Below are 507,673 nucleotides of genomic sequence, written 5' to 3' on the forward strand. Positions count from 1 at the left end.
TATAGTTAGAATCTCTCGTAATTACCTCTTGCCGAAAATGCGCTCTGAAATTACAGATTACGTGCAGTACTGCATCAAGTGCCAAGAGTACAAGTCTTCGTAGCAATCTCCATCTGCCCCAATGGGAACAATCTCAGCTACATGTCCTCGGACATCATTGATCCAAAATCGATATCTACCCAAGAAATGGCATAGATACTATTTAGTAGATAGTAGTGTTCCTGGATAAATACACTAAAGAGGTAAAATCACTCCATTATGGGATCCCAAAGCATAATCAATTTGCATGATCCTTGATGACCAGATTCAATGATTAAAACAGTTTAGCATCCAGTGAGAACGCCATCGTATTTGTCTTAGGGCAACCTTGTATAGCGTATTAATCGCGTAATCTGCATAATGACTGCCCAATTCGTGAAGAAAAACTAGGAAACGTTGAATAAACTGTTATCTGCACTAATGTTTGCTTACAATACAGCGAAACATGTCGTGACGTAGTTTTCGCCAGCCTATTTGAACTATGGCTGAGAGACCCTGCCACTGGTATCGGTATAAGCACTGAGTAATGCCGGATCAGTACGCCGTACGATCCACACCACACCGTAAAATCATTGAAAGAAAGCATGGAATTCGTGAATGACAATCTAGCTCAGGTGTACGAGCGCCAGGCTATGCACTACAACCGGAAAAGGAGATCATGACAACTTAAATTCAGCGATTCAGTAAGCAAAAGAGAGCACCACTTGCCTTCGGCAGGGGAAAATTTTTCGGCGAAGCTGGCTATCAAGTTTTCTACGGATTTCAAGATCTCGAAAGTCGTAGGTCCGTTGAATCAGACCCAATGAATGAAGAAATTGGCGACAATCACGTAACATGGTCTATAACGGAACGCGGGGTGGCTAACCACATAATAGAATCTTGGGTTCATTCCGAATCTAACCTCAACCGGAAACAATGTTGATAATATAGTTATGTTACGTTTTCGCTGCACGATGTTGATGTTGAGCTCAGCTAGTTCTGTAGTATTTCTAGGTATTGGGTTCTCGACAGCAAATCAGCTCACGGTGACCCGAAATAACTGGTTGTATTTTAGATATAACAATAACTTTATTCACAATTGATAGTTATAGAATTTAGAAATTGAAAGTATACACTTAATATACAAATGATGTATGTTCAATAGTCAAACTTACAGAAGGTATGACTATGGACTTGATAGTTTAATAAGCTCTGATATCAAAGATCTGGTGTTCAGAGTTTAAGTGCGTATGAGTCTAAGTCTAATGTGTCTGAGACTAATGTGTGTAATGAATGAGTGTTCCTGCTCTGAGAGCGAGGGTTTTTATAAGGTATTCTAATCACCAAAAATAGTGGGATTGAGAGTTATTAAGCGGGGTTGAATTGTTGATCAGAGTTCACACTCAGTGGTCATTGAACTCGTCATTGCTTATCAGCGCGAGGCGATTGGGCATGAGACCCATGCGTCGAGCGCGAGAAGGGATTTAATCCTCGGCTGATGTAATTTCTGAGAAAAGTTATTTATTTAAAAGTCAAAGTCCATTTTCATATCATCTGCGTTTGTTACAAATTATTACTAATAGTTTATACAGCTGTGTTTTTAAAATGATTAAATTATCTCTAGTTGAATATACTTGAAGATTATTATGAAAAATATTCTCATACGTGGGATTAAGTACATCCGGTGATAGTTTATTATTTGATTATTGATTCGGAAAATACACGTATGTTAAAGATATTCTTATTTTATACAATTTTAACGATGGAGTAATTCTTATGATATATAATATTCTTACGTTATTATAATTATCTACTTAAGGTACTCTAATTGTTGGTAATTAGGGTGCCTTATTTTGAGAATAGACTTTAGGTCGATAAAATAATATAGTGAGCTGAGAACGGGCCCTGCTTGACAGCCAGGATATAACAGTCATGAAGTCACATGGTAAATTTTCGAGCCTGTTTATTGTCCTAGATAGAATGTATGAGTGTTTACGTGAATGTATGAGAATGCCATATGATCCAACTATTCACCTAGTTGCTGTAGATGGAGGAGCCACCCGATGTCAGTGAATTCGAAAAGGATGTCTAACGCCTTGAGGAGATCCTGAGGGGCCCACCTCTGGTCCACACGGTTCCATGTCCTACATGTCCCTGAGAAAATATCCGTAGAGTTATAAATTTCATTCGTCAAAATATCTTTACGAAAAATCTCTTAAATAATGAAATGTCCATCATCATTATTTGAAATTAAAAAAAAAATTTCGAAAATCTGAAAGTGCACGCTCGGAACGCTCATAATATATTTTTAAAGATTAAATATTTAAAAAATTCAATTCGCCTGTGCTTATTTATTTAACTTTTACTTATTATAATACGTATCAGACAACATAAAGAAAGTATCATGCTTATTTATTAGTGTTCCCACTTTATATTTATGTTTTTCATAATATTTGTAATGTATGTTTAATTTGCTAGAGGATGTCAGTCCCGCTCTTTGCTATCGCAGTCTACTTCAGGCCCCGGCATCCTGTTGTCTACGTTGTAACTAATCAGATGTGTACTATTTATGTAATACTTAATAAACTGCTCTCTAATCCTCCACACATGTCCCATTTGTTACCACCATCCTCCTGGTCCACATACTCTACAACATTTAAGTGTGATATAAAAAGATTATCCACAGTTGAATGTGAGGATTAGGGTGGTCGTTAAAAATTGAATTTTCTCAGGCGCCCCATAAAAAGCTTCTTTTTAGTGAAAAAATACGTGAGGAATTTGGTTTTTTCGTTTTAAGTAAAAAGAACACGTGCCGCAAGACGATCAAAGTTAATTTTTCGATACAATCGCGGTTTTTTTTAAATATCTCATGAAATATGCAGATTAAAGAAAAAAATCATAGGAACAATTTTGTAGGAAATTAAATTCTTGACAAAAAAGGTCATGTTCATTTTTTTCATAAAACGTGTATTTATGAAGATAATTTAAAAAAAATTTTTTAGATCTTATCAATTGGGCATTTTAAGGATAACGAATGTCAAAAATAACGTTTTTACTTAAATGTAGACAACTTCGTAACTCGTAAAATATCAATTATTAATGCTTGTTACAGTTTCTACATACTTAGAAAAATGTTATTTTCAAAATTTGTAATCCTTAAAACGCTCAATTCATCAGATCTAAAAAAAGTTTTTTTTGAATGTCTTCATAAATACACATTTTATAAAAAAAATGAATATGACCTTTTTTGTTAAAAATTTAATTTCCTACAAAATTGTTTCTATGATTTTTTCCTTTAATCTGCATATTTCATGAGATATTTAAAAAAAACCGCGATTGTATCGAAAAATGAACTTTGATCGTCCTGCGGCACGTGTTCTTTTTACTTAAAACGAAAAAACCAAATTCCCCACGTATTTTTTCACTAAAAAGAAGCTTTTTATGGGGCGCCTGAGAAAATTCAATTTTTAACGACCACCCTAGTGAGGATATCACGTGACCTTGATAAGTCAGTAGTGAAGCACCTCTTGGCTTCGCGATTGAGTAGTGTGAAAACTCATAGGTTATAAATTATGCAATATATACAGTAATTCCATTGATTAGAAACAGTTAAAAACATATCCCTAAAATATAGATCAAAAGCCAGCCAAAATGACCTAAGATTTTTTGTCCAAGCATAATTTCGCTTCAGGACATTATGTCTCACAAATATCGTAATATATGACATATAATGTACTTCATAAAATAAGTATAGAAATGTACATTTTTTCAGAGGTTATATGTGTGCGTAATTATAAAATATATAAATTCATACAATTGCGATTGTGCTGTACCGTTTTTAAAGAAAATTAGACTGTAACGGGGTGGAATGATTCCACATTACATTTTAAATTTAATTTCGACTCACGCCAAAAGATCCTTCCTCCTTCTTCAACAACTGTCAATATTAAAGAAAATGCAGTCACTGATGCGCCGGGGTCACTACGGACGAGTATCTCGACGTTTGATTTTAGGGGTTGGTCAACCTGAGTAGAGAGGTACGAAGGCCAGAGACGACGAGCTATCGCTCTCTTGTCTCACAGCAACCGCCGTGGACGGACGTGCCTTACTACTACTACCACTAACATCTTGGTTTATCTACTACAACTACCATCTACTACTACTACTACTTCTACTACTACTACTACTACAAGTGCTGATACTTATACTCAAAATGGGCCAAGAGCATATAAGCCCACCTCAGGTGGAAGCTTACTCTAATTTATGTTTAATTAAGTTTTATTTAAATTGATTAAATTATTAATAATTACTGTGGAATGGACCCGGTTGATTTGGAAAGGCTTGGAATGGATTGGTAGACTTGGAAGGAACTGGTTAATGATTGTGGTCATGGAGGAAAAGAATCGGTGGAAGGAAGGACTGGTTGAGGTTGGAGAGTGTTGGAACAAGTCGAGTCGTTCTATTAATTGTCGGATTAACTATTTTATTTGTAAAGTAATATATTTAATTAATTGAAGAGTCGTTATTAAGTAAAGTTATTCGAGTCAGTTTTATTTAATTAGTCGAGACAGTTTTGTCAATTTAGTTGAGTCAGTTTCATCAGTCATTTGGTTATTGTTTATCTTTAATTAATTATTATTTGCAAAGCGGCTTCGTTTAAATGAATGCCAGAGTTCATATTTAATTTAACATATTTAATTAATTTATAACAACCTTCCTGATAAGTTAGGTATAAGATCTCTCTCTTGGTTTTGATACTGCTCTAAGAGCTCGAAAACATTAGTATAAATACATTTTCGAGCTCTTCAATCTCGAAACTACCTTCGTTTCCCTTTCTATAAGCTTCTCAAGCTCAAAAGGAATACGTTTTATGTTATAGTTTAAGCATTTAGAATCCAGAATAATTAATGAACGAGCGTTTTTTAAATATTTATTCACAATGATGTTCAATAATTAGCTCAAAAATAAGTATTTACGTTATACGTTGTATCTATATCGTGTACGTTGTTATGTCCAAATAATTTTTTTTTTTTATTTTTATAATTATTTAAAATAATTATTTCTGAGCTCCTCTTTGAAAAGCGCGCGAAAACGCAGCGTCAGCTTTTTCACCTTTTTATGCGGCAAAGAATAGTGGAAAGACACCTGCAATAAGTTTAACGAATAAATAATAAACTGTCGTCACTTTCCACCAATGACAATGATTATAAATTCCCCATCAAATCACCAACCAAAGTTTATAAAAAGCCTGAGCACCCATAGCTCAGGGCTAGTCAGTTCATAAAACTTACGGTCCGCGAATATTCAAACGTCGAAATTTCGTGTACTCTTATTGCAGGAATCCGCCCTAGGCGTTGAAAAGTTAATAAGAGGATTTATAATAATTTTTAACTTAAACCCTATTGCAGGAATCCGCTTCTGCGTTGAAAAGTCAATAGGGCACTTCTTAAATAATCCAGGCTAATTCTTATTGCAGGAATCCGCATCTGCCTCGAAAATTCAATAAGAAATAGTCAAAGATTGCTAAATTCTATTAACCTTACTGCAGGAATCCGCCCTAGGCGTCGAAAAGTCAGTAAGGGATTTAAATTTTTATATTACAAATCCTCAAATATTGATCTAAAATTCGATCTGACGCAACTGTAGTAATCGTTCGTCTAGTACAATATTTGTCGGATTATAAAAACCATCCGGTACGATCGAACCAGTGACGCAAATCACGTGAATTTGCGATTCCATCTCGTGCCGAGTTAATTTGCGCATAAAACCACTTTTCGGGTGTGAAAAAGGACGCATTAAAAATAAATTGAAATCTTATAAAAATATCTGTTAAGGATAAATAATCCTATAATATAAATTAAATATAAAGTTGTGAAAACTTAGAGTGAACAAGTGACGTTCAGTAAAAACGTTGTAATTTGAAATAGTTAATAAAAGATCAAGTTCATCACTTCAACCTTGCGGTTTCATTCGAAAGTAGTACATAAGATATCATCCTATCAACCCAGCCGCACCCATTCTACCAACCCTCAGGAAGGTCGAGTGAGCTGTTTAGTCCTGGAGGGATAATAGCTGCCGCACTAGAAGAATTGACATCGAAAGGTAGGTGAAAGAGCTATTTTTCTATCATCATAAAATACTTTTGGCTTAAACAAGAGCACCAGTCTCTTCGAAGACGTTTGGGTTCTTAATTTTCGAAAAGATCCACTATAAATAATAAATTATAGAAAGATAATTTCTTCCTCGTATTCTTTATTGTTGTCCGCACCCTCCAACCCGCTTGTCCAAAAATTACTATCGCTACCAAAGGGAGAAATCCCGGATAAATAATTAAAAATTAAGCGGCGGACATAACATAAAGAACACTGGTGGCAGCGGTGGGATTTTCGAAGTTAAAAATCCTTCTTTTTGAGCCACAGGTATCATTTTTCTACCAATCTCGAGATAAAGGTAGATTTGTGGTAATTTTCCTATTTTCAAAATTCTAAAAATTTCAAAATCATATTTTCGTGGCATTTTTGAAAGTGCCACGCCCTGTCTTCGTGGACTTGTCACACCTTCACAGGTAGCAACTCCACGTATCGCGGTGTCAGCACCTTCCGCCCCTTGAATTCCAACTTCGAGGAATGCCAGGTGTCCACACCTTGCGACACCGCGACGTAGTTGCAGAGTCGGCAAAAGTCGTACATCGACTTTACTGTTGCAGCTTCGAGCTGTAAAAACTAATACCTTTTTCCTCTTTCTGGCCAAGTCAGCAATTTTGTCCTGAGTACAGAGACTTATAATATCGTTGTTTCACGTGTCACCTCAGAATGTGATGTCTACCATTATACGTGGCAACAGAAATAGGTGGCGAAGAGAACAGACGCCACCTCCGGTGGAAGGTTCAGGAGACAACATGGTGTACCCTAAACCCGTTATTCGGTTAAATTGCCCGGTATATGATGAAAACATCGCATTACCTCAATATAAATTGTCTTTTGAATTTTATCGCGAATTGCCGAAGCTTGATAGTAGAGATCCAAATTGCAAACGAGATTTTGAGAATTTTGAAGCAATAATTAGAAGGTGGATGCCGTATATCCATCCTAATCACAACGGTATTTTTATGACTAGAATTTATCATCGGTTGTTTGGTCATATTCGTAGCATTTTGTACGACGTTACAATCCGTTGCGTCTCTGATATTCTTGAAGCTTTGAGCGATACATTTCATAACCCAGATATATGGCAAGCGCAATTGGCTAATGCTTTTATAGAGAATGGAGGATGCATAACTGAATTTTATTTTAGGTTGCGTAACATGATTAAGGGTTGGCTGTCTTTTACCCCTAAGAGAGATTTAAGGTATGTGTCTGACAAAGCGGATCAAATTGCATTCGACATTTTCTACGAAAATTTACCTAAGTATATGAAGCGTATTGCAGTTAAGAAAGACCCTCAAACTCTGGAAGAACTCTACCTCGCGGTTAGACAAGAGACATTTTTTTATAAGCCTCATCGTACTCCGAGCTGTAAATCCCCTGATTATCGTTGCAATGAGAAAAGTGGGGGACGATATTTTAACGAAAATCGAGTCTTTGCTAGTCCCATTCAACAACCAAAGCCTATTGTTGATACCATTATTGTTGATACCTACTTTGTTCTACAATCTGGAAGTTTAAGAAAAGTCGAAGTTTTACAAAAGATTCATCAAGCATCCGTTCAAATTATTCCAGATGCCACTTTCTTTAAGGAGTCTCTTCCTAACTTGAGCAGCCTGGATATTTATGCTTTCCAGCCCACTTATACGATAGTCGAAGAAAGGTCCAAAAGTTCCGAAATTTTGGAAAAACCTTTAATCCTTTCAGATACTAAAAATATTTCTCTAAATATATTGCCTATAAGTCAAAATTGCTCAACATTATCAAATTCTAAAAATAAAATTTTTGAAGAAAGGCAATCCAACATTGAACTTCATTTCGAAATAAAAGATCCTGAAAGTAATAATTTAGAGACAAGTGAAGTGGGGGACGATAAAATTAATGCAGCCTTCAAGAAAATTCCAGAATACACAAAACCGTTCGTAATTTTCAAACGATTAAATGGCCTAGAATATATTTTAATAAGCGACAAAGTTTGCCCTTCGACGTTTTTCAGAGTTATAAATTTATTTTTCACCGGGACAGACAAATTTTTGAATTCAGGCAATCCCGAAACATTGGATCGAAATTTCCCAATCCTACTTAAAGGAAATAAGGAAGCTCCACCAACGCTTCTCAAAGTATTGTGGAAGGAATTCTATAAAAATATATTCTATTTAATGTTTCTTAACGATTCGAAATTTTTCAGAGTAATTCCAAATCATTCTTGTCAAGTCAGTACTTTTAGGAGAGGGGGGGACGATGAAAGATCTTTCTTAAAACTCTTAAATAGTTTTCTAAAATTGTTAAACTTCTCTAAACTCAAAAATTGGAATACTATGCGATCCCGGGTTCCTGACATTAAAGATGTAAAATTTTTGTTGTCCAAAATTGTATCAATAATAAGACAGATGGAAATTTTTATAACTGAGAAATCTCATTTGTCGTTACTTTTAAAGCTTGTAAATTAATTCTCGGGTAGTACAGGTAAATTCTTAAATCAAAATGATTCTAATATTCATCTCCAAAATTCGTCGAAATTATTAAACAAAAACATGGAAGCTTTCCCAATCCTTCTTAAGATTTTGTGGAAAGAAATATATGAGGAGAATTCAGATCCAATATTGGATAAAACTCTCAAATATTTAAAATTTATTCTAAATTTTCTTAACGGAACCAATGTAATCGAATGTGACACTTGTGACTTGATTTCTCCTTCGCTCTTTTTCAGAGAGGGGGACGATAGGAAATCTATCTCAAAATTCTTAAAATGGCGATTCAAATATTCAAATGACAGTAAATGGAAAATTTTAAGGATTGCACAATCGTTATTTTTGAAATTAAAATTTAGTGAAAGATCCGTTGGCGAAATTGAATCTCCTACTTATATTAACGAAGTAAATTCCAACTTTTCGTTGTCAAAAGTAATTACACTAATAACGGACAAGAAATTCAGAAAATGGAAATTTAAAATTATTCTTTCGTCTTGGTTCGATTATTTACTTGAAGGAACTCTAAATCTTAAATTCTACCACGGGAATCGCAAAGCTCCTGATTTATCATCGCAATTAAAAATTACTCCGTTAAGAATCTTTATTTTTAAACTCTTCTATTGGTGGTCGAAAATAGAAATAAAATTTTGTTTTAATTGCTAAAAATTATTTTTTTATTATCTTGATGTTTATTTTGAGGCCTTCAAAATTTCATAAATCTAAAAATACTAACAGACCGAAGCTCGAGCACATTTCACCAGTTATTACTAACCACTAACCCTTCAATAATCCGCTTTTAGATTTGGTTTCAGAATTCGGGAAAAACATTACCAGATATATGTTCGTGTTTGGGGGCTTCTGGAAAACTTGAACCATCAACGACGGAGTGCAGAGGAAAGATATTTTACTAATTAACCAGTCAAGAAAACGGAGGTTTCTATAAGGACAATGTAATTTCGCTGTAAGAGCAAAATCAGGCGATTTACTACTCAAGCAGTAATCCGAATGAAACTACGAAAATGTCCCTAAAACTCTCCCAAGATTATCTTCAAGGCCTCACTTTAAAATCATCGTATGCAGATCAACAGATATCCAGCGAATCAACTCGACCTGATTCACCTCAAAAGTCGTAACCAACAAAAGAATATCAGAAGAATCAACTGTTGCAGAATCATCTCGAAAATAAACTGTACGCGTCAAGAAATAACTTTTGTGAGTTAGAATAAGTTCATTTTTAGCTTAATACTATACACTTTAAATTTTATGAAAATTTCAAAAAAAAAAATCTATAGAAATTATGCATTTTATTTTATCTATAATATCAGATGATATGATTTTAAAAATATGCAAACGATACGATAATCTAAATTTTAATATGTAAGATTGATTCATACTTTCAAACACATTATATGTTTTTTTTTTTTTTCAATTTGAATCAAATTACCGTAAGCGAAGGAAATCTTTATTTAAACAGAGCAAGCTTAATTATATATAAATCCCATTCATTGTTTTTAAACAAAAAAAAATAATAATATTTGAATGGTTTCTTTTTGATAAATAACAAATCGATATGATTCATGAATCCTTCGAATTCAAGAAAATGTATCCTATTCACTATTAAGGTCCAATAGTCGAACTAATATTTTTGTTTTTTTTTGTACAAGCGTAAAACGCAAGAGAATTAAAATTTCTCGATTCAATGAAAAATATAAATAGTCGAGAAGACGTACACAACAATCGACCAGTAACATACTGACACTCAGGTGTCAGGTTAGAAACGCTGACATTACTCCGCCACTGTGTGCCGGGTCATCGACACATATAGCTCATATGTAATCTTTCAGAGCTCATAAAAAAAAAAAAAAAAAAAAAAAAAAAAACGTTACATATCAGCGTTTCGAGATGGCGATTGATATTTAAACACCAAGTCTTCATTAGATCAGGAGACATCGTGTTATACTAATCTCACTAAAAGGAATTAAAGTAACGCCTAGAGAAATTTTAATAAGAACTTGATAAATGATAAAATCTCAAAACCAAGAGATTTTAAATCGATATTGGACATCATTCTCTATCCTATTTTTTTTCTTTTACAATTATATATGAATCATATGTTGAGATTTTCCAAATTTACAATTACTCTGTTTGGCTCAAGATTTCTTTGTCTTGCAATTTAAGAGTATTACAGATCGTTTATTTTATTTTTTTTTTTTTACGTTAAATTTTTATGAATGCATTTTATTTAAGAGTAAAGAAAAAAAATTATAAGTATGCAACAACCGCAGCAGTCAGGTGAAATCTGAGATGACACCAAGTTTATTAGTCAGTAAGTTTAAATAAAACCTAAAAATTTTAAATACATCTTCGAAGAGGAAAAATTTATAATAAGACAGAAATAATCATAACAAGACTAAATTATTTTTTTGTCCTCCTTCTGTTCATATACGATTTTTAAATTATTTGCGTAATTTTACCAAAATTATAATTAAATAGGGTTGTAACAATCGATACATATAAATTGCGATTTAATCGACCAAAACAATAGTTTATATTATTAATTATTTTTCTATTTATTTTGTTTACAAAAAAATTCGACTACGCCCAATAATTTGACCTTTCTCTGGTATCTATGTACGTGTATGCACGATGACCGTGAACGGACAGGGATAAACAGATGGGACTACGTTATACCTATCTGTCCCTTTCTCTTTGTCATCTTTTCTCAGTCTAACTATGATGCTTAGAAGTATACTCATCTTGCATCCACACCTACCTGCGTACTTCTTGCGACAAAACATTTACAATAGAATGTGTGTGTATGTGTGTGTAAGCATAGCATCAGATAGATGATCGAAATTATGATGAAATCGTCGTCCACTTTACTTGGGACGCTTGCACGTGTGCACTGGGCCTTTGATAAATCCGTGGTAAACAACTTTACGAGCTAAATGATTGACGTTACTTATAACTTAAATTCAATATTTCTAGTCATATTTTGATTTCCAAACTATTGCTCAATAGGCTTACTCAGTTGTTTTTGTCACATAAGATGACCTCCAAATCCGGAATATTCACGCATCATATTTTTGTTTATTTTTGAGATATATCTAGACACCCTTTTACCAATACCGGACTTATAACATAGATTGCTCAACATGCTTACGCATTTGTTTTTCACATGCAAACCCGGAAGACTTACGCATCATGTTTTTGACGCATCTCAATTCCCTAAACCCGGAAATTATAGCTAACACTACACCTACTGCGTGAATTACTCATTTGTTTGTCACAAAGATGACCACCGAAACTGGTACCCTTGCGTAATACTTCATTAGATCATCATCGATGAGCTAAACCAGGAAGAAATCCATAGGAACCAATACACTTCCCCCATTCAAAACTAGGGTATATAAACTGCCGAAAAACTAACGAAGGCAGTCAATCGCTAATCTAAAGTAATCTCTGCCGGATCTCGAGTCAATAGCTAAAATCTATCGCCGGTTCTTGGTCTGAAATTTTATCAACCTAAAGATTAGTTCTAAACGGCCACGTCCGATTAGTGCCGCGAATCAGAGTCTGAAATTTTAATCATTGGCCACGTGACGGTCCACCGCCTAGGCAATCGGGCTCCTTGGTCAAATACTTAAATTTTAACTTGCTAAAATCTCGGTTGATTCGACTCACTCAAAACAGGATCATCGGTCTCGTGACGGTCCACAGCCTAGGAATCCGGACTCCTAGATCTAAATCCTGAATTGAAATAAAATAACTCGCGTTCGTATTCGATAGATAGGGGAGTGCATCATCTCGGTACCCCAGTAGCTTCGAATCCGAATAGTGCTTTTAATTCCGCTGAATCTAATTCACGAAGCCACAGTGCCGTGTCCCAGTGTAATTAAAAATAAAAGACATAGACTGTATGATTTCGCAATCATAAATTCAAATTGGTGAACTGTGAGAGAGTGTGATCTGCGAAAAATTGTACACCACTTCAACCTGAGTGGTAAGTCTAATTAAATATTGTTAAAAGTATAACACACCTATGTAAACAACATATAAGAATATACAATTCTTTCCTTTTATAAAATATATCTTTTTCTTATTATACCTCTTGCTCTAACATTCACAAGTGAACGGGTACAGAAAGAGACAGACGTAAAGAACAGGGACTTCTCGAGGGCCCACATTCACCTACCTACTTTCCATTCGCTCTAATATCCCGGACCTATCCTAAGCCACGCAGGTCAATAATCGGGATAGTCTATGGTACTTCCGCTCGGTACAAAATAGACTTATTTACTATTTCGAAATATTACCGAATATTTAACATTCTCACACTAGCCACGTGACGGTCCTTTTTGGCTCCTTGGTTGAGTTATAGAATAAATATTACGGGTAGTTTTCAAGTAAATAATTAATTAAATATAACCCTTCGCCCGTCGCCTTCACTCTCTCCGATCGTGACAGGGTATTGGTACTGCACTAAATTATGACAATCTGAATTGAATATAGAAAATATTTTAATTTAGATTAAACGAAAAAAAAAAAAGAATATCCCTGTGAAACTAATTACTATCCTAATTGGTTAAAAATTCACCTTAACACACAATATAATAACAAAAAAAAAAAATTTTTCAATTGACGTTATAAACTCATAAAGGTATTCAACCTTCTTTTCTCAAAAAAAAAAAAAGAGGAAAGAAGGGAATCGAATCAAATTTCAAATGAATACTATTTAATAACAAATTCGGCAAATTTTGAAACACCTGCTTTTAATCTCGATCATTTATTAAATTAAACAGTCGAGAGTAACAAGTTCCATGTAAACTAAATGCGAATGATACTTTGGAATTGTGAAATATAAACCGCCCTTAAGAATTTCAAAATTTTGTTGTAAGCGCTACCACGAACCTTTCAAAATATGGGAATTCATATTTTTTTTTTGTTAGGAAACCAAGAATTGTAAGCCTAAATTTAAGGAATTACATCATATACAGGCATCTACTATAATTATCATAGCTATATATTGAAACGAAGTTGAGGTCCACCCCTCTAATAGGGATGAATCAACCGTCCGTTACCCATTTAAATTAAATGGGCCCGTGTCCCTTTTAGCTAGTGAGCTAATAATTCGGTAACAGATCCTGGTGTTACCCGGTTCGTAAGGACCAGACGACCGGTTGGCTATGAATTTATATATGCAAAAGGCATATAAAGGATCGGGAGTCATGGGGCCTTTATAGGGTATTAATATACCAGAAAGAGAGATAGACTACAGGTAGTTGCAAATGAGCCAAACTAGTGAGAAGCATAAGAAATTATAGAAGTATAATAATAGTGTTATTATACTTACCTGTGAGGTGTTGATTCACTGGTGTTGATGATTGAGAGCAATAAATAATTAAGACAATTGTGAGCTCTGTATCACAATTGTCTGGTGTAGCTACAAGCAGTTATTGTAGATAAGGATCGCGGCAGGTACGCGCTTCTGTAAGCAGGTATTACAGGGTAAATCGCGGCAGGTACGCGCTTCCACAAGCAGGTATTGTGGGATGAGATCGTGGCAGGTACACGCTTCTACGAGCAGGTATCGTAGGAAAGGAGTGCAGCAGGTATGCACCTCTACAAGCAGGTATTGTAGGCAAATGTCGCGGCAGGTACGCGCTTCCACAAGCAGGTATTGCGGGAAAAGGACGTGGCAGGTACACGCTTCTACGAGCAGGTATCGTAGGAAAAGGATGTAGCAGGTATACATCTTACGGGGTTGCCGTCTTCTACAGGAAAGGTATGTAGGCTAGGAAGTGTAGCAGGTATACACGAGAATAATCATTTAAGTTAATGATTATTTGAGTAATTAGAGAACATACTTAAATATTACTGAATACTTAGTCGTAGACAGGTAAGTTAAAGTAAAAAGAAAAGGTTAAAAGAATAAACTTATTTATTATAAAGACATAGTAGTAGTAAAGTTGAGAAATTAGGTAAAGCTGAGTAATTAACGGCGCGCAGGCCTTCTTATAGATTCACGTCGATGCTCATGCGTCGACGTGATGCGCATCCCTTCCATTTAAAATTCAAATGGAGAGGGATTATTAAATAATAATAATAATTCAATACAGTTCAGCGGGTAAACCAGGTAAACATGGTAACTACCCTAGGTAACGGCCTATTATCATGGTGCGATAATGAGGGTTTTCATAAACCTCGTTACACCCCCGGGCCAGACTGGAAGTTACTCGGTGACTTTCAGTCGAAAGCGATTTAAAAAGTACCATGATGATAGGCGATTACGTACAATCAGTCTGTAAATAATAGCAAGATAAATTAAATAATTAATTATTATCAAACATAAATTAAAGATAGTTAACAATAATTAATTGCAATGTCACTTAGTACTTAATACATTGTATATCAGGTAATACTTGCAGGATTCATTAATATCCTTTTTAAACAAAATAAAAGTAAGAATACAAAATAATAAACGAGTTACAATAAATTTCAGGTAATCCCGGTATGAAGATATTTGGTTATTTAATCTTAGGATTCATTAATATCCTTTTTCTTTTTTAAATTAAATAATAATTGAGTCTCAATAAATTATCATATGTTTAACTTAATGTCTCGATATAAAAATATTCATTCATTTGTAAACTAAATGTTACCTTAATAATAAATGATTTAATGTAATATTATTTATATCTTTCTCTTCATTTTTTTTTTTTAACATTTATAAACTCTATTTTATACGTTATTTTAAACAGTCTTAAATTTATTTTAACATCATAAATATATTTATTTGGTATGATATATTATACTTTGTTATTTATGATATATTTTTCTTTTTTTTTTTTTTTGATAATATCGGTAATGATATGAATAGTGTTTAGATCGGTAATTATATGTCAGTCTTCGCATTCTGAGGTGTGTAAAAGAAAATAAAATTTTTTTTTTTTTTTTTTTTTTTTGCAAAGAAAACTTGAGTAATTAAATGAGTTGATAAATAATAATTTTTTTTTTTTGAAATAATAATATGTCTCTCCTCTTTTTTTTTTTTTCTAAAGTTTTGGGTGAAGCCCAGAGAATAGAGGATGTTGAAATTAAAACATAAAAGTAAGAATAAACTCACTGAACGTGTTACCTCAGGTGCGAGACACTTGGTTTGATGCAGGTGATTGTGATTAGGGTGGTAAGATGTCCACGGCTCCTCTGTCTTCTCGGCTCAAGTTAACCCGAGTTCTACAGGCTCTGCATTTAGGGTCGAAATATGGATGCTGTGTCTTGCATGATAGACAAAATTCTTTCATTAGTTCAAAACCAGCTGATGATGATGATAAATATGGGCAGGAGTTGTTGTTGTGTCCTACTCGTAGACAACTGGTACAATAATCGTCTCCAAATTTAGCATTGGAACATTCTTGATGGGAATGTCCCTTTCTTTTACATCTGAGACACCCCGTTGATCCAGGAACAGATGATAATCTGGTCTCGGCGGTTTGAGTTCCCACTGTTCTAGTAGTAGGTGATAATGCTTCAACCTTTTGGCATAATTCTCGCCAATAAGTTCTCCAGGTGTCTTCCGGTACAGTGTCACGCAGGTCGTATTGGCTCTCGTGCGTAGATTCTCCAATTTTGATTGTTAGTGGTACGATAAACGGTACCCTTGTAAAGTCAGGTAATGTTGTGATAATGGCTGGTTTTGGCGCTGGTTTGAAAGATATATCGCTGATTTCAACCAATTTACTGTCAGGTTGATCGTATACGATAGTACGCCGATGGTCTCTGGTTACATGAAATCGATATAGTAGATTTGGAGTAGTTGGTATATTGGGACCGATAAATGCAGGTGCCTTGAACACGGGGTTACTCCAATAACGTCGTAGGCTGGATTGATGTGCTCTTTCTTCAGCCATTTTTCAGGTTTGGTCGGCTTACAATGAGGTCTCTCGTTCGATGATGGCACAGGTTGTGAAGTGTCTCGCCCCTTGGTGCAGTTCAGGTGGTCGACTCTGTGAAATTACAATAATATATTAATTACTCAAGTGTGACGTGTTGATCTTCTAGGCACTTTTAAATCTGACAATTTATAAGTGCCAATAATTTTATTATTTTCATCACAAACAGTAGCCATGCTTGATGATATAAATTTATTTATAAAAAAAGGTCCCTTTCTAGGTGGAACGAGCTTACCAGCGATTCCTTCCGCTTTCCGACTCAGAGTTTTCGATTTTATATAGACTTCCGCGCCGACGGTTAAGTTAGTTTCAGGTCGCGGAGATTTTCGCGCGGTAGTTTGCGCATCTTGTGCTTTTAACATTTTTAATTCAACAAAGTGTCGAATTTCATCTAATAAATTAATGAGTCGCTCGCGCTCCACAGATTTATCGATTTCAGGTATTAAGGATATGTCGCGATGCAGTTCAAGGTATCTAGGATCTCTGCCAAAATTTAGGAAGGCAGGACTGCAGGCGAGGGAGCTGTGAATTGAGGTGTTATAGGCGTATGTTAACTCAGGTAGCCACTCATCCCATTTATTATGTTTATCAGTCAGGTAGGATCGGATCATTATTTTTAGATTTCGATTTATTCTCTCGATTGGATTTGATTGAGGAGAATACGGTGGAGTGAACTCGTGTGTGGTCTGAGTTAGATTTAAAAATGAAGTTACATCTTTATTTGTGAATTCGGTGCCATTATCAGAGATAACAACACGGGCAGGTCCCCATCGTCTAAAAATATCGCGTAAAAATTCTACGGCCTTTCTACCGGTAGGTTCAGATGTTGCTCGAAGTTCAAGGTAACGAGTATATGTGTCGCATAGTACAAATAAATGTGTTTTGCCGTGAGTTGAACGCGGTAGTGGGCCGACTGTGTCGATCGATACACATTCCCAGGGTTCAGTGATAGGTCGGTGACCTTCAGGAATGTTAGGAGGGTTGGTGTCAGGTTTATGCAGGAGGCAGGTTTTACATTTGTTGACAAAGTCACGTGTGTCTTTGTACATTCCTGGCCAGTAGTATTTTAGTGTCAGGTGTTCGTACGTCTTATTAATACCGAGATGTCCGGACGTATTTGTGTTGTGTATTTCAGTTAATATGTCTTCCCGATTTTCTTCTGGTACAACGAGTTTCCAATTTTCTGGTGATTCTTGTAAATAATTAAACGGTGTTCGATGTCAATAAAAATATAATTTTTCATCGATTATTTTCCATTGTGGGAATCGGTTTGGAAAATCAGTTACGTCTTGAATTTTTCGATTGTACCAGTCGTAGCTGATGGCTCGGTACAGAGTACGGTGTGGACAGTTATCGATTTGTATCGTCGCGTCATCGTAAACTTGTGATAACGCGTCCGCGGCTTCATTTTCAGTGCCTTTACGGTGAGTCATGGTAATTGGGAAACATAAAAGTTCCATGGCCCATCGCGCAAGTCGTCCGCGCGGATTTTTAATGTCTTTTAGCCAGGTTAAACTGGCGTGGTCAGTTATTACCGTTACGGGATATCCCTCTAAATATCCCCTCAATTTTTTAAGAGCCCACACGACGGCAAGGCATTCACGTTCGGTAGTGGTATAATTAGATTCGTGTTTGTTTAATGGTCTCGATATTGCGGTAATGACATATTCGCGGTCTTCTCCCTGCTGGGTTAATAGCGCGGCAATACCAGAGTCGCTTGCGTCGGTGTAAAGTAGAAACGGTAATGTGTAGTCAGGTACTGACAAAGTCGGAGCGTCAAGAAGAGCTTGTTTTAGTTCTTCAAATGCGTTTTGTTCTGTCTCCGTCCATTGCCAGGGTGTTTTATCGCTGGTCAATTTATTTAACGGGTTTTGTGCCCGAGTAACGTCTTTTAAATGTCGACGGTACCAGTTTACCATCCCCAGAAATCTCCGTAGTTGTTTGCGAGTGGTTGGAGGTGGATATGTGCTGATCGCAGCAGTTTTTTCTGGATCCGGTGAAACTCCTTCACGCGAAATAATGAACCCTAAGAATTTTATAGATTCTTGACAAAAGTTACATTTTTCACGTTTTATGTCTAATCCGATTTGTCGAAAAGTTTCGAGTAATAGGCCGAGTATTATCAGGTGGATATCGAAAGTGGGTGTCGCGATTATCCAATCATCCATGTATGATTGGATAAAGTTTTCCCAATAGGCCGGTAGCGATTTTTGTTGCAAAAGACGTCGAAACGCCTTTTTGACCTCGTCCATTGCAGCTTGGTACGTCGCGGGGGCAGTTTTTAAACCTTGCGCCATTTTTACGAATTCGTAAAAACCTTTACCTTCGACTGCAAATGCTGTTAAATGACGGTCTTCCTCGCGTATTAATATTTGATAATACGCGTTGCTACAATCGATAGTGGATCGGTATTCTCCCTCGCGTATAACTTCGAGAACGGTATCCATGCGGACCATGGGATACGCAACAAACTTAGTTACCGCGTTTAGCGGGCGAAAATCGATACACATTCGCCAATGTTCCGGTTTACTTCCGTCGAAGGGTGGAAGTCCTGGTAATGACTTTTTACGTACCATCACTGGTTGACAGCACCATTCACTGGTGCTTGGCTGAATTACCCCGTCTGCTAGCATATTATCGACAATCATATGCATAGCTTGTCTCACGATTGGTGTCCTGCGGTAATTTTTGACACGAATAGGTTTTGCATCGGTTAATTCGATTTTATGTTCTACGACGGTGATAGTGCCGAGGGTTGCATTTTTCATTTTTTCGAATTCGCGATCAAGAAATTCATTTAATTGGTCATGTTCCGTGGTAATAGTTCGATAAATTAATCCCGGTAATTTGGTAGTGTGACTGTGGTAAGTGTCGTCAGTGTGTTTCCAAGTCCACGTATAATTAACAGTATTAATTTTTATATGATGTCGTGTCATGAAGGTTAATCCGATTATTATTTCGTCGGTCATGTCTTCGAAAATTTCAAACCAGTCTTCGATGTCAATTTTATTAATAATAAAGTTCAGGTAAACTCTCCCGGTACTACACGTAGTCGTATTGTCCGCGAGTATGAACGTAGAATTATTTTTAACAGTCTTGAATTTTAAAGTATTATGAGGAATTAATTTTACGATTTTTCGCGAGATGAAATTTTTATTCGCGCCGGTGTCAAGTATCGCGATGAATGAACGCGTAACGAAAGTAAGAGTGCAGTTTATTGATCGACTTACTGCGGGTGGAGGTGGCGTGTCAAGTGGTAGATCCACAGGTGTATCGTAGTCATGGAGCTCGGATATGCTGGTAGACTTGTCAGCAGTTCTCTTCTTTTTTGCAGCGAAATTCACACAAATTAATTTACAACCCGAGTCATTATTTATATTAACGTCAGTCAGACAGTGGTCGGGAGAGCAGATTTTTTCGGCACTGATTAGACAACCCATGTCGTCAGTTAAGTCGTCAGTTGAGTCGTCTGATGTGTGTGATTCAGAGTTGTAGTCGGAACTGATGCTCCCGGATATCAATTTATCATCCTGGGATAAAGGATGACCGATATTGTTGCACGGCGCATCATTTACTCCAGGAGTTGTTGTAATTGGTTGAAGAGGCGTTAAAGGTGGTGGGTATGCGTTTGCCCCTTCTCGTATATCGAGCATACCACTTACTCGTTTTTTGAGTCACATTCGCACTCTGTGACTAGTACTCCCACCTTTCCGCATTTTATGCACAGATCAACCCTTGGATTGGTACAATCGCGTATAGCGTGTGAGCCCTTCTCTCCACAATTTTTGCATATATATGTGGGTGAGACAGTGAGGCTATTTTCCCCTCTGGGGTTCTCCTTAGGTGACCTGGATCTGCGTGGAGTGCTGTTGAGCCGGTCCTTAAATTGTACCCTTCGTGGTGTTCTTGTTTTTTCAGGTGGTGTATAATATTGAGATAATCGCCCAAGACTTTCATCTTGGGAATCTGAGGTTTCTGATGGCGATTGATCTTCGTGTATTCTTCTTGTAAATCTAGTAGATTTCTTAGATTCGGCAGCTGCCTTGGCTCTCTGAGAGAGTCTTTGTAAAGCGGTTCTTACAGCTGAATTTAGTTGAGAATACGTCTTGGTATGTGGTGCTAATGAGTCGAGTTGTGCTTGAATGTCATAAGCCAGTCTTGCTCTTATTACTAGCACTTGGTCTTCTTCGGATGGTGCTTTGGCCATTTCTTGATATTTCATCATAGTTTCTTTGATGAATTCCTTTGGGTCTTCGCGATGCTGTTGATACGTGGTCATGATTTCCTGGCTTATATCCAGGTCAGTTTTACCGAGTGTAAAATAATCGATGTATGATTTTGCGAAGTCTTCCCATCGGTGCCATGTGTGCTGGTATTGTCTTACCCAGTACCCCTCTGCTTGGTACATGGCAGTTTTGGCAAGTGTGAGATGTTCAGTTTCTGTCAATCCCAATTCTTTTCCGAAATCAGTTAACGCTCGGAGATATTCCCGGGCTTTTAGATTCGTGCATGGGTATGTCAATCCCCGTTGTCTTAGTGTAGCTTCCGCGGCGGCAATATTTTTCGCGAAGTTTCGTTGATTGTTGTACTCTGTCCCGTTCGCTGATTGGTTAATGGTCATATGTGGGCCGTCATTTCGCGGTTGTTGGTGGTAGCTGGAGTTCGCGTTTGGCGCGATACCGCGAGGGGAGTTTGGTAGTGGTGGTGGACCCGATGCGTGAGAAGTGGGTCGTGAATTACTCGCGGCAGCAATTTCTTGGATGATTTCGGCGGTAATGTCGGCAGGGTTGACGTGTACGTTAGGTTGTCTGTCAGAATTTATTTCTTCCAGGAGTCGAAGGTCTTCGAGTCCTAGATCGCCACGAGTGCGCGCTCTCTTTAGCATGTACGTGGTACATCGAGCGTATAGACCGACAGTTTGATTGGTCTCTTTTATGTGGTTATTTACTACGGTCTGGCCTTGTCGCATCTCGTCCATGTCCGTTTGTAATTGTCGTATTTGTCTTTGGGCGTCATGGTAACCTCTTATACATTCGTCTATCTGTATGCTCATCTGTTGCATGATAGCGTCATTAGATAGGAATCGTCGGTCAATGACAGTCGTCAGGTTGTGGAGGTCGAATGGAGAAGGTATTGATGACGATAAAGTTTGTTGTTCGCGCCCATTTGGTGTTATTTGTCCTTGGTCAGTCGCGATTACTTGTACATTCGCGTCGATAGGGAATTGTAAATTATTCATCGCGTTGTCCGCATTATAAGGATCGTTAAGATCGCGATTCATCTCGTTAGATGGATTTTGACGATGTTCCATATTTATAAAATAGGTCACGCGGTGTTTAGTCGATGATAAGTTGTGGTATATTTTTATTAATATATTTTTTTCAGTTTATATTTTATCACGTAATATATTTTGTTATCAATACACCGGCTGGATTTATTTATTTAGTTATAAACTCTGTCAAATGTATTGTTCAGTTATGTTTATTATTCCGGTCACGTAGTGTTAAGTGGTATCGTCAGGTGTAGGTATGAGTGTGTTTTTATCGCGGCGTTTTTATAGCTGTGTGGTACGGATTTTATTTCCCGCGTGTTGCTATCCCGGTAATAGTCGAATAAAGTTGTTCTTATTTTATTTTATTTTTATCAAATAGTAAAATGTATAAAGTTCGGCTACCATTTATGTGATGATAGCTTGCATACTTACAGGTTACATACAGGTTATTTTATGTTCGTGTATTTCCCAAGTGTATATTTTTCAAATAATAATTTTTTTGTAAATAGATAATATTTAAATATTAGATAAGGAATCCAGGTTTTAGGATCTGTTAAATTAAATAAACAAATTAGAATTAAATAAGCGAAATAGTAGGTTAAACCCACGTGGTAAATAAAATAATTGTTACCTGATAATAATAAATTATAATCAGAAGGATTATAATATTTAACTGTTTTATATGATATTTAATAATATTTAAATAATAATATTTGATGTGAACGTATTAAATTATTTGTTGCAATAAATAGAACGCAGTTTCTGATACTGTTGTATACCGGTGAATACGTTAAGTGTGGTATAGCGTATAAAGTAATAGATATAGCTATACTATCGATTAGTTGTGATTCGAGTTAGGATGGTGTGAATACTCTTACTTTTATTGGATATAGGCAGACGCAGGGGAAGCGGGAGTTGAGGATTGGCGCGTGAACTGTGGAGCATGCGCGCTCGTGGTTGTACTTTACTTTCGCTTTCGCTGGGGTCGCTATACTTTGAAGCGACTGTACTGTTGTTGCTTGGTCGTATGTGTGTGTCCGAGATTCACGTACGCTGAGCCGGGCTGCGAGAGGTATCGCTGTTACACTGTTGCTCTGGTTATTGGCTTCCGTTTCCGGTACAATATCTCCTTTTAGTTGATTGTAGTTTTCTCGTTATCTGCAAGATATCGAAAAACAGCACTTAATATGTTCACAATTTTCTTTCAGGTTTAATATTTTATTTTTTTCTTTACTTTAATTATAAATGTCTTTTTAAATCTGATATTTATATTTTATTGTTAATAATTTAATTAGAATTTTCTTTTGTATTTTATTATTTAATATTCGAGTTTTTTTTTTTTTTTTTTTTTTTTTTTTTTTTACTGAGTCGCAAAATATTTATGATGCAGTTTTTATTTTTGTTATTACCTCTCAGAGTTTGTACAGGTACTTTGAGGTAGTTATTGGATAATATCAGATTTTATTTATTGTTAATATGTTTTTTTAAAATGAAATATGTGAAGTTAAGGTTTTTACTGTGGTAATTAAATATTACTCCAGTCTTGTTTCTCGACTCTCCTTTTTCAAGGGATTATTTTTAGTCGGTCATCGTTATATTTGTTCAAATAGCCGCTGGGCGGGTAGTTGAATAAATATAAAAAGAGATACTAGATTATACACCCTGGATCGATACAGGTGTTCCTGAGAGTTATCCCAGCTCACGAATTTAAATATATGTTTAATTCGTACTTACGATTATAGCAGCAAAAACCAGGTCACAAAAGTTTATAAATGTTGTCAGTTGGTTGAAATACTATTGCTCAGGAGAGCTTGTAGCGATTATAGAAAATGAGTAAAATTATGAGAGACAGGTACTTCTGAATACGATATGTACTGTATGGAGTCAGGTCAGATTATGAGGTGGTGGTAGCGACGCGCTTGATCTGTGATCGTGACGTCACGTCAGGTGAGAAGCGGGGGGTTAATGTATAGTCTGTCAATTATAATTTTCTAGTGATTTAATATACTAAATTATGTTAAATGGTTCTCAACTACTTTTTGGAGTAATTCGCAGAATTTACTTTTTATTAAATTTTAATTCAACATTTATTTTATTTTATTTATTGTAAACTTTAGTGAGCGTTGCGTCAAGTATGTAAATTCGTGGTTTTTCAGAGATTGATTTTTTTAATTAGTTATCTAGTCTCTGACACCAGATAACTTATGATTTGATTTTAAATAATCAAAGATGATTTATATTTTTTTATAGATCATTATATGATCTGGACAGTTCTAATGACTGTACTGGAACCAGAGTTCCGTTTTACCAGGTCTGATGGCCAGAAGGGCTTATACAATTATTTAAACAGATTTTAAATTAATATTATTTTATGTTTGATGCCAGAAGGGCTTACATTTACAGATTCCTGGTAACTGTGCGCATGCTATGATCACGTGCACGGGTTCTTGATATTTTCCGACGAATCGGTTTCAATGCTCCATTATTTATTTAAATAAATGATAATTAATTTAATAGCATTTTATTTATGTGGTGAAGCCACAAGGTTAAAAATAGTTTTATTAGCCACCTTGAAGAGGTTTTATAGTTCAGCTATATAAACAATATTTATTTATACAATGTTTAAATGACATAGCAATTTTCAGGATTATAGTCTGAAGCGGAGAAGCCGTAAACAGACAAGGTCAAACCATTTGATTAATTAATATCTTATGGGTAATCAAAGTTATTTATAGAATTATTAAATGACTATGGAAAATAGAATTATTACCAGAGTGGTACAATTCGGTAATTATTGAGTGTCGAGTTTTTCAGGTTTCTGAAAATAATATTTCGCGCGTGATACCGCGAGTCGGATCACGTGAGATATTGGAATGCGACGCTGAGAGTTCCAGGAACTATTTTTTAAAGCGTCTCATTTTTGAAATTTCTTTTAGATGATGTCATACATTCTTTCGTAGAATTTTGAGATTATTCATAATTTTATCATAATTTAATTATTGCTCAGAAGGAGCTGATTGTAAGATTTAATTTATTTAATAAATTATAAAGATTTTAATTTCTTTTGTTTTCAGGTAATTTTAATTAGAGGATTTTCATATTTTAATTAAATGATTTTAATTTTATTATCAAATGATTTTAATGTTATACTTAAATGGAAAATTGCTATTGATGATGAATTTATCAAATAAATTATATTATTTTAAACAGAGTATAATAGTGAATTTAAGTAATTAATAATTTTTTACGATGCAAGTGATGCTTGCATAAAGAAGTAGTTTATACAGGTAATTTATAGAGTAATAAATTATGTTTAACACTGGTTGGCCAGGTGATTTTACTGATTTTAAGGGTTTTAAGTTTTGCGGTTGAAATGAAGCTAATGAATTTACGTTTTAGACTTTAATAGTTTTTCCTGTAGTTTTAACAATGATATATATGATTTTATGTAGGATTTTAAATATAATCTTTTGGCGTGGCTATGAGTTAGTCGTAAGTTAAATTGAATGAAGTTATTTTCAGGTATTTAATAGTTTTAATAAACAAAGGTAATTACAGGTATGAAAGTGAAGGTAATTAAATTGTAATCTAATAGTTATTGTAGTTTTTTAGCCAACGTGGCCCCACATTGGGTATCACTGAAATGTGAGTTGAATTGAAGCCAATGTGGGAGTAATGATTTTAATTTGGTAAATGATTCTAGATTTTAAATTTTAATAAGGGTGATTGAAATTTTGTAGTCTAATAGGCCATGTGGGCCCCACGTCGGGCGCCACTGAAACGAAGTTGAGGTCCACCCCTCTAATAGGGATGAATCAACCGTCCGTTACCCATTTAAATTAAATGGGCCCGTGTCCCTTTTAGCTAGTGAGCTAATAATTCGGTAACAGATCCTGGTGTTACCCGGTTCGTAAGGACCAGACGACCGGTTGGCTATGAATTTATATATGCAAAAGGCATATAAAGGATCGGGAGTCATGGGGCCTTTATAGGGTATTAATATACCAGAAAGAGAGATAGACTACAGGTAGTTGCAAATGAGCCAAACTAGTGAGAAGCATAAGAAATTATAGAAGTATAATAATAGTGTTATTATACTTACCTGTGAGGTGTTGATTCACTGGTGTTGATGATTGAGAGCAATAAATAATTAAGACAATTGTGAGCTCTGTATCACAATTGTCTGGTGTAGCTACAAGCAGTTATTGTAGATAAGGATCGCGGCAGGTACGCGCTTCTGTAAGCAGGTATTACAGGGTAAATCGCGGCAGGTACGCGCTTCCACAAGCAGGTATTGTGGGATGAGATCGTGGCAGGTACACGCTTCTACGAGCAGGTATCGTAGGAAAGGAGTGCAGCAGGTATGCACCTCTACAAGCAGGTATTGTAGGCAAATGTCGCGGCAGGTACGCGCTTCCACAAGCAGGTATTGCGGGAAAAGGACGTGGCAGGTACACGCTTCTACGAGCAGGTATCGTAGGAAAAGGATGTAGCAGGTATACATCTTACGGGGTTGCCGTCTTCTACAGGAAAGGTATGTAGGCTAGGAAGTGTAGCAGGTATACACGAGAATAATCATTTAAGTTAATGATTATTTGAGTAATTAGAGAACATACTTAAATATTACTGAATACTTAGTCGTAGACAGGTAAGTTAAAGTAAAAAGAAAAGGTTAAAAGAATAAACTTATTTATTATAAAGACATAGTAGTAGTAAAGTTGAGAAATTAGGTAAAGCTGAGTAATTAACGGCGCGCAGGCCTTCTTATAGATTCACGTCGATGCTCATGCGTCGACGTGATGCGCATCCCTTCCATTTAAAATTCAAATGGAGAGGGATTATTAAATAATAATAATAATTCAATACAGTTCAGCGGGTAAACCAGGTAAACATGGTAACTACCCTAGGTAACGGCCTATTATCATGGTGCGATAATGAGGGTTTTCATAAACCTCGTTACAATATATAAAGGATTAAACACACAAAAATAATCTTATACATCTTATATATCCTATATAATCATATATAGTTATAAGACATTTTTTTTTAAAAAAATTTATAAGCGTTATCGCAAGCTTTTCGAAAGAGGGGACATATGTTTAGGAAAGCAACAGAGTTTTGCAACCCTCTTACTTTCCGGGGGATTGTTATGTCCAAATAATTTTTTTTTTTTATTTTTATAATTATTTAAAATAATTATTTCTGAGCTCCTCTTTGAAAAGCGCGCGAAAACGCAGCGTCAGCTTTTTCACCTTTTTATGCGGCAAAGAATAGTGGAAAGACACCTGCAATAAGTTTAACGAATAAATAATAAACTGTCGTCACTTTCCACCAATGACAATGATTATAAATTCCCCATCAAATCACCAACCAAAGTTTATAAAAAGCCTGAGCACCCATAGCTCAGGGCTAGTCAGTTCATAAAACTAACGGTCCGCGAATATTCGAACGTCGAAATTTCGTGTACTCTTATTGCAGGAATCCGCCCTAGGCGTTGAAAAGTTAATAAGAGGATTTATAATAATTTTTAACTTAAACCCTATTGCAGGAATCCGCTTCTGCGTTGAAAAGTCAATAGGGCACTTCTTAAATAATCCAGGCTAATTCTTATTGCAGGAATCCGCATCTGCGTCGAAAATTCAATAAGAAATAGTCAAAGATTGCTAAATTCTATTAACCTTACTGCAGGAATCCGCCCTAGGCGTCGAAAAGTCAGTAAGGGATTTAAATTTTTATATTACAAATCCTCAAATATTGATCTAAAATTCGATCTGACGCAACTGTAGTAATCGTTCGTCTAGTACAATATTTGTCGGATTATAAAAACCATCCGGTACGATCGAACCAGTGACGCAAATCACGTGAATTTGCGATTCCATCTCGTGCCGAGTTAATTTGCGCATAAAACCACTTTTCGGGTGTGAAAAAGGACGCATTAAAAATAAATTGAAATCTTATAAAAATATCTGTTAAGGATAAATAATCCTATAATATAAATTAAATATAAAGTTGTGAAAACTTAGAGGGAACAAGTGACGTTCAGTAAAAACGTTGTAATTTGAAATAGTTAATAAAAGATCAAGTTCATCACTTCAACCTTGCGGTTTCATTCGAAAGTAGTACATAAGATATCATCCTATCAACCCAGCCGCACCCATTCTACCAACCCTCAGGAAGGTCGAGTGAGCTGTTTAGTCCTGGAGGGATAATAGCTGCCGCACTAGAAGAATTGACATCGAAAGGTAGGTGAAAGAGCTATTTTTCTATCATCATAAAATACTTTTGGCTTAAACAAGAGCACCAGTCTCTTCGAAGACGTTTGGGTTCTTAATTTTCGAAAAGATCCACTATAAATAATAAATTATAGGAAGATAATTTCTTCCTCGTATTCTTTATTGTTGTCCGCACCCTCCAACCCGCTTGTCCAAAAATTACTATCGCTACCAAAGGGAGAAATCCCGGATAAATAATTGAAAATTAAGCGGCGGACATAACAACGTATATCGTCATACGAGCGAACATGAAGATTTTTAAGCAGACACTATCAATGATTTACATAAAGAAGAATTTATTAGTTTTAAGTGGTATTGTTCAGTGATTATAATGTTATTCAATAGAAAAAGCCGATATACACTTATCCAAAAAATTAAAGGAACAAAAAAATTTTATAAATTTTTTAGTGATTTTTGGAAAGCTGTATTTTCGTGAAAAATGATCGTATCAAAAAAACAAAAAAAGTAAATTGATGCTTGAAATCTCTAGTTTAAAGATCTTTCAGCAAAATATTTTTTCGAGCCACGGTTTTTGCGAAATCATAAGAAAAAGGTCAGGACAAAATTTTTCTAAATTTTTTTGTTTTGTTTTTAAGGTCTACGGGGCCGGGAAAAATTTTCTCAAAAAAACAAATTCATGGCTCGTTCAGGAAATTTATTTAGCTACAATTTGCTTCTTTTTGTTTCTCTGTACGACAACTTGCTGCTGAGTTATCAGCCTTCAAATGAAAAAGGATCCTTTTGTCTTTGATTATTGATATCTCAGCAAATAATGGTCACACAGTCATTTGAAGGGCAGTTTAAGAAACTTGAATAAATTCCCTACAAGCTCCATTTTCGATTTTTTCAAAAAAAAATTGACTTTTTTATTTTGATAACGATTAGACAATTTAAGGAACAAAACTTGTTCCTTTAATTGTTTTCCAAAACTTTAAGCAATCGGACCAGACAAACGGTTTAATGGATCAATCTGAAAATTTCCAGGGTTTTTGAGGGTACATTAAGCTGTAAAATTACCTGGCAACATTATTGTTTTCATCAATATTTGCAGAGTAGCGATGAGTCGACTAAAAAACCAGAAAATGGCCATTTTTTAAGGGTTTTTCAAATGGATATCAAGGATAAAAAATTAATTTTTTTTTGAAAAAATCGAAAATGGAGCTTGTAGGAAATTTATTCAAGTTTTTAAACTGTCCTTTAAATTACTGTGCGACCATTATTTGCTGAGATATCAATAATCAAAGACAAAAGGATCCTTTTTCATTTAAAGGCTGATAACTCAGCAGCAAATTGTCGTACAGAGAAACAAAAAAAAGCAAATTGTAGCTAAATAAATTTTCTGAACGAGCCATGAATTCGTTTTTTCTAAAACATTTTTTCCGGCCCCGTAGACCTTAAAAACAAAACCAATAAATTTAAAAAAATTTTGTCCTGACCTTTTTCTTATGATTCCGCAAAAACCGTGGCTCGAAAAAATATTTTGCTGAGAGATCTTCAAACTAGAAATTCCAAGCTTCAATTTGCTTTTGTTGTTTTTTCAATACGATTATTTTTTACGAAAATACAGCCTTTCAAAAATCACTAAAAAATTTATAAAATTTTTTTGTTCCTTCAATTTTTTGGATAAGTGTAGATTTTACATTTATTATTCCGTCGACGATTTCTCTTGAACGGATTATCTGATTGGGACGTTCTTGGCAGCAATCGAATGCTTTTATTGAGTTCCAAATGTCACGATCGGAGTGAGTGAAGGCGACGGGCGAAAGGGTTATTTTAATTTATTATTTAATATCGGAATACCGAATTATCTCGTTCTATAACTCAACCAAGGAGTTCGATTGAACCGTCACGTGGCTAGTGTGAGAACATATGAGTGATTGGGCACCGATTATTAAATTATAAGTTATAATATGAAATTATTTTTATTCTGTCATCCAACCAAGGAATTCGGCTCACGTGGCTGATATAAGAAGGTTATAATTTCGTATCGTTTATAACTTATTTGTCTATTTGTACCGAGCGGATGTACTATAGACTGTCCCGTTCAATGACCTGCGTGGCGTTAGGGTAGGTCCGGGATTTCTGAGCGAGAGGGATGTTGGGTCGGTGAATATGGGCCCTCGAGAAGACCGCGTTCTTTCTCTGTCTTACTCAAATTTACTATGACTCAAATTACAAGCACTTGAATGCCGGAGAAAAAGGATAGTAAATGAAAAGACGAATGTATATAAAAAAAAACATGTGTAGTATATTGTTAAGTTAAATTTTACATAAAAATATTATAATTTTAGACTTACCCAGAAGGGTTGATATACCTGCACACACACTCACTCCAAATTCACCAATTTGAATTTGTGCACACAGGAATTTACAATGTTTATGACAGTTTTATTGAGATTCACAGGTTGAATCTATTCAAACGAACGCACTGCACGCTGAACCGAAAGGCCGGCTTTGCCTTCGAGTGAATTTGCTATGATTGTTAGGGTTTTATTAGCGAAATCAACTATTCCTGAACAAGGACTCCGATTTGGACGTCACGTGAAAGGGTTTAATTAATTTTAATGTGAACTCAAATGATTTTATTTTAGGTATCCAACCTAGGAGTCCAGATGCCTAAGCGTAGGACCTCACGAGGAAAGGTTTTAAAAATAAAATTTAAGTCGCGTAATTTATAATTTTTAGTAAAAGAATCGAGTTGCGATTATCGATCTAGGAGTCCGGTTGTGGAGCGTCACGAGAGCGAATTTTGAAGTCGACTCAGTGAGTCTTACTCGCGGATGGATCCGACAAAGGTTTTAATTAAAAAGTAAAGACCTTTTATGTTAAATTTTAATATTCAAGTCCGTTTATCGATCTAGGAGTCCGGTTGCCTAGGCTGTGGACCGTCACGAGAACGAATTTTGGAGTCTTGCTCGCGGATAGATCCGACAAGGGTTTTAGTTGCGGCGGTAATGACTGACTTTGATTATTTTTCATGGGTTTATATAGCAAGGGTTTAATAGAAAAGTGGGGCTGAATGATGTCACATCTCTAAGACAAAAGTGGGTTAAAAAAAAGGGGAAGAAAAATAAAATAGAGAAGTTTTGATTTTTGACAGCTGGGAGTAAAATATGAGGTTCAAGGGGTCACGGAATTTGATAGCGACCGGATGCAGATAGAAAAATAACTCCGTGGTGGACCGTGGGACACCTTAAAACAATGTCTTTTTGACAAATATATGATGACATTTATTACCAATATTTTAGATGTCCTCAAAGAAAATAATTTTAAAAACAAAAATCAAGAGGGAAAAATTTCCATATAGTGAAAAGGGAAAAGGGAGGTTTCGCGGGGTACCGTGAGACTTGTTCTCCATATCAAATATATGATGACTTTTACGATCAATATATTACGTACTCTAGAAAAATATAATTATTTTAAAAACAAAAATCGAGAGGAAAAATTTGGGTGATAAAAAAAAGTACCGAAAAGATCCATGGGGTACCGTGGGACTTGTTGGTCATAGTCATAAAAATTTAAATCGAACTAGATCAAGGAATTATCTTGATGAATTTATGTGACATTTACGATGACATTTACGGTGATCTAAGGGACTCGCGGCAGACATCTGGAAAACATTGGGTCGGCGGACTCATAGCAAAGGGCCGGCCATAGCGGTGCAGCTGTGCATAGAGAAACACATAGTTTCTTATTTTGTTACTATTAGTCTTTTATCTTTCTTACTCTTTTAACTTGACCATTCGTTTTCACATACCCTTACAGTGGGAATTCATAGCAAACCCAAAATGAGCTAGATGAACACATATGTATACAAAACAGTATACGTGTGAATACATGTATCTGTTCGTACATAATAATATATTATTATGTTGGGTGTGCTTTGAATTACCCAGGCTGATTTTAATTAAATAAATAAGAAAAAGAAAATTCTTAAATCTAAGTATGGTGGAGTGGTGATTCAGGTGTACCGATTGTTACACAAAGCTAATTAGATTTTGGAATTGATTGATTAGTTAATTTCCGTCATATTCACGAAAAACGGAAAAAAACGATTTTTTTTTTCATTCTTTCGTCGACGATATCTTTCGAACGGATTATCCGATTGAGACGTTTCTGGCGGCGATCGAAAGCTTTCATCGAGTTCAAGAGCTGATTAGATTTTTGAATTAATCGATTCGACAGTTTTCGAAATATAAGAGAAGATCGAAAAAAAAAATTTTGACTAAACGCTCTAAGATTTTCTGAAAATCAAAAATCAGAAGGAATCTTTCAAATGCCGCAAGAACGATCTAAATCGGTTCATTCATTAAAAAGGTATGAGAGGTTTACACTCACACACACACACACACACACACACACACACACACACACACACACACACACACACACACACACACACACACACACACACACACACACACACACACATACAGACATTGCTCTGGAAATGTCTGAAAAGCCTCCTCGCACCTTCAAATGTAGACATATGATGAAAACCCGATTTTTGAAAATCGCGGGGAAACTAATAACTTCCCGAATTTTTTGAAAATCGTCGATTTTCTCAGAGGGAAGTTAAAAAAAGGCCATTCGGCAGCCGAAATGGAAGTATATTTCTCATTATTTGAGATTTTTCACATTTCAAATAAAAGTTGATAATGAAATAAAATTTTTTTTGACATTTTCTCAAATATTTTCAAGATGATAAAACAAAAAAAATAAAAAAATTATAAGTAGGATGCCAAAAATTGAAGCTAACTCAATGAGCTTCAGGATAATTTTTAATGACAATGCACTATATGTTTTGATTTGAGGTTATTTAAAGATGCCAATGCATATATTAAAACTATCGGACCAATAGTATTTCGGATCCTATTCGAAAATTATGATAGATTATGGTTTTATTCCTCGAAAATTCTACCATAAAGACAAAGACAATAATTTGCTTTCAATAAAATCCACTAATAAAATAATCTAAAATTAAAATTTGATTGTGATATATCTGTCGATAAAACCAAATTGTGTATACCTACTGAATTGAGATGTTTTGATTTTATAAGTGTCACACTGAAATAATATGAATTTAAGTAGCTCCATGAATTTACTAAGAAGTAGGAGAACTATTGCAATAGCAAAATTTCATTACATGAATGGTAAAATAAGTAATTTTATTGCTCTAGGCACTTATGTAGGCATGAAAATTAAAGCTTATTTGGAGAGCTTTCAGATGAATTTTATAGAAAGTCGATAAGTTATCACATTCAAAAGATATTGAAAAAAATAAGTAAAAATATGAATTTTGGACATTTTGAAAATTTTGGAATGCTATAACTTCTAAACTAATCGACCGATTAAGCTCATTTTTAAACTCGTTCAGGGTAGTCACCAGCAGAATACGTATACCAAGTTTCACTATAGTCAAAGTGACAAACTGCATAAAATTAGTTATTATAACATTTTGTAAATGTTCAAAACCATTTATCTATTAGAATAAATAGTTAAATCGATGAGCTGTATAGTGAAAATGGTAGGCAATCAAACAAGCTTTAACTTAGAACAAACAAAAAAAACTATCTCTTTCCGTTGGAAAGTTACATACAGTTAAATAAGTTAACAAAATTTTTTTTGAAATTTTACAAAATTTCAATTAACCATAACTTCTAAATCTATTGGCTGAATTGGCTAATCTTCGAACTGATCCAAGGTAATCATCCATAGAATAAGTATACTAAGTTTCATTAAGATCGGTGTGGAATTGCGGACGCTATCGTTGAATCGCTATTCGTAGTAGAAATTATTTAATTTATCTATTCATTGACTAATTAACTAGTTAATTAATTAGTTTGGAGCAAGTACAGTTTATATTCGCAATAAGGTCTCCTGACATATCATAAACTCTGAAAAAAATAGTAACAGAATTAAAAGAAAATTTTCTGCACATTAGATCATCAATTTTTTCTTTAATTGAATTTTTATGGGTATTTTATTATTATAAACAATGTATATTTTTATCAATAAAGTAATAATTTTTGACAAGCAGTATGAGAATCTCAAATTCACAATTACGAACAATATTCTTATGCAGAAAAAAATTACTAGAAAGATTAAATGCGAAAAATGTCAAAACGAAGAAAAAGTCTTGTTAGAAATATCGATAATATCAATAGTTTAATGTTAGTTTTATTATTTTAAATATAAATATAAATATAAATATAAATTTTTAAAAATTTACAAGTTACTTAGCAGGAAAGTAGAAAAAGTATATTTCACTAATTTAAGATAAACCTCTTTGTTTCTACATTAAATATTATTTTTAATCAATTAAATATAAAAATTTTAATCATAATTATGACAAGTATACAACTTTGTTACAGAAACCTCTAAATCATAATGCCGTCAAAATAAATACATCATTTCAAAGAAAAATTTTATACAAAAAAGAGATAAATTATTTTGATGGAAAATACACTTAGCTATTTTTCTATAAAAATGCCGTATCAATATTAACATACCCAAGATATCACATTGTGATGTAAAGTTGATGCTGATGATATACGAGAGATTTGTTACTTATAGGGCCACGTCACGTATAATTATGAGTTAATTTTTTTATGTACTTCTGGCGTGATATCGCGAATGTCATCTAGAATTTCAGGATAATGCGACTATGAGATATCAATATAACGTTACATTTAGGTCACTTACGTGATGTCATTCGATAAGTCACATGTTTGTAATTTTAATGTCATATATACATCACAAATTTGAAGTCTCATTTACACGTAAAATTTAGATCGATAGAATGTACAATGTACGTACAATCTGTTGCATTAGTGTGTTCACTAGAAAATTCATAGAAACCTGATTTTCTTTTTAAAATTAAGAAAACATAGGTTTGATAATTGATAAACTTTAAATATGTGTTTCACAGCTTCTCATTTGGATTTTTTTCTTTCAGCGTTTATTTGATTCTCTGGGAACATTAAAAATAGCAAAAGAATTTTTATACAGATATAGTAATGGTTGGAACTATACACGAGTAACAACCAGTTGCATTCAAATACTCAAGTGTTTTCTCGTAAAAAAAAGAAGTGTTAGTTCAAGTAAATGTCGATTGCCTTTTATACTTTATGGATTACAATGTGATCAGGATTCAATTAAAACTATCTTCGTCAAAACAGCGAATCCATACATAAATGTACGTTTATTTTACCAAAAGCTGAAAGGTAATAGAAATTTAATCTTAGAAATTTTTCGTTAACAGCACCTCTTAACTTAAAAGCTGTCTTTTCTAGAAAATGATATATGTGAATTATCAGAATTCCACTTAAAAATGATTCAAGTGAAACCAGCAGGATTTAAATTTGTCTTTGCTCTGAATAAAAATTCATCTCGACTGCGAATAGTGGAATATATCGTTTCTATCAAATGCACAAGCGTAGATTTGTTCGAATTATTGATAAGCAATACAGATGAATCACACTATTACAGTATCTCATTAGATAATTTGATAGTAAAAAAGGGTGGTATTCCGGCGATTCTAAGGTTTGAATCATTAAAATGTTAAATAAGCTGTTGTTATCAACTGCAAATAATATCTATAAAGCATTTAAGTAACTTTTTTTTCTCAGCTGTCAACTATTATTTGATGATTTTTCTCTTCATGTGGAACGAAACCAAAATGAGCATATACATTACAAAAAACAGCTCTATAATTTAAAATCAGATGCGAAAAAGTCTACTTATGAAAGAATACTGACCACTAAACAACATCATAAAACTTTGTATAAGGTATGAAGGATATCTGTTTTAAGAGTGAAATTATTCAAATGTGAATGATAATTGTGTTTAACTGTCCTTAGATCAAATGGACTAACCTACAAAAATCTAAAAATTTATACCATAATTATCAAATCGTCCAAGCACACAAAGTTCTAGCTCGCTATAATAAGTTCTCTAAATTTCTAACAATAGAAGAATCAAAGGGGATGAAAAATAATTCAAACAATCAGAACTATATAAAAGACATTGAGAATCAGAGAAAAAAATCTGTTGTAAATGAGCAAAAAGCTATCCATTCAAAAAATAGCATCAAAATCTACAGCTGGATGTCGATATTGGATGATTATTTGAAAAAACGTCAACATCATTCTCTTTATATATTTTCCTCTCAAAATAAATTTCGTCGATTATGCCAATGGTTTGTTGAAAGTAAATGGTGTGACAATATTTTATTGTCGTTCATAGGTTTGAATTGTATTACTTTGGCAATGGAGCGACCAACAATATTATCTAATAGCTTGGAAAGAGCTTTCCTTTCAATCGCAAATAACGTTTTTACAGCTATATTTGCTTCGGAGATGTTGATAAAGGTAATTATTATAATACCACTATACTCATTTTGTATCGACGATAATTCGGTTGAAAAAACCTGTAATTACATTTAACATTTAACTCAGGGAATAATTTTCCACAATTCGATACAGAAAGTCGAGAATTTGATAATTTAAATCTGAACTTGAAAGAATAGATGTCTACACAAAAAAAAATCTGAATCTAGCTGACCCTGCGGGCCAGCCCTAAAACTTCCCGCTGTTTTCGAGCTCAAGGAGCTTGAAAACAATGTTGTGAATAAATTTTCGAACTCTTAGAGCTAGAAAACAGCGAGAAGTTGAAAGGGCTGGCCTGCAGGGCCAACCGATGCCCAGATTTTTTTATTTCAAAAAAAATAGTCGTTCCAAACGAATCACCCTTATATATATATATATATATTATAACACAAAAACTAGACGCTAATTTCTGCGCTATAACTTCGTTCTCTGCCTTTAGCCTCCAGTCTCAATACGAATAGGGCGCCAGGTAATTTTTATCACTGGAATCACCAAACCAGTAAATCATGAAGTTTTGGATAATTTTTGATCTGTGGAATTATCACCAAAACCACGCATAGACAAAACTAAAACTAAAACTTAACAAAGTGCTCAGAACTTATTAGCAAAACAAAACGGAGACTGGAAAACTAAAAGCAGAGTTACGGTATGCCATGGTGTCGCTCAGTGTGTAGGTTTATGGAGAGAGGGAGTGGTCCGGGTTACATCATTCCCAAAGTCATGTAGATTCATTTTAAATTTGCAACTTTTATTTAACAACAAATAATCTCAAAACTCTATTTAACAATAAATAAAATACGATAGCTCAGTACAAATAATAATTTTCTCTATAACGAATGCTGAATATATTAAAATTAATCTTAACAGAAAGTAAATTGACGTCTAAACGATACGTATCGATATCTTACAAATAAATCACTCAATTAACTAGAACTAAATGATAATCAAATAATATTTGGTAATCTAGAACGATAATTATAGACCCGATACTCTAGAACACTCTCTTTAGCAAAATCGTAAAACTAACGTACATGGGTCTCATTTCGATGTTAATTAGACACTAATTGGTTCATCAACCAAACATATTTCTTATAATTCTTTTATAAAATAATATTAACAATAAAACGTGATCGTAACTCTAATAATGTAACACTATTCTCATAATTCTCTCAGATATTAAATCTTTTCTTTAATTAAAACAGGAGCATAATACCTCAAGACTTTTGACTCGAACTCGATTAATTATTTATAATAATTAGTTCATACCTGATGTCTGGTGAATAAAGATCAAGTAACGTCTTACACTGTTTTTAAATAATACTTCTGTAGCAATAATCTTAATCTCTATCTTTCCGCAATGTCTTGAACTGTAGCGCCATTACTGCACACGTCTACTCGCTTCAAGCGACTAGAGTCGAATACTCACGTCCGTACTCTTCGAAGGTCTCCCTTCGACTTCTCTCTCTCAATTCTCAATTCTAAAACCCCAAACTCAATCCTATCGTTATCAATAACTGACCTCTATATTCTAAATTCTCAAATCCAACTCAATCTTTCCTATAACGGTAACTGGAGGCTCAAGTCCTCACCGAACGTACTCACTAAACCCATTCTGAGTATGGATATCCTTGGCAGTTGCTCTCCTGGAACAGACTTCAGCTGGGATCATAAAACTTACAAACTAAGTGACCTATGACTTCCTCAGCGGTACAAGTGGTCATGACTTGTCCTCTGAGGCCTGTCAGACTAATAATTTAAAAATGACCAAACGGCTTCCACAACAGCAACGGTCACAAAATTACTGTTGAGGCCTGCCAAACCAAAACTCCAAAGCTGATCCCATTCTGGATCCGTCAAATTCCTTATATACTGGAGCACTAGCATCTCAGCTAGACCTCTGCAATCAACCAAGAAGTCTCAGAGGGATAGAACTAGGTTTTATCATCAGATGATACCGGGTGACTAATTCAAGTCCCGCTCCACGGTAACACTGACTCGTCCACATACTCAAAATACTAAAAATCCAAAACTCAAACAATCATTTTCCCAAACTTTAATCTCAAACCATATCCCATACTAATTTTCAATAATTCTGATTCTAATTCTTATTTTCTTTATCCAAAAATTCATAACTGTAGCCAAACGTTACTCCATATTTAATTCTTAAACTATAACTTGATCGAAAATCTGTATAAAAATCGTAAATTACTGTAAGCTAAATTATAAGTCTTGAGTTACCATGCTCGTAAATACAATAAAATTCGTTGGTGTTTGTGACGTTCACTTTGATTTGACCCCCATACGAAAAATAACATCACAATATATATATATATATATATATATATATATATATATATATATATATATATATATATATATATGTATGTGTGTGGTGGTTCGGCTTCACTCCGCGAGATGGCATCTACAACTCGCGCCTCTCGCAGTATCTCGTACCTACACCTATTTCAATATATAACATTTCCAACATGTTACTTCCAACTCGGCGTCTTAGGTGAGGTATACGATAGACACACCTAACTGAGGAGTCTCAGCTATCGTATACTTAGAGGAAACGCCTCTCTCCCCACAAATTCATTTATCTATCTCTCCTCTTTTCATCCTCTTTCACAACGTTTCACTCTTTGGTAGTTGGCGACTTAGGCAGTGATTATTGCAATCTAATCCTAAAGTATCGTCGCCAAATATATATATATATATATATATATATATATATATATATATATATATATATATATATATATATATATATATATATATATATATATATATATATATATATACATACATACATACATGCATATATAAACTTTTGAGTGAATGGTATTTTTTGACTCTACTAGGTAAAATAAGATATATGGTAGCGAAATTTTTTGATAATTCGATTATAAGACTCATTGCAATAGTCTGGTTTCTAAAGAAATCTACCTAATAATCGTAAGCATTTCTCGAATAAAGTCAGTAAATCACAGATATATTCTATGAGCAATATGATAAAATATATAGGGCATTCCACGCAAAATGGTTTGCTCCCATGCTCAGTTTTGTTTAGGTTCGATACTGTCCTTGTACAGATTGTGTTAATTGTTCGTTTAAAATTGACGGGATGACTCGTTCTATATAAGAACTTCCGTCAGCCCTCATCAAAACTAACCACGAGAGTCTAATTTTCCGGTAACGGAACAATTTTTCGTACTCGCTGATCTAATTCGTAATCATTTTTTTTAGAGGAACTGGGACTTAAATAAATAAATCGTTTCTTAATAAAGTCCAGGTATTTATTATAGTTACTAAATTTACCGTTGTCATCAGTTACATTTTTTCCATCCCGGATTTGGTTTTTTTAAATTATAACCCTAAATGTGGGCCACTGTGGCCACTACTGATGTTTGAAAGCGTTCTGCGTTATCTTACGGAATTCTGAACGCAGTGATCAACGACGCATATGTTTGATCAAACGTAGTGAGCGGTTTTAGCAAACATTGTACTTGAAAAAAAAGTGGAATACCATTGAGAAAAGCGGAGATTTTATCTTTTTCGATTTCTAATTTCTTCGCTTCAATTAGCGTACCCCTTCCGGTTATTTCCGCATGCAAAATGTCGCGATAGATCATTTGGACGCGATTTATATAAGAAACCATATACTTTCTATAAGGCGCATTACGATGCTGTAACGGGGTAATTTGGAAAAACTTAAACTACGCGGTCAAGGAGTTGGAGACTAGTGTCACTTGTGGGAGCTTATCTCTGGATAATAACGAAGAAAAAACTAAAGTTTGGGTCCTACGGTCGGTTGGAGAGTTGTTTTAGGCGCAAGCGCAGAAGTCTGAGGCCAGAGTATATGAGTCCTGGCTAGAGGTTTCTCGCTCTTTTTCGTCGTCGCACAGACACCGGTCAAAGTCAAACCATTTTGGTGAGAAGTGTCCCTAAATTTGTTGGTTGGCCGTAACATTTGTTTTACGTGAGCTGAGGGGAGAGATATTTTAATTTATAAATTTGGACGACGGAAGCTGCTGGAGCGATTGCCCACAACTGCACCTGGACCGCGATTCGGGAGAGTGTGAATTGGTCAAAAGGAATCATCAGGCTGGAGGTTTCCTGGACATGGAGGACTACGCCAGAAACTCACGAGACGTAGGTGTTATTGGTTGATAATTTATTATATTCGACGTTGAAGTCATCACACTTTTTGTTACGAGTGGTACTCTACAAAACCTGTGAGCTCGAGTCACAACGGGAGTGAAAATAAATTGGACAAGTTAAACTGTTATCATTGCTTAGAAATAAATTACTCAGTTAAAGTTTATATATATATAAAATTGTTAATATTGAGAAAACGTGGCTGTCCCACGTCAGCGTCTGCCATCTTGGGCGACGTCTGCGTAGATTTTATTCAAGTTTAAATCAAATAATTTAATAATAAATAAATTTTGTAATTATATAGAGTCAGTGAAAATTTATCATTAATGTAAAGTCGTCTCGTTGCTTGTCGGGTAAATAAATAATAAATTGTTAATTTTCTTCATAACCGAATTAACTGTAGCCAGACATTTTTCCTAAACCTCGCTCTCAATCATCATAACGTTCGTCGTGACCAGAAAGCGGGTGAACCCAACCTGAATCCTGAGCTAGTCAAAAATTATACTTGGTACCAGGAGGCCAAGTAGACCAAGATCAAAATCTAAAATCTCTTGGTGGCGCCTGTAAATAAATTTTGCAGTCGCCAACTGTAACTCGAGGCTTGGACTTGTAGGTCACACGTACACGGAAAAGTCCCGGTTATAATGCATTCCAGCTATGCTTTATATCGATTCGCAAAACGGTGACGATCAAAGACGATACGAAGGAGGTTTTTGAACTCCATATAACTGTACTCAGAAATTTATAAAATTTTTTTGTTTTTTTAATCTTTCGGATGAGAGTATAAAAACAATCCACTTTACTTATTTTTTCGTATCGTAGGTGTTGGATAAGTAATTTATAAAATATATGCCAGGACTGGTTGGTGTTTGAAATAATGGAAAATAAGCATATTTAAATATATCACATTATTTTTGCTTGTCAAAGCATAAATATCACTGGGTTACATAGAATCGTTGATTTTATTCATTAATGCTGTGAAATTGATTGAGCTCATGAATACAAAAATACTTGAACGGAAATTGAGTCAGTGAGCTCTATTATTTAATTAAAATTAATTAAAATAATTATGTAGAAATTGATTGCACACTGAGTTGAGTAAATAATGTTGTGTTGAAAAAGTAACATGTATTCAAAGGTTCAGATCTGACCACATAAAATTATATCTGATCAGATCTGGCAAAGCAGATCTGGCCAGACTTTTAAAATGTCTCTATATGACAAGATCTTGCCGGGTCTAATCAGATTTGATCAGATATCATTATATGTGGTCTAAACCTTTTTCCCCAGGGATCCTGAATAAACAAAAAATAAATTGCAAAAAATAAGATAGGTTCAATTCGATCCAAAATTAAATCTAATGTATTAGGAACGTTCCATAAAAAAATTATACATGAATATAATTAATGAAAAAATCCCAGTGACTGCTGGGCTCAAACCTGCATCCTTCCGATTCAAAGTCGTTGATGCTATCCACTGCGCTGACCCACGTATGCAATCGCGCAAGTGTAATTAGTATATTTATTATAATACCAAAGAATAACTGATAAAGAAATGGAAAATAATTGATTCAATTATCGACAAACTGTTTGAATAAATATATTATTGTTCTGTACTTTGTTCAATTTCTAGCCAGTAGATAAAAGATTAAAATGAATTAAAAATTTTTACGGCCAAACGGATAATCAAATTATAACCTTGCGGTACTTCAAGTAAATAAAAAAAAAATTAAATTACGATATCGTTCAATGAAATTTATACTATAGATAGAATAAGAAAGAGAGGTGAGGGACACGAAACAGAATATCCTGTTCAGAATAAGTGAAAAATAATTTGATTTGACAATTGAATAAATTTGATCTGGGAAATTGTTTATAAACAATTTAGATGAAAAAGAAGTAATTTAAACGTAAATATTGTATACAAATGTAAAAAATAAATTTGTGGTAATATCAACTTTTTGACAAAAAAAAACTTTTAATAACAAATTTTGAGCATTTCGGATTGGATATGAATCATCATAGTTATTGAAATCGTAATGATTATTGAATTGGGTTATCAATTATGAATAAAACAAAACGATTTCAGAAAAAGTGCAGTCGGCTGCCAAGATGTAGACGAACGCTGACATTACCCACAGCCTGACATCGTGATGTACCTAGTATTACGCACTATATTTTTCATGATTGCCTGCATCGGAACTTGAAGTTTCATTGTCAGTAGCAGTCAGAATCAAGATAATTTGAGTCGAATGGTGTGATCATCTACTAGCGTGAGCGTAAATTGTGATTTGCAATTTATGGTATCACAGAATAAATAAAGAGTTTTATCATTCACATTAAATTTTTTAAAACTTTATTAGAAAATCACGACTTTCATTTAAGTATACAAAATGAGTGGTTATCATCGGGCAGAAACATTCGTAATTTGCGGTATTAGGCTATGATAAGGTTGTTTTGATCGGCTGTATAGAGACTGAAACTCGAAATATCGAAACAGGGTTCATTAAAAACTTTTCCACTCAAAAACGATGCCACATTTTATTCTAGAGACTCACGAAAAATTGAGCTTCTCTTATTGCCCTTATGGCTCACGTTTTCATGGATTCTCAGATAATTGGTGAATTCACTGATTGATATGACATCAAACATTAGTTTAGTCTTACTTGTTATTATTTCAGGCTTATTTAGGCTCTAGCATCATGGTTAGGCTCGTCTAAAGCTTATTTGATTTCAAGAAATTTTTATTGAGATTTGATATAGTGACCCTGATAGAATTTTATTTAATAAGATGGTAATTACATAGAAGTGGGGCTCCCCTGTTTTTTGGCCATAAAAAATCGAAAAATAGAGTTTTTCACAAATTTTTTGTTTCATTTTGATCTACTCTTCGGCGGATTTATGAAAAAATTAAATCAATACCCAAAAAATTCAATTTCATAAAGATTTTGGCGATTGAAAAGTCAAAAAATTAAATTTTTGATTTTCAATCGATTATTTAAGCATTAAAACTTTTTTTTTTATAATTTCTATTTTTAACTTCCCGCTAAGAAAATTGTAAATTTTAAAAAATTCGGGAAGTTATTGGTTGCGGTCCGATTTACGAAAATCGAATTTCCATCAGATGTCGACGTTTTGAGGTCCTAGGAAGCTATTCTGACTAATTTCAAGGTGATGTCCGAGTGTATGTATGTATGTATGTACGTACGTACGTATGTAAATACCTGTATCTTTTGAACGGATGAACCGATTTTGAACTTTAAGGTGTCATTCGACGTGGATTGTCAATATCTTGAAGCCGAGAGAAAATTGAGCTTGATCGGTAGGGCTCGTTCAGAGATATTCCAAAAATAAAGTTTTTTCAAAAATGTTTTTTTTGGATAACTTTTAATGTGCTCGATGGATTAATTCCAAAATGGACTGGGCTCTAGAGCTTTATAAGCCGCGTTGAATGCCACCTCAACCATCAAAATCGGTTCATTCATTCAAGAGAAACCGTTGTCGAAAGAATTAAAAAAAAAAATTTTTTATTTTTCCTGAAATATCTCAATAACGACTCGATAAATCGAATCCAAAATTTGATCAGCTTTAGAACTTGACAAAACGTGGGAGAAAGAAATGCTAAAAAATGGTTTTTTACAAAACAATGGCATACAAAAGTATTTGCGAGCTCGAAGAGCTCGAAAATGTATTTACAATAGTGTTTTCGAGCTCAACGAGCTCGAAAATAGCGGGAAGTTTTGGGGCTGGCTCGCAGGGTCAAATGACAGACCGATTTTTTTTCTTGTTGCGCATAAAATAGAATAATTTGATAAAAAATAATATTACAATAACTCAATTTTTCAAATTTTTACAGCATTTTATCGTTTTTGATTTTATTCCATTTTTTAAATAATTTGTTAAATTACATGTTTGGTCATGAATATTTGTATAATTGACATATTATTTTTTTTTTTTATTTGCTCTACTTTTGACTGGTTTCACGATGATTTTAATGTTTACTTCAAAAACAGTAAATTTCATAGTGATTTTCGCAACTAAACAATCAATAAATCAATATTTTGATTTTGATAGTTTGAATTAATTTTTTTTGTAAATTATTAAAATTAAAAAAATTTCAACAACAATAACTTGTTTAAATGTATAAATTAAATAAAAAATTACAATATTTACAATTAAATAAAAAAAATTTTAACATTAATAATTTTTTAATTCATTATATAATTTTTGAATAAAAAAAAATAGTTATGTACAATAAAATAAAAATAATTTTCAACAATGTATAAGAAATTTTTGACATTGATAATTTATATATTTGCATAAATTTTTAAAATAATAAAAAATTTTCATTTAAATTTTCAAATTTTATCTACCGTCGGTAACATGATTTCATCATATACAGATGATTTCATTATTTTAAGCTAGATGGCGATACTTACAAAAGGTAGATATTTAGTTAAATATGAAATTTCGATTTATGTCTCCATTGTTATATTTGATCTAATTTATTAATTATCAATAAATTCTGGCTGATTTCATTGTTTGAAATAATTTGTGAATAATTATTAGGATTTAAATTTTAATTGTTACGAATAATATTATGACTACATCAAGAAGGTACGTATTATTTAAATATAACTACTGATAAAAAATTAATTATTATTAATATTATCCATAATTTCATCTCTTTTTTTTACTATTTTTACTGACATGAAATTATATCTGTTAAATAATAATCACTAATCATTCACGTTAATTTTTTTAGTCGTAAAATCCCCTGTATTGGTTGCGACATCAAATTATTTGAAGCTATGACCATTTTTAACGATCGTGAGAAGACAGTGGATTTTTTATTTCGACATGCAGCCTTGTCCAAAAAAGTGAGATGCACATCTTTTCGGCGAATTTGTGATCTCGACCTCGACAATTTACGTTGGAGGTGCCAGAGACGAACCACTGAAACTGTGAATAAAAAAAAGTAGTCACAAGCTGCAATTTTAAAAGATCATTGCGATCTGGATCTTGGTTTGCTGAAGCACATTTGACACCTGAAAAGTGCTGCCTATTCGTCGGTGAATATTTATTGATGAATCCTCCTCATCAAGAGTTTTTGATACGCGAGTTCAATTTATCACCCAATACTTACTCCGATTGGAGTTCTTTCATCAGAGAAGTATTGGAGTATTGGGTGATTGAAAATTCTGATAAAAAAATTGGAGGTCGAGGAAAAATTGTGGAGATATATGAAGCTAAGTTCGGAAAGCGGAAATATAATCGTGGAAGAGTCATTGATGGTAGGTGGATATTTGGCGGAATTGAACGTGAAACCAATAAAGTGTTTATGGAGGCTGTTCCTGACCGCACCCAAAAAACACTTTTAGAGGTCATTAAGCGTAAAATTCGTCCACATACCACTATCATCTCTGATTGCTGGCGTGCTTGTGATTGCTTGGAAGATGAAGGTAATTAATTTCATATACTATATATCTTCAAGAATTTTTTGATGAATTTTGAATTGAAAAAATGGAACAATTTTTTAGTTAATGTGTGTTGTAATTTGTGTTGAAATTCATAATGAAGTTTAAAAAGTTACAATTTTCAAATTTTCTAAAAAGTATTTACAGTAATTTGTTCCATTTTTTCACTCTAAATTTCATCATGAATTTCTTGAAGAAATACTCTATTTTTTCTGAATATTTGTGATGGAATTTCAATTATTAGAGTAGAGGCAATTGTTGGGAAATTATTACTTTTAAATTCTTAACTTCCCGCTAGAAATATCGAAGATTTTTTGAAAACCAGGAAGTTATTGGTTTCACCACCGTACTTGACGTTATTTCCTAAAATGTGTTTTTAAGCTCAAAGAAGAAATGTCACAACAGGCTACATTACGATTGCTTCGCGATTGAAATTAGCGGGAAGTTGAAGGAATAGCTTTCAGGGTCGATCGTTATACTCATTTTTATTTTCAAATATTGGGGAGCTTCGCCCCCCAACCCCCACCGGGGCGTCGCCCCTGGACCCTACCGAAACTTCACTCCTACACCGCATCGAAACTTAACAATATTGGTATTTACCAATCAGAAAATTTGCCATCGTATCAATTACGAAAAAATGACATAATTTTTCATACAAATTTCTAAGAAAATTAATAGTGAAAGAATTTTTTTTTTTTACTTGAAATATTATTTTTCACTAATTATTAATATCTCTCTGTATTTATTACAGGTTTTAAACATCTTAAAGTTAATCACTCATTAAATTTTGTGAACCCGGAAGATGGAGCGCATACGCAGAATATTGAAAGGTCCTGGCGAGATGCAAGAGCAAATATTCCGAGATTTGGAAGGCGTGACGAATATATGTCAGCATATATAGCCGAATTTTTCTTTTGTCGTTATTATGCTGACCATCGATTACGTCTTCATGAGTTCTACTCGACGATCCAAAAATTTTATGAGAGTATTGTAGATACCCACGCAAATTAAATTGAACGTTCTTGAGATTGATTTATTGTGTAATTATATTATTCATAATAAACTAAATTTATTTATTTATTTCCTATCTGAATAATTTTATTGAAATATACGATGAAAAATCAAAAATTTAATTTTTTGACTTTTCAATCGCCAAAATCTTTATGAAATTGAATTTTTTAAGAATTGATTTGATTTTTACCATAAATCCGTCGAAGAGTAGAACAAAATGAAAAAAAAAATTCTCGGATATCTTCATTTTTCGATTTTTTATAGCCAAAAAACAGTGGATCCCCAATTTATGAGATTAGCAAAACAGTGAAAACGCTGTAAAAATTTTTCTAATTCAGTTATTCGACTTTTTTTTCAAATTATTCTATTTTCAATGCGCAACAAGAAAAAAAATAGAAAAAAAAAAAAAAAACGTTTTAATGCTCAAATATTTGATTGAAAATCGAAAATTTAATTTTTTGACTTTTCAATCGCCAAAATCTTTATGAAATTGAATTTTTTAGGTATTGATCCAATTTTTACCATAAATCCGCCGAAGAGTAGAACAAAATGAAAAACAAAAATTCTCGGATATCTTTATTTTTCGATTTTTTATAGCCAAAAAACAGGGGAGCCCCACTTCTATATAATAACCAATAAGATTTATGAATCTAAAAGAAAATAATTACAATACTAGTTTTAATAAATCTAGAATTTGAGTCGTGTCTTATTCTATAAATTTGAGAACAATTTACTGAGAAAGATCTTTGTAGTTTTTTTAACACATCTCTAAAATTAATCCAGAAACGAGAAAAATGAAAATATATTGAAACGACCTTTTCTTATAGATCGTGGCTTCCAGTATGATTAAAGGCTCAGATGCCTACTTTACATCTGGATGGAATATCATGGACGGCATACTTGTCCTTATTTCAATAATAGATCTTTTTATATCTTTGATTTCAACGAACAGCTCTCGAATACTTGGAATATTAAAAGTTTTCCGACTATTACGGTCTCTCCGTCCACTGCGAGTTATTAATCGTGCGCCTGGATTAAAACTCGTTGTTCTAACCTTAATATCATCAGTAAAACCGATCGGTAATATCGTTCTAATTTGTTGTACATTCTTCATTATTTTTGGAATTTTGGGAGTGCAGCTTTTCAAAGGAACATTTTTCTATTGTGATGGTCCTAACATAACCAATGTTCGAAATAAAACTGACTGTTTAATGGATAGAAGAAATGTATGGATCAACAGAAAGTATAATTTTGATAACTTGGGAAAAGCTTTAATGTCGCTATTTGTATTGTCATCCCGAGATGGATGGGTTGATATTATGTATACTGGTATTGATGCCGTCGGAATTGATCAACAGGTTAATATTATTTTGTGTGAATTTAGCCTCAAGTAATTATCTGTAACATTATTAATATTCCATTAGCTATGTTTTATTTTATAGCCTAAAGAAAACTTTTCTGAATGGAGAATATTATATTTCATATCATTCATTCTTGTTGTCGGATTTTTCATCCTGAATATGTTCGTCGGAGTTGTAGTAGAAAATTTCCACCGTTGTCGAGAAGAACAAGAAAAAGAAGAACGTCTAAAGAGAGCTTTGAAAAAAGCTCAGCAAATCAAAAAACATAGAAAAAGTAAGTATTTTTCAACGTAGATATTGCATGCCTCGAACGCTAAACCATTGGGTGCGTTCTACTGTCATAAAGCTAATACATCCCACTGTTGTGAAACTGTTTTTTTAATCTAGCGTAATAAATTAATTTTGGAGGGATAACTTTTAAACGAGTTCAGACGCTTAAAATAAGTATGTTTTGAGATTGATTTACACTAATATGGATGATGTCGAACGAAATTAAAAGTTTGAAAGCAATCTTACCCAGTGATATGTGAACCTGTACGTCAAAACAGCGATAAAATATCGCAGAAACAATTATTAAACACAACGGTATAAATAAAAATATCAAATACAAAATCTGAAAAGCGGATGATCCCTGCTGTTCTTGAGCTCTTTGAGCTCGAAATCATTGTTGTTGTCAATTCATGCTCGAACTCTTCGAGCTCAACAATGCCTTTAAATACGTTTGTATTTCCGAGCCCCGCAAGCTCAAAAATAGTGGCATTCCGTATTAACCTCCGAAAATTCGATAAATTAAACATAATCAATAATGAATTTTCTTTGAAGTTTTGCACGCGATTATGCATGATAAATTTTATTTTTAACTTCCCGCTAAGAAAATTGTAAGTTTTCAAAAATTAGGGAAGTTATTGGTTTCGGTCCGATTTACAAAAATCGAATTTCCATCAGATGTCGCCGTTTCGAGGTCCTAGGAAGCTATTCTGACTAATTTCACGATGTCTGAGTGTATGTATGTATGTATGTACGTACGTACGTATGTAAATATCTGTATCTTTTGAACCGATTTTGAACTTTAAGGTGTCATTCGACGCGGCTTGTCAATATGTTGAAGCTGTAAGAAAATTGAGTTTGATCGGTAGGGCTCGTTCAGAGATGTTCCAAAAATAAAGTTTTTTCAAAAATGTTTTTTCTGGATAACTTTTAATGTGCTCGATGGATTAATTCCAAAATGGACTGGGCTCCAGAACTTCATAAGCCGCGTCGAATGCCACCTCAACCATCAAAATCGGTTCATTCATTCAAGAGAAACCGTTGTCGAAAGAATTAAAAAAAAAATTTTTTTCATTTTTCCTGAAATATCTCAATAACGACTCGATAAATCGAATCCAAAATTTGATCAGCTTTAGAACTTGATAAAACGCGTCGATTGCCACCTCAACCGTCTCAATCGGTTAATTTGTTTGAGAGATATCGTTGGAGAAAAAATGGTGAAAAACGTTTTTTTTTCGAAAACAACAGCATACAAACGTATTTTCAAGCTCGAAGAGCTCGAAAATGTATTCACAATAATGTTTTCGAGGTTCTTGAGCTCGAAAACAGCGGGAAGTTTTTGAGCTGGCCCGCAGGGTCAACTGACAGATCGATTTTTTTACAAGAAATCGATAGTAGTGATTGATAGAAAGAGTCTCGTAAACTTTTTATTAAACCAGCTAGTTATTATATGAAACATCTGGTAAAAAACGTCATAAATAGTAATTTTTCAAAACTGTTGATGATAACATTATCAAACTAATGAACCGATTGCACTAATTCATGTAGCAATCGTCAAACACTATGAAGCCAAAAGACTGGTATAACTTTTGGCACATATAAGGAATGAGAATATGCGTTATCTGAAACAATCTAGGCGTGGGTTGGCCCTACGGGCCAGCCCCAAAGCTCCCTGCTGCTTGAGAGTTTTAATTTTAGAATTAATTTCAGAATTAAAAATAATTAAAAATAATTAATGAATGAGCGTTGTTCAAATATTTGTCCACGAGTATGTTCAACAAAGAATAAAAAGTATATTCAGGCAGAAATCAATGCAAGTGATCGAAGTAAGGAGTTAAATAAGTTCTGATTTAATATCAAAGCGTTAATACATGAAACATCCAAGAAAAATATTGAAAACGGTATTTTCCATTTTTTTGTTGATAATACACTGATGGAAAAAATTAAAGGATCAAAAAAAAAATTCCAAATTTTTGGGCGATTTTCAACAGGCCCTAACTTTGAGAGAAATGGTCGTACAAGAAATAAAAAAAAGGAAATTGTAGCTCCAAGTGTCTACTTTTTAGATTAGAACTTCAAAATTTTTTAGCGTCAGCGGTTTTTGAGTAATCTTAGAAAAACCAGCGACAAAAAAATTTTCATATTTTATGAATTTTTTTTTTGTCTTCGGGCGTGGAAGAAATTTTTTTTGCTTAACCACTATAAGGATCGGATACCTTTATTATTTAGCTTTAATTTCTTTTTTTATGGATCTTGATACGTCCTCTTCTCGCCGAGATATTGGGCTTCAAGTGAAAAACGATCCTTTTGTCTTTGATTATCGATATCTCAGAAACCAATGATCACACAGAAAGTTAATGGTGGGTTTTAAAAACTTGAATAAATTCCCTTTAACGACGAGCCATCGCTTTTTCGAAAAAAAAAATTTTTCCTATCGTCACATGAATTTAAAAATGCAAAAAAAAGGTCTTTTTGGGGTTTTTCGGAAAATCAAGCGCTGAAACGAAAACATTGTGGAAATCGATAATGTTAACTGTGCATTTTACAGTTCAATATGTCCAAAAAGACCCTACAGAGAGCCAGATCAATCCAACCAGCCGTTTTTTTGTTTCACTCGTTCAAATTTTTAAGAAAATTAAAAGATCACGCGTTTTGCTCTGAAAAGCTCATAATCTTTAAAAAGACGAAAAAAAAAAATTTCGGAGCATTGTCTACAATTTTATGGCAGACAGTGCTTAAATTTCCAAAAAAAAAAAAAGTTTTTTTTCAAAACAAAATTTTCAAAAAAAAAAAATTTTTTTTTTTGAAAATTTTGTTTTGAAAAAAACTTTCTTCTTTTTTAACACGTTTCCGCCGCTGCATTCCGTGATTTTACTGATCTCTCGGTCATTAAATTAAAAAAAAAATTTATTTTTTTGAAAATTTTGTTTTGAAAAAAAACTTTTTTTTTTTTTTGGAAATTTAAGCACTGTCTGCCATGAAATTGTAGACGAAGCTCCGAAAATTATTTTTTCCATCTTGTTAAAGATTATGAGCTTTTCAGAGCAAAAAACGTGATCCTTTAATTTTCTTAAAAATTTGATGGAGTGAAACAAAAAAACGGCTGGTTGGATTGATCTGGCTCTCTGTAGGGTTTTTTTGGACATATTGAACTGTAAAATGCACAGTTAACATTATCGATTTCCACAATATTTTCGTTTCAGCGCTTGATTTTCCGAAAAACCCCAAAAAGCCCTTTTTTGTTGCATTTTTAAATTCATGTGACGATAGGAAAAATTTTTTTTTTTGAAAAAGTAATGGCTCATCGTTAAAGGGAATTTATTCAAGTTCTTAAAACCCACCATTAACTTTCTGTGTGATCATTGGTTTCTGAGATATCGATAATCAAAGACGAAAGGATCGTTTTTCACTTGAAGCCCGATATCTCGGCGAGAAGTGGACGTATCAAGATCCATAAAAAAAGAAATTAAAGCTGAATAATGAAGGTATCCGATCCTCATAGTGGTTAAGCCAAAAAAATTTCTTCCACGCCCGAAGACAAAAAAAAATTCAAAAAATATGAAAATTTTTTTGTCGCTGGTTTTTCTAAGATTACTCAAAAACCGCTGACGCTAAAAAATTTTGAAGTTCTAATCCAAAAAGTAGACACTTGGAGCTACAATTTCCTTTTTCTTTATTTCTTGTACGACCATTTCTCTCAAAGTTAGGGCTTGTTGAAAATAGCCCAAAAATTTGGAATTTTTTTTTGATCCTTTAATTTTTTCCATCATTGTATTATTGAACTGAAGAATGAGTTACATTATATTACGAGGTGATCGAAAGAGACCATAAAGACGAAGAGTTTGTATGATTCTGAATAAATTTTAGTACATTATGATATGATTTACTTGGGAAAAATTACATAAATTGTTATTTGTTTAACCTCTTGACACCGTTATCTTTTGAAATGATGAACTGACTCGTATGTTTGAGGTGTTAATCTTCGCGTTTTATCAAATTCTAGAGCTGATTGCATTTTGGCAACGTTTGATTGAGTTGTTTCAAAGATATTCGTGAAAAACTGATTTTGAACATTTCTTTCTCTGGCGATATCTCTCAAATGAATGAGCCGGTTTTGATGTTTGAGGTGCCGATCGGCGCGTTTTATCAAATTCTAGAGCTGATTAAATTTTGGAAATGATTGATTCAGTCATTTTAAAGATATTCGTTAAAAACCGTTTTTTATCATTTTTTCTCCGATGATATCTCTTGAACTAATGAACCGATTTTGATGTTCACGGTAGCAATCGATGTGTTTTATTGATGTCTCGAGTGTCTTAAGTTTTTTTAATGACTGATTTAAACGTTTCAATGAAAACCCGATTTCTAACATTTCTTTCTTCGACGATATCTCTCGAATAAATGTTCCGATTGAGATGCATGTATGTATGTATGTATTTATTTAATATGCCAAGGCAATCAGCCGAATGGCCAAGGTTTGTACATAGTTTTATAAATTTGTTTTTATAGCTAATCTTTCAGAACGTCTAGCTTCATCTTCAACAAATAATTCCCTAAGGTAACTAGGTTTTCCTGTTTGCAATAGTTTATAATAATAAGTGATTAAATAATATAGACGTCTTGACTTCACAGATTACCAATTTAATTTATGTCTGTACGGGTTAATATATTCATCTCTCTTTAGATTATAAATAAATCGTATTGAACTATTTAATGCTCACTGTAATTTTAGATTATTGTCAGCTGTAGCATCAATAAGCACTACAGTACAATAATCAATAAGGGGAAGAATAGTTGCAGTGACTAGAAGTTTTCTGATAGCAGTAGTATAAATATTCTTCCGACTTTTTAATGTATATAGAGCAGCATTTACTTTTCTAACAGTTTGTGAAACATAATTTTTCCATAAGAGATCATTGTTTAACAATAAGCCCAGGCATTTTAGTTTACTATTTGACTCGATTATCAAAGATTTTGTTGTATTTAAGTTTACCTGTAATCCATGATCTTTAGCCCAATCAGCAATCCCCTGTGCATCAATTGTTACTAATCTAATTGCTTCGATTACTGAAGTAGGTTTAAAGTGATAATATATATATTTGTCGTCGGCAAACAGACCATATTTACAGTGTGTAATTTGTCGTACTACCAGATGTATAACTATTAAAAACAACATAGGCCCTAGGACTGAACCTTGGGGTACTCCCGATGTTATATCAAGGAACTCTAGTGGGTGGTTTTGATTATTTAATATTGATTGTGAGCGATTTGACAAGTAAGAGAAAAACCAAGTCACAGTTTTAATCGAAAAACCTAGTTCAAATAAAACCACTAATATCACCTTCGGGTTGACATAATCAAAAGCCTTGCTAAGGTCGAATAATACCAGCAGAGTTAATTCACCTCTATCTATTGCACATCTGATATCCTCAGTGAGCTTAAAAAGGGCTGATTGAGTACTATGGAACTTTCTGAATCCAGATTGATATTTGTCAAGCAAATTATTTTCTTCTAAATATTCAACTACTTGATTTGCTATAATACGTTCAATTACTTTGCTTAAGTGCGATAAATTTGCAATTGGACGCGTATCAGACGGAGACTTTGGTGGACTAACTTTGTTTAGCGGTATTATAAAAACGATTTTTCAAATATGTGAGAAGATACCTGACTCAAGTGAACGATTAAACAGAGAAGTTAAGAATAGAGATATTTGTGGTATATGATCACGTAACCCACTCAGATTTAAGCCATCAGGACTTTTCCCTTTTGTCTTTTGAAGTATTAGATGTAGAGCTTTCGTCACATCAACAATGTCTATTTGGTGCCACTTAAAGGAGCATTCCACTTTTTTTTTATATAGGGAAGATAATGAATTTACAAAGTTTATATCACAAGGTGGATGTTTCCTTACTATATTTGCAAAATGCTCATTTAAAAGACTCGCATCAAAGTAATTCAGGGGTGAAGTTTGTTTTGTCTTTATTAATCCTAGGCGTTTAAGTTTATTCCAAATGGTTTTACCAGGTGATACAGTAGTTAGTTGACTTTTTAAGTAGTTTTCATGAGCATTATTTAATTCTAATTTTAGTTTCTTTCTCATATCCTTATAAAAAGCAAGTAATTTTTTATTTTTAGTTCTTTTTGCTCGCTTATAGAGAAAGTCACGCTCATGAGATTTATATTTAAGATCTTTGGTAATCCAGGAGTTTGAATTTCTAGTCACTTTAATGGTAATTTCAAGGGCATATTTGTTTAATATCTCTAAAACTCGACTTAAAAATAGATCAAGCAATTCGTTTGGATCAGAATTTTTTGTAATAATATCATCAAGTTTTAAGGCAATAACTAAGGCATTTGCTAGAGCATCATGATCATAATTTTTGTAATTTCTAAAAGTTATAAATTTATCGTGTAGTTTAGGACAGTTTAGATGATATTCACAATACAGCTAATTATGATCTGCTATAAAGGGAGATGTTGACTTATGAAAGGTACCTAATTTACTAATATTATCTACTAGGATTACATCCAGCCATGAATCGCCATGTCCACTGGGATGCGTAGTATTATAAGGTATACAATATTGGGATGATTCATAAATGAATGTCTTTAGATGATTTGCTGTCCAAGTGTTATCTAATAGATTACAGTTTAGGTCTCCTGCTATAATTACATTTGTAAAATTTGTTGAATATTTCGTGAAGGTATTGAAAAATTCATGCAGCGTATGGCCATTTGGACGTCTGTAGACACCAGCTAGTAACGTATGCGAACCACAGGTCAACATAACATCTAACATTATATATTCAGGTGAATTTATATCATCAGAGACTGAAGAGTACAATAATTTAGCTTTAATTGTTTTATGGATGTAGCAAGCTACACCCCCACCCTGTACATAACGACCCGTGGCTGTATCAGATTTCTATCTCTTCTAAATAAAGAATAATCGTTAAAAGTGAGTAGATCATTATTTATGCTAGGTTTTAGCCAGGTTTCCACTAAAACAATAATATGAGGATTTTTCTCAACAATTTGCTGAGTTAATTGAGATATATGGCCAACAATACTATTTATATTAAAACTTAATACCCTTAAAGACGTAAATTTATCATTAGTACCATTTATTAAATCTTTTTTATGTTAATCTTAATCAGATCTGATAATAATACGTTCAACTTCATCAGTTTTCCTTACAAAAATTAAACCATTTCGTACCCAAACATATTTATAATTTAAAAATTTTGCTTTAGCTTTAGTCTTGAGAAGTAATTTATAAGTATCGGAATTTAAAAATTCATTAACGTGAACCAGACCTCTGAATGTTTTCTCAACCAAAGTTGGGAAAACATCCTTTATATTTACTGTTTTTAAATGTTTTTTGGCACTAATTATGAAATCGCGAACTTCAGTAGATTTTAATTTTATTAAGTAAGAAGAATTTTTATTCTGGGGCTTATCATTCGCACTATTTGGTTTATTATTATTTTCGAATTTGCGGATTGATAAAATATCACTTTTTAAATTATGAACCTATAGTGTATCAAAGACAGTTTCGGTGATATCCAATGGAGATAAGCTAGCAGCTACAACATCTGGGATTCCCGAAATCACTAATTCTGATGATGAAGAAGTTCTTGTAGATGATGAGCTATCTGGATATAGCGTAGCCTGTGTCTTGAGCTTTGATAATTCATCAATAAACAGCTGAGCAAGATCACGTCAAGTGGACCCCCCATTTTCCACTTGGTCATGAAAATTAAGTCTATGTATTTTTTTCGTATGTAGTCACTATGAAAAATTAATCCCTCAAACGATTTTTCAAAATTTTCATTTTAACAACAATTGTTTTTACAATAAAAATTTTGAGTACTTTTAATTAAAAAATAGATTCCAAAACAACCGTTAAAGATAAATTAATAAAATTTCCAGGATTTATTGTCGAATATCTATATTTTATAAAAGTATTAATAGCATAAAATTATTTGTTTATTATCCCATTGTTAATTAACTTTTAAGTAAACAAATGAAAATTTCATTGACTTCTCTCTCAAAAAAAGAAACTTTTTTTCATGGATTACATGCGTTTATTATTAAAGTTTAAGATCCCAAAAGAAAATTTGAGTGCTCGTGATTAATTTAAACAATATGAATTTATTTATTACCACGCGCCGGTCGCTGAGCGTTCTCAATACAGTGCGCGGCCGAGCGTCTCAAGCTCTACTGCAGCTTTGGTTAGTCATGATTGAAAGTAACATTTAAAAATATTATTACTAAACAAATTTTATTTTTTTTAAACAATATCATGATTAATACAATAAAATAATTTTTTATTATTAAACTGAAACAGAGAAAACAAACTAATAATTAAATTTATTATTAATAAATAATAATTTAGAAATTATTATTAAGTGATTATTAACACATTAATTATTTATTAAATATTTTTTTTTTTTTTTATTATTGTTAACAGTGTATAGCATATTTATGCCTTTTACACTTCTTGCCTTTAATCGCAATCGCTACCTTTTTCTATTCCCTCCTCTTTTTCATGCGGCTGTGGACCGACTTGTGCTTCTGTACTGCATTATTACGTGATGCCCTATACCCCACCTTTTTGCCGTGGGAGTATAGCGGCAAAGGGAAACCACAGAGAAAACCTTTTGCCAGTACAGCTGTCATTTTTCGGAGCAGGTGAAGTTCCAGTGATCGATAAAATTCCCATTTTACCGATCACTGGCTCTTCAGTCCGCGCCTAGCGCACAGAGACGTCCGATCAAGCTCAATGCATGGCTAAGCGGTCACCCAGCCAAACAGTAACCACGCTCGGTGCTGCTTAACTTTGATGATCGCCCGAGCCACACATGAACCGATCGGCTGCCTCTGCCCCTTAATTATTTATTAAATAATAATCAGGCAAAAATAAGTAATGCCTAAATTTAATTATTAATTAATAATAATTTATAAATTATTATCAAGTAATTATTGATACATTAATTATTTATTAAACAATAATCATGGAAAACTGACATATAACTAAACTGAATTATTAATCAATAATAACTTAGAAATTATTATTATCTAATAAATAATAAATTAATTATTTATTAACCAATAATCAGGGAAAACTATCTAATAATTGAACTTAATTATCAGTTAGTTTTCCCTGTTTCAGTTTAATAATAAAAAATTATTTTATTGTATTAATCATGATATTGTTTAAAAAAAATAAAATTTGTTTAGTAATAATATTTTTAGGTAGATTTTTTTAAAAATCTAGGTATTGTATTTGTCCTCATGGTCGATTTTTCAAGGAATTTTGTCACAACCTATCATAATTAGTTGAGTAGAGTTCGAAAATACCATTCGTTGAAAAATTTATATATGTATGTATATATATATATATATATATATATATATATATATATATATATATATATATATATATGTAATAGAACCAAGTTTTGAGAACACGATTGCGCCTAGAATCCTTATCGGATCCTAATGAAATTTTTTACACTTATTCTATGGGCGATTACCACGGTCAAGTTCGAAGATGGGCTAAATCGTTCGATTAGTTTAGAAGATATGGCTGTTTCAAATTCCCACGATTTTTCAAAAAAAAAAAATTTTATCCACTTTCAAGTTCATATAACTTTAAAACTAAAACTCATAGATAATCTCCGTAAAAAGTATTTGAAAGCTTGTCTAATAAGCTTTAATTTATGACCTTAAACTTGATGTTTTGATCATTTCTTCAAATAATTTGATAGCCTTAAAAATTTTAATGGAATCAAAAAATGTTGAAAATATGGTTTTCATTCAACATCATTTATGCATTTCCCATTACAATCAAATTTCGTCAATTGTATTTTATTGTGCACAAAATAACCTGTAAATTTCACAGCTATTTTATATTTTAAAAGTATTTCTTTTATTACTTATGATGTATCAAATGTACCTCTACGACGTATGATTATAGCTGGTCTTGTCATTACGATAGCACCTACAGTTCTTATCGGATCTTAATGAAATTTTCCACACTTATTCTATAGGCGATTATCTTGATCAAGTTCAAAGATGGGCTGAATCGTTCAAATAGTTGTGAAGTTATGGCTGTTTGAAATTTCCATGAGTTTTCGAAAAAATCAGTTTTTATTCACTGTTGAAGTTCATATAACATTAAAACTAAAACTGATAGACAATTCCAGTAAAAAGTATTTCAAAGCTTTTCTAATAAGCTTTAATTAAAGACCTTCAACTTAATGTTTTGACCATTTCTAACAATAATTTGATAGCCTTAAAAATTTTAATGGAATCAAAAAATGTTGAAAATATGGTTTTCATTTCACATAACTTATGCATTTCCCATTATAATACAATTTTGTCAGTTGTATTATAGTGTGAACAAAATAACCTGTAAATTTCACTGCTATTTTATATTTTAAAAGTATTTTTTTTATTATTTATGCTGTTTCAATCGTACCTGTACGTCCTATAATTATAACTGATCTTGCCGTCGTAATAGTAATTATAATTATGATCTCATACTAATTAAAATTTCTATACTTGGTTTACGTGAAGGTTAGTTTAGTACATTACCTATATAATGTTTTGTCAAATCAACTATCTGAAGTTCTCTATCGAAAATAGTCGTTGTCTTTTTTTACTCTCACTCTTAGAAAACGAGCCTAATTTCATATCATGACTATACACTAACATGTATCACAAGATATGTATGTATGAAACTTTTTATATAGATTAATTGGAAAATCTACCTTCCATTTCGGCTGCCGAATGGCCTTTTTAAATGTTACTTTCAATCGTGACTAACCAAAGCTGCAGTAGAGCTTGAGACGCTCGGCCGCGCACTGTATTGAGAACGCTCAGCGACCGGCGCGCGGTGATAAATAAATTCATATTGTTTAAATTAATCACGAGCACTCAAATTTTCTTTTGGGATCTTAAACTTTAATAATAAACGCATGTAACCCATGAAAAAAAGTTTCTTTTTTTGAGAGAGAAGTCAATGAAATTTTCATTTGTTTACTTAAAAGTTAATTAACAATGGGATAATAAACAAATAATTTTATGCTATTAATATTTTTATAAAATATAGATATTCGACAATAAATCCTGGAAATTTTATTAATTTATCTTTAACGGTTGTTTTGGAATCTAATTTTTAATTAAAAGTACTCAAAATTTTTATTGTAAAAAAAATTGTTGTTAAAATGAAAATTTTGAAAAATCGTTTGAGGGATTAATTTTTCATAGTGACTACATACGAAAAAAATACATAGACTTAATTTTCATGACCAAGTGGAAAATGGGGGGTCCACTTGACGTGATCTTGCTCAGCTTTGAATCAGCTGCTGTTTTTGACTTATGTGTATTTAATTCTTCTCTAAGTTCCGAGATACTGGCAGTATTTAAAGAAACATTTAGCTGCAGTGAATCCAATCGTTTAATGATCAAGTCTAATTTCTCAGTCATCGAATGATTGGATGTAAGAAAAAAGTTCATCATCGAAGTTAGTTTTTCATCCGTATTTTTTGTCTCCCAGTTTTCTGGAAGACTTTGGAGAGCTGCATTAGACACTATTGAATCTAAGGACATGTTTGAATCAGTGAGAGCAAATGATAAAGTAGACGGCGTTATCGGTGATTGTAACGGTGAAGTAACAGATTTAGTACTAGATGTAGATGAACTTCTAGTGAGATGCTTATTTTTCAATCCTATATCTTTGCTTTTAGTTGTTGAGGTCTTTGCGGTATTGGTTCCTAGATGTAATGTGAGAGGAGATTTAAGACTTGCTGATGAAGTTTCTTGAATATTTGCTTGCTTGTTGGTGACTGCTTTATGGTTGAGACAGCAATCGATATGTTTTATTGAGTTCTAGAGCTGATGACATTTTGAAGTTGATCGTCTAAATTGTTTCTGAGAAATTAAAAAAAAATTAGAAAAAAATTTCTCATCATTCCGAGGCCGAAAGTTCGATTGTCTTCTGTTTTTTGCGGGAAGAAATTTACACATTTCAGACTGCTCACAATTAGGGACAGTTTCGATTACTGAATTTTTTGTTTTATTTTTCCTCCCGTGACCTTATTGTCAACACTATTATATATGCGGCAATAAAATTATAATTTAAGTATATATGTAGTTTAAAATAATATAAATTTGCCAACTTATATACATGGAATAAATAAATAAAATAAGATAAAAATAATAAATGCAATAATATAATAAAAAATTAAAATTATTGATTTAAATTTCAATTTTTTGTGATTATTACGAGAAGTTAGATCAAAATATCACAGAATAAACAAACTTGTGTATAAAAAAAATCAATAACGAGTTCATCGGACTATTCGTCTGAAGAATCTAAAGCTGACGAAGTGCGACGAGATATTGCTGCAGAAGCTGCTGAAATCATCCAAAATTTAGCACCCAATAAAGATGTTTTATTAGTATATTTCAATGATTTATTTAAGACGTTGGCACCCTTGATAATTTGGAGTCGCTGGACGATGCTGAGAACCATAATTAGTATTTATCATAGCGTCGAGATTAAAAATTACAATAGATGAAAGACCCTAATTAAGAATAATGCTAAAATTCATTGTCAGAAGAAGGCCAAAGTATTCTTATGGAATGACATTAAGAAGTTCATCGATGAGGGTTACCTGCGTTAATATCCCCGGACAAAATATCCCCGACAAAATATCCACGACAAAATATCCCCCGACATAATATCCACGCGACAAAATATCCCCGCGACAAAATATCTCCAGTCAAAATATCTCAGGATAAAATATCTTCATGACAAATTATATGTAGACAAAATATCCACGAATATTTACGTTGACCAAAATTTTTAATAAAAGCAATTTAAAATAATAAGAAAGAAATAAGTATAAAACGTTAAAGATTATATTGAACTTCTTTACTAACATTAATAAAAATAATTGAATTGAAATACAAAAAAACGTAAACTTATTGATTAATTTAATTACTGTAAGTAATATAATCTATTATCAACTATTAGTAATTACCAACTATTTAAGGTCACTTTTCATCAATAGTTTTAGTCAAATTTAATATTAATCATAAATATCTGAATGCATCCGTTTGCAATAAAATTGTGCTCTTTTTTCAGAGGTTTTGGGTAAGTGTAATTACAAAAATATATTAACACACATACATGCAATAGTACGTGTCCTTTTTTTCAAGCATTTTGTGTGTGTGTAAATACATAAATATCTGAATGCATCCGTTTGCAATAAAATTGTGCCCTTTTTTCAGAGGTTTTGGGTGTGTGTAATCACAAAAATATCTAAACGCATCCACTTGTAATAAAATTATGCCCTTTTTTCACAAATTTCTTCATCGATTATTCAACGATAGGGATATTTTGTCAACATATATTTTGTCATGAAGATATTTTATCCTGAGATATTTTGTCTGGAGATATTTTGTCGCGGGATATTTTGTCGCGTGGATATTATGTCGGGGGATATTTTGTCGTGGATATTTTGTCGGGGATATTTTGTCCGGAGATATTAACGCGTGTCACCATCGATGAGGCACCAGATGATGGTTATTTAATTAAAAAAGTAAGGAACAATTATTATACAAATATTTGTTCCTGAAATTGTCATTTATGTACATATTTATTTATTTATAATAAGATAGATTTATTTACAAGTATTTATAAAAACTTGAATCCAGATTGTTGCAATTTTCAATATTGCTGCCATCCTGAAGACAAAAACAGACTATCCTCGCACTCTTGTAATTGGCCCGAAATACCGCAGTAAAATTTTGCAATATAAAGCTCTACGACCTAAGGACTCAAATACGGATATGTTTTTTTTACAGCTTCGGAAGGGTATCAGGCGTTTTGAGCACCTGACAAAATATCCCCGACAAAATATCCCCGACAAAATATCTCCGGACAAAATATCTCCATGACAAAATATCCCTTGACATAATATATTTAAGACAAAATATCGCCACGACTAATCATTTTCTGACATTATAACTCTAAAATAAATATACTGAAAGAATAAAAAAAAATATACTGATGATTATTCTTTTAACCATAAAAATTTCAGATTTTATTTTAAAAGTGACACAAATATAACGCCTGAATTGAATTATACTCGAATTTAGTGAATCACTTACTCAATATATATTTATGAATGTTTATTAATTGTATCGTTATTTGAATTTTGGCTACAATATTCTCGTGAAATGTCATCTAGTGGATAATTATTGAAATACTTATTCGAAAGAAATACGGTATCTAGTAAAATTTAGTGAATTACCCACTCAATATATATTTATGAATGTTTATTAATTGTATGGTTATTTGAATTTTGGCTACAATATTCTCATGAAATGCCATCTAGTGGATAGTTATTGAAATACTTATTTGAGAGAAATATGGTATCTAGTAAAATTTTATGTGCATTACGTTCAGCCATCTTATTTCATCATTAACTCAAAAGTCTTCATTTGTGATACATGTATGTACGTATTTTTTGACCATTATTTATAAATCATTCTTTATTAAATAATTTGGTATCATGCCGCTGTCATTTGTACTATCCCAGAAAGGTAAACCCTTATTACTACATGAAGGAATGTTATACACAAAAAAAAAAGTAAATAAGAGTAATATAACATGGAGTTGCTCGTCTGATTCTAAATGTAATGTTTTGATCCATACGGATACTGAGAAAAAAACAGGTAAATTAATGTATTGATTTGATTTATATTTTAATAAATAATTATTTTCATCTTGGTTATTTTATGTCGATTTATATTTTAAAAATTTTATATTTCTATTTTATTAGTTTTAAACTTTTCTATTAATTTTGTTTAGGAAATATAGTTGGTGATATACCGACTCATGATCACCCTGGAGATATTGCTCTAGTAAAATCTAAAATAGTAAAAGCAAAAATAGTGAAAAAGGCTAAAAAAACTGGCACAAAACCTGCTACTATTATATCTGATTCTTTACGTGGTGTGTTATCACCCGTTGCCGCCGTATTACCGAAGCCTACATCACTGTCTAGAACTATTAACCGAATTCGAATTAAAGAAAATCCTCAGGAACCACGTGTGGAATCTCGAGGTGATCTGAAATTGTCACAAGAATTAAAAACAACATACAATAATGAATTATTTCTTTTATACGATAGTAACAATGGTAAAAAAAGATTTTTAGTATTTACTACAGCTAAAAATTTAAAATTCTTATCAAGTTGTCAACAATGGTTAAGTGATGGGACCTTCAAGACGGTACCTAAGATTTTTTATCAATTATATTCCATTCATGGCTTTAAGAATGGCAAATCTGTGCCACTGGTTTATATGTTATCACCTGATAAAACTAAGAAGACTTATTTAAAATTTTTAAAAGTATTGAAGGAACATATACCAAATTTTACACCTAACCTTATTATGATTGACTTCGAAGAGGCAGTTTGCGACGCTTTAAAAATAACATACCCTGACGTTCATATATCTGGATGTAATTTTCATTATAGTCAATGCATTTGGCGTCATATTCAATTATATGGACTTCAAAGACAGTACAATACTGATGTCAACTTTGCAACCAATTTAAAATTACTTATGGCATTGGCATTTATTCCACCAGAGGATGTTGTTGATGGTTACGAATTGATCATTTCCAGTGATTTTTATGACCGTAACAGTGATGTTCTCGAAGACTTGATCAAATATTTTGAGTCAGTTTGGATTGGCCAGCCGCATTACAATAGACGAAAAAGAAATAAACCAAAATTTGAAATTGAAATGTGGAACTGTTATCAGGCTGTTCTGGATAATCTTTTGAGGTCAAATAATCCAACAGAAGGTTGGCACAATGGATTTAATGCTCGTGTTGCTAAATGTCATGCTTCTATTGGATTATTTGTGAATTGTTTAAAAGATGAGCAGTCCAAAACTGAACAATTAATTGCACAAATTGATAGCGGATTAAATATTTCTAATAAGCGCAAAGCTTATCGTGATTATGACAAACGATTGCTTAATGTAGTCCAAAACTATGATTCAAAAGACAAACTAAGTTATTTGAGAAATATAGCTAAAATTATTGCATTCAAAAGTTGAAACAAAAGATAATACTTTGTAATTAGTGAATCTTTGATTATTAGTTTAAATAATATATCATTTTATATATTTATACTAATAAACAAAGTAACGAAATAGATCAAAAAGTGATATTGTTTAATAATTTAATGCAATAATACGTGTAATATTTAAAATCTAAATATATAAAACTTAAATGTGTTGTTTAATAATATAAAATTAACGTCGTTATTCATTTTGATAAAATTTAACATACAATGTTTAGAATAGAAATTTGTTATCATTATATAGATATATTGTCATTAATTAGAAAGTTATCAAATTCATAATATCATTTGAATTGATGTACCAGTAATTATACGAATATTTTTGATAATTGAAGCAATCAGTGTTTAATAAAGTTTTGTGTTATTCAATAATTTCAACAATCGATATTTTATTTCAATAATTTATTCTTTCAGTATATTTATTTTAGAGTTATAATGTCAGAAAATGATTAGTCTTGACGATATTTTGTCTTAAATATATTATGTCGAGGGATATTCTGTCATGGGGATATTTTGTCCGGAGATATTTTGTCGGGGATATTTTGTCGGGGATATTTTGTCAGGTGCTCAAAACGCATGGAACCCTTCGGAAGGGTCAGTGTGTACGTCAAGTCATCAGCAAAAATACATTCGGACAAGTCACTAAAAAAATTGCTACATATTTGAATTTGCGCGAACCCGAGAAAATTACCGGTCACAATTTTTGGCGTACGTCAACAACGTTTTTAGCTGATTCTGGAGCTTAAATGACGACAATCAAGCAACACGAAGGTTGGAGATCAGATGCGGTAGCCAGTGGGTATATTGAAAATTCGATCGTAACAAAAAAAAAATTTATGATCAAATCATGAATATTAGTCAATCTTGAGCTACAGTGACTCATACATTAACTTCGACAATTCAAACAGGACCAAACTTGTAATTGACAACTCACCCAATGACAGAAGCTCCTAAGATTTATTCAACACTAATAACATCATCAACTGTTACAAATACAATTACGTCGACATCAACAGATGATACTCCGAAGACAATTGCTTCACCCATTACAAATAAAATTACATCGACAACGACAGCTTACAGAACAACAACAACAACAACATCATCACCTACTCACCCAATAAATTCAACAGTCCTAAATTATACATCCAAAGCATCATCAGAAGATAAAGCATTAGCACTTGAAATGGATCATGCTTTGGTAATGGACTATTTCATTTATGGTTTCTCAGCTTCAATCGAGGAAAAAAACACTGAACACTCAAAATCCTCTTCAAAATCTGTCTGACCGAATACTCACTCTCCCAGTAGTGGACTACTTGATGCGAAGCGGAGGAAAAAAATTTCTATTAAGAACGATGACATCCAAAATATTTTAAAAAGTGTTTCGGAAAATGCAAATATCAAATTTAAAAATAGTAAATTTGAATTCAATTTTCGTTATTATGAAGACAAAAAAAATTAAAACAGATCATTTCATAACAATATATTATTAATTAGGTTTCTATTACTTGATACCATTAAGTTCAATTACATTAACCGTTTTGATAATTAAATTATACAAAATATTGTATCTATTATAATATTCAATGTTTCAAACGTTCAATATAAATCCTATTCTTCTTACTAATAAGTATTATTATTTGAAGTATAATTATGTAAATCGTTTGAAATATTCACATTACTATTCAAAATAATTAAATTGTTTTGTTTTGTTTGGGGGGTTGATTTTTTTTTTTTTAATTTATTTTAAAAATTGAAAGAATAGTTTTTTTTGGACTGGGGGGGCTCCTCCCCCTCCCCCAACCCCCCACCGGGGCTTCGCCCCTAGGCCCCATCGAGACTCTATCCCTAATTCTCAATATTAATTTGAAATTTACTTTGGTGCGATTTTATACACTTATCCAAAAAATTAAAGGAACAAGAAAATTTTATAAATTTTTTAGTGATTTTTGGAAGGCTGTCTTTCCGTGAAAAATGATCGTATCGAAACAATTAAAAAAGCAAATTAAAGCTTGAAATCTCTAGTTCAAAGATCTTCCAGTAAAATATTTTTTTGAGCCACGATTTTTGCGGAATCATAAGAAAAAGCTCGAGACAAATTTTTTCTAAATTTTTTGGTTTTGTTTTTTAGGTCTACGGGGCCGGGAAAAATTTTTTCAAAAAAACGAATTCATGTCTCGTTTAGGAAATTTATTCAGCTACAATTTGCTTTTTTTTGTTTCTCTGTGCGACTATTTGCTGCTGAGATATCAGCCTTCAAATGAAAAAAGATCCTTTTGTCTTTGATTATTGATATCTCAGCAAGTAATGGTCACACAGTAATTTAAAGGGCAATTTAATAAACTTGAATAAATTCCCTACAAGCTCCATTTTCGATTTTTTCAAAAAAAAATTTTTTTTTATCCTAGATATCCATGTGAAAAACCCACAAAAAATGGCCATTTTCTGGTTTTTTAGTCAACTCATCGCTACTCTGCAAATATTGATAAAAAAAATAATGTTGCCAGGTAATTTCACAGCTTAATATACCCCCAAAAACCCTGGAAATTTTCAGATTGATCCATTAAACCGTTTGTCCAGACCGATTGCTCAAAGTTTTACAAAACAATTAAAGGAACAAGTTTTGTTCCTTAATTTGTGTAATCATTACCAAAATGAAAAAATTAATTTTTTTTTGGATTTTCTTTCATTTTTGCGTTAGTTATTCAGTACATTAAGGTAAAGAGGAAAAAAAAAGAAATTTTTTTCCGAAAAACGAAAAAAAAAATAACCCCACGAATAAAACGTAAAAAAAAAAAAATGTAAAAAAATTCTTGTTTGGTCTCGTTTTTTGGAAAAATTTTTTTTTTCCTCTTGACCTTACATTTACTGAATAACTAACGCAAAAATGAAAGAAAATCCGAAAAAAATTAATTTTTTCATTTTGGTAATGATTACACAATTTAAGGAACAAAACTTGTTCCTTTAATTGTTTTGCAACACTTTGAGCAATCGGACCGGACAAACGGTTCAATAGATCAATCTGAAAATTTCCAGGGTTTTTGGGGGTACATTAAGCTGTAAAATTACCTGGCAACATTATTTTTTTTTATCAATATTTGCAGAGTAGCGATGAGTTGACTAAAAAACCAGAAAATGGCCATTTTTTGTGGGTTTTTCACATGGATATCTAGGATAAAAAAAAATTTTTTTTTGAAAAAATCGAAAATGGAGCTTGTAGGGAATTTATTCAAGTTTATTAAATTGCCCTTTAAATTACTGTGTGACCATTACTTGCTGAGATATCAATAATCAAAGACAAAAGGATCTTTTTTCATTTGAAGGCTGATATCTCAGCAGCAAATAGTCGCACAGAGAAACAAAAAAAAGCAAATTGTAGCTGAATAAATTTCCTAAACGAGACATGAATTCGTTTTTTTGAAAAAATTTTTCCCGGCCCCGTAGACCTAAAAAACAAAACTAAAAAATTTAGAAAAATTTTGTCTCGACTTTTTTCTTATGATTCCGCAAAAACCGTGGCTCAAAAAAATATTTTGCTGGAAGATCTTTAAACTAGAGATTTCAAGCTTCAATTTGCTTTTTTTATTTTTTCTATGCGATGATTTTTCACGAAACTACAGCCTTCCAAAAATCACTAAAAAATTTATAAAATTTTCTTGTTCCTTTAATTTTTTGGATAAGTGTATAAACAAAACATTTAACGTTATGTTTATTTATATTTTTATTTTAACCGCGTTTGTCTTTGATTATTTTGTACAATTATTATCGAACTTTCGGTCCTGGTATGATGAAAAATAGTGTACGTAATTGTAAGGATTCCAAATTTACTTGCGAATTGTTAACAATTTACAAGTCATTAATGATCTCACCAAAAGAGCAATTAAATCAACTTAAAAGTATATCAACATTTTAACAACACGAGAAGACCAAAAACAATATTTGATTTAAGTTGTAGATGAGTACAAAAAAAAATATCCTAATGCGACCATAGCTTTCTTAACAAACAATTATAGAGAAAGCAAAGTTGATAATAAATCTGCTCATAATATTGTAGACAAAGAAGTTATTACATTTTTATTTCATCACTTTCCATTAATTTATTTTAAAGTTCGTCTGTATGAGGAAAAATATGTTATTTCTATTATTTCTCATAAAAAAGTTTTTTTTTCCCTTGATTTTCTGTTTAGGCCATGAAATCTACATAAATGATCATCGGTACTCTAGTGATAATTACAACTATCTTTTATTTCAACGATTTTATAGCCAAAAACGGTAAAAATGAAAATAGAATTAAAAATATTATAGGATTGATAACAAACACAAGTTTAACGTTAAATAACTTTTGAATGAGTTATTTTATCGGAAATTCATAAGAGAACTTTTTTGTAGAACGTTCAATTTCCTATCAGACTATGCTTCGATTGAATTTTTACTCTCATTTGTTTCTGAGAAAAAAAATTAAGAGTCAAAAGTCTAAAAATCCCATGTTATTTAAATGGGAAATATAAAATGATTTGGGAACGGTTTAATGTGAAAATTAAGAGCCTCATTGTGTTGGATATTTTTTTTTAGGTCATAAACTAAAGATTCAGGGGGCGGTCGGTAAATAAAAAACGATTTGGGAAATAACGGACACCCTAGTATGTTTGTATGTACGTACGTATGTAAATACCTGTATTTTTCGAACGGATGAACCGATTTTGAACGTTAAGGTGTCATTCGACGCGGCTTATCAATATCTTAAAGCTAAAAGAAAAGTGAGCTTGATCGGTAAGGCTCGTTCAGAGATATTCAAAAAATAAAATTTTTTTAAAAGTGTTTTTTTCGGATAACTTTCAATGTGCTCGATGGATTGATTTCAAAATGGACTGGGCTCTGGAGCTTTATAAGCCGCGTCGAATGCCACCTCAACCATCAAAATCAGTTCATTCGTTCAAGAGAAACCGCTGTCGAAAGAATTAAAAAAAAATTTATTTTTTATTTTTTTCGGAATATCTCAAAAACGACTTGATAAATCGAATTCAAAATTCAATCAGCTTTAGAACTTGATAAAACGCGTCGATTGCCACCTCAACCGTCTCAATCGGTTGGTTCGTTTGAGAGATATCGTTGGAGAGAAAAATGGTAAAAAACTATTTTTTTCGAAAAGAACGGCATCCAAAAGTATTGAAGAGCTCGAAAATGTATTCACGACAAAGTTTTCGAGCTCAAGGAGCTCAAAAACAGCGGGAAGTTTTAGGGCTGGCCCGCAGGGTCAACCGATAGACAAATTTTTTTTTTTTGTAATTCTTAAATATCTTTGAGTCTACTCGATTAAATGATCTGAATTTTTCAGGAAAGTTGACAGCCATCAAACTCTTTAGATTGCTGTAAAAATAAATTAATTCGGTTAATTAGTTCAAAAATTATCAGAGGTTCACATGCAAATATACACACACACACACACACACACACACACACACACACACACACACACACACACACACACACACACACACACACACACACACACACACACACACACACACACACACACACACACACACACACACACACACACACACACATACAGACACGCGGAGATCATTCTGAAAATAATAAGAATAGCTTCCTGGGACCTCAAATCGTCGGCATCCGATGAAAACTGAAATTTATTGAAAATTTATTTTCATAGCGGGAAGTTGAAAAAGTAAATTGTTACATTTACAATTTTCAGCGTCGATATCCTTTGAATTAATTTCTATTTTGATGTTTAAAGTAGCTTCGACGCAGTTTTTCAGCCTCCCACGCTAAAGCGTTATGAGAATCAATGAGTTTTGCAATTTTTAAGTTCAGTAGAAAAAAATACTTTTAAAATTCTTTTGACAATGGTATCTTTTGAACAATTTATCCAATTTCAATGGTGGAGGCGGAATTTGACGTGGCTTACAAAGCTTATGAGCTGATTGGATTTTGATATTAACCCATCGCATGCACTTAAAAGTTAGCCAGGAAAAACATTTTTCAAAAAATTTTATTTTTGGAATAATTCAAAACGTACTGTACCGATGAAGCTTAATTTTCAACAGCACCTTGGAATAAATAATCTGCGTCAAATGCCATTTTGAACGATCTAAATTGGTTCATCTGGTCAAAAGTTATAGAATATTTACATCCGTATGTTACGTCCAGATTATTGGACTCAATTTAATATTTATTTTAGTCCAGGCCAGTGGCTTATAGACTGGGAATCTGCGAGGATGTTTGTCTGGGTTGATGATTATCAAAACTTAAGTTACAATGAAATATCTATATGTTAAGACCGAAAAATAGTTTCACAATTATAAAAGTTTACAAATTAAAATTTTAATGCTATGAATGCGATAACTTAAAATTATTCTATAAAAGTACTAGGTGGTTATCAGCCGACACTAGTTCGTGCAATTTGAATTTCACTATGAAATCGTCACCATAAGTTTGATTCTAATAACTCAAAAACCGATTAATTCGAACATAAAATAATTTGTCTCGTATAAAAAGTAGATTACTTAGGAATTACAATATTTGAAGTTGCAGCAACTGGATTAATTTACTAGTAGGTTACACTGATTCTAATGTGCAATTCACGTTATATAAAATTTATTTTGTCGTTAAATTTATTTTCTTAAATAATTATTAACTGAATTGATTTTACTAACAAAAATACTCGTGAAATAATGAATGAACTTAAATGTGAAAACACTTGGATAATAATTGAATAAATTTAAGTGTGAGAACACTTGTAAAATATTTGAATAACTTTAAGTATGAGGACACTTGAAAAAAATGATTGAATGAACTTACGTGTGAAAACTCTTGGATAATAATTGAATCAATTTAAGTGTGAGGACACTTGTAAAATAATTGAATAATTTTAAGTGTGAGGACACTGGTATAGATCGAATGAACTTAAGTGTGTGGACACTTGTATTAATAAAAAAAACTAGTGTTGAGCTAGTGTCGAAATTAAGAGTGAGAACACTTGTTCTTGAGTTTTTCTTGTCCATACTGACCCAGAACTAAACTGGACTGTGTCAAACGGTTAACTCTCTTAACTCCTCAAATTTTTAGTTCAACGACACTTTTTATAATTTCCTATCTAGTCTATTCGGTGTATTGTTTTGGGGGAAAACTGTATCCAATCGGAACACAGTTCCTATGGGTCTTTTCCCTTTCTCTATGATTTTTACCTTAGGATAGCGGTAAGGGCACGCCCGGATGTGGGCTTATGTGCGTGCGCAACCGCACATACGCTCACATGTACAATATTTTATTTAACAATATTTTATTCAACAATATTTTAAATTTGTTCATAATTTTATATAATCCGAAAATTTATTATATTTTAGAGCTTTACGATTATTTATTTATAACCTATTATATGGCCAATTGCTTGTTCGTTTATGAATTGTTATAAATTTTTATTTAGTTAAAAATTAATAAATTCTAGTTAATAATTTTGATTTGTACACAGTTTAAGATTGTATGGCGTCGAGCTTATTCTTTTATTAATCGCTATTAATTTTGTTCATTTGAAAGTTACTAATTTCAGTTAACAATAAATTTTAATGTTTAATGGCCTTGAGCTTATTCTTTTATAAGTTGTTACAAATTTTATCTATTCAAAAATTAATTTTAGTAATTGATTCGTAGCATATTCATTGTCGAATGGCGTTGAGCCTATTCTTTTATTAAATTTATTAATATCAATTTTAAATTATTTATTTATAAAGAAAAATTTATTATTAAATCGGCAAAACTACTCAGCTGAAGTTTGTTATTTGTTGAATTGACATGTATTAGTCATTCATTAATTATCCTTTTCATTAAAGTTGAAAATTGTTTATTTAAATATTTCTTTAGTTACATTAAAAGTATTACGTTTAGAAATTATTTATCGAATTTTTATTTTCTTAATGACTATTTCGTCATTAAAATCTATTTTCGTCTATTTGCTTTATGATACCAAGATGTCTCGACAAAAGCGCACATAAAGGGAAAGTAAGGGATTAAGATTGTATTTATTTATAACTACACGGAAAAAAAATTCTAGTTAAATTTACAATGCTAACATCGTAATTTGTCCTATTGATTATTGTATTGGTGGACCAGACTTTTAACATCGTACTTTTTACGATGAAGGGTTGGAAATTTCATTAAAGAAATAATACTTCAGCCAAATAATACGAAGTCTTAAGCTTTTTAATATAAATTAAGATGTAACATCGTAAAATTTGAAGAGAAATTTTAAATAAACGATTAAAATAATAATCGTTCAGCAGTAGGATTCGAACCCGAGTCCTTTCGAGTGCGAAGTGACCGACGCCTTGGACCACTCGGCCACTGAAAGGCTTACACTAAAGGGTGTTTTTAAGATCCATATAAACGATTTGAATCAACAGTCATAAGTCACGAGAGCGTCTCTTGTGGAGGAAGCAGTTACTATTTAAAAATTACGATGTAACGTTGTACTTTTTATAGCTTCCATCGTATTATAACAGAGGCAGCACTGTAATATTTATTTTGTTAAAAAGTAAATAGAAATATTAAATGTACGAAAAAATATAGTTTTTAAAGTGTAATTTTTATTTACTCTTTTTTTACGATTCTAAATTGTAATTTTTGCAGTAACTTTTAATCCTAAAAGTCTTTGTTAAAATTACGATGTTAAATAGTAAAAAATGTAACCCACATGATAAATTTTGAAATAAGACATTTAAAAATTGACGTTAATAAAAGACTAGTCCGAGATTATGATGTTAACATCGTAAATTTTGGTAGAATTTTCTTTCCGTGTAAAATTTATTTACTGCTTACTTATTCCACGTACGCTTTTCTTGATAAATATTTTCGGTTTATTTTTACGGAAAGTGTTTCCAGATGGCCTTTGGGCCTTTACAATCACTCGCGGAGTCATTAAAATTACATTCAGGTGTTTGTTCTAGCATTTTACGAACGTCAAAACAAACAAGCCTAAATCTTTTAAAAGCATTCTTTTAAAACTACGTGACGTCTCATCGCTTTAAGTTGTTTAAAAAAAAAGAAGAAAAGAAAATCTGGTCGCCAGATAGATTTAATCATAAAAAAAAAAATGTATCAATGAAGTATAACGTTCAGCATATAGCTGGACGTAACACGTACATACTTACAATCGGAGTTCCTCCTAAAACTAGTCAGGAAAGCTTCCCAGGGACTTTAAAACGTCTAGATCTGTTCACAAGTCGGTTTTCAAAAATCGAACAGAAACCAATAACTTTTCTTTCCTTTGAAAATTTTCAGTTTTCTTAGCGCGAAGTTAAAAAAGTCGGTGAAAGTTTTAAGGTTATATTACCAGTTATCATCTATGTAGTATTTTGGAATTTCATATGAGTAAATATCAATATCACTCCTTTTCGTGTATTGTTTAAATTTCCGCGGAGAATATTAAAAACGGTTGGAAAATCCAATAGTGCACACCTCAATCGCTCACAATTATTGTATTTTTATTACTTTATTTCTACGTTTGTTTTATTGTTACAGTATTGAATCAATCTATTTTCGCTTATCGTTAATTTTTATTCACTTTTGAAGCAATTCAATTTCTTTTTTTACTTTTTAGGTAGATTTTTTTAAAAATCTAACTATTGTATTTGTCCTCATGGTCGATTTTTCAAGGGACATCGTCATAAACTATCATAATTAGTTGAGTAGAGTTCAAAAATACCATTCGTTAAAAAATTTATATATGTATATATATGTATATATATATATATATATATATATATATATATATATATATATGTGTTCAGTCAAGACCCAATTCGCTACCACCTGAGAACGCCGAGCCTCACCAATAGGTCGGCAGCACCTTCGCTATTTGAACTTACGCGCGAAATCTTGGCCAATGGGGAAATTCCATCATTTGAATAATTAGTTCCAACTTTGAATAAAAGAGTTGCGACATGAAACGCACTCATTGGCTCAAGATTTCTACAAGCTACGTGGATTTTCGCTATTGGCTGAAATTTCGTCAGCGTCGGCTATTAATTTTCTGATTGGTCTACCGCTCTGACGTCATAAAGAAACCGTTGTGAGCTTTCACTTTACAACGTTTCCTCATTAATTCACAACGTGCTCTTAAAAAGTTCACCTCGTGTTCTAAAACCGCTTCTCTGTTATAAAAGTTTTCCTGTGCTATTCAACTAAATCTTGTGCTGAATCATATTCAATACTTAGTCAGTATATCAAGGCTGCTATTTATTGGATATAAATAAATTGTCATCCGCTCTTAATTAATTACTTAAAGTAATTTCCGAGTTTAACCGCTTCTATTACCACGTGTTGCGTTTATACGTACTTATTGTGTTGCATTCGCTCTCACGTACATTGTTTAAGTCGCATTCGCTATACAGTATTCTTACCATTTAAGTGTATAAATATAAATAAATAGTTAAGTTATTTATTCTAAAAGTGTGTTAATTTTATTTATTGAATTCACCACACCTACACCAGAATCCCACAGAGCACTCGCTCATTTTACAATATGTATATATATATATATATATTGTAACATGAGAAAAAATTCGACATCGACCCGAGGTTTGAAATTATTTAAATAAAATAAATAGTTATCCGGTGAGCCAATTCTGGTGACACCTATGAGCAAAAATTTCGACTTCGACCGAGCAATCGACTCAACGTCTTGATTGAAACGAGAGATCCGGGATAGCCGCCGTACTGAACCGCCACGTTTTTTATCTGAACAATTCGGCTCGACTAAACGAACAATTTCGATTTCCGACGTATGATCGATTTGCATTACGACATGTAAGATCAATCCGAGTTTGATCAACGAACAATTAATCGCGACCAATAATTTCGACTAACAATAATTGATTAAATGAACAAGTGAACAAGCCGAAGCCTCGGCCCGAAGCTGAATAAAGTGTACAACCGATTTGTTAATAAACGAGTGCAGTGCAATAATAATTAATTAATAAAATAATTAATTTCGCGTAAAAACTGTGTGATAGTGGAATTGAACGCGTTACCGAAATAAAATATTATTTTATATTTTATTTTATTTCACCGAGCAATTCTGAGGATTACGGATTATCCGTGTCTCATTCGTACAGCAGTCGAGTCTTACGTTTACAATACTCTGACGTCATTCGACAAGTATTTTGTGTGAAAAATAAAATAAGTTTATTTTATTTCGACAACCGAACTGATGTCGTGTTTTGATCCAATCTTATTCTACGAGCAATTTTAATTTCGTTTATATCGAGTCAAGCCGACAACGGCATTAATATTTTGTTGTAACCGATTATTTTTGTGATACCGATCAATGACTTTCTGTTTAATATACGACTAATTATTTTGTGTTAATTCTGATTAATTATTTATCGTAATCTTAAGTGCCTGACCTTTCCTCGATCCGCCACCCTGCCGATTTCGATAATTGTTTATTTGGTGATATTAAAATCACCTGGCGCCCAACTTAATAATTTTGAACAAGGTAGCCAAAAATCGTAAGTGTATTCGGACTTCACTCCGGTAGATCCCCGGTGGTGAAAAACCCGTTACAATATATATATATATATATATATATATATATATATATATATATATATATATATATATATATATATATATATATATACATATATATATATATATATATATATATATATATATATACAAACATACATATTATAACGCAAAAACTATACGCTAATTTTTGCGCTACAACTTCGTTCTCTGCCTTTAGCCTCTAGTCTCAATACAAATAAGGCGCCAGGTAATTTTTATCACTGGAATCACCAAACCAGTAAATCATGAAAATTAGATAATTTTTGAGCTGTGGAATTATCTCATAAACCACACATAAATGAAACCTGGATATTTTTTAATCTGTGGAATTATCACCAAAACCACGCAGAAATGAAATTAAAGATAAAACTAAAATGCTCAGTACTTATAAGCAAAACAAAACAGAGACTAGAAAACTAAAAAACAGAGTTACGGTATGCTATGGTGTTGCTCAGTGTGTAGGTTTACAGAGAGGGAGTGGTCCAGGTTAAATCATTCTAAACTCGTGCAATTTATCAGCGGATTCGCAATTTTTATTTAACAATAAACAAAATACTGGAACATAATACAAATAATCTTACTCTATAACAAAATACTGAATCGGAAAAATACAACAAATAGATAAATCTGGCCGGACGGCAACTTGGCATCTACATGATGCGCGTCAAAACCTTATAACTAAATTACTTAAAATAATTGAGTAACTAGAGCCAACCGATTCTTAAATAGTATTCGGTGAACTAGAACAATAATCATAAAGTCGTTACCCTAGATATTTCCTTCAGCAAAATCGTACGACTAACGTACGCGGGTCTCATTTTGACGTTAATTAGGCAATAATTAACTTACTGACTAACATATTCCTTACAATCGTTTACAAAAATAATATAAACAAACAATTCGTGAACGCAATTCTAAACTTTAACGATTTTTTCATGATCCTCACAGATCTTACATCTTATTTTTAATCAAAACCGTAGCATAATACCTCAAGACTCTAACTCGAACTTGATTAATAATTTATAATAATTATTTCATACCTGATTACTGATAAATAAAATATCAAGTAACGTCTCACACTGTTTAAAATAATACTTCTGTTACGATAATTCCAACCTGTAGCTTCCTGAAGCGTCACTCCTGAACACGCCTGCTCGCTTCGAGCGACCAGAGTCGAATTTCTCGACCGTACTCGCTAAACTAAAAACATTATCGCCCTTTATACCGGCTCTCTATACTTCGGTCCATAACTCCAACTCGATCTCAAAGACTCAACGGCAATAATTAAGTCGCACTCTATTGAGTATTGATATCCCAATGTGTTTGCTCTCCTGGACTCGACTTCGGTTGAGATCGCAGACTAAATTCTTAAATCTAAGTGACCAGCGGTTACCCTCAGCAGCACACTGGTCAAAGCTGTCCACTGAGGCCTACCAACAAAACCCAAAACTACAAAAAATGACCAGAAATAGTGGCTTCCACAGCGATAGTGGTCACTAAACCATCGCTGAGTCCTGCCAATCATCATGACAAAAACTGATCTCATATACTTAATCCATAGTCCTTATTTTGGAGCGCTAGCATTTCAGCTAGACCTTCGCACTCCACACGAAAGTCTCAGAGCGTCAGGCAAGCATCCTGACATCAGATGCAACCAGGTGACAATTACTTGAGCCCCATTCCACGGTTGCTCCGACTTGTCCACATACTCAATACACCAAAAACTGTAAATCCAAAACTCAAACCCCATCATTTACCAAACTTCAAAAATCTCAAACCATATCCCATAATAATTTTCCATAAATCTGATTCTAATTCTTACTTTTCTTATCAAAAACCCATAACTGTAGCCCATAAAAAAAGCTGTATCAAAATCTTAAATTACTGTAAGCTAAATTCTAAGTCTTGAGTTACCATACTCGGTTATGCCCCAAAATCAGTTGGTGCTTGTGAAGTTAACTGTAATCCAAGCCTCGTACAAAAAAAAAACGTCACAATATATAAACTTTTGTATATAATAGCGTAAGACTGACGGCAGAGTTCTCTGGGTCTATTTAAAAGTTACATTGGTTTTGGAGCACTTGTAATACTTGAAAATTGGCATATTTCTGTTATTTCTATACTTTTATGGTGTACAACAGCTCGTCTAACATTTGGATGCAAGTAGTTTGGATAATATACACTTTTCTTTTCTAGTATAGTGTTCGGCTGAAGCTCGCGAAATGGTTTTAGCTTGGCGTGTACTAGCGTGAAGCGTAGTCTAAGGTGAGAGTACGTTAACATAGCCTTACTGATGAGTCCGTTAATGTACTTAGGACGAAACTACTAACTATTATTGCACAGGCATATACCTTAAAGTTTTGCTGGTTGACTGAAGAGTCAATGCACATACTCTTAAGAAAATTATGTCACTTTCTGCAGTATATCATGGAACTATAAAATATCAAAGATAATTGAAATGAAACATATTCATATCTTCACTACAAACACATTTAATATCAACACTTATAGTACACCTAAATGAGCAAATATATCATCAATCCGCTGACAATTCTTTAATGATCAAATTAGTGTGGGGTTTTAGAAATAGTTCTACAATTATTATTACTATTTATGTATTTTCGTATTTAAGTTTTAATTTTTTGTGTTACGACTGGATTGGGGGTTGTAAATTTAAGGATTAGGATAGGTAATGCCACAAATGTGCGTTTGGCTCACTGTCGCCAGATGTTGGTCGGCAGCTAGTTGTAAAAGTAATTTTAAGGACAGAAAAATAAAATTGTCAAGAGTGAATGTTGCGTGGGAATAGAAAATTTTAAGATGGTTGTGTGCGATTGTTTTGGGATGGGATGATTGTAGTTGTGTGAAGAATACATGTAAGTATGACGGAGCGGGGATGTAAGGCCCAAGTAAACGAATGTATTTAGGAGTGAGTGTCGAAAGGGACACTTCAAGAGCAGCGTTGATGTAAAGAGGACCTTCTTCGAGTCGACGTATTAAATAAATACTTACAATTATCTTCGATTTGTGATTCCTTCAGTAAAGAAATAAGCAACATCTAATATCCTTACCTTGTATCCACACCATCCTAGCCGATACTACATTAGTTTCTACGCAAGTTGTCTATAATAGTGTTTTTGCTATTTGAAACAAGTGTAAGCCCTACTTCTAACTAATTACCTGACTACCATTTGATATGCGCATTCTTCAAGAAAATAACCTTCATTTGATTTGTGAATTAATAACCTGTTGAAAGAAAAGTCTAATTTGGTGATTTTTTTCTCAACAACGTTTTAAATTGTAGAAAACTATAGAATTTTCGAGAAAATTCAACTGACAAAGTGACCATTAGGTTAGTTATTTATCCCTATCATTTAATATGTATCTTTTGAAAGATTTGACAATGCCATTAGGCAACTGAATTAAAAGTTGATTTCTCATTAAAATAATTTGTAACCACATTCATTTACTCTTGGAGAAACATTCCAAAGAGTTCAAACTCTTCGACGAATTCAATCATAATAAATTATATTTGTTGATCACTTAGTATCTAAAATTATTCAAAAATTTCAATTTTTTATTTTATATAGAGAAACATGTCTGTGGGAACTAATCAACTAGAAATCAAATATCACTTCTCAAGTTACAGTATAAAATCTTAAACGAGATACTCTTCAAATACTTATCGAGTTAAATCAAGCTCAAACAGTATATTTGATATAGACAACGAAATATGCATTATCTACCAGAAAAATCCTGCTGCTATTAGCGAACGCTGTACAAAAAAAGAACGTTTCTTATCCAGAAGATATTTGCAACAATTCTAAATTTGGACTTGTCGATGTTTGACGTTCATTCGTAGTTTATTCTACGAGCTACGAGTAAAGGATCTCTTTATATTTGCCGATTCTCATATCGACAAATGATAATTTTTAATATTACGTATTACAGCCTGCATCAGCTTTTAGTTAAGCAGTCAAATGTCGATCCAGATTTAACTTGATGAAATCTTACCATCCAGTTTTTCGTAATTTTTTAAAATCTCAGATCTAGTTACTTTTAATTCGAATACATCAAAAAGTCGACTTTAAATTAATTTTTACATTATTTTAATTCTTCGTGCATTTAATCACAAATTTGTGATACACGAATAAAAGGAATATGTCAAGTCTTAATTACCTGTTGATGATTTTTTGTACATAGTCATGGGAATTCTTTTGGGTAGGTCAAGTTTGCAACTGATCGAGTTTTTTCTATCAAATGTAGAATAAACTCTGACGCTGTGCTTGGTTTATTAAATTAACCGAAGAGGAAATTAATGTGAATCAAATCAAATATAATGATTGGATTGTTATAGCTGCAGGATTTCTTTGGCAGATAATACGTGCTTTTATTAATAATTTAAAAATATAATTTTGAAAATAATTTCATTCAAATAACAGAATATACTTTTTCCAAAAGAATACTCAAACCCTTAATGTGACTTGTTCTTTTATTTGCAGAAATATTGACAACTGCTTATTACAAAAATTATTCAAAATCAAGATTATATTTGCATAGTGTTGTCACTTCGAAATATTTTGATTTAGCAATCGCTGCTGTAATTGGATTGAATGTTGTTACAATGGCAATGGAATTTTATATGATGCCAAAAGAGCTTACTTATGCATTGAAAATTTTCAATTACTTTTTCACGGCTGTATTTATTCTTGAATCATTGATGAAGATCTTAGCACTTGGCATACCTATATACTTCGAAGATAAGTGGAACAAACTAGATGAAGGAATTGTCATTCTTTCAGTCGTTGGAATAATTTTGGAAGAAGTTCAGTCAAAGATCATTCCTATTAATCCAACAATTATTCGTGTCATGAGGGTTTTGCGAATTGCTCGAGGTTAGTTTTTAGCATTCTATTAATTTTTAATAATTTATGATCTATTAATCTAAATGAATAATTTTTTTTTATGTTCTTTGCAGTTCTAAAACTTTTGAAAATGGCGAAAGGAATCCGAGCTTTACTGGATACAGTAATGCAAGCACTACCACAAGTTGGCAATTTAGGCCTTCTTTTTTTTTTGTTATTTTTCATATTCGCTGCACTTGGAGTTGAATTATTTGGTAGATTAGGTAAGTCTATTATATGATAATTAGGGTGGGCCGAAAATCCGCTTTTTTTGAATTTTCATTATTAATACCAAAAATATTTTTCTTTGTACAAAAAAAAAAAATTTCGGAAAAAAAAAAAAATTTAGGTCGATATCTTAGGCTCGCCAAATCCCGTTAATGTTAGAAATTGTTTAAAATTTTTTTTTCAACTTATTTTGATCGGAAATTTAATTCTCTACATAAAAAATCTTATAATACAATTACGTAAGATTGAAAGTTACTGAGATAATTGCAATTTTGTTCTAAAAAATATAATTTTGCAAGATATTATCACTTTTTCAGGGTAAAATATGAATTTTATCATGTAGATTTCATGGAAAATCAAATTTCTTACAAAATTGGTCTTCTGGTAAAAACTTGAAACATACAGTTATTCAAAAACTGGCAGTTTTATGTTTAGATAGTCACATTTTTCGTTATTTGGTGGTTTTTACCAAGAATTGCTATTATCTTTATAACTATCAACTTTGAATAAATTTTTATTAGGTCTGTTTTGTAGAAAATTGAATTTCCTACGAAATTGTTATGATAAATTTCATTTTTACCCTGAAAAAGTAATAATATCTTGAAAAATTTCTTTTTTTGAAGCAAAATTGCGATTATCTGAGTAACTATCAACTTTACGCAATTTTATTATAGGACCTTTTTTGTAGAGAATTAAATTTCCGATCAGAATGTATTGGAAAAAAAATTGTAAACAACTTCTGACTTCAGCGGAATTTGGCGAGCCTAAGATATCGACCTAAAATTTTTTGTGATTTCCGAAAAATTTTTTTTTTGTACAAGGAAAAATATTGTTGGTATTAATAATGAAAATTTAAAAAAAGCGGATTTTCGGCCCACCCTAATGATTATAATGATACGTAGATATTAATATAAATATTTAAACAATTTTTATTAAACAGAGTGCAGCTCAAAATTGCCTTGCCAAGGTCTAGGTGAGCACGCCCATTTTAATCATTTTGGGATGGCATTTTTAACTTTGTTCAGAGTCGCTACTGGCGATAATTGGAATGGAATTATGAAAGACACACTCCGTGAACATTGCGATGATTCGATGGACTGTGTTAAAAATTGCTGTGTGAGCACGATAATTGCCCCTTTATTTTTCGTTATTTTTGTCTTGATGGCCCAATTCGTTCTTGTAAATGTTGTGATTGCTGTACTTATGAAACATTTAGAGGAAAGTCATAAACAGATTAAATATGAACTTGATATCGAAAGAAAGTTGAAAAAGAAAATTGCTACAGATCAAGAAAAGCTTACATAATCTAGTGAACGAAGCAATACGTAATTGATGTATACCAAGAACTTTTGAGAATTTTAAGAAAATCAAGATTGTTACTTTTTTAATGCTTAATCATGTATCGAATTTTTTTTTCGATGACTTAGTTATGTGAGTCACAATTTAATGGTTCATATAATTATCTTGGAACTAGTATTCTAATTCTTTGATCAGAAATTTCTTTTTTATTTTAATTTTTTCTCTATCCACTATAGATTTCAATTTGTAAGCACGTGCGGCAAAAGTAAACGTTCCATTTATGTATATTGAAAAATATTAAGCTACGTATAAAATTAAAAGTCACTTTACTGACGATTTTCTATCAAAGTAGCAGAAGTCACAAAGTAAAATAAAATGTTAAACACTGTACTTAAGCTGAAAGGGCACCTAATATTAAATCTTTTCCGAAATTCATTAAACTAGTCAAGTATTTACAATATGTAGTTGGTTGTTAAAAACAAAAATAATATTAATATTTATTCTCCAGTGGAATCTCAGTGAACTTAGTATTAAGGCTGTGAAATAATAATTTTTTCAGCGAAATATTCCTTGATCCATTTCCTTTTCACAGAAATTGAATGAATTATAATTAAAAAACAGTTGTTGTAATACTACGCAAGCCTTCTTCATTCACTACTTCCGATTATATCAAAATGACAGAAGCTTTTTTTTTATTTGCAGTAAGTGATGAGAAGTTTAATTTTATTCAAGTCCTCCTTTAGAAATTAATTATAAAACTAATTAAAACAAGAATCTTTGGTTTTTTACTAGATGTATGGTTTTCAGATTGAAAATACTTACTTATTCAACAATTCAATACTCAAGTGATTGAAATAAGAAGCGTGTGGTACTCGAATGGATGTGTGTATGTGTGCTTGTTTTTTTGGAGCCACATGCTTGTGTACGGGTTTTGGAATATCAGTATTCCTCCTACGAAAATGAATCAGAATTTTTTAAAATATTGTTTCACATTTTTTTTATTTAGTTTGGAACTATGCAGTCATCCTGATAATGAGACATTATTGTTAAAGAAAATAGCACACATAATGTGTCATAGGTTATTGTATTATATAAGGTACGTAACTAATCTGGAGACGTAACAATGTCTAATGCAAGGTACACTTTTAAACATTTATTTGTATTTGAACATGGCGCTGCAGACAATCATGCAATGAAATGGCAATATTTAGCCTGGTTGGCATTATTCATCTGAATCTTCTGGAAGTTTACCGCAAAAATGTGAAAATGTTTCACACAATGTGCAATATGTACATTGTATTAGACCGTAAAGCCTGATGTTGGTCTTTATATTGGTTACTCAAATTGATGATACTGTATGACATCGTTTAAACACTATAATCCATACAGCATTCCGTTGAAAATTAATTTATGCTAAAACTACGCCATATTTAAACACTAGGTAGAAAACAAGCAATCCACTCTGATTACGCTGTACTAAACCAATCTTGCACTACAATTCGCTTAGGATTCCATTGAATAACGCTAGACACTAAAATTAGGCTCATTATATAGCAAGGTGGCTGAAATGAAAAACAAGTAAATCACTACCATCACACTGTGCTATACCATTTTTAGGCTGTATGTACATAAATTTAGAAATGCTTTGTATAGATTGTTACGTTAGGGTTTACGTACAAACTGTATTTGAGGTGTTGATATAGCTTCTCGTTAGTCTGACCTTTTGAGCTCCAATTACTTTTGAACAGATGGATTTATCAAATAATGATAAGAGACTTTTTTAATAAGAGAAAATGTCTTTCATACTCCTCTATACTCAGGAATTTTTTTTGAATTTTTTGAATTGTTCCACCAATTAAAAACTCATTTTTTTCTTAAATTCTTGCGTTTCAACAAACTTATATATTTTTTTAGTACAAATAAATACGTGAAAATTTTTTTTATTATGATTTTTTTTCTGAATAAAAATTCAAAATATTTCCCAATGGTATAAAAAAATATATAAGTATTAGGGTGTCCCAAAAAAAACAAATATATTTTTTTTCAACGTCTTATGAGCTCAAAAGTTACTTTATGTTATAAGAAAAATCTTTACCGAATTTCTGCCAGATTTCTTTTAAATTGAGCTATCACAAAGGGGGGTCCCCTTTCCCATTTAAAATACACGCGAAAATTTTTCATTTCAGTATTTCGTTATTAAGACTGAAAAATATGTTTTTTTTAATTCCGCCTTGTATAATTTCGTAGGAAATTAAATTTTCTACAAAAAAGTGTTCAAGCATTATATACGTCAAACGAACTGGGACAAAGTTACGGGGCTTTGAAGATCAACAAAAATTTAGTTTTCTCAATGTTAATTTTTTTTTTAATTATTTTTCATTTTTATTCCATCAAAAAATTTTTTTTCAAATTTTGACGAGCACATTCTTGTAGAAAATTTAATTTTCTACAAAAAGTATCTGATATCAATATACGTCAAATGAATGAGTAAAAAGTTACAGGGCTTGAAATGACAACGAAAAGTTAAGTTTAAAAATATTAAATTTTTGAACTTAACTGTCAACGAAAAAGTGAACGTCATTTTTTGTTGAAATTTACAGACCTGTCACTTTTTTCTTATCCATTCGACGTATATAAGATATTAAATATTCGTTGTAGGAAATTGAATTTCCTACAAGAACGTGCTTCTCAAAATGTGAAAAAAAAATTTTGATACAACAAAAATGAAAAATAATAAAAAATAATTTTACACTGATGAAACTGAATTTTGTTGATCTTTGAAGCCCTGTAATTTTTTCCCAGTTTGTTTGACGTACATAATGTATAAGCACCTTTTGTAGAGAATTTCATTTCCTATGAAATTATACTAGGCGCGATTGAAAAAAAAAATTTTTTTTCATAGTCTTAATAGCAAAAAACTAAAATGAAAAATTTTCGCGTGTATTTTATCGACGGATCAATTGTCGCGGATTAATTGTCGCGGATCAATTGTCCTCGGATCATCGGTCGTGTCACCATTTTAAATGGAAAAGGGGACCCCCCTTTGTGATCGCTCATTTTTAAAGATATCTGGCTGAAACTCGGTGACGATTTTTTTTATAATATAAAATAACTTTTGAGCCTATAAGACGTTGAAAAAAAAAATATTTGTTTTTTTTGGGACAAGTAGTGGAGCAGGGGAATTTCACCCCCTCGATAAAACAGATTGTGGGTTCTAGTCCGTGCTAAATTACCGGCAGAGGGTAACATGCTGACGGTTAGTAGATATACTGGCGGCCGGTAGGCCCTGTTTTACCAACTATCCTCAGATTGGCAGTCGGTAAGCTCGTTTTATCGTCTGTATTGAAATTGCCAGGCGGTCAACTTGGTTTGGGTGCTGATTAGGTTGTGTTGGCAGTCGGTCAGATCCATTTTACCGACTAAAACACGCTTTTGAGGTTATTTTTGGATGTTTATTGAACTTATGTACGATAGTGATTGTTTAAAAAAGTAACATACACGCATCTTTTACAAACTAGATCGGGTCATGGGCAGCCTACCAGATTGAAGGTGGTTGTGTAATTCACATCACCCCAGAGCTGGCACTAGCTGCCTGCCATCTACAGGTTGTGTTAGTGTGTGTACTTACAAGTGTAGTTATTTCAAGTCTTATATATTGAAACTAAGGTATGGACAAGTACATGCGAGAAGCATGCGAAGAGGATGCCATCTATCGGATTCAATTACCCCCCCCCCCCTTTTTTTTCTACTGGATGACATCATCGATTGCGTCATCCGACAAGTTTGAGCTTGTTTCCTAGTTGTAGTGGGGTAGACGAATAATTTCTGAGCTCTTGAGCTCTCAGCACTCAGTCTATGCTGAAAAATCTAAGTGGACAGTCTGTGAAAAGTTTATACTAAAGTTTTTTATAATACTTATTGTGTTCATTTTTATAAACACGTAAGTCATAATCTTATTATACTTGCACGTTTTGATAAATATTTTGAATATTTATCAATGTATTAATTTGCATTATTATTAGCTGATTAATTATTTTTAATCTACCAATCAATTAAATTTTTGTTATAAGGTAGATTTGAAAAAAATTAATGAAATTAGTAATTTAGAAAACATTTTAACAACCAGAAAGTTTCAAGAATTGGAAGTTGGCAAAATGTACAAAATTACCGAATTAAAAAAAATTCCAACACAGTATGGACCTAAAGTCGTTGCTGCTCTCGACAGTGAATTTATAGTCTACTTCCCTACGAGGACGAACAACCGATTAATTACTGATGAAGAGACATTAAAAAATCTCACCAACACTGTCGAAGAAGAGCATCTCTATCTGCGATTTCACGGAAGCAAATACTGTAAATTTGAATTTGTTCTTTTGTCAATTTAATTGTAGTTTTTTATTTTATAATAAAAAAATAAAATTTGAAATGTAATTATCCTCTAACTGATTATTTTATAAGCCTTTTTGATCGAATGCCAATTATTGAATTGAGCTCGAGTAAATAAATGAATTAAAATAATTAAGTTGAGTTTAATTGAACACTGAGTTGATCGCAAAAATGTCAGAATGAAAAGTAACATGAAATCAGAGGTTACCGAGCGAAGTTAATTATTGAACATATAAATTACTATTTTTAATAGCACTGAATGCATAACTAATTTAGTTATTGAGTTTTAATAATAATGATCACTTAATTTAATTGAATTTAATGAGCTCATAATAAATTACACTGATTTTAATTTATTTGTTGAACACGTAGTAGCATGATTGCAGAGGCTACTGAGCGAAAAATAACGTTTAATTTAATTGAGAAATTGAGCATAATGATAATTAAATAAATAATAAAACTGAGTCTTTTATTTTGATGAGCACTTGAATTAATTTATAAAAGAGTAATTTAGCACCTGTACGAATTTCCGTTGAATTAACCTCCTCAGGAACAGGTAGTAGATCACTGGAATGCTTGATGTTTTTATTATTTATTTTCTGAGCTCCGGTGCTCGCAATTATGAAAATAATTATATTTTTATAGAGTTATGGACCCTTCATGTAATTGATTAATTTCTTTTATTTATTTACTCAAGATGAGTGCAAATTTAATTGATTATAAAAAACACGTGGTGTCACGTGAAATTGTATGAACGCAAGAATAATGGCGTCGGTCTTCTCGACACGAGGCAGGAAATTCATACGCGCATGCGTCGCACTGCGCAAATCAAGTTTTAATTGCAAGACACTAGGCCCCAGTAGGTGCTGCCTCTATTTGCCGGAAGTGCAACTACATTCAAATTTAAATGTAGTTGTGATTACGCAACACTTTTCATTGTAATTTTTATGTTTATAATTAAATTTGAATTAATAATAATAATAATAAAAATAAAAATAATAATAAATGACAATAATCCAGTCTAAAAAAAAAAAAAAAATAAATGTTCATGCAAGGAATTCGAAAGGAAAAAATCTGACTCAGCATGCGCTATCGAAAGTATAATATATAAAAATAAAAACTCTTAACTTAAGCTAATTGTAGGTTAAGAGACAGTCTTATATATGCAGGAAATTCAAACAAAGTGTGCTTGCGCGCATGCTCTGTGCAGCGCGCGGCTTTATGAATGCTGTGTGATCTGTTCGTGCGTGGGGTAATGTGGATAGGATTTAAAACATGATGTTGATAATGGTGTAACTTGGATGACTGCATAGAATTTTACAAATAAAAAAGTAATAAGAATTATTCAATTAATTTTTTATTTTTGAGTAATGATTTTATAAACATTGGAACAAAAAAAAGAAAAAAATGCTAATTTTTTTTCCGAAAATGCTAATTTTTTATCTGAAAAGAATAAATTATGTTATATAAATTATGAAAAAGAAAAAAATATAATAATGACAAAACAGTGAGCAATATAAAAAGAAATTAAAAAATATTTTCATCATCATCATTAGAATCTGATGAGAATGACTCTCCATCAGAATTAAAAAATCCAATTAGTGACGCTGGTTGTGGTGATATTGAAGGTTCTGGTAATGATGGTGATGTTGATGGTGGTGGTGGTGGTGATATTGTTGACTGTACAGACGATGATGGGGAAGATATTGTGATTGTTACTAAAACTGTTGAAGCGAGAGAAGGCGTTGGTGACAGTTGTTGTTGTTGTTATTGTTGTTCTTGTTGCTGCTCACAACAGCAACAACGTTCTTGATTAGCTTTTCGCTCATCGATTTGTTGTTGAAAAAGTCGCTCCCGTTCCTGATTAATGGTATTTTGTATTTCAGCAGCGTCGTTCATCCATGCTTGAATTTAATGTTCGTTATTTTGTTGTGGCGGCTCTTGTGGCTGCTCTTGTGGCTGCTTTTGTGCCTGTTCTTGTGGCTGCTCTTGTGGCTGTTCTTATAGCTATTGTTGGTGTTCCACGAAATTTCGGATTCGCTCATCTACTCTTCGCTCCTCATGAGCGATGCCATCACCAATCCACATAAATATGTGTGCCGCTGCATGTTTTAAAAATATGCAAATTTCAGATGATGGTCCGGGCACTCGCAATTGCCACATCTGAATGGAATTGTTACATTCTGGCTTATCTATTAATCCGACAGAATATTTTTAATTTAACCAGGTTGACGTCGTTAGGGTGTCGATAGAACCCAGGTGCGTCAGCTGTTGACCTTCTTTTATTTTATGCAAAAAAGTTATTGACTTACCATGGTGGGGATTATGGGCCCCATAAGTCGGCCCAAATAATCCCTTGATACGTCCTCTGGGTGCGAACGAGACGAGCTTTGAAGACTCGGTTTCTTCGTAGAGGAAAGTCATCCCAATTGGTCGATCAACCACCAGAGCTCGAAGGCTCAACAACACACGAGCTTGGAAGCTCAACAAAAACTTCCTCCGACTTAATTCTCGGACGACCTTCGGTGAGGTCCGCGATAACACCTCGGATCCCGCGACCGAGCTGTACCACCTATCCTGACCTCCTGCGTCATCGGCCTCGAAGCATGAATTTCGGTTTCGGAAAGGAAACGTTCAGGCTGCCGGGATCGGCGCCCGGAACAGGTGAGAGTATTGGGCTGCCAGTAGCGGCGCCCAATACGAGGTATGTGATTTTTGGGCTGCCCGTAGCGGCGCCCAAAGTTTAATAAGGAGTGCGTATTTAAATAAAATACGGATATATATTTTGCTTCAAGTCCGAGTGACAGGATCAAGCCAGCAGGTTTGTGTAGAGTTCTTGGCTCTTCTAGATCTTGTGATCGACTGACTTGTAAACGACTGTCTGTTAACGACTGACTTGATTCTGTCGCTCCTTGGTATTATACATTATCAAAATGTTAACGTTGTATCTCAGGTTTCCTATGAGAGAATCGTCGTGGTCCGGGTCTCATGCATCGTCATCTGTTTAGACTATCCGCGAGCCACGGCGACTCTCTTATCGCAAGAGATTTCCGTTACATTGTTGGCGGTGAATAAAAATAATATTGCCAACAAAGTAACGATTTATTAATTTATTAATTAATTATGATTATAAGAAGTGTCGAACCGTTTATTCGCCCACTGTGGTGAATAAATAATTCGAGACTTCAAAAAAAAAATTTCTAAAAATTTTTATTTAAATTTAATTAAAGCCAGAACGTAACAGAATCATCCACCACTAACTCCAAGCTCATGTTTGATAAAGTTAATATTGGCTCACTACCGAGTGATTCTGAGCCACGGATAATATTTGATATTTGGACCCGCAGCTCACTAGCAAGTAAATATTCATCGCTATTCAATCTTTGCCAGCATCGCAGAGGAATTGCCAGCCAGTAATTTAACCGCTTATCAATATAATTCAATGTTTGAATTAAACGACGATTCATTTTTGACAGTGTTGTAGTTGTTTATCACCTTTATTCCTAGAATTCAAAATAATTTATGTAAATTATTATCATTATTATCATTAAAAGAAAATTTTAATGAATAAAGTCACATAATCATCAATTGAGCATTCTCATATGTTTGTAGTTTAAAGTTATGTAATTAAAATAATTAAAATAATAATAATAATACCAATAATCATAATATGTAAATACATGAGGTTGCTTGATTGATTGTCTTGCACTGTAATTACCAGATTTACAAGAATGATTTTTGAAATTTGTTAATTTTTCAAGTATCAATGTTACGTGTGAGCTTACACCTTAATGTTCTTACTGCGTAACCGATCTTACCGTGCCTAGCTCAGCGTCTCTAGAAATTTAATAGGATGTTATAAAGGGTGTGGGTCGCTCAGTGAAGGGATGACTATATGTGAATTATATGGATATTTGTTTATTGGGCGTCCCCAAAATATGGGAGTACCCAGAAAAGGCCCTGAGAGTCTCTTTTACAAATCTAAGATAGCATAAATGAATCGGATACTAATACAATATTTTCATTCAATAATAGCGGCATTAAACGTATTCTTATAGTGATCTGTAATAAAAGCGGTAAAATAAGAGAGATATAATAATTATGCGCGAGCAGACGACTATTCGAATCAGCTTAACTATGGTAACTAACTCTTCTTCTACAATTGCATCCTCTGCTTCCAAAATATCACTCTGCCGTTTCCCGTGAGAACTCTTTTCGTGCTGCATAAGAAAATATCCCTTCGCCGTCTCCAACGGAACTCTTTTCTTCCCACAGTCAAAACTGCTGACCACGCAAAACGTCTGCTCATCGCATTGTCTTTATAAAATTAAGACGTAATACAACTAATGTAATGCGATATTTATGTGCAGCTGTATAGCGTCTAATGAAACTATAATAAAATGTATTGCTTTCTGAACTAAAATATATCTATCTATTATTTGTTAATTAGTATTATACGGATGGGCGTCAGCTGACCCGTCACACGCTCCCCCGGCTCGAAAAAGAAAGCCATTCTCCCGAATGGTAAAAGGGACAATCCTATTCACAGGGTAAGTCGCATGTGAACTCCCTGATATCACCCGAGATCACGATTCTCCTTCTCGACCAGTTGGAGCTCAGGTTAATTTTTAGCTGCACAACAGTATACGTTGCATACTTGTTCAAAAAAAAAAAAATAATATGATTACTTATCTTTTATTTACCTATCTCTTAGGATGCCCTTCGGATTATATGTATATATATTAAAGTAAGCTTACTATATTATACTAAGAAAAATAGAATATTTGTTGAAAGAACAATGCACAAGAGAATAACAATGATTGATAATTAATGATAATAAAAAAAAATGTAATCTGCATTCCACTGCCTTGCACGCTGTAATTGGGCTTCATCGACCGCAGTCTTCGTGATCCTGAAGTTCAATAGGCTCGAACGACCCGGCATGCTGGCTGCATCTCCCCTGTGTGGCGTGCCTGTAACAAAACAAATAAGTTGGGAAAAGGGAATAAGAAACAGATAGGTTGCTGATGGCGAGCTCATCTACAATCTCAAGTTCTTATAATGCCAAATACTCCAGCGGGCAGTAGTAGCTCTGGTTAAACCTTCTGATTCGCTGTTGTGATGAGGAAGCTGCGTTAACTGCATTATCTCCAAATCCGCATACGATACCCCCGCTTGTTCCTGTGCCTCGTCAGTTCCGATAGCGCTGTGTCCTTCCTTCAATCGGGGTATGTCTACTTTATTTTCCCTTTTTGTCCGTTTCGATTTTGGCGGCGGCATCGGACTACCTAACATCTTATCCTTTAGCTGAATTGGTTCCATCTTAAGTTCTTCTATAGGTGTCTCTCTCTTGTCTTCCGTCTGTTTCTTGTTTTCCACCCGAGATCTTCGTTCTGTACTTATCCCTGGCTCTTCTATCGTTGCGATTTTTCCTTCTTCTGCTCGTCCCTCATTCTTCGCTTGAATTTTCCGTTTTAGGCATAGCCTTGAGCACAGTCCACACAAAATTAAAAATATTACGACACCTAGTCCAATACAGAAATACATGGCCAAGGTCTTGATTCCTACAATTTCAACTCGTATGCCCTCAATTTCCACCATCTGGTGCAGTTCCTTTCGCACTTCTGCTAATCTGACACCTCCTTTTTCCACAGTGGCTCCATCAGCTTGTATTTGTCCCACCGCGGCCATTAGTTTATCCAGGGTAATATGAGTTTCTTCCGGGATCTTATCCAACTCTTCCCCAATCTCTGGCCAACCCAGCTCTCTATCCATAATCTTTGCCACGACATGTATTCCTCGAGTTGGAGTTGAAAATATTTCACCGGTCACTCCCTCACACTCTTCCCGCATCCACATAACTCCCGTTCCGTTCACTGTCATTTCCTCGGTCTTGTTACCGGCGCAACCAATTTTTACAAGTTCATCGCCCTTGGCAACAAACAGCCAAGCATTCGTATTGTATAACTTCATCCAAAATGTCTTTTCCAACTTGACTACTCTCAAGTCACACTCGTTGATATCGACATTCTTCCCTGCATACAACATTGCTTCGCATCCTTTCCCGCTTTCCATCTCATGTGCGACAACTCTACTAACTCCAAAGAATAGATTACCGATTACCTTACTTCTTCCGATGTCGTCCTTTGTGAGTAGTATATATTCACCTTCCCTTATGGCAGTATTTGGTGTAGTCGGCATTATGATCATCCCATACATCGGTGCTGTTGATAGCATGGTGGGAAATGAATAGTGTTTGATCAGTCTATATTTTGTTCTTAACATAAGCGGCACCCTCCAGATGTATATAATTCTTTGATTATAAACTTGTACCTCTGCATCTATGATCGCTAGCAATATTTTTATCCCATCTGAATCCGTTCCCGTAGGAAGTTCCATCCCTTTACTGTCTTCCAAAATAACACCAATGGCCCACTGAATATCCGACACCGACAATATCCCATTGAAAATCTGTCCTTCAGTTACCATAAAGGAGGCGAAAAACACTATTTTACTAACAGACTCGCGGACTTCTAACTTCCCCTCAAACTGAGCCAAATCCACCTTGTCTTTTTCATTTCCTTTTTTAATGTTGAATTCCTCTTGGTGTCGGAATATGACCTCGTTATCCCCTGTCCTTACTAAACTATTATTATTTTCCACAAAATTAGATATTTTCTCATAATAATCCATTAAGTCGGGCGTTGATTCTGCTGCTCTCCGCCTACACCAATCGCTACTTTCTTCTATCCAGGTTTTTATTTGGTTAACTCGATTTTCCAATTCCATAAAGCCCTCCTCACTCTTGACCTGCTCCCTTAATTTGTCCAATTCCTTCACTAACCGATCCGTCTCAGCTTCTTCCTCATACATATCTATGAATGTTATTATTTTCCACTCATGCGACAAAACCCTGTATTCCCCGATATCCTCTGAATACAATCCCCGTCTGTTGTCCAATCTTATCATCCTTCCTGTAGTCCCTTTTCCCGTCCTCATCGTGGCGCTGCAACCATTTAATCCATCAAATTTAAAATCATAATCACCCTTCCCTCCTTTTTTTTTTTGTTTTTTTTTGTCAAGAGAGAGAAAAAGAAATTTTTCAAAAATAAAATAACCAATCTTTTAACTAATTTCCCTCTCGTTTTTTCTCGCTTATCTTAATTTGTGGTTTCCGAAACCGGCTTCCCTCTATTTTTACGTTCCCTTGATTTCTTCTTCTTCTTGCTTTTTAACGGTTCTTCCGCCAATTGTAACAATAAATGTGTTACTGACGATAAAATTGCGCCTACTAAATATAAACTCCAGCCGTATGCTCGATGTGAAATATACCCATGTACTACTGTGTCGATTATTATTTTCAACATTTTTATGCTTATCATTATGCCTATTAAGCCTGCACTCGCCGTTCCGAATATTAATAATCCTCCCCAAAATTTATCCCATTGCTTCTTTGCATAATTCTCAATTACTGATTCATTCATGAACTGCGTCATTGATATTCCCGTACTACCAACAATAGTGCGGCCTGTTGTTCCTCTTATTATGGTATTAACCAAAACTGGAGTTTCTACCGGCAGCATTATTCTATTCCTCAATTTTTCTAAATCCTTTTCCGTGTATATCCCACTTGTCGCCAAATATCTTGTATCCTCATAATCCCAAGTTGGTATGGTCGTTGGTTTTAGTATTTGTGGTTCTTGGATATCTTTAAATCCCGGTTTCATAACGATCCATGCCCCATTCACTTCATATCCGATCGATAGTAACTGGTTGCAATCTATAATAGTACCTTGCTTAGTCAACATTCTTGATCTAGCCGTGACAAACCAACTCTGATTTTGATAAATCACCGGTAACTCCTTATAACATTCTTCCACTTTTCTCAATTAGACATCTACCGGTATGCACTTGATTAGGTAAATAATTTCTCCTGCAACTGTTGCGTAGTATCCTGGTCCCTTCATTATCGCATAAGCGAATTCCTCTGGTTTTAGTCCTGATAACATCAGCGCATTTAATATTACTTGCCGTTCGACCTCGCACTTGTGTGTTAATATATCTCTGTAAAGAGATCTCATTTGTCGTTTAATGTGTTTTTCTACATACACAAATTTTGAATTTATGTAAGCAAATATGTCAAGGTCCTGCAGCGAGATTGATTTTATTTTCGCCGTTTCTTCACCTGGTTTGAGTACCTTAATTAATAGTTTGGGATGTTCTGTTTGTATTAAGGTGTAACCGCATATTTTCTTCTCCATTTTCTTTGCCAGGGCAAATGTTATATCCTCTGTATTGATCGTATAAATTTCTGGTTCTCCTTTTTCTCCAGACAGTAGCGTGCCAGGTCCCTCGTACAAAATTATGTGACTTGCTGTTTGACATGATTCTTCCCTTATGACCTCCCAAAATGTATTACCTCCTGTTCGATCTATGCACCCTCCTTCAGCCCAGTCGCATCTTGCTCCACTGCTAAGAACTACCTTATTGCTTGCACGTTCCACTGTGGCAAAATAGTTTCTAACTGTTACTCTAACGGTCGCTTCCACAATCACTTGACTCCAAGTACCAAACGGGTCACTATATTGTGTTCCCGCACATTTTCCATCCACCGTGGTAGTTCCTGCCAACATAATAGTCCGATAATGTGTTGCGTTTCTTGTTAATCCCTCCAATTCTGCATTATAACCCAATTTTAAGCTGCCAGTCTCATGTAACCTTTTGCATTGTCTGTACTCTAATTCATAAATATATTCTCTTCTTCCATTTGCCACTACGAATGCATGATACCAATCTCCACAATATGTTATCACTCGATTTATTTCTACCCGGCATTCAAACACTTCCGTGTTACTAAATTCTGCTAACTGAAGTAATTGAAGCGATACCGGCTTTTCCTCTGGATTCTTCAACGGTATGTCACACTCGTCCACTTTATTTGCTGATATGGTAGTGACGTTCATGGATATGCCCCCACAATCGTACCCCAATAGTGCTTGTAGGGGTTAAGCCAACAGGATTATTGCAAGCAGTACCATTTTATTCTTGCGCTCCGTCCTGTATTCAAACAAATCTTTTTGTAACTCAGCAAAATTCTACAATACTTTGCGATTCACATATATACTTGTCACAATTAATTTATTATCAACTTATAATTTTTACCCTCTGTAATCTAGCGTCTCGACAATCCATCTGTCGTTATCAGCCTCCTGAGCTGATGCTGCGGTTTTTGCGATATCATTGCCTGCTCCTCATGTCTTTTACCATTGCAATCGTTCGTTCTACCGAGTTAATTGTTCTAATACGCTGGTGGAGTTTAACAAAAATTTTAACATAGATCAACCCCTTACCCTCGAACAATGTTGCGAGCGATTCGTCCCTGTCGACGTAAGTTACGTTTTTATTTTCTTGTTTTTCCTAACTTGGTGATGTATCTTGAGTACAATCAAACCTAGCTTCTACTACATATTTATTATTTTATATACTCTCCAGATCATCCTCCGTGTTTTCATTTATCTCCGAACCCTAACTTATGATCGACATCCTCCGCAACGAGGTGTTTTCTTGTGTGACCAGGTTGACCAACTTATTCGTTCGTGCCTTCCTCCCGGTCAGCAATATGAATTGTCCGGGTCAGTCATTCGAACGCGGTTATTTTTCAATGCTCAAACACTACAACCGGGGGCTACACCTCGTCGAACTACCGAGTTCCAAGGTCTGCATCGCTTGTCATCTGACCTTGAAGTTATTGCAGTCAATAAGATTTTTGGCGAACAGTAAGTTTCAAAAAAATAAAAATAAAAATAACATAGCGAGAAAGACAAAAGTAAAAATTTCAACTCCCCTTTTTAACTTCCCGCTAAGAAAATTGTAAATTTTCAAAAATTCGGGAAGTTATTGGTTTCGGTCCGGTTTACGAAAATCGAATTTCCATCAGATGTCGACGTGTCGAGGTCCTAGGAAGCTATCCTGACTAATTTCACAATGATGTCCGAGTGTATGTATGTGTGTACGTACGTACGTACGTACGTACGTATGTATGTATGTAAATATCCATAACTCTTGAACGGATAAACCGATTTTGATCGTTGAGGTGTCATTCGACGCGGCTTGTTAATGTCTTGAGGCCGTAAAAATTTGAACTTAATCGGTAGGGTCCGTTCAGAGATATTTCAAAAATAAAATTTTTTCGAAAATGTTTTAGTTGGATAACTTTTAATTTGCTTGATGGATTGATTCCAAAATCTAATCAGCTCTAAAACTCTATAAGCCGCGTCGAATGCCACCTCAACCATCAAAATCGGTTCATTCGTTCAAGAGAAACCGTTGACGAAAGAATTCAAAAAAAAATTTTTCCTTGGTTTTTTTGAAATTTCTCAAAAACGGCTAAATCAATCAATTTCAAAATTTGATCAGCTTCAGAACTTGATAAAACGCGTCGATTGCCACCTCAACCATCAAAATCGATTAATTTGTTCGCGAGATATCGTGGGAGAAAGAAATGCTAAAAAATGGTTTTTTACAAAACAATGGCATACAAAAGTATTTGCGAGCTCGAAGAGCTCGAAAATGTATTCACAATAATGTTTTCGAGTTCAACGAGCTCGAAAACAGCGGGAAGTTTTGGGGCTGGCCCGCAGGGTCAACTGACAGACCGATTTTTTTTTTATGTGTTTTTCAGGGCCTCGATTTCCCGTCTCGCTGTATTAGACGCAATTGATTAGTTAAGATCCTTTATACATATTTTCTACTTTCTTTGTAAAAAAAAATAAAAATCTATAAGGTTGAAAGATAATAAGTTCCAGAAAAAATTCTTTTTGCATCCAAAACGGACACTCTTTGTTTTTCCTTAACTTTTCTTTAAGGTTTTTAGGGTGTGATAACTATTAAAATAATTAAACGGCAAGTAATTATTGACTTGAAGGTATCAAAAAGGTTTACTCTTAAGATTCATAGTTTGTTAAAAAAAATTTCCCAATTAAAGTTCTACGTCGCCCGAAAACCAAAAACAGGTGATTCTTATCGTTCCCTAACTTTTTAACTCCAAGCCCTAGAATATAATGATTATAAAATAATTATAGGAGAATTAATTACGAGTTAACAAGCATTCAGAAATTCAATCATATCATTCATGGTTTACCTAAAAAAAATTGGTTGAATTAAAATTTTCCACTGCTTAAAATGTGGAAGCAGCCGCTCATTATTTTTCTTAACTTTTCAATTCGACGTCTTAGAATATAATAAATATAAGATTATTATAAGGTTATTAATTATTAACTAAAAAGAGTTCCAAAGCTTAACCGTAATATTTATAGTTTATTCAAAAATAAATTACTTAGATAAAAATGCTACACTGTTGAGAATTCAAAAGCAGGTGCTTATTATTTTTCCTAACTTTTTACCCCGAATTCCTACAATATATAATGACATTAAAAATTTTTAATCACAACATTTATAGTTTATTTTAAAAAAAAAAAAATCATCCGAATTAAAGTTTTACGCTGCCCATAACTCAAAAGCATGGTGCTTATTATTTTCCTAGCCTTTTTCTTTTTTTTGAAATTCTACAATATACTAATTATAAGGTAATTGCTATATTAATTACTACTAATTAATTAATACTAATTAATTATCGATCAAAAAGCATCTAAAAGTTTAATCATATCATTTATAATTTGCCTGAAAGAAAATTATTTATGTTGAAATTCTATGCTGCTTAAAATTCAAAACAGGCGCCTAGTATTTTTCTTTAATAAAAAAATTTTTTTTTTTTTTGACTCAAGATTCTAGAACACAATAATTATAATATGATTAACCCGAATTTCTACGATGCAAATAATTATATTTTTATCATAAAACAATTAGTTCTAGATTGAAAGCATAAAAAAAAATTTTAATCCTATTATTCATGGTTTATCTGAAAAGAATTCTTCTAAATCGAAATTATGCATTGCTTAAGATTTAAAGCAGGCACTTATTATTTTTCTCAACTTTTTTAAATCAAAATTCTAGAATACTATAATTTTAGTATATTTACAAGGCCATTAATTTTTTCTAAAAAGCATTTAAAAGCTTAATTGTGTCATCTATAATTTGTCTGTAAAAAAACAAATTATTCATTTACAATTCTACGCTGCTTGAAGTTTGAAGTAGATACTAATTATTTTTCCTAATTTTCCAAATTATAGTTCTATGGTACTATATTTATAATATAATTATAGAGCAACGATTTTTGGACTAATGATCATTTAAAAGTCTAATCATAACATTTATAGTTTATCCAAAAAAAAATTCATTTAAGTCGAATTTTATACATTGCTAAAATTTCAAGGTAGGTGCTTATTATTTTATTTAACTTTTTAACCAGAAGTCTTGAGGTAAGATAATTACTTGACAATAATAGAGTAATTAATTATAAACTGGAAATTATCTTATATTTTTTCGTGACTTTTATAGTTTAAACAACAATGATAAAAAAAATTTTAATGTTTTACGCCATCCCGTACTTGCGTCAGTACTCATGTACATTGGAGAGAAAAGTTACTTATAGGGCTGGTACTTATCGATTAATGTTATTGATCGTTGGATCTCGTCGTGCATCAAAAATCTCTTCTCTTTCCTCCGTCGGTTAAAAGATTCCCAATAATTAATTATTTTACCCATGAAATATATAAGATAATAAACGAATGAAGAAAATTTCAAAAGACACGAATTTGAATAATTTATATTATCATATTCTATCGACAAGAAAAATATATATCCTTTATATACCTAGAATGTAAATGCATGCATGTGTAACTATCCAAAAAAAAACCCGTAAATTCCATTGGGATTCTATTATCCTATTATTTTGCGGTTTTGGTATAGTAGTAATTGATTTTTATTTCATCTCGTTCGAGTACAGACAATTTAGTTTCAATCTACGCTGACTGATCTCTTATCTACTGTAAACGTATCTTATTACCGAATTCCGAAGTCACAAAAATGACTTCATTCGGCTCTGATTCTCATCGTCGACGCATCAAACTCAATATTCTTCATTCGTTCCCTCGTCTTTTTTTGTTTTTGAAAATTTCCGCTTATTTTTAAGTCCGTGCCACTCAAAAGTAAGGTGTGTCGAAGGTGTTTTATAAAAAGTGTCTCAAGTGATAGAAAAGAGAAAAATACATTAATTTCTAAAATTTTGAAAACTCTAAGTGTAAAACATTAAGTGTAGTGCTCCAGTGAAATTTTGAACCTGCATCCTACACAACTACGGTGGTTTGAAACTTGCGCTTCATACAAGGTAATAGAGTAATTATTTGTTTTCTTTCTATAATAGAAATTACCTTTGATAAAAATTTTCCCTTTTCCTACATTGTAAAAATTATTTGAATTTTCACAGATTGTATATAACGCAATAAACACATACATTTGTGCTTGGAATTTCATTACTAATTTCATATGGAATTTTAAATATGCGGTTTTGAGTTTTCAAATTAACAATTTGGATTTTCAAATACCTTTTTTTTTTTTTGAATTTTCAAATACGTATTGTAAAATTTCAAATAAAAAATTTTTTTTCTTCAATATGTTTCAGAATTTCCAATACTTGCTTTGAAAATTTAAAAATCAAGTATAAATTTTAAGTACGTTTATTAAAATTCATATTTTCTCAATTTTGAATACCAACTTGATTATTAAATTACGTATATAAAATTTAAAGCTTTTTTTTTCATTGAAAATACAATTCAAATATCTAGTTATGAAAAGTCAATTCCTTTTGAATTGTAATTTTTAAATTATTTTTAACAGTGTAAGCTTTAACTGCTCATTCTCTTTTTTTTTTTTTTGGAGAAAGAAACAAAAATTTCTTTCAATTTTCTATTTTGCACCTCTTGATTAACTGTACCCACCAACAAACCAAAAAAAAAATTAAAATACGTCTAATTTCCTATAATTTAAATCTAAGGTAATTTTAATTTTTCGTTTTCTAACATTTCTTTCTCTCATTTCCCAAAATCAAATTACTCTAATTTAATTACTCATTGAATTACAAAAAAAAATTTCCTAAAATAAAAAAGTTCTAAAAATTTGAACGACAATTAAGCTTAAAATGCCTTTAATAATTGTCACCTCTTTTTTTTTTTTTTTTGAAATTAAAATACTTTTTAATTCTCAACATCCTGAAAATTCTAATAAACAATTTAAATACCCCTGATCGACTATTACTCTCCTCAATTTTAAAAGCTTAAATTCAATTTAATTTCAAAGTTAGACTAAACATTTTTCCTATTTCCCAAAATTGAAATTAGAATACTTCTAATTAAATATAAAATTAAAAAAAATACAAATTGAAATATCTTTAATCAATCATTTTCCTTCAAAAAAAAAATTTTTTTTTCGAGTGGAGAGTAAAAAGGAACAAACAAAGAAAAATACGTTCTTTCTCTTTTTTTTTCAGATAATCAATCATGCCGGTTTCACGGGTATGCGGTTTTTTTACTACCGCGTACTTCATTTTTCACGGAACGTAAGTATTTTATGTCTTTCCTTTTTATATGCAGATCTGTCCTGTAATACGCCCCCCTTTTTTTTCAGATCAATCGACGGCTTGCAAGCATCCTGGGGATCCTGTACCAAGGCTTCTTTCCACCATTGATGGCTCTGGACCTGATAGATGAGATTGAGCAGGTCACTGGCCTTCACCCCCCTGCCATCCTATCTGATCTCTATGATCACCTCGAGCGGGTTAATGATGTGCGGATTGCCCGGTATACTCGTGCCCGAATTTCCATTGAGGATTATAATAGGCCGTACCACTACGAGGGTGATCTGGTCCCCATCCAGGATCTTATATACCGCATCCAGGATTTGTTTGATAGGACGGCTTAAGATCTCCTGATATTAAAGTTTTTACAAAGATAAAGGAACTATACAATGATTCCTTAAGTATTATTACAAGTATTTATTGAAGAATAAAATGTGAAGAGAGAGAGAAAAAGAAATAATCGCAAATAATTTAAATGTGACTATTTTAAAAATTATTTCTCGTAAGAATGCGTCAACAATTTATTTCGAGGGTTTTTTTTTCTCTCTTTTTTTTCAATATACAATAATTAATTAATATATAAATTTATCATATTATTTACTATAGATCCTGTTTTTATATATACGATGTTTTTGTGTATACAACCACTCAAACCTTATTTACAAAATCAAATGAATTATTGAACATAAATTTAGATTTAAATTATTTTGCAATAAAATTCTAAATTCTCAGATAATATTGAACGTATATATTTATACTTGAATGATAATTTAAAGGAATGGTGAATGATAAGATCCAAAGATCTAAACAGATAAATTTCAGGTATTATGTACCATAAATATTTGATTGGAAAAAAGGTAATTATAACTAAGAGTAATAATAATAGTATCAATAAAATAGGGGAGTTGTTGTTGAAATTTATTTTAGATTCACGACATTAAGTGTAAAAAGGGCATGTATCATATTACCGCATTCCGAAGTCAGAAAAATGACTTCATTCGAGCTCTGACTCTCATTGTTGTTGTATGAAAAAAAATTCTCTCTTTATCCTCCCGTTTTTTTTTTCACATTCGAGAATTTCGAAACTCCTGCTCCGCGGCGTAACTAAAAGTGAAAGTTGTGGAACTGTGTTTCACCCCAACCGTAATATAAAGTGCAAAAACAAAATTTCGGTGCCCACTACAAGTGTAACAAGCTTTAACGTAAAACTTAGAATTGTGTTCTGGTGTACACAAGTACAGTATCAAGTGTGGGAAAAAAAAATTCTTTTCTTGCTCTATACAAGGTAAAATTCAAAATTTAATCGCTCTGATCAACTATTCTCAAAATTTTCAAGGTTAAGATTCAAAATGTTTTAAACTGTCCGGTTTTTTTTTCAAGTATCTTTGCTTCCAACAAGAAAATACGTTCCTTTTTTTTATATATATATATATGTTCCCATTTTTCTTTTTATAAAAACTTCCAAATATTTTAATTTACTTTTCTTTAAAATCTAAAATTTCTTATCTAATTTCAATATTCCCTTAATTACTCATTCTAAAAGTTTTGTGTATGAAAGTTAAAGCTTTAAAATATTATTATTATTATTATTACTATTATTTATATATATATATATATATATATATATATATATATATATATATATATATATATATATCCCTTTTTCCTAATTCGCTTTTAATATTCTATTTCCTTACTTCTATAAAATCCTTTTTTTTTTTAATTTAAACATATATTTTTTGTATATCAATTCAAAATAAAAGTCCAAGCTAAAAATACCTTTAACAACCGGTAGAAAATAATTTCTTATGTCAATTAAAGGAATTCTCAAAATTTCCCTCTTCTTATGTATTTTAAATACATATATATACTAATCTACCAAAATTTAATTTCTATCCTCTTTCTCTGACAATTTCCCATTCGGACATTCATCATTGTTTTTTTTTATACCACTATGTTCATCATTTTTCTTTTATTTTTAGCACTATGTTTCGACAGGGCGTAACGTTGAACGAGTTTTGCCGACATCGCGCGTCCATGTATGTAAGTTTCCTATAATTGAACATCGTTAAAAATTTTCTTTAAAATTTTGTCTCTTATTTTAATTATCTTATTTCTTTCCAGATTATCCTCCAGATCGTGGCATATCTACGGATGCTGATGGACCCACAACCGCCGAATCGTGGCGTGTGGCTATGCGACCAGATCGACACATTAGCCCGGTCACGCCTTCCTCCCCATGAGCGTTTTGAGCCGGAGGGCTCATTGGTTCGAACTCGGGCGTTTTTTTATGCCCGCACTTTAAGTGCCCCGTTGCGGTCATTTCAGTCTCCGGACATGCACGTCTTTTGGCAGTTATGGCCCGAGCTTGAAAAGATCGCTACCGGTAAAATTATCGCCGAACAGTAAGTATCCACTTTAATTTCCCCTATCTTTCCTCCTCTTCCCTTCACATATTTTTAATTCATGAAATTTTTCATTTCCAGACTTTCGTTGGAAACGCCGCCCGCCCTTCCACACGCAGTTGCATAGGAATTAATAAACATCTATTTTTGTGTACTACACTGTTAAAAAAAAATAATAAATTTCCAATATGTTTACCAAACATATGTTATGGAAATTTACAAATTAGCGTATTGTAAAACTAAACAGTGAACAATATTTGCAAAATTACAATGTCTCACTGTAAAAATGACATTCAAATTGTACAATCACAAAAAATTGTTACTTTACCTTATTTCATATGAATCAGATACGTATAGTAATTTTACAATAGTATAGTGAAAATTTTAACACCAGTATGGTAAATTTATTATAAATTCGTGTAATTAAACTTATCATAATTGTTGGTAATTTTGGGCAAAAATTTGATTTCAAAATTACTACTAATTTTTCGAATATTCACCAAACACTAATTTAAAATTACTTATTTTCTTAAGAATAAGAGATTGACATTGTAATTTTCCATTTCCTTTACATTTATCTGGTACAAATTGTAATTTTACGATACTATAGTGTACATTTCAACTATGAGATGGTAAATTTATCATAAATATTTGTGATTTACTTTACTGTTATTATTGGTAAAACCACAACAAAAGATCTGTTTTTAAAATTACAATAAAACGTTTTAACTTTTCACAAGAAAATTATTCAAATTTACAATTTTCATTCGGAAATAAGAAAAATCGATATTGTAAATTTACATTTCTTTTGAATTTATCCTATACAAATTGTAATTTTAAGATACTAAAATGGACATTTCAAGTAAAATACAGTAAATCTATCATAAATATGTTATTTATAATATGCTATATATATAAATATTATTGTTCGGAAGTAACTCTGGAGTTAATAGCTGGAGCCTTCTTCATCATTCAACTTTACGACTCGTATCGGACGTCCGCATCTTTGGATGCTTCTCCATGGTCCGCGCCTTCTCCCACCTCACCAACTGACGTCTCATTGGTCAACTCTTAAGATTTCCCTTTCTCCTCGAATCCGAGACTTCTCATTGGAGCGCAGATACCGACGTCTCCCACTTCTCGGAGAACTTTCTTGAACCCGGCTCTCGGGTATAAAAGAAGGGACGCTCAGAGCGGCAGCGCATTAATTCTTGAGCAGTCTAACTGGCAAGAATACCTCATCTGATAGCGAGCAAGGCTATTGTAATCTTAACTCACTAACTAATGAAGTGCGCTAGCTTGATTAGTCTCCAGCTCTATTCTACAACCAAATCAGTTCTTTTTAGAACTCTCCACCGGTTGACTAGCACTTTTCAGCGCTAGCCAACCAAACCTCCGGGTTCGTAAGATACTCCTCGTTGACGAGTTTCTCCAGCTAAGTTGACTAGCACTTCTCAGCGCTAGCCAACTTGACCTCCGAGTCAAGTAAGAAAACTTATCAAACTAGTTCTTCTCAGGACTTCTCTGCAACTAACGTAAAATCTCAAACCAACGGTCTTTCTCAAGACCAAATCGGCCTTTCTCAAGGCCACCACATCAATCGAACGTAAGCATTTCTCTTCATTACAAACCAATTCACCGGCAGACTACTCGTTTGAACATTTTTTGGTCCTTCGAGCCGGATTGGTTTGTATTGAAGTTGAAATTCTCAACACAGACTTCAAGAGGCCAGGGACATCTCAACTAAATCGGTCAATCTAAGCTCAACGCATTGCGGAGCAGGGAGTGCTGCGGGGGGTTTAGATTGATTGAATCCTCACCGTCACCTCATCATGGCCAACTCATCAGGAAAACTCAAGCTTCAAGAAACAAGATTCCTCTACATCTCAGAGCTCGCAACGGAAGTCGAGACTGGAGTCATCTCAACAGTCAACATTTACGCGGCCAGAGCAAAGCTCGCCATGCTCAAGCAGAACTGGGAGAAGTTCGAGCTAGACCACGAAAAACTAGACTCCTCGAAGTCCGGCGCGTCTCCAGATCACAACTACTTCAAGGACAAATGGTATGACTTGTCAATGAAGGCGTTCGTACTATCTGAGGCTGCTCTGTCAACTCGTATTGCGGAATTGGAAGCAATGGAACCTCCAGCTGGTAACACTCTTGCTGACACCAGCATTCAAGGGACATCTCACCATCGACCATCTCTACCAGGCATCTCCGTCCCAAAATTCTCTGGAAGCTTCGCCGAATGGCGACATTTTCAAGACATGTTCGTCTAACTTGTCGGAGAAAATCCAGCCCTCTCAGCAGTAGAAAAGATGCACTACCTATGTGCTAGCTTAGAGGGAGATGCAGCCAGTCTCATCGCCAATCATAAAATCTCGGCCGATTTGTTTGCTCCAGCATGGGATACTCTCACGGCGAGATATGAAAACAAGAGACTTCTCAAGACAGCTCACCTCAGTAAACTCAGAGCTCTTCAACGAATGGAACACCGCTCAGCCAAGGAGCTAAACCACATCCTGACCACAGTCTCCAAGTGTTTAAATGCACTAAAAGCACTTGGATGCTCCACTCAAACCTGGGATGACCTCATTGTACATGATGTGGTACAGCTGTTAGACTTTTGCACTCGAGAGGCCTGGGAGATCAATTTGGGCTCTAGCACAGAGTTCCCGACCTATGAAGAACTCAAGACATTTCTGACTGGCTCAGCCAGAGCTCTGGAAAGCCTGGAGAGCCATCTCCCTCCTACTAAGCCACCTCCAGCAAAGAACGCCTCCTCATCGGTAGTCAGTAAAAGAAGCTATTCTCAGACAGCTCAGCGCACTCCACCCGCACATGTTCATCTCGTCAACGCTGAATCTCAGGGAATTCGAAATCTGAACAACTTTTGCAGCGCTTGTCAAAAGGCTCATTACATCGCCTTTTGTCCGTCTTTCAGTCAACTCAGCTACAATGACAAGATGGACATTGTTCGAAAGGAAAGACTCTGCTTCAACTGCCTTGGCAGGCACAACGTGCGCAAGTGCGAGATTCCAAAAGGCTGCAAGATTTGCGAAGAACGCCACCACACCCTGCTCCATCAGGGACCCAAGGCAACTCTACCAGCTACCACTGCGCCAGTAACTTCTCCAGCTACTTCTCCAGACGAACCGGAATCAACTGTCAGCCCCGATCAACCACAATGAAGGTTATGCAGGACCTCTCGGAGCCCACGCAGTCTTCTCAAAAGGCAATGCAACGCGTCTACTCAGACGGAAGTCACATCTCTACCCACTGTCTACAAGGCATCTCAAACAAGCAAGAAAGAAAAGACTTCTCAAATAATTCAAAACCCGACTTCTCTCTCAGTCAATCAACAGACGTCTCAAACAATCAAAGACTCGACTTCTCAAACAAGCAAACAACGGACTTCTCGTCCATTATCAATAGTTCAATCACGAGTAGCAGTGCTACTAGCCACCTGCAAGGTACTTGTCCTATCTTCAGACAATACTCAATATCATGCACGTATCCTCATAGATCCAGGATCGGAATTGACACTAGTCTCGTTACCAATAGTCAAGAAATTCGGGCTCCTTAAAAAATCATCTATGATTCCAATACTTGGAGTTGGTAGTGCTTCACCCGGCACAACTCTAGGTCTGGCTACTCTTCATTTACAGTCCACGCATTCGCCATCTCAAGTACAATTAGATGCGCACATATTGCCAAAGATTACCACTCACATTCCTTCGGTAGTGGTGGCCAACCAAGACTGGCCTCACATCAACAACCTAGAGCTAGCTGATCCGGACTTCCTAACTCCAGGTCCAGTAGACATTCTCATTGGCGCAGACAATCTCAGAAGCATACTCAAGTCACCTCGTCTAGTTATGAGAGGTCCATCGGAACCTATGGCGATACACACAGTGTTTGGCTGGGCGGTTCTCGGGCAAGCATCCACGGCATCTCAGTTGAAGCCGTTGCGATCTTTTCATTTGACCAGCAATGAGGATCTCCAAGACACACTCACCAAATTTTGGGTACTCGAGGAAGCTCCAACTACATCAGAGACACATCTCAATTTGGCTGAGTCAGAGTGTAAACAACATTTCTCTGCTACTCATCATCGAGACGATTCTGGTCGATATGTTGTCCGACTACCTCTCAACTCCGATATCTTACGGTTGGGTAATTCCAAGCTAACAGCGCAACGATGCCTTCAACGTCTTCTCAAACGACTCTCCTCTGATTCAACTCTCAAAGAACGATATTTTCAGTTCCTTCAAGAATATGAAGGTCTCGGACACATGGTGGCTGTACCATTAGAAGCTCCAGAACCCTCTCATACGCACTATCTCCCGCATCATGGAGTATTACGTGAGCAGAGCACCTCTACAAAGCTCAGAGTAGTTTTCAATGGATCCAGCAAGACGTCATCTCAAGTATCACTCAATGACATCATGCATACTGGTCCAAAGACTCAATCAGACATCTTCGACGTATTGCTTTACATCAGACAACACAAATACATCTTTATTACGGACATAGTAAAGATGTTCCGGCAAATAAAGGTTCATGAAGATGATTGGGACCTTCAACGCATTCTCTGGCTAGATCAAGACTTAACTATTCGAGCATATCAACTAACTACCGTAACATATGGCACAAGGTCAGCCCCATATCTTGCTTGTCGAATACTGAAGCAATTAGTAGCTGATGAAGGCGCTAATTATCCACTTGCAGTAGATACCATCCTCAAAGGTAGTTATGTTGATGACATCTCGGGTGGTGCAGAAACCCTAGAACAACTCAAGAACATTTCTACTCAATTAAATGACATGTGCCTCTCAGCGTGCTTACCACTTGATAAGTGGAAAAGCAATCATCCTCAATTCTTACCACCAAGCATCTCAACTCAACAAGAGCAGCCTGTTCATACGTTTGAAGATCTCACGTCAAAGATACTAGGTATCACATGGCATCCTCATGAAGACATTTTCTCGTTCCAAGGAAACATCTCATTCAAGCCAGCAATTACCAAACGCTCCATTCTCTCAGAAGTGGCCCAACTCTTTGATCCACTCGGACTCATCTCCCCAGTAATTATCAGAGCAAAAATCCTAATGCAACAACTCTGGCTGGAAAAGATTGGTTGGGACGACTCACTAACGCCTGAAATAATTCATCAATGGGATAAATTCAGAGAAGATCTCAACACTCTCTCGACAATCAAAATACCTCGGTGGTTACACTTGCACTCTCAAGCCTACTCAATACAACTTCATGGATTCTCAGATGCGTCTAAGCTAGCTATGGCAGCAGCAGTCTATATCAGAGTAACATATGCAGACAATTCGTCAGTTGTTACGCTAGTCTGCTCCAAAACAAAAGTAGCACCCCTCAAACGTCTCACTATTCCACGACTAGAGTTATCAGCGGCCGCTCTATTGGCAAATCTCGCAAACCATACTCAGAAGACTCTCAATCTCAGTGATGTACCAGTATTTCTATGGACTGACTCCTCAGTCACGCTCGCATGGGTAAAGAACAATCCAATGAGATGGAAGGAGTTTGTGAGCAATCGAGTATCAGCCATTCACGAGGCTGTCCCACATGCTCATTGGAGATTCACATCCGGTAAACTCAACCCAGCCGATTGTGCTTCTCGGGGCTTAAGCGCTTCTCAACTGACTGAACACACACTATGGTGGACTGGACCACCATGGCTCTCACTATCTCCTGAATTTTGGCCATCAACCATAGCACCATCTCCAGAGCATGATTTGGAAGAAAGACCCGGCATTTCACTCTCAGCAACGTCACTTCCATTGGTGTGGGATCTTATTGACTTTACCTCAAGTCAAATCCTTCAATGAAAATCTTTCAGAACTAATCAGAATCACGGCAATTTGTCAGCGAGCCATCTCAAGATTCAAACAAGTTCCAAACTCCAGTTTAGCCATCTCACCCATTAATCCAGCTGACTTAGAAGTCGCAAAGCTGTTTTGGATACGGGAAACTCAATGTGCATACTTCTCCTCAGAAATAAAGACCATTCAAGCTGGCAAAGGACTTCATAAGAATCATGTTCTGTCTCGACTAACTGCAATAGTTGACCACACTGGTATATTGCGAGTTGGAGGTCGTCTCCAGAATTCTCAACTGTCCGAGGACAGCAAACACCCGGCAATACTGCCCAGACACAGCAAGCTCTCAGATCTGATCATCGCAGATGCCCACTCAAGAACTCTTCATGGCGGTACTCAATTAACTCTCTCTCACGTCAGAAAGACTTGTTGGATCATCAGTGGCAGAGCCCCCATAAAGTCATTCATTCAACGATGCCTTGTGTGCGCCCGAATACGTGGAATTCGAGCCCAACAACTCATGGCTCCACTTCCGACCTCTCGAGTCACACCTTCTCTAGTGTTTGAGAACACTGGGGTAGATTACGCTGGTCCAATCACATTAAAAACTTTTCAAGGTCGAGGTGCAAAAACCTTTAAAGGCTGGATTGCAGTCTTTGTCTGTTTCACGACCTCAGCAATCCACCTAGAAGCAGTTTCAGATTACTCAGCAGAAGGCTTTCTCAAAGCTCTCAGACGTTTCACCAGCCGTCGTGGAATTTGCAAGACTATTCGAAGTGATTGCGGCACAAATTTTAAGGGTGCTGATGCCATTCTCAAAGACCTATTTCGTCAATCATCAAAGGAATCTCAAGAACTTCAACGGATTCTTGCTAATGATGGAACTAAGTGGATATTCAATCCACCTGGAGCACCTCATATGGGTGGAAAATGGGAAGCAGCGGTTAAGTCAGTAAAGCACCATCTGCAACGAACTATCTCAGACACGCTTCTGACTTTCGAAGACTTCTCTACTTTCCTCGCTCAAGTAGAAGCGGTACTCAACTCACGACCTCTCAATGCGCTTTCAGACGACCCAGAAGACATCTCAGCCTTAACGCCAGGACACTTCATTCGTGGAGAAGCTCTGACCACGATACCAGAACCATCTCTATGTTCTGTACCTGAACCAAGACTCTCTCATTTTCAGCGAATTCAAGAACGATTTCAAAAATTTTGGGATAGATGGTCAACGGAATGTCTTCAAGCGCATCAATCGATTTCTAAATGGCAGAAAACTCAAGACAACATCAAAGTGGGCTCATTAGTTCTCCTCACCGACGAGCGATTGCCTCCATCAAAGTGGCCTCTCGCTCGAGTCATTCAACTTCACCCTGGGCAGGATGGATTGTGCAGAGTAGTAACTGTCAAAACTGCTACCTCGACTCTTATTCGACCAGTTGTCATGCTCGCTCCACTGCCAATCTCTCCACATCGAGACGACTCACAAGAAGAGGATTCTAATTCCTCACATAGTTGCGGAGAACTTTTTTGGGCATGTAATTTTTTGGAGTAATTCGGAGAAAGATACATTAATTTTCAGCAAAAATAGAATGGCAACCATGCCAAGTTCATGATAATCCTATTCCTCCTCATCCTCTTTTCCTACATAATGATAGTTATTAGCTGTAAAATTGATAATTTTACAGTTTTCGAAATTTGCAAGGTCACCCGAAATCACTGATTTTATTGCATCCGGTATTACACCTTCACTATCGAGCTGTTTTACTATCTATTTTTTTTTAAATTAATTTGTTGTACCTTTTTTTTTTCAGCTAAAAAAAAATTCTGAAATTGCTTAAAATTCTTAGATAAATAATAAATGTCAAGATGGCTATAGATTGTCACCATGCAACATCCCACAGGTATTTATTATTTTATTAGAAATAGGAGAAAGAAAAAAAATTTTGACATATGCGCCACTTAATGAAATTCTTATTCATGCTTTTTTCTTTTCTTTACTGGGGCAAAAATCGAAATCATAGTTTTTGTCTTTATTAGCCCACAAAACATTATAATAGCAACTACCAATTATTCAATATTTTTCCGTTGGAGAGTATGCATTTTAATAACGTCTCTCGATGAGAGATCCCCTTATCTATTGTACCCATATCCTATTTCCAAATTCCTTTGACTTTATTCAGATCCAACTCGCAACGCTGTTCGCAACAAGTCTTGACTGCTGCATCAATCGCGATCATAATTTGTAACGCATGTATATATATAAAGAAAATTAATCTTTCCTGCCGAGTGAAATAATAAAAAAAAATTCAACGTTTTTTTTTGTTCAGTGCTACAGTGATATCAATTGGTGCGACCAGATTTTTCCTATTGTTTTTTTTTTCTTTTTCAAAATTTGTGTTCAGTGCTAGTGCCGTATTTAACTGTTAAGATCTTTTCAGCGATTTTGCTTTACAACCTGTGCTCCTACAAGTACGATATTTTGAAATCTGTGCATCTTATAAGGTAATAATTATCTTTCCTCTGTTTTAAATTCTATAATAACTTACAAGTTTCTAAGAAATGCGAGATTAAAATGTCTTCAATTATTCGCTCTTCCCCACGAAAACAAAAATTCGCTCTCTTTTTTTTTTTCGTTTTTTTTTTTTCAATACTTCCTGTCAACCTTTTCCCCACGATTTCAATATTTCGAACCAGAAAAAAAGTCATACCTTTTTCTCAACATGCTGGAGAAAGAGAAAGAGAAAAAAAAAATATATAAATCTCCAGTTTCCTGCAAAAATTTCGACTTTTCATTCCTCATTTGCCAAAACATTATTATTTATTTTTTTTTCGATAAGAAAAAAAAATTTTATATCTTTCGTTTACTCTAATAATTTCCGAAACAAAATTTTACAGGCCTCTAATTAGCAACTCCCAGAATGTAGAATTTCTCTAATAATCTAAAAATTTCCTTCAAAAATTTAATTGCTATCACTTCCATTCGAGCAGGAAAACTGTCACTGCTTAGATATAATTTACTCTTACATCTACTTTATAAACTTGAATCCTTCATCGCCCATTTATTCCCCTTTTTTTCGAATGACAAAATAAATTTTTTTTTTAATCATCTCTCGTTTAATAATTTTTCGCACCCCCTTTTTCTGTAACTTCATTTTACTTTGCCCATTATTAGAATATTAGTAAGTGTAGACATTAAATCATGAAAAAAAAATTTTTTTTCGACTAATTTGAGTATTGAAAGGAAAGGATTTTGAATATTTTTTTGTAAAGCAGCTGAATTTTCTTATATTTAACCAATATTTTCTTATTTTAAACGCGTAACAACAAAACAAAAAAAATATAATGTTGATGTGCTTTTAAAGTGATCACTGTAATGAGTCTATTTATAACGATAAAAATTGTACATAGCTCGTGACCTACTATTATTAATAAAATTTAATCGTTTTCTAATAATATTTTTTTTCTTGTTCCCCTTTTTTTCGAAAAGATTTACAGTTTATACTTTTCTCGTTCTGCTTAATTAACATTTTACTTAATATAACTGTTCCAATCGCACCTGTTCGCATGCTGCGAGAAAAAAATAGTGAGTTTAACAAGGGAAGAAGATTTGGTTTACTCGCCAATCTCAAAAACATAGTTTTCTCTGACTCGATTTATTGAATTCGTTATTGACGATTATCCGCGTTTATAGGCGTTTAACCCGCAACAGCAACTAAAATTGTAGTTAAAATAATTCTACTGTGAACATAAAAAAAAAATTCTTTGAGAATCCCAGCCCTTCCCAAATTTACTCTAATAAGAAAATTTCCCATTCGTTTGTAAGGTCGATTCCTTTTTTTTTCAATATAACGTGAGTAATTTACAACCTATACTACAATATCTTTTTTTTTTTTTACTTAACTATATAATCACTACCTTAATTTGTTAATATGCCCACGTTATAGATGCGAATAACACCTATTTCTGGCACGCATTGACTCCAATTAAAAGGGAGGAAAATATGGGTTCACGAACGAGAAAAATAAGAGAGACATCAACGACCAACAAACCTAATGAAAAAAATAACAGGGGAGAAAGGGGATAAAATTTAAGCCTGTATGGCAAAGGAAAAGGTGAGGGAGGTAAAATTCCGCAAGATCGGTGAGTTATTTAATTTTCCCTTTTCTCTTTTCCAGATTAACTTAATCATACTAATAAAAAAAAATTTTATTTAGATGAATTGAACTGTCGTCACTCGTCAACTCTGGAACCGTGTGTACCGAGGATAACCAGACTGCAACGTTACTCTGTCCACAAATAGTCATATACTAGCTAATTAATTATCATCATTACTTACCACTATCATTTACATCTATCTTTATAATAATTTTATCTTTATAATAATATAATTCTTTACTTCCTTTACCCCAGCGTTTCTTAGCATAAAACAAATCTTTTCTTTATACTTACACTCCTTCTCTTTTTTATTCCCCACTCAATTTTATTAAATATCCCGTGGAATTATGCACAGTCATTCGTAATTTATATTCTTACTTGAATAATACTACAAATTTTAATTATAAATTTATTATTATCACTTATTGATTAATTTCTCGAGCTGGAGAAAGAATTCATCGAAGTTTTAAGTATATGATCTGAAGCCATGCAATAGGAAGTAGCAGAAAGTAAAAGTAGAAAAATAGGTTACCGGTACCGGGTTTTCATGCAATATTTAAATTCTTCCTCCCACTCTCTTATTCTAACTTTACTTTGTTATTATTACCAACAAAAAAATCAGAGGATGAAATTTGAGTTAATTATATTCTTTATTAATTCCGTACGCAGTTATTGATACATTCAAAAATCATATTCCATTATTATATATATATTTTCTTTTTTTTTTGTTGCTAATTCACGTATTTACGACTATTTCTTTTATTTTTACATTATTTTTTTTTCACATTTAGAATTACTGGTCCATGCGTGTCATCTTGATGAGCTCTTCATTATTAATATTACTAATGATATCATCCAATACATGTTTTGGCAAGTCTTCTAATGGTATCTTGGTGTTTCTTGTCACACTATTTAACACCCGAATAGCTCGTTTGATAAGCTTCTCCCTGTATCTTGCCACCACGATTTTTTTCAACATTTCATTCCCATAGTGGCCGATCTTCTCTCGTTAAAGATTCTGAACAAAATCCTTATGCATCATGAATCGCCTCATCTCTTCCGTTGATGCTTTCCATACGTCGATAGGTGTTATTTCTCTTCCCCCTTGACGTATTAATACAGTTTTCTTCATTTTCTTCACTTCCTCTCTACATTTCACTTCATACTCCTCTTCATTTTGTTTCAAGTTCAGCAATTCCAGCTCTAGATCCTGGTTTATCATATCTCCCATAACTCTTTTCTTTATGAGGAACTGTCTGATTATCAAATGCGTCCAACTGACATGTCCCTCAGTGGTTGACCATATTTCATCCGGCTCTTTCTCGTATCCTGCAGGCAAATCATCATCTTGTCGCGCATATCTACAATATTGTACCACATATCTTCCCTTTTTATCTTTTAAATTAACATCCGCCCCATTCTCTAGCAGCACTATTACAATTTCATCATATCCTCTTGCTCCTGCTAGGTGTAATGGTGTTACGCCCTCATTAGTCGTCTGCTGGTTGACATCGGCTCCAAATCTTATTAGCATTTCCGTTATTTCTATCTTCCTTATGTGATCCGGACTATACAAATTGTTTCCTTCATACCGGTGAGTCAAAATTTTCTTAAATATCATAAACAGCGGTGTCATTCCATGGGAATCTCTATGATTCACTCTAGCCCTTTGCTTTAACAATGCATTTACTTTTTCCGATTGTCCATATTCCACCGCGTAGAATAATGGTGTTCTTCCTTTTTCGTCCTCAATGTCCATATTTACATCGTGCTCAATAAATAAATTAAATATTTCCATGTATCTCTGTCGTACGTCTAGATGCGCAGCTGTTACTCCTTCACGATTTCTTGCCTCTACCTCGACTCCATTCTGTAGCATATATTCCATTATCTCTGTCAGCCATGTCCTGTTCGCTCCTGCTTCTTGCCCAACAGCGATCACGAGTTGATGTATCGGTCGATTTCCACTGTCATCATTGTTCGAATTGATATTTGCACCTCGAGCTATAAGTAACCATGCCAATTCCGTGTTCGAATATTTCAAAATTCTGCATAATGGGACTATGGAGTTTGCGTGACTTGGTCCATTTACATTTGTATCATTCATAATGAGAGCTTTCACCGCCTTCCACTTCGTCGCTTCCATTCGTATCTATTGCTTCATTCATCAGTCGTTTCGCCTTCTCTTGTTCCATCGTCTCTCTTCTTTATTTATCTGCCAACAGAGTAATTTTTATCTATCATTGTTTTTCTTTCGCTTTATTTTAATAATAATATTGTTTATCGTATTAATACATCTTCAATTGTGGATTTGCTGAATCAGATTCTGAAGCAATATGCGTAAGTTTTATTTTGTCCTGATGAACTACACGTTTTTTTCCTTTTACCATCAACTCGACGTTTTTGTTGTCAAATATTCTGATTACCTCGTACGGGCCGTCATAATGATCCTTCATTTTATCCGTCCTCGGTTCTTTTAGCAGCCACACCCAGTTGCCGACCTCGAAAATTCTTTCTTTTGCGTTTCTGTCATAATATTTCTTTGATCTTTCTTTCGCTCTTTCCAAGTTTTCTTTCGCCAGCCTACAAGTCGTTTCCAGCGTGTCAACTAACTCATCCAGGTAATCATGGTACGATCTTCCGCCCGCCGCTCCTTCTCGTGAAAATTCTGATGGCACTAGCGCGGATCTACCAAAAACGAGCTCATGTGGAGTATAATTTGTCGCCTCGTGCACCCCCGTATTATACGAAAACATCGCAAAGTCGAGCCATTCATCCCATTCTCGATATTTGTCTATAAAAGTTTTTAAATACTCCGTAAGAGAGTGGTGACTCCTCTCAATTGACCCATTAGACTGCGGATGATACGTTGTTGTATTCAAATGCCTTATTCGGAACAGATTACATAGACGCTGGATCGTATCACTCATAAAATTTGTTCCTTGATCAGTCAAAATTGCTCTTGGTGCCCCGAACAAGCAAATTACTTTTCCTGCCAATGCCTTTGCTACATCTCCAGCTTCCTGTTGCCTGAGTGGAATTGCTATCCCGAATTTTGTTAACAAATCCTGTACAGTCAGTATATATTTGTAACCCCGCCGTGTTTCTTCTCGTGGCCCATAAATATCCATGGAAATTTTTTCAAATGCCGTCTCCGGTGTATCAGTAATCATCATCGGCTTCTTAGGCTTTACGTGTACCAACTTTCGTTGTTGACAAATGAAACAATTTTTTACGAAATTTCTCACATCTTGTTGCATCGTTCTCCAGTAAAATCGAGTTCTTATTCGGTGATATGTCTTTGTCATTCCTTTGTGTCCTCCAACTGCGGACGTATGATACTCTCTCATCAGTGATCTTCTGTTAATAGCCTTGGGTACCTCCAGTTTTCCACCACACACCGTTATTTCTATATTCTGTTCCTTTACAATCTCATGTAACTTCTCAGTGTAGTAATCTTGCTGCGCTTTATTTAAATGATCACCTCCCGTCGGAACTCTCAAAGTCTTATACTCTTGTCGTTTTATCAGTATCCCCAAAGACTCCATAATCATATCTATTATTTTTTCTGATGTACGACCACTAGCATCGACTGAGTGGACCAACCCCAATCCGTGTCTTTTCCGCTTATTTATTATCAAAATATCACCTTTTTCCAGCTGAGTTCCTTGTAAATTTGCCATATTTATCCACTTCATCTCGAGTAGCACGTCCGTTAAATCTGAATTCACATCCCCGTTGGCTGGTACAAAGAAAGCGAAATTGTCGTTAACATCGGTGACATGCTATCTTGAATGTTTTAATTTTAATTTTTCTTCCGGGTTTGTACAGTAATCATTCGGAACATCCCATTCCATTAATGAGTCTCCCGAATCTGACTCTAAATCCGTGGAGTCATTAACACAAGTGCTTCTTGCTTTAAAATCTTCCGATAACAGGAATCGCCATGGCTCGTTACCATTCTTGCCATCTTTTCCATCGAAGTTTTGTTGATACTCATGTCCCGAATCTTCGTGCTCCATTGGCATTTCCGCATATTGCTCCAACTCGCTTTGTGTCAACTCAAGCTTCTGCACTTCAATTATTTCATCTCTCTTTTTCTTTCTCGCTTTTCCTTTAGCAGCTGATGATTCCTTGATTTTTCCTTTTGCCGTTACTCTGCCTTCTTCTGACGGTTGTTGTCTCTCCGGTTCCTGCCTCGCTTTTTCATCTTTTTCCGCTTATTGCATCTTCCCTTTCATTTTTGCTTTATTTTTACTCCGTTGCGGACGACTACTGGCAATTTGTGGTTCCGCTCCAGGTTCTAACGCTGATCTGGACGGCACGTAATACTCCCCACTTCCATCACTTGCCATTCCCCGTGCTGACTCGCTGTCACTGAGGGGAATCCGTACCACCTTCTTGGGCCGCGACTTACTTCCTCTTGGACGTCCCCTTCGTCGCACTTCTTTTTGTTGTTGTATACCCGACGGGCCCGGATTTGGAGTAATCACAGCTGGATTCGGCTTATCATTTCTTCTCGTATCATTGTCAGTCCTCATTTCGATGTCAGATTCTCCCGATGATGTATTATATTGATGATCGTCCGTTCTTCTTAATTTCTTCTTTAAATTTTTGACCTTTCCTCTCTTACCTCTTCCATCAGCTGATGAGTGTGTTGCTGATGTTTCCTCTCTTGCTCTTTTACCAACATTTACTTCCACCATTGCCAATAATTCACCGTTTTCGTTTCTCACCGGGTTTCGTGATAAAGCATCCGCATTTGTGTTATTCTTACCTGGTCGATGGATAACTTCATATTCATATTCTTCTAATCGATTTACCCATCGCCGAATGTGCTGTCCGGGGCTTTTTGTAGACTTGAGCCACTGCAACGGTTGATGGTCGGTAACTAATGTAAATTTCTTACCAAAAATATATGGTCTGAACGTGTCAACAGCATACATAATAGCCAACAATTCTTTCTTGGTCACTGTGTAATTTCTTTCTGTCTTTGACAAAGCTCGAGAAGCATAACTTATCGCTCTATCTTCTCCAAGTTTCCCTTGGCTTAATACTGCACCCAATGCAAAGTCTGACGCATCTGTAGCGACAATGAACGGTAATTCAAAGTTCGGATACTGCAACATTACATCTCCACATAATTCTTCTTTCAGTATTTTAAATGACTTTTCTTGAGATTCGCCCCATGTAAAAATAGCGTCTTTTTTCAATCAATCCGTCAAAGGCTTCGCTTTACCTGCAAAATTCCGGATGAATATTCTATAATATCCTGCAAGTCCAAGACATTCTCGCACTTTCTTTTCGTCCGTTGGTCTCTTAAACATTTCGACCGCTTCCACTTTCGCCGGATTCAGTTTTACTCCCTCCGCACTGATTATATGTCCCAAATACGCAACTTCCCACCGTAAAAATTCGCACTTTGCAGGTTTTAATTTTAATCCCACTTTTTGAAGTCTATCAACAAATTGCAAATATTTTTGACAATGTTCTTCTAATGTTCTTGCATATATTACTGCGTCATCGACATAAAAAAATAATATTACACCTTGCAATCCGGACTATACGTTTTCCATCGTACTTTGAAACGTCGGTGGACCACCTTTCAAAACCATCGCCATCCTCTTGAACTGATAATGTCCCATCGGGACTGAAAATGCCGTTTTATGTCGATCTTGTTCTGCCAATGGTATCTGATAAAATCCCGAATCGAGATCAAACACAGAAAAATATTTACAGCATCACCAATTTGATCTAAAATGTCCCGGATATCTGGTAACGGATACGAGTTTGGTACTGTTTTATCGTTTAACCTTCGAAAATCGATTACCAACCTCCAATCTTTAGTTCCATCAGCTTTTGGTTTCTTGGGAACGATCCATACGGGTGAACTGTACGCAGAATCCGATGGTTCAATTATATCAGCATCAATCATTCCTTGTATTCGTTCTTTTAACACGTCTTTTAAATGATGTGGCATGCGATACTGTTTGATATTAATTGGGTTATCATCTTTTGTTCTTATCCGATGAGGTGGAACATTCGCTGCATTCAGTCGTTCACCTGGTAATATGTAAACTCTTGGCTCGTATTCGATGTTCTGCCGCACTGTATTTAGTTCTTCTTCGTCCAGATGTGTTACCGATATTAAATTTATTACTCGTTCTGTTTGTTCTGCTGTATTTTCTTGCTCCGTTTTTTCAGTGAACCGCACCTTTGCCTCTGCTGTTATTTCTTCAAAATATTCAACATCAACATACGGTATCGCAAAATCATGTTCTTTTTCTGTAGTGTTGAATGCGTACATTTTCGCTGCGCCCTGGTGAACTGATACTATGGTTTCTCCCAAATATATTCCTGGTGCAATATCACACCGTGGAATATATCCTTCCGAAACGTTATTTATAAATCTTACCTCTATCATTTTTACACACCTTCTCGGAATATTTATAATATCCTCCAAAAAGTAATATTTCTTATTATTAATTGAAACAGTTTTATTACCAAAATCAATTTTCGAATTTTGTGCTGAAAAGAACGGCTGGCCCAATATACCATCTTCCTTTATGTTAAATTCTTCTCCCACGATATCAAACAGTACCCATTGACCTTTTATCTCTAGTTCAACGACCTATCGTAGTTATAGTATCGGATGTTATACCTTTTACCAGCGTTCTTTTTGTACTGTCAATTTTTGTTCTTAATTCCAGTGAGTATCGTCGTATTAAATTTATTTCTGCGCCCGTGTCAATGAGGAAGATACCTGTACCTCCAAGTACTTTATCGGCTCTCAATTTTACATATATATGCGTAGCACCCACTAATTTAACAGATTTTACTTCTTTTTCTTCATTTATCCGCTCCTTATCCGTTTCTTCTGAGTTGGCCGTTTCGACGGAGCGTGTCATCGCACCGGCCCTTTCTAGTTTAAAGGCCGTGCGTTTGGACCCCTGTTGGACATCTGATTTCCCCGGTTCTGCTGATTAACTCCATGTCATCCGTCCCATCTATTGTCGTAATTACCGGACAACCTGTTCATAAGCCGCTGCGTTTCGAACGCGTTCGTCACCATTGCACCTGAGTTACCATAATTATTGTACCGCCTATCAAGATTGCCTTGAATTTCTTGACCTCTGCCTCTGCCGTAGTAACCATTATTTCCATAATTTCCCCATTGATTTCCATAATTATTTCCATTTCGATACCCATTATAATTGTTGCCATTCTGTCCATATACATAGTTACCATTATTCTGCCAATCATTACCGCTTCTTCCATAATTATATCTCCCATTTCCTCTGTATCTATCGTTTTGCGCATAGTACCGCTCCTGTTGCTGTGGAACTCTTCCCCGGAATTCCTGCTGATTTATTGGTGCCCAAGAATTTCGTTTGCTTTGTATTGGAACTGGGCAATTTCGTGCCAAATGCCCAACTTGCCCGCATGTGAAACAACTTCGCTTGTCTCCATTGTCCGCAGTCTTCTCATTAGTAATTGTATACGTAAATTCCGCGCTGGGTTTTGGTTTATGAATATATTCTGTGCCTTCTTGTTTACCTTCTTCTTTCACCTCTTCTTCAAGCGTTAGCTGTCTTATCCTTGCATGCTCCCGCTCCTTGAACCTAAGTTTTCCTCTTCTCGCTCTTTCCGCTGCTTTCGTCCTCTCGTATTGTATCTCCGCCTCCATTGCGATCTTTATCGCATCTGCTAAAGTTTTGGGTTCGTTATTTGAGACTGCGAACGATAATTTTTCGTAGAGTCCTTTAATAAAGGTTTCCAGCACTGTCGCCTCCAAATCCTTTGTTCGATAATCCTTCTGTTCTGCTGTTAATCCACTCCTGCTTATTTTATTCTCCGCTTCCGCTTTTATACCCTCCAGACGCGCACCAAATTTTGTTACACTTTCATTATCCTCTTGAATCATTCCCGCCAATCGATGTATTACCGCATGGAATGTTTCCGTTCGACCAAAATTTTGACGTAGTTTCTCTATTACTTGGTTGACAGACTCTGCCTTTCTCAAAAACGTACGCATAATGCTTAAAGCCAGTCCCCCGAATCGCGTTGACAATTCAAAAATAAATACCGGATCATCATCAGCCTTTAACCTCGTCGCACTGTACTCGATAGCGTCAATGAATGATTCCACGTCACCCTCTCCCGTAAATTCCGGTATATGCCGCATTAACGATATTATTCGTTTCAATTGAACCTCTTCAGTCTCCGCCATAGTTTTTACCGCTTTTGCGCCTGAAGCCGCACCAGGGCAATTTGAATTACCGTTAGTTCTCTCCCGATTTTTTTCAAAAATGTCTAATAATTCCCCGATATTTTTTATGTCGGTCTCGTACGAACAATCTTCGACCGATTCTTTCGAACTTATCGAGCCCGACGGGGAGTCACTTGGATTGTCTAACCTCCAGTTAGTCCAATACTCCCGTCGATCCGAATTACTACTGTCGTTAAAGGACTCAATTTTTACTATTTACATAGACACCACGATGAATAATGCTACTGCTATCATTTTTACTATTTACATAGACACCACGATGAATAATGCTACTGCTATCAGCAACCCTGTCTGTTGACTTTGATTTCCTCTCAGACTGGTATTGTATCCGATTCTTTGCAACGGCTTCTTCTCTTAGCGGCACTACGGATCACTATTTTCCTCTTTTTTTTTTTTTTTTTTCGTACACTTTGCTTTTATCACTTATTTCACTTTTTATTTCTCTTTTCTTTTTTTTTTTTCTTTTTCACTCACTTGTCTATTTTTTTCACTTATCACTAGCGGGGCAACTTTGACATATAATTTCACACTCAAACCGGCTTCACTAATTCAGAGGATTTTACAGATCATTCGGCAATTTCTCAGTAATCTCTAATATTTGGCACTCAATTAAATAAATCTTTACGAATCTTCAATATTTCTCAGTACTTCACAATTCAATTCAATATTCTTCAGTATTTCTTCAATAATTCATAATTCAATTCAATAATCTTCAGTAATTCACAATTCAATTCAATATTCTTCAGTAATTCATAATTAAATTCAATAATCTTCAGAATTCTTCAATAATTCACAACTCAATTCCATAATCTTCAATATTCTTCAATAATTCACAATTCAATTCAATATTCTTCAACAATTCACAATTCAATTCAATATTCTTCAATAATTCACAATTCAATTCAATAATCTTCAGTATTCTTCAATAATTCACAATTCAATTCAATATTCTTCAACAATTCACAATTCAATTCATTATTCTTCAATAATTCACAATTCAATTCAATAATCTTCAGTATTCTTCAATAATTCACAACTCAATTCCATAATCTTCAATATTATTCAATAATTCACAATTCAATTCGCTTATTTTCCCATATTTCCATTTCAATTCAATATTCATTCATAATTCTTCAATATTTCACAGTATAATCCAATAATTCTTCAATATTTCTCAATTCAATTCACTTTTCTTCAATATTTCACAATTCAATTGACTTATTTTTCCATATTTTCATTTCAATTCAATATTTATTCATAAATCTTCAATATTTCACAGTATAACTCAATAATTTTTCAATATTTCACAATTCAATTCACTTATTTTTCCATATATTATCTTCAATGTGTGCACTTTCCTTGCTATCTCACGACACCGTTCACTAATTTATTTATCGGGGAAAGATTTAGAATCTCAGTCTCACAGTTTCCTGTCGCGTTGACTGGGCACTCACCACTAAAATTCCCGAAAATTCACTTCACTCACCTCACTTCACTGGGCGAAAACCACGTTGGGCGCCAAAATTTCTTTTACGTGTGAGCTTACACCTTAATGTTCTTACTGCGTAACCGATCTTACCGTGCCTAGCTCAGCGTCTCTGGAAATTTAATAGGATGTTATAAAGGGTGTGGGTCGCTCAGTGAAGGGATGACTATATGTGAATTATATGGATATTTGTTTATTGGGCGTCCCCAAAATATGGGAGTACCCAGAAAAGGCCCTGAGAGTCTCTTTTACAAATCTAAGATAGCATAAATGAATCGGATACTAATACAATATTTTCATTTAATAATAGCGGCATTAAACGTATTCTTATAGTGATCTGTAATAAAAGCGGTAAAATAAGAGAGACATAATAATTATGCGCGAGCAGACGACTATTCGAATCAGCTTAACTATGGTAACTAACTCTTCTTCTACAATTGTATCCTCTGCTTCCAAAATATCACTCCGCCGTTTCCCATGAGAACTCTTTTAGTGCTGCATAAGAAAATATCCCTTCGCCGTCTCCAACGGACTCCTTTTCTTTCCACAGTCAAAACTGCTGAAAACGCGAAACGTCTTCTCATGGCATTGTCTTTATAAAAGTAAGACGTAATACAACTAATGTAATGCGATATTTATGTGCAGCTGTATAGCGTCTAATGAAACTATAATAAAATGTATTGCTTTCTGAACTAAAATATATCTATCTATTATTTGTTAATTAGGATTAGACGGATGGGCGTCAGCTCACCCGTCACAATCAAATTATTAATATAAAAGAAATTTTTTTTAAAATTAATTTTTCATTAAATCATGTATAGAAAAAAAAAAAAAAAAAAAAAAAAAAAAAATTTTTTCCGTAATTCGCCAATATTTTCGAGGCTATATGATCAAATGATCTGAAATTTTCAGAAAACACACACACACACACACACACACACACACACACACACACACATACATACATACATACATACAGACACTCGGACATCATTCTGAAAATAGTCAGAATAACTTCCTAGGACCTCAAAACGTCGACATCTGATGAAATTTCGATTTTCGAAAATCGGGGTGAAAACAATAACTTCCCAGTTTTTGAACCAATCACAGAAATTTTCATAACTTTTATTGTTGGTTACTATGAGCACGTGGGTAACAAACCATGCTGGTTTGTTTACATTTTTAATAGAAATTGATTCAAGCGATATTTTACAAAAATAACATTATTAAAATATCAATTAAAATCATAGTGTATTATCGTAATCATTATTTTTTATTCATAAATTAATAATAAATGAATAAGTTTATTCTTAGAAAAAATTTGCGCGCGTAAGTTTAGACAAATCAAATAGCGCCATCTATGAGTACAAAATTTAACCAACATTATATTTGAATTATCGGCTATAAAATCCCAGCTGTTTGAAATACATCGATATTCATTCAAACACATTGATTTTCATTGAAATAATTTTAAATATAAATTATACTTACCTGTTTTTTAAAAGATGAAACATTAAACTAATAATCAAAATATCTAATTATTAGTAGTGGTACAATCAAAATTCATAACAAATATCCTCTGATAGTCGCCAAGTTGGCGTTGACATAAATGACTGAAACTTGACTGTTGTATGCAAGTTGACGTTAAAATTGTCATCAACTTCTTTCATTCAGCATTGTAACAAGTTGGAGTAGTAGGCTGATGACAACTTATCATCAATTTTGACTATCAGAATGTATTTAAATTATCCGATAGTTCAATTAAAATAATAATAATTAATTACAAGGTTAAAACTATTTTTAGGTTATAAAAATGTAAACAATTATTCAATATCTTTTTAAAAATAATAATAATTGTAAAAAAAGGTTGAATTACAACAAGTTCAATACTATTTGTAAATTTGAATATCAATTTCTACATTTTCCAAAAGCATGCAAGTAATTATTATTTTTTTTAAAACGTGGGAAATTTAAAATCGATCGTTAATGGTGGTGGTAAATTCAACTTGTTGTCATCAAAATGTGACAACAAGTTGTTTTTTGGAAGTTGATGTCAATTTATCATAAATTTTCGACTACTAGAATGGATATAAATTATTCGATAATTCAATTAAAATAATAATTAATTATAAAGTTAAATTATTTTCTAGGTTATAAAAATGTAAACAATCACTTAATATCTTTAAAAATAATAATAGTCATAATAATGATAAGAAGAAAAGGGGAAAAAATAGAGAATAAGTATAATAACATTAAGTTTAATTTTATTAATTACTTAAAAATCCAATTTTTGAAAACTATAACATTTTCCAGAGCACACAAGTAACTATTATTATTCAATTTACAGTGATATTCACAAAAATTATTGTTTAATAATTTTATATTTTTTAACGCGGGAACTTTGAAATCATCTAAATCAATTACAATTTTTTCACTTCAAATTAAATCTTGGATCCATAATTTTTTTTCAAAACCTTTTACATAAATATATTTATAACTATAAGTGACATGTTCAATTGTTTCTTTGAGCTTTAAATATGATGTTTTTCCAGCATCCCAAGCGATTCCATGATGATTATATGTTACCTAGAAATTTAAGCGTTGACACTGATTTGATAATGAAGTCCAATCACAAGGTGGTTTGAATAACGTAGATAACATTTCTTCAACACCATCAATTTTATGTTGAACTGTAATTGAAGCAAGTTCTTTTACAATAAACTGATTGTGTGAGACTTTAAACCCTTGAACATCTATTATCATTCCCATTTTGATAGCTTGTATCTCGACAACGGGCAATGAATTACTGAATAATTAATATATCCGGCACAGCTATTTGTTATTATCCCCCACCACACTATTTTTTAAATTAATAATATTTTATTTCCATTGGTTAGTTTTAAAACTGCGCAGTAGAAAGTTCCAGAAAATTTATTTTTAGACTGATGACGTATTCATGTGCAGGAATAAACTTGTTTCCTTTGTTTGATTCTGAAATTGCGCAGTAGAAAGTTCCAGAAAATTTATTTTTAGACTGATGACGCATTCATGTGCAGGAATAAACTCGTTTTCTTTCTTTGATTTTATAACTGCGCAGTAAGAAGTTCGAGAAGATCTATTTTTAGACTGATGACTCATCCATGTGCAGGAATAAACTCGTTTTCTTTGTTTGATTTTCAAACTGCGTAGTAAGTGACGTCATACCATTCGTCGCGCCATCTGGCGTTTTAGGTTATATTGACACGTTATTCAAGGGGATTTCACTACTTTTTGCTTGGTTACGTTGGTACTTTTTGGGGCGACATCTATCTTTACTGCGTCATTTATGATGTCACAGGTTGTTCTAGAACTTTCTACTGCGCAGTCGATGAGTCGCGCCCCACCTATAAAAGCAACGCGCAAGAGCATACTCCACAAAAAAGAAGTACGAGTCTCTGAATGAAGTACGAATCACTGTGTTAAAGTTCTTTCTGAAGTTCTCTGCGGTTTTTTAAACAATTTTTTATAAAAATTATAAACCATTTTTAGTTTAAGTGAAGTGCATAGACATTATTTTTAGTGCAACTGACACTTATTAGCTTTAATTTTTGTGCAACTGACACTTATTAGTTTTTAATTTTTTGTGCAACTGACACTTATTAGTTTTTAATTTTTAATGCAACTGATACTTATTACTTTCAATTTTTGTGCAAATGACACTTATTAATAGTTTTTAGTGCAAAAGATACATTTTTTTTTTTTTTTTCATTGTGAACTATTGATACAAAACATTATTTAAAATGGCGCGGCTAGCTGATGCACTTAACGGTTTAGTGAACTCGGTTGCACAATCATACAATGATTTACAGTTAGAGTCAGTGAATGAAGAACATTGTCAGAGGTGCTATCAGGTGTGTGTTGAGACAATGGATTATTTTAAGACGATTTTGGCAGATCCACAATCAAGTGTTCAAATTAAAAGAAGTGTACAAGCAAGTATAGTGCTTTTGTGCTGGTATGGCGATCAATTCGCTCAACTCAGCAGTCTGGCTACAGGTGGTGATTTGAGAATGCGTCATCGACTCATCAAATGGCAAGATCTCGATAACGCTTTCGCTAACAATATTCGTACTGGATGTGTCACAAATCTTGCTCACACGGATTTGAGAGAATTTTTAAACGATTCTCGAGACTTGGTTTTTGAAAAAATCCAAGAAATGTTGGGAGATGTTGCTGGGGTGAAAATCAACGTCGAACTTGTATGTACCCGATGAAAAAAGATTTTGTCTAATCATATATGATTATATATAATCATATATAACTTCATATATGATTTTGTATATTCATATATGAAGTTATATATAATCATGCATGATTATATATAGGGTCATATATAATTATATATAATTATATATGACCCTATACATAATTAGATCTGATCATACCTGGCTGTTATAAGCCCATATATAAGTCTATATATGATCAGATCTGATAATATATAAGTCTATATATAATTAGATCTGATCAGATCTGATTATATATGAGTCTATGTATAATTAGATATGATCATACCTGGCTGTTATGACCCCATATATAATCATACATAAGTCTATATTTGATCAGATCTATTTATAAATAAGTCTATATATTGTTAGATCTGATCATCTATGAGTCTATATATAATTAGATATAATTATACCTAGCTGTTATAACCCTATATATGATCATATATAAGTCTATACATGATTAGATCTGATCAGACATGATTGATACAAACCCATGTATAATTAGATATAGGCCTATATATAATTAGATCTGATCAGACGTGACTAATATAAACCTATATGTAGTTATATATGTCTATGTATGATTAAATCTGATCAGATTTAATTGATATGAAACCTATAAATATTTTAATATATATATATATATATATATATATATATATATATATATATATATATATATATATATATATATATATATTGAGACAATGTGAATTGTCATCTTCTCTCTCAGCCTTGCGGTTCCCATTTTTCCCCGTTTCGTTGCCGTCTGAAACCACCTAAAGCTAGAGTCATAGTGCCATGGTCACATGACTAAGTATCACCTCAACGCATGACCGTGAGGGGAAGTGGGGAGCGAGCCCAAAAACTCAGCCCTAAGACCCTACGGTGATTGAACTTCACTTCGATCCTGGATCAATTAGCGATAAGACGTATAATTTAGTTTTACTGTCATATACTAGCAATTTATGTGCGACTTTGTTAATACGGCTAACTACTTTGTAAATCGGGAAATTAACTTGCGTTATAGTTGTATTACTAGCAATTCTCTTGCGATATACTTTACTGTCCAAGTTTACTGATTATTATAAATAGAGTTAGTTCAATTAAATATTACTGTACGTTACCGGCGAAATACTCGCGATATAACATTATACTGTGCCACGAATCTGTCTACATTATACCCAGCGCTTGCATTTTCTTGTAAGTAATTTTGATTATTATAATTGGCAATAAACTTGCAAAGTATTCTGATTAATTCCTTTTATTCCATCTATCACTGTTCATCCTACTTATTTCCTATTTTACTGGTAAGATTATCGAATAGTCTGATAAAATAAATATTAATTAAGTTACAAATAGTAATTTGACCATCAATAAGAATATTCTATAATTTTATAAGCCGTGAGGTAAGTTGATAAGTTTTCTCATACGTTGCTGAGTTTGAATAAGTGCGGGTCTTTGCTTTGCAAGAACCCCAGCCTACTGCTCTGTCCAAGTAAAATAAAATTTGTTAAAGGCCAGCCTAAGCCAGGGTTCAACCCGCGAATTCTGGTGGCTGCTGGTAAAAATCGCGAAGACGAAAAGCGATTTGTCTCAATATATATATAACCTGATTAAAAGAAACGGTTCGAAACGATTTACAATGTTAAATGCTTATAAGAAGGGCGATTCAAAAGTATTCAAAGTATTCAAAAGCTTAAAAAAGTATTTAAAATTTTTTTTTTCTAATCGTTTCAATCGTTTCTTTTAATAAGGGTGTATATTAGGGTGGCGCAAAAAAACCGACTATTTTTAACTTCCCGCTAAGAAAATTGTAAATTTTCAAAAATTCGGGAAGTTATTGGTTTCGGTCCGATTTACGAAAATCGAATTTCCATCAGATGTCGACGTTTTGAGGTCCTAGGAAGCTATTCTGACTAATTTCAAGATGATGTCCGAGTGTATGTATGTATGTATGTACGTACGTACGTACGTACGTACGTATGTAAATACCTGTATCTTTTGAACGGATGAACCGATTTTGAACTTTAAGGTGCCATTCGACGCGGATTGTCAATATCTTGAAGCCGAGAGAAAATTGAGCTTGATCGGTAGGGCTCGTTCAGAGATATTCCAAAAATAAAGTTTTTTCAAAAATGTTTTTTTTGGATAACTTTTAATGTGCTCGATGGATTCATTCCAAAATGGACTGGGCTCTAGAGCTTAATAAGCCACGTCGAATGTCACCTCAACCATCAAAATCGGTTCATTCGTTCAAGAGAAACCGTTGTCGAAAGAATTAAAAAAAAAAATTTTTTTTATTTTTCCTGAAATATCTCAAAAACGACTCGATAAATCGAATCCAAAATTTTATCAGCTTTAGAACTTGACAAAACGCGTCGATTGCCGCCTCAACCATCAAAATCGGTTAATTCGTTCGCGAGATATCGTGGGAGAAAGAAATGCTAAAAAATGGTTTTTTACAAAACAATGGCATACAAAAGTATTTGCGAGCTCGTAGAGCTCGAAAATGTATTCAAAATAGTGTTTTCGAGCTCAACGAGCTCGAAAACAGCGGGAAGTTTTGGGGCTGGCCCGCAGGGTCAACTGACAGACCGATTTTTTTTTTTTCGATCTCGCATGAAAATTTGTTGGTTTACGATGTTTTGAGAAGCCTCTTCAAAAATCAGCTCGATAACAAATTTTCAAGAGGTCGCTCACGAATTTTGAAAATATCAAAAATAATCGAAATTCGGATTTTTATTATGAATATATTACAAACATTGATAAGCTTAATGACAAACAGTTGCCCGATAGAAACTCATTTTTTTCAAAATTATCTAATAATAGTATATCTGACGATAATTATACATTCGCTCAACTTGTCTGGAATAAATTTGATATCAGTACATTGGGTGAGTACTCTGATCTGTATTTGAAGACGGATGTACTACTCTTGGCCGATGTATTTGAAAATTTCAGACATAGTTGTTTAAATAACTATAACTTAGATCCGCTGCATTACTATACAGCACCCGGATTAGCTTTTGATGCAATGCTGAAGTACACCAATGTGGAACTTGAACTGTTGACTGACCCCGAAATGGTACTTTTCATTGAGAAAGGTATACGAGGTGGAGTGTCTCAGTGTACTAATAGGTATGCGAAGGCCAACAATCGGTACATGGGTAATGAATGTGATGTAAATAAACCCGAGTCATATTTGATGTACTTTGACGTGAATAATTTGTATGGCGCGGCAATGAGTATGGCACTATCCAAAGGCTCATTTGAGTGGGTAGATGAAAATGATTTAAATGATGTAGATAACTTTGTAAATACCAATGACACTGTAGGATATATTTTAGAGGTAGACTTGCACTATCCTCAGGAGCTACATGAGCCACACAAAGATTTACCATTGTATCCTGAGCACTTTTTACCACCAGGTAGCAAGTCTACTAAATTATGTACCACTCAGTATGAGAAAAATAGATATATAATTCATTGTGAAAATTTAAAACAATGTTTAGATTTAGGAACGCAGTTAAAAAAATTCATCTTGTGCTTAAATTTGAGCAATCCCCATGGCTAAAGACATACATTGACAAAAAATACAGACTGTAGGAAGGCTGCCCAAAATGAGTTTGAGAAAAATTTTTTTCAAACTCATGAATAACGCAGTCTTCGGTAAGACTATGGAGAATGTTAGGAAACACAAAGATGTGCAATTGGTTACTAAATGGTCTGGCCGATATGGTGCATCAGACCTCATTTGTAAACCTAACTTCCATAGTCTTACTATCTTTGACAAGGACATAGTTATAGTGGAAATGAAAACAACACAGGTATATTTTGATAAACCTATTTACACAGGGTTCACGATTTTAGATTTATAAAAAAACATTCATCTACGATTTTCACTATAACTATGTCGAACAGAACTTGACAAATCAACAATCTAAGTTGATGTACACGGACACTGACAGTTTGATTTACCACTTTACCGTACCAGACATCTACGAAATTATGAACCGTGATATTTCAAAATTCGATACCTCGGACAACCCCCCTCAAAACTCGTAGAATATGCCGCTAGCAAACAAAAAAGTCCCAGGTCTGATGAAAGATGAGAATAATGGGGAATTATGACTCATTTCAACGGACTTCGGGCCAAGCTATATGCTTATAAAATTTTAAACGACGATAAAACGAAAAAACGACCAAAGGGATTCCGACGTCCAACGTTGCGAACTATCACGTTTGATGATTTCGAGAGATGTCTTCACGATCACATTAACTTGACAAAAAAACAGTACTCAATAAAAAGTTCAAAACATGACGTGACGACAATAGCACAGTAAAAAATTGCCTTAAGCTAGACAGATGACAAACGAGAACTTTTGGACATCTCAACTGACATATTGCCATGGGGATTTAAATCAAATGATGATGATAAAAATGATAATGATGAAAATGTTATAGCTATTAAAAAAAGAAAACTATTGTAAAAAAATTAGTTTTTTAAGGGCTGTAAAAAAAGTATGTAAAAATTAGTATTAAGGATGTGTGTGTGTGTGTAAATAAATAAAACGTTTATATGCAAATGAAAAAACTGTTTTTTATTTTATAGATATAAGTGTATTTTATAAGTTTATTTACAGATCAGATTTTTCAATCCAGCTGTTGTGGGAGCTATCGAAGCCGAGCCACTTTACGTACAATTTATTTCCGCGTTTTTTTATAATTTTCTCCACTAGATATACATCGGGATATTTGACTTTGCTGAGTTCTTCTGCATAAAATCCACCTTCAATTGGCTTATCTTGATAGTCTACGAGCTTATACGTTGTTGGATTTGTTTTCGGCACTGTCTTGACTGTAAAAGTTTCAGTTCCCCAGTTGGGTGTGTAACCTTTCTCAAACACATATTTGTACTTGCTGATTCGAACTTTGTCTCCGAATTTATTTTTTCGTGCTTGTTGCTGAGCTTGAAGAGGTTTGTATATTTTTCCCAGCAGTTCTTTTTCATCAGCAGCAGTTACATCAGCAGGTTTCATTTTTATTGTCCAGTGTTTGGTATTATTGTAAGTATCCAATAAGTTTTCTAATATATCAATCCATTTATAGGTACCACGTGTAGAGAATTCACGCCACATTTTATTTTTAAGTGTCCTGTTAAATCGCTCACATATGGATGCCTTCAAGTTGCTGAATGTTGAGTACATGTTGATGTTTTTACGTTGCATAAGTTTTTGAAATTCTTTATTATAAACTTCTTTGTCTTGGTCAAAGTGCAGATTTTTTGGTACACGTCCATGTTGAAATATAGATTTCATTGCACTGGTGACATTACTGCCACTTTTACTTTTAATCGGTACAGCCCAAGCATACTTTGAAAAAATATCTATGACAGTTAGCAGATATTTGTTGCCTTTATTTACTGTTGCATAAGGAATCATTTCAACTAGATCGGCTTACCAAGTTTCATCAAGTGCTCGTATGTCAACATGACGACATTGATAATTTCTGCGTGCTTATCTGTGCAGCTCATACGCTATTACTGACTTTTTGTTCTCTATCGTCGACAAAAATTCTAGCTTCCAATTCTTTTATTCACTGTGTATTTCTACTGATTAAGTCTTTTTGTGACTTCATACCTTTTATTTGAACTTTTAGTTCTTGATTTTCTTTGTTTAATAGCGTCACAGCTGAGTCGAGTGTTACCACTTGAGAGTGTAAGTGTGAAATGATCTCTGACTGATTATTCCTCATACTATCATACATTAAAGACAACTTGCGATATACAAGATCACGTGTAAATTTTACAGTTGCTGCATCGCTATCTTCAGCAGGTTTGCCAACATGGCACAGTCTCTTTTTCTCAACATCGTACTGCCCATCAACAGTTACTTGAAATCCTCGTTCAGGTGGTCCTGGTAATCCACTGATCCCAGCGCCAGTTGGTAGAGAACGTCCAAATATATCTATACTCATTTTTGCTCTTTTCACTTCAACAGTCAGCAAGTAAATGGCATAAATTTGACCCAACAGATGCTAATAAATAATCCCCGCTTCTCGTAGCTCTTCAATGATTGATATGATTTCATTGGTGTGACTTGGATTTCCAGCTGCTTCGGATGACATGAGTAAACGAAGACGGTCAACTAGTTCATTTGGATCATCCCAGTAGACATAATCCATACGTGCTTTTTTCTTTTTTGCAATCATGAATTCAGGTAATCCTTTACCTCTTGATAAGTTTGCATTTTTAGCAAGAAAATCAGCAATACAATTATTATACTTGATTGTTGAGTCTTCATAAAAACTACCATCCGGCTTATAACTTTTTCTATGAGCATTTGTCATCTTTATAATTTCGAGATATTTATTTTTATCATCTTGTGTGACATTTGAATCATCAGGTAATTTTTCAAATAATAATTCCAATAAACCTGGAGTCACTGAGTAATTTTCATTTTTTATATTAATCTCAGTATCATCAAAAGTAATTTTAGAATCACCAATATAAAGTCATTGTAACGTCGACCGACACCATATCTCATATCAATATCTTTACTCTTTTTATTTACTTTGGCTAAATAAGATTTAATTGAACTGTTTTGTTTAGCAGGGGTACTTGATGCAGCAGGAGATATTTGTGTTTCTTCCAGAGTCCCACTTTTATCTTCAGAGATGAAACTGTTGTATTTACTTGCATCATCAATTATTCACTGTTGAATTATTTTTTTTATTCTCTTCTTCAATTTCTGACTTGACTTCTTGTTTGATTTTATGTTTTGATGACTCGACTAGACTTTGTTAAGGTGTAACAATAGGCTTGAACATTTCACCCATTGCTTTCTCAGCTGTGTCTTTACCCAACTTGAGCATTCTGTGCTTCCGTCGGATAGCATCACTAGCCTGAGATATCTGATGTAAAACATCTCGTTGCTTTGAAAGTTCCTCAGTCTTCATGTTGATGCGTTAGAGTTCACTTAATCTCTGATTGCTGTTCATCAAGTACAAGTTAATTTATACTAATCAAGCAGTCAAATCTTTTTCTATATCTTCCACTATTTAGCTCACTGTCTTTGTCAATCACTACAAAACCATATTTACCATCATCATCATTCCAACATGCTGAACACAAATCTTTGAATAAATTGTATGACATGCCAGTATTTACATGATTATCATACACATGTTTCAAGTTCATTTCATCTTGTCGAAAGAAAACTATAAAATTTGCATTGTCACGTATCAAATTTTTGGGAATACGTGTATAAATCTGACAGAGATAAAAACTGTCAACATCTTTGTGTCGACCCATACAAAAGTATGCCCTGATATGATCTTGTTTTTCACAAGCAACATCATCAAATATCATCAATGAGTTTGGTTTTGCATCTTCAGGTTTCAACACTTCTTCGTGCTCGTTAAATGTAAAAAATCCAATACCTTCTATTGGTTTAAGTAGTGATTCTAAAAAATTTGTATTTCGGCTGATTTAGAGATTTTAAGTAGAGATAAATATTATCGAATCTCAAGCTGTTGGGGTGTATGATGAGTGACAGCAGAGCATTTGTTTTTCCACAATTTGATGGAAAAATTATAGCGCGTACACTGTTTGGCAATAAAGCACCATGTCTTTTAACTTTTTTCACTCCTGTACCTCGAACAATCTGATCAAAATTTATTACTGCTAACTTCGCAGCTTGACTTTTAAACTCCATGTTGACAGTTTGCAGTTACCACAACAACTCACTCAGCGAGCTATAAGTACCAGGTTTTATACGATTTGTAGTCAGTCATGATGCTGCTTCTATGGAGAGCAGATGTGTGAATACCAGTGGTAAAGGGTTTGTAAACAGTATGATTAATAAGCTGCCATTTGAACTACATTTACCTGGATACCAGTACTGTGGACGAGGCACAAAGCTAGCCAAGAGATTAGCTCGTGGAGATCCTGGAATTAATCCACTGGACAATGCGTGTAAAGAACACGATATCACATACTCATATAATCGTGAAAATTTGCCTGCACGTTACGAGGCTGATCAAATACTTTCTGGAAAGGCGTGGCAACGTTATCAGGCAAAAGACGCGGGTATTGGTGAAAAAGCTGCTGCGTGGAGTGTAAATAAAATCATGAAGATGAAAAAAAGATTCAGTATGGGGTTGAAGAAGAAGAGAACAGCTAGCACGAGAAAGCCTAGTAAGAGGAAGGCTGGCAAGGGAAAGACTGGCAAGAAAAAGACTAGCAAGAGAAAGACTAGTGTAAAGAAACAAGTAGCACTAAGACAAGTTGTCACAGCAGCCAAACAGTCCATGACTTCTGGTGGTGATCCAATCAAAACAGCGTTGAAGGGTGCTCGTCAGTCAATAAAAAAATCTGGTGGAAAAAAAAACATCAGGCTGCCACGAATCTTACCAGTTCCATCCAAAGTTTGTGGTGTATTACCATTTTTGATACCACTTTTGGCCGGCTTAAGTGCAACAGGAGCTTTGGCTGGAGGTGCTGCTGGTATAGCGAAAGCTGTAAATGATGCGAGTGCCGCCAAAAATCGATTGGAGGAGAGCAAACGTCATAATTTGAAAATGGAGCATATATCCGTGGGAAAAGGTTTATACTTGAAACCTTACAGACGTGGTATGGGCTTATATTTGAGACCATATCCCGTAGGCAGAGGATGCAAGTCAAAAAACAAGTAGAGCTACCACATCGAGCACTCACAAACATCGACTTACTGAAGTACGCAAAAGCTCTAAAAATTCCAAACTTTCGTGGTGTTTTTATGAGAAACGATTTACCTGAAACTGAACCGAGAAAAAACGAATCAGCTATTACACCGGCACACAAAAAAAATTAAGTAGAATGTGCATTTGACCGGACCTACCTACGGGTATGTATTTTGGTCCGCTGAATCCGAATTCGAGGTCAGTTTGACCCCTACACCCTCGAAATTCCGAGAAAACTTCGAAAAACCGTAAAAATGATGAAAATCGACAGTTTTAATGATAAAAAAATTTTTTTGGAACTAAACTAAGCATGACTTTCATGTATTTCGATCCGCTGAATATGAATCGAAACTTTATTGAGACCACGAGCCGTTTTAAATGTAAAAAAATCACACAAACCCTCCAAAATTCCGAAAAAAGTAATTTTTTTGGTTTTTTTACTCTCGTTTTTGACTTGTGAAGACTTAATTGCTTGTGCCTGTAACCAGGGCACCTCCACGTGGTGACGGTGGGCAACAGAACCATCTGGCAGAGTCCCTGGGTTAACGGCGTGTGTGCCGTCATGGCAGGTACAAGTGATAAGTACTTTACTATGCAGGGAGTCGGAGCCCCAGTATCGGCGTCTGGTCAGGGTGAGAAAGTTTTCACCAAGACATCAGTGAAATGGAGAGTAGATACCAAGGAAATTGGAGTGTTAACATGATGGCAGATTTTTGTTGGATGTTAATAAGAGAAGCACCCGAAGAAAATCGTAAACGAAAGAGGAATCCACTACGAAGATCATTTGAGGATAAAAGAGTGCGATACAAACGAAGGAAAGTTTAGGATTCGTAAAAATCATTTCTTTCTATCTTTTTATGTTTTGTGTTTTTTTACAGATTTCAAGTTATTTGATATATCTACGTTATAGAGAATTTATTTAAGGCAGTAAATCATGTTCAACCAATTTTTTTTTCTATTATGAATGGTAATTTTTACAATTTTTTCGAATTTTTCCAGCTTTAGAGGGTTGGTTCAGACGAGTAGTCTGCCGGTAGATTGATTTGTATTGAAGCGAATTCTTACGTGAGAGTGATGTGGTGGCCTTGAGAAAGGCCGATTTGGTCTTGAGAAAGACCGTTGGTGTTGACTACGTTAGTTGCGATGGAGAGGTCCTGAGAAAAACTGGTGGTTTGATTTGATACTCGCCCTGAGAAGAGCTAGTACTGGATGAGAAGCTTTCTTACTTGACCCGGAAGTCTAGTTGGCTAGCACTGAGGAGGGCTAGTCAACTTACTGGAGAATTCTTAAACGAGATGTTTCTTACTAAACCCGGAGGTTTGGTTGGCTAGCGCTGAGAAGTGCTAGTCAACTTGTTTGAAAGTTCTTAAAAGAACTAGTTGGTTTTTAGATGGATCTGGAGATTAAACAAGCTTGCGCACTTGAGTAGCTTCTAATAATCTGAATCGCAATAGCCTTGCACGCTATTAGTTGAAGTAGTCTTGCCAGTCAGACTGATCAAGAGTTAATGCGCTGCCGCTCTGATCGTCCCTTCTTTTATTAGTCTAGTCGACAAGTTGGAAATGGTCCAAAATAGAGATACTGCTCTTAAAATTAGGTGCGATAGCTCATTGGATCCGGAATGACGCCTAGAAAAATTTCCTGAAAGTGTGTATTAGCACGTAAAAATTGCAAAAGTTATAAACAATTAAAGACGAAAAAAAGAAGGCATTTCGTTTTTTGCCAATATTTCATAGACTATTAATATTTAAGAAATCTTACAAAAAGATTCTTAGAGAGGAGGAAATTTCCAATAAAAAACTCCGACTCCCCGGATTTCTATCTCTATTATTTATAATTTTAATTTAACGCTGAAAATGGGTCTCCGCGCGACATTTTTAGGTTGCGCGCGCGGCGTCAAAAGCGAGTACGACACATTAATTAATTTATTTGAGGTATTAAATATTTTTTTTTTTAATTGAAAAAATTATGCTGTATTCTGAACGCTTTAAATAATTTATTCCCGTTGGAAATTTTACTTAAAGTTCATTTTTCAACAAGTTGAACGATTGTTAACTAACGAAATTTTCTCGAACTTACGTCTTCATTATAAATGAAAAAAAATGTTTAAATAATTGTCGTATAAATTTTTCGCTTCGTGGAGCTTTTCTGACATACATACTCAACAAGATCACGCCATAAAAGTTTAAAAAATATTCATACTTTGTTTATAATAATTTTTCTACTTGAACAAAAACTAAAAAATCCAAGTAATGTTGTTAAAAAAATTTTTTTTTTCTTAATCATCATATTATCGTTTTTTTATTGATACAAGATATTAATTGCACTGCAAAAAAATTTTTTTCACTATTTGTTGATAAATTTTTTATAAACAAATTGATTATTTCAATATTTTTTTTCACTAATTCGTTACTCAGCAAATATAATAATTTAAAAAAAAAATTATTCCTTAATAACGATTTTTATTTGGTTATAATCGTTTTTTTTATATTTCTATTGTTTAAATAATTAGTTAAGTAATTATTTTGTATCTAAAAATCATAATTGACAGTCCTCTATAAAGTAACAAAAAAAAAGTTTTTTTATCAACAATTCCATTGTTTATTAATTTACCAATTTGTTATAAACAAATTTTTAACTTTGTTATATTTTTTTTTCTGAATCTTCTAAAAATAAAAAAAACAACCACATATAACAAAGTATAGAAAAAAAATTTTTTCAATTTTTTATTGTACTTTTAAAAAACACGTGCTACAAAAGTTGCAGCGGCTGCTTCATTTATCTACTAAAAAACTAATATGACGTTTAAACTATTAGGGATACGAAAATAAACATTCAAGACGATTTTATAAAGGCTTAAACGATCTTTTAAATGAGCTATTAAAAAAATTTTTAGTTATTGCTAATGTTACGTTCCCGTAATATTTTATTGAATAAATTAAATGAATTATTTTTCATAAATTAATTTAATTCGATGTAACGGAAATCAGTTACGATAAGAGAGTCGCCGTGGCTCGCGGGCAGTCAAAACAGATGACGATGCATGAGACCCAGGCCACGACGATTCTCTCACAGAGAACCTGAGATGCAGCGTCACCGTTTTGTCAACTCTGTTGACTTTATTATATTTTTATAACGACTAAATAGTCAGTCCTTCGAGAGAACTCATAGAGCTCGATCCTCTGCTCTCTATATAGTTAATAAACGTAATTCATTCGAAATTAATTCAACCTTATTTTGGGGTGCCAATTGGCACCCCAATATTTTCACCTACACTATGACCTATCCATTTACTATCCAAAATAAATAATTACAATAGAATAATCGACGACCAAGGCCCACCGGGGGTCTGTCGATACTCCAATGAGGCCAAACCTGAATTAAATTTAATAATTCAAAATTATTTTTATTTTTAATTAGTTTGGGGTAATTCTCAAAACGTAACAGTGGTGCTGTGACTAGGATCAGTGACCATTGTTTATAGACGATGCAAATAATTATTAAATAATTGAAAATTAATATTGGGAATTATTCAAAACGTAACACTAATCAATTGTTATGCACATTCGCTTATAAAAACTAATATTTTTTTCGATGCTTGTTGAAGTCTCGTGGTTTCTAACTAGTAAGAGAACCGTAAAACAGAAAAAACGGCATTTAACTTTTTAAAAAATGCATGACAATATATTTATTATATATTATTTAAAGCGTTCAGAATACAGCATAATTTTTTCAATTAAAAAAAAAAATATTTAATACCTCAAATAAATTAATTAATGTGTCGTACTCGCTTTTGACGCCGCGCGCGCAACCTAAAAATGTCGCGCGGAGACCCATTTTCAGCGTTAAATTAAAATTATAAATAATAGAGATAGAAATCCGGGGAGTCGGAGTTTTTTATTGGAAATTTCCTCCTCTCTAAGAATCTTTTTGTAAGATTTCTTAAATATTAATAGTCTATGAAATATTGGCAAAAAACGAAATGCCTTCTTTTTTTCGTCTTTAATTGTTTATAACTTTTGCAATTTTTACGTGCTAATACACACTTTCAGGAAATTTTTCTAGGCGTCATTCCGGATCCAATGAGCTATCGCACCTAATTTTAAGAGCAGTATCTCTATTTTGGACCATTTTCAACTTGTCGACTAGACTATATACCCGAGAGCCGGGTTCGAGAAAGTTCTCCGCGGAGTGGGAGGCGTCGGTATCTGCGCTCCAATGAGAAGTCTCGGAGTCGAGGAGAAAGGGAAACCTTAAGAGCTGACCAATGAGACGTCGGGTAGTGAGGTGGGAGAAAGACTCGGATCTGAGGTCCGCGCGAAGTTAATGTCGTAGGATGCTTCTCTATGGTCCGCGTAAAGTTGATGAATTACTTCCGAACAAGGGTGAATAGACTAAAACAATTAAGATGCGAATTGAAGACATCAAAAGATATAAAATTTTATCTGAATTGGACCAGAAGAAGATTTTTTATCATGAAAACTATATTTCTTCGGAATTTTCGAGAGTTTTGTGTGTTTTTTCCACATTTAAAATGGCTCGTGGTCTCATTAAAGTTTCGATTCATATTCAGTAGATCGAAATACATGAAAATCACGCTTAGTTTAGTTCCAAAACATTTTTTTATCATTAAAACTGCCAATTTTCATCATTTTTACGGTTTTTTGAAGTTTTTTCGAAATTTCTAGGGTGTAGGGGTCAAACTGACCTCGAATTCGGATTCAGCGGACCAAAATACGTAAGCGTAGGTAGGTCCAGTCGAATGCACATTCTACTTAATTTTTTTTGTGTGCCGGTGTTATTAATCTTGTTGACAAACATGGACCTGGTACTCATTAGGTAGCATACAAGAAAAATAGTGATAAAGTTATTTACTTTGATAGTTTTGGTAATTTACAACCACCGCAAGATCTTATGCAGTATCTCGATGTTGGTAGCGTAAAATATAATCACAAAAGATATCAGAATTTTAATACAATTATATGTGGACATTTGTGTCTTAAATTTCTCACCGGGCAACTATAAATTGATGTAACTTTGTGTACAGCACATCAGTCATGGCTGACTCACTCACATTAACGTTAACAGGATCGAGATCCGTGTTGGAGGCCAACTACTTCCCTCCAATTGAATTATCACCAACTAAAAATTATGTCCTGGGACTTGTAGAGTTATTAACATTTAATTCAATACCCAATATTGATGTGGGTGCTAATAAATTCTATGTCTCTTATTCTGTGGATAAAAATAATGATGATGATACTAGCATTAATGAGAAAAAGAAAATAGTCAAGAAAAAAAGAGCTAAAAGAAATTCGGCAATAATTACAAAGTTTGATGACAATATCTCAGTGCCGGAAAATAATAATATAAATGACTCAGCGAGTGAAAATGATATAGAAGCTGAAAAATATGAAACTGTTGAAGAGAAAGTCTTGACAATACCAACAGGAAGTTACGAAATCACTGACATTGAAAAATACATTCAAAAGAAATTCCGAAGACTCAGCCTCAGCATCAGTGCCAATAACAATGAATTGAGAAGTGAAATTAAATGTGATCAATTTGTAAGTTTTACACCCCAAGATTCTATTGGTCAGCTATTGGGATTTACAAATCAGAAGCTTGCACCAAATAAAACTCACTCATTAGATTTACCAGTAAAAATATTAAAACTCAATGCTCTGAGAGTTGAGTGCAACATCACATCAGGTGCTTACATAAATGAACACAAAGTTCACATTATTCATGAATTTTTCCCGAGTGTACCACCTGGATATAAGATTGTTGAATTGCCATCACACATCATTTATCTACCGATCGCCATACAAGCAATACATAATCTCAGACTGAGAATTGTAGATCAAGACGGAAGACTAGCTAATTTCAGAGGTGAGACAATAACGATAAGACTACATTTAAAGTCTATAAAATAATGAATATCATGTATGAGACAAAAAGTGGTGCTGGCTATAAAAAGATAGCAGCATGATCAAGCAACATCAGTCGCCAAGTACCTCACAAGGTGTTAACACATCAGAACTCTCAGTTTCTACAGAGCCTAAGACTAAAATTACGTGGAAAATTAAGAAAATAAGAATTTATTTTTGTTGTTTGACGTGTACACGACCATGGCGACGGAAATCTTAAATATTCAACGACAAATAATTTTTGATGAGTCAATTGCGCACTATGAAGCGCATGCTCATCTACCGTAAGCTTCATTAACATTCAACAACAGCGATAAAATAAAACTTGCAGTTCAACATCAAGATTTGTGTCTACTTCCGAGTAAAAGTACATTACATGTATACGGGAAAGTCACCAAGTCTGATGGTACAGCTGTAAGTGCAACTACTCCCATGGTCAACATGACAGTTTGTCATATGTTTGAAGAAATACGCTACAAACTCAATGGTGTTGAGATTGATCGTAATAAAAATGTTGGTATCACAAGTCTCATGAAAGGATACACATCACTGAGTCCTGCTTAACAAAATACACTAAAAAATATGGGCTGGATTATGGATGAAGCTGTCAATAAATTACACAATGATAATGGCTACTTTGATGTATCTATACCACTGAGTCTTTTGCTTGGATTTGCTGAAGATTACCATAAAGTTGTCATCAATGCAAAACATGAATTAATTTTAATAAGATCAAATTCCGATTTGAATGCATACATTGTGGCCACACCTGCTGCTGGAGCTCATGCTGAAGCTGTTAAAATTACGCTGCAAAAAATCGAGTGGATTGTACCATATGTAACTATGGCTGATAAACAAAAAATTGAAGCTTTGAATTATATTACAAGTGATCCAGCTATTTCAATCAGTTTCCGTGCTTGGGAGCTGTACGAGTATCCTCTATTACCAAATACTTCGAAGCACATTTGGGCTGTCAAAACTTCTACGCAGCTCGAAAAACCACGTTTTGTAATACTTGGATTTCAAACTGCAAGAAAAAATGACGCAACTAGAAATGCTAGCGGATTTAATCACTGCAACATCAGGGACATAAAATTATTTTTAAACTCTCGGAGTTATCCTTATGGGAATTTTAATCTCAACATCGCGAACAATCAATATGCTCTGTTGTATGACATGTATATAAATTTCCGAATTTCCTACTACAACAAAGAACCTGAACCACTGCTGACAAAGAAGAAATTTTTGGAACAAGCGCCACTGTATGTTATCGATTGCTCGAAACAAAACGAATCAATCAAATCTGGACCCGTGGACATTCACCTGGAATTTGAATCTGCAAATCAATTTCCTGCGCAGACATCAGCTTATTGCCTCATTATACATGATCGCATCGTCGAGTATAATCCCATAAGCAGCATCATACGAAAACTAATATGGAGACTGTACGATATAATACAACGCCAATCATACATTACTTGTATGTATGGAGATTTGCACACGAACAAGCAAGAAAAAACAGCAAGAGATCGAGAACGATTTAAACAAAGAATTAATAAATTAAATATAATTATTGAACCTGTATTAATTAAGAAACTTACATTTATGAATGAATAAACTTTTTTTATATTGATATATATTGTATTTATAACTTATAACCTAAAATATACATTCAAGTCTTATATAACCTTAAATATTTTTTTATTTGATGTAATCTCAAAAACATAATAAACTATAGTACACTTATCCAAAAAATTAAAGGAACAAAATAATTTTATAAATTTTTTAGTGATTTTTGGAAGGCTGTATTTTCGTGACAAATGATCGTGCCGAGAAAATAAAAAAAAGCAAATTGAAGCTTGAAATCTCTAGTTTGAAGATCTTTCAGCGAAATATTTTTTCAAGCCACGGTTTTTGCGGAATCATAAAAAAAAGGTCGAGACAAAATTTTAAAAAATTTTTTGGTTTTGTTATTAAGGTCTACGGGGCCGGGAAAAATTTTTTCAAAAAAAACAAACTCATGGCTCGCTTAGGAAATTTATTTAGCTACAATTTGCTTGTTTATGTTTTCTGTACGTCAATTTGCTGCTGAGATATCAGCCTTCAAATGAAAAAGGATCCTTTTGTCTTTGATTATTGATATCTCAGCAAATAATGGACGCACAGTAATTTAAAGGGCAGTTTGAGAAACTTGAATAAATTTCCTATAAGCTCCATTTTCGATTTTTTCGAAAAAAAAATTTTGTCATCCTTGATATCCATTTGAAAAACTCTCCAAAAATGGCCATTTTCTGGTTATTAGTCGACTCATCGCTACTTTGCAAATATTGATAAAAAAAAGAATGTTGCCAGGTAATTTTACAGCTTAATGTACCCCCAAAAACTCTGGAAATTTTCAGATTGATCCATTGATTCGTTTGTCCGGGCCGATTGCTCAAAGTTTTACAAAACAATTAAAGGGACAAGTTTTGTTCCTTAATTTGTGTAATCATTACCAAAATGAAAAAATTAATTTTTTTTCGGATTTTCTTTCATTTTTGCGTTAGTTATTCAGTAAATGTAAGGTAAAGAGGAAAAAAAAAAATTTTCCAAAAAACGAGACCAAACAAGAATTTTTTTCCAATTTTTTTTTTTTATGTTTTATTCGGGGGGTTATTTTTTTTTTTCGTTTTTCGGAAAAAAAAATTTTTATTTCTTTACCTTACATTTACTGAATAACTAACGCAAAAATGAAAGAAAATCCGAAAAAAAATTGATTTTTCATTTTGATAACGAGTACACAGATTAAGGAACAAAACTTCTTCCTTTAATTGTTTTGTAAAACTTTGAGCAATCGGACCGGACAAACGGTTCAATGGATCAATCTGAAAATTTCCAGGGTTTTAGGGGGTACATTAAGCTGTAAAATTACATGGCAACATTATTTTTTTTATCAATATTTGCAGAGTAGCGATGAGTCGACTAAAAAACCAGAAAATGGCCATTTTTTAAAGGTTTTTCAAATGGATATCAAGGATGGCAAAAAAAATTTTTTTTTTAAAAATCAAAAATGGAGCTTGCAGGGGATTTATTCAAGTTTATTAAACGGCCCTTTAAATTACTGTGTGACCATTTCTTGCTGAGATATCAATTATCAAAGACAAAAGGATCCTTTTTCATTTGAAGGCTGATATCTCAGCAGCAAATTGTCGTCCAGAGAAAAAAAAAAAAGCAAATTGTAGCTGAATAAATTTCCTAAACAAGCCATGAATTCGTTTTTTTGAAAAAATTTTTCCCGGCCCCGTAGACCTAAAAAACGAAACCAAAAAATTTAGAAAAATTTTGTCTCGAACTTTTTCTTCTGATTGCGCAAAAACCGTGGCTTAAAAAAATATTTTGCTGAAAGATCTTCAAACTAGAGATTTCAATCTTCAATTTGCTTTTTTTGTTTTTTCGGTACGTTCATTTTTTACGAAAATACAGCCTTCTAAAAATCACTGAAAAATTTATAAAATTTTTTTGTTCTGTTAATTTTTTGGATAAGTGCATTTTTTTCTTAACCTAAAAAATCTACATTTTAGTGTAACATAACCTCAAACACATAGTATAATAAACTATAGATATTTTTCTTAACCTAAAATATACATTTTGGTCTTACGTAATCAACTATAGTATTTTTTCTTAACCTAAAAATACACATTTTAGTCTTACATAAACTACAGTATTTTATCTTAACCTAAAAAAATACAGTTAGAGCAATCTTTTCTGAATGGATATGCAAGACAATCAGAAATATCATCATAGAAAAGAGAATGATCCCGACACCTTCGATAGCCAATCAATTTTTCATTATTTTGTAGTCGTTCGGATAGTTTGTGTCAAGCGAAGTCGATTTGCTGGATTGCATTTTCCAGGATGAATGTATCATCAAGACATGCGATATCTCGATCATCCATACAAAGTAAATTCTGCAATTGATTGAAGATCTGAACCGATTTTTCATAGGTTGGTCAAAATCTATAAAAATGCCAGAACCATCTCTTGAACTCTTGGACATCTTGAAATGCGCATGAAGTATCCAGTTTCTTCAAGTGATAGGCATAATATGGACATTGATGTTTCAAGAAATCATTCTTGACATAAAACGAGAAAAATCTCATTTTTTCCAAATCTATAATCGGTACGGCGGTGTCAATTAGATCTTCAAGCGATCTCTTCTTCTGTTTACCTTGTACGTAAAAATAACGTATACGTTTGACCATAATTTCAAGAATTTCTCTCCAAAATTCATATGGTAGCAAACCAGCTATCCATGATATTGAATGTTGATGCCCATAGTGATCAATACTTTTCTGCATTACAACAACCTCAACTTGATCCAACGGTGGTCAAACAACCAATGTTCACATCGTGCAAGTCCATATGTACAAACTTCATCACAAATATCAGTAGGGCACAGTTCTTTTATCACAAATTTACCATCAGTCATCTCAAATCCCACGAAATCAATGATTAGTACCATGATGATGATGATGATGATTGTTAGCGTGAAACAATAACTTGGTTAGCATGAACATAGTTTTATGGCAAGCCTGTTCGTATTCGTGATGATCTTTGAAGCTTAACAATAATCTCTTCCAATGCTTCACTTGTAAATCAATTTCTTTTTTTTGTTCAGCCAATTTATTTAATTTTTCTTGTTCTTCGTTACGATCAAAGTCATTAACGTTGTCGTCAGCCATCACATCCTCGAAGTCTATCTGCGCATCATGCATGCATACATCCGTACACACATGTGGTCTGGAAAAAAGATATTTTATTGATTAGTTAATATAATTAAACGACTATAAAGCAGATTATTCAAAATACACTTCAACTTTTCTCAGCGTAGACTGACTGAATGCTAGCTCTTGAGCTCAGCGCTCAGACCTGTATCCCTCACTCAAACTTTAAAACAAGTTCAGACTTGTCAAATGACGTCACAAACAAAGGAAAACAAGTCCAGACCTGTTAGATGACGCAATCTTTAAAAAAAAGAGTGGGGGAAACTAAACCACTAGATGACGTGCTCTTCGCATGCTTCTCGCATGTACCCTTACATACCCCAGTTTCAATATATAAAACATCGTTTGGAGATGTAAATAGACCTCGTGATGACGCTCAAGGCTGATAGACTGGAAATCATCAGCCTTGAGCGCCATCACGAAGTCTCTTTTGTTTCCAAATTTCCCACTTAAAACAGACTGTATGCGACATCTAGTCAAAAACGAGCTCAATTCGACCGGGAAAATCGGTATGAGCTCAAAATGGCGACCATTAGCTCAAAAAGTCCCTTAAAAATGAGCTCAAAAGCAAATTACAGCCGGTAAGAGTGGTCTTACCGACTGCCAAAACAAGCTGATCAACTGCCAATATCCATACAGACGGTAAAACAGAACTTGTCGACTGCCAATATCCATACCGACTGCCAATATCCATACCGACCGCCAATATCCATACCGACTGCAGGCAGGCTACCTTCCGTCGGTAACTTAGCACGGAGTAGAACCCACAATCTGTTTTATCGAGGGGGTGAAAGCCCCCTGCTCAACTACTGGGGCACCCTAATAAGTATTACCTTTAAGTGTCTTTTGAATCATTAATAACCCTTATAATGACTGTAGGCTACTGATTCTTCATGTTTATATTTTGCGAAGATATATTTTTGGTAAAAAAAAATTTTCTACGTATTTATTTGTACTAAAAAAAAATTTAAGTTTGTTAAATCGCAAGAATTTGAGAAAAAATGAGTTTTTAATTTCTTTTTAATTGTTCCGCCACTTCGAAAAATTCAAATAAATTCCTGAGTATAGTAGAGTATGAAAGACATTTTCTGACACATTTTGGTAAGAGGCATATTTCAAAAAGGCTTAAAAAAAAAATTAAAATTTTCTTTTCTCCGTTAAAAATCGGCTTTCCGGTTGAAAATCACGATCATATGATTTTTTCATGTTATTGACTCGTCAGAATTAGGAAAAAAATCATCATTGATTAATTCCGAATTTTACTATAAAAATAAAAATAATTTCGAAAAAACAGGTTTTTTTGAAATTCTCGAATACCGTTTGAGTTAAAGAGCTAAAAATTGAGGTGAATTATTTTTATTCGACACCAAATCGACCCCCTAGGTTTGAGTCAAAAAAGCCATGGAGGCAGAATCCCCATATTAATCCGGCTATACCCTTTCGGAAAAATTTTTAACAAAGATTTTATTCACAAAATTAATAAAATCCCTGTATTACTTGAACGAAGAACTTGAGCCCTTTAACTATGAGGACCTTTTTGTGGAGAATCAAATTTTCTAAAAAATCGCTATTTGCATTTTTACTGTACATTTGTTATTTAGTCAATATCAAGTAAAAACACAAATTATTAAAAAAATGCTTCTCAGAACTAATACACAAAAAACAATTAGAGTCTAAGTACAATTACTAAGGATGTTTATTTCACTTAAATATTTTAAATTAAATTCAAGTAAGGAGGTGAGATGCTGGGATGCTTAATTGACGGGATTGAGGTGTTGATGATATGGTTAAAAAATAAATATTTTTTGACACTTATTTTAATTTCATTAATTTAATAAATTAATTATTTATTATATTTTATACACTATATACACTGCACCTTGGTATTATTATTTAGATGAATCAGTTTATACGCGGTAACACGCGGTGAGGTGAGAAAAGATGGTGGTTGGCGGCAAACCAACAACCATGCGGTGAGATGAATTGAATTGATTAAGTAATTATTTAGGGTGATAACAACTTAAATAATCACAACAATAGTAAGTGAAAATTATTCACTTTTTAATTTATATTAAAGTGGAAATGATACGTGATAATTACCGCGAGATGGCAAAAGATTTTGATTAAACACAAAAAAACACGTGGCTTATAGCGTCGGTGAGTTTTTAACAATGATGGCTTCGCCTTCTTCTTCATCCCCCCTTGGATCAGTGGACGGAGCTTGAGATGAGAATGGGACCGGTGGAGCGGCCTGCGCATGATAATGCGTCGACGCAACTCTATTTAACCGGCCTCAGAGTAGCGACGTGAAACGCAAGCGCGGGAGATTCGAACAAAGGAGATTTTTGAAGAGTATCAAGTTATCTAAAAAATGCCGCAAACGGCAAGCCAATAACCTAAAATGCGGCTGACTTATGGAAAATTAAATCAGAATGTCTACAACAATATTTTCAAGTTGGAGTGAAAAATAAAAAATAGTCGTTCCAAGCGAATCACCCTAATATTCATACATTAATAGCATATAGATATACCAGCAATATAAATTTAAACTCGGATTAAAAATAAATTCGGTTTGAAAAATTGGCCCTAAGTTGAACATTATTTGAACGTTTTTAGGATTTTAATAGTGAGAAGTATAGTGGATTTAGCACCTTATGTGGACGAATTTTATGGGAGGTGAGAACATTTCTAAACCTTATTCCGAACACCTATACATACTCCACTTTTTCCTTCTATTATAAAGCTGTCAAATTAGAGATTTTTTAACTTTTTTACAATAAGGAAAAATTGTACGAAAATACGTTTTGAGAATTGTGTTTTAAAAAAATCTCATCTGACACAAAATTCATCCACGTTAAAGTACAAATCAACCATATTTTTCACAATCTATGGGCGTGTTTGGCCGAACTAAGTCCTAAGTAAACTTAGTGAGATTTAGTATAGTACGGGCTAGTTTTTCAAACCAGATTTATTTTAATCCGGTTTCCAATTAATATTGCTAGTATTTTTCTATACATTAATAGTATAGATATACCAGCAATAATAATATAAACCCAGACCGAAAATTAACCCGGTTTGAAAAACTGGCCCTAGAAGCATAGCTACTATCTTCTATCTTCACGCCTAATATTAGTAAACAACACTTTGATTCAACAAACCACGGAATGGTTAGCAGGTTAAATTCATAAATCGAATTTCCAATTCCGCGTTCCGTATTGCAACACATATAGTATAGTTTAGTAAATACATTCAACTTGCTCACATATTTAACAATTTTTGGTTATTTTACCAAGAAGAATTTAAAGCTCTAACCTCATAGCACAAAGTCTGGGGCCCTGCTTATAACCATTCAGATAAACGTCTAAGAACAAGGACGAAAGGATAGGAGGACGAAAAGATAGAAACATGTAATTATTTTCAGAAATTCGTACTTATATTAACATTGATCACTTCGAATGATATGATCTTCATCATTTCTGAAAAAAAATTTGATGTCACTATACCATGTATATGAGATAATAGCAGATTATTCTATCCTCAACTTTATCTAACGGAAAATTATTAATTAATCGATCTTTTGCAGTTTGATAAGTACAAGGTTTATGTAAAAGAAAGTAAAAGACAGAACCGTGTTTTATCGACCCGGAGAAAAATGTTTTTATAAAAATTTATAAAATTTCAGAAAATTGTATAAAATTTTAGTACTAACATTTTATAAAGTTTTGTAAAATTTTATAAAATTTTACCAGGCCATTTTCAGTATAAAGTTTTATATAATTTTGTAAAATTTTATAAAATTTTATAGAATTTTATAAAATCATTTTTTTCCGGGATGGGTCACCCATTAATGTTCTAGCTAGATGCTGCTCAACTTTCGATATTGATGGATTATCTGCTCCGCTCGTCTATTAGCCACTTGTAAATATGAAAAATTCGTGGCTGTATTTATGATTATACATGAATTCTAATCAGCCATATTTCATAGTATTAATTCTTAATAATATACTCATGCCATAAATTAAAGGAACAGAAAATTTCAGAAATTTTTTAGTGATTTTTGGAAGGCTGTAACTTTGTGAAAAATAATCGTATCGAGATTTTAAAAAATGCATTTTATAGATCGAAATCTTTAGTTTTTGAGCATTTTTATTACAATTTTAAAGAGTTTCGGCTATTGTGCGAGCATGAGAAATTCCGCAAGACAAAAAATTTCTCAATTTTTTCTTTTCTTTGAGAGAGTCCACGGGCTGCGAAAAAAATTTTCACCTAAACCAATGCATAGATCAGTTTGTGAATTCAATCAGCTTTCATTTGCATTTTTTTTAGATTAGTACGACGACTTATCGCTGAGATATCACCCTTTAAACGAAAAATGGTCTTTGGGTTTGATCATCAATATTTCAGGTACCGATGATCGCACAGTAAATTCGAGGGCGGCGTTGAAAACTTGGACAAATTTCCTACAAGACCCTTCCATCATTATATGAAAAAAAAAAGTTTTTTTTTTAACATCCATTAGAAGTAAGTATAAAAAAATGACTTTTTTTGGTTTTTTAGTAAATCAACCGCTACTCTGCAAATATCGATAAAAAAAATAATGTTGCCAGATAGTCCAGTCAAAAAGACCGTGAAATCGGGTTTTTTACATATACGAATAAATTTATATGGAAATAATCAGGAAAACGCGTAGAAAACTGTAGGCAAAGTAAAAAAATTTTCAACCCCCGGGAAGAGGGTGAAAAAAATGAAAAACTACCCCAAAATACGATTTTTTGATTAAATTTTGAAAATATTAAAAAAAGTTTCAAATAAAAGTTTTAGAGCATAAAATTTTAGGGCTACTACTCTCTGACCATTTTTTCCCTAAAACGCATCCTTTTACCCCTAGGACGGTATAAAGGGTTTAAAAAATAAAAATTTAATAAAAAATACAAAGATTGGACTTTTCCAAAGTTTTTTTTTTTTATTTTTTTTTTTTTATTATAAACAACAATCGTAGAGAAAAAAAAAAATTTTTTTTTCATCCCTTCTATTAAAACTGAAGGGGTGAAAACGGATCTACCTCAATATTTCGCTCAAAATGCTTTATATTAAAAAAAATTTTTTTTTAATTGAATTTTAAATTTTTTTTATAAATTTTGGTGTAGCATTTATATTTTTAGACTTTTACCTTCAGGTAAGAGAATTTATTAAAGACAGGTAATTTATGTTTTAGTCCTACGCCTTTGCAGAAAGAGACAGAAAATTCAGCTATTTCGCTCTTACTCATTGTAGCTACGGTCATCGTGGCGCGCGTGCGCAAACTCGTTGCTCACATGCGTGCGAGAAAGATAGAAGCGTCTATTGCTTTCTCCGTCTCAATCAAAACTTTTAGTCCATCGGCTGAAGAGGAGGTCCCGTAAACATTTTGTTGGCCGGAATTTTTCTAAGTTTTGTACATTAAAAATCAAAGAAAAAAAAAAAAAATCGACAAATTGTCGATACTACCAATCGACAGCATTTTTTCTGAAACGAATTTCTGTCGTATCGTCAAAAGACGTTTTTTTTTTTTGTTCACAAATGTTATAAACAAATGGATTTTTTCTAAGTCCAAAAAGGGTTCAAAAAATCGATAAAATGTTGATACTACCAATCGACAGCATTTTTTCGGAAACAAATTTCTGTCGTATCGGCAAAAGACGTTTTTTTTTTTTGTTCACAAATGTTATAAACAAATGGATTTTTTCAAAGCCCAGATTGGGTTCAAAAAATCGACAAATTGTCGATACTACCAATCGACAGCATTTTTTCTGAAACGAGTTTCTGTCGTATCGTCAAAAGACGTTTTTTTTTTTTTGTTCACAAATGTTATAAACAAATTAGTCCCTCGGCTGAAGAGGGGAGCCCGTATGCACTTTTAGGTCCCCGGATTCTGATTAATGATATTTACGTATTTTTTTCCGAGGATCACGAAAAACTAGGTTATTTTGCTCGCCGATGGTAGGTTTAATTGTTAATAACAATTTAATTGTTTATAACGATATAAATCAAGAAGGACTGATTTGACGGGGAAGTTTATTTAAAAAAAAAGTTTTAAAATTAAAAAACCAACAAAAAATGTCCTTATCATTATTTTGATAGAATGAATATTTTCGGAGATAGCGCAAAAAACAACAAGTAGCGGTCGGACCTCTCTCTCGCGCGCACGCATCCCACGGACTCTAGCGACGAACGACAGGCACAGAAAAATACAAAGACGAAAAAAAAATTCAATTCTCGGTGTCAACTAAAGATTAAGAAAAGAAACTCATAGATATCATAGAGGAGACTCTATGGAAGATTTCCAGACCCATAATCGATGGATCCACCCCATAGACACCGAGTAACAGCCCTATAAAAGGGGGTTTTTTAATTAAATTGACGGATTTTCGACTTTAGAAATTTCAATCCTCGGTGTACACCTGAGATTAAAGAAGGAAACTCATGGGAATCTTCGAGGACACTATACAGAAGATTCCCAGACCCATAATTAAAAGATTAACCCCATAGACATCGAGTAACAGCCCCATCAATGGGCGTTTTTTAATTAAATTGTCGAATTTTCGACTTTAGAAAATTCACTCCTCGATGTACACCTGAGATTAAGGAAGGAAACTCATGGGAATCTTCTAGGCCACTATACAGAAGATTCCCAGACCCATAATTAAAAGATTAACCCCATAGACACCGAGTAACAGCCCCATAGAAGGGGGTTTTTTAATTAAAGTGTCGAATTTTCGACTTTAGATAATTCAATCCTCGGTGTCCACCTGAGATTAAGGAAGGAAACTCATGGGAATCTTCGAGGACACTATACAGAAGATTCCTAGACCCATAATCGATAGATTAACCCCATGGACATCGAGTAACAGCCCCATAAATGGGAGTTTTTTAATTAAATTGACGGATTTTCGACTTTAGAAATTTCAATCCTTGGTGTACACCTGAGATTGAGGAAGGAAACTCATGGGAATCTTCGAGGACACTATACAGAAGAATCCCAGACCCATAGTTAAAAGATTAACCCCATAGACATCGAGTAACAGCCCCATAGAAGGGGGTTTTTTAATTAAATTGTCGAATTTTCGACTTTAGAAAATTCAATCCTCGATGTACACCTGAGATTAAGGAAGGAAACTCATGGGAATCTTCTAGGACACTATACAGAAGATTCCCAAACCCATAATTAAAAGATTAACCCCATAGACATCGAGTAACAGCCCCATCAATGGGCGTTTTTTAATTAAATTGTCGAATATTCGACTTTAGAAAATTCAATCCTCGATGTACACCTGAGATTAAGGAAGGAAACTCATGGGAATCTTCTAGGACACTATACAGAAGATTCCCAGACCCATAATTAAAAGATTAACCCCATAGACACCGAGTACCAGCCCCATAGAAGGGGGATTTTTAATTAAAGTGTCGAATTTTCGACTTCAGAAAATTCAATCCTCGGTGTCCACCTGAGATTAAGGAAGGAAACTCATGGGAATCTTCGAGGACACTATACAGAAGATTCCTAGACCCATAATCAATAGATTAACCCCATGGACACCGGTTGACAGCCCCATAAAAGTCGTTATTTAACTTGTTTTTCGAGAATTTGAGTTTTAAAAATTTAAGTTCTCGGTGTCTACTCGAGATTAAGAAAAGAAACTTATAGAATTTTTATAGTAGACCCTACTGAAGATTTCCTGACCCATAATTAATTGATCCACCCCATAGACACCAAGTACCGACCCCATAAAATCCGAATTTTATCTTATTTAACTAAAACTAGACTTGAAAAAAATTTAGTCGTCGGTGGCAGCTCGAGATTAATAAAAGAAACTCATAGAATTTTTATAGTAGACCCTACTGAAGATTTCCTGACCTATAATTAATCGATCTACCCCATAGACACCGAGTGACAGCCCCATAAAAGTCGTTATTTAACTTGTTTTTCGCGAATTTAAGTGTTATAAAATTCAGTTCTCGGTGACCACTGTATATTAAGGAAAGAAACTCATAGAATTTTTTTTAGTAGACCCTTCTGAAGATTTCCTGACCCATAATCGATCGATCAAATATTTAAAAAATATGTATCGTAAATATATATTTTTGATAACTCACTTTTAGCCGATTTTCTTATATATTTTATATATATCAAATATATTTTAGATATATGCAAAATATATTTATTTTATATTTTTAGCTATGTATTTTGAAATATTTCTTATATATATCTAAAATATATTTAAAATATATATAAAAATCGGCCAAAAGTGAGTTATCAAAAATATCTATTTACTATACATATTTTTTAAATATTTGATTGATTGATTATGGGTCAGGAAATCTTCAGAAGGGTCTACTAAAAAAAATTCTATGAGTTTCTTTCCTTAATATACAGTGGTCACCGAGAACTGAATTTTATAACACTTAAATTCGCGAAAAACAAGTTAAATAACGACTTTTATGGGGCTGTCACTCGGTGTCTATGGGGTAGATTGATTTATTATGGGTCAGGAAATCTTCAGTAGGGTCTACTATAAAAATTCTATGAGTTTCTTTTATTAATCTCGAGCTGCCACCGACGACTAAATTTTTTTCAAGTCTAGTTATAGTTAAGTAAGATAAAATTCGGATCTTATGGGGTCGGTACTTGGTGTCTATGGGGTGGATCAATTAATTATGGGTCAGGAAATCTTCAGTAGGGTCTACTATAAAAATTCTATAAGTTTCTTTTCTTAATCTCGAGTAGACACCGAGAACTTGAATTTTTAAAAGTCAAATTCTCGGAAAACAAGTTAAATAACGACTTTTATGGGGCTGTCAACCGGTGTCCATGAGGTTAATCTATTGATTATGGGTCTAGGAATCTTCTGTATAGTGTCCTCGAAGATTCCCATGAGTTTCCTTCCTTAATCTCAGGTGGACACAGAGGATTGAATTTTCTAAAGTCGAAAATGCGACAATTTAATTAAAAAACCCCCTTCTATGGGGCTGTTACTCGGTGTCTATGGGGTTAATCTTTTAATTATGGGTCTGGGAATCTTCTGTATAGTGTCCTAGAAGATTCCCATGAGTTTCCTTCCTTAATCTCAGGTGGACACCGAGGATTGAATTTTCTAAAGTCTAAAATTCGACACTTTAATTAAAAAACCCCCTTCTATGGGGCTGTTACTCAGTGTCTATGGGATTAATCTTTTAATTATGGGTCTGGGAATCTTCTGTATAGTGGCCTAGAAGATTCCCATGAGTTTCCTTCCTTAAACTCAGGTGTACATCGAGGAGTGAATTTTCTAAAGTCGAAAATTCGACAATTTAATTAAAAAACGCCCATTGATGGGGCTGTTACTCGATGTCTATGGGGTTAATCTTTTAATTATGGGTCTGGGAATCTTCTGTATAGTGTCCTAGAAGATTCCCATGAGTTTCCTTCCTTAATCTCAGGTGTACATCGAGGATTGAATTTTCTAAAGTCGAATAATCGACAATTTAATTAAAAAACGCCCATTGATGGGGCTGTTACTCGATGTCTATGGGGTTAATCTTTTAATTATGGGTCTGGGAATCTTCTGTATAGTGTCTTTGAAGATTCCCATGAGTTTCCTTCCTTAATCTCAGGTGTACACCAAGGATTGAAATTTCTAAAGTCGAAAATCCGTCAATTTAATTAAACAACTCCCATTTATGGGGCTGTTACTCGATGTCCATGGGGTTAATCTATCGATTATGGGTCTAGGAATCTTCTGTATAGTGTCCTCGAAGATTCCCATGAGTTTCCTTCCTTAATCTCAGGTGGACACCGAGGATTGAATTTTCTAAAGTCGAAAATTCGACACTTTAATTAAAAAACCCCCTTCTATGGGGCTGTTACTCGGTGTCTATGGGGTTAATCTATCGATTATGGGTCTAGGAATCTTCTGTATAGTGTCCTCGAAGATTCCCATGAGTTTCCTTCCTTAATCTCAGGTGTACATCGAGGAGTGAATTTTCTAAAGTCGAAAATTCGACAATTTAATTAAAAAACGCCCATTGATGGGGCTGTTACTCGATGTCTATGGGGTTAATCTTTTAATTATGGGTCTGGGAATCTTCTGTATAGTGTCCTCGAAGATTCCCATGAGTTTCCTTCTTTAATCTCAGGTGTACACCGAGGATTGAAATTTCTAAAGTCGAAAATCCGTCAATTTAATTAAAAAACCCCCTTTTATAGGGCTGTTACTCGGTGTCTATGGGGTGGATCCATCGATTATGGGTCTGGAAATCTTCCATAGAGTCTCCTCTATGATATCTATGAGTTTCTTTTCTTAATCTTTAGTTGACACCGAGAATTGAATTTTTTTTTCGTCTTTGTATTTTTCTGTGCCTGTCGTTCGTCGCTAGAGTCCGTGGGATGCGTGCGCGCGAGAGAGAGGTCCGACCGCTACTTGTTGTTTTTTGCGCTATCTCCGAAAATATTCATTCTATCAAAATAATGATAAGGACATTTTTTGTTGGTTTTTTAATTTTAAAACTTTTTTTTTAAATAAACTTCCCCGTCAAATCAGTCCTTCTTGATTTATATCGTTATAAACAATTAAATTGTTATTAACAATTAAACCTACCATCGGCGAGCAAAATAACCTAGTTTTTCGTGATCCTCGGAAAAAAATACGTAAATATCATTAATCAGAATCCGGGGACCTAAAAGTGCATACGGGCTCCCCTCTTCAGCCGAGGGACTAATTTGTTTATAACATTTGTGAACAAAAAAAAAAAAACGTCTTTTGACGATACGACAGAAACTCGTTTCAGAAAAAATGCTGTCGATTGGTAGTATCGACAATTTGTCGATTTTTTGAACCCAATCTGGGCTTTGAAAAAATCCATTTGTTTATAACATTTGTGAACAAAAAAAAAAAACGTCTTTTGCCGATACGACAGAAATTTGTTTCCGAAAAAATGCTGTCGATTGGTAGTATCAACATTTTATCGATTTTTTGAACCCTTTTTGGACTTAGAAAAAATCCATTTGTTTATAACATTTGTGAACAAAAAAAAAAAACGTCTTTTGACGATACGACAGAAATTCGTTTCAGAAAAAATGCTGTCGATTGGTAGTATCGACAATTTGTCGATTTTTTTTTTTTTTCTTTGATTTTTAATGTACAAAACTTAGAAAAATTCCGGCCAACAAAATGTTTACGGGACCTCCTCTTCAGCCGATGGACTAAAAGTTTTGATTGAGACGGAGAAAGCAATAGACGCTTCTATCTTTCTCGCACGCATGTGAGCAACGAGTTTGCGCACGCGCGCCACGATGACCGTAGCTACAATGAGTAAGAGCGAAATAGCTGAATTTTCTGTCTCTTTCTGCAAAGGCGTAGGACTAAAACATAAATTACCTGTCTTTAATAAATTCTCTTACCTGAAGGTAAAAGTCTAAAAATATAAATGCTACACCAAAATTTATAAAAAAAATTTAAAATTCAATTAAAAAAAAAATTTTTTTAATATAAAGCATTTTGAGCGAAATATTGAGGTAGATCCGTTTTCACCCCTTCAGTTTTAATAGAAGGGATGAAAAAAAAATTTTTTTTTTTCTCTACGATTGTTGTTTATAATAAAAAAAAAAAAATAAAAAAAAAAAACTTTGGAAAAGTCCAATCTTTGTATTTTTTATTAAATTTTTATTTTTTAAACCCTTTATACCGTCCTAGGGGTAAAAGGATGCGTTTTAGGGAAAAAATGGTCAGAGAGTAGTAGCCCTAAAATTTTATGCTCTAAAACTTTTATTTGAAACTTTTTTTAATATTTTCAAAATTTAATCAAAAAATCGTATTTTGGGGTAGTTTTTCATTTTTTTCACCCTCTTCCCGGGGGTTGAAAATTTTTTTACTTTGCCTACAGTTTTCTACGCGTTTTCCTGATTATTTCCATATAAATTTATTCGTATATGTAAAAAACCCGATTTCACGGTCTTTTTGACTGGACTACAGAGACTTTTGTAGCTTAATGTACCCCCAATAACCCTGCAAATTTTTAAATTAATCTATCGGACCGTTTTTTGGGAATCATCGATCAAAGTTTTGCTAATCAATTAAAGGAGCACGTTTTGTTCCTTTAGTTGTGTAATCATAGTCAAAATGAAAAAATTATTTTTTTTTGGACTTTTCTCAAATTTTTGCGTTGGTGACTCAGCAAATGCAAAGAAATGACGAAAAAAAAGAAAAATTTCCAGAAAATGTCAAAAAAAATTTAGAACACAAAAAAAAAGTTTCAATTTTTTTTTCTTCGATTTTTTTTAACATTTTTTAGAAATTTTTCATTTTTTTCGTCATTTTTTTGCATTTGCTGAGTCACCAACGCAAAAGTTAGAGAAAAGTCCAAAAAAAATAATTTTTTCATTTTGATTATGATTACACAATTAAAGGAACAAAACTTGCTCCTTTAATTGTTTAGCAAAACTTTGATCGATGATTCCCAAAAAACGGTCCGATAGATCAATTTAAAAATTTACAGGGTTCTTGGGGGTACATTAAGCTACAAAAGTCTCTGGAAACATTATTTTTTTTATCGATATTTGCAGAGTAGCGGTTGATTTACTAAAAAACCAAAAAAAAGTCATTTTTTTATACTTACTTCTAATGGATGTTAAAAATAAAAAAATTTTTTTTTTTCCAAAAAATGATGACAGGATCTTGTAGGGATATAGGCGTATAGGTCGTCCTCGAGACGTACGTACGGGCCGTAACGAAGATCGTGTAGTTGAGGCAGTGCTAGATGATACTAACACTAGCGTCCGCAAACTTGCGCGTCAGTTGCAGATTTCTTGTACGTTGATTAATCGTATAACTCGTGCAAGAGAATTGCATCCATTCCACGCAACTCAAGTTCAAAAATTGGGACCTGGTGATTTTAAGCAGCGGATAGCGTTTTGCAACTGAATTTTAGAGATGAATGCGAATGATCCTGATTTTCTAAAGCGCCTATTGTGGACCAACGAATCACTCTTCACTCGTGAAGGGTGTTTAAATCAACACAATACGCATCAATACGCTTTGGAAAATGCTCATTTCACTCGAGACCGCAATTTCCAAAATAAGTGGAAAATTAATATGTGGGGTGGCATTGTTGCGAACGTTGTGATTCTCCATCCTTTACCGGACGCTATGAACGTATAACAGGGTTTATCTCAACCTTGCCAAGTTTGACCCCTTTATTAATTGATCTTAATAAGGGCGCCACTGGAAGCTAAGACTCGGCCTTCCTGAACCGGAGATGTTAATTTTATAAATCAGGGTCGTTGAAATATATAAGAGTGAGGAGATTGAGGGATTAAATTAATTTTTACACACAATTTTAATCAATATAATTTTAGATTTTATTTACCAATTAACCCTTTGCCCACCGGGCTTTTATATTCCTTATTATTATTATTAATAAAACTGTCCACCGGACTTCTTATTCTTACAACTAATTAACTAAAATTATGTCTACCGGACTTTTATTAATTACACGAACGAGTCCCCTGGACTTTTATAATAAATTGGCCACCGGCCAGATCCCCTGGATCTTTTATTGTTTTAACGAACGAGTCCCCTGGACTTTTATAACGAATTGGCCACCAGCCTGATCCCCTGGATCTTGTAATTAAAACAAACGAATGAGTCCCCTAGACTTTATAATAACTTGGCCACCGGCCTGATCCCCTGGATTTTAATTAAAATAAATTGGCAACTTGTCACATCCCCTGGATCTATTATTCTAAAACATTTCCACCGGAAACTTAATTTTCCTCACACCCATACACACGTCTTAACACTCGAGTTCCCAGGACTTTATTCCAACTCACACACACGCGTTTACAATTTATTATTTTACCGACGACTTCACACACACTTTTAATTAATCTCAAAATTATTTAATTGTCCACTGGACTAAATTTATATACGAAATTTCAATTTATAAATTTACTGACTTTCCAATTTTATTTCTTTTACATTTTAATAACGACACTATCAACACGACAATTTTTGATTTACTTTACAATTTTATACTTAAAATTTTCCCCGACAATATTTTACATTTTCAGTTTTTCAAGTATCGAGTTTTTAAGTAAAGAAGTTACTGATACTGGAAAACTGACGCCAACGACCGATGCTATCTCTCTTTTATTCTTTTATAACTTGTCTTCACGTAAATAAGCGAATTTCACATAAAGAACGGACTTCCATTAATAATAATTTTAATTAATTATAGTTTTATCGTTATCACTATTTTCACAGCACTTTTAAATTCAGTCGTGTTAAATTCTTGTAACTTAATTTTTATCTTATTAATAAAAACTAATTTCATTTTTCAATTAACAATTTCTTAATATTAATTTTATAATTTATAATTACTGGCTTTCTGTCGAGAAATTATCAGACGGACCGCGTGTTAATTTATTTTGAATTCTGGCCTTCTTGTCGAGAATTTATACTTTAATACAGTCAAACAGGAAATGGCGATTGCCCACAAATCAACTTAATTATTATTTCTCAATTAATTAATTAATCAATTGTGGCCACTTGCCAACGATTTATTTACCTCTGTTTAATTTTTCTTTATCCAATTGATCGTGGCGTCCTTTACTTCTTACAGCTTTCCCGCCGATTTCCGTTTTCCCGTCGCTCGTTACTGTCCACCTCGTAATCTTTCTCAATAGTTCCCGTGCGGTCACCCGTCCAACTGTTCTGCCGGTCCGTCCGACTGTGTGTCTTCACCTGGTGCACTTCCTTATCAAATCTAAGTTCACGATCTTTCAGCCCTTATCGAAAAATCCACCACTCCAACTTATTTCCTTATTGGGTCTTGGGGACGAGCCCCTTAAATTAGCGCGCCCGGCGATAAGTCGATGAAATAGTAACGCATATGGGGTACTCTGGGTAATTGATTGATCAGGTTGATTTAAAGTTGTAAATTTAAATTTTTACCCCGTTACAAACGTAAGTAGGGTAATTTATGGGAATAACAATTCTTGTAATAGATCATTTATTGAGTAACATATTAATTAGGGTGACAATTATCTGACGTTTCTGCGGGAAGTCCTGCCGGAAGCTCTGGAACAGCTACCACCTAATGAAAGTCCTCAGTGGTTTCAGCATGACGGTGCACCGACGCATACAGCAGCGCAGGTGACAGCGCTCACCAGACTTAACACCTCTGGATTTTTTTTCGTGGGGTTACATGAAAGGAGTCGTATACGAAACAGAACCAGAGGATCAGTTGGAGACGATGGCGAGAATTCAGGTGGCGTACCTGAACATTACTCCTGACATGATGGACAAAGTCAGGACAGACTTGATAAAACGCTGTCGTCTATGTATACAAGTTGGGGGCAGAACATTCGAGCAGCTGCTCAAGTGATAGCATCGTTCAACATAAAAAAAAATCGGCCCTTTTCAGGGCCACAAAATTTTTCTAACGTAAGGAATATGAAAGTTCTTATTATTGCGAGACTGGATTTAAAAAAAAAATCCTTCGCCTCCTCCCAACTTCTAGCAGTCAACTGACTATCAGTCAGTTGATGAAGAAAAATAAAAAGTTCATTTTTATTTTGGCGGACTGGATTTTAAAAGAGAAAATGTTCAGTTGTCCTCCCAATGGCTGGCAGTCGACTGACTGTCAGTCAGTTGATGAAATAAAATAAAAATTTTATTTTATTTTTCGAGCGACTGGATAAAAAAAATCCTCATTTGTCCTCCCAACGACTGGCATTCGACTAACTGTCAGCCAATAGATAAGAAAAATAAAAAGTTCATTTCCATTTTTCCAGACTTGAAATAAAAATCTTCTGCTGACCTCCCATTTGTTGACAGTCGACTATCTGTCAGGCAGCTGATAAGAAAAGAAACATTTTTTCTGTGCGACAGTATTTTTATGAAGAATAAAAAACATAAACAAATGTATGTGTCATTCATGTGCATCACGCGTTGTGAGAGCTGCTGAACGTCAGCCGAGCGCTCACTCTGTTAATGCTTTCCTCCGACTGTTCATCCCACTCTACTCACTTGCGCTAATGCTTCATTCTGATTGGCTATCTTGTTTAATCAATACCAATTTACCTGTTCATCAGGTGAAAAAATCGTAGAGGACCCGAGTCCCGCCAGTTATAGATTAACAATAAAATTCTATCCAGAAATATATGGTACTGACATCGTCCAAGAATGGGGACTTCGCTGCTCCGTAGCTACTGAGAATCGCAAGTTGTGACACTCACTGCCTGGAGCTGCTGGCGATCAGTCACCTTTAAGATCAGCCATACATTACACAAGTATTTATCAGACTGAGTCCTAACAACACGTTGCTGCTGATGGTGAGTCGAAAGACCCCATTTTTATATTAACTTATTGGATATCGTCGTCTTGGTGCGTCTTTATTTGACCCCGAATAAATCAACTTTACAATATCGTCTTTGAAGCTGTAGCTGGAGTGGAAGCCAGTTTTTCAAATAATATACCCTGAGTCTAACAACCGCGTAAATTTATTGAACATTCTCCTGCTTGCTGAGATATCATTATTAGGGTGGGTTGGAAAAAAAAATTTTTTTTTTGTTTTTTTTAGCATGGGGGTAGAATTTGTACCTTATAAAAAAAAAAATTTTCCAAGAAAAAAAAATTTTTTCCACTCAAGATTTTGAGATGGCCAACTCGTTTTTTAAATAAATAATTGATTAAAGGGGGTGGTTCCAACGAAAAAAATTTTTTTTCGTCCAAAATCGTGGAAAACATCTAATAATTGTCGAATGTGATTGTTTTTTACTTCACTTTCATTTTAATTCAAAAGAAAATGCTTTTCTTTTTTGGATTTTTTACTTGAATTACAAAAATAATAGGGAAACAATTTTTTCAACTGCTTTCAATTAGCTTTCAAGGGGACATCTTACAGATTCTAGAACACCATGTAATTTTTTTCGATGGGACTATCCCGTTTGATCAATTATTTATTTTAAAAACGAGTGGGCCACCTCAAAGTGTTGAGTAAAAAAATTTTTTTTTTCTTGAAATATTTTTTTTTTTAAAAGGTAAAAATTCTACTCCCATGCTAAGAAAAACAAAAAAAAAGTTTTTTTTCAACCCACCCTAATCATTATACTCAGGAAGGCAAGATCTGCGTCACAAGCTAAGGAGTACGATGAAGAGTCAAGCACAACAGCAGAACGTTCAGTGGATATGTAATGGTGGTGGCAAGTCACCCACGTGTTAACTGGAAATTTTGGTATTAAATAACGATCTGGTTCTATTGTTAAAAAGGGGAGATTTATATTTTGTATGCCATTGTTTAAAAGAAAAAACATTTTTCAGAATTTTTTTCTCCCACGATATTTCGCGAACGAATTAACCGATTTTGATGGTTGAGGCGGCAATCGACGCGTTTTATTGAGTTCTAGAGCTGATTAAATTTTGAAATTGATTTATCCAGTCGTTTTTGAGAAATTTCGAAAAGAAAATTTTTTTTGAATTCTTTCGTCAACGGTTTCTCTTGAACGAACGAACTGATTTTGAACTTTAAGGTGTCATTCAACGCGGCTTGTTGAATACTTTAAGTTATGAAAACTTGAGCTCAATCGGTAGGGTGCGTTCGAAGATATTTCAAAAATACAATTTTTTCAAAAATGTTTTATTTGGATAACTTTTAATATGCTTGATGGATTGATTCCAAAATCTAATCAGCTCTGAAACTTTAGAAGCCGCGTCGAATGCCACCTCAACCATCAATTGGTTGATTTCTATTTATATTATAAATTTTATTAGAAAGTTTCTAGTATCGGAAAAATTCGATAAATAAGTTATTGACGGTAAAATATAAATTATAAAAGAAATAGTGAATTTCACGGCGTGGGTTCGAGAGCATTCAGTCACCATCTTGTGCAAGTTCTTGGTGCATTTTTGCTGGTTAAGTGGTATTAATTAATTAATACAGTTGAATCTAGCGACCACATGCTAATTAATTAATCATTTTTATACTATTAAATTTGTTTAGAAACAATAGCAGGTATTTTTTAGAGATACTGAGTCTCACTGACCGTTCTCTAGAAGGTACTGGAATTTAGATTGGTAGCATCTTACTAAAGATCGTGACCTTGATGCTGAGTCTCACATACCGCATCTTGGAAAACTTAACTTTATAAAATTTTTAGTAGTTTTTATTAAAATAAAATCAGGTTTGCAATAAATGCACGAACAACTATTCGGCGTAATCAATAAATAACGAATGAGAGTGTGTATGTGAGACTATGGTTAATTATTTCCTCGCCAGCAAATGTTTTAAAATAAAAGATGTGATTATTAATATAAAAGAGGGTAACTTATAAAATAAAATATAAAAGATTATGTAGATTATAAGATTTAAGTAAGTTCGTTAAAATTGTCGGGAAATCAACAGGATTTATTATTGTTAAAGTCATTTCGTAGTAATTTTAAATTCGATCGTAAAGCACACTCTGATGTTTCGCATCATGAATCGTGCAATATCTGTTGCCACATAAGTTTTTATAAATAAATTTAAACACATTTTGCTAAATACTGTTTATTAAATTTATTAACTCGATCGAATAATGATGTTGAGTCTGACGATCATTCACTAAGGGGTTGAACTTATTTAATATTAGAACCTAACTCTGCAGCTGTGTGGTCCAGTCACGGTACGGAAATTTTCGGACTCATCCTTGAGATATCTTTTTCTCTCTGCTTTGCTGCCTGGCACACGATACTGAGAGATCGTGCAGCCTTACTCTCAGTGGCGCCCTTAGAACTTTTGAGTTCAAAAAGTGTCTAAATTGTGACCTCGTAAGCCTCATCGTCAAGACCACGGAAGTCGAGGGGTACCCGGTAATACAGGTCTGATCATATATAGACTTATACACATAACTATATATCAGTATCAATTCGTATATATGATATGAATCAGTTATGTGTGATCAGATTGAAATATTTTGTAAAATTTAATAAGATCCCTGGGAAAATGTTTCTATACCGTATTTATAACTTTTATAGAAAAATCAGATAAAACTGTCATCAAAATATTCATGGTTCTATTATATGTTATAAAATTTTATGGTATTGTTTTTACTTATTACTTTCCTTTTAAGATCTCACTTTATAAAATTGTATATAATTTTGTGAAATCGTATAAAACTTTATAAAATTTCATACAATTATATAAAATTTTATATAATTTTATAAAATTGTATGAATTCCTATAAAATTTCGCTGCGAAATCTTATAAAATCTTACAAAGGCCCTAGGGGTATAAGCATGGTAAATCGTCCCCGGAAAGATATTTGAATGATACTTAGAGGATATGTAGGTACTAATAAAATACTAAGATCCTGAAAGTTTCAGATGTCTAACTAAATCCGTTTCCAAGAAAATAAATATGTAAAAAATAGAAAATTTTTTTTTTCTCAGGATTGGCTTGACCGATTGGTCTAAAAATTTAGTATGTTTTGGGAGCTCATAATAGCTTTAAAAAAAATAATTAACAGTTTTATAGCTTCATAAGGTCCTTGAAAAAAACATTGTTTTTTTCTAAATTATTTTTTCTAACTATGATACAATTTTGGAACAATTATGAAACTATAATTTGTCAAAGCCTTATGTACTTCCCTATAACACATAATTTTTTCAGATTTTTAAAAAAGGTATGCCATCGTTAGAAAAAATAAAAACCATTTTTCAGCTCAATTAATGCATCTATTCAAAAAGTTTAGGCTATACTTTTTTAATTTAATGCATATTCAGATAGTTTGTAGCTATCCGAAATAATATTTTGTACTTAAAACAATGACAAAAATTTTTTCATCAATGTAAAAAATTAAAATAGTTAAAAATAATTTATTATTTATTAATTTTAATAAATATTTTTAAAAACAACTTTTTGTTTCACAGTTTGATGATTTATACAAAATGAAATTAGGTTTAAATAAATAAACAATTAAATGAAAAAAAAAAAATATATAAGAGGTATGAATATAATAAATATTTCACAGAAAATTTCTTGATATTCGTCACTGTCCTCTCCAATTACAACTGTAGTGTTATCTTTGTTGAATAATTTACTCAATATTGCAGCAGGCCTTGGAATTTTTGATAAGTATCTTCCGTTCGACAAATAATAAACAATTGCGGCAACTTGGGAGCAACATCCAATAGTTCTAAGACCATTTGCACACTCACAGCTGTGTCTCACGAAACTTTTGTGTCCAATAGTATTTGGTTTATAGTCAATAAAGCATCTACAAACTTTTCTGCTTATATGACGTGATTGAACTTGAGCTTTTAGTATTTTTGAATGGTCTTTAACATACTGAATAGTGATATTACCCGAGTCATCTATCATTTCTGATAAGTACGATATCGCTTGTTTAAATTGATAAGATCCAGTGAAAAAAATTTGAAGATCTTTCTCCATCATTTCTGGAAAATCTTTTAGATCACTTGATGATATAGACTGGAATGGTAGTTTTTTCCGTTGCCAGCCATTTCGTTGTACTTCATCAGCTAACGTGTTTTCAATATCATTTTGAGATTTCATTCTTTCTACGATCTCATCCGGAAACTCTATATCAGAAGATAGGCGTTTACTGTACTTATTATGGAGAAACGAGGCGACTCTATAAAAACTTCCGATTCTAGGAAGCATTTTATTTTCAAATTTTTGATCTCGCAGATGATATTTTTGTTTTAGCATTCCGTGTGTTGCCTCCACTGGCCAACGAATTTTAGTTACATATCTTGAAGTATTGGACTCGGCTGTTGTTAACTGATTTCGTTTTCCCTTTAGTGCTGGCATTAATACTTCATAACCTTTATTTTCTAAATTTTCTTTCACATCACGGAATCCACGGTCAAAAACAAACACATCACCCGGTTTCAATAAATTGCATATACCATCAGGATTATCTATAATATCTTTCATGATAGTAGCTTCGTTTTGGTTGGCATAATACGGTCCTAGCATGTCAACTATGTATTCATCCGTGGTACAAATCGTAAATGGCTTACACAACGGTACTTTTTTTTGTCCAGAATACGACTTCCTTTGGTACTCGTTGTTTGAACTTTTCTCATGACGATCATAAGTCCCATCACAAATAAGAATGAGTTTGCCATCAAGATTATCATAAAGTTTTTTGGCAACCACAGGCGTATGATTTTGAATAAGATCACCTCTGGACATTGTACTTAAACCAAAATAAGAAGGTAATACGTCTTTTTCAAAAGATTGTATTATCTGCTCACAATACTTTGATACTAATTGCTCTTCTTCTATCTGTAAAATCGTAGATATCAATTTATTTGAGTTGCCTGTGCGAAGCTTGACTAAAAATACAATGAGTGCTTGAGTTATGCTCCGAGCATCAGTATTTCTCATTGATGACAACAAATTCCGCAGCTCAATCAAGTTTCCCCATTTTAAGCCGGTCAAAACATAAAGTTTCTCATCTGAGATACGACAATTGTCCATTTTGTCTAGTAATGTGAAATCACATTCAACAGCAAAGTTTTCCATCATGTTGGTTAGTTCCGAAGATATAATTTTAGTCCAATTAGAATAAAATTTTATAAGATGCAGATCTTCATCATAAAAACGTTTATTGATTAAATGATTCAGACAGCATCGATTTCCATTTGGAATGTAAACTCGTCGTTTAATGAAGGACTGCATTTTAGCACTTTGAGGAATCACTGTCAAATTCTTATCACCAATGTAACAAACACAGCAATATTTATGCGTTGAAACAATTCTTCTGATGAACACTTCAATGTACTCTGTATTGTTGTCGGTACATGTGATGTTCGCTTCGAAGGATGGATCCCCAGAACTTGATTGAGACAATTTCATTTGAGATAAGCTGGACTCCGTTATTTCTAACAATTCACTGGCAGTACTTTCTGATTCATCTTTAGAATAATGTAATGTCGTTTCAGGATCAACTTTTTTATTATACATCTCCAATCGACATTTTCCACAGACACCGTCACCAATAGAAAAATCATAATCAAAAACAAACGAACATTCATCAATGTCTTCATTTGTACATAAACGCTTATAAGTACCAGGAACTTTTTTCAAAAACTTTGAGCAAATACAACATTTTTCATTGACTGTCTTAGAAGACATAATTTTTTTTATCATTTAAATAATACTATTGTTCAGTCAAGACCCAATTCGCTACCACCTGAGAACGCCGAGCCTCACCAATAGGTCGGCAGCACCTTCGCTATTTGAACTTACGCGCGAAATCTTGGCCAATGGGGAAATTCCATCATTTGAATAATTAGTTCCAACTTTGAATAAAAGAGTTGCGACATGAAACGCACTCATTGGCTCAAGATTTCTACAAGCTACGTGGATTTTCGCTATTGGCTGAAATTTCGTCAGCGTCGGCTATTAATTTTCTGATTGGTCTACCGCTCTGACGTCATAAAGAAACCGTTGTGAGCTTTCACTTTACAACGTTTCCTCAATATTCTCAACGTGCTTTTGAACAGATCACCTCGTGTACTAAAATCGCTTCGCTATTATAAAAGTTTTCTTGTGCTTTTAAAGTAATTCTTGTGCTGAATTATATTCAATACTTAGTCAGTATATCAAGGCTGCTATTTATTGGATATAAATAAATTGTCATCCGCTAATAATAAATTACTCAAAGTAATTTCCGTGTGTTTAACCACAAAGTACCACGTGTTTCTTTTATACTCGTGTATTAAGTCGCATTCGCTATCTAGTATTAAGTCGCATTCGCTATACAGTATTCTTACAATTATATGTAAAAAGTGTAAATAAACAGTTAATTTATTTTATTCTAAAAGTGTGTAATTTTTAATTATTGAATTCACCACACCTACACCAGAATCCCACAGAGCACTCGCTCATTCTACAACTATTTATTAAATAAAATGTTTTTTAAACTGTAGAAACCACAAACTCGGTAATTATCTATTGTTTATCAGTTGTCTTTTTGCAAGACGCCACCTAGCGACGGTTTTGAGAATCTTTTCAAAAAAATCGAATCGTTTTTGGAAAAATTCATAGTACCAACGAAAAAATAATCCGGAGACACGGTCGTGTCTCGCGCCAAGTACACGTTCAAACACATATACATACATATGTGTGAACGTGGCGGCGCGAGTCGACCGTGTCTCTATACCGGTGTCATATGCCTGTTTAACCTCTCTCATATTTAAATTGATTAATTAATAGATAAATATAAATTATATCCGTTATTTACCTATTTCATTATTAATATTTTATCATTCTCTACCAATTCCATGAGAAATCTTTGAGTTTAATATTTGAGTTTTCATTTTTAAATTTCTAAATTTTTGCTTGCGCCGTTTTTGATAATTTTAATAAATTTTATAAACTCTAATTTTTGATGAATTGTGTATACTTTCATCAATATATATTTTAGTATGTATGAATATTTTAGTTTCTTAGCACATGAGTATACACAATAAATTGTGTATATTTTCATCAATATATATTTTATAATATGTACAATATTTTCGTTCTTAGCATTTGAGTATACACAAATGTTAAGCAGATTTTATTAAGGACCAGTTTTTCAAACTAGGTTCGTTTTAATCCGAGTTTAAATTAAAGTGCTGGTATTAATAATATATAGACATACCAGTAATAATAATTCAAACCCGGATTAATAATAAACTCGGTTTGAAAAACTTACCCGAAATGTAGAATCAGTGACTCTGTCTATACATATAATCACGTATACATAAAGGTAGTTTCTCAATACGAAATTTGATTAATATGTGATTAGACTATTATTGCTCGTACATCTATATGAAAATATCCAAGTATACTAGCAATAATTAAGTCACAGATTAAGAATCTTGGATTGAAAAGCTGGCGGCTTCCAGCGCTCAAGACGAATTTAGCTGCAATTTGTACATAATTACTAGCCATATAGTTATTTAACCAGTTACTTACTGGGTTTTTTATTATATACCCTGATAGCCATACCTTACTCAGTAAGGTCTGCAGAGCAACACTTTCGGCTAACTTAACGAGAAAGTTTCTGGCAAACCTTGGCTGGATAATACTTTCCTTTAAGTTGGTTTCAGAATACGGCAGTAGCTTGAATGTAACTTGACAGAAAAACTTGACGTCAATTTGAAGTGAAATTTTCAATCAACTTAGCGTCATTGTCTGAAAGTCATACATGTAGTCAAATTGAATTTAACTTAACAGACAATTTACTGTCAACTTAAAGGTAATCTGCTCGCTCTCCAACACTTTCCTTCAAGTTACCTTTAAAATACGGCAGTAGCTTGTAGTTAAGGGCCAGTTTTTCAAACCAGGTTTATTTTTAGTCCGGGTTTGATTATCATTGCTGGTATATCTATATAATTATTAACATACAGATATACTAACAATATAAATTAAAACCCGGATAAAAAGAAACTCGGTTTGAAAAACTGGCCCTAACTTACGGTTAGGGTGGCTATCAGGGTAATTGATTATTTTCAACTTTTCATAACTTAAAAAGTAACATAGAGGCGCTGCTTGGGATATTTTTTTCGAATTCATAGCATATATATATTAATTTCTATTAACTGAAGTTGAAGAGATTAATTTTGACAGAATTTAAATATCGTGTGTTTAATTTTTCTGTGAAATTGATAGTACGATCATTATCGATAAAAGTTTAAAAAATAAAAACCCTAGTTTACGTGTATTTTAAATGGGAAATCTTAACACGCTGTCGTCAAGTACTTAATATTAATATTAAGGGCTCAAACTTTCAGGGAATTTTTTTGGGGCTATTTCTGACAAAATTTCGGGATGGGAGCGAAAAAAAATATATTCGTAAAAAAAAAGCACCCTAATATATTTACATATAATGTCTTTACAAAAAGATTTGAAATCACACCAAAAACAGCACAGCTGTAATAGATTGCGCCAAGTACACGTTCAAATTGCAATAATATATTAACTGTACTATTCTACAAAAATATTTGAAATCACTAAATAATGCCAAGTTAAGATACAACATTCTGCAATAAAATAGTTGATAGATCGGTTCAATAGATATGAATGTACTTAATATAAAAAGAAAATTGCTAAAAAAGGCGGAAATCATAAAAATATCAAGTATTTGGAATTTTCTTTAATTAAAAAAAAAAAAAGTTTTAGAAAATATATAAATGAAAAAAAAAATTAGTTGAACGTACTTGGTGTGCGTTATTAAAGCGAAATAAGTATATCAATTGATTATAAAACATTTACAAATTATGAAATAACTGAATTATGACAGAACAAGTTGTTTGCGTTAACGCACACCAAATACGTTCAACTAATTTTTTTTTTCATTTATATATTTTCTAAAACTTTTTTTTTTTTAATTAAAGAAAATTCCAAATACTTGATATTTTTATGATTTCCGCCTTTTTTAGCAATTTTCTTTTATATTAAGTACATTCATATCTATTAAACCGATCTATCAACTATTTTATTGCAGAATGTTGTATCTTAACTTGGCATTATTTAGTGATTTCAAATATTTTTGTAGAATAGTACAGTTAATATATTGTAACGAATGTGAAACGGATCTTTTAAAAATTTGAATAGCTAGAAAACAAATGCCTTCTTCTCTTGTTTTATAGATACGCGACAAAAGTCAGTCAGTCTTATATTGACAACTAAACAGCCCTGATTAAAAAAAATGATTAAAAATGATTTCACACGTTAAATGTCCATAAGAGACAGGATTAGAAATGATTTGAAGGATTAAAAAGTATTTAAAATGATTAAAAAACAAATCATTTTAAATACTTTTTAATTATTTTTTTTAATCAGGGAGCAAACATTGTATCTCAATAAACTATATTGCTCTCTCTTGCTTTCTTTTACTGCTGTTAATTGTGGTGTTATTATTTATAATTTAAGTGTGTTATTATTGTAGTGTATAAGTGATATTAATTTAAGATACCAATCACTACAATATTATTGCAATTTGAACGTGTACTTGGCGCAATCTATTACAGCTGTGCTGTTTTTGGTGTGATTAAAAAATGCTCTGATCATCAAGCTGTGAAATAAAAAGTTGTTTCTAAAAATATTTATTAAAATTAATAAATAATTAATTATTTTTGACTATTTGAATTTTTTACATTGATGAAAAAATTTTTGTTATTGTTTTAAGTACAAAATATTATTTCTGATAGCTACAAATTATCTGAATATGCATTAAATTAAAAAAGTTTGGCCTAAACTTTTTGAATAGATGCATTAATTGAGCTGAAAAATGGTTTTTATTTTTTTTAACGATGGCGTACCTTTTTTAAAAATCTGAAAAAATTATGTGTTATAGGGGAGTACATAAGGCTTTGAAAAAAAATAGTTTCATAAATGTGCCAAAATTGTATTGATGAAAAGCATTTACCTCTATTCTTTTCAATGACTAAATAATTCTTGAATTTCTAGTCTTCTAGAAAATTCAAATAAATTCAAATATATTAAAAATTCTGAATTCTTCTGAATTAATTTGAATCAGTAATTAAAACTGAATTTTTGGTCTCGTTTTCAATTAAAAAAAATTAAAATGAATTCGATGTAAATGCTACGCAATTTCCGGCTTTATCAATAATTGACAAAAGTGAAGATTAATTCACGTCACTGAATCTGTCGCAATCCATACTAATCAGTAAATGCTAAGCAATTCTTTCGAATATTAACAATTAAAATGAATTCAAAAGTGATAAATCAGTTTCAAATCTTCTTAATGAATTTTTTTAATCAGGATGTTTGAAACATTTTCATGAACCATGAACTTCATTATTAACACTACTGCGGCGTGACAATTCATCTGGTGCAGTTATTGTTACAGGAATCGGTGTTGGTGGAGTAGATATAGTCATATGTAACCCACTGGTAGAAGAGCCTAAACTTGAATCCAACGAACTCGTGACTGAACTGGTTGAATGATCTCTATGAGTCGGCATTACAGCAGGTCCAATATCAAATTCTGAAATCAATATAATTTTGGAATCAATTTCATTGGATAACATACCAATTGGAAGATAACATTTCTCGCAAATAATACATTGAAAACAGAATTCAGCTGTCAGGATTTAATGACTGTAAGTCTTTTTAAACGTTTATTTACTTTTTACACTGTCAATTTTTTTTTAGTAATTTTTGGAAGGCTGTAACTTGGTGAAAAATAATCTTATCGAGATTTTAAAAGAAGCATTTTACAGCTTGAAATCTTTAGTTTTGGTGCATTTTTTTTTCAATTTTTTAAAAGCTCCGGTTATTGCGCAAACATGAGAAATACCGCGAGACAAAAAATTTCTAAATTTTTTTTTTTTTTCCGAAGAGCCCACGGACCGCGGAAAAATTCTTTCAACTAAACGAATGCATAGCTCGTTTAGCAAATTTTACCAGCTTCAATTTGGTTCTTTTGTTAAACTCGTAGGACGATTTGTCTCAGAGATATCAGCCTTCAAACAGAAAATGATCCTTTTGGCTTTGATCATCGATATTTCAGGTACTAGTATTCGCACAGAAAGTTGAAGGGCGGCGTTAAAAACTTGAATAAATTCCATATAAGACCCTCTCATCATTTTTTGGAAAAAAAAATTTTTTTTACTTTTAACATCCATTAGAAGTAAGTATAAAAAAATGACTTTTTTTGGTTTTTTAGTAAATCAACCACTACTCTGCAAATATCGATAAAAAAAATAATGTTGCCAGGGATTTTTTTAGCTTAATGTACCCCCAAGACCCCTGTAAATTTTTAATTGATCTATCGAACCGTTTTTTAGGGAATAATCGATCAAAGTTTTGCTAAACAATTACAGGAGCAAGTTTTGTTCCTTTCATAGTGTAATCATAATCAAAATAAAAAAATTATTTTTTTTGGACTTTTCTCAAATGTTTGCGTTGGTGACTTAGCAAATGCAAAGAAATGACAAAAAAAATAAATAGTTTCAATTTTTTTTTTCTTCGATTTTTTTGACACTTTTTGGAAATTTTTTATTTTTTTTGTCATTTCTTTGCATTTGTTGAGTCACCAACGCAAAAATTTGAGAAAAGTCCAAAAAAAATAATTTTTTCATTTTGATGATGATTACACAATTAAAAGAACAAAACTCGCTCCTTTAATTGTTTAGCAAAACTTTGATCGATGATTCCCAAAAGACGGTTCGATAGATCAATTTAACAGTTTACAGGGGTCTAGAAGGTACATTAAGCTAAAAAAGTCCCTGGCAACATTATTTTTTTTACCGATATTTGTAGAGTAGCGGTTGATTTACTAAAAAACCAAAAAAAGTCATTTTTTTGTACTTACTTCTAATGGATGTTAAAAATAAAAATAATTTTTTTTTCCAAAAAATGATGAGAGGGTCTTATAGGGAATTTATTCAAGCTTTTAACGCCGCCCTTCAACTTTCTGTGCGAACATTAATACCTGAAATATCGATGATCAAAGCCAAAAGGATCATTTTCTGTTTGAAGGCTGATATCTCTGCGACAAAACGTTCTACGAGGTTAAACAAAAAACCAAATTGAAGCTGAATAAATTTGCTAAACGAGCTTTGCATTCGTTTAGTTGAAAGAATTTTTCCGCGGTCCGTGAGCTTTGCGGGAAAAAAAAAAAATTTAGAAATTTTATGTCTCGCTGTATTTCTCATGTTTGCGCAATAACCGGAGCTTTTAAAAAATTTTGAAAAAAATGCACCAAAACTAGAAATTTTAAGCTACAAAATGCTTTTTCTACAATCTCGATACGATCATTTTTCACCAAGTTACAGCCTTCAAAAAATCACTAAAAAATTTATACAAGTTTTCTGCTCCTTTAATTTTTTGCAAAAGTGTAGTTGTAGTGTAAAATTAAGAAAAAATTTTCGACACTCAAAATCTCCAGTTAAAGGATGTCTAGGAAATTTTCCCTTGAGCAACGATCATTTTCTACGGGTTTCAAAGCTAAAAAACAACCAGTAAGAAATTTAGAGTGTAAAATAATATGTGATGTGTCCAAGTTAAATTTACCATGTTCTTCTCATCTGGTCAATATGATAACCTCGACTTTATTTCTTGGTTTCATTGTTCGTAAATTATCGATAGAGTATTCTAAGTCTAGAATATATCGTACCATATCCAATCTTGATTAATTGAATATCTTCTATCCGATTAACCTGGACGTTCTCTACTGGTTTAATGGGGTGACCAAAGCATATTCTGATTTTTTCCATAAAATAACGAATGTAACATCCAAATTAATAAAACCTATTATATCTCGCTGTAAGCTTAGAATTTGTGTATGATACTTCTGGAAAAATAATATTTTTCTTCCCTCTGGGTGAAAAGCGGCAACTTTGTTTTGCACAGCGGGATGAAAGTTGACGCTTTCCACCCGGAGGGGAGAAGAATAGTATCCTACTAAGGACAAATTCTCTGTAAAAAAATTTGCGCCAAGTACAACATTCAACAAATTTCGCATAAAATTCGATATTTCTACAAAAAAAACTGAAACCATAATAACTCCGCGAAAATAAGATTTCAAAAACTTTGAACGAAAAAAATTTTTTTTTTTTTTTATAAATATACAAATGCAAAACAAAAATTACTTGGATGCACTTGGTGTGCGTTGATGCAAAAATTTTTAACTTCCCGCTAAGAAAATCGATGATTTTCAAAAATTTCGGGAAGTTATTGGTTTCGGTCCGACTTTCGAAAATTGAATTTCTATCAGATCTTGACGTTGTGAGGTTCTAGGAAGCTATTCTGACTAATTTCACGATGACGTCCGAGTGTATGTGTTTACGTATGTAAATATCTGTATCTTTTAAACGGATGAACCGATTTTGAACTTCAAGGTGTCGTTCGACGCGGCTTGTTGAATACTACACTAATCGAAAAAATTAAAGGATCAAAAAAAAAAATTCTAAATTTTTGGGCGATTTTCAACAGGCCCTAACTTTGAGAGAATGGTCGTACAAGATATTGAAAAAAAGTAAATTGTAGCTCCAAGTGTCTACTTTTTGAATTGGAACTTTAAAATTTTTTAGCGTAAGCGGTTTTAGAGTAATCTTAGAAAAACCAGCGACAAAAAAATTTTCAAATTAAAAAAAAATTTTTTTTTCGGTCTTCGGGCGTGGAAAAAATTTGTTTTGCTTAACTACTTTGAGGATCAGATACCTTCATTATTCAGCTTTAATTTTTTTTTTATGGACCTTGATGCGTTCACTTCTCGCCGAGATATCGGTCTTCAAATGGAAAAGGATCGTTTTGTCTTTGATTATCGATATCTCAGAAACCAATGATAACACAGAAAGTCAATGGTGGGTTTTAAAAACTTGAATAAACTCCCTTCAACGATTAGCCATTGCTTTTTCGGGAAATCAAGCGCCAAATTTTTGAAAAAATTAAAGGATCACGTTTTTTGCTCTGAAAAGCTCATAATCTTTAACAAGCTGAAAACAAAAATTTTTTCGGAGCTTTGTCCACAATTCTATTGCAGACAGTGCTTAAATTTCCAAAAATGTAAAAAGTTTTTTTTTCAAAACAAAAATTTCAAAAAAAAAAATTTTTTTTTTAATTTAATGACTGAGAGTTCAGTAAAATCACTGAATGCAGCAATGTAATCGTGTTAAAAATAATTGGGTTTTGGTTGTGTAAATTTCCTAAAGTAACCCCAAAAAAAAATTTTTTTGAAAAAATTTTTTTTTTTGAAAATTTTTATTTCGAAAAAAAACATTTTTTATTTTTTAAAAATTTAAGCACTGTCTGCAATAAAATTGTGGACAAAGCTCCGAAAAAATGTTTGTTTTCATCTTGATAAAGATTATGAGCTTTTCAGAGCAAAAAACGTGATCCTTTAATTTTTTCCAAAGTTTGATCGAATGAAACAAATAAATATCTGGTTGGATTGATCTGGATCTTTGTAGGGTTTTTGTGGACATATTAAACTGTAAAATGCACAGTTGACATTATTGATTTCCACAATATTTTCGTTTCAGCGCTTGATTTTCCGATAAACCATAAAAAGCCCTTTTTTTGTTGCATTTTTAAATTCATATGACGATAGGAAAAATTTTTTTTTCGAAAAAGCAATGGCTAATCACTGAAGGGAGTTTATTCAAGTTTTTAAAACCCACCATTGACTTTCTGTGTGATCATTGGTTTCTGAGATATCGATAATCAAAGACAAAACGATCCTTTTCCATTAGAAGACCGATATCTCGGCGAGAAGTGGACGCATCAAGGTCCATAAAAAAAAAAAATTAAAGATGAATAATGAAGGTATCTGATCCTCGTAGTGGTTAAGCAAAAAAAATTTTCTCCACGCCCGAAGACCGAAAAAAAAATTTTTTTTAATTTGAAAATTTTTTTGTCGCTGGTTTTTCTAAGATCACTCTAAAACCACTGACGCTAAAAATGTTGAAGTTCTAATCCAAAAAGTAGTCACTTGGAGCTACAATTTCCTTTTTTTTTATTTCTTGTACGACCATTTCTCTCAAAGTTGAAAATCGCCTAAAAATTTGGACTTTTTTTTTATCCTTTAATTTTTTCCATTAGTGTATAATTTATGAAAATTTGAGCTTAATTGGTAGGGTGCGTTCGGAGATATTTCAAAAATAAAATTTTTTCAAAAATGTTATATTTGGATAACTTTTAATTTGCTTGATGGTTTGATTCCGAAATCTAATCGGCTCTGACACTTTATAAGCTGCGTCAAATGCTACCTCAACCATCAAAATCGGTTCATTCGTTCGAGAGAAACCGTTGACGAGAGAATTCAAAAAAATTTTGTTTTTTGAAATTTCTCAAAAGCGACTGGATAAATGGATTTCAAAATTTAATTAGCTTTAGAACTTGATAAAACACGTCGATTGCTGCCTCAATAATCTTAATCGGTCAATTCGTTTACGAGATATCGGTGATTAAAAAAATAGTGAAAAACGTTTTTTTTCGGATATCTACAAAAAAATTGAATCATTGGATTTCAAAATCTAAACAACTCTACAACTTAATAAAACGCATCAATTGCCACCTTAACCATCTCAATCGGTCAATTCGTTTGAGCGATATCGTTTGACAAAAAATGGTAAAAAACGTTTTCTTAACTTCCCGCTAAAAAAATGGAAAATTTTCCAAAATTCAGGAAGGTATTGATTTCGGTCTGATTTTCAAGAACCGAATTTCTATCAGATTTCGAATTTTGAGATTCTAGGTAGCTATCCTGACTAATTTCACGATAATGTATGTGTGTGTGTACGTACGTACGTATGTATGTAAATATTCATAATTCTTGAACGGATGAACCGATTTTGATCGTTAAGGTGCCATTTGACGCGGCTTGTTCAAAAAACAACAACATCCTAAACTCTTTTCGAGCTCGAAAACGTATTCACAACAATGTTTTCGAGCTCAAGGATCTCGAATATAGCGGGAAGTTTTAGGGCTGGCCCGCAGGTTCAACCGATAGACCGATTTTTTTATTCAGGTGTGTAATATATTTTAAATTATTCACAGTGAAATAGTATTTTTAATTGACTTACAGCGCACACCAAGTACATCCAAGTAATTTTTGTTTTCCATTTGTATATTTAAAAAAAAAAAATAATTTTCTCTGTTTAAAGTTTTTGAAATCTCATTTACTCGGAGTTACAGTGAAACCTGTACAAATGACCACCTTTATAATCTGGCTACCTCTCTATTTTGACCACCTGTCCAGTATAACCTCTATTTTGAAGTTGTTGAAGCTCAAATTGACCTGTGTGCCCTTATTAAAAGGAACGATTTAAAACGATTAGAAAAAAAAAATTTTAAATACTTTTTAATGCTTTTGAATACTTTGAATACTTTCTAATCGCTTTTCTTATGGACATTTAACATTGCAAATCGTTTCGAATCGTTTCTTTTAATCAGGGTGTATTAACCGATTCCCCCCTCTCATTCTTTTTCGCTTCATCTATGAACTTTCTTTCGTTACTTTTGCATTTATTACTCATTGTTCGTACGCTCTTAGTACCGTTGACAGTTTATTATGGTTTAGTTGTTATAATGGGTGAGAAACAAAAATATACTAAGTTGGATGTAATTCAAAAAACGAAAATTATTGACTTATTAGATCAATAAGTGAACCAGCGTGATGTGGACGTTCAATTTGGTATATCAAAAACTACCGAAGTTAAGATAGGTCATAATAAAAATGCTATTTTAAAAATGTGGAATGACAATTGTAGTACAGAAACAAAGGGTGAAAAGGAGACAGATGGAGAAGAGGGAGAAGAAATGGAAGGAGTGGAAAACGAGCTAGGTTCTGAAAACGCATTGAAGTGTGATAAAAATTTTATAATATTTTGAAGCAAAGAAAACTATCCACATTTAGATTGTCTATTCGATTTATACAATCGGATTGAAGATGACTGGATCAAGAAAAAGCTAAATAAATTAAAACAAGCAAAACTTGACAATTATTTGAATAAGAATGATATCATTTCTAACTAAATTTTTGTTTATGTTGTTAAATCTTTCCTTACATTCTTGGCTTTATCATTCCTCCCTACCTTCCACTCTCTCTACAGTGACCACCTGCATACAATGACCACTCTTATCGAGAAGCGTAAGTAGTCAGTGTACACAAATTTTACTGCAGTATGATTTCAGCCTTTTTTTGTAGAAATACCTTATTTTTTGCAAAATGTGGTGAATGTTGAACGTGTACTGGGCGAAAATTTTTTTACAGCGAATCTGTTTTTGGTCCGATTTCTCTTTTTTCTAGTAGAATTATGTAGCTTATCATTAGAATTTAATTACAAAGCCTCAAATCGTTTTTTGGAACTAAGTGGAAATGAATCAGAAATAGATCAAATTATTAATAGATCAAATTATTAATAGATCAAAAAAATTTCTCTCTGAAAAAAGTTATTAACTTCTTTTTTTTTCAATATATTCTTTAAATATCACATGTGCATAATTTTTAGTTGTTGGATCGGGTGTTTTAATTTTCCTGGTTGGTTTGTAAGTAAATATTTCTAGAGTCCTGGATTTTCATTTGAAATTTATAGAATTACTTGATAATTTGAATGTATTCTCAATAACTAGAATACAAGTTAGTTGACATGAGAGTTTAATAAAGCTTGATTGCTCTGATGATAAGAGACGAATATTTCAAACGAACGATTTAACTAATTGATAGGGATTATTTAAGCCTTCGTAAACCGTGAATTAACATGTGTGTGTTTTTTTTTAACCTCAACGTATACCAGGTAAAGAGCGTAAAAAATATTTATGACATAAAATTAATAATAGTTTTACTTTTTAAAATTATTGACATAATGATTACTCGGAGGTTAAACTCTGCATTGAATGCAACAAAAAAACCCAAAACTTTCCGCTGTTTTTGAGCTCAAAGAGCTCCAAAACGCTAACACAATTACAAATACAAATACTGTCACATGCGATTTTTTTTTAATGAGCTTTTCAAGCTCATAAGAGTAAGGTTTTATGTTAAAGTTTAAAATCTTAGAATCAAAAATAATTAACTAATGAGCTATCCTTAAATATTTATTTCCAATCACGTTCAATAAAAAAGTGTATGGAGGCAAAAATCAATATAAGTGATCGAAGTAAGGATTTCAATCAATTTAGACGCATGTCAGAGCGTTAATACCTGATATATCCAAGAAGAATATTGGAAACAGTGTTGACCCCAGCGATGAGTGGATTGTTTGCTTATCAGCCGTTGTTGTAGGAGGAGGTCGCCCTCGTTTTGGCACGAGTCGAATTTGAATTTGAATTTAAAGGATCTAAATTTCACCCCGTTACACTCCCCCCCCCCCCAGACTCGAACATCAACTCCAAAACGGGACGACCTCGTCCTACAATAACTGCCAAGGGTACATTAACATTAAATTAATTAAATTAAATTCATCCTGAAAATTATTTTGATTTACTGAAAATATTTATAGAAGTACAAAAAAATGATATAATAAATTGAAAATATAAAATTATAAAGATGATGAAGAACTAAATTTATTGTTTCGCGTCGTCACGAGGGGCGAAGTCGAGGACATATGAAATGCCCCCACTTCCACGGCGCGGTGAGCTGATCAGCTCGATGAGGGCCCGCTCTTCCTCATTCGCGAGGTCACCCTCACGAATGATGACGGGGGTCCCCTCTGCCTGTTTTTGCTGCCGGAGTGCCTTGGCCCGGTGTCTTCTCTCCCGCCGACGGCGTGTTTGCAGGTTGACACGGGCCGGGTACGCCTCCCGTGCTTCTGGGGCCGCTTCGGGGGCCGGGACTCGCTTTCTGAATCTGCCATTACTGAAATTATAACACGACTACTTTATTTCGCGGACTTGATCGCGGTATTTTTAAGTCAGCCGTGTAATGAGTACCAAGGTTCTTGCCAGCTTCATTACGCAATTGTACGACTACCAGACTTATGACTTTATCTACAAAAGCAGGTCCCAGGAATTTGTGAGCTAATGTAGCACAGTACCGGTCAGCTTTCTTTGACAATTTCCGATTCGGATAGTAAACCCGATCACCGATATTGAGTACTGGGGGCTCTTCCCACGTTTATTATAATACTGGGCCTGCCTATCACTCCCTTTCCTCATCACAGTCTCGACTCGATGGCGTAACTGGTCCATGCGGGTCATTCTATTTTTCCATTCAGGGTTATCGTCCTCAAAATCATGAACTTCTAGTTCAGTCGCTCGCCCCGATAAACGCGGTTCGCGGCCGTGATTAAGATAATATGGTGTTAAATGAATGGACGCGTGATATGACGAGTTATACGCCAACTGGAAGTCACCAAGATGCGCATTCCACGGGGTATGATCTTGATTGATATAAGCCCTTATCATCGGCTTGAGGGTTCTATTGATTTGCTCAACCGGGTTTCCCTGGGGATGGGCAACTGCCAGTGGAGTCAACTTGACATCAACACTCTTTAAATAGTCTCGAAGAGTCTCATTAATAAATTCACGCCCATTATCTGTAACAAAAATCATTGGATAACCCCATCTGCTAAAAGCGTTACGTAATGATTCAACTACATTTTTACCATTTTGTTTCCTCAACGGATAGATCTCGATAAACCGAGTATATAGGTCTTGAATTATGAGAATGTACTCGAATCCTTTACGCGAGCGTGGAAATGGACCAATTACATCGGCTGCCACGATAGCCCAAGGTTCGATAGGTTGACGAGTCCGCACAGGGGCATGAGAAGATGTCTGTTTGTATTTAGTCTTTTTACAGACTTCGCACTCATCAATGTATTCGCTGATATCGCGATGCATTCCTGGCCAGTAGTTCTTAATACGAATTCTTTGATACATCTTCTCACGCCCTAGGTGAGCGGCGTCCGGGTCTTCATGATTCCTGCGAAGGATCTCATGGACTTCGGACTCCCGCGCCACCCTTTTCCATGCGTCGTCATCACCTATCGTGTCTTTTAAATAGTCAGGTTTGTAATATTCCAGTCTGTTGTTGACTATACGCCACCCCGGATAATTATTAGGATTTTTAGTGACATTCTCAATACGTGCATCATACTAATCTTTTGCCAATACTGAAGTAAAATTTAAGTTGGTATTCTTCAAGTTTTCAAGGACTTCGGACCACGGGGCCGGTTCAACATCCTCGTGTGAAACTCGATTTCGGTTCCCCTGTGGTGTTCGATGGTGACTTCGCTAGCAATCAACTCAATTGCCCAACGAGCTAGTCGACCACTGGGGTCCTTAAGTGAATGAAGCCACTTGAGTGATAAATGGTCTGTGATAACGGTGAACGGTGCGCCTTCCAAGTAGCAACGGAGCTTACGCACGGCCTACACAACTGCAAGGCATTCCTTTTCCGTTGTAGTGTACCGTGTTTCAGCTCCGCGCAACGGGTGACTTAAAAAAGTTATTAAATATTCTTTACTTGTGTCAGGGTCTTTCTGCACAAGAAAAGCACCGAGACCAGTATCACTTGCATCGGTATACAAGTAATACGGTAAACCAACTTTTGGGATGGAAAGAGGCTTGGCATTAATTAATGCTTTCTTAAGTTGTTGGAAAGCTTCCTCTTCCTTTTCACCCTAAACCCAAGTCGCTGTAGGACTACAGAGTTTGTTTAAGGGTCCTTGTACACGAGCAATATTTTGTAGGTGACGATGAAACCAATTTATCATGCCACAAAACCTTCGGAGTTGTTTACGAGTGGTGGGGCGAGGGTATTGGATGATTGGAGCCATCTTTTCTGGGTCTGGTCTTAATCCCTCACAATCGACAATGAAGCCTAGGAATTTCACTTCCGAGCGCGCGAATTTACACTTAGTGGGATTTATTAGAAGACCAGCCTCACGAAAAACTTCGAACACCAAAGAGAGAAGCTCTTCATGTTCCTCATAGGTCTCACTAATTATGACCCAATCATCCAGATACGCAAATACTTTCTCCGCCCACACCATCGGAAATTTACGATCAGCAAGAAGCTTAATAAAGCGTTCACGTAATTTATCCATGGCCTTTTGAAAAGTGCTGGGAGCACCACAAAGACCATATGGCATGCGGACCCATTGGAAATGGCCCAAACCTTCCACCGAGAATGCAGTATATGGTATTGACTCCTCACTCATTAAGATCTGGTGAAAAGCTTCTTTGAGGTCCATCGTACTTATAAAGACGGCATGATGCAACGCACTGAGAATGCGCAGCATATTCGGCAAGGGATGCGCTGGTGGAGATGACAATATAAATAAATTAATGCGCTTAAAATTTCGAAATTAAAATTATAAATTGAATAAAACAAATTCCTATATTTATAAAATTCAATTTTACTGTGAAAACAACAACGAAACTCGAGTAAAATTACTCGGTAAAAATTTATCTTGAGTTTACAGCAAAATCCAAAGGAATTTATTTCCTTTGAGTTTTACCTCAACTCAAAATAAAATTCACCCAGCAAATGTTTACCGAGTTTACAATTTCTTACAAAGTAAAATACGAAATAAAAAAAAATTGTAAATAAATGATTAATAAAATAACGTGCATAAATAATAAATAATTAAATGTATAAATAAAAATTAAAATAATAGGAATAACAAATAAATATCACAGATTTTTAACCTTGTAAGTTTTTTTTTTCCAAAGTTTTTTTTCTTTTTCTTTTTTTTCCAACCAACCAAGGACAAGGAAAAAAAACTCAATATATATTTACAATCCTAAGTATCAAACTTATTACGGACTTGGACCTTCCGTCCTCTAAACCAACTCCCCAACTCGCCCACAAACCGACGCTACTTTACAACCAAAAAAAAAAACTCAACAATTTTATGTATAAGACAAAAAAAAATATTTCCCCAAAGTTTCAAGCCAACAAACTCTCTCTCCTAAATTTTTGTTATTAGAAATTTACGTTTGGCGCCAATGTAATGGATGTACTTTTTACATTAATTAAATCGTGGTCTCAATGCAATAAGTATCCCACTCATGTATAAAACTTCAGGTGTTTTGCAAACCTGTCTAAATAGGCTCAGTATTTCCAGGTGAGGGTAAACCCCGACTGGATCACGCAGTGAGAAATAAAAATTAAGAGAGAGAAAATTCGCTGTAGCTTATACTTATAAAGGGAAATGTCTTTAAATAATTAATAAGTAATTTATAGAAGAAAATGAGTCTGGCATTTATTTAAGACGGGTCGTCTTACAAAATTTCATAATGACGGTGAACAATAAATTAAAATGGATGATGAGTTTGACTCGACAATTTTGACTTTGAAAAGATTTTATACTGACTCTAATTTTATGATATTATAAGTGACTCTATTAACAATATTTCTCAACGACTCTATTAACAAATTTTACAATGACTCTATTAACAATATTTTACAATGACTCTATTAACAACATTTTTACTCAAGAAAAACTCCACTCACTCCAACACTTTCGCTCCAACAACGGTCCCAAGACCACCGCCGATCTCTCCAACGAGGCTCCAATCGATTGCGCTGATCCTCTAGTCTCTTAAAACCCAATCCTCAGTCACTAGGTACCAAGTCCACTTCCGAGACCCAATCCTCCAATAAATCCACAATAATTGATAATAACCAAATAAACTTCCACTTACCAGTGGGCTTATAGGCTCTTGGCAATGGCGTGTGTATGAATAAATTAAGCTGGATGTTGAATGTAGAATTTTATAGTAGTATATCTGTATCAGTGCGGGAAGTGCGTCCGTCTCTGATGAACGCCAAAAACCAAGAGAGCGTCTCTCGAAAATCGCCGAGCCTCGTACCCCTCACTCGCAGGTTGGCCAACGTCTACAAAAACAAAACTGCCCCAAAACTCGACAGCAGTGACCCCAGTGATGAGTGGATTGTTTGTTTATCGGCCGTTGTTGTAGGAGGAGGTCGCCCTCGTTTTGGCGCGAGTCGAATTTAAATTTGAATTTAAAGGATCTAAATTTCACCCCGTTACAATTTTATTCACGATTTTAAGTATTTTCGCAGGGTCGACCGATAGACAGATTTTTTTTTTTTTTTTTCAAATTGAATAAAATATTTTATGATTTTACATTAATTATAATTGTATATCTTACGCCTTATTGCGATTTGTCAAAATCCGTCCACCACGATTACTACGGTCATTAAGGGCATTTCCATTATCATACTTTCCATACAGATTTTTATAAACTTTCCTAGCTCGGTCAGCACGATTTGTTGATTCTTAAATAATAGTTCTTAAGCATTCAGCATACCTTCTACCGACTATGGCATCAATATGACCAATCAAATCTTGTGCATGACCTTGAGCGTTACCGGCATTCACTTGTTGTTGTCCACAACCTTTCGAACCTTGCAAATTAGCCTGATTTGGTTGACCTGGTGCGATAGCTTAAGGATTAGCAGCATTCTGGTGATTTTGTCTAGCAGCTTCGTTATTCGCAGCAGCAGACACAGTAGTTCTTGCTGCAGGCACGCCTGGTCCATTATTAGCCGGTACATTCTGTGGTCTGACTTCTGGGTTAAACCTAGGCTCCATGTTCAGAAAATGCAAATCAACATTTTCAATCGCGTTTTCCAAATCCATTTCTTTATCAGTCATGTTTATTTGAGTCTAATAAATAGAAGTAAGTAATATAAGTCTAATATGTAGACCTGGGTTATAGTGGTACTTCAGCTTGAATCCAAATATTGATGAATACTACTTCACATCAGGAAAAATACTTACTTTTTTTAAATTTAAGGATTGAAAAATGCAATGATAGTTTATGATAACGCTGATTGTTAAAATATTTCGATTTTATTTTCAAATTCTTTTTTATTACTTTCTTCTGTTTATCGCTTCAGCCATTTAGTCTCTTACGGTAAGAATAAGACGAATACATAATGCGTCTTATAGTTGCGCTAAATAACCATTTCCTGTCATAAACATTAAATACACTTATCTACAAAATTAAAGAAACAAAAAAATTTTATAAATTTTTTAGTGATTTTTAGAAAGGCTGTATTTTCGTGAAAGATGATCGTACCGGAAAAACAAACAAAGCAAATTGAAGCTTGAAATCTCTAGTTTGAAGATCTTTCAGAAAAATATTTTTTCGAGCCACGGTTTTTGCGGAATCATAAGAAATAGGTAGAGACAAAATTTTTCTAAATTTTTTGCTTTTGTTTTTAAAGTCTACGGAGCCGGGAAATATTAAAAAAAAAAAAACGAATTCATGGCTCGCTCAGGAAATTTATTCAGCTACAATTTGCTTTTTTTTGTTTCTCTGTGAGACAATATGCTGCTGAGGTATCGGCCTTCAAATGAAAAAGGACCCTTTTGTCTTTGATTATTAATATCTCAGCAAAGAATGAATAAAAATTCCCTACTAGCTCCATTTTCGATTTTTAAAAAAAATTTTTTTTTTTCATCCTTTATATCTATTTGAAAAACCCTTATAAAATGGCCATTTTCTGGTTTTGTAGTCGACTCATCGCTACTCTGCAAGTATTGATAAAAAAAATAATGTTGCCAGGTAATTTTACAGCTTAATGTACCCTCAAAAACCCTGGAAATTTTCAGATTGATCCATTGAACCGTTTGTCCGGGCCGATTTCTCAAAGTATTACAAAACAATTAAAGGAACAAGATTTGTTCCTTAATTTATATAATCACTACCAAAATGAAAAAATCAATTTATTTCGAAAAAAAAAAAAAAAAAAAAAAAACTGAATAAAACGTAAAAAAAAGTAAAAAAATTCTTGTTTTATCCCATTTTTCGGAAATTTTTTTTTTCTTCTTACCTTACATTTACGGAATAACTAAGGCAAAAATGAAATAAAATCCGAAAAAAATTGATTTTTTCATTTTGGTAATGATTACACAAATTAAGGAACAAAACTTGTTCCTTTAATTGTTTTGTAAAACTTTGAGCAATCGGCCTGGACAAACGGTTTGATGGATCAATCTGAAAGTTTTCAGGGTTTTGGAGGGTACATTTAGCTGTAAAATTACCTGGCAACATTATTTTTTTTATCAATACTTGCAGAGTAGCGATGAGTCGGCTAAAAAACCAGAAAATGGCTATTTTATAAGGGTTTTTCAAATGGATATCAAGGATGAAAAAAAAATTTTTTTTGAAAAAATCGAAAATGGAGCTAGTAGGAAATTTATTCAAGTTCCTTAAACTGCCCTTTAAATTACTGTGCGGCCATTATTTGCTGAGATATCAATAATCAAAGACAAAAGGATCCTTTTTCATTTGAAGGCTGATATCTCAGCAGCAAATTGTCTGACAGAGAAACAAAGAAAGCAAATCGTAGCTGAATAAATTTTCTAAGCGAGCCATGAATTCGTTTTTTTAAATCAATTTTTTCCGGCCCCGTAGACTTTAAAAACAAAACTAAAAAATTAAAAAAAATTTTGTCTCGACCTTTTTTTTATGATTCCGCAAAAACCGTGGCTCGAAAAAATATTTTGCTGAAAGATCTTCAAACTAGAGATTTCAATCTTCAATTTACTTTTTTTGTTTTTTCGGTACGATCATTTTTTACGCAAATACAGCCTTCTAAAAATCACTAAAAAATTTATAAAATTATTTTGTTCCGTTAATTTTTTGGATAAGTGTAGTAAATCAACCGAAATCGATATGCGCAATCACTGCTCAGATAGACAAGATTGCTCAGCAAACGTTCCTTGATAACCACTTTAACCGTAAGTTAACTTCAAGCTACGGGCATATTCTGAAGTCAGTTTGAAGAAAAGTATTGGAGAGCAAACAGTTACCTTCAAGTTGACAGTAAATTGTTTGTTACTTGAAGGAAAGTTGACTACAAGTATTGCTGTCAGACAATAACGTTAAGTAGGTTGAAAGTTTCACTTCAAATTGACGGCAAGTTTTTCTGTCAAATTACTTTCAGATGACGGCAACTGAATTGCATCAACTTGCACACAAGTATTATCCAGCCGAGGCTTGTCAGAAACTCGTCGTTGAGTTAGCCAAAAATTTATCATTGCAGAACTTGCTGAGCAATTATATTTAAACTGTCGCTATCAGGATTTGATTTTCATTTTAATGTTCAATCGCGTTTGTAGGTTTCCGATAAATCGAATTTTGAGCTACTGAGCATAATCTTTCTCAATTTAACGGTGAATTTAGGTTAATTGCAGACTTATAAGTTTTTTACTACATCTGAGTGCAACAAATTATGAAATTTTCAGAAATTTAGTCAGAAAACTTGCTTTTCAACTTTTGCTGTTAATTTGTCGTCCACTCATCGACCACAGATTCCAGTCAAGTTGAGTTTCCAAGTTAAAATCAATTAACAGTTGAAATGGGAATCAGGTAGCTGTGACTTTACCGTGATAGACGCTTCGGCGGCAAATTAACAGAAATAGACTGCTGGAATTCCGCATTAACTTGACTGTGAAGAATTGACATTCAACTAGTTGACGCAAACTTTCTTTTAACTTTCTGTTAAATTGAAAGTAACTTTTGTTTATCAGTTATTTTCCAACGAGTCCTACTCGTTCTTAATCTAGATTGAAACGTTAGGATTACTTATAGCTATGTAGTTTTATCAAAGCTAAATTGATTTTAGTAAGGATCAAATGCACGAACGTAAAATTAGCTAACTAGGTCTCTGTTTTCAAAATGATGTCCCTCGAGTTTTAGAGTACCTGGATAGCCAGGGTTGCTCAGCAAAAGTTTGCTTTAATTTTTTAATTCATCACCGGCCGTAGATTTCGGTCAAATTTAATTTAACGTCTACTTAGAAAATGATCCATTGAATTGACGGCAAATATACGTCAACTTCAACTCGTTTAGCACATACGCAAGTTTAGCTCTTTAATTTTTTCTGCCCATTCACAATCCAATACCACTTATAGATTTTGAAAAACTTATCCGATTTTTAGTTTATATTTACCGATGTATAGTCAAAATGTAAGGCAGAGATTTGCACCTTGACTGCAGCATTACATAGCTACTGCCGAAATTTAACATCAAGTTCACTTTAAAGAGTCACTTGTCTTTAGTAAGCGGGCGTACATGTACCGAAATTTGCGGTTATGAAATGTAATGAAATTACATCTTTAAGTGGATATTTGTGAATATTCCTCTTTTATGCTATATCACTTTTTATGTAGCATTAAGTACACTAAAAAATAGCATACAGCTAACACTGATATAAATATAAGGGGCATTCCATACCGAATCGGCCACTTTTTGAGGTTACCCCCTCTGATATTTTTGAAAAATTTATATGTTTTGGAGGCTGATAAAAAACGCTCTCATAAATTTTTTTTAATTTTTTTGACTAATCGTTTCCGAAATACCAATTTTTTTCAAAATACGAGGTTTTTTTTTAAACGGTCATAACTTCGTGAAAAATACACCAATCGGATCTTTTTTTTTCAAAATCTTCGTTTTTAAATGTTCTCTCAAGAAAAAAATACGTTTTTATTCTTAATCAATTCCTTCATTGTTTATTTTAAGTTATAAGCAAAGAAAACGTTTTTTCGAAATGTGTGGCCCCTTCGATTTTTTGAAAAAATTCTCAAAAAAACTTGAATAAATTTAGAAAATTTTGAGACTAATCCGATCGTGGGCAAACGATTCGTTCTACTTTTTTTTCTTCATTCGAAAAAATTTTTTTTCCCTAAATATTATGTTTTGACTAAATTTGACCAATAAACATTCTCAGATCGGTCGATTTAGCTGCTATGATTTATTTTCATACTGTGCTGTTTGGAGTATACTATTTTTTGAAGTTTTTCTACTTATTCAGTAAATGAATTTTGAAAATCAACTAAAAACTACTTATGAGTTATCTTTATAACCTAGGAGAGGTGGCGCGTGGCCTTATTAGGACGATAGCCAATAAGGAAAAAAAACCCCAGGAAAGGATAGTAAATGAAATTGATCCGCATTTGAACCCCAAAGTAATAAACGATGTGTTACGTTTCCGTAATATTTTATCGATTAAATTAAATTAATTATTTTTATTAAATTAATTTTACGCAATGTAACGGAAATCGGTTACGATAAGAGAGTCACCGTGGCTCTGGGTAGTCAAAACAGATGACGATGCATGAGACCCGGGCCACGATGATTTTCTCACAGAGAACCTGAGATGCAGCGTCAACGTTTTGTCAACTCTGTTGACTTTATTATATTTTTATAATGACTAAATGGTAAGACTTTTAAGAGAGCTTATAGAGCTTGAACTTCTGTTCTCCATATAATTAATAAATTACAATTTATCCTAAATTAATTCAACCTTATTGTGGGGTGCCAATTGGCACCCCAATATTTTCACCTACACTATGACCTATCCATTCATCTGCTGCTATAATAAATAAAATGGAGACCGGGTCGGAAAATACATTTTAAATCACAAGAATCAAATAAATAAATAATTACAATAAAATAATCGACGACCAGAGTCCACGGGGGGTCTATCGATACTCCAATGCGGCCAAACCTGAATAAAATTAAATAATTAAAAATTATTTTAATTTTTAATTAGTTTGGGGTAATTCTCAAAACGTAACAGATGTTTATTTTTTTTTACGCTTAAACAATTTTTGAGTTAGAAATTCAGTTGAATTTGAGCATTATTTTACAAGTAAACTTCCATCTTCGTTTGGTATCACACGATGAAATATTTGAGTTTTCTTTTGTAGTTGCTGTTCTAATAAACTTCATTGTATGATACCAAACGAAAGTGGAAGTTTACTTGTAAAACAATACTCGAATTCAACTGAATTTAAAATTCAAAAATTGTTTAAGCGTCAAAAAAAATAAACATCGTTTATTACTTTGGGGTTTAAATGCGGATCAATTCCATTTACTACAGGGAAAAAAATTCTCACAATAAGTTTATCGTACTTTTTATTGTATAAAATTGTAACGCTGGACCAGACTCTCCAAATAATAGTTTTTACTATATAGTATCGTAAATTCTATTTGAGAAATGTTACTATCAAAAACATTATGATGACCAATACTATAGAGCAAATTATACAATTCTGGTTCATAAAGTTAACAATACGAGTATCGTGAAACTGAACAGTCGATAATGTAGATTTTCCGCCCCTACCAACGAAAAAGAGAAGGTTTGTGACTGATGCAGTCAGAGAGAAAATAGAGAAGGAGAAGAATTGAAGGAAGATTGTTGAGGACACATGACGTCATTTCATCATTCTAGGATTTCACGTCATGGCTCTTGACCAGATTTTCAAATGAGTATAAGGTGGAATTGTTATATATTGGAACAAGCCTGAATATAAACACTTGTGAGAAGCGTAAATGATAGTGCCATCTCGTACGGAAAAGCCGAATCCCAATATAAATTTATATATACCCATACAAACATCTTATCATAGTGTAGGTAACTCATACACTGGTCGCTCATATGTATACTAGCGCTATACACGACAAATACTACTAACATCAATTCAGAAATAAGTCGATTCGAGTATTGTGAAAGTTGTTACTTACATTGGAAAGATACTGAGGCAGCACTGGAAAGTTAAATAAAAAATACAAGAATAATCATGTTTTTTATAACTTATTTTTCATTCCTATACATTTTACGATACCAGTATTGTATTTTTTTTAACTGAACTTATTACAACATTTTTTTGGTAAAATTACGATAGTAAATTGTAAAAAATCTTTCCCAAACAGTAAGGTTTCATATAAAATATTTGATAGTTGTTGTAATAATAATTAAATAAATGCATGCCAGGACTGATTGGTGGTTGCGATGTTGGAAAAATACGCATATTAAAAAATATAATAATATTTTTATTTGTCACAGCACATAATATCACTGGGTTACAAAATTAAATCGTTGATTTAATTTATTAATACTGTTAATTGCTTGAGCTCATGAATAGGTAATTAATTGAATGCGAATGATAGAGTTGAGCTCGAGTAAATAATTGAAATAATTAAAGTAATTAATTTGAGTCTACTTGAACATTGAGTTAATTGAAAAAATGCACAACAATAGTTTACGGTAAAAGGAGTCGGGTCCAGCATTACAATACTTGTATAGTAAATTTTCATAGAATTTTTTTTCCGTGTATCCTTTCCTGGGTTTTTTTTCTTTATTGGCTATCGTCTCAATAAGGCCACGTGCCATCTCTTCTAGGTCATAAAGATAACTCATAAGTAGTTCTTAGTTGATTTGTGAAATTCCTTGACTGAATGAATAGAAAAACTTCAAAAAATAGTTTACTCCGAACGGCACAGCATTTAAAAAAAAATCATAGCAGCTGAATAGACCGATCTGAGAATGTTTATTGGTCAAATTAAGTCGAAACATAATATTTAGGGAAAAAAAAATTTTTCAAATTGAGAAAAAAAGTAGAACGAATAGTTTGCCCACGATCGGATTGGTCCCAAAATTTTCTAAAATAATCTAAGTTTTTTTGAGAATTTTTTCAAAAAAATCGAAGGGGCCATACATTTCGAGAAAACGTTTTTTTTTGCTTGGAACTTAAAATAAACAAGAAAGAAATCGATTAAGAATAAAAACGTATTTTTTAACTTCCCGCTAAGAAAATTGTAAATTTTCAAAAATTCGGGAAGTTATTGGTTTCGGTCCGATTTACGAAAATCGAATTTTCACCAGATGTCGACGTTTTGAGGTCCTAGGAAGCTATTCTGACTAATTTCACGATGATGTCCGTGTGTATATATGTATGTATGTACGTACGTACGTACGCATGTAAATACCTGTATCTTTTGAACGGATAAACCGATTTCGAACTTTAAGGTATCATTCGACGCGGCTTGTCAATATCTTAAAGCCGTAAGAAAATTAAGCTTGATCGGTAGGGCTTGTTCAGAGATATTCCAAAAATAAAATTTTTTCAAAAATGTTTTTTTTGGATAACTTTTAATGTGCTCGATGGATTGATTCCAAAATAGGCTGGGCTCTAGAGCTTTATAAGCTGCGTCGAATGCCACCTCAACCATCAAAATCGGTTTATTCGTTCAAGAGAAACCGTTGTCAAAAGAATTAAAAAAAAATTTATTTTTTATTTTTTTTTTGAAATATCTCAAAAACGACGCGATAAATCGAATTCAAAATTCGATCAGCTTTAGGTCTTGATAAAACGCGTCGATTGCCACCTCAACCGTCTCAATCGGTTTATTCGTTTGAGAGATATCGTTGGAAAAAAAATGGTGAAAAACGTTTTTTTTCGAAAACAACAGCATACAAACGTATTTTCGAGCTCGAAGAGCTCGAAAATGTATTCACAATAATGTTTTCGAGGTTCTTGAGCTCGAAAACAGCGGGAAGTTTTGGGGCTGGCCCACAGGGCCAACCGACGCCCAGATTTTTTCTTAAGAGAACATCCAAAAACGAAGATTGTGAAAAAAAACGATCCGATTGGAGTATTTTTCGCAAAGTTATGACCGTTTAAAAAAAACCTCGTATTTTGAAAAAAATCGGTATCTCGGAAACGAGTAGTCAAAAAAATTTGGAAAAATTCATGAGAGCGTTTTTTATCAGCCTCCAAAACATATAAATTTTTCAGAAATATCGAAGGGGGCGACCTCAAAAAGTGGCCGCTTTGGTATAGAATGCCCCACATATATACATTATATATACACTTATGCCATAAATTAAAGGAACAGGAAATTTTAGAAATTTATTGGTAATATTTGCAAAGCTGTAACTTCGTGAAAAATAATCGTATTGAAAACGAGAAAAAGACAGTTTGTAGCTTAAAATCTCAAGTTTCGACGCATTTTCATCAAATTTTTTTTAGACCTTCAGCCATTGCGCAAACATGAAAAATAGCGCGAGACAAAAAATTTCTAAATTTTTTCTTTTCTTCGAGGGAGTCCACGTGCCGCAAAAATCTTTGAGTTAAACCAATGCATAGGTCAGTTAGCAAATTTAATCAGCTTTAATTTGCATTTTTTTTTAGATTCGTACGACAACTTGTCGCTGAGATATCAGCCTTCATACGAAAAATGATTCTTTTGGGTTTAATCATAGATATTTCCGGTACTAATGATTGCACTGAAAATTGAAGGGCGGCGTTAAAAACTTGAATAAATTCCCTAGAAGACTCTTTCATCATTTTTTGAAAAAAAAAAAATTTTTTTATTTTTAACATCCATTAGAAGTAAGTACAAAAAAATGTCTTTTTTTGGTTTTTTAGTAAATCAACCGCTACTCTACAAATATCGATAAAAAAAATAATGTTGCCAGGGACTTTTTTAGCTTAATGTACCCCCAAGAACTCTGCGAATTTTTCAATTGATCCATCGAGCCTTTTTTCAGGGTGGATTGATCAAAGTTTTGCAGAACAATTGAAGGAACAAGTTTTGTTCTTTCAATTGTGTAGTCATAATTAAAATGAAAAAATAATTTTTTTTTCAACTTTTCTTAAATTTTTGCGTTCGTTACTCAGAAAATGCAAGAAAAAGACAAAAAAAAAGTTTCCAAAAAATGTGAAAAAAAATTAAAGAAAAAAAAATTGCAACTTGTTTTTTTGTGATCAAAATTTTTTTTTGGATACATTTTGTAAGATAACGATTAATACGTAAATGACAAAAATATAAAAAATACCCTGAAATATTCATCCAAATTGGTTTAAAAACCCATTTTATTTAGAATTCATTCCAAAATTACATTGTAAATACTTAATTTTGAATGTCTTAAAAATTTTGATTTTTTTTTTTGTTAAGTTATGGATAAAATAAGACGAAAAACTACTACAAATATGACTATTATTTAATTCTATATTCAATTGTATTATTTAATTGTAGGCCTTCTTTGTAGAGCGTTTAATTTCCTACGAAAATATGTATTAGTCCATTCGATCTATTGATTTGTTAATGAGGATAAAAGTTCTTAAAGCTAAAAAAAAAAAATTTTCCGTGTTATTTATATGGAAAAATCGAATTTTTCAATGAGCTACGTCTGTAATCGACATAAAATTTTTTTTCTTGCGCGAAAATTTTCTTTTTGTGTTGATCTGTGGTTTGTTCCGCATGCACTTAAAAAAAAATGTTGCTCCAAAATGAAGCACCCTAATATATATATATATATTAGGGTGCTTCATTTAAAACGACTATTTTTTTCTTTTCGCTCCAATCCCGAAATTTTTCTGGAAGTACTCCAAAAAAAATTTCCTGAGAGTTTGAGCCCTTAAAATTGATATTAAGTACTCGACCACAGCGTGTGAAGATTTCCCATTTAAAATACACGTAAACTTAGGTTTTTATTTTTTAAACTTCTATAACTCCGCGGCATTTTATGATATCATCTCGCCCAAAGTTGGGATTTTCTCAGAATTAAATGTACTACAAAAGTGTCCGTTCTCGCGAAGTCGTAACTCATACGGGTGGGGTAGTCCGTACCGCTAAACTGAATTTTTTTATTGAATTCTTGTTTTTTCTCTCATTATCTCATAAACAACAAGACCTACAAAAAAATGCAAATGACAATTTTATAGGAAATTCAATTTCCTACAAAAAGGTCCTAGCACCGAATCACTCAGATTGATATTTTCTGAGATATTAGTCAAATAAAAAATCAATATTTTCTAAGATTTGATTTGACATTTTATGGGAATTCAATGCTACTTAAACTTCAATAATTAATATCTCAGAAAATATCAATCTCAGTGATTCGGTGCTAAGGACCTTTTTTGTAGGAAAATAAATTTCCTATAAAATCATATTTTACAATTTTTCTGTAGGTCTCGTTGTTTATGAGATAATAAGAAAAAAACAAGAATTCTATGAAAGAGTTCGGTTTAGCGGTCCGTACTACCCCACCCGTATGAGTAACGACTTCGCGACATTGGGCACTTTTGTAGTACATTTAATTCTAAAAAAATCCCGACTTTGGGCAAGATGATATCATAAAATGCCGCGGAATTATAGAAGTTTAAAAAATAAAAACCAAAGTTTACGTGTATTTTAAATGGGAAATCTTCACACGCTGTGGTCGAGTACTTAATATCAATTTTAAGGGTTCAAACTCTCAGGAACTGTTTTTTGGAGTACTTCCAACAAAATTTCGGGATGGGAGCGAAAAGAAAAAAATAGTCGTTTCAAACGAAGCACCCTAATATATATATATATATATTAGGGTGCTTCATTTCGGAGCCAGATTTTTTTAACTTCCAGCTAAGAAAATTGTAAATTTTCAAAAATTCGGGAAGTTATTGGTTTCGGTCCGATTTACGAAAATCGAATTTCCATCAGATGTCGACGTTTCGAGGTCCTAGGAAGCTATCCTGACTAATTTCACGATGATGTCCGAGTGTATGTATGTGTGTACGTACGTACGTATGTATGTATGTAAATAATCATAACTCTTGAACGGATGAACCGATTTTGATCGTTGAGGTGTCATTCGACGCGGCTTGTTAATGTCTTGAAGCCGTAAGAAAATTAAGCTTGATCGGTAGGGCTCGTTCAGAGATATTCCAAAAATAAAATTTTTTCGAAAATGTTTTATTTGGATAACTTTTAATTTGCTCGATGGATTGATTCCAAAATCTAATCAGCTCTAAAACTCTATAAGCCGCGTCGAATGCCACCTCAACCATTAAAATCGGTTCATTCGTTCAAGAGAAACCGTTGACGAAAGAATTCAAAAAAAATTTTTTCCTTGGTTTTTTTGAAATTTCTCAAAAACGGCTGAATAAATCAATTTCAAAATTTGATCAGCTTCAGAACTTGATAAAACGCGTCGATTGCCACCTCAACCATCAGAATCGGTTAATTCGTTCGCGAGATATCGTGGGAGAAGGAAATGCTAAAAAATGGTTTTTTACAAAACAATGGCATACAAAAGTATTTGCGAGCTCGAAGAACTCGAAAATGTATTCACAATAATGTTTTCGAGCTCAACGAGCTCGAAAACAGCGGGAAGTTTTGGGGCTGGCCCGCAGGGTCAACTGACAGACCGATTTTTTATCAAGCGCTTGCGGAAAAAACCATAGTTCAACACAAAGAAAAAATTTTCGCGCATGAAAAGAAATTCTATGTTGATTACAGACCTAGCTCATTGAAAAATTCGATTTTCCCATTCAAATAACATGGGAAAAACTTTTTTATTAGCTTTAAGTATTTTTAACCTCATTAACCGATCAATAGATCGAATGGACTAATACATATTTTTGTTGGAAATTGAACGCTCTACAAAAAAGGTCTCTTATCATTTTTCGATAAACCCATCTGTTTCAAAGTTATTAGAGCTCGAAGTAAAGTTAGAGATCGTTTTACTTTTCCGGTGAACCTATCAGACTTATCACAAAACGTTACAGGGTTTTTTTTGTTGTTAATTTTATCCTTTACAAATTATTATCAGTAAAGTTTTTTCAAATTCCGCATTGTTTTCTAGTTATTTTCAATTTAATTTCAAGCTCTTGAAAAAATGGTTCTGATCAATTTCAAGAGCTCGACATTGAAATGAAAATAACTAGAAAACGATGCGGAATTTAGAAAAACTTTACTAATAATAATTTGTAGAGAATAAAATTATCAACAAAAAGGATTTTATAACATTTTGTGATAAGTCTGATAGTTTCACCGAAAAAGTAAAAAGGTCTCCAACTTTACTTCTAGCTCTAATAACTTTTGGATAAATGGATTTATTGAAAAATGATAAGAGACCTTTTTTGTAGAGCGTTCAATTTCCTACAAAACTATGTATTAGTCTATTTGATTTATCGATTTGTTAACGAGGTTAAAAATACTTAAAGCTCAAAAAAAAATTTTTCCCATCTTATTTAAATGGGAAAATCGAATTTTTCAATGAGCTAGGTCATTTTTTTTTTGTGTTGAACTATGGTTTTTCATACATGTACTTGAAAAAAAAAAATCTGGCTCCGAAATGAAGCACCCTAATATATATATATATATATATATATATATATATATATATATATATATATATATATATATATATATATATATATATATATATATATATATATATATATTAGGGTGGTCCTTATTTTGGACATTTTTGAATTTTTATGCTCCCAGAGGCTCATGTGGTTCGAAATAAATAAAAAAAAAAATATCCTCAAAGTTTCAGGTCTCTATCTCAATTTTAACCCATGCCGCACAGCGATGTAAGTTTCCCCTTTAAATATCACGGGGTTTTTGGCATTGAACAATTAATTTTTTATTCCGGCTAAAATAATTGTTCGTAAAATTCGAAACTCTGTAGACTTCATCCTTATATTAGCAGCTGCTCCTCAGAATTTTTACAGATTTTCAGCTACTATAATTTTGGGGGTACAGAATGATAAAAAAAAAGAAAAAAAATTTTTTTTATTTTTATTTAAATTTTGTTTTAAATAACATATCAAAGCACTCTGCATCCTTATCAGAAGTTCTTCTTTTTTTTCATTCTCGCACCCAAGTGGGTGAAAGGCATATCTTTGTTGCACTAATACAGTAATCAGGAGCTTTTTTTTTTCAATTACAACAGAAAAATTCCCTTAAAGTTTAAGTTCCTAATTCTAACGGGAAGAGTTACCGCAAAATTTTTTTTGTGATTTTTTCACGAAATTTTTTTGTTTATGTTATTTGACTTTGTGTCTTTTTCAAAAATACATAATGCATTTAATTGATATCTGAGATCGGTATATCTATGCCACTAATCATATTGTCGTAGTTTAACATTTAATAAATATCATCAATAAATTAAATTTCTTTCAATATTTGCTTCAATAAATTGGTCACCTTTAAGTTTATTATTTGTTTTAAGCAATAAATAATAAACAAAAGGTTGATAGTTTTGTGTATTATAATATCGAAATAATTATTCATTTGCAATTTTCTAACTATAATAAATTATTAATCAAATAGATCTCTTTTATAAATAAATATAATGAATTTAAAAAATCACAAAAACAAAATTTGCGACACGTGGTTCTGTTGGAATTAAGAACTCAAACTTTAAGGGAATTTTTTTCTGTCGTAATTGAAACTGTTTGTGAGGTGATCGTAATAAATTTAAAAAATCCTTTTAAGGAACACTTTACTGCACACTAATGCAAAGTTCCTGATTACAGAGGTCACTAGTGCCGAGCTGGCTGGTTGCGTTTATATCTGCTCTGCAGTTTTTATATCTTTTTACTATTCAATCATTAGTGATCTCTGTTATTAATTAAAGTTTTGAGTGCAGTTTTATTTTGTAAATATTTTGAAATAATTGGTTCCTTTTTGCAGTGGTTAATTTACATCATATTTAATTTTATATTATCGCTCAGCGTGTTTTTTTTTAGTCATTAACTATATAACTAAATTGATTTGTCACTCAGTACTTTTAACTCGGTGACACTTACGCCACTTACTGCCTTTTAGTGAATTTATACTCCTATCTACCGACTGTCAAGTTATCCATCAAAATGCCTTAATCAAAGTGTGCTCTTTGTTATCTTGAGATCACCAAAGTATCTGACTCGGTAACAACTAGACTTAAGTGTGCTCATTCCTTCCACGCTGACTGCGTTGCTACAAAAGACTCCATCGATACTACAGAGGCTGGAAATGTTGTCAGTTTGAAATGTCCATCATGTACCTTTGAAAATCGTGTGTCCAACCTGCTTGATAAAATTGATAAAAGATTGGGCAGTCTTGAAGGACTCAAGAGCACTATAGAAACTATGTCTGCTGATATTAAATCGCTCCAAGGAGACAATAAGAAAATCCGAGAAGATCTTAAGGTATGTCAAGCTACTTACAGTTCAATTGCTGAAGACGTTTGTATTGTTACAGATAGTGTTGATAAAGTTGTACATGAAATTGCTGTCCATGATTCTCGCCTTAAGGTGATCGAAGATAAAGTCACTGATACTTCGTCTACTGTTAATTCTTCTTCTAATCGTGCAACTATACTTCGTATGGCCTGTTTGAGTGTTACAAATCAACTTGTCGTCACGGGAGTCCCAGAAACGGATACTACAACTAATCCAAAAAAACTAGCTCAGGACTTTGTACTAGCTCTGTTTAATCGACTCAACGTCCCTTTATGCGCTGGTGAAATTGTCCGTGCTCATCGGATGGGCCGCATGGTACCCAACTCTCAATCCAACAATGTTAATGGTAGTAATAACCGAACAAGATCTCGTGCGATCCTGATTGAGCTCACATCTCCACTTAAATGTAAACTCACGATTGAAGCTAAGAAGAAAGTACCGGACTTACGGGCTTCCTCAATAGATGCGTTGTTGCCATCGAGCAGAGTTAGTATCAACCAACGTATACCACCTGAACAAAAAATTTTCTCAGATAGACTCAAAGCTAATTTGGGTTAAAGATGGAGCAGTCTTCATACGTAAAGATCAAAACTCTAAGCCGATTAAAATACTGCCCACTACAAATCTTTCTAATTTAAATTTATAACGTTTCTCAGACATCAGTACTTCATCTAACAATACCTCAGAATCACAACACACTCAAAGATTTACTCCAAAGACTTGTCCTGCTACATCAATGTCTGCTCCAATTATCAACATTTGCTGTCTTAACGCACAGTCGTTGGCATCAACTGCCCACATGGACGAATTTCGAGACTACTTCCACAGCAATGCCTATAATCTGATCGCAGTTACTGAATCGTGGCTTAATAATGCTATTTCTGATGCACAGGTCGCAATGCCATCTTATACTGTGCTGCGTGTGGACCGTCGTGGAAAAGTTGGAGGAGGAGTCGCCTTATATGTTCGTGATGGTCTTTTAGCTCGTATACTAACGTCGTCGGAATCATTACCTAACACTGATGTTCCGGAATATTTATTAGCTGAGGTCTGGAGCCCGTCGCAGCCCAAACTACTTGTTGCAATCGTCTAGAGACCACCATCTGTGGGCGACATAGTAGGCGACTTTAATACTAATTTACTACTAAACACTAAAGATTCTATTAACCTAAAAGAATATTTTACACTACAAGGGCTGGAAATTGTTTTACTTGAACCAACACATCATACAAAATCTTCTCATACTTGGATCGACATTTGCGCTGTTAGCAGCCTTTCGATGCTTTCTGCCTGGGGGCAGTCTTCTCAACCATTTCTTTCTGGACATGATCTTATCTATGCATCTATAAAATATCAAACGCTCTGCAGCAAGCCAAAATCTATCTTATAGACCTATTAAAAATATATCTGCTGATGTAGTTGATAATTTTATCTCCAAATATGATACGGAGCTCTTCGAATCCCAGACTGACATTAATTCGAAGCTAGATGTCTTTAACGCACTTGTCAACGACTTACTTGATGCTGTTGCTCTGGAACGTGTGATCGTTTTCAACCGACCACCGGTTCCGTGGATGACTACTGAGCCTCGCACATTAAAAAAAAAAAGGGATACTTGTTATCGTGCTTTAAAACGAAATTTTTCGAGCTATTTGTTCACAAGATATGTCAATCTACGACGTGAGTTCAAAAAGAAGCTATCAGATGAAAAAAATTCGTTCTTACAGTCTAAGTTCGATAATTCTGGTAGTACTAAAATCTTCTGGAGAGAATTTGACAACTTGGGGATAACTAGAAAAGGTTCTCAATCCGATCATGTGCCTGCAATGTCGCTTAGTGAGTTAAATAAGCACTTTGCAGCTGTTTCCTTAGGTGATCCATTACCTACCTTCAATGAACTTATTCCTCCAGAATTTATTGCTACTACAGAAACGGATTTCAGCTTCCATGAAACAGATCGAAGTTGTGTTGAAAGTTCAATTAAACGTATATCGACTAACTCAAGAGGACTTGATAACATACCTATATCAGTATATAAAGTGTTATTAACTGTATTATTGCCATTTGTTGTTGACATATTTAATTATTCTATTAATAATGGTGTATTTCCTTCCTTATGGAAATTTTCTTTATTAAAGCCTTTGCCTAAAGTGCGCCATCCGTCATCTCTGTCTGACTATCGACCAATATCTCTGTTATGTGCCTTATCGAAGGTATTAGAAAGAATTGTTTATAACCAGCTAACAAAACATGTGTCAAATAACAATTTGCTCGATGGTAGGCAGACAGGGTTTAGAGAAGGTATGGGGACACAGACGGCTGCTCTGAGGCTTGCCGATGACATTATATTTGGCATTGATGAGGGCGAAATCACCCTTGCGGTTTTTTTTGACTTCACAAAAGCATTTGACACTGTAGATCATTCGTTACTAATGTCAAAGCTTATGGAGCTTGGTATCTCACTAGATTCTCTTAAGTGGTTCCATTCTTACCTTTGCAATCGATCACAGTCAGTGATTGTTAGTAATAATAATAGATCAGAGTGAATACATGTTAGTTCTGGTGTGCCTCAGGGCAGCGTTCTTGGTCCTCTACTATTCTCAATATTTATTAATGACTTGCCGAAGTACCTACATTATTGTTCTCACTTGCTTTATGCAGATGATCTCGTCATCTATTTGCGATGTAAGCCTTTGGATTTAGCTAATTGTGTCTATCGCATGAATGACGATATCCAACGTATTGTAAGCTGGTCTATATTTAATAAGCTAAAGATAAACAAATCTAAAACCAAGGCAATGATATTCGGTAGTTCAATAAATATATGTAGGCTTAATAACGATAATACTGCCATTCATAACATTCGGCTTTATTTCTCGAATGAACTAATTGATATAGTTAATACCTTTAAATACTTAGGTGTTGTTTTCGACAGCACACTCTCTTGGAATTTCCAGGTAGCTAACATTAAAAAACGTTCCGCACATGCCTTGTACAAAATAAAAATGCAGGATAGAAATCTAAGTATTCCGCTGAAACGTAAACTTATAATAGCCCTAGTCTTACCTATTTTTGATTACTGTGCTTGCGGTTTTAACGAACTTAACATCTGAACTTGAAAAGTCTCTACGAGTTTCATTAAATAATTGTGTACGATTTGTGCTTCGTGTTAAGCGTAGAGAGCATATATCCTGCCATCGGCGGCATCTTGGCTGGCTCTTACCGAATCACCGTAGACTCCAACTTGTTGCCTGCGAATTCTATAAGGCTCTTTGCCTTATGAGACCTGGCTTATTTGGTAACCAATTAGTACTTAGATCCAATATTGCATCGCGATGAAATCACACGCAAACGGATACTCTTCAAGTTCCGTTTGCGCGCACGACATCTTTTCAAAAGTCTTTTATAATTACTGGTTGCAATGTTTGGAATGAACTTCCAACTGAAGTTATCTCTTCGGCAACGTTAAATGAGTTCCGTAATAGATGCTACTTGCACTTATTGCAAATCGAATAATATTTTGATTGTATTTTTTCATATTGATCTTGTATAATTTCGAAAATATAATTATGTATAATCTTTCGGCAATATTTTTGTGCTGATGTAAAATGGTTTCTACAAGTTAATGTACTATGCTGATGTCATTATATCGTTCTATATGTTGTACTTAAAACTAAATATAATTTTAATGTAATGTTTTGGTCATGATCACAAGGAGCATTGCTTCATGATCGAATAATAAATAAATAAATAAATACTGTATTAGTGCAACAAAGATATACCGTTCACCCACTTGTGTGCGAGAATGAAAAAAAGTAAAAACTTCTGATAAGGATGCAGACTGATTTGATATGTTATTCGAAAAAAATTTCAGGTACAAATAAAAAAAATAATTTTTTTCTTTTTTTTTCATCATGCTGTGCCCCCAAAATTATAGTAGCTGAAAATCTGTGAAAATTCTGAGGAGTAGCTGCTAATATGAGGATAAAGTCTACAGAGTTTCAAATTTTTCGAACAATTACTTTAGCCGGAATAAAAAATTCATTGTTCAATGCCAAAAACCCCGTGATATTTAAATGGGAAACTTACATCGCTGTGCGGCACGGTTTAAAATTGAGATAGAGACCTGAAACTTTAAGGATATTTTTTTTTATTTATTTCGAACCACATAAGCCTCTAGAAGCATAAAAATTCGAAAATGTCCAAAATAAGGAACACCCTATTATATATATACAGGGTGTCCCAAAAGTTCCGGCCCAAATTTTAAGGCCAGACAGAGGACGAAATTCTGGGACGAAAAGTCCTCTGCCGTTTTTTCACCTGACGAACAGGTAAATTGTTATTAATTAAAAAAGGTAGCCAATGAGAAGAGAGCATTAGCGCGAACCAGTAAAGTGGGGTGAACAGTCTGGGGGAAGCTTCAACGCGTGAGCGCTCGGCTGTCGTTCAGCGGCTTTCACAACGCGAGATGCACGCGAATGGAAATTTTAATTATTTAATTTTTGATCTCTTCGCAAAAATCGAGTCCTGCGAAAAAAACTAATTTTTATTTTGTTATTAACTGACAAACGGTCAGCTGACTGCTACCAGTTTAAAAAATAACAAAGGATTTTTTAAAAAAAATCTAGTTTCGCAATTATTAAAAAAAAATTATTTCGCACATATCAACTGACTGGCAGTCAGCTGATTGCCAACAATTAAACGAACGGCTGAGAATTTTTTATAAAAAATTCAGTAGCGCAAAAAAAAAAATTATTTTGCTCTTATCAACTGACTGGTAGTCAGCTGACTGCCAACAGTTTCGAAAAGAACTGAGAATTTTTTAAAAATAAAAGTCCAGTCCCGCAAAAAAAAAAAATTATTTTTCTCTTATCAACTGACTGGTAGTCAGCTGACTGCCAACAGTTAAATGAACGGCTGAGAATTTTTTATCTAAAATTCAACCCCGCAAAAAAAAAAATTATTTTGCTCTTATTAACTGACTGGCAGTCAGCTGACTGCCAACAGTTTCGAAAAGAACTGAGAATTTTTTAAAAATAAAATTCAGTCCCGCAAAAAAAAAAATTATTCTGCTCTTATCAACTGACTACCAACAGTTAAATGAAACGCTGAGGATTTTTCGGTTAAAATTTAATCCTACAAAAATTTTACAAAATTTATCTAAAATTCAATCGTTGCATTGCGCGAAATCGTCAAACGAAAAATCTCATAACTCGAATGTTTTTTACGTTTAAAAAATTTTGTGGCCCTGAAAAGGGCCGTTTTGTTTTTATGGAACGATGACCATCATTAGAGCAGCTGCTCGAACGTTCCTCCTCCTACTCGGATGCAAAGACGGCAGCGTCTTATCAAATCTGTCCTGACTTTCTCCATCATGTCAGGAGTAATGTTCAGGTATGCCACCTGAATTCTCGCCATCGTCTCAAACTGATCCTCAGGTTCTGTCTCGTAAACGACTCCTTTCATGTAACCCCACAAGAAAAAATCCAGAGGTGTCAAGTCTGGTGACCTTGGAGGCCATGGAAAGGGACCGTTTCTCCCGATCCAAGAATTGGGATACGTTGCATTCAGGTACTCTGTCACCTGCGCTGCTGTATGCGTCGGTGCACCATCACGCTGGAACCACTGAGGACGTTCATCAGGTGGTAGCTACGCCAGAGCTTCCGGCAGCACTTCTTGTAGGAACGTCAGATAATTGGCGCCCTAATTCACATTTTACTAAATAAACGATCTATCACAAGAATTATGATTTACGTAAATTTCCCTATTTACGTTCATAGCGTCCGGCAAATGATGGAGAATTACGACGTTGCCAACAATGCCACCCCACATATTAATTTTCCACTTATTCTGGAAATTGCGGTCTCGAGTGAAATGAGGATTTTCTACGGCGTACTCATGCGAATTGTGTTGATTAAAACACCCTTCACGAGTGAAAAAAGATTCGTCTGTCCACAATACACGCTGTAAAAAGTCAGGATCATTGGCAACCATCTCCAAAATACGGTTGCAAAAAGCTATCCGCTGTTCAAAATCACCAGGTCCTAATTTTTGAACTTTAGTTGCGTGGAATGGATGCAATTCTCTCGCTTTAGTTATACGATTAATTGACGTACGAGAAATCTGCAACTGACGCTCAAGTTTGCGGACACTAGTGTGAGGATCGTTCTCCACTGCGTCAACCACACGATCTTCATTACGCAGATAACGTATGTCTCGAGGACGACCTACACGCTCGACGCGGGCCGGCAAAATATTTTCAGTATCCCGAAGACGTTGAGCAGCACCAAGAATCACGTGATAGTTTGGATGACGAGCACGGTTTGGGTAACGTTCAGCATACACACAACAAGCATCCCTAGCGTTATAGTGACACTCGCCGTACAACATGATCATGTCCGCATAATCCGAAGCAGAATACTGATTTTCACGAAACATAGCGAAAAGTAGTGCAGTTATTGAAGATTCAATAGAGACTAACGTTTGTTAATAGTTTGCATCGATAAATTTTAAAGCGCCAAATTTCCAAGAAAAAAAATTAAATAAAGTATATTGAAGAAAGCAACAAACAGTAAGGAGAAAAAGAGATACAAATAAATACTCAGTAGCATTTGAAGAAATACTCATAAAAATTATACAAAATAACAACATCGGCGATTGTCCTATGGAGGCTTAGCTGTCGGCATAATACTAGAAGTGAGTTAATAATAGAATGGAAAAAAAAAACAATCTGCCGCAAAATTTGACTGAGATGAAAATAAATAAAAAATTTCAAACGTCTTATCATCTCATGCCAATCAGTCGATAAGAACAAAAAATTTTTAGTTTTCAATTTATGCGAAACTAGATTTTTATAAAAAATCCTCAGCATTTCATTAAACTGCCGGCAGTCAGTTAATAAAAGCAGAATAATTTTTTTTTTTTGCATGACTGGACTTTTACTTGTGAAAAATCCTCAGATCATCCTCAAACTGTCGGCAGTCATCTGACTACCAGTCAGTTGATAAGAGCAAAATAAATTTTTTTTTGCGCTACTGAATTTTTTATAAAAAATTCTCAGCCGTTCGTTTAATTGTTGGCAATCAGCTGACTGCCAGTCAGTTGATATGTGCGAAATAATTTTTTTTTAATTATTGCGAAACTAGATATTTTAAAAAAATCCTTTGTTATTTTTTAAACTGGTAGCAGTCAGCTGACCGTTTGTCAGTTAATAACAAAATAAAAATTAGTTTTTTTCGCAGGACTCGATTTTTGCGAAGAGATCAAAAATTAAATAATTAAAATTTCCATTCGCGTGCATCTCGCGTTGTGAAAGCCGCTGAACGACAGCCGAGCGCTCACGCGTTGAAGCTTCCCCCAGACTGTTCACCCTACTTTACTGGTTCGCGCTAATGTTCTCTTCTCATTGGCTACCTTTTTTAATTAATAACAATTTACCTGTTCGTCAGGTGAAAAAACGGCAGAGGACTTTTCGTCCCAGAATTTCGTCCTCTGTCTGGCCTTAAAATTTGGGCCGGAACTTTTAAGACACCCTGTATATAGGGCATTCCACGCCAAATCAGACGGTTTCAAAAATTGATTTTTCCGATTTTCTTAATTTTTTGGTATTTGTTAGTACCCCTCAAAAGAGGCTTCTTGGTAAATTTTGTGATTTTTTTGATTGATGGTTTCACGGAGCTTAGATAGAAGGAGAACGATCGACATAGGCGTTGTAGACTATAAATTGTCCACTGCAAAAGTGGCAAAATGTCAGTGTCTATTTTTACCACCAGGACGGCGTTAATATCACTCCGATCCCCGTGACGTCACAAAATATTTATATATAGCTATATCATAATATACAAATCACCTTTATTTATTTATTGAAAGATTTAGTGTTATTAAAGTTTTTAACTAAAAAAATAATAAAAAATCTGGGCGTCGGTTGGCCCTGCGGGCCAGCCCCAAAACTTCCCGCTGTTCTCAAGCTCAAGGAGCTTGAAAACATCACTGTGAATATATTTTCGAGCTCTTCGAGCTCGAAAATGCTGTTACATGCAATCATTTTATTATGAGCCTTTCAAGCTCTAACAAGTTACGTTTTATGCTAGAGTTTGAAATGGTAAGAATCGAAAATCATTAATGAAGAAGCGGCTTTTAAATTTTTATTATCGATTATGTTCTCTGTAATAGATGTATTGAGGCAGAAATCAATGTCAGTGATCAAAATCGTGATTTGAATAAGTTTTGACTTAGGTTAGAGCAATAATAGATAGAATATCCGAGAAAAACATTAACGACTGGGTTTTTTCAATTTTTTGCTGACGATATCTTTAAAACTAAGGAACAAGTTATATGACATTATCTGATAATCAAAAGAGACTATGAAGAAAAAGAATAGGTATGACTTCAGACACATTTTAGCACATTATATTTTGATTTATCCGGAAAAAATAACATATTATGTTATTTTTTTAACTTTTCAGCGCCGATATCTTTTGAACTAATCAACCGATTTTGACGTTTGAGGTGGCAATTGACGCGTTTTCTTGAACTCTACAGCCGATCAAATTTTGAAATTGATCGAATGAGTCACTTCCAAGATAATCGAAAAAAAACGTTTTTTACCATTTCTTTCGCCATCGATGTCTCTCGAACAAATTAACCGATTGAGATGGTTAAAGTGGCATTCGACGCGGCTTATAAAGTTCTAGAGCTGATTAGATTTTGAAATCAATCGTTCAAGTCGTTTCTTAGAAATCACTAAGAAACTAAAAAAAAAATTTTTTTTTTTATTAATTCGCCAATATCTTCTAGTCTACTTAATCTGAAATTATCTGAAATTTTCAGGAAAGTTGCGGGCCAACAAGCTCTTTCGATTGCCACCTCAACCATCCAAATCGATTCATTAGTTAAAAAGTTACAAAGAGTTTACACACACACACACACACACACACACACACACACACACACACACACACACACACACACACACACACACACACACACACACACACACACACACACACACACACACACACACACACACACACACACACACACACACACACACACACACACACACATACACTCGGACATCATTCTGAAAATAGTCAGAATAGCTTCCTAGGACCTCAAAACGTCGACATCTGATGAAAACTCGACTTTCGAAAATCGGGGTGAAAACAATAACTTCCCAATTTTTCGAAAATCGTCGATTTTCTTAGCGGGAAGTTAAAAAATGGTGAAAGTTTGTGCAGTAAACAATTGTGTGAGTGGTTGTAAAGCAGAGAGAAATAAAAAAAAAACAATTAAATCTTCGTCAAACGGCATTATTTAAAGTTCCAAAGGTATGTGACATAACCTCATTAGGTTTAGTAGTAGATAATATCCAAAATAAAATTAAATAAATAGAATATTAATAAGAAATGGTATAAAAAATAAATTTTTCATGTCCAATTAGGAAAATTCTTAAACTAAAGTTAAGTAAGCGTAAACAAGTATCATACATGTGGTTTTAGTAATAACATATTTTGTAAATCATTAGTGCAGTGAGGTTTGAAATCCAATTAAAAAATTTTTGGTATATTTATATGTAAATATGAGAAGTTAATAATTTGTCTTATTATTTTTTACAATTTAGTGTCCAAGTACATTACAAGAATGGTGATCAGCATCGTCACAACCACTTACTGAAAATAATTTTATTTGTGAATTCCATTTCAAAGCAGAAGATGTTATTAAGGAAGATCAAATCAACTTGCCTGATGGGAGTATTTATGGATCACCTAGGACTAAATATGATTTAGCATTGGGTGCAATTCCAATATCAACAAATTTTTTTGCGGGTGAAAGTAGACAGGTAAGAATGGAGTCAATATAATAATAATAATAATAACACCAATAAATTATTGTTATAGTTTCGCATAGAAATTTATAATAATTTATAAATAATGAACTTCAGATACATTATAATGGTCGGGATAATGGATTTGTACACAATGAAAACAGTGAAGAGATGATTATTGATGAAACATTGAATTCTGATCGTATAGGAAACAATTTTGTACTTGAACAACAAATTTTAATTGATACTTCTGAAGATGTTAATCAACAAATTTGTGATTCTAAAATAATAAATGAAATTAGAGTAGATAATAACTATCGGGCTGATATAATTGAAGATCAGATCTCCGCAATCGGTTTTAATATTAATCCTGATGAAAATTCAGGCACATTTTCTTTAAAGACAATTCAAGATATATTGAAAGATCAAGTCTTACCATTCAATTGGAGTAGGTCCAGAACATTCGAAAATGATACAAATGTAACACTATTTTATATTGATAGTCTTATAATGTAAGTGAAATTGAAAATTGTGATTAGTGTCAATTTCACTATAATGGTAAGAAGAATTACATTTATTTATAGGAAGATTGTAGATGTTAAGGATTTGAGTGGCATACTAATGTAAACATGTCTTTATAGATTACTATCGTAGAAACAGGGATATCTGTAACCTATGATCATCCAATATCGTCTGTGACTGATTTTTGGAGTTTATTAAGAATAATTGGGAAGTCACAATTTTGCAGTGGTTCTGGACTTGTTCATAAACATAAAAAGTATTTCAGTTTACTTCATTAGTAAATAATGCACGCAACTTAAATAATCACTATAACAATAAATTTTTTTTTTTTTAAATAGATGTTCAGATAAATGCTACGGCATTTTAAATCCACATGAAGAATATAAACGTTATAAGAGAGAGAGCAGATGTTTTAATTGTCGAAATTTACGCAAAAAATTATTAAACTCTAAAAGAATAAGTAATTGTAACATAAATAAACGCTTCATGACTATTAAACGTAAACTACATTCGAAATCAAAACGACTTCATCGCTTGCAAAGAAAGGTAATAAAATCAAACGATGATTCTCAATCAATAGCTAAAAATATTTTCATAAGTTTTTTTTTGCTTTTTTTTCTTAACTGAATTTGTTGCTGCACAAATTGAAGTTAAAATTATACTTATTACTGTAAATATCTGAAAATGTTAGCTTCTTTATATTTTAATTTAATAATCATTTGACCATACAGAATGAGGAGTTGAAAAATAAAATAGAAGGATCAAGAAACCAGTGCGCAATGATCAAAGAAAAAATATTAGAAGATGAAATATCCAACTTACCGGAAGTTCAAAAAGAATCTGTTCGTGCTTGCTTCCAAGCAGCCAAAGCCAAAAACAAAAAACAAAGACGTTACACTATTGAGTGGGTATACGAGTGTTTAATGGTTCGAATAAAAGGTCCTGCTGTTTATGAAAAACTTCGTACACGACAAATCTTACCTTTACCGTGTGAAGATACCTTGAATAAGTATATAAGCAAGTTAGATAGTGCTTTTAGTTTCCCTAAAGCAATATTTGATACCTTACGATTAAAAGCTTCCCGTATGCCTGAATGTAACAAAAGGGGTATACATTATTTAATTAATACAACTACAAACTTTTCTTTTACTAACGCTTTTTGATAGTAGGTATTAACAAACGAAAGCTTACTTTTCCATTTAAGTATATATTTAAAAGTGAACTATATTAATTTGTATAATATCTTTTTTCGAGTAATTCTCATTATTGTGAAAGTTTTATAGTAATGAAGTTTTATTGAGTTAATCAAAATTAATTGTAACCGCGAATTAACTACTCCAATCCGAAAAATAAGAGAGCTCTTGACTACTGAAGAAGATTTCCATTGAGTAGATCCTCTTTCCTTTTACCCTTGCCTTAACTTTCCTAAAATTTGTTTTTAGTGATAAATTTGCTATGAAATACTGATCATTTAAATGTTATAATTTATTATTTACATGGAAGAAAATACTTTTTCAAACAGTAATATTCGCTATGTGAAAGTCCAAAATGTTAAAGTATCATAATTAAGAATTTAAACTTTGATATTTATCATTTCGTAGCTAAAAAATGATCGCATGGTATGTAAAAAGTATAAACTACAGTTACTAAATTTTTTATACAAGCAACACCATATTTACGAAGTAAAATGGTAAATTTTAAACGCAACGCTAAAAATAAACCTATAATTATTGACCTTCTGGGACTGGTAAAATATGTATTTTAAGAGTAGAATTTTTAATGTTTCAAATGGTAAATCCTCCGATTGCGAGACCTTCCCTTCTCATCATAGTATAGACTATATATTGAAACGGCAATTTTTACTGTTTGAAACTGTAATTTATTAAGATAAGAGAGTCGTTAGTTACTATTGTGACAGATACTAATCACATTTTCGATATTAAATTATAAGTTGTGGCTTTTACACTTTCTACATCAAGTTTTGTAATATTTATATTTTTGCCACCCCGATGTCCGCTGTATTGTTTGAAACTATAAAAATTAATCGGAATCCGAGTGAATTTTATAGTTTTCTTTTTTCCGTGTAACCTTAATGCTACTTTTCTCAACACAATTGAATTAACATGGGAGTAGTTCTTCGCTTTCTTCGTGGGTGTCGAATTGTAATTATATCATTCAATATATTTCTTATATTTTTTTTCCGCAGGTACTCTGTTATTAGATGAAATTGCATTAAGCGAGGCTGTAAAACTAAACACTAAAACAATGGAGTTCAACGGATTTGTCAATCTTGGTGAATACACTCCAAACAATTTAATTAATGAAAGAGCGGATCACGCACTAGTGTTCATGTATCAACCCTTTCAAGGTCAATGGGTTCAGGTGTTAGGATACTTTTTAAGCAAGACAGCAGTTACTAAGGAAGTTCTGCACAAATTGATTATTGACTGCATTATTCAATTAGAGAACAATGGGTTAAAAGTTGATGTCATCACTTCAGACGGTGCTCAATGGAATCGTGGAGTTTGGAAAATTTTTGGTATTGAGGACCAAAAATTTTATTGCACACATCCATATGCTACTTTCAGACGATTGTGGTTCATGTCAGACTTTCCACATTTGCTTAAATGCTTTCGAACCAAAATTATGGAGGGATCAAGTTTCTGGGCAAAGTATATTATACATATATACAAATATATAAAAATTTAAAATTTACATTTGAAACCCCGTTGCTTCAAAAAAGGACGAATGAATATTTACAAAAATAAATGGAAATCGGTTGATCGCGCAGGCCAACCCTAAAGCTTCCCGCTAAGTTTGAATGTAGAGCACTTTAAAATGTGTTTTTTGGTTAATAGTTGAGCTTTTCAAGCTGAAAACTTCAAAAACATAAAATTCAAATTTTTTTTTTAGTTTTTTTGAAATGTCTTCTAAATGGCTCGATGGATTAACTCTTAAATCCAATAAGATCTAAGTTTCGATAAACCCTTCCGAATGGGAAGCCGGACACCTCGGCGGGAATAGTCAGAATGGCTTCCTGGGACCTCAAAACGTGGAGATCTGATGAAAACTCGATTTTCGAATATCGGACCGAAATCAATAACTTCCCTTTAGTGGAAAATTTTCAATTTCCTTAGCGGGAAGTTTTATAAGAGTATCTACTGGATAGTTGAGCAGGTAGACATGTGTTGGTCAGACCTACCTGGGGATACCAGGTACTGCGCATAAGAGAAAGGTATAAAACAATATGGCCCACAAAAAGTATTTAATTCAGAAGCGTGAATAAAACACTTCATTTTGTATTTTGAAAAAAAAACTTTGGGGTGTTTTTGATCAATGTTAACCTCCTTAAAAGTGTCTGCCTTATTTATTGCACGCCTCATAAACGAAGCGTTTAGATAGTGCTCTACTCTCGACATGTCAAAAAAAGCAGTTTTCCGTGATCCGTGTATGTGGCAGAATAATTGATCTAAAAAATAATCGTACAGGAATAATTTTTTTTTATCATCTAAAGTACCACACTAAAGACTTTCTCAATTAATATGACCGTTCAATCCAGTGTCGTTTAATTATTATTTATAAAAAAGTAAGATACGACTGTGTATTTCTATATCTATCTATAAATTTTATTTCTTTACCCAAGACGTCTGATGGAACGGTAAAGAAGAGCCACTGGGAAGCATTATTAAAACATGAAAACTATTTGAAAGCTAATTTGAAGATTGCTTATAAATTGACGCCTGAACATTTAAATCCAGAGGGTTATCAAAAAATGAACGTCCGCTTAACTGAAGAGGTGTTAAAGATATTTTATATAAAAATTTCCATTATTTCATAGAGTTCGAAAGCATTAAATGAAAGTTACTTTATTGTTGATATTTAATTTTTTTCAGCTTTTCTCAAAATCAGTAAGGGTTTCAATGCTAACGTTCAAAAGTAATTGCTACGACTTAAATGATTGTGAAGCTACGGTAAATTTTATGGAAAGGGTAGATAATCTCATTAAAGCAATGAGTTCTCGAACTCCTGCCAACGCTTTACGTCCTCAAGAAGAATGTCCTATAAAGAAGGTATCGAAATTACAATAGATAAAAATCGATTTTGAATTTTCAGTATAAACACTGTGAAATCCCAAGCTGAAGTTGGATCAGCAAACCAAAATTTGCTGCGAATCATCAATTTTAATTTCAGCTTAATCAATCAATCAATCAATCGATCAATCAATCAATCGGTCAATCAATTAATTAATCAATCGATCAATCAATTAATCGATCCATCGATCAATCAATTGCTTTGTGCATAATTAGATTTAAAGTAAGTAATTAAAACAAGAGGAACTTGATGAAGGCGATATGCATGTAAATGTAAAACACTGTTAACAACTTTTCTGGTTAAACACTATAATATATTTATTGTATAAGACTAAATAGATACACACTACGCACGCAATAAATTAAAAAAGTGTCGGCTGAAAATTTTCTTACAATAGATTAAGTAACTTTCATTATTGTAACTGCATGCAATTTGTATTTTATGAATTACTTCTATTCTGTTTGATCGTTTATTGGCTGCAAAAATCAATTTATCTTGCTATCATACCACAGTCTGCTATTTTCTGTAATTTCTTCTTATTATCTCTATATATCTTTCATTGATTTGTATATACTGTTACACGTTGAATAAAAGTAATATGCCTGAATATCCTATAATTTTTTAACGGAAATTAAAAAAACAATTTTCATACTGTAGGTTATCGTTGACTTCGATTTATATTTGAGGAATTGGGAAGCAAAAGCCTCTGAAGAAAAACAGAAGTCCAGAAAAAATAAGAAGCAATCAACTGATAGAGCTGAAAATCTTGAAGATTTCAATTTTGCTATTACCACAAGTACTCTAACAGGACTGAAGATAACATTGGGAGGAATACTTGAACTGATAAATTTCTTACATGAAGAATGTCATTTTGATTATTTAATGACAGCTCGTTTAAATCAAGACAAGTTAGAAGTAAGTGAAGTAAATAATATTCGTTAAGTTTACTTGTTCAATAGCCATTTAGTGTTAGTTAATTAATATAATATTCTGCATAATATTTACGATTGTAAATAGTGCACTACTTTATTAAATGCGTTCGCGACTCCATCAATAATAAAATTTTAAACTAAAATAAAAGTTACTATTATTATCGATGAAATTCATTTTGTAGAACATCACAAAATAATCATAAAAATTACGATTAAAAATAAATTATTATTCATGGATATATTTCATTCTGTTGAAGTATCAATTTCTATAATAATATTTTCTTATTATGATCTAGATCGTCTAGCTATAATTTTGACTTTGAATTTATAAAATGTTTCTTCTTTAAAGTGGTTGTACTTCTACAAATTTGTACATTCTAAAAATTGGTTATGTAATTCCAAGAAGGAACAAAATTGTGATGAAGCATTGTATTTTTTTTTCTTCACAAAAATATCCATCAACTATAAAATTTCATGTTTTTTTGAAATCATTTTCATTAGAAAGCTAAATTTTATATTATAACCAGTGCCGAATAATTCATAATTTCTTAATGTTTATTAATTAAAATATATGAATTTATTATTTTCATCTTTTTTAATTGTATTATTATTTACAGCAATTCTCTGGCATTGTTAGGAGCGCCTGTGGATGTAACGAACATCCTGATCCTATTCTGTTTGGTCAAATCTTTAGGCTACTGTGCTCATACTCATTGGTTACTCCATTAAAAGGATCAAACGTTACTGCTGTAGAATTATTACAATCTTTAATGGAAACCAAAGAGTCATTACTAATAACCAAAGATAAAAAATTAAAGTGGTTGGAAAAAATTGATTCAATTATTGAAGATGGATATTGTGGAGAAGATAGTAATAGAAATCTAGAAGTAAGCGTTGCTAAACAACCGTTCGAGAATTTGTTAGATGAAAGCAGTGAAGATGAATTGAATTATCCGGACTTGAATGGTGATATTACTAATTTGCATTCTAGTGATCCTCATTTACGAGAAGATTGTAATACGAATACAAAGGTAAGCGTCGCTAAACAACCGTTTGAAAATTTGTTGGACAAAAGCAGTGAAGAAGAATTTGATCATCAAGAACTTGATTTGAACGGTGATGTTATGAATTCGTATTCTAGTGATTCTCATTTACATCATGATTATGATGTCGCTCACACAAGTAATTACGTTATAGCCTATATTGCTGGCTATGTCACCAGAAAAATGCAGCGATTCTCCCGATGCTTTGACTGCTTAAGTAGTCTGGAATCTGAGGAATCTTCAGACCGTAATAAAGTCATTGATGCAATGGGTGATTCTTGCAAACATCCTAGTGAAAATTTATATGGATTAATTGAACGTCTAGAAAATATCGTATTACAAGTTGTTGGGACGAAAACTGTTAAAATGAATACGATGAGTCAAATCTTAGATAAAATAGCCCGAGAAAAATCACTTCCGTAAGTAGGTTGCCATGAACACCAATTAAATTTAACGAAAAAATTATTAAATTATTTTATTACAATAAGAGGTCACTTTTTAGCAAACTCGATTAATAAAAATTATACTAATAGAAAAAGTAAGAGTAAGAAGTTGAGAAAAATTTCAAAATTAATATAAAAAACAATTTTCATTACTTCCATTTGTATGTTCCTTATTTTAACTATTAAAGTTTGTGCAAAATTTTATTATGCATTACATGAAAGCTAACGTTGTGTATCATTACCAATTGGAAAAAAAATATTTATGTATTTATTTATTTTATAATAAATAATTATTTTTTTAATGTAAAAAATTCCATAAAAAAATATTCATAACAATTTCTTGCTTTATTTCCGTTCTATACGTTCAGCAACTAATTAATACAAACGTTGACTTTGTGAAAACTTTTATTCTAATTTCTTATTTTTTTATTACTAATGCAATTAAAATTAATTATAATTTTGTTTTTTAATATATAACTCAATTTTTTAAGTTACAATTTTTATCACCACATGAATGATTACTTTCTTAATTTTTTCTTTTTTTATTTATTAATTCATTTTTCATTAAATTATAAATTTTGCATTTTTATAAAATAAATTAGACTCAAGTTCGTTTCTTAAATAATCACCCGCTAAATTTAAATCGGGGATCTCTGCGACTGCAACGCACCCTTCAATAAAACTTTATTTTCTCTATATTCCGTAGACATTTTTATACATCACGATCGTTCTCCATCTAAGCTCCGTGAATGGTTTAAAAAAATATCGAATTTTCAAAAAAACCGCTCTTTTGATGGTTTTTTGATCATAACTCTCGTAATAATGGTCGAAATTCAATGGTTGTTTGTCAAAAATTTTCGTTTTTAGATGACCTTCACAGCAAAGAATACAAAACAAATATACGAAATGTTTTTAATCGAGATTTTTGAATTTCAAGTATTTAACTGTGTTTTTAAAAAAATATGTATCCTTCTATTTTCTTGAAAATTTTCTATCTTAAACTTCTATCCATTCTTCAACTTTTAAGCCTGGTCCGGTAGTGGGCCTCCCTTATTAAACAAAATGATTAAAAAGTATTTAAAATGATTTGTTTTTTAATCATTTTAAATACTTTTTAATCCTTCAAATCATTTCTAATCCTGTCTCTTATGGACATTTAACGTGTGAAATCATTTTTAATCATTTTTTTTAATCAGGGCTTCCATAATTCCTATTTTTTTTCGATTTTTTAAAATTGAAAAAATTTTTTTTTCGCTATGAATTATTATCAGTACCGATTTATTACTCTGTACACTTGTTTTTTTTGCATATTATAAATTGATTTCGCTATTTTTTGTTCTGAGTAGGGATTGAAAAGCAGTAAGTAATAGTTAATGCTATTTGTAAGCAGTTATAATAAATGTATTTAATTATAAAGAAGCAACTATTTCTAAGCAAAATTTCGAAACATTAGATTTACTATACAATACAGCTAAGACCATTACAGGAGCTCAAAAATTCCATATAATTATTCGAAAAAGCGACGGAGCTATATTCACTAACGAGTCCTTTAGTTCGTAAAACAATCGTTAATGTAAAATTTTCGAAAAAACACGGAAATAATTAAAAACGTTTGTAAAGCCCTATCAACCTGGCAGTGAAAAGTCGGCAGAAACCATCGAAATATGCGTGGGAATTTGTAGCTAATCAGTTGCTAATTAGTTGCTAAAATCACGATTTTGTAGCTCTTTTCAGTTCCACAAAAAACCAATTACTGCTATCTTAACAAAAAGAGCAGTAAAATGATAGGACTGACCGGGAAAAAATGGACTAATGGGTGTAAATTTGTTGCTCAAAAACAGTGAAGAAAAAATTCAGAAAACCCTCGAGTGACGTACAAATTGTTAGCAGTAACTACCGACCAGTATCCATGCTATCGTGACACGTAGTTTTTATTGACAAAACTATGTCATGGATTTCGTTGCTGGTCGCAGATGTCATCAGCAACGCTCACAGAGCCAGCGACAAAATAAAAAATAAAAATCGGCCCAGCTGGGTGACCGGTAACTTATTGCTAGTGTCCATGCTATCGTGACACGCAGTTTTTGTTGAAAAAATTCTGACATGAATTTTGTTGCTGGTCACAGATATCATCAGAAGCGCTCAGAGACCCAGCAACAAAATAAAAACTATGTAACGCTGGGGTACGTCATCCTGCACTTAGTGATGGAAGGGTGCAGTTCGTGGGTCAAAGTTTGCCCCGCTAGCTCTTATGAAACTCTGACTTATTGAATTTAATTTAATAATGCCTTCGCAATAAATTAATTTACCCGAACTGGCCTTACAATTCTAAACTAATACTAGTACTTAGCCTAAAATTCAGTTCGGCGATGGATGTAGTCCTCGATGTCCTTGGACTGGCAACTGGTTGAACCTTGGAAATCGCCTTCTTGGATCGTGATACTGGTACCCAATGCAGTAGCTAAGAAGACCCTTAATTGTCTAATGTGGACTTGGGAAAGCACAGGTGAATTCACTTAAACACTGGTTTCAGTTAATAGAATAATTATTTATTTAACTAATAATTATCTATTATGCCACGTCGCACACACACACTGGTCTATCAGTATCGTTACTGTACTTAACGGTACAGGGCTTCTTACTAATCTATTCAAATAACTGTCTCCGGTATAACAACAGATATCAGTTATTATTTATCACAAACAGATATGATGTAATAAATACTGGATAAATTATTTAACTAATTATAACTGACACTAGACAAGTTACCAACAAATATGAGTTAAGAATAAATTAATCATCAGTAATGACGATCAGCGAACAGGTCAATTACTGCACTTAAAGCAAACGCAAAAGCGGACAAGCTAAAAGCGAAAAAGCCAGAAGTGAAAAAGCACCGGTAACGCGTTAACGCGCTCTTTTATAGACAGAACTGCCGCACTAGTCATGTGACAGTTCTATCCCGATGACAACCGGAGGCGTACGATGCCAACATCGTAACAACTAAAAATCCACTTGATCTTCTGACTTATTGCCAATCACTCGAATTCTTGCCACTTCAACAGTCTTTGCATTTTAAAAATTCTGCCAGAAATTCCGTTGCCGTTCAGAAATGACACCAGCGACGCTTAAAGAGCCATAAATTTCTTGTGTGTTTTTCATGTTTTTTTACAGTTGTTGCCAATTTTTATTGATTTTCCAGTTTCTTGAAGTTTTGTGACTGCATGTATATGCTTCTGAATTAATTTCTATTACGTGTGTATAACTACATATTCTTACGCTTTTTTATTATTTCTATAATTCCAAACAACTCCCAATAATTTCGTTATCTCTCAAGTTTTCGATCTTTTATTTTCAATAGATGAGTGTGTGCCCTCGAGTTTTAGCCCATTTTTTATTTATTATAAAAACGGTTCTTTCTACGGAGACTCTAATTCTTCTGATTGTAGCTTTTGTTAGAACAACAACAGATTGTGAGTTTTCGTTAATCCAATTCGTTATTTTTTTCACCTAGAATTTGTACTTAACGATTGATAGCAAGGACGGTCGAATTCGCGTTTCATTTTTAGGTAGATTTTTCTAAAATCTAACTATTGTATTTGTCTTCATGGTCGATTTTTCAAGGAATTTTGTCACAACCTATCATAATTAGTTGAGTAGGGTTCAAAAATACCATCCGTTAAAAAATTTATACATGTATGTATGTATTGTAACGGGTTTCTCACCACTGGAAATCTACCGGAGTGAAGTCCGAATACACTTACGATTTTTAATGTAACAATCACCACATAAACAATGAACAAAATCGGCTCAGGGTGGCGGATCGGGGAAAGGTCAGGCACTTAAGATTATTATAAATAATTGATCAGAATTAAACAAAAATAATTAATCGTATATTGAACACAGAATAATATATTGATCGGTATCACAACTAAATTTATCGGTTACAAAAAAATATAAATGCCGCTGTCGGCTTGACTCGATATAAACAAACTATCAAAAAAAAAAGTCGTAGTTGATCGAAAAACACAATTAGTTCATTGCTCGGAGAAAACACATTCGGTTGTCGAAATAAAATAAACTCATTTTATTTTTCACAAGGAATACTTGACGAATGACGTCAGAGTATTGTAAACGGAAAGACTCTACTGCCGTATGAATGAGACACGGATAATCCGTAATTCTCAGAATTGCTCGATGAAATAAAATGAAATATAAAATAATATTTTATTTCGGTAACGCGTTAAATTGCACTATCATACCGATTACACGTAATTAATTATTATCGCACTTCACTTGTTAATTAACAAATCGGTTGTACACTTTATTCAGTTTTGGGCCGAGGCTTCGGCTTGTTCACTTGTTCACTTAATCGGTTATTGTTGGTCGAAATTATTGGTCGTGATTGATTGTTCGTTGATCAAACTCGGATTGATCTTACATGTCGTAATTCAAATCGTTCATACGTCGGAATCGAGAATTGTTCAGAGTCGAATTGTTCAAATAAAAAAAAACGTGGCCGTTCAGTTCGGCGTCTATCCCGGATCTCCCGTTTCAATCAAGACGTCGGGTCGATTGCTCGGTCAGAGTCGGAATTTTTGCTCATAGGTGTCACCAGAATTGGCTCACCGGATAACTATTTATTTTATTCAAATAATTTCGAACCTCGGTTCGATGTCGAATTTTCATCATGTTACAATATATATATATATATATATATACATATATATATATATATATATATATGTCGGAAAGTCATTACAACCTTGGGCGTTATCCCGAGTATTGGTCTCAATACTAATATCTCTTATTTTTATTTAAAATATGAACGAATATTAATTATGCAACACAATGATTTAATATTAAAAATATTGTTCATAAATAACGATACTTAGACAAGTAAAAGAATAAAGATAGTATCGCACAAATATCAAAATCCACTAAATACTAATTAATGCAATAATTGATTCCGCAGGGAATTATAATAATTGCAATACACGACAGTCTAATAATATTCAAATAAAACCTGATCGAATAATTTACAAATACTACGGTAAACTAGGCTCGAGAACGAATCCACGGTCGACAGGAAAACTTGTACTCGCACAACGAATGCTCAATCAGAACTAACTAACTCAACTAGTACCAAACTCTGTACTTTTCGTTAAAAACCTTTTTGTCAAAATATTCAAAGAAGAACAACCGTCTCATATTATCTTACTATCTTGTCCTCTGTGTCTTACTATACCCATCCTGTGACCGTGGCTACGTTTGGTGAACAGATGTCCCAGCGAGCCTAAGCCTCCCGTAATAAACATAATCTGCTTAAGTTGTAAACAACTAGAACTTAAATTTTATTATTTAATTGTTACTATAAAAACTAGTCTCGACTGTTGGAAATTTCCCGTCCTATTGGAAAACCCCGCTTTATTCTTTCATCTACGACATATATATATATATATATATATATATATATATTGTAACGAATGTGAAACTGATCTTTTAAATATTTGAATAGCTAGAAAACAAATGCCTTCTTCTCTTGTTTTATAGATTCGCGACAAAAGTCAGTCAGTCTTATATTGACAGTTAAACAGCAAACATTGTATCTCAATAAACTATATATTGCCCTTGCTTTCTTTTACTGCTGTTAATTGTGGTGTTATTATTTCTAATATAAGTGTGTTATCATTGTAGTGTATAAGTAATATTAATTTAAGATACCAATCACTACAATTTGGTGTCAGAAGTGCGCGTAACCTTCGTGTGTATTTACAAATATAAAATAAAATAACTGTCAATATATCGTGACGCGATGGGAAAAGAAAAAGTTTGCAACGATCGTGTTTTTAATATTAAAAAAAGACGTAAATTCAGTGATCAATTAAACGAGTTTAGTGAAAACATATTTTTTTAAATTTGTGATAAAGTGCGCGTGTGAATTTAAATAAATTTAGTGATGAATTAAATAAGTTTTGTGAATATATGTTATTATATTAAAGTGCGTGTAGTAAAATAAGTAAATAAGTAATATAAATAAATACGGTGATGAATGAACTAAAATTTGTGAATATATTTTATAATATAGATTTCAAGTGCGTGTAATAATTTAAACGAATTCAGTGATTAAATAATTAAGTTTTGTGAAAATATTTTTCTTAATCGGTGTCAAAGTGCGTATTTGAATTTATATGTGTGATGTACTATATATAAAAAAAAAAAAATTCGTGATTAATAAATTAGCGTTGTGAAAATATTTCTATTAATTTGTGTTAAAGTGCGGGTATGAGTAATTACGTGTGTGATAAAAATATAAAATAATAGTGATCAAAATATTAAACGTCGGGTAATCTTATTTTTTTTTTTAACAAAACAGTGAAGCCGGAAGAATATATTATTAGCATCAATTGAGGAGTTGAAGTTCAATTTATGGACAACTCGAAATTCAGAAAAGATAAGTATCATTATTTAATAATAATAGTAGTTAGGTAAAATTAAAATAAAAGAAACATCATTTTATCAAACATAAACTAACTAAAAATATCGTGACATCTAACCGCTCTTTTGTTTTGTAATCGAGTGACGTAATTAATAAACCGGGTATATTGAATGATTTTGTGTTGAAGAACAATAGATAAAAAATTTTGTATAGATAGTCATTTTTGAAAATTTTTATCTGGGCTATATAATATACCTTAAGTATTTATCGAGTTAATAAATATAGTTTTATACGGATGAAAAGGAAAGTTTTATGAAACTGCTGAGATTACTATCATGAGTTAAATTAACAAAGAAAAAAGTCGATATTAACGGAAATAATTAAAAAATTTATTTACTTCAATGCGATTGGGAGGGTCCTTATGAAATTGAAAATAGGCTAAATAACGTAGTTTATAAAATTAGAAAAATACCAAATGAAAATATAAAATCATGCATGTAAATCGTCATGTACCATATTGTGATCAATAAGAGGAAATAAATGAGAAGTCCGGCTGGGGCCCTGAACGATCTCAGTGTAGACGTTGTAAAGGGTTGCCGGGATTCTGTAGTCAATTAGTAAGTCTAGGATATCTTGCAAACTGATAGAATTGAAGATATCTGAACGACTGCTAAAGACTGGTATAGTCCTTAGGAGAAGTCTGGCAGTGGACCCTGAATAGCCACACTGTAGACGTTGCTGAAGAGTTCCCGAGATTCTGAAAGAACTCTGGCTGAGGGCTCTGAACGATCTCGGTGGTAACGTTGTTCAAGGGATTTCCGGGATTCTATAAGGACTGAAAATGTTCTGGGTTTGAGTATATTAGCTGAAGGGAAGTCTGGCCGTGGGCCTTGAACGATTAATCGTTGCGGGGTTCCCGAGATTCCTCAGTCATTGATCGGAGGACTGGATACTTCTTTTGATCTAAGTGAGCTCAACGAGGGTCAAAAGTTTGATTCTGAGGACTTATCAATGGCTAAGAGCAACCTGACTGGAGCTTTGGGATCCATCCGGAGTTGACACAGTCGACATTTCTCTTTTGTTGATGGCCACGACTTCTGAGAGATAGATGGATGCCCTGGAGAGTTTCCGAGGAGCTTTTAGGGAGAAAAATGAAATTCGTTGCAACGTGTGTTATTCAGTATCATTGATATGTTAGCTATAGATGACATATCGGAGAATGGTCTGGATGAATCGAACGGCAGAACATTGAGCATTTAAGATCGAAATTATTAAATTGATCACGATAATAAAAGTTTATAATTAACAACTGATAAATAATAGGATGTAACGATAAAATATGTTTAGCTATAAAACTTATAAAAATTTTGGAGATACTCGTTTTGTTTATTTATTATGTGCAGATAATATTTCCAATTTCATTGGGGAAGGAGAGAAGGAGTCCATTCCTGGTCCTTCAAGGAGGAGAGGAAGGAGTTCCTGTTCCCATCCCGTATCTAATCCCATTCCCATTGAAAATCCATTCAATCAAGAGGAGGGTTACATTTTTAATTTTATTTATTTTGATTCGTTGAATAGGAAAATAGAGTCACGTGTACTGATTAACTTCTTAGCAGAATATTTTATTTTTTTATTATCAATTCTTAGCTCAATTAAACTATAGACTATTTTTTTATTTTTTTATTATCTTTGCGTTAGCCTACAGGGTTGTTTTTGGGCTATGGTGTTTTTTTCCCTGTAGGGTGATAGATAGGGTGTGTTGGGACCATAGCGGAATCGAACGAAGATTGCAAATGGTTTTAATTTCAATTAAGTTCGATTCTTTCAACACAATTTTTATCGGGACGATAATTTATTGAGACGGGGGTAGTGTAACGAATGTGAAACTAATCTTTTAAATATTTGAATAGCTAGAAAACAAATGCCTTCTTCTCTTGTTTTATAGATTCGCGACAAAAGTCAGTCAGTCTTATATTGACTGTTAAACAGCAAACATTGTATCTCGATAAACTATATATTGCCCTTGCTTTCTTTTACTGCTGTTAATTGTAGTGTTATTATTTCTAATATAAGTGTGTTATCATTGTAGTGTATAAGTGATATTAATTTAAGGTACCAATCACTACAATATATATATATATATATATATATATATATATATATATATATATATATATATATATATATATATTAGGGTGATTCAAAAAATAACGAGTTTGTTTTTTTTTCTTGCAAACAAGTTCAAAAGTTTCATTTAGATAAATAAGACGCCTGTGAAAATTAGAGCTCTTAATATTAACATTAAGAGGTTCCGCATTGCACTTTTCTATTTTCCATAAGAATAACATGGAAAAAATTGTTTTTGCGTCTTCTGATTTTTATAAGTAGCTGAGGATGCGTCATAGGAATGATTGGCAGGCATATTTTTGCAGGTAATTGAATGCTTTACAAAAAAAGTTTCTTATCATTTTTTGATAAATCTATTTGTTCAAAAGTTATTTGAGGTTGAACTCGAATTCATATTAAATTTTGAGATCTTTTTACTTTTCCAGCAAAACTATCAAACTTATCAAAAAATTTCACAAGACCTTTTTTGTGGACAATTTTATTCTCTAGAAGTAATCTTGAATAAAGTTTTTTCGAATTCTGCATTGTTTTCTAGTTATTTTTATGTTAATGTTAAGCTCTTAAAATCGATCAGAAGACTATTTTTTTTTTATGAGCTTGACATTAAAAAGAAAATAACTAGAAAACAATGTGGTATTCGAAAAAAATTTATTGAAAATAATTTGTAGGAAATAAAATTGTCTACAAAAAAAGTCCCACGACATTTTGTAATAGATCGCCGGAAAGGTAAAAAGATCTCAAAATTTAATATGAATTCGAGTTCAACCTCAAATAACTTTTGAACAAATAGATTTATCAAAAAATGATAAGAAACTTTTTTTGTAAAGCATTCAATTACCTGCAAAAATATGCCTGCCAATCATTCCTATGACGCATCCTCAGCTACTTATAAAAATCAGAAGACGCAAAAACAATTTTTTCCATGTTATCCTTATGGAAAATAGAAAAGTGCAATGCGGAACCTCTTAATGTTAATATTAAGAGCTCTAATTTTCACAGGCGTCTTATTTATCTAAATGAAACTTTTGAACCTGTTTGCAAGAAAAAAAAACAAACTCGTCATTTTTTGAATCACCCTAATATATTTATATATGGGATATAACGCAGTTTTGAGGACACGATTACGCCTACAATTCTTATCAGATCTTAATGAAATTTTTTGCACTTAGTCTATGTGCGATTACCACGGTTGAGTTCGAAGATGGGCAAAATCGGTTGATTAGTTTAGAAGTTATGGCTTTTTGAAATTTCCATGATTTTTTGAAAAAATCAATTTTTTTTCACATTTAAGTTCATATAATTGTAAAACTAATACTCATAGACAATTTCCGTAAAAAGTATCTGAAAGCTTGTCTAATAAGCTTTAATTTATGACCTCAAACTTTATATTTCGACCATCTCATTCTATAATTTGATGGCCTTGAAGATTTTAATGGAATCAAAAAATGTTGAAAATATGGGTTTCATTCCACATAACTAATGAATTTCCCATTATAATCTAGTTTCATCAGTTGTATTTTATTGTGCACAAAATAACCTGTAAATTTCACAGTTATTTTATATTTTAAAAGTATTCCGTTTATTGCTTATGATGTATCAAATGTACCTCTACTCCCTATGATTGTCACTGGTCTTTTCATTAAAATAGCACTCAAAGTTCTTATCGGATCTTAATGAAATTTTTTACACTTATCCCTGGTTAAAAAAGTGAATTAAAAAGGATTAAAACAGCACACATATTTAATACTACTTAATACTCTTCAATACTCTTAATTCTCCGGAGAATTCAGATCGAACATAAAATGAATCCTTTTTAATTCTCCTTCATCCAGCGAAAAAACTATTATCGTTTTAGGATTAAAAAGAATAAAAAAGGATCAAATATTTTTAATCCTAACTTATCCTTTTTAATTTTAAAATAATAATGCAATGTCTGATCGCGCAGAGGATTCGAAAGTATAAAAGAGGATTCAAAAAAGTTTAATTCTAACTAATTCTTTTTAATTCTAAAATAATATTAAATTTCTATTTCCGTGGAGGATTCAAGAGAATAAAAGAGGATTCAAAAAAGTTTAATTCTAACTAATTCTTTTTAATTTTAAAATAATATTTAATTTCTGTTCTCGTGGAGGATTCGAGAGAATAAAAGAGAATTGGGAAAAGTTTAATTCTAACTAATTCTTTTTAATTCTAAAACAATACTCAATTTCTGTTCTCGCGGAGGATTCAAGAGAAAAAAAAAGGATTCGAACAGTTTACTCTTAACTTATCCTTTTAATTTGGTTACACCGAAAAAATATCTAAAACATACCTGGTATTTGAGTATCATTTTAGTATGTTTTCAGTAGAATTCTAAAAGTATACTCAAATTATACTTATCCATAATAATAATTTAGGTATTTTTTTGAACAATTTATACCAAAGTTATACTAAGATAAAAAAATTAATTTCTTAGATATCGATATGTTTAATGTGTTTAAGTATATTAGTTGAATAATTTATTTATATGTTTTTTTAATAAATAATTCAAAAAAAAAGAAACAAAAGTGATAATTGACTGGGGTTCCGAACTTGTGACTTCTCACTTGAGAGTCTCGTGAAGTCCTCATAGCGCTATCACAGGTCTTCATGAAATAAACAATTTTATTTTTATTTATGGTTTGATTTTTTTATGCATTATATTTATGTTAACCATTTATACTATTATTGTAATAGAATCAAATTAATAATAAATTGATGATAATTGTATGTCTAGCAAACACAAACAGAAACATTTCCTTTAACAGTGAAATTTTTTTTTATTTTGGTAAAATAAAAAAAAAAGTAAATAAGTATTTACTACTCAAAAGCATTATAATACTAAACACTTAATTGAAATAGTATTTGTATAATTTTCTATGTAGGCAATAAATTTATTTACTTCAAATTTCAAAGAAACATTTTTCTTCTACCAGGTAAAGATTTATATAGATAGATATTGTCCTCAACCTCTCTGATTTCGGTATAATTTGAGTATAAATCGTGTTTGAAATAGATATTTTTTCAGTATCATTTAAGGATGAAAAATTCAAAAACATACCCAAAACATGAGACGATTTGAGTATAATCTGGGTATACATTGGGTATAATTCGTCAAGCATACCGAAATATTTATCGATTTCTACTACACTGGAAATGAACCCAAAAGAAACTTAAATTTTCGGTATAAACAAATTCGCTAGGAATTTTAAAATAATATTCAATTTCTGTTCTCGCGGAAGATTCAAGAGAATAAAAGAGGATTCGGAAAAATTTAATTCTAACTAATTCTTTTTAATTCTAAAATAATGTTGCAATTTCTGTTCTTCCCGAGAATCCGAGAGAATAAAACAGGATTCGAAAAAGTTATATTCCATCTTATTTTTTTTAAATTCAAAGTCATGTTGCAATTCCTGTTCTCGCTGAGAATTCGAGAGAATTGTAACCACAACAAAAAAAATTATTTTTCTTTTAAACTTTAAAAAAACAAAATAATAATGATTAGTAATTATTTATATATTAAAATTTTATTCTGGGAAAGAAAAGAAATAATAATTTTATACGTGAAATTTTATTTTTTTTATGGAGAAATTTTTGGAAAAAAAAAGTAATTGAAAGAGAAAAAGGCAACGGGAAAAAAATGTGAGAGTGATCGTGAGACGCTCGCCGACCGACAATCTGGCGGGAGAGAGTAAGTGAGTGAAAGTTAGTTCCACGCTCACCGCTAGAGCGTGCGGGCTTTTTGGATATGGACACTTATAGTAGAAGTGTTAAAAGCAAATGCAGCGGACGTTATCGTCAGTCATCACTCCACTGCTATAACAGGGATTTTTTAAATTAAATTAATTATTTTATTTGAATTTTTATTCGACTGCGCTCTCGGCCCACGCATTACCGTTGCCCCCACGCCGTCAAATAAATTAATACTGGGACTGTTATTGATTGGTTAAAATCTTTCGGCCGTGTGACAAACGGGTACCATGAGGGGCCCCGAGTCCCGCCTGTTATAGGTTGACAGTAAATTTTATAAAGAAGTATACGGTACTGACGTCATCCGAGAGTGGGGACTTCGCTGCTTCGTAGCTACTCAGAGTCTAACGACCACTGATTAATTAATTAATACTCAATAATCTTAGAATTTAAATTACATTTAATTTAGCAGGTATTCTCTTAGAGATACTGAGTCCCACAGACCGTTCTCTAGGAGGTGCTGAAATTTAGTTTGGTAGAAATTATTAAACATTGTGACCTTGGTGATGAGTCTCACCGACCGCATCACTGGAAACTTTAAGAAAAATAAAAACCCAGAACTTTAGGCGGTAATGAATTTTATAATTGCGGACAGAGTGTGTGTGTGTGTGATTTGAAATGGATTTTGCCTCGCCAGCACATTATTTAGAATAAGTGATAATTGTTATTATAATTTGAGAAATTTATATTAAACTGAAAATTAATTAAATTTTAAAACACTTTAATATTGTCGGGAAATTTAAAGATTTATTATTGTTAAAAACATTGAATATTAAATTAGAGAACATATCTGTTTGCCACAAAATTGTTATAAATAAATTTGGATATATTTTATTTAATTTATTGAAATAATTATTCTCGATCGACTAATGATGTTGAGTCTGACGACCACTCATTAAGTGATTGATTAAATTAATATTAGAACCTAACTCTGCAGCTGTGTGGTCCAGCCTTGATAAGGAGATTTTCGGACTCATCCTTGAGATTTCTTTTATTCTCTGCTTTGTTTGCCTTGCACACGATACTAAGAGATCGTGCAAATTTTACTCTCAGTGGCGCCCTTAGAACTTTTGAGTTCAAAAGGTGTCCAAATTGTGACCTCGTAAGCCTCGTCATCAAGACCACGGAAGTCGAGGGGTACCCAGTTATACTGCTACCAAGTGAACTTTGCGTAGCAGAGTGGAAAGTACCTACTGGTAGTGGCGCAGTATACCCTGCACCAGGTCCTATGTGTATATCTGGTATAGATAATATATTATATTTGGTATAACCAGTGGTCTTCCCCATGAACAATTCGGGATATCCATCCCAGTTCGGGCTCTCTATATTTATCTTGGGAACAGTTCTTTATTCTATTCGATTTCTCTGAAGAGAATTAAAAAGTATTAAAAATTTCTAAATATCCATTCTTCTTAATACTATTTACTTCTCTAAAGAGAATTTAAAAGTATTAAAAATTTCAAAATATGAATTCTCCTTAATTCTATTTAATTTTCTGAAGAGAATTAAAAAGTATTAAAAATTTCTTAATATGAATTTTTCTTAATTCTATTTAATTCTCTAAAGAGAATTTAAAAGTATTGAAAATTTCAAAATATGAATTCTCTTTAATTCTATTGATTTCTCTGAAAAGAATTTAAAAGTATTAAAAATTTTAAAATATGAATTCTCCTTAATTCTATTTAATTCTCTAAAGAGAATTCAAAAAGATTCAATTGATTTTTAATCCTCTTTAATTCTCTTTCTTAACCAGGGATTCTATAGACAATTACCTTGATAAAGTTCGATCAAGTTCTATAGACAATTACCTTGATCAACTTCGAAGATGGGCTGAATCGTTTGAATAGTTTTGAAATTATGGCTGTTTAAAATTTTCATGATTTTTCGTAGAAATCGATTTTTAATCACTGCTAAAACTTCTATAACTTCAAAACTAATATTCATAGACAATTTCCGTATAAAGTATTTGAAAGCTTGTGTAATAATCTTTAATTTATGACCTTAAGCTTTATGTTTTGACTATTTCTTCCAATAATTTGATAGCCTTGAAATTTGTAATGAAATCAAAAAATGTTGAAAAGCTGTATTTTATTGTGAACAAAATAACCTGTAAATTTCACAGCTATTTTATATTTTAAAAGTATTTCTTTTAGTATTGAAGATGTTTCAATCGTACCTGTACGTCCTATAATTAAAACTGGTCTTGCCATCGTAATAGCGATTACAATTATGATCTCATATTAATTAAATTTTCTATACTTTGTTTACGTGAAGGTTAGTTTAATACATTACCTATATAATGTTTTGTCAAATCAACTATCTGAAGTTCTCTATCGAAAATAGTCGTTGTCTTTTTTTACCCTCACTCTAAGAAAACGAGTCGAATATCATATCATGTCTATACACTAACATGTATCACAAGATCTGTATGTATGTAACTTTTTATATAGATTAATTGGAAAATCTACCTTCCATTTCGGCTGCCGAATGGCCTTTTTTGTTTTATATTTTAATCTATTATTGAGTTTACCATTTTTTTAATCATTTTAGATAGCCCTTCATTATGCCACGTGGAAGGCCTCCATCTGTCGAATCAGAACAGATTGTTGATGTTATTCTGGACCATTTGGATAAAATTATAATTTCAAATGGACAAATTATCGATAAAAATAATTCAGTTTGGGAAACAATAGCAACAAAGCTCAATAACTTGATGGAGCCGGGTTTCTTGTACAGCTACGTTACAGATAGTCGTTATGACATAAAACAAAAATCGTTCGAACGTCAAAATATTCATCTAAACGTATCATTGGATTCCACGATACCTACAGTGACAGAAAAATCAATAGATTCCAGTAATGCAAGGAACTTGAGTTTTCACGAAAACATTAAAAGGTCGTAGGTAATATATTTCAAGAAAGAAGGATTTAATGATTTAAATATTACTGAATATCGTCAATGTAATAGTAGAAAAAGAAGAAAGAAAGTTACTTCTTACAAAGCTTTGAAACCTGAGATTTGGGAGGATAAAATTAACGATAAGCTGGTAGAATCAACGAAAATAACAACGAAAATCACAAATCGACGAATGCTCTGGTACATTTTCAGGTTTGTTTCCTACAGAAGTTTTGAATTTGGAAAGATAGAATTTTACTTTAGGGTTGTTAATTTATAAATACGATAAATTATTACTTTTCAATGATAAAAAACGAGAAATAATTGAGACCATTTGATTTTTCAATAATTCATGCATATAATTTTCAAGTCAACAGGTCTTTCAGTTAAAAAATTTGTTACCGAGATCTTAATAGTATGAACATTAATAAGGTTAATTTATTAGTCGATAACTTTTGAGGACACTGTTGCATTTATGATTAATTTTTAACGTATAGAATATTTCAGTCGATTCCTCTGGGTTCTAGACGATATAACGTAAACTATGGCACGCCGTTTTACTATTTAATGTTAACAAATAAATTAGAGAAAAAATAAATTGTCATAAAAAAATTGAAATAATTTTAATCGAGGCATAATTGAAATGCGACACATTAATTTTATTATCATGCATAATTTTTATTAAAAATAATTATTATCTCCTGACATAATAATAATCTGGTTATTTATAATTATGTTCTGACATAAATATTTTTGATTATTTAAAATTATGGTGCCACATAATAAAAATGAATTACATTATCATTATGTGTTTAGATAATTTTAATCATGATATATTATTATGTACTGACATAATTGTAATGAGTTCTATTAAAATTATGATCTTCATACTAAAAATATGTTGAATTTAAACTATACTATCCTATAAAAATAATTGGAAGATTTTGAGTTATGAGAGCTAATAATATATTAATTTTTTAGATATTCAGGCATTCTGAATTAAAATTATGTACATAATGGAAATTCAGAATTAAAATTATGTACATAATGAAAATGCGAGAATTAAAATTATGTACATAATGGAAATGCGAGAATTAAAATTATGTACATCATAAAAATTCAGAATTAAAATTATGTACATAATGAAAATGCGAGAATTAAAATTATGTACATAATGGAAATGCGGAATTAAAATTATGTACATAATGAAAATGGTAGAGTTAAAGTTATGTACATAATGAAAATGGTAGAATGAAAATTATGTACATAATAAAAATTTGGAATTAAAATTATGTACATAATAAAAATTCGGAATTAAAATTATGTACATAATAAAAATTCGGAATTAAAATTATGTACATAATAAAAATTCGAGAATTAAAATTATGTACATAATAAAAATGCAAGAATTAAAATTATGTACATAATGGAAAGTCGGAATTAAAATTATGTACATAATGAAAATGGTAGAATTAAAATTATGTACATAATGTAAATGCGAGAATTAAAATTATGTACATAATGAAAATTCCGATTTAAAATTATATTCACAATAAAAGCTGTGTATATGGGTCAGTATCTGTATGTGTACGAGCGTGAGCGTGTATTTGAGTATATGTAGCGTGAAAAACTAATCATAGGGGGGCTTACATAGCTATTTATAGAACATGTATGGTCTTGTATGGTTTGTATAGAACTATACATAGGTATATCTGGCTACCCTGGTAGGAAGGGACCATTGGACAAGGCTCGGACCAGGCATTGGCCGGTCGTCATGCCAGAGTTCCGAGCCTTGGCGCAAGCCTTAGTCAAGCCTTTGCTGAACCTTTGGGTGAGCACTGGTCTATAACAGGGCTAAGCTGCTACTCTGGTCGTCCTTACAAAGGGCGCCACTGGAAGTAATAATGGCCTCCCAGAGCCGGATCTTAGATCATCAGGGTCGGTGTAAAATTGATTTGTAAGAGAAGGAAGAGGAAGGATAATTTACAATTAATTAATTTATTTCACAATTAACAATTTTAACCTTTATTTATTCAACCTTGACAATATTTATTTAAACCTTTATTTTATAAACCTTATTACCTTTTTAAATCTTATAAACTTTATTACCTAATGTCAACTACCTTTGACTATATCACACACACACTCACACTGAGTCCCCTGGACTATAATACACACACTCGACTTAACTCTATTTTCCACGCGGTCGACAAGACCCTCTACGTGGCTAACATTTTCCCGCGCGGTCCCCTGGACCCTCTACGCGATATAACTTCTTTGCAACAAATTTACGCGGTCCCCTGGACCCTCTACGTGATATAACCTTATTTACGCATCCATAAATTTCCTAAGTACACTATCCACACTCACACACTTTAGAACATAAAATTCCATTATACCTATTTTCTGATTTAAATTAATTTCCATATAATTAATTACTACACTTTAAAATCACTATCAATTAACCACAACTAATTTCTTATAGACGTTAACCTTTCTTTTACCAACAATTTTGTTAAGCCGGTTTTAGGATTTATTTTATTTTACCGCTTAACAATTTATTCACTGACTCTATATCCAATACTCAAAACTTGAACACGTTTTACTTTACGACACATTAAACGTTTATATTTTGTTTATTTGATTTTATTTAATTTTATTTAACTTAATTATAATTAATTTATCCTATTATTAGTGACCCGACTAGAATTTCTTCCTGATTTGCCTGAAGTACCATAAGGACCTTATCAGGTTAATATAAGGTTTGCCTTATTAGGACAAACCTGACAAGTTCCTTGTCAGGACCTCATCAGGATATCCCTATTCAAAAAAAGGTTATTTGCCATCGGGTCAACCCGACGAGTTCCTGATCAGGACCTCATCAGGATATCCCTATTCAAAAAAAAGTTATTTGCCATCGGGTCAACCCAACGAGTTCCTGATCAGGCCCTCATCAGGATATCCCTATTCAAAAAAAAGTTATTTGCCATCGGGTCAACCCGACGAGTTCCTGATCAGGACCTCATCAGGATATCCCTGTTCAAAAAAAAGTTATTTGCCATCGGGTCAACTCGACGAGTTCCTGATCAGGACCTCATCAGGATATCCTTATTCAAAAAATAGTTATTTGCCATCAGATCCACCTGACGAGTTCCTGATCAGGACCTCGTCAGGATATCCTTATTCAAAAAAAAGTTATCCCATCCCTTTAAATATTCCATTTACAGGCTAAAAATTATACAAAGTACAAAAGAATATTATATAAAAATCACCTCAATCATTGCAGCACAGATTTTTTACTTCTTCATCAGTTTTTCTTTGACATCATAATAAATATTATATTTACACTTTCAAGATCACATGTGTATGTCAGCGCAGTGGATAGCATCGAGGACTTTGAATCGGAAGGACGCAGGTTCGAGCCCAGCAGTCATCGGGATTTTTTCATCAATAAAAAACATGTTTACTTCCTCTAATTAATGCTCTCAATACGATAGATAACATTCTCGATCAAATTAAAATTCTCTTATTTTTTTTTTGCAATTTAATATTTTTTTAAAAATAATTACTAATAAGGTAATCCTGATAAGGATTTGATGAGGATATCCTGGTAAGGTCCTGATAAGGCAATCCCGATAAGGACCTCATGGGTCTTAAGCGTTACATCCATATCAGGATCCTCGTCAGGATATCCTGATCGGGACCTTATTTAAAATAAGGTTAACCCGATAAGGACCTCGTCAGGCCCTTGTTGTCTTGTAGTTTTATTAATTTCGCTCGATTATTTTCGGCAATGATCGGAAAGCTCCTCCCTTACTTAATTATGATTGGGCCTAGTGTGAGAGTATTTTCAATTAGCGCGCCCATCGACAAGTCGAAAAACTTAATCGAATGCTCAATTGGGGTAGCAGATAAGGTAGGTGGCCATCAGTGACAAATCACGATTTTGGTCAATAGAATTACCCAATTTACCCCGTTACAGGTCCAAACCTTGAATGATGTCCATGTTCCAAGCCTTGAGAAACAAAATTTCAATCCTCGGCCAAGGCTTGGGAAACAAAAAATCAAGCCTCGGCCAAACCTCGGGGAGTAAAAAATCTAAGGCTCATCCAATGCTCTATCTAAAATATTATCATTTAAATTAATGAATATAATTAAAAAAAAAGTTTGATCGCACTTTTGTCGACATTACATTGGAGTGTAATTAACTAATTACTGAATTAATGGGAAATAACGAATAAAATTATTCGGGGGCTACCGGGGTTCGAACTGAGATCCTTCTGGTTACTAGGCCGGGACGCTATCCACTGTGCTAAATCTGATGTTCAGATAATCAAGAGTTTTTTGTTTGTTAATTATTTAAATATAATTTCATCTAGAAATACTAGATAGACGTATATTTTTTATTTATTTATTTTTTTATTTATTAATTTGTAATTTTATGTTTTGATATATACCCGACTAGAATTTTTCATATGGGCCTGACGAGGTCCTTATCGGGTTAACCTTATTTTAAATAAGGTCCCGATCAGGATATCCTGACGAGGATCCTAATATGGATGTAACGCTTAAGACCCATGAGGTCCTGATCGGGATTGCCTTATCAAGACCTTACCAGGATATCCTCATCCAATCCTTATCAGGATTACCTTATTAGTAATTATTTTTAAAAAAATATTAAATTGCAAAAAAAAAATAAGAGAATTTTAATTCGATCGAGAATGTTATCTATCGTATTGAGAGCATTAATTAGAGGAAGTAAACATATTTTTTATTGATGAAAAAATCCCAATGACTGCTAGGCTCAAACCTGCGTCCTTCCGATTCAAAGTCCTCGATGCTATCCACTGCGCTGGCATACACATGTGATTTTGAAAGTGTAAATATAATATTCATTATGATGTCAAAGAATAACTGATGAAGAAGTAAAAAATCTGTGCTGCAATGATTGACATGATTTTTATATAATATTCTTTTGTACTTTGTTTAATTTTTAGCCTGTAAATGGAATATTTAAAGGGATGAGATAACTTTTTTTTGAATAAGGATATCCTGACGAGGTCCTGATCAGGAACTCGTCAGGTTGACCCGATGGCAAATAACTTTTTTTTGAATAGGAATATCCTGATGAGGCCCTGATCAGGAACTTGTCAGGTTGACCCGATGGCAAGTAACTTTTTTTTTGAATAGGGATATCCTGATGAGGTCCTGACAAGGAACTTGTCAGGTTTGCCCTAATAAGGCAAACCTTACATTAACCTGATAAGGTCCTTATGGTACTTCAGGCAAATCAGGAAGAAATTCTAGCCGGGATAGAACAAGATTTTTAATGGAGAACGAAAAAAAAAATGTCCGTTTCAAACAGAGCATCCTAGTAATTATACATTATTGTATTAAAACTAGTATGATTTTTCAAAATTACTGTAGAAATTTATATAATTTCATAACATTTTAATAGACGTTTGTATCGTCCCGGGAAAAAAAAATCGGTCTGTCAGTTGACCCTGCGGGCCAGCCCCAAAACTTCCCACTGTTTTCGAGCTCAAGAACCTCGAAAACATTATTGTGAATACATTTTCGAGCTCTTCGAGCTCGAAAATACGTTTGTATGCTGTTGTTTTCGAAAAAAAACGTTTTTCACCATTTTTTCTCCAACGATATCTCTCAAACTCATAAACCGATTGAGACGGTTGAGGTGGCAATCGACGCGTTTTATCAATTTCTAAAGCTGATTAAATTTTGAATTCGATTTATCGAGTCGTTTTTGAGATATTTCAGAAAAAATAAAAAAAATTTTTTTTTTTCATTCTTTCGACAACGGTTTCTCTTGAACGAATGAACCGATTATGATGGTTGAGGTGGCATTCGACGCGGCTTGTCAATATCTTGAAGCTGTAAGAAATTGAGCTTGATCGGTAGGGCTCGTTCAGAGACATTCCAAAAATAAAACTTTTTTAAAAATGTTTTTTTTTATAACGTTTAATGTGCTTGAGGGATTGATCCTAAAATCGTCTGGGCTCTAGAGCTTTATAAGCCGCGTCGAATGCCACCTCAACCATCAAAATCGGTTCATTCGTTCAAGAGAAACCGTTGTCGAAAGAATTAAAAAAAAAATTTTTTTTATTTTTTTTGAAATATCTCAAAATCGACTCGATAAATCGAATTCAAAATTTGATCAGCTTCAGAACTTAATAAAACGGGTCGATTGCGACATCAACCGTCACAATCGGTTCATTTGTTTGAGAGATATCGTTGGAGAAAAAATGGTAAGGAACTATTTTTTTCGAAAAGAACGGCATACAAAAGTATTTTCGAGCTCGAAGAGCTCGAAAATGTATTCACGACAAAGTTTTCGAGCTCAAGGAGCTTGAAAACAGCGGGAAGTTTCTGGGCTGGCCCGCAGGGTCAACCGATAGACAGATTTTTTTAACAGGGGTACCCTTGTAGGATCTCTTGGGGATTTTCCTATTAGGACTGCCCAATAAGGGAATTGAGAAATTACCTTGATCAAGTTCGAAGATGAGCAAAATCGATCGGATAGTTTAGAAGATGTGGATGTTTGAAATTTTTGTTGAGTTACTTAAAAATAGCATTTTTTACTTTATCCTTATAGAACTGTTGAACCAAAAGCGATAACTTAATATTAGCTTGAGATGTTTCTAGCAGAAATCGACGTGTATCATTAAGTTCTACACCTGATTAGATTTTAGGATCAATTCATCAAATCATTCCTGAGCAATTTCAAAAAATCTGAAAAAAAAATCTAGGCAACGGTTGGCCCTGCAGGCCAGCCCTAAAACTTTCCGCTGTTTTCGAGTTCCAGGATCTCGAAAACGTTCAAGCCTAGGCCCTATGGTTTGATTTTTGTTAAATCGAGCCTTGCCCGCATGAAAAAACTTTATATGTGAAAACATATATGATAGAATATATGAATATTATAATGTGATATATTGTACAATATATTAAATAATATTTATATTTTTGCCGTATTAATATATGATAATATATTGAAAAAAAATATATTGCTAGAATATATTATCAATATATTCATCAATATATGACTTTTTATGTATGTTTTACATATATATTTCAATATATCTTTTTTATATTGATATATTATATTGAAAGTAGTATATTTATTAATATATAGTATTTTTTATATTTTTTATATATGTTTTCCAATATATTGCAAAATATATGGTTTCCAATATATCGTAAAATATATGGCACTTTTTTTACTTTTCTTAGGTTATTGCCAGTAAATATAAGGTCAATAAAAAGAAGGAGAAAAAATAATAAATTTGACTTTTTTTGTGGAATTGTGTAGAAATTGAAAAAGTATATTGAAAAAATAAAATTTTCAATATATTGCGAAAAATATAAGTTTCAATATACTGGAAAAATATAATTCCAATATACCGCGAACCATATATTTAATCATATAAATTCTTTCATATATAATCAATTATATAGAGACCATATACCACTAATTATATGAGCCAAAATATATGGATATATATATCAAGTTTATTATATTATATTATAAATTGTATATATACTATCCATATATGATAAGAATATATTGAGCATTATATGAGATAATATATATAGAAAAATACAAAACATTATATACAAGTAAATATATTATGATAAATATATAATCCAATATATGTAAAAAACATATATTTTTCAATATAGATATTTTTGCCGCTATATATTTATCACATATTCACCATATATTGTTTTTTATACTGTTAACAATATATAGCTTTTCCATGCGGGTGGCCGCTGACCATTGGCCAATGCCTCAGCCTAGCTTAAATTTTTATTTAATATTAAAATTATCAACTTTACATGTATCTATATATATGTATATAGAGAAGACCAGGGCAAAACGGTCCACCGAGTATACGATTAATATCAAGAGTTGAAATTTTCTAAAAAGGAAAATTATTTGATATACAATAATTTTCATTTAATTTGTTATTGCTATGTACAAAACTTTAGTTAACATAAATGTTAAAGTTCAATAAACAATATAGTGGAGCTACTTGATCTTACTCTTAATTCATTCATTTATATCAAATCGTACACTGTAAAAAATTCGCGGAGTGAATGCGGATAAAATCCGGAGTGAATGCGGAGTGAATGAATTTTTAATTATTCACTCCCCTCGGAGTGAAATTCACTCCGGAGGGGAGTTTTAAAAATGTTATTAATAAAATATAACTCCCCTCAATAAAATCGAAGTAAAAATTCGCGTATTACATTATTGATCAGCTGATATGCACACACATACGCACATACATATTTAGGCACACATACGCACATACATATTTAGGCACACACGCGCACTCGCACACACACGCACGCACACATTTGCACACCCGCACACATTCAAACACTCACACGCACATAATTGTACACACAAGCCCACATTTGCACACACACACACACACACACACACACACACACACACACACACACACACACACACACACATTGTTTAGCAGTTTAATATAAATTAATATAAATTTATTTAAGTATTAAAACTCCGGACCGGAGTGAATTGGGAGTGAAATAAAATCCGCGTCACTCCGAGATTACTCTGCTAAAAAAAAACTCCCAATTCACTCCGCATGCGGAGTGATTTTTTTCAAAACTCCAGAACTCCGAGTGGCGGAGTGAATGCGGAGTGAATTCGGATTTAATTTCACTCCGAATTCACTCCGGATTCACTCCGGATTTTTTACAGTGTAAAATTACAAATTAATAAATATATGTCATTACTCATCAGACAATTTTAACTTCATTAAATAAAACTACATTTCACCTCATCTTTACGATCTAATATTTCTGAATTAATTTGTATTTGAATAATTAATAAGCAAAAAAATCAGGATTATCTGAACATCAGATTTAGCACAGTGGATAGCATCCTGGCCTAGTAACCAGAAGGATCTCAGTTTGAACCCCGGTAGCCCCCAAATAATTTTATTCGTTATTTCCCGGTAATTCAGTGATTAGTTAATCACACTCCAATGTAATGTCGATAAAAGTCTGATCAAACTTTTTTTTAATTATATTTAATAATTTGAATAATGATATTTTAGATCGAGCATTGGGTGAGCCTTAGATTTTTGTTCCCCGAGGTTTGGCCGAGGCTTGATTTTTTGTTTCCCAAGCCTTGGCCAAGGCTCAATTTTTCGTTTTCCAAGACTCGGCCGAGGCTTGATATTTTAGTTTATCAAGGCTTGGAACATGGCTACCATCCAAGGCTTGAACCATGGCTCGCCCAATGATCAGCCAAGGCTTGACCCAAGCCTTGCTCTAAGTCGAGGAGCATTGACTGACGACGGACCAAGGCTTGGTCCAAGCTTTGGCCAATGGTTCCTTCCAACCAGGGATATGTTCGACATATAGCCACATATCGGCATAAATAGTCCATCGACAACGAAAAATTTTTTAACAAGTCTACCCATAGAGGAAAATACGACGGGGCCAGATATGGGCCACGCTTGGCGCAATGCTGTCAATCTCTGGCCCATGCTTGTAAACCCGCTTGGGCCCAGCTTTGGTAAAAGTCTGGGATGATAACAGGGTGCCAGGCTTGGTTGTTACCATTGGCCCAGGCATCATTGCCAAAGCTGGCCCATGCGTGGTGGCCAGATCTGAGCCATACTTGTTTACCAGACCTGGCCCATGCTTGCTTGCCAGACTTGGCCCATGCATCGACAAAACAAATAAATTTAATTTAAAAAAAATTTTATTATTATTATCCTAATAGAGTTTGTGATCATTAACGTTTAAACTATTTAAGTGAGGTAAATGACGTGAAAAAACTCGGTGAAAATTCTGCTGGGCTCTGGGCGCGAACTGCCGTCCTTCTGATCGCTAGGTTTGAACGGTAGCTACTGGACGAACCTACTAATGTTGAACTGAAACTTTTATATGTTGTACTTGTTCATTTTACTACAACCACTTGGTTTTATGAAATATAAAGAGCTATTAAATAAATATTTTCGATTAAGAAAAAAATAATAATTTCGTATTATTTTTATTATAATTACATAATTTTTAAAAATAAAATTTATTAAATTTAATTGATTATTTATCAAGAACCCAGTTGAATTGTCTTGCTCTACCACCAATATTAAAAATAACATTTTTTATAAAAATTCATGAGTTATTTCTTACTTAAATTAATTTTTATAACTAAACTTATAAAATTACGGTTGTTGATTGCAAATAACAACGAACTAAAAAATATTTCAATTATTAGTTGTAAATAATTTTAATCGCAATATTATAATATTTATTGATTAAAACTTATTTCAATTCAAAAATAAATAATTATTAATTTAAAAAACCATAATAATGAGTTAATTGAATAATTAATAAAAAACGTGGGTTAACCAATTCTGGCCCAAGGATGGGGAAACTATAGGTATAGCCGAACTTGGATAATCCTACCTTGGCCCAAATCTGGCTTGCCATTGAATGATCAAGGCAGGGGAACCTAGTCTTGACCTAAGCTCGGGTAATGATTGGACCCAAGAATGGGCCAATATAGACGTGCCAAAGCTAGGTTCCCCAGTGCTGAGCCAAGGAGGGCCCCTTCGTTCAACTCTGGCAGCTCCTGCATGGGGTGTAGTGGGCTGGCCTTCACAAGGTCCGTGATTCGAGTACTGAACGAACGTGAGTTTTTTTTTTCTCGGCCGATATGCATAATAATTTACATATAATTTTAATTTTTATTTAATTATATAAATTTCTTTTCTCCTGGCAAATCTAATCAACACAAATTACCTGGATGTAAGAAAATATTATAAAATGACTTTTCATAAAAAATGGGTTGTTCAGTCGAAGCCCGTGTTAGGTTTACCACTCAACGGCCAAGGCTAGGTCATTCAGTCTTGGTCCATGTTAGGGTTACCATTCAACGGCCATGGTTAGGTTTCACAAACTTGGCCCAAGTTAGGGTGACTCTAGGCTTGGCCAAGGCTAGGTTATCCAGTCTTGGCCTATGTTAGGGTTACCATCCAACGGCCGAGGTTAGGTTACGCAAACTTGGCCCATGTTAGGGTTACCATCCAACGGCCGAGGTTAGGTTACGCAAACTTGGCCCAAGTTAGGGTGACTCTAGGCTTGGCCAAAGCTAGGTTATTCAGTCTTGGCCCAAGCCTGGGTAATCATTGGAATGGCCAAGACTAATTACCCAGTTATGGCCCGGGCATGGGACAGTATAGGTTTGCCAAGATGGGCTTCCCAATAATGTCCCAGGCATGGCCCCGTCATTCAACTCTGGGGCTTCCTGTATGGGTATACATTGCCATAAAAGAAGCATACATGGACCATGCATGTCTATATGCTGTGAGTTACCATGTACAGAACATATATGCTCCATAGATACTTCCTACATGCCTATATATGCGCTATACATGGACATGTATATCAGTTTTTTTACGGGTATGCATCATGAAAACTAAGACTATTAATATGATGAACATAATAAAAATGGTAGAATTTTCATTATGTACATAATTAAAATTCTAGAATTAAAATTATGTCCATAATAAAAATGGTAGAATTTTCATTATGTACATAATGAAAATTCTAGAATTAAAATTATGTACATAATGAAAATTCTAAAATTAAAATTATGTACATAATGAAAATGGTAGAATTAAAATTATGTACATAATGAAAATGGTAGAATTGAAATTATGTACATAATGAAAATTCTTGAATTAAAATTATGTACATAATGAAAATGGTAGAATTAAAATTATGTACATAATGAAAATTCTAGAATTAAAATTATGTACATAATGAAAATTCTAGAATTAAAATTATGTACATAATGAAAATGCTAGATTTAAAATTATGTACATAATAAAAATGTAATAATTATATTTATATGCTACTATAATATTTACATATCTAATTATTATTATGTAGCACAATAATTTTTATTAGCTTAGTTATTTTTATGCCATTGGAAAATTTTTAGTTGGAATTAAAATTATGTTGGAAGATAATAAAAATTCGTCCGTGACAATAAAAATTATGTTAGTACATAATAAAAATTTTTAAATTTAAATTATGACTGTACATAATATTATTCTCAATTAAAATTATGAGCTGTGACATAAAGTTTTTTCATTAATTTTTTTTTATATTAACGCATAATAAAATTAAACCATTTCGTTTATGTAGGGAAAGAAATTTTAATGTTCGATTTATTATTATGTACTAGCATAATTTTAAATATTTCTATTGTCGAAAAGTTTGGTGAACCGAATAGATATTTAGTCTACACATAATTATAATACAATGTTTTTTTTTATGTGGGGACATAATAAAATTTATATATTATTATGTCCCGACATAATAATAAATAATTAAATTTATCTCTGAACATAATGATAACTTAGAATATTTTGTATCTCCTACTATGCATTTTGATTTAATTTTATGTCGGGACATAATAATATATAAATTTTATTATGTCCCTACATAAAAAAAAATATAATTTAAAATATTTCTTCAAATTTTAAAAATAGAATTATTTTTTATTTAGATGAAAAATTTTATGGCAATAAATAGTAAAACGGCGTGCCATAGTAAACAGTAACTAGATTCTTAACATTAATATACACTAAGGCAAAAAATTAAAGGAGCAGAAAAATTTTATAAATTTTTTAGTGATTTTTGGTAGGCTGTAACTTGGTGAAAAATGATCGTATCGAGATTTCAAAAAAAGCATTTTAGAGCTTAAAATCTCTAGTTTTGGTGCATTTTTTTGAAAATTTTTTAAAAGCTCCGGTTATTGCGCAAACATGAGAAATGCCGCGAGACAAAAAATTTCTAAATTTTTTTTTTTTCCCGAAGAGCCCACGGACCGCGGAAAAATTATTTCAACTAAACAAATGCATAGTTCGTTTAGCAAATTTATTCAGCTTCGATTTGGTTTTTTTTTTTAACCTCGTAGGACGATTTGTCGCAGAGATTTCAGCTTTCAAATAGAAAATGATTCTTTTGGCTTTGATCATCGATAGTTCAGGTACCAATGATCGCACAGAAAGTTGAAGGGCGGCGGTGAAAACTTGAATAAATTCTCTAAAAGACCCTGTCATCATTTTTTTTTAAAAAAAATTTCTTTTATTTTCAACAACCATTAGAAGTAAGTACAAAAAAATGTCTTTTTTTGGTTTTTTAGTAAATCAACCACTACTCTGCAAATATCGATAAAAAAAATAATGTTGCCAGGGACTTTTTTAGCTTAATGTACCCCCAAAACCCCTGTTAATTTTCAAATTGATCTATCGAACCGTTTTTTGGGAATCATCGATCAAAGTTTAGCTAAACAATTAAAGGAGCAAGTATTGTTCCTTTAATTGTGTAATCATAATCAAAATGAAAAAAAATTTTTTTTTTTTACTTTTCTCAAATTTTTGCGTTGGTGACTCAGCAAATGCAAAAAATGACAAAAAAAAAATAAAAAATTTCCAAAAAATGTCAAAAAAAAATTTAGAACACAAAAAAAAGTTTCAATTTTTTTTTTCTTCGATTTTATTTGACATTTTTTGGAAATTTTTTATTTTTTTTGTCATTTTTTGCATTTGCTGAGTCACCAACGCAAAAATTTGAGAAAAGTAAAAAAAAAAATTTTTTTTCATTTTGATTATGATTACACAATTAAAGGAACAATACTTGCTCCTTTAATTGTTTAGCTAAACTTTGATCGATGATTCCCAAAAAACGGTTCGATAGATCAATTTGAAAATTAACAGGGGTCTTGGGGGTACATTAAGCTAAAAAAGTCCCTGGCAACATTATTTTTTTTATCGATATTTGCAGAGTAGCGGTTGATTTACTAAAAAACCAAAAAAAGTCATTTTTTTGTACTTACTTCTAATGGTTGTTAAAAATAAAAAAAAAATTTTTTTTTTTCAAAAAATGATGACAGGGTGTTTTAGAGAATTTATTCAAGTTTCTACCGCTGCCCTTCAACTTTCTGTGCGATCATTGGTACCTGAAATATCGATGATCAAAGCCAAAATGATCATTTTCTATTTGAAGGCTGATATCTCTGCGACAAATCGTCCTACGAGGTTAAAAAAAAAACCAAATTGAAGCAGTATAAATTTGCTAAACGTGCTAAGCATTTGTGTAGTTGAAAGAATTTTTTCGCGGTCCGTGGGCTCTTCGGAAAAAAAAAAAATTTAGAAATTTTTTGTCTCGCGGCATTTCTCATGTCTGCGCAATAACCGGAGCTTTTAAAAAATTTTGAAAAAAATGCACCAAAACAAGAGATTTTAAGCTCTAAAATGTTTTTTTTACAATCTCGATACGATCATTTTTCACCAAGTTACAGCCTTCCAAAAATCACTAAAAAATTTATAAAATTTTTCTGCTCCTCTAATTTTTTGCATTAGTGTAGTTAAGGTATTTTTGAAAGATTATTATTTCACGAATGGATATTAGAGTGGGCCGAAAATCCGCTTTTTTTAAATTTTCATTATTAATACCAAAAATACTTTTCCTCGTAAAAAAAAAAAATTTTTCGGAAATCAAAAAAAATTTTAGGTCGATATCTTAGGCTCGCCAAATCCCGCTAAAGTTAAAAGTTGTTTAAAATTTTTTTTCCAACACATTTTAATCGGAAATTTAATTCTCTACTGAAAACGTCCTATAATAAAATTATGTAAAGTTGATAGTTACTCAGATAATTGAAATTTTGCTCTAAAAATTGAAATTTTTTAAGATATGATTACTTTTTCAGGGTAAAAACCAATTTTTATCATAAAAATTCTGTAGAAAATCCAATTTTCTACAAAACAGACCTAATAAAAATTTATTTAAAGTTGATAGTTACAAAGATAATAGGAATTTTTGGTGAAAACCACCAAATAACGAGAAATGTGACTATCTAAACATAAAACGGCCAGTTTTCGAATAACTATAAATTTCAAGTTTTCACCAGGAGACCAATTTTGTAAGAAATTTGATTTTCCATGAAATTTATATTTTACCCTGAAAAAGTGATAATATCTTGGAAAATTATATTTTCTAGAACAAAACTGCAACTATCTCAGTAACTATAAACTTTACGTAATTTTATTATAGGACTTTTTATGTAGGGAATTCAATTTCCGATCAAAGTAAGTTGGAAAAAAATTTTTAAACAGCTTTTAACTTTAGCGGGATTTGGCGAGCCTAAGATATCGACCTTAAATTTTTTTTGTTTTTCGAAAAATTTTTTTTTGTACAAAGAAAAATATTTTTGGTATTAATAATGAAAATTCAAAAAAAGCGTATTTTCGACCCACCCTAATGGATATTTCAATATTTTCAAAATTTTTTTCTATTAAAAAATTTGAATCCTTTTTATTTTTACGTTTTAGGAATACCAAATATGAAATTTCAAAATTCTGCAATTAAGAAAAAATCGATAGTGAGGATACTAAGAGTGATCTTTCGTTCAAAAATAGATGGTACAAATATTTAACCTAAACATCAATGAATAGCATTGAAAATGTAATTTTTTAGAAGTCAATTTTATTTTTCTCTTGACATTAATTTAGCTACGCTCATGAAATCGAATTATTATTTAAATTTTAGTAAAAAAAAAAATGTTTTTGTAGTCATTTCATTTACTTCCTTGTAATAAATCTTACACTGAGTATTTCATATTAAACCCGACTAGAATTTTTTTATAAGGGCCTGACGAGGTCCTTATCGGGTTAACCTTATTTCAAATCAGGGTATCCTGACGAGAATCCTGATATGGATGTAACGCTTAAGACCCATGAGGTCCTTATCGGGATTGCCTTATCAGGACCTTACCAGGATATCCTCATCACATCCTTATCAGGATTACCTTATATTACCTTATATTAACCCGATAAGGTCCTTATGGTACTTCAGGCAAATCAGGAAGAAATTCTAGTTGGGAAGTAGGCCGATGATTATAATTCATTCTGAATTTTTAAAATCTTTTTTTTCAAAATAACAAATAATTCAATTATCAAAAAAATATATATATTAATCGTTCTATATCTTCAACAGGCCACTGTAGGTGTGGTAGTAAATTGGGTGGACTTATTAGTAACAAAACAACAGACCAATTTGTTGAAATTACATGTACAATTACGAAAGAATCCGGAAAGTGTGGCAAAAGATGGCTAAAAGGATCAAGAAGAGAAGCCACTGTCCAAGATATGGGCAATAAAACTACGCACATATATCGTGCAGAAAAGGCCAACAAAGAAATGGAACATGGTGATTATGAGCCTCCGAATTTGCCATCATCACCAGTCTTACGGGAGGCTAGATATCAATCTCGGAAAAATAATTTTCTACATGCGGATCCAATTGAAGCCCTTCAGATATTAAAACATACTGATGCTGCGTTTGTGATCAGACATATAGGGCTCGATCCTTTTTATGTGCATTATTGGAGCTGACATCAATTAAATATTTATAGAGATTATGGTTCGAAAGGACACAGTTGTTTATGTATTGTTGCTACTGGTAAAATAATTAAGAGAATGAAAAAATTTAATGATATTAAATCTAAATCTATATATCTTTATCACGGAGTTATAAGAATGAATGAGGGCCAATTTCCTGTTGTCCAAATGATTAATGAGAGTCAGAATGCGAATTCACTAAATTTTTGGCTAATGGAATGGATCCGATCAGGAGCTCCTTTTCCAAAAGAAGTGGTGATAGATGGAGGCAGAGCCATTTTAACAGCTGCTATCAGAGCCTTTACAAACTATGCTACCATAAATGACTATTCAAATGCGTGTTATGATTTTAATCTTCCATCTTGTTAAATAAGAATGGACAATGGTCATTTCCTAAATACTTACGTAAAACTGTTAAAAAACATCCCTTCGAGAGTCGGCGTTTTTTATAAAGCTTCTATAGGTCAGCTTATCATTGCTAATACTCGAGACAGAACGAAAAAAATCATAAGGGCATTACTGTTAGTTTCACAATGTAACTTGCCTGATGGATCGACAACTGAAGTAGAAGAAGTCAACAAATATTTAAGATCATTAATCCCTGATGAGGAAGTGAGAAACATTTTTTATATGATTGTTGTTCTTTTCGGTAGTCTTATTGTAACTTTTTGTATTTGAAAGTCACAGTATGAAAGTTCTGATTATTATTGTTTTCTATATTATAACCATTGGGGGATAAGAATGGTGAAATATTTATTATTCATTGGTACTATGAAGATAATAAAAACCTGCAAGATAATAAAAACCTAGACCTCACTCTTAGTTGATTTTCAACAAAGAAAATAAAAACTAAAAATTGTAAAAATTATTTTCTTTACTCTATCAGCTGAGTATGAACTTTTGAAAAAAAAAAAAATATAATAAGTAAATAATAGTTATGTGACATTGTAAGATCGTTGGAAAATAATTGATTTTTGCATGCTGTTTTTTTCTTATAGTACAACTTTAGTAAAATTACGAAACATTTTGTTTAGAAGCTTCTTAAATTCCTAGAAAATATTAAATATTTCTAAATGCGTCAATGAAGTACCACAAGGTTAAAAATTAAAAAAAAAAAAAGTTCCTCTTTAAAGGATTCAGTTTTGTTGTAGAGCAATAATTTTCTTATTCAAGCACTTAGGAACCCTAATTCAATTTTTTTTTGCTCAAATACTGATTGCGATAGAAGTTTAAAACTTTAAAAGTTTTAAGAACTGAGTAACACATATAAAGCCTTAAAATTTCATTGGAATTTCATTCCGAAACCGTTTTACCATCCTTAGCTCCCTATGGTTTTAAGTAATTCTAAATTAATGTACATCATCTCAATTGTCAATCTATTTTTTAGCAACAAAAAGAAGCTTTCAGACTACGAATCAGATATGAAAAAAGGAGATTCAGAATCAGAAGAAAGTGTAAACAGTTATTCAAACACTAATAATAATCAAAAATTATAAAATATAAATTATTTAGTCAAAATGAAAAAGAAAAAGAAGAAAAAAATCTTTCTCACAACTATTTCACATAAAATAAGATTTATATTTAATATAATTGTATTTAAATTAAAATAATAATTTCATATTTACATAAAAAAATTTTTTTCCACGTTCAATATTGAAGTCTGAAGATGCTAGCACCGATGGGCTAGCGAAATATTACAAATAAACTATTTTAATGGGATTGGTTTGCCAGTGATTTCATTGTAAAATAAAGTAAAACACCAATCTAAGGATATATGAATGAAACATCATTCATATATATTAAAATAGAAACAACTAATTACTAATAATAACAATAACAAAAACCAGCAAAAATCAAAAAAATTTTAAGAAACCAATTAGTGGTCTGAATGGGGTCGAGAAATTAATGAAGCTATCGCGTTGATTGAAAAAATTCAAATAGGTGACCGCGTTAATGCTCATTATATGCCAACGTTTGCCCAACAATTTTTAAATGATTTGTGTGTCCTACCTCTATAGTCCTGCGTGGTAAGAGACGACTTAGGGTTTGGACGAATCCTGGCTTCGAGCGCCTGCGTTGAAAGTGAATTCAATATAACTAAGAATTTATTTTAAAAAAATGAAGTTCTACCAATGAGAGTTGATGAATATTTAGGAAAATTCGTCAACTATATCAACGGAAGAGTCAAAATCATAAATTCTAAAATCGCTCAGCCTGAAGATAGTGAAAATGAAGGCGAAGAATACAAAACTGATAAATTCAATACTTCAAACGAAAGAAGTTTAAATCATTTAAGTACTTCATTAGATTTGGACGATGTAACACAATGTCCTGCTTGCATTAGAGGAGATAACCCAACTGGTAGTCACCGATGTTTTATTTGTCACACACCGGTTCACAATTTGGATAAGTGTGCCATTCCATTCGACCTCAAAGAAGGATTTGGGCAAAAAAGAATTTGTTTTAAGTGTAAGAAACAAGATAAGATTTCCGTTATTCTTGCATCTCGACATAAAGAAAACCGGGGAAATGAAACAGAAGATACTTCCCCGGTTGTAAAAAATAAAATTTTAAAGGTGGAAGATAACCTTGCGAATGAAACAGAAGCTATAAGTGAAAAAAAAAGCTAAGTATTACGGGGAAAAGCCTCATTTAATTAGAGAGCAGCGTCAGTTTCATGGGAAACGTCGGAACATTGCAATTCAGAAAAATAGAAATAATGATAGTTTGCGTCCTGTTACAATTAATAGCCAAAAAGTGAACGCAATTCTAACGTGCGCTTTCTACAGCGTTTATCAGATAATCACAGCTGCTGTTTGTAATTGGGCCAATTTTTTTTTTAAGGTAAGGAACAAAATTTAGTTATTCAATAATTTTTCAACGCTCTTGAATTGCGTTCGTGTCTAATAATTAATCTATATCTTCCCTTATGGAGTACGTTTTGAGATTCGATATGTTACAGTACCGAATTCAGTTGCTATCCCTGATTAAGCTAAATAATTTAAAATGATTCGAAACAATTTGAAATGATTTAAAACTATTTGAATGGACTAATATATAGAAATACACTTAGCGTGGATTAAATCATTTATCTCAATCAGGGTATGTAGCAAACAAATGATAAATGGGCTGAACTGATATAACGCATTAATTAGTATGCAAATAATTACGATTTTTTTTCCTTGAACAGGTAAAAAATGATGGCGGATCAAATCGAATCCTCAAATTAGCTGTAGATATGTTTGAAGAACGGACATCGTTTGCAGCTGCATACGAAAAAAGAGCCAGATTCCACTACGATTTTGTGGAACACATAAAGCAGCCGGATGGCTCGATTTTGTTATACTGCGAAACGAGTGTAATGCAAGTAGTTTTAAGGATGTTTGAGAGTACACCAAGTTGCACTATAGCAATAACATGTAGTCAATATTCTATAAAAGAATAAAAAAATATAATTGCCCCAATTGCTTACATGAGCGATATCATAGATGGCCAACTTGATATCGCAAAATTAACTGATTTGTGCATGGTGACAAGATGCAGATCAGAGCACTGCAAAGGACAACGGGTAACATCAATTTCAAAACTAGGTACGATCATAATCTAACATCTTGGAATTAAAAATAAGAAAATATTTTTTTTTAATACTATAAATATTATTTAACAGGAGACATGATCATTCTTGAAATTTTTAATGCAAGAGGAGAGTGCAAAATGAATTTAGATAATTTTCCAAAGGATTTCACAAACCCACTAATCGCAGATGAAAAGTATAGAATAGAAGGAGCAGTTGCGTATGAACCTCCGGGAATTCAGAGAAGATCGTCAATAGACCACAGTGGTGGCCATTTTGTAGCCATGTGCTTAAGAGGTACGGAATGGTACAAATGTGACGACCTAAAAGTGTCAGACAAACTAAAAAAGGGCAAAACTGAAATAAATTTACAATTATTAGTTTCCGTAAAAATTCGATCAAGACAGCTTTAAACATCAATAAGCTGCAGTAAAACATCTGTTAAACTTGTCATGTAATACATAAATAAGATACTATTTATAATTTCAACCCCTCTACAAGAGTTATTTCCATTACATCTTACAACAAGCTGCGAGTCGCAATAGTATACGAACGAGTGGACAATTTCAAGTCGACACCTCAAAAAAATTAATAATTCCATTTTGTTTTCGAAAGCAATCTACAACTGAGCCTTGATATTTAAGAATACGTTATTCGGTAGCATAGACATTAGTAAATAGTTACCAGTCACCCAGTTGGGCCATTTTCATTTTTAACTTCCCGCTAAAAAAATTGAAAATTTTCAAAAACTCGGGAAGTTATTGGTTTCGGTCCGATTTGCAAAAACCGAATTACCATTAGATTTTGACATTTTGAGGTTCTAGAAAGCTATCCTGACTAATTTCACGATGATGTCCGAGTGTATGTATGTGTGTACGTACGTATGTACGTATGTATGTAAATATTCATAACTCTTGAACGGATGAACGGATTTTGATCTTTGAGGTGTCATTCGACGCAGCTTGTTAATATCTTGAAGTCGTAAAAATTTGAACTTAATCGGTAAGGTGCGTTCAGAGATATTTCACAAATAAAATTTTTTCAAAAATGTTTTATTTGGATAACTTTTAATTCGCTCGATGGATTGATTCCAAAATCTAATCAGCTCTAAAACTCTATAAGCCGCGTCGAATGCTACCTCAACCATCAAAATCGGTTCATTTGTTCAAGAGAGACCGTTGACGAAAGAATTCAAAAAAACTTTTTTTTTTAGTTTTTTTGAAATTTCTCAAAAACGGCTGAATAAATCAATTTGAAAATTTGATCAGCTTAAGAACTTGATAAAAAACGTCGATTGCTACCTCAATCGTCTTAATCGGCCCATTCATTTACGAGATATCGTTGATTAAAAAAATAGTGAAAAACGTTTTTTTTCGGATATCTACAAAAAAATTAAATTATTCGATTTCGAAATCTAATCAGCTCTAGAACTTGATAACACGCGTCAATTGCCGCCTCAACCATTAAAATCGGTTAATTCGTTTGTGAGATACCGTGGGAAAAAGAAATGGTAATAAATGTTTTTTTAGAAAACAATGGCATAGCAAAGTATTTTCGAGCTCTTCGAGCTCGAAAATGTATTCACAATAATTTAAGGGCTGGTCCGCAGGGTCAACTGATAGACCGATTTTTTATTTTGTTGCTGGCTCTGTGAGCGTTGCTGATGATGTCTGTGACCAGCAGCGAAATCCATAACAGAGTTTTGTCAATAAATACTGCGTGTCACGATAGCATGGACACTAGGAATTAATTACCGGTCACCCGGCTGGGCCAATTTTCATTTTTTATTTTGTTGCTGACTCTCTGAGCGCTGCTGATGACATCTGCGACCAGCAACAAAATCCATGACATAGTTTTGTCAATAAAAACTGCGTGTCACGATAGCATGGACACTGGTCGGTAGTTACTGCTAACAATTTCTACGTCACTCTAGGGTTTTATGAATTTTTTCTTCACTGTTTTTGAGCAACAAATTTACACCTGTAAAGTGAGCGAATGCGCAAAGAGGATCTAGTTTAGGTGTGATGGAATTTTAACAATTAAAAATTACACAGATTTTATCAATAAATAATTAGGTTATTTATTTACACTTTATACAGTTAAATATGGTGAGAATTAACATTAGATAGCGAATGCGACAAGATAGATAAGCGATAGCGAATGCGACAAGTAAAGCGGTTAAAAACGCGTGGTGGTTAGTAAGACTGCATGATGTCGATTGGATATTGAGACGGCGTCTTCTTCCTTCGTGGCTGCTCGGTGGTGACGTGGCAGCATGGCTGCAGTAACGAATTTTCCCATTGGCTTAAAAGTGTGCCAACAGGAAATAGTTGGCCACCAATTTCTCTGATTGGCCGGCTGGTAGCGGGTTCTCATACCGCCGTGGCACGATCATGAGCAAGAAATTGTATGTGTCGGGTCCAAATAGCGAGTGACCCGGCACTATACTGACACTCAAGTCGGTAGCGAGTTCGGCTACTCCCGATCGTAGCGGAAATGCACGAAGCTTTTCAAATTGCCTAAGCTCGTGACTGAACAACACCCATTAGTCCATTTTTTTCCGGTCAGTCCGGTCATTTTACTGCTAACTTGTTGTAAAGATAGCAGTAATTGGTTTTTTGTGGAACTGAAAAGAGCTACAAAATCGTGATTTTAGCAACTAATTAGCAACTATTTAGCTACTAATTTCCACGCATATTTCGATGGTTTCTGCCGACTTTTCACTGCCAGCTTGATAGGGCTGCACAGTGCAATGTGGAACCTTGTAATGTTAATATTAAGAGCTCAAACTTTCACAGTATTTTTTTTTTGTAATTTCCAACAATATTTCCGATATAATGAGGAAAAAAAACGTCGATTTTTTTGATACAGCCTAATATGTATATATTAGGGTGATTCATTTTTGAACAACACTTTTTTTTTCAAGTCCCATTCAAAAATCTTGTAGCATATGAAAAATAAAAAATTCTCACCAAATTTGAGCTCTTAATTTCTATTTTTAGAGGTCTCTCAACGAACTTTTAGTTTTTCCATTTAAATAACATGGGAAAACTTTTTTTTTTTCATTTTTTGCGTCCGCATCTTATCAAGAGATTTATTTTTCGAAATATCGTGCTGACGTTCTTATAGTAGACTAAATGCTCTACAAAAAAGTTCATTGAGTCGAGTTTGAAAGTTCAATATCTCCATCATAATTCACGTTGCAAATTGTAATTTTTGTGGAAATTTGATTTTAATGCACTTAGAAACGAAACTATTAGTGATAGACAAAAACTTCAAACGGCAATTGTGTAGGTCATTCAATGCTCTAAAATAATACCTCGATGACTATCTCTGCACCATAAATAGTTTAGCCCCCAGAGGCTCTTGAAGTTCAATTTTTTTTAAAATATGTTTTTAAAGAATGTCTAAACGAAACTATTGATGATAAAGAAAAAACTCACATGGCAATTTTGTAGATCATTTAATGCTCTGAAATAATGCCCTCGTGAATATCTTTATAGCACCAATAGTTTAACAGCTAAACACTTTTAAATTGAAATTTGTTTTAAAAAAAAAAAGTGTTCTGATCGATTTCAAGAGCTTGATATTAAAATAAAAATAACCAGAAAATTATGCGGAAATAGAAAAAACTTTGATAGAAATAATCTATGAGAAATAAAATTGTCTACAATAAAGATCCTATGATATTTTATGATGTCTAATAGTTTCGCTGGAAAAGTAAAAAGATCTTGAAATTTACTATAAATTTAATTTCAAGCTCCAATAACTTTTGAAGAGATGGATTTATCAAAAAATGATAAAGGACTTCTTTTGGAGAGCGTTCAATTCCCTACAAAAATGTATCCTGGGCTTATTTGTACACTACGCCATTACCGAGATATAAAATTCCAAAATTAAAATTTTTTTTTCCCCATGTTGTTAAAATAAGAAATATAAAATAGGGATGAGACACTTGTCAATATTAATATTTAGGGCTCTAATTTCAAGAAGCATTTTTTTATACCTTCCTGCAAGTATAGATCCTGTTAGACTGTTAAAAAAAAAAAGTTCATAAAATGACACCATAATAAATACATTGAAATTAAATTCAAAAAAAAAAAATCTGTTTATCGGTTGACCCTGCAGGCCATCCCCAAAACTTCCCGCTGTTTTCGAGCTCCTCGAGCTCGAAAACATTGTTGTGGATACATTTTCGAGCTCTTCGAGCTCGAAAATACTTTGGGTGCCATTGTTTTCGAAAAAAACCGATATTAGCATTTCTTTCTCCCACGATATCTCAGGAACGAATTGACCGATTTTGATGGTTGAGGCAGCAATCGACGCGTTTTATCAAGTTCTAGAACTGATTTGATTGGAGTTGATCGTATAAGTCGTTTCTGAGAAATCAATAAAAAACTAAAATGAAAAAAAATTTTTTTTTCGTAATTCGCCAATATTATCGGGTCTATTTGATCAAATGATCTGAAATTTTCAGAAAAATTGATGGCCAACAAGCTCTTTCGATTGCTGCCTCAACCATCCAAATCGGTTCATTAGTTAAAAAGTTATAGACCGGTCACACACATACATACACACACACACACACACACACACACACACACACACACACACACACACACACACACACACACACACACACACACACACACACACACACACACACACACATACATACATACAGACACTCGGACATTATTCTGAAAAGAGTCAGAATAGCTTCCTAGGACCTCAAAACGTCGACATCTGGTGAAATTTCGATTTTCGCAAAACAATAACTTCCCAATTTTTCAAAAATCGTCGATTTTCTTAGCGAGAAGTTAAAAATTCCAATTTAAAAGTGTTTAGCTGTTAAACTATTGGTGGTATAAAGATATTCACGGGGGCATTATTTCAGAGCATTAAATGATCTACAAAACTGCCATGTGAGTTTTTTGTTTATCATTAATAGTTTCGTTTAGACATTCATTAAAAGCATATTTTTGAAAAAATTGAACTTCAAGAGCCTCTGGGGGCTAAACTATTGGTGGTGCAGAGATAGTTATAAAGTCATTATTTTAGAGCATTGAATGACCTACACAATTGCCGTTTGAAGTTTTTGTTTATCACTAATAGTTTCGTTTCTAAGTGCATTAAAATCAAATTTCCACAAAAATTACAATTTGCAACGTGAATTATGATGGAGATATTGAACTTTCAAACTCGACTCAATGAACTTTTTTGTAGAGCATTTAGTCTACTATGAGAACGTCAGCACGGTATTTCGAAAAAAAATCTCTTGATAAGATGCGGACACAAAAAATGAAAAAAAAAAGTTTTCCCATGTTATTTAAATGGAGAAACTAAAAGTTCGTTGAGAGACCTCTAAAAATTGAAATTAAGAGCTCAAAATTGGTGAGAATTTTTTATTTTTCATATGCTATGTTACGAAGTTGCTTCGTGCGCCTCCGCCATCATGTGATCTCAGGTAATATCACGTGGGACGGTGCGTCGGCACGACTATATAAAAGGAGCGAAATCAATCAAATATCAGTTTTTCAGCATTAACGGTCTAGCTGTTTAGAATCCTTGTAATATTCTAATCAGTTTATACCAGTCAGTCCAGTAGTGCTGTATTACATTTAATTAATCAGCAGTAAAGTTAACACTTAGTTTAACTTTACCTCAGATTGATTGTCATCACATTTAGTTGATTATTGCGGAAGCTCCCGTTATTAATTACGGTTATTAATTAATTTAACCGGTTTGTGTGTGTGAAGTGGAATTAATTAGGCCTTTTCTTTAATAAAGTCTTAATTAATATTATATATACCAGTGTTGAGTGAATTCATCCTGTTATCCTGCCCACCTTTATCGTTAAGGCAAAATAAGCGCACACTCATCCAGTGTACGATCCAGAAGGGGGTATCCAGAAGGGTCAAGCCAGTCCAAGGTCATCAGGGACATCACCATCGCTCCGAACTACAGTCTAGGCTAAGTACTAGTGTTAGTTTAGATTTGTAAGGCCAGTTCGGGTATTTATTATAAAATAAAATAAAATAAGAGTTTCATTGGGTCTGAGTAGCTAGGGTAACCCACGAAAAGGCTGTTAAAACATCTCGTACAGTTTTCAACGGCAACCCACCGTTTCAGCTACAAGATTTTCGAGTGGGACTTGAAAAAAAAAAATGTTGGTCAAAAATGAATCACCCTAGTATATATATTAGGCTGTCCGTTATTTCCCGAATTGATTTTTTCACAGCGATCGCCCCCTGAGTTTTTAGTTTAAGATATAAGAAAAATTATCCAATACCATTAAGTTAATTTCTTGATTAAACTGTGCCGGAATCATGTTACTTTTACCATTTAAATACCATGGGATTATTTGACTTTTTACTTTTAATTTTTTTTCTCAGAAACAAATGGATAAAAAGATTTAAGATCAAATTATTCTGAAGTAAAATTTAACGCTCATCAAAAAAGGTCTCTTATGAATTTTCGATTAAATCACTCCATTAAAAGTTATTCAACATTTAACTTGTGCCTAATATAAATCTTGCAATATTTTCAACTTTTTGCTCATTTTTACTCCTTTTAACTATAAAATCATTGAAAGAGAAGATAAAAATTATTATCATTAGAGCGCCAGTGATTATTTATGTTAATTTTATGTCTTGAACTGAAAATTAAACAAAAAAAATCATTTTTTGACAATTAAAACAGGTGACATAAGATCCGAATTCTTTATAGTCGTGAAATTCAATTTATCCAGGACAAATTTCCGTACTTTAATCAATATTTTGTACTTACGAAGTGAATTTCATACTAATTAATGAGACTATCGACAAAAGTTCAATTAAAATTCGAACTTTTACCATTTCACCTGACGCCATCTATGAGAAATTTTTTAGAACTTGTAATCAACACCATTTTTATTGAGCCTATAGTCGATTAATTTGTCGTAATTAGAAGAAAAGTTAAAAGCCAAATGAACTCGTGCAGTGTTTTTCGTTAATTTTTTTAATGATTACAATATAATCAGATTAAAATTAATTTAAAACTATATTTTCTATTGAGCATTTATGAATACCGTTCCTTAATTGAGTTAAAGATTTATTTTTTGTATAGATAATTGATATCTAACCTCTTAGTGTACCCGAACTATTATTGACTTTAACAGATAGTTTATTGTCAATCCTGTCACAATGGATTCGTATATGAATTTACGAAATCCTATGGTTTTTTTGGGTGAAACAACTGACTCAATCAGTGGGAATGAACTGTCGACAAATAAACAAGTGTTGAAGTTATTATTTTATTATACTAGAGAAATTCGACTAGTTTTCGACTAGTTATGAATGAGGTGTTAAAATTTTGGAGTATGGCTGGAATTCCAGTGAGCTATCATGCAAGATGTGTAGCAAAATTAGAAAAACTTTACAGTAAGTACAGAAGTGCTAAAAAAAAAACCAAATGCAGAGTTTGAACAAGAATTTTCAGATTATTTAGACAAATTATTCGATATCGCACACCGTGATGTTCAAAGTACAGTCGACAGTGACGTCATGAAATTTGTAGATGATCAAAGAACAGTGAGAAAATATCATTTGCGTATTTATGAACGAGACAAAGATTCCAGTGAAACGGTTGGTAAGTTGCAGTTGGATTATAAGTTGTAGTTAAAATTCAATTGTCAGGGCTTGGAAAAAATATTGTAATTGATCAGTTAAATATTTCATGATTAATTCATTGTTTAATTAATTTCAGAAAACCTGATTTTTGAAAAAGATGAAGATATCACCTTGGTTCAATCTCAATCTGTTAATAAAGACGAAAGTAGTGTCAATGTAGATTCAACAATTACTAGGTTAATCTTGCGCACGCCAGCGCGCGCCATAAATCTCTTTTTTGATTTTCGTGGCAATAAAATACAATGAAAAATGATATTGTACCCGTGTAAAAAAAAATTGTTCGAAAGATATTCGAGGCTCAAACATCGAAACTTGACACAATTTCATGTATTTTACGAAAATTTTTCAAACTTACAATAATTTGATTTTTTTCTTGCGAAAATTTTTTACAAAAAATTTTTTGTATTTTTTTTTCAAACTGTCAGTTTTATCAAACTTTTAGATTCTTTCAGTCTAGATAAGTGATAAAATTTTTATAATTTCTAATTTCGGAGGTTTTGAAAGTTTTGCTTAGAAGTCTTAGCAAATAATTTCCAACTTATTACAAAAATTTTTTTTTTATATATTTCGATCACATTTCCTACATGGAATTTCTTGGATTTTAAGTTTTTTTTCTCGCAATAATGAGAAAACTTTTCGAACCAATTTCGAACATTTTTCGCATATTTTTCGAACACATTTTGTATACTGAAAATAAGAAATATTTTTGGCAAATAAATCAATTTATTTGTGGCTTTTTTTCGAATATTTCTTAATGGCGAATAAATATATTTGGTACAACTAAATATGACAGTTGATTCAAATAATTTTATAATTTGACGGAAATATATCATCTATTTGTAGTAAGTAATTGATATATTTGTGGTGAAGATTTTAAATTTGTGACAAATAACTTAAAATTTGGCTATACTATACATATATTTGAAGCACTAATTTATTTGTAGCAATTGGATCGTTTCTTTACCTCAAACAAATCACTTATTTCACGCAATTAAACTCAAATATATTATATCTTTCTCACAATTGAATGTTTATTTAGCCATATACGAATATACGATATCTTTGGCTCAAACAAATCTTAATTGGCTCAAATAAGTATTTTTTTTAGTGTGTATGAAATTTCTTGCACTTTGAGTTTATTTTTTCTCAAAACTCTGAAGAAAGTTATCGAACTTTTTTCGCATATTTTACGAACACACTTCGTATATAAAATTTCTTCGGTGTTAAGTCTATTTTTTCTCAAAACACTATGGAAAGTTTAAGAACATTTTTCGCATATTTTACGAACACACTTCGTATATGAAATTTCTTGGATTTTGAGTCTATGTTTTCTTAGAACACTAAGGACAGTATACGAACATTTTTCGCATATTTTACGAACACATTTCGTATGTGAAATTTCTTCAATTTTGAGTCTCTTTTTTCTCAAAACTCTGAAGAAAGTTATCGAACATTTTTCGCATATTTTACGAACACACTTCGTACATGAAATTTCTTCGGTTTTGAGTCTATTTTTTCTCAAAACACTAAGGAAAGTTTTCGAATATTTTCCGAACACTATTCGCATATTTTCCGAACACACTTCGTACATGAAATTTCTTGGATTTGGAGTCGATGTTTTTTCAAAACGATGAAGAATGTTATCGAACATTTTTTGCATATTTTTCGAACACACTTCGTATATGAAATTTCTTCGATTTTCAGTCTATGTTTTGTTAGAACACTAAGGAAAGTTTAGGAACATTTTTCGCATATTTTACGAACACATCTCGCATGTGAAATTTCTTCGGTTTTAAGCCTATTTTTTCTCAAAACTCTGAGGAAAGTTTAGAAACATTTTTCGCATATTTTACGAACACACATCGTATATGAATTTTCTTGGATTTTGAGTCTATGTTTTTTTAGAACACTAAGGAAAGTATACGAACATTTTTCGCATATTTTACGAACACATTTCGTATATGAATTTTCTTGGATTTTGAGTCTATGTTTTCTTAGAACACTAAAGAAAGTTTACGAACATTTTTCGCATATTTTATGAACACACTTTGTATATGAAATTTCTTGGATTTTGAGTCTACGTTTTCTTAGAACACAAAGGAAAGTTTACGAACATTTTTCGCATATTTTGCGAATTAATTTCAGGTATGAAATTTCTTCGATTTTGAGTTTATTTTTTCTCAAAACACTAAGGAAAGTTTTCGAACATTTTTCGCATATTTTATGAACACACTTTGTATATGAAATTTCTTGGATTTTGAGTCTACGTTTTCTCAAAAGTCTGAAGAAAGTTATCGAACATTTTTCGCATATTTTACGAACACACTTCGTACATGAAATTTCTTCGGTTTTGAGTCTATTTTTTCTCAAAACACTAAGGAAAGTTTTCGAATATTTTCCGAACACTATTCGCATATTTTCCGAACATACTTCGTACATGAAATTTCTTGGATTTGGAGTCAATGTTTTTTCAAAACTATGAAGAATGTTATTGAACATTTTTCGCATATTTTTCGAACACACATCGTATATGAAATTTCTTTGATTTTGAGTCTATGTTTTCTTAGAAGAGTAAGGAAAGTTTAGAAACATTTTTCGCATATTTTACGAACACACATCGTATATGAATTTTCTTGGATTTTGAGTCTATGTTTTCTTAGAACACTAAGGAAAGTATACGAACATTTCTCGCATATTTTACGAACACATTTCGTATATGAATTTTCTTGGATTTTGAGTCTATGTTTTCTTAGAACACTGAAGAAAGTTATCGAACATTTTTCGCATATTTTGCGAAAACATTTCGTACATGAAATTTCTTCGATTTTGAGTCTATTTTTTCGCAAAACACTCAGGAAAGTTTAAGAACATTTTTCGCATATTTTACGAACACACTTCTTATATGAAATTTCTTGGATTTTGAGACTATGTTTCTTAGAACACTAAGGAAAGTTTACGAAAATTTTTCGCATATTTTACGAACACATTTCGTATATGAAATTTTTTTGATTTTCAGTCTATTTTTTCTCAAAACACTAAGAAAAGTTTTCGAAAATTTTCCGAACACTTTTCGCATATTTTCCGAACACCCTTCGTATATGAAATTTCTTGGATTTTGAGTCTATGTTTTCTTAGAGCACTAAGGAAAGTTTAGGAACATTTTTCGCATATTTTATGAACACATTTCGTATATGAAATTTCTTCTATTTTGAGTCTATTTTTTCTCAAAACTCTGAGGAAAGTTTTCGAACATTTTTTGCGTATTTTTCGAACACATTTCGTATATGATATTTCTTGGATTTTGAGTCTATTTTTTCTCAAAACACTAAGGAAAGTTTTCGAACAATTTTCGTATATTTTTCGAACGTTTTTTATGGTGACACGCGTTAATATCTCCGGACAAAATATCCCCGACAAAATATCCACGACAAAATATCCCCCGACATAATATCCACGCGACAAAATATCCCCGCGACAAAATATCTCCAGACAAAATATCTCAGGATAAAATATCTTCATGACAAAATATATGTTGACAAAATATCCCTATCGTTGAATAATCGATGAAGAAATTTGTGAAAAAAGGGCATAATTTTATTACAAGTGGATGCGTTAAGATATTTTTGTCTTTACACACACACAAAATACCTGCAAAAAAGACACGTCCTATTGCACGTATGTGTGTTCATATATTTTTGTGATTACACACACCCAAAACCTCTGAAAAAAGGGCACAATTTTATTGCAAACGGATGCATTCAGATATTTATGTATTTACACACACACAAAATGCTTGAAAAAAAGGACAAGTACTATTGCATGTATGTGTGTTAATATATTTTTGTAATTACACTTACCCAAAACCTCTGAAAAAAGAGCACAATTTTATTGCAAACGGATGCATTCAGATATTTATGATTAATATTAAATTTGACTAAAACTATTGATGAAAAGTGACCTTAAATAGTTGGTAATTACTAATAGTTGATAATAGATTATATTACTTACAGTAATTAAATTAATCAATAAGTTTACGTTTTTTTGTATTTCAATTCAATTATTTTTATTAATGTTAGTAAAGAAGTTCAATATAATCTTTAACGTTTTATACTTATTTCTTTCTTATTATTTTAAATTGCTTTTATTAAAAATTTTGGTCAACGTAAATATTCGTGGATATTTTGTCTACATATAATTTGTCATGAAGATATTTTATCCTGAGATATTTTGACTGGAGATATTTTGTCGCGGGGATATTTTGTCGCGTGGATATTATGTCGGGGGATATTTTGTCGTGGATATTTTGTCGGGGATATTTTGTCCGGGGATATTAACGCAGGTAACCGTTTTTTATTTACACGGGTAAGATCTTTAACTCAGCGAAATAATTCTTTGAATACAAAGTTCTTTACTTATCTATTAGTTTTAGTACTATCGAAATAAACTTGTAATGATGCCCAGCGCCTAACTCTAGAAAATGCAATGTAAAGCTGACCGTGATGGAATACATTTTTTGTAAGATCGATTTCGATAGTACCAAATGTTTGACCTTGAGCTTCGTTTATTGTCATACAAAATGCGACTCTAATTGGAAATTGTCGTCTTTTGAATGCAAATGGATATAAATTTTCGCAATATAATGTTAATCTATTGATAAAATCAATATCACCGGTTTTTTCACCCGTTAATATTTTACATCTTATAACATTAGCTCCTAACTCTAAAATAATTAATCTAGTACCGTTGCACAATCTCTCACTTAAATTAAGATTCCTTATCAACATAACTATTAAATATTTTCTCAAACGAAGTTCATTAGGAGGAAAATTTGGTGGATCGAAGGTGTTCAAATATTCCGGTAAAATAGCATCATCAATTTTTTCATTATCACAGTTGTCAGTACTATCGACGGATGTATAAATTTTTTCCGTTGAAATGTCTAAAAGTTCAACCACTTATTTATTTATCTCATCGACATCGACATTTCGAGCAGACAAAATTACAGTTTTTGTAAGTACATCATAACGTTTGCCTTTAATGATGTGCCCATAGATATTATCGACGATATTATACCTGATGAAACAAAACACATGTCAGGAAGAATAAATTCATCGTTTAAATCGTTTATACTTCCATCTCCGATATTCAGTAAGAATTGTATGAACTCGGTTTCTTCCGGTAGCGCCCGCATATTTGCTGTCAATGAAAATTTGTGGAAATGTTTTTACAATGACCTAAATTTTATCGACAAGTTAACCGTTTCAGTTCGAGTAGCATGAGGTTGCACTGGAAGTAATTGACGAAAATCTTCTCCTAAAATCATTATTTTCCCGCCAAAAGGAAGATCATTATTCATTATGTGTTTTAAAGTGCGATCAATAATTTCTATTGCATATCTAGGTGACATAGGAGCCTCATCCCAAATGAACACATCAACGTTTTTTAAATAAGCTCCTTGAACCGAATTTGGCTTTATATTTGAAGATGAGTCAGAAAACATGGGAACTGGTAAACCAAATTTAAGGACACCGAAAGAGTAGAGTAGTACTGGGACAGCAAGCATGTTTGTTGCAGCGACTTTGTTTTTTCCGGAAAGTTCTGATGACCAGATTTTCCGGAGTCTCCACCCATACTCGCTGCAGAGAGTCGTTTTGATTTTCGAGGCGTCCTGCATAGGACTGTCGTCAATCCCTAGATATTTGTACTCTCCGGCCTCAAGATGGTCAATGACGCTCCCATCTACTAACTGGATATCTTCACGCACATCAGAGCACTTACCCTTCACCAGATTAACGACTGCGCACTTGTCTAACCCAAAAGCCATGCCGAGATCCCGTGTATACTCCCCTTCAATGTTCAAGGCTGTCTAAAGGTGTTCCTCATCAGGAGCATACACCTTTAGATCATCCATGTAGAGTAAGTGGGAGATCGAATACTTCCGATCAGTTGGTGGACCCACTGAGTATCCACGGGTACGGCGTAGCACAACAAATATTGGCAGCAGTAAAATGCAAAACAGCAGATGGCTCAGAGAATCGCCCTGAAAGACTCCTTTTTGTACTGTACAACTTCGGTCACACGTTTGTCATTGCCACATGAAATGTGGAACCGCGTTCGCCAAAGTTGCATCGTACGCTGTATGCATCCCACTGTATCGCGATTGACCCCAAGGCATTTGAGCAAAAAGAGAATGAGCTCATGAGATGTTGAGTCTAATGCCTTACGGTAGTCAATCCAGGCCATTGACAGGTTGCGCTGATAGTAGACCGCGTCTTGAATGACACAACGATCTACTAACAGATTTTCTTTGCAACCTGACAGGCCTCTTTTACTGCCACGTTGTTCGTATATCTGCTGCCATACAGGATCTATCTCCTGTCGAATGCGATTATTCAAGATTTTTGTGAAAATCTTGTAAGCCGCATTCAAACAGGTGATAGGCCTGTAGTTCTTTGGGTCGGACAAGTCACCTTTCTTAGGGATGAGCACGGTTCGCCCTTCTACAAGCCAGCACGGAATAGGTTCGCTGCCTCTGATAAACGCTGTAAAAATCCGGGCCAGATGGCTATGGGTAGAAGTAAGTTTCTTCCACCAAAATAAGTTAATGCCATCCGGACCCGGAGCAGCCCAGTTCTTACCATTATTCAGAGCCAAACGAACCTCTTCCACGCTGACTTCAGGGCTCTCTTCACCAGCATTGTCGTTTCGATGGTGGCGACAAAATGCCTCGAAGTCGTTGAGAGCTGGAGTGTCACGATTCACGTTTGGTTGATCGCCATACAACTCGGACCAGAAAGTTTCTACTCGCTCGATAGATGGGGGATCGCCGGAAACAGATGTCTTAGGTGTCAGAAAGCGCGAAGGACTTAACCGAAACAAAGTGTTATCGATAAGCCGCTTCAGCTTTTTCTCTAGTGACTTTTTAGCAGTCACCAGAGCCCGCAACCTGTTAAGGGAACCTTCTTTGATGTTAAGAAGATTCTCCTTATTCAGTGTGTGATGTTGATATCGTAGTCCAGCCGCAATGCGGCGGACTTTAGGCGTAAATGCTTTACGAGCATTCACGTACTTAATCACACACTGAATGCGGGAGACATGTTTCCGGAGATCATCGATCTTCAGTGAAAGCTGCCCAATGCGCCCTCTCATCTTAGCCTCAGGAGAAGAAGTATTCTTTCTTGCCGGAGGTAAGAGTGAGGAAGCAGCATCATAGACAGCTTGATTGATGGTGAGTAGAGTAGAATCCTCCTGAATCCGAGTCGATAGCTCGTGGTTTTCCGTGTCAAGTTGGTCTTTGGGGTAGTGTGTCTTTTTAGAGACACATACTTGTCGTCTTTCAAAATCATTGTCGGCGTCTTCGGAAGAACGGCGTCTCTCCTGATGTAGCTGTGCTGGAAAAGACAGACGGTGAGATAGCCGTCTGTTATTCAACAGTGATTTTCGTGTTCGCCGGAGATGAGAGGCATAATCACGCAGATGTTGTTGTGAAAAATGGCTATGGTTAGGGTGCATATCGCTCCAGAGAGCATGCATCCTAGCCATGTAACCTCTCCGCTCCGGTTCACTGTTATTGTAGCACATCAGGAGATCGACTCGTAATTCCTCCGTCCACCTAAATGCAGTCCGTTGTTCGCCAAGATCGTCATCATTCGGAATCTCGGTGCTCCGCCCAGCTAGTGGGTAGCCCTCATCCGAGAAGGGCCGGTTGTGGGAAGCACTTCTGTGTTCAGGATTTTCTTGAACTCAGTTTACTTCACATTGGGGAGTTAACCCAATGCAAAGGTTGTTGTGCGCTTTGTAGGCCGGCAGATGGAAGGCCGGCCTACTTTGCTCACGATGCGCCACGGGGTAAATAGTACTTCCGCTGGCCGCACAACATGCACCGTGGGCATTATTATTATTATTATTATTATTATTATTATTATTATTATTATTCTTATTATTATTATTATTAACTATCGTCCTATCGTTGGACAACTCTTCAAACATAGTATTTACAACGTGAGAACAACTTTGAAACGTATCAGTTATTGTTGGTAAAATTTTATTTGATGTAGACGCCTCATTTGAAATATCTATTGTGGTATTGATATCAAAAAATAAGCGAGCAATATTTTGAACATCCAAGGATGCATTCAATATCGATAAATTGCGTAATGCTTCATTTTTCTTCTTAAGTCGTCGAAGACGCTGTTGCTCGTTTCTCTTTTCGACACCTGCTCTCTTAAACTCCTCTTCTTCTTCTGACGTTCGTGTAACTTTTCTACGTGGCATCGTTACAATAAATACATTACTATTGCAGTAAAAATAATGTAGGGATAATGAACGGTAATGAGAATATGAAATGATTTAAAAAATTTTTTCTATTCAAAATATACAGCGTCAAACAATAATTACGACATATATTTATTAATCAAACTATTGTTATTAAATATTGTAAGGGAATGCCAATAAATGGAAAAAAACGATTACACAAATTCAAATAAAATAATTTTTCGAAATTTTCAATAAATTCTCAAGTATTTCACAAGCTGGTTTTTTCAAAACTAAATCTAATGTAAATGATTATATAACTTTCCTTACTAAACTAAAATTTTAACATAATAAAATGAATATTTCTTAAATCTAAGTTAAGCTCATAAATTTCGTAACTATCAACTATTTAAGATTTAATGTTTAAATTATAAATTAGTCGTTATTTTGATTATGTTTGTTGTAAATATAATCCAGATTCATTCACTTTAACCAATATCATAGAAAATCTCAGGTATTTCTCTTCAAATCATGACAAATGTATACTCGATAATTTGAATGTATTTATGAATTAAAATAGTTATGTCATTAGATCATTATATTTGCAGATCATTAATAATATTGTTATATATAAAAATTATTATTGTGTACTTCAATAATAAAACTTGCCAAACCTTGCTTGATAATTCCTAATTAATCATTATTAATTAGTTTTTCAAATATATTGATTTGACGTTTTTTTGGCAACTGATATTTGACCGTACGATTATTTTGTCACGGTTGCTTCGTCAACTAATTTAGTTTTTCCGGTAAATTTTATCGCGCGGATATTGTGTCACGTGGTTATTTTGTGGTGAGGATGTTTGACCCGCGGTTATTTTGTCGCGGTTATTTTGTCTTAGGATATTTCGTTACGGAACCATATATATATATATATATATATATATATATATTTATATATATGTTAAGGTGCTTTTTTTTGCGACTATTTTTTTTTTCGCTCTCATCCCGAAATTATTTTGGAAATACCCCCAAAAAAAATCCCTGAGAGATTGAGCCCTTAATATTATAATCAAGTATTCGACCACAGCGTGTGAAGATTTTCCATTTAAAATACACATAAACTTGGTTTTTTATTTTTTAAACTTCTATAACTCAGCGGCATTTTATGATATCAACTCGCCCAAAGTTGCGATTTTCTCAGAATTAAATGTTCTACAAAAGTGCCCATGGTCGCGAAGTCGTAACTCATACAGGTGGGGTAGTACGGACCGCTAAACTGAATTTTTTCATAGGATTCTTGTTTTTTCTCTCAACAACAAGACCTACAGAAAAAATGTGAACGATAATTTTATAGGACATTCAATTTTCTACAAAAAAGGTCTTGAGCACCGAATCACTCGGATTGATATTTTCTGAGGTATTAGTCAAATAAAAAATGACCTTAATCTTTATATTTCGACCATTTTTTTTAATAATTTGATAGCCTTAAATGTTCTACTGGAATCAAAAAATGTTTAAAATATGGTTTTCGTTCCATATAACTTATGCATTTCTTATTATAGTCCAATTTTGTAAGTTGTTTTTTATTGTGACCAAAATAATCCGTAAATTTCACAGCTGTTTTATATTTTAAAAGTATTTCTTGTATAACTTATGATGTTTTAAATGTACCTGTACGGCCAACGATTATTACTGGTTTTGTCATTACGATAGCACCCACAATTCTATTCGGATCTTAATGAAATTTTCTACACTTATTGTATAGGCGATTATTTTGAACAAATTTGAAGATGACCTAAATTGGTTGATTAGATTTGAAGTAATGGCTGTTTGAATCAAATAACATTAAAACTAAAACTGATAGACAATTTCAAAGAAAGTATCTTAAAGCTTGTTTAGTAAGCTTTAATTTTTGACTCTAAACATTATGTTTTGACTATTTCTTCTAATAATGTAATAGCCTTGAAAATTCGAATGTAATCAAAAAATGTTGAGAATATGGTGTTTATTCCACATCACTTATGCATTTCCCATGAAATACAATTTTTTCAGTTGTATCTTATTGTGAACAAAAAAACCTGTAAATTTTACAGCTATTTTATATTTTAAAAGTATTTCTTTTATTATTTATGATGTTTTAATCGTACCTGTACGTCCTATAATTATAACTGGTTTTGCCACCGTACGAGCGAAAACAATTATGATCTCATACTAATTAAATCTCTATACTTTGTTTACGTGAAGGTTAGTTTGGTACATAACCTATATAATGTTTTGTCAAATCAACTATCTGAAGTTCTCTATCGAAAATAGTCCTTGTCTTTTTTTTACCTTCACTCATAGAAAACGAGCCTAATTTCATATCATGACTATACACTAACATGTATCACAAGATATGTATGTATGAAACTTTTTATATAGATTAATGGGAAAATCTACCTTTCATTTCGGCTGCTGATTGGCCTTTTTTAATTAAGTTCGACTATTGGCTAAATCGGTCGATTACACGGGGACAAAAATATTGCGCTCACCACTCAACGGTATTGTGATATTCACTCTCCTCGGTTGGTTGTACTTTGTATACGGAAAGTCTTGGTCTATCGGATCGGGATTATCGCGATCCAGGCGGATCCCGAAATTATAAGATCGTTGTGCTATAGTAACGATCCGTTTTGTTGACATATAGCCATAAAAAATTTGAGATTAAAATAGATAAATTTTTATTTCTAACTTCTTTACAATTTGATGTTTAGTTGGAATTACTAATTACATGCTAATAATACTAATAAGTGCAATAAACAATTATTATTATTTAATATCAAGAAATGTAAAGCAATAGAATATGCGTAATTAATTGATGTAAATTTGACAGTCTTTTTTTTCAACGATAAATTAAAAAATTAATCGACGAAAAAAAGAAATTCTTGCATTAAATATATAATTCGAATTGTTTGATCGTCATTGTGTGCGCTTACGTAATTAATAATTTTATAAATAAAAAATTTGGATACGATCGGTGGTGCTTGAGGAGTAGATGGCGATAATCACTATCCGTTTTGATACGATATGGATACGTTAACTGACGATCACTATGCATTTAAGTATATTTACAATCCGTAGGATCATTATAATAAGTATCAAGTTTTTCATTCATATCGGTATATATATCGTCAAAATCATGTAACAATTTAGTACTAATCACGATACAACTGTCGCTCTCCGTTGGTGAGCGATAAGCGCAATTTTTTTTTTCCGTGTAGTTCAGAAGTTATAGCTGTTTGAAATTTCAACGAATTTTTGGAAAAAACCTGTTTTTATTTACTGTTAAAGTTGTATAACTTTGAATTCAAAACTCTTAGACGATTTCTGCAGAAATTATCCTAAGGTTTGTTCAGTAAGTTGGAATTTTTCATCTTAAACGTTATGGTTTGACTCCTTTATCCAAGAATTTGGTAGACCTGAATGTTTGGACAGAATCAAGTAAATTTAAAAGTATGGTTTTTTGTCCTGATAACTTATGCATTTTTCAGTATAATCCAATTCTATCAGTTATATTTTATTGGGATCTTTCAATTATTAAGGTTTGTATAACTCTGAAACTAAATAATTTAGGTCATTTTACCTAATGTATCTTAGAAATGACTTGATTGGCTTCAACTTTGTACCTTAAACTTGACATTGTTACTGTTTTATAATACTTTTATAGCAATGAAAATTTTGTTTAATATAAAAACGCGCATCTTTTATGGTTTTAAGTCTTAATAACTTATGCATTACACATTAAAATCAATTTTCGTTAAATTTCTCTTGTCAATAATAAAATAATCTTTTAATTTGTTCGCATTGAAAGATAATATTCTGTCAATAGTAATACTCTTAGGTTATAGTCATCATCTAAAAATTAAATAAACATTGTAGACTATGAATATAGCAATACTTGATTTACGTAAAGGTTATATTGGTAGATTATCTATACAATATTTTGTCAAATAAACTGTCTGAAGTTCTCCGAGACAGTAAGTCGTTGTTCTTTTTTACCCTCACTCTTAGAAAGCGAGTCTGATTTCATACCGTGACTACACACTCACATGTATCACAAGATATTTATGTACGAAATTAACTTATTCGATCGATTGAGTAAGAAATCTACCTTCTATTTCGTCTGACAAATGGCTTTTTCCCTATGCTACGGTTTTCCCCTACAAGTGAAAAATCCGTAGAAAAAAAAAAAAAAAAGGCCATTCGGCAGCCGAAATAGAAGGTAGATTTTCCAATTAATCTATATAAAAAGTTTCATACATACATATCTTGTGATACATGTTAGTGTATAGTCATGATATGAAATTAGGCTCGTTTTCTAAGAGTGAGAGTAAAAAAAGACAACGACTATTTTCGATAGAGAACTTCAGATAGTTGATTTGACAAAACATTATATAGGTAATGTACTAAACTAACCTTCATTGTAATTACTATTACGATGGCAAGATCAGTTATAATTATAGGACGTACAGGTACGATTGAAACAGCATAAATAATAAAAAAAATACTTTTAAAATATAAAATAGCAGTGAAATTTACAGGTTATTTTGTTCACACTATAATACAACTGACAAAATTGTATTATAATGGGAAATGCATAAATGATGTTAAATGAAAACCATATTTTCAACATTTTTTGATTCCATTAAAATTTTCAAGGCCCCAAATTATTTGAAGAAATGGTCAAAACATCAAGTCTAAGGTCATAAATTAAAGCTTATTAGACAAGCTTTCAAATACTTTTTACGGAAATTATCTATGAGTTTTAGTTTTAAAGTTATATGAACTTGAAAGTGGATAAAATTGTTTTTTTTTTTAAAATCGTGGGAATTTGAAACAGCCATATCTTCTAAACTAATCGAACGATTTAGCCCATCTTCGAACTTAACCGTGGTAATCACCCATCGAATAAGTGTAAAAAATTTCATTAGGATCCGATAAGGATTCTAGGCGCAATCGTGTTCTCAAAACTTGGTTCTATTACATATATATATATTATAACGCAAAAATTATACGCTAATCTTTGCGCTACAACTTCGTTCTCTGTCCTTAGCCTCCAGTCTCGATACTAATAGGGCGCCAGGTAATTTTTATCACTGGAATTACCAAACCAGTAAATTACGAAAATTTTAATAATTTTTGATCTGTGGAATTATTTCATAAACCACGCATAAACGAGGTGGATAATTTTTGATCTGTGGAATTATCACCAAAACCACGCAGAAATAAAATTCAAAACTTAAACTAAAATGCTCAAACTTAATAGCAAAACAAGACAGAGGCTGGAGCACTAAAAACAGAGTTACGGTATGCCGTGGTGTCGCTCAGTGTGTAGGTTTATGGAGAGAGGGAGTGGTCCGGGTTAAATCATCCCAAACTCGTGTAAATTATTAAATGATTTGCAATTTTTATTTAACAATAAAATAAATCAAATACTAGAACATAATACAAATAATCTTACTCTCTATAACAAAATACTGAATCCGAAAAATACAACGATCCAGTAAATCCGAACGGCAACTTGGCATCTAAATGATGCGCGTCAAAACCTTATAACTAAATTAATTAAAAATAATTAATTAAAATAATTAAATAACTGGAGCCAACCGATACTCAAATAGTACTCGGTGAACGGGAACCATAATCTTAAATTTGTTACTCTAGCATACTTGCTGTAGCAAAAATCGTACGACTAACGTACCTGGACCTCATTTTTGACGTTCATTGGCAATAATTAACTTACTGACTAACATATTCCCTATAATTATTTTATAAAAATAATATTAACATTAGATCGCGAACCTGACTCAAAACTGTAACTACTTTCTCATACTTTTCACAAATCTTATATCTTTTCTTTAACTAAAACCGTAGCATAATACCTCAAGATTCTAACTCAAACTCGATTAATTATTTATAATAATTATCTCATACCTGATTACTGATGAATAAAATATCAAGTAAAGCTCACACTGTTTAAAGCAATACATCTGTAACGATTACTCCAACCTGTAGCTTTCTGAAGCCTCACTCCTGAACACGTCTGCTCGCTTCGAGCGACCAGAGTCGAATCCCCTACTGTACTCCCCAAACTAAAAACATCATCGCCATTTATACCGACTCTCTATACTCTACTCCATAACTCCAACTCGATATTAAGTATGGATATCCCAATGTGTGCGCTCTCCTGGACTTGGCTTCGGTGAGATCGCAGACTAAATTCTTAAATCTAAGTGACCAATGGTTACCCTCAGCAGCACACTGGTCAAAGCTGTCCACTGAGGCCTACCAACAAAACCCAAAACTCCAAAAATGACCAGAAATAGCGGCTTCCACAGCGATAGTGGTCACTAAACCATCGCTGAGTCCTGCCAATCATAATAACAAAAACTGATCTCTTACACCTAGTCCATAGTCCCTATTTTGGAGCGCTAGCATTTCAGCTAGACCTCTGCACTCCACATGAAAGTCTCATAGGGTCAGGCAAGCATCCTGACATCAGATACAACCGGGTGGCAATTACTTGAGCCCCATTCCACGGTTGCTCCGACTTTTCCACACACTCAATAAACCAAAAACTGAAAATTCCAAAACTCAAACTTTATCTTTTACCCAACTCTAATCTCCACCCATATCCCACAATAAATTTCCCATATAAATTTTCTGTAGCCAAACGTTACTCCATATTTTATTCTTAACTAGAACTCGATCACCAAAAAAAAACTGTATAAAAATTGTAATTTACTGTAGCTAAACTCTAAATCTTGAGTTACCATGCTCGGTTATGTCCCAAAATCAGTTGGTGCTTGTGACGTCAACTCAATCCAAGCCTCGTCCAAAAAAAATAACGTCACAATATATATATATATATATATATATATATATATATATATATATATATATATATACATACATATATAAATTTTTCAACGAATGATATTTTCGAACTCTACTCAACTAATTATGATAGGTTGTGACAAAATTCCTTGAAAAATCGACCATGAGGACAAATACAATACCTAGATTTTTAAAAAAATCTACCTAATAGTTTTTTCGCAATAACATATTTATGAATTGAGCTATTGAGTTCAGTTCGAGCTTTAAACAAGCATATTTTTATTTCCAATAAAAATAAGTGCATAACCCAACGAAAATATAACTATCTGTTATAGATGTAATCAATTGTTTATGATTTTATTTATTATTTTTCCTTTACTGTACAACTTATTAGTTTTTTTCAGAATATATTGTTATAAATTTCCTTGCTTCTTAATTTCCTAAGCTTATTATTCCTTTACACCCAATTTGTGCGGCTATGGCCCGACTTGTGCTTATACTGTACTACATCATTACGATGATGACCCGCTACCTCCCTGGCAATGGTAGTGCAGTGGCGTAGGGAAACCACAGAGAAAACCTAGCCAGTACAGTTCGGTTTAGGTGAAGCTCCAGTGATCAATAAAATTCCAATTTTACCGATCACTCGATCTTCATCCCGCGCCTAACGGTCAGAGACCTTCGTTCGAACCCGACGCGTGGCTAAGCAGTCACCCAACCAAGTAGTTATCATACTCGATGCTACTTAACTTCGGTGATCGCCCGAGCAGCGCGCGTGCTGAGCGGCTGTTTCAGCCGTTCTTAGTCAATTGTTTATAAATTTGTGATTTTGCCTTTAGCAATTTATTACTTAAAAACTTTTAAATATTTTGGATTAAAATATGGTACTGTTACATACTGGAAATTTTTCAATATCAATTTAATACTGAACAATTAAATTTATTGCTGATAAATAATGGTTGTTGGTCCTGGTACCAGCACCACTGTTACATACTGGAAATTTTCCAATATTAACTTAAACTATTTTTAATTATTATTAAGTCCAGGTTGAGCCTCATTGAGATATCGATAGTCCTCCATTAGCCCAGATCGTCGATTATTTGATCAATTATAAGTTTTCTTACTTTTTGCGATTCGAATCGCAATCCGATGTTTGCCTTTATCTTCGATATAATTATATGAATAAGGTTTTGGAAGGATGACTACAAAAAAAACTAAGATGTGGTGTTAACGTTGTTTTATTGTATATAATTTGAAAGAGATCAAAACGAAGTCAGTTTCTCGCAAGATTTTAAAGGGCACTTGTCTCCAGGGTAACAGTAACAGACACCAACAATCCAACCTAATATCAATTCTAATTCTGTTACAAGCTTGAAAGAGGTAAGCGCAAATTGGCTGTTCCGCTCTTTCCTCGTTCAGATCGCTAATTAGCTATTTGGATTTCATCTCTTATGCCTCGAAGTCAACTAAGCAGAAGCAAATCATACGTTACAGGTCGGCCGACGGAGCCAAGGTATCGTCGTGAATATCACAATAGATTATCTATAAATTACATCAGAGGAAGTTCTCCGCGAGCCAGCAATGCTAATACTACCGCAAGTTGTTGTCAGAGGACTAGCTTTGGTGTTAAGCATCAGACTGGCATATTAGTATCGAGCCATCAAGCTCATGTGTTGTTGAGCCGTCAAAAGGGTATCGTTTGGGACAAACTTTGGTACCCCTATCAATAAATGGTAATTTTGTAAAATAAAACTTTTTTTAATAAATACTCAAACAGCACACTTGGGGCTAGTCAACCCTCCAAAAGTGTTAGCCTGATTTATATAAACTAAATAAGAACTTACAATATATAACATTATTTGAAAAATTTAAAGTTTCATCAAGTTAGCCTCAATTAGAATTATTTATCTTTAAACCAATACAAGTAATTTCATTCGTTCTTTCATGATTTTACATAAGAAATTATATTCCAAGCAGATATATTTAATCATGTGATAAAATGAAGCCCTACGTACCTTCATTTTCGTGATCTATAATTTTAACTTCATCTAACTGGGCCGCAGAGCACAGAGGTGTATCAACTTCATATGTATTGTTAAAAAGTGTGTAGTCTACTTCATATTCACCAGTTTCTTTTCTAAATGTAATGATTTGTTCAAATCTGTGACCCCACAGGATTTCCGATGGAAGATAAGAGCTTCTTGCTTGTGTAGTCATCCCAGTTGATTCTATTACGCCTAAAAAATATATATAATAACAAGCAGATCATATGTTGATGATGCACTTATACAAATGATATGAACCTTCTAACATTACAATAATTTCAAATCTTTCCCTAAGCATATCACTTGCAGAAAGATAATAGAGAGGTGAAAGTCGATTGATTTTATGAACGATTGTTGTAGGCCAAATAAAAAATATTTTATCCTCTTCACCATCACCCCCTACTCTGAGCTCGGTTTGGAAGAATGGAAGTGATTCTCCTTCTCTAGTTACCTTCCAGATTACGAAAACAGTTTTTTTTAATTAGATGTCTATAATAATTTCACAGCAAACATGAAACATCAATGCTCAAGATCTCAAATACCTTTTTATTTATTAATTGAGCACGGATATGAGCTTCAATAATGTGACTTTTTCTCATATCTCCAACTCGAAACATTAAACATGGCTGTCCATCTCGTTGACAAATGACTGCGTTTCGAGAAAAAAGTAGAGTTTGTGTCCTCTTTTTAGGTCGAGATAGTTTCGCAAACACTATTCCGACCATAAATGCTTGGAGAATAACACCAGTCATTGACTGGATACACATTATAAAAATGGCTTCTGGACATTCTTCCGTAGTATGCTTTGAGCCATACCTAAGGGCATAATAGAAAGTAAGAAATTGAAAGTACCAACATTGTTACATTGACATAGAGTAATAATTATTAACCCAATAGTGTGTTGAGTCTCAACGGAAAATAAAAAACAGCTCGTAAAACCATGAATATCTTCAACACATGGAATGAAAGTTTTATTCGAACCACGAGACTGATCATCATTAAAATCACCGTGGACATATCCAATCAACCACCACACGATAGCAAAACCGAGCCAAGACAGCAGGAAATTCATGGAAAACACGAGCAGCGTCCAGCGCCATTGAGCATCCACTAAAGTTGTGAAAATATCCTGTAGAATAATAATAAAATCATTGGTTTGTCTATCAACGTCTAATTACAAACACATACAAACTGTTCAAATAAAAGACGTATTCGTTATCATTTTTAACAGCTGATTAAAGCTTAATCATTTAAGTAATGTACAATTTCGATTTAACATTGTAAACAAGAAGAAATTCGGAATGCCATAAAACAAAAGAGCGCGTAGAACTCAGTACGTGTGACGGAAATGAAACTGCTTTGGTGATCTTAACCTCGATTTGAATGTATAGAGTAATATGTAAAATAACAGAAAAAAAAACATAGAGAGGAAGAAATAGGGAGTATTTGACTTTATATTATTTATGGCAATTAGTGCATACCTGAGTCGATCTGTTGAAATAATCAATTTATAAATGCATGCCAGGACTGGTTGGTAGTTAGGATGTTGGAAAAATATGCATATTTAAAAATATAATAATATGTTTATTTGTTACAGCATAATATACTGGGTTACATAAATAAAATCGTTGATTTCCTTTATTTAATACTGATGACTGCTTGAGCTCGGGGATACGTGATGAATTGAATATTCTTTCTATAATTAAGCTCGAGTAATTAATTGAAATAATCATTGAGTCTATATGAACATCGAGTTGGTTAATAAGTTGTCATGGGAACAAGTAACATGAATTTAGAGGTTACTGAGCGAAAAATTCATATCGAACACTTGATTAATTCATATATTATTATTATGAGTACCAAACGTGTAGATATTTGAGTACATTGAGTTTTCGAGAAAATTGACCACTTAGTTTAATTGATTGCAATGAGTCTATTATAAATTACACTGATTTGAATTTATTTCACAACATGTGGTAGCATGATAACAGAGATTACCGAGCGCAAGTTTAATTGTGAATAAACAATTGAGCATGAGAATAATCTAAATAATTATTGAATAGAATTTAGGTTTCCACTATATTAAAATAATGTATTACCGTACGATGGACGGTGTGGCTCAATAAGTTATAGATCAAATTGAATGGAATATAGTATAATGCTGGATAGCTCAACTGGTAGAGCACTCGGCGCGATACCGAATTGGTCTAGGTTCGATTCCTAGTTTGGGCTATCTATATTTTTCTCAATTTATCTATGAATTGTCTTATTGAAAAAGTTATTTGCATGTTTGCATGTTTAGGTTTCCACTATATTTAAATGGTCTACATAAATAAACTGAAATTACAGAATCTTTCAATCATGAGAGCACTTGAAATAATTAATTAATGTTGTAATTATAATATTTTAAATAAATGCCATGACTGGTTGGTGGTTGGGATAGTGGAAAAATACGCATATTAAGAAATATAACAATATTTTAATTCGTCACAGCACATAATATCACTAGGTTACATCATTAAATCGTCGATTTAATTACTTAATACTGATGAATGTATAAGCTCATGAATACGTGATAAATTGAATACGAATTGTATAACTGAGCTTAAGTTATTAATTGAAATAATCATATTGACTCTATATGAACACTGAGTTGATTGTAAAAATGTCATGAGAATGAGTAACATGAAATCAGAGGTTACTGAGCGGAGTTAATTATTTATTTATTAATAATTTTTTGACCCTGAAATAGTTTTGATATTACTTATTTACACTCCTTATCGGTTTGATTTACGCTCACAATACGTTGAATACGTTCAACTAACGTTTTTAACGTTCAATACGTTCAAACTACGATTTCAACGTTCAATACGTTCAAATTACGATTTCAACGTCCAATACGTTGAATTTACGATTTGAACGTTCAAAACGTTGAATCTACGACTTGAATTTCGACTCGGGTTGGCCGAAATAAAATAATTTTGCGCGTGAAATATTAATCAATTAAATTATAAAATAAAGTCAATAAATTAATCGAGGCCGGAATTTATTCCAGTGGCTGAATTAATTTATAATTAATTTCAATTTACTCTAATCCGTCGGTAAAATTCTGGACCTGAGTGACACCAACTCTATGGCCGAATTTCTAGTCAATTTATAAATAGATTCTAGTCGTGACTTAGTGATAATTAATTTTAGTAAAAATTAAATAAATAATTAAATAATTAAAAGTTAAAAAGGACGCTAGAATTTTGGGTAAATCAAATATTGAGTCAAATTGGAAAACGGATTATTTTGTGAGTGAATTAAATTTAGTTGTGAAAATTAAAAAAGAGGAAATTATAAATTAAAAGTAATTGATAAATATTAATTGTGGCGAATAAAATAGTAGAATTATATGCGTGGAAATTTACAATCAATTAATTAATGGATAAATTGAAAAGAAAGTGAATGGTTAAATGACAAAGTTAAAATTGAAATATTATAAGCGTTAAAATTAATTAATTAATAAATTATATTGAACCAAAAATTAATTAATTAATTGAAAATTTGGAGTTGTAAAATTAAAGCAAAAGTCAATTAATTATAGAGTCAATTTAGTGTAAAGGAAAACTGTGTCTGTGATTTAGGTCCGGTGGACATGTTAAGAGTAAATTAGTTATACATCCAGGGGATGTTTTAGTTTAAATTTTAAGTAAAATTTTGGTTAACGTCCAGGGGACGGATCTATAAAGGTTAATTAAGGTTTAACGTCCAGGGGACGGTATTTTAACGTGGGAGTGTGTGTGTGTGGAAACGTCCAGGGGACGCAATTTAGTTTGTCATAAGATTCCGTCCAGGGGACGAGGTAAAAATTAGTTTGTCATAAGAGAACCGTCCAGGGGACGAGGAAATTTAGTTTGTCGTAAGTAAACCGTCCAGGGGACGAGAAAATATTAGTTTGTCATAAGATAACCGTCCAGGGGACGAGGAAAATAAGTTTGTCATAAGAATTTAGTTTGTCATAAGGTTATAGTTGTATTAAGGGTAAATAAATAAAAGCAAGGTGCTTATAATAATTAGAATTGAAAGCATAGTTTTAAATAAAATTATTTCAGCCTGTTCATCATTCCTCTCCTCTCTCACAAAATTATAAAATTTACGAACGACCCTGAGCATCCAAAATAATTACATTAACATCCGGTTCTGGAAAGCCGAGTCCATCTTCCAGTGGCGCCCTAATATTCGACTATAATACTTAGGTGCGACCAGACTTGGCAAGCTAATCACTCTGTCATATTTGGCGCCCAACTTAAAAAGTAAACCCCCCGTAAAATTTTGTGAGAGGGCTGAGGATTTGTGAATTGGTTGGAGTAAAATTGTGTGGGTAAAATTTGTAATTTTGAAAAAAATCATTTTAAGTAGAAGATTCTAAAATAAAGTGTGTGGGGAAAATTTTAAGTGAAATTTTATTCAGAAAATTTTAAAATAATATTGTGTGGGTAAAAAGTTAAAACTGGAAAAATTTTGAAAAGTGTGGGATAGAAAAGTTATAAATTATTTTGGGATAGAAAATTTTACTACAACATAAAATAAATCGTTGGATTAAAATATCTATTAATAGAAATTACAAAATATCTGTTAAAAGAAATTACAGAAGATAGATAAATTTGAAAGAATTGTGACAAACACAAAAATAAATAAAAGTGTCGAAAATAAAAGATAAAGATCTAAAATATTATTTGGGGATTAAATTCTTATAAAATTACTAATACAGAATTCTCACTAATAAAACAATTCAGGAGATTAAAATAAAATGTAACTACCGAAAAATCAAATAAAATTTAGTGTCAGGAAATAGCCAAAACAGAAGCAGTAAATTTTACATAGATAAAGTACTTTCATTTATTTAATTGACTCATTTAATCATTCAAAATCTAATTATCGGATTAATACTTAATTACTTAATTACTTTAACAGAAATAAATTAATGAGTCATCGATGAGTCATTAAGAAGCTGATCATAAATAAATAATAAACTAAGACATTTACATAAACTAAATTTACTTCACAAAAACAAAATAATCCATTATAAAATAAAACAATAGTATACAAATATATATAGAAACTTTGAAACTTAAAATTAATCCCCAAATAAAAGAAAACTCTGTCATCCAAAATATTCGCGTCAATACATATAAACAAAATGGATAACTTTCAACAACAAGGATTTAGCAACGAAGATTCTCGTAGATTACCAAATGGTCGTGGTCGTGTACACCAACAACAAGTTATTAACCCAGGTTTACCTCGAATACCAACTGTTTCTACGGCAACATCAACAACATCGACGGTAACAACGACCAGACTTGGCAAGCTAATCACTCTGTCATAACGAAATACTTAACGTCGTATTTGAAAAGAATAAGAATCACAACTACAGGGACAGATCGCAACCGAGTGAGCGGAACAAAAGATCAGGTTCAAATACATCGAGATTATTGTCAAAATCAGTAGGAGGCACCTACACGTGTTTAAACTGTGGAAAAAAGAGCGATCATAAAACCGGAGATTGCAAAGATGACAGCGTAAATGTCTGTGTACGCTGTTTCAAAGTGGAAGAAACAGTGAAAACATGTAGTTGCATAAAAAACTAGAAGTACGAGTGCACCAGATGCAGGAGGCTGTACTCATCCCACTCGTCAATTCTACCCAAGCACCAGTTCGCCGGCCGGGGGGTGTACCATCTAGCCACTATAGTACAGATAACGAATGCGACGTGGTGACAGACGACCACCCGACGTCAAGTGAGACGGAAGCTGGTGAAAGTGATAATAAAATTAATAATAATAAAATTTGTGATCGGTATATGAATAGTGTCAAAATGGGTAATTGTATCTCAGAATGTTGCTGGGCAGATTACTGCGTAGAACCGTTACCGGAGAGACCGCGTACACCAGCGGTAATAACAACACAAGTTGGATCGAAAAGGAACCATGTAAGCCGAGTCCAGAGAACAGAAAAAGTAACGCAATGTAACCAAGCTATAATAACTGTCAGAAAACATTTTTTATGTGCAGTTAAAATAAATAACATCAAATGTACAGCATTGTTCGACTCCAGAGCTAGCAGAAATTTGATGACACAACAAGTCGCAGATAACATACCAGATAATATCACAAAAACAAAATTTGACAATGATATAAGTTCTTTTATTTTAGCAGATAATTAAGTGATTCGAAGTTTACGACGGATATTTGTCATATTTGAAATAGATGGGATCGAAATAAATGCGTGGTTTGAAATGTTCACTCAAATGCCAGATGACATCATTTTTGGCATGAAATTTATGATCGACCACGGGATACATCTATCTGCAGATAAAATGATTTGGACGTGGAAGCACAATGACCAGCAAAAGGTTTGCGAAACAGTAATACCAGGTAAACAAATCTGCACTATTCAATTAAACGAGAACGATCTAGACAAATTAACCAGATATTTAGACGCTGAATTTACATTAATGCACCAAGCAGATTTTGGGACATTAAAAGGGGTCGAATATAAAATCGAACTTATAAATTATACACTGATTTGCGTCAAGCCATATAGAAGGTCATTGAAAGTCACTGAAGCTCTGCATAAAATTATTGAGCAGTTACTGGAGCAGAAAATCATCCAGCCCAGTACCAGTGAGTGGAGTTTCCAACCCGTAATGGTGAAGAAGAAACTATTACCAGGGCAAGACGTCGACGACATCAAAACATGGAGAATGTGCATAGACTATAGACCACTGAACAAGGTCATGAAGATGGAAAATTACCCCATGAAATGAATCGATACATCATTGGAAGTCATCAGAAAAGGTGCATATCGAAGTGTCATTGACTGCACAAACGCACATTATCAAATTCAGATTGAACCAGAGCATCGCAAATTTACTGCGTTCGCCGTTGAAGAAATGGGGTCATTTGAGTTCATCAGAATGCAATTTGGTTTATCAACAGCACCAGGTACATTCCAGAGGAATATGGATTTGATAATACAAACTATGAAACAAGTTTTACGTCAGGTTAAATCATCAGCCTATTGGATGAATTATATTCATCCATACATGGACGATTGGGTGGTAGCAACACCAACATATGATAGTCATCTACAAGTCCTGGGGATTTTATTCAAAGTCTTCAGAGAGGTAGGCTTATTAATTAAGCGTGAGAAATGTCGTGTTTGTGTTGCAGAAATGAAATATTTAGGATTTATCATCAAGGGGAATGAACTTCACCCGGATCCTGACAAGCTGAGTGCCGTACGAGACTACCCAGAACCAGTTAATAAAAAACAACTCAGACGGTTCTTAGGAATGGTAAATTAGTACAGAAGACACATGAAAATGGTGGCAAAAATTCAAGGTCTGCTTACATCAATCACCAGTGAAAAATTTACCTGGATTTGGAGACCAGAACAGCGAGAAGCTTTTATAAAAATAAAAGAGATGCTTCTGAATGCACCAGCATTAACTGTACCAGACTATAACTTACCATTTATATTATACACTAGGGTGTGCCATTTTGAGGTGACGTTTTTTTTCAACAAAAAAAACAGGCTAAAAACTTGAGGGAAGGTGAGAAAAGAAGCCTGTTAAAAGCGGAGCTCATTTGAGGCTCATCAAGGCTTCTTGAGGATCATTCAGAATCATTTGAGGCTCAAAATGCTTTCTTTTCTCAGTGAGGCTGGATTGAGACTCACTTGGGTTCGATGAGGCTAGATTGAGGCTAGATATTGTGACCCGTTAGATTAATCTTTTTCACAAATTAAATTGTAAATATTTCATACGTACAGTTTGGTGTATATCCTATATATATATATATTGTGACATTTTAAATTTCACCTTCTAATTCGACGCCGACACGTGGCCATTTATTTGTTAATCCTTACATTATTATTACTAAATAATGTAAGGTTATATGCATTTTGACAGCTGCCGTATTTTGACTTGGACGATCACGATTTTTGAATAACTTTTTGAGCAACTTTTCCCGCGTATGTTAATTTTATCGTTCAGTTGGCAGCTTGGTACGAGAAGGATCCGAGACTCGAGATATTTGATAGTAATAATAATCGTAATAAGTTCGTTAGTAATTAAGTTAGCTTAAGTTGATATCGTGGCAATTTGAGAAATGTAGGTACTCGTTTGCTGGTCACCAGAGTCCAAGAGGATTCGCTGCTACGACCTACATGCCCAACCCGACGACAACAGCCGTCAATAGCCGAGGGACGACGTGTGCAGTGATACCGCCAGCGGAAATTTTGGGACTTGACATCAATCAGCGAGTTAGTCTGCCGAATGAATAGACATCCGAACGAGTGGCCAATGGGCACGAACAATCGTAGCAAAGATTTATACGACATATAGTATACGTGCGCGACTGATTTATTGTTGAAACTTAACTAACATCGAGAGATTCGAGGAGCAATTTGCCCGTGTCATGTGCAACCGAGCTCTGCGTTAGGAGCGATCGAAGTGCCGCCAAGTGGGGAAGGCCTGAACGACGGGCTGCATTGCAAATAATAGGAACAGCGGCCGCAATTCTGGATCGTATCTCGTTGTCACGTACACGTATTTCACTTGAAAAATTTAAATTTGGTTACTGGTGCTTATTCGAATAAAAATAATTAATACATCAATATAAATAATAACTGTGCCGAGATTCCGTTTTTTTTTTTTTTTTGTTTCTGATTGAGTCGTCAGTACGTGACGCAATTACTTGTCTTTCACAAAATAGTTGTCGTGAGACATTGAGACGGAGGAATTTTCCTACGCCATTCACACCGGCGTTTTGTTTCCGCGTGCGGATCGTCAACTGTTAACGTTTTGTGAGCAACTGGTTAAGCTCGACGCAGTTCAGTGATCGAACAGGTCACGTTCGGCATCAATATTCTGTTCTGGCTATCCACCACCTGTTGGTATTTTTGAGACGCCGTTCCCGGCCACCATTTTGGGGAATTAAATCGACTACGTGGAGGCGACAAGTACTGGAAATCGAGATCGTCGACCGGTGAGCAAGTCTGATTGATTTGTTTCGAGGGATAATTCGATTCGACGCCAAATTTCTTTGTTGTGTCTTAAGCGAGTAAATTCGTAGTTGATAAGTTGAGATTTGTGCGATTTAACAAACTGAGTTATTCTGCTGGTACAACGTGTGATGTATGATTTGTAATTTAATTTTGACAGATATTTCGATACGTTGGTTGTATGTGAATGATAACATTATTATTTTATCGTTTATTTTGATTAATTTAGGTGCTACTGCGTATTTCGAATCTCGTTATTCGTTTCGTTCTTTTAGTTATCTCATTATTCCCGAATCCGGAGTATTAACATTAGTAAATTTTTTTTTGTGTTTTTTTGTATTGTACGGATAACATTCTGACGGTAATTCAGTTTACGAACGACAAATTACCGACTGTGGCGGATGTCAAGTAACTTGACATCACGTTGCCGTCAAGTTGTGACTCTGGGTAAAACCTAGATTGGTAGTTTGTTGTTATTGACAGTACCGTTAAACATAATAATAAGTTTTTTGTTGTGCTTAAATATACCGACAATGTACTATTTTAGTCTACTGCGAAATGATCCCATTCTTTCTTTGTTAATTGCTTATATCGTGTCACGCCGACAACGGCCTTATTATTTTGGTGTAATCAATTTTTTTTTCATTGTAATACAGATCCATTTATTTTGTTTGTTCAATATACGAATCATTATTGTTGTTTAATTTTGATTAAGTATTTTATCGAAATCTTAAGTTCCTATCCTACCCCGATCCACCACCCTGAGCCAACGGTCAGCGTGAACTTCGGTGAGTAGAACTCAACTGGCGCCCAACAACCACAGAACCCGAAACAGGTAAGCCAAATAGTTGTGAGCGGACTAGTTCGCCTGACGGATTCCAGGCAAATTAAATAACAGGTCACTATACATATATATATATATATATATATATATATATATATATATATATATATATATATATATATGTGTATTTAGGTATGTATATATGTCATGCTCATAAAAAAAATAGTCTTCTGTTCGATTTTAAGAGCTTGACATTAAAATAAAAATAACTAGACAACAATGCAGAATTCGAAAAAACTTTATTCAAAATAACTTCTAGAGAATAAAATTGTCTACAAAAAAGGTTGAATGATATTTTGTAATAGGTCTGATAGTTTCGCCGGAAAAGTAAGAAAATCTCAAAATTTAATATGAATCGACTTCAACCTCAAATAGCTTTTGAACAAATAGATTCCTTAAAAAATGATAGGAATCTTTTTTTGTAGAGCATTCAATTCCATACAAAAATATGCCTGCCAATTATTCCTATGACGCATCGTTAGCTACTTATAAAAATCAGAAGACGTAAAAAAAATTTTTTCCATGTTATTCCTATGGGAAATAGAAAAGTGCAATGCGGACAATGTTAATATTAATATCAAGAGCTCTAACCTTCACAGGCGTCTTTTTTTATCTAAACGAAACTTTTGAACCTGTTTGGAAGAAAAAAAAATTTGTTTGTTTTTTGAATCACCCTAATATATATATATATATATATATATGTGTGTGTGTCTAATACTCATAAAAATGAAAAAATATTAATCTTGATAATATTAATAATAACAATTATTATTAGATTAAGTCAGCAGCTTCCATATTGAGTAGGTTCAGAAGCACCTGACAGTTTCGCTGCAATTGGTGGTATTAGAGCTGCCAGTAATCAATCCCCTGGCTCTGCTTCACAAACAATAGCGCATCTAGCTTCCACAACAGTTTTATCAGTCTGATTTCACACTCCAGCCCCTGTTCTCGCTCCTGACGCCGCTTCAGCTCCAATTACTGCAGCATAATCTGAAGCTGCTGCTGTTGTTAGATCTGCTGTGGCCTTTTAATTTCCATTGATTAGTTTTTACGTATGTGATTCAATCCAAGCATCAATTCTTCTTCATCTGAAAAAAATAAGAACAAAAAAGAATCTTAAAAAATTTCAAACAATAATAATAATAATAATAATAATAATAATAATAATAATAATAATAATAATAAGTCTTCTTCCGGAGACGCCAACCATGAATTTGACACACGGCAAGTATATATCTCAAAGAAGATATACTACTCATAACATCTACTTGACACGGAAAACCACGAACTATCTACTCAGATTCCGTGCTGGCTTGTAGATAGGCGAACCGTGCTAATTCCCAAGAAAGGTGACTCGTCCGACCCAAAGAACTACAGGCCTATCACCTGTTTGAATTCAATTTATAAGATTTTCACAAAAATTTTGAACAATCGCATTCTACAGGAGATAGATCCTGTATGGCAGCAGACATACGAACAACGTGGCAGTAAAAGAGGCCTGTCAGGATGCAGAGAGAATCTGTTAGTAGATCGTTGTGTCATTCAAGACGCGACCTACTATCAGCGCAACCTGTCAATGGCCTGGATTGACTACCGTAAGGCATTTGACTCAACATCTCATGATCTCATTATCTTTTTGCTCAAATGCCTTGGGGTCAATCGCAATACAGTGGGATGCATACAGCGTACGATGCAACTTTGGCGAACGCGGTTCCACATTTCATGTGGCAATGACAAACGTGTGACCGAAGTTGTACAGTACAAAAAAGGAGTCTTTCAGGGCGATTCTCTGAGCCATCTGCTGTTTTGCATTTTACTGCTGCCAATATTTGTTGTGCTACGCCGTACCCGTGGATACTCAGTGGGTCCACCAACTGATCGGAAGTATTCGATCTCCCACTTACTCTACATGGATGATCTAAAGGTGTATGCTCCTGATGAGGAACACCTTTAGACAGCCTTGAACATTGAAGGGGAGTATACACGGGATCTCGGCATGGCTTTTGGGTTAGACAAGTGCGCAGTCGTTAATCTGGTGAAGGGTAAGTGCTCTGATGTGCGTGAAGATATCCAGTTAGTAGATGGGAGCGTCATTGACCATCTTGAGGCCGGAGAGTACAAATATCTAGGGATTGACGACAGTCCTATGCAGGACGTCTCGAAAATCACAACGACTCTCCGCAGCGAGTATGTGCGGAGACTCCGGAAAATCAGGTCATCAGAACTTCCCGGAAATAACAAAGTCACCGCAACAAACATGCTTTCTGCCCCGGTGCTACTCTCCGCTTTCGGTGTCAGTCTAAGAGCTAGTGGCCGGCAGACTTATGGTATTTCAATAAGCTTCACATTATCTTCATTTAGTCCCATGTACCTAAGGTACATGAATTGGGGACTCTTTAGTTTGACTGGGGTTTGCTATAGAGACACCCAGGTGTAAAACGTGTAAGAGATGACCAAAAGACACGTGATAGTAATCAGTCTGCCGCTTTGATATCTTGTAGTATTCAATGGCAGTTTCCGAAGAATAACATAAGCTGACACCTATGACAGTTTCAAGGTCATGGCGGATATTTTATCAAGTACAAAAACAAAAATTGGGTTTGTTTTTTGTGTTCGAAATTTTTTTGTTGACACATTTTAGAATTTTTTTTTTTCTCACATTTACGGATTAACCAACGCAAAAATGGAACAAAAGTAGAAAAAAAATCTGGGCGTCGGTTGGCCCTGCGGGCCAGCCCCAAAACTTCCCGCTGTTTTCGAGCTCAAGGAGCTTGAAAACATCATTGTGAATATATTTTCGAGCTCTTCGAGCTCAAAAATGCTATTACATGCAATCATTTTTTTATGAGCTTTTCAAGCTCTAACAAGTTACGTTTTATGCTAGAGTTTGAAAAGTTAAGAATCGAAAATCATTAATGAAGAAGCGGCTTTTAAATTTTTATTATCGATTATGTTCTCTGAAATAAATGTATTGAGGCAGAAATCAATGTCAGTGATCAAAATCAAGATTTGAATGAGTTTTGACTTAGGTCAGAGCAATATGTTACGGGGTAAGATTTAAATTGATAGTAATAATTAAATTGAAATTTGAATAAATTCCCCGCGGTTGGTCAATGACCCAATAACCATAAACCCCGTGATCTAGTTAATCGACTTGTCACCGGGAGCGCCAATTTTGGAGGCTCGTCCTCCAGACCCAATTAGAATTTAATGGGGAGGGGTCAATGTACGATTAGAGCCGAAGGGTCACGAGATGAAAAGTGAAAAGTGAGTGACAAGATTGAGGATACACACAGTCGGACGGACCGGCCTAGAGACCAGACGGGTGACCGCGTACATCATTACAGGAAATTATTTAAGCTCTAGGGAGGTCATTAGTGGAACCTTCTAGAAGCCGTAAAATAATCAATTATTTTAATTGTGTATCCGGCAGGTAGCTGATACACTGAATTTCATATATTTATTTGTACTGAATTGTTCGCAGATTCATAGAAAAATTTGAGAGAGAACTGGGAGAGTTATTGGAGAGAAGGAACGGGAATCGGCAGAGACGACCGGGAATAAAAGAAAAAGAAGCCACGACATTTTTTACAAAGGAGAAAAGTAGAGGTAAATAAATTGTCGGTAAGTAGCCACAATTTATCAAATTCAGAAATATTAATTAAGTTAATTCATGGGCAGTCGCCATTTCCGGTTCGAATTCCTTATAAATTAACACGCGGTCCGTCCGATAAAATTTCTCGGCAGAAAGCCAGAAATTCTAAATTATAAAATTGTTATTAAGAAATTGTTAGTTGATAATTTAATTTAGTTTTATTTAAAATTTAATATACAATACTTTACAAAACTGAAACTAAAAGTGCGGTGAAAGAGTGATTAAACGTTAAAATTATAAACAAGTAAATTTAATAGCAAAGTTGAAGTCAGTTTTATTGTATAAATTGTTTGTTAACGGGAAGACGAGTGATACACGAAATTGAGAGAGAGAGAGAGAGAGAGCGTCAGTCGGTGGCGTCAGTTTTCCAGTATCAGTAACTTCTTTATTCAAAACTCGATACTTGAAAAACTGAAAATATAAAATGTTGTCGTGGAAAATTTTAAGTATAAAATTATTAAGTAAATGGAAATTGTCGTGTTGGAAAAGTATCGTATTAAATTTTGTAGAGTCAGAAAAATTATAACGAGTATGAACGTGTGTGAATAAAGTCCTGGGGACAAGTTCATAAATAAATCGGAAAAATAATAAATTGTAAACGTGTGTGTGTAAGTGTAAATAAAGTCCTGGGGACTAAAGAAATAAAACGTGTGTGTGTGTGAGATAAATCAAGTTTCCTGTAGAATTTTAAAATAATAGATCCAGGGGATCTGGCAAGTTGCCAATTCATTTTAATTAAATTTGATCCAGGGAATCAGGCCGGTGGTATAAAGTCCACACGGAAAAAAATGTGTAGTTAAATTTACTACGAATGGAGTTCCATTTACTACACTGACTAGTAATATATAGGATAACTACACGTTTAGTAACAGTTACTAGTACACTGTGGTACACAACCTGTAGTACCATTTACTACAGTAAGTAGTAATAAGAACTAGCATTAAATAACCACTGTGGTTCATTTTACTCCACAACATAGTAGAATATATTTTATTCGTAATGTATTAATCGAGTATCTGTTAGTTAACGATCATTACACTGAAAATATGATTTATTTGAGCCAACTAAGATTTATTTGAGCCAAAGATATCGTATATTTGGATATGGCCAAATGAATATTTAATTGTGAGAAAGATATAATATATTTGAGTAGTTTAATTGCGTGAAATAAGTGATTTATTTGTGGTAAAGAAATGATCCAATTGCTACAAATAAATAAGGGCTTCAAATATATGTATAGTATCGCCAAATTTGAGGTTATTTGTCACAAATTTAATTTCTTTACCACAAATATATCAATTACTTATCACAAATAAATTATATATTTCCGTCAAATTATAAAATTATTTGAATCAACTGTCATATTTTGTTGTACCAAATATATTTATTTGTCATTAAGAAATATTTTAAAAAAAGCCACAAATAAATTGATTTATTTGGGACAAATATTTCTTTTTTTCAGTGTAGTTTTTATGATATTGAAAACGTTATAAAAATATAAAAATTAATCTTAGATTCTTCGGACTTACAGTATATCAAATTAAAATGATATAAAAATGAATTTATTAATGGATAACAAAATAATAAGGACTCAAATTTCAAAAGCCGACTTTTTATCAATACCTGATAAGGATAATTTTAAAAATATATTTGTAATCTATAAATTCTCGTATAAGCATAAACTTAGAATAATTAAGTATTAATTTTTATTAATAGAAAATATAAAAAACAGGGTTTTGAAAGTTATAATTCTAATAAATAACAAATACTCAATAAGCAATGATTTAAAAAATTGCATTAAAATCACGATTCACTGATAAGAGCATAGAAATAAAATTTAATAGAAGAAGTTGTAGTTGAGGTAAGCAAAAAGAAAAATGACAGGTAATACAAAACAAATTTTTTTGTATTATATTTTTTATATATATATTTATTTTAAATTATGTATATTATAATTGCACGCCTCGATTTTTAATTATATATATAAATATTTTTAATTATATATATAATAATTTATAATGTTTTATAATATTATTTACAATATTAAATACACTGACACAAGTTGAGGATACCCACAGAATGGAGTAAAAAAGTTGTAGGTGGCGCTGTTATTTTCTCCTTTTGATCATTTTACCACACATTGGAGTAGATTGTACAAGTAATCTGGTATTGTATACTCCAAAAATAGTAACAGATACTAATTCATATAAAATTGTGTGGTTCCCAAAACCACAAAATAAGTATTTTATACTATACTAATGCAAAAAATTAAAGGAGCCGAAAAATTTTATAAATTTTTAAGTGATTTTTGGAAGGCTGTAACGTGGTGAAAAAAAATCGTGAGATTTAAAAAAAAGCATTTTACAGCTTGAAATCTCTAGTTTTGGTGCATTTTTTTCAAAATTCTTCAAAACTTCCGGTTATTGCGCAAACATGAGAAATACCGCGAGACAAAAAATTTCTAAAATTTTTTTTTTTTCCGAAGAACCTACGGACCGCGAAAAAATTCTTTCAACTAAACGAATGCATAGTTCGTTTAGCAAATTTATGCAGCTTCAATTTGGTTTTTTTTTAACCTCGTAGGACGATTTGTCGCAGAGATATCAGCCTTCAAACAGAAAATGATCCTTTTGGCTTTGATCATCGATATTTCAGGTACCAATGATCGCACAGAAAGTTTAAGGGCGGTGATGAAAACTTGAATAAATTCCCTACAAGATCCTGTCATCATTTTTTAAAACAAAAAATTTTTTTTCATTTTTAACATCCATTAGAAGTAAGCACAAAAAAATGACTTTTTTTGGTTTATTAGTAAATCAACCGCTACTCTGCAAATATCGATAAAAAAAATAATGTTGCCAGGGACTTTTCTAGCTTAATGTACCCCTAAGACCCCTGTAAATTTTCAAATTGATCCATCGAACCGTTTTTTGGGAATCATCGATCAAATTTGTGCTAAACAATTAAAGGAGCAAGTTTTGTTCCATTAATTCTGTAATCATAATCAAAATGAAAAAATTTTTTTTTGACTTTTCTCAAATTTTTGCGTTGGTGACTCAGCAAATGCAAGGAAATGACAAAAAAAATCGAAGAAAAAAAAAAATTGAAACTTTTTTTTTGTTTTCTAAATTTTGTTTTTGACATTTTTTGGAAATTTTTTATTTTTTTTTGTCATTTCCTTGCATTTGCTGAGTCACCAACGCAAAAATTTGAGAAAAGTCGAAAAAAAAAAATTTTTTCATTTTGATTATGATTACAGAATTAAAGGAACAAAACTTGCTCCTTTAATTGTTTAGCAAAAATTTGTTCGATGATTCCCAAAAAACGGTGCGATGGATCAATTTGAAAATTTACAGGGGTCTTGGGGGTACATTAAGCTAGAAAAGTCCCTGGCAACATTATTTTTTTTATCGATATTTGCAGAGTAGCGGTTGATTTACTTAAAAACCAAAAGAAGTCATTTTTTTGAGCTTACTTCTAATGGATGTTAAAAATGAAAAAAAATTTTTTGTTTTAAAAAATGATGACAGGGTCTTGTAGGGAATTTATTCAAGTTTTCACCGCCGCCCTTAAACTTTCTGTGCGATCATTGGTACCTGAAATATCGATGATCAAAGCCAAAATGATCATTTTCTGTTTGAAGGCTGATATCTCTGCGACAAATCGTCCTACGAGGTTAAAAAAAAACCAAATTGAAGCTGAATACATTTGCTAAACGAACTATGCATTTTTTTAGTGGAAAAAATTCTTTCGCGGTCCATGGGCTCTTCGGAAAAAAAAAAAAATTTAGAAATTTTTTGTCTCGCGGTATTTCTCATGTTTACGCAATAACCGGAACTTTTAAAAAATTTTGAAAAAAATGCACCAAAACTAGAGATTTCAAGCTGTGAAATGCTTTTTTTTAAATCTCGATACGATCATTTTTCACCAAGTTACAGCCTTCCAAAAATCACTAAAAAATTTATAAAATTTTTCTGCTCCTTTAATTTTTTGCATTAGTGTACATTGAGTAGTTGTGGAAACTACAAAGTTTTACCACAGTACAGTAGTAAGCAGAACTCCCATAGTAGTAAAATATCACGCACACTGTGGCTTATGTTACTACAGTTGTCATTGCGGCGACCCCAAAGTGTAGTAAAATTTTTACTAGTTTGGTGTGGTAAATTCTACTCCAGCATTTTTTCCCGTGCAGGGGACTTAATTTTATTTTATATGATCCAGGGGATCAGGCCGGTGGCCATTTCGTATAAAGTCCAGGGGAATTAATTTTATTTTATATGATCCAAGGGATCAGGCCGGTGGCCATTTTCGTATAAAGTCCAGGGGACTATTTTAATTAAGATCCAGGGGATCAGGTCGGTGGCCAATTCGTCATAACAGTCCAGGGGACTCGTCGTCGTATTTAATTGAGATCCAGGGGATCAGGCCGGTGGCCAAAATAGTTATAAAAGTCCAGGGGACTCTTTCATGTAATAAATAAAGTCCGGTGGACAAAATTTTATTAGTTGTTAAGAATAAAAGTCTGGTGGACAGTTTTGTTATAAATAGTTATAAGGAATAAAAGCCCGGTGAGCAAAGTGTTAATCGGTGAGTAAAATTTAAAATTCTATTGATTTAAAATTGTGAAAAAATTAATTTAATCCCTCAATCTCCTCACTCTTATACTTTTCAACGACCCTGATTTATAAAATTAACATCTCCGGTTCTGGAAGGCCAAGTCTTATTTTCCAGAGGCGCCCTTATTAAGATCAATTAATAAAGGGGCCAAACTTGACAAGGTTGAGATATACCCTGTTATAAATAATATATGGAATATCCGAGAAAAACATTAACGACAGGGTTTTTTCAACTTTTTGCTGACAATATGTTTAAAACTAAGGAACAAGTTATATAACATTATCTGATGATCGGAAGAGACTATAAAAAGAAAGAGTTGGTATGATTTCAGACACATTTTAGCACATTATATTTCAATTTATCCGGAAAAAATAACATAAAATGTTATTTTTTTAACTTTTCAGAGCCGACATCTTTTGAACTAATCAACCGATTTTGACGTTTGAGGTGGCAATCGGCGGGTTTTCTTAAATTCTAGAGCTGATTAAATTTTGAAATTGATCGGATAAGTCACTTCAAAGATAATCGATAAAAAACCGTTTTTTACCATTTCTATTGCCAACGATATCTCTCGAACAAATTAACCGATTGATATTGTTGAGGTGGCATTTGACGCGGCTTATAAAGTTCTAGAGCTGATTAGATTTTGAAGTCGATCGTTCAAGTCGTTTCTGAGAAATCACTATACAACTGAAAAAAAAAAATTTTTTTTTTTCGTAATTCGCCAATATTTTCGAGTTTGCTTGATCTAATGATTTGAAATTTTTAGGAAAGTTAAGGGCCAACAAACTCTTTCGATTGCCACTTCAACCATCCAAATCAATTCATTAGTTAAAAAGTTACAAAAAGTTTACACACACACACACACACACACACACACACACACACACACACACACACACACACACACACACACACACACACACACACACACACACACACACACACACACACACACACACACACACACACACACACACACACACACACACACACACACACACACACACACTATGAAAATAGTCAGAATAGCTTCCTAGGACCTCAAAACGTCGACATCTGATGAAAACTCGACTTTCGAAAATCGGGGTGAAAACAATAACTTCCTAATTTATAGAAAATCGTCGATTTTCGTAGCGGGAAGTTAAAAAATTACTTGTTTATTTCGACGATTATTTTACAATTGAAGGAACAAAACATGTTCCTGTAGTTGGTTAGGAAATCTTTGATCGATCGACGCTGACAAACGGTTCGATAGATCGATTTTAAAATTTACAGGGTTATAGAGAGTACATTAAGGTTGCACGGACAGTACTCTGTAAGTCATCTCAAGTATTTTTTCACAAAGCGTAGACCTGGCAACATCGCGCTTAACAGCTGTTTATATTTACCGTGCTGTGTACTGTTTAGTTGTAATGGGTTATTTGTAATAGCAAAATAAGTAATGCAAATCAATTTAGACTTATTTATTTTTAAGTATGGTGAACTGATATTTTTGTGAACTTCTGATCTTTTGCATTATAATATCGTTAAAAGCCTTCGTCAGAAAATTTTCATTATATTCTTAACGAATTTTACGAAAGTTGATTAATTGAAATAGAAGTTTTTAGTTTTTTAATCTTTATTAGTGTTAGTCCCATCAATCGATACATGTGCATCTCCCCAATATTCTCTATAGGCTACATATTGAATTTCAATTTTTTAATAATTTATTTAACGATAAGCCTTCGTCAGATCTATTCAAAAAATTAATGTGGACGTATGAGATAGCAATTTATAACATATCAAAAAATTAACTTTTGATCACGAAAAGTAGATCTATGTCCGAGCAACTTTAAGCTAAAAAAAGGCCATCTGGAGGTCGAAATAGAAGTAGATTTCTTATTAATTGCTTACTTCGACCTTTCAAATGAAGATTCCGACAAATCCTGATTAGTCCTTTCGCCCCAATACAGTTCTGTATGCAAAGTTAAAAAATTATGTCCAAGGCTGTTTTAGGTGTATTTTTATGTATTTTTATACAAGGAATTCAAATCTGAAATTCATTTTTTTGGAGGATGGTCGAATTCTTAGTTATTAACAATTTAAATGTTTCAAGTATGATATCTTGAAAATTAATTTTTTTTGTAAATTTTTTTTTCTAAACTATCGAATTCGTCATCAAATTTTGAATAAAACATGTCTTAGTTATTTCACTTAATTGTAGATATGTACGGAGATATTTAAATTTTTTAATAAAGAAATCATACGAGCGAGCAAAACATGTAAGATGCGCGCGCAGCGTCTCATGCTTACACACACACACTCACTCCCATATGCTATCCTCTATTAACGCACGAATAATAATCTGATCTCGCATGTCATACTCTGTCCCTATTCAACAAATGATTAGTGAATGGAAAGAATGAAAAATAGCAAAAAATTATTTATCAAAGTTTGTATTGATTGATATTTTTTTAATATTGTAACGAGGTTTATAATACCTCATTATCATACCATGATAATAGACGGTTACCGAGGGTATTTACCACTTGTTATCTGGTTTACCAATTATTATTATTATTTCATAATCCCTCTCCATTCACATTTTTAGTGGAAGGGATGCGCACCACGTCGACGCGTAAGCATCGACGTGAATCTATAAGAAGGCCTGCGCGCCGCTAATTTAAGCAGATTAAGATTTATACTAGTTTTCTCACCTTTAATTTCATCATGAATTTATAATAAATAAGTTTCATCTTTTAACTCTTTTTTTAACTTTTAACCTCCTGTTTACGCCTGAGTATCCAGTAGTATCTAAGTACTTCCTTAGATAACATAATCATTAACTGCAATGATTATATTCGTGTAAACCTACCTACACTTCCTAGCCTACAGTACCTGCCTGTAGAAGACGGCAACCCCGTAGAGGTGCATACCTGCTGTAAAAATACATAATGCATTCAATTGATATCTGAGATCGGTGTATCAATGCCACTAATCATGTTATGTCTCAGTTTAACAGTTGATAAATATTATCAATAAATTAAATTCTTTTCAATATTTGCTTAAATAAGTTGGTCACCTCTAAGTTTATTATTTGTTTCAAGCAATAAATAATAAACAAAAAGTTGATAGTTTTGTGTATTATAATATCGAAATAATTATTTGTTTACAATTTTCTAACTATAATGAATTATTAATAAAATAGATCTATTTTGTAAATAAATATAATAAACTTAAAAAATCACAAAAACAAAATTTGCGACACGTGGTCCCGTTGGAATTAAGATCTCAAACTTCAAGAGAATTTTTTTCTGCCGTAATTGAAACCGTTTGTAAGGTGATCGTAATAAATTTAAAACATCCGTTTAAGGAACACTTTAGTGCACACTAATGCGAAGTTCCTGATTACTATATTAATGCAACAAAGATATACCGTTCACCCACTTAGGTGCGAGAGTGAAAAAAAGTAAGAACTTCTGATAAGGATGCAGACTGATTTGATATGTTATTTGAAAAAAATTTTAGCTAAAAATAAAAAAATTAATTTTTTTCTTTTTTTTCATCATGCTGTACCCCCAAAATTATAGTAGCTGAAAATCTGTAAAAATTCTGAGGCGTAGCTGCTAATATGAGGATAAAGTCTACAGAGTTTCAAATTTTTTGAACAATTACTTTAGCCGGAATAAAAACTTAATCGTTCAATGCCAAAAACCCCGTGTTATTTAAATGGGAAACTTACATTGCTGTGCGGCACGGGTTAAAATTAAGATGGAGACCTGAAACTTTGAGGATATTTTTTTTTATTTATTTCGAACCACATAAGCCTCTGGGAGCATAAAAATTCGAAAATGTTCAAAATAAGGACCACCCTAATATATATATTGAAACGAAGTTGAGGTCCACCCCTCTAGTAGGGATGAATCAACCGTCCGTTACCCATTTAAATTAAATGGGCCCGTGTCCCTTTTAGCTAGGAAGCTAATTATCTGGTAACTGATCCTGGTGTTACCCGGTTCGTAAGGACCAGACGACCGGTTGGCTATAAATTTATATATGCAAAAGGCATATAAAGGATCGGGAGTCGTGGGGCTTGTAATAGGGTATTAATATACCAAAAGGAAAAGATAGACTACAGGTGTTTGCAGATAAGCCAAACTAGTGAGAAGCACAAGAATTACAAACGTATAATAATAGTGTTATTATACTTACCTGTGAGATGTTGGTTCACTGGTGTTGTTATATGAGAGCGATAAATAATTAAGACAATTGTGAGCTCTGTATCACAATTGTCTGGTCTAGCTACAAGCAGGTATTGTAGATGATTATCGCGGCAGGTACGCGCTTCTGTAAGCAGGTATTACAGGATAGGTCGCGGCAGGTACGCGCTTCCACGAGCAGGTATCGTAGGAAAGGAGTGCAGCAGGTATGCACCTCTACAAGCAGGTATTGTAGGCAAATTTCGCGGCAGGTACGCGCTTCCACGAGCAGGTATCGTAGGAAAAGAGTGCAGCAGGTATGCACCTCCACAAGCAGGTATTGTAGGCAAATGTCGCGGCAGGTACGCGCTTCTACAAGCAGGTATTGTAGGAAAAGGATGTAGCAGGTATACATCTTCACGGGGTTGCCGTCTTCTACAGGAAGGTATGTAGGCTAGGAAGTGTAGGTAGTTCTACGAGAGAATAATCATTGCAGTTAATGATTATTCGATTAATTAAAAGTATACTTAAATACTACTGAATACTCAGGCGTAGACAGGTAAAAGTTAAAAGAAAAGAGTTAAAAGAATAAACTGTATTTATTATAAAGTCATAGTGACAAAAAGTTGACGTATAGGTAAGAGCTGATTAATTATCGGCGCGCAGGCCTTTATATAGATTCACGTCGATGCTTACGCGTCGACGTGATGCGCATCCCTTCCATTTCAAATTCAAATGGAGAGGGATTATTGAATAATAATAATAATTAAATATAATTTAGTCGGTAGACCAGATAACGTGTGGTAACTACCCCAGGTAACGGCCTATTATCATGGTACGATAATGAGGATTTGTAAACCTCGTTACAATATATACATATACATATATATATATATATATATATATATATATATATATATATATTAGAGTGGTCCAAAAAAAAAAAAGTTTTTTGGCTATTATTCCAAAAGCTTCTCTAAGGTATAAAAAAAAATCCCTCCAAAGCGCAGCTTGATATCTCAGTTCTTCAAGAAGCTCAATACATTTATATTTTCCCATTTAAATAACACGTAAAAAATTTTTTTTTAAGATTTCATCCGGTAAAACGACGAAAAAAAATTTTTTCTGTATTTTCCATCAATCACCCTTGTAGGAAATTTAATTCTCTACAAAAAAGTATTGAAATAGTTTTTTCGTAATTCTAACGGTTAAAAAGTTATTGAGCTTTAAGTGCTCGTTACTAAGTACATTTGAAGGAAGATAGTTTTAGAGCAACTCTTTAATGGAATTGACACCATTACTAGATAATTTATTCAATTTTTATAGATTTGACATAATTTTAAACTTTTTGAAAACTTTTTTGGTGACTGCATGTATTTATTTCGAAATTAATCAAACTCTAAACGGTTTATAATAATTAAATAATTTAATAATCGTTTATATAATTATGAATAATTTTTCTTATTACATTTTGGAAATTTTTTCCTATGATCAGCAACTATTTGTAACAGATATCGTTTCTGTTCTTCACCTTTTCTCCCAAATTCATTATATTTTTCAATTAAAGCTAGTACTTGCGGATGGATACTGAATTTAATTGTCTTTATATCTAATTAAATTTTTTTTTGTGGCGAATATTTAAAGCTCAATAACTTTTTACCCGTTAGGATTACGAAAAAACTAGTTCAATTAAATTTCCTATAAGAATAATTGATTAAAAATTCAGAGAAAAATTTTTTCGTAGTGTTACTAAATGAAAACGTAAAAAAAATTTTTTTACGTGTTATTTAAATGGGAAAATATAAATGTATTGAGCTTCTTGAAGAATTGAGATATCAAGCTGCGCTTTGGAGGAAATTTTTTTTATTCTTAAGAAAAGCTTTTGAGATGATAGCTCTTGAAAAAAAAATAAAAAATGTTTTTTTTGGACCACTCTAATATATATATATAAACTGAGTTTCAATCCTGATTGTGGCGATTTTTACAAGAGTGTTTAGTACGGCACTCACAAAAGGTAGTACACGTTAAACAATTTTGTACACATCTGCAGCTCTTTGAACTACATTTTAAACAATTACAGGATGGTACTAGTCCATCAATTGGTGGGAATAAATTCTTAATTTTTGCTGGGTTAATGTCACTTTCAACTATTTCATAGCCAAAGTCAGTAAATTTAAATTGCGTTTGGTAAAAATAATTTAGCAAATTCAATTGTTTATGAGTTTTATACCAAGCACGAAGAATTTGCAATCTTATCGATGAACTTGTTGCCGGCAACTCTTGGATATTAAACTTCGATCTATGATGGTATTCCCAGTATCTTAATTGATTAAAATTTTGACAATTACTTTTTTTCCGTAATAAATTTACAAGATAATTTTCTGCTGATGTCAACGAATTTTCCATTCCCACATTTAGTCCAGTCGGCAAGTGATTTAAATGGCGGTCCTAGTAGATTAAGCGAGGCGGAGACCGATTTTGACGATTTTTTTTTTGATTCCGCACTAAAAAAGGATTTCCAAAAAAGTTGAACAGGTTTCCCGTGTTGCTTTTGATTATTTAAATATTTAAAAATTATTACTTAGTTAACTTTTAAATATCTCGGAAACTATAGGGAAATCGGGAAAAAAAATTAAGAATAAAATGTAGAGAAATAATCAAAGAAAAAAATGAGACCAATCCGAAGTCTATACGACTAATAGTTTACGAGATATGATTTTTTTAATGCAAATTAATTTTTCGCCGCGCGCGCGGGGGTAAACAATTACCTGGAACTTTTTGAAAAATGCATAAATTAATAAAAATTTTTTTCTAATTCGTAGTTCTTACAATTCAAGCCGATAAACGAAAAGTTTCAAATCGAAAAAATAATTTTTTCGATTTTTTACATTAAAAAAACCATTTTTTGGTTTTTGGATTTAAAAAATCAAAAAATGGTTTTTTTAATGTAAAAAATCGAAAAAATTATTTTTTCGATTTGAAACTTTTCGTTTATCGGCTTGAATTGTAAGAACTACGAATTAGAAAAAAATTTTTATTAATTTATGCATTTTTCAAAAAGTTCCAGGTAATTGTTTACTCCCGCGCGCGCGGCGAAAAATTAATTTGCATTAAAAAAATCATATCTCGTAAACTATTAGTCGTATAGACTTCGGATTGGTCTCATTTTTTTCTTTGATTATTTCTCTACATTTTATTCTTAATTTTTTTTCCCGATTTCCCTATAGTTTCCGAGATATTTAAAAGTTAACTAAGTAATAATTTTTAAATATTTAAATAATCAAAAGCAACACGGGAAACCTGTTCAACTTTTTTGGAAATCCTTTTTTAGTGCGGAATCAAAAAAAAAATCGTCAAAATCGGTCTCCGCCTCGCTTAATCTACTAGGACCGCCATTTAAATCACTTGCCGACTGGACTATTGGTGGTATCTAAATAAAAAATTATTTCAATTTTTATTGTTTTACTTCAATTACAATAAGTATATTATCTCAAACAAATTAATTGTTATCACCTCTTCCGAATGTTGATAAATAGTTCATAGGGTTGTTGTTGAGTGCTGCTTGCCTCGTATCAATTCTGTTGGTATAAAGAGACCCAGTCAAATTATGAAGTGCTACAATTGTCAGCAGCAATTCTGGTGGATGTTTTTGCACCAATATATGGATGCTAATTATTCTTTTTAAGTACCGCAAGTGTATTCATACCATAATTCCTATTAATTGTAAATAAAAAATTATAAAAGAGTTCTATATTTACCTAAATAATTGGAGAAGATTATATCATTAGTTACAAATTTTTTGACAAAAACTTACTGTTAGTCCTCGAGTTGCCCATGTTGTCCGATATTGCAATAATAAAGCTCCGCAGTCTGAATCTTCACCAATAATTTTTACATGCTGATGGCCTTCATTCACAGCATGATCTGTATGAATTATCATACGATCATGTAGTTCATCATGTAGTTCATCAACATATTTGTTTAAAATCTGTATGCTTGTTTTAAGTCGTGGAACATTAGATGATTCACATGAATGATTATTTATATCATTGGTCAACGTTAAAGAGGAAACTTTAAATGTCATATGTTCTATAGAATTAAATAATATTATCAATTTATTGCATCATCGTGATATACTTCAAATGTGAACTTTTCAATCTCGGTATCTTCAGCCAAAACGTCTCCATTATCAAATCGACTCGTAGAACTTCATGATTTATCATACCAGATATAAGTTTAATAAAGCACAAAAAATTCTTTAAATGTTTTCTTCGGTAATTGTTTCCATTTAATTTTGTGACAAATGCTTAAAAGATTAACAATCAAAACTGAATACTGCACTGGTCCATTATGATTATGTTCTATTTTAGAATTCAATGCGTCGATGAGGGCAAATTTATTTTTGTCAAATGCTAATGTACCATCATCTTCGTACAGGGGATTTAAATTTGTTAATTCATAGGTAAACAAAATATTCAGATCATAATTTCGCTCCCGAGCTAAGTTAATAATTCTTAGTGACGCTTGCAAATTTAACGTCGATGATTTCTTTTTTTTTGGTGTGTCTTTTTTCTTCGTACTTACCAAAGTAAAATTAGTTTTTTTAAAGGCACTAAAATGCAAATCTTTTTGACGGCATATATACGTTCTTCAGAAAAATTTTTGTAAAGATTACAGCCTGTTTCAAATAAATTTGTGATTGCTGTAGTATTTTCACTAGCAATTAATTCTCGTGTAGTGATATTTATCAAATCATTTCTCCCAGACTCAAAAGGATTGACTTTACCGGCCAAGTATTTTGCCATTTTTTGTACCATTAATTCATTTTCTTTGGTGATTGATCGGGAAAATTCATAAGGAGCTTGTAATTCATAATTATCATCATGGCTGAAAGTGATAACTCTTAACAAATTGTCTATTGACAATTGCTCATGGTAGACTAGATTCCATCTAGTCACATAGTCTTTCTTTTTCTCGGATCCAATTACACCTGCATCACTTTTAGCGGAAATATTAATAGTACACTCAAGCCCTTGATCTGGAGAAATGGATGTAAACGGAGTGTTAGTTTGTTTAACAGTAAATTTTCCTGCCCTAAAAGCTTGTTATATGTCTGGATAAATATGAGGTAAGGCGTCAAAATCTTGTACACATAAAGGAAACCATTGAGCATAATTTGTGCGATCTAGTGAAAAAAAAATTGGTAAAATCTGTTTTGCTGATTCAACATATAAATCCCAATTTCCAGTTCTATCACTTTTTATCTAATTTTTCACAAGTTGTATCATTATTAATCCATTATTCCAATAGTGGAACATTTTGGATTCGATACATCTACGTTTTATAAATGTTTGGAAATCTATTTTCAATTTATTAAATTTTTGTTCAACATCATAATGAATGTTTTGGGCAGTATCATAAGACTCTTCAATTATCATATCTTGCAGCATTCAATAAGATAATAATTCATCTTCATAATACATTAATGAATTTTCCTTATAAAAAGCTTCCAACTGCAGTCTCCTCAAAGCCTCACCGATTAAAGAAAATCCTTTTAATGATCTGGCGTAGTTCGTTCCAGAAAGTACTTGTTCTGCTGTCGCTGGACCAAATGCACCAGTATCAACCAATAGATTTTCTACACCACTATTTTTAAAATACTTACCTATCGCAGTAAGTGCGCATTTAACTTAATGAAAATTTCCCATCAATATACAAAGATCTTTAAATTCGTCGGGATTGCGTAATTTTATGTCTTTAGCAACTCTATAAACATTTTGATCGCAAAAAATTGGGAGAGATTTTTGATCCAACTGTTCTAAAACATTTTTAAAGATTCGCATTGCTGTATACACAGTTGCATAATCTTTTACGGGATATGGTGAAATTGGAATAAAACCTACAACATCTACAGGACGTTCATCTTTATTTACTATCAAATGGAAAGCAGACCAAGTTGGTATTTCTTGCATATCATTAATTTTGGGAATAGAATCAGGAATTTGTGATAAATTCATGCGACAAATTGACCATGTTAAATCATGTGTACATTAGGGCGCTCCATTTAAAATGAAAATTTTTTTTTCTCGCTGACACATGAAAATTTTGTTTCTTTTATCGAAAAAAAATTTCCCTAAAAATTTGAGCCCTTAATTTCAATTTTAAGTGGTTCCTTTCGATCGATGTATATTTCCCATTTAAATAACATGTATATCATGATTTTTCAAATTTAAATTAATAAAGCTCCGTTTGATTTCATGGTATTCCATTGCGATTAGTCAGAATTTGTAGTATATTGGTGACTCATTGAAAGTACCCTCTAACATTTTTTTGTACTTGAACCCCTCTCATCGGTGTCGGCCTCGAAAGCCTAATTTTCTCAAAAATTGTTATATTTTCGTTCTTAACACTAAAACAGTTGAAGTTATGAAAAAATTGTCAGAGAACAATTTGTAGGAAATTTAATTTCCTACAATAATACCCCTGTATGGATTTTCTGAGATACGAAGTCCAGAAGGTATAAACAGTTAAATGTATTAACACCTAAAAAAAAATATAACATTTTAATTTTTATTGGTATCATTTTTTAACTCTACCTGATTATCGAATCAGCATACGCTTTTTTTAACAAAATTAACTTTATTCAATTATTGTCCAATTTTTCATCCTTCATTATAAACCAGTGCAACGCACTTTCTCAAAAAAACTTATTGATATTAATTAATCAGAAACATTGAATTTTACAGTTCATAAACATAGGAAAAATTATCTTCCCAACTAACAGTAACACTTTATATAATATGGTGTAAAATGAACGATACATTCTTACAATGCACTCTTTGAGTAAGATGGATAATTTTTCCTACGTTCATGAACGATTTGTAAAATGTATTGTCACTGGTCTTCGTTGTGGGTTAAGTAGTCATTATTTTTTTGCATCAGAGCAACTCCTCTCTCGGCCGTATCATTGACAGCTTTTAAACAACTAAAAGTTTTCGAACATTCTTTGTGATCGGGATCTGTATTCCAGCACTCAGGATCATTTTCAATAAATTTATGCGATAACCTATATGACGTAAAAATATATAGAGACCTTTGGATACAAAATCGCTGATTTGTTTTTTAGCTAGTGAATCGAAGTCTTTTTTATTAATATTTAAGCGCTCGTCTTTGGTAGGAACAGATTTCCCATTTTTTAGTGACTCTACAATCTTCAACTTGTCTTCTCGAGTTACTTCAGGATCAAAAAGAGACAGGCAGGCAAGCTGCTCGTGTAAATACTAAAGATGCCTCGATAATTTTTCAAGAGCAGCTTCAGCGATTTTAGGTTGGATTTGTTTGTACTGCAGCAGTCTTTTAAATAATGTCAAGTCCTCATAAGGTGTTTTTATTGCACTTGGGGCTGTAAACCACACCTCAACGTAAGATAAAATCAAAAAGATACATATTTTACGTAAAATACTAACTTCTAAAGCTCTCATTGAAAATTGGCTTCTTAACATAAACATTTAAAAAAAGAAGAGCTTTTGCAAGCTACCTAGCTTGATGCATCGCACCAGGGACTTTAAAAGTAACTTCATCGCTTGGCATTACACCCAAAAAAATTTTACAGAGTATCAAAAACTCTTTATAGTCATCACGAGGATGGTGAATCTATAAAAGCAAAGGTGTCATAAAAGTTAATTAATAAGTTTGCACCAATTAAGTAAAATTAAATTTAAAGAAATTGCGGTTCAACTATGTTCTAATTTTAATATATCATTGGTTATATTATGTAATATCGACGTTTATAAGTGATATTTTAGTTCTTACCTGCAGCTGGTTCTCAATGAAAGCAAGTTTTTCATTTTTTATTTCATCCAATATTGTTTTTACATTTTCATCATCTATTTCAACTTCATATTTAGTTTTATCGATTTTGTCCCAGGAGCTTTGAAACCGTTTGAAAATCGGTGGGTTTAAACTACTTGAAGCGGGCCAAGCAACTTCAGCTACGTTTTTCAAAATTACTTCGAAGATGTGATGACGACAAGCGAGGTATATCATATCTTTATTGAGTCTTTCTTTCAATAAAGTGCATGATCCATTCAAAAGACCTCAAATTTTATATTAAATACAATGAATCATGAAATTAACTAATTAATCTGGAACTTAAGTACTCTGTGCGCAATAAAATAATTGGTTTTTGAAATAAAAATTTTTTTGATCAAGAAAATAATTTACCAGTGTTGACAGCTATTGTATCAAAACTAATCGCCTTGACTTTATCTAATAAATCCCATTGATTGAGAGTTTCATAAATAATTTCAGATTGATTGATCCCGGTAGCTGAATCAAGCATTGGGACATCGAGTATCTGTTCGGTATTTATATCTGTAACTAAGATAGGGAGCCTCTAAACTTTTGTTTCTTTTTTGTAGCATCAGGAAGCTGCTTGCCGTCCCAATGAACAGTAAGATTTTGAGCAAGTTTACCATTTTTTTTCAACTCTTCAAAAATTTATTTTCTAAATTTAATGCGGTGTCTTCGCATTGTAGAATAACTTATATTAAAGTCTTCAATGTTCAAGCCCAGACTCTTCATGAAACAAGAAATAAGATACATTGCCTGTCTATTTGTAATCTGAGTTCTGTCTGATGCAGAAATTAAATCTGGAGTAAGAAAATCGATCTTTCTAATTTTCGCGTCCTGCAATTCATCTGCAAAATCTGAACAAGTTCTTTTTAATCATTAATAGTTGAAGTACTCGTTTGGCTATTTGTAAGATCTGATATGAAGGATTGACTCAATTTTCGACTCAAACCTAAAACAATAAAAAATCATTATATTTTAAATTCGGTTATAATTAATAAACTGTAAATTTTAATTTTCAATGTTATAATTTAATTAATATTTCAATAAAATACATATGAAAACTTACTGGATTCGTAATCTTTATTAGAGGGATTTTCAGGAGTTTGTAAATCATTATTGGGCTCATCAATCAAAGGTACACGCCTCCTTTTCCTCGACTTGCCATCAAAAATGATTTTATATTAGCAGGTAAATTTTCAATTTCAGAACAACTAGCTATATCGAATAATGTATCTAATTTAATAGTAAAATCTTTTATTTTTTTTCGCTGTCCTAATGATTGTTAAAACAATAAACACATGAACTTGATTGAATTAGTAAATAAAGTAGAACTAAATATTGAAATTAATTGTTAAATAAAAATTTATTGCTTATAACACTGATTTTACTATCGTGAAACTTTCAAATATACTTAAGTAAAACGTATGATGTAGAGAACAAAGCGTCTTAGATTGAAACAATTGTAATCAGAGCAAATTATAAAAGCTTGTTCAAGGTTAACAATGTCGTAGATAGAAATAAAAGTTACAGGTGCGAAAAATTATTTTTCAAATTTTACTTGTTTTTAAAGCTAGTTTTGATATATATCTTTATACTAAGAACAAAAGAAAATATTATACACTCAATGAATATCAGGAATTCACATTAGACATTTTACTCTTCAAGATAAAGCGTTGAAAAAATTGTTTTAAAATCTTTTCCCGATATTACCGATTTTTTTTCTAAAAAAAAAGTTGAATAAGATTAATTTTGTTAAAAAAAAAGCGTAAGTTAAAAAATCATACCAATAAAAATTAAAATGTTATATTTTTTTTAGATGTTAACACATTAAACTGTTAATACCTTCTGGACTACGCACCTCAGAAAATTCATACAGGGGTATTTTCGTTGGAAATTTAATTTCCTACAAATTGTTATCTAACAATTTTTTTATAATTTCAACTGTTTTAGTGATAAGAACGAGAATATAACAATTATTGAGAAAATTAGGCTTTCGAGGCCGACTTCGATGAGAGGGGTTCAAGTACATAAAAATAATAGAGGGTACTTTCAATGAGTCACCAATATACTACAAATTCTGACTAATCGCAATGGGATACCATGAAATCAAACGGAGCTTTATTAATTTAAATTTGAAAAATCATGATTTACATGTTATTTAAATGGGAAATATACATCGATCGAAAGGAACCACTTAAAATTGAAATTAAGGGCTCAAATTTTTAGGGAAATTTTTTTTCGATAAAAGAAACAAAATTTTCATGTGTCAGCGAGAAAAAAAAATTTTCATTTCGAATGGAGCGCCCTAATGTACATAGATCATAATACATTTCAGGCTTCGTATCTGAAGTATTATTGGCAGGGAGCGCGACGAAAACGACATCTGATGGTTACAAAAAATCATGCTCGAGAATTATAATAGATACATAAAATCAGTGTAAAAATTAAAAATTTGTTATAAAATCAAAATACAAAAATGTATAATGATATCAATAAAAAAGTGCAATTATATTTTTGATAGTGTTCAAATCTCCCGCGGTCAGATATTCAATTCTCACCGTCGATATCTTATCGACCGTATCATCGATCAATCATCTACAATAGGCAGCTCCGCTAGTCGCGTTCTCAAATAAAAGACCGCTGGAGTGGGGATGAAGAAGACGGATGCGCTGTCTCACTCACTCTTTCAACGCTCTCTCTCTTTTATATAGTTTACAGTTCTCATGGCTGACGCCTCGTGCTCTCATGAAATCTTTCTGTCATTATCAAATCATTTGTTATCTCAGTAAATAATTCAGTGCATTTTGCTTGCAATAATTCATAGTAATTATTTAACCTATTATTTTTGCTCTCATAATTAATCTCAGTGTTTTTTGCATTTAATTGTTCTCACCTCGTGTACCGGCATAGTTACCGCCAAGTCGCCATCTTGGCCACGTGTTGATCGCGAGTTTCAGTCTCATCAAATAAATATTACCGAAATTAAATCAGTGCAAATCTCATCATAAATACATCGCATAGACTGTATATATTGTAAATAAAATATTTATAGTGTTTATTATTGCAAATTTCAGTGTTAAATAAATTTATTCACTACCCGCCAATTCACACACACTAGATCCTCTCATCCTCTCATCTTATAATTAATTAGATATTCATTATTTGAACATTTTTTGGTTCTTTGAGCCGGATCGTGTGAATTGGTTGAAGAAATTTATTTAAATCTTTTCTCAGTGACAAAAGTGACGTGTTTATTCTGTGCATACTTCTCACTTCAACACAGGTGCATTGCGGAGTACCCAGGACGTGGTACTGCACTTATGGAAAATAATTAAGGGACACCACAGTGCAAATTAATTATTGTGAAGTGATAAATGCAATAATCTCAGTCATCGCACCTGGAACGCAACAACTATCAGATCTCATCGCATCGCATCAACCCTCTGTCAGTTCGTTCCGCATCTCAGTAAAGCTTTCAAGCTAATTTTATTTTTTTCTATGTCTCATTCATCTCTTTTACAGATATGGCTACTGTGGCTAACAAAATTGTGCTGCAGATGCACCGAATCTCAGTTTTCACCGCCGTTGCGGCATCCGCAGAAGCCAGCATAGTCGACACTCTCTCATCACGTGCTGCCAACTCGAAGTTGGAGCTTCTCACCCAACATTGGAGCAAATTTGCTGACGACCACGAGAAATTGCTCTTATCAAAGACCGACGTGACGGTCGAACATAAATATTTTACCGACGGGTCATTTGAAAAGGCTCTCAAACTGTTCCCAGGAGCTCAAGATGCTCTGCTTCATCGCATCCATGAGTTGGAATCAGCATTACCGTCTCAAGGTAGTGTCCTGGCCAACTCGAGTCTCATCGTGCCAGCTGGAAGTAGGCTTAATGTCCCTACTATCCCTGTGCCCAAGTTCTCAGGCAAATATCAAGAGTGGAAACACTTCCACGACATGTTTGTCTCTATCATCGGGGAAAATGCATCTCTCACATCAGTTGAGAAGATGTACCATCTCAAGTCGGCATTGGAGGGTGATGCCGCCCGTCTCATCGCAAACATCAGAGTCACTGAGGACTCGTTTGCATCCGCTTGGGACGCTGTTGTCCAACAATACGACAACAAGCGTTTTCTCATCTCGGCGCAGTTTGATAAGCTGTTCAGCATCCGACCAGCTGACAGCAGCTCTGCGAAGCAGCTGAAGGCCATTATCAATACTGCCAACGAGGCAGTTCAAGCTCTCAAGGCTCTAGGATCTCCAACAGAGCACTGGGACCAGATCCTGGTCCATCTCATCGTCCAAAAGCTTGACCTCTCATTACGTGAGGCTTGGGAAGTCCATTTAGGCACTTCAACGGAGTTTCCAAGCTACGAGGAACTGCGTACATTCCTCACCGGTCGCGCCAGAGCTCGTGAAGCCATGGAGTGTGGTGTTTCACCAGGCAAGCCATCTAATGATTCACGCAGCCACCTGGGAACCAAATCACGCATCTCATCTGCTCACATACACGTGGCAACAGCTCCTCAGCCTTAGCAATCTCAGCCAGGGCAATCTCAGTCTCATCAATCGCAAACGCAGTCTCATCCACCAACTCGCAACCAGCAATCTCAGCCGCCAAGATCTCAGTCAACCTCGTCTCAGTCTCATCCAGCAATGCCAAAACACACGCTCTCATTTAAATCAGATTACTGTCATTGCTGTGAGGGCAATCACTTCATTGTCGGATGCCCGAGATTCCAGGCAATGGCCCCTGATGAACGGTTCCAGCTAGCAGCGCATTGTCACCTCTGTCGAAACTGTCTCGGCGACCACAGTTTCGAAAATTGTCAATCAAAGAGCCGTCATCGCTGCAAGGAGTGCGACGAACCTCACCATTCAATGCTGCACTATTCTCGTCTCATAAGGCTTACCAAGAAGCCACCTGCAGCAGCTGCTGAAACTCAGCAAGTCTCATCACCACCTGCACCTCATCCCGAAGCTCAGCCGCAAACATCTCAGCAATAACAATTTTGCAGTTCTTAAGCAGCAGCTTTCATCTCATCTGCCATCAGCCGTGCTCCAGATCACAAGCATGTGACATCTCGACCGACAGTGCTGTTGGCAACCGCACAAGCTCTCATCTCTCATCAATCAGGCTCGTCTCATCGTATCAGAGTTCTTATTGATCCTGGATCAGAACTTACTCTGATTTCTCAAGCTGCTGTTCGCACTTGCAGTCTCATCTCTCAGCCATGCAATATACCTTTGCAAGGAGTTGGCAATATCTCATCAGGAAAAACCTCAGGCATGGTCTCCTTCAAACTGCAGTCTACCATCTCATCAGAATACGCATACCTAAACGCACACATTCTCAAGAACATCACAGCGCAGATTCCATCAGTCACAATCTCACCCACTCTTTGGTCTCATATTCAAGATTTAGAACTCGCCGACCCAGAATTCTACAAGTCTGGCAAAATTGACATTCTCATCGGCGCAGATTTCTACTGTCAAATTATCCGACCAGGTCTCATAGCAGGAAGTTCATCAGAACCGATCGCTCTACAAACCATGCTTGGCTGGACAATTCTCGGCCCAGTTCATGAACAATCTCATCATTTACCTAGACTGTCTCATCATATCATCTCAAATTCTCAACTGCACGACTCTCTGACCAAGTTCTGGGAACTTGAAGAAGTTCCAGAGTCCTGCCACGAAACTCTCACCGTCGAGGAAGCCGAGTGTGAAGCCCACTTCCTATCAACTTATTCTCGAGACGCATCAGGACGATACATCGTACGTTTACCATTCAAATCATCATATCAGAAGCTAGGTGAACACGTTTACTGGCAAGACTTCTCAGACTCTCAGCATCACCAAGCGCACCATCACCTCAGAGGCTGCTCAATTATTTGACCCTCTGGGTTTAATCTCACCAGTAATTGTCAAGGCAAAAATCATCATACAGGACCTTTGGCTACAAAAAGTCGACTGGGATGATGCACTCTCACCAGAGCTAGTTCACCGATGGAAAACTTTCCGCGATGAACTTCCTCAACTCTCTCATCTCAGAATTCCTCGATGGATCAATCTCATCCCAAATTCATCTAGCATCGAGATTCACGGGTTTTCTGATGCATCTCAAGCTGCAATGTCTGCAGTAATATATCTCAGAGTCTGTCAACCTGGCGAACAGACTATCATCTCTCTCATCTGCTCAAAAACTAAAGTAGCACCACTCAAACTTCTTACAATTCCTCGACTCGAACTCTCAGCTGCATTATTGCTCTTAAAACTGGCATCTCATGTCTCATCGACGCTTCAATTATCTCATGTTCCAACTTATTTGTGAACTGACTCATCAACAACACTTGATTGGGTTACCAGTGAACCTACAAGATGAAAAGAATTCGTCAAGAATCGAGTTGAAGCGATCCAGCACCATTTTCCAGATGCACACTGGAGATACATCTCAGGAAAACAGAACCCGGCTGACTGTGGATCCAGGGGTCTAACAGCATCTCAGCTCATCAACTATCAGTTATGGTGGTCAGGACCCAGCTGGCTAGCTGATCCTCCCTCTCAATAGCCATCTCATCATGTTCTCAGTTCAGCAGCAGATGAAACAGAGCAAGTAAACTCAGAAATGAGACCTAGCAAGTCTCATCTTATAATTAATTAGATATTAATTATTTAAACAGATAGAGAAAATTAAATTGAATATATTTCGATAAAGAATCTAAGGATAAAAAAAGTGTGTGTGTCAGCTCCGACGCACGATTGGAGTTTACTCCTTCAGATCGACTGTCTAAATAAGCACAGAAAGGGCTTACTAGTCTAAGAAAAAGATTAATACCATATCAAATGGTAAATAAACGAATCAAACAGTTAGTCCGCAGAGCTTAACCAAGTTACACATCATCGGATAGAGAATATGATAAGTATTGATTTTATTATTTATAAAGACCAATTTGATGTATTAAATTACTAAGAAAACATCGAAATGTAAAAAAAAACTTCTGGTCAAGCAGTAGCAAATGTGTCCGTAACCCGTAAACACAAATACTCGAGAAAAAAGCCATTATTTGGATCACTTTTTTTTTTAAAAGATTATTTGAGGGCCGAAGAAGAAGTGTGTCATAAATTGGCCATCGAATTCGGCCCGTTAATTATAATTATTAAAAAGAACTTAACTAATTTTGTATATCTACATATGTTTTTTAAATATAAGTTCGTCACACCACACTCTAAAACCAAGTGTGTAGTCAAAATTAACACCCTTTCCAAACAACATTGAAACGCCATAAGCAATCTATAGATATTTAATACACCGTGAAACGTGTTTTAAATGTTTACAAAAAACTATAGTTTCACTTATGGCCTTAAACATAGAACACATTTAATATGTGTTAAAATAATACACTTGTAACACAGTTGGTATTAGAGTGCAGTCGCGCCTGCGCGAAAAAATACATCTGACTATTTTTCGGAGCGAAATTTGAATTTCTAGTGTAATAGAAAGGAAAGAAACAATTGTCCTTGAAACTTTTATCGTACATTTTTCTTATTTGTACAAATGAGCATTAAGAGTCGTGCACTTTTGGATTTACCAAACTTTTTTTAATCTATTTTAGTCTAGTCGAGAAGTTGATTTCCTGCCCGAAAAATAGTTACAGGTCTTCTAAAAATATGATTGATGGCTAAAACGATCCGGAATGGCGTCTAGAAAAAGCCGTTTTTTGGATTTTTTTTTGGAAAAATAAAATTACGATTGTTATGAACAAAAAACCGTTAAAAAAATTAGCCGTCCAGCTTTTTGGCAAAATCTCGAAAAGTATAGGTGATAGCTCAAATATTAAAAAAGTTTCTAAAAGAGCAGAAAATTTAAGTGAAAACAGTTCTCGACTCCCTGAATTGTAGCTCCAATATTTGTAATTTTAATTGACGATCGGCTTTTGCGCGGCAGTTTCAGCATGCGCGCGCCGTCACTCTAGTGAGCGTAGTTTTTAAATAATTTTTTTATGCAATTAAATATTGATTAAAAAATTTGAAAATATTCTGGTGTCATCTAGACACTTCAAAGAATATGATTCCACGATAATAAAAGTTGTATCACCATTTTTCAAAAAGTTATTCGATTGTTAATTAACATTTTTTTTACGGGTATGTGTTGTCATAAAAGGCGGTATCAAAGTTTAAATAATTAATCTATAAATTTTTTGTTTCTTAGAGCCTTTTTTATAAACATACTCAACAAGATGATGGTATAAAAGATTATTCAATATTTTTATTTCATTAATTATTAATGTTTGAACTAAGAAAAAAATTAAAAATCAAAATAATGTATGTTAAATAATTTTTTTTTTAATTTTAAGCTATTACTGATTTCATATTCTTGTTAGGCATTATATGATTACTTTTAAAATTTTTTCTTGCCATTTGTTTATAAATTTTTTTATAAACAAATGGATTAATTAAATATTTTTGAAACATTTTTTTCACCATATTGTTAGCGTAAGGAAATAATGATTAAAACAAAAAAATTTCTTAAAAACAATATCTTAACGTTTATAATCGTTTTCTTTTGAATTATAATTTGCATTTCTAAATGTAATGGCAAAAAAAAATTTTTTTTGTCAACGACTTATTCATTTGTTTGTTTAACAATTTGTTATAAACATTTTATTTTTTATTTTGATTTTTTTCTAGAACATAAAAAAATTACAAAAACAGCAACCTGCAACAATATGGCAAATAAAAATTCTTCCAATTTCTTAAAAAACATCTGGGTTTTGGAGTACGACAAAGTCCAAGCACTGACACAATTTGTCAACAAACAAATTACTGTAACTTTGCAACTATTGCAGATACAGTTTTCGACCTTCTAGTCGTTTTTATACAGTATGAGTTGAGCTTTCTTATAAATTTTAAACCTAATGTTTATCTGCTATAGTTCTCTAACAACACGCGTTTATTTATAAAAATTGTAAATGCGTTTTTCAGAAAAATTTTTTTTTTTTTAAATTATTATTTCCTTACGCTAACGATATGGTGGAAAAAAAATTTTCAAAAATAGTTAAATAATCCATTTGTTTATAAAAAGATTATAAAGTTTATAAAATGGCATGAAAAAATTTGAAAAGTAATCATATAATGCCTAACAAGAATATGAAATCAGTAATAGTTTAAAATTAAAAAAAACACTTGAGAATACAAAATAATAATGCTCACTGTACGAATCATTAGAGTACGACTGATATACTATATATATATATTTATCATTTAAAGACGCCGTAGAGTATATATTATATACCTATATATATTATATATGTATATATAGGTATATTGTATACATACAATGCATTCGTACGCTGCCCCGTAGGATACCCTATACTCTCACGCCTGAAAAGTGAAAGGTGCGCAGACTAAGCTGCGCACCAAATGTGTTACGGAAAATTCCATCAGTAGATTTTACACCTCATATTTTTTTTATACCGGGCTCCTTATATGAAAATCGATTCTTAAGGAGTAAACTCCTAAAACTTGAATAAATAATAAATACTATTATTTTGGAATAGAATAAGGTTAACCGATAAAATCAAAACAAATAATACATGACAACTACAATAATAAAAGTTTAAAAAATAGTAGAATAGTGAATTACGTTTTTTAACAAAATTCTAGTAAATAATTTTATTTTAATTCATGATAATTTGCTTATGAATCGTAACTAAGAAAGTATTAACTTATAATGTTTTTTTAAAAAAATTATTTTTAAGCAATGATAAAAATCATTATCCAAACCGGATTTGAATCAGTAAATTATAAAATATTGTTTTAACTTCAAACGATGAGCAGAGGCAAACATTAATGACACAATAATTATTATAAACTATTTATAAACTTAATATTCACATGTTTATTTTTCACAAGAGCATGGTTCAACGAAATTATGCCCACATCGAGCACTGCGATCGATTCAGTTGTCCCCACCATGTACTAGACTCCCTGCCAATACTGCACAGGGAAATCATCGGGTAAAATTAAAGGACCTGTAGGGTCCTGAAATTCTTTCATCTGTTGACATGGTAACAGTTTGTTAAATGTCCTTTCCCGTCTTGATACATTTGTTTCAGAAATTTTGGGTTTTTTATGAGTATTTGACTTTTCTTGAAACAGAACAGCAACTGTATCATGTGAGCTATCCAATCCTGATATTGTGGTGGCATTGTTATCAACATTATCAAAAGCACCTATTGTAAATTTCGACACATCGAAATGAGCAGGAATAGAAACATTTTTATCAGCTTTTAAAGCTGTATAATTTGCAAGTCTAGTCTGAAACCGTTGCAGTTCATCGTAACCAACACTCATGCCAAGTCGGTTAAGTCTTTTGATTAGCGAAGAACTTTTACAGGTCGACTGTACACATGATCCGATCATCATTTGTAAAGGAGTTTTCTTTTAACCATCATTGTCAATATAAAACATCATATTAAATATACTTTTGATTCGTAAAATTTTACCAGTATTTCTTTTTTCTTGTAATACATCATCATCTTCTTCTTCAGGCTGTATTATTACTGATTCTTTGTCAAAATCATCTAAATTGATACTAAATAATTCAGAAAAAAAGATAAGCAGTGGCTCTGGTATTTTCATTCTTTCCCAAGAATCTTTTAAATCTGTCTCATCACAGAAACTATCGCTTAAATCGAAGTCGTAATTGATTAAAGAATTTCGAATTATTTTAGCACTTTCTTTGATGGAACTGATAGAATTTTTCATGTGTAGTTTTTGAACTAGATCATCAATTGAAGTTGAGCTACTAAATATAATTGATAGTTAATTATATTCTTTTGGTGTAGGAATATTAGTTTTATTTAGATAATATCGAGCAATATGGTTTTTAATATCACGGTTTTCAAATCGTGCCTTTGGATTTAACGCATTCATTTGATCTCGTAGTTCACTCAGAATAAAAAAGTTACCGGATTCTAAACTATCAGCAATTGAATCTAAGACAATTTGTATGGCTTCCCTTTTTTCAAACGTAATATCTAAATTTTAGTTGGTTTGTTCAATAATAGAATTGGAATCATCCAACAAACTGAAATGAACATTACCATCATTTGGTCCTGGACTATTATCAGGATCATCGTCAGCATCAGAATCACCTACGAGGGTTCTTTTGTTTATCTGTAAATAATTATTAACGCGATCATACTTAACTGTATAGTTACGCATGCAATTACCGCGATACAAAATACCCGCTTCGCGTATTTTTTCGACAGTATCCAGATGAGCTGTTCTTTTAGACATCTTTTCTAAAAATTTGATGATATCGAAAATTTCACAAAAAATAGAAAAAGCTTATTTTTCCAGCTTACCCCTCTAATAACTTCGAAATGATATGGCATACCTTAATTCCTTGAAATTCATGTTGTAGCTTTAAATAAGTATCTTATTTGATATAATAATCATCGTTTTTTATTATTTATTAAATTATTTTACTAAAACATCAAGAACGAATGAAGAAATACTTTCTTACACAAAACGGTAAAAACAAAAATAACATGAATCAAAAAACAAGATTATCAAATGTTGACGAATATAAAAAAAATTTGTCAAGAATGTTGATTTGTGAAAAAAATCGATTACTAGATACAATACACCATAATACTCATAAAAATAAGTTAAAATTATCTAAAATTAAGAGACTAGGCAATAAAGAAAATAAACTAATTCATCAAGAAAAACTTAAAATGTTTCAAAAATTAAGACTTCTTGGTCCAGAACAATTAGACATTCACAAAAGTAGATTAAAAATACACATCCAAAATATTAAAGGAACAAGAAAATTTTATAAATTTTTTAGTGATTTTTGGAAGGCTGTATTTTCATGAAAAATGATCGTATCGTAAAAAATTAAAAAAGCAAATTGAAGCTTGAAATCTCTAGTTTAAAGATCTTTCAACAAAATATTTTTTTTAACCCACGGTTTTAGCGGAATCATAAGAAAAAGGTCGAGACAAAATTTTTCTAAATTTTTTGGTTTTGTTTTTTAGGTCTACAGGGGCGGGAAAAATTTTTTCAAAAAAACAAATTCATGGCTCGTTTAAGAAATTTATTCAGCTACAATTTGCTTTTTTTTGTTTCTCTGTACGACAATTCGCTGCTGAGATATCAGCCTTCAAATGAAAAAGGATCCTTTTGTCTTTGATTATTGATATCTCAGCAACTAATGATCACACAGTAATTTAAAGGGCAGTTTAATAAACTTGAATAAATTCCCTACAAGCTCCATTTTCGATTTTTCCAAAAAAAAATTTTTTTCATCCTTGATATCCATTTGAAAAACCCACAAAAAATGGTCATTTTCTGGTTTTTTAGTCAACTAATCGCTACTCTGCAAATATTGATAAAAAAAAATGATGTTGCCAGGTAATTTTACAGCTTAATGTACTCCGAAAAACCCTGGAAATTTTCAGATTGATCCATCGAACCGTTTGTCCGGACCGATCGCTCAAAGTTTTACAAAACAATAAAAGGAACAAGTTTTGTTCCTTAATTTGTGTAATCAATACTAAAATGAAAAAATTAATTTTTTCTGGATTTTCTTTCATTTTTGCATTCGTTATTCGGTAAATGTAAGGTAAAGAGGAAAAAAAAAATTTTTCCAAAAGACGAGACCAAACAAGAATTTTTTGACATTTTTTTTTTTTACGTTTTATTCGGGGGGTTATTTTTTTTTTTTCGTTTTTCGAAAAAAAACTTTTTTTTTCCTCTAAAATATTTTGCTGAAAGATCTTTCAACTAGAGATTTCGGTAAATGTGTCGATCCGTGGCTCCACCTGTTTTTATCAAGCAAAAATCCAAAAATATTCAAATTGCCAAGAGACTTGTTTCATTCTCTGGCGTTTGTCGGCGGATTGAAGATGTACTTGCTTATTTAGGTGTTATTTAAGCATTACTAAATTGTACGTGTATACCAAAGGTATAAAATTAGCTTGATTTCCAGTTTTTGTTCGAAATTTTTCTGTTCCGTGCTACACTGCACTATTAGACATATTTCTCTTTTTATTCTATGTATTGACTCTTAAGTCAACCACCAAAACTTAAGCTATATGCCTTTTGCCATAATTTCTGTAGTTTCGTCCTAAGTACGTTAACGGACTCGTCAGTAAGGCTATGTTAACGCACTCTTGCCTTAGACTACACCTCTTACTAGTACGGGCCGGCGTAAAACCGTGTTGTGGGCTTCAACCAGACACTATACTAAGTAAGGGAGGCGGATACCGTCCAAACTACTTGCAACAAAGTGTTAGGTGAGCTGTTGTACCTAGTTAAAGTATTGAAATAACAGAAATATGTCAAATTTTCACTATTTACAAGAGTTCAATTGTTTAAAACTCTTAGTTAGACCTTTCTATCGCCACCGTCCATCTTACGGTATTAATAAAATTAATTATTTTGTATATTAGAAATTTATTATAAATTTATTTTGGAAAATTTGCATGATTTTCTGCTATTTTGATCAATTTTACTCACTTTAGTTACAAGGCTCAGATAGATATCTAGTGTTAGAGACATAAATACATACAGAAAATTTAATCCGCCGTGTAGCTGAACACGTGGAAAAAGTTCATTTATAGATCTTTAAGGTGTAAGCACTTGGAACTTTGAAAAATGTGTGGAGCCGCGCATCTAAACAATAACCGAGATTTCAAGCTTCAATTTGCTTTTTTTTAACTTCCCGCTAAGAAAATTGTAAATTTTCAAAAATTCGGGAAGTTATTGGTTTCGGTCCGATTTACGAAAATCGAATTACCATCAGATGTCGACGTTTCGAGGTCCTAGGAAGCTATCCTGACTAATTTTACGATGATGTCCGAGTGTATGTATGTGTGTACGTACGTACGTACGTACGTTCGTACGTACGTACGTATGTATGTATGTAAATATTCATAACTCTTGAACGGATGAACCGATTTTGATCGTTGAGGTGTCATTCGACGCGGCTTGTTAATGTCTTGAAGCCGTAAAAATTTGAACTTAATCGGTAGGGTGCGTTCAGAGATATTTCAAAAATAAAATTTTTTCGAAAATGTTTTATTTGGATAACTTTTAATTTGCTCGATGGATTTATTCCAAAATCTAATCAGCTCTAAAACTCTATAAGCCGCGTCGAATGCCACCTCAACCATCAAAATCGGTTCATTCGTTCAAGAGAAACCGTTGACGAAAGAATTCAAAAAAAATTTTTTTTTCGGTTTTTTCGAAATTTCTCAAAAACGACTCGATAAATCGATTTCAAAATTTGATCAGCTTTAGAACTTGATAAAACACGTCGATTGCCGCCTCAACCATCAAAATCGGTTAATTCGTTCGCGAGATATCGTGGGAGAAAGAAATGCTAAAAAATGGTTTTTTACAAAACAATGGCATACAAAAGTATTTGCGAGCTCGAAGAGCTCGAAAATGTATTCACAATAATGTTTTCGAGCTCAACGAGCTCGAAAACAGCGGGAAGTTTTGGGGCTGGCCCGCAGGGTCATCTGACAGACCGATTTTTTTTTTTCGATACGATCATTTTTCATGAAAATACAGCCTTCTAAAAATCACTAAAAAATTTATAAAATTTTCTTGTTCCTTTAATTTTTTGGATAAGTGTATCTCAAAGTAAAAGATTGCTAGACAAAATAAAAAGAAATAAACATCTTAATAGTGTTACATTCTGGCTTATCTATTAATCAGACAGAATATTTTTAATTTTACCAGGTTTACGTCGTTAGGGTCTCGATAGACCCCAGGTGCGTCAGCTGTTGACCTTCTTTTATTTTATGCAAAAAAGTTTATTGACTTACCATGGTGGGGATTATGGGCCCCATAAGTGGCCCATATAATCCCTTGATACGTCCTCTTGGTGCGAACGAGACGAGCTTTGAAGACTCGGTTCCTTCGTAGAGAAAAGTAATCCCAATTGGTCGATCAGCTACCAGAGCTCGAAGGCTCAAAAACACATGAGCTCGAAAGCTTAACAACACACGAGCTCGGAAGCTCAACAACACACGAGCTCGAAAGCTCAACAACACATGAGCTCGAAAGCTCAACAAAAACTTCCTCCGACTTAATTCTCGGACGACTTTTGGTGAAGTCCGCGATAACACCTCGAATCCCGCGACCGAGCTGTACCGCACATCCTGACCTCCTGCGTCATCGGCCTCGAAGCATGAATTTCGGATTCGGAAAGGAAGCGTTCAGGCTGCCGGTATCGGCGCCCGGAACAGGTGAGAGTATTGGGCTGCCGGTAGCGGCGCCCAATACGAGGTATGTGATTTTTGGGCTGCCCGTAGCGGCGCCCAAAGTTTAAATCAGGAGTGCGTATTTGAATAAAATACGGATATATATTTTGCTTCAAGTCCGAGTGACAGGATCAAGCCAGCAGGTTTGTGTAGAGTTCTTGGCTTTACTAGATCTTGTGATCGACTGCCTTGTAAACGACTGACTTGATTCTGTCGCTCCTTGGTATTATACATTTTTAAAAATGTTAACGTTGCATCTCAGGTTTCCTATGAGAGAATCGTCGTGGCCCGGGTCTCATACATCGTCATCTGTTTAGACTATCCGCGAGCCACGGCGACTCTCTTATCGCGAGAGATTTCCGTTACATTGTTGGCGGTGAATAAAAATAATATCGCCAACAAAGTAACGATTTATTAATTTATTGTTTAATTATGATTCTAAGAAGTGTCAAACCGTTTATTCGCCCACTGTGGCGAATGAATAATTCGAGACTTCAGAAAAAAAATTTCTAAAAATTTTTATTTAAATTTAATGAAAGCCAGAACGTAACAATAGACTCCAAAAATCACAAAATTAAACGATTAATGGATGAACGGCAGAGAGAAATACATAAATTGAGACTCAAAATATCTCAAAGCAATCGGTTACTTGATCGAAAAATAAAAAATATGCATTCTCAAACAAATAAAAATTGTCAAAAGCGAATATTACGAGATGATCGAAAAAGAACGGAACATAACGAAATGAACGGAATTTGTCAAAAAATAGATTGCTCGACGACGAAAAAAAAAACTATGCATAATCAAAAGTACAAAGAATGTCAAAAGGACAAAATAATAAAAACTGTCAGAAAAATAGATTACTCGATTTTAACCAAAAAGTAATACATAGAAATAGATTAACAATGTCTCAGAATCAACGATTAAAAAATAGGGAACAACGAACACTACACATTAATCGTGTAAAATGTAGTAAGTTGTCGAACAAAGAAAAACATGAAATGAATCATCGTGAAATTCTATTTAAAAAATTTAATTTATCAAAATTAGAAGGTCCAACATATGAATGTTCTTCTTGCTGTCGTTTATGGTTTAAGTCATCAGTAAAATTTTTTGTTAAAGATGATTTAAAAAATTGTAATTTGTCTTTTTTGAAATCAACCTGCAAAATGACAAATGATTTCACTGTTGGATTTTTATGTGAAACTTGTCAGAAATCAATAAAGCAAAATAAAATCCCTATTTTGTCAATGTATAATTCAGAATTAATATTTCCTGAAGTACCCAATGAAATAATGAAGCTAACTGAACTTGAAGAACGATTTTTATGTCCTCGAATCCCATTCATGATGATTAGAGCAACTATCTGCGATGGACAGTATTTAGTTTAAGGACGTGCAGTAAATGTACCAATAGATGTTGAAAGCTCTGTAAATATACTCCCTCGAGCACCTTCAAAAACTATGGTTATTCCTGTTTGTTTTGAAAGAAAAAAATTTTTTAAATCTAATGTTTTATTTGAAAATGTTCGGCCAAAAGTAATAAAAAAAGCAGCTAAAATTTTACAAAACTCAGAAGTTTATTTGCATTGTAATATAAAGTTAGATATGGATAAATTCGAAAAAGTGAATCAATTTCAAATTAATAATGCGGATAATAATTTAAATGATCATAGTGATGATTCATCTAATGATAGTAGTTCTGATGATGAAGAACCTGTAAATATTGAAGACGAATCCACTCTATTAGTTACTCAAGCTATTGTATTTACTCCTGGAGAAGGAAAGAAATCTGTATCGACATGTTACGTCCTGGTTGATGTTTTGGCGCTGGCGTAGTTGAGCGGTCGATTTAAATTGGACGTGATGGAAACTTTCATATAATTATAAATAATAATTAAGTATGGATTGAACAGCCACCATTTAGTGGTTGAAATAAACTGGTTATATTTATATGTTATTCTTAACAATAGCTTCGAGAATGTGAGAACGAAGTTGAGGTTTTAATATTGAGCCTGACTGCTCTCTATGATTCTATATTTCAGACTGACTTCACTTGATTGAGAAAACTAGAGTAACTCTTATCAATACGTTTGGGCATCAGACCCGCGTATCGAGTCATATGGAGGGGTCATTCGAGATAACGCATGTTCTCGAATGATCCATTCTAATATTTATTGAAAATACTTAGTTCTCACGATCTCTCCACTTTTGTTACTAACAAATGAGTCACTTATCTATTAACAAAAGCTATCTTAAACAAAATAGATATTTGTGCAGCTGCACGTCTCGAGGATTAACTCGAGGCGTCAGCGCTTATTTATATTTGATAAAACATAGAAAAATAAGTAATCAACTATTACTCATATCCTTAACGTTCAAATGTCTTAAATAATATTATTCTATTATTATTTTATATTATTTGATATGATTAATCAAATATTATTGGAATTACTAGATTATCGATATTCGATATAATTAGTTAGGTTTCAGGTCAGTAATTAAGGAAGTAAAAGCTTACGTTATCTGTCATACAGGCTGGGACGTAACAGATATTCCACGAGTATGCAGAAGCGTTTAGTTTTATTAAAATTTATGGAGGCAAGTTAATAAGTAAGCCTGAAAAAATATCTTATCAAAATTGGATTAAATCTGAAATAATGAGATCTGATAGGAGATGCGCCAATATAACAAAATTATTTTTTTCTGCCCTAAAGTTCAGAACGTCGAAAATCGCTTCAAGTATCAATTTTTGTTTAAGAAAACATAAACTCAAATCTAAATTAACTGTGAAAGATATGCTAAATATCGACAACCTTAAGATTTTGGAAAATAATGATGATTTATTTAGAGTACTACAACATGACCATGGTTCATCGGCGTATTGGGAAGAAAAAAAGAAAAATGTATTTGCATTAATTCGACAACGTGGTCCACCGACTATTTTCTTCACATTATCAGCAGCTGAGTGTCATTGGCCTGAATTAATTGTTATTTTAAAGAAAGTAGTCGATGGAAAAGATATTACTATTGAAGAAGCAGAAAGTTTAGATTATAAAGAAAAAGCAAGATTAATAAGCAGTGATCCAGTTACAGTAGCTCGATATTTTGATTACCGGTTCAGACAATTACTTAAAGTTATAAGAGAATAAAATAGTATTTTTAGACAAAATAATATAGTCGATTATTACATCAGGGTTGAGTTTCAACAGAGAGGTTCTCTACATGTTCATTGTTCAATTTGGCTGAAAGATGCACCAACATATGATGATGAAAACAATGATAACTCTGCAGTGATAAGTTTTATCGATAAATTTATATCATGTTCTAATAAACATATTTCAGATAAACTTATAAAATTGCAAACACATAAACACACATTTAAATGTAAGATAGGAGCGAATAAAAGAAAATGTCGTTTTGATATACCATTTTTTCCAATGCATAAAACATCTATTTTATTGCCATTACAAGATATCGATAAGAAAGAAAAAAATATATTACATGAACAGCGCGAAAAAATACAAAAATTTTTAGAAGAGAATTATAAAAATAAAACTATGGTTACTATTGAAGAAATGCTGAAGACATTTGAATTAACATATGACATGTATGTAAAAATTATTCATAGTGGTCTGAATCGACCAACTGTAATGCTTCGGAGGAATCCGGATGAATGTATGGTCAATCCTTACAATTCTGAAATATTAAAATTACACTCAGCTAATATGGATATTCAGTTCATTTTAGATGTGTATTCTTGTGCAAGTTATGCTTTAAATTATTTAAATAAATCGGTTTCTGGTCTTTCGCGACTTATGTATAATATCGTAAATAAAGTAAAAAAAGGTAATTATACAATGAAAGAACTATTGAGGATAGTTGCAAGCGAATTTTTAAATGCAAGTGAGTTTAGTATTCAAAAAGCTGTGTATTACATTTTATCTCTTCCACTATCAATTTGTTCAAGACAATCCGTATTTATTAATACAAATCGTCCAGATAATAGAATTAATGTAGTAAAATCTAAAAAAGATCTCGAAGATTTACCTTAAGACTCTCAAGATATTTACGTTAAAAGCACTATTGATCATTACGTACATCGTCGAAATGAACTGGAAAATATTTGTCTAGCATCGTTGGTAACTTGGTATAATTTTTCTACTAAGCAACATAATAATTCAAAAAAAATTGTGAAAGTGATGAAAATGATGATTATGATGATGAATTCAACAATAAAATTCATACTTTGAAGCTTAATGATGATTCAGGTTACATTCAACGCCGAGCAAAATCTAAAATAATCAGGTTTATTAATTTTCGAGAACAAACAAATCATGAGGAATTTATGCATGAAAATGTTATGTTATTTATACCTTGGCGAGATGAGAATGTAATGATTGCCACAGCTAAAGAATTATTTCTGAATAATCATGATTTAATTAAAGAAAATCGATCAGTATTTGTTTTTAATGAAGACATTGAAAATATACTAGAAGAAGTACGAACTCAAATGCATGAAATAGAAAATGAGGGTGATAGTGAAGTATATACGCCAAATCATTTAGAAGTATTTTGTGATTCTTCTCACAATGGAGATATTGCTGTAGACATGAATGATAGTGATACAAAAAATAAAATTTCTGATAAAAATAGAGATTTATATTATTTATTAATTATATATGAAAATTATATTAATCTAGTTTCCACTCTTAACGACAAACAAAGAAAATTTTTACTACATACATTACATCGTTTTAAAATAAAGTCTTTTCCATTTTATCATTGTGTCATTGGTGGAGCTGGTGTTGGGAAATCTCGATTAATTGAAACAATTCATCAGACAATCCTTCGTTATCTTAATTATGAATCTAATAATCTTGAATCAACAAAAATTTTATTGTGCGCTCCAACAGGTAAAGCTGCATTTGGAATAAGAGGAACAACCTTACATGCTACTTTTATATTATCTTTAAATCAATGTTCTGTTGAACTCACTCCGTTAAGTAGTAGTACAAGAAATACTTTATTCACAAAATTGAAAGACCTCAGTCTTATTATTATTGACGAAATCAGTATGGTTGGCTCAAAAATGATACAACAAATTGATTGTCGACTGAAACAAATTTTTGGTTGAGCGCGTTTTGATCCCCAGACAATACATCCCCGACAACTCATCCCCGACAAAATATCCCCAAGAACTCCCACTCGGTTATTTTAGTCGTAATCTTGTTCAGAGTAACAATTCCAAACAAGAATTGATGTTGTGAGTATATACAAAGATGATGTCACATAAACCGCCATTTTGATGTTAAACTGACACGTGTACACTTAAATATCTACCTGAAAACTGGTCGATAATTTGTAGATATCGCGAATTAAAATGTGTAATTTGTGTAATTTGCAGCGTTAAATCACCAAACTTATAATCTTTATCAAACTTAAAGTTTAATAGACACCGAACAATATTAGGTTTCATCCCAGATGTGTTGGTGGAATCGTCAGTGAGGCACCTCCAACACATCCTGCCTCATACCTAACACTGAAGTTACCAAAAAAATTTATAAATGGGTTGGACCTATAACGCCACCGTCCATCGTACGGTTTTAAATAAAATTAATTATTAAATATTTTAATTTTTATTTAATCTATTACAAGATGGTAAGTAACCGGCTACACGTATGTAATTAAACGCCATCTATGTGTACACGGCTGACTTTTCTATTGTTTATGTGCCACATCACCATACAAACTCATTTCAAAACCGTTTTGAATAGAAGTCCCCAGGGTCAACCATCAGGGGATGACCTGTCCGGGGGATGATTTGTCCGGGGACCAAAACGCGCCCAACCAAATTGATTGTCGACTGAAACAAATTTTTTAAACTTCGAAATCTTTTGGAAAAATATCACTTATTGAATTTGGTGATTTTAATCAATTATCTCCGGTAGGTGATAGATATATATTTCAATCTCATGCAAGAGATCTTTACGGAGATATTAGAGGAAATCCACTGTGGAATCTGTTTACAAGTTTTCAATTGACAGAAATAATGCGACAAAAAGATGATGTGAAATTTGCTGAGGCTCTCAATAATTTAGCCAAGGGTAAATTGTCAAATGACGAATTAAATCTTTTTAAATCGAGGATAATAAAAAATGAAGATGAAATACTAAAAAAAGCAATTCGTTTATTTCGCACTAATGCAGAAGTTGATGCATATAATACTAATATAATTAACAGAGATCGAATGAAACAAACTGTATGTGTTTGTGATAAAAGAACAGGCCAATCAAGTGAAAAAATGAAACGACTATTACTAAATGTATCTAAAACTCTTCAAACTAAGGATTCACGAGGTTTGCCATATACTTTATCGCTTAGTATTGGTATTAAGTACATGTTAGCTATCAATATAGATGTTGAAGATGGCCTTGTCAATGGCGCTGTTGAAATATTAAGAGGATATGAGTTTGATTCTCAAAATAATATTTATAGAGTTTGGTTAAATTTTGTTGATGAAAGCATTGGTAAAAAAAGAAGGAAAGAAATTTTTAAAGATAAACAAGACAATTGGACAGCAATAGAAAGAATCACTAAAAATATTCGGCCAACAAAAAGTGTTGTCACAGTGATTCGTAATCAATTTCCTTTAGTACCAGCAGAAGCGATGACAATATATAAAAGCCAAGGTGGAACATATGATTCAAGAGCTGTATATTTAACGAAACGAATGAGAAAAAATAAACTATATGTTGCTTTTAGTCAATGTACTAAGTTAGCAGGACTATTTATAGTTGGAGACTTATCAATTCCATTATCATCAAATCCATATGATAAAATAAAGATAGAAATAAAACGTATTTTAAATTTTAAACTATCTTTGTCATGTTTTTTTATTGATGATCAAAATAAAGATACTATTGTTTATCAAAACATCCAAAGTCTTGAGGAAAAATCTCATTGGCTTGATTTGAATAATTTCATTAATTTATACAAACCTAGTATTTTTATCGCTGCTGAAACTTGGGTAAACCAAGAAGATAATATTGAAATACGAAACTATTCAATTATAAATCGTGTCAACGTATCACAAAAATTTAGCAGACGTGCATATGGATTAGTTGTGTATTGCAGAATAGATAAAAATTAAAAAATTTTTTCTGATTATAGTGACGAGACAAAATCACAAGCATGCTGTCTCTTAACTGGTTTATATTATGATATGACAATGTGTACAGGATATAAACCTCCATCTACTCAATATACATCAGTCATGACAAAAATTATAGAAATGATAAAAAAAGTAAAAAAATAATTTTTTTGGGAGATTTCAATATAAATCTGAACCATCAAAATTATTATTCATTTTTTAAGCTGTTGAAATCAAGAAATTTGAATTTAGCTTTAAAAAGCAATCAATATACAACAAATGCAAATACATCAATTAACATAATTTTTTTTAATTTCGAATTAAGTTGCGGAGTTACTGAAACAATATTCGGGCATCATAAACAACTTGTATGTGTTCCTAATCATGAATTACATTCGAATGATATTGATAAAAGTATAGAGCAGTGCATTAATGACCTTACTTTTCAAGAAGCACTTGAAGAAGCAAAATGGTTGAAGAAAAAATTATTAAAAACAAAGATAATTCATCAGAAGGACATTAACATTATAAAAAAATTATATGATTTTATTCATAAAGGAGGTTATGATTCTCAACGTCATGAAAATCATAATAATAACACAGAAATTCCACTTTTTTTGCAAAAGTACTTTAAACCAATTAAAACAACTAGTGATGGAAATTGTTTTTATTATGCTTTATCAATTTTATTATCCGGAAAAGAAAGTTTAATGACTTGCTTAAGAGTATTAGAAGCAGTTCATGTAATTCTAAATGAAGAATTTGTAAAAAATTTACCCGTTGGAATGTCAGATAAAATGTCCATCGAAAATGTACTTAAAAATGGAACATACGCAGAAACAGGAAATGTTATAATGCTTTTGCTAATACTGCAACGCCCAATCAATATTTACACTCAAGACTGTTCATCTTGTATGCGAATCGCTCTAATTGAGAATTATGAAAAAATTAATCTTTATTTAGATTTAACAAAGCAACACTACATAGCGATGATAAAAAAAGAAAAAATAATAATTCTTTACCATGCCTTAATTTAATAAATGATATTAATTTCAAAAATTTCACCAATATAAATGACAATACAACTAACGTCGTGAAAAATAACAACGATTTTTTTTATTTCAACAAACAAAATTAATTCAAATAATAGTAGCGCTGGTTGTAGTAATAACCTTGATTTGGAAATGAGTGCACATAAAAATAATAACATTCAAAATTTTAATGGGGCTCATTTGAGTAGTATTAATAATTTAACTTTAGATGAAACGATTCGAATAGGAACTCAGCTAAAGAAAAAATTGGAAAAAAAGGAAAAAATTGAAAAAGAAGATATAGACGTAATAAAAAAGTTGTGTACTTTCATTAAGCAGAAAACTTATCAAACAAAATTCAAGAAACATTATTATAATGCACAGATTCCATGCTTACTTCAAAAATATTTTACAGCAATTAAAACAACACCAGACGGTAATTGTTTTTATCATGGTATTTCTCTATTACTAAGTGGTGAAGAAAAATTAACGCCTACTTTAAGAGCTTTAGAGGCAGCTCACATTATTGTAAATGAAGAATTCATCACAAATTTACTGATGGGAGTATCAAATACTTTATTTATAAAGAATGTACTTAAATATGGAGCATTTGCAGAAATAGGAAATATTTTACTACAATCATTGATATTACAACGTCCGATCAATATTTATACACAATAGGAATCATCTTCAGTACGATTTACACCAATTGAAAATCATGAAGAATTTTATCTTTATTTAGATCTTGAAACTATCAAGAGCATTGATTCTACAAATTATATATTTTTTTAATAACTATGTATATCTATATTTATTTATTGAAAATCAATCTTTGACTACCTGATTATGATTATGAGATTACTGAGAGTAACTGAAATAATTTTTTTTTCTACCGATTACAAAATGTTGATCTTGATTGCAAAAAACTAATATCTGAGATTTTAAATTTATCAATTTTGAAAGAGAAAAAAAAAGAGAGATACAGAGAAAGAAAGAAAACAATATTGAAACCTTTTCCATTAAAATATTATTTTTAGTTAATAATTTAAAGTTATTTGAATTATTTTTGACAGTCGTATATTGCTTATTTCATTAATTTTTTCTTTGATTGTGATCATTTCATGATTTTTGTAAAAATTAATAGAATATTTAAAAAAGCAATTACATATTGAAATGTTTTTTAATTATTAACATCATTATATATTAACAAAGTGCCGACATTGAACTTATTATCGCATATTATTATTTATAATTTTAAATTCGATTTTAGTACTTTTTACGGATTTCGTTATGAATATTTCATTTAAATATATAACAGGTTTTAGAAGTTGAAAATTTGTGTAAGCAACGTCTTCCATCACTGAAATTCAGCTGCCGTCCGCTCCCTTAAAATTATGTAATATTATTGAAAATCATACCATACAAGCTCTTAATTATGTGAAAAATGTTTTATTATTATTTAATTATGTATTAATTATCTAATTATTTTATAATCTAATAAACTTTCTGTTTATATTAATTGAATTATTTTATATTTTTATGTTTCATGTAAATACTATGTGTTTTTATACCGTGGTTCATATTACCGTCAGATTTTTTTTTATCAGTAATTCATAACAAATTAAATAAAAATAAAAAAATAATGAATTCAATTATTCAAAAGTATTGATTCTTCGGAAAAAAAAAATGTATATGACTGTGCATGGGTCATATGCGATCACAAATACACATAGGGAAAACCGGGATATAAAGGACTCCTTTAAAAATTTATCAAAAAAAAATGTTCACGTGTCGTTTAATTTATTACTAGTTTTTTAATGAACTATTTTTGATTCCTTGCATTTTTAAAGTTCAATGAAATATATACAAAAAAACGAATGTATTAAGAGGTGATGTTGAGCTTGGAGTAATCAAATATGAATTGCCAACAGTCTTTCCGATCTCCTTAAACTAGAAAACAAAGAGAAGCTTCTGAGCTGCCCGCAGGATCAATCGATTTCCAGATTTTTTTCCCGAAATATACTTTGAATATCATGATAATACATATAATTACAGAAATAAATTAATTACGAAGGTCATATTTTTCTATAGATAAACTTTAACGAATTAAATTTAATAATATAAAAAGGGCCTCAAATCAGACTTAAACCTTTCTGTAGATCTACATAATTATTTATCGTTAAGAATGAAATTGTTAAACTATAATACAAACAAATTTTCTATTATTACGATTAGTGCTGTTTCATTCGTTTGCTTACTGCAGCTATCAGTGTGTGCAATAATTCACTGATAGTCTTAAAGACTATGATGATTTTTCATGATTTAAAAAGAAAATATTCAAAACGACACTAGACACTAGACACTAGATACTATTCAATGCAATTTATTTTTAACATTTTAACCGAATTACAAGTAAATAGAAATAAATTAAATAAGGCTATTAATTTATATTATATATAAAATTCATTTTTTCAAATATTTTTTTTCTTTAATCATTAATTACGAGATTTCTTGTTATTCAAGTAATGATTTTCCTCTGTGTTTCTCTTCTTATGATTAATTTCAATTTCTTTGTTGGCTTGTAGAAGTTGAGTCAGTGTCATCTTATCATTATCAATTTTTTTTATGTTTTCAATTGAATTAATATACATTACTATATTTTCTGTAATAAAAAAAAAATGTATAACATAAGAAAAATTTTTCTTAATATGATAGTTGATATGAGAAAAATTTAAATAATGGTTACCAATATCAAAAAAAAATAAATAAATAAACATTTTTATAATGCTAACAATTGTCACGTATAGATTTATACACATTTCAAATTTACTATTAATCTTGTAGTAATAATTACAATAACAATAACAATATTTCAGTCAAGTAAAAAATACAAGTTCTTAAATATGTTACAGAAGTAATCTTTAAAAAATTACTTGATAATAATTTGAACACTTACGTTTCAGATTTTTCATCATGCCAATTAGTTCTACATGGTCACCTTTGTTGAATGGGCAACGAAATTTGTCATTAAACTTAATAATTTTCACTTCAATTTAAAATTTATTTTTATTCACTAATGAACCACAGCACGTATCATTAGCACTCATATTTATTCCTTTTTTCTTTATAATGTCAAAATTAGTTTTAATGTAGACTTGCAAGCCTAGAAATTGTTCAAATTTGTCAATTTACAATCGCTTACTGTTTTTTTCAAATAAAATTTAAACTAACTCACGGATTTTTTTTTTGAGATGATCTTCACATTCTTCAATATTTATTAATGTTATTTCTTATGCTTGTTTCGATCCAAGTCTAGATGTAATTTTTCTCAAAATACATACTTTAGTGTTCGATTGTATGATTAATTCTACTGGTAGCGTTCCAAAATTATACGCACTATCTTTATTAATAAATTTTGAAAATGCACCATCAATGTGAATGACCTACTTTTTAAAAATGATTTTAGCATTAATCATAAATTGAAAATAAAAAATAAGGAAAATCATTCCTACCGAGTCAATAGTAATATCATCAACAATGTGATTGATTTCATCGTTCCAAGCAATGATTTGGAGCATTTCGTCTTCAGCATTAGAAATAACAAACTGAAATACGTACGAGTCTTCACGTCCATCCGGAAAAGTTATTTTCTTTGTGGCAAAAATTTCTTCGATTTTACCAACTATTTCACTTAAATATTTAAATAAATTAATTAAAATTTTTTTGTTATGTTCCATTCATAATATTTATTTAAGAGCTAAACTTTTGAACTATGATTATTACGATGTTGAAAATAGCATAGATTTAAAAAAAAATTCTGTTCAAATAAATAAAAAAAAGTTTACGCTGACAGTAAAACACTTCTAAAAATTGATGTTGAAAATCTAAAAGTTTGCTTGTGTATATTTGCCATGACAAGTGACTTGATAATTATAACACAATAAATTTGTCAGTTGTCTACTATTTTCAGCATCATATTACTACATTCATTAAATGTCTCATTAGCCTCCTATCACATTATTTATATAAACAAATTATTTACTTACACTGTTGATGAAAAGGCGTTAATACTCTTCATGAAATCTGATGATGATAGCTCAATTTCTTCTCTCTGAGATTCTTCATCATTAGATTTATCATCGTCATTAAGTAGTCCCTCATTTAGATCACTTATTTCGTCAACTTTTTTATTTTCAGTATCTGACATGACTTATAAATAGGTATTGTAACGGGGTAAAATTTATGTATTTTTATTCAAATTTAAATTCGACTCGCCCCAAAACGAGAGCGACCTCCTCCTACAACAACGGCCGATAAACAAGCAGTCCACTTATCGCTGGGGTCACTGCTGTCGAGTTTTGGGGCAGTTTTGTTTTTGTAGACGATGGCCAACCTGCGAGTAAGGGGTATGAGGCTCGGCGATTCTCGAGAGACGTCCTCTTGGATTTTGGCGTTCATCAAAGACGGATGCATTTCCCGCACTCATACAAATATAAATATACACTAATGCAAAAAATTAAAGGAGCAGAAAAATTTTATAAATTTTTTAGTGATTTTTGGAAGGCTGTAACTTGGTGAAAAACGATCGTATCGAGATTTTAAAAAAATCATTTTACAGCTTGAAATCTCTTGTTTTGGTGCATTTTTTTCAAAATTTTTTAAAAGCTCCGGTTATTACGCAAACATGAGAAATACCGCGAGACAAAAAATTTCTAAATTTTTTTTTTTTTCCGAAGAGCCCACGGACCGCGAAAAAATTCTTTCAACTAAACGAATGCATAGTTCGTTTAGCAAATTTATTCAGCTTCAATTTGGTTTTTTTTTTAACCTCGTAGGACGATTTGTCGCAGAGATATCAGCCTTCAAACAGAAAATGATCCTTTTGGCTTTGATCATCGATATTTCAGGTACCAATGATCGCACAGAAAGTTGAGGGGCGGCGGTGAAAACTTAAATAAATTCCCTAGAAGACCCTGTCATCATTTTTTGAAAAAAAAAAAATTTTTTTTATTTTTAACATCCATCAGAAGTAAGTACAAAAAAATGACTTTTTTTGGTTTTTTAGTAAATCAACCACTACTCTGCAAATATCGATAAAAAAAATAATGTTGCCAGGGACTTTTTTAGCTTAATGTACCCCTAAGACCCCTGTAAATTTTTAAATTGATCTATCGAACCGTTTTTTGGGAATCATCGATCAAAGTTTTGCTAAACAATTAAAGGAGCAAGTTTTGGTCCTTTAATTGTGTAATCATAATCAAAATGAAAAAAAATTTTTTTCCGACTTTTCTCAAATTTTTGCGTTGGTAACTCAGCAAATGCAAGGAAATGACAAAAAAAAATAATAAATTTCCAAAAAATGTCAAAAAAAATCGAAGAAAAAAAAAAAATTGAAACTTGTTTTTTGTGTCCTAAATTTTTTTTTTGACATTTTCTGGAAATTTTTTATTTTTTTTGTCATTTCCTTGCATTTGCTGAGTTACCAACGCAAAAATTTGAGAAAAGTCGGAAAAAAAATTTTTTTCATTTTGATTATGATTACACAATTAAAAGACCAAAACTTGCTCCTTTAATTGTTTAGCAAAACTTTGATCGATGATTCCCAAAAAACGGTTTGATAGATCAATTTAAAAATTTACAGGGGTCTTGGGGTACATTAAGCTAAAAAAGTCCCTGGCAACATTATTCTTTTTATCGATATTTGCAGAGTAGCGGTTGATTTACTAAAAAACTAAAGAAAGTCATTTTTTTGTATTTACTTCTGATGGATGTTAAAAATAAAAAAAATTTTTTTTTTCAAAAAATGATGACAGGGTCTTCTAGGGAATTTATTCAAGTTTTCACCGCCGCCCCTCAACTTTTTGTGCGATCATTGGTACCTGAAATATCGATGATCAAAGCCAAAAGGATCATTTTCTGTTTGAAGGCTGATATCTCTGCGACAAATCATCCTACGAGGTTAAAAAAGAAACCAAATTAAAGCTGAATAAATTTGCTAAACGAACTATGCATTCGTTTAGTTGAAAGAATTTTTTCGCGGTCCGTGGGCTTTTCGGAAAAAAAAAAAAAATTAAGAAATTTTTTGTCTCGCGGTATTTCTCATGTTTGCGTAATAACCGGAGCTTTTAAAAAATTTTGAAAAAAAATGCACCAAAACTAGAGATTTTAAGCTGAAAAACGCTTTTTTTAAAATCTTGATACGATCATTTTTCACTAAGTTACAGCCTTCCAAAAATCACTAAAAAATTCATAAAATTTTTCTGCTCCTTTAATTTTTTGCATTAGTGTATATATATATATATATAATTTCTACACTCAACATCCAGTATAAGTTATTATACACACGCCATTGCTAAGAGCCTATAAGCCCACTGGTGAGTGGAAGCTTATCCTAGTTATCATAATTTATTGTGGATTTTTGGAGGATTGGATCCTGGAAGTGGACTTGGTACCTAGTTGACTGAGGATTGGGTTCTGAGAGACGAGGATCAGCGCAATCGATTGGAATCTTGGTTGAAGAGATCGGCGGTGGTCTTGGGACCGTTGTTGGAGGAAAAGTGGTGAAGTAATCCCCAGATGGCATTTTAATTCTCCCAGATCTGTCATTAAGAAATACTTGTTAAGAGCTTCGAACAGTTTGTCAAGAGTATGCTTCTTCTTGCTTGCTCCTAAAACGTCGTCGACGTGTACAAGTAAGAAGGTATAAGAATCATCAGATTCTTTCTTCTTAAACAGACATGGATCAACTGTACAGGGTTCAAAACCGAGTTGTCTGAGTAATTGTGTCAGTGTCTCGTACCATACTCTAGCTGATTGCTTGAGACCATATAGAGTGCCTGATAGCTTACATACATGGCCTTCTTTATTTTTTGCTTGGAACATTGGCGGCTGCTTCATGTAAATGACTTCTTTTAATCGGCCGTTGAGAAAAGCGGTTTTTACATCATAGTGGTGGACTACGTAATTATGATGGCCACTTATCGCTAGGAAAATTCTTAGAGTTGTGTGTCTAGCGACTGGTGCGAAGACTTGGTCGTAGTCTTGTCCGTATTTCTGGCTCAAACCTTGAGCAACTAATCTAGCTTTGAGTTGGGCCTGAACGTTGTGGGAACTTGTTTTGACTTTTAAGACCCATTTACAACCGATCAGCGTTTTTCCGCTCGGGAGAGGTACCAAAGTCCATGTGCCGTTGTCCAGTAGAGATTTAATTTCTTCATTCATGGCTTGTTGCCATTGTTTGCAATTTGGGCTAGCTAGAGCGTCTTGGAGGGATTTTGGTTCATCCTGTGTGTTTTTTTTGGCTTTGCGAGATTCGTGTGCGTCGAGGTACGAAACGTCCATCGGGTCTTCTGCTCCCAATAATTGTTCCAGCCTGCGGCCAAGAGGAATGTCGTTGACTGAAATATCTGGAGTATTAGAATATCTTCCCCTTGATTCTTCACTGGTGTCCAAGGAAGAATCATTACGTGTTGTATGTGTTTCAGGTTCGCGTTCTGGCTTCTTCTTCTTCTTTCTCGTTGGTTGAAGTTTAACTCGGGTAGGTATCCCATTCATCTTCAAGAAAACGTACATCTCGGCTGATAATTATTTTGCCAGACTTTCTGTCCAGCAATCTGTACCCTTTTGACTCTTGTGAATACCCAACAAGAGTGTATACTTGAGCTTTTTTGTCTAGTTTGTGTCGTCTCTCCTTCGGCACGTGTGCGAAGACTTTGCATCCGAAAACCTTGATATGTGACAAGTTGGGTTTGACTCCATACCATAATTCGAACGGGGTCTTATCCTTATCTTTTGTTGGTAATCGGTTTTGTAAATAACATGCCGTAACTATTGTCTCCCCCCAATATGTTTTAGGCGAATCAGCTTCTATTAGCATAGTTCGCATAGCTTCGACGAGATAACGGTTTTTCTGTTCCGCGACGTCATTTTGCTGTGGAGTGTATGGAGTAGTCGTTTGGTGCAGAATGCCCTCTGCTTCAAAATATTCCTTGAGTTTATTTGACGAGTACTCTCCACCACGGTCGGATCTGAAAATTTTAGCGACTTGCCCAAATTGGGTTTTGCAATTCTTAACGTATTGTTGAATCACGGTACTTGCCTCAGATTTTTTGGATATCAGGAAAAGTTGGCAATGCCTGCTGAAATCATCGACAAAAGTTATGGCGTAACGTCGTCCTCCTGGTGTTTTGACAGGCATTGGACCGCAGATGTCTGTATGGACTAGTTGACGTGGACTTGTGGTTTTAGAATTTATTTGCTTTGGAAATGATTGCCGAGACATTTTCCCTTGTATACAGTTTTCACAGCGTGATTTTACCGGGCAGTCGCTTATATTAATGCCAGTAGCTAAGTTATGGTTTTCTAGGAGTCGGATAGCATCTGGATTTCGATGTGCGAGGCGTGTATGCCATTGATGGATGCAGTTTTCTTCGTGCAGGTTTCCAACTGCCACGGCATTTTGAATTGGTCTCAGCTCATACATGCCTTCTTGCGCGTCACCGATGGCTATTTCAGAACTGTCTTTAAAAATTTTCATCTTCCCGCCGTTGACGGAAACCTTAAAGCCACTTTTGTCAAGCATACTGATTGATATCAAAGAACTATCGAAATCCGGCACCAATAATACGTTATTAAGATTTAAATCTTTTTCTTGTCCTTGACTGTTTACACATTTTATTTTTCCGCAGCCAACACTGAGAACTTTGCTAGTTTGTTTATTTCCTACACGTACAGACGATCTATAATTACTATCTAATTCTGAATAGAAGCTTATATCGTTAGTCATGTGTTTGCTTGCCCCAGAGTCGAAATACCACGTATTGTGCTTCGTATATTTGTGTGCAATAAAAGCAAAATCCAGTAAAGATTCTGACTCACTGCAATCTGACTCATCAGTTAATGCCTGGACTGCATTAGCTCTCATTTTGTTGACCTTGCTTTTCCATTTTTGATACCTGGGGCAATTGGGCTTAATATGTCCAGTCCTGTGGCAAAAGTAACAAACAATTTCTCCGTTATTTCCTTTATTGACCTTGAGCGCAACTTCACCATTTTCTTCGGATTTTAGATGGGATTCGCGTCTTTTGTATTCACCTATAATTGCGTTTTTTACTATGGAATATGTTAAATCTTCTACTGGACGAACTTCTAAGGCTGTTATTAGAGGGTTATACGAGTCTGGTAAACTGCACAGCATCAGTGCGAACTTCATTCTTTCCGGCACTGTTTGGCCCAATCTAGTTAAACGTTCGATTAAATTGTCCATTTCGTTTAGATGATGTTCCATATTCTTATCTTCTGCGTACTTTAATTGGCATAATTGTTTCAATATCATTACTTCGGTTGTCAGTGTGGCCTTTTCATGATACTCTTTTAATGATGTCCATAATTCCTTTGCAGTTGTCGCACTCTTTATCAAATTCACTTGGCTATCTTCTACTTTCAAACCGATTATAGCACGTGCCCTACCGTCTTTCCTCGTCCATGTTTGCAACGCTGTTGCATCTGTGGGCGCATTATCCGCGATGACTGTCCATAAATCATCCTTCATCAATAGCATGTGGATTTTGAATTTCCACATACTATAATTATCGTCGTTTGATTTGGCAATCGAAAGACTCTGCCATGTTGAAAAAAAAACTTTTAACTTCACTCAAAACACAATCAAAAAAAAACTCCTTTACTCTGACGACCTCTTATCACGGCTATATCCTCAACATCCACCTGGGCCCATAACCAATGTTAATAAAGGAGATGGATTTTGATACGTGTGTAAGAAGAACGAGTGGTTTACTGTATGAACACTTCAACGTATTTATTCACACTAAACTTAAAACTAGTAATACAAAATAAGTAGGATTATCGATGATGATAATATATAGGAATGTAGATATATTTCGTATATGTATCGAATAGTGCATAGCAACGACGTTGACTCATATCTAACAGAATTTCGCATTGTTTTCTACTTATTTTTATTTTAATGTTTAGCTATTAAAATCGATCAGAAGACTATTTTTTTTATGAGCATGACATTAAAATAAAAAAAGGCCATTCGGCAGCCGAAATGGAAGGTAGATTATCCAATTGATCTATATGAAAAGTTTCGTCCATACACATCTTGTGATTCATGTTAGTGTATAGTCATGATATGAAATTAGGCTTGTTTTCCAAGAGTGAGGGTAAAAAAAAGACAACGACTATTTTTAAGAGAGAACTTCAGATAGTTAATTTGACAAAACATTATATAGGTAATGTAACAACTAACCTTCACGTAAACAAAGTATATAGAAAATTTAATTAATATGATCATAATTGTAATCGCTATTACGATGGCAAGACCAGTTATAATTATGGAACGTACAGGTACGTTTGAAACAACGTAAGTGATAAAAGAAATCTTTTTAAAATATAAAATAGCTGTGAAATTTACAGGTTATTTTCTTCACAATAAGATACAACTGACGAAATTGAATTATAATGGGAAATGCTTAAGTTATGTGGAATAAGAAACCATATTCCCAACATTTCTAGATTTCATTAAAAATTTCAAGGCTATCAAATTATTGGAAGAAATAGTCAAAACATAAAGCTTGAAGTCATAAATTAAAGATTATTAGACAAGTGTTCAGATACTTTTTATGGAAATTGTCTATGAATGTTAGTTTTGAAGTTATATAAACTTTAGCAGTGATTAAAAACTGATTTTTACGAAAAATCATGAAAATTTCAAACAGCCATAATTTTAAAACTATTCTAACGATTCAGGGCATCTTTGAACTTGATCGAAGTAATCGCCTATAGAACAAGTGCAAAAAAGTTTCATTAAGATCCGATAAGAACTGTGGGTGCTATCGTAAAGACAAGACCACTGATAATCATAGGGATTAGAGGTACATTCGATACATCATAAATAATAAATGAAATACTTTTAAAATATAAAATAGCAGTGAAATTTACAGGTTATTTTGTGCACAATAAAATACAACTGACGAAACCGGATTATTATGGGACGTGCTTAAGTTATGTGGAATAAAAACCATATTTTCAACATTTTTTGATTCCATCAAAATTTTCAAGGCTGTTAAATTATTGGAAGAAATGGTCAAAATATAAAGGTTAAGGTCATAAATTAAAGCTTATTAGTCAAGCTTGAGATTACTTTTTCTCACCTCCGGGCGGAAAGCGTCAACTTTCGTCCCGCTGTGCAAAACGAAGTTGCCGCTTTCCGCCTCCGTCGAGGAGAAAAATAGTATACACTCCTCGGGAAGTAAATAAGAAAGCCTCAGACCACATGTTTGTTGACCTCGGCTTCGCCTCGGCCAACAATTACATGTGATCTGAGACATTTCTTACTTTACTTCCCCAGGTGTGTAATATACTATTTACAGAAATGATCTATGAGTTTTAGTTTCAAAGTTATATGGACTCTAAAAGTGATTAAAAACTGATTTTTTCGAAAAATCATTAAAATTTCTAACAGCCATAACTTCTAAACTAATTGACCGATTCAGCCCATCTACGAACTTAACCGTGGTAATTACACATAAAATAAGTGTAGAAAATTTCATTAAGATCGGATAAAAATTGTAGACGCAATCGTGTCCTCAAAAGTCCGTTATATTACATCAATATATATATATATATATATATATACATATATAAATTTTTTAACGGATGGTATTTTTGAACTCTACTCAACTAATTATGATAGTTTATGACGAAATTCCTTGAAAAATCGACCATGAGGACAAATACTATAGTTAGATTTTAAAAAAAATCTACCTAATAACTAGACAACAATGCGGAATTCGAGAAAACTTTCTTTGGAATAACTTCTAGAGAATAAAATTGTCTACAAAAAAGGTCGAATGATATTATGTAATAGGTCTGATAGTTTCCCCAGAAAAGTAAGAAAATCTCAAAATTTAATATGAATTCGACTTCAACCTCAAATAACTTTTGAACAAATAGATTCTTCAAAAAATGATAAGAATCTTTCTTTGTAGAACATTCAATTCCATACAAAAATATGCCTGCCAATTATTCCTATGACGCATCGTTAGCTACTTATAAAAATCAGAAGACGTAAAAAAAATTTTTTCCATGTTATTCTTATGGGAAATAGAAAAGTGCAATGCGGACAATGTTATATTAATATTAAGAGCTTTAATTTTTACAGGCGTCTTTTTTTACCTAAACGAAACTTTTGAACCTATTTGGAAAAAAAAAAAATTTGTTTGTTTTTTGAATCACCCTAATATATATATATATATATATATATATATATATATATATATATATATATATATATATATATATATATATATATATATATTGAGACAATGTGAATTATCTTCGTCGTCCTCAGCCTTGCGGTTCCCGTTTTTATCCGTCTCGTTGCCGTCTGATATTGTACGTCATAGTGCCGTGGTCACATGACGAGTCTTTTACGTCGACGCATGTCCGCGAGGGTGAAGTGGGGACAAAGTTCACCGGCAGGTCCGAGACCCGAAATTATCGGTGCGACACTTCGATCCTGGATCAACTAGCGCTCAGACGTCTTATTTTAATTCAGTATCAATAATCAGGCAATCTTATTTGTATTATTTCTATATTTTTGCCATATATTCTTCTATAGTGGATTAATTAATTATTATAAATCAAGTTAGATTTATTAAGTTTACTGTACATTACCAGCGATCCACTCGCATATTAAATAATATTAAGATTAAATAATAAAATCAGTGTATTAAACGGCGTTATTCCACTTGGTCACGGATTGCATATCCGGCGTTCCAACCAGGACCGCATTTATTATACTTTGCGAAAACCTTACTGTCAGTAAATGAATTTTTGTTACGATTGGCAATAAACTTGCGTAATTCTAAAATGTAAATCCTTTTCATTATACCTTGCCTTTCGTCCTATGCTTATCCTAAAATACTGGTAAGATTACCGAATAGTTGGAATTCATGAATATAAATTGAGTTACAAGTAGTAACTCGACTACTAATAAGTATAGTCTATAATTTTATAATAAGCCGTGAGGTAGGTTGATAAGCTTTTTTTATACGTTGCCGAGTTTGGACAAGTGCGGGTTCTTACTTTGCAAGGACCCAAGCCCATTGCTCTGTCCTATAATTAAAAAATTTGTAGAGGCCAGCCTAAGCTAAGGTTCAATCCGCAAATCCTGGTGGCTGCTGGTTAGAATCGCCAAGACAAAAGGCGATTTGTCTCAATATATGTATTGTAACGGGTTTTTGACCACTAGGGATCTACTGAAGGGAAGCTCGAATACACTCACGAGTTTGGCAACCTTGTTTAAATTATTTTCATTGGGCGCCAGGTGATTCTATAATCACCAAATAAACTATTATCGAAAATGTCTGCTCAGTGTGGCGGATCGGAGAAAGGTCAGGCACTTGAGATTACGATAAATACTTGATCAGAATTACGAAAACAATTAGTCGTATATTAAACAGAAAATCAATCGATCGTTATCACAAAACAATATCGGTTACAAACAAAATATAAGTTGCCGTGTCGGCTTGACTCGATATGAACAAAATATATTGCCCGTAGTAATCGTACTTGATCGAAACACAAAATCAGTTCATTGCTCGAAGGAAACACAGTCAGTTGTCGAAATAAAATAAATTATTTTATTTATCACACACACACATACAGCGTGCGTTTCAACAGAATACATGACGAGTGACGTCAGAGTATTGTACACGGCAAAACGACAAAACTGCTGTTGCGAATGAGACAGGGATAATCCGTAATTCTCGGAATTGCTCAATTGAAATAAAATAAAATAATATAGAGATAATATTTTATTTCGGTGACGCGTTATATTTCACTATCTTACGATTATTACGCGTAATTAATTAATTAATTATTATTAATTACAAAGCGCACTTCATTTGTTCATCATCACAAAAAAAAATCGGTTATACACGTTGTTCAGTTTCACGCCGATGCTTCGGCTTGTTCACTAGTCCACGAAGGCGGTTATTTGTTCATATAAAAAATCGGATTATTGTTCACACAAATAATATTCGTTGTTCAAACTCGAATTGGTCGTAAAAGTCGTAAATCACGTTGGTCGAAATCGAAATCGGAATTGTTTATTTGGTCGGAGTCGAATTGGTTAAATACAAAAAAACGCGATCGTTCAGTTCGGCGTCTATCCCGGATCTCTCGTTTTAATCCATGCGTTGGATCGATACTCGGTCAAAGTTGAAATTTTTAATCATAGATGGCTCTCGAATTCGCTCATCGGATAACGATTCATTATATTCAAATAATTTTTAAATAATATTGAACCACGGGTCGATGTCGAATTTCCTCATGTTACAACAAATACATACGAAATACCGCGGACTCACTGACGCACTCATCACGAGATCTTCGGTACTATAGGTCCCATCTCAGACGCTCACTAAGAATGGATTTGATGAAACTTCCATTCAAAGTGTACTTTTTAGTAATTTCGCGAACCTTCTCTTCTCATTGGCTAACTACCAAACGTGCTTCTGTGATGGGCTAATACTAAATGGCGTAGCAACCGTCGCCATTGCAACTGTTACCATGGCAACCGTTACCAAAGAAACCGTTGTCATAGCGAAATAAAAATTACTGATGAACTGAGAACATCAATTTAACTACGTCAGCGCCAAACCATCAATAAGGACGTTACACAATTATTCAATCTGCAAGTATGTTAAACTTGAAAAACACCTCTTTCCACCCTAAGCTTTGAGAGGTGGTTTCAGCCTCTAGGTGTGTTTTTCCGTAGCTAAAAAAGATGCGTGTCTCTTGGATTTCAACAGAAAATAACATCTTGGTCACATCGAAATCAGAAGGAGAGACTTAGGATACCTTCCTTATTAGTTCACATTCAAAATAATGTTCATATTATATAAATAGGATCTCCTAAAGTAAGTTAATCAGTTGTTATGCACACATACGCGCACACACATACACACGCACACACATTTACATTTACATTTCAATTTATCAGCGAAAACTTGTAAACCTTAATTATCTAGATATTTCGATGTGTGAAAAAAACTTTGTAAATGAGTACATATAGTTTGTTTTGAAAGTGGAATCAATTACTACCTGCATATATCGTCGTCGTCTTTTTGCTACATTGCCTTGCACTACATTACAATCTCCGTGTTTGAAAACGACTCTTTTTTTCAAGCGTCGAGAGCTAAATCTTGTTTGGCGATACCTGAAAGTTGAAAAACAATTACCCATTAATAATCATCTGATATCATATGAGAACTTCATCACCCTTAGATATTGGTTTCGGCTTTTATTTAGATTATTATTATTATGATTCTATCTCATTGTTGAAAATGTTAGCATGAAGTTTAGCATTATCGACCATTGATTTCATCATTTTGCGAAGTTCAAACATAAGTTTGTTGCTTGGGTTATATTACTGGTTTAAGGTCACATGATTCTTAGATTTTCGATCATGTCTTTTATCTTTGTACTACACTAACTACTTATAGAGAGTACATCAAAATTATACAGATATTCTGATAGAAGAGAGCTGATTTCAATCAGTCGTGAGGCGAGTATTATCTCGATTGAAAATCCAATGAAATGTAAGCTTTCGGTGTCAAGTTTATGTTGAAAAAAAAAAAATTTTAATACTTAGTAAATTGACCTCATTTTTCTCTCAGAATTTTCAGAGTTAGAATTTATTTCTAAGTCTAAAAATCACTCGGGTAACTCTCGTTAATATCTATCGAATAAAATACAAAATGTATTTAAAATACGCAACCATCCCGGAGAATTCGAATTGATGATGTTCTCCGGTATCATCGCTATGTATTATGGTGATGGTACAAATAGCCAGTACAGTAATCCTATGCTTATTTTCGGTAAACTGTAGTATGCACCAAGGAAATCACCAAAAATTCCTTGAAATGCGAGGTTGTTTACCAAGAATCACTACAGAGTTGCCATCCTCATTTCCAGTATCGTGACCGTAATACACGACGTTTATAACGTGACATACAGTAAAATCAGATTTAACGGGGATCTCACGATAGATCCAGCAATAATATATCCTAAAATTAACCGTAATATTCGTAAATATACTGAAAATGTGTAAAATGCCATCTAGCAGCTAGAATAAGAGGTAGATCTATCAAAAAAAGTTTTAAAAACTCGGACCCTTGTAAAAGCAATAAAATTAATCATAATATGAAAATCAAAAGAAGTTATATAATCTTCATACGAATATTACCGACATCAATCGTCAATAATACGCATACTTATGAAACCTTGTTTATATTGAAAGACGCATTTGTCAACGAAATTTTAATAGTATTATTTGAACCTAATATTATAAATAACAACATACGAAATTAAAGCCGTAGAAATTTTTAAAAATATTCTTCTAAAGAAGTGAAGGTTATTGCATTGTTCACGAAAATAGTTAAGGAGTAACATGGGTTTCCTCGAGTAAAAAAAGGCCTATTTTCAATATTTTTTTTTCTATTTAAAAAATTATTTATTTAATTCAAACTTTTTTCTGTCTTATATATACATATTTGAAAAATAATTTCTGAAATTAAAAATAAAAAAATTAAAACTCCTCTGACAGGATCATCTAAAATGAAAAAACAAAAATAAGTGTTTTGGTTAAGAACATAAACTCGTGCTTGAACGAAGGAAAAAAAAAAAAAGTAAAAATTGGAATTTTGGCAGACATTTTTCCAAAAAAATGAAAATTTCGGTCAAATTTGCTTGACATTTTGTTTTTTTTTTAAATATTTTAAATCTATAAAAAAAATCTTGTAAATCGTTTTTAATATTTGTAAATTGTTTTTCTTCTTCAGCAGCAGATGAGAATAGAGTCTGAGTAACTGTCTCAATGCACTCATGTATTTTATCAATATAAAAATCATATGTAGACTGGTTTAAAAATTAACTGCTTATGTCTATCAAACCGCAGAATTTCTTGCATCCGGCGAGCCTCAAGCCCAATATTCTCATAACAAAAATGAACCGGCGATTTAGTTCATACATTCTTCCGATTTTTTGACAAGATAAAATATATTTTGGATCACATCGTTCACATTCTACTATGATTTTATGTCCCAGACCAAATTTCGAACATTGCTTAAACTGTACTTTACCATTACACAATTGATCTTCATCTTCATTGTCAATAATGTTAGAACACCGCACAAACAATGAGAGAGTTGAAAAAACCAAGGCAAAATCCATAATTGAATATTGGAGCGTGTCCTCTTCTGGCACGTGCTCTTTATCATCACCTTTTAATTTTTTTGCTAAGGTGCTCGTGATGGAACTATCATCAGTTTCCGGATCTTTAGGATTGAAGGACTGTCTCCTTTTTCTCGGTCTATCTTTTCTACGAGCTCCAAGGGTTAACTGTTTTCTTGAAATTTTATGCATCGTTTATCAACTTCACAAATGACACTAGATAACCCCAAATAATACCACGTTTTTAATAAATTATATGATAGAAACTTGGGATAACCTCAAATGAACCTCGTCCTTCAAGAAGTAATCACCAAATAAAATATTTCAAACTTGTTTTCCTTAGGAAGTGAAAGTAATATACAACAATGACAGACAAACAATAGACGAGCAGCTGCTCACTATACCTGAGGCGCGCTGACCCTTCTATACCTGACTTAGAGCGCACACCTTCCAAAGGCTGTATCTCCGAAACTATTATTCGGATCGACTTGAAAATTTAGGATAATATTCTTGAGATGTTGTAGAAATTAATAAGCCAAAACAAAATCGATTTTTTGAACCCACGAAACCCATGTAACCCCTAAATATAATGGGAGAAACAGCAAAATTGAAAGCGTACAAATCGATAATTACGATTTTTTTACAGAAATAGGAAATACTGTTTAATTTAGAAAGTATGTACAGATAGAGTGGTAAAAACAATAATTTCATTTTAATTTGGAAAGAATTAAATCAGTTATCACTTTAAAATGAATCAGGCGATTTAATTGATCTCCAAGAATGTGTTACGTCCTAGTATGGCACGCCATTTTACTATTTAATGATAATAAATAAATTATAGTTTAATTTAATTGTTATAGAGAAATTGAAATCATTTTTATCGAGGCATAATTGAAATGGGACACATTAATTTAATGATCATGCAAAGTTTTTATTGAAAGTAATTATTTTCTCCTGACAAAATAATAATCTGGTTATTTAGAATTAAGGCCTGACAAAACTTATTTTGATTATTAAGAATTATAGTGCCACATAATAAAAATGATTCACATTATCATTATGTGTACAGATAGTTTTATCATGATTTATTATTATGTACTGACATAAATATGATGAGTTCTATCAAAATTATGGTCTTTATACTAATATTATGTTGAATTTAAACTACACTATCCTATAAAAATGATTGACAAAAGTTGAGTTACCAGAGCTAATAATATATTAATTTTTTAGATATTCAGGTATCCTGAATTAAAATTATGTATACAATAAAAATGCGAGATTTAAAATTATGTACATAATGAGAATGCGGGAATGAAAATTATGTACATAATGGAAATTCAAAACTAAAATTATGTACATGATGGAAATTCGGAATTAAAATTATGTACATAATGAAAATGTATGGCACGCCGTTTTACTATTTAATATTAACAAATAAGTTAGAGGAAAATTCAATTGTCATAAAAAAATTAAAATGTTATGTCCGACTATTATTTAATTAATATTTGGTTGCATGGATTATGGCGTTCGGACTAACCAATACAATTTTTGGCTTAAATGTTTAGTTCAAGCCTTAATTTATTTATTTAGGGATACGTTTCGATGTAGACTTTCTTTCAAATCTAATTCTCTTAAAACGGAGTTGTCTCCGTTAGTCGATAGGTAGAGAAACTGGTCATTGATTCAACCGATTCCCAGATTTATCGCATTCTTATTGCCACTTCAAATTTGAGGCCGATTTGAAATTTGTTATTTAGTCGAGAAAAAAAGGAGTCAATTATGAATTTCCTACGTTTACGCTGATACTTTTAAATCTTCTTCATCACTCTGCTGGAATAGTCCTTCGCTGTTGACCCCTGGATTGGCTGCGATTCTCTCGTACAAAAGCGTTTTTCAAGCGAGGGTTGGGTGATAACATGGTTACGTAACAAATTGCCCTCGGACAAAATAACCCCGACAAAATAACCCCGACAAAATAACCTGGGACAAAATAACCTCGTAACAAAATTACCTAAACAAAAATATCTTTGTTATAAAATAACCTGAACAACAATAACCTTTAAGTACGATTTTTATCATTATAGATTTATGTAAATATTAACATTGAAATTAAAAAAAATACAACAATTATTGAGTATAGTTATGAAATTTATTTATATAAAATAAAATAAAAATAAAAAAAAAAAAAAAAAAATAAGCAAGGGTGGAATGATACATTACACAACGCCACGATATTCCTTTTTTTACATCAGCTTTGCGGGTATACAAGTAACCTCCATCATACAATTGCTTTTTATTTTTTTGTGATAACACAAATTTTAATGGCATTTTTAATTATAATATTGTTGAATTAATAATTTCGATACTAAAATCACCAAATGACGCGAATCCAACTTTACACAACATATAACTTACGTATATACATTAACCAAACTTGTAATGTATATACCAATAACATAAATTAATCAGTGTATCCATAGATGGCGACTATTTACAAATGACTTAGCGGGAAAATAATTTAAATTTAAACATTTATAATTTTTTCAGGTTATTGTTGAGCAGGTTGTTTTTTTTTTAGGTTTTTTTTTCGGGTTATTTTGTTACGAGGTTATTTTGTCCGAGGTTATTTTGTCGGGGTTATTTTGTCGAGGTTATTTTGTCCGAGGGCAACCGGTCGTGTCACCGATAACATATACTAAGTTATTTTGATTAATCAAAACACAATGACTGTTGGCACCTTTTATGTTTACTTTATTTTAAAATCTTAATCACCGATTAAAAATAAAATTCCTTTATTTTTCTTAATTGAAAATAGAGATAATTCTCTCTAAAGGAATGTATTTTTGTTTTTAATTATTTATTCACTTTTTCAAGTACACTGCTTTTTTTTATAATATTCAAGATATAAATTTGAATTTCGTATATTTTATATGGATATAATTATGCTCAATAATGTGAGCTAACACTTAACTAAGTACTCACAACCAATTACACTTTTTTATTTATGTTTTCGTTTTATTTCTTTTGAGATGCAAAGTTTTATTCGCTTTAACCGAGATATTACTCTGTGTTTTAACTATATTTTATAGCACTGATAATTTCTTTTTTATTTTCTTTTGTATTTATTAGGTTGATTTTTTTAAAAATTTAACTATTGTATTTGTCCTCATGCTCGATTTTTCAAGGAATTTTGTCATAAACTATTATAATTAGTTGAGTAGAGTTCAAGAATACCATTCGTTAAAAAATTTACATATGTATATATATATATATATATACATATATTGTAACATGAGAAAAAATTCGACATCGACCCGAGGTTTGAAATTATTTAAATACAATAAATAGTTATCCGGTGAGCCAATTCTGGTGACACCTATGAGCAAAGATTCCGACTTTGACGAAGCCATCGACTCGACGCATGGATTGAAACGAGAGATCCGGGTTAGACGCCGAACAGAACGGCCACGTTTTTTTTTTTTATTTGAACAATTCGACTCGACTAAACGAACAATTTCGATTCCGACGTATGATCGAGTTGTATTACGACATGTAAGATCAATCCGAGTTTGATCAACGAACAATTAATCGCGACCAGTAATTTCGACCGACAATAACCGATTAAGTGAACAAGTGAACAAGCCGAAGCCTCGGCCCGAAACTGAACAAAGTGTACGACTGAATTGTTTTGTTAATAAACGAGTGAAGTGCAATAATGATTAATTAATGAAATAATTAATTCCGCGTAATACCGGTGTGATAGTGAAATTGAACGCGTTACCGAAATAAAATATTATTTTACGTTTTATTTTATTTTATCGAGCAATTCTGAGAATTACGGATTATCCGTGTCTCATTCGTACCGAGTCGAGTCTTACGTTTACACTACTCTGACGTCATTCGTCAAGTATTTTGTGTGAAAAATAAAATAAGTTTATTTTATTTCGACAACCGACTGTGTTTCTCCAAGCAACGAACTAATTGTGTGTTTTGATCAACTACGATTTTTTTTTATATAGTTTCGTTTATATCGAGTCAAACCGACAACGGCATTTAAATTTTTTTGTAACCAATAATAATTTTATGATACCGATCAATTATTTTGTGTTCAATATACAACTAATTATTTTGTGTTAATTCTGATCAATTATTTATCGTAATCTTAAGTGCCTGACCTTTCCCCGATCCGCCACCCTGAGTCGACATTTTTGATAATTGTTTATTTGGTGGTTATAAAATCACCTGGCGCTCAACTTAATTATTTTTGAACAAGGTAGCCAAAAACCGTAAGTGTATTCGGACTTCACTCCGAACGGTAGATCCCCGGTGGTGAAAAACCTGTTACATATTTTAAATTCATCTGAAAGCTCTTCAAATAAGTTTTAATTTTCATGCCTATATATATGTCTAGACCACTGAAATTACTTATTTTACCATTCATTTAATGAAATTTTGCTATTGCATTAGTTCTCCTACTTCTTAGTAAATTCATGGAGCTACTCAAATTCATATTATCGCAGTGTGACCCTTATAAAATCCAAACATCTCAATTCAGTGGGTATATACAATTTTGTTTTATCGACAGTGTATAAATGATATGATATATCAATAACAAGATTAACATTAGTTATGATGATAATATTCTCTATATCTACTCGTTGTTTGATATTCTAATAGGCTTTTTATTTCAAATATTAGTACTAATTTTAAGTATGACACTTTGATGTATCACAATCAATTTTTAATCTTAGAATATTTTATTAGTAGATTTTATTGAAAGCAAATTATCGTCTTTGTCCTTATGGTAGAATTTTCGAGCATTAAAACCATAATCTATCATAATTTTTCGAATAGGGTCCGGAATACCATTGGTCCGATAGTTTGAATATATGCATACGTATCTTTAAATAACGTCAAATCAAAACATATAGTGCATTATCATCAAAAATTCTTCTGAAGCTCATTTAGTTAGCTTCAATTTTTGGCATTATACTTATAATTTTTTGATTTTTTTGTTTCATCATCTCAAGAATTTTCAAGAAAATGTAAAAAAAAAATTTATTTCATTATCAGCTTTTATTTGAACAGTGAAAAAAATTAAATAATGAGAAATCTACTTCCATTTCGGCTGCCGAATGGCCTTTTCTTGTAGTACTTTTGATTCTCTACAAAGTTGCCATTAAGACCTTTTTTGGATGATGGACAGATCAATAGTTATGAGCTCTCGAAGCCTTATTATTTAAGTTATTTACTAATAACAATTAAAATATTGACTATAAAAAAAAAAGTTGAATGGTAATTTTGTCGTACATTTGATCTTCTACAAAATTGTCTTGATGACTTCTTCTATATGATGAACAGTTCAATAGTTACGAACTCCTGAAGTCTCATTATTTGAATTATTTAGCTATTACAATTAAAATATTGAGTATAGAGACAACAGTTATTTGAAAATTCGGTAAAAAATCCCATACACTATGAATATACGCGGAAATTTCATCTTCCACAGCTCAATAAATTTGAGCTCCAAAAGTCTCAATTATAGATTTATTTAAATTATCAGTTTAACCTATTATCTGTTGAGAATAATTTGAATCAAGATTCTTTAGCACTATTTTAAATATATGAAAAAACTCGTAAAAAGTCCGTCATATCATTAATAGTTGATTGTTTATTTACTTTTTCTATTCCTTGATTACAAAAATCTAAACAAATAAATTTTTTTTTGTTTTAATTTAAAAAAATCTGTCTATCGGTTGACCCTGCGGGCCAGCCCTGAAACTTCCTGTTGTTTTCGTGCTCCTTGAATTTTTTTTCATTTTTTTTCAAATTTTTTAGAAATGGCTCGATCGATCGATTCCAAAATCTAATCAGCACGAGAATTCAAAAAACAGCGTCGATTCCCACCTCAACTATCTCAATCGCTTAATTTGTTCGAGAGATATCTTCGGAGAAAAAATTGTAAAAAACTATTTTTTCGAAAAGAACGGCATCCAAAAGTATTTTTGAGCTCGAAGAGCTCGAATATGTATTCACGACATAGTTTTCGAGCTCGAAGGAGCTCGAAAACAGCAGGAAGTCTTAAGGCTGGCCCACAGGGTCAACCGATAGACAGATTTTTTTTAATTGAAACAAAAAAAAATTTATTCGTTTAAATTTTTGTAATCAAGGAATATAAAAAGTAAATAAACAATCAACTATTAATGATATGACGGACTTTTTACGAGTTTTTTCATATATTTAAAATAGTGCTAAAGAATCTTGATTCAAATTATTCTCAACAGATAATAGGTTAAACTGATAATTTAAATAAATCTATAATTGAGACTTTCGGAGCTCAAATTTATTGAGCTGTGGAAGATAAAATTTCCACGTATATTCATAGTGTATGGGATTTTTTACCGAATTTTCAAATAACTGTTGTCTCTATACTCAATATTTTAATTGTAATAGCTAAATAATTCAAATAATGAGACTTCAGGAGTTCGTAACTATTGAACTGTTCATCATATAGAAAAAGTCATCAAGACAATTTTGTAGAAGATCAAATGTACGACAAAATTACCATTCAACTTTTTTTTTATAGTCAATATTTTCATTGTTATAAGTAAATAATTTAAATAATAAGGCTTCGAGAGCTCATAACTATTGATCTGTTCATCATCCAAAAAAGGTCTTAATGGCAATTTTGTAGAGAATCAAATGTACTACAAAATTACTGTTTAACTTTTTTTCTACAACCAACAGTTTAGTTTCCAGATGTAAAAATAACGAATCAGCCTAGGAATTCCAAGAGACCGGGAGGGTCTCGATGGGGCGGATCCTAAGCGGTTCAACCTTGCGTTGGCCAACTGGGAAAAGTTCCACGAGAAACTACCAGTACTCGCAAGAGTGAATCTTGATGGCCTAGCGCTGGAAACGGTCGAGGACGTGGAAAAGTATACCGATGTACTTACTAAAACCATTCTAGAATCATGTGAATTCGCTATCCCGCGGAAGAAGCCGCACGTAAAGTCATACCCGTGGTGGACCAGAGAACTAACAAAAGAAAAGAAAGTAGTTTACGAAGCTAGAAGGGGATTTCAGAGGGAGACAGACGAAGGGAAGAAGACAGAACTTAAAGGGACTCACTAACGACTTTGCAAGACATAGTCAAAACACGTTAAAAGACCGAGAGAAAACAGCTGGCGAGAGTTTGTCACGTCGAACGGTAAGAAGGAGCACTGGGGCATTGTATACAAGCTCCAGGCAGACATCACCGAGTTAACAGAGTGCTCACCACACTCCGGCGTGACGGGTGATCCACAGAAAGCTTTAAGGACACAGCTAGCTGCTTTCTCGACAAACCAGACGAAGAGACCGAAGAACAGAAGGTAAACCGGGAGAATTCAAAGACGCTACCAGACACCGTGGACGCCGATTTATTCACCCCGCGCAAACTATACAGAATTTTAAAAACCCTTAAAAATAAAAAAGCACCCGGACCAGACTTAGTAGAAAATGAAGTAGTCAAAAGGGCGGGAGTCATTTTATCGAGGGAATTTTTAGACTTATATAATAGATGCCTAGAGCTAGGAGTTTTCCCCACCGCATGGGAAGAGGGTGGGATTATTATGCTCCTTAAGAGCAGTGACAAAGACGCGAGTGACCCAAAATCGTATAGGCCAATATGTTTACTTTCGGTAATCGGGAAGGTATTTGAAAGATTGTTAAAATCGAGACTCACCACCACAGTCTTAGCTGGGGATAAGATCTCCAGTCAACAATTTGGTTTCATGGCCAAAAGGTCGACTGAAGATGCAATCGTTGAGATGCGCCGCTTGCTAAATTCGACAACAGAGAATCTGGCAATCGGACGTATCTTCGATATTTCTGGCGCCTTTGACAACGTGTGGTGGCCGCGAGTACTCGAGGGTTTAAAGAAACGGGAATGCCCCAAAAATGTTTATAGGGTAGTACAGAGTTATTTTGAGGATTGGACAGTCGGACTGTCATGGGGATTCGGGAGGGAAACGAAAAAGCCAACAAGGGGATGTCCACAGGGATCAGTCTTAGGGCCGCTATTTGGGAACATTATGTTCGATGACTTACTTAAAGAATTAGAATCATCAGATCAGGGGAGAAAATTTGTAGCTTATGCTGACGACCTCCTCATCATCATAGAGGGAACTTCACGCGCAGACATCGAAAGAAAAGCACAAGGGACGGTAGATTCGATACTGGAATGGTGTCGTTCCGCGAAACTTACGCTGTCGGAGTCTAAGACCGAAGCGATATTCCTCAAGAGAGATTACACCCGACGCGGTCCACGCAAGGACAAAGGTCCGTACCCCTATGAAGCGAAAAGACAGAAAAAGCCCAAGTATGATTCAAAGCCACGGAAAATCGTAATAGGTAAAACAAAGATAGCATTCAAAAAGAGCGTTAGATACTTAGGGGTACACTTCGACCAGGACCTCAAACCAACCACAAACATAAAGACAAGGCGCGCGAAATTAGACAAAACTTTTGGTCGTTTACGCCGTCTCGCACGGACTGAATGGGGACTGCGCTTTCCGGCTATGTCCACCATCTATAGGGGCTACTTCCTGCCTGTTGTCACTTATGCGGCAGCAGGTTGGAGTGACCTATGTGGAGTGGAGGAATAGAAGGCTCTTAGGGCCCTAAAACGTCGAGCCCTGATTACGATGACGTGTCCATACAAGACGGCATCGTATAAAGGACTTTGTGTAGTTGCAGGGGCGGTGCCCATTCGGCTTGTGTTTGACGAACGTTGCGCCCGTTACAATTTTCGTACTGGCAAACAGGCAACCCTCGGAACCGTGACCGTGCAGCCAGATGACGAAGAAGGCCTTGTCTCCCTCAGAAAAGAAACCATTCGCAGATGGCAAGAACAGTGGTCCACAACGGACGACGGACGTATGACATTCAACTTCTTCCCCGACGTTACTGAACGTCTAGCGAGCAAACACATCAGCCCTAACTTCTGGCTTACCCAGATGTTAACCGGTCATGGCTGTTTTAAAGATAGACTCTTCAAGTACGGACTCGCAAAGGATCGCAAATGCCCCCAATGCAACAAAGGGTGGGATACCGTTCAGCACTTACTGCTAAAATGCACCGAGTTCGAGCCTCAGCGTGAGGTGCTTTAGAGCATAGAAGAGTGGGGCGCGGAGTGGCCACAAATCGGGCGTGTTCTTGTCACCCCAAATTCCTTTAAAGTCTTTAATGGTTTCAGCAAAGATTGCCTTCACCAAAAACTCAGCAGCCAGTTCCAACACAGAGAAGGAGGATTAGATTAGATTAGATAACAGTTTATTGTTTATAGGGTTGAACAAAAATAGTACAAAATTTAGCAACAAATAAGAAATAATCAAAATATAAAGCAGTTAATACAGTGTGTATTTAATGTAAGTTAATAAAGAATTGTTTAACATATTACTTAGTAATTTAAATTTTCAAATTGAGATTTAACGAGTTTATCATAGGCTATCCACCGACTTCTTGCTGTAAAAGCCAGTTATGTAGGGCAGTCTTGAATGCCGATGTGCTCTGAGTTTGTTTCAGGGAGTCAGGAAGATCGTTCCACAGATAAGGTCCAGCAATAGAAAAGGCAGCTCTGTAGGCATCAGTTCGATGGTTGGGTACAACAAGAGTAGATGCTGAAAGTTGGCTACGTAGTGGTCTAGCAGGAACATGGGCAAGTAGCAGATCAGTCAGATATGGTGGCCGATGGTATAGATAAGCATTCCTAACCGCAATAATTAAGGAACGAGATCTTGTTTGTCCAACTGATAGCCAGCTGAGGTCAACTCTAGCTTGAGTGATAGGAGAGTCCCACGGAAGTCTCAGAACAAATCTAATACTCTTGTTGACTATTCTCTGGAGCTTGGTGTTCAAGACCGACCCAATGCTATGCAGGACTGCTGAACAGTAGTTGACGTGTGGCAGAACTAAGGCATTTACCAGGTTCTTGCGAGTATTCACATCAGTGAAAGTACGCAAGACATACAAGCCATAGAGCGCTGAGTTAATCTTGGCAGCCACATGCTTCACATGATCTGCAAAGGTAAGTTTGGAATCCAGGATGACTCCCAGGTTGCGCACCGATGAAACGAACTCAACATTGATACCGTCACAGCCAAGTTTGAAAGCAGAGGTGTCAATAGAGTTGATAAAAGGTCTGGACCCGAGGATTATGGCTTTAGTCCTGCCCAGATTTAATTTGAGTTCATTCGAGGTGGCCCACTGCTTGATACGAGCAATGTCCTCATTGATCTTGGCAATACAATCATCCATATCCCGTGGGTAACACGGTAGATAGATCTGGAGATCATCCGTATACAGCAGTCTTTTGCGCCAATGAATACAAGAGCCAATATCGTTGATGAAGAGTGAAAATAGCAGAGGTCCAAGGATTGAACCCTGTGGAACACCAATATTAGTACGAATCCAGTCAGTAAGTTTACCACCATCGTGCTTTACAGCTTGCTCTCTTCCAGAGACATAGGACATGATCCAGCAGGCAGCAGACGAAGAAAATCCGATTGTTATCAGCTTGCGTATTAGCAGTGCAGGAACAACTGTGTCAAAGGCCTTGGAAAAATCGAAGAGAACCAGAATGGTGACCATACGCTTATCCATATTGTATCTCACGTCATTAAGCGGCTTTAGCAAGGCTGTTTGAGTGCTATGTCCAGTGTGGAAGCCGCATTGGAGCGGATCAAGTAAATTATATTGATCAAGATACAGCGATATCTGATTAAAGACAACCCTTTCCAATACCTTACCCAAAATAGGTAGCAAAGCAATCGGCCGATAGTCATTTGGTGTTGAAGGTGTCGAGACCTTGTTGACTGGCACTATTATGGCCCTTTTCCAAGCATCAGGAAAGGTATTGCTAGTTAAAGACGCATTAAAGATACACGTAATGTGATCCAGGACCATAGGTAAGATAGCCAACAGCATCTTTCTAGATATTCCATCAGCTTCAACTGCAAAGTGCTTACAGAGGATAAGATTTTACGAACTTCATCTACATTGGTCTCTTTAAATAGTAGCTCAGGTTGCAAACCTGATTTAATTGCTGGTTCTGTGAAGTGATATACTGTACATGACTGGGATATGGCCGCGAAAGTCATGTTAAGTTCAGTGGGATCAACGGCAAGGGGCTTAGGACAAGTGTCCTTGAGCAAACCGAGCTTCCGCAGCTCCAGCCACATTGTACTACTAGATAGGCCCTTTAGACGATTGGCATAATAATCAACTCTTGCACGATTGAGTTGAGAGCGATGGATATCACGAGCAGCACGATAATGCAACAAGCCATCATGTCTTTTGTGCCGTTGAAAGCGTCAATGGATAGCTCGAACACGCCGCTCAGAGTCATCAAGGTCCTTCGAGATCCACGGAGCAGTTTTGAGTGAGTTGACAGTGATTTTACGAACTGGTGCATACTCATCAACATGTGTCATAAGTTGTTGCGTGAGTCTAGATGCCAATTGATCAGCTGACAGATCCGGTGATGAGACCCATGACCAGTCCCCACTGCGTAGTGACTCAATAGCAGGTTGTGTAGAGAGTAAGTCAAGTTTTCGAGACAAAATTACTTTGAGCGATGGAGCTTTAGCAGTTAGTTGAACAGCAACAGAGACCAAGTGATGACCCGCACCCAGAGGACGATCAGATTTGCCCCATGATACAACCGTGTCAAGTTCATCAACCATGCATAGATCAAGCCAGGTTTGTGATCGCGATGTAACATGAGTGAAGCCGTGATCGATGAGTTTCAGAGAATTCATATGTAAGAAAGATCTAACATAATCAGCATCATCATTGGATGACAGTTGGTCAGCATTAAAGTCACCACAAATGATTTTATGGCTAAAACCCTCCATGGCTGAAGCAATAACTATTGCTAGATCATTGTGCAGCGAAAAAGGAGCGTGCGGTGGTCGGTATATAGCTGCGATGAAGACAGGTTGAGAACCATTGATGTTTAACTTGCACAGCAGAATTTCAGGTAGACCAGGTGGACCAGTCCAGATTATCGGTTGCTCGAGAATGACAGTTAAGTGTAGAGATTTGTGGTAGTATATAGCAATGCCACCCCCATGCGTGTTCCGATCGTTTCTGACAATACAATAATCTGGCAAGCTGACAACCGTGTCATCAATTAAGTTGCTGAGCCAAGTTTCAGTAACCACAATGACATGGTACAAAGGTTCATTGGCCAAATACTGCTGCAAGACACATAAGTTAGCACGTAGTGAGTTGATGTTGACACAGCAAGCACGCAGAACAAAGTGGTCAGTGGTATTAGATACACGGGGACCACCTGTAGATAAACTCGCTATTAGTTTTTTGGGTGAAGCTGCAATAGCTTATTAATGTCACTTTGAGATGAAATGATGTGGACAAGTGCATCGTCATTGAGCTTAGCAAAGATCGTGTCATTTTTGGCCCAGATGTATTTAAATCCCAGCGGTTTCAGCAATTTTTTCGATTCGCCAAGAAGCTTCAAAGTTCTGCTGGTTAAAAGCTCATTAACATAAATACTAAAATCACTGTACAGAATAAGTTTCAGATCACTGTTAGCAGGTAGGCCGGTAACTGCCGTCCACTTGAGTTGACCATACTTCTTCTTGGCATTGATGATCCTAGACACAGTAATCACATCAGCGCACTTGATGGCAATAGAAATACGTTTGTTACTCGCAGAGCTAGGTGGCCGTAACAAAGCAGGAGTATCCGAAGATGTTGAGGGTGGTACATTCGAAACTGCTTCGCGTCTCAAGCATCTGACATTAGAGGAGTCAAGACCAGGCACATTGACATTGAGAGTAGCAAGTACTGCTTGCGTGAGCCTATAGTAGTTCTTAAAAAGGTCATTGTCCGGAAAACCAGATTTGACCACTTCAGTGCAGCCTGATAATCTCCCAAGAGCTTTTTGTATACATTACGTATTAGCATTGGTAGCAGCAGTTAATAAGGTCATTTGTGAATTAGAAGTAGATGATGATCCAGCAACAGAGGTTTGCTCGAGCCTATCAAGTCGAGAAATGACATCAGATAGCACAACTTTGAACTCAGTGTTTTCCGACTTAAGCTCTGAAGTTGATTTTTTAAGTTCAGAAATATCATGATTATAGGCTTCCAGCTTGTCATTTATACTAGGCAGTTCTTTTAATAGATTGCTATGAACTTCAAGTACTTCTTTTATTGAATTAATACCTGCTGCAATCGTGGCAATAGAAGGCTGACGACCAGTTGGTTTTTTAGGAGGTGGTATAAGTTCCCGATCATCACGCGGTCTGCCGCGCTTAGATGAACTGGATGACTTATCCGAGGAGTTAGAATCAATATGATCAATACCATCCATATTACAAAGTTAGACTCAAGATGGCGTTGGTTGATTGTACTTATATCGATCTTGAAGAATTACAATCAGTTTGGATCAGAGTACAACCAGCTCACTGCAGATGGCGCGTAGCTACTATTCTCACTTGAATGAGGTGTCACAAGTATGGCAAACCCACTATAGATGGTGCTCCAGTAGCATAAGCAGATGGATAATAAAAAATGAACACCAACCTCAAAATCCAGAAACCCAAAAGAAAATTGATGAAATAAATATAAAACAGGCCTCAAAAAGTAATTAATAATATCTCACAAGCGAGACCTGCTATTTAGGCAAGCAGAGTAACTGAAACAGAAAATGCCCGGGGGCAAATTATGCAGAATCGAGCACCAAAAGACAGAGCACAAAAAAACACACACTGTAATACTTACAGAGAGAGAGAGAGAGGACTACTAGACCGCGGTTCAACTGTCATCCATCCAGGTGTTGTCGAAGCATCTGAGATAGGTGTACAGAACTCACGATTTGTGAGGACTCTGTGCATCTCGGGTGTCAGTCCGAAGTTAGGTTAGTGTGAGAATGTGTGAAGAATGGACGAATTAATGTAAACTAAACTGGGTGTCTTCTTAGGGAGGCAGGGGAAAGAGTACCACGTCCCCTCTTGACCAAGTGATATGTCGATCAATACAAAATTGGTACTATGGGGGGCCCATTCCAAGCCCCACTTCGACCAGAGTCTCTTTACTTCATGAGATGGAAGGAGTGCTGTGGGCCCACGTGAGGTCGGACTCGTAGTGGCTGTGGTTAGAGATCACACGCAATGAGGATTTTTTATTATACCTCCGGTTAATGTCCACTCTTGGTTTCGGCCGAGAATGTCGCTTAAAGCGTAGAAGATGCGGATTTCGCAACGCGAATATGCCTGAAAGGGTGAGGTCTTGGCTTCCGGTTGGCGGAGGCGGACTTAGGTCCACGTTACAATAATTGATTAATTTCCCTTTTTTATGAGCTTTTCAAGCTCAAAAGGGTTACGTTTTATGTTGAAGTTTAAAAATTTAAAGTCTAAAATAATTAATGAATGAGCGTTTTTTATATTTGTTCACAATCATGTTCAATAATTAGTTCAAAAATAAGTATTTACGTGATACGTTGTATCTATATCGTGTAAGTATATCGCGCTACGAGCAAAAATGGCGATTTTTAGCCGGTAACTTCCAATCACTTATATAAAGAAGAACATATTAGTTTTGAGTAATTTTGTTCAGTAATTATGATGTTATTCAATAAATAAAGCAGATATTGATTAAACGTTTATTATTCCGTCGACGATATCATTCGAACGGATCATCTGATTGGGATGTTCTTGGCAGCAATCGAATGCTTTTATCGAGTTCTAGAGCTGACTAGATTTTGGAATTGATCGATTTAATAGTTTCCAAAATATTCACGAAAAACGAATGAAAAACTATTTTTTACCATTCTTTCGTCGACGATATCTCTCGGACAGATTATCCGATTGAGAAGTTTGAGGTAGTAATCGGCGCGTTTCATTAAGGTCTAGAGCTGATAAAATTTTGGGAATGATTGATTTAGTCGTTTCGACGATATTTGCAAAAAACCGCAAGAGCCATCTAAATCGGTGCATTCATTGAAAAGATATGAGAGGTTTACATCCACACACACACACACACACACACACACACACACACACACACACACACACATACTCACACATACATACATACATACAGAAATCGCTCAGAAAATGTCAGAATAGCATCCTAGCACCTTCAAACGTCGTCATATGATGAAAACCCGATTTTTTAAAATCGGGGTGAAACCAATAACTTCCCGAATTTTTTGAAAATCATCGATTTTCTCACTGGGAAGTTAAGAAAAATATTGCTCTGAAATGAACCACCCTAATATATATATATATATTAGGGTGCTCCGTTTAAAACAAAAAAATTTTTTTTCGTTCCCCATCAAAAATCTTGTTCTACATGTAAAAATAAAAATTCAGTGAAATTTTGAGCTCTTAATAACAATTTTAAGAACTGGAACAACGTCGTTGAAGTTTTATCATGCTAAAAGCATGTTAATTTTGATTCTTTTCTTTTTATCGAATAAAACTCAGCCCCATATTCACGTATCTTATCGGTTCAAAGTTTTCTGGGAAGAGAATTGTATGCTCTTTGAAAAATCCGATATGTACTTAGCAGTACCTTCAACTACCGCCCTCGTGGAAGCTCTGAAAGTCTAATTTCCTACGAAATTAGTGGTTTTTTGTTGTTAACTTGTAAACGGTTGACTTTTGAGAAAAAAAGTACACAACATATTTTGTAGGAAACTTAGTCTTCTACAAAAAAGTTCTTACAAGTAAAAATTCTAAAATCAATATTTAAAAAGAGATATGAACTTTAACTAAATGAAATTCAAAATTTTAGCTAAATGTCAATGTTTAATACTATAAAATACATTCAGTGATTAACTTATGGTAAGTATCAATTAATGTATATTTATATAAAATATAAAATGCCCGTAATTATTCATTGAAATTTTTCTCAAGTACCAACCTCAATTGACATTCTTTTCAAAAATTGAATGATTAAAACACAGGTTTAAAGAATCTCGTACGAATTTCCAATTTTCTTGGGACCTAACAGATGGATTATGTTCGAAAAAACATGTTTTATGTAATGGTTTTTAATTGTAAAGTTCATATATCTTTTTAAATATTGATTTTAGAGATTTAACTTATAAAAACTTTTTTTGTAGAAGACTAAATTTCCTACAAAAAATGTCATGTACTTTTTTTTCCAAAAGTCAACCGTTTATAAGTTAACAACAAAAAAACACTAATTTCGTAGGAAATTAGACTTTCAGAGCTTCCACGAGGGCGGTAGTTGAAGGTACTGCTAAGTACATATCGGATTTTTCAAACAGCATACAATTCTCTTCCCAGAAAACTTTGAACCGATAAGATACGTGAATATGGGGCTGAGTTTTATTCGATAAAAAGAAAAGAATCAAAATTTACATGCTTTTAGCATGATAAAACTTCAGCGACGTTGTTCCAGTTCTTAAAATTGTTATTAAGAGCTCAAAATTTCACTGAATTTTTATTTTTACATGTAGAACAAGATTTTTGATGGGGAACGAAAAAAAATTTTTTTGTTTTAAACGGAGCACCCTAATATATATATATATATCGCGTTACAGATGCCATAAGGGCATATACCGGCAAAAGGTCCTGGTGAAAAGCCATAAGGGCATATACAAAATTTTTTTTCGGGAATCGACGTAGTTTTGTCCGAAATGTGGAGAAATGCTAAAAAAAATTTTATATGCCCTTATGGCTTCCGTGACCCACTTCGGATGCCAGAAGGGCATAGCAAAAAAATTTTTTTTCGGGAATAGATGTATTTTCATCCGAAATGTGCAGAAATGCAAAACAAATATTTTATATGCCCTTATGGCTCCCGGGACCCACCTCGGATGCCATAAGGGCATATAAAAAAAATTCTATTATTTTTTCTAAGTCCAAGAAAATTTTTAGTTAGGCAAAAATTTTTTTTTTGCATTTCTACACGTTTCATACAAAAGTACGTTGATTCCCAAAAAAAAATTTTTTTGCTATGCCCTTATGGCTCCCGGGACCCACCTCGGATGCCATAAGGGCATATAAAAAAAATTCTGTTATTTTTTCTAAGTCCAAGAAAATTTTTAGTTAAGCGAAAATTTTTTTTTCGCATTTCTGCACGTTTCATATAAATGTACGTTGATTCCTGGAAAAAAGTTTTTTTGCTATGCCCTTGTGGCTCCCGGGACCCACCTCGGATGCCATAAGGGCATATAAAAAAAATTTTTTTTTGGGAATCAACGTATTTTTGTATGAAACGTGCAGAAACGTAATAAAAATTTTCTCCCCAAATCAAAAAATTTTTTTTGGACTGAAAAAAAATAATTTTCAAAATAAAAAATCTTAATTATGAGAGAATATTTTTTTGTAATTCTTTAAGGTGCAGGCAAAAATACGTTGATTAACGAAAAATATTTTTTCTTTGTAATTTGAACTTTTTTTTATCTTAAAACGGAAAGAAATTCATAATTAATTTATTCTTGAAATGAAAAATTTTTTTTTATCAACAAATTGATATAGTTAGCAAAAATATTCTAACTGTAATGTCTTTTTTGATTTTATTCATAGATTTAATTTTTGAATTTGAATTTTCGCGCCAGTTAATAATGTTATGGCGGCTATCTGCGCGACCTCGGCGCGCAATATTATTTTGCACTAAATTGTTCCCAATAGTTTTTGAATTTTGAATTCTCATTTTCCCGTAAAAATTATGATACTGAAGTTAGCAGACGTCTAAAAATTTTTGATTTTTTTTTTAATTAAATAACAACTAAAAGAATATTTCTAAAAAATTGCACTTGTAGTTTTTCAAGTTTTTGAAATGTGACAATTTTTTTTTTAATTTTTTAATTGAAATTTTTTCAATAAAAAATTTCTAAAAATTTTGAAATGTCAGCTAACTTCATTTTCATCAAAAATTTTGATTGGTATAGTAGCTCTGTAACCACTGTATTATGTTTTTAACATGCGTAGTACAACTTTTGTTTTTCCTTAACTTAAGCATTCGCGCTCGCAGCCATCTTGTGTTCTGTGCGACTCTATCTATCACCTACGTAACTAAGTTCAAATGATTTGAAATTACAGCAGTGTTGTTGACAAAAGTACTTTATTTTTTAAAAAAAGTTTATTCATATATTCTTATTTAATTACCTAACTCATAAAGAAATTAAAGTTTCGTTTAAATTCACCGTTTGTTACAAACATATTTTTGTAGACATCTGATATTCAATGTATATAGTGTCAAAAGTGTAAATATTGTGAATAGTTAAAATAATGTAAATATTATAAATAGTGTAAATAGTGAAAACAGTGTAAATTGCATAAATAGTGTAAATAGTTAAAACAGTGTAAATAGTGAAAACAATGTAAATTGTTTAAATAGTGTCGATAGTGATAGTTACATGCCTCTGACATTTTTTTAGTGTAGTTTTGTTTGTGTTAATTCGAATTATTATTATTATTTATTTATAATTTTCGTGTAACATTTCATTGTAAAATGTCAGAACTGCCTAGAAGTGATTCTTCATTTTTGGTTGCAAGAATCCCTCGTAAACGACAAAGAATTGACTCCAACTTAGAGGATAATGTAATTGTGAGTGGTGACGAAAGTGACGAATCATACGTAGAAAGTCCTGATATGTTCAGTGATGATGACTATGATTTTGTGCGTGAATCATCTCGTTTATCTTTGAGAGAAGTTCAGGATTATGATTCGAACAATAATGTCAACAACGATGAGTTGAATGAAAATTTCATTAAAGAAACATCTTCAGAAAGTTCTGATTCTGAAGATGATTTAAATGATGACTCGGAATTTGAGGACAATTTAGACATCGAAGACCCTAGCTCTTCTGAAGAAATAAATGATCAAACTCCAGTACCTGAAGAAGCTGAAATAAATCAACCTTCTTGTTCAACTTCCCTACCGGAAACTGTTAAAGCTGAAACTAACCGGAAGCGGAATAGAATTGCTCAACCTTCAAAATGGTTGAAAAATATTAGAATTCAGAAACGAAACCATGGACTTGAGTACACGAAGGTGACTGGGGAAATACGGCCTGCCAGAAGAATGAAATCGCCATGTAAATGTAAAAGTAACTGTTCTTCACTGATACCTGAAGAGCAGCGGAGACAAATTTTTGAGTCTTATTGGGAAATTGGCAATGTGAACCGTCAACGCGACTTATTGGGAAAATTAATGATAGTAAAACAAACAAATAGCAAAACACGCCGGAAGTAAGTTTTTAAATTTGACTCCGTAAATTCGTTTCTATAAATATCTGACCTCCTGACTATAATGTCATATAGGAAATTTTCTATGCACAAAAAAATTTCACTTGAGCCAAGAAAATATTTTTCTCTCCAATTATTTTCTTGAGCAAAAAAAAATTTTTTTTTACACAAAAAATTTCACTTATTCCATTAAAATTAATTCTCTTGCTTTACAAAATACGTATCTTGATCCAAAGAAATTTATTTGAGTCAAGTTAATTTTTTTATCAGTGTATCTATTTATTTGTTTAATTATTTTTCCTCTATCATTTCAGATTTTTCATCGAATATCGATTTAAGGTTAATCAATCTTACATATCTATATGCAAAGATTTTTTCTTAAGAACACTTGATATATCCCCAAAAATGACCCGAATAGCTTTAGAAAAAGAACGCCGAAGCCAAAATGGTTCATTGTCACCAGATCGTCGAGGTCGCCATGAGCCTGCGAATAAACTTTCCGCTGAAGATATTGCCGGGATCCATGACCATCTTAATCTCCTTCCGAAAGTACCAGCTCATTGGTGTAGGCGAGACACGAGCAAAATATTTTTGGAAGGTTTCAATACAAAGCGTTCTTTATATCAACTTTACATTGGTTATGCTCAAGAGCATAACTTGCGTATAGGGTGTGAGAGGACGTACCTTAAAAAGATTGCTGAGCTGAATATTGGATTCCATCAGCCCAGAAAAGACCAGTGTTGGTGTGCCGGATTTGATCGACTCTCCGCAGATGACAAAGCGGAAAAACAAGAAGAATATGATCTTCACCTTCGCCGAAAGGTAGCAGCTCGGAATGAAAAAAATAAGGACACCCAAGCATCGAAAGTAACTCCTACAGTTCTAACTGCCGTTTTTGATATGGAAGCAATTTTGTACTCCCCATTTTTTAAGACCAAGGAATTATTTTATAAGCGGAAATTAGCCACACACAATTTCACGATTTTCAACTTAAAAAATAGTCAAGGTAAGTCAAAGGCCTATTTTTCAAACGAAGTTTTCTGCACAGTAAAAAATTTTGCGTCATTGCGTCAAGAAACTTAGTGCTAAAAATTTGTTTGTTAAATATTTAACACTCTTATGTTTAAATTTAACACTTATTCTGTTTAATCAACACAAAAAATTGTTAAATATTTAACACTAAATTTTTTAATGCAATGACAAAATTTTTTACTGTGTGTAAAAGTAGTTTTTTTTATACTGAGAAAAAATTTTTCTTAAAAAAATAGGCATTGTTGTGTCTAGAAATTAATTCGTTGAAAATTTTCGACGAATTAATTTATGTCACAATGATGTCTACTTTTTTAAGAGTAAAAAAAAAACTCTAAACAAAAAACATCGTTTGAAAAACTGGCCTTCAATTTATCGAATAAAAAGACAATTAATAAAAGGAAAATTTCTTGACTGGAGAACAAAATTATTAGCTCAAGAAAATTTTCGGGTGTCTGAAGGAAGACTGAAGTTGTGTTGCCCAAAGTAAAAATTTTTCTTGAAATTCTATTCGTGATGGAAGTCATTTTTTCTTAATTCAAATTATCAAATACTTGATACAATAAATTTTTATATTTGATCAAGATGTTTAAATACTTTAGGAAAGCAGTGCGACCTACTTCAGCTGAGAAAAAAATTTTCTCAGCTTGAGAAAACTTTTCTCTTGAATATTTGATACCCATTTAATATTATTGTAGCGTGCAATTATACATGTTGAATGAAAAAAAATGATGAAATATTATTTTATCTTCTTATTTGTGTAAAAAAAATTTTTTTTTCGCTTAAGAAAATAATTAGGAAGAAAAATATTTTCTTGGCTCAAGTGAACCTTTTTTTTTTCTGTGCAGAAAAAAAAAATTTATTACTCAAGGATAAATTTTTTTGTCCCAAAAAAACTAAAAACTTTTTGAATGTAGTCGAATTTTCTTGAACCAACTCCAAAATAACAGGTTTCTCAAACATTTTCATAGCGCCATAGTTTTGTTTCTTTCTGTATTTATTTCTGAAATTTAATATGCAATATTTGGTGAACATATATCTTCAATAGGTTATTGTTACATGTGGTCTGAAAAACATGGTAACAAAGGATCACAAGAAGTTGCAACATGTGTAATGAAGTTTATTCGAGAAGAGGTTCCTGATGGAGTGAAAACATTGAATTTATTCGCTGACAACTGCGCAGGTATTGAATTTTATTAATGCTTCTCAGGTAAAAAAAATTATATATGATTCTATAGAATTTAATTTATTTGAAGGTAATCATTTAATTTATTAAATTTTAAAAAATATTTTTCAACAGTTAATAAATATCGTGTTGAGTGAATTTGTTTTGCCTGCAATGTCATGTGATATGAAGATTGCTTATATACAAAAATCATCTTCATTAATTCCTAGGAATTCCTATTTTATTTGACAATTATAATAAAAATTGCATGACTCGTAATGCATTTTAGAGAAAATGAATTTCTTGATTCAAGAAAAAATTACTGATCTAAGAAATATTTTCTCATGTGTTAAATTAACTCACAGACGTGTAAGAAATTTAACATACACGGTAAAAAATTTTTCGTCATTGTGTAAAGTGTTAAAATTTGTGTGTAGAATATTACACTCTAGTGTGTAGAATTTAAGATTCTCATGTGTTGACTTAATGATTTAACATATGAGAGTGTTAAATTCTACACACTAAAGAGTAATATTCTACATACAAATTTTAATACTCTACACAATGATCAAAAATTTTTTACTGTGTATTAATTATTCGATTTCTTACTGCGTAACTAACTAAAATACTAAAAAAAAAAAAATTATAAATTTTTCTCCTCGACGGGCGGAAAGCGTCAACTTTCGTCCCGCTGTGCAAAACGAAGTTGCCGCTTTCCGCCTCCGTCGAGGAGAAAAATAGCATACACTCCTCGGGAAGTAAATAAGAAAGCCTCAGATCACATGTTTGTTGACCTCGGCTTCGCCTCGGCCAACAATTACATGTGATCTGAGACATTTCTTACTTTCCTTCCCTCGGTGTGTAATATACTATTGTACTCCTTCATTTCCCTTTACCTTTTAGGCCAGAATAAAAATTCGATTGTTGTGTCGATGTTGGGTGTTGCGGTTCAAGAACATTCAACATTAGAAGAAATCAATTTGAAGTTCTTAGAAACGGGCCACACATATATGGAATGCGACACAATGCATTCAGTGATTGAACGTGCTTACAGAGATAAAAAAGTGTTTGCTCCACAAGATTGGGTGAAAATTGTTCGTCAAGCAAAACAAACTGGAGCGCAATATAATGTTCAGGTTTTGCAATTTAACCAATTTTTAAATTATAAAGATTTAAAGGACAAAGTAAGTATTTTACATTGAGGAAAAAAATTTCTTTCGAAAAAAATGTGCATTCTTGTGACAAGAAATAAGATTACTGAAAATTTATTTCTTGCCACAACAGCGCCCATTTTTTTTTCAAAAGAAATTTTTACGCTCAATATTTAAAAACAAACTAGATGTTTCTAATAGTCTCTCTTGTACCAGACTAAGTATTTTATTAAATTCGGATATGAAATTTTATCAATAAATTATTACTATATCATTTTTATGATTGAAAAACATGATAAATATATTTTTCAGATGATACCATCTAATCTGCGCTTTCGTGATGGCTCTAAAGTTCTGTGGAAGTCAGGAAAATGTTTTCAAGTAAAGCGCAGTCAAAAACGGTAAGATTTTTACTGCACTGATAAAACAATTAACTTGGCTCAGGAGAAAAATTCATACATCAACAATACCGTTTTAAAGAAAATTAATTTTTTGATTCAATACAAAAAATTATATATTTATGAACAAAATTCTTGGATCAAGAATTATTTATTATTTCAACGATTTTTTCTTTTAATGAAAAAAAAAAAATTTCTTAAGAAATTGTTTTCTCGGTTGAAAACTTTTTTTTTTTTTTTAACTTTTTTATCAGTGTGAAAAATTTTTATTCAGATTAAGTTTTGTAATCAAATTTTTTTAGATGTATTTATATCAAAAATGAATACTGGGAAGATTTTAAAGTGGTAATTTTAAATAAGTCATTTAAAATTAGAAATGTGGATCAATTATATACTGAGCTAATACCAATCTCGACAGCAAAGTACAAAGACTTGCAATACTTTTGTGAGTCAAAGACGATACCGAAACATTACCACAAGTATTATAGAACTTTACCACACAATCAAGGTAATTGGAGCTACTTTTTTCATACCACTTAATAGTAGAACAAAAGAATTGTATTTATTTGATGCAAAATTAATGTGATACTTTATTCATTTCTTTCAGACGACAATAATGATGAGGCAGATAATGATGGCGTTGGTCAAGCTCCAAAATAAATTAAGAAATTTTTAAATTTAGATTATTTCTAGGTGTAGAAAATAAAGAAAAATTAATAATGGCCAAGAAATATATTATAATTAAAAAATTGTTAAATGGTATTAAATTTATAAATGAATTGATTTGAATAACACTAAAGAGAGTAATAAAACCATTCAGTGTTAATATTCAATTTTCGAATTCAAATTCCCATCTTCTTGACTCAGTTTCAATATTTGATAACTTATAAGGTTTATAATTTAAGACCATAACTGTATCCCTTAAATGAATTGTTTTATGTTAAAATTGACTTCACTGAGAACTCGAAGTATGACACAAACGGGAACTTAAAATTAAAAAAATTTTGTTCTTCAAAAGTTTCACAAAAAAATTTTTGATATAGGGAAAAATTTTTTTTTGCATTTCTGCACATTTCGGACAAAAATACATCAATTCCTGAAAAAAAATTTTTTTGATACGCCCTTATGGCATCCGAGGTGAGTCCCGGGAGCCATAAGGGCGTAGCAAAAAAAATTTTTTTCGGGAATCAACGTACTTTTGTATGAAACGTGTAGAAATGCAAAAAAAAATTTTCGCCTAACTAAAAATTTTCTTGGACTTAGAAAAAATAACAGAATTTTTTTTATATGCCCTTATGGCATCCGAGGTGGGTCCCGGGAGCCATAAGGGCATATAAAAAAAATTTTTTTCGGGAATCGATGTATTTTCGTCCGAAATGTGCAGAAATGCAAAAAAAAAAATTTATATGCCCTTATGGTTCCGGGGTGCCATAAGGGCATATAACTTGTTATATGCCCTTATGGCATCTGTAACGCGATATATATATATATATATATATTAGGGTGTGTCATGTTGAGGCGACTTTCGTTTTTTAAAAAAAAAAAAAAAAAAAACCGGCTGAAAACTTGCAGGAAGGTGAGAAAAGAAGCCTGTTCAAAGCGGAGCTTTTAATATTAACATTTCGAGGTGCCTATTTCTGATTTCTTTTTTCCCATTTAAATAACATGGGAAAAAAAATTTTATTTTTTTTATTTTTCTAGCTCGGCATTCGCACGTCATATAAATAAGTCCGTTGTTATGTCCAAATAATTTTGTTATTTTAATAATTATTTAAAATAATTATTTCTGAGCTCCTCTTTGCAAAGCGCGCGAAAACGCAGCGTCAGATTTTTCACCGTTTTATGCGGCAAAGAATAGTGGGAGGATAACTGCAATAAGTTTAACGGATAAGTGAAAACTGTCGTCACCTTCCACCAATGACGATAATTAAAAATTCCCCATCAATTGTCAAAGCAAAGTTTATGAAAAGCCTGAGCACCATGGCTCAGGGCCTTTAGTTCATTTTTAACTTCTTGGTCCGCGTCAACGACGTCGATAGCCCGTAATCTTATTGCAGAAATCTTCCGACGTGGCAATAAGTAATCGTCGCTGATCTATGTATCCGGCTGATTAATTTCGTGTAGGATATTAATTTATTCATTTACAAAAATTCAAATCAATTAAACCGTAAATCGATCGAGGTATCCGGCTGATTAAGTTCGTGTAGGATATTAATTTATTCATTTACGGTCATTATTAATAAATTAAATTGCCAATTGAGTTAGATACCCGGCTGATAGTCAACTATCGTGTAGAGTATAGTTCTTAATTGCAATTGAAAGATCTCAAAGATCTATCCGGTTCGAGTGAATTGTGACACAAAGCACGTGAATTTGTGATCTCACTTTGTGCCGAGTTTCTGCGCATAAATACCCTTTTTGGGTGTAAAAAAGGACGCATTTATAAATAAAAATCTGTTTAAAATATCCGATAAGATAAATAATCTTATAATACAAACTATATAAAAGTTGTAAAAAACTAGAGGGAACAAGTGACTTTCAGTTAAAACGTTGTAATTTAAAATACTAAATAAAAGATCAAGTTCATTACTCAAGCCGATCGATTTTCATTCGAAAGTAGTACATAAGACATCATCCCACCAACCCAGCCGCACCCATTCTACCAACCTTACAGGAAGGCCGAGTGAGCTGTTTAGTTCTGGAGGGATAATAGCTGCCGCACTAGAAGAATCGACATCGAAAGGAAGGTGAAAGAGCTATTATTCTATCATACTTAAAATATTTTTGGCTTAAACAAGAGCACCAGTCTCTTCGAAGACGTTTGGGTTCTTAATTCTCGAAAAGATCCACTATAAATAATAAATTATAGGAAGATGATTTCTTCCTCGTATTCTTTATTGTTGTCCGCACTCTCCAACCCGCTTGTCCAAAATTACTATCGCTACCAAAGGGAGAAATCCCGGATAAATAATTAAAAATTAAGCGGCGGACATAACACCGTAAAATATTCTTGTAGAGAATTTAACGCTCTACAAAAAAAGTATCTTCTCATTTTTTTAGAAATCCAGTAAAAGTTATTGGAGCTGGACGTCGAATCTATAATAAATTTCCAGATCTTTTTACTCTTCCAGCAAAACTATCAGTGTAAAATGAGCGAGTGGATCTGGTTTAGGCGTGAGGAATTTTAAACAATAAAAATTTACACAGATTTCAACTATGAATAATTTGGATATTTATTTACATTTATTCACACTTAAACTTGCAAGAACTTAATAGTTATAGCGAATGCGACTTAATTGATACGCGATAGCGAATGCAAAACTGAAAACGAATCACGTATAAAATCAACACTTGGTCAATAGCAGTTAAATTCACGGAAATTAATTTGTCATTAATCACACACAAATGACAATTAATTTATCTTCAATAAATAGCAGCTTTATTGTACTGACTAATTATTGAGAATAAGTCAGCACAAGATTTAGATTTATATCACAAGAATTAATTATATTAAAGCACGTTGAAGATTGAGATGGTAATTAATTAATTAATGTAATGTGGAACTAAGTCCGCTTCCGCCAACCGGAAGCCGAGGCCTCGCCCTTTTGGGCATACTCGCGTTGCGTAATCCCATCTCTTCTACCCAGACGACACTCCCAGTCGAAACCAAGAGTGGACATTTACCGGGGGTATAATCAAAAATCCCCATTGCGTGTGGTATCTAACCACAGCCACCACGAGTCCTACTTCACGCGGCCCCCCATTCCTTCCATCCCAGGAAATAAAGAGACTCTGGCCGAAATGGGGCTTGGAACGGGGCCCCCATGGTACCAATCCCCTGTATTGGTCTACAGGCTGCAGATAAGTGGTGAGTTGCAGCATAACTCATTACCCTAAAAGGGTTTCTTCCACATTATCCCACTTGGATCGTAGGACGGCAACTAATAAAGATTTCCCTCTACCGTCATCCCCAAGTGATTATCATTTGCTAACTATAGCTTGTGATAGTATTCTGTACGGGCTTGTATACCTTAGAAGTTTAAGACAGTCAAAAGGGTAGGTCTCACCCGCGCAGCGGTACCTATTGGCTTCCTGCAACCACGGAGTTGCCACATGTTACAAGGTGCAAAACAAGTGGACACCGCTAACGGTTGAAGTAATAGTCTCAGAACCCGCGAAGAGGGTGGTACTTGCTTGTTCTGACGCCCCCTAGAGGGCGCCAAAACCCCTTCTGAGATTGAGATGATAAAACGACGGCGTCTTCCTTCGTTCCCGCTTGGTGGTGACGTGGACAGCATGGCTGTCCAAGCGAATTTTCCCATTGGCTTAAAAGCGCGCTAACTGGAAATAGTTAATAGCCAATTTTTCTTATTGGCAGCCAAGCACGCCGTTATGAGACGAATTCTCTGATTAGCCAGCTAATATAATACGTATTATCTTATTGGCTGGCTAGTAGCGGGTTCTCATGCAGTTTTTTACACGGTCCTGAGCAAGAAGTTGCGAGTGTCGGGCCCATATAGCAAGTGACCCGGCACTATTCTGACCTTGAAGTCAGTAGCGAGTTCAGCAGCTCCCGGACTAGCGGAAATGCACGGAGCTTTTGAACTTAATCAAGCTCGTGACCGAACAATCAGACTTATAAAAACATGTCATAAGACTTTTTTTTATAGACAATTTAATTCCCTATAAATTATTTGAAATGAAGTTAATTTGAATCCCGCACTGTTTTCTAGTACTTTTTATTTTAATGCCAAGCTCGTAAAAATGATAGTGTTCTAATCTATTCTGAGAACTTAACATTAAAATGAGAATAACAAGAAAACAATTTGAAATTTGAATGAACTCATTTCAAATAATTTGTAGGGAACAAAATTGTCTACAAGAAAGGTGCTATGCTCAACTGGTAGAGCACTCGGCGCAATACCGAATTGGTCTGGGTTCGATTCCCAGTTCGGGCTATCTATATTTTTCTCAATTTATCTATAAATCGTCTTATTGAGAAGGTTTGCATGTTCAGTTTTCCACTATATTTAAATGGTGTATTACCGTACGATGGACGGTGTGGCTTAATAAGTTATAGATCAAATTGAACGGGATATAGTATAGAGCTGGATAGCTCAACTAGTAGAGCACTTGGCGCGATACCGAATTGGTCTGGGTTCGATTCCCAGTTCGAGCTATCTATAATTTTCTCAATTTATCTATAAATTGTCTTATTGAGAAGGTTTGCATGTTTAGGTTTCCACTATATTTAAATGGTAGTTAAATTCCACACCATTTAAATATAGTAGAAACTTAAACATGCAAACCTTCTCAATAAGACAATTTATAGATAAATTGAGAAAAATATAGATAGTCCAAACTGGGAATCGAACCCAGACTAATTTCGCATCGCGCCGAGTGCTCTACCAGTTGAGCTATTTGGCACTATACTATATTCCGTTTAATTTAATCTATAACTTATTGAGCCACACCGTCCATCGTACGGTAATACACCATTTAAATATAGTGGAAACCTAAACATGCAGACCTTCTCAATAAGAAAATTTATAGATAAATTGAGAAAAAAATATAGATAGCCCGAACATTTTTTAACAAGTCTGATAGTTTTGCTGGAAAAGTAAAAAGATCTGGAAATTTATAACAGATTTGACTTCCAGCTCCAATAACTTTCGAAAAGATTGATTTCTCAAAAAATGATCAGAGATCTTCTTTGTAGAGCGTTAAATTCTCTACAAGAATGTTTTATAAACTTATTTATATGAGGTGCGAATGCCGAGCTAGAAAAATAAAAAAAAATAAAATTTTTTTTCCCATGTTATTTAAATGGGAAAAGAAAAATTAGAAATAGGCACCTCGAAATGTTAATATTAAAACCTCCGCTTTAAACAGGCTTCTTTTCTCATCTTCTTGCAAGTTTTCAGCCTGTTTTTTTGTTGAAAAATAAAAGTCGCTTCAAAATGGCACACCCTAATATATTTATTAGGGTGGTGCAAAAAAACCGACTATTTTTTTAACTTCCAGCTAAGAAAATCGATGATTTTTAAAAATTTCGGGAAGTTATTATTTTCACCCCGATTTTCGAAAATCGAGTTTTCATCAGATGTCGACGTATTGTGGTCCTAGGAAGTTATTCTGACTCTTTTCAGAATGATGTCCGAGTGTCTGTGTGTATGTATGTATGTGGTGTGTGTGTGTGTGTGTGTATGTGTGTATGTATGTGTGTGACTGGTCTATAACTTTTTAACTAATGAACCGATTTGAATGGTTGAGGTGGCAATCGAAAGAGCTTGTTGGCCATCAACGTTCCTGAAAATTTCAGATCATTTGATCGAGTAGACTCGAAAATATTTGCGAATTATGAAAAATTATGACGGGTGAGCTGACGCCCATCCGTCTAATACTAATTAACAAATAATAAATAGATATATTTTAGTTCAGAAAGCAATACATTTTATAGTAGTTTCATTAGGCGCTACACAGCTGCACATAAATATCGCATTACATTAGTTGTATTAAGTCTTACTTTTATAAAGACAATGCGATGAGCAGACGTTTCGCGTGGTCAGCAGTTTTGACTGTGGGAAGAAAAGAGTTCCGTTGGAGACTGCGAAGGGAAATTTTCTTATGCAGCACGAAAAGAGTTCTCATGGGAAACGGCGGAGTGATATTTTGGAAGCAGAGGATGCAATTGCAGAAGAAGAGTTAGGTACCATAGTTAAGCTGATTCGAATAGTCGTCTGCTCGCGCATAAATATTATATCTCTCTTATTTTACCGCTTTAATTACAGATCACTACAAGAATACGTTTAATGCCGCTATTGTTGAATGAAAATATGGTATTAGTATCCGATTCATTTATGCTATCTTAGATTTGTAAAAGAGACTCTCAGGGCTTTTTCTGGGTACTCCCATATTTTGGGGACGCCCAATAAACAAATATCCATTAAATTCACATATAGTCATTCCTTCACTGAGCGACCCACACCCTTTATAACATCCTATTAAATTTCTAGAGTCGCTGAGCTAGGCACGGTAAGATCGGCTACGCAGTAAGAACATTAAGGTGTAAGCTCACACGTAACAGAAATTTTGGCGCCCAACGTGGTTTTCGCCCAGCGAAGTGAGGTGAGTGAAGTGAATTTTCGGGAATTTTAGTGGTGAGTGCCCAGTTAACGCGACAGGAAACTGTGAGACTGAGATTCTAAATCTTTCCCCGATAAATAAATTAGTGAACGGTGTCGTGAGATAGCAAGAAAAGTGCACACATTGAAGATAATATATGGAAAAATAAGTGAATTGAATTGTGAAATATTGAAGAAAAGTGAATTGAATTGAGAAATATTGAAGAATTATTGAGTTATACTGTGAAATATTGAAGAATTATGGATAAATATTGAATTGTAATGAAAATACGGAAAAATAAGTGAATTGAATTGCGAAATATTGAAGGAAAGTGAATTGAATTGAGAAATATTGAAGAATTTTTAAGTTATACTGTGAAATATTGAAGAATTATGAATGAATATTGAATTGAAATGGAAATATGGGAAAATAAGCGAATTGAATTGTGAATTATTGAAGATTATTGAATTGAATTGTGATTTATTGAAGAATACTGAAGAATATTGAATTGAATTGTGAATTATTGAAGAATACTGAAGATTATTGTATTGAATTGTGAATTATTGAAGAATATTGGAGATTATTGAATTGTGAATTATTGAAGAATATTGAAGATCGTTGAATTGTGAATTATTGAAGAATATTGAATTGAATTGTGAATTATCGAAGAAATACTGAAGAATGTTGAATTGAATTGTGAAATACTGAGAAATATTGACGATTTGTAAAGATTTATTTAATTGAGTGCCAAATATTAGAGATTACTGAGAAATTGCCGAATGAACTGTAAAATCCTCTGAATTATTGAAGCCGGTTGTTTGTGTCAAATTATATGTCAAAGTTGCCCCGCTAGTGATAAGTGAGAAAAATAGATAAGTGAGTGAAAAAGAAAAAAAAAAAGAAAAGAGAAATAAAAAGTGAAAAAAGTGATAAAAGCAAAGTGTACAAAAAAAAAAAAGAAGAGGAAAATAGTGATCTGTAGTGCCGCTAAGAGAAGAAGCAGTTGCAAAGAATCGGATACAACACCAGTCTGAGAGGAAATCAAAGCCAACAGACAGGGATGCTGATAGCAGTAGCATTATTCATCGTGGTGTCTATGTAAGTAGTAAAAATTGAGTCCTTTAACGATAGTAATAATTCGGATCGACGGGAGTATTGGACTAACTAGAGGTTAGACAATCCAAGTGACTCCCCGTCGGGCTCTATAAGTTCGAAAGAATCGATCGAAGATTGTTCGTACGAGACCGACATAAAAAATATCGGGGAATTATTAGACATTTTTGAAAAAAATCGGGAGAAAACTAACGGTAATTCAAATTGCCCTGGTGCGGCTTCAGGCGCAAAAGCGGTAAAAAACTATGGCGGAGACTGAAGAGGTTCAATTGAAACGAATAATATCGTTAATGCGGCATATACCGGTTTTTACGGGAGAGGGTGACGTGGAATCATTCATTGACGCTATTGAGTACAGTGCGACGAGGTTAAAGGCTGATGATGATCCGGTATTTATTTTTGAATTGTCAACGCGATTCGGGGGACTGGCTTTAAGCATTATGCGTACGTTTTTGAGAAAGGCAGAGTCTGTCAACCAAGTAATAGAGAAACTACGTCAAAATTTTGGTCGAACGGAAACATTCCATGCGGTAATACATCGATTGGCGGGAATGATTCAAGAAGATAATGAAAGTGTAACAAAATTTAGTGCGCGTCTGGAGGGTATAAAAGCGGAAGCGGAGAATAAAATAAGCAGGAGTGGATTACCGGCAGAACAGAAAGATTATCGAACAAAGGATTTGGAAGCGACAGTGCTGGAAACCTTTATTAATGGACTCTACGAAAAATTATCGTTCGCAGTCTCAAATAAAGAACCCAGACATTTAGCAGACGCAATAAAGATCGCAATGGAGGCGGAGATACAATACGAGAGGACGAAAGCAGCGGAAAGAGCGAGAGAAGGAAAACTTAGGTTCAAGGAGCGGGAGCATGCAAGGATAAGACAGCTAACGCTTGAAGAAGAGGTGAAAGAAGAAGGTAAACAAAAAGGCGCAGAATATATTCATAAACCAAAACCCAGCGCGGAATTTACGTATACAATTACTAATGAGAAGACTGCAGACAATGGAGACAAGCGAAGTTGTTTCACATGCGGGCAAGTTGGGCATTTGGCACGAAATTGTCCAGTTCCAATACAAAGCAAACGAAATTCTTGGGCACCAATGAATCAGCAGGAATTCCGGGGAAGAGTTCCACAGCAACAGGAGCGGTACTATGTGCAAAACGATAGATACAGAGGAAATGGGAGATATAATTATGGAAGAAGCGGTAATAATTGGCAGAATAATGGTAACTATGTATATGGACAGAATGGCAACAATTATAATGGGTATCGAAATGGAAATAATTATGGAAATCAATGGGGAAATTATGGAAATAATGTTACTACGGCAGAGGCAGAGGTCAAGAAATTCAAGGCAATCTTAATAGGCGGTAAAATAATTATGGTAACTCAGGTGCAATGGTGACGAACGCGTTCGGAACGCAGCGGCTTATGAACAGTTTGCCCGGTAATTACGACAATAGATGGGACGGATCACGTGGAGTTAATCAGCAGAACCGGGGAAATCAGATGTCCAACAGGGGTCCAAACGCACGGCCTTTAAACTAGAAAGGGATTGCTATGGAATGACACCGCTGTTCATATTTTAGAAAATTTTAACTCGCCGGTATGAAGGGGACAATTTATACAGTCCAGAGCACATAAGGAAGATGGAAATAACAAGAATGCTAATAAGATTTGGAGCCAATGTCAATCAGCAGACGACTAATGGGGACGTAACACCATTGCACCAAGCTGGAGCGAGAGGATATGATGAGATTGTGACAATGCTGCTGGAAAATGGGGCGGATGTTAATTTAAAAGACAAGAAAGGAAGACACGTTGTACAATACTTCAGATATGCGCGGCAAGATGATAATTTGCCTGAAGGATACGAAAAAGAGCCGAACGAAATATGGCTAACCACTGAGGGACACGTCCGTTGGACGCATTTAATAATCAGACAGTTCCTCATAAAGAAAAGAGTTATGGGAGATATGATAAACCAGGATTTGGAGCTGGAATTATTGTACTTGAAGCAGGATGAAGAGGACTATAAAGTAAAATGTAAAGAGGAAGTGGAAGAAATGAAGGAGATTGTCTTAATACGCCAAGGAGAAAGAAAGGTAACACCTATCGACGTGTGGAAAGCATCAACGGAAAGTATGAGGCGATTTATCAGACATAAAGACCTTGTCCGAAATCTTCAACGAGGAAAGATCGGCCACTACGGATATGAAATGTTGGAAAAAGTCGTGGCAGCAAGATTCAGGTAAAAGCTTATCAAACGGGCTATTCGGGTGTTAAATAACGCGACAAGAAACAGCAAGATACCATTAGAAGATTTGTCAAAGTATGTGTTGGATGAAATCGTTGGTAATATTAATAATGAAGAACTTGTGATGGCGGAGTGGAGTGACCTGTGATTTTTTTTTTAAGAGTGCTGTGAAAAAGGGATACTACACTAGTTACTATCATTGTTACTTAAAAACTACTTTATTATTACTATTTTTCTTATACCTATGACTTAATACTACTTATTCACTAATTATTATTCTTATTCTACTGGACTATCGTTTATACTTAAAACTAGTATGCTTAAAAACTAGGACTAAAATTCTAAATATTATTTTCGTTTGTTTAAACAATTAATTACTATTGTACTTATTACTACTCTATTATCTATTGACTTAAAAACTATTACTTATGCTTCTATTTAATATGACTTATACTTTTGTATATAATATTTTTTTTTTTTCTTTTTCTTACTTTATTATAAACATTATTATTTTCCTTTAACAATGAGTTATTATTATTTATACTTATATGGCTGTGTTTTTTAAGTTTAAGATGAATGAATATAGCGAGATATAAAATTATATGGACGAACTGTATAATTATGTGAATGCGCAGCCGAGCGAAAATTATTATAAGTCCTGAGCACCAAAATCAAAGGAAATAAAATAAAAACGCTTATATAGATTTTAAATGAATCGTTTAAAAGATTCAAGAGATTGAAAGAATTATAAAATGAACTGAAATACAAGAAATATTAGTGAAATTTAAAATAAACTCTAATATTTCAATCGTTCATTCTTTCATTTTCTATCCGTCCGCACGGATTATCGTCGCTCGCACGGCTAAATTCTCGGGACTTAGTATTTACATAACATCTTAAACGAATTCTTTTCTTTTAAATTCAATTTTACATACGATAAAAATAATTTCTCTCGATTTCCTTTGACTTTTTAACTCGGGACTTAGAAAAATTTCACAAACAATATACTCTCGATGTCAACAACAGAGGGCGAGGGAATTTATTCCCGTTCACCTCTACAAAAGGTAGATATAATGATAAAACCGCGCATATGAGCCCGTACAAGGCAACTTAGTCTCCCGAGACGTTATCTAGAGGAAGGCCATTCCCTGGACAACAATTGGAACTTCGCCTACCCCACGTCCGACCGGATCAAGGTAAGCGAAATTTGTATTCTCGTGGAGATTTGGTGTCCCCGTACTAAGGCCTTCTGCTGAGGTACGGAAGGTGAAACTAGCCGCGTAGGTGGGGGTTAGACGGAGACCATCCGCTTACCCTCTGGGACGGGACTTCGTGTAGGGCCGACGGGGTAGTCGACCAGACTCCCCTGAAGCACCCGGGAGGGGTAATACCGCGTGGTAGACCGCGAAACTTTTGAGTATGTGTGTGACCGTGTAAACCGTGTAAACCGTGTATACCGTGTAAGCCGTGTATAAATTGTTAAATAAACAATAGACTGCGAATAAATTGTTAAATAAACAACAAGCCGTAATTATATAATATTAAAACCGCGTTTAGTTATCAATATTAATTATTGTAAGAGGTAGTAGAAAAGGGCTGGAAGCCATTGTAATTATTTAATAATAAATCCTAGTCTCTTATTCTATCTAAATTTGTGTTTTCTTTCTTTTGGAAAAAGTTTCTTTATTTTAGTTAAGTAAAGTTTTTGTTGATTGATTAATTAACATTATCTATAAATTAAACAAAACCCCTTTTGAACCCTGGACTCCGGCGAGCTAAACCAAGCAAAAAGGGGTAGTTGGATAATTTATACAGTCAAATGTTAGTAATTAACAATTACTTCTTGTGTTGATTAACTCGATCATACTTTTAATCACTAATGTTCTGTTTGGTCTAACTCCTGAATTTCTGGTGACATACAAAACTGACTTGACGTGTTTCTCTGACAGTAAACATTTAATTAATTACTCTGTGTTATATATTTATAATTAAAACCCAATTATACCCGTTACAAACTCATCAAAATGACACGCATGGACCAATAATTATAAATGTGCAAGGAAAAGTGAAAACAATGAAATAGTCGTTAATACGTGAATTAGCAAAAAAAAAGTATATAGATATATATGACAATGGAATATGATTATTGAATGTATCAATAGTTCCGTACGAAATAAAAAAAAAAATAATAATAATAATTAACTCGAATTTCACCCTCTGATTTTTTTTTTATCTATAGTAATAATAATGGAAATAAGTTAGAATAATAGAGTGGGAGAAAGAATTTTAAAATTTCACTGCATGAAAACCCGGTACCGGTAAACTATTCTTCTATTTTTACTTTCTGCTGCTTTCTATTGCATGGCTTCAGGTCATATAAATGAAACTCTAATAAATTCTTTCTCCGACTCGAGGAATTAATCAATAAGTAATAATAATGATCTATATTTAAAAATCTTTAGTATTATTTAAGTCAAGAATATAATTGCGAATGACTGTGCATAATTCCACCGGACATTAATAAGAATCGAGTGGGAAATAAATAAGAGAAAGAATGTAAGTAGAAAAGACAGAGATTCGTTGTGTTGGGAAACACCGAAAAGAGGGAAGTAAAGAATTATATTATTATAAAGGAAAATTTATTAAGAAGATAGACGTGAAGGTAGAAGTAAGATTGCAGGAATAATAATTATAGTTGTGGTAGTACGGAAATCGATGGATTTTACCAACGGTGATTCGATCTTGCAATTCAGTTATCTTTAGTCCCCACGTTTCCAGATTATTGCAGTTCACGACGGTTCCAGTTCATCTAAATAAAATATTTGGAATCAGTACAATTAAGGAAGTAAAAGAAAGATATAATAAAAGAGAGATTAATGGACTTACCAAGTGCGAGGAAATCTACTTTCCTCACCTTTCTTTTTCCATTATCCAAAAACTCAAAACCATCCCGATTGGCAATATAAATGCGTAATATTGGTTCAAATTTTCCATTCTCTTCCTGTTCCTTTTGACGTTTTTATTAAGATTAGTTGGTTGCTGATGTTTTTATACTTTTCTCGTTGTGATTCCAAATTTTCTTGTCTTTATCAGATTGGTGGATGCCGCAAATAAAATACGTCGTTACTCGCACCTATAAATTAAGAACAATAATTCATTAGGGTAGCGGATATGTAGCTGTGCAGGATTAGTTCACAAAAAAAAGGGGGAATTCAGACAAGTGATCACACGACAGTGTGGAGTGAACATAGCGGAATTAATTCTATTACTTACCATTTTTTTTTTTTTTCGTTTTCGCTGGGCAAATTAAGGAAATAATCAAATTTTTTTTATTTTTCGGTCAAAGAAAAATTCTAATAAATATTAATACGAACAGAACCAAAAGGAAACTGAATGAATAAGAAAAATGCGTACTACCTTTCACATAGTTATGACAATTATCAATTAGATTATATACAGTGTAAGTATAACAATGTAATAAGTAAAGTAAATCAAAAAAATAAAAAAATATTCGTATTAGTCTTTTCCTTTTTCTTTTCTTCTTATATGTATAAAAGAAGAAAACTTAATAAATGGAATTTGTATGTTAAGCTCTACGCGGCCGTGTCCGGAAAGGCAGGCGGCGTTTCGGACAAAATCCTGGAAGTGTAAATTAAATTAGCAAAACTTATATATGAAAAAAGAAAGAAGAACAGGAAATAAATGAAGAAAAAATATATATGAAAAAAATTTAAAGCGGATACTTACTGCTCGACGATAATCTTATTGATAGCGATCTTTTCCAGCTCGGGCCATAATTGCCAGAAAGTATGTATGTCTGGAGACTGGAACGATCGCATCGGGGCGCTAAGGGTACGTGCGTAAAAGAATGCCCGAGTCCGAACTAGCGAGTTCTCTGACTCATAGCGTTCATAGGGAAGAAGTCGTGACCGGAATAACGTTTCAATCTGGTCACATAGCCACACGCCACGATTCGGGGGTTGTGGGTTCATTAGCATCCGAAGATATGCCACGATCCGGAGAATAATCTAGAAAATAAGTAAAAACGAAGAACGAATTTTTATTTTTAGTTTAAAGACCATCAAATTATGTAAACTTACGTATATGGGCGCGCGATGTCGGCAGAACTCGGTCAAGGTTACGCCTTGTTGGAACATATTGCTAAAAGAAAAACGAATGAAATGAAATGAATGAATGAATGAGGAATGGTTAGAGAAAACATGATAGGAACTAAAATTTCTGTCAGTGTATGTAGATGAGTATGTGTATATATGTATATGCGTAATTACATACATTGAAAGAAAGAAATTTTTAAGAATTTTTTTTCCATTATGGAAAATAAAAGAGAGATGAAAATAATGAGAGAGAGAATAATGACTTCTTAATGAATCTTGAAAGAAGAAAACTGTATTGTTAATTAAATTTTTTTGTGTGAAATGGCGATTGATACAATTTTTTTTGGAGGAAAACAGAAAATATTCGAATTTTAGAGAGAAATAATGGATTTTATTAAAGGTATTTTAGTTGGGTTTTTTATTATTGGTTTTAAAATGGAATTTAAAGGTATTTAAAATTATTTTTTTTACAAAAAAAGATGTATTTTTTTTCGAAATTCAAAGGAATTGGTTTTTGATTTTGTAAGTATTGACAAATGGAATATAAGAGGTATTTTATAGTAAATTAGAATTACAAAAAAAGAGGTATTCTAAACTTTAACCTTTTAAACGCAATTTTTGCTGAAAGCGAAATGTTTGAGTTAATTTTGGAAAACGGGCAATTTAGAGTATTTCGAATTTTAACCGGAAATTTTTAAATTTTTAAGAATAACTCGTCAAGGTGACTTAAAATTTAAATCTCAGGGTTGGGTAAGGTAAAGCATTTTGAATTTCAAGCTGTTACGATTTTTTTTTATATATATATAATCCTGTAAAAGTACTTTAAATTGTGAAAGGGATATATGTTAAACAATTATTGCGATTTAGAAAAAAAGGTAACGAGTATAAAAAGAAAAAAAAAGGGAAGGAGAGGGTGTATTTTTGTTTTTGAGCAATAGCTAGAATTTTAGTTATAAAACGGGTAATTTGAAGTTTCAATTTTAGTTAGGAAATGGATAATTAAAAGTATTTCAATTTGAATTTTGGGAAATAGGTAACGGAAGTTGTTAATGGTAAAACAAAAAAAAAACAAATCAGGATGTTTTATCCACTTCTTAAAATTCAGGAAATAGATAATGGAATTTTTTTTTCTCTTTCTTTGATTTATTTAATTAAAATTAATAATAGACAGAAGGGAAGCATAAATCAAAATTTTTATATATAGGAAATTCTCATAGAAAATAAATCTAACCTGCGGTAATGAAGCGCTGAACACAAAAAACTATATCACTTATGGTCTGCTAATACAGCATTCAGGAATTTTTTTTTATTATCCCAATGTTACACCTACACTACACGATAAAAGGTAATAGGTGACACTGTATCACTTCGAGTTATGGCTGTCCAGGTAATTGGTGGCACGGTAACACTCTAATAGAACAAAAACCAGGTCCGCAAATATTAATTAATCCAAATGCAGTGTTGATGAGCAATGAGTAATTGAACCTTTGTTACAGCAGTGTTGCGAGCCAGAACTCGAATGAAATCACGAGGGAATTTGGAAATAGGATATGGGTACGATAGATAAGGAAATCGCTTAGTGAGAGACATTATTAAAATGCATTTTTCTCAAAAAAAAAAAAAAAAGAAAGGGGGATAATAATAATTGGTATCAATTGGTTTTATCTTTGAGGATATATATTTCGAATCATTATTGGGTTATTATAATTTTTATTTATTCAAATACTGGTAGATTTTACCAAGCAGTTACCGGCGACTTGATCGGACATATAGCTATACAGGCGTTGAATTAATTTTTCGAGAAAGGTTGAGTATTTTTAGTATGGTGCATAGTCAAGATCCCAACATTGTCTATTCCCTGCTTAGGAAATCCGATAGATTCTTATAGCTGTATGTATAAGGCGTTATACTTAACTATAGCATTTCTCATAGAACTCATTCATTCTTATGAAATCTCTATGGGAATTTATAGGAATCTATTGGATTCTATGAGATTTTTTTTTAAACAGGGTTTAGACGGAGTATAAAAAAAAATGAGATTAACGTATTCGCAGGAAATTAGAGATTAAGGCTTTATTGTCAGTATTGTCGAAAAAAAAAAAAAAAAGAAAACTCATAAAATTATTATCAAAGGATGCATAAACGAAATACAATAAAAATTAATTTTGGATTTTTTTTTTAAATATACACGCATAGGCGTACGAGCTAAAACTGTGTGAATTAGCACAAGAAGGTATATAAGACACATATGTAAATGATACAATTTCGCTTAACTATCTGATTATAAAGCTAAAGCAACAATGGGAGTCAACTATAATTAATTTCAGTAACAAATTCTGGATTTTTGTTTTAAGCTCATCCTTCTTGATACCTTGTTGTCTCCATCGTCCTCCAATTCTGCACTAATTTCGTTGAATTCACTACATGGCTTACTTCAGGCTTCAAGAAAAAAAATGTGTTATGAATGTTTTTGTTTTGGCGTGATTCAACTGTTGTTTAATTAAATATCAATTATTCACAAAAAAAACGGAGCTCAAGGTTAGATAATATTTGTGGTTGTCAAATAAAAATTACTTTCCGAGGAGAATTTTGCAACCCAAATCAAAACCTCGGCGAAATGGTGGTTTTTTTTTATTTTAAAAATAACAGATGTTACCATATTTTTTTTTTCTTTTTTTTCCGTGTTCATAATTCGAAAGGTGCAACGAAAATTATACAAAAAAAGAGTTTTTTTTGAAAAAAAAAAAAACGGTCGATTTTCGGAAGTACTAAGAATAGTTCCAAAATAGAATTCTTCGTTAGATATTTACAGAAAAAACTTATTGTTCCTTATTGAAAAATTTATTTTAGTGATACTATTTGATCATAATCTCAGTAATGATTGCAGGTTTTTTTTCTCTCTCTCAGTTCATAAATTAAAATTAGAGTCTTTTAGTTGAATGGACTTCATTTTGAAAAATGAAATTTTTTTTTTAGACAGAATGAAAAAAAAATGTATGAAGCAATTACTTAAATTTTGATTGGATTTTTTTTTATTGTTTTTATTATCTAATTATTATTTAGCTATTATCAACAAATAGTCATAGAATATTCGACAAGCAAAATACTATTCAAACATCGTCTAAAAACAGTAATTTAAAATGTGTAATTGGTAGAATGAATTGATTTAAAAATGTGACAGGTATTGTGCGAAAACCGATTTAAGTATACAAAATGAAAGAGGATGAACAATATATATTGAAAATAAAAAGTGTTTGAAAACCCTGTGTCATACTTATAATTCACTTATTGATCAATTATTATTACGATTAAAAAGCAGGTAACAAATGTGATTTATAATACTAATAATATTAGATATTATTTAATAATAACAAATAATGTTAAATTATAAATTTTAATTATTCAATAAAACTAGTAGTGATACATACGCCAGCAAAATTTAACGTAGTTAAACTTTTTTCTCTCACTGTTAGGTATATACTCACGAAATATATCTATATGTATAAAGTAGAATGGCCATTGTTGGCGCGGAAAGCAGAAAAAAATTGAATTTCTCTACTTAAAAATTCTGCTCATTCCTGAATAAAAAAAAAAAAATCAGTATCTATAGAATGTAATTATAAACCTTTATTGATTAATAACTTCGAAAATATAATAACAAAAAATGTGTACAGGAGGTAAATAAGAAAAAAAATAAGCCCTTTAAAATGAATTTATTAATATTTAAGGAATTATTTTCACTGGTATATGAAGGAAAATAATTTAAAATATCAAAATTTTAAAATCTGGGGGTAACTCGACGCTGGCCCTAGAATTTTATTCTAACCCGTCCTCTAGCCAGCAGATCCTGGATTCGATATAATAGATCTTGGATGGGGGCTAGATCACCTTCGTAATGGTACGGCCGATTGCATTCTTCGGTCGAAATCCGGGCACGGGTATATTGAGCGATCCGTATTTCGTTAATACATTCGAGGTGATTGAATAGGTCAGAAAAGACGGCAGGAAGAGGAAGACCAGAAATTTGCTCAATTTCATCCATGAGCTTCAAGGCCAGCAATGGTGGGAAATGACCTTGACATAAAATCCCCAGGATGGTTACGAGCCGTCGATTGATCTGAAAAAAGGAGGCATATTAGGGGACAAATTTGATATACAAAAAAAAAGAAAAAAAAACATAAAATACTTACACCTCGCGGAAAATGAAGCACGCGGTGGTTGAAAAACCGCATACCCATGAAGGCCCGCATGATAAATATATCTAAAAAAAAAGAGAGAGAGAAAAAATGTAAAATTTTTTTTCTGCCCTTCGGCCGGAAAGTGGCAACTTTCGGGCCGCTGCCTCAAACGAAGTTGCGCCTTTCCGGCTTCGTCGAGCAGAAAAATAGTATACGCACCTTGGCCAGTAAAAAAGAAAGCCTCAGACCACATGTTTGTCAGCCTCGGCTTCGCCTCGGCCAACAATTACATGTGCTCTGAGACTTTTCTTATTTTACTGGCCTAGGTATGTAATATACTATTTCTTTTTCTCCGTTGGTTCCTCATAAAAAAAAAAAAAACAAAGAAAAAAGGGGGAGGGTAAAATGTTAATTATGAATATATTAAATTGTAATCTTTTTGTTTTATTTTAAGTTTTGGGAGATTAGTTAGTTGGAAATATTAGAGTTCTAAATTCGAAAAAAAAAAAAAAAAGGAGGATATTTAAATTTAGAAAATTTCTTCGGAAAACGAGGAAAAAGAGAGTATAAAAAAAAAATAATTTTTTTTTCAGCTTGCAAAATTAATGTTTGATGAAAAAAAAAAAAGGAGGTATTTTAAATAGAAATTTTTTTTCTTTCTCTCTTTCTTTTCCTTTTTGCAGGAAAGGGTAGTTAAAGTGAGGAAATTTTTGTTATTTGAGGAAATTGTGATTTTATTAAAAGTTCTAAAAGTAAGGAAAACGAATAATTGTTACCTTGTATGGAATACAGCTATTGCACCTGTGTGGAATACAGATTAAAAGTTTTACACTGCGGTTTACACTTAAAACTACACGGATGCAGAAACACAGTTATCACCAACCCTATCACACCTGGATGCAACTATGATAATAATTTTTTTTTCCTGAAATTAGTTAACTAATGGAAGATATAAGTTAGTGTCGCAACAACGAGAGTTGGAGGCTGAATGAAGTCATTTTTTTGACTTCGGAATTTGGTAATAGGATATGCTTATAGTAGATAAGGGGATCACTCGATGGAGATTGAAACTAAATTGTATGTACTCGAACAATTTAAAATAAAATATATATTAATAATAGCAACAATATAAAATATTATTGCTGTACCAAAAACTGCAAAATAATAATAATTAAAGCCCTTAATGAAAATTGTATGTTTCCTTCGGTTACCTTTTTTTTTCATATGCATTTAAATCTAGGTATATAAAAGAAAAAAAAGAAAGAGGAAAATTTTTCTTTCTCGATAGTAATGACGGGAGTAAAAAAAAATTATAATACAGAATACGAAAAAATTTTTTTTTACGTAATTTCGTGTCTTTTGCAATTTTTCCGTCTTTGGTTTTGCTATTATTTTATATATTTCATTAGTGAAAAAAAAATTGGTTATTATTTTAAATTACATTGACGCAAATAAATAAATAAAACTTGCGGTTTTTAAAAAAAAAAGGGGGGATTAATAAAATACTGAGGAAATCTCTTAACCGACGGAGGAAAGAAAAGGAATACTTAGATGTACATTAAGATCCAACGATCAATAACACCACCCGATAAGTAGCAGTCCTATAAGTAGTTCACCTCCAGTGTACATGAGTACTGGCGCAAGCATTGTATGGTTTAGGAAATTAAATTAAGTGCATTTTTTTAAAAATAAACCATAACTGTTATGATAAAACCGTCAGATGCTTTTTAATTAAAATTAATTGCCTCATGATAATATCACAATTATTGCATTCTAGGATTTTGAAAAATGTTAAGAATATAATAGGTGACTGCTTTCAGATTTTAAGTGGAATAAAATTTTAGAATAAATAAGTTTCCAAACAAAATATACATGATAGGACTAAAATTTTGAATGCTTTTTAGTTTAGAATTAATTGTTTGATAATAATATTATAATTATTATATTGTAAAAATTCGGGTTAAAAAGTTAGGGAAAATAATGAATGCCTACTTTTGAATTTCGATAGCGTGGGAATCTAAGGCAAATGAATTTTTTTTATATAAACTATAAATAATATGAGGAAAATTTTTAATGATTTTTGGTCCAAAATTAATAACTCTATAATTATATTACAACTATAGTACCATAAAATTTTAAATTGGAAAGTTCGGAGAAATAATAAGTGTCTACTTCAGGTTTTGAGCAGCGTAGAATTTTAGAATAAATAATTTTTTTTTTCAGATGAATTATAGATTACATGATAAAACTTTAGATGTTTTTTAGTAATAGTAACTGTCTTATAATTATTTTATAATTGTTGTATTTTAGAATTTTGGAAGGAAAAAGTTGGGGGAAATAATAAGCGCCTACTTTTTCTGACAGCGTAAGAATCTAATTCAAATGAATTTTTTTTTAATAAACTATAAATAATATGATTAAAATTTTAAATGATTTTTGGTCAAAAATTAATTATTCTATAACTATATTACAGCTGTTGTACTACAGAGCTTTAAGTCAAAAAGTTGAGAAAAATAATAAGTGTCCACTTTCAGATTTTAAGCGGCATTGAATTTCGACATGAATAATTTTTTTTTTCCTCTACAAACAAATCATAAATAACATGATTTAACTTTTAAATATTTTTAGTTAAAATTAATTGGCCTAAAATCATATTATAATTATTGTATTCTAGAATCTTGAGTCAAAAAAAAAAATTTAAGAAAAATAATAGGCGCCTGTTTTGAATTTTAAGCAGCATAGAATTTTAGAATAAATAATTTTTTTTTTTCAGGCAAATTATAAATGATATTATTAAAATTTTAGATGCTTTTTGATCGATAATTAATTAGTATTAATTAATTAGTAGTAATTGATATAGCAATTACCTTATAATTAGTATATTGTAGAATGTCGAAAAAAGCTAGGAAAATAATAAGCACCCTGTTTTGAGTTATGGGCAGCGTAAAACTTTAATTCGGATGATTTTTTTTTGAAAATAAACTATAAATGTTGTGATTAAAAATTTTTAATGTCATTACTATATTGTAGGAATTCGGGGTAAGAAGTTAGGAAAAATAATAAGCACCTGCTTTTGAATTCTAAACGGTGTAGCATTTTTATCTAAATAATTTATTTCTGAATAAACTATAAATATTACGGTTAAGCTTTGGAACACTTCTTAGTTAATAATTAATTACCTTATCATAATCTTATAGTTATTATATTCTAAGACGTCGAATTGAAAAGTTAAGAAAAATAATGAGCGGCTGCTTCCAGATTTTAAGCAGTGAAAAATTTTAACTCAGCCAATTTTTTTTAGGTAAACCATGAATAATATGATTGAATTTCTGAATGCTTGTTAACTCGTAATTAATTCTCCTATAATTATTTTATAATCACTATATTCTAGGGCTTGGAGTTAAAAAGTTAGGGAATGATAAGAATCACCTGTTTTTGGTTTTCGGGCGACGTAGAACTTTAATTGGGAATTTTTTTTTAACAAACTATGAATCTTAAGAGTAAACCTTTTTGGTACCTTTAAGTCAATAATTACTTGCCGTTTAATTATTTTAATAGTTATCACATCCTAAAAACCTTAAAAGAAAGTTAAGGAAAAACAAAGAGTGTCCGTTTTGGATGCAAAAAGAATTTTTTTTTCATTCTCTGAAACTTATTTTATTTCAACCTTATAGATTTTTATTTTTTTTACAAGAAGGTAGAAAATATGTATAAGGATCTTAACTAATCGATTGCGTCTAATACAGCGAGACGGGAAATCAAGGCCCTGAAAAACACATAAAAAAAAAAAAAGAGAGAGAGTTGGAATCTTTACTTTTGTCTTTCTTTCTATGTCACTTTTATTTTTATTGTTTTTTTAAACTTACTGTTCGCTAAAAATCTTATTGACTGCAATAACTTCAAGGTTAGATGACAAGAGATGCAGACCTTGGAACTCGGTAGTTCGACGAGGTGTAGCCCCCGGTTGTAGTGTTTGAGCAGTGAAAAATAACCGCGTTCGAATGACTGACCCGGACAATTCATATTGCTGACCGGGAGGAAGGCACGAACGAATAAGTTGGTCAACCTGGTCACACAAGAAAACACCCCGTTGCGGAGGATGTCGATCATAAGTTAGGGTTCGGAGATAAATGAAAACACGGAGGATGATCTAGAGAGTATATAAAATAATAAATATGTAGTAGAAGCTAGGTTTCATTGTACTCAAGATAAATCACCAAGTTAGGAAAAACAAGAAAATAAAAATGTAACTTACATCGACAGGGACGAATCGCTCGCAACATTGTTTGAGGGTAAGGGGTTGATCCATGTTGAAATTTTTGTTAAACTCCACCAGTGTATTAAAACAATTAACTCGGTACAATGAATGATTGCAATGGTAAAAGACATAGAGAGCAGAAAAGATATCGCGAAAACCGCAGCATCAGCTCAGGAGGCTGATAACGACAAGCGGATTGTCGAGACGCACACGTGCAAAATGAAGTATCGGAGGAACGAAATTAATATGCAGATAAGTTATTTCTCTTCTTGAAAAAAAAATCGAGTAAGTTGCACAGGAAGCACGTAAAATATTAGAAAAATCTAACATTAAAGATCGTATTTTATATTTATGAGAAAGGAATCCGGGAGGAAATTAGAATAAATCTCAAAATTAATTAGAGCAATTTTTTTTTATCCTTATTTCTCATACTTCTATTATTTTCTTTTAAATATATATACATTATAAATTTTCTTAAGTAGTAATTATACATGCGTGAAATTGTGGTTAACAAATTGCATAAAAATAGACGGCTAAACATGTACGATTTTGAAAGGAATTTTTTTTTATTATGATTTTAAACTTTTAGAAAAAATATTAAATCCTTCATTAGAATACGACGACATTATATGTATTGTCAATTAAGAAATGTTTTGTTGGGAATTTTACATTGAAATTTTATGGCTTATAAGCAATTAAGTAATACACCTTTTACGAGTTTTATTTTCAGTCAAAATTGTTGATGAATTTTCAAGATCGCTTACTAAATTGAGATATACAAGTTAAATTTAAAAAATAGACATTTTCCGGAAAGTCAAAATAAAATCCGTGTTTCACGCACCTGGACTATATATATATATATATATATATATATATATATATATATATATATATATATATATATATATATATATATATATATATATATCCTGGGATCGTAAGAGATACAATAAGATACTTACCTGTAAATTACACGGTAATTAGGAATATTGCACATAATCACTTATGTATAAGGGAGTTAGAGTATCGTATCGATTAAATGCGTGGTAAATATTGTTGAATCGATGATATTTTTCGTTGTTGTTCGAATTAAGAAACCGAATCAGTAGGATTGATAGATTAATTCGAAAGAGGTCAGTTAGGCGGATTTAGAATTTTTTTTCCCTCGCACTCTTCGCCATCTCCTTCTCCTTTCCTTTATCCTTTTCGACGCTAATTAAGGAGCATTGAAAAAAAAAACACAGAGTAAAGAAATTATATTTTTTTTAGATAAATAGTAAAGCAATAAATAATATTTCGAATAATAGGGTAAATCAATGGAATTATGCACAGTCACGATAAATGATAATAATCGGTTTTACTAAATAACAGAGGGTGAAAATGATAAGTTAATAATAAAATAATTGTGACAAGTATATATGTGAATCGCAAAGTATTGTAGAATTTTGCTAAGTTACAAAAAGATTTGTTTGAATACAGGACGGAGCGCAAGAATAAAATGGTACTGCGTGCAATAATCCTGTTGGCTCAACCCCTACAAGCACTATTGGGGTACGATTGTGGGGGCATATCTATGAACGTCACTACCATATCAGCAAATAAAGTGGGCGAGTGTGACATACCGTTGAAGAATCCAGAGAAAAAGCCAGTGTCGCTTCAATTACTTCAGTTAGCAGAATTTAGTAACACGGAAGTGTTTGAATGCCGGGTAGAAATAAATCGAGTGATAACATATTGTGGAGATTAGTATCATGCATTCGTAGTAGCAAATGAAAGAAAAGAATATATTTATGAATTAGAGTACAGACAATGCAAAAGGTTACATGAGACTGGCAGCTTAAAATTGGGTTATAATGCAGAATTGGAGGGATTAACAAGAAACGCAACACATTATCGGACAATTATGTTGGCAGGAACTACCACGGTGGATGGAAAATGTGCGGGAACACAATATAGTGATCCGTTTGGTACTTGGAGTCAAGTGATTGTGGAAGCGACCGTTAGAGTAACAGTTAGGAACTATTTTGCCACAGTGGAACGTGCAAGCAATAAGGTAGTTCTTAGCAGTGGAGCAAGATGCGACTGGGCTGAAGGAGGGTGCATAGATCAAACAGGAGGTAATACATTTTGGGAGGTCATAAGGGAGGAATCATGTCAAACAGCGAGTCACATAATTTTGTACGAGGGACCTGGCACGCTATTGTCTGGAGAAAAAGGAGAACCAGAAATTTATACGATTAATACAGAGGATATAACATTTGCTCTAGCGAAGAAAATGGACAAGAAAATATGCGGTTACACCTTAATACAAACGGAACATCCCAAACTATTAATTAAGGTACTCAAACCAGGTGAAGAAACGGCGAGAGTAAAATCAATCTCGACGCAGGACCTTGACATATTTGCTTACATAAATTCAAAATTTGTGTATGTAGAAAAACACATTAAACGACAAATGAGATCTCTTTACAGATATATATTAACACACAAGTGCGAGGTCGACAGGCAAGTAATATTAAATGCGCTGATGTTATCAGGACTAAAACCAGAGGAATTCGCTTATGCGATAATGAAAGGACCAGGATACTACGCAACAGTTGCAGGAGAAATTATTTACCTAATCAAGTGCATACCGGTAGATGTCCAATTGAGAAAAGTGGAAGAATGTTATCAGGAGTTACCGGTGATTTATCAAAATCAGAGTTGGTTTGTCACGGCTAGATCAAGAATGTTGACTAAGCAAGGCACTATTATAGATTGCAACCAATTACTATCGGTCGGATATGAAGTAGATGGGGCATGGATCGTTATGAAACCGGGATTTGAAGATATCCAAGAACCACAAATGCTAAAACCAACGACCATACCAACTTGGGATTATGAGGATACAAGATATTTGGCGACAAGTGGGATATACACGGAAAAGGATTTGGAAAAGTTGAGGAATAGAATAATGCTGCCGGTAGAAACTCCAGTTTTGGTTAATACCATAATAAGAGGGGCAACAGGCCGCACTATTGTTGGTAGTACGGGAATATCAATGACGCAGTTCATGGATGAATCAGTAATTGAGAATTATGCAAAGAAGCAATGGGATAAATTTTGGGGAGGATTTTTAATATTCGGAACGGCAAGTGCGGGATTGATAGGCATAATGATAAGTATAAAAATGCTGAAAATAATAATCGACACGGTAGTACATGGATACATTTTACATCGAGCATACGGCTGGAGTTTGTATTTAGTGGGTGCAATTTTATCGTCAGTAACACATTTATTGTTACAATTGGCGGAAGAACCGTTAAAAAGCAAGAAGAAGAAGAAATCAAGGGAACGTAAAAATAGAGGGAAGCCGGTTTCGGAAACCGCAAATTAAGATAAGCGAGAAAAAAAAAACGAGAGGAAAATTAGTTAAAAAATCGGTTATTTTATTTTTGAAAAAAATTTCTTTTTCTCTCTCTTGAAAAAAAAATATAATAAACAAAAAAAAAACAAAAAAAAAAGGAAGGAAGGGTGATTATGGTTTTAAATTTGATGAATTAAATGGTTGCAGTGCCACGATGAGGACGGGAGAAGGGACTACAGGAAGGATGATAAGATTGGACAACAGACGGGGATTGTATTCAGAGGATAGTGGGGAATACAGGGTTTTATCGCATGAGTGGAAAATAATAACATTCATAGATATGTATGAGGAAGAAGCTGAGACGGATCGGTTAGTGAAGGAATTGGACAAATTAAGGGAGCAGGTCAAGAGTGAGGAGGGCCTCATGGAATTGGAAAAACGAGTTAACCAAATGAAAACCTGGATAGAAGAAAGTAGTGATTAGTGTAGGCGGAGAGCAGCGGAATCAACGCCCGACTTAATGGATTATTATGAGAAAATATCTAATTTTGTGGAAAATAATAATAGTTTAGCAAGGACAGGGGATAACGAGGTCATACTCCGGCACCAAGAGGAATTCAGCATTGGAAAAGGAAATGAAGAAGACAAGGTGGATTTGACTCAGTTTGAGGGGGAGTTAGAAGTCCGCAAGTCTGTTAGTAAAAGAGTGTTTTTCGCCTCCTTCATGGTAACGGAAGGCCAGATTTTCAATGAGATATTGTCGGTGTCGGATTTTCAGCAGGCCATTGGCGTTATTTTGGAAGACAGTAATGGGATGGAACTTCCTACAGGAACGGATTCAGATGGGATAAAAACATTGCTGGCGATCATAGATGCAGAGGTACAAGTTTATAATCAGAGAATTATATACATCTGGAGGGTGCCGCTTATGTTAAGAACGAAACATAGACTGATCAAACACTACTCATTTCCCACCATGCTATCAACAGCCCCGATGTATGGGATGATCATAATGCCGACTACACCATATACTGCCATAAGGGAAGGTGAATATATATCACTTACAAGGGATGACATCGAAAAGAGTAAGGTAATCGGTGATCGATTCGTTGGAGTTAGTAGAGTTGTCGCACATGAGCTGGACGGTGGAAAGGGCTGCGAAACGAGGTTGTATGCAGGGAAAAACGTCGCTATCAACGAATGTGAATTGAGAGTGGTCAAATTGGAAAAGACATTTTGGATGAAGTTACATAATACGAATGCCTGTCTGTTTGTTGCCATGGGCGACGAAATTTAAAAAATTGGTTGCGCTGAAAATAAGACTGAGGAAATGACCGTGAACGGAACGGGAGTGATGTGGATGCGGGAAGAGTGTGAGGGAGTGACAGGTGAAACATTCTTAACTCCAACTCGAGGAAGACACGTCGTGGCAAAGATTATGGATAGAGATTTGGGCTGGCCAGAGATTAGGGAAGAGTTGGAAAAGATCCTGGAAGGAACTCATATTGCCCTGGATAACTTAATGGCCGCGGTGGGACAAATGCAAGGTGATGGAGCCACTGTGGAAAAAGGAGGTGTCAGATTAGCAGAGGTGCGACAGGAGTTGCGCCACATGGTAGAGATTAAAAAAATACAAGCTGAAATTGTGGAAATCAAGAACTTGGCCGTGTATTTCTGCATAGGACTAGGCGTCGTTATATTTTTAAAGGATAAGGAATTAGGCATTCTGATGCCGTCACTAAAATCGAGGCGGATGAAAAGGGAAAAGAAAGTGGACACTACCGTATTGAAGGAGGGACACATCGCTATTGGAAATGACGAGGCACAGGAACAATCAGGGGTATCGTATGCGGATTTAGAGATGATGCAGTTAACACAGCTTCCTCACCACAACAGCGAATCGGAAGGTTTGACCAGAGCTACTACTGCCCGTCGGAGCATTTAGCACTATAAGAACTTCAGACTGTAGAGGAGCTCGCCATCAGCAACCCATCTGTTCCTTATTCCCTTTTCCCAACCCATTTGTTTTGTTGCAGGCACGCCACACAGGGGAGATGCAGCCAGTATGCCGGGTCGTTCAAGTCCATTGGATTTCAGGATCACGAAGACTGCGGTCAATGAAGCCCAATTACAACGTGCAAGGCAGTGGAATGCAGATTACAATTTTTTTATTATTATCATTAATTATCAATCATTATTATTCTCTTGTCCATTGTTCTTTCAACAAATATTCTATTTTCCTTAGTATGTAGAGAGTCTCTTCAGGGAACATAAGCTTACGTTAATATATATACATATAATCCGAAGGGCATCCTAAGAGATAAGTAATCATTTTATTTTTTTTCGAGTATTATATTTTTTTTTGAACAGGTATGCAACGTATACTGTTGTGCAGCTGGAAATTAACCTGAGCTCCAACGGGTCGAGAAGGAGAATCGTAATCTCGGGTGATATCAGGGAGTTCACATGCGACTTACCCTGTGAATAGGATTGTCCCTTTTACCATTCGGGAGAATGGCTTTCTTTTTCGAGCCAGGGGAGCGTGTGACGGGTGAGCTGACGCCCATCCGTCTAATACTAATTAACAAATAATAAATAGATATATTTTAGTTCAGAAAACAATACATTTTATAGTAGTTTCATTAGGCGCTACACAGCTGCACATAAATATCGCATTACATTAGTTGTATTAAGTCTTACTTTTATAAAGACAATGCGATGAGCAGACGTTTCGCGTGGTCAGCAGTTTTGACTGTGGGAAGAAAAGAGTTCCGTTCGAGGCTGCGAAGGGATATTTTCTTATGCAGCACGAAAAGAGTTCTCATGGGAAACGGCGGAGTGATATTTTGGAAGCAGAGGATGCAATTGCAGAAGAAGAATTAGGTACCATAGTTGAGCTGATTCGAATAGTCGTCTGCTCGCGCATAAATATTATATCTCTCTTATTTTACCGCTTTAATTACAGATCACTATAAAAATACGTTTAATGCCGCTATTGTTGAATGAAAATATGGTATTAGTATCCGATTCATTTATGCTATCTTAGATTTGTAAAAGAGACTCTCAGGGCCTTTTCTGGGTACTCCCATATTTTGGGGACGCCCAATAAACAAATATCCATTAAATTCACATATAGTCATTCCTTCACTGAGCGACCCACACCCTTTATAACATCCTATTAAATTTCTAGAGACGCTGAGCTAGGCACGGTAAGATCGGTTACGCAGTAAGAACATTAAGGTGTAAGCTCACACGTAACAAAAATAAAAATTTTTTGTTTTTAGTTTTTTTTATTTCTCAGAAAAGACTTGAACGACCATTTCAAAAACCAATCAGCTCCTTGAGCTCGAAAACAGCGGGAAGTTTAAGGGCCGGCCCGCAGGGTCAACCGATAGACAGATTTTTTTTTTCGATCTCGCATGCAATTTTGTTGGTTTACAATGTTTTAAGAAGCCTCTTCAAAAATCAGCTCGATAAAAAAATTGCAAGAGGTCGCTCACGAATTTTGAAAATATAAAATTGATAGAAATTTGAATTTTTTATTTCAAATTTTTTTCTTTCTCGCAGCAGCAATAGTTTATAGTTGTAAAACAATGACCACACTGAAAATTTAAGCCCAAAATTTAAATATTTAAACCTCGCTCAAGAATTTTGAATATAAGCTGATAATATGTAACTAATAGTTTGAATTAGTTTTTGTATTTTTTCATAACTCAATTATTGTCATTTCTGTAAAATAGAACTTTTGCCTAACCAAAAATATATAGGACAGTCTTAAACAATAAAATTTGGTACGTTTTGAATAAGCGAAAATACCTACAAATTGAAGTAAAGAATAAAAAAGTATGTAAATAACTTATTATTATTTATGTTTCTCGAGTTATATTTTTATTCATTGTCATGCAAATTGATGGTGAAAAAATCGAGAAGCTTTATTGTTAATATTTAAGGGTTGCCCGACAACGTCCAAAAGACAGCACTCGAAAACATTCAAAATTCTTGAGCGAGGTTTTAATACTTAATTTTGGGCTTAAATTTCCAGCGTAGTCATGGTTTCCAAAATATAAACTATTGCTGCTACGAGAAAGAAAAAAATTTGAAATAGAAAAGTCGAATTTCTATCATTTTTGATTTTTCAAAATTCGTGAGCGACCCCTTGCAAATTTTTTATCGAGCTGATTTTTAGAGGGGCTTCTTAAAACATCGTAAACCAAGAAATTTTCATGCAAGATCAAAAAAAAAATCGGTCTGTCAGTTGACCCTGCGGGCCAGCCCCAAAACTTCCCGCTGTTTTCGAGCTCAAGAACCTCGGAAACATTATTGTGAATACATTTTCGAGCTCGAAAATACGTTTGTATGCTGTTGTTTTCGAAAAAAAAACTTTTTTCACCATTTTTATTCCAACGATATCTCTCAAACGAATAAACCGATTGAGACGGTTGAGATGGCAATCGATGCGTTTTATCAAGACCTAAAGCTGATCGAATTTTTAATTCGATTTATCGAGTCGTTTTTGAGATATTTCGGAAAAAAAAAAAAAAAATTTTTTTAATTCTTTCGACAACGGTTTCCCTTGAACGAATGAACGGATTTTGAGGGTTGAGGTGGCATTAGACGCGGCTCATAAAGTTTTAGAGCCCAGTTGATTTTGGAATCAATCCACCGAGCATATTAAAAGTTATGCAAAAAAAAACGTTTTTGAAAAAATTTTATTTTTGGAATATCTCTGAACGAGCCTTACCGATCGAGCTCAATTTTGTATAGCTTCAAGATATTGACAATCCGCGTCGAATGACACCTTAAAGTTCTAAGTCGGTTCATCCGTTCAAAAGATACAGGTATTTACATACGTACGTACGTACGTACGTACATACATACATACATACACTCGGACATCATCGTGAAATTAGTCAGAATAGCTTCCTAGGACCTCAAAACGTCGACATCTGACGAAAATTCGATTTTTGTAAATCGGACCGAAACCATTAACTTCCGGAATTTTTGAAAATTTACAATTTTCTTAGCGGGAAGTTAAAAACCGGTCTGTCAGTTGACCCTGCGGGCCAGCCCTAAAACTTCCCGCTGTTTTCGTGCTCAAGAACCTTGAAAACATTATTGTTAATACATTTTCATAATCCTCACCATTTGAATGATATTGAAGATTTAAGTTTGATTATTTTAAGACAAATATTATTTTTGTTTATGAATTTTATAGCTCGACAATAAATGACTATTATAAACTGCACTATCTAAATTTTTGTAGGAAATTAACTGTTTTATGAAAATAGTGTCCTATGTTTTGGCGATTAAATTAAGCCTCCAAAAGATATTCATCATCAAACTTTCATGTGTACTGATTTGAAGAGTTTTTGATTAGATATTCGACAAATATCAATTTAATTTATGAATTTTATTTTTTGTCATTAATATTTTTATTATTTGACTTTTACTATCAAAATTTTTTCCAATAATTCTAAACTTTTAATTTTTGATCATTAAAAATCACGATTATGTTGTTTTTTTTCAGATAACGTCTTTAAAACGGCTTTATAAATTTTTCCACTATTGCTGGATATTGTCCTAGGGAAAATTTCTTCACTAGAGAATTTTTGTTTCGTATTTTATTCTTATTGCAAGTTGTTAAAGAGCATCGAAAAAATTACCCTACTTGCAACAAAAATTGTTTGAAAATTATAACTTAGCTGAAAATTAAAATAAAAAATTTTTTTATAACAAATTAGACATTTTTTTTCTCTACAACTGAAACATATCATAATGTATTTATAATACAAACTTTGCTTTTTTTATTAATGAATAATTAACTTAGCGATAAATAATGTAAAATTAATTTTTTTAAATGTATGAATGATGATGAATATCTTTTGAAGGCTCAATTTAATCGCCAAATCATAAGACACCATTTTTATAGAGCAGTTAATTCCCTACAACAATTTATATTACGCATTTTATAATAGTCATTTATTGTCGAGTTATAAAATTCATAAACAAATATGATATTTGTCTTAAAGTAATCAAACTTAAATCTTCATTATAATTTAAATGGTGAGGTTTATGGGAAAAATATAAGACACTTTTTTTGTATAGCATTAAATTTCCTACAAAATTCTTCATCAACATTTTTTTGTGCAACCAATTAATGATGAGGTATGAATTTTTTTCTATCGGACTGAGAAAAAAATAAAAAACTGCGATGAGGGCCATCTTCCTATTGAAATTAAGAGCTCATATGTGGTGAGAATTTTTTGAAGGTGTCTAGCGACCCATTTTTCCGTGTCACTTGTAAAATAAAAAATAGTCGATTTTTTTGACTCACCCTAATATAGGGGAAGGGGGTCAAGAGGGGGTAGGGTAGGCAAAACGGGGTACCTCCAAAATTTGATAGAAGAAAATATTATATTTTAAATGGTTTTTAAACATTCCAAAATCACTTCTGTAAATATAATTAAGTGTTACTTTGAATTTTTTTCGGTAAACTTTTTCAAAAATCAATTGTCAGTTGAAAAATATTAATGACGTTTGTATTATAATAAAAACTATTAAAAAATTTTTTTCTTCTTTTGTATCTGTTGAATTAGAGGATAAACTAATTGGATCTGGTGCAGGTGTTGGTAATTTTAACAATTAAAAATTATACACTTTTTAGGTAAATTAAATTAACTATTTATTTACACTTTGTACAGAATTATTGTGAGAAATAATTATAATTATTAGCAAATTCAACTTAATTAATACGCGAGAGCGAATGCAACGCAATAAGACGTATAAAAGCAACACGTGGTAGTTTGCGGTTAAACTCACGGAAATTACTTTAAGTAATTTATTAATAGCGGATGACAATTTATTTATATCCAATAAATAGCAGCCTTGATATACTGACTAAGTATTGAATATAATTCAGCACAAGATTTAGTTTAATAACTCAAGAAAGCGTTTATGAAACAAAGCGGTTTTAGAACACGAGGTGAACTTTTGAAGAGCACGTTGTGAATTAATGAGGAAACGTCGTAAAGTGAAAGCTCACAACGGTTTATTTATGACGTCAGAGCGGTAGACCAATAAGAAAATTAATAGCCGACGCTGACGAAATTTCAGCCAATAGCGAAAATCCACGTAGCTCGTTGAGATCTTGAGCCAATGAGTGCGTTTCATGTCGCAACTCTTTTATTCAAAGTTGGAACTAATTATTCAAATGATGGAATTCTCTCATTGGCCAAGATCTCGCGCGTTTATTCAAATGGCGATAGTGCTGCCGACCTATTGGTGAGGCTCGGCGTTCTCAAGTGGCAGCGAGTTGGGTCTTGACTGAACTTTCTCCCCAGCGCTGGCGACGGTGTCAACAGGATTGTCATCTGGAGAGTGAACTGGCAGCACGCACAGTTTAGCGATTGGTCGAACAAGTTCAGTTGTAGCGGTCTTCAGGGTGACTACTCGAGTAAACCCATCTCGTCCTGGATGTAATGCGAGTACTCTAGCGAGTGGCCATTTTGATGGTGGGAACCTCTCATCAGTCAGCAGGACTAATGAGCCCACTTTGATGATATTAGATGGATGATGCCACTTTGATATTGATTGGTATCGTTGTAAGTACTCAGACGACCATCTTGTCCAAAATGTCTGGAACATTTGTTGTAATTGTTGCCAGCGTGACAACGTAGCGGTATTGTTTTCTAGTAGCGAAGGTCCTGGCACAGCGATTAGAGGTTCACCGATGAGAAAGTGTCCAGGAGTCAAAGCGGTTAAGTCTGAAGGATCTTCGGATAGCGGAGCGATCGGTCTTGAATTGAGCACAGCTTCAATCTGTGTTAGCACTGTAGCGAGTTGGTCGTAAGTCAATAGCGATTCACCAATAGTTCGAATGAGATGGAACTTGATTGACTTGACAACTGCTTCCCACTTGCCACCAAAATGGGGAGCACTTGGTGGGTTGAACTTCCAGTCTATGCCATCTGTAGCGACTAAATACTGAAGTTCCCGTAGCCGTCTCGATCCTGCTGCGAATTTTCTCTTTGGCGTGGCGTCTGCTCCTACAAAATTTGTACCACAGTCCGAGTATAGGGTACTGCAGGCGCCTCTCCTACTAGTAAATCTTCTGAATGCTGCGACGAAAGCGTCAGTAGAATAGTCGGTGACAATTTCAATGTGTATAGCGGACGTAGCGAGACATACGAATACAGCGATCTAACCTTCATAAGTTTTCGCACCTCGACCTTGAAATGTCTTCAGAGTTCCTGGCCCAACGTAGTCTATTCCAGTGTGTAAGAATGCTTTCGATGGTCTTACACGAGCGGATGGCAATTATCCCATTAGTTGTTGTGCACGAACACCTCTATGTCTCGTGCACACGACGCAGCGAAGAATGTGAGACCTGACTGGAACACGCCCACCTTCTATCCAGACAGATCTCCGTAGATCAGCGAGAGTCAATTGAGTTCCCCCATGGAATGTTTTTTGGTGTGAATGTTCTATGAGTAGCGTACTTAAGCGTGATGATCGTGGTAAAATAGCTGGATTTTTTTGATCATCATCCAGTAGCGAATTCTTCAAGCGACCGCCGACTCTGAGTACTCCATTGTAGTCGACGTAGGGAATCAATTTAGCGAGACGATGATTTCGATGTAGCGAATCACCATCCTTCAGTAGTTTCAGCTCTTGCGAATAATACTGACTTTGCGTATACTTGATCAGCAAAATCTTAGTGAGTTCCAGGTCAACTGTAGAGAGTGGTGTGGCCAGTGTGGACTGTGGCACTTTTTTAAATTTAGCGATGGCACGTAGGCAGATTCCAAGCGTGCGAAGTAGTGATGACAACTTAGAGAATTTATCCAATAGCGTATGTAGCGGGTGTGAATCTGCCTTGTAGATGGTAAAAACTAGACCTAGACGTTCTTCAAGATGTGATACCGTCTGAGTAGGGATGTCAAAAGATGGCCAGTTTTCTTTTGATTGACTGAGCCACTTAGGTCCCGTCCACCATAGCAAATGTTGTTCCAGTTTAGCTGCTGTTAAACCTCTTGAAGCGCAGTCAGCTGGGTTAAGTTTCCCAGGAACAAAATCCCAGTTGACACTTGGTAGCGATTCCTGAATCTTGGTAACTCTGTTGCGAATGTAGACCTTCCACCTAGCGGGGTTGTTTCGTATCCACGTTAAGGATACAGCGGAGTCTGTCCACATAAAGATTGGTACATTTTCAAGTTTCAAGACTGTCTTTACGTAGAGTACCAGTTGAGCGAGTAATACAGCGGCATTGAGCTCCATTCTTGGTATAGATATTGGTTTCAGTGGTGCAACTTGTGTTTTGGCACACACTAGCGAAATATTGGAGCTTCCAGTAGCGTCAGTAACCTTTCAGTAGACGACAGCAGCCATAGCGAGTTGAGAAGCGTCAGAGAATCCATGTAATTCAATCGATACACCAGTTCTTACATGATTCCAGCGAGGTATCTGAATCTTCGAGATCTGATGTAGTTCATCTCGAAACAAATTCCACTCTTGAAGAAGCAACGGTGATAGCGTAGCATCCCAATCGAAGTTCTGCAGCCATAGCTTCTGCATGAACATCTTGGCTCTTACGATGATAGGTGCCAAAAACCCAAGCGGGTCGAACAAGCGAGCAATTTCAGATAAAATTGTGCGTTTAGTAGTTGGAGATGCTTCTGGTAGCGAATAACCGAATTGGAATTTATCTTGAGTAGAATTCCAGGTTAACCCGAGCACTTTTACTGTAGTATCCCCAAGTTCTCGTGGTGTTTCTTCTTGGGTTTCGACTGGAGCGACTTGAGACAGTAATTCTGTTGAATTACTTGCCCATTTTGCAAGCGGGAAGCATCCTGCGGCACACATATTTTTTGTATCGAGAGCAACTTCAATTGCCTCAGCGAGTTCATCTGCGCCTCCATAGATGTCATCAACGTAGCGAGTGTTTGTCAGCGGTTCAACAGCTTTCGGAAATTTATTTCCTTCATCTTCAGCGAGTTGTAAAAGTGCTCTTCCAGCGAGATATGGAGCTGATGTGGTTCCATAAGTAACCGTAGCGAGTGCAAATACTATTGGGATGTCATCCTCGTCAAACCAGAGTATGCACTGTAGATGATGATTTTCCTTGTCAACTGCAATCTGACGAAACATCTTAGTTACGTCAGTAGCGAATAGATAGCGGTGACAGCGAATGCGAATCAGTACATCACTGATGTCAACTTGAATCTTAGGGCCCACATGGAGTATCTCGTTAATTGATACGCCTGATGTCGTTTTCCATGATCCATTGAATACCACCCTGAGCTTGGTGGTGGTGCTCTGTTCTTTAAGAACCCCATGATGAGGCAACATGTAGCTGTTTGGTGGTAAATCCTTTAATTTTATGCGTCTCATGTGTCCCAAGTCTTCATATTCTTTCAAGAAGTCGTAGTATAACTTCTTGTAGATTGGATCATTATCCAGACGTTTGCGAAGACGTAGTAAAGCGTATTGCGCAGCTCGTAGCGAGTCACCCAGTTGACTTGGAGAGGATTTAAGCGGCAAGCGAACGACATATCGACCATCAGTCTGTCTGTAGTGTGTATTGACAAAGTGTTGTTCACACTTTTCTTCATCTTCATTGTAGTGTATAGCGAATTCTGTCTGTGGTTCTTCTTGGTACCAAAACTTGCTCAGCAAGTCTTGTAATTGATCATCAACAGTGACATGATGACCATAAGCTGTCAATTTAGATGTAGCGGTGTCCACAGATCCATAGATGATCCAGCCAAGCGTCGTTGACTGAGCGATTGGGTCATTGTTATTACCCTTCCTTATTTTAGCGTTGATTATGTGTGCAGCTGGTGCTGCACCCAGAATGATGTCAATAGGTCGAGATGTTGAGAAGTCTGGATCAGCGAGTTGTAGACCGTTTATGTGCGGCCATTTCTTGTTGGTTAGCGTGAATGACGGCAAGTTCACCGTCAATAGAGCAAGCACATGAGCTTGGATAGTAATAGAAGCGGAACTATGTAGCGAATGCAGCGACACCTGGCATGATCCAAGTGAGTGTCCAGCTGACACATTACCAGTCCCTCGTAATGGTATAGCTGCCTTGTTTAGCGGTATATCCAACTTCTTAATTAGCGAATGCGTCACAAAGGATAACTCCGATCCTTGATCAATAAGTACACGGGCAGTACATGTACTTCCCGATAGCGAATTCAACTTAACGAGCGCGGTAGCGAGTAATACATTGAGCGAAGGAGCTGAAAGCAGACTAGGTTAGCGAATGCAAAACGAAAGTTACCAAAATTGGAACTATTTGTTACCTTGAGTCGGTACGGCAGGTTCCTGTACCGATTTAGCGGAAGTCTCATCAATGTGCGTGGACGTGTGATGCGGCTTCTGACAGTGTTGACATCTGTCCTTAGTCTTGCAGTCAGCAAAGCGGTGGCGTCCCAAGCAGTTGTAGCAAAGCCGGTAGTGATAGACCATCATCTTCCGGTTTTGTGGCGACGCCTCTTGGTAGCGTGGGCAAAACAACACAAAGTGTTTTTGCTTGCATATCGGACACAGTCCTGGTTCACTCGTCTTCTCTTTCGGAGTGAAAGCGTTGTAACTAGCGCCTCCTCTTGAAGTAGATGCATTGGAGGGAGGAGCGGATCTACTGGTGGCGCCTCCTGTCTTGCTAGTAGCGGCAGACCTAGAGTAAGTTTTTGGTGCTGGTAGTCTTTCAGTACCTGCCTTTGATTGAGCTGAGGGAGCTCTTGCGCCAACGCCAGAATTTTCCCAAGCATGTACCTTTGCCTTCAGCATGTCGTGCAGCTGCTTGTAGGTCGGGAACTCGTTAGAGAGTCCTAGCGAGGCCATCCACTCCACACGAAGGTCTTCTGGCAAACCGTGTACCGTCAAGCGAATCAAAAATGGATCAGAATCACTGATTGGTACTCCCAGAGCAGCGATGGCGTCCAGCGACTTCTTATTAGCGAGTAACAAGGCGTCAAGTTCAGCAGCGGAGTGGCCAGTTAGCGGTTGTCGGTACACTATTTCATCGACATGCATGTCGAGTAATCTGCGTGGGTTTGTGTAGCGAGTGTTCAATAATTCCCAAGCCGATTGGAACGCATCATCCGTGACTTGTATGTTGGCGATTAACGAAGCGGCTTCCCCTTTAACCTGAGTTTTCAGGTAGTGCATTTTTTGCGCGCCAGTAAGCGAGTCTTCATGGATGACCAGAAAGGTGAACAGGTCCTTGAGTGAGTCCCATTCGTCGTATGTTCCCTGGAAAGTTGGTAACTTGATTTGGGGCACGTTGGTTTTGTGCGCGCCTCCAAAATATGCGGTTTGATCATGATTGACCGCATGGGCATCATGAACAGGTTCTGGAGCGGGTTTCGCAGCGGTGAGTCTCACCAGAAGCTCCGTGTAGACTTGACTAGCGGTACCAAATGCGTTGCCAGTATGGTATTCGTTTTCAACGATCTCTGGAATATCCTCAAAAATTCTCTCATGAGTTGTGTTGAAGCGAGACCACAAATCATTGAGGAAAGCGAGTTCAGCGTCGATAGCGGGTGCACCTTGGGTAGCCAGAATGGCGTCGGTCAAGCGAGTAGACATATTGCGCATCGTGTCGATGCGGTTCATTTGAAGAGCGACTTGGGTTTCGGCGGCCATCTTGATTGCACGACACTCACAAAATGGACGCGACAAGTGAAAACCGACGCTAAGTTTTCGATCTTAAAATTCTAATTGTCTTTATTACACCGGTGTGTAATTTCGATCCCCACGGACAGCACTCTAGCAGAGCACTCTAGCAGTGCTCAGCAATGCCCACGGCACTTAGCGATTTCACTGCACAAAAAACTGGTCACTCACTTTTTTCTCACAATTTTTTAGATGTTTTAATTTTAATAATTTTTAATTGTTCAAAACCACACCAAATCCAGCTCGAAGGACCAAATGTTGAATTAGAGGATAAACTAATTGGATCTGGTGCAGGTGTTGGTAATTTTAACAATTAAAAATTATACACTTTTTAGGTAAATTAAATTAACTATTTATTTACACTTTGTACAGAATTATTGTGAGAAATAATTATAATTATTAGCGAATTCAACTTAATTAATACGCGAGAGCGAATGCAACGCAATAAGACGTATAAAAGCAACACGTGGTAGTTTGCGGTTAAACTCACGGAAATTACTTTAAGTAATTTATTAAGAGCGGATGACAATTTATTTATATCCAATAAATAGCAGCCTTGATATACTGACTAAGTATTGAATATAATTCAGCACAAGATTTAGTTTAATAACTCAAGAAAGCGTTTATGAAACAAAGCGGTTTTAGAACACGAGGTGAACTTTTGAAGAGCACGTTGTGAATTAATGAGGAAACGTCGTAAAGTGAAAGCTCACAACGGTTTATTTATGACGTCAGAGCGGTAGACCAATAAGAAAATTAATAGCCGACGCTGACGAAATTTCAGCCAATAGCGAAAATCCACGTAGCTCGTTGAGATCTTGAGCCAATGAGTGCGTTTCATGTCGCAACTCTTTTATTCAAAGTTGGAACTAATTATTCAAATGATGGAATTCTCTCATTGGCCAAGATCTCGCGCGTTTATTCAAATGGCGATAGTGCTGCCGACCTATTGGTGAGGCTCGGCGTTCTCAAGTGGCAGCGAGTTGGGTCTTGACTGAACAGTATCCAATAAACATGTAAAATATAATTTTTCTTCATGTAAATTACTTGAAAAAAAATTCAACTTAATCAAATTCGTTTAAAATCCAGAATTTTTTTTTTTTTACCTTTTTTAAAGAGTAGAGGGCTCAAAATTTCCCCTTGTAGCACTCCTTCTGACGACCAAAATTTACGGTGCATTCGTTATTACTTTTGACAGAGAAGGCGGCTGTATTATAAATATTTCTAAGTAACCTCACCACCTTAGCACTGACTCCCAGCTCAAATAGTTTTAGCCAAAGAAGGTTGTGGTTCAAAGAATCAAAAGCTCTTTTGAAATCCACAAATAAGATAACCAACCGAGCTTTATTTTGACGCAGGCGGCACTGGGTGGCCGATAAAAGATTGAAGAGGTTATCTATGCAACTCTTTATTTTTTGAAAGCCCGCTTGAGATTCCGGGACAACATTAGCCCTTTTAGCCCAGTCCTCCAATCTTTTATTAAGCATAAAAGTAAACAATTTGGAAAGATGATTTATCAGCGCAATTCCGCGGTAATTGGAAGGGTCCGACTCATTGCCTTTTTTATGTAGCATAGTGATTGTTGGTGTAAACCAGTCTTCCGGTATCTCTTCAGACTCGAATACTTTGTTAAAGAGACTAAGGGTGTACAGTTTCCAGTTTTGAGGCAGTGATTTGTAAAATTCGTTACTAATGTTATCAGGACCAGGTGATTTTTTCAGTTTGCACTGCTTGATGGCCGCATTTAGCTCTTCCCAGGTAAATTCCAAATCCAAAAGTGGGTCGAGAACTCCAAAGAACGATTCATTGTTTGGGGCTTTCGGTTGCGTGTGTTTGCTGTAAAATTCTTCCCATGTCTTGATGTCGATTGGGTTAGCACATGGTATCGCTTTCTTTCTGACGCGTCTAGCTGCACCCCAGAATTCAGCGGAGTTTCTTTTATTAGCCAGGTAGTCCAAAGTTTCACTACTAAAGCGGCGTTTCTTAGCCTTGATGAGCATTTTATAACTTTTCCTTGCGTCAAGGTATTGTTCTTTGGCAGCACCCTGAGATTATCATTTTTGAATAGCTTAAAGCAGCATTTGATGTTATTTTTAGCGGCTTTGCAGGTATCATCATACCATGGCTGTGTTTTCTTCACAAATCGTGAGAGCTTAATTTCTTTAGAGAGTTCTGTGTAATTAGCAGCGTTTTTTATAGCCTCTTCAAGGTTTTGACTAAGTTCAGTTACAGACCGGCAAGAGAAGTCGGCGCAGATTCTGGTAAAATTTTGCATATGGGTTTTGAAGTCGTCTTATTTGTTGTGTTTCCAAGTGTAGATTGTTTTGCTCGATGCTACGTTAGTGTGGGGCGAAGCATTAGAGTCAACTACGGTTGGTGAGTAGATTTGCAACAAAAGCGGAAATTGGTCCGAGTCGTTTTCATAATGTAGAACTTCTAGGTCTGCTATCAGCTCTAGTGATTGGACGTTAGCAATGACGAAGTCAATAATGCTGTTGTTTTTGCCGACATTGGTAATTTTACCTGGAGTATCACTTGGAGTTCTGCCAATGATAAAGTGCATTGAGTTATTTTGTAGAAAGGAGCACAGCTTCTGTCCTCTGACATCGATTCTTTGGACGCTGGAATTTCTCAACTCAATAAGATTAGTGCCTATGACAAGGTCCTCGGGAGTATCGTCCAAATTTCGACATGGGCATTAAAATCGCCAGTGAAAAATAATGGTAAGTGACCATGAGTTTCGTTGATTTCATCGGCTATTTGCTGAAGTAGCTCAAGCAAAACCACCATGCTGCGTGCTGGTCTTATGTATATACAGGCTAATCCGAACGAAAACGCACCAACAGAAACCTAAACGAAAAGCCAACTGTCTGATGAGCTAATTACCTTGAAATCCAAATACCGTTTGGCGATAATTGCAATACCACCACTTGCGTGGCCCATACTTTTTTCTTTAACTGCTGAGGATGAGAAAACCGTGTATTCCTGCCACTCAGGCGGAAGAGTAATAGAATTGGTCACCCAGGTTTCACATATGCAAAAAATATCGATATTTTTAGGGCAGTTTCCTCTGAACAAGTTTTGCAAACCTATAACATTCCAAGACAAGACATTTAGTTTTTTTGAGCACTAGTAGAACTTTGAAGATAGTTTCTCAAAGGGTTCATGATACCTTTGTCTTTTAACCTCAGTGAGTCCTTTTCCAAGTCCCACATGTAACACTTATTTTCCGTGTACAAGCGGTTCCCTGAAATTTTGGCCAACTTTCCTTCTTCGCGCAGTTCCGATGCAGCTTCCTTCAGCTTTTTAGTGCAGTATAAGGCTCGTTTGGTTAGATCATGATTTATAGGCATGGGGTTGTTTTTCAAGACTCTGGCTTTGGAGGACATTATTGCCTCTTTGGCACTTAAGTTGGTGAGTTTAATTCTGACAATTTTGCGAACACGGTTTATGTGCGTGGCGCTTTCAATGACGTTTGAGAGGTTAAAGGCCTTATTAAAAAACTCATTAGCTTCGGACAGGAGGTTCTGCTCCTCCCAGTTATGATTTTTAACAATAATAATCAGTTGTTTAGAGATTTTTTCTTGCTGATGTATCATATCTTCTAGTTGCTTGACTTTGTCTTTGGTAATTTCGAGAGCGGGCGAGATAGCGTGATTTGCTAGTGATTTTTGGCTTGTCTTCAGGGCTTCAAGCTCAGCTTCTAGATTGTCCTGTCTGGCTGTGATTTTATTGACTTGTCCCGTTATTTCTTTTCTTATCATCTCAATTGCAGCTTCACTTTTTAATTGGTTGGTTTGGATTTGCTGTTCGAGTTTATTTGTACTCAAATTAATCTGATTTGATAATTTCCCGAACATAGAAGAGATAGTCCGAGCCACTTCGTCACCCATATTGAAAGAAATACCCTCAGTTGAATCAGACAGAGGGTTAGCTAGGGCTGGAATTTGTTCAGCTAAAGTTATCTGGATGTCAGCTTTAGGCGAAGATTGAGGTAGACCTTTGTGTACTTTTTTAAGTTGTTGAATGCTCTCCTCCAGTTCTAGCCATGAACTCTCAGGTTCAGAGTCTTTGGATCTTTTCCTCTAGAAGTATTCCTCAATGCTACAGCTTGAACCCGCTCTCTCACGTGTAGAAGTTAGGTATTTCGGCAATCTGCCTCTTTGTTTTAGTATATCAGTATCACTAGTAGCTTGTTGGTTATAAACAGTAGATGAGAAGTTTTTATTAACGGGTGCACATGTTCTATTAGAAATGGCGGCACTGTCTTCTTAGGTCAGTGTTTCAGACACTGAAGGGTCTTTGACCATCCTAACCTCAAACGCAGCTCGAGAAATTATAATCCAGATTTGCAGAATAATACCACAGAAGATATGAAAACTTTAATATTACACAAGAACTATAACACGTATACTAATTGTTTTAGTGTTGCACAATGCACAGATTTACGGAAATTTGCAGTAAATTAAGATTGATTAAGAGCGCCTTCTACACGCGTCCATATACTGCAAGGCGTCACGTGATTCCCCCTAATATATATATATATATATATATATATATATATATATATATATATATATATATATATATATATATATATATATATATATATGTATTTACTGGTTGAGGTAATAATATAAATTATTACGTGGCTGCAAGTACTAAGGTTCCTGAAACAGAAAACAAAATGCTTGCCGTGACGCGACATTTCGGCCAGTGCCAATGAATTAAAATGACGTTTTAATGTGTTAATGATATCATGAGGTGAAGTTTTGTTCCAGCGGCTCTGGAACATATGGACACACTGTACCTGACGCAGTGTCACAATACAGTGCAGGTCCGTTATTGAGTTGTATCGTTTTTAAATTTAAAGCAGCTGTTTGACGTAACAACTGCTGAAGTTCATTGTCGGTTTGTTGAGCGTCGGCAAGTTCTAGCGATATTATAGCAGTAGATACTGCTTCGACGCGTGACAATGTGTCAGCGACAATGTTGTCAGTACCCGATACATGTCGAATATCGGTGGTAAATTGACCGATGAAATCGAGTCGACGAAATTGCCAAGGCGATGCTCTTTCGGTGCGCTGTTTGTAAGCGTGCTGAAGCGGCTTGTGATTGGTGTAGATTGTAACATGCCGGCCTTCGAAAATATGCCGAAAGTATTTTACAGCCTCGTAGATGGCGTTCAACTCGCGGTCGTATGTCGACAATTTTTGAATCGACGGAGACACTTTTCGACTGAAAAATGCCAGTGGTTGCCAGTTGTTATCCACTTTTTGTTGTAGAACGGCTCCAATACCGATTTCGGATGCGTCGGTGAATTTTGCCCAGTCAGCATCGATTTTAGGGTGTACCAACAGAGAAGCATCCGCGAGAGCGCGTTTGGCTGACTTGAAAGACTCTTGAAGTTCAGATGTCCGGTTGACTGGATGAGAGCCTTTGACTTTGGGTCCTTCCAAAATTTTATTTAACGGTGCTAGAATTTCTGCAGCGTTCTTGATGAACGTTCTGTTGAAATTCACTGTGCCGAGGAATCGATGGAGAGCTTTTACGGTGGTAGGAGGCTCGAAATTCACAATAGCCTCTACTTTTTCCGGTAATGGCTTTATTCCATCTTTAGTGATGAGATGGCCGAGAAATTTTACTTCCGGTAGACCAAATTGACATTTTGGTACATTAATTACTAGTCCGTATTCACGAAGACGCTCGAATAAAATTTTCAGATGCTCCATGTGTTGTTTTTCGTCGGTAGAGGCGATTAAAATATCGTCAATGTATAGAAAGACGAATTCAAGGTCGCGAGTGACCTCGTCAATGAATCGTTGAAACGTTTGAGCCGCGTTTTTAAGCCCAAACGTCATAAACCGGAACTCGAATAGTCCAAACAGTGTAATTATTGCCGTTTTTGGCACGTCCTCCGGTGCAACGGGTATTTGCAAAAAAGCCTTTGCAAAATCGACTACTAAAAAAATGTTTTTACCATGTAAAAATGCGGCAAAGTCGTCGAGATATCGTAACGAATATTTATCGATGAGTGTTCGATCGTTAAGCGGTCGGTAATCACCACACGGCCTTCATTCTCCGGATTTCTTCTGCGCTAAATGAAGTGGTGAAGCCCAGGCGCTGTTGGATGGTCTGCAAATACCTTCCTCGATCATTTTTCGGAACTCTGATTGTGCGATTTCAACTTATCTGAAGTCAGGCGTCTTGCTTTGCACGAAACTGGCGGTCCAGGTGACGTTCGGATATGATGCACCGTTGAATGTTTCCTAGTTTGACGCTAAGTAGCATCAGGTCTTGTAATATCGGTAAATTCTCTTAATAATTCCATATACGCAGAATTATCATCGACTGCTTTAATATTAGTTTCTGCCGATGTCGTGTGAGAATTTCCGGGTGTCAATAAACCAGTGATGCAATCACGAAGGCATTTTCGCTTGAGGTCGACTAGTAAGTCATAATGACTTAGGAAGTCTGCACCTATGATCGGTTTAGTGACGTCAGCAATGATAAAATTCCATGAGAAGTCACGGCGAAGTCCAAGGTTCAATGCAATCGATTTTAAGCCATAGGTTTGAATTATCGAGCCGTTTGCGGCATACAGTTAGTAACCTATGGGTGTACTAATTGATTTCAGCAAGCCACGTGGGAAGACAGATAAATCAGAGCCGGAATCGACAAGATATTCCGTTCCTGTAGTTTGGTCACGGATAAACAGACGGCGAGAAATCGATTGAGAATCATTAGCCGCCTCTACTGATTCTCGCTTGAGTTTCCCTGCCATTTGCAGCCGGGTGCGCATGATTGGGCATTTTTACCATGCTTGAAATGATACCGGCAATAGTCGAATTTTTTAACTCTCCGAGGACGACGGTGTTGGTATGCTCTGGATCGTGTATTTGGAAGTTGCTCCTGAGCAAGCATTTCGCTATACTCGGCAGTCAACAGTGCAAGTTGCTTACGCAAAGCAGCGAGTTCGTCTGCGGTGGATGCGTACATTTTGAAATATAAAATATAAAAATAATATTTCAAATAATAATGTCATCTGCACGTAAAATTACATTGTTTTAATTTTACTACGTATCCAGCGATGACTCGTCACTCAGGAATGTTCGGCTGACTCTCTGGCTTAATCCTCAAAACTATTTTCGATGACGTAGCTACCGGAAAATTTAACGCGACACTGCACGAAATAGGCAATTTTATTTTCAGCGCGCAAAAACTTTTATCACTATTCGATTCGCACTAAAGGTCCCTCGAATCAACTCTGATGCGGCATAACGTCCATAAGATGCCCCGCAATGCACCAGCGGTGATAAAATATAAAAAAACTGCACAATGATAAAAAATTCACTGCACAAATTGAGGTAATAATATAAATTATTAAAACCAACTAAATAATTTAAACAACTGTTTTATTTAAATAAACGACAGTAACACAGTGATTGTAAGTATATAGTAAAGAGAAAGAAGCCTGGATGCGTGTGTACAATCCCACGGTCTATTACTAATTGTCCCCACCAATGTGGTATAGATGGATAAATGATTAAATCGATGTTCGACGGAAACTGTCGAATTTTATCGATCGCGTCACCTAGTAGCAACGCTACATATATATATATATATATATATTAGACCGGTTCAAAAAAATCGACTATTTTTTTTTTTCCAAAACCCGCAGTGAAATATCTTCCTAGTCATAAAAAAAGAAGCCTGTGGAAACAAGAGCTCTTAATATCAATTTTGATAGGTCGCTCATCGTAAATTTCTAGTTTACGTTTAAATAGCATGGAAAAAAAAACTTTTTTAGTTTGGAATTTTTCACCTCGGCAATAGCTCATTGTACGAACAAGCCCAGGATATTGTTTTGTAGAGAACTTAACGCTCTACAAAAAAAGTCTCTTATCATTTTTCGACAAATTCATCTGTTCAAAAGTTATTGGAGCTCGAAGTCAATTAAGAGTAAATTTTGAGATCTTTTTACTTTTCCGACAAAACTATCATACTTATTATAAAATGTCAGTCAATCATTTTTGTAGACAATTTTATTTTCTACAAATTATCATTGATAAATTTTTTTCAAATTCTGCATTGTTTTCTAATTATTTTCATTTTAATGCCAAGCTCCTAGAAAAATAGTGTTCTGATCGATTTTAAGAGCTTGGCATTGAAATGGAAATAACTAGAAAACAATGCAGAATTTGAAGAAAATTTATCAATGATAATTTGTAGAAAATAAAATTGTCTACAAAAATGATTGAATGACATTTTATAATAAGTACGATAGTTTTGTCGAAAAAGTAAAAAGATCTCAAAATTTTCTCTTAATTGACTTCGAGCTCCAATAACTTTTGAACAGATGAATTTGTCGAAAAATGATAAGAGACTTTTTTTGTAGAGCGTTAAATTCTCTACAAAACAATATCCTGGGCTTATTCGTACAATGAGCCATTGCCGAGGTGAAAAATTCCAAACTAAAAAAGTTTTTTTTTTCCATGTTATTTAAACGTAAACTAGAAATTTACGATGAGCGACCTATCAAAATTGACATTAAGAGCTCTCGTTTCCACAGGCTTCTTTTTTTATAACTGGGAAGATATTTCACTGCGGGTTTTGAAAAAAAAAATAGTCGATTTTTTTGAATCGGTCTAATATATATATATATCCAGAAGCAGAGTATTGTCTCGCGCCAAGTACACGTTCAAACTTACGTGTGCGCGAGCTTCAAATCTTCTATACGCTGTCTTCAGATCCACTTTTGAAAGTTATAAATGATATCTTAAAGCAAATATAAAACAGAGAACAATAAATTTTGAACGTCATTATTCACCAGATAATTCAATAATAACGATTCAAATTATCGATTAGTTTCGAATAATTATGTAGTCCCTTCAATACCTCGATTGCACGCTTTCATTACTTCTTTTCCGTCGAATGTTATCATCGACAGTGGGGTGATAGTAGCGAAAACTAATATTTAAACTAAGACACATACTATCGACGACATTTTACAAAGCTTTTAAATAGAATAAAAATGAAAAATCGATGTAACTATGTTATTTATTTTTTTTTTTTTAATAAATTAACTATCATTTTTTTAGTGAGTAAAGACGAATCACAGGTAACTTACTGTTAAAAAATATTCCGTGTCGATTAAACAGATACATTTGTTTTTAACTTATTAAAAAAATCGGTCTATTGGTTAACCCTGCGGACCAGCCCCAAAACTTCCTGCTGTTTTCGAGCTCACCGAGCTCGAAAACATTATTATGAATACATTTTCGAGCTCGATAGTACTTTTGTACGCCGATGTTTTCTAAAAAAACATTTTTTAGCATTTCTTTCTCCTACGATATCTCGCGAACGAATTAACCGATATTGATGGTTGAGGCGGCAATCGACGCGATTTATTAAGTTCTAAAGCTGAATTGATTTTAAAATCGAATGATTTAAATTTTCTGTAGATATCTAAAAAAAACGTTTTCCATTAATTTTTTAATCAACGATATCTCGTTAACGAATTGACCGATTAAGACGTTTGGTGGCAATCGACGTGTTCTATTGAGGTCTAAAGCTGATTAAATTTTGGGAATGATTGGTTTACTCGTTTCGACGATATTTGCAAAAAACCGTTTTCTACTGTTTCTTTCGTCGACAATATCTTTTGAACGGACTATCTGATTGAGACGTTATTGGTGGCAATCGAAAGCTTTTATCGAGTTCTAGGGCTGAATAGATTTTGGAATTGATCGATCCAACAGTTTTCACAATATCCAAAAAAATCGAAAAAAAAATTTTTTTTTTTTCGTATTTCTTAAATATCTTAGGGTTTATTTGACTAAATGGTTTAAACACACACACACACACACACACACACACACACACACACACACACACACACACACACACACACACACACACACACATACATGCATACATACAGACATCGCTCTGAAAATGTCAGAATAGCATCCTAGCACCTTCAAATCTCGACATATGTGAAAACCCGGTTTTTGAAAATCGGAGTGAAATAAACAACATCCCGAATTTTCAGAAAATCCTCGAAGGGAATTAAAAAAATATTCGGATTAAAAATTGATAAAAGTAAAATGATTACATATTCATAATATTACATGAGCGTTCGAGGTGTGCACTTTTGGATTTTCCAAATTTTCATTTGTTTTATTATTTTTGGATCAAAAATAAATAATCTAATCATTGCCAAGTAAAAATATCTAATGCGGGAAATAACGGATATACTAAAGTACATAGATATCTACAAATCAATAGCATTCGATAGAGGACTCGTAGCTCCTAGTGGGTGCCAAGATTAACGCAAAATCCCAAGTTAATCGATCCCGATTTAACAAAGTTTGACTGTACTTACTTGAGACATTCTTCACGCCAAGCAGCTTCGCCTGAGTTTGTGGCCTTCACAACTAGCATTGACATTTGGGAAATCGCTCGTTGGAGCCCTGTTAAATGTATTCTATCGTTCAGAAAATGTTGTTGAATGCATGGAGCAGATGTTTCCTTATTTATGTGATATAATTCCATACTGCTCGGGAATTATTTAAGAACATGAATGCATACGACGTCAACTGTTGATGTAAATTATAACTTCTGATATGCAAAGAACTCTTTATTTGTCACTTACGTTATTTCTAGTAAGAACATTGATACCTGTTAAAAAATCAAGTGAAAAATATTAATAAAAAAATTATAAGTTTTGGCGTTAAATGTTTAACAAAAATATTGTGACGCGATCGACCTCTTATTCTTACTGTCAATCAATTAATTTAAAATTGTACAGGCCATGTCATTTGGCTACGCACGAAGTCATTAATCAACAATGTATTCGAGTTATCATTACGGCTGATGATTGTAAATTTGTTATAACCGGTCCTTTTTCGCGTATGCGGTCCTACGTTTTAAAAGACGCGATCGTAATTGGATACCCTATAAGAAGATCTTATGGGCGCTACTGGAATTATTTTTACGGTTTCCAGAACCGGATGTCTGACTAGACTTAAAGCGATTATAGACCGCGTGAAACAGAGTTATCTGGACAAATATTATTAACGATAACACTTGATTGTATCTCTGTTATACTTTATTGGTCAATCACAAACACACTCGATGTATTTTAATTAATAAAGTTACGGCGTAAGTCCCCCCGACCCTCAACGGACTAAATTCACTTATAAACACACACCTACGTAATGACAATTCACCTAGAGTTGCGCCCAGCCAACTCTCAGTTTAACACACACGCTTCCCAGGAGTAGCGACCCGCCACCAACCTGGTACACAATTTCTTGCATAGAAGAATTACCTCCAACTCGACGTCAGGACTTAATTGACCGGCAGAACCACTAAGAATCGCGTATTACGTCGGCTACTTAGCCAGATCGTATCCTTAAGAGTACTGGAAAAATTATCTAAGCTTAGAAGTCTTGTACGGCCAGAAACTAAGTCGGGTCCTTACCCTGGTTCCACTCGAGCAGAACTGAGCTTTCAGCGATTTTTCCGCCCTTTTATCGCAACCTCAGGGCCCCCAGTAAAGTTATCCCTTTTTGGTACTTCAAGTTAATTGATTGGACCACAAAATTTCTCTTACTTTTCACTATTGACTAACTGCATTGGGTCTTTTCTTCCTAGACCATCTTGTGACTATTTTTCTATTATCTATCTCCATCCATTTGCTCACCCATTAAACCGACTGGAATGTAGTCAAATTATCTCTTCTATAATTTCGTACATTACGCACACATACAAATAAAGCTACTGTCGCTCAAAATTTATTCTTCATTTATTATTGAGTATTTGTTTGTAAAGCTGCCCATCACATTGTGTTCAAATCTCAGTCAAATATATATTGAACAATGAGAAAGAAAAATATTATAAAATATGTGAAGAAATTTATTATTAGAGATGAAAATTATTATATAATGTCATTAATAATGGAAATCATTGAAATATTAAATACAAAAAAATTAAAATTATTAAAAACTAAAAATTTATTAATAATTCAGTAGATAAGAATTGAATATGAAAATGAATAGAAAGAAATAATGAAATGTTAAACACAATGACAAGGATTATTACTATGAAATATGAATAAATAAAAATTAATAAATTGATTCGTCACTTCGATTCAAATACTTTATGCATATATCGCTAACTGCATTGGAAATCATGAAAAATATTGGTATAAATTATATTAATTGAAAATATTTTGATTCAGTTATGACCGATGGAAAATTCATATCATTTCATATTCATGGGAATGGGTGTTATTACCTGGTAACAACTCTTACAGAAAACGAAGAAGATTTCAGTTTCCGAAACGTGCTCGTTCGTTTATGCCGAAATTTTCATTGATAAATCATAAAGAACATTATTTTATCTTTTTGTTGGTCGCGCTATGAGGGAATCCCTGCGTTTTTTTTTTTATGACAATATTAACCAATATTAAATACGTTAGCTATTCCTATATTAAGTGTCAGAAGTTAATATATATCATAAGTACAATTATAATTATTTTAGATCTTTTACTTCCCGCTAAGAAAATTGCTAACTTTCAAAAATTCGAGAAGTTAATAGTTTCACCCCGAGTTTCGAAAATTAAGTTTTCATCAGATATTGACGTTTCGAGGTCCTTGGAAACTATTCAGACTATTTACAGAAGGATGTCCGAGTGTCTATATATGTGTGTGTGTGTGTGTGTGTGTGTGTGTGTGTGTGTGTGTGTGTGTGTGTGTGTGTGTGTGTGTGTGTGTGTGTGCGTGTATGGATGTAAACTCTTGATATCTTTTTTATGAATTGACGATTGAAATGGTTGAGGTGGCAATCGAAAGAGTTCGTTGGCCGTCAACTTGTCTGAAAATATCGAATCGATCGATCGAATGGACTCTAAGATATATAAGAAATACAAAAAAAAAAAATTTTTTTCAGTTTTTTTTTAATTTTTCAGAATTGGCTCAATTAATCAATTCCAAAATCTACTCAGTATTTGAATTCAATAAAATGCGTCGATTTCCGCCTCAACCATCTTAATCGGTTTATTCGTTCGAGAAAAATCGATGGAGAAAGAAATGGCGAAAAACGGTTTTCTTCGATTATCTTTTAAGGGACTCACCCGATCAATTCCAAAATTTAATCAGCTCTAGAACTCAATTGTAACGAGTAGAATTAGGTTATATTTGAATATATAAACAATCGAGTAAAAAAAAATAGTTTAATTTCAAATGAACAAGAAAATCAGAATTAGACGAACCAGCAACTAGTAAAATTTGCTTAAAGAAATTAGCAATTAGAAATTATGATTAACAGCTACCCCTTTTTGCTTGAATTTAGCTCGCCGGGGTCCAGGGTTGAAAAGGGGTGGTCATAACACAGATTTAAACAAAAATAAAAACCAAACTTTATTTAAACAAAAACTTTTTTTACAAACGGTTTTGGCTTAGAGCCCCGTTCTACTACCTTTACACTAATATCACGGTTACGCGGTTCACACATACATACACCCATTACCCAAAAATCTCGCGGGTTAATTTTGTGGTTCTGTCCCCCCCCCCGGTTGCCTTGGGGTATCTGGTCGACTTCCTCTCGGCCCTACACGAGTTCCCTCCCCTTCCAGAGGGTCAGCGGATGGTCTCCGAGGAACCCCCACCTACTCGGCTAAGTTCTAAGAACAGCCGGTCGAGCCAACTACTCGCGACGGTGAACGAGCGAATGAAAAGATAATGAAAGAATAAGCGATAAAAACTTAGAATAATCTTTATCCCTCACATATTATTTCTCTCCAATCTTTTAAAAGATTCACTCGGGATCGTTTTTCGTGTTCTTATCTTTTCCCTTTAACTTTGTGCACTTGGGACTTAGAATAATTTTCGTTCGGTCGCGTATTCATATACTCACACCGTAAACTCCATTCTTTATTCATAGTAGTAATAAACATAGCCATAGTGATAAAAATAATAATAATAAATCTTTATAGTAGTAGATAATAGTAATAGTATTTCATGATAAGAAAATCACAATAGTAATACTCAAATAGTAACAATAAGTAGTAGTCATAGTAAATAAGAAAATAACAATAGTAGTCATAATAATTAGTAATAATAATCATCCTAGTAATAATTACGTTAGTAATAAGAAAATAGTTATAAGTAATTATAGTCATAGAAAGTAGTACTAGTGGTAAGAAATAATAGGACAATAGTAATAAGTGAATCACAATAATAGTAATAATAAGACTGTCACGATATTTAAATATCGCGGCATCTTCGCATTAGGTCGGAGAAGGGCAACAGATGGCAGCACACGCTGCTCAGCACGTCTCAAATATTATTATTATTATCATTACTGTTATTATTATTATTTTATGTATTATTTTATTTTATTTACTGTGTTTCTATTATTTGTTTAATTTCCTAGGTAAAAATTGCGGCTAAATCAGTAAAATTTACTGAATTTTATACACTAATAAATGGATTTTATAGCCGCTGGGATAAATAATTGCGCATTTATTTATTTGATTATTATTATTATTTTGGTTGGTTGACGTGTCACGATCGGAGTGAGTGAAGGCGACGGGCGAAAGGGTTATTTTAATTTATTATTTAATATCGGAATACCGAATTATCTCGTTCTATAACTCAACCAAGGAGTTCGATTGAACCGTCACGTGGCTAGTGTGAGAACATATGAGTGATTGGGCACCGATTATTAAATTATAAGTTATAATATGAAATTATTTTTATTCTGTCATCCAACCAAGGAATTCGGCTCACGTGGCTGATATAAGAATGTTATAATTTCGTATGGTTTATAACTTATTTGTCTATTCGTACCGAGCGGATGTACTATAGACCGTCCCGTTCAATGACCTGCGTGGCGTTAGGGTAGGTCCGGGATTTTTGAGCGAGAGGGATATTGGGTCGGTGAATATGGGCCCTCGAGAAGACCGTGTTCTTTCTCCGTCTTACTTAGGGTTACTATGACTTAATTTACTAGCACTTGAATGCTGGAGAAAAAGGACAGTAAATAAAAAGACGAATGTATTAAAAGAAAAACATGTGTTGTATATTGACAAGTTGAATCTTACATGTAAATATTATAATTTTAGACTTACCCAGAAGGGTTGATATACTTGCACACACACTCACTCCAAATTCACCAATTTGAATTTGTGCACACAGGAATTTACAATGTTTATGACAGTTTTATTGAGATTCACAGGTTGAATCTATTCAAACGAACGCACTGCACGCTGAACCGAAAGGCCGGCTTTGCCTTCGAGTGAATTTGCTATGATTTTTAGGTTTTGAAACGAAGTTGAGGTCCACCCCTCTAGTAGGGATGAATCAACCGTCCGTTACCCATTTAAATTAAATGGGCCCGTGTCCCTTTTAGCTAATGAGATAATAATTCGGTAACTGATCCTGGTGTTACCCCAGTTCGTAAGGACCAGACGACCGGTTGGCCATAGATTTATATATGCAAAAGGCATATAAAGGATCGGGAGTCGTGGGGCATGATAGGTATAAGTAATATACGAGAAAGAAAGATAGTAGACTACAGGTGTTTGCAAAATAAGCCAAACTAGTGAGAAGCACAAGAATTACAAAGGTATAATAATAGTGTTATTATACTTACCTGTGAGATGATGGTTCACTGGTATCGATGGTTGAGAGCAATAAATAATTAAGACAATTGTGAGCTCTGTATCACAATTGTCTGGTATGGCTACAAGCAGGTATTGTAGATGATAATCGCGGCAGGTACGCGCTTCTGTAAGCAGGTATTACAGGGTAAATCGCGGCAGGTACGCGCTTCCACAAGCAGGTATTGTGGGATGAGGTCGTGGCAGGTACACGCTTCTACGAGCAGGTATCGTAGGAAAGGAGTGCAGCAGGTATGCACCTCTACAAGCAGGTATTGTAGGAAAATGTCGCGGCAGGTACGCGCTTCCACAAGCAGGTATTGTGGGAAAAGGTCGTGGCAGGTACACGCTTCTACAAGCAGGTATTGTAGGAAAAGGATGCAGCAGGTATACATCCTACGGGGTTACCGTCTTCTATAGGCAGGTACTATAGGCTAGGATGAGGATACAGCAGGTATGCACCTCTACGGGGTTGCCGTCTTCTACAGGAAGGTATGTAGGCTAGGAAGTGTAGGTAGTTCTACGAGAGAATAATCATTGAAGTTAATGATTATTCGATTAATTAAAAAGTATACTTAAATACTACTGAATACTCAGGCGTAGACAGGTAAGAGTTAAAAGAAAAGAGTTAAAAAGATATACTGTATTTATTATATAGACATAGTGAAAGTGAAGTTGAGAGAAAGCTTAAATCTGAATAATTAGCGGCGCGCAGGCCTTCTTATAGATTCACGTCGATGCTTATGCGTCGACGTGATGCGCATCCCTTCCATTTAAAATACGAATGGAGAGGGATTATTAAATAATAATAATAATTAAGTATAGTCTAGCGGGTAAACCAGATAACACGTGGTGACTACCCAGGGTAACTGCCTATTATCATGGTATGATAATGAGGATTTATAAACCTCGTTACAGTTTTTATTAGCGGAATTAACTATTCCTGAACAAGGACTCCGATTTGGACGTCACGTGAAGGGGTTTAATTAATTTTGATGCGAACTCAAATGATTTTATTTTAGGTATCCAACCTAGGAGTCCAGATGCCTAGGCGAAGGACCGTCACGAGGAAAGGTTTTAAAAATAAAATTTAAGTCGCGTAATTTATAATTTTTAGTAAAAGAATCGAGTTGCGTTTATCGATCTAGGAGTCCGGTTGCCTAGGCTGTGGACCGTCACGAGAGCGAATTTTGAAGTCGATTCAGTGAGTCTTACTCGCAGATGGATCCGACAAAGGTTTAAATTACAAAAGTAAAGAAAATTGAATTCCGGTTATCGATCTAGGAGTCCGGTCGCCTAGGCTGTGGACCGTCACGAGAACGAATTTTGGAATCTTGCTCGCGGATAGATCCGACAAGGGTTTCGGTAGTAGAAGTAATGACTGATTTTAATTATTTTTCCGGGGTTTATATACGAAAATTTTGGGAGAAAAGTGGGGCTAAAAATATTGAGAGCGTGAGAGTAAAGGATTAGATCATAAATTTGAGTGACATTTACTTTCATTCTCGGAAACCTGTCATCTTAGAAAATTTACTATTTGTAAGGGACTCAGAGATACAGACGGTTAATTCATTTACGACCAAATATTAATTACTTAAATCCATAAGTGGTACATATTTTTAAAAGCGATAATTTGATTTTTAAGAAAACATTTTAAAATTTACCTCTGATCTCCGTATGGAGATGATAGAAAATAACAGGAGATCGTAAATTTAAGTGACATTTATTTTAATTTTTGGACCTCTGAAAATTATTTCATCAAAAATTATCGGCTACCGGAATCCATGGGAAACCGTTAGTTTCATTAGCGGGTGGATATGCACTCTTTAATTCCATTAGCAGCGAGACAGAAAGAAATAAAATTTTGATTTAAATGACAGGAGCTCTTTACTCTACTTTTCGGGTAAATAAAATCAACATAGAATTCGTGGGAACTGTAATATTCATCGGCGTTAGATGATGTTAAATTAAGTGCTTGGGTAATAAAATTTAGATCTAAGGGAGAATTTTTAAGCTAACTTGATTTAGACATTAAAATTTAATTCAAACTAGATCACGGAAATATCTTAATGAATTTATGTGACATTTATGATGATTTGAGGGACTCGCGTTGGACATGTGGAAAACATTGAGACAGTGAGCTCTTCGTAAGGGACCAGCCGTAGCGGTGCAGCTGTGCATAGCGGGAGAGAGATATACAAAGTTTTCTTACTTGGTTACTCTTATTTTCCTTTCTCTCTCACTCTTCTGACTTGACCATTCGTATTCACACACTCTTTCGGTGAGAATTCAGAACAAACCCAAAAAGAGCTAGATGAATATATAGGTGTGAAAGAATATACATATGAATATACCCTCACATATACGTACACGCATTTTTATACATATTATTGGGTGTGCTTTGAATTACGCAGTCAAATTCTTATTTTAATAAAAAAATAAAAAAATTTAGAAGAATTGATAAATTAAAGCACGGTTAAATCGCGATCCATTTGTAACGATCGTTACAGACGCATGCGCTGTCACAATGTTGTTCTGCTGCTTCTTCTGTAGGTAGGAGGTTTGCCAAAATGAAGGATGATTTAATTGTATGTAGTGAGGCCCAGACCCTCCTAGGTCTGTCCCTACTTCTCTATGAAATACCTTACAATGGGCTCAAATTTACCGTAGGTCACTCAGGTATATAAATTATCTTAAAACAGCAATAAATATGCATCTACATATATTACTTAAAGAAGATTCTACAACTTTTTCAAAATCGCGACGGGGTGAAATTAGTTTCTTTTAAATTTAAATTTAAATTCGACTCGCGCCAAAACGAGAGCGACCCCTCCCACAACAACGGCCAATAACCTAACAATCTACTCATCGCCGGGGTTTGTTTTTATAGACGTTGGCCAGCCTGCGAGTGAGGGGTACGAGGCTCGGCGTTTTGCGAGCGACGTTCTCTTGGTTCTTGGCGTTCATCAGCGACGGACGCAATTCCCGCACTGCTATCTATACATCTATAAAATTACATTACAACATCCAGTGTCAAATATACACATACACGCCATTTGCCAAAAGCTCATAAGCCCACTGGTGAGTGGAAGCTTATTTTTCAGTTTAAGTTATTATAAATTTATTTGAAATATTGGAGATTTGCTTGGAAGTGGATTTGGGACCTGGTGAAGGAGGATTGTATTCGTGGAGGTTAAAGGACTGGAGGATTGCTGGAAGTTTGTTGGAGAGGAGAGGATCGGCAAAGGTCAAAGGAAAATCTTTGGAGTTTGGTAGTGTTGAAGTGAGTGGAGTTTTGCCGTGTCAAAAATCGATTGTTAAGTTTGTTACTTATAAAATTGTTAATAGAGTCATTTATAAAATTGTACAGTAGTCATTTAGTAATTTTCTCATAGTAGAGTCAGTTATAAATTTTTGTCAAGTCGAGTCTGTCGTAGTTTTATAAATTATAGTCACATCATTGCATCAGCTATTTGTAAAAGTTGTTCACGTCCATATAAAATTTGTAAGACGACCTCGTCTTTAATAAACGCCAGACAAATTAATTTACATAAATCTACAGATTAATTAATTTATCAACATTTCTTCTTACAAGTATAAGTAACGACAAATTTCTCTCTTTTAAACTTTTATCCGCTGCGTGGTCCAGTCGGGGTTTACCCTCACCGTGAGGTACTGAGACAGTCAGACAAGTTTCGCAAAACACCTCAAGTTTTGCACATGTGTGGGACACTTATTATTTTGAGACCACAATTAAAATGAATATAATAAGCACACCCATTACAAAATATTGTAGATGTCTTATTAAATATTAACTTTTTTAACTTATTTGTTTGTTAATTATAGTAATATATTTCGATTTGCAATTTTTTCGTTTATCAATGTAACATGAAGTCTTATGTTTATTGAGTAATTAAAGTGTAAATTTTAATAAATCGCTCAAAATTGTACATAATGATTGAAAAAAAATTTTCGAATTCGAGTTTTTTCCATTTTTTTGAATTTTCTGAGAACATTTGCTATAGTAATGTGTATTTTTTATACACTAGCAGACAGTAGAGATTTCAACGAACAAAAAGCCCCCCGACTCTTTGAAAAAAGCTGATATTTTGACGCGAGAATTTTCGATTGAAAATTAGGGTGCTTTTTTTATATTAAGTTAAAATAAGGCAACAAAATAAATATTTTAAATTAAATAAATTACAGTGTATTCGGGACATAATAAGGTCAGTTTTCACCAAATTTCGTACGTAAAAAAAATTATTGAAAAAGATAAAAATAAAAAACCTAAAACTTGGTTATTTAAATTTTGCACCTAAATTTTGAGGTGAAAAATTTGGAAATACAAAAGTTGTAGATCTTCTAAATACCTACGACTTTGCCATCTAACTTTTTTCCACAGGACTTGTAGTTTTGCCGGAAATCGAGATAAACCATTTTTTTTCCCTTAAAAACTCACCCCCTCCCACTTCCCGAACTCAGATCGCCCGTAATTTATTTTGCCTTTTATTTTTATTATACTCCCCTCCTTTTCTAATGGGTTTCATCCTACTGTTTTTTTTTGGTTTGAAAAATTACTGACCCTGGTCTATCAGACGATGATTCGATTTTTCTGTAAAAATGAAGTTTGAATATAAATTATTGAATATAATTTAGTTTTAAGGATTTCGTTCTAGAATTATTTACCTTAATTAACTTGTATCAACCAAGTAAGAAAGAGAGAGTGTTTACGTTTTAATAGTTACATAGGTACGTATAGCTTGGAGGTTAATCTATGTTTTTGAGGGAAAAAAAATTGTCTAAGTTTTGCATAAGTTTTGATTATTGTTAACTATCATTTCGTGAAAGTATTAAAAATTGATTTTGTTCTATACTATAAAAATAGAAAATTATCAAAATACAGTGAAAATATAATATATTTGACAAGTTTTTGTTGAATGTTTACCAATTTTATTGCTACTGTTATCAATAATAATTTATTATTTACTTTTTTCTATTGAAAAAAAAAGTTGGTCCATACAATTTTATAACCATCAAAAAATACTAATTGAATTTAACTAATCCAATCTCTTAACAGGTGCACTAATTTTTTGTGGTACTTTGGATATGGGGAATTCGATGGAAAAAGATTCAGACGATAAGAACGAGACGTTTTCTGTTAATGATGCTGACAGTGAGTATTCTAATGCCGATCCAGAGCCAATTAGCAACGATGCCCATGATAGCGACAGTAATTTTGATTTAAGTGACAAGGAAAACTGTGATATTAATCATACAATTGAAATGTCAAGATTATTATTTAATTGTATTGTTGTTCATATCCATCATTTATTAATAAAATACTAGGTTCACAGTTTTGTGGAAATATTTATATGATGTTTATTTAAATTTTCACAACGTTTCGTCGGTTTCCCGACTTCCTCAGGTGCTAGAACAATTAAATACAAAAATACTTTACAATAATATTCGTATAATTGCATTACAAAAACATTATCATAACATTGTATCACTCAGACAGTATAAACTCAACTTAAAAATTCAATTTATGACTAAGTCCAAGAATACAACAAAAACACACATACCTCAATTATTGGACATGAATTGATACAATCATGTCAAATGAATCAAGGCAGGCTAACAACCTGAACTTATTCCCATAATATTCAAAATTAATTTATTCATGTTTTAATTGTGTTACGTTCTGGCTTCAATTAAATTTAAATAAAAATTTTTAGAAATTTTTTTTTGAAGTCTCGAATTATTTATTCGCCGCAGTGAGCGAATAAACGGTTCGATACTTCTTATAATCATAATTAATTAATAAATTAATAAATCGTTACTTTGTTGGCGATATTATTTTTATTCACCGCCAACAATGTAACGGAAATCTCTTGCGATAAGAGAGTCGCCGTGGCTCGCGGATAGTCTAAACAGATGACGATGCATGAGACTCGGGCCACGACGATTCTCTCATAGGAAACCTGAGATGCAACGTTAACATTTTGAAAATGTATAATACCAAGGAGCGACAGAATCAAGTCAGTCGATCACAAGATCCAATAGAGCTAAGAACTCTATACAAATCCGCTGGCTTGATCCTGTCACTCGGACTTTAAGGCAAAATATATATATCTATCCGTATTTTTTTCAAAATACATTTTCCTTTTTAACTTTGGGCGCCGCCACTGGCAGCCCAATATTCTCACCTGCTTTGGGCGCCGACACTGGCAGCCCAATATTCTCACCCGCTTTGGGCGCCGACACTGGCAGCCCAAGCACTTCCTTCCTGACTTCCAAAATTCATGCCGAGAAGCCGAAGGGCAGGTAAAAAGGCCCAATTACGTCGGGTTCTTCGTACGATCCATGAGGATCTCGGTCGTTCAGTTCACCAACGCCGCCGCCTAGAAATCGTTGCCGAGGAAGTTCTTCTCGATCCAGTGACGTTGGTTATGCCAAATTCAGGTATCGCGTTAAGTGAGGTTCGGGAGTTGTCGAGCTCTTGTGTTGTTGAGCCGTCGAGCTCTTGTGTCGTTGAGCCATCGAGCTCTTGTGTCGTTGAGCTGTCGAGCTCTTGTGGTGTGGTCCAACAGCTGGAGTCGCTCGTCCTTACGGAGGAACCGAGCCTTCAAAGCTCTTCCTGTGCAGAGGAGGATTCATTGGCGAACCCAGTCTTCTGGACTGGTATCAGTGAGGGTTGGCAGTTGGATCCAGTGGACGTTCCATCCGTCCATCCACCCAGTGGGAGCATCCCTTTTCACGACCCTCGTTACGGGTATTACTCCGAGGCCTACTTTAAGGCCACCGGCCGAGACGCGTACGCACCAGCGGAGGCGAAGAAGTTACGCAAGAAAGGGATTATTTGGGCTGACTTATGGGGCCCATAATCTCCACCATGGTAAGTCATTGAACTTTTTGCCTAAAATAAGAGAAGGTCAACAGCTGACGCACCTGGGGTCTATTGACACCCTAACGACGTCAACCTGGTCAAATTAAAAATATTCTGTATGATCAATAGATAAGCCAGAATGTAACAATTGATAAATATTTAATTAATAAATAATAAAACCGATAACAAACATTAATTAACTAAAACTCTGTCAATGCTACAATGCGAAGTTTGAACTCTTTATTGTAAAACAACCTCCTGGACCATACAAAGTGGACAATAAACTGCCGAGTATTGTAAAGCGGATTGCGCAGCCAATATTAAATATGGACAGAAATATAACTATGGACAATTGGTTTGTTTCCTTACTTTTGATTAGAGAATTACTGGAAAAACACAATACTAAGGTTATGTGAACCATTCGTAAGAACAAATCAGACATATCACCAGAGTTCGTAACTGCTAAAAAAAAAAAAACTGTAAATACGTCAATAATTCGGCTTTTGTAGTGACTTGTCTTTGGTGTCGTACGTATTTGATACCTGCAGCTAAATGCTGTACATTACATTTTATTCCCAAATTTTATTTTTTCACTTTTATTTTTTATACTCTAACTAAAATATATCTGGCGACAAGATTTTATTTTGAAACAATTTTAGTGTGATAAGTAATAAAGTAGTTTAAAAAAAAATGCTTTTAAAAGATTAGGCTTGTTTGTTTTGACATTCGTTGAAATGCTAGATCAAATACCTAAATGTGATTTTAATGATCCCTCAAGTAATAGTAAAGGCCCAAAAGCCATCTGAAAACACTTTCCTTAGAAAGCAACCGAAAATATTCATCAACAATAGCGTACTTAGAATAGGTAGTGCCCTTGCATCGATTAGTTTGCCGGCGCAACGGTAGGGGGTAGGTCAGGTAAACCTCGTCGCCAGACTCTACCAATAAATTATAGACCAGTCATTTTACTCCTAGGCTACCTAAAACTCGATGCTACGTAAAATTAAATTTTTGCAAAAATTTCTAAAAATCGAAAGAAATAAAAAAATCAAAAATGTACAAAAATCGGTGAATTGGAAATTTTGTTATTAACAAAAAACTAAAAAAAAATAAATACCGCGTATCTTGAAATAATTTTTAAACCGATAAAATGCATCAAAATGCAATATATCAATTGCGGGTATTGTAAAACAGATATCACAGATAATATAGAAAAAAAAAAATTACACTAAATGTCTTTATTTATTTTATAAAAATGTTTTTTTATGAAATTTAATAAAACTAAGACGAGACATTTACCGACACAGTCTATAACGTTAAAGTGGCGCTGCTTTCGCCTAGGAGGCGTGGCTTAAATTCAAATCGCTAAAAACTCCGAGACTAAATTCATCAAAAAAAATAAACTTTTTTAACTTTTTAATACTATTGAATAAATATTTATAAATTCAAATACGTCAGTAAATAAATATTTATTCAATAGTATTAAAAAGTTAAAAAAATTTATTTTTTTTGATGAATTTAGTCTCGGAGTTTTTAGCGATTTGAATTTAAGCCACGCCTCCTAGGCGAAAGCAGCGCCACTTTAACGTTATAGACTGTGTCGGTAAATGTCTCGTCTTAGTTTTATTAAATTTCATAAAAAAACATTTTTATAAAATAAATAAAGACATTTAGGGTAAATTTTTTTTTTCTATATTATCTGTGATATCTGTTTTACAATACCCGCAATTGATATATTGCATTTTGATGCATTTTATCGGTTTAAAAATTATTTCAAGATACGCGGTATTTATTTTTTTTTAGTTTTTTGTTAATAACAAAATTTCCAATTTACCGATTTTTGTACATTTTTGATTTTTTTATTTCCTTCGATTTTTAGAAATTTTTGAAAAAATTTAATTTTACATAGCATCGAGTTTTAGGTAGCCTAGGAGTAAAATGACTGGTCTATTAATTACAACCGGTCAGTCGAGCTGAACAGTCGGAGCTCTTTCTAAGTTGCTAAAAGTTTTCTTGATCAGGCAGTATTATTCTTTTGGATAAATTTGGTTATAATTTATTATTATAGATATATTTATGAGAAAGTTTTGAGATAATTAAATATTAAATAAATAAATCGTTCTTGATAGTAAAATAAATGATGCTGTAATTAAATTTATTTCTTAATTATTGCATTAAGATTTTCCTATCCCAATCAAGCTGCGTACTCAGCTAAGTCAGATATCAGCGGACCCAGTGTTCAACTTTCCATTGAGATCACTAAGAATGATCGTCCAACCTTCCTGGTACGAGGAAGTAAGGGCATACCCTTACAATAATATCATAAATAAATTAAATAAAAGAATAGGCTCAACGCAATTTAAGAACAAACATCACACGAATCAAACATTAAAATTAATAATTCTTGAATAAATAAACATTTATAACAATTAATAAAAGAATAGACTCAACGCCATTCAATAACAGATATTGTACGAATCAAACGGTAATCGGAAAAAATAAACTTGGAAAAAATATATCCGGAAAAAATAGACCCGGAAAAAATAGATCCGGAAAAAATAGATCCGGAAAAAATAGACCCGGAAAAAATAGATCCGGAAAAAATAGCCCCGGAAAAAATAGACCCGGATAAAATAGGCTTGGAAAATCAACTTTCCAACTGTTTAACGATCTTGTTAATTTTTTCCGTGGAAAAAAGGTATTCCGAGGGGGTCCAGAGGCAAAGCCCCGGTGGGGTCCAGCGGCAAAGCCCCGGTAGGGTCCAGGGGCAAAGCCCCGGTGGGGGTTGGGGGCGAAGCCCCCCCAGATGAAAATAAAACTTTTTATTATTTTGTGAACGCAACAGCATGACCTACCCTATATTTTCCGGGGCCATTTTTTCGGATTACCTGATCTACCATTATCTAACTTTTGGAGGATGGATTTTTAATTAAAAAAAAAATCACGGATCTATGATTATTATTATTACACTGTAAAAAGAGCGGTGTTAAAAATGGACTCATTTTAACTCCGCCCGGTGTTAAAATAAAATTACACCGGTGTTGAAAATACCGGTGTTAAATTGGGGTAGCCAGTGTATAAGCGGAGTAAAATCGGTGTAAAAGCGTGGTAACCGGTGTAGAAACGGAGTAATATTGGTGTAAAAGCGGGGTAAATTACGTCCGCTTGGAGTATTAACTTAAAAGATTATAAAACACAAAAAATGCCAGTTCATTTATGAAAATTAATAAAAAATATCATTTTTTAACAAGTATAGTGATCGGGTAAGTAAAGTAAAGATGTTAATTAATTTCTAACGATATTGGTGAATGAACAATTGTTTCTTTTTTTTTTGTTGTTGTTGTATGTGGTTGTCTTTATTACTTTTATTTTTTTTGGGGCTATTTTTTCCGGATCTATTTTTTCCAAGTCTATTTTTTCCGGTCTATTTTTTCCGGGTCTATTTTTTCCGGGATCCGAATCAAACATTAAAATTAATAATTTTCAAGTAAATAAAATTTTATAGTAATTAATAAACGAATAGGCAATCGGCCATTCTACAATAGGTTATCAATAAATGATCACAAAATTCTAAAATATAATAAATTTTAGGATAATATAATATTATAAATAAATTTTAAACTATTGTTATACATACAATATTGTACATGTGGGTGTATGTGTGGTTGCGCACGCACATAGGCCCGCATCGGGGCGTTCCCTTACCGCTTTCCCAAAGAAAAATCATAGGGAAAGAGAAAAGATCCAAAGGAACTGTGTTCCAATTAGACACAGTTTTCCCCCAAACAATACACTAAATAGAACCAGATAGAAAGTTATAAAAAGTGTCATTGAACACAAAAACGGTCACCACAGTTTAGTTCCGGGTCAGTAAAGACAGGAAAATTCAAACACAAGTGTTCTCACACTTAATTTTTACACTAGTTCCACACTAGTTTTTATTTTTTTATACAAGTGTTCTGACACTTAAGTTTTATTAATTACTTTACGAGTATTTGATTCATTTAGTGATTATTTATAAATCAAACGTTAAAATAAAATTGTAAACGCGAATAATAAACTACAGTCAGTGTACCGACGATTTAAGATAATCCAGTTGTTGCGACTTCAGGTACTATAAATTTTTGTTATCTAACAATACGAAGCAAATTTCCAATCCACGGAAATCTTGTGACACAAAAATCAATATTTTATGTTCAAAATTTAATGGTTCTTCCTAATGATTGAAATCTATCTTATTGTAAAATTCAAACTATACAAATTAGTGTAGGCAGTTAGCCACCTAATGCTTTTTATAAAATAATTTCGAATTCTTGATTAGTGTCAGCGGTCAAACACCTAATACTTTTATTTCAAGTTCTATTGTATTCATAGCATTGAAATTTGAAGTTGTGAAATTTTTAGATTGTAAAAACGATTATTGGTTTTAATATATATATTTAATTGTAGCTTAAGGTTTACTAATCATAATCCCCGACGAATCCTCTCAGATCCCGATCGATAGGTCGTAAAAGACCTGCGCCGAAGTAAATACTTAAAATTGTCCATTTGGACATATCATATGAAAAACAAAACAAGTGTGTTCTCATAGCGTATTCTATTCATCAATCTACTTAATTCGATGTTGAAAATGGAGATAAAAAGAAACTGGAATGATCAAATTTCACAATAAATATAAAAGTAGCGTAGAAATGATTGATAAATTGAAGGCAGCTTATTCTGTAGCAAAATGTAGTGGATTTCAATATAGTGGAAACCTAAACATGCAAACATGCGAATAACCTTCTCAATAAGACAATTTATAGATAAATTGAAAAAAATATAGATATTCCGAACTAGGAATCGAACCCAGACCAATTTGGCATCGCGCCGAGTGCTCTACCAGTTAAGCTATCCGGCATTATACTATATTTCGTTCAATTTAGTCTATAACTTATTGAGTCACACCGTTCATCGTACGGTAATACACCATTTAAATATAGTGGAAACCTAAACATGCAAACCATCTCAATAAGACAATTTATAGATAAATTAAGAAAAATGTAGTTATTTTGTACAACGAATATTGTCATTTGTAAAATCTTTCAATCGATTCTGTTGATTGCTCAATAAATGGTCATTTTTTTTTATTAAATCTTAACCATCATTTATTCGTGACTGTAAGTGTCTGACCTTCCGCTGATCCGCCATCCTGAGCCTTGTTTTATAAAATTTGTTTGTTGGTGATTGTTGTATCACCCGGCAGCAAACTAAAAGTTAGATAAGCAAGAGTTCGTGGAACATGTAAGGTCACCTGGTGGATTCACAGGTGACTTGAAATATGGTTACAATATAAACTTTGAGACAAATCGCTTTCTGTCTTCACCATTTCCATCAGCAGCCACCAGAATTCGCGGGTTGAACCCTGGCTTAGGCTGGCCTCTAAGAAATTTTATTTTACTGGGACAGAGCAATGGGCTAGGATTTTCGCAAAGCAAAGACCCGCACTTATTCAAACACGGCAACGTATGTTAAACATTCTAACTAACCTCACGGCTTATAATTTATATATTACTTTCTTATTAATAGTTGTTGCGTAATCACAACTACATTCAAATTTGAATGTAGTTGAACTTCCGGCAAATAGAGGCAGCACCTACTGGGGCCTAGTGTCTATTAATTAAAAACTTGACTAGCGCAGTGCGACGCATGCGCATGGATTTTTACTGCCTCGTGGCAAGAAGACCGACGCCATTATCTTTTCGTTTTATACATTTTCAAGTGTCACCACGTGTTTTGTATAATCTACTCAAATTGCGCTCATCTTGAGTAAATAATTAAAAGTAATCAATTAATTACATTCAGAGTTCGTAACTCTATATAAAAATATAATTATTTTTATAATTGCGAGCACCAGAGCTCATAAAATAAATAAACAACAATATCAAGAAATCCAGTGCTCTCCAACCTGTTCCTCAGGAGGTTATTTTCGACGGAGAATCGTACAGGTGCTTAAATTCTACTTTATAAATTAATTCAAGTGTTCATCAGAACAAAAGACTCTGTTTTATTATTTATTTGAATATTATTATGCTCAATTTCTTGATTAAACTCAAAGTTATTTTTTCGCTCAGTAGCCTCTGCAATCATGCTACCACGTGCTCAACAAATAAATTAGAAACAGTGTAATTTATCATGAGCTCATTAAATTCAATTCAATTAAGTGATCATTACTATTAAAACTCAATAACAAAATAATTTATGTATTCAGTGCTATTAAAAATAGTAATTACGTGTTCAATAATTCACTTCGCTCAGTAACCTCTGACATCATGTTACTTATTATCATGACATTTTTGCATTCAACTCAGTGTTCAGTTAAACTCAACTTGATTATTTTTAATTCATTATTTACTTGAGCTCAACTCAATATTTTGTATTCAATCATTCACGTATTCATGAGCTCAGACATTTAACAGTATTTATAAATTAACTAAACTATTTAATTTGCAACCCAGTGATATTTTGTGCTGTGACAAATAAAAATATTGTTATATTTTTAAATATGCGTATTGTTCAAACATCCCAACCACCAACCAGTCCTGGCATGCATTTATTTTATTATTATTACAACAATAGTCGAATTCTTATTAAGAATCGTTTTATTTATTAATTAAAAATCTTAACAGTAAACTAGAATATAAATAGGATGAATATTGATAGATAGAGAAAAGAATCAATTAGAAAAATATGGATTTATTGCCAATTATAATAATGTTTAGTTACTTACAATCGGTGTTTTCGCAAAATACACTATTGCGATAGTCCTGGTATGAACACTGGATCTTTGACAATTATCCACTTGGCGCAGCTTATTTGTAATACACTGAATTGCATGTTTTCTTGATAATTATTTGTAGCGCGAGTATATCGCTGGTAACGTACAGTAATATTTAATTTGTTTGAACTATATTTATAATAAATAATACTAAACCATCAAATGTAATCAGAAGATAATTGCCAGTAATGTACAGAATATCGCAAGTTAATTACCCGAGTTATAATGAGGTTTGGCAAGTAAATTGCCGGAATTGATACTGAATAATTAATAGAAAAGTGCGCATATACGCTAATTGATCCACGATCGAAGTGATTGACCGATAATTTCGGGCGTAGGGCTGGCCTCGGGACTCTGTCCCCACTACACCCTTACGGACATGCGTTGACGTGATAATTAGTCATGTAACCACCGGACTATGACTTGTATAGTTTCAGACGGCAACGAGACAGCAACTCAACATATATAATATATATTAGGGTGGGCCAAAAAAACGACTATATTTTTTTCCATTTTATACTTTGATAGATGAAAAACACCTCTCAGATTTTTAATTTTTCTTTATTATTAGAAAGAAAAATTCTGTCTCGGTATTTAATATTTGAAAAATATTTTTTGTTCCATTGATTTATTGGAAATTGAATTCTCTACAAAAAAGGTCTCTTACAATTTTTTTGTAAACCTCACCGTTCAAAAGTTATTATAGGTTGAAGTTTGGTTATTTTCAGGCAGATTTCTTTTTTCTTGTGAATTTTATAACTCGTCAAAAAACAAAAATTATTATGATACGCACACCTCATGGCTTTACAGGAAATTCACTGCTCTATAAAAATGGTCTTTGATGATTAGTCGATTAAATCAACCGTTTAAAAGATTTTCATCGTCAAACTTCAATGTTTTTGAATGTTTATGATCACGAGTAATTATTTAGTTGGGATCAAATATACTCAAAATACAAGAGGGTTACAAATAGTAATCAATGTAAGATAAAATGTTCATGCATATGGTTTACAGTCAGTTTTACATATATGAAATAATAATAATACCAAACAATGGTTACAATGGTTAAAAACTTACCCTAAACAGGTTTAGGTGAGGTGTCAGGACTTTCAGCAGTAACACAAGACACTACGCATTCTCGCGGCTAATTAATGTGATTCTACTTTATCGATTTATTTAGTTCATTAGTGGTAGTTATTTATGCGTTTCAAAATCTTCGTATATAAAGTGTAAATTGATTGACATTCTTCGCGTTTTTCGTGGTAAAGTAGAATATATATTTGTTTGTAAAATCCTCGCATTTTTTTGCGGTAAAATAATTCTTTAAAATCTTCTCTTTCCTCGCGGTAAAATATTATTCAATGTATTCAAATTCTTCGCATTTTGCAGTAAAATAATTCTTTAAAATCTTCGCTTTTCTTGCGGTAAAATATTCTTTGATTCTTCACGTTTTTCGTGGTACAATTCAATATTAAAATAAAAAATGAAATAAAATGATTAAAATAAGATGAAAATAATTAGTGCTACCGGTGCTTCCGATTAATATTACGACTTACGACGATCAAGGTCCGGTTCGTATGCCCAGCTACCGTCAACCGAATGGTGAATTTAATAACACACTAATTATTCTCCTGAAATTAGTAGAAAATTATATACCGATTATTCGAGTGCTTACGTCGATCAAGGTCCGGTTCGTATACCCGGCTACCGTTAACCGAATGCTCAATCGGGACATCAATCCTCTAGCCACGAACACCGTCAAGTGTCCGGAGTTCAGTATGGTTCAGAGTTTGAATCCCAAAAGAACTGATGAGCTAAAGTCCATGGTCTTTTTATATGGTCTTCACCTATGAAAAGTGGTGGTAACTTGTTTCCCATACGAAAAGACCCGGACCCACTCGAAAGTTCTAGGCCTATGCATACGTGTGATCCCTGGGAAATAGATTTTGACTTCTAAGTAGGCTGATGACCTGGCGCCACTTTGTCGCCGAACAGTGCTTGTGCAGGAAGCCATAAATTTGGTGGTTTCCATTAGCTTTCTCTAATTTCCAAGAATCACATCCAGGTGCACGTAAATCGGTCGGTCTATGGCTTAAGACGAAAAATCAAAGAAAAGATTACCGCTCCTATGCTTAGATTTTTAAATGGGAACGGATACATAAATTTTAAAAGTACGTTAAGTAAAAATGATGAAATTTAAAGGAAAACGAAATTGATAATACGCGTGGTCCATTAGTACAATACGACCTAATTGTAAAGCGTTGAAAACGCTCAGGTAGGTATATTTGTCCTGTACGACTGCTGGCGTCAGTGAGACGGACGTCAAAAAAAGGTCTAAGTGCAAGAGATTTTAGTGTGTACTTATTTGGGAAGAAAAATAATAAAATTTTTGAATGTAGCAGCCGTGACATACAAATAAATTTTCAAACAGAGAACTTTTCTAGTAGTAACTTTTACGACAGAAACTCAAGTTTGTACGAATTTCCCCAAAACTCATAAATCAAATTGAAATTGTTCGAATTATTAATCAAAAACTGTTAAAATTAGTGTGCATTGAAGTTTGACGATAAATATCTTTTAAACGGTTGATTTAATCAAACAATAGTGCAACTTATCACAAGTCTCCTAGGCAGGAGAATAAAACGTCATCATCAAAAGAAGACCAAAATAAAAATACGCAAGTACGACAAGATAATTATATACGAAAATGTTCGAATTCTGGCGAGTCTGGTCATACAGCTAATAAATGTATGAAGTTACGCATGCCGTATTGTTATATTTGTCATACACCAGGACATGACTATAAAGACCGTAAAAAGTCTACTGCACGAGCTGAATCCAAAAACGAGTCAGCTCCTGCACAAAGTTAGAAAGCTGTCCCCGTACGCAGGAGCATAGGAGGAGAGAGTACCTAGATGCTCAGAAAATTAAACCAGACGAACATCAACTCACAGAAATCAACACGTATACAGAAACTGAACAAATAAGAAATAACGTGACTGGACACCCAGACACTGGTCAAAAATTTAATACTTTGGAAATTCCAGTTGCACTAGAATTTAACAACGTGCCTGAGTCAGACTTCGTAGAAGACCCAGCCGAAGAAAAAATAACTAAATGTACCTTGATGGGATTTGACTCTGAAGAAGACAGAGAAAATGAAGAAGTTTAATATTTGAAACTCCGTCATTGTTTATTTTGTGTTGAAAGACTCGACTATTTACAGGCTCAAACTCCATCGACAATCTATGATGAAGAAATTAATGCACTGTAAGATACTCCTCTAGAACCTGTTTGTGATCATATAAACTTAAAGAAAATTACATCAACGTCTCAAGAACTTCCTGCACAGTCAGATGTGAAATTAAATTCACTGGTGACTGAGTACTGCGAGAAACAGGACCCAGCAGATATCTGTCGTGAATTATCACTTCTACTGTGTGATGTTAAGTAAAGAAGAAACACCTGAAGAATCAAAACACATTGTCGAGGTGGAAGAGACGACACAATTGTTGTCACTGGAAACAGAAAAATAACAACAATTGAAACGGCATAAAAAATTACTTGACATCATCGGACTAGATCCACCAACGAGGTCCACACGAATTTTTGCGAAAATTAAAATCGCAGAGCACGAGTTTCAAGCTCTTGTGGATACCGGCAGTGACCGCACATACGTGAACGACAAGGTCGCGGATCTCATTCGTCCATATACTACTAACAGTCAGAAAATTGACCCAGTTACCAGACATGGTGTAATAGTTGGAGATGGGAACGTCATATACCCGAAAAAGGGGTTTTCAATCATCATAACCGTCGAAGATGTTCGAAGCAGAGTATGGGTGACCGTCATGCCCAAGTTACCTCATGAGGTAGTGCTTGGTACTGCTGCAAGTTTAAATTACCTCGTGGGCATCAGCTTTTCGAAGCAGTACTGGAGTTCAGCAGCTGGCAATACTCAGTACGAGTTTGAACATCGAGAGTATGGAGCAATATCGCAATTAAACAACATTCAAGGTGAGCCTAAGGATTGAACTCCTGTTCTAGATAATCTGTTTAAAAAACTAGACACATATGAACGAGGTCTCACTGATGTAGTGGAACACGGAATCCACTTGATATACCTTAATGTGGCTCCGGTACGTATGAAACTATATACTCGAAGTAGACCGATTATGGACATAATAATAGAAAAAATATATGATTTGGAAAATAAACATTTTATTCAAGACAGTTACAGCTCGTGGGCCAGTTTACCCGTCGTCGTTGAAAAGAACGACGGAACTCATAGATTCTGTGTAGACTACAGATCTGTAAATAAACTCACGCAAGAGACCAGCATAACCATTACCAAATATGTAGGGTATTCTAATGAATATTGGTAAAACAAATGACATCTCAGTCATCGACATGAAGGAGGCTTTTCACCAAGTACCAATGGCAGTCAACTCCAGACAATATACAGCCTTTGTTGTTAATGGACTAGGCCAGAGAGAATGGCTTGTCATACCAAATGGATTAACTGGAGCACCTAGTACCTATCAAGCATTAACAGACAAGGTAAAAGAAATAATTTGTAAATTAATTAGAGATGCTCTAGGTGACGAAGCCGCCGTAAAATACTTTTGGAAAATATTCGCATACCTTGATAACTGGATAGTCATCAGTGAAACACTCGATGAGCACAAATTATTATTGGAATTTCTCTTTGACGCATTTGCTTTGGCAAAATTAAAAATCAATAGAGAAAAATGTCACTTCTTGATGCCCGAAGTTACCTATTTGGGTTTCCTAGTCGACAAGGATGGTATACGACCAGATCCAGAGAAGATTCGTCCTGTTACGGAATTACCACCTCCAAAAGCTCGTATACAATTACGAGGATTCATTGGACGAGTTAATTGGTTTCATCGACACTTACAGAATATCGCTCATGTCCAAAGACCACTATATAAATGTGCGAGTTCAAAAGTTCCGTGGAATTGGACTGACGCGGAACAAAAAGCTTTTGAAGAAACCAAAAAGATCTTAGCTGATCCAGCAATACTCAAACTACCTGTAACAGGATTACCATACTTTTTGTATACTGATGCCAGTGACACCGGTCTTGGTGCAATATTAATTTAGCACGACGAGATAAATAAGTCAGAACGTTTGATCATCTACATCAGCAGACCACTCTCGGATCCAGAGATTAAATACACTACCATGGAAAAAGAATGCTTGGCAGTGGTATGGTCTGTCAAAAAACTACGATGTTATCTTGGAGGTATGGCATTTATAGTTATTACTGATCACCAGGGCCTGGAAGTTGGGGCCAACAATTAAACGTAAAAAAGATAACAGAAACAAGTTCGAAAGCAATAATGGAAAAATAAAATTAACGAACGCATGCAAGTTCAGGTGAATGAATTCGTACTATAGCCTCTAACTAAAATGTCAAATATTAAAGAGGTTGACAGCAAAATACGTGGAATTCCAATTACTGAATGCGATTGTGCAAGATACTTGCTACGATGGAAAAATTTGCGGTGTTAGCGCGGATATAATCCTCTTCAGAGTGAAATTTACTCCGAAAGTGAGTTTACTTCAATATTAAAACTCCGAATCGGAGAAAATTCTGATTTGAATAAAATCCACTTCGAAATCAGTCCACAGAAAATACAAACTTCCTACTCACGCCGTTTTACGGAGTAATTTTTATCAAATTCCGAACTCCGAGTGACGGAGTGAATACGGATTTGAATGAAATCCGGGATCACTTCGAATTCGATCCTGATTTTTAACAGTGTGACATAAATTAAATAGTCAATAAATAGAAGGCAAAAATATTTTTTATAAAATTTCAGATACTTTTGGTGTAGCGAGGTAATCTTCCTGATGGTCTCACTTGTCGTCGAGCTGACGGTTATGCTCATAATGTTGGTGACGGTATCGCTCGTTGTCGTGCTGATCATCTTGATCGAAATCTTGGTGACGATCTTTCTCGTCGTCGTGCTGACGGTCTCGCTCGTCGTGCTGACGGTCTTGATCGTCGTCATTTTGGTGATCTTGCTTGGCATCTTACTGACTCTCCTAATCAAGATCTTGCTCGACATCTGTCGTATGGTCTTGCTTGTGATCTTGATGTCTGTTTTTTAATCAGAAGAACAGCAGGTCAGTACCAAGATAATTGAGGATGATTACTGATCAGTAATCACATCTTGCTCATGGTCTTGCTAGTGATCGTTTTGTGATACTGAAAATATTATTTTTTCGAATGTCTCGTCTTCTTTGTTTTTTGTGATAACTTGATAGTTTCACAAGCTTTAATTGATATTAGTTAACAGTTTTGCTCAGCTGATTGAAAAAAATACTATAAGAAATACTAGAAGAAGTCATTCAAATGATAAAATAATTAAGAATATCAATTTAAATATTATGTTACTAATAGTATTACTATTTTTTTTCCATTAAATCTAATTTCCGTTAATAAATTATTATTTGCTTGTTTTGAAATTTTTTTTGTATTTTTCCCTATTAGTTATCGTTTTAAATTTCGTTCGTTATCTTTTTTTTTACATCTGACGTTAAAAAGGATATTAATAGTGTTTATCAGCCCGTTCAGTGTTTAATTATTTGTTTTTGAGTTACTAGTTCTAAATTTTTTTCTATTAGATTTTCTGATCGAAGTTTCGTGAAATACTAAAGGTAAGTTCATAAAAGATTTATTTTTCTTTATGGGTATTTCAACTTCATATAATTAATTCCTTTAACAAAATTGAATATGGCATCTGACGACCGTCGCAATCTTGTTCATCGACGAATTCAAAGAGAGTTTGTTATGCACAACAGTATTGGTTGTCTTGAAAAGATACACGTTCGAGCGTCATCTTCAATCTGCTAAACATCAACTTGCTATCGAAAGACAGAATCAACCAGTCTTCCCAAATGAACGCCACCTCACTAACTTAAGTAGTCGACACTCGGCATTCTTTAAAGACTTCACAAGCGCTTGCATCAAGTAGGATATTTGTTTTGACAAAGTTTGTCAACCTGCCTTCGTCACTTTCCTTGAAACTCATACACACCGTAAAGTCCCGGATGCAACTACAATGGGCAAAACGTATGTGCTCATCATACATAATGAAACTTTAACGGCCATACGAGAAGAAATGGGAGGTTGTCCGATTTCGGTTCCCTTCGACGAAACAACGGATTCGCAGCGTCGTTGTGTCACCAATATTATTATTGGTGCATTGCACATAGACCGAGCTTCTACTGGGCGGCTGATTAGGTGCTGTGTAGTTAAAACATCAAACGCGACAAACATGGTTGTTATTTTATTTAAATCCGTATTCACTCTGTCACTTGGAGTTCGGAGTTTAAAAAAAAATTACTCCGCAAACGGCGTGCGTAGGAAGTTTGTATTTTCTGCGGATGGATTTCGGAGTGGATTTTATTTAAATCAGAATTTTCTCTGATTCGGCGTTTTAATATTAAAATAAACTCACTATCGGAGTAAATTTCACTCCAAAGAGAATTTTATCCGCGCTAAGTCCGCAGATTTTTTATAGTAGCACGTATTTTAAAATCTCATTCAGTAATTTGGTTTGTTCGAAATCGCGATCGGTTATTTGAATTCTACGTGTTTTGTTGTCAATCTCTTTAATATTTGACATTTGAGTTAGAGGCTATAACGCGCATTCATTCACCTGAACTTGCATGCGTTCGTTAATTTTTTTTTCTATTATTGCTTTCGAACTTGTTTTTGTTCTCTCTTTTACGTTTAATTGTTGGCCTTAACAGGCCCTGCTGATCATGCAGCTCTTTGTTGGTTACAGAAATTAAAAGACCCATCAGGCAGAATCGGCAGATGGGCTATGGAGCTACTCACGAGAGATATAAAATTTATATATCGCAAGGGTACCGAGAACGAGGGCCCTGACGCACTCTCACGCATGTATGACACCGAAACCACCGACTTGGTATGACAATAAGTTTCAACTGGTCGAGAAGTATCCAGAAAGACATCCAGGATGGAGAATTAATAATGGATAATTGGAACATCTGCGTTCAGACCCACTCAAACCACTCTTAGGAGACGATGAAGCTTGAAAAACAGTTGTAAAAGAAGAAGATATTTTATCACTGATCCAGTTGCATCATGATACATCACAAGCTGGTCATTTTGGTCGTAATAAAACTTACTATCGAGTAAGGGAAAAATATTACTGGCCAGATATGTATGGAAATATAGCAGAGTGCGTACGTAAATTCGAGACATGTATTCGAGTTAAATACGATCAGTCACCGAATAAGACTCGCTTATATACCAGACCACCAACATTCTGTTGGTCAATAATTTCAATGGACACCATTGGACCATTTCCAAGGTCAAAACGAGGAAATACCTACGCATTAGTAGTCGAAGATTTATATACACGCTACATGGAGATACGAGCAGTCCGAACAGCTGATGCAACAACAGTAATAAAACTTCTTGAAGAAGTTTTCAGACACTTGGGTGCACCACTCATCTTGGTAACCGATAATAGCACTGAATTTATTACTAAAAAACTTAGCGAGTTCACTAGTAAGTATGGTATAAAACACGAATCGACACCTCTTGCACACGCGCAAGCTAACCCGGTCGCTAACAACATGCTATCGAGACACAAATGCGTAAAGCAACTGCTTCTTATGTTAAAACGCAGCTCAATTCTTCTCATCCTTCTACTGATTTCTCCATTGGACATCCTGTCTACTCTGTAAATAAGAAACTTAGTATTAAGGGTGAAAATTACTCTGCTGCTCTTGCACCTAAATATTTGGGACCTACTTATGTCACAAAAATCCTGAGTCCATTGGTGGTGGAAATCGCTGATGAACGTGGAAAAATTGTTGGAAAATATCATGCATAAGACTTGATAGTTTGACGCTCTCTACGTTTAAATAAAAATCAATTCTAAATATGTTTCAGAAGTCATACTGGGACGAGATCAGACACTAAAGATGTCTGACAGTGAAAACTCCATGGAGTCAAACAGTCCACCATCATCAAGACAGCTGCAAAGTCTGGCAATAGCAGCCAAGCTGTTACAACCGATGACTCAGGACTCGTCGAGTGAAGACGAGATAGAGACTACTGAAGTTCTAGCTACTGAAGCTACGGAGACACCCATCGTGGCCAATACTGACCACTCACACACGCCTGAAATATCAGTTAAGGTGGCAGATACATCGTCATCACAATCAACAAACTCCGAGAGTAGTGAAAATGCACCTTCATCTCCCACTGAAGTTACCAGTGTGAAACCTAACTCCGAGGTTTCACCCATCGAATCGCAAAATTCATCTGCACCTTCTGCCCAGATGATTGATCACGCGAAGAAACAAGTGGCAGAGATCAACAGCACTAGCCGTTTCCGTCGGCAGTTCTTAATCGAGGTGCATCTAAAAACACTGCTGCGTATGATGACACTGTCATGACTCGCCGCATGGAACCAGCGTCTAATCGAGATACTCGTCGGTTCTGAAAATAGCACGGCGAATAAACAAACACAAAATCTACAACGAAATCTCTACAAGGAGTATGGCTCAGTGTAGTCCGCTAATTTGAGCCAAGACCAAATTAAGCAGTTACAAGCTCTGTTGATCGCCTTGGACTATTTAGACACAGAATTTCCCCTGAGCGTCTGGCAGAGTGTCACTGGAAAGATACTCCTGCCTTCTGAATTTCGGGGAATGAAGATTATGACCGGCAACACCACCAGTCCAGTCACTGAGGTCTCCAAGACAGTCAAAAAAGAAACCACCACCTCAACTGAGTCACAGAGGACGCCAACGCCAAAAGTTACGCAAAATGTAACTGTCAAGACGACAACACCGGTAGCGGTAACAACTCACGCTACCACGCCCACTGTAGTTACAGCCAAAACAACTACAATCACACGAACGACCATGTCTACCCAGACGAAACCGGACATGAACATCATGAAAAATTACGTAGAACCACGTAATTCCGGAGAGGATATAAAAACACCTCTGGACAGCATTCTGGCTCGGGAACCATACAAACAGAAGTACTAAGCCTTAAATCGCCGATCTCGGGACTATGTGGAGAAAAGATTGCAGATCCTTGTTAGTAAAGCCATTGAAGAGCACCTACGCACTAACAGGACACCAATCCCTATCTCACTCGGGCCCCCCACTCCTTCCATCTCAGGAAATAAAGAGACTCTGGCCAAAATGGGGCTTGGAATGGGGCCCCAATGGTACGAATTCCCTGTATTGGTCTACAGGCTGCAGATAAGTGGTGAGTCGCAGCATGACTCATTACCCTGACAGGGTTTCTTCCACATTATCTCACTTGGATCTAGGACGGCAACTATTAAAAGATTGCCCTCTACCGTCATCATCAAGTAAATATCACTATAGCTAGCTATAGCTAGTGATAGTGTTGTGTACGGGCTATTATCTATAACAGGTTATATTTCAACCTTGCCAAGTTTGGCCCCTTTATTAAATGATGTTAATAAGGGCACCCCTGGAAGCTAAGACTCGGCCTTCCGGAACCGGAGATGCTATTTTAGAATTTCAGGGTCGTTGAAAGTTATAAGAGTGAGGAGATTGAGGGATTAAATTTATTTTACACACAATTTTATATCAATATAATTTTTACTTTTATTCAGTGATTGACAATTTGGCCCACCGGGCTTTTCTCTTACTTATAATTACTTGTACAAAATTTCGTCCACCGGACTTTTATTCTTACTAATTATTACTAAACAAAATTTTGTCCACCGAACTTTTACTAATTACTTAAACGAGTCCCCTGGACTTTTTTTATACTGGCCACCGGCCTGATCCCCTGGATCTTTTATTTAAAACGCAAATTGAGTCCCCAGGACCTTATAATTAATGGCCACCAGCCTGATCCCCTGGATCTTTTATTTAAAACAGAATTAGTCCCCTGGACTTTATATGAAATGGCCACCGGCCTGATCCCCTGGATCTTTTAATTTGAAAACAAAATTTATTGAGTCCCCTGGACTTTTTAATTAAATTAATTTTGGCAACTTGCCCGATCCCCTGGATCTTTTTAAATGAAACAAAATTAAAATGTATTCCCCTGGAATAATTAATTTTTCCACTCACACACACACACGTTATCAATTAATTGTCCCCAGGACTTATTCTTACACACACACTTTTATAAAATCATAATTATAATAATTGATCTCCCAACTTAAAATTTTTCACGACTATAAATTTATTTGCTTTATAATTTTTTACGACTAAATTTTATACTTTCAGTTTTTCGAGTATCGGGATTTTGAGTGAAGAAATTACTGAAAAGCTGTTGCCCACGACTGACGCTGTCTCTCTCGACTTTGCGTGTCTCTACGTTTCTCTCTCTAGTTCATGTATACAATTTTATTGTATAATTATGACTGACATCAATTTACTAATTAATTTTTTTTCTTATATTTATTTATCCTTTTATAACTATTTCACAACACTTTTACTTTTCTTTTAATTTTCAGTCTTGTAGATTTTGTATTTGTATAACTTTCTTGTTAAATAAATTGATTGATTTACTTTATACACTTTCTTAATGACTAGATTTATGATTTATAATTTCTGGCTTTCTTGCCGAGAATTCATCCGACGGACCGCGTGTAAATTTAATTTGAATTCTGGCCTTCTTGCCGAGAATTCGTATTTTTTTTTAATCAAACCGTAAATGGCGACTGCCCACGAATTACTTAATTATTATTCAATTAATTACTCAATAAATTGTGGCCACTTGCCGACGATTTATTTACCTCTATATAATTTTCCTTCCAAAACTGATCGTGGCGTCCTTAATTCCTCAGCCTTCCTGCCTATTTCCGTCTGACCACGTTCTTTCTCCAACAAATTTTATTTTACTCCTCAATATGTATATGTATGTAATGATGTACGCTGTCACCCGTCTGGTGTCTATGCCGGTCCGTCGGACTGTGTCTGTCTTCACCTCGTGCACCCACTAATAATAGTGTCAGTTCGTGACCTTTCGGCAATTATCGTAATTGTTCCCACTCAATCAATTCTAATTGGGTCGTAAGGACGAGCCCCCAAAACTGGCGCTCCCGGTGACTAGTCGATTAACTAGATCACGGGGTTCGCCTATTTCAAATAATACTAGCCGCATGAAATTCAAATATGTAACATTTAAATTATTTGAATTTTCTATTTTATTTTTACCCCGTTACATATCCGTGGATTGGTAAGACAGTCGAAAGGAGTCGGCTTCACCCGCGCAGCGGTGTCTATTGGCTTCCTGCAACTATGGAGTTGCCGCATGTTACAAGGTGAAAAACATGCGGGCAATGCTAACGGTTGGAGTAATTGTCCCAGAACCCACAAAAAGAGTGACACGTACTTGGTCTGACGCCCCCTAGAGGGCGCTAAACCCCTTCTGGAAGACCGCACGGATGAGAAGAACTTGTCTGCAAAGAGAGATGCCCGAGATGCGCATGCTCGCTAAATTTATTCAACCCATTCTGCGATGCATATAAGGAGTGCCGACCACAATTAAAAGCCTGGTTGGATACTTGGTCGACACCAGAGATAAAATGGTTGATGGCTGTACTGTCATCACAAAATGGTCTCAAGGACGAACCAAGTGCCTGAAGTGGAAGTTACCTCGGCAGCACTCGAAGAGTACAAATGGAGTACCACAACGATGGTCCACAACCGTGTCATCCAGTCGACGCCGGTGACCGGTACTATCAAAAGGAAGCTAAGAGAGCTCGCAAACTTCAGTGACGTAGATCGTCACGTACATCGACTTAGTCAGGCAAGCCCGACTAACCACATTCTAAAATTTTTTTATCATTATCATTTATTTTCTCTCCTAACTTAATGTTTTGCTTAATATGATTTGTCATTTTGCTATTCACAATTTTCTGGTGGTAATCAAATAATATTTTTAATCAATAATGTTGTTGCTACGACTTTACGAGTAAAAAAAAAAACTTTAAAAGTAGAGGCATTTTTACCACTCAGGTCTTTATACTATAACTACTCTTAGAAGTCAGACTAAAATTTTCTGATCTGTCTTCTACTCTCTAGACGTGTACCATGCAGGCCACAAGCAAGCGAGATAGCCGCATGGATGACACTGTGACGAGTGGACAGATGTGAGCAGACAATTTTCGTCTACTATATTATTATTTTGAAAAAAGGAAACTATGAGTAGACCAAAAAAAAAATAAAAAAAATTTTGCTAATCATATTTTTCTTATATATTTTCATCAATTACTACTTTGTTTCTTTTCCGAAAATAAATATATTTGTTTGCATTATAATATTAGATTTAATATTACATTTATCTTGTTCGTTAAAAAATATAAGATCCATACTTATTAAGTCCGTAGAAACTTTCTAGTTATAAGAATTTTTTACCAAAGGGTATTATAATAAAATATTAATAGTAGATGTAACCTAATGATAATCACTTTGTTTGCAATAAAAAATAGAATAACATTAATAAAATTTAATTCGACAAATTTACATTAGAAATAAGATTATTATAAGGCATGACTGTTAGCTATAGGACATATGTTACCGAAAGCCAACAGTTATGCGAATGGTGAGTAAGCCAACAGTAATACGCAAATTCAGAGTCAACAGTATATGCGCGTGTACGATTGATAGTCGATTTTCTCACGTACGTGAAATCTAGGAGGGGAGAATGCTACGGGGTAAATAAAATCATAATAGTAATTATTTACCGTCTTTTGGTCACACGCGCGATACGTAATTTAATTTTGCCGCGTCAACTTGAAAATCTACGCATTTGCAATCAACCCGAACGCATCATTTTTGACCACCATCGGAGATCTTCCGATCAATGGGAAAATGAGGGGGGGGGCATTGTGGTGTAAGACGCTACGGGCGACACTTAGAATATTACCACTAAAAGGCGAGCACGTGGTGTGTTTTCGCTCCACCGAGTTTTTATTGTAATCATTTCAAATTTACATGAAGTTAACAGTGAATAATAGGCACTATTGCTGCGTGCACTATTATTACTCAGCATTCGAATAAATAAGAGTGAACCTCAGGCACCAGCTAACGTGCGCTGGTGTTACTCTAGCAGTTAAATGAATTAAATAATTTATACTGATCATCAGACGCATGTCGCGTGTTGGTGAAAGTATTATATATAATAAAATACTTACTGTCGAGAGATAGACTCGAGTCACTGAGTGCGATCTCTGTCAATACCAGTATACGTTCCGACGTATACCAATACTTGGTGGATCTAACTTGGTTAGATCTTGTCGCGCCTGCGACGAAGCATACGCACGAGGGTGCATACTATCCAGGGGAAGCTGAGGTTTCCGAAACTGATCTATCTCCAAGGAGTCCTCTCCATCGCTAAAGTCTACAAGATCCCGTCATCAAATCGCCGTAGCGTAAATAAATTCGAGCGTGTAATAAACTGTGTACTGTTTTTTTATCATTCGTGCGAATACTGTTGGCTTCGCGAGAGTAGTATTTTTCTTTAAACTACTGTCTATATTTCTTTTCTTTCTGTAAAGTATGGGTTATGATTTGTTTCCTCTGTTGTAATCTATAATTTATTTCTTTCAATATATTTCTATTTCTCAACTATAAATTGTTTATACTAATAAGTCACACCCACGGACTCCTGGTTGAGCCTCTCTCTATCACTAGCTAGCTAAATAAGATTTTCTTAGTTTTTATCTTTTTCAGAACTAAGTGGCACCCTCAACATCATATAAGAACTAGGACATCGCTGTTTGGTCTTGGTTGGCAAGTTACTTTCGGCAGCATATTATTTACAGGTTATTTTCTTCACAATAAAATACAACTGACAAAATTGAATTATAATAGGAAATGCTTAAGTTGTGTGGAATAAGAAACCATATTCCCAACATTTTTAGATCTCATTTAAAATTTCAAGGCTATCAAATTATTGGAAGAAATAGTCAAAACATAAAGCTTAAGGTCATAAATTAAAGATTATTAGACAAGCTTTCAGATACTTTTTACGGAAATTGTCTGTGAATGTTAGTTTTGAAGTTACATAAACTTTAGCAGTGATTAAAAACTGATTTTTACGAAAAATCATGAAAATTTCAAACATCCATAATTTCAAAACTATTCGAACGATTCAGGGCATCTTTGAACTTGATCGAAGTAATCGCCTATAGAACAAGTGTAAAAAAGTTTCATTAAGATCCGATAAGAACTGTGGGTGCTATCGTAATGACAAGACCACTGATAATCATAGGGATTAGAGGTACATTCGATACATCATAAATAATAAAAGAAATACTTTTAAAATATAAAATAGCAGTGAAATTTACAGGTTATTTTGTGCACAATAGAATACAACTGACGAAACCGGATTATAATGGGACAAGCATAAGTTATGTGGATTGAAAACCATATTTTCAACATTTTTTTATTCCATTAAAATTTTCAAGGCTATCAAATTATTGGAAGAAATGGTCAAAATGAAAAGTTTAAGGTCATAAATCAAAGCTTATTAGTCAAGCTTTAAATTACTTTTCACAGAAATGCTCTATGAGTTTTAGTTTTAAAGTTATGTGGACTTTAAAAGTGATTAAAAACTGATTTTTTCGAAAAATCGTTAAAATTTCAAACAGCCATAACTTCTAAACTAATTGACCGATTCAGCCCATCTTCGAACTTAACCGTGGTAATTACACATAAAATAAGTGTAGAAAATTTCATTAAGATCGGATAAGAATTGTAGACGCAATCGTGTCCTCGAAAGTCCGTTATATTACATAAATATATATATATATATATATATATATATATATATATATATATATATATATATATATATATATATATATATGTAAATTTTTTAACGGATGGTATTTTTGAACTCTACTCAACTAATTATGATAGTTTATGACGAAAGTCCTTGAAAAATCGACCATGAGGACAAATACAATAGTTAGATTTTTAGAAAAATCTACCTAAAAAGATATTTATCCCTAGCAACATATATATATATATATATATATATATATATATATATATATATATATATATATATATATATATATATATATATATATATATATATATATATATATATATATTAGGGTGTGTCATTTGAAGGCTATATTTTTTTTTTACTGCCATACCCGAAAATCTGGTAGTATATAGAAAATAAAAAATTATGCCGCTGGGTGAAAGGGTTTAAGTCCACTAGCGGCTTAGCTCATCAAATAATTCGATTTCCCATTTAAATAACACGGGAAATTTTTTTTTTTAACTTTGAGTATTTTTAACTCGTGAACAAATTAATAGATCGAATTGACTAATACACACTTTTGTAGGAAATTGAACGCTCTACAAAAAAGGTCTCTTATCATTTTTCGATCAATCTGTCTGTTCTAAAGTTATTGGAGCTGGAAGTCAAGTTATAGTAAATTTCGAGATCTTTTTACTTTTTCGGCAAAACTATCAGACTTATCACAAAATATCATATATATATATAATAAAATTAATTAATTAAAAAAGAAACAAAAAGTTTTATAATAATAATATAAAAAAAAATTTTATTTAGACAAATACATAAAAAAAAAAATCGGTCTGTCAGTTGACCCTGCGGGCCAGCCCCAAAACTTCCCGCTGTTTTCGAGCTCGCTGAGCTCGAAAACATTATTGTGAATATATTTTCGAGCTCTTCGAGCTCGCAAATACTTTTGTATGCCATTGTTTTGTAAAAAACCATTTTTTAGCATTTCTTTCTTCCACGATATCTCGCGAACGAATTAACCGATTTTGATGGTTGAGGTGGCAATCGACGCGTTTTATCAAGTTCTAAAGCTGGTCGAATTTTGAAATTGATTTATTCAGCCGTTTTTGAGAAATTTCAAAAAAACCAAGGAAAAAATTTTTTTTGAATTCTTTCGTCAACGGTTTCTCTTGAACGAATAAACCGATTTTGATGGTTGAGGTGGCATTCGACGCGGCTTATAGAGTTTTAGAGCTGATTAGATTTTGGAATCAATCCATCGAGCAAATTGGAAGTTATCCAAATAAAACATTTTTAAAAAAATTTTATTTTTGAAATATCTCTGAACGCACCCTACCGATTAAGTTCAAATTTCTACGGCCTCAAGACATTAACAAGCCGCGTCGAATGACACCTCAACGATCAAAATCGGTTCATCCGTTCAAGAGTTATGAATATTTACATACATACATACGTACGTACGTACGTACACACATACATACACTCGGACATCATCGTGAAATTAGTCAGGATAGCTTCCTAGGACCTCGAAACGTCGACATCTGATGGAAATTCGATTTTCGTAAATCGGACCGAAACCAATAACTTCCCGAATTTTTGAAAATTTACAATTTTCTTAGCGGGAAGTTAAAAATCGGTCTATAAGTTGACCCTGCGGGCCAGCCCCAAAACTTCCCGCTGTTTTCGAGCTCGTTGAGCTCGAAAACACTATTGTGAATAAATTTTCAAGCTCTTCGAGCTCGCAAATACTTTTGTATGCCATTGTTTTGTAAAAATCCATTTTTTAGCATTTCTTTCTCCCACGATATCTCGCGAACGATCAACCGATTTCGATGGTTGAGGCGGCAATCGACGCGTTTTGTCAAGTTCTAAAGCTGATCAAATTTTGGATTCGATTTATCGAGTCGTTTTTGTGATATTTCAGGAAAAATAAAAAAAAATTTTTTTTTAATTCTTTCGACAGCGGTTTCTCTTGAACGAATGAACCGATATTGATGGTTGAGGTGGCATTCGACGCGGCTTATAAAGCTCTAGAGCCCAGTTCGTTTTGGAATCATTCTATCCAGCACATTAAAAGTTATCAAAAAAAAAAACATTTTTCAAAAAACTTTATTTTTGGAGTATCTCTGAACAAGCCCTACCGATCAAGCTCAATTTTCTCTCGGCTTCAAGATATTGACAATCCGCGTCGAATGACACCTTAAAGTTCAAAATCGGTTCATCCGTTCAAAAGATACAGGTATTTACATACGTACGTACGTACATACATACATACATACACTCGGACATCATCGTGAAATTAGTCAGAATAGCTCCCTCGGACCTCAAAACGTCGACATCTGATGGAAATTCGATTTTCGTAAATCGGACGGAAACCATTAACTTCCCGAATTTTCGAAAATTCTTAATTTTTTTAGCGGGAAGTTAAAAAAATACAATAATAATAATAATAATAATAATAATAATAATATATATAAGATTTATTTAAATAATACATAAAATACATACGATAGTAAGAAAAAAATCAATAATAATAATAATAATAATAATAATAATACTAATAATAATAATAATAATAATAATAATAATAATAATAATAATAATAATAATTATAATAATAATATCAAAGAAGCTACTAATAATGGTGGAAATCCATATCATCATCATCAGGCCGAAATAAATGTGGATTTTCCCACGGCTGCTCCTGCTCATGTAGTTGCCACTGCTATTGCCATTGCTGCTGCTGCTGCTGCTGCTGCTCTAGCTGTTGTTGCTGCAACCATTGTTGCTGTTGAAGTTGTTGTTGTTCCTGTAGTTGTTGTTGTTGTAGTTGCTGTTGTTGTTGATTCAACAGCATGTTTGATTCGTCTTGCAATTGAGCAAAACGACGCTGCCACTGCTATAAATTGAGGTCTTGGGTCTGAATTATACAGGCCTGCTCATATTGCTGCTGTTGTAGATGCAGAATCTCATGATATAGCTGCTCTCTTATTTGCAGCAGCTCATTTATACCCTGAGCATTTTGCTGCAACTGCTCAGAGTCACTTACAGAGAGATTTTCAGATGACAGTCTCGAAGACTCAGGGTAGCCAGATGATTGAGATGCTGCTACTGCTGCTGCTGCTGATGATGATGATGATGATGGTATGGGTGTAGAGTGCGCCAGAGGTTCACCCATAAGTAAAAACTCATCATCATCACTTAACGTCTTCGACAACGTAAGCGGTGGTGCCGGTGACGATAAATGTCGCATTGCCTGACGTCTGGAGAAACTCACTGCTTCCTCATCGATCAGCCTGTAATGTTGTGGCGTGGGTTGGATTGACATTTCAATCCCAGTAAGTTGAAACACCCAAACTCCATCCTCGGTCATATCCAAGGTCATCGGGTGTTCTCCAAAAATGCTGAAGATATGGTTCCAAATATCCTCGCTTTCCACAGTTGCCGCTGATGATGATGACGATGATGATGATGATGTTGTGCACATCTCTTGTTGCTGGTTCAACTCATTTAAAATTGTAATGTAAGAGAAATTCTTAAACCAAACGTTTGGAAAATAACGTGTGTTAATATTTCCCATTTTTTTTTTTTCCTGAAAAATTATTATTATTATTAATATTATTATTACTATAACAAAAATAATAATAACTAAATTAATGAATAAATAATAATAAATAATTAACTAAATTTTAATTAATTAAAAAAAAATATTAAATAAATAAATAATAAATAAAAAAATAATAATATAAAAATAAAGTTACTTACTTTTAAAATGATATTTTGTTTTCCGATGTAAGTGATATTCCACAACTATACTTTATGAAATTTTAGACGCTTTAGATGGTTAAAATAGACACTAATTTATAATTTCAATGTGCATTCTTTTATATCCTTTGCAAATAGCCCCTACCCTTTAACTAAAATTTATCACAACCTATAATTATTCCTAATTACCAATAGCTGTGATGTCTTGTAAAAGAAATCGAAGAAAATGAAGAAGGGTTGAAATCATATGTAAGATATAGTATTATTTGAAAAATATCAAGTAAATCTTTGTAATAATAATAATAATAACAATAATTATAATGTATTTATTCAGTTTCAAAATTGGCTATTTGCATAATCGATTAAAGAATTTTTTAGTTCTCTTGAATCAGTTAAGAGATACATTAAAAAAAAAAATTTTCAAATATCATGAAGGAATCATTATGTTTTTTTTTATAAAATACTTATGAAGTTATCTACTTCTAATATTACTCATATGCTACGTGAAATTATTTTAAACGATATGCATCATTATCAGTATTACTTCAACAATGTTTGAAAATATTTTGTAACTCTTTTTCATTAAGCCTATTGTTCCCATATCATACTGAAGATATGAAAATAAACCCACGTACTTGAAAAGGTGCAATAAATTTTCGTAGTTTCCTTGAATCAGTTGAGAGAGAGAGAGAGATTAAAAATAATTATCGAATGTCATAAATAAAGTCATTAAAAAAAAAAAAAAAAAAAATCAGTTTTTTTTTTTTTTTCTTTTTCATAAAATATTTATGCTACTTGAAATTATTTTAAACGATATGCATCATTATCAGCATTACTTCGACAATGTTTGAAAATATTTTGTAACTCTTTTCATTAAGCCTATTGTTCTCATATCATACTGAAGATATAAAAAATAAACCCACCTACTTAAGAGGGTACAATAAATTATTTTTTTAGTTCTCTTGAATCAGTTAATAGAGACATTAAAAAATAATTATCGAATGTCATAAAAGAAATCATTCAAAAACAAAAATTATTATATATATTTTTTTATAAAAATTTATGAAGTGATCTATTAGTTTTCGTATCAACAGTAGTAACTTTTTTAAAATTTTAACACAAATAATTATTATTGTCATTATAAGATGATTCACATTTATACATATATCGCAAAAAATTTACATTAAAATTTTTTGAACATGCGTCATATTGCACAGTGTTCAAAGAGAAAGTGCTTTCCTAGAAATAACATAAATATTGATAACGTCAAAATTGCCTGTTGGTCAGATGCTTTTCATCGCCTATGTATATAATGAAGGGTTTTACGTTAGCAATATGAGTTGATTTTCAAGTTGGAACACGTTTTCTTTCAACCGCTCAACCACTATTATATAAATAATAATAATATCAATTTTTCAACTGCAGCAAAAATTAGAATGTCTATTCCCGAGTTTAACGGTGTTATTAAATCAGTGGCTCAAGTTTATGAGCTATTATCACAGCTTGATACTGTGAGTGAAGAAAAGTGTCATACGTGGATACGGATTTGTGATGACACTTGCAAACAGTTCAATAAATTGTTGTTAGACCGTAAAAGTAGTGTTTATGAAAGAAAAAACTTACAAAGTAACATCTCACTTTTGTAATGGTATAGTGAGAAATTTTTACATTTAATCAGACCTATCATTGGTGGTGGACTCAATACAAATAGTTTAATTGAATTGCGGGACTTGGAAAGTGCGTTTGAAAATAGAATCAAAACTGGTTGCATTGTTAACAAGGGTCATATTGATTTGAGAGCATTTTTAAACGACGCAAAAGAGTTAGTGATTGAAAAAATTAGCAATGTTCTCAATCGTGAGGGGAACATTAAAGTTAGCACAGCCCTGATATGCAATTTTGAAAATGTTAAAAGTGACGTCACTATAAAGGATACTAAATCCTTCAAAACTAAAAGTGATGAAATTTTCATTTCAACTTCGCTTGCCGATTGGTTTAACGATAGTGTTTACGATTCATTACTAAAAAAAGTGGAGGAATTCAATCAGAATGATTCAGGGTGGAGTTTAAGGGAAATTATAAATTTGAATATTAATATTTCACGATACGCTCCACTGCTACTTGGCTTTTTAACGTATGTGGATTTACCTCAAGATATAAAAAACAAAAAGGCTGTCTTGAACATCAAGAATAATGACATCTACTGTTTCCTTTGGTGCATAGAATCCGCATTGTTTCCATTAAAAAGTAAGAATCCTGAAAGAGTGTCATCGTATTATCATGTGGATGCAGTTTTCAACCATCAAGGTATTAGGTTTCCAATCTCTCTTAAAGATATCCCGAAATTCGAAAAACTTAATAGTTTAAACATTAACGTTTATGGTATAGAATCGGAAACTATTACAAATAAAGATCAAAATTTAAATGATACTATTATAGTTCCTTTATATTTAAGTTTAAATAATTCTGATAAAAAAACTATTCCCTTATTAATGGTTGAGACAGATATTACTTTGCATGATGGTGATGATGATGAAAATCCTGATAGTTATCAACCTATACATCATTTCGCTTTGATTAAAAATCTCTCTCGACTAGTCAGATGTCAAATTTCAAAGTCTCAATCAAGATTATGGTTTTGTGATCGATGATTAAATCATTTTAGGTTTCAACATACACTTGAGAAACACAGACCTGATTGTTTGAAACATTATAAAGTACGAATGAGATTGTCAGAGGAAGATGAAGATAAGGTGCTAAGTTTTAAAAATTTAAAATATAAGGATCCAGTACCGTTTGTAGTCTATGCTGACCTTGAATGTACTCTCGAGATTAGTGCAAATGATATACAAAAGCATGTCCCTCACAGTATAGCTTATTACATGCATTGTAATTATGACAATATTTTATCTAAGTTTGAAATCAATCGTTCACCTGATTGTATTATATGGTTCTTAAGAAAATTAGAAATCTTAGGTAGAAACGTTGACAAATTTTTAAAAGATAATGTTAAAATGTTACCACTCACAGTTGATGAGCATCATTATCACAATAATTCGAAACTCTGTCACATCTGTGGAAAAGCATTTAAATTAGCTAATGAAATACGATGTCGTGATCATTGCCATTTTACTGGAAAGTATCGAGACCCATCTCATAATTCGTATAATTTGAATTATAAGCGAACTCATAATATTCCAGTAGTTTTTCATAATCTATCTGGTTATGACTCACATTTTATTATAAGTCCATTAGCTACATGGTTTGATGGTCAATTAAATATTTTACCAATTAATAAGGAAAAATATATTGCATTCACCAAGTCTATCAAAAATACATCTGTACAATTGAGATTTATAGATTCTTTTCGTTTTATGGCATCAAGTATTGAAAAATTTGCTTCGTATCTTGATGATAATGACAAACAAATTACACAAAAGTATTATTCTGATTCAGAGCAATTTAAATTAGTTACACGTAAAGGTGTATTTCCTTATGAATATATTGATTCGATAAAAAAAATTGATGACGCTTAATTGCCAGATAAAAAATGATTTTATTCTATGCTTAATGATTGTGATATTTCAGATAATGATCACAATCATGCTAATCAAGTTTGGGATAAATTTAATATAAGTACACTTAGTGAATATTCAGATTTATATTTAAAAACAGATGTCTTATTGTTAGCTGATATATTTGATAATTTTCGTAGCAGTTGTTATAAAACGTATGAATTAGATCCTTTACATTACTACACTGCGCTGGGACTAGCTTTTGATGCAATGCTCAAGCTTACAGATATAAAATTAGATTTATTAGATGATCCTGAGATGATATTATTTTTTTAGAAAGGAATACGAGGTGGTGTTTTTTAATATACGAGTTGATATGCAAAAGCTAATAATCGATTTATGGGTGATAATTTTAATCAAAGTGAAGATGAATCATATATCATGTATTATGATGTGAATAATCTATATGGGGCAGTTATGAGTATGCCATTACCACAAGATTCTTTTGAATGGATACATGATGATATTGATGTACATGATGTAAATAAATTTTGTAATGATAGTCCAACAATTGGTTATATTTTAGAAGCAGATTGAGAATACCCAATTGAATTACATTGTAACGATTGTTACAAATGGATCGCGATTTAACCGTACTTTAATTTATCAATTCTTCTAATTTTTTTTATTTTTATTAAAATAAGAATTTGACTGCGTAGTTCAAAGCACACCCAATAATATGTATAAAAATGCGTATACGTATATGTGAGGGTATATTCACATGTATATTCTTTCACACCTATAAATTCATCTAGATCTTTTTGGGTTTGTTCTGAATTCTCACCGAAAGAGTGTGTGAATACGAATGGTCAAATCAGAAGAGTGAGAGAGAAAGGAAAATAGGAGTAATCAAATAAGAAAACTCTGTATATCTCTCTCCCGCTATGCACAGCTGCACCGCTACGGCTGGTCCCTTACGAAGAGCTCACTGTCTCAATGTTTTTCACATGTCCAATGCAAGTCCCTCAAATCATCATAAATGTCACATAAATTCATTAAGATATTTCCGTGATCTAGTTTGAATTGAATTTTTACATCTGTTACCAATAGGTCCCGCTGTTCAGCGGATCCTTACTATTTCTTTTCTAATGTACAAATCTCTCTCGAATTTTATTTTTCTCTTAATTTTTAATTACATTTCTCAGAACCGTCTAAAATATTGGTAGCAAGTGTCGTCATAAATTCGTCAGAGAGACGTTGTCTTTAAAAATTACATGGTCCCCCGCAGAACCTCACTATTCCCTTTTTCTATCACCCAAATTTTTCCTCTCAATTTTATTTTTCTTTTAATTATATTTTTCTAGAGTACAAAAATATGTTGACCATAAAAGTCATCATATATTTGTCAAAGAGATGTCGTTTTAAAATCCCACGATTCCCCGCGAATCCTCACTTCCCCCTTTACCACCATAGAAAAACTTTTCTCTCAAATTTTCAATTATATTTCTCAGCAAATGTCATCATATCTTTTATAAAAGTTATTGTCGAACAGCCCACCGCGGACTTATTTTTCTATTTCATATCTTGTTTACTACAAAATACCAAGAATTCCAGCAATAAATATGTCATTCTCAGCTGCTCAAAAATCAAACCCTTATATATAATTTTTCCTCTTTCTTTAACCCATTTTTTATTTCATCTTCGGTCTTACTTTTCTTTCAAACCTTTTCATATATAAACCCAGGAAAAATATTCAAATTCAGTCATTACCGCCGCAACTAAAACCCTTGTCGGATCTATCCGCGAGCAAGATTCCAAAATTCGTTCTCGTGACGGTCCACAGCCTAGGCAACCGGACTCCTAGATCGATAACCGGAATTCAATTTTCTTTACTTTTGTGATTAAAACCTTTGTCGGATCCATCCGCGAGTAAGACTCACTGAATCGACTTCAAAATTCGCTCTCGTGACGGTCCACAGCCTAGGCAACCGGACTCCTAGATCGATAACCGCAGTTCGATTCTTTTACTAAAAATTATAAATTACGCGACTTAAATTTTATTTTTAAAACCTTTCCTCGTGACGGTCCTTCGCCTAGGCATCTGGACTCCTAGGTTGGATACCTAAAATAAAATCATTTGAGTTCGCATTAAAATTAATTAAACCCCTTCACGTGACGTCCAAATCGGAGTTCTTGTTCGGGAATAATTGATTCCGCTAATAAAAACCTAAAAATCATAGAAAATTCACTCGAAGGCAAAGCCGGCTTTTCGGTTCAGCGTGCAGTGCGTTCGTTTGAAGAGATTCAACCTGTGAATCTCAATAAACTGTCATAAACATTGTAAATTCCTGTGTGCACAAATTCAAACTGGTGAATTTGGAGTGAGTGTGTGTGCAGGTATATCAACCCTTCTGGGTAAGTCTAAAATTATAATATTTTTATGTAGAATTTAACTTGTCAATATCAATATACTACTACGTGAGCCGAATTCCTTGGTTGGATGACAGAATAAAAATAATTTCATATTATAACTTAAAAATTAATAATCGGTGCCCAATCACTCATATGTTCTCACAGTAGCCGCGTGACGGTTCAATCGAACTCCTTGGTTGAGTTATAGAACGAGGTAATTCGGTATTCCGATATTAAATAATAAATTAAAATAACCCTTTCACCCGTCGCCTTCACTCACTCCGATCGTGACAACATGATCAGCATAAAGATTTACCTCTGTGCCCTGAACATTTTATACCACCGGGGAGCAAAATATTCAAAACTAGCCACTACACTTCATTCTAAACAAAAATATGTTATTCATTACATAAATTTACAACAGTATCGTAATTTAGGAATGAAGCTTGTAAAAGTTTATCAAGTCTTGAAATTCAAGCAGTCAGCTTGGTTGAAGCCATATATACACTTATCCAAAAAATTAAAGGAACAAGAAAATTTTATAAATTTTTTAGTGATTTTTGGAAAGCTGTATTTTCGTGAAAAATGATCGTATCGAAAAAATAAAAAAAGCAAATTGAAGCTTGAAATCTCTAGTTTGAAGATCTTTCTAAATTTTTTGGTTTCGTTTTTTAGGTCTACGGGGCCGGGAAAAATTTTTTCAAAAAAACGAATTGATGGCTTGTTTAGGAAATTTATTCAGCTACAATTTGCTTCTTCTTGTTTCTCTGTACGACAATTAGCTGCTGAGATATCAGCCTTCAAATGAAAAAGGATCCTTTTGTCTTTGATTATTGATATCTCAGCAAGAAATGGTCACACAGTAATTTTAAGGGCAGTTTAATAAACTTGAATAGATCCCCTACAAGCTCCATTTTTGATTTTTTCAAAAAAAAATTTTTTTTCATCCTTGATATCCATTTGAAAAACCTTTAAAAAATGGCCATTTTCTGGTTTTTTAGTCTACTCATCGCTACTCTGCAAATATTGATAAAAAAAATAATGTTGCCAGGTAATTTTACAGCTTAATGTACCCCCAAAACCCTGGAAATTTTCAGATTGATCCATTGAACCGTTTGTCCGGTCCGATTGCTCAAAGTTTTACAAAACAATTAAAGGAACAAGTTTTGTTCCTTAATTTGTGTAATCATTACCAAAATGAAAAAATTAATTTTTTTTTGGATTTTCTTTTATTTTTGCGTTAGTTATTTAGTAAATGTAAGGTAAAGAGGAAAAAAAAAAAAATTTTCCAAAAAACGAGACCAAACAAGAATTTTTTCCAATTTTTTTTTTTATGTTTTATTCGGGGGGTTATTTTTTTTTCGTTTTTCGGAAAAAAAATTTTGTTTTTTTCTTTACCTTACATTTACTGAATAACTAACGCAAAAATGAAAGAAAATCCGAAAAAAATTGATTTTTTCATTTCGATAACGATTACACAGATTAAGGAACAAAACTTGTCTTTAATTGTTTTGTAAAACTTTGAGCAATCGGACCGGACAAACGGTTCATTGGATCAATCTGAAAATTTTCAGGGTTTTTGGGGGTACATTAAGCTGTAAAATTACCTGGCAACATTATTTTTTTATCAATATTTGCAGAGTAGCGATGAGTAGACTAAAAAACCAGAAAATGGCCATTTTTTAAAGGTTTTTCAAATGGATATCAAGGATGAAAAAAAATTTTTTTTTGAGAAAATCAAAAATGGAGCTTGTAGGGGATTTATTCAAGTTTATTGAACTGCCCTTAAAATTACTGTGTGACCATTTCTTGCTGAGATATCAATAATCAAAGACAAACGGATCCTTTTTCATTTGAAGGCTGATATCTCAGCAGCTAATTGTCGTACAGAGAAACAAGAAAAAGCAAATTGTAGCTGAATAAATTTCCTAAACAAGCCATCAATTCGTTTTTTTGAAAAAATTTTTCCCGGCCCCGTAGACCTAAAAAACGAAACCAAAAAATTTAGAAAAATTTTGTCTCGACCTTTTTCTTCTGATTCCGCAAAAACCGTGGCTAAAAAAAATATCTTGCTGAAAGATGTTAAAACTAGAGATTTCAAGCTTCAATTTGCTATTTTTCTTTTTTCGATACGATCATTTTTCACGAAAACACAGCCTTCCAAAAATCACTAAAAAATTTATAAAATTTTCTTGTTCCTTTAATTTTTTGGATAAGTGTAAATAAAAATACAGACTGTCGCAAAAACGCCAAGAATGAATTTGAAAAAAACTTTTTCAAGCTCACGAATAATGCTGTATTCGGTATAACTATGGAAAACGTTCGAAAATATACAGATGTAAGAATAGTTAACGAATGGTTAGATAGATATGGAGCAAAATCTCGAATATCAAAACCTAATTTCCATAGTTTTAAAATTTTTGATAAAAACCTAGCAATAATACAATTGAAGAAAGTGAATTAATACTTTAACAAGCCAATTTACATTGGTTTCAGCATCTTAGATTTATCAAAAACTTATATATATGATTTTCACTATAATTATATTAAAAAAAATTTTAATGATAATGAAGCCAAATTATTATATACAGATACTGATAGTTTAATTTATCATTTTAACGTACCGAATATTTATAATACAATTCAACGTGACATTGACAAATTTGATACCTCTGACTACCCACCAAATAATGTTTACAACATTCCATTAAAAAATAAAAAAGTAATTGGACTTATGAAAGATGAGTGTAGTGGTCAAATAATAACCGATTTTTTCGGGTTACGAGCAAAACTTTATGCATTCAAAATTCATAAGAATAATGTAGCTAAAAGGAGAGCTAAGGGTGCCAAAGGATCCGCTTTGCGAAAGATCGCGTTTGATGATCTTAAGACTTGTCTGATTGATCATGTAAATATAACAAAACATTAACGTTTGATTAGAAGTAGTCATCATGAAGTGAAAACAATTAAACAAAGTAAATTAGCGTTAAGTTGGTGTGATAATAAAAGGAAATTAAGCGACACCTCAAATGATACTTTACCTTGGGGTTATAAAGTGTTAAATAAAAAGATAAAAACTAGATAATAATAATATAGATAAATATATTTAATTCTAAGTTTGTAAAATAAATTTGAATGAATATGGTTAATATGAAAAATAAAAAAAAAATGAAAAAAAAAACAGAATTGTTTATTATTATTTTTTATATAATAACACTATAAAAAATACATGATAGTTTTATAAATCAGTCTTATTAATAGAACTATTATGTAAATTATGAAAGCCTAACCACTTAACATAGATTTTATTTCCGGGTTTGTTTATTATTTTCTCAACTAGATACACATCTGAATACTTGACTTAACTGAGTTCTTCTGCATAAAATCCTCCTTCTATCGGTTGATCCTGATAATCAATCAGCTTGTATGTTGTTGGGCTTTTTGTTTGTATTGTCTTAATTGCAAAAATTTCAGTCGTCCAATTTGGTGTGTAACCCTTTTCAAACACATGTTTGTACTTGCTTATTCGAACTTTATCTCCAACTTTAAATTTATTTTGTTTTCGCGCCTGTTTACTTTGAAGAGGTTTGTAAATTGTCTGAAGTATGTGTTCTTCATTACCCACAGTTACATCTGCAGGGTTTCTTTTGGAGTTCCGATGTTTCGTGTGGTTATAATTATCGATTAAGTCCTCAAGTATATCGATCCATTTGTAATTTCCACGTTCTGTAAGCTCGCACCACATTTTAATTTTAAGGGATCGATTGAAACGTTCACATATGGAGGCATTCAAACTACTAAATGTTGAGTACATATGAGTCCCATAATGTTTCATGAGATCTTTGAATTCTTTATTATAAAATTCTTTGCCTTGATCAACGTGAAGACTTTTAGGTTTCCACCCTTGGTGTAACACAGACTTCATAGCGTTTTTGACGTCACTTCCACTTTTACTTTTGATTGGAACTGCCCGAGCGTACTTTGACAAATTATCTATAATTGTAAGTAGATATTTATATCCACTATTAGCTGTAGAGTATGGTATCATTTCTACCAAATCAGCTTGCCAAGTTTCATCAAGTCCTCGAATGTCAACATGACGACGAGTATAATTTTTTCGTGCTGGTTTGTGAAGCTCTGGAGCTATGACTTTCTATTTATTTCCCATTTTTAGCAAGTTCAGATAGTCTATGATCAACATCAGCTAATATTTGCTTATCACGTATTACAGATCTCACAAGCGCTGTTACAAGACTTGACAGCGCTTGGCTATGTAGAACCAGTTCACTATGACTCTCTTCTAATGCACTCACTTTGGTTGTCAATTTGTTAATGAGGTCTTGATGTCTACTCATCATTTAATTCTCTAGCTTAACTATTTCAACCGTTACTTTATCTTCAAGATCAGTTATACGATATTTATTGTAGTCACTGATTGCTTTCACACTATCTTATTCTTGTTTTATTGCAATTTTTATAGTATTATATGTAACCGCATTACTTTCATCCTTAGGTTCAGCAACAATACATAATCTTTTTCGGGCTAAGTCATACTGCCCATAATCTGTTAGCTTCAAACCTTTTCCAGGTGGTCCAACACTACCACTGCTACAGCCTTTAAATTGCACCTGATTCGATTGGGAAGATACACGTCCAAATATATCGATACCCATTTTGATGATCCTCTCTCTCGAATGTTATTTCATAAATAATAAATTATTGTTAATGCCTCTCTTGATAAATAATTTCAGCTCCACGCAGCTCTTCAATAATTGAAATTATCTCATTCGAATGACTAGAGTTGCCAGCTGTTTGAGATGCAATCAACAGACGAAGAAGATCTACAAGTTCATTAGGATCATCCCAATAAATGTAATCCACATATTTTCGTTTCTTTAAAACAGTTATAACGTTAGGTAGCCCTTTACCTCTTTTTATTAGTGATCCAATAAAATCAGCAACATATTTAATATATTTAGAACTCTTATCAACATAAAGACTTCTTTCGGATTCATAATTGTTCTTGTGTGTATTTGTGGATATGATCAGTTTATGGTACACATCTGTCATTTTTAGTAATAGATTTTTCATTTGGATCACTTTTGAACAACAATTCTATAAGCCCCGGAGATAAGATATGATTTTGATGATTCACTAAAATAGTATTATCACCAAATTGGACAGGTGAATTACCAAAAAATAATTGGTTATTTTTTTTACGAATACCAAATCTTGTATCTAAGCCTGTAGGATTTTTTTTATTCAGCATCTCAATACATTTAGATATGGAGTTATCATATTTCAGTGGTGTGCTTGTAGAGGTTGGAGGGTTAGATATAATGGTTTCATTCAAGTTGGTGTTACTAGTACTGTTCACATTTAAATCATAAGTATTCTGACCACGATGTATGTCACTATTGTCATTAATAGTTTGATAGTCACTATGTTCACGTTTCTTCAGAAAAAAATTTTGCACCGATTCATCCTCTTTTTTAATTTCTTGTTTCAAAACCTTTGAATTCTCAACTAACGTCCTTAACGGTACCACTATAGGTTTAAACATTTCATTTGCAGTTTGTTCCGAAGTGTCTTTATCAACTTTTAATATTTTATGTTTCTGTCTTATTGCATCACTAACTTTAGATATTTGTAGCAACATATCTTTCTGCTGAGAAATATTTCTAAACGCCATGTTTACACACTCGAATGTCCTTCATGACTGTGTTAATTTGTATAGGGGTGATTAATTTATACTCATAAAACAGTCAAAACCTTTTCTATAACGTCCATTATTCAATTCACTATCTTTATCAATTACAACAAATTCATGTTTATTATCACTTTTCTTATCATTCCAGCATGCTGAACATAAATCTTCGAATTCACTGTACGGCATATCTGTATTCACATGATCATCATATATGTGCTTCAAATTCATTTTATCATGACGAAAAAGTACGAGGAAATTGGCATTGTCACGTATCAGATGTTTTGGTATACGTGTATAGGTTTGACAGAGATAAAAGCTATCAACATTTTTGTGTCGCCCCATACGAAAATATGCTCTGACATGATCTTGCTTCTCACAACCTACGTCATTGAATATCATAAGAGAATTCGGTTGTGCATCATCTGGATTAACAATTGATTCATGATCATTAAATGGGAAGTATCCAACTCCTTCTATGGACTGTAGTGCTGACTCTAAGAATTTATATTTAGGCTAATTCAGTGATTTAGAGTATACATAAACGTTCTCAAATCTCAAGCCATTAGGATGAGTAATTATTGCAAGGAGTGCATTTGTTTTCCCACAATTTGATGGTCCACAAAGAACTGCTCGAACAGTATTTGGTAGCAGTGCACTATGACGTTTTTGAATTTTTTTCTCATCACCTTGAATTATTTGATCGAAATTGATAACAGGTAATTTAGCTGTCTGTTTTTCAAACTTCATTTGGAATTATTTTAGATAACACTAAATACGATGTTAATCCGCTGATGACTAAATTCTGACTCATCAATATGCCTATAAGTACCGAGTATTTATACGATTGAGATTAGTGATAAAGCTATAATGGCTAAGAGCGGACGTACCAGTAAAGTTAAAGCTAAGCGTGGCAAAGGTTTTGTCAACAGTGTAATAAATAAATTGCCAATAGAATTACATGTGCCAGGATATCAGTAATGTGGGCCTGGTATAAAATTGACGAAAAGATTAGCTCAAGGTGATCCAGGTATAAATCCTCTGGACAGAGCATGTAAAGCGCATGGCATTGCTTATTCTAAAAATCCTGACAATATGGCGGCACGTCATGCAGCTGATAAAGATCTTGCTGAAAAAGATTTACAACGTCTTCATGCAAACGATGCCAGCCTTGGTGAAAAAGCCGTGGCTTGGGGAGTCAATAAAACCATGAGAGTGAAGAGAAGTTTAGGTATGGGAATGAAAAAAATGGCTGCAGTTAAAAAAGAGTTGAAAATAAAGAGGGGAGGATCTAAAAGAAATGCTACAAAGAAAAAAAAGACAGTAAAGAAAGAACAAAAACTTATTCCCATCAGGCAAATTATTAAATCAGCTAAAAAAACTATGAATGAAAGTGTACTTTTACGGGGGAATGAGTACATTTCACCATATAAGTCTGCATTGCGAGGTGCTCGTGAAGCTGTAAAAATGGTTGCTGGGAAAAAAAATATACGATCATCACGTGTATTTCCAATGCCGCAAATAAACGCGGGTGGATTGTTGCCATTTTTATTACCAATTTTTGCTGGCTTAAGCGCTACTGGTGCATTAGCTGGGGGCGCTGCTGGTATCGTTAAATCTGTTATGGCGACTAGGGAAGCTAGACGTGAATTGGAGGAGGCTAAACGGCATAATTCAACAATGGAAGCTATAGCCTTAGGTAAAGGGTTATACTTGTCACCGTACAAGACTGGAATGGGATTATTCTTGAGCCCTTCACCAAAAACGTGTAACGCTACCTCATCGAGCTCTCACCAATTTCGATTTAATCAAGTATGCAAAGGATTTTAAAATTCCATGTTTCCGAGGTGTTTTCGTGAGAAATAATTTACCAAAGTCTGGTCCGTGGAAAAAAGAATCAGCAATCATAAATCTAGATGATAAAAATGGTGGTGGAACTCATTGGGTTGCATACAAGAAGAATGGTGATGACGTCATCTATTTTGCCAGCTTTGGCAACCTCCAACCACTAAATGATCTCATGAAATATCTCGATGTTGGTAGCGTTAAATATAATCATCAGAAGTATCAAGATTATGATACTGTTATATGTGGACATTCGTGTTTAAAATTTCTCAATAATGAACTATAAATGGGTGTGGTTTGATTGATATGTGTTTAGTCATGGCTGATTCGTTGACGTTAACACTATCTGGAACTACCTCCACATTGAAAGCTGAATATTTCCCACCGATTGAATTGTCACCGGGAAAAACTTATGTCTTGGGACTTGTTGAATTGTTAACATTTAATTCTATACCTAATATTGATGAAGGTTGTAATAAGTTCTATGTATCCAGCGTAATTAGAAAGGACGTGGATAAAATTATAACAATACCTACCGGAAGTTATGAGTTACGTGACATTGAAAAGTATTTAATAAAAGAATTACCTAAGGGTGTAGAATTGAGTATCAAAGCAAATAACAATGAATTGCATAGTGAAATTAAATGGAATCGAATTGTAAATTTTGAACCAAAAGATTCAATCGCATCATTATTGGGATTCGAAAATCGTCGACTTGCGCCGTACCTTATACACAAATCTGATTTACCAATAAAAATCCTTAAAATCAATGCACTGCGAGTTGAGTGCAATATTACTAATGGCGCATATATGAATAACCATAAAGTTCACACAGTCCATGAGTTTTTCCCAAGTGTTGCGCCAGGATATAAGATCATTGAAGTAACATCTCACATCATTTACTTACCGGTCGCAGTACAGTCAATACATAATCTTCAGCTGCGAATTGTTGATCAAGATGGAAATTCGGTGAATTTTCGTAGTGAAACGATTACAATAAGATTGCATATAAAATCAGTGAAATAATGGGGAATGTATTCGATAAAAAGATTGGTGGCAGCTATAAAAGTCGATCATCATATCTGAAACCCATCAGTCATCGTGCTCCTGTCAGAGTGCTAACACCTCAGAACGTGGAATTCCCCAAAAATCTAGGATTAAAATTACGTGGAAGATTGGCAAAATAAGAAAAGTTAATTTGTGCTGCATTATATTACCATGGCGGAAATCTGAGGAATTCAGAAACCAATCATCTTTGATGAATCAATTTTTCACTATGAGGTTCATTCACATCAAACTTATGCATCATCAACAATTAACAATAGTGATGAAATTAGAATCAGTATTCAACATCAGGACTAATGCATTCTCCCAAGCAAAAGTTCTTTGCATATTTGCGGAAGCTTTGTAAAAGATGGCACCAGTGCAGGTGCAACTATGAACTTCGTCAATATGGCTATTTGTCATATGTTTGAAGATATACGCTATGAATTAAATGCTGTTGAAATTGATAGATGTAAAAATGTGGGTCTTACAAGTCTCATGAAAAATTATATATCTTTGAGTCCTGGGCAAGTTAATTTAATGGAAAATGCTGGATGGTTGATCAACAATGATAGTAAACTGACTAATGACGATGGATATTTCAACATTTCTATACCACTAAATTACATACTTGGATTTGCCGAAGATTATAATCGTATTATCATGAATGCTAAACATGAATTAATTCTTATAAGACCAAATTCTGATGTTAATACATATATACATACACCTGCTGCCGTTGGCGATAACGCTGAAATAGTGAAACTGCTTCTCAATAAGGTAGAATGGAATGTCCCATACGTCACAATGTCAGACAAGCAAAAAATTCAAGCACTCAACTTTATTGCTAATGATCCAGCTATATTAATAAGCTTTCGCACATGGCAATTGTATGAATACCCGGTACTCCCCCGAACAACGAAACATGTGTGGCCAATCAAGACTTCGACGCAATTGGAAAAGCCGCGATATGTGATCCTAGGATTTCAAACTGCTAGAAAAAATGATGTGACGAAAACCGCCAGTCAATTCGATCATTGTCATATCAGAGATGTTAAGCTATTTCTCAATTCTCAAAGGTATCCATATGGGAATTTAAATCTAAACATTAGTCGTAATCAGTATGCTTTAATATATGATATGTTTACTAATTTTCAAACGTCATACTATAATAAAGAATCGAAACCATTATTGACAAAAACTGAATATTTAGAACAAGCACCACTATATTATCGACCGTTCGAAACAAAATGAATTCATTAAATCTGGACCAGTTGATATTCGTCTTGAGTTTGAATCTGATGAACAGTTTCCGGATCGAACATCTGCCTATTGTCTTATTTTACATGATCGTATAATTGAGTATAATCCATTAAGTAGTACTGTGAGAAAATTAACTTAAATATGTATTGTATTGAGGAGGAGAAGGAGGCGGAGATGTAGGAAGTGAAAATTAAAAAAGTAAAACTGATTTTCATTGTAATTGAAGTTTTTTTTTTTTTATTTATTTATATCATACCTTCTAATATACATTATTTTTAATTAGAATAATTAGTTTTAAAATATATATATACATATATATATATACATATTAGGGTGTCCGATATTTACCAAATTAGATTTTTTTACTTGGGTATGATATAAATCATATATTTGTGATCCAAAAATAATAAAAAAAATAAAAAAGTTTATTCTAATGCCGTTTGACCCTGCTTGAGTAATGATCCATTCTCATTTCAGTACAATGAGGAGAATGTAATTACTTGCTTAAAAATAAGTGCACAGTAATGACTAATACATATTTTTGTAGGAAATTTCCCGCTCTTCAAAAAAGGTCTCCTATGTTTTTTTCGTGAATCCAACTGTTTAAGGGATATTGAAGGTCAAAGTTAGATTTGTTTAAAAAAATTTGCGTTTTTGTTTGAAATTTCGTAACTATCTAACACCTAGACATAAAATTAAGCGCTATAAACTTTCTTGTAGGAAATTTACTGCTTTTCAAAAATGGTATCCAACACTTTTTTCCTTAATCCAACCATTTGAGTGATATCGAAGCTCAAAGTTGATAGATTTAAAAATGAATGTTTTTCGATTAAAATTCTATAACTCTCCAGCAAACGAATATTTACGTAGGCTTTGAACAGCTTTTCGTCGAAAATTTACCGCTCTATAAAAAAGGATTCCTTAATTTTTTTGATCAACTCAACCGTTTAAGAAATATTTAAGCTCTAAGTTGAAAGAAAAGTTTCACAAACCAACACAAAATTTTGCTCTGATGATATAAAAAATTTCTTTTTTTTTAAGCTTAAATATTTCTTAAACGGTTGAGTTTATCAAAAAAATTAAAGAATCATTTTTTATAGAGCGGTAAATTTTCGACGAAAAGCTGTTAAAAGCCTACGTAAATATTCGTTTGCTGGAGAGTGATAGAATTTTAATCGAAAAACATTCATTTTTAAATCTATCAACTTTGAGCTTCGAACTAACCACATTTTCGGAAATACTCTTAGATACTAATGGTTTCTTACGAGCTTTTGAGCTCAAACACATTTTAGTACATTAAATGATGATTTATCTGAGAAAAATGGCATAAAATATTATTTTTTCAGTTCGTAGTCATCGATATCTTTTAAAATAATTCACGTATTTTGATGTTCATTGTGACAATCAGCGCGTTTGACTGAGTTTTTGAGCTAATTGAATTTGGAAATAATTAGTGGAGTCGTTTCAAAGATATTCGCGAAAAACCGTTTTTTACCATTTCTTTCACCGACGATATTTCTCGAACAAATAACCCGATTAAGATGGTTGAGGTGACAACCAAAGCGTCTTATGACGTTCTACCGCTGACAACATTTTGAAAATGTTTGATTCAGTCGATTCAAAGATATTCATAAAAAACCGTTTTTTACAATTTTCTTCTCTGACGATATATCTCGAACGAATTAGCTGATTCGAATGGATGTGTCAGCAATCGACGTGTCTTATCAATTTCTAGAGCTGATTAGATTTTGAAATCGATCGTTGAAATCGTTTTCGAGAAATTTAAAAACAAAACAAAAAAAAATTTTTTTTTTTTTCGTAATTCTTAATTATTTTATGATCAAATAATCTGAAATTTTTAGGAAAGTTGACGGCCAACAACCTCCTTCAATTGCCGTGAGAACGATTTAAATCGGTTAATTAGCTTAAAAGTTATAAAAGATTCACATGCACACATATACACACACACACGCGCACGCAAACGCACACACATATGCATACAGACACTCGGACGTCATTCTGAAAATAGTCAGAATAGTTTTCTCGGACCTCAAACCATCGACATCTGATGAAAATTCGATATTCGAAAATTGGGGTAAAAACAATAAATTGCCGAATTTTAAAAAATTTTCAATTTTTTTAGCGGGAGTTACAGGGAAGTTAAAAATTGAGCCATCGATTTTCTCTTATTTAAGGTGATTTTCGTTTCAAATTACAAATCTGTAGTAATTAACAATCTATGGGCTTATATAGTTTGATATGACTATATATAGCTTGATTTGGTCATATAGGACTTGATATAACTATGTATAAAAACTGAATTAAAAAAATTTTTTTTTTTTTTTAATTATTTTGGCAACGCAGAGATTATCAGATCTGCAAATAATTGAATTTCTAATCGAATTGGAAATTATTAATTCAGAGATAAAACGCTAGACTTATTAATGACCGCACCCGCTTCAGTAGGATTCGAACCCGGAACCTTCCGTACGAGAGACCGACGCTTTGACGACTAGGCTATGCGACCAACAGTTACAACGAAGTTTAGTTGTGCTAAGTAAGATTGAAAGAATATAATCACTTTCGAAACAGCAAAATATAATCATCAATATGCTGTTAGTGATGTCAAAAAAATTTCTTATGTTTTTTACACTACAATATCCTGTTCATGAGTAATTGTAATAGTCAGCTCAAATTTTTCATATAAAAAAACTGTATGTTTATTTACGACCATGTATTATTATATAAACCTATATATAGTTATATATATCCATACTTAGAAACAATCGAAAACTATATATTCCCATGTATTGTTATATATGTCCGATTAAAGTTACATGTGGTCATATATAGAATTCGAGATGTATAAAATTTTCATGTTCGTTTTTATGTATGACCATATATTATTATATATAGCTATATATAGTTATATATATTCATATCCAATAACAATCGAAAACTATATATTCCCATGTATTGTTATATATGTCTGAATAAAAATACATATGGTCATATATAGAATTCGAGATGGATAAAATTTTTATGTTCACTTTTATGCATGACCATATATTATTATATATAGATATATATAGTTACTAGGGTGGTCCTTTATTTTGGACATTTTCGAATTTTTATGCTCCCAAAGGCTTATGTGGTTCGAAATAAATAAAAAAAAAATATCCTCAAGTTTCAGGTCTCTATCTCAATTTTAACCCGTGCCGCACAGCGATGTAAGTTTCCCATTTTAATAACACGGGGTTTTTGGCATTGAACTATTAATTTTTTATTCCAGCTAAAGTAATCGTTCGAAAAATTTGAAACTCTGTAGACTTTATCCTTATATTAGCAGCTGCTCCTCAGAATATTTACAGATTTCCACCTACCATAATTTTGGGGGTACAGCATGATAAAAAAAAGAAAAAAAAAATTCTTTATTTTTATCTAAAATTTTTTTTAAATAACATCAAATCACTCAGCATCCTTATCAGAAGTTCTTACTTTTTTTCATTCTTGCACCCAAGTGGGTGAATGGCATATCTTTGTTGCACTCATACAGTAATCAGGAGCTTGGGACGAGTTTTTCTTTTGAACAAACGAATATTTTCGAAAAATTAAAGCGCACTTTGCTAAATAAGACAATAGTGCGTTAATGTGCAGTAGAGTGTATCTTAAAAGGATTTTTCGAATTTATTACGATCACTTCTCAAAATAGTTTTAATTACAACAGGAAAAATTCCCTTAAAGTTTAAGCTCTTAATTCTAACGGGAAGAGTTTCCACAAAATTTTTTTTGTGATTTTTTCAAGAAATATTTTTGTTTACGTTATTTGGCTTTGTGTCTTTTTCAAAAATACATGATGCATTCAATTGATATCTGAGATCTGTATATTTATGCCACTAATCATATTATGCCTTAGTTTAACATTAATTAAAGATTATCAATAAATTAAATTTCTTTCAATATTTGCTTAAATAAATTGGTCACCTTTAAGTTTGTTATTTGTTTTAAGCAATAAATAATAAATAAAAGGTTGATAGTTATGTGTATTATAATATCGAAATAATTATTTATTTACAATTTTCTAACTATAATAAATTATTAACAAAATAGATCTTTTTTATAAATAAATATAATGAACTTAAAAAATCACAAAAACAAAATTTGCGGCATGTGGTCCCGTTGGAATTAAGAGCTCAAACTTTAAGGGAATTTTTTTCTGTCGTAATTGAAACCGTTTGTGAGGTGATCGTGATAAATTCAAAAAATCCTTTTAAGGAACACTTCACTGCACACTCATGCAAAGTTCCTGATTACTGTATTAGTGCAACAAAGATATACCATTACCCACTTAGGTGCGAGAATGAAAAAGAGTAAGAACTTCTGATAAGGATGCAGACTGGTTTGATATGTTATTTAAAAAAAATTTTAGAAAGAAATAAAAAAAATAATTTTATTCTTTTTTTATCATGCTGTACCCCCAAAATTATAGTAGCTGAAAATCTGTAAAAATTCTAAGGAGTAGCTGCTAATATAAGGATAAAGTCTACTGAGTTTCAAATTTTTTGAACAATTACTTTAGCCGAAATAAAAAATTAATCGTTCAATGCCAAAAACCTCGTCTTTTTAAATGGGAAACTTACATAGCTGTGCGGCGCGGGTTAAAATTAAGATAGAGACCTGAAACTTTGAGGATATTTTTTTTTATTTATTTCGGACCTTATAAGCCTCTGGGAGCATAAAAATTCGAAATTGTCCAAAATAAGGACCACCCTAATACACTGGTCACAAAAATTAAAGGATAGAAAAAAAATCCGAAATTTTTAGGTGATTTTCAACATGCTGTAATTCGGTGAAAAATGATCGTAGAAGAAAATTGAAAAAAGCATATTGTAGCCTCAAGTTTATTGTTTTCAGATCTGGACCTCAAATTTTTTTATCATGTACGGTTTCGGAGTAGTCATAAGAAAACCAAGGGAAAAAAAATTTTCAAAATTTTTGCTGGTCTTTCAATACCTCTCCGGCCGTCAATAAATTTCTTTGAATAATCCGACCGTATGACTTTTCTAGGAAATTTTATGCCCTTTCATTTGGCGGCCTATAAAAGTCTCTACGACAATTTGGCGCCGAGTTATCATTGATCAAAGCAAAAAAGTCCATTTTGGCTTTGATAATCAATAACTCCAGATGTATTGGTCGTACAGAAAATGAAAGCAGGGTTTTGAAAACTGGAAAACATTCTCGATAAGGCCAAATCAATGGCATTTGATAGAAAAATTTTTTTTAATGCGATATTGTTAAGTAAAAAAAAGGTCAAAATTCACAAATTTAAGGATATTCGGGAATCTTGCTATAACTTTGGATATAACCAATGAACAAAGGATATCTTCGTCTTTTTTTCAACCTCAAAGTGACCTGAAAAAACCCTGAAAATTTCAAATCGCTGCAATTCTTCTTTCTTAGTGCCCCGAAGCTTTAAATTTATCGATTTTGTCAAAAATCACCATGATTGGTAGTTTCTCGGCTTTTGTTCATTCTTTCGATTTAAAAATGTTTTTCTTACGAATAACCTTCATTTCTTTGATCAAAAAGATTGATTGTCGAAAAAAATTGAAAAAGCAAAAATTTTTTTTTTCAAAATTTTTCTTTTTGTTGTATCCGCAATAATTTATCATTGTCAAAAAAATTCCTCAATTTTTTTCTACCGCTGTAACTGCATCTGCTTTAAATGTCAACTTAACAACTGTTACGTCTAGCAAAAATTAGACGATTTTATTTTAATTTTATAATTTTTAAATAAGTAAAACAGAATAATGAGAGTATACATTAAGTGCCTCGCTGGTCAGTTTTAGAAATCGTTTTGGTGCGTCCCAAAAGCTTTTAATGGCTTAGAACCAAAACAAACAAATAAATAGGAATTTTATGAGTTTTTGAGTACTAGATAAGAGCTGAACACATTTTAAACTCATTTAAAAAATGTTTAACTAAACAAATGACTCATTTTTAATGTTTTAACTAAAAATATTTCATAAAAAATTATTTCATAGTCCGATAAATAATAACATTTTATTATTTTTATAAATAATAAATAATGTTTAAAGGTTCTAGGTGGAAAATACCAGACCCAGTAAATAATATAATATTCTATAAATAAATCATTAATAATAATTAATAATCAAAGGTTCTAGGCAGCTCGCCAGGCCTGATAAATAATAACTAATAATACATAATATTTTAATAAATAAATAATAATTCATAATAGTAAAGATGATGTACATGAGTACATGATTTACATGAGTATGTATATGTATGTGTGTGTGTGTGTTTTGCTCACGTGTAAATGTGTTTTCGTTTGGGTGGACACATATACGCACACATATGTACACATATTGTGTATATTTTTATCGATACATATTTTTTTATGTATGTACATTTTCGTTTCTTAGCATATGAGCATACACAAATATTAAGCAGACTTTAAATGTAATATCAATAACTTGGTCTATGGATATAACCACGTTTAGTCAAAGCTACTTTGTCAATCCAAGATTTCAGTAATACGTGATTAAATTAGCATTGCTGATACATTTATATATGAATATGTAATTTTCGTAACAATTTTTATATCGTGGATCAAAAATCTCAGATTGAAAAACTGACCTTCGAAAATTGGCTTTAACCCTAGTAAAAATGAACAAGGGCCGCCGTCGTTATAAACTATGCCTAAACTAGCGTAAAATCAGGACCGTGCTGAAAATTTTCGAAAAATATACCGTCCGTTCTGGCTGCCAGATGTCATTTTTTATTTTCTTTTTAGAATAGGCGAGTTGTTTGCTATCATGATGGTTTTTTCCCGTATTGAAGATCCACTGAAATTGTGGGAGAACTGCTGAGATGATCTTTTGGAAGACATGTGGAGACAAATGGACAGAGAACAAGAAAACGTTGAGTTAGTCCTTGACATAATTTACAATCAATCGCTAATTCATCTCGAACAAATGGTCATCTTTATGTCAGGTAAAACAATATCACAATCACAGTATTTAGCTGAATTAGCTTATGACACAACTCAACTTACCGAAGAAGTCACAGCAAACGTTTTAAAATTAAATCAAGAACAAAAAGAAGTCTATAATGAAATCTTAGATAATGTTGCTTCTGATCGTGGGTAGTTGTTCTTTTATGATGCTCCTGGTGGCGCTGGAAAACCATTCTTGATCAATTAATTGCTTGCTAAAATTAGGAGTGATAAAAATATTTCACTTGCTGCTGCTTCTTCAGGAATTGCACCTACTTTAATCGATGGAGGTAACCCAGCTCACTCTGTTTTTAACTCACCCCTGCATTTTAATCATCTTGATTCTGCTCTTTGCAGTATATCTAAGCAAAGCGAAATAGCTCATGTTCTTAGCAAAGCAGAAATTATTGTGAGGAATTAATGCATTATGACTCGTAAAAATGGTATTGAGGCTCTAAATAGAACCCTAAAGGACATAAGAAATTCTGACTGACTTATGAGTGAAATAACTATTTTTTTGGCTGGTGACTTTAGACAGACCTTACTTGGTATACCACGAGGGACACGTGCAGATAAAGTCAAATCATGTCTAAAGTTATCAATTGTATGGTCTTATATCGAAGTTTTATCCTTGTGAGTCAATATGCGTGTTCATCTTAAAAGTGATAGAAAGGCAGAAGTTTCCCAAATTACTAATAGATATAGGAGATTGCAATATTCCAGAACAAGAGGAAAAAATAAATATACCGAATAACTTTTGCAAGATAGTTGAAAATTTGGTGACTTTGACTGACAAAATATACCTCAACCTCCATCAGGTTGGATTAGATCGCATATTTTGGTTGAGACAAAGAGATATTCTCACTTCAACAAATGACTTAGCTAATATTATCAACACCTTTCTGTTGAAAAAGCTTTTAACTGAACAAATGAATTAGGAATCTATGGATATCTTAATAGAGGAAAAAGACACTGATCGTAATCCTGTTGAATTTTTGCACACTTTAAATGCACCAGGGATACCATCTTATACTCTCTATCTCAAGATTAGAGCACCAATGTTGCTATTACGTGGTTTAAACCCTCCACAACTGTGCAACGGTACTAGGCTCCAGGTAAAAAATATCAGTAAAAATTTAATTGAAACAACGATTTTCATGGGAAAATATGTAGGAGAAAACGTATTCATTCCAAGAATTCCTTTCATTCCATCGGACTATCATTTTAAATTCAAGCGTCTATAATTTCTTGTTTAAGTTCATCATGCCATGACTATGAACGAAGCACAAGTACAGAGTTTAGAAATAGCTGGAGTGGATTCGAGAACTGACTGTTTCCCGAATGGCCAGTTGTATGCGGCATGCTCAAGAGTTAGTTCATCTAACAACTTGGTCACTCTTTAACCATAAAACGGACTGGGGATCCTCCATGTAAAAAAAAGGGTGTTCCCTTTACACAATACACATTTACACAATACCTTATGGGTGATACGAAAACGTGTGTACTGGCAGAGTCACCGACTTACTGAATCTTTTACTCATCAAGTCATCAATACAAAAAGTATTACAGGAACGAGTTTCGCTCTTCAAGAGTTTGTAGATAATAAAAAAAGTACTAGGTTACTACATCAAGACTTGTAAGAAATATACATTTCTCATGCAGGTATCCATGGAAAATATCGAAAGTATGTCCATGCTTGAATTCTGCGGTTGGACTTTTTCGTATAATAGTCCACATTGAAAAAAAAGTCATCAGATTCGTACATTTAGATATTTACTAATTATCTGTATATTTTTCATCATATGGAATTATAGTAGCCCATTAATGTTGATAGTTGTACCGCATAAATTAATATTTACATAAAAATAGTTCAATTAATTTCTGAACGATCGCAAATAATCAAAAATCAGTGATCAAAAAATCAATTCCTTTAGTTTGCCGTGTACATATAGCAAATCAATTTTGTATTTGTTTCAACGAAAAATTCTATAACTTAACATTTTTTCAATCAAAGCTGCTTCAATTTATTGAAAACTCACACAAAAAAATGAGTTCGAAGTGCGTAACAATGATTTATAAATAAAATGATGCAAAATTTAATAAAATTTTTTTGTTAATTGATTGAAAAAACTGAACACTTACAAAAAATCAATGGAAACTTTCAAAAATCGAAACTGTGCATCAAACTATTTTAAGGTCACAAAAATTAAATGTCTTTTCTCTGAATTCTATGTGTTTAAAGTCAGTTTTCTTTTCTTTTTCTATTACCGATTATCGAATAATAATTTACTTACTGTCTATTGGATTAGTTTTCTGTTTTTTGTAAAAACTGTCTGAAACTGATTAAATTATTAAACACAATAAAAGCGTTTGCAACGATTTCGAACACGACAATGTTCTAGTTATTCCTAGCTAGTTGTTGGCTAGATACAATTGTTCCGTCGGTCACTTATTTTACGATAATAATAGTATAGCGGTAATCATAAAGAAATTTTAATAAATCCGATAATTTTGAGAGGTCAGTTTATAAACGAGTCACTTTTCTCACCACCAACGAACAGAATAGTTTTTCTGAAAATTTTAAATTTTATCTTGCTCACTAACAGTTATCACAAACAGAAACATTAATTTCTAATTCCTAAGTCATAATTTTTTATGTATAATTGTCAGAAAAATTGCAAATAGTTCAAACAAGAGAATTCATTTAAAAAGCAACACTTATTGAACGGTATTCTATGAGTTGTAAGTACGTAGCATTTTCTGGGTTACAGTCAGTGGAATATCAAGCTATTAATAAGAAAGAAGATCACCAATATTATTTTTAGAATGTACTATGTACAAGCTCGAACTTTATCTCTTAAAACTCCTGAATAAAACTTGGAATTGTGAGTTCCGAAGAATATTTTAAGTAATTAAATTGATGTTTAAGGCTATGTGAGGTGATGACTCAATTTTTAAGAGTAAATCTAGTTTGAAGACGTATGGAGCAGAAATATACTATTCATTACAATATACTGCCAGAAAAATTTAAATTTTGTCGGGTTATTCAAGTATAGTAGCTTCAAATCCAAATAAACTCAATTTATGCTAAAGAAATAAGCGATTTCTCATAACTAAAATTTCATTAACATTTACTGATATTTTATCTGATATTAATATCCGCTTATGGATATCTATATGTGTAATACTGTAGTCGAGGTCATGTTTAATTTTGTCTTATTCGTATCTGAGTGTCGATGGACTTTTTAATTTTACTAAAGTTGATATTAATGTCAACTTGAAACTATTGAAATGATACATCCTGGAGTCAGCTTGTGATCCGACAGAAGCAAATTATTCACATCAGACATAGCTGTAGATGCTTATATTTATGGGTAGTTATTAAAAGCTTGCAATAATTTGATAGTTCATTTAAAAATAAATAAGTTTGACTTATCCGATAATATCCCTAATTAAAAACTCCGATTGAATCCGATTGAATTTGATTGAAACTCAATCAGAATTCTATCAGTTTCAATCAGAAACAAATTTTTAATCAGAAATGTTCGGGAGCGTTCGGGGTCTCTGATTGACTTTCAATCGGATTCAATCGTAAAAAATTGTTTTTTTATTTTCTGATTGAAATATTTCAATCAGTTTTAATCAGATTCAATCGGAAAATAATAATTTATTTCTCGATTTTTTTTTTCAATTAAATCTGATTGAATCCGATTGAATTATTTTAATCAGTTTCAATCGGAAAATAACAGTTTTTTAAAAATAATTTTCCGATTGAATCCGAATAAAACTGATTGAAAAAAATTCAATCGGATTTAATCAGATTCAATTGGGAAAAAATAATTTATTTCTTGATTATATCCCAATTGAATCTGATTAAATCCGATTGAAATATTCCAATCAGCTTCAATCGGATTCAATCGGAAAATAATAGTTTTTTAAAAATGATTTTCGGATTGAATCCGATTAAACTGATTGAAAAAAATTCAATCGGTTTTAATCAGATTTAATCGGAAAAAAATAATTGATTTCTCGATTTTTTTCCGATTGAATCTGATTGAATCCGATTGAATTATTTCAATCGATTTTAATCGGATTCAATCAGGAAATAATGATTTATTTCTTAATTATTTTCCGATTGAATCCTATTTATTCCGACAAATAAATTCCAATTAGATTCAATCGTAAAATAATCATTTTTTGTCGAGTATTTTCCGATTGAATCCGATAGAAGATTCTCAATCAGTTTTAATCGGATTCCATCGGAAAACAACAATTCGGATAGTATTAATAATTATTAAAATTCGAGTAGATATGCATTTCATTGATCATGAATCCAGCAATTTTTAAAAAATCCGAGTGTAGAATTTTATCTGTCTTTTTAATTTAATCAATTTTATAAAAAGTTAAAACAATAGCATTTTTCAAGATTATATAATAGTTGCTGGCGTAACTAGTAGGGTAAGTGATTCATAATATGTCAGCGCGATGCGTTTAGCACGAGTCGCAGGTGCGCAGGCACGAGCGAAGCGAGTGCTTACTGCGCACCGGAGACGAGTGCTAAACACATCGCGGGTGACGGATTATGACTTACCCTACATGTTGCGCCCATAGTTTTATTCAACTCATATGCGCTATTCACGTTTTATTAATTGCCTAAAAAGCGAAGTCTCAATAGCTGTTTAGTGACATGGTGAAAAAAAAACATTCGGCATCAAAACCTTGGCTACTCAATGGGTAACAACAGGGAATTGTAATTACCCAATATTCAGTAAGAACTTGAAAGATAGTCACGTTTATTTTCATTACGTCACAATGGCCGGGATAGTAGACATCTTTATTGCGTTTTGACAAATAATTTTCCTCCAGTCGGTAAACGGCCATTTAGGGTTCGCATTTTAGGCATGATAAAACGTGAATGGCGCGCATGAGTTGAATAAAACAATTTAACAGTTTTTTTTAGAAAACTGTATTGATTGAATTATTATAATGTATGAATGTATGAAAGTTATTGATATTAAAGCTTATCGATAAGTTTCTCTCGCGTAATAAGTATTGTGATACAGCATAATCATTTTTTATAAGAGCACAAAAATTTTTTGGATGCTTCACTTCCTATTTCAAGTTTGGTCGACAGTATCGGAAAAATTGATATAGGTATCGAGCCGACATTTTTCTCCGAGTGACATCTTATTACGAAAGCGCATTAGCATGTTTCGAATACCCAGAAAATTAAAATAAGTTTATAAATTATTATTATTATTATTATTTACATTTATGAACAGTTCTGTTTTTGTCCATAAAAACAATTGAACACATACCAATTATTATAATAAAAAGGTCTGTTTTTGGTCTACACCCGATTTGAAACAGACTAAATATCATCCGAAAATACGTCTAATATTGGCCTGGATAATGACTTGTTACTTCCAGCTAAATGCTGAACGTTGTATTTTATTGCTAATTTCTGTTTTATTAATTAAAATTGAGCCGACGACCAGATTTTACTTTTTTTATTATCATTTTTATTTCTTAATAATATTTAGTGATAAGACATGACGTAGTTGTAAAATGCTTTTAAGGGATTTAGACTTGTTTGCTTTGACATTTTTTTGAAATGCTAGAGCAAACACCTATATGTAATCTTAATGACCCCTCGGGCAATCGTACAGGCCCAAAGGCCATCTGGAAACACTTTTCGTAGAAAACCAAAAATATTTATCAACAAAAGTGTAAGTGGAATATATTTCTAGTTATAAATAAATATAATCTTAATCCCTTACTTTCTCTTTGAGTGCACTTTTGTCAAGACATCTTGGTATCACAAAACAAATAGAAAAATTAAATTTTAATGACGAAATAGTCATTAAATAAAATTCAATAATTTAAAACAAATAAAAAAATATTCAAATAAACAATTTAAAAGAATAAATAACAATCCAATGAATAATTTTTTTTAAACGTAATACTTGCTAAAATAAAAGAATATTCAAATAATCGAATTCTCAAAGAATATCTAATAACCAAATAAATAATTTCTAAAACGTAGTACTTCTTAAAACAAAAGAATATTCAAATAAACAAATAATTCTTGCAAAAAAATCATGAGTAATTTAAAATTTAAAATAGAAAATATAATTTTTAAATATTGTAAATTAGAGTCGGCTGACTAGCCAGCTAATAATATTTTCTTTTTATTATAATCTTAATAATTTTTACTTTTTAATATTATAAATAGAGTCGGCTGCTAGCCACCTATTTTAAATTTAAATTAGGGTTTAATTGACTAACAAAAATACTAGAAAACTTATAACAATAAATAAATTATATAGGCTAAACGCCAATCAAAAAAATATAATGTTAATTAAAATTAATATTTTAAGTTAACAAATCATAGCATTAAAAAGAATAATAAATAAATTTAAACATTTAAATTTGAAATATTATTATCAGTAAAATATTGTACATGTGGATGGATGTGTGGGTGCGCACGCAAATAGGCCCACATAGGGGTGTGCCCTTACCGCTTTCCTAAGGTGAAAATCTTAGAGAAAGGGAAAGGACCCATAGGAACTGTGTTTCGATTGGACACAATTTTCCCCCAAACAATAGACGAAATAGGATCCGATAAGAAAACATAAAAAGGGTCGATAAACACAAAAATAGTTAGTCCCGGACAAGAGTTCCATTGAGGCAGTGAAGTTCAAGTCACAGTGTCTTCACAAAAGTTAAGTTACACTAGTTCCGTACTTGTTCAATTAAATACAAGTGTTCTCACACTTTTACACTAGTCCCGTACTAGTTCAGTTTTTATACAAGTGTTCTCACACTTTTACACTAGTTCCGTACTAGTTCCGTTTTTATACAAGTGTTCTCACACTTTTACACTAGTTCCGTACTAGTTCAGTTTTATACAGTTTTCTCACGCTTTTACACTAGCTCCGTACTAGTTTATATTATACAAGTGTCCGCACTCTTACATTATCGAGCGTTTTATTAAAATTAGTGGTTTCATAAGTCTAAATTTAACGGTTAAAATAAAATTGTAAGCGAAAGTAATACATAGAGTCAGTGTAAACTACGACTATACAAACATCCAGTTGCTGCGACTACAAGTACTGTAATTTTTAAGTTTATGTTGTATTAAAACAAAAACATTTCCAACACACGGAAGTATCGTGAAAGTTGTATTGTATTCAAAATTCTATAGTCCTCTTTGGTTATTAAAACAAATTTAACTGTAAATTAGAGTCGGCTGACTAGCCACCTAATACTTTTATAAAATAATATCAAGTTTATTGTATTCATATCATCGAAATTGTTAATTGTATAATATAGAGTAATTTAAATTGTATATCCAACATCTTTTATTTCAACACACCTCCCCGATAATTACATTCAGTGTGATCCCGGTCTATTGGTCGAAAGACTAGGGCCGAAAATAAAAATAATAAATTGTGTCCAAAATCACGATACAAGACACCACATTTTGGACGTAACAGACTAGTACGGACGAAAACAGATTAAATTCCTATATAAAATCATTACGATTTATAAACTTGAATTAAAGAAAGAATATTTGAATTTATCATTTATTTTAAAACAGACCTAATTTTTGACCCGGGAAAAAATTTATTTTTTAGAATTTTCTAGCTTACAAGCCAATCAGCGGATTTTTATGCACGACAGATATTTTTGTAGAAAATTGAACGCTCTACAAAAAAAGTCTCATCATTTTTTTATAAATCTGACTGTTCAAAAGTAATTTGAGCTTAAAGTCAAATTTATAGTAAATTTTGAGATATTTCTACTTTTCTGGCGAAACTATCAGTCTTATCAGAAAATCTCATGGAAACTTTTTTGTAGGTAATTTCATTTCTTAAAAATTATTAGGAATGAAATTTTTCGAAATTCCACATTTTTTACTAGTTATTTTCATTTCAATGTCAAGCTATTAAACAAATAGTTTTCCGATTGATTTTTTATAAATTCTAAAATACATTTTTTGAATTTTAACTTATATTTTTCAAATCAATTTTTTTCCTGGGGGTGTTTAATGCAAGGATTTCCATATGCTCCAACTAATAAAAAAAAAGTTGCTTGAACCAAGAGAAAAATTTCTTAGGAGAAAAGATAATATACAGAGGAGAGGAAATTCACCGGTGCTAGGCAATAACAGTGGGAGTAGTTCGATGATCGCCACTAGATAGCGCCTATCACTTTTAGTGTCCCTGGTAAGAAACGTAGCTCAGACGTATTATATTCCGAAATTGGAAGCATTTATGACACGAACACTCGTCTGTTCGTCGACAGAGTGACAAGTGCCATTTTTGGTGGTAATATAGTATATCTTGTATTACTTCATGACATGCAATCTAATTGTTAAAATAGATTTAATGGTGATTTTGAAATATTCTATTTTTCAATTTTGAACCGTTTCGAATGATTTTTATTCGCTTATCACATGCTCCAATTTTCGAATTGATTTGAATTGATTTTGTTGACCAGGAATAATATATAATATTATATAAAAAATTTTTTTTCCCGGGAATAGGTAATTTTCGATTAATTTACAATCGAAACCTTCCGGAAGTTTCCAATTAAATCCGATTGAAACTGATTGAATGTCAATCAGAAATTTCCGATTAAATCTGATAGGACGTTTTCAATCGGATTCAATCGGAGTTTTTAATCAGGGATAGGATAATCAGAAGACTTGATTAAAAAAAGGCCATTTGGAATCCGAAATGAAAGTAGACTTCTCATTATTTCTTTATTTCGAAGTTTTGAGATATGATTGATTTTGTATAACTTATAAACCACTTGCCTGAATCACTTAAAAATGTAATCAGCTTTAAGCCTTGGAGAGCTCTTCCGAATAACACCAAGAACACTCGAATCAGTTTATTCGTTCGAAAAGTATCATCTGACAAAAATTATTCTTAGGTAGATGTTTTCTAAAATCTAGGTATTGTATTTGTTCTCATGGTCGATTTTTCAAGAAATTTTGTCATAATCTATCATAATTGACTGAGTAGAATTCAAAAATACAATTCTTTGAAAAATTTACATATGTATGAATGTGTAACGAGGTAAATTGGGTTACTTTATCGACCAAAATCGTGATTTGTCACTGATGGTCACCTACCCTACCTACAACCCCAAACGAGTGTTCAATTAAAATTTCGACTTGTCGCCGGGCGCGCTAATTGAAAATACTCTTACGCTAGGCCCAATCATAATTAATTAAGGGAGGAGTTTTCCGATCATTGCCGAAAATAATAATAATGAATGAATGATAATAATGAAACTGCAGAACAGCAGCAAAAAAGAACAGTGGTGACCGGAACGACCAGACTGAACAGACGTTCAAAACAGAGACAGCAGGACTGGGTAACGACTTAGACGCACCCAGGGACAGACTCAGTAGGATCGGGCAACCATCTAGACGCCCAAGGTTAGAACCGGGAGGACCAAGTAACCACGAGAAAATGCACGGACCAGGACCAATACCGGACAACCGACGGAGAAGGAATCAACGTAAATCGTATTAAGTATTTTGTAAAATATTCCCGGAATATTTATTAATTAAATACGCAGTTATACGTCGTGTCCGCGGAGTATTGTCGTGTCTATTAACGTGTAAATAATTAATCGAAAAACCGGACTCGACATAATTAGCTTTGTTATTTCCAGGCAGGTCGTGTGAAGCATTGTCGGAAAATTCTTCTGGAAATTTCTAGGCAGGTTGTGTAAAGCATTCGCCGGAAAATCAATTGCAATCTAGTCATAATTATCTAGTCATTAATATTAGGATAAATTAATTATAAGCAGGAATAGGGAGTAACTCCTCAATAGCTGCTCATTCTTTAAAACTCCCCACTCCTGAGGAGTTAAACTCTCAGAAAGAGTTTCGTGCACACGAATATACATGCCTAAATACTCTATGCTTACAGCCCTCATAGCTCTGACTCTCACGAGGAGCAATGAGACTATAGCTCGTCACGAGTATACTCCTACTACGAGTTTTTCCATGGGGAGTATTTGTGTTAAAACTCGTAAACGAGAAACTCCTGAAAGGAGCAAACTCGAAGAGCAAATCAGAATAACTCCTCCCACCACTCGGTGGAAAATTTTTCTTGAATGACTGATTATTTTCAAGCGTAATCTACCATATCAACAACCCTGAGATAGTTATTTTCTAAAATGTCCAAAATATTTCATAATAGCAAGGATATTTAATATGCTAAAAAATAAAAATCTTTATGGCAAAAAAAATTATTTTATTACTATTTTAATTGTTTCTATCAAAGGCATAGCTAAAAATATTTTGACTAAACAATTAAATTATACGTCATTATATGCAAAAAAAAACTTAAATACAAAGCATAAAAAAAATATAATTGAAAAAAACTTTCTTTATTATTAAAAATAAAATTTTCAACCAATTTTCGAAAAAGTCATTGAAAAAAATAACTATTATTCTCATATTTTATCACTTGTGAAAAAATGTTTCTGTAAAATTTTATACTGAAAATGGCCTGGTAAAATTTTATAAAGTGTTATAAAACTTTATGAAGTTTTGTATAATTTCATAAAATTAGATGAAATTCTATAAAATTTCACTGTAAAGTCTTCAAAAATTGTATAAAATTCTGGTGTCATCTAGACACTGCAAAGGATATGATTTCGCGGTGATAAAAGTTGTATTACTATTTTTAAAAAAGTTATTCAATCGTTAATTGACATTTTTTTTACGGGTTTGTGTTGTCATAGCAGGCGGTTTAAAAGTTGAAATAATTAATCTATAAATTTTTTGCTTCTTGGAGCCCATTTTATAAATATACTCATCAAGATGACGTCATGAAAGTTTATAAAATACTTTTATTTCATAAATTATTAATTTTTGAAGTAACAAAAAAATTAAAACTAAATAATGTATGTTAAATGATTTTTTTTTAATTTTCAGCTACACGGAAAAAAAATATTGCGCTCACCACTCAACGGTATCGTGATATTCACTCTCCTCGGTTGGGTATCCGTTGTATACGGAAAGTGCTGGTCTATCGGATCGTGATTATCACGATCCAGGCAGATCCCGAAATCATAAGATCGTTTCGCTATAGTAACGATCCGTTTTGTTATGAAAACTAATTGGAGGTTAAAATAGATAAATTTACAACTTTAACTTCATTACAATTTTATTTTTAGCTGGCATTAATAATCCCATATTAATAATTCTAATAGGTGCAATAAAAAATAATTATTTAATATCAAGAAATGTAAAGTAATAGAATATACGTAATTAATTGATGTAAATTTTACAGTCTTTTTTGTTTCAAAGATAAATTAAAAAATTAATCGATAAAAAACAGCAATTCTTGCATTAGATATATAATTAGTATTTTTTCATTGTCGTTGTGCGCTTTAAAATTAATAATTTTATAAATAAACACTGTATAATTTGCAAGATATGCATTATAAAGTTTAATAATTTGGTTATGAGTGGTGGCGCTTGAGAAGTAGATCGCGATAATCACGATCCGTTTTGGTACGATATGGATACGTTAACTGACGATCACTATACATTTAAGTATATGCACAATCCGTAGGATCATTATTATAAGTATATAGTGTTTCATTCTGTTACGAAGTTGCCTCGTGCGCCTCCGACATCATGTGACTCAGGTAATATCACGTGAGACAGTGCGTCGGCACTCCTATATAAGGGAGCGCGATCAACCAAATCAGAGCTTTAAAGGTTTGGACACCTAGACTCCTTGTAATAGTCTAACGTGTTCTAATCAGTCAATCCAGTAGTACTGCATTACATTTAGTTAATCAGTAATAAAGTTAACATTTAGTTTAACTTTATCTCAGGTTGATCCAATCCACACTTAGTTGAATTGCGTAAGCTTCCCGTTATTAATTTCGGTTAATAATTAATTACTGATAAGTGTGTGTGAAGTGGCGTTAATTAAGCTTTTCCCTTAATAAAATCTTAATTAACAATTGATACCAGTGTTTGAGTGAATTCACCTGCTATCCTGCCCACCTTTAGTGTTAAGGTGTTATAATCACATATTCATCAGTTATCCAGCCAGTCCAAGGTCATCAGGGACATCACCAACTCACCGAACACGGATCTAGGCTAAGTACTAGTGTTAGTTTAGATTTGTAAGGCCAGTTCGGGTATATTCCTAAAAAGAATATAAAATAAGAGTCTCATGGGTCTGAGTTAACTAGGGTAACCCACGAAAAGGCTGTTCCACCATCAACTACAGTTTTGAACGGCAACCCACCGTTTCAATGGCGCCCAACGGGTTTTAATTGATTTATTCAATTAATTAAGCCTATATATAGTCCATTGTTATTAACAATGGCACCCAACGGGTTTTAGTTAGTAGAAAACTAATTAAGCCAATTATTCAATCAGTAATTAAGCCTGATTTCCTTTGCCGTAAGCAATAACGCCGTCGGGTTTAGTCAATTCGATTGAGTAAAAAATTACAACATCTAATTACGTAAATTCAATTAATCACTGCATGATTAGATCATTCAGACATAAAGCAATAATTTCGAGTAGAGTCTGCGAAATAAAAACCAAATAAGATCAGAAAATAACAAGCGGGTTCAATTATACAAAATTGTTCCAGAAAAAATTCATAAAGCTGTGACTTTTCAGCGTTTTATCAGAAAGAAAACGCACACCGCAAGTTTTAATATTTTTTGCTGTAAAAATATAACATTTTTTTCATTTTTAGTTTATTTTTTGATTTTTTTGTTAAAAAAATTACATTTGTTTAAAAAGAAAACTACCCGGGAGTAAGTTTTCTAAAGAATTTCTTTTTGCCCGGGAACGTACAAAAAAAAGTGAAAAAAACTCACTTAAATTATTACTTTTATTTTCAAAATTATTATTTCTATTTCCAAACCGGAAATATTAAAAGAAAAATCACCCGAAAATTATTTTTCTAAAGGATTTCATTTAGCTCGGGAAAGAAACAAAAACCAAAGAAAAAATTCCTTTGGAATTATTGTAAATACCAGTGATAATCATAGTTAGTAAGATAAAATATTGTTAAGTGATTTTACAAGTGATAAAAGTGAAATTATTGTAAAATTAATTTTAAGTATTTTATAAAATAGATATTAAGATTAAGTATTTAAGATAAATATTTTAGTGAAAAATATTTATCAAAAGATAAAAACACCGGATATAACAAAAAAAGATTTAAGTAAAATTCTAAACCAAAAAAAATATTGAATATAAAATTTTGTCACAATAGAATTTTAGTAAAGATTAAAATCTTAAAGCAAACAGGAAGTAACTTCTGTTAAGTAAATAAAACTAAGTGAGTGACAAAATCACAGAAATAAAAGACTTAGAGTTTGGATAAGCATAAATTAAAATTTAGTCAAGTAAACAGAGACTCTCATAATATAAATCAGAGAAAATAAGACTAAAATTTTGCTTAGTAACAAACCGGAAACACAGACTTAAAATTTATTTAATATAATAGTAATAATCTGCTTAGTAACAGAAAAATAAAATCGACAAACATACCCGAACAGCCAGGGATGACTCATTGTCGCGACTAAGTATTATTATTACAAAGAAAATCAGATCAAAACAGAATAGGCGATAAGTCGCAAAAGCGGCAAAAATTTAAATTTGAATTTATTTGTTACAGAGTTCTACCTAGGAATTCATCAACCTTACGGTCGGTAATAAAGAAATTCAAAGGTCATATATAATATCTAACGCCACCTGCCAGAAACAATTGTTAGCAAGTATTTATGTCTCTTTCTGAATAAAGACGCAACTATAAAGTTGTTGACAAGGTTAATTTATTACGCATCACGTATTCAGCAGTAAATAAATATCAGTAAATAAAGTTTATTACACAAAATAGTTTTGTTGCTAAAATAAAATAAAACTCGTCAAAAAGATATAAAATACGTTTTAACATTGAAAATTAAAACGCTTCAGGATATAATCTGTAATATATTCAAGATAAAATTTTAAATAAAAATTTAACCACGTGCAACCAGGTATTGATTTAAATATTTCTAATATAAAGTTAATATAAAATCTGGTAAAAACTTAAAATAAAATAATATATTTTAGTTTAAATTAATTTTTATATCTAAAATTTATTTTTTGATATTGTTTTTTTTTTTTGATAAAAATTCTTAATCCGTGATACGTGACGCGAATATTAATACAGACATATTGAAAGTTAACAGGTGTAAACAAGCGGCAAGGACAGGAAATTTTGGTCACCAGAAAATCAATCAATTTATATTTTCTTCGTTTCATTTTTTTTCTTTCATTTTTTTCTCTGCATTTTTTTTATTTTTTAAATTTAGTAAATTTATTTTCGGTTTACTCGTCGGAAAACTATCAAGATGGTCAGAACAAGGAAAACCAAGAACTTAGAGGGAGTGGTAAAATCTCTGAACGAGACAGTTCAGAAGCTCAAGGAAAGACTCGATAAAAGTGAAATTCAAGAATTAGACCAGGATGAAATCAGAATAGACGGACATTCAACTAAGAGGGAAAGTATCAGCAACCAGCAACCTCAACCGTCAAACCAGGGAATAAAAAAACGAGTCCCAGTAATAACCGAAAGTAGAACACTAACAAAGCCACTTACAATAAAAAGAACAGAACAATGGCAAGAAGCAGCAAATTATGATTTCCGAAAAGAAATGAACGATGGAGACATATTATTACACGATCATCCCCAAACCAGTGATACATCAATAAGGGATGAAAATATAACGTTTTTGACAAAAGATGAAAAAGTGTGGAGATTAGACAGACTAAAAGCGCAGGTATTCTTGGAAAATATTGAAAAGACGGAACAACTCCAAGCAAAGGAAGCAGAGTGGATCAAAACAACAGCGAATTGGATCCGATGGGCAAAAACAAGAATACAGTACGAAAAAACTGCAGCAGCCCGTATTGAACTAATCGAATCAATACCACAGATTAATGACAAAAATTTAATCAGAGACTTAGAACGAGAATTAGGTCTAAAAAGAAATGATAACGGTCATTGGCAAAATTCAATAATAAATTATATAGCAAAAGATGTACAGCTATGGGATGATACGTTAGAACCAGACGAAATAGCGAATTCAACACAAGTATTCAGTAAACAACAGAATAAGAAATCACAAGAACAATACGTGAGGACAGACAACTACAGTGCTCACCTGGGATATCAAACAGCGCAACAACAGCAATATACGACGTATCAACCAGCTCCACAACAATACAATAAAACGTACCAGCCACCACAACAACAGTGTGGGACAGAATATCAACAACGCCAACAGTATCATAGACCGCAATACCAGAGCCAATACCAAACGTATAGGCCAGACTATCTAAGTGATTATCACGGACAAACAAATTACCCGATCACAATTTCTCAAAGCCATAGAGAAAATTCAATGAAAAAGATAGCAGATAAAATAAATCTGATGGAAACTTTAATAAGGGTGAAAGGATTGAGATTCACAAAATCATCACAACCAAAGCAGTGGATCAAGAAACTAACAGACGTATGCAGAGAGCAGAAATTCGATTTTGAAGACAGACTGGAATTATTAAAAATTGCCATTAACGAAGAAGAATGGATAAATCAAAACTGCGACCTATGGTCAAACTGGGAAGAAGTCGAACGCTCATTCAAAGTAACGTTCTGTAAGACGATGAAAGATACTGACGTACTGCAAGAATTATTCAATACATATCAACGAAAAAACGAAGACACCCAAGAATTCATCAGAAATATGAGGACAAGATTCAAGGAACTAGACAGACCTCTAGGCTTAAAAGGAGAGCTAGATATATTGATAACATTAACAGCAGAGATGCAAACTGAGCTTAATACTATGCCAGTAATTTCATCGTATACACAACTAGCTGAGGCAATAGCCACAGCAGAAAGAAGACTAGCTGATAAAAGAAAGGCCAGAGATGTAAATAGGTCAACTGTGAGGAGATTGCAGAACACCAGGGACTCAATATCAGAGACTGACACTGACTCACAATCAGGGGAAGAAAAAAGAGTACAACGACTCGTAAGAAAAAAGAGGCACCTGAGAAAACCAGCGATAAAAAATTCTCCAGAACAAGAAATACACAGTGACAAATCAAACGACAAGAAAATCAATGTCGTATTTGACAAAAGAAATAATAACAGACACAGAGACAGATCGAACTCGAACGACCGGAACAAAAGATCAGGATCAAATACATCAAGATCATCTACAAGAACGGTCGGAGGCACTTACATTTGCCTTAACTGCGGAGAAAGAGGAGGACACAGATCCCGGGACTGCAGAAATGAACGAGTAAATATCTGTGTGAATTGCTTAAAAGTAGGTGAGACTGTAAAGACATGCAGCTGTATAAAAAACTAGCAGCGCGAGTGCAACAAGTACAGGGGGTTGTACTCGCCCGACAGCAATCACCCCACGCTACACTTTGGAGGGGAAGGGAGGCATGCAGTCATCACTCGAGCGGGAGAGAAACGGAAACAGATAACGGCGAGCTATCCAGCGAGCCGGACGCATTTACAGAAAGTGAAAACGGTGATTGTAACTATCTAGTGATTGCCAGCATGGGAAACTGTTTAGCAAAGAGTTGCGGAGGTGATTACTTTGAGCCGAGTCCAATCAGAGAAAGAAGAGGACAAACCAGTGGCCAAGAAATCAAAAAATTGACGCTTAATGTACCAGCGGGAGCAACTCTAGGCGGAAAAATGCAAATAAATGTAAGTAAACATTTTATTTGTCAAGTTAAAATTAACAACATCAATTGCACGGCATTATTCGACTCGGGCGCGAGTAGAAATTTTATCACACTAAAGGTTGCAGATCTAATACCGGATAATATAATTAAAACTAAATATGACGCAAATAAAAATTCATTTCTATTAGCAGACAACTCAGCCATAAAAAGCATCAAGAAGATATTCGTCAATATTGAAATAGATGGTGTCGAGATCAACACATGGTTCGAAGTATTTCACAAGATGCCAGATGATATTATTTTTGGTATGAAATTTATGATGGACCACGGCATTAATTTATGTGCAGATAAAATGATGTGGACGTGGAAACACGACAACCAGCCCAAGTTGTGTCAAGAAATTAAACCAGGTAACCACATATGCACAATATATTTACAACCAGACGAACAAGCAGAATTAACAAGATTTCTAGATGCCGAATTTAAATTAATGGACCAAGCAGATCTAGGTACATTAAAAGGAGTTGAATATGAAATTGAATTGAACGACTATCTACCAATACGTGTTAAACCCTACAGAAGATCACCCAAGGTTACTGAAGCTTTACATAAAATTATTGAACAACTGTTGGACCAGAAAATTATCCAGCCAAGCACCAGTGAATGGAGTTTTCAGCCAGTAATGGTTAAGAAGAAACTATTACCAGGGCAAGACGCGGATGACATCAAAACATGGAGAATGTGCATCGATTACAGACCACTAAATAAAATCATGAAGATGGTAAATTATCCAATGCGAAGAATTGATACATCATTGGAAGTAATCAGAGAAGGTGCGTATCGAAGTGTTATCGATTGTACTAACGCATATTATCAAATTCAGATTAAACCAGAACATCGCAAGTACACTGCGTTTGCTGTTGAAGGAATGGGATCATTCGAGTTTGTCAGAATGCCGTTTGGATTATCCACAGCACCAGGAACTTTCCAGCGAAATATGGATTTGATAATACAGACTATGAAAAAAGTTTTACGCCAGCTTAATCTACCAGCGTACTGGATTAATTATATCCATCCGTATATGGATGACTGGGTCATCGCAACGCCAACGTTCAACATACATCTACAGACTCTGGGGATATTATTCCAAGTCTTCAGGGAAGTAGGACTGCATATAAAACGAGAAAAATGCTGTTTCTGCGTTGCGGAGATGAAGTATTTGGGGTTCATCGTCAAAGGAAATGAACTATACCCGGATCCAGACAAGCTGAGCGCAATCAGAGATTACCCAGAACCAGTTAACAAGAAACAACTCAGGAGGTTCTTGGGAATGGTAAATTGGTACAGACGACATATGAAGATGGTAGCAAAAATTCAAAATCCACTCACTTCTATCACCAGTGAGAAATCAGTTTGGACTTGGGGTCCTGAACAGCAAGAATCGTTCAAGCAGATGAAAGAATTATTACTGAATGCACCAGCTTTAACCATACCAGACTATAATCTACCATTTATATTATATACCGATGCCTGTGATACCGGAATTGGAGCTGTATTAACACAGAAAGCTCAAGACTGGGAGTACCACATCACTGCTATCAGCAGATCGCTGAACAAACACGAACGTAACTACACCACTACTGAGAAAGAATGCCTAGCAGTTATTTGGTCATATCAAAAACTGAGGGGTTATTATGAAGAATATCCAGTAACGGTTGTTACCGATCATGCAAGCTTGAGATGGCTACAGAACATCAAAAATCCACGAGGACGTTTAGCCAGATGGATAGCAGAGTACTCGCTGTGGACTATAACTATAGTTCATCGACCAGGTATAAACAACGAGGCGGCTGATGCTCTCTCACGAGCATACGAGGGTGTTGAACCCGAGACAGAGAAGCTCAGTCGAGTCATTGACGTACAACACCAGTGGTACACGAGGAAAGTTGAGGAGGTCAAGGCTACACCAGACCGATTCCCTCAATGGAAATATATAGACAACGACCTATATTACTATCGACCACGACATCCGACACAAATATTTGAAGATGCGCCAGAGCATTGGAAACTCGTCGTAAGACCAGAAGCGCGCATGGCAATAATTCAGAATGCGCATGACGAATTAGTATCTGGACATGGCGGCACAACAAAAACATATCACCACGTGTCAAGTCATTATTACTGGCCGAACATGTACCACGACGTCCAAAAATATGTAAATAATTGCGAAGTCTGCAAAATTCATAAACCAGACACAAATCCACCGCAAGTTGCACCAGGACATAGGCCGATCACTGAATTATGGGAGAGTGTATCAGTTGATACTGTGGGACCATTGCCCAGATCACAACATCAGAAAACTCATCTCATCGTCTTGTGTGACATGTACTCAAGATACCTGGAAGTTCAGCCAATATCAGAGCCAACAGGTAATAAAATAGTGTTTTTCTTGAGAGCCGTATTCAACCGATGGGGTTACCCAAGAGTTGTTGTTACCGCCAACGGCACAGAATTTGTGAATAAAATTGTTGCAGAATATTTGCAAGATCACCAGATTGTCCACGAACTAACGCCAACATATCATCCTCAGGCTAATCCTGTGGAGAGAGTAAACCGAAATTTAAAATCATTAATTCGTACTTTTCTTTCAGATAAACATTCCAAATGGGACCAAAATTTACCTGAACTTGTATATGCTTATAACACATCTGTTCACAGCTCGCTGACCGTCAGCCCAGCGTATTTGAATTTTGGTCGAGATCCGAGATATTTAGATCTACATCGGGGTGGAAAAGTATTAACCGAACTAAATAAGACAGATAATCGCAATACCGTCTTATCATTAATTGATGAACTTCGACATTATGTCGAATCATTCATGATAAAAGCTCAAAACCGTCAGGATGACTTACTACCTGACCCAAATATTAATATAATTATCGGAGCTGAGGTATATATCAGAAACAAACAGTTAAGTAAAAAGGTTGATGGATTCGCAGGTAAGCTTGCACCTCCACGTAAAGGTCCGTATTTTGTACATAGTTTTTACTCTAACAGTTTGGTAAATATTTGCGATAAAAATAATGTATTAATCGGTACTTTTAGTATTAATGATCTTAAAATACCGCGTCGGTCAAACCGAAATAAACCAGAGTCGGATAATGAGTCGTTAGTTCGACAAAATAAGAAAATTAAGTAAAATATTGTAAAGTGCAATTTAAAATAGTTCTAACACTAGTACGTTGCATAGGTTAACCAGTCATATTTTTCTAGTATGAATTCGTTGGGGAGCCTCATCCAGACTTCATCAGTGTCACGACCAGAAGAAGAGCAGAACCGAGAGCTGCTAAGAAATCAACGGTTTCACGGGAGGATCGGCGATAGAAATTCATATTGGCTCAATCCAGCATTTGCCACAGCAGCCAGTTATTTAAATTTTGATATTCCTGTGTCAACGGACGTTACGTTATTATCTGGATTCTACCGACGTAACAGTAACGTATTAGTATATGAAGAAAAGAACTCTGTACTGGTTATCCCAGAAAAACCAGTAATTGAACCAGTAAAATTACCAGAGATGCCAATTCCATCCATCGCTATATCATGTCAGATTGGTGTTGGCCAAGCATCTCAACTGCTTGAGATAAATTTGAGACGGATCATCTCAAAACCAGAGTGGCAAGCGGCTGTAAACAAGACCGCTAAAGATATTGTGTCAAAGTCAACTAGAACAGTAGCGACTCAGACTACCGAAACCAGACTTGCACCGGTTCCAGAACCAGGTTGTCTAAAGTGCAAGGAGAAGGGGCATTCATTCGACAAGTGTCCAAATGAGTTACGCGAAGAATGTTACTGTACTAATTGCCGAAGATTGGGACACACGAACAACACGTGCCCGTACCACCACTGGAATACCGAAGGGTATAGAGCAATGAAACGGTACTGTCATCGCTGTTCAACGCAGTATCCGTTTGCCAATGATTCATGTCAATCTTGCCGTCTCAGAGTGGGAATGACCAAGGCATCACGGGGTGCGTATTTGACGTTACCTCCGTAATAACGACCAGACTATAACCAGAGTTTATGTGAAATTCAAGAAAGTTCCCGAAGTGCTCAAACAAAACAGTGTGATATTGACAATAGTATTTTTTATATACCAGTTTTTTTGTTTAATTATTATTTTTATTTTTATTTTTAGTTTGTATACAATTATTATTTGAAACTTTCTTTCACATAAATTCAAAATCACCGATTTTGACAAGCGTGAGTTAGTTTTGTTAACTACGCATTCAATTCACCGGATTATGACATATCAGTATCTGTAATAATTTTTATTTTTTGTTTATTACATGTTTATTTTTTATTTTTTCTATTATTGTGTCTACTAATCAGAGAAAAGGTACCTGAGTGTAGAATAAGGGACATTAATGAGTCCGTACAGAACTGATACCGGAAATGTATTTTATATTAATAATATTTATAATATTTATATTGTTATATGTAATATTTATACTCGTAAAAAGAGTTTATAAAATAATTTTTATTTTTGAGATACTTGCTGATAATTTGTAAAGCAGTAATCTCAGTATTTTGAGCCACAGAGTGAATATGACATTTTTTGTAATGAATGAATGAGTATGCTGTTGTCGGCGCTGAAACATAGGTTTAACTTCAACCCTGTTACCATCAAAGTAATGATACTACCTGGGTTAAAGTTAAGGAGGGTGGTGTTACGAAGTTGCCTCGTGCGCCTCCGACATCATGTGACTCAGGTAATATCACGTGAGACAGTGCGTCGGCACTCCTATATAAGGGAGCGCGATCAACCAAATCAGAGCTTTAAAGGTTTGGACACCTAGACTCCTTGTAATAGTCTAACGTGTTCTAATCAGTCAATTCAGTAGTACTGCATTACATTTAGTTAATCAGTAATAAAGTTAACATTTAGTTTAACTTTATCTCAGGTTGATCCAATCCACACTTAGTTGAATTGCGTAAGCTTCCCGTTATTAATTTCGGTTAATAATTAATTACTGATAAGTGTGTGTGAAGTGGCGTTAATTAAGCTTTTCCCTTAATAAAATCTTAATTAACAATTGATACCAGTGTTTGAGTGAATTCACCTGCTATCCTGCCCACCTTTAGTGTTAAGGTGTTATAATCACATATTCATCAGTTATCCAGCCAGTCCAAGGTCATCAGGGACATCACCAACTCACCGAACACGGATCTAGGCTAAGTACTAGTGTTAGTTTAGATTTGTAAGGCCAGTTCGGGTATATTCCTAAAAAGAATATAAAATAAGAGTCTCATGGGTCTGAGTTAACTAGGGTAACCCACGAAAAGGCTGTTCCACCATCAACTACAGTTTTGAACGGCAACCCACCGTTTCAATTCATATGGATATGTATATTCTCGTAGTAGTAATACAATTTAGAACTAATCACGATACACTTGTCGCTCTCCGTTGGTGAGCGATGAACACAATATTTTTTTTTCCGTGTATTACTGATTTCATGTACTTGTTAGGCATTTTATGAGTACTCTTAAAATTTTTTCATGCATATAAATTTTTTATCAACAAGTAGATTTATTAAATATTTTTGAGAAAATTTTTTTCATCATATTGTTAGCGTAAGATGATAATGATTAAAAAAAAAATTTTTTTCTTAAAAACAATATTTTATTGTTTATAATAGTTTTTTTCATATTTTGATTAATTAAATAAATAATTTAGGAATCGTTTTGTTATTTAAATCATAATTTGCATTTCTAAATATAGTGGCAAAAAAAAATTTTTATTCATTCAAAAATTAATTCAATTAATTTCATTTCAAAAATTAATTCATTTATTTATTTAACAATTTGTTGTTAACAATTTTTTTTCCTTTATTTTAATTTTTTTCTAGAAAATAACGAAATACAAAAACAGCAACTTGCAACAAAATAGCAAAAAAAAATTTTTCCAATTTATTGAGAACCATTCTGATTTTGGATCATGACAAAGTCCAAATACTGACTCGATTTGTCAACAAACAAATTGCTGTAACTTTGCAACTATTGCAGAAACAATTTTTTACCTTCTAGTCGTATTCATACAGTATGACTAAAGCTTTCTTATAAATTTTTAAACTAACTAATATTTTCTATTTCTTACAATGCTTATATCTCATAAATAAATAATGTTATGACAAATATGAGTAGATAAGAAGGGAGGCTTCCCCTCCCACAACAGGGATCTGCAATACCCTCATGGATAAGTGGGGGTTTGGGGAAATTTTTCATACCGACAGTTGAGATAGGGTGTGCTAGTGGCGCTTTCTGTTGATCTTCCATAGTGGTTTCCGAGAGAGGGCGCTTGTGGCATTTTTCCTAGTAGATTTGGGGGGCTTGAGGGAAGGGGGATTTGGGATTGGGGGAGTGGATATGAGATTGATACTGTAGGATCGGGGTCTGGAGTATGAGGTGGGGATATGGGATTGATATGGTTCGTAAATAAGGATATAGAGGGCGTTGGAATGGAGGTATTTTTTAAATTTAGGTGGAAAAAATGACGTATGTTGTTATTGTTTAAATGTTTTTAAGATTAAAGTTTAAGGTATGCGAAAGGGTGGGGATATTTTTATAACAAATGACGCATTTTTTTACTTATTAATACGTGTATACCTTATCTTATCTTCAGGAACTTTCACTTTTATTTTGTTATAAACAAATGAGTCAATTTTTTCTGAAAATTTACACTTTTCTCTATTTTTCCCCCATTTTTCCACCAAAATCGTAGTAGGGATTCGTATTCTAAAGCCTCTATTCATCCAAGAAGTCTGTACAGTATACGTTTTTGTGTGTAAAGTTAGTGGATAAATGTTTTTAACTCAATCGTTTCCTATTTGTGCTTATGGATAAGTTTAGTGATCTGATTTTTGAGTTGTTTGTTGGACGTCCATTCATTTTGGATTGGTTTCGAGCTCAAACTAAATGCCCAGATACAATTCGTAGAATCGATCGCTTAATAGAAATAGTAAATCTTATAAGGAAATTGGAAAAGTTGTAAAATCGCATGATCAATAAATAAAAAATGGAGCTTATAATCGACTTTGTGGGATTTGAAATGCCGAATTGTGCATTTGTGGTAAAGGAGCTGTGTAT

General features: G+C 33.4%; 7 protein-coding genes and 1 long non-coding RNA gene across 11 annotated transcripts; 4 read left to right on the forward strand and 4 right to left on the reverse strand.

Annotated features, from left to right (window-relative positions):
• Nucleotides 1–15,540: 15,540 nt before the first annotated feature.
• LOC130664803 (uncharacterized) lies at nt 15,541–22,624 on the reverse strand. The gene is made up of 3 exons (XM_057464904.1): nt 22,488–22,624; nt 22,289–22,406; nt 15,541–16,638 (listed from the first exon to the last, which is right to left on the reverse strand). The coding sequence occupies exon 3, from the start codon at nt 16,540–16,542 to the stop codon at nt 15,811–15,813; it is 732 nt and encodes a 243-aa protein (XP_057320887.1). The 5' UTR covers nt 16,543–16,638; nt 22,289–22,406; nt 22,488–22,624; the 3' UTR covers nt 15,541–15,810.
• Nucleotides 22,625–35,461: 12,837 nt separating this feature from the next.
• LOC130665914 (voltage-dependent T-type calcium channel subunit alpha-1G) lies at nt 35,462–83,494 on the forward strand. The gene is made up of 8 exons (XM_057466544.1): nt 35,462–35,673; nt 35,760–35,919; nt 35,991–36,500; nt 47,991–48,521; nt 48,606–48,798; nt 81,064–81,456; nt 81,540–81,689; nt 82,634–83,494. The coding sequence occupies exons 1-8, from the start codon at nt 35,462–35,464 to the stop codon at nt 82,996–82,998; spliced, it is 2,514 nt and encodes an 837-aa protein (XP_057322527.1). The 3' UTR covers nt 82,999–83,494.
• A 24,006-nt stretch (nt 83,495–107,500) lies between these two features.
• Nucleotides 107,501–111,723, forward strand: LOC130665915 (uncharacterized). Its single transcript, XM_057466545.1, has 3 exons — nt 107,501–107,786; nt 107,839–110,132; nt 110,218–111,723. Exons 1-3 carry the CDS (start codon nt 107,501–107,503, stop codon nt 111,721–111,723), a joined length of 4,086 nt encoding a protein of 1,361 aa, XP_057322528.1.
• A 31,880-nt stretch (nt 111,724–143,603) lies between these two features.
• LOC130665916 (uncharacterized) lies at nt 143,604–144,638 on the forward strand. Its single transcript, XM_057466546.1, has one exon. The coding sequence runs from the start codon at nt 143,604–143,606 to the stop codon at nt 144,636–144,638; it is 1,035 nt and encodes a 344-aa protein (XP_057322529.1).
• A 29,588-nt stretch (nt 144,639–174,226) lies between these two features.
• On the reverse strand, nt 174,227–486,556 carry LOC130664536 (ATP-sensitive inward rectifier potassium channel 12-like). 4 transcript variants are annotated; one of them, XM_057464482.1, is made up of 8 exons: nt 486,054–486,556; nt 422,406–422,701; nt 347,831–347,945; nt 279,915–280,153; nt 279,567–279,840; nt 279,283–279,475; nt 278,995–279,216; nt 174,264–174,809 (listed from the first exon to the last, which is right to left on the reverse strand). In XM_057464482.1, exons 2-8 carry the CDS (start codon nt 422,573–422,575, stop codon nt 174,601–174,603), a joined length of 1,422 nt encoding a protein of 473 aa, XP_057320465.1. In that variant the 5' UTR covers nt 422,576–422,701; nt 486,054–486,556; the 3' UTR covers nt 174,264–174,600. The 4 variants fall into 4 exon arrangements, with proteins under 4 accessions (XP_057320467.1, XP_057320466.1, XP_057320465.1 ...); XM_057464481.1 differs by having other exon boundaries at nt 174,265–174,809; nt 485,902–486,555; XM_057464484.1 differs by lacking the exon at nt 422,406–422,701 and having other exon boundaries at nt 174,227–174,809.
• LOC130664537 (uncharacterized) lies at nt 334,944–337,364 on the reverse strand. The gene is made up of 5 exons (XR_008989423.1): nt 336,748–337,364; nt 336,214–336,391; nt 335,937–336,144; nt 335,658–335,864; nt 334,944–335,363 (listed from the first exon to the last, which is right to left on the reverse strand). It is a non-coding gene; the product is annotated as an uncharacterized LOC130664537 (long non-coding RNA).
• LOC130665917 (probable serine/threonine-protein kinase cdc7) lies at nt 459,919–460,680 on the reverse strand. Its single transcript, XM_057466547.1, has 2 exons — nt 460,125–460,680; nt 459,919–460,061 (listed from the first exon to the last, which is right to left on the reverse strand). Exons 1-2 carry the CDS (start codon nt 460,678–460,680, stop codon nt 459,919–459,921), a joined length of 699 nt encoding a protein of 232 aa, XP_057322530.1.
• LOC130665918 (uncharacterized) lies at nt 475,890–476,735 on the forward strand. Its single transcript, XM_057466549.1, has one exon. It carries the CDS (start codon nt 475,890–475,892, stop codon nt 476,733–476,735), a length of 846 nt encoding a protein of 281 aa, XP_057322532.1.
• Nucleotides 486,557–507,673: the final 21,117 nt, after the last annotated feature.

Source organism: Microplitis mediator, chromosome 3 (assembly GCF_029852145.1).
Source record: "Microplitis mediator isolate UGA2020A chromosome 3, iyMicMedi2.1, whole genome shotgun sequence".
NCBI classification, from domain to species: domain Eukaryota; kingdom Metazoa; phylum Arthropoda; class Insecta; order Hymenoptera; family Braconidae; genus Microplitis; species Microplitis mediator.

Coding starts and splice junctions, on each gene's coding strand:
- LOC130665916 (XM_057466546.1), top strand. CDS start 143,604: ATGGGCTGGATTATGGATGAAGCTGTCAATAAATTACACAATGATAAT.
- LOC130665915 (XM_057466545.1), top strand. CDS start 107,501: ATGAAGGTTATGCAGGACCTCTCGGAGCCCACGCAGTCTTCTCAAAAG. Junction 107,787..107,838: donor TGCTACTAGCCACCTGCAAG/GTACTTGTCCTA, acceptor GTATCCTCATAG/ATCCAGGATCGGAATTGACA. Junction 110,133..110,217: donor CAGCAACGTCACTTCCATTG/GTGTGGGATCTT, acceptor GCAATTTGTCAG/CGAGCCATCTCAAGATTCAA.
- LOC130664803 (XM_057464904.1), bottom strand. CDS start 16,542: ATGGCTGAAGAAAGAGCACATCAATCCAGCCTACGACGTTATTGGAGT.
- LOC130664536 (XM_057464482.1), bottom strand. CDS start 422,575: ATGGAATTATATCACATAAATAAGGAAACATCTGCTCCATGCATTCAA. Junction 279,476..279,566: donor CTCAATTAATAAATAAAAAG/GTATTTGAGATC, acceptor GTAATCTGGAAG/GTAACTAGAGAAGGAGAATC. Junction 174,810..278,994: donor TATAGATCACGAAAATGAAG/GTACGTAGGGCT, acceptor TATTGATTTCAG/AATTTGATATTGGACCTGCT.
- LOC130665918 (XM_057466549.1), top strand. CDS start 475,890: ATGGCTATTTGTCATATGTTTGAAGATATACGCTATGAATTAAATGCT.
- LOC130665914 (XM_057466544.1), top strand. CDS start 35,462: ATGATTCAAGTGAAACCAGCAGGATTTAAATTTGTCTTTGCTCTGAAT. Junction 35,674..35,759: donor GGTATTCCGGCGATTCTAAG/GTTTGAATCATT, acceptor TTTTTTTCTCAG/CTGTCAACTATTATTTGATG. Junction 48,522..48,605: donor CCGTCGGAATTGATCAACAG/GTTAATATTATT, acceptor TTTATTTTATAG/CCTAAAGAAAACTTTTCTGA.
- LOC130665917 (XM_057466547.1), bottom strand. CDS start 460,680: ATGTGCACAACATCATCATCATCATCGTCATCATCATCAGCGGCAACT. Junction 460,062..460,124: donor GCAGCAATATGAGCAGGCCT/GTATAATTCAGA, acceptor CTCAATTGCAAG/ACGAATCAAACATGCTGTTG.